The 496,176-nt window shown below is 39.0% G+C and overlaps 7 protein-coding genes and 1 long non-coding RNA gene across 12 annotated transcripts; 2 read left to right on the top strand and 6 right to left on the bottom strand.

Moving 5' to 3' along the window:
• Positions 1 to 40,552: 40,552 nt before the first annotated feature.
• Positions 40,553 to 50,677, bottom strand: PUS7L (pseudouridine synthase 7 like). Its single transcript, XM_065743400.1, has 8 exons — positions 49,888 to 50,677; positions 49,070 to 49,229; positions 47,526 to 47,721; positions 45,871 to 45,969; positions 44,552 to 44,633; positions 42,750 to 43,027; positions 41,530 to 41,583; positions 40,553 to 40,961 (listed from the first exon to the last, which is right to left on the bottom strand). The coding sequence occupies exons 1-8, from the start codon at positions 50,675 to 50,677 to the stop codon at positions 40,638 to 40,640; spliced, it is 1,983 nt and encodes a 660-aa protein (XP_065599472.1). The 3' UTR covers positions 40,553 to 40,637.
• A 273-nt stretch (positions 50,678 to 50,950) lies between these two features.
• Positions 50,951 to 176,035, top strand: IRAK4 (interleukin 1 receptor associated kinase 4). The gene is made up of 12 exons (XM_065743448.1): positions 50,951 to 51,144; positions 51,878 to 52,023; positions 52,311 to 52,508; positions 57,226 to 57,386; positions 58,442 to 58,506; positions 58,801 to 58,915; positions 60,217 to 60,326; positions 61,849 to 62,032; positions 62,256 to 62,318; positions 63,076 to 63,234; positions 63,328 to 63,595; positions 176,025 to 176,035. Exons 1-11 carry the CDS (start codon positions 50,963 to 50,965, stop codon positions 63,358 to 63,360), a joined length of 1,416 nt encoding a protein of 471 aa, XP_065599520.1. The 5' UTR covers positions 50,951 to 50,962; the 3' UTR covers positions 63,361 to 63,595; positions 176,025 to 176,035.
• On the bottom strand, positions 68,297 to 82,804 carry TWF1 (twinfilin actin binding protein 1). 2 transcript variants are annotated; one of them, XM_065743398.1, is made up of 9 exons: positions 82,707 to 82,804; positions 78,929 to 79,006; positions 76,793 to 76,971; positions 75,459 to 75,554; positions 74,243 to 74,347; positions 71,276 to 71,401; positions 70,930 to 71,080; positions 70,416 to 70,537; positions 68,297 to 68,835 (listed from the first exon to the last, which is right to left on the bottom strand). In XM_065743398.1, the coding sequence occupies exons 1-9, from the start codon at positions 82,729 to 82,731 to the stop codon at positions 68,665 to 68,667; spliced, it is 1,053 nt and encodes a 350-aa protein (XP_065599470.1). In that variant the 5' UTR covers positions 82,732 to 82,804; the 3' UTR covers positions 68,297 to 68,664. The 2 variants fall into 2 exon arrangements, with proteins under 2 accessions (XP_065599470.1, XP_065599471.1); XM_065743399.1 differs by lacking the exon at positions 82,707 to 82,804 and adding an exon at positions 82,252 to 82,419 and having other exon boundaries at positions 78,929 to 79,002.
• On the bottom strand, positions 85,641 to 96,341 carry LOC136052922 (uncharacterized). Of its 2 annotated transcripts, XR_010622579.1 has the most exons (4): positions 96,120 to 96,341; positions 94,679 to 94,738; positions 85,959 to 86,677; positions 85,641 to 85,796 (listed from the first exon to the last, which is right to left on the bottom strand). It is a non-coding gene; the product is annotated as an uncharacterized LOC136052922 (long non-coding RNA). The 2 variants fall into 2 exon arrangements; XR_010622578.1 differs by lacking the exon at positions 94,679 to 94,738 and having other exon boundaries at positions 96,120 to 96,339.
• TMEM117 (transmembrane protein 117) lies at positions 96,448 to 302,167 on the top strand. 3 transcript variants are annotated; one of them, XM_065743440.1, is made up of 8 exons: positions 96,448 to 96,581; positions 98,277 to 98,581; positions 127,761 to 127,893; positions 184,975 to 185,074; positions 230,473 to 230,570; positions 259,986 to 260,145; positions 292,435 to 292,564; positions 301,192 to 302,167. In XM_065743440.1, the coding sequence occupies exons 2-8, from the start codon at positions 98,305 to 98,307 to the stop codon at positions 301,830 to 301,832; spliced, it is 1,539 nt and encodes a 512-aa protein (XP_065599512.1). In that variant the 5' UTR covers positions 96,448 to 96,581; positions 98,277 to 98,304; the 3' UTR covers positions 301,833 to 302,167. The 3 variants fall into 3 exon arrangements, with proteins under 3 accessions (XP_065599512.1, XP_065599514.1, XP_065599513.1); XM_065743441.1 differs by lacking the exon at positions 96,448 to 96,581 and adding an exon at positions 116,008 to 116,062 and having other exon boundaries at positions 98,540 to 98,581; XM_065743442.1 differs by lacking the exons at positions 292,435 to 292,564; positions 301,192 to 302,167 and adding an exon at positions 273,290 to 273,388.
• On the bottom strand, positions 117,547 to 125,095 carry LOC136052127 (P2Y purinoceptor 1-like). The gene is made up of 2 exons (XM_065741998.1): positions 125,026 to 125,095; positions 117,547 to 118,568 (listed from the first exon to the last, which is right to left on the bottom strand). Exons 1-2 carry the CDS (start codon positions 125,093 to 125,095, stop codon positions 117,547 to 117,549), a joined length of 1,092 nt encoding a protein of 363 aa, XP_065598070.1.
• Positions 302,168 to 313,117: 10,950 nt separating the features above from the next.
• On the bottom strand, positions 313,118 to 318,206 carry ARRDC5 (arrestin domain containing 5). The gene is given in 4 exon segments (XM_065740903.1): positions 313,118 to 313,275; positions 313,443 to 313,620; positions 314,347 to 314,555; positions 317,954 to 318,206. Coding segments are annotated over 4 exon segments (798 nt in total).
• Positions 318,207 to 336,726: 18,520 nt separating this feature from the next.
• NELL2 (neural EGFL like 2) lies at positions 336,727 to 480,883 on the bottom strand. Its single transcript, XM_065743436.1, has 20 exons — positions 480,505 to 480,883; positions 480,269 to 480,397; positions 458,153 to 458,303; positions 445,826 to 445,999; positions 445,620 to 445,716; positions 440,179 to 440,251; positions 439,925 to 440,007; positions 438,750 to 438,878; positions 436,013 to 436,115; positions 415,787 to 415,878; positions 413,029 to 413,131; positions 409,266 to 409,394; positions 394,722 to 394,847; positions 374,417 to 374,539; positions 372,587 to 372,682; positions 353,224 to 353,364; positions 342,958 to 343,151; positions 341,856 to 342,032; positions 339,547 to 339,771; positions 336,727 to 336,860 (listed from the first exon to the last, which is right to left on the bottom strand). Exons 1-20 carry the CDS (start codon positions 480,557 to 480,559, stop codon positions 336,810 to 336,812), a joined length of 2,451 nt encoding a protein of 816 aa, XP_065599508.1. The 5' UTR covers positions 480,560 to 480,883; the 3' UTR covers positions 336,727 to 336,809.
• Positions 480,884 to 496,176: the final 15,293 nt, after the last annotated feature.

The following is a 496,176-nucleotide window of genomic DNA, read 5'->3' as shown; positions in this document are numbered from 1 at the left end:
AACTTTTCTTCTAAATGTACTTTTTTTTTAAATAGACACACGCGCATTGTTCTCAGAAGTGGCTTGAGGCCATACACTAATGTTAAGTGATAAATATTTCTTTACACTCATTACCCATGGCCATTAAACACAGTCCTTTCAGTTCAGAAACATTTTACACCCAATAACCTCAAAAACATGCTGGATAATTTCATACTCTCTTGACTAAAAGATGACTTCTGATAGTGGATGGAAACTTGTATGGATTTCAGCAGTTGGCTTTGACAAATGCTGCTTGCATGAGTGAATGTCCCAACAATATGCTCTTGTGTGCCTGCAGTAATGCATTATATAATAGTGCAGCACAGTGAGAGACTTACTCAGAAATATGGCAAGCACGTTATGTATCTGGAAGTAGAACTAACTTGTATTGCTTACACAATACTGCTATTATTACTCTCTTATGCCTTGTCGGAAAGTAATCATCTGCTTCTTGTAGAGAATGCCTAAGGTCGAACTGTTCTGTGCATTGCACTGCACTTACCTATTGAATTCAGACAGCTTTGTCTAATATTGGTTCATTGCAATTTAGAGGTAGACACTTAAATGTAATTATCTGAGACTTTCCTACTGTTTCTTTAAGGTGAAAATGCAATGGCCAAATGTGGCAGACAGTTGGACATCCAGAAATCTTCCTGCCTTGGTTTGTTCCTTTGAAATAAGCAATAAAATATCTAGAACTTGATCTCCATAACCACAGATAAAAGCCTACAGGGAAACAGATCCCTTGCTTGTCATTCTAAGTTTGAATGTATTATGTAGGCCTCTTATTTCTAGCAATTAACCTAAGAAGACAGCTGCATCAGTACGGTATTCAGCTTTGCTCAAATTACTTTCTCTAGTTTTCCACATTTTGTTACGAAGTCTTCTCTCTGTGCAAGTTCAGCACAGACAATATATCCATTTTTGACATCCTAAGGTTTTTAAATAAATACAAGCTAAAGCTCAAAACCCTTAGGAAAAGGAAACTAAATGTCGATAGATTTCTTTTTTTTTATTATTTTATTTTATTTTATTTTATTTTATTTTATTTTATTTTATTTTATTTTATTTTATTTTATTTTATTTTATTTTATTTTATTTTATTCTTTTGATTGTGCTAAATACTCCATGAGCTCTAGATTATACAGTTGTCATATGGATGGACGTCATAAAAATGGAGGCATGAGCAGAAAGCATCAAATGGAAAGAAAAGATCTCAAAGTTAGAGAATTAGAAATAGCATCCTCTTATGAGAAGTGACAAAGGTAAGAATGGAGCAAATGTCACATACCCAGCTGGGGTCCTGGCCAAGGAAAGGGCCTGGCAGGAGATGAGAGGGAGGATTACCTCTTGCAGCATTTGCTCCAGTGACCTGGCAGAAAGCTGAGCGGGGTGGGGTGACATCAGGGGGAGGTGACAAGAGGCACAGGGCCGTTGTGGGCAGGAGGGCAGGAGTCCAAGCACAGCCATAGGATACCTGTCTTGCCTTTACTGGGAAGTGGAAAAAGGCAAAGTGCTTCAAGCATTTCCTTCCAAAATTGCAGGTAACAGAGATGTCTGTGCTTTCTTATTATTTGGAGCTGTTTTGTCTTGCTGCTGGCAAATGTTCAGGAAGGAGAGCTTCTGGTGGTGGCAATGTTTGTGCAGAGTCAAGGAGCTGCAGCCCTCATGTAAGTGAATACGCAGAAGTATTTCTGCAGTGAAATCTCCCCCTGGCATTTGGAAAGCTCACTGTGAGCAGAGCTGATTCAGTGCCAGGTGGTCACATCAGACCCAAGCACGCTCTGTTCTCTCCTCACATGTTCTCCTGTGGGCCCAGGAACAGAGGACAATCCCCTGTGCTGGGAAACTAAAAGGCTACAACCAGAGCCAGTGCTGTGCAGCACACCTCACAGAAAAGCACCAACGTTGTGAGATTGTAGGGTCAGCTAAACAGCGTGGGAGCAAGCAGTAGCTTTGAGACCCAACCAGAAGGGCTCTGCTGTTCAATGGAGTCTGTTGTTGGTGGTGCATAAGATCATGGCTCACAGTGCAGTTCAGTAATGCCTTCTGTTTCCCTCCAAATCTATGGGACACATCCAGCAATGACAATGGGCTACTTACAGCATCCTCTGGTAGAAACATTGACTACATGATCTTTAAATGATATGAATAAATGTATTCTGTGGCCCTGGGCAGCCTGATTTTGCAGGTGTCAACCCTGCCCACAGCAGGGGATTGGAACTGGGTGGGCTTTGAGGCCCCTTCCAATCCAAACCTGTCTGTGATCTCACCTCCCTGAACTCACTTCTTGTCACCTCTGAGGGTGCCAGGTCACCTAACCAGGCAGATGTGTCCCATTTCACCCCCTGTTAATGCTTCTTGGGGTAGGCAGGAGTTATAAATAGGTGTTACTGTAAACCTCACTGCTTGCTCTGAGTTTTGGATGGTGGGCCAGATGCAGCTGCACACCAAAAAGTTTTATGGGGTCACTGCTGCTTCCTGGCCACAAGGGCACCCTGCTGGCTCATGGCCAACCTGTTTTCTGCCACAACACCCAGGCCCTTCTCCACAGAGATCCTTTCCTGCAAGCTGTCCCCTAACTTGTACTGATGCACACGATTATTACTATTATGGAGAATTTGAATTTGGAACCTAGACATCAATAGTTGTATTTTCTATTTTGTTGGTCCCTAAGGAGCAGCTATGTAGTTGATCATGGTTACTGAAATCCATAGGGTTCCTCAGTGAATATGAGATTTACCATAAACTTCTGGGTTCCCAGATATTTATCCCGCCAGAGAGCAGTTTAACCAAGCACTGTCCATGCCTTCAGCAGCACACATGATGCCCAACAGTTGCGGAAGGATTGGGGATGCAGCATTTTTCCATGAAAGCCATCGCACTTTTCAGTACCAGGTTCAAAGTGTGAACATCTGGGATGGCATTCATACATGTCAAAGTCATGTAAGAGCTTAACCCCCTCTTCAAATCTAATTAAACTATTTTGGACTGAGAGCAAGTTACCACTATACCTAACTGTTAAAACAGCACACAGATGTTGCAAAGGGCTTGTACAAACCTGCACCTATGAACAAATTAAAAGCTTTTAAGATCACAGAGTAGTTTTTGAAGTTAAAAATTAACCATGATTACATACACAATAACCTGTCACTTCTTTTACACTTCTCTAAAATAAAACGTTGTCAGGAAGAAATAAAGTGTTCTGAAGAGATGCCAGAATATGACTTTACACCTGCTTAAAATGTGCTTCCAAAGCTGCTTCAAGGATATCCACTGTGTAGTTGATTATTAAAGAACATCTTTTCTTTAAAAAGAGCTATTTGTAGTCATTTTGATTGACAATAAATGTTATCTAATACACAGCATTGCTTGCAGCACTTCAGGAAATCTGTTTTCTTGTTTGTGACCACTAAATATAATAAAGTAGCTTTATTTACAAACATGAAGTAGTGTTAAAATGCTGTAAGATAAATGTACGACAAAATTCATTGTAAGTATCTTGCTTTTTAAAGTGTTACTAAGTAGAATGTACTTTATTCAGAACTTTCTTGCTTGCTTTATTTTCCTGATTGTCCTGCAGTGAAGTCAAAGTCAGCTCAAAGCTTCTCAGCGTGGGAAGCAAAGTTGAATTTTGCTGCTTGAAAACTGAAGTCAGGAGAAAGTTCCTCTGTGTCTCAGGAAAGGGAAAGAGAAGCAAGGGGAAAAAGGGAATTCCACTGGAGAGTCAGAGAAAAAGCTGCAGGGAGCCAGGATTTCTGTGTCAGGTGCTGTAGGTAGGGGACAGGGAATCATGCTGCCATCAGGGGACTGTTCCTTTGCCACTTTCACTTTGCTGTGGGAAGATGAGCAGGACCATTAAGTCCAACATCCTGCTAAAACAGGTTCCCTACAGTATGTCACATAGGTAGGTGTCGATGTGTCTTGAAAATCTCCATACAGAAGACTCCACAACTTCTCTTGGCAACATGTTCCAGATCTCTGTCTTTTTTGAACTGAGGAGCCCAAGCCTTGACACAGAACTCCAGATATGGCCTCACCAGGTCAGAGGAGAGGGGGAGGAGCTCGTCCATCAATCTGCTGGCCATGCTTTTTAATGCATCCAAGGATACCATTGGTCTTCTTGGCCACAGGGGCACACTGCTAGCTCATGGATAACCTGCTGTCCACCAAGACACCCAGGTCCTCCACCGAGCTTCCTTCCAGCAGGTCACCCCCTAATCTGTACTGTTTTATGCAGTTATTACTCCACAGGTGCAAGACTCTGCACTTGCTCTTGTTAAACCTCATCTGGTTCTTCCTTGCCCAGCTCTGCAGCCTGTCCAGGTCTTGTTGAATTCCTCAAAGACATTCTGGCTTATACTGATCGTTCCCAGAAGATCTGATTTTCTGATTAAAAAGTTATCTGGTTAAAAAGTAGAAGTTTATTATTTTGCACTGTTACAAACCAATTGCTAGGGTGTCCCATCTCATGTTCTTCATCTTGTTTAGGAAATCGAGGATGGTCTATATGCAGTCTGATCAGCATAGTTTATATTTTGCGAAAACCTATGAGACTGCAATACATGAAAACATACCATGACTGCACCGAGAAACTTTTTTTTTTAGGTAAATGACAGTTTTTCAGCAAGTATAACACTGTTTACTTTTAATGTAGTCTAGTAATAGGAGATGGCTACAATACCTTACCTGATTTTTTTTCCCCTAATATAACCAACCCGATGTCTTGCAAAGTTATGAACAGTGAAAATAGGATCCAGTAAAGTTTGCTTCCTATGATCTTAATTCCAGGCAATCATAGAACTTCTACCTACCATAGCTGCTTACATTTGTAGAAAGTAATACATAAGAATTTCACAATTTGAACTTTTATACAAGTGAGTACTATATGAAAGAAAACAAAAAAGACATAGTTCTTTGCATGGTTTTGTTAAACACATGTTAGCTGGTTCTTTCTCCCTTAAAAGAGGCCACAAAAGTAAGATTTGCCTCATTTTTTTTTATGAGCAAGAGACTGATGCAATTTGTCAAGAACAAGACACTGGAAAGCTGTGTTACATCAGTGTCAGCACTCAGTCTGACTGCTGACTGATTTTCATCTGCTAAGGATGAGGTTCCTCAAGGTAATCTGCCAAAACAGCAGAGCAGAAGTGAAATGTAGGAATAGAAAATCCTGATGTCAAGAAACACACATTGTTAATGTGAAGACGACTTTTGCATACAAGCAAACAAAAACTGCATGCATGGTGAATAAATAGATTTATTCATTGTAAAAATAGCCTTATTTAAAAATATGCAGACCTCAAAATATAGAAGCTAAGGGTGCATATTTATCCTTGCCTCTACAACTGGGAGTTAGGCTTCTGCCCAAATTTGGTTTTAGCATTTGTGGCCCAGATCCCACCTGTCAGTATGTAAATCTCATTGGGCTTACAGCAGCCACATTCAGCAGTATCTGTGCAGTAAGCATAATACATTGCTCTGTAATAAAACAAAAACTGGGTCCTTGTGTCTCATTCTGATCTCATTTGCACTAAAGTTAGTCTAGGTATCTTTGATGAACAATAGATGAAATTGAATCCAATCACGAGCAAGAATAGAGAATATTTTTCACCACATCAGCTTAGGCTTCAGCTGGATAAACTGACATATTTTAGATTTTTGTGGAGAAAAACTATAGGTAAGAAAGCACAGAAATAGTTCTCCATAATGTAATTGACTGCATCCACGGAGAGTATAATCCTCACTACATTTCCAGACACCTATTTATGGAAATGAGACTGTGATGCAGCTAAGCTGCCCAGGAGAAGAGGTGAGGATCCGAGAGCCAGAATGATGATGTGCTCCTTTCCAAGCTGCACAACTCAGTGTTGTGGTTGCCTTGCTGCAACTAGTACAAGAATTCTTGTGCATTAGGTAAAGTTGTCAGTGCCTGCAAAAAACATCATTCAAGGATGCGTAGCCCCACTTCAGCCTCTTCCTTTCCACTTCCAGAAAGCTGGAGCACAGTTATCATTATGCTATCATACACATACTCACCCCATAAAGAAATTCCTGAGGGAAGTGCACTCCATGGAGAGGCAGTGCAAAGCAGCCATGAAGATTTAGGACTGCTGGATCTCACAACAGCTGTACTTTGGAATCCACTGTATAAAAGATGTAGCTTGTCTTATTTGCATATTATGTATTTCAATTACCCTTAATGTTTTCATATATTCCCATAGAGTTGCCAATGTATTTTTAGTTATTCAAATACATGTGTGTGTTATATTTTCCATCCCCTCAGTTAGTGAGAATACGCTTCTTTATGAAGCAGATAACTGAATTTGGATTGCAAACTGTTTTTAACAAAGCAGCAGTTCACTGTGGCCAGTGCCACAAAAGTGGCTTTATTAGAAGCCAAGTGCCAACTACTCCTGCTCAATTTCTATAACAGCTGAAGAATCACTTCTTAAAATATTCTGTTAATAGCTGAATGGACTTCCTTCAGAATTCTGGTGTAAGACAGATATCTAAGTTTCCAGCCTAAGACAAGCAAGAGTAGCCACTGCAAATCAAGACTTAAGACATCAAGTGATATCTGTGCTGTAACTAAGGCACCCTGTTAGAGTAAATTACCTGGTTACAACAGTAATTAATAATAGTGTATATTTGTATACTGACTTCCACCAAGAGCTTTCAAAATACTTCAATGGAATATTTATCCTCACGGCCTTCCTGATGAACAGTTATCACTGTCCTCATTTCAGAGACCAGAACACAGCATGATTTCAGTGTCCAGCTAGCTCCACTTGAGAGATCTGCAGCAGAACCAATAAATATGTCCATATACGAGGACCCCACATTTTAAACTCTTCGTCTGAAGTCTTACACTTTAAATACAATATGCTTTTGTATTTGATCTTTGTCCAGAACTTTAAAATTAATTTAACTCTCAGTTTGAAGTCTTGCTATTCCTATACAGTGACCCACAATAAAACTATGCTAACATAGCTGGAAATTTCAGCTGACCATAAGATGAACCCCACTTTCCCACAGATGTCTTTAAATAAATCATTGACACCTTGTCCTTGTGTCACTTGGCATAGTAGACAAAAATCTCAGAAATGGTGTTAAATTGAAGAGAGAGTTAAGCATGTGTCTTTACATTCTTTAGAGTTCTGCATTGGTTTGTACTTTCAATCTGAGAGAAACCACTTTCATTCTCCTCTTTGGATCCACTCAGGGTTATGTGAGATGTACTGTCAGGGGTAACGTGCTTCACTGATACCCCGAACATTAATTTCTATGCTTCAGTATGACAATGCAAAGTTAGTTATGTATACTCCTTGCCTTCCAAATCTGGAAGATAAAAACACTAGCAAGACAGCTCTTTTAATCCTAGAATTTTTTCTGTGACAGCTTAAAAATACCCAAGATTAATTGGGTAATCAATCAATTGTCAAGCTTGGTAAATACAAACTTAAGATTTATTGTCATACTATTCCCGCACCATTATTTTTAACAATTGACAAGAAGACATTGCTATGTGCTCGTTTTTCCTCTTCCTACAGTGAACCATCCATCAATACAAAAGATATATTGATGCCCACGCTGTGGCAGCAGAAAAAAGTAAAATGAAATGGTGGAAGTATGTCATATTGAATGCATCATGGAATCACAGAAGCATAGAATATATTGAGTAGGAAGAAACCCACAAGGTCCTCATATCCGGCTCTTGGCTCCACTCAGGACCACCCCAAATCCACATCCTACGCCTGAGAGCATTGTCAAGATGAATCCGTGAACTCCAGCAGCTAGGGCTTTGCTCACTGCCATGGGGAGCTTGCTTCAGTGCCACCCTCTGGTGAATAACCTTTTCCTAATATCCTGATAACCTACTATCCTCATATAAACTAATTATCCCACTCCATCAGCACTTGCAGGACTTCTTGTCCTGTCCAAGTTTGCAGCAGGAATCACCAGCAGGAAAGAAACACGGGGAGTTGAACCGCTGTCTGATACATTGGCACACATTTAATTCACTGCACAGCATTTTATACAAGGACTATAAAAAAGAAATCTTGTTTTGAAGTGCTATCTCCTAGTAAAAAAAATATATATATATATTAATTTTGATGTAAAAAAGCAATTCTGAATATTATGTCAGAAGCTGCAATTGACAGATTTGAGCATCTTCAAATGGACAAGAATATTTCCCCAGTGTTTTCTATCAACTAGCACTGATAACTAGTTAGCAAATTTTCAGACGTGACTATATAGAATGTGCTTGATGTAGTGCATTGAAAACATCTTGAATGGGAAAAGTCTTATATATGAGTACCAGAGCCAAAACTTACCACTTAATTCCACCATGACTCAAAATTAAGAACAAGAAATTTGTTGGTTGATACGGTACATTTCACAGAGGAAAATGTTTGGGGTCAAAAGAGTTCATATCTGCAGAAGACAGGGACAATATTTTGTAGCTGCAAGCTTTCTTCACCAAGATTCTTAAAAAAGTGTAGTCTAGCAGTAATCCCAAGTAGAAGACAGATCTAGTTCTGTTTGCATTCATGTTGAATGTGAAATTTCTCTTAGGTGTGCTCTTCAGCTGAATTCAAGCTCCCTGGGCAGGCTAAAAGCAGTCCTGAGTAAAAATGACTTGAACTCTGGACCTGAGCAAGAACTTGAGCTGCCTTTGGGGTTACCACACCATGCAGAAGTGAGGATGCCCAATACGATCAGGTAAGTCTCACTGGTATTACCAAATGCATCACCCACTTGGGAACAGAGAGTTGCTGCTAGAGAACTGTGACAAAGCAATAAAAAAGCCTGCCTGCTGCAGCAGCCCTTCAGGGACACAGCAAGATGTGGGGGTACCTGAGAGGCCACTGGGAGGACTTCTAGCTCTGCTTCTTTGTGCACCTCCGAGGAAGCTGCATACATCTGCTTGCAGGCTCTACAGGACAGCCTTACCATTCTCTGGGTTGCATTTTATATGACAGCATTTAACAGCCACTGAACTCCCTCTGAACGTGAGGAAGGGGAAAGCCTAACATCCCACAGCTGAAAGAAAATAGCAGTTTGTTTCCAATATGCTTATGAGCACCAAAAAGGCCCTTGTCTGCCTGACTCACAGCTCTTTTTGTCAATCTTCTCGTGATGAAACTATGGGCCCTCTGTGAACCTTGCTATTTTGAATGAAATTTGTCTACAAGTGCATAACGCTTCACTGTTACATGCAGAAAACATAACTGTGGCTGCACAGAACAGCCAACTGTAATGCTGCGTGCCCTTTCTGGCTGTTGGTTGTTGGCAGAACAAAACTATTTGCAATCTTTTCCACAGCTGCAAAGTAGCTTTTGTGTATTCATCCCCCCCAGGATGTCATGCTGTTTAAAATGCAAAATTCATTTTTAATTCAAATAGTTGCATCTTTTGGATGATTTTTGACTACTGAAATACTCCCTCAGTTACCTAGGACATCAATTGGAGTAGGAGAAGACACATTTTGAGAGGCTAGTTTTTTGATTGTTTCCATTCATTCCGTGAGTGCAGAAAGCATGCATGACATTGAAATGATGTCGAAAAGCATTAAATTATTTGGCCATAACATGTAGAATTGTCCACAAGCCAGAAACATTGGGATTTATTAAAACGAAGATCACAACTGTTTCTTGAATACTGGAATGCTTCAGATTGAGTCTAATATTCACGGTCTTTCTGCCATCCCATGGCTGTAACATTTGAGAACTCAAAATCTCTGACACAGCGCACAACACAATGCAGCATACAAATACTCCACATCAAAAATCCTGCTAGCTTCAGTCACTTTACTGCCATCCAGAGGCAATACAGAACCAATATTAACAATAGCTTCCATAATTACCACACTAGAAGCAAAAAAAGAATGAAGAATAAAGTCAGAAATGGATTGTTGCCTGGATTGAATTTAGAATCCAAGAATAAATGACTCAAATGGCAACAATCTGAGATAAGATTAAAGGTTGTGTGAGATTGAGACTTAACCAGTTCAAATTTGGGGTTTATTCTAGTCTATGTGACTGAAGCAAAAAAGAGTATTCTGAAAGGTATTTGAAACAAGAGCTTCAGAATAAGAGCTGCAGGTCATATAATATGGATCATTTTATTTCTTTAGCTTTCAGTAAAATAATATATGAATTATCCATTAATATTATCTTCACACTACCCCCATAGTATAATGTATGTTCAGTGTCCTCTCCAAAATCTAAGTATAGTGGGGGAAATTCCACAGAGTTGAATTTCTGCCAAAACAGGAGAAAGTTTTACAATGTAGTAAGAAAGAAAATACAGATTTGCCTTGGAAACATGCTAGAGTACCTGTGTATTTGCTAGGGACTCTTCCACCATGGCTTGAGAAATTCCCAGGTCATTTGAACTACAATAAAGCATTGTGTGCATATTCTTGGATCATGGCAGATAGGCAAAGGTGATATTACCAGCTCATCAGCTCATCCATTATATTTTTGACCAGTGAAAGCCAGCTAATTTACTTAATTCTCTGTATTTTTTCTGCCATCTTACCTGCATTGGAAATATATTTCATTCATGCTTTCCAAGCCTCAGTGCTGTTCAAGGGGACAACAATAGCACATGATAGTTTAACATTTCTGCTTGTGAAACCAAACTCACTACTTGCTACTGGGTAACCTTTAGGTGCTTATGATATCATCGATGTGGCTTGGAAGTTAAAGCTGAAACAACACACAGATGGTCAAGTAAATAAAAATGGCTGTAGTTGGAAAGAAAGTCAACATTTTTTATGGGATGATTCCAAGTTATGGGTTAATTATTTGGACAGAACATATATCACAGCATCACAGAATCCCAGAATCCTTAGAGTTGGAAGAGACATCTGGAGGTCATCTAGTCCAACTGCCCTGCAATGAACAGGGACATCACAGCTAGGTCAGGTTGCTCAGGGCCTGATTCAGCCTCATCTTGAAAGTCTCCAGGGATGGGACATCAACCACACTTCTAGGCAGCCTGTTCCAGTGCCTCACCACCCTCACTGTAAAGATTTTTCCTTATATCTAATATAAATCTACCTTCTTTGAGCTTGAAACCATTTCTCCTTGTTCTGATGCCACAGACTCTGCTAAAGAGTCTACATGGTTGAAAATGATGCCCAGTACATATATTAAAACATTAAGCTACTGATCATAAAAGTGCATAGAGAAAAGTAATTTTGTTTTACTTGCTTTTCTTCTCCTTGTTCCTTGCATAGGTGTAGGAAATGCATACAGCTATGATAATGATAGAGTACAAACTCGAAAAACCTAAGAAACTAATATTACTGAAAACTTTTTTCAAAACACTTTATTGAGCCTTAATAGAGGCTGCAAAGTCTACTAAAGAAGGGTGGTTTATCCTGTCTGATTACAACAGTACTTTGCTGTAAGGAGATGAGTTAGGAAGTCTTTTGTAGCTAGCTTTTTTAATGTCTACCTCTCAGGTTGGGTAACACCTTTCAGATTATCTGAAGACATTTTTGATGCCTTAATTGCTTTTTTTTTTTTTTTCCCTTCTGGGCTAATTAGCATCAGTCTGCAAAAATCTCCTGCAAGACATTGTAAAACATCACTTGTTAAAGAGATTGTGGGGCTTGTTCTTGACAAATGTGAAGTGACATTCTGCCAGTGTCTTTTGTAAGATCATACAAAAGGGCCGGTTCATCTACCAAAAAAAGAAAAAGTCCCACCAGGAACCAGTGAAAAAGACAATACTCATCACACAGAGTTGCAGAGCTAAGTAAATGGTTCACACGTCTTGCTCACATGAGATGAAAGAGAATGAATCTGAATTCATTTTACATTTGATCACAGAGAAGGAATGCTCCAGATCAAAGTGTGCCATAATAACGGAGACTAGCTAAATGCAACTAGATCCAAAAAACATCTGCCAGGGGTTTGATGTCTAAAAATGGAAATCCTTTATATTAATGTATTATTATATAACCACATGAGAACCAAAAGGCTCTTGAAGTCTTATTTTATTTTTGTATATTGTGGTTGAGAAAATTCAACTAATGTAACTCACCAAATAAATCCAACACATTGAGAAAAAAGACTGAAAGATAACGATGAGTCTTCAACCTCTGTTCTCTGTGGCATATGATCAGGCAACACTTAAAAAAGACAAACTGGAGAAGTGTTGGTGACCTGAATAAAGAATATCAGCAGCATAGGAAATGAGTTTGATGGTTGTAATCCAATTTTCAGTGTACAAGGGAGCACATCACAAAAACTTCCTCTACAATTAGCACTAATTGGCAACTTTTTTGGCAAACTTTTTGGAGAGGGCAGAAATTGGATGGACATGGAGATTAAACCATCATTTCACTCCTAGAAGTGCCCTTTTTGAGCAGCAGCTGAGGTGTATTGGGAGGGCCGAGTAGAAACAAATGCAGTATTTCTGACTATGTTGTACCTGTTCTGGGGAAGTGTAGACTTTGTTCTTCAGGCTGTTCAGGCAACATCTGTACAGGAATTAAAGTTGCAGTGGAAGAGTGAAAACAATTTCTTAAGTTTTCAGCTGAAAACCCATAAAAGGTAAAGTGTTCGAGAGCACAGTGAAAAAAAGCACAGAAAATGAAGTTCAGCATAAATGAACAAAAATGGATTTTGTTTTTGATGGCAGAAGCGTATATGTAGAAGTGTGTGCAGAAGTCAGTAATATTTCCTTCATTTTTTCCCTGGAATCATGCATTCATTGATGCAATGTTTAGTGTAAGTCAATCTTTTTGTACAGTCTAGATGTTCAGAAAGACTAATGCCTTTTCCAAACTATATTTATGTTTCTGAACTCCAAACGGAGCTGAATCACATAGCCAGACCCATGTTGTTGGCAGAGTAGAAAGCACGTTTTGCTGCAGCTACTGTAAAGCTTTTTGGAAGAGGGCAGCTCTTGGCTCTGCAGAAGTTGGGCTTGTACCAGCACAGAAGTGACCCTCACATTTCTAGGTGAGTGGAGCTACACTGTGGCACAGACCCTGATCCAACACACTACAATGCAGCTCACAAAGTAAATCAGAGAGTAGAGCAGAGTCCCATTTCTGACAGGTTTAAAAATCTACTCACTCTTGACTCTAGTTCTCTATAAACGTAAGATTTCCAAGAAACTGTTGTTGTTGCTGCTATTTTTTTCCAGGACTCACAGATCTCTGCATTTTCAAGAAATGCATGCACTCTGTTGATGTCTGTTTCTGTTTTGCTAACATTAACTTGACACAGAGTAGGTGAGCAGAGAGAATTTCACTAGAATTTATATTTGTTGTCAACTGTTAATGCTATGTTATGCTAATATGTTGCATTTTTGTGGAAGAAATTACCTTTCAGGAATGGGTTTATCCCATAAGATAGAAGTACACCTATCTCTTCATGAGGCATTCACTCTTTCGAGTACTTTGGTATTCTATTACATAATATGTAATGAGAAGTATATGTAAGTATCACAATGGGCTAGCATCAGTGAGATTAGTAGTGACAGATCACACAGTATCAATTTTTTCCAAACTATGCCCTAAGAGTTTGCTTATAAAGCAAAGCCTGTGTGAGAGATAGCATAACAGAGGGCTGTGACTTTAAAGATAACATCTCTCGCTGAACAGACTACAGATCTTTTACATGAAGAAAGGTGCAACATTGTTTGATCTGCCCTGACAAAATTTCCCTTTTTATCTTTTTACGCTCTCAAGTTTCTTTCAACTACTCCTTCTTAAGGACTACTTCTTTTAATGGGAGGTAGATGAGAAAGGATTTTTCCATTTCCTTTTTTTTTTTTTTTTTTTTTGGTTATTTTACCAAATCTCCATAGAAAAGTGAAAAAAGCTACACGGCTGCCTACAAGGAAGTGCAAAACTATGCTGCATGCAACAACTAAAGTTTCCCCCCTTTTCACCATAGTCTGTTTTCAAATCCTGTTTAGACTTTGCTGATGCTGTTCATATTCAGCACTCCGTTGTTACATGTATGTGGCAGCTGACTGCAGTAACTGGGAATTAGTACTTCATCCTGAGCATACCCGCACAAGTAAACTAGGTGAGAACTTCTAGCAGAGAATACAACTGCAGATAAAATACTTGCAAAAGTTTCCAAACTTCAAAGTCCAGGTGTGACTCAAATGCCTGCTTCTGGGAGTAGATATTTGTAATTCTTTGAATGAGAATTTTTTTACATGCATGTTGTTTCAATTTAACAATGATTGTTAATTACATTCTTTATTGTTCAATGGACTAATATTACATATCATACTACCCTAGGCAAGTATAAAAAATGCTTTAATGAATACATCTTTGTATACTAACAACCATCTCCAGAGCTGTGGAATTTTGTGTCATTCTCAGTGCTTGCAGAGTATTTTTGTTGTATTCTGACAGTGATCACTTCATTTATTATCAAGAAATGATTTCCTATCCTTTTTACTTATTAATTTTAACTTGTATCATGCTGAGACCTGTGGCTTAAGTTAACTTTCGTCATATAATGCTTGTGTAAAAGAACACAATGATGAAAAATTCTGGCTCCATGAATTCACTGGGGATTCTGCCATTTCAGTGGGATTTGACCTAAAATGTCTACTGGTACACAGCAGATCTTATTTTGTCAGAGAGGCTAAAATAAGGAGTTGTATAACTTTGCATACATTGAGCTCTATCTGCATTTGGCACCAAACCCCTTGAGTCCCCAGTCTTGGCAGGGTGGCCAGGGCTAATTGTGTGGGGAAGGGTGAGACAGAGCCAAGGAAGCAGCTCTGGCAACATCACAAAACAAAAACCTCTGCTCCTAGAAAGCTCTGAAGGTGTCTGGAAACAGGAAAATAGCCTGAAACATTCACTGTTCTCACTGTGCAACTTCAAAACCCAGACAGATGTGTCCCACTGGTTTTGAAGGGAACAGGCAGACTTAAATAGAAAATGAAACAGAATGGCCCATTCCCAAAACATCTCCATGGAATGTGAGTGTGGCCTGCAGGAAGCCCTGTGGTTAAACAGCATGAGGAAGACATGGTTTGACTGGCAGTCTCCTGGGCCTACCTCTTGGAGAGGGGAACCATGGTGCTGAAAAAGGATTGACTGAGGAATAAAATCTAGTCTCCCAGTCATTTCTTGCTATCCTGAAGCTTAGCATCTTCCTGCTCACATTGTTCTGTGAAATTCCTTCTCCAGTCCTTTCTCTCTTCCAGCTCTATCATTTTATCCTCAGCTGTTGTTTCTGTCTCCTGTAGGACATTCCCAAACTCCCATACTCCAACACATGAGACTACAAACACTTAATCTTCCACAATCCAGGTTCAAATGATCCCTGCTTCTCAATCAATTCCAAAATTTTTAGGCTGAGCTTTTATAGAGGCTGATGGCAAATCAGACATTTATACAAGAGAATTTCAATCTCCAGAAATTGTTTAGGCCTTCTCTTTACTCTGGGTTCTTCAAAGGGTTCTGATAAACACTTAGCTAGGCATGGTATCTCACCTGTTTCTGTTACAGCACATTTCATGAAGCAATCCATTATAGCATAATGTTTCTTTTGTCTGATGTTTATAGTGCATTTCTCTATGCATAAGACTTCATCAGGGTGAATTATTTTTTTCTAAGATAAATTCTTAAAACGTATTGAAAATTTTTATATGAGTTTTGTGCGACTTGGTAATTTAATTCCTTTACTGAACTCAGTAGATTTTCTTTGATATCTGAACATCTTCCATTTGTGGATCTTTTCACTGCTATGCATTGACAGAGTAATGTTTCTGAAAACTAGCTGTGTCTTCATGGTGTTTCATTTTGCCAATTAATTGAAAGAGCAAAGAAATGTGACAATGAAAGTTCAAAAGTCACTGCACTAATCTTTACATTAGTCATTCTGCAGTGTGCTGTATTATGTTTAGGAACAGTTATTATAAAGCCAACAGTACAAAACATAGCCCTTTTTTCCCATAAAGCACTACATTTAATATAGCTAAGGCAGTAAAATAACTCCTACCTCTAGCACAGTCGCTGCCTCTTTTCTAAGGACAAGGGTGTGTATACAAACACACTGCACTGCAAAACATGCTCCAGGAGTAACTTCTGATCTTCAAAGAGCCCAGATTCTCAAGGAGCAATATTTAGGTTTGGCTGATTTATAAAGAAGTTTGAGCTTGGCATTTTTAACTTACTTTATCCTCCTTTCATTCTTAAAAGCTGAAAGTTTTCAACTTTCATTTAATTAATCCAGAGAATCATTGGTTTCATTTCTATTTCAAAAATGTCTGTTTTGTGTCTTGGAAAATATCTATGATCTATATCTATAATGTAGGGGAAACAGTACACGATCACATCCATTCATGCACTGATATCTTTCTGTTTTAACGGGCCTTCATCCTTCTTCTGAAGATGCAATCAACTGAGCTCAAACTAAATTAAAACTTCCTCTGTACCTGTGATGCTGAGACTCTTCAACTGCCTTCCACCTGTACAACAAGCAAGCATTGCTGCACTGAGGACAGCTGTGCTTCTTTGGAGGCTCTGTTTCATAGATTCAACATCTCAGAATCTGTTCTCAGATCTGTCTTAAGAAGTGCTGTCAAGTTCTTGTTATTTACTCTCAGAATTCACTAACTTCTGAGCATGAACTCAATAGCCTTTGTAATACCTACTGCATCAGGGACGGAATCTACATCTTTCTGTTGTTATGCTTAGTTGAAGTGATCACTCTGAAGTTCAGTACTTACAACATTTGATTCCACTGTTCAGTGTCTTCTTAAGGCAACAGTGCAAGACCAGTGCAACTATTTCTTATATGGAAAGGTTCAATTTATTCCACTAACACACATTTCAGGACAGTGAAATGTCCTGTAATGTCTGTCTGCTGTAATTTCAGCAGATTTATGTGGTAGGCTGTTTTCTCCAGCGTAATGGGCAGAATATGTTAAATGGCCACTGTCAGCATCTCAGAATATAAACCGTGCCACTCTGCTGGTACCTCATACCAAGGTAAGGAGTTATTTGGGACATGCACTCATAGTTCTTACTGGTCTCCTTAAGATTCTATCACATTTTAAGTCAGTCTCTATTTGCTACCTGACCAGCACGGTCCTCCCTAGCTAAGTGCATAGGCCAACCACAAGACTGGGAGCCTTGGAGTGACCCTAAGGGAGAGATGGCAGAAGCCTGGGAGTGTAAGCCCCTATTTATCATAAAGCTGAAGAAAAATAAAAAAGATGGTCTATTCCCATCGACCAAAGTGCCTCCACATCTCCTTTAGTGTTTTATTAAGGCATGCTGCTGGTTCAGTATTCTGCAGGTGGCACCCTGATGTTCTCAGGCTCTTTTGCAAGTAGCAATCTGCTTATTTCTTTCATCAGCGTGGAAACAGAGCAAGCTTCCCGACCTCTTCAAGGAGAGAGAGAAAAAAATCCACTTCCATAATCATATTTCATCCAAAAGACAAGGCAAGGTTAGGTGTGTGGAGAAGGGTCACAGCATCCTCTGTTCTAGTACCTAAGTATGAAGTAAGGTCTATTGAGTTTTCCTACTTGATTAGGATCCTCTATTGGGAAAATAGTTTTTTCAGGTCCAGCTTCCCTGTCCCAGCAGACAGTCAAGGTCAGGCCAAGCCAGACTCTGAGCTGATGTGCCCACTCTTTGAAGGAGAATTGGACTAGATGGCCTCTGAATGTCCCCCCCAACTCAAACATTCTGTGATTCTATGACTCTTCATATGCGTCTTCAGACAAATTAGAACACTTCCCTCTGTCACCTCATGTTACAGGAGTGGTATTGGGGCACATTTTGGCTTTATTTCAACCTCTTTCCACCACACAAACTTTTCCAGCTTGTTCTTAAATCTTTGCAATCTCAGTAGCTATGATTTCTCTCATCTTCAGTTTTACCGCCCATGTGAATAGCCTCATTCTGTACTAGAAAATCCCAGTGTTATAGACAATATTTTCCTTAGTCTGCAGACCAGATTCTGATCTCAGGCATGACACTGCAAAGGGCAATACTTGTTTAATGGAGGTTTAAATCTGCCCCGTTGTCTTCTTAGACTGCCCATCCAAGCTTGCATTCAGCTGTTCTGACTTCATTCCTCAAAAGCAAGAGGTCCCTCAACTCCAGAGAGAGTAGAAGTATACCAGCACATTGCAAGCATTATTTCACAAACTGATTTCTGTTTCAAGAATAAGAGAAAAATATTTATTGCTGAAATTTCCATTTTTTTAGCTATGAAAAGAAGTTAAAAGTGAGTATTTTGTACAGGCTTGTGCAGCATAAAGTTCTGACAATATTCACAGTGTCAAGCTGATGCAATCACTAGGAAAGCTCAGGAAAAATAATACTGTATTACAGTTTTCATTATTACAGCTTCTATTATAGACTTACATTTTAATTTAGGCCTGGTTCTTAACATTTCTCTTTGTACACCTCCAGCCTGCATTCAACTTTGTGTGGCTGTTCCCTCTGGAAAGAATGGAACTGAGGAGAGACTGAATGCAATTGCCAGATGGGCTTACAACCTGCTCATTGATAGATTATGTGCCTGTGGCAAACTGAGTTTGCTTAGATACACTGAGAATGAGTGTGAAAAATTATCCAACGGAAGGACCAGAAACTCTTATAGTTAAAATCCCTTTTCCAAAAGACCTCTTCCAATATAACAAGACTGCAGAGACTTATATTTCATCCTGAGAAAAGTAAAATTCCTAATAGCTGGTAAGGGGAAACCAGAGGATTTCAGTCACATAGGAAATTACTTTCTCTCATAAAGTATATTGTTCTCCAGATGATAATAAAATGAATGAGAGTCTGTCCATCTTCACAGCTGGATTTGTCCACTCAAGTACAAAAGCGTTCGTTCTCTTTCAGAGAAGGGTTAAAATATTCTGTCAGCTCATGCAAACTAACCTTTAAAATTTACATTTACTTTATTACTAAATATAATTATTGGTTTTGCCCTGTTTCTATTGCTTTTCTTTATTATTATTTTTTTTAAATAGGTAAAGTGAAAGATCACTCATGAAGAGCTTAGGTAAGCGATGTGATTTGGCACTCAGTCAGAAATAAAGCAATCTTCCTTTGAGAACAGCAGGTCTTATCTTCTCTTACAAAAAAAAAAAAGGAATCTGACATTTTCTGAATAAAACTTTTAATAGTTACACTGTTGGTATTCAAGGTGCTTGCAGTTGGCAGATTTTTAAAATTGCAACAGGCCAAAATCTGTGGCCCTGCTTGGAAACTCCACTTCTGCCCAATGGAAGACAAATCCTGCTGTGCTTGTCATCTTTTTTTCCTCCTTTCTTTTTGCCTTGTTGTCCAATAAAGTAGCTCTGAGGCCTGGCCCTCAAGCCTATAGTGTTCTTTACAGCTCCAGCTGCAGTTTTGTGGCAATGTTTCAGCATTGTACAGGATAAAAAGAGTGCTCTGATTCAAGCATGTGGAAAGGAGGTACACAATGTAAACCCACAACATATCCAGTGTGCACCAAAGGGGGTTGCCACATGATAGCAGCAGTCTGCCAAATCCTCTAAACTTTTGGCATCCGATAATAGGAAGGGTGCAGTAAAAGAAAATCAAGGAAGGAAATTATTAGGGTGTTGGGAAAAGGGTAGGACTTATGTCATTTTTTGCAGGGCAAACTCTTTATCCCATTTCATTAATGCAACAATGATCAGGCTGATAAAGGCTTAGCTTGGAGGACATCAGTTGAACAATAGCTGCTCTTTGTTTATCTCTGTTCTGTATATCAAAAAGTATAAAGAGAAGCTTATATTCTTCCTACACTCCAACCTCTCACCCCAGTCCCAGAGTCTGGAATTTTCTTTCCCACTGTTTCACTTTAACTAAGGCAGATAGGCTCAAGTATTGCCTTTGTTCCAACTTCAGAGGAATGGTCTCTAGGACCTGTGGTAACCTCCAGCAAGAAAGACTAATTGAGCACAGTAATCCACAGGGCACTACTGATCCCAAAAGAAAAACATGAGAAAATCACACATGAAAATCTTTTATGAATAGTATTTTAATAAAAGGTTAGTAAATATAAGAAAAATATAATTAAAAACTACTCTTAGAAAAATATAATAAATAAACTACTCTTACAAAAACTATTATAAGGTGTAGATAAGTAGATGTGTAATAATGGAACTTTAAAGATGCATTTAATAAGTGTTATAGTGATTTATTAAGATAATTAATAACAACCATCTGACTTGGACATTTTCTTGCCATTTTCATGAATGCACCCAAGAAGATACACCTTTGATGATGAAATTAACACCACAAATAAAGGTTTGGATGCTTACTCTGAACAAAGCTCATGTCTTTTTCACACTAACCAAACTAACAGCACAGAAAATGGTTACCACTGGCACTGACTCAACTTCACTAATTTTTTCTTTCTCTACACATGGTTGCGTATCCAATGACTTCGAGGCGACTCATCTGTCCTTTCTGATTTTTTTTAAATTTGAAAACTGTCACATCAAAAGACTGTGATGTCAGTGGAGTCTGCTCAGACTTATTTAAGTGATGTAGAGTGTGTCATTATAAATAAAAGCTTTCATCATGTTGCATGTAACTATGATCTCTCTGGACACGTGCATTAATCTCCTTCATTCAACTGTATTTTTACTTCCCATATTTTTTCTCTAACAAGTTTTCCAGATATTTGAATGCTCTCCTTTAGCTCCTTCTGATAATTATTTTCCTCCCTTCTATACCTTTCAGTTCCTGAACGTCAATGTACATTTTTTTTCCATCCTCTCTTTCTCCTAAGTTCAACTTATTGGGTTTGTTTTCTGCTTTGATTTTGTTTTTAATCTTTTTCACTTTACCTAGTGAGCTGCTTTTCCTCTGAGCTCTTCTGCCAAAATGGATGCTCATGCATCAATTGCAAACTCAGGGAGCAAGCATTTCTTCCCGGACCAGAATTACCATTTCAAGCACTTTATTTTGATCAAATGAAGTTTGAGGAAATAACTACATTTGCTACTTAAGATGAAGATATATTTCCTAGCAAACCACATTAACCAGCTGGATGACCTGTTCTCAGGCAGTTGCTTTCTCCTGGGTCATTCTGGACTATTGAAAATCAGTTCTATAATGGGGGTAAATGACAGATATGTGTGAACTTCAGTAACTTCATTCTCTTCATTGTTTAGAAATATTTGGAGTTAATCTTATGCCAGCTATTGAAGTTAGATGAGAGAAAGTCAGATGGAGTTAATTTATTCGATCTATCTGTTTATGTCAAAGAAAACTCATTAACTAAAGTATTCCACTGGTTCTTGTTAAGGAAAAATCAAAGTAAAAACAAGAATATTACCAGGCAGTTATGAACTGCTTAGAAAACTCTAGAGAGGAAATAACTATTTTGACAAGAACATTTGAAAAACTTTAATTCAAGTCAATATGGATGTTGGTATCTGGAAACACAATGTACATAGTTTAATGGGAAGAATGATTAACCAATTAACCAACAATGTACAAAACCACCAGAGTGGGTTTCAATATGTATACCATCTTATGACTTCTGAACAAATCAAAGTAATTATTTGTAAATACTTTGCCATGAGCAAAGCTTTGCCAAAAGGAAGACAGTTACAGAACTTCTTTGCTTACCTATCGGAGGCAGTACTGTGTTTTTAGAAACCTAGACATGGACTATCTGACAAGAGGTAAGCTTGTTCCAGTTGGAAAAATTGTTCCCTCTTCACTGACAGCATAGTGAAAAATAAGAATCCTGGTTCTGCAATGACTTACTTGCATTTCTTGAGAACCAACAGCCCTTCCTGAGCCTGAGACTCTCCTCTGCTCCTCATTGTGGCATCACAAACTCACATAAAAAACGTTGTTTTTCTTTCCCCACAAACCTCCAATTTAGAGAGAAGAACAAAGAATAGGAAAGTATTATCATAATTCAAATATAACAGAATGTGTTTATTGAGATGTATCAAGTAGGAATATTTTCACCAGAAACATTATTTTCAAAAGTCTAATGCAAAGTAGGACCGTGTCGCCCTGAAGTCCTTCCATAGCTGAAGGAAATAAATAGGCACCATCACGAGGCCTATTCTCAATGTCTATGTTAGGAGAAAATGGAATCTGTACCTATAAAGAGAGCCCAGCACAGATTAGCAGTCTGTCAGTGACTCATTCAGATTTAAAGTCTATCTCCTGTCTGCCTGTTTGGGCTGATTACTCCTGTCCCTGGTCACTTGACAGGCTGTACAGAGAGTCTAAATCAGAGCCACAAACTGGAAACAGATTTCTGCTGTGTCAAGGCAAGACCTCAACTGTGAGGGCATCCTGCCTTCCAGCAACAGTTGTGAGAAAATGCTGCAACCTCTGAATTGTGACTGGGTTGCGAAAATCAATTATATGACATAAATTGTATGAAATATATGAAAGAGTGAATACGTAACCCATCAAGGATGGGGAACTTCTTAATTTCTGTCTTTCCATTTCAAAAGCAGTTTTCCTTTTGTCAAGCTGGCATGAGTGCTGCTTCTTTTGTGCCAAATGGGAATTTTCTGAGAGTTCAGAATATAAATGAAAGGTCACAGGAGTATAGTTTTCTTGCACTAAATCTTCAAAGCAAAGAGGCTGCTAATCACCAAGGATGAAGTCTAGCATAGCAGAAAAGCTTGAAACAGCTTCTTTAGAGAGTATTTTAACAATCAGACCCTTTTCTGGGGTGGAAATTAGGCACACAATTGCAACCTTTATCTAATAATCACTACTAGGGACTGCAAAGCCACCTCTTCCTCTGACAACTGACACATCAACTTGTACAGCACTACTAGAGGGGAAAAACATTCCTCAAAATGAATCCCTGAAATAATACATTATTACATACCTTTTTCTCTTAAGATGATGAAGTTCTTTGTACTTCTTGGTGATGTTTCGTATCTGGAATGTTTACAAAAAGGAGAGTTAAATATGGAAATAGTTCAAAAGGCTGTAAGAACAGGCAGCTCACCCCTGCCTATCTCTTGCTAGGCGAGCTACACGAGACACATCAAAGCTTCTGGGGATGAATGAATGTGGTAACTCTTACCCCGTGCTTTACATGCTAGGAGAGAGCTAGCTCCCAAAAGGAGCTCAGGCACTGAAATATGTTAAAACTTCCCAGTTGCTGACTTTACCATCACTTGCTTTCAGCATCTGGTCCCCAGAGTGGAATCCAGGACAGTGAGTGGGCCTGGAGCTCTGATGCAGGCAGAATAGCAAAAAACAGGCTCCATGCCCTCTGGCTGCTGGACCTCCTCTAGGTTTCTTATGCAGATATCCTATACATTTCTTAAGAAGTACAGGAGAGGTAATCTTTTCTTAAGAAATAAAGTCAAAAATCATAGCATGGCTGTCCATGGTCTTCTGTTGTATGGTACCCTAATGTAGAATCTTTAAAATTATGGATTAGAGCTTTTGAAGAAGGACATTGGAAAGTTTAGATTAATTTGCTGAACTACAGGGAACTACAGGAACAGTCCTAACAGTGTCATATTTATTTATTTATTTATCTATTTATTTTTGCTTTGTTTGCATAAGTTTAATGTTGATTTCAAACTTTATTGCAATAATGCAAAATATGTAACTTAAACACAGTAAAAATAAATTATGATGCTTTACTGAGTGAGCGACAGTTCACTTCCTTTCAAACAAATGACCAAAGAGCAAAATTTTAATCTGAAAATTTTTTTACTGGTTAAAAAGAAACTAATTACTTTTTATAACAACAACAGCAGCTGAATGCCTTTGCGAAGAGACAGGAACAGGGAGTTGAACTCCTTTCTTAGATATTTAGATATGCAGTAAATGATAACAGCTTATTTTCATTTTCCTGATGAAAGACTGAAATCAAAGACAATTAACTCTGCCCAGACTGAACTGAAATGAAAAAAGGGTCAGAGAAGCATAACAAGAATCTTCAGAGATCTTAAACAACTTTCCTATGGGAAACAACCAAGAAAACAATAACCTACAGACTGGACATGGCCAAGGACTGATATGAAAGTGGACTACAAAACCCTAAGCTGGCTGAATAAGTTGAATAGGGCATTACTGTTTACTGCTTTTTGCAGAACAGAACCACAAGGGAAATGGGCTTGCAGCAAACAAGGAGGTAATTCTTTGCACCACTTATAGTTGCACTGTGCAACCTGGTGCCACAAGGTGATAATGATAGAAGTCTACAGCACCTCGAGGGAAAGAGAACAAATGCAATACCTCTCAATTGAGATAAATCAAGAACAGAAGTATCTTTTTGCAAGGGATTTTCCTGAGCCACAAATTGTTGGAAGCCAGGGAAATATTCTGTGGAGTTATATCTGTCACTGCTGGAGGTAGACTACTGGGTTACGTGAGTCCATCATCGAGCTTGGCACAATTTCTACGTTTCTGTGTTTGAAAATTGTTCTTGGCAATAAGAACAGAATCCAGGTCTCCTCTACTGCCCTATGAATATCCAGTATGCTAAATGTGGAGCCTTGGTCACTATTCTTGCTCTTGAATACTGAATTATGGCCATAGATAAATAACTTTCTTAAAAAGTCTAGCTTCACTTACTGAAAAGAGGTCAGATTTTTAAATATCTTGCTCATGGGAGACTTCAAGAATCATGCTAAACAGAGCTTAAGATAAATGCAATATTTCTTGATAACATAATTCCTAAATTAGAAAGAACTTCTAGTGACAGTGAATTAATATTATAGATTGCCAGAAAGGTACTCTAAGTATGAATTTGATAGGATAAATAGATTTCTTATGGCTTAATGCTCCACAGTTACCATGTGATAAAATGTGTTTTTGTAAGAATTTTATTAGAGCTGAAAATGTAGTTCCCAGAAGATCATTTAATGTAGTTGCCTCATGAATATTAATCATTTTTTCAGCTACAAATATTATCAGTCTCACTGAGGAAAACATAGACATAGTTTTATTTGTCATCAGAATGACTGAAAACATTCTTCCACTGATTTGGTATCTTGACTAAGTCAATCATTTTAAAAATTAACCTCTTTTTCATAATGCTTTTGATACAATTATGGAATGGTTTTTATACCAAGAAATCTATTGTGATGAGAAAGGCAATCTTCTGCTTTCACAGTAGATGAAAACATAGCTTCTGAAGGCATAAAACTGTCTGCTTTCAGCATTCTAAATCCACTGACAGTTACAGAGCAAGGAATTCAGAACATCAAAAAGAAACAAAACCAGGACAAAAATAGTGTAGGGTTACAGTAAGCACATAGATTCAGAAAGAGGACCATCAGGTTTAATCAACTTCCTGAAGTTTTTGACCGAGGAAAGTCATAAAAAGGGAGGATTTTGGAGTGGAAAATATGGTATAACTCCACAATGACTTTAAGTTTACTGACTGTAAAGCAAAATCAAGATGTAAACTAAGAACAGCCCTCTTATTTAGAGATAAAACACAAGCTGACCTTTCTGCCCAGGAGAAGACACCAGTCTCTGAAAAACTGAAAACCAAGATGTTATGGCCTAGCAAAATGGAGTGCCAGACTACCCCCACCTCGCAATTCGAGTTGGTCTCTATATAAACCTAAATGATACACTAAATGAAAGGGAGTAATGCTCCCTTCGTCTGCAGCACCAGAATGCAAGCAAGAGTTTGAATAGTGAAGTAGTGATGAGGACCAAAGGAGATGAAGTTGTAATGGTGGAGTCCGTGTTGTGTCAGAGATGAGAACTGAGATCTTTAAAGTACACAAAATATATTAATCTTTGATGTCATGGGGGTAAAATGACCAACATTTTCTCCATCTCTCTGCAGAATTTGAATTCATTTTTCCCACTTCTGATTTAGAATTATTTCCTTCACAACTGCTTTCAATATTCATTCTCCTTCTCTGCCATCTGATAGGTTTAATATTTTCAAGGTTTCTATGGTTATCTCTAAAATAATTCTAATTTTTTTTTCTATTTTCTGATCTATTTCTGCTGGAATAGTTTGTTTGCACATCTTCCAGAAGTTTTTACAGGCTGATCTTTCATATACATAAATGATACCAAAGAAATGCTCCACAAGCATGAAAATCACATTGTGGGTGGCTGTTTGAATACCTAGTACCTAGTTGCTCTATATTCCAATCTAGAAATCTCATTCCATGTCCTCAGCAGCACTGTAATGCTCTTATATCTTTTTATCATTTCAGAAATACCTGTCCTTTTCTATATACTTGTAAAAATAGAAATTTCTAAACACATTTTTTAATGCAATTTCTGGTTTCAGAATCCTCTCTAGGGACTTCTATACTTAAATTTCTTGAGCTCAGATCAAATATAGCCTTGTAGAGACAGATCTTAGAACTGAAATTTGGGCACAGGTGGACATATTCCTGTATGAGTATCTTTTCCTTGATTATGCTATGATGACTTCTTTATGTACTCTATGTGACTCTATGTCTTTATGTACTCTCTCTGTCTTTATGTATTTTATGTGACTCTATGACTTCTTTATGTACTGCCCTGATAAGTATTCCAGCGGGCTGAAATCAAAGTCAAAGCCCCACTTCAGCTTACTCACAAAGAGTGAGCTTTCATCAGCTTCCTCCTTCAGTGCTTGTAGGAAGGCTATGTCAGAAAATCTTCTGTTGAAACATGTCCTTAATTTAGGGTTAGCCAAGGCTCAAGGTGTGCTGGGGTTTTGGCAGAGTGCCCTGACAGCCTGGTTTAGGTGACTGGAAGGCACTGGAAGCCCACTGCTCTACTTACGAATAATTGTTCTGTAAATAATGGAGAATCATTATCATTCTCATAAAAATCAGGAGGGTTTTGTGGTAGTGAAAAGTCTTAATGTGACATTCATATTCTCACATTGTAAGTTTACTTGGGAATATAGTGTACTAACCATTAACCTACGCCTACATCCTTCACATAGTAATGGATTCACATTAAGTTATTGCCAAAGAAAACTGACTTTAGCATCTTTCCGATCAGATGACGATTTATTTTTTATTCCTAAATTTACTTCCTAAGTTTTCTTTCACATTACTGTGTTTCTTTTTAATCTTCTCTCATGATAAAATAGTCTGTTCCCATCATTGCAGCTAAGCAAATCATAAGACTAGTGACCTGTCCTTATTCTGCTAGTTCTATCCCCTTGATTTTTCCCACACTAACCATAATAAGATAATAAATTTTGTCAGTAATTAAATAATCCCTGAAATACATAAGCAGTCTTTGTGGCAGGTATTCTCTTCCAGGGGAATCTCTCGCTGCTAAACTGGAACTGCTGCATAGGAACAGGCTGCCCAGAGGAGCTGTGGGTGCCCCATCCCTGGAGGTGTTGAAGGCCAGGTTGGATAGTTGGATGGGGCCCATAGCTAGGGGTTGGAAGAGACAGACTTTAAGGTCCCTCCCAACACAAGCCAGACTGATTCTCTGATTTGAGAACTCGAGAATTGTACTCGCTCTTGCTGTCATCTATCACTACCATGCATCACAAATATTTATTAGCAGAATGGCACTGCTTTACAAAAATGCATGGAAGATAAAACCGCCTAGGATAACTAGGAAATGGAATATCTGAGATCTAATGTTGTCAGTTTGAGGAGAACAAATGTTCCAGGTCATTTGTTTGTCTTCTACAATTGCACTTTTAAAGAAGGAATGGCTGATCCACGAGTTTTGAAGAAACCCTGTAGGCAACTGTCAGCAGAAGTTAGGCAGACAGCAAATTCCAGCCTGGCACTTGTCACTTTACAGTCCCAAATCAGGTAACAAAATACCAAAGGACATGCATCTTTGCTACAACTCTAGCTTCTGCCTTCCATGGATCTCACTTTGAGACGTTCATTTCTCCTCAGGCGTTGCATGATGTTATCTGAGAGCATGCCCAGGAGCTTGATGCCAAGAGACACGTCTTAGTGTTAGAGATTCCTAAGTGAGCAGCACATCGACCATGTTTGGCTGTGATGCCAGGACATAATTTTCTACACGTGCACTGGTTTAATAAAACAGATGTTTCTTTCATTAAGATACTTAAAAATGTAAGAAAGTTGTGTTGTACAGTCCAGCACTGCTCAACTTCTGTATTACCTTTAATAATAATTTAAAAATGGAAATTAGTATCTATTTATTCTCACATTAATTCTGAACTATCCATCACATAAAAACAAAACAAAACAAAACAAACAAAAAAACTCCTGGAATTAAAAGACTGATTTGTCAAGCACTGGTCAATCCTGTTCCTTTTCTTCTGAATAATACATATTAAAATGTGCAGCTGATTGTATCATTCACTTGTAAGCCAGGGTCCTGCTCAGCAGGCCACGGTCTTTCCTTTCCTTTTCTCTTCTTTTTCTAGTGACTACTGATATTTTGACTCTGAACTTTGCTCTTCAATATCAACCCCTGGGGCAAACCACAGAGGTTGTGATCTGGGCTCTTTCTAATGCTAAATGGATGGATGTTTTGTCTTGATTTTATATCCATTTTTCCTCCAGTGTAAAGCAACCAGGTTGCTTCCAACATATCAGAAGGAAACATGGATCCCAAAGAATTAAATTCTGGGCTTTTGAGGGTATTTAGCAGGGCTCCCAAAGGTCACAGTGGTAATGCTTGGGAACCCGCATCTAAGTCCCAGTCCCAGCCTCCTCTGCAGTTCATCCTTTCTGCTTCTCTCAGGAGAAAAGGGAAAGTTTCAAAGAAGACTACATCAGGGCCATCTGACACCCCTCAGCAGGCTGTGTTATAACCTGGTGTCAGCCTTGCAGTGCTTCAGCCACCTGTAATGATTCTTTCCAGGATACTTCAGAAAATCCTTTTGAATGAAAGGTGTGATAGCCCCCAGAAATGAGATACCAATGCTATTGCTGATTTAAATGAAAATCATTGTGCTGTCAGGGTGGATAGTTACCTGCATTATTACTTGAAGTTTTGGCTTTCCCATTTCATTTGTATGAATATCTTTGATCTCGGTTAATACCTTAATTTGGAGATCTAGACAGCTGTAGTGTACATACAAGGGACAGCATTGTTTCATAATGATGGGGGATTTCTCACCTGCTATTTCATCCTAGTTCAGTTAAATTAGGTGTTTGTATTTTCATGAAACAGCTTCTACTCGACAAAGCCCCAGTTTGGATCAAAAGAGCAAGGATGGGGTATACTGCATTTAGCTCCAATTGCTCCTGTCAGTCGTTTTCATTCAATTACCTCTAGGAATTAAAAGCTTATCTAAACAGGTACTGCAGGTGGCCACAGAACTAGCGACAAATGGAAAAACACAGCAATTTCACAGTTTTAGTTTGAATTTGTGCCCAGACAGGCAGCAAATGGAAGTCATCCTCTTATGACAATGTATTTCTGCATCTGAGATTATATTATATATATATATATAATAATTCAAATTAAACAGTGAACAGAAGGTCATATCATGACCTTTTGCAAATAATGCAATTGATGTCAGTGATGAGACCAGGCTCTCAAAACTATCTCTGAGTAAGAGTTGGTCCCTTAATGCTTCTTCAGTCAAAACAAATTACTCCTTTGAGGCTACTTATGAAAAAAGGTCATAACTGCAGAAATGCTGTTGTATCCAGTTGTCCCAGGATCTGTTTGTTAAAGCAGAGTAACTATCACAGAATGGTCCTGTGCAGAAGAAGCTGGAGAAGAAATTTTAAGGTTAGATGGTCAAATGCACACTTATAAAATACCATTAAATGCAATTGTGACTCTGTGTTAGGAAATAACTTCAATAATACTGTTACATTCACTATTTCCACAGATCTGCAGTCTCACTTGGGGGACAGAGCAGCCATAAATGCCAGACAGACAGCTGCAGAAAATGCTCTCTGTCACTCAGCATTCAGTGCACTGCTGTAGGCTCCAAGCAGGAGGTCAAACTCCTCTCTGAAGAGATTTATTGATTTCCTTATGGACATTTTATTATATTACAGTACCAGCCATGCCTCATGAACCATAAATAATTCTTCACAAAAATTTTAGATAGTGAGAGAATTATTTACCTCCAGCTGGGGGAGGAGAAATTCAAGGAAAATATCTCCATTCACTTAAGGTGCCCAATCTGATACTTATGGTTTGTTTTTCACCACAAAGAAAGCCAAGGTGTCATTGCTTTCAACTGCAATTCACTTTGCAGATGAGGTTCCTGGGGCTCACCAGAGCTTCCTTCTAAAGAGAGGATACAATTTGTAAAAAGCCTTTGGAAGAAAGCCTTGACAAGTGCTACACAGCAATTCTGTGCTGGAGGCAAGGACACAATCTAATTCCACAGCACTAAACTGCTGCAGTTCCACATTTTGCCATTCTGTATTCAACCGCCTGAAACAAAAGACCATTTTTCCTTTCTCTACAGACTGCTCCATCATAAGTTGAGATCACAAAACAAAGACTCTTTCACTGCACAGTTCTTAGTCTTCCTCAGAACTCGATCCATTCTTCACATTTTCCTGTGGGAAAAATAATTAATAAAGGGCTGTATAATAACAGAAACACTAAAGATTGAATTAAGGTTGTGCAGGGAATCTGAGCTTCAGTACGTTTCCTTTTGCAAACATAATATTCTTTTAATGTGCTTTCTAGGCAGTAATTTCCCAAGCTTTCAAGAAAAAGCGCTCAAACCCAAAACCCTCTTTAATGTGGAATCCTAAATTATGTCTACAGATCAGCTCCTTGCAGGAAGGTTAAGAGCAGGCTCAGGGCTGGGAAAGCCCCACCTGGGCTGCCCACATCACTGACTGTGTGCTCTGCTGTAGCCCAGCTGAGAACACCAGCTCTGCTCAGAAAAGCCACCCTCAGGGCATCTGGGAGTGGACAGGTCCCACCATGTGCTTGGCTCACAGCACTTCCAATCCATCCAAACTGGGTGAAAAGGTTTGGCTCAACTCTAAAACACACAGAACATTCAAACCTCCCCTTTAGGGGTTTCTGCTACTGGCTTTGTGTTGCAATTCTGGGCAGAAGCAGTTCTGAAATACCAGCAACACCTCTGTTTTAAAAAAAAGTATTCACTGTTTTGTCTTGAATTTCTTTATCTTCTTCCCAGGTTTTTTGCCCTGGAAACATGTCCTTTATTGTGTAAATTGTATCATATCTAAGACCCCTAAAGTCACTTCTGCACCTATCCTGACAATCCCAATTCTACGACGAGCAACAATCCCGCAAACTCAACTAAACTATGTAATCTAGTGTGAAAGAAAATAGAACCAGAATTGACATCTACAAATGAAGTCACATGGCGTGCTAACTTAGCACTGCAGAACTGTTAGCACTGCAGAACTATTTCTGCCCACTAGTAGAGATTTTTAATGTTTTAAATAGTAATTAAGACATACAAATGCAAAAACTGCAGCTAAATGCCCACATTCTAGCTATTATTACCCACAAACATGTAAATCATTCTACTCCAGTGGAAGAACAATCTGCGTGCAGCTGAAATAAGCAGCTCCACATAAATGTGGGGATCCAATGAAGAGATTTTGCCATGAAGATGCCAACAGAGAACACTACAAAAGCCTTTCTGGCTCCGGTGTTCCAGTGAACCAGAAATGGGCAGTGAGGTTTTCATAGGTTCATAAGGTTGGAAAGGACCTACAAGATCATCTAGTCCAACCTTCCTCCTATCACTATCCCTACCCAACTACTAAATCAAATCCTTTAGCACCTCATCTAAATGCTTCTTGAACAGAAGCATACATCTGCTTGTGCAACCTCTTCTGGAATCTGACTCATGCGAAGTGTATCAATCTGATGTTCTAGAAATAAGGAATGCGTATCAAATTATTTTATAGCAAGCATGTCTCAACGTATTTTTTTAGGACACGGAACACTAGCAATATGACACACGCTGTTTTCGTAGAATTTTCAGCAGTTCTGACTGAACACCTTGTTTCAGTGCACTTCATGTCTATGTGGGCCTCCCATGTGACGTTTTGAGGTCAGGCTCCATGGCATGTAGAACCCAGGGCCCTTTCCACATGCATACTTCTGGTGAATTTGTCTGTCTGGCTCTGGTTTTACCTCAGCGTTCCTCTACAGCCACAAGATGGTCTTTTATCAAGAACCTCAGCACAATAGCTGTTTTATTCTTTACTCCCATTAAAAATATGACAGTCTGGAAATCTCTTTAATGCCTAGAAGCAAGTCAAAGTCTAGAATCAAATTTCTTGTGATGTTTTTACCACAAGATGACAATTATGCTGATAATAAACTGAGTTATGAATTGTTGTTTCACCTGCACGATTTTTCTATCTGAAAAGAAGAATGTTAGGAGACAGAAAAAATTGCTCATATATTCCAATGGAGAACATAAAAGGGATCAGTAAATAGCAGCGGTTCAAAAGGCAGCTGAAGCCCTGACAGTAGAAATGCTAATCTGTTCTTTTTATGAATCCCTTCTCAGCATTATAATGCTGGAAGAAAATTGTATTAAAATGTAAAGATTGTATTTCACAAAAGGAAAATCTTTGTTATAACTTTAATATCCTTTCCTGCTGTTAGCCTAAGAAGCCAATGCATAAAACACAGTCATCTCACACAGTAAGGGATTTACCTTCCACATCTGCATTGCTTTAATATATAGAGCAGGATGAAAAGTTCTCCCATTCATATGATTCTCATTTTTTCAACTCATTAGAATTTTTTATATTCAGAACAGTGTGCCACTTTTTACTTCATTTTAGGCGCAGCACATTACCTGTGTGCTTAACTAAGCCCTAAAAGCACTCAAGATAAACTATCCTTTGAAAATGACAAGTCACTTTACAATTCCTGAACACAGTCAACATCCAAAAGGTCCAAGAGAAAAAGCAAGTTTCACCTGTAGGCCAGCTACTTTGCTAGAACCAAAACACCAGCCTTCTGTGATCTTATTTTTCTTGTTCGTTAAGGTCTTTGCTGTATAAGTTCAGGTAGGACAAGCTCTGGGTGCTGCTGGTTCTCTTTTTTCTCTGTCCAGTGCCACTAAGCCAAGATTAAAGAGATCTCAAGGGTTGAAGGGCTGAGCTTAGTAAGGAAATGAGGCAGTAGCATTTTGACCCTATGCCCCTACTGTGAACCTCTGCCCTGCAGTTCTGCTTTACACAGCTTTTACCATATCAGAGATGAAAAATGGCTACCAAGGAAGCTGGATGGCTGTCACAGGCATGGCAGGCATGGGTTGATGCTGAAGGAGTGTGGCAAATTCTCTGACTGGAAGGATTAGTATTAAAAGCCCATATTTTTCACTAACTAGGGTGTAAGTTATTTGTTGTCTTCTCAAATGAAGACACTTCTCAGCATGTAAGAGAGAGGAAAGGTGGAAGGTGAAATGAACTCAGAGTTAAATAAAAGAGTAAAATACCATGCATGGTGTAGGGAGGAGAAGAGGGAAAAGACTCTAATAAACTCCATTTCCCCTATTTACAGATTAAAAAGTATGAAAAAGCAGCTATGGAAAACAATTTTTTTTGTTGCTTTCAAAAACAAGTGGCATGAAGTACAAACTTAGTGTCCATTTGAAACTAGGAATGAAATAATGACACAGAGGCTTCACTTGTAGACCAAAATAATGTTTTTTCTCCATTACATTTTATTCTATTTTAAACTGCTCCTTTCATCACCATGGTCTCTGACAGCCCACACCCCTCTGTGCTATATATTCCCTGTATTATCTCAACTGGCTCTTGTCAGTCAAGCTGACAAGGATCTGACCTGACGTGTTTGAAGCCAACCACCACAGTGCCTCTAAGCACGTTTCAGATGCGCATGGGAACTCACCCTGCCGTGACACTGCTGCAAAACTCTGATCTCATCTTTCCTGGAGTAGTACAAATGCCCCCATAAATTGCAAGGCAGTATCAGATCAAGTCCACCAGCATTTACTTTCCACATACCCAGTGTTTCCGGTGGTTATCCCAACTTTTTAAGTGCTGTTAAGTACTACTGATTCCCAGTACTGATTACCCCAGTTTTTAACACAATTGTCATTTCAGAAGCAGGCTTTCTTCTCTCAAGCAGAGACAATACTGAGTCGGTACAAGCCAGATGCTGATCTGGCATGTGTACGTAAGAGAAATATTGAGTTAAATATGGCTATGCCAATTTACCTAACCAGAATTAATTCTCTTACTCATCGTCATTTCCATCTCATATTCTTCACTTTCCAACACCACTCTTTTACAAGAGCTGTTTACTTCTTCGGTCACCTCTCTCCTGGAATTCCTGCCTTTCCCAGCATGGCTCTGCAGAGGATCAATCTCGTCAATAGTCCCTTCTGACAGAGCAGTCATACCAGCCTCCCAAATCATCTCCTCATCATCATTCTTTTAGATCAGATATAGAAAGCATCCACCTGAAATGTTTATTTTCCACTTAGGTAACACCTAAACTTGTACTGCCTGATCCACCAAGAGAGGTACTCATTCAGCCTGGCTGTGGCAACCTGAGTAAACAAGAGATGAAGAACTCTGTTTTTGAGAGAGATTTAATTTGATGAAGTATATCGTTTTGTTTGTTTTTCTCCTTGGGAAAAGCAGATAGGTGAGAGCTAATTTTCAATGACATTCTAGCATACGTTTTGGGAGAACAAGCAACTAATGGTCTACTTCAGGCACTGCTAACGTACCTGAGTGTAGAGCAGGGCAGCTGGGGGCACTGAGGCAGCCCAAGCACTGCGTTCCTCCTGGGAGATGGCTGAGGCTGGGCTGGTCAAAGGACATGAAGGTGGGCCTGGCTGAGCAGGGCCCATGGCTGGGCAGGGTAGGACTGTGGGGAGCTGGAGTCTGGCCCTGCTGTGGCCTGGCTGTGGAGGCTGACATGCTCTTAATTGTAGTATAACAGCCCCTTGACTCCTTTCTGAAACTCCTTTCTCTCAAGGAAACTATCTTACAGTACTAATTTTATGCAGTTAATTCTTGATAGAGTAGATATTTAAGTTTATGATTATATAAATGTAAACTATATTGTTAAAGAGGTGAAAAATGAGAGATCATTGGTCATATATCCATATCCATATCCATTACAGGATAAAAGTAGTGGGTACTTGAGCAATTATGATTTACTTGGCAAGAACTGACCTGGCTTTGGTAAAATGTTGCCTTACAACCCTCTTGGAGTTCTGCAGCAGAGCTGAGAGCTGTGTAGAACTGCCTGCTGCTGTTGGGATGGTGTGTTCAAGCTCCCAGAAGGCACTTCATGAAGCCCATCACCAAACACCTTTAAGCAGTCTCTCCATGAGACAGGGGGCCCTGGAATGCAGTTCACTGGGGCAGAGCACAGAGGTAACTGAAACTGATGATGATGCTGAGTTACCCAGGGTAAAAAAGACTAAGGTGGAATGTGAAGAAGTGCAGAAAATCTTCTATGAGGGTAATGACAGGGGAAATGAAACATATGAAGTTAGAACTGTAGACACATGTAAAGTGACTTACACAGACTAATCCCAACTTCATGTATAAAATAATGGGTATTCACCTGATTCTGGTGTGAAATCCTGGGGCTGTGATAGCTAGTTCCAAGAATACACTGCTTCAATGCCTACAGAAGAAGGGTGTGTCAAAAAGCCAATCACACACTAGGAGAGGTATAGGGCACAACAATAATCATTAAGTCCGTGCAGCAACCTATGCCTTGAATATAGGTTTGTGTGCAATTCCAGGTCCCTCATCTTCAAAATGGTACATTAAAAAATGGGAAAAGTTCACAGAAGAACATAAAGTGTGATAAGTATGAAAGGGTTTCCATAGGAACGGGGTCTGAACAGTGGTTCAGTTGTGGAAAGCAGTAAATTTAGGGGATATACAACAGAGGCAGACAAACTGATAGCACTAAGAGGATGGAAAGGGATGAACTCTTTACTATCCATCGTATTGAAATATTAAATCCAAAGACCATGAAATGAAGTCAGAAAGAGGAATGTATTTTTTTAAGAGGTGATTCTTAATACAATAGGAAGCAAACTTGGTTTGCTGGGAAGAAATTGAATACATTCAAAGGAAGACTGGACAAATACTTGGAAATAAATCCATTGAGAGTTACTAAATAGCAAAACCACTCAGGCTCAGGAAATTGTCTGAGATGAAAATGGTTGTAGGATAAGCATCACACAGCTTGTCCTCACTTTACTCTTCTCTACATACCGATTTACAGTAGCTGTTGTAGACAGGGTAAAGTACAAGACCGAGCAGTGATCCAAACCTGTGACTCTAAATCCAAATTCAGTTTAATTCTATGTATTTTCTTTAATATAATATCAGTACATAATCACTAAATGTTTCTCATTGTGCTTTCACAAGTTTTTGTCATGTACTATTACAGTTCTTTGTACGCAGATTTCTGAAATACGGCTTATGAGCTCAACACAGATGTTAATTCTTTCAATAGAGATGTGGAGGCACAAAGAGGAAGAAGTGTCTGGAGCTGGTCTTGAGATTTTAATTGCAGGAATGCTCTGAAAGACAGAATTTTTTTGTTTGATTGTTTCAATCAGTCATTTCTAAAGCTAATGAAAAGCCTCACTACTCTAAGCAGGTAGAAGCAATAGTAGGAGCTTAAAACAGTTTAAGCTGTTGTAATACAAGATTCTGACTTCCGCCAACAGGAGTGAAGAAAATTCAGACGTTGCAAATATGGTTTTGTTGACTCTGTCTTCTTTGCAAACATGACATGCTCAGATAATGCCACATGAGCAAGCTATTAGATGGGGCAGAAGCAGATGAACACATCTGGAGTACTGAGGTCCCTCCACCTATATAACGTGCTATCAGTTTTTTCACTTTGGGCTTAATGTTGTCTAGGCTTCACAATGGAACACATTCATGTAGGGTTTGAAGCTGCCCAAATTATCAAGCTCTGGTTTTAACCCTTGTTCCTCTATCTGAATGCAAAGAGGACCTTTTTGACTTCATCAAAAAGGAATCAAAAAGGAACCAATGCACTGGAAGGCACAGCTGAGGACTGAGAAAAAGGAAAGTTTAAATAGTTTCTCAGCTTGATTCCATTGAGTTTCTATAATAGGCAAAGTTCCTCAAGGGTGTGACAGATCAGATCACCAGCTGACAGACATGAACACTAAGAGAGGAGAGAATGGGGTTGGATAAGTGAGTCGGGCCAATAATCACACATCTACCTGGCCTCTGAACTGAATGTAATTTTAATCCATCTCATTCTGGAAGATCTGAAAATTTGTATATCCTTATTGAGGACAATGCTCGTTGTCAAATTCATAATGAATTAAAAGCAATAGGATTTCACAGCTTAAGAATGTTTGCATTTTTTTCCCATTCAAATACTTGATTATCTGTCCCACTTGTTGAAAAAATCAACTGGCCATTGAACTTAAAACCCCTTTTATTAGAAGCAGAATCAGAGACCTGCCTTCCTTAGTATTAGCAAAGTGCTTTAAGGCTTATCAGAAAAGGATGGTGGCAATAGAAGTACTTAGTAAGATGAGAGGTCACCATGACATCAATCTTTTCCTCAAACTCAGATCAGTGCACAGTGATTATCTTTTCCAAATGCAGGGGCACAGTTGTTTTGCTTATGTAGGTTAGCCTTAAAGAGCTGAGTACTGCAATCATACAAAACACCCTGAATTCAACAGTGCATAATCCTGCAAAAGAAAGCTGGTGAGATTTAGAGAATGGTATAACAATACATACCCACTGAAAAAACCAGGATGCTTAGCATATAAACACTCTAATAGCTAACCTGACTTTTCCCTACTAGAACTTTTATCTTAAAGGAATTTAACCCATCTGCACATATTATTAGCTCTTTCACATAAGGTTGCTGAAAGAATGATTTGCTTAAGAAGATTAGCTCTTTTAGTGTTCAGTAGTAGTACTGACAAATGAGCCCAGAATGATTATAGAGGAACTCCGTTAGCACCATCTTCTGATCTTTTACTTTTAAATAGAATGCCTTCAGTCAAAAATGCTTTAATCTGACCTTTCACATCTTTCCAAACCAAGGATCAACTTCTAATGCTGTGTATTCAAATCTTGTTTGTGATGAGATGGCTTTCAAGGCTGCTCTGAGCTACGTGGAAGAACACCACAGCAGTTTAAATGGAATTTCAATGCCAGTTTTTTTTCTTCCGTTTGTTGTAACTGCATGCAACATCTCATCTACACTTCACCACATTGGTGGTGATGACTTTTTGAGCAACGCTGCAGCAAAACCATCTGGGTTAAAAATAATTTTACAGAAGAAGGATATTTTTAAACACAGGTGGAAGACAGAAAAGGTGATACTGAAACACAAAGAGGGGAACAAAGCTGTCTTGGCTGGCTCGTGGCAAGGAAATGGATATTCAGTTTGGCTGCATACCATAAAACTGAGGTGTAAAGCAAGCACTGTAATAAAGCCAGCATTCTAAGTTGCCTGCAGTGGCTCTGCAGCTATTGTTTGCATGACAGTCTCTTTTCCCATACAAAAGCTAAGGGTCAAATTTTGAATGACTTACAGAGTAATCCTCTTATTTAAAGCAGTGAAATATCCAGATCCATCACTAATACACAATTCTATGCAAGCTTTGAAATCATGGGAGTTGTATTTCTACAGAAGTTGCATAAATTAACAGTTTATCAACCTTCGGAGATCTATCTTGCTTCACTGTTCCAACAACTGAAAGACATGCCATAAACAAAATTCCATTCATGATATTCTCTCAGTAAAAATGGGTACACTCTTCCATTCTACTTTTAAGCCATACTGCCATCTACAGCTTGAATAGACACACCGCTCTGCTTCGAATAGCAGGGTAATTGAGCCTGGAAGGGATCTCTGGTTTATAGATGAGGCAGGGCTGTCTCTGAGATCAGACCAGTTAGCTCTGAGCTTTGTTAGTTGGGCTGTGGAAATCTTGTTGGTCAGAGGCTGCACAGTAACCAGATTGAACCTCTTATTTCAGTTTATGCTCTTTGTCTCCTCCTACCACGCACCACTGTGAAGCCTGGCTCAATCTTGCTAACCTCCCTGCAGGTAGTGGCAGATGCTGTAGGTTCCCTAACCCCATCCCAATCCTGCCTCCTCCCCAGGATGAGGAAGCCCAGCTCCTTCAACCTGTCCTCCAAGGACAAGTGCTCAGCCCCCACCTAGCTTGAGAATTCTTCATTAAACTCATTTGTTGCACTGGGATAAAAGTTGAGCATAGGACATAAATGTGATCTAGCATGCTGAAAAATGAGAGATTTCCTTTGATCTTTTGGCTTTGTCTAACAGCGTTCAGGAGACTGCTGGAGATGTTTGCTGCCAGGGCACACAGCTGACCCACACTCAGCTGCCTGCTTCCCTTAAAGCTGCTCCCTAACTAGGTGCTGCATTCCAGCCTGGGCTGCTGCAGGGGTGCTTTCTTCCCAAGGGTAGTACTTTCCATTTCTCCTCTTTTACTCTCCTAAGGTTTCTGTTGGTCCATTCTTCCAGCATGTCTAAGTCACCCTGAAAGACAGACAGAACTCCCAGCATTTCTCTTTGTTCCTTTAACTTGGCGTGATCTGCAAACTTGTTGAGGGTGAACTCCATGCCCTCTTCCAGGTCACTGACAAAGTCATTAAATACCACAGAGCCCAGGAGAGAGACCCCTAGGGTATTCACTCCAATTAGGATATGACCCATTAACCACTACTCTTCTAACCTCCTCCAACCACTTTTTTTTTGTTTTATCTCATTTGTAAACCAATCTAGAAAGCACTTCTTAACTTTGCAACAAGAATAGCCTTGCAAATGTCTAGGTAAATTACATTCTTTGTTCTTCCTTTGTCCACAAATGCACTCATTTTATTACAGTTAACTTTTTAAATATAAAAGAATACAAACTTTGTTTTCCCCCCACAGAGGCGGTTCCATTAAAAAGTTTTTGTCACCATAAAAGCGTACAGTAATAGGAACAGAATCTGCATCCTGTAAACAATAAATCAGTGTTTGGTTTTTACTATGAACTCTTGCAATTATATTCATTGCACACCTCATCTTTCTGAGCTTACTTGAATAAGCACTGACTAAAAAGCTATGTACAACTTCACCCTGGAATCAACAGTATTACTTTAAATTGTAGCATTCATTAAATGACTGACAATGTGCCAGTAGTCTGCTACTTTTGATTCAAGACTTCTACCTTCTAACATTTAGTACATGAATGCAATGAAAACACAGTAAATTCAGGGAATCTCAGTACAGCAGCTTTTTGGTTAGATACCTGTAGGCTACAACTTGTAACATAATTGCTACTCAGCATCCCTAAACATTCAGTATAAACCAGCTTTTAAAAAATGATGATGAAATAAAAGATGCACGTGTTTTCTGCAAACATGTTTCCAGGATAGAACTGAAAGCTGGATGTCTGTGGAAATAAGAAATTCATGCTTGCAGCCCGCAGCTTCTTTAAGTTCTGTTAAACCTGTCTGACAGGACGCACAGCTCTGCACTTTTCACTACAGATTTGCATTTAGGGTTTGGAATGTTTCTGGAACTGGGATTTTGCTGGTTTCTTCCCCAGTCAGTATAAATCTAAATCTATTAATTTTTCCTGTTCCTGGTTTCAAATTGTGATTTCCCTTTTTCTTTTTTTTTAATTTGCATTATGCAAAAAAAAAAAAAAAAAAAAAAATCACCACTGGTATAATATTCATGCAATCTTTCATTAACTGCAACCTTAAAAGTCACATTTCATTATTTCCCTGAGACAGACCGTTGCGTAGCATGAAGGATCAAGGTCAAATGATATATGAAGAGATACTTTTGACTCATCCAGGTGGCTGTCTTCAATTTTGCTTCCTTCTTCACTGCCTTCCAAAAAATAGGAAAGATTCTGAACGTTTTTCAAAATGTGTCTGTAGCACCCAGGTATATTCAGTTGCAACGGAGGCACTCGGAATTTGCAGATCTGCAGCTCATCCTTAGAAAGTCTGTCACGGTACCACTGCCCAACTTTATTACTTGGGTACTTGATACTGTGTCCCACCATTGGAAGAACAACCTTCAAAAAAAAAAAAAAGAAAAGAAAAAAAAGAAGAAAAAAAGAAAAATAAAGACCAATGATTTTCCTTTAAAGAAATTTGATGACAACTTTAAATGTGTTTGGGGCCTGAAATGGCAAAAAGGCAGATTCTTCTTCTAAAAGCAAGTGTGCAAGGCAGGTATCTGAGATGTAATGAAAAGGAAAAGCAGAACAAAATAATAACTATGTCATGATTTCTAAAACAAACTACAAGTACACTGACATGAATTTCCTTGTTTGCTGGGAAATGCACAGCAACGAAGACATTAAGTTGCATATGCATGACTTCATGATGCTCTGACTTCAAAAATCATGTCAACAACCCCAGAGAAAAGCACTGCCATACTACAGAAGACATTGTACTGACTTCCACTGCAAAGTAAATATTCTTCCCTTCTTTTTGTTTTGAGAGTGGAGGTTAGCTCATATGTATTTTCGTCAGTGTGCATTCTGGTAGAAAATGAGACTGCACCAGGTAATTTAATCACATTATTTTTAAAACAAAACATTTCAATCAAATAACACAGGATTTTTCATACAGACTTACTTGATGTATAGAGTATTTGTTAGCTGACTCTTCCAGAGCAGTGACAACGTGAACCTGACAATACATTTAAAGAGATGTAAAGAAAAAAGAAGCTTCCTTGAAATAAAGCATACAGATTATTTTATGAATCACACACTGAACTACTAAACTTTTAAGGGATTCTGATGTTATTTGACTAAGACAAGGGCAAATAATCTATTTCCATCTAAAAATATTAGAGATGCTTAACTTAAAATGAGCTGCAATTTTGTGTTAACATCATCTAAAGAAAAAAATTCGAATGTTACATTAAATAGGAATATATATATTTAACTTAGTACTACATTTGACAGCTCTGTTTTTCATACTACTTGATATACTTGGTTTGTTAAAAATCACAATGGTAACAGATACTCTTTTCAGTTAATCAGTAAGCTTTGAAGTACTCTTGCTTCAGATCTATAAGAATTTCCCCTGAACAAAGGAGACACACCATACCTAAGCACAACTCTGTTAACTTTCCAGTTAAACACCTCAAAATTCTATGCTTCAGCTGATAATTAGGAGAAAGTGAAATGCCTCCACAGTAAGAAAGGTAAGGTCTGAGCTCGAGAGCAAAACTCAGATCTACACAGACTGATAACAGTAGCAACAGGATGAGGGGAAATGGTTTTAAACTGGAAAAGGGTAGATTTAGACTAGATATTAGGAAGAAATTCCTCACTGCGAGAGTGGTGAGACACTGGAACAGGTTGCCCAGTGAGGCTGTGAATGTTGTCTCCCTGATAGCATTCAAGGCCAGGCTGGATGGGGCTGTGAGCAACCTGCTCTAGTGGGAGGTGCCCCTGCCTATAGCAGGGGGTTGGAACTGCATGATCTTAAAGGTCCCTTCCAACCCAAACTATTCCGTGATTCTATGAATATAGGTTCACCCTGAAGGTTTTTTCTAGTAAGATCCTAAGAGCATCAGACACCATCAGTTCTTACATCAACTTTGCCATTCTGTTTCTTCTCCTCTGTTGAGTAAAATAAATGGTCAAAATAGATAAAAGCTGTTAAAATACATCTAGCATATATACCTATTTCTGGTTAAATCAAAGTGAAATGCTCAAGTTGTTCACTTCTGTCACTAAGTATTTTACTGGACACATCAAAATGAAAGCACTTGATTATTGTCTGACATCTTAATGTATTCAAGTGCATTAAGCAAATTTATTAAGAGCTATTCTGTAAAAAGTCACCTTGTCATTCAGGGAAAGGCTTTCATCATTTTCTTCTGAGAAGACCAGATCACCTTCAACAACTTTGCAACCATAAGTCTTCAGCCTATAAGATGTCGCTTCGTTCCATATTTGGCTGCAATAAGCATGGACGTAGAATATGCGCATGGAATGAGGAATACTGAGCCACCCTTTAGTACAGCCTTCTTGATTCACACCATAGCGATGTAATGCACGTAACAACATCTTCTCTCTCACTTTAAATTCTGGCAGCATCGTGAGTGTTCCTTTTGCATCTTCTGGCATAAACAAAAATACCCACTTAAGTTATCATTGATTTTTCAAGTACTTTCTGGCAAGAAAAAAACCAAACAAACCCAACACACTTGAACAGATTAAATAGGTCAGAAAAAAAATGATGATAGCCTGAACTCTTTATGCTGATTTGTAGGTTTGTATTCCCTTTCCTTCAACACGTCACATCAGACAAATTCCATCTTATATATTCACCAATACAGTCCCATGAATTCTGTTTTCTGTATTTCACACAGGAAAAATTGAGCTAGCTGTCATTCAGTTATCCAATCAATTGTAATTTCTTAGAAATTTATTTAATCACTCCAAAGTTGTTGTTTTTTTATTTAAGATCAGATAACTGAAAGTACAAAACAAGCTAGGAAAGGACATTAAACCTCTGTTTTACATCATTTGAAAACACTGCTACGAAATAGATCTTAGAAATAAAGTTTCAAACTGCTTTGGCCACTGGAAGGTCTAAGCCTCAAGCACAATGAAATTATATTTAATCACATTTGTACTATGTTACGGAAATGTTTAAGTTTTTATGTTTTAAATATTTTCCTACTTAGTTTTTACTTGCTTTTTTTTTTTCCAAAGAGTGGTTACCTCAAGGAGCCATTGCACAGCCTTTTACCTTTTGCTTTTAGGAAAAGGCACACTGCTGTTTTCAGAGTCTGCACCAATACCTTTCAACGCACCACATAGCAATACACAGCACAGAATGATCATCTTAACTCATCTGTGCAATGAAAAGTATCTGTGCCTCTGGGAGCCATCCATAGTATCTGTGCTATCACCATATAACAGAATGCAGGCTAAAACTTGTGGAAGATTTCAAAAGATCAAACATTTGAAGTCAAGAGCAACTCAAAATTCCTACTTTTAGAGGGAGAGTTAAGTTGAATGATAACCACAATAAATACAACAAAGAGCACTTCACTTAGCACACAGTGTCTTTGGTATATTTTGTTGAATTCAGATCAAAAAACACAGACTGTGGATCACAGGAGAGCATGGAAGAAGATACACAATTAAAAAGACATAAAAGCCAGGCCCAAAAATGCAAAAAAAAAAAAAAAGAAAGAAAAAAATGTAAAATTAATATAGAAAATTCTGAAAATAAGATGCCTAACCATGTTAAGCACTGCATACAAGTTAGGTGCCTCATTCCCTATAATTGCTTTTAAATTAGAGAAGAAAAATTATATTTCAGAAGCAAACACACTGAAGAAGGCTAACATTGCTTCAAAGAAACCAACTGTAGCCTTTTCCAGCATTATGCTGCTATAGAGCATTGGTTTCTGCACATGAAATACAGCAGTATTCTGTTTTGCACAGCACATTTAAGGCCTGATTTTCACCTTATTTTCAAAAATTAGATATGAAATTCTAATGAGTTCCTTGGAATAAGCTCTAAGTGGTATGAAGAGGCAGCAAAATAAGAAGTAACACTGCACAGCAACACTACATTCCTGTACAATACCTGCACTGAATAGATAGATAGACAATTTAAGTGGACTTACCAGTTTGAAGAAAGTATCTTTTGGCATTATTTACAGGGTCATCAGTATCTTCAGGCGTGAGGAATAATTTCACAGCTTTCACCTTTAAAAAACATAATTTACATTTACTGCATTTAAAAATAACCACTTCTCAATGAAACAAGCAATGTATGCCAATCTGTGCCATCATTCTCTACTGAGCTGGAAAGTTCCTTCTCTTTCCCTCCAGTATGTTTCATGTAATTAAGACACAGCACTTCCCATAGTCGCACACAGAGAGGAAACAACTATTTACTTTTATACTGATCTGACACTTTAAGTGGGAAAACACTAAGCTAACCCCTGCTACTTGCAACAACAGTAGAGACACAATTTGCTGCCACAAATATCAACCCGTGTCTGTCTCTGTTTATCTGTTTTATTAACATTTTCTTCTGGTCTTCCTCTGTACTGCACTGTGCAAGCATATATTGGGACATTTTTAATACAAATAGTTTCTACATGTTTTAAATTAAAAAGTAACTGAGTTAAGACTAGATGTTTGTATCATTACTCTGCAGGAATTGATACACGGTGTGAACTGCTAGTATTAACACACAAAATGTCAGATTCCTCCTATGTTTGGAAGATAAGTTTTCCTGACTTGTCAGATTAGAGGAAGAGGATACTCAAGTATTTGTTTGACTTCCAAGGCTCTGATTCAGTTTTAAACATGTGCCAAACACTATGCTACATAGATTGAAAAGTGTATGACTCTTATCTTACAAATTATCACTTAAGAAGTAAGATCTCCTTAGCTTACATGGGAACATTTACTCAAAACTAAGATTTTGGGAAAGTAGCCAAGGAATAATGAAGAGCAGAAACTTCTCCTCAACAGCAGATACATTAGTGTGGTATTAAAACCTTTTGTATGGTCCCACGTAGTATCTTGCCACATTTGTAAGAGTATAGACCTCCAACAGAATAAGGAGTTTATAGGTTAGGAGGCAATAAGGACCCCAGATAAGCACAGTATAGATACAGCTTCATTTTAGTGTTCAACCTTTGTAAGAATGCAATCAATTCCTTGAGAAGAGGCATGATGACAATCACATTACAGACAGAAGAATCAATTCCCAAACTGCTTACAGCTACACCTACTGATTAAACCAGATTTTTCTAATTCAGAATGAAGGTCTTCATACTTGTGTTGTCAAAACTTATTTGGCAATTACTTCCTGCACACATTCTCACAAACAAAATTGCTCACTGGGAAGGTCAGCACTGAGCACCAGACGTAGCAACTATAACGTGAAATGAACTTGACAGTAAGTACTTATATCACACAATGAAAATACCATTTTTTCATTCAGTAGAGCCAATCCTATTTGATCTGTCTGAACATTCTGTCCTTGTCCAAAACGCTGAGGTCCATAATAATTCACAAAACCTTTTGCCTAGAATTAGAAAGAATGAGTATGTTAAAAACATCAAAACATTGCGAACTGTTAGTGATTCTGAGCATGCAACACACATACTTCTCTATTTATACCCAAAATACATACTATGTTTTTAAATTATAAATAATATACAACAGCTTCTTAACTCGTGATTCATTGCAATATTTTAGCTATTAGAAACGTCTAAAAACACAACCAAGGTTTATTCTTCTCTTTCCTTTTTTAAGAAATAGGTAAATGAAACAAAACAATTTCTATGTAATTATTATAAATATTACTACGGTTCAAGTCAAAGTAATTGAGCTCTTTCTATGTGCCAAATTCTGTACTGAAGCAAAGAAAAAACTGCACATGCAATGAACAGTAACAGCAAGTGGACATTTTCTCCTTAAAATACTCATATTTTTTTCTCATGAGATTGTTTGCACTGTTATTAAAATAGTAAAGAGCAACAGCAAGCATTTCTGCTAACCAGGATTTTAAATCTCCTGATGAGTGTTAGGTCACACGAGGGCAGTAAAATCACAGCCACGTGACTGCTATCCCTTTCTAAAAAAAGAACAAGTAATAAATATTCATGGGGTAGAAAATCAAATTATATAACCTTGCTTTTGATTCCCCTAGGACCAACACACGATTTTGTTACGTGGAGGATGAAAAATCCTTATTTTGGAACAACACAGATGCCATTTCTGTCATTCATCATCTGACCAATAGGTTAAATCTTTTCTTAGAGAGACATGCTACCAAAGGAATTGGTGTTCATTTTCCCAAATAGCAAAACAAAAAAAAGTGAGATGCAGAAGACAGAAAAGCATTAAAGAATCAGTTGGTTATGTGCTCTTTTTTTCAGTAGTAAAATTAATTTCCAAAATTTTCTACAGTGCATATCGTTTGTTTTGTTTCTGCATACTGGATAGTTTTCATTGAAGTCTTTATTTCAGGATTAATCTTCTTAATTTGTATAGTAGTTATTACTTAGAAAGAAAGGGTAAGAAAATTACTGCCATAAAAAAATCTAAACTTTCTCCTTTCCATTATTTTCTTCTGTATTTCTCAGTGTTTTAAGAAAGCATGATGATGGGGTTTTCTTAAGGGTCTACAACCAAAATCCACAGAATTTCAGAGAATCTTCTTGGTCTACTAAAAAGTGATTTCACATGTATTTATGAAATGGAAGCACACATTTCCTTTTTTTCACCCAAGCCAACCACATATTTAGTGTATATGACCAAAAAAGGCAAGCAGTTGACCTGTATATTTTTTTTACTGTGAAACACAGCACTTTGGTTGGCCTTAGATCTGCATCTTGATGGCCCAATATATCAATACTCATTTACTAACAAATGTCCCATCTGTCTTTCTGCACCATGCTGGGGATTAAAGTTTGTAACACAGAACAAATGGCATTCAGAAGGCAGGTCTGCTCCCAGTTCCTTGATTAATGCAAGGAAGTCATAAAATAGTGAGAAAACGTGTCACAAAGAGGGAAATAGTGCTTTTGTTCTGCCATTACAACCCTGCTCTGTATTGGCAGCCACGCAGCTTTTTACCTCTATATTTTCCATTGCTTCAGATATTCTTTCTTTCAAATCTATGGAAGAGTCATGACTGTGGTGTCTGAGATCTCTCACAACTATATCAAAGTGATTGCCTTTCAGCTGGCCAAGTCTAAGATGCTGGCATGCTGAATGTATGTTGTGTATTCTCATGCCCTTTTTTTCCATTTTGCTTTCAATTTCTTTCAACCTGCATAAATAATTGGGAGAAAATATGAGCCACCTGCAATTAAAGCCATACAACTCATAAAGAAGATATTTTCTTACTTTTACATTAGAATTAAAAAGACTTAATAGAATTCAAAAGAGATTTAAAACAGAGAAAATAAAATCAAATGTAGAGACAGTAGTCTAAAAATTTAGCTGTAGTCCATACTTTTAGACTCTGTGCTTCAGTCGCATTAATGTTTTGTAGCTTGACAGGTATGGGAATTAAGCAAGTCACTGAACATTCTCAAGGCACCCAAACTGAATTTTATATTCTCTATTGAAAGAAATAAGTTATCTAATCTTCAGTCCTAGAAATCTGCTTTTTATGAAAAGAGAATAAAAGAGAAAGAAGAAAAACAAAATGAGAAAAGAGAGAAAAAGGAAAAAGTAATGTCTGCCACTCTAGCAGTCTTCAAAACACAATTTGCTCTTTCTTAGTAAGTCTTAAAAAAGCAAACTCAGGACACTGCTTCTCTGAGTATGCTTCCACATCCTTGAAACTGGAAATGCAGCTGACAGTTCAAGTGTTTGCCCTTTAAAGCATCCACTCAATCTCTTTTTTCTTACATATAAGAAAGAAGTAAATTCAAGGGAAACTTTCAGCTTACATTCTAAACATTTTAACACTTTAGTAAATTATTTTTTCTGACAAACCAGCAGCTTGGAAGCAACCATTTTGCTTAATCACTTATACATTAAGGCAAAAAACGTCTTAGTCTGCAATGGAATTTTACTACTGATATCTGTTTTAGCACTGAACCCTAAAAACAAATTCTACTTTATTTAATTTGAAAAGTGTTCTATGTTGTTGACTAAAAAACAGTAGAAAGTTAAAGCTGAGGAGAAAGTAAGTTGTGGTTTTTACAGAGGCAATTTTTTTACTGCAGCTGCAGAACTTTTTTTACCCACTGCACTGGCAGAAATGAGAAAGTCTTGTATTATCAGCAAGTTATTCAGACCATATTTGCTATCCTTGTTGTCTGTGGAGTGCAGGATGGAACTGTTGGGTACAGGTTTCCTCTCTCTTCCAGCTAGTGGATGGTACTTAAATTATGAACTGGATCACATAATCATGAACTGGAAAGATATTGCTTCAGATAATACTGTACATTCATAGTATGACAAAAAAAAAATTCTGTAAATTCCCACACTGGGAGACTTCAGTGCTACACTGTATATATCCTAAAGCCACAAAATACTAAAGCCATTGCCACTGTGGTCTAAACACAGGAGGTTGGAAAAATAGAGCAGCAGGTACCTTTCAGCAGCTTAAACTGTGTTGATACTCAACAGCAAGTTACAATAATCCTACCCCAGACTGTCAGTACCTCTCAGGAGTAACCTTCTTCACAACCATCAGTTGGTATGTAATAGCCTTCTTATCTTTGATGCCAGTGTAACTGAAGTCTGAGGGAAGAACTCCAAGCTCAGCAGCCAAGAAGCTGATTGCTTCCAGTGTTTCTAGGTTTTCTTTCTGAAGGGTGAAAGCTGAAACAATCATTCCAGAATTATTAGAAATTTGCACTTCTAAATCATACAGGTAGCATTGCTGTGGCAGACTGTAGGTTCTTCCTTTCAAACCACAATGGCATGACAACTGCAGAGAAACAGTGCTCCGAGGGTCACCTCTCCCACTCAACAAAACTGAAGGAAACGGGACATTTTCAGTATTGAAAGAATAGAGACACAGTAAACAAAAGTGGGAACAATCAAAACCCCCTGTTGGCTTACAGAGTAGCACCTGACCAAATGCAATCCAATTCCAGTGACCAAACTTATTGCTAGAAGCATTCTGCAGACCAGAAACCTTTAAGAAATGAGATCACAAATCAAACCTTAACTCACTAAGCTGTCCAACATCTGAACACATCTTCTTAAATCCACCAGTTCCTTTCAGGGTGAACAGAGAGCTGGGGGTGCAGCCAAAAAGATTCTATTACCACTGAACAGCTTATATGAATCACAGCACCAACTAGATTCATCCATCTTGTGCATTTTCCAGTATGACTATGCTGCATTAATGATTTAGTTCAGCAGAAACAACAGGTGCATCAGAGCTATACATCACTCCAAAATGATTCTGATGGTCAGCATTACTGCAGAACACCACAGTATCCCACATTTACACTAAAAATGCAATGTTTACCTGTATAAGGATCTTGTTTAATCTGGAAACCATCAGCAGACCTTTTTCTGGAGGAACTTCTCCCTCGAAATCTCACTGTTATTGACATATTTGCCTTATGACTGACATCTGCTACAGTAAAAGACTTTGTTTCTAAAATTTTACCAAATTTTTTATTGATGAAGTGGTGAACTACTTTCCTGTGCTCCTTATTTCCATCAGGCTCAAAAGAAAAGGTGGAATTTTCTAGCTTGGCGTCTAAAAATTTAAAGAAATCGCTCGTTTCCTTTTCGGACACTAGCTGACAGAGTTCTCTGTAGTCAGCGTTTCCTTTCACAACCATTTCGTTGTCCTTGGTCACAGTGACCAAAAAGGGGAACCTCTGCCTGATGGCGCCGTGCAATCCAGCCCGGTCTCTCTTGTCCGGCACGGCTCCCAGCGACAGCTCCCCGCTGCCGGCATCACAACCCGTTTCCGAGTCCCACGCCTCCCTGAGGTCACAAGCAAATCTGCTGAGCCTCTCACTCGCGGGTTTGCCCAGCAGGGAATCCAACAGAGCGGCTGCGTCCGGGACGGACTTGGGGTCACCAGCGCACCGGATGTGCTCAGGGGATGACACGAGGTCAAGGCGGGCAGGCCTGGCAGCCCCGGCGGTGGCCGTGGCAGGGACCGGTCCTGGTGGGCTGGCGTCTCGGGGCTCTGCGGAGATCTGAGGCAGCTCCAGTTCCCTCACGACGAAGTCACCGGGCGCCTTCTTGATGGTCCCGCGGAAGCCGGTGTGATCGGTCACGTGACTGAGGGAGCGCAGCATGGCTCCTCTACCCGCCGCTGCGAGAGGAGAATAAATTAATAACAACACTTATATATATATATATATTTATATATATATATGTTACAGACTGCCTGTCGATTGCAAGCAGAACCCCCGACGAGGAACTCCCCCCTCCTACGCGCCGGCCGTGCAGGAGGGCAGGGCATCCCCCCGGCAGGAAGCGGGAACTTGCGTCATGGCCCCGGCGACGGGAGGTGCTGCGGAAGAGCGGCGGGAGCGCCGCTGCAGGGAGCGGCTTCTTGGCTCGTGGCTTTGTCCCGCCCGATGGTGGTTCGTGGCCCCGCGATGAGCCGGCCGGTCACCGCCGCCACCTACGTCCGCAGCCTGCGCTACGGGCTGCTCAGGGAGCTGGCCGACCTCCTCGACCCGCAGGACGGCTGGAAGAGGCTGGCTGCGGCCATCACCGACCCGGCCGGCGGGAGCAGATACAACCAGGCGCACATCAGGTATGAAACAGGATGCTCAGAGAGGCGGAGGATATCCTGTCCGTGGAGACACGGAGTGCCGGGCTGCGTGTGGCTGTGGTGTCTGTGGGAGCAGGGCGGTTGGAATAAGTGTCCTGTAAGAGTCCCTTCCAACCCAATCGGTTCCACAGAGAACTGGCGGAGGCAATCAGAATAAGCAGCACAGGCGATTTGCTCTGTGCAAGTGCAGAATGTGTACTTTTACTTTCTCTGGTGTCGTTTTGTGGGGGGAGTTCTATTTATCATAAAGTCTATAAGTAGTCATACTTGTCCTGAACTTCACTGTATTGTCACTTATTTGTGTCTTTTTATTTACCATTAATCTCCCTCCCTTCTTAGTGGTTCTCCGTGCTTCTTTTCTTTTCTTTTCTTTTCTTTTCTTTTCTTTTCTTTTCTTTTCTTTTCTTTTCTTTTCTTTTCTTTTCTTTTCTTTTCTTTTCTTTTCTTTTCTTTTCTTTTTTCTCTTTTCTCTTTTCTCTTTTCTCTTTTCTCTTTTCTCTTTTCTCTTTTCTCTTTTCTCTTTTCTCTTTTCTCTTTTCTCTTTTCTCTTTTCTTTTCTTTTCTTTTCTTTTCTTTTCTCTTCTCTTTTCTCTTTTCTCTTTTCTCTTTTCTCTTTTCTCTTTTCTCTTTTCTCTTTTCTCTTTTCTCTTTTCTTTTCTTTTTCTTTTCTTTTTTTCTTTTTTTTCAAAATTAGCTTTAATTTTTTTTTTTTAAGGAGATTTGAGGCGTTTGTGCAAATGGGAAAGAGTCCCACGTGTGAACTGCTTTATGACTGGGGAACAACAAATTGTACAGTTGGTGACCTTGTGGATCTGCTGATTAGGAACCAGTTTCTGGCACCAGCAAGTCTTTTGCTCCCAGGTAACTGTTACCCCTGGATATTCTGTGCTGTGTTCCTATGTTTGTATGATGCTTCACAGTAATTGAATGATCAGAAAGGATTAGGTGAAAATAACCAAAAGAGGATATAATTTCCATTATTTATAAGAAGAGTTTTATGGAAGTGGGCTCGTATTTTCCAAGTTTAAATAAAAGCCCTGTAGTTTGCATGAGGTAGAAGAATATAACTTCAGTAAATGCTGGCATAATGTTATTTATGTTTTCTGTTTCCTAATATGGTTAACCTTTTTTCTAAATTCCATTTTCAGAAGCTGTCAGGATGGCACAAGGAGTTACATTACCTCTTTCTTCACAGGAAACTTTGCCTATACATGAGAAACAACAGCCTATACAGGAAAAAGAAGTGACCTATGTAAAGCCTGTTCTATCACAGAATACAGAGAATCAACTTTCAGACCCTCCGTGTTTAAGACAAGAAAACAGCAGTGCACAGTCTAGTAACACGGGTAGGTGCTTAGTTGCTGATCTGTCCTTCACCTGTGTGAAATAAGTCCTAGGAATGCATTGGAGTAACAACTGTATTTGTGCCTTCATGCTTTTTTGTTCTTGATCTGTATGACTGTGAGTGCAGCCTGTTCAAATAAGATGTCGGAAAATGAGATATCACGATAGCCTCACACTGTGGTGTGAGGTTCAGCAGTGGCAAGTGTAGAGTTCTGCACCTGGGGATGAATACCCACATGCATCAGTACAGGTTAGGAGCTGCCTTGCTGGAACAGAGCTCTGCAGAGAAGGACCTGAGTGTTCTGGTGGATAACAGGTTGGCCATGAGGCAGCAGTGTGCCCTTGTGGCCAAGAGACCACAGGGTTACCACAGGGAAGTGTGCTGTCTCCCTGGGGCCCGGATCAGGGACATTGCTAGAAGACTCCCGGATTTGATACGCCCCACCGACTACTACCCGTTACTCGTAGTTCAAGCAGACTGCAATGAAATAACTCAGAGAAGTCTGCGAACTGTGAAAAGAGATTTCAGGGGATTAGGACGATTAGTTCAAGGGGTGGGAGCACAAGTGGTGTTTGCTTCCATACCTTCTGGGGCGGTGAAGGACGCAGAATGGGCTAGGAAAACACAGATGATGAATAATTGGCTGAGAGGTTGGTGTAGAGACAGACACTTGGGGTTTTTTGACCATGGAGCAGTTTACTCGGCTCCTGGCCTGTTATCTGTTGATGGAATGCACCTTTCTCAAAGGGGGAAACGAATCCTAGCACAGGAGCTAGCTGGACTCATTGAGAGAGCTTTAAACTAGCTGTGACAGGGGAAGGGGATAAAACAGGACTAACCAGTAAAGAGCCTAAGGAGGCTGTGCTGGAGAAAGGGGTGAGGCAGATATCTCAGCTGAAGTGCATCTATACCAATGCATGCAGCATGGGCAATAAACAAGAAGAGCTTGAAGCCATTGTGAGGCAGGCTAACTATGACCTTGTGGCTATTACAGAAACATGGTGGGACCTCTCCCACGACTGGAGTACTGGGGTTGATGGCTACAAGCTCTTCAGAAGGGATAGACAGGGAAGAAAGGGTGGTGGTGTAGCTCTCTATATCAAAGAGTGCTTTGATGTTGAAGAGCTTGAGGTTGGAAATGATAGAGTCTCAATGGATAAGGATCAGGGGGATAGTCTTTAGGAGTGACATCGTGGTGGGCGTCTGTTATAGACCGCCTAGTCAGGATGAAGAAATAGACGAGGTGTTCTATAAACAACTCGTAGATGTTGCACGATGGCCAGCACTCGTTCTCATGGGGGACTTCAACTTCCCTGACATATGCTGGAAATATAATACTGTGCAGAGGAAGCAGTCCATGATATTTCTAGAATGTGTGGATGATTGCTTCCTGACACAGCTGGTGCAAGAGCCTACCAGGGGAGATGCCTTGCTAGACCTGCTCTTCACTAACAGGGAAGGACTAGTAGGAGATGTGAAGGCTGGGGATTGTCTTGGCCAGAGTGACCATGAAATGGTGGAGTTTGCTATTCTTGGTGATGTCAAGAGGGTGAGTAGCAAAACTGCTACCTTGGACTTCCGGAGGGCAGACTTTGACCTGTTCAGGACACTTGTTGCAAGGGTCCCTTGGGACTTGCTCCTGAGGGGTGAAGGGGTCCAGGAAGCCTGGATGCTCCTCAAGATGGAAATCTTAAAGGCACAGGAGCAGGCTGTCCTGTAGTCCCGTAAGTTGAGCCGGAGGAGAAAAAGACCAGTGTGGATGAACCAGGAACTTTTGTTGAGACTCTGAGAGAAAAAGAGAGTCTATGTCCTCTGGAAGACGGGACAGGCTACTTGGGGAGACTACAGAGAACTGCCCAAGATTTGCAGACAGAAAGTTAGAAATGCTAAAGCCCAGCTTGAACTTAGACTGGCTACTGCTGTAAAGGAGAACAGGAAACCCTTTTACAAATATATTAACAGCAAGAGAAAAACTAAGGAGGATTTCTCTCCTTTACTTGATGAGGCAGGGAATGTAACCACAGATGATAAAGAAAAGGCTGAGGTTCTCAATGCCTTCTTCACATCTGTCTTTAATAGACAGAGCAGTTGTCCACAGGGTACTTGCCCTGACCTGGAAGTCCGGGACGGGGCGCATAATGCACCCCCTGTGATCCAAGCAGAGACGGTCAGAGATCAACTCCTCCATCTGAACTGCCACAAGTCCATGGGGCCAGATGGGATCCACCCAAGGGTGCTGAGGGAGCTGGCAGAGGTGATTGCTGAGCCACTTTCTGTCATCTATCAGCATTCCTGGTTATCTGGAGAGGTCCCACAAGATTGGAGGCTTGCCGATGTGACTCCCATCTACAAGAAAGGCCATAAGGAAGACCCGGGGAACTACAGGCCTGTCAGCCTGACCTCGGTATCAGGGAAAGTTATGGAACAGATGATCTTGAGGGAAATCACACGACACGTGCATGGCAACAAGGGGATCAGACCCAGCCAGCACGGGTTCACCAAGGGCAGGTCGTGCTTGTCCAACCTCATCTCCTTCTATGACTGGGTGACCAGACTGGTAGATGAGGGAAAAGCTGTTGATGTAGTCTACCTGGACTTCAGCAAGGCCTTTGACACGGTCTCCCACAGTATTCTCCTAAGGAAACTGGCAGCCCGTGGTGTGGACAGGTTCACTCTTCTCTGGGTGGAGAACTGGCTGGAGGGCCGTGCCCAGAGGGTAGTGGTTAATGGAGTTAAGTCCAGCTGGCGTCCTGTTACGAGTGGTGTCCCCCAGGGGTCGGTATTGGGGTCCATCTTGTTTAATATCTTTATTGATGACCTAGATGAGGGGATTGAGTGTACCCTCAGTAAGTTTGCAGATGACACCAAGTTGGGAGGATGTGTCAAACTGCCTGACATTGAGGACATTGAGGCCCTGGAGCGTGTTCAGAGAAGGGCAACAAAACTGGTGAGGGGTCTGGAGCACAAGTCTTATGAGGAGCGGCTGAGGGAGCTGGGATTGTTTAGTCTGGAGAAGAGGAGGCTCAGAGGAGACCTTATTGCACTCTACCACTTCCTGAAGGGGGGTTGTGGTGAGGAGGGGGTGGGCCTCTTCTCCCTGATAAATAATGACAGGACGAGAGGGAATGGCCACAAGTTGCACCGGGAAAGATTTAGATTAGACCTGAGGAAACATTTTTTCTCTGAAAGAGTGGTCAGGCACTGGAATGGCCTGCCTAGGGAGGTGGTTGAGGCACCATCCCTAGCGCTGTTCAAGAAGCGTTTAGATGAGGTGCTAAGGGATTTGATTTAGTAGTTCAGTGGGTAGGGATGGTGTTAGGAGGATGGTTGGACTAGGTGATCTTGTAGGTCCTTTCCAACCTATGAACCTAAGAGGACCAGTGGTATCCTGGGGCATGATACAAATAGTGTGGCCAGCAGTTTGAGGGAGGTGATCTTCCCCCTCTGTTCTGCCCTGGTAAGGCCACATCTTGAGTCCTGTGTCCAATTGTGGACTCCCCAGTTCAGGCAAGACAGGGAATTTCTAGAGAGAGTCTAGTGGAGAGCCACAGAGATGATGAGGGACCTAAAGCATCTCCCTTAAGAGGAAAGGCTGAGAGACCTGTTCAGCCTGGAGAAGACTGAGAGGGGATCTTATAAAAATCTGACGGGCAACTGTTGAGTGTAGAAAGCCAGGCTCTTTCTGGCTGTGTCTGGTGAAAGAACAGGAGGTATTTCAGCACAAAGTAGAACATGGAAAGTTTCATCTGAACATAGAGAAAAAGTAGGTAAAGGGGGTGGGGTCTCCTTTGCAGGAGGAGTTCAAAACCCACCTGGACACTTTCTAGTGTAACCTACTATAAGGAACCTGGTTTAGCATGTGGTTGGACTGGATGAATTCTGGAGGTCCCTTCCAACCCCTGCCATACTGTGATTCTGTGAAACTGCAATCTCTTTTGTTCTATATGTAGTTCTGTTGCCTTCTTTCAGTACTGGCTTTGTAGACTGCTTATAGGTTCATAGGTTCATAAGGTTGGAAAGGACCTACAAGATCATCTAGTCCAACCATCCTCCTATCACTATCCCTACCCACTGAACTACTAAATCAAATCCCTTAGCACCTCATCTAAACGCTTCTTGAACAGCGCTAGGGATGGTGCCTCAACCACCTCCCTAGGCAGGCCATTCCAGTGCCTGACCACTCTTTCAGAAAAAAAATGTTTCCTCAAATCTAATCTAAATCTTCCCCAGTGCAACTTCTGGCCATTTCCTCTCGTCCTGTCGCTTAGCACCTTGTACTTTGAATTTGATCTTAATTGTCAGAAATTACTTAAGAAATTAGGAAAAAAGGTGACTGAAGAAAGTGTTCTTGTATATGATTGGTCCACTGCTTCTTACATTTTAACCTTTGTTGTCAGGAACCTGGTATATATGTTTACATTTGACACAGTGTGTGGCTGTCTGTGATCTGCACATTTAATTAATCTTACATGTATTATGAGCATTAATTAAAAAAATAAAAACAGTCAGTGCTACACGCTACCTGAGAACAAAGTTATATGTAGCTGATCATATGTATGTATTCACAGTAATTTTTTTTTAATGAGATCTTCATCTTCTCTGAAAACAGGGCTCCATTATGTCAAGATTTGTGTTGCAGCAAGTAGAGGGTCTACTTGATACGCTTGTTGTTGAAGTGAGAATGTAGTTCTGTGCTAAATGTCAAATGTGTCTTTTAGATTTCCACAATTTCTGGTTTCATGATTTGGAAAGTGTCACGAACAATTTTGATGAACGACCAGAATCAGCTGGAGGGAATAAGTTGGGAGAAGGTGGCTTTGGTGTCGTGTTCAAAGGCTACATCAATGGCAGAAATGTGGCTGTCAAAAAACTTGCTGCTGTGAGTTGTCCTCAACAATGCATTGAGAGATTTAAATAATAAAATAGATAGGTGTTGCTGTAAAATTTTATCCTTGGTAATATGTGTTTTTTTTTGTAAGTAATGAATTTTATAACTAGTGAGTGCTATCAATAGGAGACTAAAGTGAAATAAAATGCACAGATACAGCCTGGATATAAAATAAATTGATACTGGCCCTGAGGAGAAGGGTTCTGATTGATGAAAAAGCTCCATGTAAGCTGGCAGTGTGTGCTCACAACCCAGAGGGCCAGCTGTATCCTGGGCGACGTCATAAGAAGAGTGGCTAGCAGAGTGAGGGACGCAATTGTTGTCTTCTACTGTGCTCTTGTGAGACATCAACTGCAGTGCTGCATCCAGGTCTGGTCTCCCTAGTGACAGAAGGTCATGAGCCCGTTGGCGTGGGTCTAAAGGAGGCCACAGAGATGATCAGAATGATCCTATGAAGACAGGGTGAAGGAGCTGGTCTGTTCAGCAAGGAGAACAGAAGGCTCTGAGTATATTATCTTCCTGTACCTGAAGAAGGCATAAAGGAAAGCTGAAGGGGGACTTCTTACGTGGGCATGTAGTGATAGGACAAGGGTAGGTTTAGATCAGACGTTCAGAGTAAATTCTTTGCTGTGTGGGAGGTGAAGCATTGGCACAGGCTGCCCAGAGAGCCTTTGGATGCCCCATCCTGGAGATGCTCAAGGTCAGATTGCGAGGGGCCCTGGGCAGCCTGAGCTGGTGGGTGCTAACCCTGCCCAGGGCAGAGGGTTGGAATGAGATTGTCTTAAAGGTCCAACCCAAGCCATGCTATGGTAACTTGGTGACTACTGAAACTGTATTAATTACTACGATGATATAATGTTACGTGATATTAAAAACTAAAAATCACATTCTGATAGTTTGAGTTCAGTTTAAAAAAAATATGGTAAATTGTTTAGAAGTTATGTGTAACTGTTTAAAAGGAAGGCTTACAATTCATTTCTTTTTTTTTGAACAATCATGCATTTTAATACTTCCAGCAATATTAATGTCAAATGCTCTCTTTGTAGATGGTTGATGTTAGTGAACAGGATTTGAAACAGCAATTTGATCAAGAAATAGAAATTATGGCAAAGTAAGTACAGGAACATAAGTGTCATAACTTTTTCTGAGAACCTGAGTTGACAGATAACACTTCAGTGTGGTCTCCTTTTGTTTTACCAGTGTAACTTAAATTTCCAGGTTTAATGAAAATGTTTCATGCAAAGCACAAGCAGTCAGCATTTACGTACTGCTGCAGAAACGTGGCTGTGTGTGTCTGTACGTCTGTGTGATAAGGCTGGAATGTGGGATTGGGGATCACAAATGTTAGGAGATTTGCAGAGCATCTCTAAATAGAATTTTTTATTTTATTTTATTTTTGCTTTAGGTGTAAACATGAAAATCTAGTAGAATTGCTTGGTTTCTCAAGTGATGGTGCTCAGCCATGTTTGGTGTATGAATACATGCCCAATGGCTCTCTGCTTGACAGACTTGCTTGTCTGGTAAGTAAAGTCTTTAAGAGGAGCTGTTTCTGAAATCTTTTCTGGAACAGTAGAAGCTAAGCAGTGTTCAAGTACTTCTGTCTTCAAGAAGTAGGACAAATACAATAGTACTTAGTCTTCCAGTAACATTTTATACAAATGTTTTTTGACTCAGTGTTGCTTGGTGAAAGCAGAGTAACAATGTAATGTAATGTGCCACTATCCTGAAGTCCACGCTGCTCTGCAGACTTGTTATGAGCAGAGCATGCTGCAGTATTGTTCCTGTGTTTGAGACTGGTTTGTTCTTTGCTTTTTCTTAGATTTTGCAGTGTAAAATTGGCCATTGTTCACTGCCCTTGTGATAGTAGCTGTAACATGATGTTCATAGTCTGCATATCTTTTTCAGAAGCGTGTAAAGAAACATGGTGTACTTTTTTTTTTTTTGTTATTAGTACTTTGTGTAAATACAGTGCTTTCATTTGACTTATCAAATCTCGTATCTTTTGGCCCTGGCCTTTAATAAGGGATCAGTGACTGTTTGGTGGAGGGACTGGTTGCCACTTGTTAGAGTGGTGCAAACAGTAAGCTAGCTTTAACCTGCTAGCTGAATGTCCACATTAGTTTGTGTTGGTCAGTGAAAGCTGGTCTGCAGAAATGATCTGTTCTCCACAGGGATGTGTGTAAAAATGTTCATCCGTCCACTTGCTGGTCATTAGCAGTGAGTTGAATAATGAGCAGAATAATGGTAACTGAAAGCTGAAGTAGAAAACAAAGGTACAAAGGGAACTAATTGACACTATAAATTCAGAAGAAGTCTTCATCTGGCAAGGTAAAAGAAATGATGAATGTGTATACTGGCTGTGTTCTTGCTGATAAAGCAGGATTCACAGTGAAACTGCAAACTTTAGTCATCTGCTTCTTGTCTGGGCTTTGAGGAGCTGGCGAGGGAGGAGGTAGGATGCTATGACAGGATTAAGAAGTGCTTATAGAATGCACAAGATGTGGGTAGGTGCAGGTAGTTTCTTGCAGTGCAGCATATCTCATATTGTCAGAGTTAAATATTATTGCAAACTTTTATACCAGGTGAATAAACCTAATGCAAAATGTGGGAGAGAGAACTAAATGTGACAGGTGGCTATATCTCAGCAAAAGGAAATTGAGAAATCTATACCATTCATCTTTTCTTAAATTAATCACTTGAAAACCACAAAATGTAACAAGTAATTGTTCTGGATTGTTTTCTTTTTTTGTTTCATGTTATTAAGAAAAAACATACTTTGGATCTTCACATTTATTCTTCCTTTTCTCCCTTCTTATTCAAGGATGGCACTCCACCAATTTCTTGGAATACAAGGTGTGAAATTGCTGAAGGTACAGCAAATGGCATCAACTTTTTGCATGACAATAATCATATTCACAGAGACATTAAAAGGTAAAAGCTACTGACAATCGCTGGGTGCTTTTTTTTGTCGCTGTACCCTTTTAATGTCTGGAAGATTCAGTGCTTTAGGCAAGGGTGCAATCTTTCTGCAAGTGCTATCCATCACCATGGTCTCACCTGTGCCACAGGGACATGACTAGTACAGACTTCTAAAGATAATTATGAGTCTGTGGTTATCTGTCACTTTCAAATAGCAATCTGAGCACTGCAAAGATGTGTAGGAGTTCTGTTCTTTGGCAATTGCTGTAACAGAACACTGACTTTTTAAATTGGGGGTTTTTCAGATTTTTCATCTGAAAGTCTGGGTTTTCACCCACTGTTTTTTTTCTCTTAGAGCACTTCTGAGTGCCTTCTTTGATCTCCTTCTGTTTAATATGAAGATGTTAAAATGATTTAAAGCAGGTTTGTGAAGCTTATGGACCTTTAAAGTTGATGTATGTTCACTTATTTCTTATAGCAAGTTTGATGTTTTGGTTGTTGTTTTTTTTAATGACAAAGTAGTCAAAATGTCTCAAGAAAATGCCTAGATACGGATACCCTACTTCTATTGTAGGTTGGCAAGGAGCAACTGATGGGTTGGGTGTCATGGATGAATGTTTCAGTGGCTTTCTGGCTTCTGACACCTCTGCTAAATCTAGGTTGTATAGCTTTTGTTGAACTTCCTGTGAGGAAGTAGTTTTTGCTTCAGCTCTACCGTAAAATGTACTTGCTGCTTTGACAACTAACATTTCTTCTTTCTTTCCTGCTTAAGCATCAAGATGTGTAGTGCCTGGAAGGGACACGTTTTCTTATCTTATGCTGCTCTACTCTTCTAACTGCTGTGAGTTGATTGTATTACAGGATTGAATTTGGCTTTGTTTTGCTTTTGCTTTGATTCCATTTTGCAACTTGCATTTTCACTGTTCAGATTTTCTCTAAGACTGGTGAAAAGCTGGAGATCAAATAGAAACACAGCATGGAGATTGTTCCAGCATTAAGCAGTATTGTTTCCCTTTCAGGAGCATGCAAGTATTGGTATTTGTTTGACACTGGAATTTGTAACAGTTGACATTGTATTAGATAATAGGTATAAACCATTAAAGCCAGCTTTTATTAGTTCTGGGTAGAGATCTAACAGTTGAATTCCATTTTGCTGCAATACTCACTTGTGCTGTGTTTTTCTTGTTGTGTTTTGCTGTGTTTTTGTTAGTGTTTTTTGCTTGGTTGCTTTGTTTTTGTTTTGATGTCAGTTTTTCTTGCATGCTTGCAAAAGAAGAAAAAAGACTCTCAGAAATTCTTCTCGTCAGCCAGCTCTTAATTTATTTAGAGCTATTTGAAATTGAGCAGTTACCAAGAGAAAAAAAAGAACTTCATCACATTTATTCATCTAACAAAAACTGAAGTATCTGTTATTTCTGGAAACATTCAGAATAGCAGTTTGCATTTGGTTACTAAAGAGTTATTAGTCTGCATTGAAACGTATTTCCTGTTTAGGAAACCTCTTTTTTTTTGTTTTTTCTCTCCTTTCCACCAGTGCAAATATCTTATTAACTGATATGTTCGTGCCCAAGATTTCGGACTTTGGACTTGCAAGAGCATCAGTAACATTCACACGAACCATCATGACTGATAGAGTTGTAGGAACAGCAGCCTATATGGCACCTGAAGCTCTGCGAGGAGAAATAACGCCTAAATCGGATGTCTTCAGCTTTGGAGTGGTAAGCAGAGTGAGGGGAGCTGTGTGTGATGTGATTGATTGGTTTCATTTTGATAAGAGGTAGAAAATTGAGACTATCTGGATTTAAGCAACCCACTCCAATCAGAAAGGCACTGCCCCTGTGAGCATTTGTGTGAGAGGTGAGTTATTGTGTTCCTCTTTTCAAACAGTATGCGTGCTAAGGATTCATGTATTCTGAGGTTTTTTTTTTTTCCTTCTTCTAGGTCTTACTAGAAGTAATAACAGGTCTGCCACCAGTAGATGAAAACCGGGAGCCACAGTTGCTGGTATTTTTCTTTTTTTTCTTTTTCTTTTCTTTTCTTTTTTTTTTTGCATTCTTCCTCCCTCCAGGATTATTTCATGTAAAGGAGTCATCAGTCAACAGGTGTTGAGACAAGCAAATTATTCATCAAGAGATGTAGTTAAGAAAACAACTCTTCTATCAATCTCTGTTCTAGAAGTGTAGTTTTCCTCCTAGCTGTAGGAGATCGCCCCAGTCCCCGAGGTCATCTCCTTCCAATCTGTGTTATATTTTTGTGTTCTGATACTGTTTCTTGTTGTAGTGCTATTTTGATGTACCACTACAGCCTTGTTTTACCAGACAGCTTGATAGTTCCTCTTTCACTAAAACAACTGAAGGTATTCATCTCAGTTGATTCTTTACTCTTTTTTTTTATTCTTTTATTTATTCTTTTTTGTAAAGACTTAGCTGTTCATTAAGTATGAAATAGCACTGAGTTCTGGTTTGGTTTTGTCCCACGCCGTTTGGTAACTGATCACCCTCTTTACATATACACAGCTTTAGGAATACATGTGTATGACTAGTAAGTACTTTCTCTAAGCTGTATCTTCTGGAGTGGCATAATATTTATCCTTCTTAACTGGGATGACCTTAGAAAACTCAAATCCCTGTCAGATGCAATCCTTGAGCTTCCTTCCCTGAGCACTGAAAAGCAAATTGTCTTTTTTTTTTTTTTGTGGTGGAATACATGATCTTCAGATGCTTATGGTGTTCTCTGCTCATTGGTTCCAACTCTTTTGTAGTTAAGCATCAAGGATGAAATTGAGGATGAGGAGGCGACCATTGAGGATTATGTTGATGTAAAGATGAGTGACTGGGATGCACCTTCAGTTCATAAAATGTATTCACTTGCTGAGCAGTGTCTGAATGAGAAGAAGAACAGGAGGCCAAACATAAAGATGGTATGTAGCCTATCAGATTGAAGGCTCAGTTCCAGCCATTGGTGTCTGTAGTTCTGGTGTCAGTTACTTGTACTTCTTCCTGCTCTCTTGCAGGTCCAGCAGTGTTTACAAGAGATAAGAACTTGACGTATGTTTCTGATACACCTGTTTTCTAAATGGAGAGGAGACCAGCAGCAAATGGAGAATGTTATTAGCAGTTAGTGCAACATGATCAGCCTTCCTGCTTTCCAGAACTTTCTGGTCTGCATCTAAGGCATGCAGGTGTCTTGTCACTGTAATGCTATTTCCTTGTGTGTTTTTTGTTACGTGGGCACTTTTTCATGCATCCATAGCCACAGGACCCTCAACATGGGAAAGCTTTGTCTTTTTATTTGTATGAACAATCTGCAGTGCTGGTACATTCTCTACACAGCTTTTTAGACACGTTTCTGTATGACAGTGTATTGACTTTTTCTTGCCAAGTATCAAGTATCTTCAGCAAAGTAATGTGTTGTAACAGGGTAGATGCTTTTCTGCTTTGTTTTTTTTTTCTTCTTGAGAAGAGCTACTATTCCTACTGAGCACAAAGACACTTCGTAGATGTAAATGGCACTTATGTTATTTTGTTGGCAGGATGCAATAGCCTTACCCACATTTAAACAAACTTACTTAGCGTTTTAGCTTGAGAGTTCATATCAGTGTGAACAAACTGGTAACACCTGTGAATGTGACTGTTGTTTAGAAAGCCTTCTTGGGATTTGTTTTATTCAAATAAGTGCTGCAAAACATCTTTTAAGCTTTGAAGTTTCACAGGCAGAAAAATGACATCACAATGCAGATGTAGAAATGTGTGTGACTTTCTTCTGGTGAGCTCTGTTGATGAACCACATAAGTCTTCCTATGAACAATGATTATAGTTACTTCTTATTTTCCATGTTAGGCAGAGAGTCCATGTGAGTTATTGCAAATATTGATGGTTTATTTTGTTAAAGGAGTCAATTGTCAAGGATTAATTGGGCATTCTCCTTAGTCAAATCATTAAGCTCTTACTTAAATGTATGTGCATTAATAAAGTGCTAAAGCGCACAGTCACTGCAGAAAGCTTCCTGTGTTTTGGGGTTTTCATTTTGGTTTGGGTGGGCTTTGTTTGTTTGGCTTTGTTTGCAGATTGACATACCAAAGCAGTCTCAAAATGGAATGAAGTGAATAATAAGATTCTGGATACTTTGGACCAGCAGTCTACTGCTCAACTGCTCGATGAAAGAGGTGATTTTCACATAACATTTTCTGGACCTCAGGTGCTGGAAGGGGGAAGAAAAAAAAGTGCTATAAATAAGAATAAAATCTTCTTAATTAATTCTTTAAACAACTCTTCCAGCTGACACTTGAAGGTTTCCTACTAGATATTTTTTTCTGCTTTTTACATCTGTAGGGGCAGAATACATCCGTGTTGTTGCTCATATGTATGAAGGGCAACATTTCTCTCCTTGGCTACAGCTGGAGGTGCTAGGAAGGGTGCTGTGAGGGGTTTGCACAGCCACAGGTGGTTGGGACGTGAGCTAGTAGTGGCTGCTGGGGGATAGCTGACTGCAACGGTTTGTAGGCAGTGCTACTTCAGTAGAGCGTTATGGTTTTGCAGTTTGCAGCTCGTTAACTTTTTGTGAAAGATTCAATGTCTTCATTGCTTGGTATGCCTCTGTCAGATTTTCTCCCTTCTTTGTCCAGTTTCCTTTTAAGCCTACACACTTTTCATCAGCCATAGTATTTATTTGTATGGAAATAAGAGTTGCCTCAACTTTGAATTTGGGATATCCAGCTTGCAGTTATATTTAACACAAAAGGCAAAGAAGTGTTCATTGTCTGTGACATTTCAGCTCACACAGAGTTCTGAGCCTGCTCCCTCTCCAGCCTGTTTCTGTTACAAACGTATCTGTTTTTTTGTATTACATTTGCATTAAAATTATTCTCTTGATTCCTAGTTCAAAACATCCCAAACTTTCCTTCTCTCACTGCTGAATTGCCATATCATTAACTTCCCCGTGGGGATATATTGGCAGGACTGTTAAAAGAAAAGCCAATCCACTGAGCATTCTTTGAGGGCAACAGGAAGACAAGAAGCAAACTAATTTTTTTCAATTCAGAGAAGAAAACATTAAGGAAACATCATCATCTGAACATTAAGGAAGCATCATTATCTGAACAGTTAAATCATACTGCTGTGTGCTGAGGAGTTAACAGTAGATGAAACTTTTAGATTGCTAATTGTCTATTTCCATGTTTTAACAGGACTGAACTTCCTGAAGCAGCACACAGAAAGCATGAGAACCCGAGGAGCTGAGTGTGCTTGGATCCTGCTGTGGAGGTCTCCAATCCACTTCTGTAAAGCACTGGGAAAGCAGCTGCCTGACAGTATGTTATTAAATCTTTTCCAACAGCAAGAGTCAGGAATTCTGGTTGCCCACCTCCCTTCTTACCTACTTTTTTTATACCACTTTTAATACTGCAGGGCCTCCTGTTACTTACACATCACGATGTTCAACTATTGATCTTCGTTAAAGACAAAACACAAACTGATTCAGACAACACCAACTAAAGCATCAATCTTTATTTATAAAGTAGGTTACAAAATAGATAATTTTAGCTAGCATCTGAAGATGGTTTTCATTTAATACACAGACACCGTAAATCAAAAGGTTCCTTTACTAGTGTGTTTATCTGTGTAATGGAGCAATTATTACCTTGATTAGTTTGACAAACCCCTGACAGGAGGTTTATTAGATCAATTTCTCCCTACTTTGCAACATAAACATTTCAAAAATAATTAGTTGTCACGTTAATTAAGAGCTATAAAATAGCTTGTGAGTTAACTGCAAGCAGCTGTGTTGCTTTGGGGCATTTACGGAGGCCAACAACAATTCTGAATGGCCACTTTCAATTATTAAATGACCAGAGACAGTTCACAGAATAACTTCTATTAATGCCCTCACTTTGTGCTGGCTCTACTCTTCAACAGTAGTAGTGGTATGTGAGGCAGCTATATGGATGTAAACAGGTTAGATCTTTCTTACAGAAAGATCAGATGCTTATTGCTAATAAGGAAATAGCTACAGGGGCCATGAGAGGCAGTTGGCAGTGCAAGACTTCACATAGTGTAAAGAGAACTGCCTGTTAGCATTGAAATATTTTAAAGTAGAATAACTTGAATTGTCTGCTTTGGGTTGAACTGTACAGCAGCTCATTATAAGCTCGCTTGTGTAATCTCTTAACCAGCTCTGGCCATCCTCCAGATTAAGCTTTCTACTTCCTACCCTCATTTACCTAGGGCAGGATTGAGGGAAGAAAAAAAACAACCCCACAACCTGCATGTAACCACATCAGGTCAAACTGTTCCTTGTTCAAAATATTTCATATTAAAAAGTTGTACTTCTTTACTAGCTCAAATTTGTGTAAAAGTGTATGTGCACTCGTTATGGCTGAGATGCAGGCAGGACTATTAAATTCAAACAAAAAGCCCTCTCAAAGTGATTTTTAACTGCTACAGTCAAATGTTTACCTTAAAAAAAATTTGGTGTTGAAAGGATTCAGATCTCTAAAAATAAATGTAGTTACAGTGTGCAAGCTGCATACACAGCAATGCTTAAAAACAATAATGCTTGTATGACATAGAATACACAAGAAAAATTCCTACGACCTGCTCCTTGCCTTAGAAGGGAAAGGAAGAGGGAGAAAAAGAACACAGCAGCTGAGGGCAGGAGATTAGCTGAGGATCAAGAGGTACTGAATTGTGCTGATGTAGTGTGTAAGATTAAATGAAAAAAGCTGAGGTGTCAGATCTCTGCTGCATACAGAAAATAAACCACAGTAAAACCAGCAACTATTGCAACCTTCATATTACATAGTGCAATTTCAAATGTGAGTAACAAGGTGGTATCTCCAAATGATGTAATGATGAAAAACATTTTATCTTAAGAACTAGTAGTGTTTAAGCCTCATTTCACTACAGCACTATTCTAAAAGCTATCTTCCATCAGGTAAACAAATGATTCAGATATTGAAGTGTACACCCAAAGCAGTGATCCAAGACTTGCAACTCCCATGTAGCTTTAAAAAAGTCATCAAAAACACAGAGCTCAATAGAGGACACTACAAAGCAAGTCCCCACTGGGGAACACGATCCATCCTTTAGTACTCGCCTCATTACACAATTTAAAAACATTTATGGTCATCCGAAACTTGATTTCTACATCATTTTTTCTTTAAGCTTCTTGTTAAAATCATCTGTTTTTTCCTCTTCCTAATAAACAGATGACTCACGGTTCAATGGAGTTCAGTCTGTTCTGGCTGATTTTAGTATTTAGATGAGAAGCAGAGAAAATAGACAAATCCCACAAAATCCTACCCAAGTGCTAGGTCCAGACCTAGCTGGATTTTGTTGGATTTAATTTACTATTAAAATTCAAACATTGAGGAAGATATAGAATACCTTGAAAGGTAAAGTTGCAGTTGATAACACAACTTGGATCTCAGTAATAAGTCACCATTACGATGCAAGTCTGTTGCCATTCTCACTGAATTTGCAGTTTTAGATCCAAGTGCATAGAAGATCAATAATTCAGAAGAAACCTCATGCATATTGCTTTGAAAGCAGCTCCATGATTTACTGAGTATAGTGACTGCATATTTAATCCCATTGCCTTGGTTGCTCAGTAATATATAAAGCTGATGAGTGGTATGTAAGTCTGGAAAAGCTGTAGTGGTTTTATGTCAGATTTCTTTAAGAAAGAAGCCCACTAAATTAGTTGCAAATTTGAAATGACCATGCTTCTTGCACAGGAAAAAATAAGAATAAGCTATTCCTGAATGTGTACTTATATAAACTAATAGATAACAGATTTTAATCTTTCTGGTATAAAACCCCAAATCTAGCAATCCATCACATCAAAAACAGAAGAAAACATTCCTTTGCATTATTGTCCATAAAAGCTACTGGGAAAAATAAAGATTTATCTGAGACAACGACAAGATTCAACTCTTCATACAAGTGAAACAGACTGCAGTAGGCTACTCATACAAATGCAGGTTCATTATCTAAGCATACAGCTGCTACTTACCCACAGAAAATGTGGGCTTAATAGTCTTGTCTGTGAAGTTTATGATCACGTGTATTGCTATTAAATAACAGATTCTAATTTAAAACAAGAGTACTAGCTTAGTTTTCTTCTTCTACCTTTAAAATAATCAGCTCTTCCAGGTGTTGTAAAATATAGTCAGCAAATATAATCATGTCACAACACAGGAAGTATTGAGCTCAGAAGAGGGGAGAGGAGAAAGAACATTGTTTTCCTCCTTATTATCTATAAATGGAATGGTTTCAGTTCATTGGCAAAAGTCAGAATTTCTTTTTATTTTTTTGCTGTAATAATACCCTATAATGAACGCAAACAGCAGTTTCTAATCACTAGGTGTTTCAGTCTCTGCTGGACCTCTGATGAGTCTTCGGATTCCTCTCTTCCCTGCAGGACCTTTTGGTTTAGCAAAACTTTGCTTATGTGCATGTTGTTTTGGATGAACCTCTTCGTAAAGGAAGTCAGCAGTTAACTCATCACCATTATCTATTTCAATCTGAAAAAAAACAGCAGTTATATCTTTAAGACACATTTAATAAAATGCAGGGATTTTGCTGAAGCTCTACGTGCTATATTAAAACCAACATGTGCAGTAGGATTCAGAGTCCAGCATGAGAGGTACTCCAGTTTGTGCCTAATCACCTCACCTCCCCTTGGATAATTTTTTTAATACCCTTACCAGTATTAAGTGCATTCTGATTTAATTAGCTCTTCCTTCAATAAAAGCACAAGTACATACACCAAGTAACTTGTGCTCCAAGCTTTCGTACAGAGTACCTCATAATAACTATGAGTGCACATTCCATGGAAAAGTGCTTATTAGTACTTTGTTAGAAATTTCCTTTATAATAAAAGAGTGCAGCATGTGATCTTCCAGAACTGTAACTTGCTTTATTTCTTCTCCCTTCAAAAGTAAAAACTTCTCATTGTTCCAATGCAATCTTCACTCTTTATAAAGGAAATAAATTGATTCTAAAAGTGCATTAAAAAATTAATCTTGGAAAAGCAACGTGCATATATGTTGCTCTCTTGAGAACAAAAGGGGAGGAGTATAAACAACTCACACAATTAGTGGAGTACTGCAACTCAGCAAGTATTCGAGCCAGAGAAAAGCTAAAATAAATTTAATTAACAAAGAGTTTGGGATTTTTCTTTGTTTTAAGTGTAAGAATGTAAACCTGAATGAAAACACTGTTTTGAAGCCAAAGCCCAGTTGTTAATTACACTGAGTTCAGACAAACTTTGGCACTGTCTTGTGAGCATTCAGCAGTTCACAGCCCTCTAACTGTAGCACTTGCCAGCCACTGTACTGCTGCTGCAAGTACACGCCTCAAAAAGAGGTCTGCAGGAATGTGAAGAGCCACAAGGTGTATCTGTCTCACTCTAACAAAGACATTTATGAGAAAGGATGTATAAAACCATGCAGCAACAATACCTACTCAAGCTATATCATCACAGTAGACTTCTTTTAGGTGGACACAATAATCAGAAACCAAGCCTCAAAACTTCTGCACAGAGCAGAAGCATTAATAGATCACGTATTTCATAGGTAGACCACTGCTATGGTTTCTGCTCCAGAAGTGAGACACTGCTTGTTCTTTGTGTGTAGTAGTACACTCTTTGCAATTGGGAAAGACAAGTTTCTCCTAAGTCCTTAATTGCCCCATCAAGGGCTCCTAAGATGCAGTTTAAGTTCCAGAACTGCTGCTTCCTTTCGTTTTGAGAATCATTACGAAACCTTGGCCTTAAAGGAATTTAGAGTTCAGCAGTAACATGCTGTGAGCCAAAGAAGGACAGGGCTTTTAGTAAGAAACACATCACTTCTCGATAGTACTGCAGAGTACTTTCAAATGCTCTCTTGCACAACAGGTTTACTACAACTATGTAGAAATTATGTACCAGATAAAAGCTTAGTTAATAACTATTTCTTCTTCAGGACAAGCTCTTAAACAGATTTTTAATAGCCATACAGCACCTATCATTGTTTACGGAAAGCGGTGGCAGAAACAATTATGGCTAGATATTAAAGAAGGAATTGAGGGATGGAGAATACAGCAGTATTCCCAGCGTACTTACCTTTCTAATTATTGGCATCCACAGCTGTCTTTCTACAATTTCTAGAAGTGGACTTTTGCAACTAGAGTATAGCATTCGCTCTCGTATACTACAGGTATACCCTGGCATGGAGTAAATGAAAACTGCACGAAGAAAAGAAAGCAAAACAAAAATAAGCCCTATCAAAACCTCTATCACAGAATCATTTACAGCAGAAAGACATTGCAAATCAACTCTGCAGTACAAAAGCTAAAATGCCCAGGATGCAGTTTTGAACGTTTTAGAGTTTCACTTCTAAAAGGAGGTTTATTTTTTCACATGACTGCTGATCTATGTGTTCATAATTAAAAGCTGACTACTTTCTAAAGGTAAAGACTCTTCAGCAATCAGTTTGGCAACCAAACGACTTTGAAACACGGTTACAGCGTGAGGTCAGATTCTTGAAGCTACTTTTATGATGCGTCTTCCTCTCTGCCTCAAGATTACTCATCTGGAACAAACCAATGAAATTTCATCTTGGGAAATCTTCCCATACCTATGGATTCCAAATAGTCTCCTTCGTGAGTATGCTTATACAGGAAGAAGTGGTAACGTGCAGCATCCTTTGGAATTCTTTTTGGCAAGTCCTTAAGTTCGGTATGAAGTGTGTTGGCCAAAATAATAGTTTCATTTTTCATATCAATTTGCTGTTAACGAAGAAAAATTGCACGTAGTTAGTACACAGAAAACAAACCAGAGAACACGACAGGGTAGGAAAAAAAAGATTTAAAGTAATACCAAATGGTAACTTATCAGCATAAGGCATCAACACACATTGCTTAGTGTGCAAGTAATCTCTTTAGTACCTACCATTAAAAATATCTGAATTATCTTATACTTGCCAGTTGCACATAATTGAGTTGCTTATTTCTCAATTTCTCCAAAGCCTGAAGGGCTTCTTTAGCAATGGGGAATGCTACTCCTTGCAGAGTTTGATGTTTAGTATCTACACCAACATCCGTTTGTACCTGGAACACAAGCCAGTGAAAACATGAGCAGAAATCTCTGCAGACACTCCTACGGTTTCTGACAATGCATTGCACATGGTTACATGCAAAGCTGTCAGCAGCTATTCCAAGAACAAGCTACACTGAACCATCACCCCCTTATACATAAGACTTGCTTTTTTTTTTTTTTGGATTAACAGGTCACATTTGCTTGCTTACCTAAAAACAGTTTCTTATCTCTGAAGCAACAGAACCCAAGGAATCATGAGAGAGAAAACTGCCTCAGTGTCAGGGAAGCTGTAGCTAAACACTATTACAAAGATAGAATAGGCCAGGAGGAAAGAGTCTGATTTTCCTGTGCTGCATTGTACTTTTCAGCTGACAGTGTCATTCACGAACTTTATCTTGATACATTTCAGATAAAAACATGAAAATGTGATTACAGGGAGTCAAACTCTGGGAAGAATAAAGAAAAAACGTGGCTTAGACAGACTGATCTTGAAGGAAAAATAAAGGAAACATCCTCCCTCCCTCCCTCCCACTTCAGCATCCACCTTCAAAAAGCCTATACCAAAGAGAAAGCAAACAGACGAACAAGCACAGCTTCAACTTTTGATTTCTAGGAGGTTTAACACAGTGGAAAAATCCATGGTAACTGCAAGCTAGACAGTCGCTCATAATCTAGTTACCTCAGGCACACAAACTATTCGAGATAAAAGGACAGTTGTTTTAAAAGACACTTCTCAAGAATTTTTGTGGCATATCTTAACAGTCATGCACAATTTCTCTGAAAATGAGTTCTGGCCTCCAGTGTTGCCAAGCCTAATATTTCTGTGCAAGTATTAGCTTTTGAATGTACTGACTTCCTTTTATAATTTTACAAACACATTTAACATTGATGAAGAAGCAGTAAGAAGACAGAAAAGCATTCAGAATAGGAAGCGTGGGTTTTAGATCTATCAACTGGAAGATATTCAGCTTTAATTAAAAATAAAAGATAATGAAATATTCAACAATGATGAAAGTAATGGAAAACTAAGACACATGGGGCACTACTAAATCGTACTTCATACTTTAAAGGACAGCTTATCAGCATCAAGGAAGGAGAATGTGAAATCGGATAGGCACAAGAACTTACTCTTGTATTCAGTTCAGTAATTAACAAGATTGTGTGACAAATAATTACAAAAAATATAGGCATGAAAACCTGGCTAACAAGTGTTATTAAATTGGTATCACAGAACAAAATGTGGTAAAAGCACTAAAAACTATAAAAGCAAGCTACAGAGTTTGGGAACAGGAGGAGAGTAACCCAGCACAACGTTACATTTAGAAGGAAACAAATCTACTTGTCCATACCATATGTCAGTCCACTAAAGCTGAAGAAAACACCCAAGTCACTTAAGAATACCTAAATCATACCATAAGATTTGTTAGTGATGGCTGCTGAGGGGGTGATAAAGTGGCAGATGAAATGGGATGTTGATACGTGTAAAATATTATATGCAAGAGGAAAAATATCTTTCTTCTACCTATAGGGTGATGAGGTTGAGATGGCTACTACCATTCAGGAGCAGGACCTTTCTGGTCACATAAAATACTTCCCTGGAAATGGCAGCCCAGTGGCTGCTTTTGGCAATCCATCAACCAAACACCCACCAACAAATGAAATGTTAAAAGTTGTTAGAGTACAGAATACGTCATTACACACTTCAGCTATCAGCAACATGCCCGTATCTTGACTACTACGTGCAGTTCTGGCTTCTCCTTCCCTCCTTTTCATAAATTTTATAGAAGAACTGGAGAAACTGCAGAGAAAAGCAGAAAGATCAGAAGTGTGTGTCACCTTTGTTAGAAAGAGGAAAAAAAAATACACAGATTAGAACTCTTCAGCCCAGAAGAAAGAACTGGTAAGGAATGCAGAGCTCCTGAGGATGTAAAGGAGAGTGAGGGAAAAAAAATTTAGGAATGGCTTTTCTCTGCCTTCTCCATGCAATCTGTAATGATATGAGAAGCAGCTCATAGATAGCAGGCAGCAGTACTTTGTCAAGCTGTAATAACACTGCTATAGGATCCGTGGCCAACAAAACTTTATGTGGACTCAGAGCAATAACACGACTATGTACGATAGATGAAAAAAACAATTAAAAGCAATAATATGGTAAAACATCATGTCTTGCTTTAGAAGAGTTCTATCTTAAAGGTTGAGAGATTTAGTAGTTGGGTAGAGATAGTGATAGGAGGATGGTTGGACTAGATGATCTTATAGGTCCTTTCCAACCTTATGAACTTATGAACTTATGAGAGAATTGCAGGAGTTGGAAGGGACTCAAGAGATTACTGAGTCCAATCCCCAAAGAAACATGCCATATATCAAAGACGTGAACAACAGCTGTAAAAGATGCCTGAAGAACTCATAAGATCAACACAAGATCTATTAAGACATGTCCAAAACAGAGATTAATGATGGAAAAGTTTGAGTAAAGAATCCTCTGAAACATTTCAGTTGCTAACTTAACCGCAGTCCTCCAGCTCTGCAGTCCCTGAGGGCAACCTGTGCCACTCCTTGGGTAACCTTCTCAATGAAGCACATTCACTGATATGAAAAGCACGTTAGGCAGCAGGCCTCTGACAAAGACACTGGACCTTGCAAGATCCCACTGCTCTGTCTCTAGCCATCAGCACCCTGCTGACCCAACTCACTGAAAGACACGTTTGTATTCTCATCCACTCAAAAACTTACTGAAGCTTTCAGTTTTCTGTTCTGCCTTTTTTTTTTTTTTTTTTGCTCTAGAAAAACCTCTTCCTACAATATATTAGGAACTCCAATGGCCCAACCATGCTGAAAGCAGCTGTAGGTACCTCATTAATCTTAATTTGTCGAAGTTCCTCTTCTGCTGCAGTCAGAGGTGCCGGGGCGGACTGTGATATCAAATATTTTTTATATCCATTCAGTGAAACATCATCCTGAAAGCACAGTATCCGTATTCATCATTTTTCAGAAATATATATTTTTTTTCTAACGCAGTTTATGCAGCAGTTATTTCCCATGCAGTTACATCCATTTTATTCAAACAGACTGCAAGTGTAAGTGCATTTGCAAACTCAACATGGCATCCTGAGCAGCAGGATCCCCTGGGTTGCCCTTATACCCAACTGCACAGTGGGCAGCATTTCCACAGTCAGCCCATAATTACCTTGCTAGTTCAAAAATAGTTCTTTGTGAAAGCAGAGGTGTGTATGAAGTTATTCAGCCCTCTTCATGTGCACACCTTCCAACTATCTTACCATAACTGAGCACTCACAGAATCACCAAATGGTTTGGGCTGGAAGGGACCTTTAAGATCTTGTAGTTCCAGTTCCATCTTGTAGTTCCCTGCTATAGGCAGGGACACCTCCCTCTAGACCAGGTTGCTTGGGGCCCCATCCAGCCTGGCCTGGAATGCTTCCAGGGAGGGGGCATGCACAGCCTCACTGGGTGACCTGTTCCAGTGTCTCACCATCCTCACAGTAAAGAATGTCTTCCTAATATCTAGTCTAAATCTCAACTCGAATATTAATATTTTCACTGATAAATTAGTAGCTACCCAAATTCTTTTTCATAAATTAAGATAGCAGCCATGGATTTGAATTATATTTCACAGTCAGATTTTAAAGAGCGGACAGCTTCACACCGTTGCTTTAAGATAAAAAAGTTTGTTTTCAGATGCTAAAGTCTCACCTATAACTGTTCTAGCCCACCTGATTCAGACCCATATGTCCACAATGGCTTTTGCAAACATCTGGCCTGAAAGTTTTAACTGTTAAAGCTTTTTGAGGATTCATAAGCATGCAGTGAGATTAAAACATTGTACTGTTTGTCACAGATCATTCAGTTTTAAAACCCACTTGAAGGAAGGACACCATAGTCCTACGCTGTTAAATATAATTTTTTTTTTCAAATGAGAGTCATTACATTTTAATGTTACAATAATGCACAGAATTTTCAACCCACTATTTCTTCATCAAAAAGAGCAACACCACCACAAATTAATAGCAGTTAAATCATCAATTATAATCAGTATTCCTTAGAACGTACCTCTACTGTTCCAAATACTTCATCCTTAATATGACCACCTCCAAATTCTTTCTTCAGTGTTGCTCGTGTTGCTGCATACAACATTTTCTGACGAACCTAGTATATCATAAAACAGTGTGAGTTTTTTGTTTATTTCTTCCTTCCCCTTAGCACACAGAGCACAAGTGTACAGTAGCACTTTGAGGTATCAAGCCCACTACCAAACAGCCTTCTTGAACAAATATTTTAAGATCTGAAAGCATGGTTTGAAATTGCATTTTGTTATTAACAAATAAAACCACAGAATGAGCTCTAAAGCATGATACTAATATATACTATTAAATTCTCAAGTGCTCAACAAGACATTTTACTGTGCATTATTATTAAACTAATTCCAAAGCCATACTGCAGCTTTAATTAGAGTATGAGCTTTAAAAATATAAAAATAATTTTAAAAAAAATTGAACACAATCCTTACTATTTCTAAATAGGAAAAAATAAACACAGCAGTTTATATCATTCGCCACCAGTTTGTCTACTGATAGACACGCTACAGAAAGAGCAGACTGCAAATAACCCGCTATCATTTTTGATTTGGTAGTTCAACTACAGAATGGAAAAATGAAATCTTCAGGAGCAGAAGATCTAATGATGCTTGCTTCGTATCAATTTGCATCCAACATGCATATTCCTCTCTCTGCAGTCCCGTTTTCCCCAGCTTATTTCACCACCACACCATCCTCATCACATCTTTTCCACTCAATTTCTTCTATGTGCTCCATCTTTTCATCTACTGCTTCCTAAGTGCTATTCAAGGTAGCAGAAGAATCGGAATAGTTTTAGTTTGTCCTCCCTTATCTCACAGTCCCTGGGCCTGTAGCTAATACTCCAGTTTCTCTTAGAAACTGGTAAGGCTGATTTGTGTTTCCTCCCTTGCTCTCCAAGAAAGAGGATGTTCTCAGGTGGGTCACAGATCCACAAGTACCAAGTGGGCTCCCAGCAAACCAAACAGAATAAGCAGCTTCAGCTCAAACTGTAATCTTTCTTTCTATGATGACAACAATTGGGATTTCTGTCCTATGTCCTTCCATTATTCCCACAAACACTGACAGAAAGATAGGCAAACAAAAAGTGTGCTTTTCCTCTGACTGAGCTAGAAAGAAGTTGGACCAACTAAGCTCCATCTAGACTCACAATCAACTTCAAGGAAAATGTTTCCACAGTTTCCTTGGCAGAAAGTATGCTCAAAGTTGGGAAATGCTTCATTCCCCAAATCCTTCTCATCTGGGATTTGCATCAAGCAATTCTGTTGAAAAACCATTAAAAATGTATGTCCTTGGATGACTCTTACTTACAGGAGAGTGATCAGGTGACCACGCAATAAAGATCCATTCATATCCTTGAGCATTCTGAGAATCTAATCTGTATAATATGTAACACGGCTGCTTGTCTTCAAGAAGAGGAAGAACAAAAGCATCATAATCCTTTTCCCACGATCCAAGTGGCCGCCTAGAGGATCCCAGAACAAGCTGCTCTAAAACCAAGAACCAAAACCATGGGTCAGCCATTATATAGTTGAGAATGTTTTTCAAAATCAGTTATTACAATAAACACTTAAGCACTTCACATTCTTGTAACCATGCCCACAATAAGGGAGCCAGGAGCACTCAGTGTGCTAGCAGGTGAATTCCTACACAAGCTGTGTATGCACAAACTCTAACTTACTTTGACCAAAATACCATTAGTTGAGAAGCAATGCACTGGCTGTCATCAAGTTCTTTGATCTGAAGAGGTGAGACTGTTTAGCATAACGTGTACACAGAAGAAATAAAAACTGCCCTTTGCTAGGCAGAAACCATAACATTCCTGTATTTTCAAATTGAAATATTTAAGTAGAAATAAGATGAGAGTAGGTTTTTAAAGATTAAAATTAGAATTACTGATGCTCTAACACGCTCCAGTGTTTGTGCTCATTGTAAGGAGACAGTTAATTGTACAGTGAAAAGAGTTTGGAATGAATATGTTTGCAGTAACCACTTAAATTTGACCATGTAAATAGATCAAGCCCTTTCTAATACAGCTTCATAACTACAGTCTCTTTAAATGACTGAAGTTGTTTATTATGTATAATTGGCTTAAGTCCGCACAGAATACTTCAGATGAGATTTAATTATGTGAACAACTGAAGCAACAAGATTTCTCTCTTACATATAAATCCCATCCCAGCTTCCAATGGAAAATATTACTTGGTATTTTTCAAAACACCAACTTTCAAATACTAGCCCCCACAGCTGAAGGAGAAACACCTTGTTTATATGGTTCCCACAGCAGTTTAAGGGCCCATAGCAGTTGGTATGCATAGTATCTTTCAAGAGTCTCAGACCTGACCTTTAATACTTCAGACAGAAATACAACAGCCTCTAACTGCAGAACATTTCAAACAAGCCACTCTCCCACCGTACTTTTCCAATGCATGGAGCTGAAGCTGTACACCTAGATGACCAGGACATCTAGAACGTACCTGCCAATTCCTAGCTCTTTATAGTCACTTGAATAAAGAAACAAACAAAAAAAATAAACATAGCAACTATATCTCCCAGCAGCAAACCTGTTCTCTTATTCACTCAAATTAGCAGAACTCCATTGGAGTGTTATCTGCTCACTAAGGGCAGTTGCTGAAAGCTCCTGCAAACACATGAGGGAACTGTTTTGCTTCCAGCACCCTGGCAGCATGAGAAGATTCTTTTTGAACTGTGGAAAACAGAATTAGGCTGTACTCTACTTCCACATACAAATTGCATGCACATATGTACACACCCAAGCACACAGAGGAAAAAAAATTAAGACAAAAACAGAAAACGTTCCCTACTTATGAACTTCACTTTGTACTAAAAAGCATCAGCTATACACAAGCACACTGTTTTAACTTTCCTAATAAAAAAATATAGGCCAAGACTTAGTAACCTGTGTTGGTGACACTTTTTACTGCAGTGACCTGACTATAATATTACTGCTATTACTATTCTCTCACCTTGAGAAAAGCAGGGAAAAATGGTGGAAAACTTAAAAAATTAAAAAGCAAACAGAAAGAAGATAACAGCAGGTTACTTACCTAACAATAAATGTATGTGTGTGCATGCACGTACACATGCACCTTTCTCCAGCTAACAGGTTTTTCAGTGTACAGTGAATGAATGAACTTTGAAAAGGAAAAAAAAAAAAGAAGAGATAACGAGGTGGGCATTTCATGTGTACATCTGAAAGAAGCAATGGATCTTGGAAGAATACAAAATGACATTCAGAATAAAAATTCTAATTCAGGAATGTCATACTGAAACCTCAACATCACTAAAACTCAATTTCTACCTTCAGGATATGAAAGACTTTGTTAACATTAAGCTTTGAGGAGTTCTGTTTTTTCAATAATTCTACAAAGTAACTAGGAAAATATCCAGAAGAATCAGAGAAAAAAACAGTAAGACTTGACTAACCATTGTCAATGACTATTTTCAAGATCCTGTATTTTCCGTTTCTGGCTCCAACGAAGATGTCTTTAACATTTTCACTAGCTGAAAAGGAGAAAATAAAAGTAAGCAAATTAACATATTCTCCTTTCCAAGAACAAAGAGTACTCAGGAAGGTAAAAACAACACTGGAAAAACGTACACCTAGCCCGTGGCTATGATGTTGGACTCAAAAAGGAACACGGGAGCCATCAAATGCTGTTCCAGCCACAGGCATGCCACAAAAAGATCACAGACAACATTGCAAACATTTTCAGAACAGCCCTGCTTACTTGCAATACCATATCATTTTCATCACTGTGAAAATTAAAGGTGACATCACATCATCACTCTCAGGTTTCATGGTTCATATAGTAACACAATAGAAATAAATGCATCTCAAATTACAGGAGCTTCATGAAGCCTGAAAGTTTGTTGAAAGCCTGAGGACACAAACCTGATGCCTGTCTGGAAAACGTTAGAGCCTGTCTGCAAAAATCACCTGTCTTTCCTGAGGATGCTTCTCTGAAGGGTACCAAGGAAGGCTGACGCTCTTCGCTCAACTTTTCTATCAAATCATGTCCTTGCAAGCACTTTGATGACACTTTTCAATCCCTGACCTATCACAGTAGAGTAGATTAAATGAAATTACAAAAAAGTAGCTAAAAAATATTTTGATATTTCCATAAATCACAATGACACTACAACACAAGTACGACGGATCACTTCTGTAAGCACAACTGGGCTCGAGTCCTGCAAATATCATTCTAATTTCAACTGCTTTGCTAAATAATCTGTGTGCAAATCAGTTTAAGTACACCCCAGACATGGGGCTGTCCTGCATTTATTGAAGAACACTTGTCGCAAGCTGGCCCTTTAAGTAATCCCACAGCACGGAGGACAGCACCCGCAAAACAAACAACACACCAGGAAACAAAGAAAAAGGATTATTTACAGTCACGTTGAGGCCAAGGGAACAGATGGCATCTGGCTATATTTCTGCCATAATCAAAACACGTAAAACTCAGGTCCATGAAAGCAAAGGACAGGCCCATTCTGGAGTTCCATAATGGTCCAGAGGACAGAGACAAAGCGCTAGCATCTACACAAACACAACTGCACTGGGACTCCAGTCCGACCCCACCTTCATCCCAGTTAGCATCTTCCCAATCAGCAGTGCAGACCCTCACTGCAATCAGCTTTTCTGACCATCTCTGCTTTTCCTCACACTTCCACTCAGCACACAAACATTACACCACTTCCCAGACTTCCCAATTCTCCCAGAAGGGTTGGTCCTCTTCAGGTCTACTGGATCTACTTGATGCTAGTGATTGAGAAACAGCCTCACTATCTGTGAGATACACTTCCCCATACAAAGGTCAGAAAATTCACAGAGGGATATCGTGTTCTATTTAAACCTTCTGCAGAGCAAAGACCTCAATTACAGTTTGGTCTTGGAATCTCACTGGCCAGCTTGCAGTTTAATTTCTTTTCTAAAGAACATTCACAACGATGATCATGTCCGTTGTCTGCATATACATTGCTGCTTCTGTTATAGAAGCTGTATTTCAGTAGTGGAAACGCCTCATTATACACTTGGGAAGAAACACGCAGGATGTGTCTCAGTCCCACCTATCCTGCTCTACCCAGCAATGCAAGTTGCCTGCTGTTTTAGTGCTGTACTTGGCAGCGTTTTTCAAAAAGCACAACACACAAAGCTAAGATAGACAAGCTGACACGCACAAGTGCTGCTCTATAAGTAATGCCTCCTATTTTATTACGTTGGCCCATGACAGCAAAGGTGGATGTCAGCAGCGTGGCAATAGAGGCTGCACCTTCCCACCAATATTCCATCCCATTTGTTGCCATGTGACAGATGGCAGCAGCAGAACAGCCTGACAAACAGCGTCCGACACAGAAGCATCTACGAAGTAAAAGCATGCAACTGAATTCCTCCATGCAGAAAAAACTGCAAACGTGGACATTCATCAATGCTTGCTCAACATTTATGGAGACCATTCAGTGGATGTGAGCACAGTGAGGCGGTGGGAGGTGACAGCAGCAGTGGGTCACTGATCCTGGTGCAGATTTTTATAAGCATGGCACGCAGGCTCTTGTTCATCACTGGTCAAAACACAGAGCTAATGGTGGTGACTATGCTGAAAAACTGTGTTTTGTAGCTGAGACTTTTGCTCTTTCAAATGGTGTTACTGTGCTCTTTCATCTGTTGCAGTTTCCATGGAAATAAATAGGAGGCAGGACTTTTGAGCGACCTACATGCTACTTTCCTCAATGAGTAGATTTGCTTTAAGTAAACTCTTCCATATTTGGATAGTCCCTTAATAAAAACTGGTTCCAGTCTTCACAGGACAGTGTAAAATAGCCTATAAACATACACTGTATCAACTACTTACATTTACTCTGCTGCACTTTCAAAGTGACTTACCTGTAATACGGAATATTAAAATGCAATAAGGTTTATTTCAAAAATACATTTTTGAAACAATTTGGAAGAGCTGAACATAGTCTTGTGAATTTCCCCATAGCTCAGTGCACCCCGTGACTATATCTGCTGCTTTGTTTGAAAGCCCCGTCCTTTTAACATTTGCCTGGTACACATCACTGTCCCCATTACTTCATTTCTGTTTCTAGAAAAGAGCGCTCCATGCTGCCAAATCTTGCGATTGTTTATGAGCCACAGTAGCCTGTTTGTTGCTAATGCCAGCAACGGCACAACAAACACTATCCCTCTTCCAACTGCAGCTTTGCTACAAACGAGACCCCTGATAAGTGGGCTGTATCCCAGCCTGCCAAGGCAGGATCAGGGCAGGAAAGCAGCCGAGCTCACTGCAGCTCTCTCTAGAGGACAAAAGGCTCTCAATGAAATGAGAGAGCACAGAAGAGGCTTAGCCATTCTTGGTCATGGTAAGCAACAGGGTGCTCTTGCCCTCTGCCTTGGCGTGGTTGGAGGGAGGAGCACAAGAGAATTAAGAGCCGCTGGAACAGTATCCCCAAACTTAGAAAAATACTGTTTGAGGTGCACTCCAGTCTGGGAAGGGGTGCTCAACTTAAACCAAGCAGCTATGCCAACTTAACGCTGAGCTGGCACAGGGGGGGAGGAAGAGCAGAGAAGTGCCAGGCTGCAGAACCAACGCATCCAGAGGGCTAAAAGGGGTTGGAAGAGCAGTTAAGAGCAACCGCAGCGAGGACAAAAGTCACCTGCAACAATAAACGCGGGGGAGCAGACAAAGTACACCACGTTAGTCACCGAACAAGCAGGCTGCAGAAATCTAAACAAGAAAACCGCAAACCCCATAATCCTGCTGCTGTATTATCCCCGCTTTAGCGATGCCGAGAGGCGGATAATCCCGACAGACAGCACTCCGCCGTCTTCCCATTGCTCCTCACATTCTCCAAGGCCGGGACACGCCGGGATAAAAAGGTTCTCCTTGGCTTTTTCGGTCCCTCCACCCCAGCTCCGGCTCTCTCGAGGTCCTCCTGCAGCGCTGCGGTTCCCGAGGCTGTCTCCACAGGAGGACACCTGTGCCCCGAGGACACGTTCCGCACCACGCCAGGCGCTGTGAGGGAAATCCCTCCCAGCCGCACTCAGCCCGATCCCCGCGGGGCTGCCAGCGCCCGCCGTGCTCCGTTACGGGAGAAAGGCCCCGTTGGGAGCGAACAAAGAAGCGGCGGGGAGAACGCTGCCGCCGAGCGGGAACGCGCGGCGACGCGAGGACGGCCCGGAGGGGAGGAAGGAGGGCAGTACCTTGGATGCCGGTCTGGTGGGACATGTCGCACCGCCGCGCAGGACACGCTGCGCCCGGGGCGGTGCGCCGCGACCCGGCCCGGCCCGGCCGAGCACACGTGACGCGCCGCCGCCACTCAGCGGCCGCGGGGAGGGAGCGCGGCGCCTTCCGGGCCCCGCCGGGCCGGGCCGCCCCTCAGCATCACGGCGGGCGGGGTGCTGCTGCCCCCTAGAGCGGAGCCCGCGCTGCTCGGGCCGGAGGAGGCCGCTCGCCGCCCTGCCCGCCTTACCCGAGCGGGTGGTGGTGCCCTCGCCCTGTGCGGCTGTTTTAGGCTGAAATATAGAAAAATGGCTGAGGGGAGTGTGGGTGGTCTCCGGGCAGCTGTCACCGAGATACAGCTCTCTTGCTTGAGGCAGGAGGGATGCTTGCGGGTTTAACGTGTATCCTGCGTTAACCTGTCGCCGGCAAAGAGCCTGGAAGGAGGATCAGGGAACAGAGCTTTCAGTCAAGCACCTGTTCCTGACAACAGGAACACCCAAAATCCAGGCTCTTAACGTCTGACAGCAATGCCTAGATGCTCCTTTACCTCCAGTAGTGCTGTGCCCAGTGCCCTAGGCAGCCTTCACCCTCTGGTGAAGAACCTGTCCTGTCCCTAACACACCACCCGACCCTCCCCTGACACAGCTCCATGCTGCTCCTTCAGGTCCTATTTGCTAGTTGGTGGCACAGCTTCAAGAAAAAGATTTCCTCTCTTTCAGCCACGTACCTGGTAGTTGAGATACTTGTCTCCATTACCAAGACATGAATCCAGCCAGAGGAAGGCTGCATACATTTCTCAGTGAGTAGCTGTTCCACACCTTTTACCTCTTTTCAGCTTGTTGAAGGTTTCCCCAAACTACTTCCTTTTTATTTATTTATCTACGTATATTTTTAAAGCTTCCAGCAGAGAATAGTTCTGTGCAGGGAGTTCAGCCTGCTCAGGATGTAGGTTTGCTTTCACTATTCATCTTCACAGGCACCCCTTCACAGGATGAAAAGCACCGTTGCCTCTCTGATGATCAAAAGACACATACTAACTCTTCTCTAAAAATGCTTTTGTGTAGCATACTATCCTCTGCAGTTGTAAACTGTGCTGTGCTCTTGATTACACTCCCCTAGGGAAATGTGCAGGCATTTGTAGATGTAACAGGACCGTGGGCATGTAACATCATGTCGTGATAATGATGGTTCTTTCAGGTTCCAGAGAGTTAGCAAAGTTTTTTGGGGTCATCAATTAACCTAAGAAATGCTGTAAAAGGGCACACTAACTGCAGAGTCCCAGTGGCCTATCCCTTGGCACGGGCAAGAAAGAAATAATAAAGCAAGCATGAAGGAATGAATACTTGCCTGCTTCAACTTCCCAGCCTCAAAGGTCCACAGCTCAGGAATCCCTGATCTCAGCTGCTTTCCTTATGTTTGTAGATGTGAGTGCCTGCACTTTGTCATACCCCCGGTATTAAGACATCATGCAAGATATTCAGTGTCCTATTTGGGAAATGTGAAATAGCACTGTAACTGCAGCATGTGAGCAGCACTGTGTAATGCTAGTCTAATAAAGAGGTCACTTTCACCAGCCAGTGGGCTGCGGATAACTGAGCACTGCAGCAGCTGGACAGGATAACTGGGACATTAAAAAGACTTCATGTGAAGCAAGAGATGGGATATACCTCACAGAGCACAGTGAGGTCAGCTGTAATTCCTCTACAATACACCCCTGAGAGCACAGGGGCTCTAAAACAACAAAACAACTTTTCATAAAGAGCTTTTGCAAGAAGAAAGGAGTACTGGAATTCAAGAGTGGCAACCAAATATGTGGTATTATCCCAACTACTTTAAATCACTCCAAACCAAGTCTGCCACAGGTCCTTTGTTCTTGGTTCCTTCCAATCTGTTGGTATATTCGAAAAGAACTGTTTTACCCAAAAAATTACCAAGGAAGGAGAGATTTCAGTCAGAGCAGTTCCTGGATTCAGTTGGTCATGTGTCCCCAGGAGCACTAATGTTGGCACAACGTGGCAGTGAGGCTGCAGAGCCGAGGCTGTGGGACTGTGCTTTCAGTGGCAACCCACACTTGGATTGGAAATGCTGGAATGGTGTGAGACTGTGGTGTCTGTCACCATGTCAGGATCACCTTGACTGTCTGTGATGGCATCACAGCATCTCCCACCAAGCTGTCAGAGGGCCTGAAAGTAGAGAAGAGGGATCTTGCCATCTGCTTCACATGAAACAAACCATATTCACACTGGCATTTCATAGGAGCTTTTTGAGAAGAAGGCGAATTGGATGGCTGAAGTACTTTTTAAAAATCTCAGTATTACAAGGTTTGATGTTTGACAAAAAATAATAATAATAATAATAATAACCCCCCCATGCTCTTCAAAAATAAACACGTTTTCAAGAGAATAATTATAGTGTTGGAGAATTATTGCATCATCAACATGAACTTTCTTCCATATTGAATAAGAATGAATACAACCTTTCCTTCAGACCTGTGTGAAAAACATTTATTCAACTCTGCTTGCTTCCAGTAATCTCCATTCCCATATACAAGTAGATAACAGAGACAATACCACTTCTACAGCCAGATTTGCTTGTAACTTCAAATATGCAGTTGTGAAAAGTGTTCATGACAAATAGACTATAGGGATAAGACTTCTGAGCATGCTGTTGTTAACTGTTTGTCTCAATATATAGAGCTCTAATCAACCAGCATATTATGTTCAAGTGAAAAGGTATTTCTTTATAATGGCTGGAGTTTAGGTATAGTCTACTATTAAGAAAGGAACTCAATACTCCTTTGACATTGTAACAAGTGATTTTTAGTTACTTATTAGTAAGTTTACTTATTAGTTATTACTTACAAGTAATAGTTATAAGTAAGTTTACTTATTACGTATAAGTTTACTTATTAGGAACTCAATACTCCTTTGACATTGTAACAAGTGATTTTTTCTTACACTAAAGGGAATCTCTCATTTTATGTATTTCAGTAAGTTTTTATAGCAGTACAAACTTCTGTATGTTCTCATATTCCTTTCTATTTCTGATAAGTGAGCAAATAAGCCATCTAACTCTGCATTAGGGTGGTTGAGGCACCATCCCTAGCGCTGTTCAAGAAGCGTTTAGATGAGGTGCTAAGGGATTTGATTTAGTAGTTGGGTAGGGATAGTGATAGGAGGATGATTGGACTAGATGATCTTGTAGGTCCTTTCCAACCTTATGAACCTATGAACCTATGCATCATAATATTCATAATGTGAAGGGCTTTTCTTCCTGGCTGCCCGTTCAGTTGACACAGTAGGTCTTATCTGTAGGTGACCTGGGACATGGTAGATAGACAACTATTTAAGCTGAATTGCAGTGTAGTTGATAAAAAAGGATGGGAGGTTCCTAGCCACTGTTATAGATGCTATCCTGAAGGTTGTAGACAACTGATTCTTTTCACATTTTGATATACCTCGACAATAAAAACCAAACACTTAGTGAAATAAACTAAACAAAGCACAGTTGGTGGCAATTCCCATGTTTCTTACATCGTTCTGTTCTCTGAAGTATACAGTTATATTATAAAAGAGTTGATTCTGAATATGGTTTGCTGTTATCTTTGTCCACTTCTATCTAGCCCATATTCTTATCTGGTAAATGTGGCACCTATATTCTCTGCATACATTCAGAGCGTAATGGGCAGTATGATAACCAAAGTGTCTCATGGACTCTGGAACTGTAAGGTTATGAAATTCTTCCTGTGGTCCATTTTTTAGTTTATTTATCCTAATAGTAGTGACTAATTAGCATGTTGGTACACTGCAAGATCATTGTGCAAAATGATCTGTGATCCAGCCACGCTCCTGGACACATCATGTTCTGCCTTCACGGTGTGTTATTTGAATGCATTCCAGAAGTGCATTAAATGGTATCACTGGTATCTCAATGGTTCTTCTTGTTTCCTTTCCTGTACAATGGAAAAAAAAAATTAATTATTTAAAACCTATGTTTGCTTTATCGATTATTGATGACAAGGTCAAAGAAATTTGTCTTGTGCACAGAGTGTGCAAGACATTTTTAGCAATCACATGATACTCAAAGTGGTTTGTACATCAAACAAAACAAGAAAACTTTTAAAGACCTCAACAGCTGGCATAGTTTTATAAATCACAATCTTTATCTTAATCAGGGGATGGTTTGTGCTCAGGAGCTTTCTTCCCATACCATTGTAAGGTCTTAAATCAGACTGGACTCTGGAGGAAAATTGTGTAGAAAACAGGCAGGACACGATCTGTTCTAGGAGCATGAACGGCTGGAGATGTACTAATTATCTGTAGCAAGGTACGATGATAATACAGCAATAAGTGAAGCTACTGGTCTTCATTTAACAGGAGAGAAGTCTTCTTGCCACTAAAAAGAAGCTCTGCTTCTCACTTAAATAATGTAGATACATAACATTTTATGGAAATAAACATCCTTTTTTTTTTTTTTAATGGAGATGAACAAAATAACCAAAACGACAAAAAACTCACCCACAACTACAAGTCAAGCATCAGTCTGTGTTCATGTAAAACCTTCCTCCGTGTCTCAAACTAGAAACATTGTTCCAATATCCATTTACTATTGAACAGGCTGAGTACATTGGATGTCTTTCAGCAGCCTCTCCTGTCATGTTTTCGTAGGTTTACTCTAACTTCCACTCCATTGTACTTGGTAACTATTTTTCCACGAGAAAGAAGATGTACCTGGAACTGATTCAGTCCCATTTCCATGCTCATCCTGATAGCACCAGGTAGTACCCAGTGCCTGTAGAAGGACCCTTCAGAAAGCTAGTCAGTGCTGGCAGAGAGCCACCCAACACAATGCTGACTAGATTTAGAATAGGCTTTATCTGCCAAGACTGGTAATTACCTTCTGCAAGGGGAGGCCTGTCTGCTCAGTAGTCATTTCTCAGCATAGAGCAGTATTCAAAATGTGCATGATCTCATAAGCAGGTATGTAGTTTGGAGTAATCTGGAAAGTAGGTATTCTCTGTGAGATCTCCTTTCTCAAATATTCCTGTCTTTAAGAACATTCAACAATAGTAATAGTGATCAGGTGAAAATGAATGGCACAAAAATGAGAAAATAAAATGAGAAAATACTTTTATTCTTTCTAGTGTTATATGGAGGATATCATGATTCTACTGAAATCAATAAGAAATCTATCAGTTAATTCAGTATAGACAAAACTTCACTAGTAGAGAAGTAGTAGAGATCTCTTTGTAGCATACGATCTATGATGATATACTGGTGCAGTGCTAGTGTGGATCCCATCATTTTCCTTGTGATCTCAAAAAAGAGCTACTGGGCAATATTCTTTCCATATCTATTTCTACTTCCTTCTGCTACTTGTGTGAGGTAAGTGCCCTGAGACCTTGTGAAATACTGACACAACAGCACTACGCTGATTATGTGCCAGTACTTATCTTGTTTTCCATTGCTATAGAGATGCTGTTTCCTTTCATGATGACGTACAGTTAGTACAAACTAATATCAAATGAAGTAAAAGCAACTCTGGCCAAGGCATTGTTTGCACTGTGTGTTGAAGACACAATGTCCTTAAGCCACTTCCTCCAGCAGTATCTGTACTCTGCTTAGGCTGTTTATGCTGTAGCTGGGGGGTGTAAAGATTTGAAAATGTCAGTCTTTTGCTGTATATTTTCTCATCCACTTCACCTATCGTTCCTGAGATGTCATTTTCCTGCCTGATTCTTCATGGCTTATATAGCTGTGGACATATTAGATCTAATCTCACATTCTCTTTTGCTGGTTCCTAGTATGCTTCTCTTTGCTGCTTTATAGTTTATACAGTTTTATTTAGGAATTAAGAAAAGGTTCAAGTTGCTGTTAGATAAATCCACTTTTTGATGTAGGCATCATGATGAAAGCTATGACCCTCTGAGGTATTTCAAAACTGAGGTGAAAGAATGCGGGGACCTGGGACAAAGGATACCTTCTACTCTAGGGGCCCCACTGTGGGAGGAGAACTCAGTCAGACAGGTCTTTCTCCTAGCTCAATCACAAGTGACACCCTGTTTCTATCTCTTAATTATTATGGAAAAAAAAAATTAGTGAGAAAATGTCCATTAAGTGGAGGTTTTATCCCAAAGGGCCTCCATTAAGCCAATTAAGGGTTTTATTGCTACTTGTCTGTAGAAAATATTCTGAGATATGTAAGAAAAAAACTTGTACCAGAGATCCTTATTCTGTACTGCTTACTGTTTAAGTAGACAGAAATGCAAAGGAAGGATGGGCAAAAGACCTGCAATGAAACCTGGAGAGTAGCATTTGACTAGGGAAGCAATCCTGCCCCTGTACTCAGCACTGGTGAGGCCCCACCTCGAGTACTGTGTTCAGTTTTGGGCACCTCTATTGAGAAAAGGATGCTGAGGAGCTGGAGCAGGTCCAAAGAAGGGCAACATGGCTGGAGAAGGGCTTGCAGAATATGCCCTGTGGGGAGTGACTGAAGGAACTGGGGCTGTTTAGTCTGGGGAAGAGGAGGCTGAGGGGAGACCTCATTGCTCTCTTCAAATACCTGAAAGGTGACTGAAGTGAGAGTGGGATTGGTCTTTTCTCACTGGTGACAGGTGAGAAGACAAGGGGAAATGGCCTCGAGTTGCTCCAGGGGAGGTTTAGGTTGGATATAAGGAAACACTTCTTAACAGAAAGGGTGGTTAAGCACTGGAATAGGCTCCCCAGAGAGATAACTGAGGCACCATCCCTGGATGTGTTTTAAAAACCATCTGCGAGTGGTCCTCAGGGTTGTGATTTAGTTATGGATTGTTAGAGTCAGTGTAGTATGGTTTGTTGTGGTTGGACTCAATGATCTTGAAGGTCTTTTCCATCCTGAGCAATTCTGTGATTCTATGGTAGTTCACTTCTAGCACTGAAGCCTGCTCTGTTAGTGCTGAAGCAGAAAAATCCCTTATGTGTACATTCAAACCAGGTGTAGGCTATGTTTCAGCATAAGTGGAAGGTTCCAGTAGTTCTTTTTAGCTCCAAAGGATTCTAGAGTGTACTTGTTGCTGGTCTTATAGATGAAAGAAAGTTCACTTAAACAAACTAAGGACATTTTGACTGTGTGGTACATTCTTGTTCTCTTGGGCACTTACTCCAAGTGTCTGTTCATTTTCAATGGATTTCCAACTGTTAAATAAATTATTGCGTTTCTCATTGTAAGTTGTTTTTTTTTGGCATAGCTATGTTTTTTCACAGTGCATTAGTATGAGCTCGAAATAGCAACCATTTGTCACAGGATATTCTTTGGCTATTGAAAAAGAGTCTATTTGCATAGCATACTGCATATCCCTATATATGATGAGAACAAGCTTTAAAGAAAGGTCACAAAGCTTGGTCTTCTCACTGCTTATTCAGAGCTGAAGATCTGTCAGCAAAGAAACCCCTCTCTAGGCATAGCAGGGTATATGTGATTTTCTTATTAACTATCTTCAGACTACGATTAGCTATCTCATGTTTAAAGCTGGTGTATTTTATTATGTTCAGTGAAATTATTGTGATTCATTAAGTGATGCCATTCGGACAATCACTCAAGTCATTAGCAAACAGAACTCAGTATTCCTAGGGTTTGATTCACTGCCTGGAGAAGTCAAAAGGAAGGCCTCAAAGATGGTGAAGGTTTTGAGGGCAAGGTATATGAGGAGCACCGAGGTCCCTGAGTTTGTTCAGCCCTACTTCTGTCGCCCTCACTGTGAAGAAGGATATTAATGTGGCTGAACACTGATGATTCTTTTCTTTGCCTAATACAGAAGTCACACATAGCTGAATGCATCTGTATGGCCAGAAGGTATCTAATTAGTGATGTAAGTTTACCTAAATAGCTACTTCTTTAGTGATTTTATCTAGGCTAGATGCGTGTTGCTTATCTATCCAAAATCAGCATGATTATTTGAAGTAGAATTCTGCTTACTAAGAGTAAATTTGCTCTGGATGAACAGAAATAAATACTTTACATAAGTGTAAGTTTTGCTTATTATCTGACTATCATCTTCAAAGCTTCCAGTACAGCTTCTGCTTTATCCTTGGAAGGTCTTTTATCATGTGACGTCAGGACTGAAGTTCTGTTTCACTATATGTAAAAGGTCACACAATTCTACATCTTTTAGTCCATGTTCCATCAGTATTGCAAAATTAGATCTATGTATCATATACTACTCAAATTTTGGTTTTGTGACTTAACCTATCAACAGTGATGAAATCATCCCTTGACTTCATAAAGTTTATTGGTAAGGGTAAAAACATACACAGCAGTCACTCATATCCCAAAAGTCCCCTACCATTTTTAGCCAGAGCATCATTTATTTTTGTTAAAATCTGTATCTGTTTTTTTAACTTTTCTTCTTGTCACATAAAAACAGGATGTATAATTTGTTTTGAAATATTTTAGATTGTATCCAACAAATCAAAGAGCCTAGAGATTTAGCATCAGAGCTGTCCCTTTGCTGTTATTTTTAGTTTCCCTCATCTTTGGTGTTTTACTCTTGTTTCATTGATGAAAATATTAAATAGACCCACAAATATTTAGCATGAACGAAAGCCTATTGGTTCACCTGTGTATTGCATATAATGTTGATTTTGAGTCATTCTAGCTCTTTCATTGGGATGTCAGTGGGGATCTGTTCACATACCGTTTCAAGTATATTTCTACGTAGGTACTACAGACTTAAAAAAAAAGTGGTATCTCTAAAATGACATCAGAACAGTTTTGCAAATAGTATTTTCTGCCAGCTCATTTTATTGGTGTCTGTTATTGCAAAAATAGAGGCACTGGTTAGGCCAAAATCTGGGAAATATTCTGACTCACACAGTGCACGCAGGGAATGCGTGGCTGCACAGCTTGCCCCACAGCCTGGCATTTGGCAATTCCAGTTCTTCTCCCTTTCATTCCTTTCTGTAATTGAGTCCTGAACCTGCCTTTCCCATTACTTTGCCCATGCTTGCTGTCAGACTGATGAGCCTATTATTAAGTAGGTCATCCTATTTACCCTTCAAATATTGTTACAGTATTAACTTTCTTCTGTTTCTCTGAAATTTCCTTAGCACTTCAGAAACTGTTAGGAATCAATTTCAATAATTAACATTGCTGCCTAAACTCTACTTCCATTTATTTTTCCAAAAACTCGTTGACCTGCCATTTTAAAAGAAATGTTTAATATATTTTGCTGATCTTTACTGTCCTTTTATGTTATTGATTTACAAGAAATTGTTTCAGTGTAATATAATATGAAAGCACAGCTTATGTTTACTAAATATACAACAGAAATATTGATTGAATAATTCTGCTTTTCTACATTCTTTTTGGCAATTCTATTATTATTTTTTTTTACATCTAATTGTAACACACTAACAGGATTTGCACTGTCATTGTCTCTAAGTTAACATTCTTAGTTTCAATTAGATACATATTTCTGTCATTTTGTTCTTATATTTAACTCTTCAGTTATATACTAACTTCTGTTTCTCTCTGCATTTTTTTTCATGGTTTAATGTGCTACTCTTCTCTCTTCTTTTAGACAGTAAGAAGGCATTGAGGAAGCAGATAGCACACAGTGGCACTGCTGAGACTGGTTGCCATAACCATAATGGAGGAATTTCAAAGGGAGAAATCTGCTACTCCAAGGATGTTATCCTGCAGGTGCATGGTGACTGGCTGGGATGGAGTTAATGTCCTTCATAGCAGCCTCTGTGGGGCTATAGCACACCACTGTTTTGGCTACAGTTGAGCAGTACTCTGGCCCACTCCCACCCCAGCAAGCAGGCAGAGTAGGCAAGGAGCTGGGAGGGGACGAAGCCAGGACAGCTGACCCACACAGACCAAAGGGATGTCCCATACCTTCTAACGTCATACTCATCAATAAAGGCTGGGGTGGGAGGGCAGGGGCTGGCTTCTGAGCTTGCTGTTACTCAGAGGCTGCCTGGGCATCAGGCTTTCTGTGGGACCTGGGACATGGTGAGTGATTGCCTTCCAGCACTTTTATTTTCCTTCACTCACTAAACTGTCTTTATCTTTACCCATAAGTTTTCTTGGATCTGCTCTTCCTGTTATCTCCCTCACCCCCTGGAGGAGGATGTGGGGGGAAGCAAGCCCACAGCTATGTGGGTGCTGAACTTCTGGCTGGAGTGCTGGAGTCAGCCCACAATAGCAGGATGGAAGAAAAACCCATTAGGAGCATAGTCCCTGACTAATGGGGTTTTGAGGTCTGAGAGAATGAAGTGCTTTTTCCAAACAGCAAGCCAGGGAGGAGGCTGTGTGCAGCCACAGAAGTAAGGAGTGGGAGGACAGAGCTGGGGCTTTAACCTTGAGAAGGGGAGGCTTGAGGAGGGCTCTGGACGTCTTACTGAAGTGTATGTAAATCTGATAGGAGGGGTAAAGTAGATGATGCTGGACTTTTCTCGGTGTTATTCAATAGGCACAAACAGAAACACAGAATGTTTCATTCAACATATGAAAAGAACTTTCTTCCATGAGTGTGGCTGAACATTGGAAGAGGTTGCCTAGTAAGGTTGAGGAGTCTCCAACCCTGAAGAAACCCCAAACCCATCTGGACACAGCCCTGGGGAATGTGCTCTTGCTGTCCATACTCTGAACAGGGGGCTGGACCAGTGGAGCTCCAGAGGTGCCTTCCAGCTTCAGCTCTTCTGTCATCCTGTGATATTTCACAGCTGTTAAGCATTCCACAGTTTAGTGGATTAGGTAGCTAAGCATAGTTTCTTCTCAGAAAGAGTGGTGAGGCATTGGAATGGGCTGCCCAGGGAAGTGGAGGTGTCACTGTCCCTGGTGTTCGAGAAACGTTTAGATGTGGTACTAATGGATTTTGTTTAGTGGGAATGGGTCAGCAGTTGGACTAGATGATCTTAGTGGTCTTTTCCAACCTTTATGATTCTATGAATTTTTCCATCTGTACAGTTACCCTTTAATCCTGGATTCACACAGAAAACTACAGGTTGTTGTTACAATGAATTGCATTTTCAAATATTTTATTCCTTGATCAGAGCAATTACACCAATCCTGCAGCCTTTCCACTGACAAAGCAAGCACTCTTGTTTTGGCATTAAAGAAAAGCAGAGAAACCTGTCTGTTAGTACAGCGTCATTATTTTGGAGCGTGGTCCGGTGCCAGATGGGGCTGTGAGAGCAGCAGTCCTGGCAGGGAGCTGAGCACTTCCAGGCTGACGTGCAGAAGGCCGATCCTCATCCGGGAGAGTAAAAATGACTTCACAGAAATTAAGACCGCACTGAGATGTATGTATGGTTAGTTCCATACTCTAAGCTCTCCACTGGAAGCAGTGTTAAAAGGTAGGCTTTACATGAGCACTCCTTTGTATGAGGAGATCTGGTAAAAGTTTCATTCACAAATACCAAAACTAGTATTTGAGGAAGACTCACTGCAATGATTCCACCTGCTCCTCAGGCTCACCTGGCTCCTGTCACTGCTGGCCTCCCAGTTACTAACTCTGCTGTAGACTGTTTGTGGGTATTCTTCAGTTGATGAACAGGTTGCAGGCCAGTCCCTGGATGCTAAACGCTGGTCCTAATTAGTCATCTTAAACTATGTGCTAACTGTAGCGTTTTGGGAATGTATTTCATAGAAAAAAAATTTATGAAAAATGAAGTGGTCCAGCTCTTTTTTGTATATATTTAAGTGAAATATATAATAAAAATTAAAAAATGAAAATTAAATAAAATTCACAGAATCACAGAACCATAGGGGTTGGAAGAGACCTCTAGAGATCATCGAGTCCAACCCCCCTGCCAAAGCAGGCTCCCTACACCAGGTCACACAGGTGGTCTCCAGAGGAGATTCCACAACTCCCCAAAAAATAGTGTACCCAAGGAAGGTACTTATAAGAAGTTTGGTGATGGAGGTATATGGCATGGTCATGCTGCTGGCTACTTTAATAGAAAATTACTTGATTCTCACATGCTCAAGTTATGTCACGGCCTCAAAAAGTTGCTCATTGATTTACTGTCTGAAAAACATGTAGAGGAACGCCCTGTAGTGTCTCCATGCAAGCTGAGTAGCATTTCTTTTTTTTTTTTCCCACGTGTAGGTGCATGAAGTGTGATCTGTTTGCCTCTTTCTCTGTGGATTCTCATCAGAATCCAGGAACGGGAGGAGGCTGAGCATGGTAGTGCACACGGAGCTGTTGCATGAGCTGGCAGTGCTGCACGCTGTGTTTCAGCACTCTCTAGTCACACATGATGTTGTTTTTTTTACTCTGAATATTTTAAATTCCTGTTTACTGTAAAGATAGCTTGGGGGCTGGAGACTGGAGTTGAATATATTGAAAGTTACATCTTTCTACTTTAAAAATGAGGACCTTGTTGTTTTTTCCATTAAGGAAGAAGGCTCTGGGGAGACCTCATTGTGGCATTCCAATACTTGAAGGGAGTGTATGAACAGGAGGGGAAATGAGTGTTGACATGGGTTGATAGTGATAGGACAAGGGGAATGGTTTTAAACTAAGGGGAGATTTAGGTTAAATATTAGGAGGAAGTTTTTCACTCAGGGTGGTGATGTGCTGGAACAGGTTGCCCAGAGAGGTTTTGGACACGCCATCCCTGGAGGCATTCAAGGCAATGCTGGATGTGGCTCTGGGCAGCCTGCTCTAGTGGTTGTCAACCCTGCCCATGGCAGGGGGGTTGAAACTAGATGATCTTTGAGGTCCTTTTCAACCCAGGCCATTCTATGGTTCTATGATAAGATAATGTGATTGTGCCAGACAACTTCAGCGCAGTCACGTTTATTTGCAAATAAATCAGCAGGGATGCATGAGCATTCAGCTGGTGCTCCTGTGGTAATGCTGCATTTCCACATGTGCCTCAGAGGAGCTCGGCCACATCCACCCCCTATATCTTGGCTCAAGCAGCCCCACGTATATGACAGAATCCGTGTTTTAGGTTCGATGCTCTATTTCAGCTCCCTGTATCAGTAGAGTGGCAAGACTTTCCACAGTCCTAACGAAACGCTGAGGCAGCATCTAGCAGCTTCAAGCATCGGGCAAACCGGGTTCGTACTGCGCCGAGCCCCTGCCATAACGCAGTGCTGTGAGCATCCTGCACATGTTCTCCCGGGATGCCAGCAATACCGGCAAACCGGCACTAGGGACCAAATCCCGCGTAGAAAGGCTCTGCTCTACAATAAGGCTGAAGTGCAGCGTCAACACGGCTGTCAGGCTGCACGGAGGCATCGGCCCGGCACGGCGACAGCTCGTTTGATTGCCTGCACGGCGGGGACCTGCCGCGGCCTCGTGACAGCCTCCCAGCGATCCGATTTAAGTGCGTATCTCCCTTCCTCCGCTTTTCCTCAATCTCCCGAAGCGCCGTCGCCAGCCCCGTGCTCCGGCTCACCTCGGGGGAACGGAGACGCGACCCTCATTTCCCACCTACGGCCGATTCGCTTCCCACTGAAGCCAGCGCCGAGCGTCGCCCCGCTCTCACTCCCCCTCCTCCCGCTCCGGGCACGGCCGCCGGGACCCCGCCGCAGCGCCTGCGGCACAGCCGGGGCCGCCGCCGCCGCCGCCGCCTCCCCGGGAGAGGACGGAGCGGAGAGGAGGGGCCGCGCCGCCGCTCCCGCCGCAGCCGCTCCCTCCCCGCGGCGGCCGGGGGCGGGACGCCGCGGCAGCGCCAGCGCCGCTGTCAGCGCCCGGGGGCTGGGAGGGGGGGTGGGGGGGCCCAGGCGGCCGCGGGCTGCTGCGGGGGCCGCGCCGGCCGCTGACAGCCGTTCCGTGCCGCCGCCGCCGCCGACGGCCGCTCCGCTCCGCGTCGAGAGGAGCCGCGGCAGCCGCGCTCGCGGCGCGCACCCCGGCGGCGGTGAGTGATGCGGGAGCTTGGCCCCGGCCCCCGGGGGCACGGCGGGGCTGCCCGGCCTGCGGGGGGCACGGCGCCGTCTAACAGGTTGCGGCGGGAGAGGGGTGCGCGGCGCGCGGGGTCGGGCTCGGCACGGCGGGAGCGCTGCTGCTGTTTCACACGGTGGCTCCTGGGGCCGCGGCTGCAACCCGGCATCCTGGGGCTGCCGAGATGTCAGCGCATGCAGTTGTTTATCTCCAGCCGCGCTCGGGCTTTAAGAAGGTTCGGATCCGCGAGGAAATAGGGAAACTTTGCTCCTCTTAACAGGAAGATAGGATAACGCAGTTTGGGGCATCGTTATGGTTCTTAAAGGTGATTTAACCTCCCCAAAGTGCTGCTCCTGGGGCTGCTGGGCACCCAGTGACCCCTGCTTGAAGTCGCTCCGTTCATAAAGTTGTCACAGGGCTGGCACTTGCTTCTGTCGACTGTTAACTCTAGTGTTTTCTGCTTTGTCGTCTGCAGTGCATATGTTACTTGACGCTGTTAGTTCTGAGTGTTGACTAAAAAATCTCTGGATGTGCTGAGAGCTTTGATTCTTTTGCTTCTAATGGATACATAATTACTTGTAATTGTATCAAAATACTTCTGATTACAGGGTTAATTTTGAAGGGACTACCTAAGGATTGACGTTGTCATCTGAGCTGTTTGTAAGTTTCCAAAGTGAGACACATCTGTAGTCCAGGAGGGGATGGATAACGGGTTGCTTTATTTAGGCCTTTTGCTGGCGCTGGGATTTGATTATTTTTTCCCACAGGGTAGATGACATTTGCAAAAAATCTGTGCTGTTTACTTGAGCACACTGTATCCTTCAAGGAGCGTGATGTAATAAACAAGCAATATTATTAGATATTCCTTTTTTTTTTTTCCTTCCTACACTTTGAGTCCCTTTGAATAATTGCAGTGTTCCACAGCACAAAGGCCTTACATCTTTGTGAAAACAGAGCGGTTCAGAGGGATGAAACAACCAATTTGTTGTGAGTAGAAAACAAATCAAATGACAAACAGCTGAAATGTTAACCACATACCCCACTGCATTTTCCTGCATCTGTTCCACATAAGTCGACAGGTTTCCAAATACAGCTTTCCTATTTGTAGAACGTGGTGCTCAAGGCACTTCTCTTTCCTGGTCTTGAAAATATCCATAATTACTAGTGTGCTCCCTGAAGCTGATGAGATTTCTACACGCTTCCCTGGGCTGTAGGAATTAACTCTAGGAACTTTTCCATCATGTCATTCCTTCATAGAGGTGAAAGTTCCTTATGGAGTGAGGGACGGGCCTGTGAGCATCCAGGAGGTGAGGCAGGAAGCGCCTTCACTGCGCTCACTGACATGTTCCATTCTCATGTAAAGAGAGAGGATCAGTCCAGGTGTGGCATCAGAATTTGTGAAATACGTGTTGTGTGTTGGAGAAATGCAGGTGGAAGGGTACTTAGGATTTCCTGTAGCCTGTCTTGTTCTCACATGCTGTGTTTGCACGCCCTGCTGTGCCCTTAAAGGGATAATACAGAAATGTCTGAGACTAATAATACTGTGCTATAGTATCTATGTGGGTTATTGCAAATGAGGGACTACAGGGTAACTGTGATTCACGCAGGTGTCTCTGGTGTTTCCAGCATTCTTGGTATGTGTAACATTGTGCATTTGTGTCTTTACACGCAGACAAAGAGGAGCTCTGAAGCGTCCGAGGATGGATAAAGACTTCCGCTACTACTTCCAGCACCCGTGGTCCCGCTTAGTTGTGGCTTACCTCGTGATCTTCTTCAACTTCTTAATATTTGCCGAGGACCCGGTATCTCACAGTCAGACGGAAGCCAATGTGATTGTTGTCGGGAACTGCTTCTCCTTTGTAACCAACAAGTACCCGGAGAGCGGCGGCTGGAGATGCCTGAAGGTGCTGCTGTGGCTGCTGGCCATTCTCACAGGGCTGATCGCTGGGAAATTTCTCTTCCACCAGCGCCTCTTTGGTGAGTTCTGTGATGTGCACACGGACCTCCTACTGATGGCTCAGTCACTTTGCCTTTAAGCTGTCCACTTGCTGCAGTTTCATAAGCTTTGCTATTAATTGCTTCAGATGTGTAGAGCTGCACAGAGCTCGATACATCAAAGCATGCATCGCTGTGGAAATTAATGCCACATCTGCTTACGTGAATGTAATTCACGGTAATTTCAGTCAAAAAAAGTCTAAAACCAGAGAAAGCTGATGTTTGAAATAACTGAGAGATGGGTGATTTAAAATATTAGGAAATAACTTTGTCTTCAAAGCAAATTTTGAATCTTAAATAATTTTGTCTGCAATCTACAGAAAAGGCATTGGTCCTTTAGACAGTGACACTGAATGTCTTGGCAGAATCACAGAACTGTAGGGGTTGGAAGTGACCTACAGAGATCACTGAGTCCAAAACCCTTGCCAGAGCAGCTCCCTAGCCCAGGTTGCACAGGTCGGCACCCAGGTGGGTCTTGAAATCTCCAGAGGAGACTCCACCACCTCTGTGTGCAGCTGTGCCACTGCTCCGTCACTGCACTGTGAAGAAGTTCCCACACATATGTGTGTAACTTCCTATGCTTCAGTTTGTGGCTATTTCCCCTCGTCCTATCACCACACACTGCAGAGAAGAGTCCAGCCTCGTCCCTTTGCCTTCTGCTCCTTAGATATTTATAGAGGTGGATCAGAAGTCCCATAAGTGGAATGTGGGTGGCTGCTGTCAGTATTAGGAGACCTATGATAAGGAAATCCTTAATGAAAACAGGAACTCTACAGAAGCAGGAGCTGTCCTGCCACCTCTCAGTACAAGAATAAGTTAATGAAATGAAAAGGTAGGAAATGGAAAAAAACATGACAGCAAGTGCCTTTATTTAGGAGATGTGACTAAACTGGGAAACTTACTGCCCATGGCATGACTGAAGGGAAGGGAATGACCCTGGACTAAATTCTGAGACTGAGAACTTTGGTGTAGGCACCTAGAGATAAAAATATCTATCACTGTCTTAACTGACTCATGTAGTAAATGTAGAAAACATTGCATCTGAGGGCTCGAGGCTGTTTGAGTTTTAGAGATAAGTGGAAATCGCAGGAAAGGTTATTTCAGTCTGCCAGCTGCAAGTGTTTGATTCTGGGTATGTCATGGAGGTGCTGCTGGAGTGGGTGGGCCAAGCCTGTGTTCTTGTTCAGTTGGGGCAGCAGGATGGATTGTTGCTGAACACCTCACAGCACATGAGTAATTGGCCATTTCCTCAGCCTGCCTCGCTCTATTAAGATAAAAAGAGGACTGGTATTGTTTCAATAAATCAAACGTAAAGCTATTATGTCAAGGAACAAATAAGAAAAACAACTCTAAGAGACTTCTCTTAAAACATGAATTCTGAAAAAATGGTTGAGCATCTTGCTAGCTATTTGGTGGACATTTTAATATAGTGCAGTGGTAAGTGTAAAACATCCCCATGGAGATGATGTTTTACCTTAGTTCCTCGGTGCTGCATTGAGCACTGTTGTAACACTGTTTTCAGTTCTGACTTCCAAAACTGAGGAGAGATTTTGTTCATTTGGAGAATATTATGGAAAGTAATGAAAGTGATGACAAAATTACAAATTGAGCATTATAATGAGAGGATTTAGAGGATAAAGGAAAGGTCAGAGAGTGACTTGCTCAAATTTGACTTGAAGGACAGAACCTTCAGTCCAGAAAATATATTGCAAGGTCCAGTGCTTGGATGTGGCAAATAGCCAAAAGAGTTATTTTTTTTTCCTGTAACTGGAAGGCTAGATGGTTAGTGGAACAAGGGATAGGCTGGAGTATTGTCAAGAGAAGTGAAATTTTCTTCTGGATAACATGTTCTACTCTGGCTAGGTAGGTTATTATGATAATTCTGGATTTAAAGTGTATATCACAAAGAGGACATAGCTTAATGTGAATTTTAAAGTGTCTTGAATCACATTACTGCCTGAAGAAGGCTTGCCCTTCCTTCAATGACTGCTGCACGTCCGTGCTCTTGAGTAATTGCTCGGTGAAACAGGTTTGGGAGCGTAGGCACGTTTGCAGTATCCACCTTTTATTTCCATGAAGATCATATCTGATCACACAGATATTTGTGGCAGCACAAAGAAGGAATCAGTGCTGGGAGGCAGCAAGCAGCCAAGAGATTCATATCCGTGATGCAGTGCTGCCTTATGGATGTTTACGGTTGTGGTCCGGGGGAGCGAAAGGGATGTAGATATGATCTGATCCAGGCTAGCTGCTGCAAGCTCAGTTTCAGGGCAGTTTAAGCCAGCATGGCTCTGCCCCAGTCCCACCCAGCTGTGGGTTTTGGGCCTGCCTCGAGCCAGTGCTGCTATGGATGCAGCTGAGCAGAGAGCCAGCCTGGGCAGGAAAGGCTCATGGAAAACCAGTTGCTTCTGCCATCACTTGAGTGCTAGTGTTGATGCCAAGGATGGTGCAGCCAAATAGCCAGGGGCCATGGCAGCCCAGCCTCATGTTGACTCTGGTGCTGTGGGATGGCACCCATGCTGCGTGGCCATGCGCATGGGCCACTGCTTGTGATGCACTGAGAACAGATGGTGGCCTGCGACTGACAGCCTGTGTGACTGACAGCCTGTGTGACTGACAGCCTGTGTGACTGACAGCCTGGCTGCATGCTGTAAACTGGCATCTGTGGAGAGTGACAGCATTGGTGTGATGATGATGTGGGCTTATGAGGAGGCTTTTAGCTGGAGTGTATGTTTTTTGTCTCCAGAAGATTTGCACAGCCCATGCTAAAATCTTTCCTGATGGTTACTTGACAATATTTTAAAGTCTTTACTGCCTAGAAATCCTGCTTTATATCCAAATCCCTAGCTTCAAGCACTACATACGTTCAGCCTATTATTGCTTTTAATTTCTTTATTTCAAAAGGGATACTGCAAAATATTTGCCTTTTCATATAGCTTGTTCTTGTTTTGTTTCTTTTTTTTTTATGTGTAATTGTTGGGCATCATTTTATTTTTCGATCCTTCTGCATTTATTTATATTTCTCTGTTAAATTCTGTTTGTAGAGGAAATTGTGACTGGTTGTTTCTTGTAGCCTGTACATAATTTCCTGCTGTCGGGAAACCAAATAGCACCAGTCAATCTCCTTGTGTCAGATCTTGGCTCACAGCGTGTGCTGCAAATTGAAATTGAGAAGGATTAGTCTGCACATCTCACTTAAGATGAAGAGAACTGAAAAGGATTTTCTTTCCATGTGCCCTTCCTGCTCTTTTGTCCCTTGTCTTCTGTATTTCTTGCTGCTGAGTGTGCATTTGAACTAAAAAACCAGAGTTGTGAGAGCTGCATTGTAACACAGTTTACCATCTATAAGACAGTATTTGATAACCATGACTATTGTGAACTACAGAAATAACAGGATTAAGCTCAAGCATGTTATGTTCCTAAAAATGGAAGGAGAGGGGTGATAGCCTAAATGTTATTTAAGTTTAATCTTTCTGAGACTAAATAAAGATAAGGGAGTAGGTAAACTATATTGTTGTGAAATAGAAATCATGTCTAGAAAACATGGTGAAGTATTTTTCATAGATAATACTCATTGTCACCTTAGAACAATAACCTCTTTGGACACCTTCAAGACACTGCTCATGACTCTGCTACACTACATTTCTTGCTATTCAGTCAAGAAACAACTTACTTCATTTAGTAAACATCTCCAGTGATAAAAATTTCCAGAGAAAGCAGCCTTTATCTAGTAAATGCTATGTATTTTCTTGGCATGTGATCAGAGCAAATGGAATTCTAGAATTGCCTTTTGGGTATTGTCCACTATATTGTTTTGACTCATCACTAAGCATATCTTGTGCTTGGTTAGCTGTCGTGTTCTGTTGTGCTTTTTATTTTGCACTGTAAAATGAAGGGTCATAGATGAATATTGGAAGTTTTGGGGAATAACCTCAGTCATTCTGTATTCTGTATGAGAGAGTTACTTGTAGAGTGGATAAGTGGTCTCTTCTTTGCCCTTGCTTAGAGATTTATTGCTTTATTTTCTGCTTTATTAAAAGCGAACAAGCTTAGAAACTGACCCCATTAGATGACAGTGTGCATTCAGAAAACACACTATCTTGCATACTTACTTAAAGGAAATTCAGTGTGGGACTTTTTAGTTCTAAGTTCAGGCTGTGTGTTTTGCATCAGTATACATCTATTACATCATGTATATCTAAAATGGTTTTTAATTTATATAGATTTTTAGCAGCGTAGGTAAATGAGAAGTATTCCTGGACAAATTGCCTTTAATTTTTTTCAGTTCAACATCTTTTCCTTGACTTATTTCCATGAGTAATAACTTAGCTCATGCTGCAAATGTACTGAATCAGTTATTCAAAGCATAATTACTAAACAATGCGCAGGTATGTGCATGCTGGTTTTTCTGATTCCAGTTCATCATAAAATCCAATTAAAACTCTGATATTACAGAGATTTAATTTCATTCATTTGTAAAGGAATATGCCCAAATTTGTAAGTACACTTAAAAAAAAAAAAAAAAAGAAGGATGGAAATTAAATGCCTAATATGCTATAACAAAATACAGAAAACAAGGTAAACAGAACTAAAGCTGTATTTGTTAAATCAGACAGGCCATCATAATACTGCAAGCAAATTTGAGCAGTTGAATAAATGTTGAATTTAATGGATTCTCTCTTACAAATGATCACAGTATACAGTTTGTCTAGAATTAAATAATAACCTGAGCTTTGTAGACAGGGAAGTGAATAAATAAAGCAGTCATTATATGAATTGCACTGAGAATTGCATGCACTAATGTCGCAGATTTTTTAATGGACAGTGGTGCCATGCTGGGACCAATTTCACAACAGACAGTTTCAAACAAAACACCCACTGAGGACCTGTTGTCTGAAAACATTATTCTCTTTGTCAAACACTTTATCTGAAAGGCTTTAAAATATACTGCAAACCTATTATAAACAGACTCTTCAGCTTTTATGCTGAGAGGTAAAAGTGTGTAACAACTGAAGCAATGAATGTATGCAGATTGCAAGAGGAAATTAGTCAGAATGGGATTTAGTCAGGGTGGTAATGTAGTACACAGGAGAAAAGTTAATCTGTTAGGCAGCTAACTGACAAAGAACACATTTGTACAGGAGCACATATATGATTAATTAGTGCCCTGAAATATCAGGGGTCATGTTAAGGTAAAATCTAGGCTGTGGTATTACAGCTAGTGTTGCTGTGGCATATTGCTTACTGGTGCTTGTGTAATGCCTAATGAACTAAATGAGAAAAAAAGATGTGCCAGGATTTCTGCATGGTTGTTTTTCAGCCAGATAGTCTCCCATTCTCGTTTGATCAGAACCATATGAACATTTGTGCCACTTTCTGTAGCAGCAAGTAATGGGTGTATGACAGTACTTACATCACACTGTAACCTGACTGACATGGCATATTATTTTCTTTTGTCAGCTCTGTAGTTTAAATTACAATAAGACCTGTCACTTAATACCCACCCACTTTGTTCCTGCTTTTTATTTTCCATTGATGATTTCAGCCCAGTAGAGAGCTACTAATTTGATAGCTGGTCAAACAAACAATCATCAGGAGCCTGTTCAATATGAATTTTGATAACGTTGATGAAGCGTATGCTGTTGAAGACATTCAAGGTCTTCTGTGATTACTTCACAGCCAATTCACCTTTTTTGTATCCAGAAAAATGTCAAAGCAATACAGTCAGATTATTTTGGTCCTACAAAATGTGTGCCAGAAGGCCAATCTAACAGCTAGCTAATAATAACACACAAATGGCTGTGAGTGTGCATTTTTGAAAGCCAGATTCCTCAGCACAAAAGAAAAAAAGAAAAAAAAAAAAGAAAACCAACACAAAACAACAACCCAGAAACACCACCGCAAGATAAAAAGACAAGAAACTCAGCCAGTCAGTAGGTTCATTGGATTCCAGCTATGGCAAATTGCCAGGATTTAAGATGTCAGTTTAAAATAAACTTTACATTGTTCATCAGGGAGACCGCAGGTGACCTTTGAAATACAAATAAAAAGTATGCAAATGACCTCCCTCCTAGTTTCTTCATTTACGCTTGTATTTTTAGGAGAGCTATAACTTCCTGCTGCTCCCTACCATAAGCTTCAGTGAGAAGAATGCCATTGTCTGCTCTTAGCATTAAGTATGGCATGTTTGATACCACATTACCAGAAGAATTTAATTAGAGATCACAGAATCATTGAAGTTGGAAAAGACCACTAAGATCATCTAGTCCATCAACCCATCCCCACATGCTCAATAACCATGTCCTTCAGTGTCACATCTCTGTTCTTGAACATCTCCTGGGATGATGACTCCTACCACCACCCTGGGCAGCTTGTTCGAGTTTCTCACTGCTCTCTCTGAGAAGAAATGTTTCCTAATATCCTACAAGAACCTCCCCTGGCACAACTTGAGGCCGTTACCAACAGGAGTCACAAAAAGCTTACTTTTGCATTGAAAACCTTGATTCTTATGGAGGCACATCTCCCTTTCCCCAAACAGCAGCATTAGACTGTGGGAAGAGCTTTGTGTGTCAGATTATCTGTAATGGGAAGGCTCTAGACAATATTTTGCATTCAGTGCTTGAAAACTAAAAATAATCTCATTGCTACTTAGTATTGATGTGCCAATTCTGTGTTTTGATCTCTTTGATGTGTCGTTCAGAATTTTCTTTCCATTCAAGATAGGGATTTTGGAATGATGCCTGTCACTTGCAGGAATGTGTCTCAGTTCCCTGATTTCTAGAAATAAAAGTGAAATTATTCCTAGCAGGATAAGTCTAGTGCAGGGGCAAATTTCTTCTTCCTTATTCCATACAGCAAAGAGATGGAGGATATATTAGTGTGGAACATGGCCTCGCAGCATGCTGTTGGAAAGCCCCAAGGAGAACATACCTCAGTTGCCATACTCTGCCCTTTTGAAGGTCCCCTTGGGCTGTCAGAGTGGCACAAAGGTCCTTCATGTACCAGACAGTGAATGTTGCAAAAACAAATCCAAAAATTTGGATCCAAAAAATCCAAAAATCCAAAAAATCCAAAAATCCAAAAATCCAAAAATCAAGTGAAAAGCTGAGTTCTCCCTTGAGCTCAGCAAAGAAGAAATCAAAGATTCCTGAGATAATATATCCAAACAAGAGGCAGAAATGTTATTTATTAAGATGAGTTAAAAAACTATAATCAAGATTTCAATTTTTGCACATTTTGTTGGCTGCCTGTACCACTTATAATTTAGTAAATACTGCCTTTTCCTTTGTTTTATGCATCTATTAACTAATCTACCAGAATGATAAAAAATATACTTTTTCTGCATATCCAAATTGGCCATCGAGTAGGTTATGACCAACAAGATGATTTACATGTGATTATCAGTTGTTTATTGTTACGACTTACAAGACTTCAGAATATTACAAACTTTATTGGTTAAATTTCTCCCACTTCTGGCTCGGTATCTGACAGCAGCGCATTGTAGATGCCAAGGAAAGACGGTGCTGATAGTTTTCCAGCCTTGAACAATTGCTCAGATTCAAACAAAAATAGGTCTATTTTTAGGTGCCTTTGACAGTAATTGTGAAGGCAAATAATAAAGCTAGCAGTCAGCAGTAGTCTTCGTTCCTGCCTACCTGTTATTAAGAAGCAAGTCCTCCGCAGATTATCACATTTTCTCATAAACCTCCAATGTATCAAGTTCTTCTTCCTCCCACTTGTGTTAAAATATTGGGGAACTTGTTGATTTGGACCATTTGCTGAAGGCCAGAAAAACTGAAATGTTTAAAAACAAGCTGTTGGTTGAAAAGAGGCAGATTCTTCTGCTGATGTCTTCCTGTCTTAAATTTCCTTGAATTCCTCTTTTGTCTTTGGCACTGGGATATGATCTTTCAAAGTGGACAGCTGCTTGAAGCTCACATACGTGCATGCTAAGTAATGTTTTCTATTTCTGGAATACTGATGCCATGGTGCTGAGAAACACACTTCTATTTAGTACTAAAGCAAAGAGGATAGCAAACCTGTGTGCAATATTCAGTCAAAGCCACGCATGCTAAATAAATAATGAAAATGAGATGTTATAGCAGAGAGGACATTAGGTGATGAGGTAGGTTTGAGGAAAATGTTCCTAGAAACTCACAGCAGTAGTATTTAATTTTAGTTCACATGGAGGAAAGGGAACAAGGCCTAAAATTGGATTAATCTTAGCTTTAATTAACAATAAAACACAAACATCCTAGCTCTCTTGCTGATCTGTGGTCATAGGTATAGGTGGACATAAAATATCAATCTTAATTCACACTTGATAGTGTAATGTGTTGGAGTTTCGTGATGTATAAAAAGTGAAGAAGATGTGAAGACTCTTCAGAATCAATGGGAGCACACTGCAGCACTGCTGCCTGTACAGGGTTGGCCTACAACTTAACCTAAAAGTCTTTCTCTCAGCATTCTGCCAACACCCATCGACACTGGAGCTCTGAGAACCTTTTTGTGTCAGATATTATCGTCTTGTCATATGTTCGATACTAAGGTCTCATCTGATTTTGTATCCTGGGGTAATGATTGAAAAATAAATAAATAAATGAGGTCTTCTGTTTGTAGCTGTACTGTACAAGTTCTTCTCCATAGATCAGCTTCTCTAGATAAGATAATATCTAGAGTTTCCCCCAGAAAAGTTACACTACTTCCTGCAGAGCGCGTGTTCCTCATTCACATTGTACTGCACTGGAAATCAGATTGACGCCTGATACAATTATTTTAGAAGACCAAAACTGAAACCAGGAGTTCCCACACTACTTAACATCGTTGTATGTTTAATCCCTCTTTTTCATTTTTATAATTAAAGACCTTATCCCTTGAGAAATATCCCATAAAGCCGTCTCATAGTATTCCGTCTTGTTGAGGGAAGCAAGTTAAGTACCTTTTAGATATTTACTTGCTGTGGCTGTAGAAATGACATAGAAAGGTGAAGTCCCTCAAAGTCTGTTTTCTCAGAGAAGGAAGAACATGTGTGTTCCTGAGTACATTAGTGTCAAAAGAGGTGTCTTCAACAGTTTGAAAGGTACTGTTTGTCTTGTGGCAGAATAATTTGTATTATTTTTAATTCTATCTTTAATCCATAACTAGACCTTTCAAGGAGTCTTGGTGAATATTCTTTGACCATGGTAAAGATAAAATTTGTGGTTGTTTTTCCTCACTGCCATACAAGATGGATCAAATGTAATCTAAGAAGACATCACTAAAATAGACACTATTTCAAAACAAGTGAAAATATTGGATTCTGTTGAAGAGGTTTGGGTTCCTTGCTCTGAAAGGGAAAAAATCTTCCTCTGAAAGAGCCAGAAACATTCAGTAGCAGGACTGAGAAAATGCTCCGTAACCTCAAGGAAGCAGGTGCCAGGTACAGTGTTCTGTGTCTCTTCCTTATCAAGACACTAGCATCACAAGATGGAGAGCATTGTGTTGGCTATTTGAATTTAAAGATTTTGTGCACTTGCAAGTTGCATGTGAAGAGTGCTGGACCTGAAAGCCACATCAGTGACACGTATTCATTATTTCTTTTTCATTTACACTCTTGAGATCCAGAATTGTATAAATGGTCTTCCACATGCAAGGAGGACAGTTGTGCCACTAGAGGTGCTTTTCTGTAATGATATTTCCCAGGAAACTCAGGATTTTTCCTTGGGAACATTTACCACGTTAAGATAAAGAGGTGTGGGAAGGGGCTGTCTTCCTGATTAGCTTGCCAGGATCTTTCTCCTTTAACCATTTCCATGTTGATCATTTGGTCCTGTCTGATGAATCAAATTCCAGAATTGTAGTGTCTCCTGTGCTTCTTTTGCCTCTTGCAGCAGCTTCTGGAGCACCACGTTTGCTTGCGTAGTACTGAAGTTTGTGAAAAGCTAAATAATCATATCCTCACCATCAGGAACTTTGTGCTTAGGGCTGACCTGAGGTTTTAATGGGTTAATGATTCACTCCTTGAACTCTATGGACACTTTCTTCCTTAACCATCTTTCACTGGAAATGGGCTTCCTACTAACGGTTGTCTATGGTAGACAGGATTTAGATACAGTACGATATCATGAAACCGCTTTCATAGCATTGGTGTAAACCATATGCTTATGTTTGAACAATTGTCTTATAGTCCTTCGTAAAAATCTTGGACCCTCTTGCCTTCAGACTTCAGACTAGTGTGCAAGTGTTCCACTAGGAGTGCATTCTGTTCCAAGATGAACAAAGAATAAACTTTTTGTATCCTTAGATAATCATTGAATCATAGAATCCTTAGAGTTGGAAGGGACATCTGAAGGCCATCTAGTCCGAATCCCCTGCAATGAACAAAGAAATCACGGCTGGATCAGGTTGCCCAGAGCCTGATCCAGCTTCACCTTGAAAGCCTCCAGGGATGAGGCATCAACCACACCACTGGGCAGCCTGTTCCAGTGCCTCACCACCCTCACGGTAAGCGATTTTTGTGACTCTCCACGAGGTGCCAGATTCACCACAGTTCACAATGGTTTGGGGTGGAAGGGACCTTTAAGATCATGCAGTTCCAACCTCTCTGCCATAGGCAGGAACACCACCTACTAGACCAGGTTGCTCAAAGCCCCATCCAGCCTGGCCTTGAATGCCTCCAGGAAGGGGGCATTCACAACCTCTCACCTTCCAGCAAAACTGGATTTCCTGCTCAGCTGAGGTAGTGACTGGTGAAGAAAATGGGCAACAACTGGTCTGTTATTCTCATACTGTGTTAATGGATAGGACATAAGAGGTTTTGCTGTTGTGTGAGAGGGCAGTTGTTGCTATTATAGTCTGTGTAAACACCTGTCCAGAACCACAGTTATCAGAGGAAAAATGGTTTTGAGAGGCAATTGGAACAGATGTAATTATCTTTCAACAGAGGAGCACCTTCTAGTGGTACTGAATGATTATGACAGGTAAATATTTTCTTCAAATAATAAAACTTAAATATGATAGATGAAAAATAGTAATGAATATTTCTGTACAATATTTGGAAAAAATTAAAACATTTTTCTGTAATTCCCTCCCTTCCTGACAAAAAAGACCCTCTGTAGTTTACCAGCATTTTGTGTACTTACTAAAAATAGTGTTTTAGCTATTCCCCCTTTGATTTTTTTTTCAGTAATGAAAATTTGGGTTCATTTTATATCCGATTGGGCTCCAAATGAAATTTACTATGAAACTGTTTTGTTTTTTTTTTTTAATATTAACACAGTTTCTTCTTTCACATTGTTTTTAGTAAATTCAGTATAGCATTTGTCGTAGTTACTTAATGTAGCAAATAATATGGTATTAAATTATTTAAAATTAAGTTTTTCTAAGATGCTGCTAAGTGAAATGGATCTGGTGGTCTAGGTGATATTGTGCATTTCTACTCTTTCCACTTCCATTCAATAAATGGTCCTTTGTGAACTCCATCACATAATATCACATAATACACACGAATGATGTGCTGTGGCAAACTAGGATTAATGAGCATTGCTTATGATATACCACTGGCAGAGTTTTCTAATGCTATTATTGGAAAATTCATTGTGTTCTTTTGTCAAATACAAAACCTCTGCTTTGAATGTGGAGGAAGGTTAAAGAACATGTAACTACAGTTCGTAGTTTTAATTCTATAAACATAATCCCCTCTTGTCAAAGTAGAAAACCTGACCTTTGTTCCTAAATACATTTTTCAGTATTTGGAAACTCCAGCCCACAGCTGAAGTAGGTCTTGCAAATATTTTACCAGTGAAAATTCACTCCATATCACAGTATTTGGGCTTGCAGCACACACTAATATTGATGCAGAACTTGACTTATTGATTATATGCCTTTTGGTGTTCAGACAAGTGTCTCCCTGGCCGTATATACACATTCTAGTTGAGAAATATATAGCATATGAAATAATAGTTTTAACTGAATCTGAAGATGCTCAAGTCTAAGTGTGTGTCCTGAACATTCACGGTAGACGAGAGAGCCTTCTTGATTGTCACTGGAATATGCATCCTCTCAGTCCCACAACACCAAGTCTTTACTTGTCTTGTGCATCTGAAGTGCAAACACCCTTTTTAACCCTGGGATACTCCTTGTGAACTGTGAGATTTATTCCCCCTGTACAAAGGAGACAGCAGAATCACAAATATTTATGGAAGATAAAATATAAAACAAAAGCCATGCTTAATCAGTGCATACTGAGGTTAGATCAGAAAGCTGTCTGTGGTCAGATTTTCTGCATACTTTATGCCTCAGAGAGAGAGAACCTTGTGCAGGGAGCTCTTTTAGCTCCTCAACTTTCCTCAGGTTACCAAAGAATTCTGGACAACAAAAAATAATGTACTTTGTTCTTAGCAAGGAGGGAGTCTAAATATTGCTAGTATTACTTTATTTTATTTTTAGTGAAAAAGCATTGTTTCATTTCCTTCAAGACACATTTTATTTTTATTAGATTGTGTGCTACCTCCTGTGTTTGACTGGCCAAGTAACTATTTTTTATCTCAGGAAAATGTAAATCTCTTCTCTGTCTTGCTCTCTGCTGGTCCTTGACAGCTCAGCATACATGTTTGTTGTGAACCTTACATTCCCTCCAGAGTAGGAGAAGCAGTGCTGTTTACCTTAGTCCCTTAGAAAATCAGTAGCAAATCTCACGGTCAAACCTGAATATCATTTATGTTCCAGTTCAGGGTTAGTGGTGGGATGGCTGCTTTCCATTGACCTCAGATATCTCTGTTTGGGGGAAGAGAACATTCCTTACTCAGATCAGGCTAAACATTTGTCGTTCATATTTGCTATTAAATAAGCATATTAGTATTGATATTAATAGCATATCATGCTATTTACATTTAAAGATATTAAACTATATATTGCACCAGACACAGTTTTCTAAGTTACTTTGCCACAGTAGTACATTTTGGACAACTACCACAAAGACCATTTGTAAACCTAAAGATGCTCTTTGATGAATGAGGACAAAATCTCCTTTATTTTCTAACAAAAAATGCTCTATAAATGCTTCTAAAAGGGCAGCATAGAAGACAGGTTGCAAGCAAACAATTTTTTGTTAAAAATAAGCTTGTGAATCAGTTTCAATGCAGTGTCAGGAGAAAAGAACAAACAATTTAAAAAAGAAGACAACAGCAGGGAACTGATAATTTTGACAAGTCATTGCTGGTGTCACTGAACTGGTACTGAGCAATAGAGATTACAGCCCTGCCCTTCAGAGTTCAACATCAGCATTATAAGGGATATAAATACTGTAGGGCTTCTTTTATTTATTGTGAAATTTGATCCAGTAAATTCAGAGAAGAAAATTATAGCTTCTACTAGATATAACGTATCAGATGATGAAATGTATTAGAGATCCATAATGAGAGAAAGGAGGAGGATTATGGAATTGCATTTATATCTCTGTCAGTAAAAAAAAAAAAAACAACAGTACTTAAAAACACTGAAAATTCGTTAAGAATAAAGAGTATGCAAATATAATGCATACTTATATGCCCTCTAAAGAAACTGTATTTGTTACTTAGTGAAGACATCTAAAGAGACATTTTTCCACAATCATTTCATAACCTGGATACTGTCACATAACAATAAAAAAATCTGCACCTCACAAACGAACACGTTAGCACTTTCTATTGCTTAGGCAGGATTTTGAGTCACTTCCCTACTGCAAATTGTTCCAATACATAATAGGAAATCAATATCTTTTTTTTTTTTTTAGTTTTTCTTTTAACTGAATCAGCACAATGTTCTAAAGCTGATGTAATAACATCAGGAAGAGTAAAGTCTCTGGTTAAAATTACATTTGAACTCTGTGTAATGGAAATTGACAGATGTGGAAAAATGCAAAATTAAGCTTGCTTGCACATTCTATTTCTGGCATGGCTTAACTCTTCCCATGTTACCAGCATTTTGCAGTTTATTCATAAGAGCAGACTGAGGTACTCCATCCAGGTAATAATAATGACATTAATGTAAAACATTGAGAAAGATGTGATGCCTGCTTGAATTCCCTGTGTCATTGTGAAGAGCAGGTGGCTTTGACCATCACTACACTGCTTTTGATTGCCTTTGGTAATCCTTTAGAGAAAAAGACCTCAGTTCCTCCAGCAGTAGAATCAATGAGGTGATTATTTTTCCTTCTGCTCAAAAAGCATTGCCTTCCACTGGTGAAAGCAGTGTACAGAGGTGAGATATTTTATCTGCCTGGTGCACTGTTTGGCATGGCTGTTTGCCAGGTGCAGTGTTTCTGAGACTCAGAAAAGAAAAACTGGTATCAGAATACATGTGTTTTTGCACACTGAAGTGAGACTCCATCTTTTAGGAGCATTTCAACTTTGTTATTTAAAAAAGGTAAGCTCATATCTTAATGTGAGAAGTTTTCAGGTATTGCATAGGCAAATACAAAACAGCAGCTGCATGAGAATGGCTTACCTTACAGAGCACCTTTGGGACACTTCTCGCTCAATTCACCTCTTCAAATTATGATTTTTAGTTCTAGCAATTTTTTCTCATAAAACAATGTCAAATTTTAAGTAAGAAATAAGATATATATAAAATAAGTTATATATATATATATATAAGATATATATAAAATAAGTTTTCTCAACAACAGCTGATCACACATAAGCAAATCTTTCAGGCCATAGCCCATTTCATACCCAATTGGTAAGTTACAGATGCCCATCGCTGTAATATCTCTGAATCTAGAAATGGTAATTGAGAGCTATCCACATCTTGCAGTCAGTTTTGTAGACTAATAAATTATTTCAACGTCAACACATTTCAGTGTTCAAACTCATTAGAACAGGCGGGCATTTAATTAGATACCAAGTCCTCAGATTTAACCCAAACAATATGCTGTGAGAGACTGGTGTTGCAATATATTTGTCTTAGTAGAAGATGTTGACTTTGGCTCTTAGCTGTTTGTTTTATTGTTCACTTATTGTAGCAAAATGGAATAATCTGATTTTATTTTATTTATGTATGTCAAATTATCTGAGGAATATTATAATGAAACATTTTAGGAGCGTTTATTTCCAAATAAAAATATGACCAAGTAAATATGAACAGATGTCTAGTGGTTTTTAAGTCTTAGTTTGTAGAAAACCTTTGGTTTAATTCAGGAGAACATTAGCATTAGTTCAGCCTGGCTGAACAAAAACACTTTTAAAAAGTGTGTTCAATTGATTATTGCATCTCTTATAAGCAGGAAAATAAATGTTTAGAAGCCTTTTTGGCTACTAGGTAGTATTCATAGCTGATTAGCTTGAGGAACTGCTATCTGAACAGCAGAAGGTAAGAGAGAGAATGATTTTTCCTAAGGATTTTGTATCCTAAAGCAGATCTTTAAAGATTAACTTTAAACTCAACCCAGTACAAAGCTCATTGTGCAAGATGCCAGGTTGAGAGAACAGACAACAGAGGCACTGTGACATGGATACGTGGTTTTTGTTTTTGTTTTTTAAGGAATGTCTTCATTTCTTTTACTTGGGGTTGTTGGGAATAAACTTTTCAGGGACACAAGGTGGCTTGTTTGCCTTCTCTTCCTCCCACTCTCAATTGTTTGTGAATGCCTTGGGACCTCTTCTGTTGATGGTTTCATTGATAGACAACTAAAGAATTATATATACTTGTGGGCCATTCCATCCAGCTACAGAAACAGACTTGGAGAGAAGGATTTTCTTTTGTAATACATTTTATTCCATATTTTTCTGTTTGTGGAATGCAGACAGAAGCGATGTGGAAAAGTGGATTTTAAGAGTGGTGGATCCCTTGATTTGTAGATGAGCATGGAACTGTGGACTGAGGAAAACCTACCTTAGCCTGTCCTATGTAAGTGAACTAGAGGAGTTTCCTGCTTTCTCCTGCTTTTCCCCAGCACAGCATATAAATCAGAGCTACTGTCCACACTGCTGTTATCTCTTGCTCATATCCTTGGAAGTCAGGGAGGATCAAAGAATGTGCAGCAGAAATCAGTATCATTTTGATATGTGCTATTTCATGGCAATTTTTATCTTTCGACTTGGCAGACATCTGGAAAACCAGTTCCCTGCCTCTTTGCTTCTGCTGTCCTTTCCTGGTCACTGGGCACAGCACTTACAGCTCTCTTTGATTCTCTCCCAGGCCCATGATGACAACTGCTGGCATTGTTCCGTCACATGTGCCTTAGACCATGCAGCTCTTTTGTAGGGTGATGCTGACAGAAAGTAAATAGCAGCTCATTTTGCATCTTTTTATCTGTATACTGAATAATTCAGCCATGTAGAGACTATGAAGGTCATTCTTCTTTGGTTCAATGCATTTTTATGTTCTGATTACATGACCAGAATGAAATTTCTCTCTGTCTTATGAAAAACCTTCTCTGAGTTGGACTCTCACATTGACTTTCCTACAACGAAGACTACATTAGTAGTCTTAGTTTTTCTTTTCACAAACTGAATCCCTGTTAGAGAAACCCATTACTCTGCAATCCACATTAATGCTTACAAAATACCTATGAGTTGCAGAAGGGTTATCTGTGAAGCTTTGTAATTATTGAGCCTGACCTTGCTGCATGTTTCTGGTTCCAATCTTTATTTGACATTATTTAATTTAATTCTCACAAACTTGGGGTACTTGTGACCACAGACTGCTTTCACAGGTGTTATGAAAGCAGCAGTTCTAACAGAAGAGAGTTTTTTTTTTTTTTTTTCCAAGATGAAGATACAACTTTGATAATGTTTTCCACAGTTTCTTCTAAATTTAATGCTTATTTCCTCATTAAAAACAGAACTCCTTTCTAGTGATACTAACTTGATATGTAGTAGCACCATTAACATCTGTATAGTAGACAAGATGCAGTGAGAATAGCAGTGAGCTTTTATATTTAACTTTGTGTCCAGAACAAAAAAAACAAAAACAAACCTTATTTTGATTTTGATTTCCCATTGAATTCTGCAGAAAAAAACAAACCCAAGACCTGCTGGAAATCAATACTGAAGTAGAGAAAGGAGAAAGAGTGTATCTATAGCTTTAAAGATAGATTAAGTGATAAAATGGCAAGTGTTTAATTTTGGAAATTGCTTACTGTTTAAAACTTGTCAGTGCAATCCAGGGGGAGCAATAAACTCATTTAGCCCAGAGCTTCACAGTTATCTCTGCTGTTCTTCCTTTTCTCATGCTGAGAGCACCTTTGTCACTAAATGGCATTGATATCATTTCTGTATCAGTCTGAGATGTAAGCATATAGAGGAGTAGATAGTGACCAATGTGTACCCATTTCTAGATTAACAAACTCTCTTGAAGAACTCAGTGCATTGTTAATAACCCTGTCATGTTTACAACAGACAGCTCACACAAAGTAGACGAAGGTGAATTTTTTGTCTTTTAAAATACAGGAAAATTAAAGATTAGGAAATCATCAAGGGGTTAAGAGTGGCACTGAACAATTAGGTGAGTATGTAACTTGCCAGAGTAGAATATAGGCACACAATTTACTGTGAGATCCTCATTTATATATATACATCTAAATATATTTAAAGTGGTTCAGATTATCAATACTTGTTCCTTCATTTCACATCACAATTACAAACAAAAATGTTCTAGATTTTATATATATGTATATATTTACTCAGTACAACTGAAAATTTCAACAAGTGAGATTTAATGTATGTATAGAATTATTTTTTCATACATATACAAAAATAAAATCATACTAAAATTATGAAAATGAAAAGGACACTGTACAAAGTGTATGTGAAAGTACATTGTCACTAGTAACTTCTGAAAATAATATTATCTTGTCCACTGATTTATGACCTTTTATAATTAAAGTGATATTTTGTGAGACTTAGCTAGAAAGCACATAGTTAAATGTGAAGGATGATTATCTATATATGTGTTGAGAGAACACCTATGTAATGACTCTTGAAGATGGATTTTCTTCAGTGACTATACATTGTGCTGTTTTAATAAGCAAAGCCGGCTAGGCCTTAGACTGTCCTGAAAGTGATGCTGATACCCTGCATTAACAAGGAAAAAGCCCTGTTGTGTTGCAGTGTTTCTTCCCACAGCTCAGCCACTTCAGTGTTTCAGAACTTTTCCTTTGCACAGCTGTCCCTGTTCATGAGTTAAGAATTCACTGTAGAATGACATGCTTATCTGAAGCAGAACACTTAAGAGAGACAGCTGTAATTGCCCAAGGTTTGAGAGGCAACACCAGTGTGCCTGTTGTGGTGGTTTGGAGCCACCACTGCATAGGAAAAACCTTCAGCAAACTCTTCAGTCCATTCTTGTTTGCTTCATAAGCAGACTCACTATGGCTCTCACTATCTTCAGGAGCTTTCCCTTATTATTTATATTTCGCCTGCTTGCTTTCGGAAATCCGCTGCCTTTAATCAGGTTATAAAGGTTCCACTGACAGTGCCAGACAAATTTTAATGCAAGTAGCATTACAATTAAGTACTTGTAGTAGGCCTCTTTACAAATGCTTGGGAAGTTCAGCTGTTAACTTCATGACTCTTTCTAATTGCATAGTCCAGCACACATAGTGACTAGAAACATATGAAAAAATAATTTACAGAAACTATAAGGAGACTCCTCAACGCTGTTTACTCGTAGACTTCCTGTATTTCTCTGACCAAGAACTTAAGCAGATCCTTAGAGCTTTATTCATTGTTCATGCATATCAGATGTACATATGGGGAAGAAGTCCTATGTCACAATAAATTAAGGTATATTTATGACAATAATATTTGAAGTACATATAATAGCATTTTGTTTCCAGTGGACTTGCATGTTAACTTTTACTCTAGATTGCTGTTTATTCTTGCCTACTCAAGAAATTGCAGTGCTATACAGGAGATGAAATTTTATACTGTTCTGATGGTACAAAGCTAAATCAGTAGGAAGAGATGCGTGTCTTTGTAAACTGACATTTAAGTCACTGTTCTTGGGGACAGAGCGATGTCCCTTACCCTTTGTGTTAAACAGCAGCAGCACTGACATTTGGGATGACATTTAATATTCTTAATTTTTTGATAGAATGTCTTATTTGCTACTGTAAAAATGATTGGGTCGAGGCAACTGTTGATGCTGCAGATGATCTCTGTGATTTGATAAACTACAATTAATGTGCTTATACTCTCAGAGGATGGTTGACAGCAGGTTTTGTAAATTAATATCACCATCATCATAATGTGATAAGGTGTGAAAGAAACAGCAAATACAATCATAGCAGCTGAAATCAGTAAGAGAGGCCTAATAATTCTACTTCTTCTTTGCTGACGTTTACAGAGTTGTAGTAATGCTTTGAGAGTCAACACATAGCATGTAAAGATGACTGTGACTGGAATTAGGAATCTCAATACAATCTTGGAGAGTATCAGTGGCACTTCAAATTGTAAAGGTCCTCTAATGTCATATTGGGAATTTGTGCTGTCATATTGTCTTCCAGCCTCAATTGTGCAGAAGATCTCTGGCACTGATGCAATAACTATGAAGATCCATACAGCAACAGTACAGAACATGGCCTTTCCTTTGTTCCACCATGTTAATGAAGTAATAGGGTGAACAGCACCTAAGTATCTGTCAAAACTGATGAGGGTCAAGAAGTAGACACTTCCATAGGTATTAATACTAAAAAATACCCTTACGATGTAAAGAAAAGTTTGACTGAGATAGTTATCTGACTTCTGGAGACTATGATATACTGAAAAAGGTGCCATGAGGATCCAAGTGAGGTCACACAATGCCAAATTAAACAGAAATATGCTGTTAGTAGTCCAGGTCTTCACACAGTACACATAATGTCGAAGCGCGAGTATGTTGCCGAGAAATCCCACTATCAAAGTGAAAAGGCAAACCAGAATCAGCAAATAACAGTACCACTCCAACTTAGGGTGGCTGTGGCAAATGACAATGGCACAGGTACCATTTGTTGTCTTTCCATAGGGTACTCCTGAAGGGGAAAAAGAGACCAACAAAATTAAAGTAATGGTTAAATATATTGAATTTATAATCCAAAGCTTTTTAGTTAAATCTAGTGTGTTTGAACTGGTGAAAGAATTCAGGAAATGGGATGTACATGCCCTCCTCTATCTGAAAAAAAATGTAAATTCCAAGTAGGTAACGCTTAGAGCAATACCATCAAACGCAGAGCTTCACAAACCTTCAAAAACACTTACATTATGCCCTAATATTTAATGTAGTGCACAATAGATAAGAGAAAAAAGGCATTCATTCTTAGTAATAGTAGATTTCCTTGGCCAGCTATGTCTAGCTTGAAGGAAGCAGAGGGAAGAACAGAAGGATAATTAATGGCCACGCTCCTTCTACCCTCAGTTTTACTAACTTGGGTACCCATACTGCACCTAGAGGCATTTCTAATGTGGGCAGCTGTGCAGTGGGCTGCTACTGAGATCCAAAAGACAGAATCAAAACAAATCAGGTTGTGCTGAAGGCAACAACATTTCTAAGGCAGTGAACAAAATGCTCTGTTTTTGTTGTGTGCATTATTTTTGTTGATATTCTTCTCTAAACAGATGTCCCAGGCCAAAACCATTGTGCATTTGATAGGGCTAGAAAGAGTTCATTTTGTCTCAGTCGTTATTGCCCAGTGTCTACCAGTACCTGTTATGGATAATTTGGAATATAGGTAGATCTGCAATGTGTTTTTCAAAGCAAGGTTTTCATGCTTGCAAAGGCTCACCTTTAATCCCAAATATTTTGAACTCCTAATTAAAACAAAACAAAACAAAACAAACAAAAAACCACACACACACAAAATAAAGGTGGCAGTGTTTTACCAGAGTAAACTGTTACCAGTTTAATTTGTTGTGTTTCTAGAACCTCTTTCCAAATGATAAAAGAGAACAGGTTGCCTAGAGAGGCTTTGGATACCTCATCCCTGCAGACATTCAGGGCCAGGTTGGATGGAGCCCTGGGCAGCCTGATCTGGTGGATGGCATCCCTGCCCACAACAGGGAAGCTGGAACCAGATGGTCTTTAAAGTCCACTCCATCCCAAGCCGTTCTTTGAGTCAATGATTTTGTGACTCAGTGATTTTATTTTAATCTATAAAGTCTGTCCAAGTTGGAACTTTGCACGAGGGTCATAAAAACAGCCATTTAGAAATCAAAATCCACTACAGTGCTTCGTAGGAAGATGGGACAAAATTTTACTCAGCGTTTACTCACTTTACATAGAAGGAAGAGCTCTCTTCCACAATGTAACTGATTCCTTGAAAATTTTCAAACATCTTCAACTGTTAGGTTGATGGTAGTGCTTTTTTGGAACATGATGTTTTGCATTTGTACTTTCCTTAATATTACTTTTCCAAAGGTACGTCCACAGATATAGCTCAGAATATAACAAGTAACAGCTATGGCCTGCTAATTAGAAACTGCATTATTTTGCTTTACAAATTTAAGGCTCATCCGGATAATGTACTTAGGAGAAGTTAGTTCAAACAGTGCCAAATAAAATTATGAAGGAAAGTTATTTCTATAGAAGTTCAACAACAAAAGCATTCAACTGACTTTCTAGAAAGATTGAAAGCCATGTGTTCAACTCCTGATGTTTTCAAGAGGTTGGAAATATTTTTTATTTAAATGTATATTGTTACATACTGAAGCACTGTACTTTCACTTGGGGTAATGGTACTCTTTCTCTATACTTCTTCATAGCCTTTGTGGATATCAAATTTTGTTTAATTTTTTTTCTTCAGCCAAAGTTTGTAAGATGTGCATGAACCTTCTTTGAAATGTAGCTATCCTGATAAGTACAATACTCTTAAGTAGCATTTGCTTTACAATGTGTTCAGTTAAATTCAGTATGTATAGGAAAGTTATCTTTTCAGATAATCATCTTGGCTAAATCTTACTTGTGCTTTGAATTAACTTGTATTTCCTACCTCTCTACCTTCCTGTTAAATAATTATGAATCGAGACAGCACAGATAAGCCCTAAACTGGCTACAAAAAACATGCCCGTAGCTGCAGGAGGCAATTGTAGTGCCGGGGATTCCTGGTCTCATCAAGCTTCTGGGAGTGGGCTGTAGGTCAGCCCACTCCCAGAAGCTTGATGAGATCAGGAGAGACAGCTTAACTGGAGAGACAGCTGTGCCATTTGATCCACTTCGCTGTAAGTTGATGATATGTATAGCCTGGTAACTGTGTTAGGGCAATTGAAGACTGAAACTAATAAAACTAATAAAGGATCAGGGGGATAGTCCTTAGGAGTGACATCGTGGTGGGGGTCTGTTACAGACCACCTAGTCAGGATGAAGAAATAGATGAGATGTTCTATAAACAACTCGTAGATGTTGCACGATGGCCAGCACTCGTGCTCATGGGGGACTTCAACTTCCCTGATATATGCTGGAAATACAATACTGCGCAGAGGAAGCAGTCCTTGAGATTTCTAGAATGTGTGGATGATTGCTTCCTGACTCAGCTGGTGCAAGAGCCTACCAGGGGAGATGCCTTGCTTGACCTACTTTTCACTAACAGGGAAGGACTAGTAGGGGATGTGAAGGTTGGAGATTGTCTTGGCCAGAGTGACCATGAAATGGTGGAGTTTGCTATTCTGGGTGCCGTCAAGAGGGTGACTAGCAAAACTATTACCTTGGACTTCCAGAGGGCAGACTTTGACCTGTTCAGGACACTTGTTGCAAGGGTCCCTTGGGACTTGCTCCTGAAGGGTAAAGGGGTCCAGGAAGCCTGGATGCTCTTCAAGATGGAAATCTTAAAGGCACAGGAGCAGGCAGTCCCGGAGTCCTGTAAGTCAAGCCGGAGGAGCAAAAGACCAGTGTGGATGAACCGGGATCTTTTGTTGAGACTCCGAGAGAAAAGGAGAGTCTATGTCCTCTGGAAGATGGGTCAGGCTACTTGGGGTGACTACAGAGAACTGGCCAAGATCTGCAGGCAGAAAATTAGAAATGCTAAAGCCCAGCTTGAAATTAGGCTGGCTACTGCTGTAAAGGAGAACAGGAAACCCTTTTACAAATATATTAACAGCAGGAGGAAAACTAAGGAAAATTTCCCTCCTTTACTCAACGAGGCAGGCAATATAACCACAGATGATAAGGAAAAGGCTGAGGTTCTCAATGCCTTCTTCACATCTGTCTTTAATAGACAGGACAGTTATCCAAATGGTACTTGCCCTGACCTGGAAGTCCGGGACGGGGTGCATAATGCACCCCCTGTGATTCAAGCAGAGACGGTCAGAGATCTTCTCCTCCATCTGAACTGCCACAAGTCCATGGGGCCAGATGGGATCCACCCAAGGGTGCTGAGGGAGCTAGCAGAGGTGATTGCCGAGCCACTTTCTGCCATCTATCAGCATTCCTGGTTATCTGGAGAGGTCCCACAAGATTGGAGGCTTGCCGATGTGACTCCCATCTTCAAGAAAGGCCGTAAGGAAGACCCGGGGAACTACAGGCCTGTCAGCCTGACCTCGGTATCAGGGAAAGTTATGGAACAGATGATATTGAGGGAGATCACACGACACGTGCATGGCAATAAAGGGATCAGACCCAGCCAGCACGGGTTCACCAGGGGCAGGTCGTGCTTGTCCAACCTCATCTCCTTCTATGACTGGGTGACCAGACAGGTAGATGAGGGAAAGGCTGTTGATGTAGTCTACCTGGACTTCAGCAAGGCCTTTGACACGGTCTCCCACAGTATTCTCCTAAGGAAACTGGCAGCCCGTGGTGTGGACAGGTTCACTCTTCTCTGGGTGGAGAACTGGCTGGAGGGCCGTGCCCAGAGGGTAGTGGTTAATGGAGTTAAGTCCAGCTGGCGTCCTGTAACGAGTGGTGTCCCCCAAGGGTCAGTTTTGGGGCCCATCTTGTTTAATATCTTTATTGATGACCTAGACGAGGGAATTGAGTGTATGCTCAGTAAGTTTGCAGATGACACAAAGCTGGGAGGATGTGTCAAACTGCCTGAGGGTAGGGAGGCCCTTCAGAGGGATTTGGATAGGCTGAACAGCTGGGCTGAGCAAAATGGGATGAGGTTCAATAAGACCAAGTGCCGGGTCCTGCACTTTGGCCACAATAACCCCATGCAATGCTATAGGCTTGGGGCAGAATGGCTTGAAGAATGTAGAGAGGAAAAGGACCTGGGGGTGTTGGTTGATGCTCGGCTCAACATGAGCCGGCAGTGTGCCCAGGTGGCTAAGAAGGCCAACAGCATCCTGGCCTGTATTAGAAATAGTGTAGCCAGCAGGAGCAGGGAGGTGATCATCCCCCTGTACTCAGCTCTGGTACGGCCGCACCTCGAGTACTGTGTTCAGTTTTGGGCCCCTCACTACAAGAAGGACATTGAGGCCCTGGAGCGTGTTCAGAGAAGGGCAACAAAACTGGTGAGGGGCCTGGAGCACAAGTCTTATGAGGAGCGGCTGAGGGAGCTGGGATTGTTCAGTCTGGAGAAGAGGAGGCTCAGAGGAGACCTTATTGCACTCTACCACTTCCTGAAGGGGGGTTGTGGTGAGGAGGGGGTGGGCCTCTTCTCCCTGATAAGTAATGACAGGACGAGAGGGAATGGCCACAAGTTGCGCCAGGGAAGATTTAGATTAGACCTCAGGAAGCATTTCTTTTCTGAAAGAGTGGTCAGGCACTGGAATGGCCTGCCTAGGGAGGTGGTTGAGGCACCATCCCTAGCGCTGTTCAAGAAGCGTTTAGATGAGGTGCTAAAGGACTTAATTTAGTAGTTGGGTAGAGATAGTGATAGGAGGATGGTTGGACTAGATGATCTTATAGGTCCTTTCCAACCTTATGAACTTATGAACTTATGAAATCCCCTATCCTCTTCACCACCTTGAGTTTACTAGACTATGCTCTGACTTGAGCTATATGGTGTTAGTTACTTATCTGGAGGTGCTGGAACTTCATACCTTGGTAAGATAAGTGTGGAGAGAAAAGTCACATTGGAAAGTATGATTGCATTTTTCTGTTTCCCACACATGTTGAATTTCCCTTGAATCTCTGTGCAGGCATTTTCCTTAAATTCTATGAACTTCAGTGTTCATATTTGCATTTTGTAAATATATACTTACTGTGACTGATGAGCCAGTTTACTTGCTGTTTTTCTACAGTGTCCAAAATCCTGATCTACTTTTTTTTGCTCCCCTTGGTCTCCAAAGTCTTGGAGTAGGTAGATCATGATTGAGTAAAAAAACTAATTTATGAGGGAACTTCTTTTGGAGCTGAGATTGAGTTGTATCATTGTAGAGAATCTAATAGTCCTTCACACGACATTTAACTTATATTTCTATAGTTCCGTTAGATTTACTAAGCTTGTTTGTTTTAAAGGCTCTAATTTCATATATGTAAATATGTTTTTATTCTTGTCCATCATACCTGTGGTTTGATTTGTTTGTTTGTTTTTGTTTTTGGATGTTTATAACAAGTTCATAATAAGAGATTAATTTGGCCTGAGGTAAAAGATAAAACTGAGTTGACAATTTATTTTATGCAATTTTATTCCTTATCCACTATCTCTTTGCCCCTTCCTCCTTTTTGCTTGCTCTTCCTTACAGCAAATACCCTGATTTTACAAAAGCTGTTTCCTTTGGGTTAGTCTGAGAATTCTGCCTGCTTGTTTGCAATGGTATTAAACCTAGTGCAAAACTATCGCAGTTACCATATATGTTTCCATGCTTCCATCTATTCTATTTGCCTGCTTATTTCTGATACATAAGTTTGTTCTCAAAGTGTACTCTTTTAGCTCATCTTATGGCAAATTTTACACACAGGTTTTTGTTATTTTGTTGTATAAAGATCAGGCGTTATTTGCTTTTATTTTTTTTTACTTTAATGTCTTACCTGATAGTTAATTATACCATGCATTCCCTTTTTACATTCAGCTGTATTGACATCACAGGATATAATGATTTGTGAGCATTAAGTGGAGCTTTGTACATAGATCAGTTCAACTCAATTTACCATATTATACATATTAGTGCAAAGCAGACAATAAGTAATATAAAGCCATATTTATATACGTTTAGGTAAGTAGGTTGTGCTAATATTCGGTTCCTTTCCTCCAAATGGCTCAGTCAGTATTGTGATTAAGGTACTGTTTATTTCATTAAAAAATGATATTCATTTACTTGAGAGTTAATGAAATCCCATATGGCAAAAAAAAAAACCTACAGTAGAGGGATAGTTAAGATTTACAAAATTGCCTACCAAAGACTATAGTTATTAGAACGTCCTTTAAATAATATGAAAAGTATACATATTTTATGTACTAATCAGAATGTAGTAGTTAATACAAATATATATATATATATATACATATATATACATATACATATATATATATATATATATATATATATATATATATATATATATATATATTACTGTGGAGAATACAAGTGGGATTAATACTCAATAATCTGTTCTCTTACCTGTTTTAGAAATGTTGCCATCATCTATTTCACAGAAGTCTGGATTCCAGGCTGTGCTTTTCCTCTCCATTAATCTGGATCTTCTAAAATCACAATTCTGTTTTGCAACTACCCCTTCTAATCCAAGGTTGTGGTAATATTCCATAGACAATAGCAGTTCTTTTGAGAGCGGTTGTCAAACTGCAGGAGAGAGAAGTTTTATCATGATGCCCCTCCTCTCAGTCAGGCTAAATTGCTACTTAACATAAGAGCCTCCATTCATTTTTCAGGGAAAAACAGGCTTACCACACATCCACCGTCTAGCTCAGTCTTGGGCTTTCATTGATTGATTCTAGCATGAACCAAAAGGGTGGAGGGCTTGGGGCACGTGTGTGCATTTGCGTGTTCCTTCCCCATTCTTCACTGACAGAATTGCTCATTATAAATCCTCATTATAAAAATGGGCAACTCACCCCACCACAGAGCTTGGATAGGAAAGGAATGGACTGGGTGAGACTAAGAGATTCAGGAGAGGAAAGGTCTGGAAACTGGGTTGAATGAACTTCTTATGACAGGTGGGCTACAGAAAACCTAAAGAAGTGAAAAACTGCTGTGTTTATGGCAGACAAGGAGGACTGAAAGAAAAAATTAAGAGGAGAAGAAGGAAAAGGAAAGCTAACCTATGAAAAATATGTTCCTGAATTTAACAGGACAAAAGTTTCACCTATCACCAGTGATGGGAGTAAGCTTTTTTTTTTCAACTAGTAAGCCATACCAGTGTGCTTTGCAAAATGCATTTGTTGCAGAATGAAAAGTAAAGTATATATAATCACATAATTAACGCACCTACGTTTAAGTACTGGCACACTCCTGTTTGGGTCATTAATTACTGAAAATAAATAGCCTTTACAAAAGTAGAACCCATTGAAACTGAGTATAAACTACAAAAAGCAGGATAAGAAGAGTGTTGTACTACAGTAAGACTTCGTTGAGAGGACAAGGAAATCAGTCTTGCTGTAACAAAACTGTACTATTACATTTGTGAAATGGTGAGAACATTACTATGAGAAACAATCAGCTAAAACACTCCAGGGAACACCTAGTTCTCTGTGTTGCAGTGACAACATTTGGTGTACATTTCTGGCTAAAATATCAATAATAATTACATTATAAGTATGGCTGTAAGCTCTGTTCTGTTTTGTGATATGATTCTTCTGTGTTACCACTTACAGGCTTAGTTGTTTTGGGACCTTTTTGTGGTATCTTGTAGCAAAAGTCAGCAGTGTAATGAAGAGGATAATAGTATCTTCCATTTGAGTTCATAATAAAAGATTTGTTTGTAAGATGAAGATAAGGTAGAATTTGGATTCTAAATCTGACAGCAATTACATAGTGTGCATCACTGTTTGGTGAGGCCATTCCAGATGGACAGCTCAGAATTATTGAAGTCTAAGCCATTTGAGGTACTTCTAGAAACTTAGACTTTTTCAGTGCTTCCATTAAATGGGTGGCTGTACTCACAAAATAGGGGGACAATGAGTTTGAACAGGATAATCTCAACTTTATTGCAAGGAGGGGTGATTATTTACTTATTTACTATCTGTACATTTTTGTGTACTTTTGGGCTTAAGTAAGAGTTGTCTTTGATTCAGGGGATGGCTTTTTCTATGGTACCTGGAGAATCCCTTTAGTCCAGGCAATTTCTTTAATTCTCAACTGGTCCTGCAGTCATCTGCTCAGAAAAGCACATAATCTCTTTTTCTCATGAGTCCAAATGTCCTAAATCCTCCACTCTATATCTCTCCATTTCTACTCTATATTTGTGTTTTTCACAAGCTAGACCAACACATACAGTGATTTATCTATTATCATGTCGTATTTTACCTGACTTTGTCAATAGTCAGTGGAAAGAGAGAGGCAACCATCAAGATCTAATGACTCTATTTTTACTGCTCAAGAAGCAACTGGCAGCAAATAACAGATATCACAGCCTGAAGTTCTTATGAAGCCTCTCAATTTATCGACTTGTTTCTCATAACATTGGGCAAATGCCACTAAAGATGGCTCTTACCTTGACTTCTAGGCTAATTCCATGAGGTTTTCCCTGATGATGGCTTACTTTATGTATTTGCATAAAGTAACTCATCACTCCTTCCCACTTCTGCGCAGATTTACAGTGCTGCTTTTCATTGAGTTTCAGTGTCAGCAGGTTGATGGAACTAATTCAGTTGGAATTAAAAAAATGGAATTATCACTTTTCCTAGTTGGGTTGTTTCCCTACTCTTGTTCATTTGTGCATATCTGCTCAGCCTGCTCTGCCAGCATGAGAGTAGACTGGGTACAGATGTTAATGATTGGAGCAGGGAAATAATGAAGGCTGCTTAACCAGCACAAAGGATTGTGTATGGTATATATAAAACCACAGCCACTTTTCAGTCAGGTACCGTAGGCATGATGTGAACTTCAGAGGTCCAGTTTAATGATTTAGTCTGTAGAATCAGAATCTAAATTAGTTTTATCACCCGTTTCTGGAAAACAACCTTGTAATTTTGTAGGAAAAATCTCTGTGGCTGAACTGAAAAAGACAAGTTTGGCCGCATGACATTAACTTGTCCTCCCGATCAAATTGGAATAATTGGATGTAAAAAGAAATTTGGTTTTGTACATGATTTTGTTCTTTTATTTTTGGTTATCATGTAAACACATATATTTACTGACTGACTAAAATATGGTTTTTCATGATATCCATACCACAGGTCAGTTGCTCCGTCTGAAAATGTTTCGAGAGGACCACGGGTCTTGGATGACAATGTTCTTCAGTACCATCCTCTTCCTCTTCATTTTCTCTCACATTTATAATCTATTCCTCATTATGGCAGGGAATATGAGGTAGGTTACCAAATCTTTTTCCTGTCTTTTTTTCTTTAGAATATATTCCACAGGAAACTTTTCATGTTATGCTGCTTTAGAGTGAACAAGAACTTACAAAAATGTAAATATAGTAGTACTCGCCATATTTTTTTTTCTGGACCTCTTCTTTCTGAATTTAGGTGGAAGAGTAATTTAATTGGTTAATTTGCCAAGAGGATTAAAGTTTCAGTTACAAAAGGGAGCATCTTACCTAATAACAATAGGGTACCAAAGAACATCATGTAGAATTGCTTTGATTTGAAATTATAACTCAGCAAATTTAAAGTTAGGATTTAGTAATTTAGAAACATAAACATTACTATTGTGTCTAATCAGGAAATTCAGAAGTAAAATGAAAAGATATTGAAACATTCAAATTTGAGTAAACACACGCTTCAAACATTAGATGTGTAGTATAGTATTATGTTGATAATGCAAAATAATACTTTATTATCTGGTTTGTTTAGAAGATTCTTAAAAAACTGATTTTTATTTTTTATTTTTTAACTCATAAGATGCTCCAACAGGGTAACATTAAGGTTCATTGACCAATGAACAGCTGTCTGTCTATTATGTTAGGATTTATTTTAATTTGAGCTTTTAATTTGAAATTTTTGATTTAAGAAAACATGTTTTATCTTATACTAAAAACCATTTTGATTTTTGTGAGAAAATTGGCATCATTAGTCATCTCATACAGGCAAAATTAATTAATTAGACAAAGAATTCATTAGATGTGTTGTTTATGAAAGGCAAGATAGCATCTGAAGCATTTTTAGCAAGAAATAAGAAACTCCCAAGTATATTTAAGTTGAAGAACAGTGTCAAATAATTGAACAACCTGTTCTTAGAAAATGCCAGAGGCAAATCAACAGAATCTGATAAAGTGTTATTTAATGGACTTTTATGTCTGTCAACAAAAATACACAGTGTATAGAGCCCTCTTAACAATGAGACATAAACCAAACATTGATAGGGTGTCACTGAAACCTGAATGGAGACCAGCTGGGGTAATCATGTGGTATGAAGACTAATTGTATTGATTCAGGCAAGGTGAATAAAGCAGCGGAATCACTCAGTATTTTAGGAGAAGAAATGATCAGGAAATGATGTGGTAAATATGAATAGGTACCTAATAATAGGGAGAATAATCCTTCCTGCAGTGGAGAGGGTGGGAGCATTGCAGCTTTCTTTCTTCCCTATTTACACAGTCTATTATTGGTACTATGTTACAATTTACATTTGGTATTTCTAAAGCTCCAGGAGCTGTAACTAGCTATTAGTCAAAGCATTACCTGCTTTGAAAGCTTTTCTCATATCTGGAAACCAGAGTTCATTTGTCCTTGTCAACATTCCTGTTCCACCTATTGTTACATGCTTCCATTAGCTGCACTTGGAAGATTGTGTGGCAGTCATTGTCCAAGTTCATGGAAACAAGCACAGGCTTTTACTAGAATAGCTAGTGTCAGTTGATCTACTCTCACTTACTGTGAAGTCCCTCCGTGACTGGAACTGATGCTAGCTCTTGGTTTGTCATGATCCTTTTGTGAAACTGACCATGCTGAAGGAATCACGCTGACTCTGGTCACTATCCTGGAAATGTGAAGAGACAAATCTCACAATTGGCACTGCAGATTCTTCAGAGGGGTAGGCAGGGTAGGGGTGGAGGGGGAGATGCCCTATATGTTAGGAAGTGGGTAGACTGTGAAGAGCTGTGTCTGATTAGCAATAATAAACCGTGACCAGGTTTAGAGCTTATAGGTTAAAATCAGGGATCAGACCAGTGAAGGACATCTAGTGGTTGGGGTCTACTACAGGCCACTTGATAAGGAGGAGCCTGTTGATGAGGCCTTCTTGCTTCAACTGTGGAGGTGTTGTGCTCGTGGGCTCTTGTCCTGATGGAAGATTTCAAACGCACAGATATCTGCAGGAATAGTGGCACAGTGGGTGACAGACAGTCCAGGAGATTCCTAAAGTCTGTTGAGGATAACTTCCTGGTCCAGGTACTAGATGAACTGACCCAAGGTGAAGCCTTACTGGACCCGGTGCTCACCAATGCAGAGGAGAGCATTAGAGAGGTTAAGATTGGAGGCAGCCTGAGCTATAGTGATCATGACCTGGTGGAGTTTGTGATCTGGAGGAATGCAAGACTGGAAAAAAGTAGAGTCAGGACCCTGAACTTCAGGAAAGCAAACTTCTAGCTGCTCAAGGAACTGCAGGATGGGATCTCCTGGGAAACTGTCCTTAAGGGTATAGCAACAGAACAAAGCATCCCTAGCGCTGTTCAAGAAGCGTTTAGATGAGGTGCTAAGGGATTTGATTTAGTAGTTCAGTGGGTAGGGATGGTGATAGGAGGATGATTGGACTAGATGATCTTGTAGGTCCTTTCCAACCTAATGTACCTATGAACCTATGAAAGCTGGCAGCTCTTTATGGGATACTGTGAGTGCAAGAGTTCTCCATCCCCCAGCAGAAGAAATTGAGCAGAGGAGGAGGACGACTGGTGTTGCTGAGCAAGGACCTGCAGCTTAAACTGAAGGAAAAGAGAGAGATATACAGAAAGTGGAAGCAGGGTTGTGTAGCCTGGGAAGAATATAGCAATGTTGTCTGCATGTGCAGAGATAAGATCAGGAAAACCAAGGCACAGATGGAACTGAAGTTGGAGAGGGATGTGAAAAATAACAAGAGGTTCTTCTACATGTACATAGGCAGGAAGTGACAGACCAAGGAGAGTGTTCCCCCTCTGATTAATGAGGATGGCTTCCTCAGACGTGGAACAAGCTGAGGTGCTCAATCAGTGCTTTCCCTTGATCTTCACTGGTGACCAGACCCCCAGTGTCTGCCAGGACCCTGATTCTCTAGGTGTGGGTGAGAGGAATGGATTCCATCCCACTATAACAGTGGAACAAGTCATAGACCTCCTCATGAAACTGAATGTATGTAAGTCCATGGGGACAGATGATATGCATGCCAGGGTTCTGAGAGAGATGTCTGACGGGGTTGCTGAGCTGCTCTCCATCATATTCAAAAAATCACAACTGTAGGGTGAAATTCCGTGTGACTGGAAAAAAAGGAAACATTACTCTCATTTTTAAGAAAGGGAGAAAGGATAACCTGGGGAACTACCATGTTAAGTCATGTATGAGACAAAGAGGTGATCCAAGACAGCCAGCATGGCTTCACCAAAGGAAGCTCTTGCCTGACCAATCTGATGGCCTTCTATGATGCAATGACAGCATTGGTGGATAGGGAAGGGGCAGTCATCTACCTGGACTTCTGCAAAGCCTTTGACATGGTCCCTCACCGCATCCTTCTTTCTAAATTGGACAGGTACGGATTTGAAGGATGGACTGTTCAATTGATTAAGAATTAGTTGACTGGTCACAACCAAAAGGTTGTGATCAATGGTTCTATTGTCTGGGTGGAGGCCAGTCATGAGTGGTGTCCCTCAAGGATAGGTCTTGGGACTGGTGCTCTTCAACATCTTAATCAATGACACAGATGATGGAATTGAGTGCACCTTCAGCAAGTTTGTGGATGACACCAAGCTGAGCAGTGCAGTTGATACATTGGAAGGAAGGGAAGGCATTCAGAAGGACATGGATGGGCCCATGAAGTGGGCCCATGTGAACGTAATGAGGTTCAATGAGGCCAAGTGCAGGGTGCTGCTATTGGGCTGAGGCAGTCATAGGTATTTATACAGACTGAGGGAAGAACTCCTGGAGAACAGCCCTGCAGAGAAGGACTTGGAGGTCCTGAAGGATGAGAAGCTGGACATGAGTCAGCCGTGTGTGCTTGTAGCCTAGACGGCCAACTATATCCTCGGCTGCATGAAAGAGGGGTGGCCAGCACGGAGAGGGAGGTGATTGTCCCCCTCTACTCAGCTCTTGTGAGGCCCCATCTGGAGAAGTGCATCCAGGCCTGGGGCTCCCAGCACAAGAAAGACACAGAGCTCTTGGAATGAGTCCAGAAGAGCGTCACTAAAATGATCAGAGGGCTGAAGCACCTCTCCTGTGAGGAAAGGTTGAGGGAACTGGGTTTGTTCAGCTTGGAAAAGAGAAGGCTCTGGGAGACCTCATTGTGGCCTTCCAGTACTTGAATACAGTACTTGAATATACTACCTGTATAAACAGGAGGGGGAATAGCTGTTTACATGGGTTGATAGTGACAGGACAAGGCAGAATGGTTTTAAACTAAGATGGGAGATTCACGTTAGATGTTAGGAGGAAGTTTTTCACTCAGAGGTTGGTAAAGCACTGAAACAGGTTGCCCAGATAGGTTGTGGATGCCCCATCCCTGGAGGCATTCAAGGCAAGGCTGGATGTGGCTCTAGGCAGCCTGCTCTAGAGGTTAGCAAACCTGCCCACAGCAGTGGGGTTGAAACTAGATGACATTTTGTGTGTATATTCCAGCAAAAAGTCTCTGAGCAGGGAATGAACAAAAAGTTTAAGTTTCAAACTGCGCAGCTTAAAAGCAGAGCTGTTGCATCAGTCCTTTCAAAGGCAGGGTAGAGCGAGGAGCAATACTTCTGAAAATAACATTGCTACAACAAAAGGCAAACATTATTAAAACCAAATACTTCACATCGACATAATAAAATGTTTTGAAGTGTGGATTATTTTTCCTGAGTAAATGTAGTCCTCATGAAAGCCACTTAATGTTTTGTACTTCCGTCTTTGTGTTTTGACACAGTGCCTTACTTAAATCAGAGGAACTGATTTCCAGAAGAAAGGTCAGAGTCCACCTGCTGCGTGAATGTTACAGTCTCTGTAGAGACAAGCAGATCTCACATCTATGGGATTCTGTGAAACACAGGCACACAGAAAGCACTCCATTTTAGTACAAGGCCTGTAAAAGATTTAAAATTACTTTCTGTGAAACTGAGTAAAAAAACCTCACCAAAATAGTTCTTAGTGTTTTTTGCTCCTTGCTCCATCTCTTGTTCAAGTAGCCCTGTCTGCTGCCAAGAGAGTGATTGTGAGAAGGACCTGTATGTCAGACATTTGATGTTATTTGTGACAATTCCTCTGTGTCTCCTGAGTAGGAGAATCATATGTCTTTAATGTGCATGTCTGTGTAAATGATCATAGGAGAAATAATATCCTGCTGAGGAACTTGAGAAACTAGTGCCAGGAGTGCTTTAAAGTCCTTCTATGTTTCTGTCTCTAAGAAGGTATATTTTACATTTGCCAAGAGTATTTTTTTGGAATATTTTTGAAGACATTTCAGTTAATGTGTATCTTAATGTGGTAAAGTTAAAAAACCTGAATGTGTTCCTTAAAAAAGAGCAATTGTTGGGTCTGTAGATTGCTAGGAATAGCAAAAACTGAACAGGTTGTTGACATTTGAATATACAAGAGCTGCCGCAAAAGTAATGCCTCCTATTTTATTAGATTTTCCCATGAAATCAGAGGTGGATGTGGGTGGTATAGCAGTAGATATTGAACCTTACCAACATTATCTCATTATATTTTGTTGCTGTGTGTTAGGTGGCAGCAGAGGGGCAGTCTGACAAAATTGGAGTCTGACATGGAAGTGTGTATGAAACAAATGTGTGTCATTGAATTCCTCCATGCAGAAAATAATTGCACCCAGTGACATTCATTGTTATTTGCTGGATATTTCTGGAGATCAGCCTCTGGATTTGAGCATAGTGGGGTGGTAGGTGGTGTGTTCCAGCAATGCTGACAGCAACTGTAAATCACTTCCACTGTTGCAGATTTTTATGAGTGGGGAATTGAGGCTTTTTTTCATTGCTGGTGAAAATACACAGCTTATGGTGGTGATTATGATGAAGAAAATAGCTTTGTGGCTTTGTAGCTGAGAATGTGCTCTGTCAAATAGTGTTCTTGTGCACTTTATATCTGTTGCACTTTCCCTGGAAATAGTAGGCATCAGTTTTGAAATGACCTATGTATATTATACAGCTATTTAGTGGGTGAATGTGTAACTATTTGAACTGATTTTATTTTGGGGACAGATTGGAATAGATTTATTTTTTAAGTTCCTCTTCTTTTTTCAGTGCTATTTATTTTTAGGGACTTCACAATTTATTACACTGATCCGCTGCAAATTCAGTTATTGCTCTTTTAGTCAGCGTTGAACATCTGTTTGTGGAAATGTATTTGAAAAGCTGTCCAACAATGATCTGCAACTGTTTTTGCCTCTTATCCCTGTTAACAATGAGCAGAAGCCTAGCTGGGCACAAGGCCCAAGAAAAACACTCATTAGAGGAAAATTTCTCTGTCAGGATCATGGCAAACCTTCTATCCCACTATGGAAAAACAGACTATGGAGACAGAAAAAAGGAAAGAATGCGAACTTTATGCATAATAGTTTAACCCAGGACTGAAGGAAGGGTCAGAATTAAAGCATGCCTCAATGCCTCTATTACACTTCAAGACACTATGACACTGGAAGGCTCTATGACACTGCAAGGCTTTATGACACTGGAAGTCTCCATGCCTCTATGACACTGCAAGGCTCTATGACACTTGAAGGCTCTATGCCTCTTTGACACTGTAAGGCTTTATCACACTGGAAGGCTCTATGACACTCGAAGGCTCAATAACTCAATGACACTGCAAGGCTCAATGACACTGCAAGGCTCTATACCTCTATTGCACTGCAAGGCTCTTTGCCTCTATGACACTGCAAGACTCTTTGACACTGCATAAGTCTCTATGACACTGGAAGACTCTATGTCTCTATGACACTACAAGGCTCTATGACACTGCAAGGCTCTATGACACTGGAAAGCTCAAAGCCTGTATGAGACTGCAAGGCTTTATGACACTTGAAGGCTCTATGCCTCTATGACACTGCTAGGCTCTATGACACTGGAAGGCTCTATGCCTTTATGACACTACTAGGCTCTATGACACTGGAAGGCTCTATGCCTCTATGAAAAGGCAAGGCTCTATGACACTGCAAGGCTCTATGACACTGCAAGCCTCTAAGACACTGGAAAGCTCAAAGCCTGTATGAGACTGCAAGGTTTTATGACACTTGAAGGCTCTATGCCTCTATGACACTGCTAGGTTCTATGACACTGGAAGGCTCTATGCCTTTATGACACTACTAGGCTCTATGACACTGGAAGGCTCTATGCCTCTATGAAAATGCAAGGCTCTATGACACTGCAAGGCTCTATGACACTGCAAGCCTCTAAGACACTGCAAGGCTGTATGCCTCTATGACACTGCAAGGCTCTATGACACTGGAAGACTATTTCTCTATGACACTGCAAGGCTCTATGCCTCTATGACACTGCTAGGCTCTATGACACTGGAAGGCTCTATGCATCTATGACACTGCAAAGCTCTATGACGCTGGAAGGCTGTATGCCTCTATGATACTGCAAGGCTCTATGACACTGCAAGGCTGTATGCCTCTATGACACTGCAAGGCTGTATGCCTCTATGACACTGCAAGGCTCTATGACACTGCAAGGCTCTATGACACTGGAAGGCTCTGTGCATCTATGACACTGCAAGGCTCTATGACACTGGAAGACTATGCCTCTATTACACTGCTAGGCTCTATGACACTGGAAGGCTCTAAGACACTGGAGGTATCTATGCCACTATGACACGCCAAGGCACTATGACACTGCTTAAGGCTCTATGACACTGGGAGTCTCTATGCCTCTATGACACTGCAAGGCTCTAAGAAACTGGAAGTCTCTATGCGTCTATGACACATCAAGGCTCTATGACACTGCAAGGCTCTATACCTCTATTACTCTGCAAGGCTCTATGACACTGGAAGTCACTCAACCTCTATGACACTGCAAGGATCTAAGACAATGCAAGGCTCTATGACACTGTAAGGGTCTATGCCTCTATGACACTGCAAGGCTCAAAGTCTGTATAATATATATGTATAATATATATGTATAATATGCATTCTGTCCTCATCTTACAGAGTTTGTGTCACTTATGTGCTACGTAACCATAGCTAAGGGATTTTGTTCCTAGGGGTGCTTTTCAGTACTTACCAAGCCATTCCTAAGTAGTCAAGAAGCATGAAATGCCAATAACAGGATTTTACTGGCAAATTTGTGTTAACATCTGAAGGCACGGGACAGTTGAGGCACAGGCTTCAGGAACAAGATATTTGGTCTAGCTGGTGGAAAAGATGTTGAAAAGAGAGGTTATAATGATCCAGAGGTAGGAATGTTCACCCATTATTCAAATGGTCTAGAGATCTGGAGAAAATAGCAGCACAATTCATCTAGAATAGAGAAGCAGTCAACTAGACAGCAGGACCTGCCAAGGCTGATATGAGGACAAGACATAAAATGCTGTTCTTTTTAAGTGAAAGTAACATTATGGAGTGCTTCATGCTCAAATAAGGAGAGAAGATTTATTTTGCACTACTTACAGTACTTGGGACACAATAAAAGACTATTGTAAACTATCAGAAAAAAACATTACATGACTCCAGAGGCTGAACTGTGCAGTGGGAATGAGACCATTTCATTTCCTCTGTAATTTGAAATGTTAAGGCATTGAAGTAGTGAGAAGGGCATTGCTGAAGATTCAGGATTTCATTAAAATTTAAGGATTGTAGTGTGCTGGTAAGAACTGGTGGGTTTTTTAAAATGATGACTTTACGAAGATGTTGCCTTTGGAAGCACATGAGGATCTCTTTCAATCAAAAAGCCAAAAGGAATGGAAAGGCTTCTGTCCTTCACTTTTTATTATTTCTTGTGTTGCAGAGTGACCAAACTCACAGACGTTTCCAGATTCCTGTCCCTGCCTATGACCACAGCCTCTGCAGAAGGACTGATTAATATCACAGTGGTCTATTTTGTATTTCAATACTGTATGTCACCAGTATGCTGCATTCCACAAGGCATGCTGGTATTCAGTTCTAGCTTGGTTTCACAGGTAGAGAGGTTTTTATCTGCATAACGAAGCTTAATTATAATGTACTGTGCAGTGCACGAGGACTACAAGTTGTCACAGAATGTGCCCATATTGTGTGGAAAACCTCTGAATCCATGGCCTAAAGTTGTGAAACTTATCAGCACTTTCCAGTTCAGAGATTTGTGTTTAATTTTCCGTGCCAATTTAACCTGTCCAGCAGACTGGAGCCATGTTATTTCAGAGCATTCATCTATTTTAATTGTAAGCACTCGGCATATGCATGTGATTCAAACCTTACTTTAATTAGTACTAGCATGATATCTACCAAATAATTTTGGTTACTCCCTGTAGTCTCATCAGCTTCTGATCCTTTGTAATGAGCTTATAGAACAATGATTAGCTTTGTTGTATCTGAAAACGTAGGATGAGTCTGGCTGAGGTGCAGATGGGAAGCTGTGCTATCTCTTTTATCAAAGCAACAAAAAAAGTGCATGTTATATGTTTATGTGTTAACCAGTGTTTTAGATTCTTGGAATTTTGCAGTGATTATAAGCAGTGAGAAACCAAACAGTTGAGAAACAGGGTTTTTTTTGTGTTTTTTTTTTATTTAAAACAATTTTTAAAGGTATTATAAACCTTTTTTTTTATTTTTTAATCAAATAGGAAAGATGCTTTGTTTGCAGAGGAAAAAGGAATATTGCTGGTGTAAAGTTCTGAAAGACTGCGTTTTGAGTTTCCCTGTGTATTCCAAAAAGGCCCACGTGGTGGCAGCAAAGGGCATAGTTTAACAGTGGAAAACTTAAATCCAGTGAAATTCTTTTTTTTTTTTTTCTGGATTTTTGAGTGTCACAGATTCACGGTCCCTAATTTATATTGTTTTCCTTTGAAGGAATTCTGAGTGTTCAACTGTGCAGGAACTGCCCCTTATTTTTCTCTTTTAGGTGCTGAACATGTTGAGATAATCTAAATTGCTACCAAAATGTATTGACATTTTTCCAACTGTACTGCATTCCAGTGGAGAATATATCGCCTAAAGGAAATCTCTTCTCTTCTTTTGGACTCTGTGTCAGTAAATAGTACCCTAATGTTTTAAATTATTACAGAGTGATGTATTTTTCACATGATAACCAAAAGTCAGAGTTGTAACTGCTTCTCTCCCAAATGTCAGCTGTCTTAGATTAATCAATTTTCAACTGACCACTGGATGTTGAGATGCATCATTACTCAACATTTCTAAATGTCATTACAGTTGTAGAAGCCAGCTTTTTCTGTTCCTAATTGTGACATTACAATGGCTGTAATACAGGTTGTCAGGATTGTTGTCTTTGAGTACCGGATGTGTCCAGAGGACGTTTTGAGTGAATTTATTACCTGTAGTGTCAATGGGTTTCAGTTATTCCTATAAAGCTCTAGGAGAAAGTGCATGTTGGTGAACTTGTATCTTTTCTTGTAGCTTATTTATCATAGAAACGGTGTGAAGTTGCAATACAACTTACATTAATAGCAAAATTTCTTCTAATTGTATTCCTTTAATTAATTTTAACTAATGTTCTGTATGAAGAGGAATCCATTTAAGTGATTAAATGAATTGGGATCCAATTCCAAAGATTCCACAGTTGGAAAATATGTAGAAAGAAGGCTTGTATTTCATTTCACAAGCTGAATAAATAAGCAGCTATATATGTTTTTAAAAGAACACACTAGTAGTTCTCTATTAAGTACTGTCCCTTTGTCTGGAATCGTTACAGTTCTGCTTCCTTTTTTTTTTGTTTGTTTGTTTTTCTCCCTTGTTGCAGCTCCATAAAGATAATTGTGCTCCTAAAAAATGTTTATTTACTGAAGACTTTACACTAGATATATTCAGAATTCAGTCTTTTAGCTTCTTCGTTTCCTTTTCAGTGACTTTAAGGTAATAATCACTAGCCTCATTTTTTGGCTAGTTTTAAGAACAAATAGGAACGTGTTTTACTAACTACTGTTACAGTTGTATAGAACTGCAAGGTCCACGGTGGGTCTGTATTAGACTTCCAGACCACCTTCACGGACATGCCTATCCAGACATGTTTCATGGCCTTCATGTTGGTGTATCCTTTGTCTGTATCTGTTACAGTCAGATTTTTTTATACCACAGTCATTCTATATGGCAAAACACAAACCTGTTTTGTTTTCTTTCACTGTACTCTGTTGTCAAAGCACTCAGCTAGAGAAAATATCTTAATATTTGTCCCTACTCAGTTGGTAAAGATTACTGTGTTACACTATGACTGTCGGAAATTTCAAGCTTTTGTGAACTACCAGAGGAAGGATTTCCAAACCATAGGTCTGCTATACCATTCTCAGAGTCTCTGTGGGCACCATGAGTCTTTCCCAGAGAGTATGCAGATAATGGGAACTCCCTCGGAAGACACATAGGCTAACATAGGCTGTGATAGATGTACCCCGTGTAAAGATAGACAGAGGGCAGAAAGTTGTAAGAACTACATATGTAAAATACTGCTCCAAGAAAACAGATGGCTGCAGTCTTTAAGTGCTCTTCAGGTGAGGCTTTTTATTGCAGGTTCTCATCCTAGCTGAGATCCTAAGGCACAGGTGTCTAGGGAAACTGCAAGAGCAAAAGAAACCATGTTTTCCAAGGAGCTGTGATTGAAGAGTCTCTTGAGTCAACATCAGTGCGTGAAAATCTAAGTTTACTTATTTTTTTCCAAATCAGTTCAAGATGTCTTAACCTTTATAGCTACATACACTCTCAGCCATATCACTTGGTAATAAGTACCTCTTGGTTCCATGTGATAAATCTGACATATTATTTCTATGTTTTGTAAAGTAGGCTTTAACAAGCTGCTGCTTTTCCTGAGTCAGGAAACACCAGAGCAAAAAAAAAAGAAAAAAGAAAGAAAAAAAAAAAGAAAAAAAAAGTTGAGTTTAGTTGTAAATAGAAGATGATAATTCTGAAATCCTAGACCCTTGGAAGACTGAAAAATTAATTCTTGGCACAGGCAGAGGACAGAATAGGTCTTGCAGATCACTGAATGTCTACAATAGGATCCTCACAGAACCTGGGCTGGGTGGATGTAAAGCAAGCTGTCAGAGATCTCTTGTCCATAAAGACATCTAGAGATCCTGCTTGTGATTAGAAGAATCAAAACAAAAAAAACTGTGGTAATGTCGGAGCAGTGCCAACATAAAGTACCCGTAATGCATGTTGATCAGTCTGAGGGCCTTACTAATCAATGATGGAATGACTAAAAATTATCCAAGCCAAACCATTTTCCTGTTCAGTCTGTGGGGTAGCTTAGGCCAAACCGTAGAATAAGCGACAGAAATCAGTTTTAGGAACAGTTCTTCCTCAATACATAGGCAGAGGACCTAGGCTGGGAGTTGGTTACTTGCCATGCTTATCGCCTGTGTTATTTTCAGGGGCTGGCAAGTGTTCAGGCAAGAAATACAGTGCTTGCACTGTTCTAAAACCCCTTTTCTTTAAGATCTTCTTCCCCATTCTAGTGTTAATGACTGGTTTTAAGAAGGTTGTCCCTGATCAGAGATGCCAGAGGGAAGAACTGTAAGTGCTGAATGCAGCCAGACCCATTCGCTATGAACAAGAACTACAAAGGGTCCTGGGAAAACCTTGTGAGGGACAGCAGCATGTCCAGCACCCGAGGGGGCCACAGGTTGGACAGAGAAGCAAGTAGCCCTGTGGCTGTGACACAGATGTCCTGTGGTGTTGCTATGGTGACACTGATGTGACTTCGGGAATGTCTGAGGGCTGTGTAGACTGATTCCCCTTTCCTCCTTCACAATAAACATTTCCTGTGCTGTATACCACTGACTAAATGAATTGATCATGGAATTGTGTAGTTGCGCCTTATGCAAAAATTAATTTATACCGCTGTTATGTATTTTATATTTTCCTTTTTTTAATTAGAAATATTATGATTAGAGTAAAAAAAAAAAGCCACAATTGAACATATTCAAAGCATCCATTAATATTTTGGTATTAATGTGAAGAAATGTATGAAATCTAAACGTCACGAGGGAAATGTAAACATGTTCATTTTTTGATGATACAGTAAATTTACCTGTTTTTGTTTTCATTCACCTCAGAAAAAAAAAAGATACATTTTTCTCTGCCCATCTTGTGGGCACTCAGTGACATGTATTTTCCTTTTGTAAAGGGCAGGTAATGGCTATTGCATTGCTTTGTTTATTTTATACCACTGTGGGTTGAATTGACGTGTAGGCACAGATAGTGCATTTCTTTAATTACACTATGACATTGTAACTGCAGCACTGTCTCTTAGGATGTGTGAAACTATTCTCTTCTGGCAGACCTCTTGCCAGCTGAGGAACCTCAGTGTTCCTATTGCAGGTATTTTGTTTTCCTTGCTTGTGACATAGAAGTCTTCAGCCTCCTGGAGACTGAAATGCTTTTCTCTAACCCAAATTGTTGATTTCCAAAGGAAGAAAAAAACAAACCCTGTCTAATGTTGGTAGGTTCCACAGCAGCTCATGATGTGGAGCCTTATGTCTAGAGGTAATCATAATATATGAGGTTCAAGGCCCTAAGAAATCTGTAGGCACATTAGGATGTAGGTCTGTCAAAATGACCTGGGTTTCTTGTGTCTTCTTTCATAAGAGATCAGATCCTCAGGTGATCCTTTCTCACTATAAACTAAGAAATCTGTAAAGCTGTATTCTGTACTTCTAGGAGTCTTGTCCTTTGCTAGTAATGAAAAGCTAGCACTGGAACATATCTTCTGCTGCGCAGTCTCTGTGGAACTGCTGCCACTCCCTGCACGAGCTGGTCCGCTCATGTCTGTCTCCCATTTATTTTAATTCATATGAGGACATACAGATAAACACAAATACAGTTTTAAAAAAATAATTTAATCATTAGTGCTTTCACTAAAAGCAGATTTTAAAGAAGGAAAATGCTTCTTGGCACTTTTCATCCCTCTTGGCACTTTCATCCCTCTCCTCATCCTGTGGATATCTGTGTGGATGAGCAAGGAACTCATGCATAAACTCAAAGGGAAGAGAAAGGTCCATGAAATGTGGAAAAAGAGTCTGACCACGTGAGAAGAATACAGGAAAGCTGTCAGGGCCTGCAGGGATCTGATGAGGAAGGCCAAAGCCAACCTGGAATTGAATCTGGCAAAGGAGATAAAGGATAATAAGAAAGATTTTTCTAAGTATGTCAGCAGTAAAAGAAAGACTGGGGAAAATGTGGGTCCCCTACTAAATGAGGGGGGTGTTCTGGTAATGGGGGATACCAAGAAGGCGGAGATACTGAGTGCCTTCTTTGCCTCTTTCTTCACTCCCCCTTGAACTGTGGGGGTAAGTGAGAGGGTCTGGGGAATGGAAGGCTCCCCTTTGGTGAAGGAGGAGATGGTCCGAGAGTGTCTATGCAACATCAATTTACAAAAGTCCATGGGCCCCAATGGGATGCATCTACGTGTGCTGAGGGATTTGGCAGAGGTCATTGCTGAGCCGATCTCTATCATCTTTGAGAGGTCTTGGAGAACAGAAAAGGTGCCTGAAGACTGGAGGATAGGCATTGTCACTTCAGTCTTCAGAAAGGGCAAGAAGGAGGATCCAGGGAACTGCAGGCCAGTCAGCCTCACCTCTGTCCCTGGAATGGTGATGGAACAGTTTGTTCTGGATGCCATCACCAGGAAGAGAATTATCAGGAGTAGTCAGCATAGGTTCATCAGGTGGAGGTCGTGCTTGACCAACCTGGTGGCCTTCTATGATGTCATTACTGGCTGGGTGGATGGGAGGAGAGCAGTGGATGTAGTCTGCCTTGATTTCAGCAAGGCATTTGACACTGTCTCCCACAGCATCCTGATAACAAAGTTGAGGAAGTGTGGAATAGATGAGTGGACGGTGAGGTGGATTGAGAACTGACTGACTGGCAGAGTGCAGAGGGTTGTGATTGGTGGCACAGAATCCAGTTGGAGGCCTGTACTTAGCGGTATTCCTCAGGGTTCGGTGCTGGGTCTCTGGTCTTGTTCAACACTTTCATCAACGACCTTGATGAGAGGATAGAGTCCACCCTCAGCAAGTTTGCTGTTGATACAGAGTTGGGAGGAATGGCTGATATGCTGGAAGGCTGTGCTGCCATTCAGTGAGACCTGGACAGGCTGGAGAGCTGGGCAGATTGGAATCGGATGAGGTTTAACAAGAGCAAGTGTAGAGTCTTGCACTTAGGAAGGAATAACTGCATGCACCAGTACAGTTGGGGGATGAGCTGCTGGAGAGGAACTCTGAGGAGAGGGACTTGGGGGTCCTGGTGGATGACAGATTGGCCATGAGCCAGCAGTGATAGCCAAGAAGGTCAAAGGGCTCCTGGGGTGCATTAAACAAAGTGTGGCCAGCAGGTCAAGGGAGGTGATCCTCCCCCTCTCCTCTGGTGAGGACTCACCCTGAGTATTGTTTCCAGTTTTGGGCTTCTCAGTACAAAAAAGAAAGGGATCTCTTGGAAATTGTCCAGCAGAGGGCTACAAGGATGATAAAGAGCATGGAACACCTCTCTTAGGAGAAAAGGCTGAGAGACCTGGATCTGTTCAGCCTTGAAAAAGAAAACCTAGAGGGGATTTGATCCATGTCTACAAATAACTAAGGAATGAGAGGCAAAGAGACGAGGCTGGACTCTTCTCTGCAGTGTGTGGTGATAGGACAAGGGGAAATGACCACAAACTGATAGGAGTTCCACACGTGTGGGAACTTCTTCACAGTGCAGTGACGGAGCAGTGGCACAGCTGCACAGAGAGGTGGTGGAGTCTCCTTCTCTGGAGACGTTCCAGACCCGCCTGGACGCCTACCTGTGCAACCTGGGCTAGGGAGCTGCTTTGGCAGGGGGTTGGACTCGATGATCTCTGGAGGTCCCTTCCAACCCCTACAATTCTGTGATTCTGTGATTCACTTTGGCTGAATCTCTTCTAAGATATCAAATATCTGGAATGTAAAAACATGTAGGACAGCTGCCACCCTAGTGGGACACTTGCTTGCACTAGGTACTGCTGCTGTATGCTTTTCTGGGAAGCAGACAGCCCACCTGTCTCCATCATCTCTGCCAGTGACAAAGTAGGTGGGAGCAGCAGATGGGCAGGCAGCCTGTTCCCCAACTTAGTGAGGCTGCTGCACATGGAAGTCAGGACAGAGAAGATAAAAGGTTGGAAAGAAGTAGTTTTGGAAGTAATTTTGCAGGCATTCTTTTCCCCCGGCAGCAGCAGCTGATTTGACTCAGACAAATCTGTCCCATGTCCTGCTACCTGCTCCCATCCCTCAGAAACACCTGAGGCAAGGTCTCTCTTAGTGCCCTTCCCCAGGCCCCCTACGGATTTAGTGTCTCGTATTGGAATGCATCTGCTTATGTGAGTTGTAAGAGCTTAAGGTAGGTTGTACCAGATTATGGCCTGAGTGCTTATGGTTAAACTGCTTTTACGAGAGAGGGCTAATTGTCTGTTGTCTTCATCTTTCATTATTACAAGGGAGAATGGAAGAAAACAATGTTTGTTCTCAGAAAGAGTATTATTTGAGTTTATTCAAGTAGTCATGATTGTAGTACCCCCCCCCCAAAATACAAGCATTTATATAATGTATTTTGTTGTCATCTTGAAAAGTTGGGTGCACATTAATTTTTATAGAAATATCCCAGTTTAACGAGTGATAATTCATTTCTCCCTGTAGCTTTAACTGGTGTTATAACCATCAATCAACCTAAACTACAAGTGTAACTGAAATAAATTATCCATTAAAAAAATCTGTTTACTTGCATTTTTCAGCAATTCTTGTGTCCTGGGCTTGTTTAAGGAGAGATAAAACACAACTGTGCTTTAATGGTTAACCTGCAGGATTAGAGCAGTTTTTTTAAGGTTAGAGTCTTAAAACAGGACACTTACAGGTAATTTGGACATGAATGCATTCATAGCTGTACAGAGCAGCAGATTGAGAAATAGCCTGTAGACAAACTTTTAAACCTTTCATTTAATTTAATAAGAAAAGACTCCTTTTTATTTTTTTTTCTAATCTAGACCTGTTGTATTATTTTTCAAAAATTTCTGATTGTCACCCAAGGTAGAAAGTTTTAACATTTGGCCTGTGAACTGGAAGCTGTGAACACTTTTTTTAAACAAATGTTTTAGTAAAAGAAAAATGGCTGAAAACTTACTTTTTTTTTATGTCACAGAAATTCCTATATCTCTGTGATCTTGGAGATGTAGGAACAATTCAGTTTACCAGACAGTAAAAGGAATAAATGGAAATGGTAGAGTAACAGTTCATCTCACTTCTGTTACTTGCATGATTTTAACTGGTGCTTATTAATATGAAATTGAAACTACCAGTATCTTTCCTGTGTACTTCAATTTCATCCTCAATCTTCTCTGAGCGATATTCAGAATATAGAGAAACTCTCATTTCTATTTTTCCAATGGGAAAAAAAAGATAGTAAATTTTAGGAAGAAGGCTTATTATTATTATTATAATTTTTTTTTTCCAAAATTCGATAGAGAAAATCTAGTCTTCAGAAGTACTGAAGTGGTGAAAGGCTGTTTTTTTTTTTTTTTTTTTGGATCATTTAGGCTTTTTTTTTTTTCAACTCACTATTGCATAGGAATTGCCAAGTCATGGCCTGAAACAGTGATTGAGCACCAGGTGAGAAGGCATAGCTAACCCAGAGAGCTCAGGTGTAAGCAATGCATCTGAGCAGTCAGAAGTGTTGAACCCTGGGTCCACTCCTCCTCGCCCTTATTTAAGGGTTAGCAGCCAAGGGAACAGCATCTCTGCATAGAGATTGTGCTTTTTTGGGGTTGTTGTTGGTTGTTGGAAAGGGTTAGCTACTTTTCCTTATTTGTCATCTTTTATTGTTCCATAGCACTTGTACTCCAGTACAAGATGTTGGAATTGCCTTCATTTGCCTTGCAGCAAAGTTCAGCTGCATCTGTTGTTTTTATTTATTTATTTATTTATTTTTATTTTGCTCTCTGAGTCTTCTTGCTAAATCTTGAGTTCTTTAGTTAGGATGTTTGCTGGATGAGCCAGGACTTTTGCCTGATAGTAACTGCAAAATTCTGCATAGTTATTATTGTTATTATTTTTTTTAATTAAGTCTTAAAAAAAAAATTTTAGTTTTATACTTCCTACACTTATCTACAGATTATTGAGATAGATGTTTTTATTTTATGTGCAGCAATAGTATGTAGAGTTCTGAGATTTGTCTTGCTGCTCACTTTTAATATTTGTTACTTGTTCTTAAACTGTATGCTGTGTTGTTTCAGCACCCAAAGTATCTTGGCAGTTGAATAAGTTCTTGAAAGTTCTCTTATGTAGTCTTATGGTAGTGATTTCAATTATCTATGTCTGTTTCTAAGCTTTCTTCATCTTTCCAGCTGCCTGCTGGTAAGATAATAAGGCCTTCTGTAATTCACAAACTCAGTTTTAGATTAGGATGTTGCTGTACAATTTAAGAACTTAAGTGATTAAAACACTCTTATAGCTGAGTAGCCAAAACAGCAGTTACAGCAGATCAGTGTAGTTATTAAAAATAATAAAATAGTGACTGCTTGCTGTAAAATGTTATCAAACTCAAAATTTTCAAGAATTCAAAGGCCGTTTTGAATAATGTACAAATATCTACTTATTACAGTACTCGATAGCAGTAGGAATGGCTAAATTAATGAAAATAGCTTCTTATAATGCGTTTTCCCACAGCATTTTCCAAGCTACCATTGTACAATTACATTTAGTGTTAAAGCATTGCAACTAACAAGCCATTTTCAGTAATGTTCAGACAAATGGGAGTTACATTCACTGAGATGTTTGTTTTGTAAGGATATTCTGTAAAAGAAAAAATAGATATTGTATTTTAGGGTGCCTTGGCTGTGTTTGTGTGTGTTTAGGAGCAGATGTGCATAAGTATATAGAGAATAAGTATATAGACAGAAAAAATAAAGGTACTCGGGTTTTTTTTCTTTTTGTAAAATTGAAATGGCTCTCATTATCTGTTGGTGTATGCTTCTGACTAAGGCTATTACTGTGTTTCTTATATCAAGATCTTTTCAAGTTCTTAATGTAGTTCACCTATCTTGGACCAAATAAGTTCAAAAACAGCTGAGCATTAGGTTCCAGAATTCTGTGGTGAAATAGGATTCAAATATAGGTGCGAAAAGGTTAATGTAAGCTGGGATACATTTTCCTATGCACATTTTTTTTCCATGTGAAGACTCCCTACAGAAAGTTCTTGAATGCTTTGCAGCTAGATTAGAGATATTTTGCCTCCTACCTGTTATCACCTAGCAAAGCATAGGTTAGGAACTTATTTTTAGAGACATTTTTATTGTAAAAGAGTCAGCATGACTGTGTGGCAGAGAACACCGCTGGTTGTAGAAGTTATAATGAAGTGTTGAAAATCACACAGTTAGATCCTATCTAAATGGAAGCAGCCTGTAAAGAGATTTGTGCTGAAATGGTTTTCAGTGACACAGGCTTTGAAAGGAAGAGTAAGGACACACAGTAGGTTCAGCTTCTTTCACATGATCCATTGTAATACTTCCATTGTATTTAATGCATAATGGTAACTGAGAACATAAATTTATTGTACTTAACAGCGGCATTTGGCAATTAGAATTAGTTCTCAATTGTTTCATAAATGATAATATAATGAAAAGAACCTTTTTCTAGCCTTAAAAGTTTGCAAAGCTAAGAAAGGAGGTGTTCCCTTAGCACTTAGCCATCTGAAACATCAGGAGGATCAGTTACATTCTGCACTGCATAAGGCTCATTAGGGGAGCTACACTCCATTTTTGTTCTTGTCTTAGATCAGGTTAGGCCAGGACCTCACAGATTCCCAGATGCCTCTCTGTGCAGCAGCTCTGCTCCTGAGCAGCATGTTGACAGTGCTGGAATCTCACAGTTTTGGTTCTGTGCCACTAGCTATTAGTGTCCTGTGTACTATGCTTCTTGGGCTTGGAAGCAAGACTTGCAAGGTTGGCTCAGGGACAGAAAAAAGGGAAACAATACAACGTAGACTTGAGATATGTGTCCAAAGAGCCTGGAAGTTGTGACAGTTCATCTTTTCTGTGTGGCTCTGGTCATGAATAGATGATGTCACTTGGAGCCACAAAGGAATCTTTTAGTCTTATTCTCAGAGTTATGTTGCTAATAATTAAAAAATGCTTTCTCACAAAACTTACCCACTAGAAGCATTCCATGCTGAAAAATAATAAAGTTGAGCATGAGTTATGGAAAAATTACATGCAGCAAAAGAATTCCTGCCAGTAAATTGAAACCAGTAATCTAGAGCATAACACTACCACAGCCAATCCACCTGTGATGAATGCTTGTAACTCAGAAACATCAACTTTTTAGTTATCTCACGTTGTTTCTTTTCTAAGAGTTGTCTGCCTCCTCCAGGAAATGGTGAGTAAATGCTAGGTTCTCATACTGTCAGAGTTAAGAATGAAAATCTTGTTTTTTGTCTCCTGTTGCTGAAATCTTCCTGTTTCCATATTTCAGAATGTTTCCACACTGTGGGGATTAAGATTTTTCCTTCTTCTGCCTTGATCTGCAGTTGCACAGATGAAGTGAATCATAAGCAGAGTGCATACAGTGTGAGAGAGATTGCTTGAGTTCTTTATAGCCATTTGAAATGCAGTATTTATCACCAAATACTTTTTGTTTTATGACAAAATTATGCTTAGGTTTTGCGTATTTAAAATCACAGGGTCAGCAAGTTTGAATTGGTTCAAGGGCCTCTGTGATTATTTTTTTCCCTCTGTGTTCCTGTCCTTTTCTCTCAATAAATGTGTTTAATCTTTCAAAGAAGAACACAGAAATTGGAAATGAGAAGATTTCATGTCTCTTGGTCCTTCATCTCTCTAGGACCATCTTTAAGAATCTGTCTAGAGGTCCTAATGTCCAAGTGGGTGACTTGAGATCGTCAAAGGGGTTGGTCATTTCAAAATAGCATTTGAATCAGCTTATGTTACAGTTGCTCCCTTCTAGCTGTGTTCTATTCCAGAAGTTACAATCCTATTGGGGAATCATGTGAGAAATACCATGCTAAATTGATGGTGTTTCTACTGAAGTGAAGAGACCCAAGATTTGTCTCTCAAAAGGAGCCCAGGAATTGAGGAAAAGTCCTGCGAAGTAATATCTAAAGTCTCTAGAAGTAAAATTAAAAAATACACAAGTGATGCAACAAAATAATAAATCGAAAGGAGCTTTTTTTTTTTTTTTTTAAGTTTGAGGACTTGGATATTTGGAAAAAGTGCTATTTCAGTAGAGCTCCTTCTTTTTTTTGTGGCAAGCAGAGAATTCTGCCACTTTTTATCAAGCAGACAGGAAGCTGAGGAAATAAGTAATGTTAGCAGCAGGCTTGTGCGTCTTTGTAGTCTACTGTTGAAGATGATCAGCTCATGTGCTGTTTTACAAAGAAAATTTTATTGGACTAAAAAGATAAGAGTCGCACTCACTCTTTGAGCAGTTGGGCCGTATTCATGCAACTGCTTGTTGGCCTGTGCCACATGCAGGCTGCTAGATTCGGGGTCGCTTAGGGTTCTGCTCCTAACTTAGTAAGAGGCTTTGTCTCTAAGTTCATAGTCATCATAGAAGGGCTGCAAAGGTCATCTAGTTTCAAAACCCTTACTGTGGGCAGAGTTGGCAACCAGTAGAGCAGGCTGCCCAGAGCCATATCCAGCCTTGCCTTGAATGCCTCCAGGGATGGGGCATCCACAATCTATCTGGGCAACCTGTTCTAGTGCTTTACCAGCCTCTGAATGAGAAATTTCCTCCTAACATCTAATGTGAATTTCCCATCTTTGTTTAAAACTGTTTCCCCCTTGTCCTATCACTATCAACCCATGTAAACAGTCATTCCCCTTCCTGTTTATACATTCTCTTCAAGTACTGGAAGGCCACAATGAGGTCTCCCAGAGCCTTCTCTTTTCCAAGCTGAACAAACCCAGTTCCCTCAACCTTTCCTCACAGGAGAGGTGCTCCAGCCCTCTGGTCATTTTAGTGGCCCTCCTCTGGACCTATTCCCAGAGCTCTGTGTCTTTCTTGTGCTGGGGGCCCCAGGCCTGGATGCACTTCTCCAGGTGGGGCCTCACAAGAGCTGAGTAGAGGGGGACAATCCCCTCCCTCTCCCTGCTGGCCACCGCTTTTTTCACATTGCCCAGGATATAGTTGGCCCTCTGGGCTGTAAGTTTGCACTGCTGATATATGTTGAGCTTCTCATCCTTCAGGACCCCTGAGTCCCATAACTGTAAATGCTGAAGGCCAAGTTGGACTGGCTTTGAGCAACCTGGTCCAGTGGGAGCTGTCCCTGCACAGGTCAGGGAGTTGGAACTAGATAATGTTTAACATTCCTTCCAACCTGAACCATAAGATATGTGAAAGCATACAGAGAAGGGCAACAAAGTGGGCAAAAAGGCTGGAAGGCACGTCCCGTGGAGGAGATTGAGAATGCTTGGATTGGCCCAGTTGTAGAAGTAGATATTAAGAAGTTACCTCGTTTCTCTCTGCAACTTCCTGAGAAGGGGAAGTGCAGGGGAAAGTGCCAGGCTCTTCTCCCTGTTAACTGATGACAGAATGCACAGGAATGGCACAAAGCTCTGGCATGTGAGGTTCAGAAAAGATGTATTTAATGTAAAGGCGGGCAAATACTGGAACAGGCTTCCTAGTGAGGTGGTAGATGTCCTAAGCCATTCAAGCCACTAATTACATGCCATTAATAATATGCCTTAAATTTTGGCTGCCACCTTCCAAATTAACTATTCTATTCATTGGATGTTAGAGAAATGTTGTCTTCAGTGAGATAAAAATTCATTTTGTGCTCATAAAAAGCCAGTGTTGCCTTATTTTCTTGCTTCTGTATGCAAACTATTTTGAAATTACAGTCAAAATTAAGGCAGCTAGAGGGCACTGTGGCTAAGCATTTGTAATCTGCCTTTTAACTGATACTGATTTATTTCTCTGACATAAATTTTAATTCAGAATTAACAATAGGTTTAAAGTTGCCCCTTGTGTATTTTGTTGTTCCTAGAACACATCTACATTGCTATTAAATACATGCCATTTCCATCTTTGAGCTTTTGAGCAAAGAGTCAAAAATACACAGAACAAAGTCTCACTGAATTAACACAAAATATTCATTGTAAACTACATATGAATTCTCACCAAAAATGCACCCCCAAAATTGCTTTAAAACTGCATGCTTTCTGCTGTTGAAATCTTCTATTAGTCACAGTTGTTTATCCAAGAAACACGTATAACTAGTGATACTGTGTCTGTGAGAGGAATGTCACGGTAATTTTCCAAAGAAAGATTCCAGATTTTAATTTACTGAGAAAGAAAATTTTGAACATGCAAGCTTGGATTTAGGGTCAGATCTTGTTATCTAGATTTTCTCACAAAATTTCTTAGTTCTCATATGGTCACATTTAAACCAGTAGAACATCCAACTGTAACTTGATATTCATGTGAGTAAAATAGACTGAATTTATTGATGAATAAACTGTTATGAGTTAGAAAGTCAGGTGCCAGTTAACTCTAAATCACAAGGTAATCTTTGCCAGATATGTGATCTATGCATAGATAATGGAAAATATAGGTAGGCTGTACGAAATCTTTCTTTGAACGTACAAAGGAAAGTATATTGAGATTCTTAAGGGCTATTCTGCAATTTAAGTTTAGTGATTGAGTGCTGGATTTTGTTTCCTGGATTAAAAATGGCCAAGATCAAATAAAGCATTATATTATCTTTCATGATTCCAATGTTTATGATTTCTTTTTTTTTATCAGGAAGCAGCATGGCTATACATATGGTTCTTTAATGTGAGGTTTACATCTGACATGTGTGAGTGCTTTTATCTACATAAATCACATACCAATTAACTACTCTTACTTAATTACACCATCCATTTGGTGGAATCATTTATTTATCCCACCTAATTTGGTTTGTGCTGGTTACTGTTCACAGTTGTGCATTCAGCTGGGATTATTTTCAAGCTGTGTGTTGCAGCTGCACCATGACTCAACTGTTCTCTTGTCTCATTTATTCAGGGAGGTGACAAGATAAGTAACAGCTGAGCTAGTTATCAGTTGTGAGTTTATTGGTGGATTGAATGCATGCTTAAGGCAAAGATAAAATGATTTCTGTCATTAGGGGTTGGGAATTTTCTTCAGGCTGCTTATGATTGAGCCTATTGTTCTTGATTTTTGGTTTTGTTATTTTCCAGTGTCATTGAAAAATGTCTGCACCTTTGCAGCAGCTCAAGTATTTCCTGTAGAACATCTGAATTTGCAGCAGCCTTGCCAACAGTAAATACAGATATTGAATTTTGGTTGCCATACCGATAGCTGTTCTTGCTCCACGAATGTTGCACAAAGTATATATTTTTAAAATGTTAATAGAAGCTTACTGTGCTGTTTTAATGCATAGTTGCATTTAGTATATTAAATCTGTGATTTATCAGATTTGTTACCAGATTAACCTTAAAACCTTCAGTATTTTTAATTAAAGACCTTTTTTTACCAATTGAGTTCTTTCACCAAGGAAAACCTGCAATAATAAGCCACCAAACAGAAATGGAAGTATATGGGAGTAGGTATGAGAAGAAACACATTGACTTAGTAGAATTCTCAGATTATGTAAGAACTACCTGGGACAATTGACTCCTGTCACTGAAACTCAGTCACAGTGCCTCTGTAAACTCTCTGCATGAACCCTTAGCCAATTCTAAGATATGTTTGAGATGATCAGGTATATAATGGTTTGTTTTTATATTTTTCCCTTCCTCTATCTAACAGGAGACTTGTTTGAGTCCTTTCTGTCTTGTGGTATAAAGATCAAAGCTACTGTGAATCAGGGATTCAGCAGAGTGCAAATTTTAAGTAGAAGTTCTCCCAGCAGTTGATTCTGCAAAACAGCTGTTTTGTAAGTGTAATTTTGGATAATCCCAGATGTCCACAGATAATGTTTTCCTTTATTTATTTCAGGTAAATTAATGTAAAACACAAGAAGCACTTCTCCACAACAGTATTTTGTGACTACTTAAACAGTGACTTCACTTTCATGTAATGAAACCTGAAAATGGATTTTATGTTGATCGTTTGATAATCTTTTAAGCCTAGTGAGCAGTTTTGGTCCCCAAAATAATTCCTTGTAGTTGCTAACCACTGTACCTCTAGGCTTTATAATACCAGAGAGTATTTTCTCTTCAACTCATTTTTTCTTTGTTCATGATCGTAGCTGAATAGATGGTTAGAAAGGCAGGATGGAGCCAAGCCAGATTTGCCCTGGTAAGTCTTTCCTATATAAATGAGGATGGGGATCGATTAAGTGTCAGACTGCACTTTTACTAATGAAATGTTAGAATAGTGTGTATCCAGTTCCCTGTTTTTTGTGTACCTAGTGCTTACGTGGTACAAGTGTTCAGTCACGGTTCTCCCTGCATCACAACCTGTGATTCAAGTAGAACCCCTCCTTCTGCCCGCTCGTAGGGAGGAACTTGCTTCTTGCTCTTCATAGTTTCCCAGGGATTGGATAGGAAGAAGCTATTTACCCCTTATCCATTCTGATTGCTGTATTTTGGGGGGCACTGCATCTGGCTATGAGCATTAATGAGTTGGACTGCAGGCAGGTACACTGTCCCAGAGCCTTCTGCTCTGTGTTGGTAAATATACACGCTGCCATTGCATGGAAAAGAAACTGTAGCTCTGAGATGTTTTTGGTCTAGATATATCACCAGACAGAGAAACTGAGAACTGTTGTGCCACTTTTCTGGTGTGAGAGTTTCCAGCTTCTGATTCCTTGTTGCTTTATACATTTCTGTGATAAAGAATTTTTCTCTACCCAGTGTGGTTTTCTTTTTTTGTGGACATGTTTATTCTATGACTAGGTCACCTCTCAGTGCTATTTTTAGTCTACTGAACAGGCAAGTTTTAGAACTTACTGTATGTTTTCTCTCCAGCCTTATTTTAACACTTTTTTTTTTTTTTCAAACATGCTTTAAAAATGTGGAGCCCAGAACCATATGCAGCACTTTGGTGTCAGTTTTACTATTTATAAAATGAAATGATTTCCATTGTTCTGTTCAGTGCATCTGTTATTGATGTAAATTAACTTGATATTTCCCTAAATCTCCTGGCCTCCATCCAATCTCTAGTGAAGTCTGTCATTCACATCCGCTCTTCAATTAACTCATGTTGCTGCTTATAGAAGTACATTAGGCAATGCTAATAGAGGCTTTCTCTTGCTTCCTGTGAGGATTTGGAAAAAACACTGAAAGTGCCCTTATAAATACTGTTTTATGTAGAATTTTTTAATAACTGGATCAGTTGTTTCTACTGTTAATGTTTCACTGTTTCTTCTCTAAACTACTTACCCTATAGAGGAAATAGACACCATGTCTAGTACTTGTTGCTGTTTATTCCTTCTGTCAGTTTTGAGTACAGAATTGCCCTTAAGAATACACGCTACGACTTGTTTCTCAGAGCATATAATGAAGGCTTTGTTGGCAGATTCCAAGGTGAGTGCCACATTGATATCCAATTATATTTTTCCAGAAAAATTTCCCACAACCTGTGCTGACAGCAGGAATGAAACAATGAGAGAAGTATCTTTGAGTCCACATACAGGAGGAGGTACATGGAAAGTACAACATTTAGCTTTTCCCCAGGGAATGGGAACAGGAAGAAGGTGACTGCAGAGATGAGTGCTGTGGAGCTTGTCTTTTCTCCATAGAGAAATTACTGAAATCAGTGCATGGCAAGTCAAAGGTCCTCAGTGCCTAGCAGTTGAGAGCCTTATTTCAACCCAGTGCAGCATGGACAGGAGATGGTGATGAGATCTGTGTAGCAAAGCTGAGGGAGGGTGTCTGAATCATGCATTCTGGCTCTGTCCCTGCTAGTAAGGAATGGGAGAGGGTGGTAGTGGTTTAGGTTGTAGTTATTCCTATTATGATGATTTGTTTCACATGTAACTGTACTTCCTTCATCCCCTGAATTTCTGACCATGATGATGTTTTCTTATGGCCTGTATAAGCTGATTACAATTATGGAAAATTACCTTGTTCCCTGATGAGAGCGTTTATTGTTCAATTAGCTTGAATTTTTATTTTTTCAATTAGGTTGCTTTGTTTTTTTCCTTGTTTATGCTAGACAATGCTTTTTCTTTCCAGCTTGCTGCATTAATAAATAGAAGTGGCTATTAGTAAACTCTGCAAATTCAGTATTCTATTGAGTTCTACACAGTATTCTAACATGTGTTGTGATGAGCAGTTCATTGGGTTTAACATCCAGGAGTTAATAATTCCTTCAAGCATGTTCAGAAGATCTGAGGTAGTCTTGCCTTCTGGTCTCAAATCCGTCTCATGGAACAGTGTTGCTCGTGTGAAACAGGGCAGCCAATGTAAGCAGGTGTTGTTTAGGGATGAGTTATTTTGAGCGCAACTGACAGAAACCTGTTAGTGAGCTACTGGCAGATAGTTAATAACTTGAAAAGGGTATATAATTTGTTTCTAGATGATGTAATGGAACAAGTACCAAAAAAAAAAAAGCCTTCGAAAGAAGTGTGTAGAATTTAATCTCTAACATCTGACAATGGCAGATGCACAAGTGGAATATGCTTTGGAAGAACAGTAAATTGTATTCAAATTCAGATTAACACTTTTTAAACAGTTTGAAAGGATTCTGGTGAATTGAGGAATATAGTTCCTGGATTTTTACCCATTTTTAGCAAGCGTACTTTGAAGAAGTGTGTTGCTATAGTTCAGAGATCAGTGGTGCACAGTTTGAAAAGTAAACTAACCTAAATTTTCAGTATAAACAAACTTTTGGTCACTTCTGCAGTTAATACTTTAAAATGCACTCAGAGACAGCTGGAAAACAACAGCCGAAGAAGTTTGACATCCCTGCTGGGCAAGCTAATGAGATCAATGAACTGTAAACAAATATGTGCTACTGAAGAAGACTCAAAGAATCCTTCTTCAGGGGAAGGTTATGCCTTGCAAAAATCTTCTAGAGTTAAGTGCCTTAAGACATCACTGAATCTGTGAACTAATGAATCCAATTGGTATTAACTTAGTTGAAGTCTTTCAACAAGTTTCTGATCTAAGACTTTCAAGAATCTCAGTCAGGATTAGAATGAAGATGTATCAAAATGAACAGCCTGTTAACAGGCAGGAGATAAAGGACAGAAATAAATGATCATCAGTGTTAAGAATGAAGGAAGTTTATTGGTAATGTGTCAAGGGGATCTGTGCTGGTATCTGTACTGCTCAGCATTTGCAGAGTGTGCTGGAGAAGAGGGTAATAGTAAAATTTTTCATGAAACTGTGTTGTTCAATGAGGCAAAAATGAAACCTCACTGCAAAGAGTTTCAGAAGGATTTCACAGCACCAAATTTCTAGGGGATGCTGTGGCATATGAAAAGCTATTGCTTCACAGCAGACAGCTGAGAGTTAATATAGGCAGTTATATAAAAAACTTCATCAGTGAGCAGAGGGCAAAGGAGAGAATGTAAGGAATTATTGGGAAAATAGTAGAGAAAAAAAAAGAATTAAATGTAGAAGGAACAGAAATCGTTGAGATGCTGTTCATACTTGAAGCAATCTTGCATCTTGAATAATATGCATCATTCTGTTCCCTCTTTGAAAAATAATATATAGAACTCAAAAATACTTAAGAAAGTTCAGCAAGGATGATCAAAGTAAGATCTTTCGTATAAAAAGCTATTAAGTAGACTAGTCTATAAAAAGGTCTTTAAAATCACGGCACATAGAAACTGAAGAACAATTTTTCACTTTCTCATACAGTAAAATTTAGGGACTATCAAATAATATCATGTGGTAGAATGAAAATAAATGGAATTGTAAACACAATGATACCATATTTGATTGAGAAAGTCCTTGAGCCTCAGGTTACTCAAATTTGGGAGTCTAAAATGGAGAAATATCATCTGTTGTTTCTTATCCTAATCCTTTCCTTGATCATCTGTGAGAGGTAGAATACTGGGATAGACATTTGGTCTGACAAATGATTATATTATTCTGATGTATATTTCTTAAATGTTAGATATAAAAATATATTTAAAACACTTTCTTATTTGTATTAAGCCATATGAAATATGAAAATACTGTAGCGTGTGACATGTCATTTGTAATATGCCTGTTCTATCATTCTTGGTACAGAAAATTCATGATTTTTGAAATTTCTTCATGAGTTATCTTGTGACAGATGAATGACCTTCTGGTTACATTAAATGATTATAAAGTCATGAGTGATTGTTTAGAAATTTGGAGATGCTTTGGTGCTGAAAGGAAATTTAGCAAGAAAGTGGGGGGAGGAAAGTGGTTTCTTCAGTGACTAATGTAGACTTGCAAATGGGAAAATTGGTTGAATGTAATGGCCTTGTTTATTTATTCATCTGAGATTCTGCTTTTATGTCTAATTCAGTTTCCAAATCTTTCCAACATGGGAGTTGGAACAGCAGTATTTACTTCAGTATACATTATTAAAGAGTTGCTGCAAGTACACAGCCTATGTATCAAAATTGTTAACTAAATATCCATTGGAGAATGAATATTTTCTCTTTCTCCCAATGCAGCTAAACACATAGGAAAGATAATAACACAAAGTCAAACAACGTTACAAAAAAATAGTAGTGAGGTAATGAATTACTGAAGTGTTTTTTGAGAAATAGGGAAAGATTGTTGAATGGTACGTAAAGATACTTGAGTTCTGTTGGGAAGTTTGAGTTTACTTCTGTCTGGCTATTTACTAGCCTTGCCCTTTCCTTTCAAAAGTGCTGCAAATGGACAAAACATGAGAAACACGGATGGGAGAAAATGAGAAGGGAAAGAAATTTCGACAGCCCTTTGTGAAGCAACAGAGATAATATTCTAATTTCACTGTGTGTGTCAGTTCTGTCCAAGTTCTTCTATTTGTTAACAATTTTATACCAAAGAAAAAAATGCCTGTTTCATTCATTCAGACACCGGTTCATTCATTCACTTTATAGAGCACCTATCAGACACTGGACTGAATATATTCCATCAAATGTTTAAAGTGTTAGCTGAATAAGCCATCAGTAATGTGACCCCAGAGAGTGATATCTTGTTATAAATATCCAAAGAAGAAACATCTGAAAACTTGATAGGATAAATCAGCTCCTTTGTCTCTCTGACACCCCCCCACACACGCGTGCATGTGTTACACAACTTATTAAACATTCAAAACATCAAATTAGTTCAGTATCTGTCCTCGGATTTGCAATTTGCATAGTGTTTATCACCACTAGAGTACACATTATGGTTTCCTTTTTATAAATCATGTAGATAACACATTTTCATTGTGTGTCACTGTATATAAAATAATTCTGGTTTTGTCAGCAGACTGCTAAATGACAGTGAAGCGTCTGTAGTGTGCATAAAGTAGCATCTTGTAAGAGACTGCAGGTCCCACATGAGAACTTACAATGAATGCATTTAAAGTCACAGCAGCACTGTAGCCTCAAAAACTGCTGCCTATCATCTGATTGTGATGTATACACATGTTCGTTTTTGACATGCTTGTATACGCATCAATGTAAATGTTCTGTGAGGGTGACTGACAGTATTTTGGGCTCCAGTTAGTGGCCCTGTCTTTTACTTAGTGAACTGGCATTGGTTCAGAGACAAAATGCAAATAGTTCTACTTGTTCTGTAGAACACATAGAAAACGTGACCCTCTTGGGAGGCAGTGTTCCAGTATCACTAGCAGTGTTCACCTGTGTATCCAGAAATGTGCTGCTGAATCTCAAGGGTTTCCTGTGCATTCATAGGATACAGGACAGCAGCTGATTTTAGCTATGGCCATGTAATATAAAGGCAGAGAATTAACAAAATTCACAGCAGAACCTGTGAAATTGAGGCATGTGGGAAGCATCTCTTTTTACTGTCATAAATTCTACTGGTTTACATCACGTAGAACTCTTAAAGTTTATGACTCAGGACATTTCAAATGTTAACTGTTTTAACTGTTAAACATGTGTATGTTGTTTCTGCTTTGTGTTGTTTTATTTAATCTTTCTGCCATTTAATACTGTTGCTCACTTTTTGGCTAGATTAAAGAGCTGTCTACTATCGAGTCTCCCATGAAGGTATTTGTGTGGTGAAATCAAGTCCCCCCCTAATCTTCATGTTGATCAGATAGACACAGATTCTTAGGACTGCCATTGTAAGGCAGAATTTGTAGTCCTTGGATTACTTAGTCATTCCTGTATTTTTCCTTATTTCTAGTGTTTCCATTTGAGCATCAGGACCCAAAAGAGCATTCTAAAAATGCACATGCTATCCAAAAATACCTCCAAACCTAGGAGGAATAGTGTCTCCTCACAGTCTGGAGAGGTAGTCTGCTGTGTATACTCTCCAGAATATTGTTATCTGTTAGTACTGAACAGAGACCTCATGTTTTGTTGGCTATAGTGATACTTACATTATTCTTTCTCACATGATGTCCCTTCTTTTACAGATGAGCGCTATTTTATTTAATATTAAATGCTGGCTGAAAACACATAATTGTGCTATGACTTGATATATAACACTGGGTCATCTGCAGTTTTATTAGCAGTCAACTTCTAATGTTTTCTGATCAGTGATAACTAATGAGTTGTGTGATGACTGATTTGTAGGACCATAGGGCAAACATTTACAGGATTGCATTTTATAATCTGCCAATTCTGTAAGACCTCAATTTTGAAGAATTTGTTTTTGCATTCTGACAAAATGGTAGTTTGGAAGGATTGTATTCTATTGCTTCTTCACATGTTGTTTATGTTTGAAAGATGGCCCCTAGCAAGTGGGGTCTTAAATCAGAATTTTGAGGGTTACTACTTGAAGTCTGTCATATGATGAAGTCTTATTTTTCAGCACTTGCTGATAGTGAGTGTAGCAAAGAGTTTGTCAGTCATTTCAAAATATGGATCTCCTTTTTTTCTGTTAAAAAGTTTAGCCAGGTGTTAGGTGCTAAGTATTTCTTACATGCCATTGAATAGTCAATGTCCTTTCAGGTTGGTTGCAAGGAATGCTGGCTTTCTCGTGACCTCAAAAACTCAGCCTTTCCCTTAATGAAAATAGTGGAGCTGTGTAAGCTTTGATCAAGCAAGAATCTAGCCTAGTTTACATAATAAATTTTGAATTTACTGACAAGGCTGACAATCAGATGGTTTGAAGTCAACATTTTCAGTAAAAAAAAATGTTGCTTTGGAAATAACTCTGTTTTATCCTTCCTCCTCCCACTATCTCCAGAAATACAATTTGCTCTTCCAGAGCAGTTGAAGTTTCACAGAGCATTTAAAGCAAACAGAGCCATCCTGTCTTGGATACTGCAGTGATGAAGACACTCTTCAGGTTTTCACATTCAGAGCAGCATGCTCCCATTCTCTAACCTCTCTTTTCCCAGTCTGTTTTCACAAGCTCACATACCCTTACTGCAAAGACTGTGTTCTGTCCCAAAGAGTTGCTAAATTGTCTATGAATATGTATTTGTGTTGGGCACCTGACAGCCCAGGGATCAGGTTCTACGTGATGTTAGACCACACTCACAGTGACAATTCAATTATTCTTCTGCCACTTACCAGGCAAAGGAGAACTACAGTGTGAATTTTCTCTTTCAGTGGAACACCAGTTCAGTGGAACATCAGTTCTTCACCAGACTGCTGAAGACCACAGGCATGAAATTCCTGTCTTATAACAGTGTTTTCCTCTTACTACCATCTGTGAAAATTTGAATCTTTAAACATTTGTCTCATGCATTTGTGTGTGGGAGGTGTGATATATTCAGTTTAATAAATGAGTCCAAGCTTGTTTACAGTATATAAGAATTGACGATAATTTGGACACTATGCATCTGTTCTGGAAAATGTCTAGTGTACTTACTTCATAATGGTGTGTGATTATGTTTATACTTGATTTCTCCTGCACAATGAACCACAATTAAAATTTAATTTGTAATCCTTTGGTAATACAGTATGAAGCTTCTGTCAATTAATTGGAAGCAATTAATTAATTAGATAGAAGTGAAAGTACTTAGGAACAATGAGCATAGAGAGCAGGACAGTGAAAACATCTGCGGGAGAAAGACAAGCATAGTTCAAGTTTCCATGCCAGGGATTAGTAGTAATTATAATTCATTTGCAACAAAAACATGCATCTGTAGCTGCATTTTAAACCTCGTTGTTGTTTATGGTTTTAATTTTATTGTTGGTAAACGCCTCCTTAGAATCAGATTTTGTTTGTGTATGATTCCGTTTTGTTTGTAGAAATATGCTTCGGACTGCTGAGTGCAGCTTGTTTTGGGTGCTTATTTTGGACATTGCTTGACCTTTCAGGGAGATGGATGTTGAGAAAAGGAGCAGAGGCAGGCTAGACACTGAGTATTTCTTGATAACATGGTGCATGGGAACTGTTGGTGCATGGGAATCACGGCCTGAACCACTGATAGATCACCTGAGGTGAGCACTGAGTCAGCTGCAGGAGCACAGGTGAAGGCAATGCACCTGTGTGACCAGAAGGGGTGGAGTCTGGTGCCACCTCTCCCAGACCCCATTTAAGGGCTGACCATCCCTGAGGAGGGATCTCTTGTTGGAGATCCCTCCTGTGTGGAGTTATTGGCAAGCCTTGACCATGCAAAAGGTGAGCCTTTCTTATTTACTTGTTGTCTGTTTACCACCCAGATAAGCTAAGCAAAATATACAATCCACCTCATTATTTTCTGTGAATAATATTATTTTGGGTTATTCACCCAACGCTTGGTTACTTCAGGAAATATTTTTCTCATTCCTGGCTGGAGGTGAATTTTCCAGCCTGGAAAATTGAAGAGCTTTGAAGAGGTGATGGAGCAAAGTATGAGAAGCAGACCCTTCCACCATTTTCTCATAACAGGTAGGCAGGGAAGCTGGACTATATAGCTGCAGATCTCAAGACAAGGCAAGTAGATACTTACTGACTCAAGGTGGAAGGGATTTAAGTTCTTTGTTAAATACTTCAGTGTTTCAGGACTTCATATGAGTCACTGCACGTGGATTAAATCTAGCTGATTTTTAAAGTACGTTAACGATGGACTTCTCATGGTCTGAGTTCTTTTCTGAGGCCTCTTCTGGACGACCACCAGTTAGTTTCTAATCCTCTTGCTGTCAATACTGAAGTAAAAAAAAAAAGGAACTTGCCTCAGGTACCATCTATACATCTTTCTCATTAAGCATCCTTATTAGTTGATTGGTGTGGTAAGCTTGGTCTGGTCCACGTTAGCCTCAGTTTACACAGAAGCACTCTAGTTAGTCTTACTCTGCGTGAAGAAAAAGTGCCAAGGGCTGAGCATCCTGTGTATATATATGGGTATGCAAGGGAGTTGCTTCAGCCTGCCTCTGGTCTAGTCTGAGCACCAGTGCCACTACAGCTGATTATGAGTTGGGAACTGAGCTGGAAGCTGGGATCTCAGTAGTATGCAGCTTTCCTTTGCATTGAATCCATACTGGTTTCTGTGCTCCTCACCACTGGGAGGCTTTATGCCCAGGATCCCAACCATCTCTGTTCTGTAGTCCAGAAATTGCTTTGGGTTTTGGACATAAAATAATCTGTAGAACAGCATTTGATCAGGTTAAGAGAAAGCCGTGGTTTTGTTCCATCTCAGGACGAGCAGTGAAGCACATTGCTTCCAGGCTACTTGAGTGGTTGTAATAATTTCCATAATTTCTCTGAACCTTTGGTCACTAAAATGAGAGATGAGGAAAATTGTGACTCTCTGGATGTAATACAATAGAGGGAAAGCGTGGGCTAGGCTGAGATAGCTGCATTTTAATTTCTGGATACTTACTGTATGTATACTTTTATAAAAGTACATTTTACTTAATAGATGCTCAAAGCTACGATTGCCTAATGGGTATTGTATACAAAAGATCATTATAGCTTGAGAGGGGCATCTTATAATGCTGATCTGTTTGCAAAAAATAATTCTTCAGAAGGGGAAGTTAATGGTGAAATTTGCTGCTGTCATAATATACATACTACTATGGAATAATAAAAATTTTTGGAGCTGCCCACAAACAGTGATTAGTTGCTCTGTGAAGTTTTCTGAAGTGTTTTTGTGCTAATTTATATTGCACAAGGAGGAACATAACAAATATAGATCTGAAAGTAACGCATCAGAATATTTTTTACTTCTTTTTTGACCTGCAGGTATTTATGGTCTTGTAAAACTGTGGCAAAGACTGTAATACATTATAGTGATCATCAGTTCTAGCTTACAGAAGTATTTAGTAGCCAGACATCTAAGAAAGAAGCACAGTAACAAGAATGCTATGATGAGTCTCCCAGTGTACCCTAATAATTTTCACCAATGCAGTGCTTCTGAGTTTAGTGAGCTAGATATTTTATCTATGTGTTAATAGCTATTAATGGACTTTCTTAAATGAATTTGTAATGTAATTTTTCATATTACCTAAACATTTTGCTGCTACAATACCCAGCAGTAACTCCAGGCCCACATTATATACTCTGTAGAGTATATAATAAACTTGCTTCTTTAAAATTGTAATAATTACATTGACTATTATGTAGGTTTTTTGTTAGGGAACAGAACGAATAATACTTGTTTTAATTATTCTTCTTTTATATTGGGGTCCTTTGTATGTCTTCTACTGCTATTTACTTTCTTTCCTCTGGAATGTTTCATTTAGGCATCAAAAATGGCCTTATCTGTAATGGTACCCAATAAACAGAAGTGGGGACTTCTTTGTTTAAAAAATAAAGATACTGGGAGGGTGAAGGCCATCTTGAATGAATGACTGAATGAATGAATGAATGAATTGTTAATCTGGGCTCGTCACCAGCTGAAATTTCAGTTTATGGTAAAGGAAGAATGGCATGAGAAAATGAAATGGGATTTCTTTTCTAAGACAAACAAAAGAAAAATAAATTAAAAAAACAATAAAAACACACTATGTAGATGAATTTTCTAAATTATCACAATCTTCTATTGCCTGCTCTCTCTTATGTCTGTGTGTAGATAACTCCTTTTGAATTTCTTGCTCCTTGTATACCAGTGTAGCAGTTTAGCTGGTGCCTGGTGCCAGAGACCTTGCAGAAGAAAAGTAAATTTCTCTTTGCTGCCATGGAAAAAGAGATCTTTTTAAAACCAAGAGAGCTATGAAATGGAACTAAGAGAATGTTTTTTTTTTCTTTTTTGGGAGGTTGCTATTTTTGTTGTAAGTATTCAACTATTATTTCATCATGATTAAAAGAACATTACTCTATCTGCTGGACAGCAGTGCCATTATGGCCTAGCAAGGAAATTTCCAATTGAAAACAGTGCTTCAATGAATATTTTGTGTGCTTTTTATTTATTGTAATGGCATTTCCAAGTCAATGGACAAAGCCAACATATGTTTCAGATTTTCTTCTCTTCTGTGTGACAAACCTTTTGCCAATGTGTTTGTTAATGGAAGGAATGTTATTAAGGCTGTGAGACTAAAATTTGACTATTATTTTGTGGCTTACAAGGTGGAGTGGTCTACGCTAAAAGCTTCTCCTTCCCTTTCTTAGAACAGAACAATTCAATTCACATTGAAGAATTTTATCTTGCAGTCTGCATGTGAAACAGGCTCAGGGCAGCAAGGAAAAAACTGATGATAAATGACTTGTAACAGCATAAGACAGGAATTCAGGAGTGACGCTGCTTCGCTGATACCATTTTGAATCTGAAATAAATAGAAACCTTTCAGAGTGTGAAGGATTAAAAATATACTTTTATCTTAAGTTGGTGATGAGTTCTGCTGATATCAGTTGTTGCTTCATGAAAGTACATCAGGCTACTGAGTTTCATAAGGAAGCATGTCTTGTGTGGTTGTCCCTGCCTCAGGAGTTTTGAAATATGACCTAAAGAACTTTATTCTATCCAGTGCTCAGTCTTTGAAAGGGAGAGTCTGAACAAAAATGTTGCCTTTCTGAGGTTATTTTTCTGTCCGTGAACAATGGGAAAAGAAGAGAAGCACGACAGTGAAGTTGTGGTAGGAGGCAGCATCTGTTTGTGGTTTGATATGTTTAGGAGAGAGAGCAGGAGAAGGAAAGATGCATTTATTTTTATTTGTGAACGTCGATGTGACTATTGTTAATGTTTTATCTGCACACAGTTTTGGTATAGTTGAAAAAAATTTTGGTACAGTTGAAAAGCTGTAGTAAGCAAGGAAGATGAGAAGCTAGTTCAGGGACTGGGAAGCAAGAGAGTGGTAGATTAGCAAGGCCAAGAAGAAAGAGATGAAATGGAAGTATTGTATAAATATTTCAAAATGGTGTTTCAGTTCATAGAGTGTCTTTATAGTTCTATTTGTATATACATGGAAATGCATGTTAAAATGTCTTCTTTTCTGCCTTTATTTTCTTCCATTTTGACCTCACCATTGCAGCAGAAAAAGGACAAACTTCACTCTGCTAATATCTTCTTACCAAAGCTTTAATAATAAGGCTTTATAGTGTCTTTAATTACTTCTAACCCCTCCATAAATAAACTGTTGTAGGATCAGTAATGCTCTTTAGCATTTACAGAATTTCTTTCTCCTACAAGGAGATCTACATTTGTTAGTTCCATTGGCCGCTAAAGCCAGTGGAGACAAAGGCAGAGAATTTAACAATCTGTGTTTATAAAAATAGGTTTCTTGGGCAAGTTCAAACTCCTGAACTACTGCTTTTTGGCACTCTTGCAGTATTTCACCAAAGATGTTTCCACATTGCCTTTCGTGAAGTCTTTCTTCAGAATTGTTTTGCATATGTTTCTGGTTCTACAGCACCTTTTCCTTGATACCTACTGTCAAGATAACTAGCTAGACATGGTTAGAAGCTCTGGTTCTTAGAATGCTACTTGACTAAAGGCTGGTACTGCAGAGATACCTAGTGAAAGGGTGGGGAGAAAAAGCCCTTGTTAATCTGTTTTACAACTGGATACAACTTTTAAGTCAGCCAGAATTTTCTACAGAAAACATGTTTTCAGCCAAATAGAATTTTTTAACTAGTAATTATTTACTAAACTCTTCTATTTTCACTTTTAAGGCTAGGTGGTATAAAGTCAGCTTTAAAGGTAGTTTTCCATTACTCTCTGCTTGCATCCAAATCATTGTGCTGATACATGCAATTACAGTAAGCATGGTCTGATACCTCCCATTTTCATATTTAATGTTCTTAATAGCCAGACTGGAGAGAGAGTCCACAGCACAGGAGAGGTAGCTCCAAAACTACATTCTGGAAATGGAAGTTTTCTTTTTTCAGAATATTTTTCAGTATCTATTTTTTTGCCCCAATTTCAGAGAAAAAAGTATTGAAACATCAAATTTCAAGATTGAAAATCCTTTTTTTTTTTGTTTATTTAAACATGTTTAATATTAATAATTTTCCACTAATTTCAGCCACCGGCTTAATTTAAACAATTTATCACTGTGAACCTTGGAACAAAATACAGAGTGTTTTATATAAAAATACAGTGCAGATTATGTAATTGTACAATAATAGTAAGGTGCATCTATCCTTATAGGTTCATAAGGTTGGAAAGGACCTACAAGATCATCTAGTCCAACCATCCTCCTATCACTATCCCTACCCAACTACTAAATCAAATCCCAAAACGCTGTTCTTACAGTGTCATTTTTGTATGTTAAAAGTAGGAACACATTCAGGTTGTGGTGTGATTTCATGGAACTGGATAATTCTAAGGAATAATTATATAGTTATGAAAATATTTAATTCCTTACAACAAGTATTTCAAATAATTTAAGTGTTTATAATTGTAAATACAGATTTAACAGGTACAAACATAGAAATAACTGCCATTAGTCATACTGGCTGTAAGAACATTCAGAGTCTGTACCCATATGTTGACTGTTAGTTCTGTAAGTATGAAAATAGTTTTAATAGTTGGACCTTTGAAATACGGAGGGCAAGCCTTTTGTAGGTGCAAAAAACTTCCAACAGTTGCTGGAAGATAAAGCAAAGCATACTTGCTAAATGTGGAAACAACTGGAAAATTGGGGTCAAACTCCTTAGCAGTTCAACAGGAGATCAGTCTTTATTAATCTACAGACTAATTGTGATGTCAGACTCTAAAGTACTGTCAGATCTGCCATATAGATGATGTATGTAATCTATCAGTAATCTCAAGCAAGTACTTTTTACCTACTAGCCATTAACTTCAGAGTGTAGATGTCCTTACTGTGAGACATTATTATAAGTTCCTAGTGAGATAACAAATAGGAAGTACCTGCTGTACGCAGCAGGAACAAAGGCTTAATATTCTTAACCAGCTGCAAGCAATGCAAACAGTTCATTAACACAGTTGCTTATGAGGCATGTCTGTATTTTATTCTTTATTAAGCTTCAGACTCAGAGGGGATCTGTCCATGTCTATAAATATCTAAGGAGAAGGAGGCAAAGGTATGAGGCTGGACTCTTCTCAGCAGGGTGTGGGGATAGAACGAGGGGAAGTGTCCACAAACTGATGCATAGAAAGTTTGGCACAAATGTGCGTGGGAACTTCTTCCCAGTGCAGTGACAGAGCACTGGCACAGCTGCACAGAGAGGTGGTGGAGTCTCCTTCTCTGGAGACGTTCAGGACCCGCCTGGACGCCTACCTGTGCAACCTGGGCTAGGGAGCTGCTTTGGCAGGGGGTTGGACTCCATGATCTCTGGAGGTCCCTTCCAACCCCAATGATTCTGTGATTCCTTCTACTGTCAGCAGCTCTATGCCTAGACATTTATGTAAGTAAAATCATGGGAAAGGTCTTTGGTTTACTTTCTCTGACGTGTTCCCAAATGCCCAGTTACATTTGAGATTTGGTTTGATCTTGCTCTTTCTCTTTGGATAGAAAAACCAAGAACAGCCATTTATTGGAACTTTAAAAATATATTTTCTCAAATATGAATTATTTTGTGTCATCAGAGTTATTTAGAATTTATAGAAATGTAAACAGCAATTTGAACTGTGCTGATTTAAAAAAAAAAGAAAATAATTTGTTGAATTCTGATATAGAGTTTGATTAGAACTGCACCTTTGTGCTAATTTGCATGGACTCAACTTCTCATTTTTTTTGTAGCTTTAGGATTCATTTGAAATGCCATCTGTTAAATTGCTAAGCTCTGTTCAGCATGGTTTAGTGAGAAGAAATATCTGTGTAATAGAAGTTAAAGTAAATTATTTCTGTTTATATTTGTAACCTTGAGATGTAAGTGGGAATGTCAGCCCTTCTGATTTTGGCATTCTTTTGAGCAAGGCAAGTAATTCCTGCAGCGTAATCTTATTTATCTCTTGTCAGCTCCAGGTGGCTCCTTGGTCTTTATGTGGGTTATTTATTCTTAACACAATTATTTCCTCCTCAGCCAGGCACATCTGCAGTGTCAGCATCTCCTGATTCACACTCTAGTACTGTAATCCACAATCTATACAGACAACATGAGCGTAAGCATAAGGAGAAATAATAGATAACTGAAAGATTGGACTGACAGAGCTAAGCAAGTGGTTATAAGGAGAGAAAGTGAGTCAGAGATGGAAATGTAAGTAAGGGAATCAGTTTCTCTTACATTTAAGTATTAATACTGGTCAGAAATTTGTATATAGTGCCCATTACTGTAATGTCCTATAGAAGCGAGAGAAATAAAAATGCAGTTAAGTAACTGATTATTTTAGGTCTCTGTCAAATAAGCTCAAAAGTAAATATGCTTAACTCTGAGTCATGAGGAATTACCGTAAGTTACACACACTCCTAAGTAATTCACTGACAGGGAGCAAACCAAACATTCAGTAGGCACAAATTAGTAGATTTTTTCATTTTCTATCAGTTTGAAGTATTGTTTGAATCTTCTGTTATATAGTAATTCTAGTTTTAGTGACCAAAACCCACAAACTCTCCTTCCTCTGAAGAAACAAAATTAATCCAAATAATTAGAAAAAAAAAAAAGTCAAGGAGGGTTTTGTTCTTTATATGAGCAGTATTAATGAATTCTTGTGTTTCAAGGATGTATCCAAACACAAGCCTCTTCTTATGCTCAGCTCTTATCTCTGTTACAGAGGTACAAGTGTTTGGTATATGCACAGTAACTGGAAAAACATGTCGATGGTTTCAACAGAATTAGCGCATTCAAAAATGACTACTTGTACCAGCAAAATACTCCTACTGCTCCACTACTGCTGATAGAACAATTCTAGTTTTTATTTTGTGAATGGCAAGTGTAGTATTAGTTAAATGAATTAATTTCACATGATTTTTTAAAATGGCGACCACATGAACTTGGATGTGCAAAAAGGCATTACTTAGCTGAAATAAGGAGTCGTGAATACAGTATCTTAGAGAGTCCAGATGAAAATTCATGACTACCAAAAAAAAACACCAAACAGGTGAAAAACCCCCTGAAGAATGGCTCAAAGCAGAAACACATGCTTTGTAGCCTGAGACTGATTGTTTTATGCAGGAATAGTTGTGGAGAAGCTTGAATAAAGACTTCAAGTATGGAGATGCTAAAACCAATCTCTTCTGTCTTTGTTGTTTTAAAGTAAACTGTTTCTTTTTCTATAATGGAGAGATAGTTTTGTGACTTTTGTGAGGGAAACATGATATTTTTTAATGAAAATAAATTTCTGATGAGCAAGTTCAGCCTATGCATAACCCTTTTCTGTTTTGCCTGTCTGACCAAGCCATTTTGGATTCCACATTGACTCAAAGAATAAATCATTCATGTTGACACTAAATGATATCTTTCCACTTGCTCACCTAATTTCATATCATCCCTGCTAATGCTAATTATAGTATCAGTGATTTCAGTGGAAAAAGATTTCCTCCTCATGGTAAACAGATTTAAAAAAAAAATAGCAACAAACCTATATATGTTAGCAATTGAAAAGCTACATGAACAAAAAGAAACCTCACAAAACCCTAAAAACCCCATGTAAAAACCAAAACCACCCATGGCTATGTGCCTTAAGATTAATGAATATTTATTTTCCAGGTAAACTGTTCCATTTTTTTAATAAATTTTTATTTGATGTTTTAGTTTTGCCTCATGGTTGTTGCACAGCATTTGAGACAAATGGAAGTGCTGATAACCAAATATTGCACAGAGAATCTTGTAATGATAAGCTGACTGTTAGGACTGTGTTTGGGGCAGGGGGGAAGGAAAATAAGAAAAGGGATAAAAAATCCCCAGAAAAGTCAAATTGGTTAGGCTGTTTCTCTTGCAGGCTGAAGACGTGCCACTGATATACTGTCCAGTTCTGTGCTCCCCAGTTCAAAAAAGACAGGGTTATCAATGAAGGAGCCCAGTGGAGAGCCACAGAGATAATAAAGAGCCTGGAGCGTCTCCCATATGAGAAAAGGCTGAGTAACCCAGGTCCATTCCTCCTGGAGTAAAGAAGACTGAGGAGGGATCTGATTAATGTTTATAAATATCTGAAGGGAGGTGGAAAGTAAATGGATGAGGCCAGGTTCTTCTTGGTGTACGCAGTGATAGGGCAAGAAGTAATGGCCATAAAACTTGAACATAGGATGCTCCATACAAACATGCATAAGAACTTCTTTACATTAAGGTTGGTGCAGTGCTGAAACAGATTGCTCAGAGGGGTGGTGGAGTCTCCTACTATGGATATATTCAAGACCTGTCTGGGTGCCTTCTTGTGTGACCTATTGTAGGAAACTTGCTTTAGCAGAGGAATAGGACTTGATGATCTCTTGAGTCTTCCTGAGATCGGTCATCCAATCTGCAAAAGGAAGCAGATGTTTTTATCATTACACTTTCCATTAGTGTGACCTAGTGACACATACAGGATTAGCTGAGTCACTCACATAGAATATGGATCAGTGCTGTGCCCAGTGGGGTTTTGAAAATGTCTTAAGATTAGAGGTTCTATAACCCTTCTGAGCAACATGTTCCCATATTCATTCACCTCCACAGTGAATTTTTTTTTCTTGCATTTCAGTGGAATTTTCTGTGCTTCAGTTTTTTCTTGTTCACTCTTGTCCTGTCTCTGTGTGCTGCTTGGAACAATCTGGCTCTATTTTCTATACTCTTCCTATCTTATTGATGCGATCCAACCGGTCCCTTTCTTACAGAGGCTAAACCTCTCTATGTAATTCCAGCTCAGTCTCTTTTCCTATATCAGATGTTCCAGTTCCTTAGTTGTCATTGTGGCCATTTGCTGGACTTGCTCCAGTATGTCCATATCTCTCTAGTGTGGGGAGGCAAGCACTTCAAGCTCTCCAAATGAGTCTCATTAATGCAGAAGGAAGGATTATCTCCAGCAATGTGCTGGCAGTGCTTTTCCTAGTATGGTTTAGGAGGCTGCTCCGCAGAGTACATTACTGGTTTCATGTTCATCTTGGTGTCTGCCAGTACCTCAGATCCTTTTTCCCAAAGCTCACTCTAGCTGATCAGCCCCAGCCTGTGCTTGTGCATAGGGTGATTTCTCCCAGGTGAAGAATTTTGCATTTCCTGTTGCTGTGCTTGGTGATGTTCCTGTTGTCCCAGGATTTCTGCCTAAGTCTCCCTGAAAGGCAGTGTAATTCCATCAGGTGTATCAGCCTCCTCCTAATTATGTATTGCCTGCAAACTTTCCAAGTCTCGACCTTCTTTGCATTGATATTTAGCACTTCTAGGTCTCTGTAGCTGGTAAGTTTTGATAAAGAGGTGAAACCTTCCACAGAGAAGGATCAAGTCAGGGTCTATGCAAGCAATATCTAACCAGTAATAAGTATCAACTATAACAATGCAGTTAATGTACTGGGACTACATGTGAGGAAACTGAGACTGCTAACAGATGTTGTTGTCAGGCTGCTCCCTAACAACTTCAAAAGGTCAAGACAAGTGGAAAGGTCCCTTGTGACTTATAGAAGGCAAATATTTAAGTACATCTCTGGGGAACAAGTAGGAGAGCCCAGGAGGATCCAGGCTGATCACATCTGCAGCCTGTAGGAAGGCTGTGGAACATATCATCTTGAAGATGTTGGGTTTTTCAGTTCAAGGGAGATGTTGATTGACTGGAATGAATCTTTGAGGGGAAGGGTTTGGGATTGTGGGTGTATGAAGAGCAGCTGAGGGAATTTTCTTTTCTTTGGAGAGAAGGCTATAGAGAAGATAGGTCCATATTCCTCTCAGAAGTAACAGGGACAGGATAAGGAGGCAACAGTTTTGGGTTGAAGCAAGGGAATTTCAAACTAGATTGGGGGGAAAAAAAAAAGGTAGGGGTTCTAGGTGCTGTCACGCTCCAATATAAAGGAGGGAGACGAAGGTTCTTAGATTATGTATATACCCAGCGTGAGATTAAGAAACAACGGTTCAGATGTTGGTCCGACCAGTTTATTACCACTAAAAACCAGGGAGATGGGGAAGGCGGACACTGTTAGGGTGATGGGGAAGGGAAGGTGAGCGATAGGAAAGATAGGAAGGAAGCAAGGGCTTGTACAAAGCAGGGATAGTCACCAGCCAGGATCCCAGGGGCGGTCCGGTTGCAAGCGGCTCCGACGGTCCGAAGCAGAAGAGCAGGGGCGGCAGAAGCGGGGAGAACAGCAGCAGCGACGGGCAGCCCTGAGCAGCAAGCAGTTGTCCGTAGAAGCAGCACCGGGTCAGCACAGGAGGAGGGGTGCGGGGTCAGCACGGGAGAAGCGGCGAGGGGTCAACCCCCGGAGGGGCAGCAGCGAACAGTGATCAGCTCGTGAGGTCTCTCCAAAGAGGAGGCCTCTCCAGGAAGCAGCAGGCAGTGATCAGCTCGGGAGGTCTCTCCTAAGAGAAAGCTTCTCCAAGAGAAAGCCACTCCAGAGAAAACCCTCCAACTTCGTGGCTGCAGGACCCCTCTATTTATCTCCCAGATTTCTCCAGTCTACGTGACGAACCCCTCGAACCTCTCCTGCTTGGGCATCAGGCGGGTATCGCCTAAGATGGTTATCTCCCCCTGGAGATGAGTTCCATAAACGAGTGTTCTCCGGTCATTGAGCTGCAGCGTCAGGGGAGTATCACCTGAGATGGTTATCTTCCCTTGGAGGGGAGTTCCACAAAAGAGTGTTCAATGGCCACTGAGCTGCAGCTTAGGCCGCCCCAGGACATGCCCATCAGCTTGTCCCTGAGACAAAGGATTTCACAACCCTTTCCCAGGACTAACTTGGACATGTTTGGACATGTTCATCAGCAACCTTTGAGGCAATGGTAAAAGATATTAGTCTCTTACAGGTGCTTAGACACTTGAAACAGACTGCCAAGAGAAGTTGTGCAGTCTCCATGTTTGGAGGCTTTTGTAACTCAGGTGGCTCTCAGCAATCTGATCGTATTGAAGCTATCCCTGCTATGAGCAGGGATTTGGATTAGGTGATCTCCAGTTCATACCAGCCTAATTACTATATATTTTTACAACACGTACAAAAATAAGAAAAAATATAAAATTCATTCTTTTTTACTGTTGTTTGTTTTTATAAGCTGCAGAACAGACAAATTCCAGTTAGTACAGAAGAATAAAATGTCATCAGGTGGATGACCACTCTCTGGTATAAAGGGAAATGTGACAACTGGTTGTGAAACAGTGGAACTGGATTCCTGCAAGGAGCAGATCTATTGCCAGCCCTTAGTTATAACCTTAGAGGGAATTAAAGGGATGACTCAATGTAATGCAAAATGTACCTGTACAACCAGTAAATCAAAAGGGACAGGGTCACAGTGCATTCTTTCCTTTCTTATCTGGCAGAGGACTTTATATTCAATTGCTGTAAAGAAATGGAATTGCAGTCTACAAATGTGACAGACTACTGACTGAATAACCTTCAAAAGAAGATGAGAAAAGGGTCTTTAAACCTTGTGGGAGATAAATATGGTGATATTTATTAGCTTGTTTGTTCTTAGCTGAACTTCTGCATTGTCCTAAAGAGATTTCTCATTAGGTCACTGCATTTATAACAAAAAATAATTAACAAGTTATTGTGAAATGGACAGTATGTAATAGAGCTATGTTGATTTGAGACTCAACTGTGCAATTTCTGGCAATTAGTCTCCTTTGTTTCAGTGACAGTTTTAAGTACCAAGCATCATAAAGATGAAAGAATATAACAGTAAGTACAACTTAGCACAAGTTCATAGCAGATCCAGTGTTGAGCTCCTTTGGCTGTTATGGTCTGTATAGTCAGTATGATGATGGTGTAGTAGTTTTATTAAAAGTGTTTGCTTTGTCAGACAAATGGAAGAACAGGCTGTTTTCTCCTCATTTTCCATGTGAAATTCTCTGCCCTAATAATACGCCAGCTCTTGTCAACTGACTGGCCCTAGACCCAGTTGTTCTTTATGCACCAATTTTGAGTAATATAGTAAAGAAGCAATCTCCTCAATTTGTTAATTTGTATGTTGCTTGAAGTCTAGTTCTTTTCCATCTGCTCTGCAATCTGCTGCTGTTATTACGTTATGAGACAAGTCAACCAAATCCTCAGACCAGCTTCTGAGTTTTTATTGCATTTTTTCCTTCTATTACTTCTTGAAAGTGTCTGTGAGCATGGCGGATTGTTATTTCATAACAACTCCAAAAGTTTTTGTATCTCAGTCTGGTATGAGTTGCACTAGGACTGATATACACCAGTCATCTTAAACTGATATGGAAGCAATCATATATAACAGAAAGATATTTCCTGTTCTTTTGCATCTGTAAGCAACTTTGAGGAATAACTTTTTATCGCATGAGAGATTCCTGTTCATTTTGATTTAGGTACAAAGAAATGGCTATGTGTACACGGATTGTAGAGCTTGGACAATATTTTAGAACAAAACATTTACAGAGAAAATGCTTCAGAAATTTGTCATTTAGGGTGCATTTCTGGCTGGATAAAGTTGCAATATCTGTCTTCTGTATGAATAAAGTCTTAGTTTTTCGGTCTGAATTATTTGTTCTGCCAAGGTGGTTCTTTTAAAAGCCTAGTAAGGCTGACATGCTAATACCATTTTTGGTCTTCATAAGACCCTGCATATTTATCTCTGCCATAGCATAATAGTGTTCCAAGCTGGCATATTCTTTCAATTCCTTGAATGCATTCTTTCAATTCCTTGAACAAATTGTTGTTCTACTCTCCTTTTATCTTCACAAAGCAACAGTAATCAGCTAGATGCACTGAAATAACTATAGAAAGAATGGACTTATTCCTTTGTTTGAAATGAAGATTTTAGTTGAGTGCTTTTCAGGGAATGATGAATCTCTCTTTTTCGTCACATAGTGAAACTTTCTCTGCAATGCTGAGATTCTGGATAGTTACCTCTACACAAGAGAAGTAGCAAAACGCAGCTGAATCTAAACACTTTTCTAAAACCATTTGGGAACTGGGACACTGTCAGTTCCATTATTGCATTTCAAATACAAAATATTTAAAAAGGTTTAAAGATGAAGTGGTATTTATGGGTTTCTACGTATGTACATCTTGCCATTTTCCTTCCATCAATTTTGCCAATCCAGTTTTGTATTTTTCCTACCCTTATTCCTTTTTTATTTTTATTGATGCTCTACTTCCGCTGTTACATTTCATTTTCTCTGGTTTTGGCTAATTGATTGTCACTCTGTGTGATCCTTGTCAAATTTAATGTTTAACAATTCTGTGAACTAAGGGATCCCAGCACCCCTGGTGCAGGTGCAAGAGCCATTAGTGTCCTTGAAGTAATAGCTGAGCAGAGAGACACAAACATCTTTCCCTTGTAAGATTTTCCAAGAACCTGTTCTACTTTTAGGCTTTGCTTATATATAACACATAGGTCCTCCAGGAGACAGGATTTGTGTTTTCAGTTAACTTCACCATTGCCATTTTGGCTTGTTCTGCCTCTTAATGCCAAAAATAACTCATATTCTGCATATTATACCTATGTGTACAGTGAACTTTCATATTGTTTATATTGATATAAAAGTCTTACATTTGTTTCATTTTGTGGAAGATATTTAACAACTGGTAAACTACGTAATGATGTGAAGAAAAAAATGAAGTGCTATCTTCCTTCTTCAAACTGTTCAAGATGATGTATGATTGTGTATACTTTATTTTATTGAACTCTAGTGAAAGGACAGGGAGAGGAAAATCTTGGCTGTTTTAATAGAAAGAGTCTGTGCCAAACCCTTGGCTGCTTTAGCACTGTTATATGTGTGAGATCTTCCCATAATAAAAGAAGACCTTCTGAACTCTAAGTCCAGAGCAGTCATTTGTAAAGAGCACCTTCTTCCTAGTGTCTTTTTCAATTTAATTTGGATACGTGAGTAAGCTTTGTTTTTGGTAAATAGGTTTAAGTAAATAAGTTTGAATAAATGTTACTTAAAATAAATAGTCTTTAAACAATTTATCAAAATAAGGACTTGAGCAATCTGATCTGAAAGTTAGCCTTTTTTAGTGGGAGGGGGTGAACAAGATCATCCCTTGATTTTTTTTTTTTTCCAGACTGTTTTTTCTATGATTTAACTACTTTTTAAAATTATTACCAATTACTTATTTGATGTATCTTCCAGTACTTTAATAGCTACTTGAGAAATGTCTTCTCTCCAGAATTTTATGTAGTCCAGTCTCCATTCTTATAATTCAGCCAACATCCCACAAGCCCTACTGCAGCTATTTCTTGCTGTTCCTTTTTAGTGCACTTGTGCAATGTAACATAGGTGGACTCTGTCCATGTCATCCGTCCATTCAGTCTAGAACATTGTCACCTACTGCTCTTGCTCCTGACTTACTAATTAAAATATTACTTGGCTTTAAGGAGAAAACATCAAAGAAATACTTAAAAATATTATGTTGGCTGAATTGCTAGTTGTACAACCTTCATGCTTCTGTAGTATTATTCACAAATTTAATGATTGTGGTACATGATGCCAGGTTTTTTTCACATAATTTAAAACAGTTGTTATGGGTCCTACAGTCTATTTTCTGTGCAGTATTAGAACATGCATTGTGTGGATTTGGTTCATAAGTTAACATGAGAAGTTTCTTTTGAAATGAAAATAATGAGAAAGAAAATACAAAGCTGTTGAATAGATGTTGCTATAGATAAGCCTCAGTTTACCTTGACTTTTACTGGAGGATGAGTGCTTTCCTGTCTGTAATCTCTGAATCCTCTGAAGCTATACCTGGTCTTATTTTGTGTTGTAGTTTTAGGTAGAAGTACATTTTAATGAAAAAAAAATCTCTCATAATGAAAGCTATTCCAAAGTAGTGTGGACATGAAATGATTTTTTTCCAGTATCACAAGAATTTTGGAAAATCAAAATTATCTTCTGTCTGGAAGCAGTAGAACATATTAAAATCTTGATACTGCTTATGATATGTGAGTTTAGGAAGAAAGCTGAAGTATTCATAGAAAAAAGTTAAAAAAAAATCTGAATCTAAATAACATTTCAAACCAAACATCAAGATTATTTTTGATTTTATAACCAGTTTTGCATTTTGAAAGTAAGCTTATATTTTCAGATTTTTTTTTAAATATTTTCCCAGTGTGTTAGAAGCATCATTTGGAGGAAAATATGACCTGCCTTTTTATAATAACAGTAAAGTTTTTCTGACCTTTTTTTTTTCTCATAACTTTGTCAAAAGGGACATGTACTGGTGGCAGTAGCACTACAAGCACGCAAGCCAAATCAAATATCCTTAGATCTTATGTAAAATGTAATGTGACTGGGATTTGAAATTGCTGTTTAAAGTCTGCGTGTCAGTGAAATAGCCTTCTAGCCTTTGGCTGTGCTGCTTCAGATACTCTGACGTCTCTGAAGCAAAACTCTGGAAACAAAAATGTCACAATGGAAACTTACCGCACTGTACTGATGTATTACAAAAAGACATTTGTAGCCTGCTTAGCAGCAGTTACATTCCTCCACCACAGGTTTACGTAATTTTTGGTTCAAATTGTAGGGTGAGTCATATGTCACACTGTCACTGTTTCACAAATGGGCATCTGTATGTAGGTTGCATTCAGCTGTATTTCTGATTTTCAAAACTCCACCCAAGAGGTTGCTTTTTAAAAGCAAATGCTGACCCAACTTTTACTGTAGTGAAGCACCTTATCTCAATCCAGTCACAGATGTGGAGATTCTTGCAGTGCCTTTTAGTGTTTAGAGAAACACTAGGAGTCTGCTAGTCTAGGATGAAGAGACAGTCATTTTACTTGTCGTTCAGTTGCACAGTTAGTGCAGCTTCCTGAAAATAAAGTTTTTGCTGCAATTCACTGAGGTTGTAAATGTTATCAAACCACTTCGTAATATATGTCAGAGTCAGAAAGTTGCAAGTGTGTAATCAAATCTTGTTTCTATTCTGGCAATGACGTGGGCAGTTCTCTTTTTTTTTTTTTTTTTTTTGAGTTATTTTTAAGTGAATATTTTTTTTCTTACAATTGCCAGTTCTGAAAATTTTGCTGCACATCTTCCCTTTCCTCTTTCTAGCTGTACTGAAATGTTGACTCTGTGAACAGGAATGTGTAAGCTATATCTCATCTGAGGAGTTCAGACAGTGCAGTGTGATTCGAAGACTTAAGCAAGATCCTTTTATATATGTTTTAAAATCTACTTTTTTACTTACGATATGTTTTATTGCATCTCATTCTAAATCACTAACCTGACTTAAAATTCTCAAACACACGACCTGTTGTATTCCTTAGTTTTTGTTAAAGATATTTTCAAATTTTAACTGCTTTTTTTTTTTTTTTGGAAATGTCACTTGCTGAACAATTATCTTCATTTTAAGATGAAGTAGTGATAATGCACAGGGATAAAAAAAACCTGAAGAAGATATCAATAAAATTACATTTGAGCAGTCAAACTTGTCATACTCTTCTGTCAAGCATCTTTTATGCTTTTACTCAGACTCTCTCATCTGTAGGGAGTGCTTTGTAGTGGAGCCTCTAAGGGTAGAAGAGAATACTGCCTTGAAATACTTTAAAAACAGTGATGAGGAAGACTGCTCATCTTGGAGACAAGAAATCTGGATTTAATTCACAACTCAGCCCCTAATTCTCTCTGATTTTGTGTTGCTTAATGTTTGACCTAAAAAAGAAATGTAGGTTAGCAAATTCTGTCTTTTAGCATTCATGGGAGTATGTGCCAACACTCACAAAGATTACCTGCTGCGTTCTTGCCATGGTGGAGGTCCTCAACACTTTTCATTTTTCAAGTCTCTTAATATTTTTCCCATGGATATGCAGACTCTTTTCTTTCTCTGGTGGAGAAAGGTTTCCCGTGATGTTATAAGCAACATCTTGCAAGTCCTTTGGAAGCAGGCTGTTGCATCTCATGGATGCGTTAAGTGAAAACCATCTAGATTAAATTTCTGCTCTGTATTCCTCTCAAATCCATCGATAATGGAGACAGCCTGAGAAAACTAGTATCATCTGACCCCTAATGAGAAGTGCAGACTCTACTGGGCTTCAGGATTGTTGGCACTGAACGTGTAACACCACATACTGTGAGCAAGAAACTCCAGTCTGCAGTAAGGGAGCTATATAAAGACAGTAACATGTTTTAAATCCTGTTCCAACTTACATTAAACATTTTAATTATAATTTTGATCTTTAATAGACTCCTGTCCTAATCTGTGGAATTCATTTCACTGCTCTAAAAATGGAGTGAAGTGAGGCTCTCCTTGTATTTGCAAGTTGGGAAAGGATACCTCACTCTTGAATCCAACAATTGGAGCAAGGGATGTATAGCTTCAGTTGCCCCTCGTGTAAAGGGGATAGAAACACGTTTCTTAGGCTCTTGAAGAGCACCGTGTGTGCAAAACCACTTTACTAGTAGAAGCTGGTCTTTATCATTACTTATGACATCTGATAGTGAGATGCAGTTCTATGTCATGGGAAGGGATTGAACCATTATTCCCTGGAATAATGCTAGGACCTCACATGCTCCCTACCATTTAATTTAGGTGTGTTCTCTTCTATGTTTATGGGCAGAAATGTGAAATGTGATTGCTGCTTTCTTCAATGTGCCTTGTCTACTAAGGCAGGTTTGCAAGGTGCTTCTCAGATGGAGCTCTGCAGGCAAACCAAGTGGAGAAACTTTATAAATATCAGTCAATAGAGGATGTGAGTTGGAAGCCAGATTGCTTATTCCTGTAGAGAGAAGCTCCTCTGCGTGCCCAGCAGCAGAGCTTTAAATGGCTTGGGAACTTTACCCAAGTCCCCAGAGAAAGTAAAGCAGCCCTTCAGGGCCTGTAGGCTGATAAGCAGAGATTTTCAGAATCACAGTTCTGTTGCCTGATTTAAGAAACATTTATAAACAAGATACAAACAAGCAGTGTTCAGTTGCAGCATCAATTCATTAGTCTCAGGTGTCTTGCACTGGGCCATGGATCTGTCTCAAGGGAGCCCTGCAGTGGTCAAGCTGTTATTGAATGCTGGTTTTGTTGTGTTTGGAGATTAGCCTGCTGAGCCTCATGCAGCTGTTACCTCTCTTACCTCTCTGACACCCTGTCAAGCAAAATAACTGGTTCAGTGCACTCAGAAGGGCTAGTTGGCCATGTGATTGTCTGTACTATGGGCAGGTAGCTACACTTCAATGCCATTTTCATCATGGTATATCAGCTTATAAAATGTAGGTCTTGACTCTGTGCAACTTCCAGTTCCTTGTGATGCCAGTTTCTAGCAACAGAGGGATGCCTTTTCAGCTGAGCTACCGTGATTCTCATTTGCCGTTCTGTTATTTTAGAGGGCCGAATATGGATCAGAAACTGTATCTGCAGTCTTTTATGTATGTTTTCAATTCTGATGCTCTTCAACTCTGCTAAACCAAGAAAAATAGCAGCTTGTGGAGATATGACAAAGCATGTGCGTCTTTGCAAACTGTGAGCTTCTGTGCTGTCCCTTTTTGGCCTTTGTCAAAGCATTTCACTTTGTCAGATGAATTCAATAGACAGTCAGCTGTTTATTGGGACTGCCAGATATGAAAACAGCCTTAGAAAAGCATGTATTAGACTGCAGAACATGTACAGACTTTTTATCGCACAGGATAAAGGATATCTAGGCCTACTCTCCTCTTGGAAGAGCCTCATGCTACCACTCTCCTGATGCAATTACTGTAGAACATGTACAGAACGTGCCATGTACTGTGTGTCAGCCCTGTGCCTTGGGTAATGCGGGTTAATGTGTAAAAAGCCATCTGACAGCACAAAGGTCCCTAAAATGGCATTAAATCTCATGCAGCCCTAACCTCCCATCAGTGTCAGTGCTCTCATTGCAGTCCATGGGGATCTAGGGTTCAGTTCAGATTTGTTTGTTTTGTCAGATGTGTCAAAGGATTTACAAGAGATCCAGATCCCTTTGGACTATCAGCTGGAGAACAGAATATGTCATAGTTCCTGGAATGATTTAGTCTCCTGAGTTTAATGAAAGCTTTTGGTATATGAATATACTGTTTTGACATACTAGCCATCCTGCAGGAGCAAGGTAATCATATCCTTTACCTAGAACATTTGCAGTCGATTACCGATAAATCATGTTCCAATCTGCATTTACTGTTCTGATTGTGGCTCCACTGAGTGTATGATACCTGGCTTACATTTATGAATGTGAGTGTCTAAATCCAACTTAAATCCCACGCTTAGGTTTCTGCGATGGTCAGGAAGATACCACCTCCAGGTTGAGCTTCTGCCTGGCTTTTCTTTCAGAACCTGTAACAACGCTGATAACACTACAGTGTATTTGTCTCAACTTGAAAATGCTCCACATGCTTTCAAACTGTTAGTCATTTAGACAGCTGCTGAAGTGTCATCCTTCTTAAAAAAAAAAAAAAAAAAAAAAAAAATTAAATCTTTCTTGTTTTGAAAAAAATAAATGCTGTTGTTTCTCTTTGTCTGTTCAGCACATATTCTGGTGGTGACTCCAAAAAAGTGATCAAATACACTGTGCTCATACACCTTTCTGATTGCCTAATTTACTAATTTACCCCTTGGAGGTAGATAGCACCTGATGATGGTGGATTTTGGATTCTTTCTGCCTCGGGTCTTTTTTTCTCTGGCTCCTTAGCTTTGCTGTTGTGTGAAAATTGGGGTCTACCTGCTGTAGACTTTAGCCTGGAAAGAGCATTTTCCTTTTCCTAACTGCTTCCATTTTTATTATCAGTAATTAGTAGTAGGTTTGTTCCAAGTACCAATTGAAAAATTGTCATTTATGTGTAGTATTCATAAGAATGGACTTCTCAACATTTAACTATTTACAGACATCCTCTCTGTTTCTGAAGAGCTTTTTCTTTCGTTATGAACATTAACCACTATGTTTTTCCAGTTAGTGTTTCCTTAGGTTATGCTGCTCATGCAATATGAATGTGCCTTGCTACAGAATTTAAGTGTGGCTGTGGCAAAGCAAACAGAAGCTTTTTCACAAACCATGTAAAACTCAGGCTGACCATGTAAAGCTAGCTGCAACCCAGTCACCCAGTGGCCATTAACTATCCTACAAGGTGCAGACAAGGGTCTTAGCTGTGAACTGACAGTAACCAACTACAGAAAACTGCTCTAACTTCAAGCTAAAGCCAGAAAACTTTGAAGAATTTTCCTGCAATAGACATAGTTTTACTTCTGGTGCAGGGAAAAGATATGTAATCTGATGACATCGTCAGACATCCATGGCTTTCTAAATATGTTGGCTATTCTCATTCATCTTGGAATGAAAACTTGAAAATTAAAACTAGATGACTTTTTCATTTTTATCCACCAAAACCTTTTTTTTTTTTTTTTTTGAAAAGTGAACTTTGCAGTTTGAGGCTAAAATAATACTGCAGAGAGTGGGATGTAATGTTAATAGTTAATTAAATAGAAGTGTATTTTGTTACTATTTCTAACAAGCTAATGACAGTCCTAAAAATATTTGCCATATTCCATAAAAATATTGTAATTTTATTTTAATCAGTAAATGCACTTGAAATATGCACATATCATGTTATTATGAGTTTTTTTGCTCTAACTGAAGCTCTCTCAATTTGCAAACAACATAGGCATTAACTAGTCATAGAATATGATGCACAATTTATTCTAAGCTTTTTGGACACTTTCATGTTTCAAATGTTAGTAGTTCAAATTTCAAAAATGATTGTGAGAATGACCTGATGCTTTCAAGGCCTTTCTATGCATTTGGTTATTGTATATCACTTATCTGACATTACTGTACATCTTGAGATACTGTCAACATTTTTGAAATCAAGAATTTCCATTTAAAAAATAATATATTTCTAGTGTGGTACCTCTTCTACTCGTTAATACCTGTGCACAGTAATCATTTGCCTGTCAGCCTATTTAGATAACCAGTACTGCATATAAGCCTGCCACAGTGGTGGTGGTGGGCTCCTCACAATAAGCAGTGGTGCTGTAGGAGTGTAGGTGGCTTTCAGGAGTGCTGTGCAAGTGTTCAGCTAGTTTCTGTACACCTGTAGTCATGTATAATGCACATTTCAATGTTTTATGCATATGAGTAATGGGAATAGAAAAAGTTGAGAACCATGTTTTTTTTGCACGTGTGAAAATGATAAACATACCAGGTATCTTTGGGGGGCCAGTACTTACAACTGACGTTCATATTGTCTTTTTTTGTTAATGAGACACCTCCTTAAGCAATGCATACTTAGTTATTTTTCACCTTCACAAGATATTACAAGACTGACGTACTGAAAATGCAGGAGAAAATGTTTCATGATTACACTCTCCCTCTCTCTCTGCAACTGGGAGGTGTTGTTAAGGTCTTCCCTAGGTGTCTGCTGTTGCCTTCTCTTGGAGAAAGGATGTTGCAACAGAGAGACATTAATCTGTCCCAGTATAGCTGATCTTGTGGATCTTGTGTTCCTAGATCCTTATTTGCAAAGCAGCACATTTAAAGTATGAATGATCTAATTAACTACATGGAAAATAATTAAAAATAGCTTGGGAAAACTGCCTTTTTTTTTCACTCCAGCAGAAAATCTGAGCCAGCATTTATATGCTGTTAATCTCTTTAAAAAAATTGATGTTGTATTTTTAGTAACATGTTAGCTAAAAGGTCACCAAATGTATTTAATGAAAAGAGCCATTAGAGGATGCCATTTTATATGAAACCATTCACTGACATCAATATTTCTGCTCAACAAATTACCAACTTACATCTAAGTAACAATAGAGTGCTGTGCATTAGTTTGTGCGATCAAGACCCAGCATCTTGATCAAAAATCTAGATTGTAATATGGCTGCCCCAAACAGGGGCTCACGCTTTCACTGATACAGTTGAACACGTATTGTTCACTAGACCCTAGAAATTACAATCTTGGGTATATAGTAACAGTAAAGTTTGAATAATACAATGATCATAGAAGCTGCTATATCCAGCTGGGTTGGTTGTGCACATCCTTAAGTAGGCACAGCTTTATACAAGCAGTGTTTCCAGGCATCTTGAAAACAGTTTCATTATTCAGTGTGTTAGTTCCTGAGGGCAGTTGTGTCTTTCTAAACACTGTAAATGCATTTGAGCAAAGAATATGACTATATTCAAAGCCGAGCTTTCTCCCAAAGAGTTTTTAATCCAACAGTTAACTTTACTTCCTTACCATAATGAACTTGAAAGTTGAGGTCAGATTATTGTGTAAGGTTTTAAATTGTGCCTATTGCATTACTTGTACAGAATAGAAATACTTCTAGTGGATTTAAATAAAATATATCTATGAAAATACATTGTATAAACCAAGAAACCACCACTTTTCTCTGAAAGTCTCTAAAGCTCGCTTGCACTGCTGTGTTAAAAAACCTGGCTGTGTAGCTGTTAGAGTTAAAAGTCAGGTGACTAAATTGTCTCTTTAAAGATAAGTTAAAATTTTCATTTTTCTTCAAAATATTTTGCAAAGTCACCAATACTGATAATGTTGCAATTCCATTTGTACAGGGAAAGAGGTAAAAAGTGTAAAATAGTTTTTATTTCTAGAAGCCTTACATAATCCTAAAGCCTTTACCTGTCACTATTTTAGCACCTTCAGAAGGGATGGGGACTGTAAAATCAGATTTCCATTTCTAATTGGAATTGACCCATCCTACTTCAGCACTATGTCAAAGATCCAATTTAGCAGAAAAGGTGATTATGCAGGAAATGGGAAATCTTTCACGGTAATAATAAATTTTGTCACTAAAGCAAATTCTTTATAACTACATTAAGCATACGTGTATAGCTTACAATCTGTGTTCTTGTTTCCACAGTGCATACATTATAACAGACTTCATGGGCATCAGGAATGAAAATTTTATGAAGGTAGCTGCAGTTGGGACTTGGATGGGAGATTTTGTCACAGCATGGATGGTAAGAAATACAATATTACATTTTCAAAGAGAAGGAGTGAAGCAAATTTCTTAGTTTCAGGAAAGAGAGAAAAGGATAAGGGCTAAAACTCAGCTTCTACTCTGCGAAGTAGAAAATGAAGGCAAACATAGGTAAAGTGGCCTAATGGCAGGATATTTCCAGGTATTTGGGAGTCAAGAAGTGTTTCAGAAGCTAGAGCACCACTTTGTTCCTTCTGTTATGAGTGGAAATTTTGCAAACAACAGCAAGGACTTAAATAAAGACATCCTGGTGGCTGCATTTTGCTGTAAAATAACATCATGACTTGCCACCTGATAAAACAGAGTAATAGCTCAAGATAAACAAGTCTAATTAAAAGGATTAAAAAGAAGAAAAACTGACTGAATGATGTGATGAAGAGTGATGGAGGTGAGAAAAAGTAAGCGAGTCAGTTACATCCCAGAATTTGAAAGTAGACTGTTTGACGTGAAACGATCAGATTAAATTTGTCTCTGGTTAAAAGGTTTAGAAGAACAAATTTTTGCAAAAGATTGGATGTGTTTGTGAGGCTGCATTTCTCTTGAACCATAATTGTTAATAAAGTTATTTCCTTTACTGGTCACTACCCAGGTAGCTGCTTAGTGAATGAGAATCAGAAAATACCAGTTAACTGAGAACAAAAATGAACTACATCCACATTTTTTTATTGTTCAGGAAAAGCATTTATTAAATACAAAGCAATAAAAAGTGAGTTCTTTTTACTTTTGCTATTTTTTTTCCAATGAGATTAGATTTTTACAGTAAGTATGTGTAAGAATTTTAACAATTGAGACTTAGACATTAGTTGCTGATGTCAGTAGATTTGTTTAAACTGAGGTAAGAAGTCCGTGATTTTTAAGGTTGCATAATTTGTTTTTATTAATTAACTAATAATTAATAACATTTTCCCCAGTGTTTCGTTGATACCTCAGTTTTTCTGTTCAAACTGATCAACATAATTCTAGGGAGATTCATTAAAACAAGCAGTGTTACCTGACTATGAATGTTTATCACGTGTTGCATAAGCATGGTTGGACAATATCTCAGTACAACATGTAGAAAGTGTTAGGAAAAATCACTATAGAAATGGTTTCAAATAAGAATCATTGTAGGACTCTGAGTATATTCTGCAATAGTAGTCTGAGAAGGAGATCTGAGTTTATGTCAGCTTATCTTGTATCCTTCACCTTTTATGAACATACTGTGTAACAGAAAAAGAAAGAGCATGAAGGATTTTTTCAGTATATTGTTTAGATGCGTCAGTGGTTTGTCTGAGACAAATTATGCTCTGTGAAATGGTAGTCATGAAAATCAAGTACAGAACATATCATTTGTATGTAGAAGCTTACAAGAAGGAGTCAACACACATGTTGACTGATGTTGACCATTAATGTGGATTTCTGCAGAATCACTATTAAAGTTCATGGCTATTTGTGAAAACCTTTAGCTTGAACCTTTTTATTTACTGTGAAAGGAAAGATGATGCATAAGCTAAGCTGAATTGAGAGAGGTCATGTTCAGCAGATGTAAGTGAATTAGAGTTTTGACAGCAGATTACATACAAGTCATACACTACATTCCAGTTTTTTGGTCCCCCTTTTCTTATTTAGTAAAAAAAGAAATATTATGTGCAGCACTGATCCCTTTGTGCGTACTCAAAACTCTCCCAGGTCTTTTCAGCAATAGAGGTAAACTTGGATTGTACCAAATAAGATTCAATTGGAGTACGGTTTTGTCACTGAAGAATGAGATGTAGACTAGGAGAGACTGCCAGGGCAGTTTGAGAAGGGGAAATTGGTTGGAGCCACTGCTCAGTAACTGGCTGGGCACCAGTTGGAGGGTGGTGAGCAGTTGAGCTGTGCATCACTTGTTTTGTATATTCTTTTATTGTCATCGTTGTTATTATCTTCTTCCTGATCTACAAAGCAGCAGCAGAATGCTGTATAACTGGGGATGAATTTTCAAAGAAGTCATATTCGTGGCACAGTAAATTCCCATTTTCTCAACAACACATGATATAGACAGTCCATCACTCCTGCAGCTTAGTGCCTCGCTTTGCTGACATTTAGTGTTTGCTTCCCTTTCCCTCTGTCACTCTCCCAAGTTACCCATTGCCAAAGAAATTTTTAAATTATTTGTAGACTCTTTTTCCTGTGTCTTTTATTAGAATTGTCTGAGTATAAATTAAAATCAAAATTGGATTTGCACGGAGAGCACATTCAAACAGCCTTTGAAAAATGACATTCAGTTTTAGTCATTTTAATTTTGAGAGAAATGCTGTTACATGGTGCTAATGTGAATGCTTCTTCATAGAACTGTAATCCACGTTTCAATCAGCAACAATGCTTTTCACTGGTGGAAATGTCAAACTCCTCATATTTTTCATATGCAAAGATTTCTGAAATCTTCAAATTTCTTATCTCAGGTGTTTAGATCCTCAGAGAAAAAAAGAACAATGAGATTGCTTCTGCAGTGCAAAATGGAATATAGAGTGTTGAAGGGCAGCTAAGCCTCGGAACATCAAAAGAATGGACAGTGTCAGGTGTAGCTCTTATTAGCACCAGAGTGTGGACAGCATCAAAACCTCCATTGTTAAAGCATTCTCAAAATTTACAGAGTAAAAAAGTTTGCAGAGTATACCCAGAGCGTGTTGACAATATGGAGCACTAAGATGATATTTCTGTCTTAGTGCTGATGGTTATGATACGTTATCTGTAGATACGCTGTCTGTTATAACATCAAGGTCTTGCTCCTGGGCTGTAATGGTCAGATGAGGGCCATTGTTTCATAAGTAACTTAGAAATTCTTCTACCCCTCGTGTCTCACTTTACATTCATCTACTAACAATTTCATCTGCCATTTTATTTGCTAGGGACTTCCTTCCATAAGGAGCATTCTCAGTTCTTCACGGTCAGCACAGTCATCATCCTTATTACCGTGAATAACTTAATTTCATTATGAAGCTTTCTCACCTCACTGCTCGCTCGTTTTACAAGGTTACTTAAGAATATGATGAAGAACTGCATCCACTGCACAAATCTCTGTGGAGCTCTGTCCATTGCAAGAGCTGTCTGGCTAACCTGCTTACCTTCTGTTTCCTGTCTTTTGACCAGCTATTTATCAACATAAAGACCTTCCCTAAAGCTCCAACTGTTGGGTTTCTGTAGAAGCCTTTGATATGGGATTTTAAAAGCCTTAAAAAAAAAAAATCAGGTTAGGCTGTTTCAATGACATCTATTTTATAAATGTTCTTTGTTGACCTCATTCAGTAATCACATTCTGAAATATACCCATTCCTGATATTTACAGAGCCAGACACATAACTTAGCACTCTTTTCACAGCCTCAGTGTTCCCTGCTGCCATTAAAGAAGTATTCAGATGATGCTGAGTTGCCCTGAAATTGTTGTTTGTATGAAAGACAAAGAGCTTCATCAGAGGAACTGTGAATGTGCTGAACAGTTTGGGGATGCCTTCATGTGGCTTTTCACTGACAGAGAGCTTAATTCCTAACTCTTAAACCTTATATTCATTTTAGCTTATTTTTTATTTTCTCTTAAAACGCTTTTGGCATGGTTTTGCAAGTGAAAAAAAATTAATGTAGGAATACTTTGTTTTATGTATTCTTAAATATAGTGGAAGAGGCAGAAGCAGAGCCTGAAAATGGTAGTTAGTGTCGCTCTGAAAACACAAATGTATATGCCTGTAGTTAAGACATATATTTGTAATACGTGTATTTCAGAGAAGATTAACTGTTGGCATACAGTCTCTCTTCTGTGTAGCATAGTCCTTTGGATCTCTCAGGGCTAGGCAAGGAGGATCTTGTCAAGCTTTGGTTATTTCTGTAGTTAGGTGGCTGTTTTTTGAACCATAATTTTGGACTAGGAACCTGTGGATGTTTGTTGAAGCTGGATCCCTCTTGGCCTTTGTATGGGAACTGCTGAATCACGGCCTGAACCACTGATTGGTCACCTGAGGTGAGCACCAAGTCAGCCATGGGGGCACAGGTGAAGGTGATATACCTGTGTGGGTGGAAGGGGTGGAGCCTAGTTCCTCCTCTCTCAAACCCCATTTAAGGGCTGACCACCACCAGGGAAGGATCTCTTCTTGGAGATCCCTCCCATGTGGAGTCCTCTGCGAGCCTTGTCATCTTAAAGGTGAGCCATCTTCTCTTTTGTATTACCTGTATAACTGTTTGTATAGAACTACTTAAAATATACCATCTTCTATACTATTCCCTGGTGGAGTATCGTCATTAGGAGTTATTTACTCTACATTTGGTGAGCCAGGCAGCTCTAACTAAATCCATAATGTCGTTTATTTGGAGTATGTTTAAATGGGCCAAGGGGGAGAACGTTACCCCCCTAGAACAGACAATCCCTGGTCTAATTCCAGGATTCATGGGGTCACCCTACTATGGATTGGCATCCGTTATTGAGAAATGGGGACCCATGCGGGTTCCAGGGACTGCCGCTCCTTCTCCATCTTATTTGACTGACTACTTCGTAGGATTAGATAAAGACATACTTGTTACCAAGGAGCGGCGGTTAGCTGCCTCTGCAGTAGCCTGGCCATTAGTAATGGCCATACTCAAGTTAGATGTTGCAAATGTTAATATGGAGACTGAAAATCAGTTATTACGAGACCGTATTGAGAAACTGGAACAACAGCTGGGTACGTTAACAACCAAAAAGCCTGGCCTAAATGTCCCCACAAGACAAATAAGGAATATATTGGTAGAAGACACCCCAAAATCAGAGGAAGAAGACTCTGATATGACAGGGGAAAAGATCTCTAAGGCAGATCTCGAAACTCCATCTATGATGGACCCATTCGAGATTCGGCCTATTATAACTCAAAAAACAAAGAAGGTACAGGATAGACCAGCAGGGGTGCCTCCTGACCAATGGCCCCCTGCAGAAACCTGCCTCCATGTGACCGCTCGTCCATATACAGCTAATGAGTTGATGGACCTAGTACAGCGGTTCCATCAGAAACCAAGAGAAAGCATACCATCATGGCTCCTAAGGTTATGGGATGCAGGAGCTGAAAGTGTTTTAGTAAATGGAACAGAAATGTCAAAATTAGCATCTATAACGATAAACCCGGCATTAAGACAAAGATTATATGCAGCTGTCCATTATAATGAGGAAAACCATTCTATTATAGATTGGTTGATGGCTGCATGCCGCTTAACATGGCCTAACAAAACCGATATCCCTCTTAATACTGGTTTGTGGTCCTCTATGGAGGACCTCCAGACCTATATCAGAGAACTGGGTATGAGGGAGGCTCTGTATGCGGACACTTTTGAAAGCCCCGATACGGAAAAATTTACAGCGGGCATGAGAGATCTAATACTACAGCAGGCCCCCTCCCACCTATATGGGATGTTGGTTTCCATATTAAATCCATTGGTGGCATCAGAAGCCATCGTACAGCAGGCAGCCCAGTTAGTAGCAGACTTAGGGGAGACGGAGCGCGTAAGAACCAGGCGTAATGTTCGTATAGTGGAAGATGCTGAGGCCTTCCCTATTAGAACTAAAAAGCCTGCTCCACGGATGCCCCGATCAGGCCCCGTACGGGTATCCCGGAGGACTATGTTTAATGATCTCATACGGGCTGGGGTTGCATTTACCAAAATTGATGGGCAACCCAACCATGTTTTGTTACAGCTGTGGAAACAGCTTAGAAATGATCAGAAATTTCAGAGTGCTCCCAGAAAATCGGGAGTACGAATTATAGAAAAAACACCAACAACAACCTGGAATTTGGCTGACTTTATAATACCGAACAGAAGGAAAAAAAATCCGCAGGTGTCACAGGCTACAGTGCCTGAGCCACCTGTGGCAAAAGATTTAGATCTGGCAAAATTCATGGATTAACGGAAAATTCTGGTCCCCATAGGGCCTCTAGCTGTGACCGGAGGCCCTATGTAGAACTAACAATATTCTGGTCCAGGACAAATGTGCAGAAGGTGATGGCTCTAGTGGATACTGGCGCAGAAACATCGATTATATATGGAGACCCAACGAAATTTAAGGGTAATAGAGTGATGATTGGTGGGTTTGGGGGACAGACTATTCCAGTCACCCAGACGTGGCTGAAATTGGGGGTTGGGCGTCTCCCGCCCCGGGAGTATAAGGTGTCGATTGCCCCAATTCCAGAATATATCTTGGGCATAGACATTCTATGGGGTCTGGCTCTCCAGACAACTGTGGGAGAGTTCAGACTACGGCAGAGGTACATTAGTATCCGGGCAATACGGACAATATTGAGGGGCCATGCGAAACATGAGCCCATTTGTTTGCCAAAACCACGCCGGATTACTAATGTAAGACAGTACAGACTCCCGGGTGGACAAGAAGAAATATCAAAAACAGTGCAGGAATTAGAGAAAGTAGGTATTATAAGGCCTGCACACAGCCCATATAATTCCCCCATATGGCCAGTACGGAAGTCGGATGGAACATGGAGAATGACGGTGGATTATAGGGAACTGAATAAGGTCACGCCGCCCATCCATGCGGCTGTACCCAATATTGCCTCCTTAATGGACACTCTTAGTAGGGAAATTAAAACCTACCATTGTGTCCTGGATTTAGCGAATGCGTTTTTTAGCATACCTATTGCTAAAGAATCACAAGATCAATTTGCATTTACGTGGGGAGGCAGGCAGTGGACCTTTCAGGTCTTGCCACAGGGGTACGTGCACTCACCAACATACTGTCATAATTTGGTGGCACGTGACCTGGCTGATTGGAGGAAACCAAACAGTGTGAACCTATACCACTATATTGATGACCTCCTGTTAACATCCGACTCACTGGAAGCAGTAGGGGAGGCAGCAGATTCATTAACTGCCTACCTAAGTGAAAGAGGATGGGCTATCAATCCTCAAAAAGTGCAAGGTCCAGGACTGTCCGTAAAATTTCTAGGGGTAGTCTGGTCAGGAAAGACCAAAGTATTACCTGATGCCGTCATAGATAAGGTTCAGGCATTTCCAGTCCCTACAACACCAAAGCAGCTGCAGGAATTCCTGGGTATATTGGGATATTGGCGTTCCTTTATACCTCATTTGGCGCAGCTGCTGAGACCTTTATATAGACTTACCAAAAAGGGCCAATTATGGGACTGGGGGAGAACAGAACAGGATGCTTTTCAACAGGCGAAACAGGCGGTTAAACAAGCCCAGGCACTGGGTATATTTGATCCTACCCTTCCAGCTGAGCTAGATGTTCACGTAACTCAAGATGGCTTTGGCTGGGGCCTGTGGCAACGTCAGAGTTCTGTTCGGACCCCCATTGGATTTTGGTCTCAGGTGTGGCATGGAGCAGAGGAAAGATATAGTATGATTGAAAAACAGTTATTGGCTGCCTATTCCGCATTACAAGCGGTAGAGCCAATAACCCAAACGGCCGAAGTTATAGTCAAGACTACATTGCCAATCCAGGGGTGGGTAAGAGATCTGACCCACCTTCCTAAGACGGGGGTGGCCCAGGCGCAGACGGTGGCACGATGGGTTGCCTATCTCAGTCAGAGGAGTAGTCTATCTTCCTCACCGTTGAAAGAAGAGCTTCAGAAGATTCTTGGCCCAGTAACGTATCATAGTGATGCACCAAAACAAACTTCGGTTGCTCCACCACAGAAGAGTCCCGTCCAGGAAGGAAAATATCCTATTCCTGAAGATGCCTGGTACACGGATGGGTCCAGCAAGGGCAACCCAAGTAAGTGGAGAGCAGTAGCGTACCATCCTGCCACAGACACAATCTGGTTCGAAGAGGGGGATGGTCAAAGCAGCCAGTGGGCAGAGCTGCGGGCGGTGTGGATGGTTATAACCAAAGAACCTGGTGATGGTATCCTGAATATTTGCACAGATAGTTGGGCTGTGTATCGGGGGCTCACTCTTTGGATCGCACAGTGGGCCACCCAGGATTGGACTATCCACTCCCGACCGATCTGGGGCAAAGATATGTGGTTAGACATATGGAATACAGTCAAACACAGAACTGTGTGTGTCTACCATGTTTCTGGTCATCAACCCCTACAGTCACCAGGAAATGATGAAGCCGACACACTGGCCCGAGTTAGATGGGTTGAGAACTCTCCATCTGAGAATATCGCTTACTGGCTACATCAAAAGCTGCGGCATGCTGGGCAGAAGACCATGTGGGCAGCCGCTAAAGCGTGGGGACTGCCCGTACAACTATCGGACATCGCTCAAGCATGCCGAGACTGTGACGCCTGCTCTAAGATAAGACCGAGGTCGTTGCCTGAAACTACAGCCCATCTTGCTAGAGGACACAATCCTCTACAGAGGTGGCAGGTTGATTATATTGGGCCTCTCCCTCGGTCTGAGGGGGCGAGATATGCCCTAACCTGTGTCGACACCGCGAGTGGGATAATGCAGGCCTATCCAGTACCAAAAGCCAACCAGGCATACACTATAAAGGCACTCACAAGGTTGATGGCTGCCTACGGGACACCGCAAGTCATCGAGAGTGACCAAGGAAGTCATTTCACGGGTGCAGTGATACAACGCTGGGCAGAAGAAAATAATATTGAGTGGCGATTCCACCTGCCATATAATCCAACGGGGGCAGGCCTTATCGAACGTTACAATGGTATTCTCAAGGCTGCCCTGAAGACAGACTCTCAGTCCCTGCAGGGGTGGACAAAGAGACTCCATGAGACCCTGCGGGACCTGAATGAAAGACCTAGAGATGGCAGACCCAGTGCCTTGAAAATGTTACAAACAATATGGGCCTCCCCACTTAGGATCCAAATTACGGGCACCGATAATGAAGTGAAACCTCAGATTGGCAATGAGAACAACCTTCTGCTCCCTGCCCCTGAGGACCTAGAACCAGGTACCAATAGAATAAAATGGCCCTGGAAGGTGCAGGTAGGACCACGATGGTGCGGCCTACTTGCACCTTGGGGGAGATTATTGGAGGTGGGGGGTTCGGTAGCTCCTCCGGTTATAGGTACATGGCCTACTGAAATAATGGTTAACACTCCAGTCTTCATTGCTAAGGGGACCCCTATCATGTCTCTGTGGCAGATCAGGACACCCCCTTTGGTGCCTGATATAGTCGTACAGCCACAGACATCGGGTCAAAGGGTTTGGTACAGGCGACCAGGGCGTGCCCCTGTACAAGCTGAAGTGTTAACCCAAGACAGGAATACGGCCTGTATCTTGCCCTGGAAAGCGGATCTTCCCCTCTTGGTACCTCTAAAACACTTGTATTACTCCCCATAAGTCTATGAATCACCAGAAGGAATCAAAACAATACTGCAGTGTTCCAGAGTTGTTATAAGACCATGTGAAGCATCTGGTGATGGTCTAACCGGGACTGATGACACGTAAGATGGACCTGCACTGTATGATTACATGCTTCCAGTAGATACCACCGAGCACTGGCCCAAAGAAGAGTTCGACGGATGCGCCGATCATCACTCATATCAGATTACATCAGCATGCGTTGCGACGGGCAATTATGTAAGCGTCGCGATGTATTGGGTCTCTGTATCAAGGGGAACTCACCTTATGGTTACTTGATCAGTGGTTCATGTCGTGAAGGGGTGGAGTGTATGGGAACTGCTGAATCACGGCCTGAACCACTGATTGGTCACCTGAGGTGAGCACCAAGTCAGCCATGGGGGCACAGGTGAAGGTGATATACCTGTGTGGGTGGAAGGGGTGGAGCCTAGTTCCTCCTCTCTCAAACCCCATTTAAGGGCTGACCACCACCAGGGAAGGATCTCTTCTTGGAGATCCCTCCCATGTGGAGTCCTCTGCGAGCCTTGTCATCTTAAAGGTGAGCCATCTTCTCTTTTGTATTACCTGTATAACTGTTTGTATAGAACTACTTAAAATATACCATCTTCTATACTATTCCCTGGTGGAGTATCGTCATTAGGAGTTATTTACTCTACAGCCTTGTTGCTGTGATACGTACCTTTTCTCTCCTTGTCTGCAGTTACAAGCTGAGGATAGTTTCCTTAGTTTGGGATATAAATGTTTAACAGCAATAAATATATGCTTGCTTAAAACTCTTGACCTTGTAAATGCTGGCATGTACTCTCTCTCTGTAAATCAGGATAATGCTTTAATGTACAATGCAGTGCAGGGTACAGTAATGTCACCCATACATCATACTGCAAAAGCTTGATTTTATTTTCTGGTAGATATCCAGTACCTGTAGATTAGTCTCTGTCTGCTTTATGTGTTTTCACGTTAAGAACAGGTGTTTACTTGTTGCCATTAAATGAATTTTTTGCCAAACTATTGGGGAAAAAAAAAAAAGTATTTGGAGATATTTACTTTTCATTGTTGCCATTGAAATCCTGAAAAATATATTTTCAGAGTAGCAGAACAAGCTGATGAATGATTTTGAAGTTCTTCTCTTGTGTTCTTTAAGACAGGAGATTATTCTTGTCCTCATATTTTCTGAGACATGACTACCCATTTTGACGTTCTAGAGGAATTAAGGATTGTTTGCCACTCTGCAGAAATTTCGCTGATTTTTCTCTGTTTTTATTTCATCTCATAATGTGTATGTGTTAATAGGGCATGTTCAAAGGAAGTGAACAACCTTGATAGTGCAGATACTATCATGTTTCAGAATATAACAGAAGCACCAACCTACTGCAGTGCCAATAAATAGAAAATAAAATGCTAGTATGATTAAAAAGTGAAAACCGTCTTTAGGGCAGAACACCACTGTAATAGAATGATGAAAGGAAATGTAACCTGATGGTTGAAAAAAACTTTCTGAGATGTTGTACATATTTTTCTTATAAAATGACAGCCACAAATGTTAACTTAGGAATTGTATGAGTCTTAAAGAGAGAGTGATCCTTCTCTTGAGAAAATACTGTCCTGCAAAGACTAGTGTAATTTTTAATTTAGAAGCAGTGAAAACTCCGCCATCTTGGTGCTCGTTCAATGATAGATGGGAGAGTCAAGGAGTCTTGAATGAATGACACCTTTTCTAACTCATGCCTCTGTCAAGAATTGAGCATGACAATTCAGACTATGATCAGCGTCAATCTTCTTGATTGCTTCTATTTCACTGACATATCAAATGACAAAATAAAACTCTAATTGAATTTGCAGTGGTGTCTAAAGTACTGTATACCTAACAACTCGACTGCGCTTCAGTAGTGGAAGTGAAATAAAACCAAGAAGCATCAAATGAAAGGAGTAAAGTGTATGACACATTACTAAAACCACTTGCCAGAGCTGTATAGGAATGTGACTGATGTCATGGGTGGCAGTGTACTTCTTTCAGAGAAGCAAGCACAATGCTATGCTTCCATCTTTGCTTTTTTTTCCTATTCTTAATGGTCAGTCCAGTTGCAGAGTCATTCTGTATCTAGTTGTTCTGTCTCTAGGTGATAAAATGCACATAAAGACATTGATACAACTAGCATTCATTTACTAAATCATAAAAAAAAAACTTCTAATTCTGTGTTCTCAATTTTGTAGAGCACAAATGTGTTCACATCCTGCTCTTGTTCATGGCTGGTATGTAGTTATATAAGGCTGTGCTATATACTGTGCCTCGTGTCATCTGAGTTCATCCAATCATCCCATCAAGTCAGATTGCACTATTATTTATTCATTGATTGATGGAGTAGCCATCTGTTCTTGTGCTCTGGATTATAATTATCTGCCTTTTCAAACTCCATCTTTTTTTATATTCCCCTGTTACCTTGTCATTTGAGTTCTGACCAGGCATTGCCAGAGGTGTTACTTCATCCCTGTCTCCTTCCCAGCCAATGAATTCTTTCAGTGCATCTTCACAGCAGCTGTCTTTGTTGAAGTTAAGCATTTTCTGGACTTCAAAATTGGCTTGGTATATCTACCAGTAAAAGCCTCAGTATTTTCTTCTAGAGTAGACTACATTCAGCTCCTCAGAATTCAGGAGTAAAAATTGGAAGCCCCAAAGATCTGCCCCCAGGTTTGTCCTAGGATTTCAGTTAAGTAACCACACATATATCAACGAAATGATTATCTGACACTTTCCTATGGCAAGCAAAAATCTCTCTTAATTTTGTAGGAAATTTCACCCAACAGTTTTGTTATAATTTTGTTTGTTTTTGAAGGGGTGTAAACTCTTACGCACATTTCTGTGACCTTGTACACACATTAATTGTACTGTCTGGATCATTTTCTTTTTTACTCTGCATGTGTTCATGCATATTAGTTCAGTAATCCTGAACCTGGTGAGTGCTGTAGCAAAACCCAGAATGCTTGCTGGGCCTGGTGAGAGAAGTGTGTGGGCTGTGCAGGAGGAGACTTTGTCACTCATCAGTGACAGCTCAGTGTCTGGTGAGTGGCTTTAGAGGACTCAGGTGATTTCCTGTTGCTAATGATGGTAGATCACAAGCATTTAAGCATGGGGGAACTGGCATGTCTCCATCTTATGGCCTGTATGAAAACTACTGATAATGAGAGGAATGTGACTATGAATACAGTACCTAAAACTGCCTGAGGAGGTGTTTGCCCAGAACCTAATAACAGTAAACAAAACTGTCAGTCAGATTAAACAGTAAATAGGAGATTGCTGAGTGACTTTTAAAAAATAGAAGGAGTTATATTGAAATGAAGTGGAGAAGGAGCATGAAAACTTGTGACTGAATAAAGGAAGGTAGCAGAGCAGAAGTCAAAACTTAGTTTGACATTGCCAGAAGTCACCCCGCTGCCATGGTGTGTCTGTCTGACTAGGGTAGGCAGAGCATACTCCATTTAGAATGTTGTGAGCAGCCTGCTTCCAACTTGTTCTGACAGTGCTCAGTGCACCAAGCAGGGGCCTGGACCTTGAGTGTGTGCATATTTGTGGCGTGCTCTTTCTTCAGTGAACGAATTAGCAGATTGTAAGAATGAACGACATGGGCACACCTTGTATCTACAAATGATGTGTGCAAGTGGGGGAACCCACACCACTGAAAGGGCTGTATGTTCTTGTAACCTCCAAGTCTATGGTACCTTAACTACATGTGTGTCATGTGTGCTGATTTGAATCAGGCAAAGGGTCTCAAAAAATGTTAACATTAGTTAGATGCCAAGCGTTGTGGTTTATCTGTTACAGTGCTGGAAGTGATCCTGATTATATAGTTCACCGATGGCTGATTAATGATGTATCATTAACAAATCAATAAAACACTTTGATTTTTATTTGATTTAAACCTTGTGAATTGAGATGTTTTTCCCTGCAGCACTTGAGTATTTTCAGTAATCTGAAGAGCTGTGTCTTTTTTGTCAATATATGAACACAAAATAAAGATCTGTTAGAATGATGTGATTGATGTTTTAGGCACACCAATGTACTTTCAGAACTTGTAAACAGAGGAGTGGCCTGAGAATGTTCCAAAATTAGGCTTGATCCATTAGTTCTTTTTGCCTTAGAAATAAAAAAGTAATGTCTAATGTCATATCTTCTGTTTCCAGATCAAGCTGTGCAGTTGATGATGAACACTTACTGCAAGAATACAACTGTTACAAGCTTGCTAAAGAGATTCTGTTAATGATCAGTAAAGCAGTCCAGATTATCAGCTTAGTCTTTAGTCACGTTCTTTACTCCCTTCTCAAATCTGAATCATGATGATGGCATGGGGTTTTCTACTGGAGCAAAAAATCTGCTGATGGTCACTCAAGGTTCACCCAGTAGAAACACAACCCAATATTCATCTGTGGGTGAACAATGAGTTTCTTGTATCCTGCAGCGTTTAGTGCTCTGGTGGAACATATGTTGGTGTTCTTCCTGGATATAATACTTCTTACAACACAATCTTAAATTCTTTGTGGTTTCAGTTTCCAATTTTTACACAGAAAAATTAGCATATTGGGTGCCTACCTGTGCAACCTGGTCTAGGGACCCTGCTTTAGCAGGGGGGTTGGACTAGATGATTTCTAGAGGTCCCTTTCAACTCTTACAATTCTGTGGTTCTATGATTCTGTGATACTTGTTTTTTCCTTCTTCACTTCATATACGTGGGCTGAGGTGTCAAGATGGATGTTGCTTTTTTAAACTGACAACAACAGAAATTCCTAGTGTTTGTGAAGAGGTGAGAAATGCAAAAAGTTAAACCTTGAGTGCTGAGACTCACTGTGGTGACAGCAAGCTGCCTCTCTCAAGATTGCTGTGGATCTTCTTACCATCACTAGAGCACTTGCCAACTACAGTTCAAGCTACTTTCCTTCTGGAAAGTGTCTCTGCTTTGAGTATTGCCAAAAACCACAAAGACCTCAATTGATTCCTTCATGAAGATCTACACTATACACAGATGTCTTAATTGGTGTGGTAGATACTTGATGAGTAGTCTCACTGTTTCTGCAAGACCTAGTTTATCACTGTTTAAACCTGTTTCTGACTTAACTTTCCTCTCTTAGAACCTCCAGTCCCTCTTGAAAACTAAATGATGCAACAAGTAGAACCAACAGGCAAATTAGAATTCTACAAAGGTAGTAAAAAGTCCATGACAACTTTCCCTGAACTGTGTGAGCACAGTGTGCATCACTGATTTCAGTGATCAGTAGAAGTTCTGTGATTTTCTGTGTTACATAGACAGCTCCTTCATGTAGGGGGTGAGGAACTCAACAATTCGAAACAGAAGGGGAGAGCATGGTAGCAAGCCGAGACCTGACAACCTAGACATTGGTGTGCTTAGAAGTGAAGGTGACTGTTTTCTGGCTGTGATGAGCATGGAACTGACACTTGATTTCTTTTGACCTCAGACATATCTGTGCATTTTTTTTCTTGATATAATCTTTCATTTAATTTCAGAACAGTGATGAATAGTGTTTTGGAATCTCCAGTGTTCTGAGATGTTTTAAAGATTAGTGAAGGATCATGTCAAATATCGACGGGAGTTAGTCTGTTCTCCAGATGCGATAGGTGAAAGATATGGTTCCATCTTTTTCAAAAGAAGATACTTTATCCTGCAAATCAAATCTTGTTCAACTGATTTGTTTTGTAGCTTCAATTAGCCCTCACTTACAGGGAGACTTGAAGTTTTACATTAATGTTTCCTCTTTATTGCATTCTCTTCTACTTTTTTCATGTGTAGCTGTACTTGCATCTTGATGGTGTTTATACAGCAAATCATAACATATCTTGGTTACATGTATTTAGATGCTGAAGTCAGAGTACTATATAAACTAAAGAACCTACACAGCAGTTCTGCATTGACATGATGTACTCCTTAAGGAGGGTGTGAAAGTGTGGGTGTCAGAAGTGCTGCAGCAGTGGGACTCTAGAAATAATGTTCTTTCTGAAGATCTTTCAGTGCAGATGGCAAATGTGTAAATTGTTGGAGTCTCTAAGATGGACGCTTCCTTTCTGGAACAGTTATCTGGCTGTGGTTGAGCCTGCGAGCACAAACCTTTTTCACTGACTGGCAAAAAAAAAGTAAAATAAAATCTTGCTAGAACTGAAACTGAAGCATTACCTCAATAAATCTGAGATGTGAAACAAGAAACTCTATAGTGGAATGAGAAGAGAATAATTATTACTAAAAAAATATTGAATTAACTGTGTAAATTCAGACAAAGGTCTTTAATATACTAAATATATGGTGAAATAAGACCTTCTGAATCCACAGGGAGAGATTAGCAGCAGATGGCAGTGGTACACAGCAAAGCATTTCTTTAATTCTGAATTCCTTCAGAGTATGTAGGACAAACTGTTGGAAACTGTAAATGGAAAAGAGGAAAGAAGGCCATTTTATTATGAAAAAACACAATACTCTCGCCTAACAAAATGATGTGTAAAATCCCTGCTCCTTTACAAGGGACGGTTCAGTTGAAAATGGTACAGAAAGAAGAGTTTATTGCTAGCCTTAAACTACCTTATTAAACTACTGTATTATGAAGTTGTAAGAAGCTGCAGTTGCCTCTGTTATCAGTTTTTCTTCTGTATAGACTTGTCTCCACTTTTTACACTTTTCATTTGACATTTCCTGTAGTGCAATCATTGTAACTGGAATCACTGATAAATTCTTATTGTTTCAATTTCATCCCTGATGCTGTTTTATTGAGAAAATACATTTAGAGTGTGGTCAGAAATAAATAGTTTGAACGCCTAGGTTGCCAGAGCATGTTCCTTTTGTATTGAAGTATGCCTGAAAAATCAAGGTTATTCTCACAGTTACTACTGTATCTTGAAAATGGTGTCTGGTGTTGCCATAAGTCAATTCAACCCACGCATTCTGAAGATCAATATATCAGAAGAGCAATTAAGCAAATGCCTGTGTAACTACAGCACAGAATTAATTTCCCTGTATGGTACTGCATAATGTATGAATTTGTTTACAAAAAATTGTGTGAGAAGTTTTTTCTTAATCCAACCTGCCAAGAAATAATAGAACCCTTCATTAAGTTGTAACTGCAGTCATCGAATCCACCTTGTACATAAGGAAAATGATAATAAAGCCAATCCTGAAATGGTGAAATCTTAGGAAATGTCAAGTTGGGCTTACTTTTGATTTTGAAATCTGAATTTGTGATTATGCTCAAGAAACACTGAAAAACTGACATAATCAAACAGTGTCTTGAGAAAAAATATCAGATATTTTGGCTTCCAAAAACTCTGTTTCTAAAATCCAAGTTACTGATGACTTCAGCAGACTTACTCTATTTCTTCTTAAAAGTTAAGATATTAAAATAAAAATTCAATGTATTTGAATTAAAACTCATTTAAAAACTTCATTTGCTAAAAGGCTTTCCGTAAGTTGAGTGTAATCTTAGTTTCTTTTTATTGTTATTTTACATTACTTGAAATGGGATTTTTAAGTACTTCTTTAATGGGTAGAAAAATTGTCGAGTTTCACTTAAACTTTTCTAAGTACCTTTAAAGTCTCCATTAAACAGCTATTTTTGTAATTTCTTACAGTACTATGCTTCTCCAAATCACAAAAGAAATCACTGCCTCCTACACTGGCAGTAATAAAAAAAATTTTGCATTTTGCAGACATTAGGGATTGATCTTGATAGCAATTTGTGGAAATAGGTATGCAAATATCCCTGTTTTTACAGTAGAGAACTGAAGCAAAGAAAATGCTAACAGATTAAGCTTTTTCAAGCCAAATTAATCAGGCAATACCCACAGCTGCCAATAATGTTACACTGACCTTTTGTTAGTGTGAATGATGACGAAAAAATTTATTTTGTACAGCAGATTGTCAGTCCTTGTATCTTGCAGTTGAAAATGCTTTGGTTCTTGTCTGGGTTACGTATGGAGTTGGTGATGGAGGTATAAACCTGATTTCAGCTCCATCTTTATCCCATCACTGTTTTCCTCAAGTCTTTTTGTAAAATTATTTTCTCTATCTCCACTGGTAACAGTGTCCCAATGTATCTGAATGGTGTCTCTGCCAAAAATAACTTCTACAAGAACCTGAAATGACATCTAAATGCATGAGAGATTCACAAAAAGAGCTGCTCTGGGTTTTTATCCTAGCCAGTGATGAAAGCATACCTAAAGAATTCTCCTTGCCTGTAAGCAGATGAAGGGATGTTTCCAGGTTGTGGATGTACTGAACCGTGCTTGCCCTTCTCTTGGCTTCATATGTGTATGAACCACAGAACATACGGTTGGTTGTGTTGTTGGTTTTTTTCCTGTGAAGTGTTCTGTGACAATTTCTGAGAACCTCTGGCCCATTTCTTCTAGTGCTTTGTATTCATTTTAGGCTTGTGTACTCTACCAAACTGAAGGAGTTTATACTTCTGTCTGGCTGAGGAGAAATCAGGGCACATGTTCCAGTTCTCTTAACTTGAAATCAGAAAGATTGCTTAAATTTTTGGCCCCTTGTAAAGAGGGGTCAAAAAAGACTTTTACCACTCTAATAAAATAATTTTTAGTAAAGAAAGAATCTGAATAGAGTGTTTGTCAGTGGGATCTACTACTGAGTGCTGTCAGAAGGATTATCACAGGGAGGACAAGTCCTGTAGGTGTGTGAATCCATCAGTGTTATCATAAGCAAAGGTCCAGGGCTAGGACAAGGTGCAGCTCAGGTTAGGGTGTCTTACTGTTGTCATAGGCAGGCCCATACTTATCCCATTGAAAACAGTTTCTTGGCCTTTTCTTTATCACTTATAGACCTTGCAAATATCCACAGCAGACAATGGAGGAAGTTTTATACCTGTATTGCTTTATAATACCTGACAGTACAGCCCTAAGTTATCCATTTGCTAAATGATCTTCACTACAGGAGCAGCTGGAAGTTGGGATATTTGCATTATATTTGAGTTCATACCTGACGTAGAGAATGAGCATAGTGACCAAGTAGTGGTTTGATCATAGAAAGAATGTGGTTTATCCTCCACCAGCTGTAGCTTTTGACTTCTTAATCTGAATTGATTTTTCTGGACTACCATAATAATCAGTGGAGAGAAAAAGACATGTCAAGTGCATGGAGTATAGTGGGCATTTGAAGTAATGCAAATAAACCACATTGTAAAACTGCTTATTTTTCTTAACTGGTAATCAAAGAACTGTAGGGTGACGGATTTAGCTGTTTGCATTTGAGGTATTAAAATTATATATCTGAATACAGGGAGTTGAGAAATGCCAGAAGTTGTTCCACAAACTAGGCAGAGTTAAAGCATAGCCGTGATTACTGTCAAGCATCCCCTTGGAATTGAGGAAGGTAAAGGAAGACTTTCAGAATGACACAACTTTCCTGGTAAAACATTACAAGAACTTCACATAAAATCTGGATTCATGCAGCAGTGAATAAAATTAAACTATAGTGAACATAAAACATAGAAAATTCACATACTACAGCACTGTGAAATCAAGGATTGTATGAATGGCAATGGGAACAAACAGGACTGTATATCCTCCAGAATCTGAAATTTTATGTTTAACTTAACAAAATTGTTAGGAAGAAATGTTGCTTAAATTACCTACATTTTGAGATTGATTTTGGATAGTTGGATAGAAATTTGTAGATAAAAACTTGCATGTCTGTGCACACATTCAGTACTTGGAGGTATCTTGTTTGTGTTATTTTACTATGAATGGAGAACAGCCTTAATTTATATGAGGCGTATTAGACCCAGAGCATCCTAATCAGCATAAGACAAACAAATATGCTTTATTTATTGCTAAGCTGGCCTGTGATCACAGAGAGCCTCAACTTGTTGATTTCTGTTGAATCTCCTTCTGCAGTGATTTTCTGGCATTTTAATTGGCACGGCCAAAGACAGAGTGGGCAATTACCACCTGTGTGCTTTGCTAACCTATAATTTATATTGCTTTAACCTATTTCCAAGGTTATTTGTGCCATTTAGTAGACCAGCAGCTGTTAAATGAATTTGAGGTAGCTTGGTAGCCCCGAAACAGCCCCATGATGCTCCAAACCAGATATTTGAGAATGACTTCAGAACAGATTCCAACACTGCCTGATTATTCCTCTATTAAGCAGTGCTTCTGGTGTCTTGTCAGGTCAGATTTGCATCTTGTTTTGCCTTTGGAAAGGCATAGAGATTTGAGAGCTGATGATCTGATATATTGAGAGCACTATGCTACTCTAACATTGAAGGTTAAGTGTTGCTGCTCTGATGGGTTATTGAAGGCTTGTTTGGTCCTCAGTAGAATGGAGCTTTAATATTGTTTTAATGAAAATTACTAAGAAATTACTTACAAATGTTATAAAATTTGACATGAAGGGATAACTAGAAGGGTACTGAGAAATTGGCTGTGATACAGATTTTTCATTAAAGTCTGTAAAATCTAGCTGTTGTCTTATGATATACTCTTACTTCAGAAATTAGCTTTTTCCTCTTAGGTTTCTTTTCTAGCAGCTCATCCCCTATCATTTATTTCTGTTCATAATGATGCACACATGATAGCTAAAATACACTGATTGCAATACTCCAGCATAGGGTAGACTTGTCAGAGAACATTCAGATTAGCATTGGAATTTTAACTTATGAAAATCAAGTTAATTTCTAAAAATATAATGCATTTCAGAATGAAGTATAAATTAATACAAAAGATTAACCAATTTTTAGAAGGGAAGCAGATTAAATCAGTTGTATCCAAAAACAAATTATAAAATATAATAGTAGCATGGCTATACTTGCTTCATTTAATTAGCTTGTGTTCACAAATAATGTTACCAAGCAGAGAAGCAATGCGATTCCCTTTCTCCATGTGCTATCCATGTGGCTAAAGCTAATAAAAATATACTCAGTGTCTCAACTATCAGCAATTAGTACTGATAAAGTTTTTTTATTGTCAACACAGGTTAAACATACTGATGAAGTTAGGAGCCAAGATATTTTTAAAAGCAAAGAGTAGAACACTGAATCAATATGTAGATGAAATTACACCTTTTCCTAAGTTTGATTGACCATACTAGAGTGGTCATCCCCTAACTGATGCAGTTACATTGGAATAAAAAGCAGTGTATAGGTAAAGCCTACACGTCAGGGAATGAGGGGCCCTTTAAAGGGCTATAGTACTAGTGTGTATAGCACTAGTAGATCCTGTTCCATTTTCAGTTCACTTATACATACTGAATCCAGTCCTAGCATAATTTTACTGAGGTCACTTGGAGGAAAATTTGAATTATTCATTATGTTCTTAAAAGTTTTTGAAGAGTTCACAGTCTATTCCATATAAATACTGATTTACTTCAGAGAGCAATGTTGATTTTGCTCTCGGGTCTCTGCTGCTGCCCATAAAGCATTCAGGCGATATTCTTGTAGTTTATGATGTCAAAAGTGTAGTCCCTTGAGTGAATTATATATATTTGTATTCACACTAGGTCATCTTATTGCCCGAGGGTTTACGGACAGTCAGATTGCTTCCACCAACTGACAGGTTTTTGAAGTGTGGGCAGTAGCTTTCCTCAGACACACTCATATGGGTAAAGTATGATGTCATGATGACATGAGAAGAGTGTTAAAAGTTCAGTTCAGTTCCATCTGATTTTGAGAAATGTTTATGGCAGTCTATGCCCTTTTTCTTTCAACTCTTCTTAAAGCAGGTATAATTTTTCTGTGACTGAATCCCCTTATCCTTTTTCAGAAATGCTCAAGGAAATATTTCTGTCCATCTCAAGCACTCTTCTATTTAAATACAACACTTTTAGCAGTCTTCTTGGAATCTGATATTGCTGTTGAGCTGTTCCTCAATATAAAAGAAAAAGCACTTTATGGCAGAAGGGGATTGAAGTGTCTTTGCTGGTGCTGAGATATAACAGTCTTCTAGACCTGTTTTCTAGTCTAGTAGTAGTACAATAGGAAAATTATGAAAGGGTATTACTCATCTGACTACGCATGTATATTTTGCATTTAGATCTGGCACTTACAATACACTGTAGTGGCTGGCACCCAATCTATTCAAGGCTTGAAGGCACCCAACTCTTCAATTTCAGTACAGGTTTATACTTTCTGCTAAACTAAAGAATATCTTTTTCTTGTATATTTTTTCTTATGCCAATATGGAGAAAAAAAGCTTAGCTTTTGTTGTTGTTGTTCTCATTTATGGATTTTTGTTTTTTTTTCCATGGTTTGATTGAGAGGGGATGAAACAGTTATTGGGGAGATAAGCTGGGATTTGAAGCTCATCAGATGTAGTTGTTTCCCTCTCTTCTGAGTGATATTTAGGTATAGCTAAATCCTGCACCCTGCTGAGCCTCTTCCTTCATCTGAGAGGTTCTTCATTCCAGGGGAGCATAGCTATCAGAAGAGGTCACTGCTGCAAAGGGGACAGCAATCTCTCCAGTACCTGGGGCCAATCCTGCAGAGAGTTTTGAAGACCACAGCAATGACCTTCACCTGGAACCTGAAATCACGGAGGAGTTTGCATGAAGATCAGAGTGCCAGGGAGATGTATTCACGGTGGCTGTGTTGCTAAGCAAACTGGCAGCTGCTTTCAGTAGCAGTGAGAGTTTTCTACTCTTGGTTGTAATGAGATGCAGTAATCAAGCCTGGAGGTCATACATGTGTTGATGATTGCTGCCAAATCTGTGACTGTAGATGCCTAAGAGAAGTATGATTTTCATTATTTTATACATCAAAATTTGATGTTTAGCAGGGTGCAGATTTTCATCATTTCTGCATTGTCTTCAGTGTGAGTGAAGAGGAAGAAGCAGTGGTTTGACAGGAATCTAGGAATATTTTTTCTGTGCTATTCATTCTGTACATCCCCAGGATACACAGTCTTTGTTCAGATTGAGTTTGTGTGCTCCCCAGTTTGCTTATGGGGTGGCAGTTGTTAACCAGATGATTAAGAATGTTCTGTTGTAGCTGGGTGACTAAGGAACACTTTTTCTTCTGTATTCTCATTCTTTCCTCACTTTCTACAGTTGTTTTCATTGGCTTTTAATTTCTTTCAAAATAATAATAAATTTGTATTTCCACTAAACTAGTTTGAGTTTTGAACAATAATGTGCACATCTGTTGAGGATGGAAGCAGCTACACTGCACTGCATGTGTAAGAGAGAATCTAGGGCATATTTATTCATATCATATGAAAATACAGTATAGTGATTTAACAAAGCTTAATTGTAAATGAGTGAATTAAAAAGATTTGCTATCTTTAGGTACACTTGTTTATTTACTGCATAGGAGCTAGGGTAAACACACTCATATAGGAGACCATCTCACTGAGTCATGAGATTCAAAGTGGACTCCCTAAACAACTTGAACCATGGAGGTAAGGGGTATAGGTATGACTGAATCCACTCCTAGTTCCAGACATGGTCAACAGTTTATGTCTAAAAGTTGAGGAGGCCCATCCTTTGAGTCATAAGTTCTAGAGCGAGCCCCCTGGTTTTCTGAACGTATCTTAGCTGCTGCCAGATCCACTCCTTGTCTCAAACTTGGCCAACAGTTTATATCTAAGGGATGATGCGTGAACAATCAGTCTAGAATATAGTCTTAGAAAAGCTAACAAAGCCTGAAACAAACTTTTAGTAATTTTCCAAGGATCTGTGTTGGCGGCGTCTTAATGTAAGACTGTGAAGTGTACACAGCACTCCCACATGACTGTTATTGCTTAGTGTAACAGGGTCAGACGAAGGAACTTAAGGCAACAGGAATAAGTGCACTGGGTGGTATAAGAGATCTCTGCACAGGCATAACCTCAAAAGGCATCCCTGCTCAAGAAGAGATTCTGTTGTACAGCCTGCTGCCCTAAAGGAGAACTTGGAATTCTGGGCTGTTCACTATTTGTGGAGTAAAATGACTTCTAGTTTTTTTTTTTCTGTTTTATTTTCTTTTTTTAGGCGCATCATCAGTTGATCTTCATATGTTGAACTGGGTGTCTGCTGTCAGTTTTTTCATCTCCCCCTTGTTTCAGGCAAATTTGTGATTGTTATCAATACTGTTGCTCATTGTCTTTGTGTGCAAGACCAGGCTGAAGGAGGAAGTTGAGGGAAGAAGGGGAGAGAGTGTGGAGAGCACACTGTCACAGTATCACTTTTCTCAATGTAAAAAGAGACAAGAATGTCTGACAAACTATTTTGTGCAAACAGTTTTCATGTTGAAATATTTAACCTAGAGCACCTAACAAGATCTTGAAGGATTATTCCAAATTATGTTTCTCTTGAGTGTACTTGTAGAAAGGAACAAAACTCAAAATCACCACCACTAATATTACTGTAGCATTTTGAGGATGTTGCTTATGTTGAGGACAATAAGCAATCAGTCATTATTTGTGCATCTTACTGACAGCCTAAAAACCCTTTTTTGGACATAATGTTGGTCAGAAAGAGCTTGAAAATTGGAAGCAAGTAATCTGTTTCCCACTTCTGGTTCAGCAAACCACCTTGCTACATTATGCACTTAATTACAAATGTATGTGCAAAGTATCATAACTATTGAGTCCTTCTCTAAACAATGGAGAGAGAGAGCTACTAGTCTTTGTTCAAAGGACAGTGTATGCCTTTCCTTAGGAAAGATGAATCAAACATAGCAGTTAAGCTTCTGAAGTTACGTGACAGAAATCCATTCTCCTGTGTGCATTGATAATAAGTAGGCAGCATCCAAGACATACGAAAGTCTGTCATTTTCTTTATGAAAGAGGAGGGTGCTAAACATGCCTCAGAGGGGGATAAGCATACATGTGTCCTCACATTATATACTGGGGATGCTATTTATTCAGGACAGATCTGAAACAAAATAGATGGTTAGCACCTCTTTCTTTTCTCACAGTGTTAGTCTCAATCAATTAAATCAGTTTGGCTTCTGTAGTTAACATGTCAGAACCAAAGCAATAGGAATGCATTCATATTGCAGATAAATGTTATCTTTTTTTTTTTTCTTCATCATATCTTCCTTGTACTTAAACCAGTTTGCATCAAATTATTCATGATGATCACGAATCCCCTTTGTACTGTACAAATATTGTATTTTAGGACATTTTTATTGTCAGTAGAAGAATTAAGGAATACTCAGTTTCACATGCTGACTTTCTACACTGACCAGTCTCAACTTAAAAATCGAATATTTTATCACTGATCCATTGATTGCTGTTGCTTCATCTTTTATAATAAGTGGAAACAAAGTCGTCACACAGAAAGCAGTCCCTTAATGGTCACATCTCCTACTGAGGTCCAGAGTATGTAACCTACAAACAGATGTGATGCAAAGTAAAGATTGTTCTGGTTCCATGGGGCATGGTCAGATTGCCAGACTGGACCCATAATCAGTTTGTTCCATAAGTTCATAAGTTCATAAGGTTGGAAAGGACCTATAAGATCATCTAGTCCAACCATCCTCCTATCACTATCTCTACCCAACTACTAAATTAAGTCCTTAAGCACCTCATCTAAACGCTTCTTGAACAGCGCTAGGGATGGTGCCTCAACCACCTCCCTAGGCAGGCCATTCCAGTGCCTGACCACTCTTTCAGAAAAGAAATGCTTCCTGAGGTCTAATCTAAATCTTCCCTGGCGCAACTTGTGGCCATTCCCTCTCGTCCTGTCATTACTTATCAGGGAGAAGAGGCCTACCCCCTCCTCACCACAACCCCCCTTCAGGAAGTGGTAGAGTGCTATAAGGTCTCCTCTGAGCCTCCTCTTCTCCAGACTAAACAATCCCAGCTCCCTCAGCCGCTCCTCATAAGACTTGTGCTCCAGGCCCCTCACCAGTTTTGTTGCCCTTCTCTGAACACGCTCCAGGGCCTCAATGTCCTTCTTGTAGTGAGGGGCCCAAAACTGAACACAGTACTCGAGGTGCGGCCGCACCAGAGCTGAGTACAGGGGGATGATCACCTCCCTGCTCCTGCTGGCTACACTATTTCTAATACAGGCCAGGATGCTGTTGGCCTTCTTAGCCACCTGTGCACACTGCCGGCTCATGTTGAGCCGAGCATCAACCAACACCCCCAGGTCCTTTTCCTCTCTACATTCTTCAAGCCATTCTGCCCCAAGCCTATAGCATTGCATGGGGTTATTGTGGCCAAAGTGCAGGACCCGGCACTTGGTCTTATTGAACCTCATCCCATTTTGCTCAGCCCAGCTGTTCAGCCTATCCAAATCCCTCTGAAGGGCCTCCCTACCCTCAGGCAGTTTGACACATCCTCCCAGCTTTGTGTCATCTGCAAACTTACTGAGGGTACACTCAATTCCCTCATCTAGGTCATCAATAAAGATATTAAACAAGATGGGCCCCAAAACTGACCCTTGGGGGACACCACTCGTTACAGGACGCCAGCTGGACTTAACTCCATTAACCACTACCCTCTGGGCACGGCCCTCCAGCCAGTTCTCCACCCAGAGAAGAGTGAACCTGTCCACACCACGGGCTGCCAGTTTCCTTAGGAGAATACTGTGGGAGACCGTGTCAAAGGCCTTGCTGAAGTCCAGGTAGACTACATCAACAGCCTTTCCCTCATCTACCTGTCTGGTCACCCAGTCATAGAAGGAGATGAGGTTGGACAAGCACGACCTGCCCCTGGTGAACCCGTGCTGGCTGGGTCTGATCCCTTTATTGCCATGCACGTGTCGTGTGATCTCCCTCAATATCATCTGTTCCATAACTTTCCCTGATACCGAGGTCAGGCTGACAGGCCTGTAGTTCCCCGGGTCTTCCTTACGGCCTTTCTTGAAGATGGGAGTCACATCGGCAAGCCTCCAATCTTGTGGGACCTCTCCAGATAACCAGGAATGCTGATAGATGGCAGAAAGTGGCTCGGCAATCACCTCTGCTAGCTCCCTCAGCACCCTTGGGTGGATCCCATCTGGCCCCATGGACTTGTGGCAGTTCAGATGGAGGAGAAGATCTCTGACCGTCTCTGCTTGAATCACAGGGGGTGCATTATGCACCCCGTCCCGGACTTCCAGGTCAGGGCAAGTACCATGTGGACAACTGTCCTGTCTATTAAAGACAGATGTGAAGAAGGCATTGAGAACCTCAGCCTTTTCCTTATCATCTGTGGTTATATTGCCTGCCTCGTTGAGTAAAGGAGGGAAATTTTCCTTAGTTTTTCTCCTGCTGTTAATATATTTGTAAAAGGGTTTCCTGTTCTCCTTTACAGCAGTAGCCAGCCTAATTTCAAGCTGGGCTTTAGCATTTCTAATTTTCTGCCTGCAGATCTTGGCCAGTTCTCTGTAGTCACCCCAAGTAGCCTGACCCATCTTCCAGAGGACATAGACTCTCCTTTTCTCTTGGAGTCTCAACAAAAGATCCCGGTTCATCCACACTGGTCTTTTGCTCCTCCGGCTTGACTTACAGGACTCCGGGACTGCCTGCTCCTGTGCCTTTAAGATTTCCATCTTGAAGAGCATCCAGGCTTCCTGGACCCCTTTACCCTTCAGGAGCAAGTCCCAAGGGACCCTTGCAACAAGTGTCCTGAACAGGTCAAAGTCTGCCCTCCGGAAGTTCAAGGTAATAGTTTTGCTAGTCACCCTCTTGACGGCACCCAGAATAGCAAACTCCACCATTTCATGGTCACTCTGGCCAAGACAATCTCCAACCTTCACATCCCCTACTAGTCCTTCCCTGTTAGTGAAAAGTAGGTCAAGCAAGGCATCTCCCCTGGTAGGCTCTTGCACCAGCTGAGTCAGGAAGCAATCATCCACACATTCTAGAAATCTCAAGGACTGCTTCCTCTGCGCAGTATTGTATTTCCAGCATATATCAGGGAAGTTGAAGTCCCCCATGAGAACGAGTGCTGGCCATCGTGCAACATCTACGAGTTGTTTATAGAACATCTCATCTATTTCTTCATCCTGAAGGTGATAATAATCACCATAAGGTGATTATTATCACTGAAGGTGATAATAATCACCATAAGGTGAATGAAAGTCTGCAATCCTTATGGCACAATGAAGTTGTTCAGATCAAATCTTCAAACAGAGAAATCAACCTCTCTTAGTTCTCTGAAGGTGCACAGCCAGACTGGCTCTTTTAATTTTCCACTATTCTATATTCATTGATAGTTTTTTTTTTATTTTAACATAAAGGGAATCTTAGGAAGGACTCTGAGATTCAGCTTGTGTGGATAAGATGAGCATCATTGCTCTTCATATAGTTTTACTGAATTTACAGTTCTATAGTATAGTTACCCTTCTCATAAAAAAAAAAAAAGTATTTCTAAATGAAGTCTAGCTGAAATTGTCTGTGTTGGTCTACAATTATTCAGACACACTGTATTTTGTTTTTATTAAAAATGCCCAGAAAACAGTTAATCTGACATCAGAGGGCTCTTCCCAGGCTTAATTTAATCTGAGAATGTGTTTGGGAAACAAGGTTTTACCAAACCTGGAATAAAAAGTTCAATCTGCTAGGTATTACTAATACAGTTTAAAAACTGCTGAGATGTATCATTTATTAGTATAGAAGAAATAGAACTAGAACAAGCAGCTGATAGACTCTTAGAATTGTTGAATGTAGGCACATTAAAGAGATATGAAACCTGAAAATTGAGTCAAGAACATCTGTGTGTTGAATAACAGTTATCAATGTCCCCTCATCACATTTGGTATCATTTATATTTTTATTACATTCTCTTGGCATGTATAGAAATGTAAAGCTTGGAGGCAATTAACTACTACTGAGGAGTTCACCAACAATCCCAGAAGAGTAATAGAACTGTTTTTAAGCCAGTAGCTTAAAGGAAACAGCTGTGCAAGAACAATGACTTTTGAAATACAGTGTATCTTGACAGAAGCTCCAATCCCCTATATTTCAACCTTGTTCATTTGTCAACATAAAGGCTTGATAAAGTCTTCTGGGATTAAGTAAACTCCACAGCTAAAAATACAGTTTGACACTTCTTGTAGACGTATGACAAGGCTTCACAAAGAATGTGTTGGTATACTTTTCAACTATAAGGAATATGTTTTTAAGAGAGAGGACTGTTATTGAGTGTAAGTAGTGCATCATTAATACCTTCAAATAATTTTAACCAGATGTTGTTACATTTTTCTGTTTCTGAATCTTTACAAATACAGATGGCAAGGAAGTAATGCATGAAATATTTTTAAGTAGAATATTTAATTAATATTTAGAAACCATTTTGCTGTTGGTATAATTTCTAAAACTGTTTGGTAATTTCTTAAACTGTGTACTGTAATTAGAAGTGAATAATTTTCTTAATGTTGCTCAGTGTTCAGTGAAAGAAAGATTGGTTTCTTTTTAAGTGCTCCATATTCTGTGTGTACTTTCCAGCAATTTCATAGCATACTTGTTTCTAAATCGACCATTCCCCCCACACTGATACTAATCGTGCCATATGCATACCATATTCTTCACAAAGAACAAGTGACGGACACCAAGAGTGTAAGATCTGCAATTTAAGTCAAATAATTCTGGGGAGAGTGTGACAGTGACATGTCAGTCTGACTGCCTTGTGATACACAAGAATTCAAAAAGAGCAGCAAAGTCTTTGAGATGAACTTTGTTTTTTTTAGGTGAGTACAAAATAATTAACCTTCTTACCATACATTCAGACTGACATGATTGTCCTTAAGGGACCAGCTGTATAATAAGGTGCAGAATTTAGCCTTTTCACCCTGTTTCATACTGACTTTGATTTTGGGAAGACAGAGTCTGAACTGCCCTTAGCCTTCAGAAGAGAGCAGAAGATATTTTGAATTCTCTTACGAATCCTAAGTCCCTACATCTTCATTTTGGTTTGGCAAACCCATTTCTGTTGCCACTTGTCAAATGCTGTGGTTTTTCTTCCGTGTCAAACATCACAAGGTTAATTTAGCAAAGGGCAGTTCAACAGAAATGATCTATTTTTTACACATATTTTCTGAGTGGCCAGTTCATCCTCCAGTAGATACCTTGGTGGTTTCAAGTCGTGCTTCCATTGTGTGCTGTATTTGTATCAACTTGTCATGAACACCCCAAGAAGTAGAATATAAGAATGGTTGTTGGCAAACCAAAACTATGCGTTTCCAATCCGTTTGTGTGAGTCTCACTGTTTCTTCTCAAGGAAAGAGGTGTTATAAAGAGATGTAAGGATTTATAGCTGGAGCTGAAGTTGTAAAAAGTTGCATCCTTTGCCTGGTTGATTCAGGGCAAATTTATATGATTGTGATGCCTCGAGAAGCGTAACCAATGTTTATGCTGTTGAACAATCTGAACAATAAGGCCTGAATCAAAACCTGAAAATCTTTAAGAGGAGAAGAATGCAAACATGGTTTAAAGATCATTAGATCTCAGACTATGGATCTGGGACAATAAGTACTGTTACCTTAGAAACATTTAAAATGCAAGTCACGTTAATTTGTGTTTCACATGAAAGAGATACATAATCTGTCTGCAAAGGCAACTCCAGAAAAAAGATGATGCATACCCCAAAATGTGCCCATAGCTTGACATCTACTGTGACAAAATGTGTCCAATATAGCAAAGAGACACTGGTGCATGAACAAATTCATTTGAACTTACCTAGAATTAAATGGATTTAGTTCTGTTGCTTTCCTTAACGTTTCTGTGTGATTGGTATTATACGTCGAGTTGTTTTTTTATATAAACGAAGCAGCATGTACTTACTACTGTGATGATGCTGGGGTCAAACAAAGGATGGAAATGAACGTGTCCAAGGCTGTACAGCACTTTCTGAAGTGGCCTCTTCAGTTCTATTCTACCATCCTTCAGCTAGAGATTGCCATAGTCAGCAGATTGTCTCAAATGAACTCCCTCTAACTACTTCTGTGCAGTCAGCTGGCTTAAAATACTGCAAAAGGCTTCTTTTTATGTATTTATTTATTTATTTTTGTCTGACAAAGCTAACTGCAGATTTTAAATTCCCTGATTTTATTCATAAATGGAAAAGGTCAGAAAACAATATTAGCTGTAGAAATCTCCAGCTAGTCATGTCCCAATTGAAAACTTAATCTATTCCTAATCATTGTGCCGTAATATTTATTGGTGGGCTTCTAATTTGTATTGCAATTAATGAGAATGGAGTGCAGTCAGAAGCCACAGGAGTTATTTTCAAGCAGGAGTTATGCTGCCATGCTACTAAGAAGAAAGAAAAAAATGCAAATGATGTATCTATAAAAATTCTATAAAACTGATGAAATAATTATCATTAATGTATTTTCTCTGAAGTGGAACACATTTGCACAATACACGCTAGAAAAAATACTGCAAGAATTAAAAAGACAGAAACTTCTTGGATAGAAAAAATGTGAAGTATCTTAAGATTTGGAAAAAAAGAGGACTAAAAAAGATATTTTGAAGGATTGTTCGTATTAGTTCAGGATTTTTTACATTCACAGTTACCATACCAAGGAAGAGTGGAGGCAAAATGTATTTTAACAATATTTCAGTATTTTCCCACAGCAGTAGGAGTACTTTAAAAGTATTTAGTAAGAGAAATCATACGTGTACCTTCCAGATCTAAGGATTCAGTGATTCATTGACTCTATATACTTCCTGTACTTACTGTACATTTAGCTGTAAAATAGTATGGATGTGAACATACCATATATTTCAGATGTTACAGAAGAATTTTGGCATATAAATTCCCTTCATAAATAGCACCCTTTATAAATACCATTTTGAGTGCTCAAATGATAACTGCTATCATACCATACCTAAGGAAATGAATGTAAATATGCCTTAATTGTTTCTTTTTGGTATGCATTGGAAAAAGATGTTATGTCTTTCCTTTGAAATAGTTCATTCTTTTCTTTGGGAACATTATAGCAGCATAATGTCTTCTGTCCCTTACTCATTTGCCTTTCTAGAAGAACACTTTCCTACATCTCCATGTTTGCTAGCATTTTGAAATTACTTTGTTATTAATGGTTAGATTGGAGCAATGTGACAATGTAGAGGCAATGCAGATTTCCAGAAGGTTGGTGTATTTCTTGCTTATCACATTGACTTTCAAAGAATGCTCTTTTATCACTTTATCATCACTTCATATATCCAGAATATAAATCAAATATAAGTCTGTCTGGAGAGATGGAGAACAAAATTAATCCTTAGGCTTGTAAAAAAAAAAGAAAAGAAAAAGTCATTTATTTATTAAAGTATTGTTTCAAAATAGGAATGGAAAGATACCCAGTGAGACTAGCATGAAGAAGGCATGCTACTGGGAAGCAGATGGCATTCGGTAAGAGAATAGCAGATAGTCCATTTTAACAGACCTCCCTACCTTAGAGATAGGGGCGAGAACTGAAGAGTGGCATTGCTGACTCTGCATTTGACTTTGTGGTATAAAAACTACTGCTTGTACAACATACTTTGTGGAACTGGGACCTGAATTTGCTTTCAGGGCTGGTGGTCTCTGCCAGTCTGTTAAGAGTGCTCTGTTCAAGCAGAAAGGAATATGCATGTGGAATATTTTTTATGCATAAGATACACACATAGACAAAAATACAACACAATGCAACAAAAAGTGAATGCACATTTAGAACTTATACTTTTATTTATATAGTAGTGACTTTATTTCAACCTCATGCTCTCATTTTTAGCATCATGTAATTTCCACATTTCTCTTTCCATGTCTTCAATCAAGGTCACTCTTTTTTTTTTTTTTTTTTAGAACATCTTACTTCTGAGTGGCTATTTTCTTGTTTCATTTTTCCATCAAGAATCAGCATATTTTTCAAAGCTGATAAAGGTCTTTATTAAAACTTGTTTTTCTGTGAGTGGGACTGAGGAGGTCCTATTCAAGACTAAAAATGTCTGTAAATAGCATGATTTTTCATGAAAAATCTTCATACTAAACCTAAGATTATTCCAACTTCAGCTAAACTGTAACTTTAATTAACTTCATTCTTCATCTGTTATAAAACATTTTCTCTAATATTCACAGCCAACCAAAACTGACACTTTCTTGAGGTTACTATTTTGTGTCAAGATAAATCAGAGAATACATAGTCCATATTTATACATTATAGTAAGACAGAGCATCACCACTTATATATTGTTTGGTTTTGAAGGTTTACTATGTAACCTCTGCTAGCTAGAAGTTAGGTCAGCAGTCTTCCTCCCAGGTTAATATGCACATAGATTAAAATGCATATCAGTACTAGATTAGTCTTTCTATTGACTGTCATTCAAACTGGAAGTGGAACAGAATTGTCAGGCACAGTGTACCAGTGTTCTCATATAGTCATGCTGTGCAGTCCTGGACTTAGTAATTTTAAAATGGAGTTTTCTGAGCGAAGACTTATGATTAACAATGAGAATTCTGAGACAATGAAACTAAAGAATGAGAGGGACCAGTTTAAAGATAACCCATCTTAGGCATGGTATATATTTTATATAGAGGTAATGAAACTTAAATATATAAATGATCTGTAAACATACATTTACTTAACTTGTATTGCAATAATAGATATTTCATAAAGAGATTTATTTTTTTTTCCCAGATAAAATGAGATTAGTGTCTTATTCCTCTTGAGAACCTTCAGTTGTGTGGTTAACACTGGTAATTTAATTTCTACCTTCTCTTTAGATACATAGATTTTTAAGGCATGTTTTTTGGGTTTTTTTTAAGTCCTTTTTATGCTGAGTCATAGTAGAGATTTTTGTTTCTTTTATCAAGAAAAAAAAATCACACAGTGATTTGGGCAGCCTTCAATTTCTTTCAAATTGTGGTTTTTCACTCCTTGTGCTAAGGGAGCAGAGCAAAGAGCTGGAGCACAGCCAAATGGTCTTTTCAGAAAAGCCCAAATAGGTTAGGTTAATAGTATAAGGAAACATCTGTAAGTATAGACAGGATGAATGAAATAAAGGTGATTTTAAATTGAACAACTAATTCAAGCATGTCAATATAATCTAAATTCAATTTTGTGAAAACTTGGATAAATTGTTTCCTCTAAAAAAGTACTGCCAAACACCCCATCTGACTGAAGAAAAGGAATGACTTAGTAAAACAATCAGAAGAGAAGGAATAAATACAACAATTACAACAAGCTTTCAGTATCACTTAGAGGCTAAAGGTCAAAGATTATAGCAGAAGAAAGCTATTCTGTTATCCTCCAAGACATTAAGCTAAATGTAAAGAAGCTTACCAGCATCACTGGAAGCTGCTTGCCAACATTGATACATTATTTTGAAAGGATTGGAGAGGGAGAATTCATTATTGTTTTGTACAGAAAGACAGAATTAAGATACTGATTATAAACCTTTCAAAAGCTGTGGAATGAGAAATGGTCAAAACCGAATAAGATGTTGAGAAGTCAGCTGGTTTTCAATTAAATGCCAGCCAGGCAATTTCAAAGAGAAGGTGCACAATTTATGCAGAACGCTGTTTAAAATGCTTAATCAAGTAAGCTGAGATGACAAACAAGACCAGCTGTAGAGCAAAGATTGTACCATATCAGCTATGCACACAGTATGGTTCAGATTTGAGAACTATCCATATAAGAAATAATAATTGACCAAAAATTGTTCTTCAAAAGGGAATCTGATTAAAAAGAAAAAATCTGCTTTATACCATGTTGATAAAGTAGCATATTTTAATTTGTAACAACTGAACTTATAAAAAAGCAAGTTTCCCATTCATATGAAGTTGATATCCTTGAGATTTTTCTCCTTTGTTCTTTTTTTTAAAGAATCTGTTGGTTTGCTCGACAGTGTGTTTTATGAATATAAATGAGGTAAAAGTACATTTTAATGAGTGACCATTAGCTGAATTCACATGGCTTTGTGTTTAGACAGTGGATAAAAAATAAGCATGTCAAACAAATGGCAAGTAACTGTACAAGCATGATCTAATGTTATTTGCTTTCTTCTAAATGACATCAATCCTGCTCCCCCTTGGTATGACCATTTGCAGATGGATAGCTATGCCTTTGATGTCAATTAAAAAAGAACCCTGAAAATAATCTTGATTCTTTGTTCATGTGAAAGAAACTAAATCTCAAACGAAAGTATAACCTGGACACAGACTTTCTTTATGATATGTTGGCATAACAATCATATGGTAAAGGTTGTGCTCTCAAGTATGCTTAAACAGTGGAAGAAATTACCTTCCATTGTCTTTAAATTTCTTGTTTGCCAAGAGGTTCTGTCATTCTGTTATTCATTATTGAGCTAAAACAACAGAGCCACAAAGTTCTTCCTATGCTCAGATAACAGCATTTTGATTAAAGACTGATATATTTTATAGCCAAGGAGAAACAAAAAAGCAGTGTTACTAACAATCATTTCTAGCAATCTTTACTTCCCAGCCTGTAAAACCAGACATCTACCTACTACCAAACTGGCTGTAGAACATCCTGCAGCACCAGTCCAGAAGGAAGTGTAAAATCCTATCTCTAGAGTTAAAACAGTTTCTCTCAGCTCTCATCTTGCTATACTTCCTTTTCCAAAATACCCTCAATCAACCCTACTAGCACTTGAGAATTCTTCATAAACCATTGTCCCCTTTATGTCTTCACTATTTGTTCCAAAGAGGTGTCCGACTGATTTTCAATTGTACCTATTAATATTTGGCAACCTCTTTGTGCTTATTGTACAAAAAGATAGCAAGATTCAGTGTTATCAAAAATTGTAAGATATTGTCATGAATCTGCAGTAGCAAGAATTTTATCTGAAAACCTATGTTGGGAATTTTCTGTGTCTGTCTTCTACTTAATTTCAAGGCTGAATGTTGTCTTGGTTTCAACTGAGGTAAAGTTAATTTTCTTTGTAGCATCTAGCATAGTGTGATGTATTGCATTTAGGAGAAAAATGTTGATATCACACACCGGTGTTTAACTAGCTACAAGGATGTTCCATACCATATGACATCATGCTGAAGAGTGTAATATTATAATGAAATATAATATAATGGTATATAAAATAATATTGTAGTTATTATAATGTAATAATAATACTTTCCCGTTCTTATCTGTCCTGTTAAACTGTCTATATCTCAATCCACAAGTTTTAGCACTTTACAATTTTCTCTCTGTCCCTCTGTGGAGGACTGAATGAACAGCTGTGTGATGCTGAGCTACTTGCTGGATTTAATTACAATGTATATTTGGTAGGAAGTCTTTGAAAACACAATTCTTAAACCCTGAATACAAGTAAAAGGAAACTTTATTATACTATTTTTCTTAAATTTATATTTCTGAGCTGAGCTAATCACATCACTTTGAGGGAACAGCAGTAATGCTATGCTTGAAACTCTAAAGGCCTCTAATATTATAGTACTTTAATAGAGACAACTTAAGTAATTATTTATATTTTCTTAATCATTAATCCCCAAAGTTCCCGATTGAACTTTTTAAAAATTGGCTGTCTGAAATGTTCCTAAAGATCAAACTCTGGCACAAAAAGAGTTGTTTGACTTCTTTGAAGCAAAATGTTTGCTATTCAGAATGGCAAGTGCAACAGTATGGAGATTTTCCTCTGTTGGAGTGAAATCACCACTAAGCACCTTCCACTGAGCACCTTCCATGTACAGTCTTTATTCTAGAAGTCAGATCAAAGTAATTTTTTTAAAAAGAGATGTCCCAAGACTGTGATGATGCTGGCACCTGAAGCACAGAATTGCTCAGGGGATGTGAGAAGCCATTGCTTTATAGGCAGCCTTCTAAACTGTTGATGAATTATTTTGTCTGTGTGGTCATAACTCCAATATGCAGGGGTAATTAAAAACAGTAATAGATCTGTCAGATGATCAGGAGCTGAGCAGAAAATTCTTATAATAAGCTTGCTTTGTGCAGAATACTTTTCATTCTCAATGTGAAAATGCCAGTTATGTTTGCTGTGAGTGCAGAACAGGAAAGACCACATAAAGGAAATTTCTTCTTCCCACTTATTCTGAAGCTACTGCTTTCCTGTGCCTGTGTCTGTGCAGAGATAAAATTGACTGAAACTGCTCTGAGCTGTCAGTACATAACATCTATGAAACAACTCTGAAAGCTGCACAGTGTCAGCAGCACAGAGGTGGATTTTTATTGAACTGGGCACTCTGTTGTGGCACGAGGAAGCAGGTGGGTATCTCAGTGCAGTGGCCTCTGTGCTCCTGCACATCACTGGGGACCTTTCTATGTGCAGGAGGTTCTCCTGTGGTTTCTGTGCCCAGGTGTGAGAGTGGTTAAAAGACAGGGGTGTGTCAGAGCTTGAAGTAAGATCCTGTCTTCATTTTTTCTTTGAACTTATGAATTCATGCTTACCAGATTCTGCATGGTGTAGGCACCAACAAAAATCTTTGACAGATGTGCTTACGCAGATTTTTTTATTCTAGTTAACATATGCTGTTGATCTGAAAGACATTGTCTAATGTAAAAACAATTCCCAAGAATTGAATGGTTGATAACCCATTATATCTCACATTCACTCATCTTTCTCCACAAGTAAGGAATTCCTCTGTAGTCACTGAGTGGGAGTTAAATAAGAAAGAAAACAACACTGTTCTCCAACACTGTCCATTCATAGTCTTCTACTGTCATAAGTGCTTCTTCTTTCATGTCCTCACAGAATCACCCCAGTGCTGTGTCCTCATTGCAAGTGAGGGTATCAATAAATTTGTTTGGCTCTTATCTGCTATCTCATCAAATATGATTAAATTAATAATAGTTAATATACTTGCTGGGAAACAGAGAACCACGTGAAAAGACACCAAATTACGTATTTGTTGTCCTTTATGAGTACTTTTATCTAAAGAGCAAGAACTTTGAAACCGTAATTGTCAGAATAGTAAATGGTGCCTTCTGGCACATGCAAACAAAGATTACACAGGAAAAGCTGCACTGTCTGTTTACAAGTCCAACAGTGCATTTCTGTCTCCGAGGGCATCATGATACAAATACAAATGATGCCTCTGCCCAAGAGCAGTAGCTAATGACCCATGTGTTCTAGCACATGAAGGCACTCAAGTCTTATGGAGAAAGCTGTTAGATGGAGATGTTGAAAGAAGGTTTACTTGAAATAAATGTGAGCAGTTAATACATTTATGTTTTGAATAAGTCTTGCGAGGGACTTCTTCATGTCTCGGGAAGTGACATTCTTAATATATATGCCTAGGCTTGTAGTACACTCTACAGCAGGCACTCTGGTAAGCCTTCAGTTGGCTCAGTCCAGGAAAGCTGTCTTTAGAGGCATAAGTACTCCTCATGGATGCATCCAGAGTGGCTGGCGATATAGCCAAAAGAGCTCAGTATCTATGTTGTATGTAAGTTAAATTAAATCAGATTTTTCTTACTGTTCCATTGGTTATGATAGTGAGCTTTCTAAGCCTTGTGTCCTTTATGAGACAGGTCAGTTGAGCTTCTTGTCTGTCACTTGTAGGCATATTCAGACCTTAACATTTTTCCAAGGTGATGACTTACTCTCAAAGAATAAATCCCATTTTAATTACTGTGTATCACCATTTGGTGTATAGTTTCATATATACAGACACTCCTGTACATAGCTATATGGCTATATAGCTGGGAGCCTAAAGCCCATACATTGCTGTAGTTTTGAAATAAATGCTTGCATTTCTGCAATATTCCAAAACATTATAGCTCCCATCCTAACTTGAAAAATACTACTTGCATTTTCCATAAAAACGTCCTTTCAGTGTGAACACATTTTGAACCTTCTGTTGGCGTTTTTGTTGTTGTCAACTCACTTGAATTCATGGAATCACAGAATTATAGAAAGACTTGGGTTGGCAAAGGACCTTAAAGGCTATCCTGTTCTAACCCCCTCTGTGGCCAGGGTTTCCATGCACTAGGTCAGGTTGCGTGAAGCCCCATCTAGCTTGGCCCTGAATGCCTCCAGGAATGGGGCATCCACAGATTCTCTGGGATCACCATTTTGTGTGTCATCCTTTTGTGATATGACTTATCCATTCATCAGAATCTTTCCACTGTACTTACTCCTCTGCAGGACCTTTCAAAAGAACTTGGATTTTCTTTCCCAAATCAGCCCTATGAAGGCACAAAATATTTTAGCCATAGCATGAGTGAATATGTCCCTTAGTGTAGGACAAAACCTCACTCCTTTATGAACCATCACCTGTTTCTTTAACTGAACTAGTGAAACTTCGGTGAGAAACACTAAGAAATATAGAAAACTTGTTTGGGATTTCTGTTACCAGTCCATATCAGTTTAGATTTTGCCAGAGGAAATTCGGACTGGATATTAGGAAAAACTTCTTCTCTGAAAGAATGGTCAGGTGCTGGAATGGGCTGCCCAGGGTGGAGTCACTGACCCTGGAGGTATTCAAGAAATGTTTATACGTTGTGTTGAGGAACATGGTTTAGTGAGAACTATTGGTGATAGGTGGACAGTTGGACTGGATGATCTTAGAGGTCTTTTCCAACCTTGGTGATTCTAAGATTCTATGGTTCTATATGTGTTCTAGACATGCTGACTTCTACCTCTCACATTGAACAAAACCACCAAGCTCCTGAATGAAAGAAGGAAAGCTTTCCTGCTGTCAGCCTAAGATGGAACAGAGCTGAATGCAATAAATAAAAATCATGGTGTGACTTTATGTCTCACATTTTGCCTTAATATGTGATATTGTCCAAACCTTTGCTTATGCAATTGTAAAGTTAATGAGAAGTGGTAAAGCAAGAGCAAACATCTCCTGAAGCATGGTGTCAATGGCTATAAAAACAAGTGCTTGCCACGTGGCATCTAATACTTTGCATTTTGTTGCACATATTCAGTGATTTATGTGCACAGGAAGGACTTGAAATATGGTAGCAAATGGGTTGACATAGTGTAGATTTGTTTTGCAGAAGCTCTATTTCATTTGTAAAATTGATTCTAAACAACATTTATTTATATTTTTGACATGTCTGAAGATTTCCAGTTAAAAGCAGATTACTCTATTTTTTGTTTGCTTGTTTTAAATAAAATTCATTCAGGAATTCTTTTTGTGGATATAAAAATACAATGTATAATTTGCAGAGTAATTTGAATATAGATTTTAACTGCAGATATAAGACAGTGTGTGTGCAAATGCTGCAAATCGGGAGAATAATTCACTTGTCATAGCTCATAAGGGCAATACTGAAAACAATGGTGGAATATGGTCAAATGCAGAAAATAATACTGGGATCTGTTCTGGAAGCTTGAGAAGTGAAACAGTGTTATTTATAATTCATATTGATCACTGAATTGTGACAGACAACGTTTTTCAGGATTTTTCTATTATTAAAACAGTGTGTTTGTTAAGACAAGAACAATGTGCTAGCTTTGACTAAACTGAGGAAACAAAGAGTAGATTGAAGGGGTTCTCTGGGATTACTGTTGTTTTGCAAGTGAAAATATAAAAAGAATTTCTTCCAATTAAAATGAAGGAGAAATAAGCTTGATTGTTTTCAGAGTAGCAATGAATCTGCATTAGGAACATTAAAAAATGTGTAAGTAGACAAAACTATTTTATAATCTGGCTATGTATTTGTAGCCAAAAATATTTAGCTTGAAAAATATCGTCTCTCTCATCAATTGGTAAGGCAGTATAAATATTTGTTTCATTAGTTTTCAAACAGTTACACATTTGCGTGTTCCAAAATGCAACGGAGTGGATTAAAATAATTTAACAGTTATTTCTGAGGGATATGTATCAAAGTTTTTGACAGTTCTGCTCATATGCCAAAGGAATTTCATAATTAAAGAAGATATTTCGTATTATTGCTGTGTAAGTCGTGAAATTGTTGATCCACGATCCACGTGCTAACATTCAGCTAATAGAAGCATAAAAGCATCTTTCATACAGGTTACTTTGCACATCAAGTGAACAACTCTGCAATTTTTAAGTATCTCCAAAATGGTGGAGTGAAGCTTTTAATGACTGAATACTAAATGTATTCCTGGTTTTGTGCATGGTTGCCATGATGTAGTATACTACTTGAAAACTGTGATATGATAAAGAATTGATGTGTAGGTACTGGGCTACCTATTTATAACTTTTACCTAAAAGCACATAGCTGCAAAGCAGAGGAGATGGAATGATAGTGCACGCACTCCATGGTACACATTAATTCTCACTGACTTCACACTTAGACTTCACTTACTGTTCTTACTTTAACTTAATGTTCTTACTTTAGCCTGGCTTAACCACACCAACCAGAAAACAAAGAACAACCCACACTTTTTGGAGACTCATAAGCGTTACTGAGTTCTTATCAAAATACCAATGGGTTATTTCAGTGAGAAGTGTTCTGCTCTATGAAATGAACCAATGTGCCCACACATCATTCTGTTCTGCCATTAGGGCTTTGTCATTCTTTCCCTGTCGGTTGTTCCTCTGCTGCAAGACTGAAAGCAATATGTTTCTTGTTTAAACAGTTTGGGATGAGTGGAAAAGTGCTACTCCTGAGCTAATTCAAGACTGAGATTCAAAATTAAATTAATTTGGTGTTACTTTTAAAAATGAATATGATTTACACCAAGAGATTTTGAAAATTTGAAGCTTCCAGAAATAGAAATAAATTAACACTTAGAAAACTTGAGTCTCATACTTGACAGTGGTAGAAATGCATAATTAAGAGAAAGATATGTAATATGCCAAAAGTAAAAGCTGCAGTCCTGAAGCATTGCTTAGAACACAGAAATTGTTCCATGCAGGCAGGATGCTCATTGTACCTACTTTTTTACTTATCATTAATTTGACAAATGCAGAGTTACTTAAGCTACTCCATTTCCCAGCAATAGCACTGTTTTGCCCTGCAGGCTGAGTAATTGCTCATGAACAACATGATGTTTATTATTTAAACATCATGTTTATTGATACAAGATGTTGAGGTTCTATTGGCCATTATTCCTCGCATTGCTCATTGCTGGAAAAAAAATAATAATTAAAAATGTTGATTTCAGAGTTCACCAGAGTTTTGTATTTTCAGGCTTTTCTTGTGGATCTTGGCTGCCTCTACATTCTGTTGAGTTTGGTTAATTTCTGGAGGGTTGCTCTCCTATTTTAACAGTTTAACAAACTGCCAATAAAGCAATGAAAATCCTCCATTGATTGTCAGTCTTTACTTACTGACTGTTGTGGCATGGAACACATCACATCCTTGAGACCTTGTCCAGCGTCTGTTCATCTTTTACGATACAGTTTGTGCAGTTGCTTACATGGCGAAGTGCTACTATGGAACAATTTGATGTACTTTTATACTTGTAAGTTTCTAAAATGCAATTTGGCAAATGAAAACAGCTTGGCAGGCAGCCCATGCCACATTAGTTTTCCAGGAATTATTAGTTAGTGCTCTGTGGATTGCAACATAGCTCCTGCTAATGAAGGATTGGCAAGGCGTTTTGAAGGCATGGCCAAAGTTAGTGGTTTTTTTGTTGATTTTTTTTTTTGGTTGTTCTTAAAAGAAACTGGGACTTACAGCTGGCTTAATAATAGAAAAGATACCTAGGGTTACCCCAAACTCCCACTGCAGGCATTGTCTCTGCTGGAAAGGACTGTCTATGGAGGCTAGATCTAAGGTGTGTGTGTGGAGTGTCCTGAGCAATGTGCTCAAAGAGCAACAACATGCAAGGACTAGATATATGATCTTTCTGGTACGTTGATGTTCCACTTAGTGTAGCTCAGGTGCCTCAGATCTCTTACTGATTTTTGTTTGTTTGTTTGTGTTGGGTTTTTTTTTTCTGGATGTTTGCTTTTCTGAAGATTTTAGAATTTTGCTTTCTTCTTTCATTGCCTGTGTAACTTACGTGCTCTGAACATGACTTTGAATCTCATTTTCTTTCTTTTATATGATATGATATAATTTTTCTAATAACTGTAGTTTATCATATTAAAAGGAACCATTTAATTTTCTGTAACAAAAGCTATGAATCATAACATTTTGCTAGTAACTTAATGATAACATTGTGAGTTATTTTCACAGTTAATGTGAAATGAATGTTATGAATAGTTAATAAATTTGTGTTTTTATTTGGTAAAATGAAATTTAAGATGACAAAGCAGTGCAAGGCATACTTATTCTCTTAAGGAAAATATATTCCTGTGGCATTTATAACTTAAAAAGTCAGTGAATGTGTATTATGAAGCTTTGTGCATTTCCATACAGTTTACCCATTTCTCTCATGAGACACTAAATAAAGAGAAAGAATACACAGTCATTACAATAGGGTTCGTTTATTTCTGAGTTGAGTCAGTGTATTTAGTTGTTAAAAGTATTACATCTCTTATCTCTTCAAGAAAGAAAAATGCATTACGTGATTACTTTGTAAGTTGCTTTCCCTGATTTACCTTGATTATGTAAGGAGCATGGATACATAGAATTACCAAAGTGATCAGTTGTTTTCTATTCCTGATTATCAGCAGTGTTTTCAAATACGATGCAGTAAGAGAGAAAGAAAAGTTTACTGGCCAGTAATTGCATTTTGAAATACAGAAAGAAAATGAAATCTAAAATCACCAAACCACACACATCTCTTATTTTTATGGAAAAGAGTTCTGCAGAGAAGGACTTTTGGGTCCTGGTGGACAACAGGTTGACCATAAGATAGCAGTGTGCTCTTGTGTCCAGGAAGGCCAGTGGTATCCTGAGGTGTATTAAAATAAATGCCACCAGCATGCTGAGAAAGGCTATTCTCCTCCTTCTTCTCTGCCCTGGTGAGGCCGCATCTGGAGTCATGTGTCCAGTCCAAATTTCTAATGGTTAGGGCTAGGCTCTTTTCAGTGGTGTCCAGTGACAGAACAATGCAATGGGAGTGTAGGAAGTTCCATCTGAACGTTGGGAAGGGCTTATTTACTGTGAGAGTGACATAGCACTGCAGCAGGCTGCCCATAGAGATTGTGTATTCTCCTTCTCTGGAGATACTCAAAGCCCACCTGTGCACTGTCCTGTACAACTGATTGAATGGAACCTGCTTTAGAAGGGGGTTGGACTAGAGGATCTCTAGAGGTCCCTTCCAACACCTGTGATTCTGTGATTCTGGATTATTAAGTTGTGAAAATTAAATTAATGCTTATTATTTTTTTCTTTATCCTAAATAATTCTAGCACCATTTTATTTATTTATTTTGGTGTTTCTGTCCAACAGTTATTTGCATTCTGTCGATGTTGAGTACTTTTCTCCCATAAGCTGTTTTCCACAGTGACTGTCCTTGAACAAACCAGAAAATGAATTTGATTTCTCTAATGCAGAAGGTAATTGGATTTCTCTTCATGGAATGCATCCCTTTAATGACCGTCTCTGCTTCAACCAATTTAGCTGCAACTGAACTGACATTGATCTGGCGATACAACTTTAAATAAATGCCAAAGCTAGGAGATAAGAGACCAACTGTCTGATATCAGAAAGAACATTTCCTGCCTCATCTTGCCATTTTTCTCAGAAAATGTCTCCTTCTTGAATGTCATTCTCATGAAATGTGCCACTAATTATTGGTCATAGAGGAGCAGATTGCATCCTTCTAGCAAATATAAGTGTATCCCAGAAATCCTCTGAAGCAACTACTTTTAAAATTGAATAAAACCTCTCAAAATAACTTTGCAAGTATTTATTACTATGTAGATCCTTTTTAAGTGATTAAGTGGTACTAGTGTAGTGAATTAAATCTTTACAGAGTTCTTGTTCTACATTAAATATTGATCAAAATATTTAGTTAGCTTATGGGGGACTTATAAAAAGCATTCTAGCATGTTGACCCAAGAAAAGAATTACTTAATGAAAACAATAAGGTGGTATTTCATAGCATAATGTATTCTTTCTTCAGGCTTATTTTAATGGAATTAGAAAATCCTAGAATGTGTGTTTCTACTTAACGTGTTATCCTTTGGATTCAGTCCTTCAGGCTATTATGCTAAGTGCTTTTAACAGTAAATGGACTAGGAGCCAAAATTTAGAAGCAGAATTTGGTTCCTACATGGTTCAGATTTACTTATGGCCTCTGTGTTCTTCTAATGGTGTTAATATCTGTAAGAATAGTAGCTAACTCAGTACATGTTAAATTAGATCCTAAAAACATTATTACTAACCAAATTCTATGGAAAATAATAATAATAGTAATAAAGTCTTGATTTCTAGATGAACTTATTTCCTTCTCAAATTTAATTAAGAGTTAATTTCATTCTGATAAAGCAGTTAGTGATGTTCTACTGTGTGCTGGTACCAACAAGAGACAGTAAGAACTTGTTCTATTTGCCTTAAGTAGCAGTTGCTCCCCCTATTTCCTTTTTCTGTTCAATTCTTGCTCTTTATGTATAGGTGAGTTTCCACTCTTCTGAAACTTTTGCACAATGGAGTTGATGAGCTTATTGTGTGTAATTTTCAGTTCATTATAGTACAGTTATCTTGAAGTAAAAAGATGTGAAAACAAAGCTTCCCAAAGGTGGAAGGTCCAGAGGGGCTATTAACCTCCCACAGTTAGCTGAAAGTCATTTTTAATTCTTATGTGTTCTACACAGAAGTAGTGCATCCATATGAGTCTCTGGACAGAGAAACAGATGGTCTTTTCAGATAGGAATTATGAAAATGAAAATAAATATTTCATATTTTTAAATTCCATGCAAGTTTTAAGGGTTTTTTGTGTTTCAGTTCCCAAGTGAGTTTTTCTTACTGATAGTAAGAAGCAGGAGCAGATTATAAATGCCATATAGTGCTTAATTTGCAAGCTTGTACTCCCTGGATACAACTCAAGCTTCAAGAGTGAAAACACTGTCTATGCTGTTCTTGGGGAACTGGGTCCCTGGCCCAGGCTGGACCGGAAAGCCGTACATATGTGAGCTTACATATGGGCATTGACTAAAGGAACTTAGATCCTGTAGGTTGCTGCAATTCCTAGACTAGTTCTTTTCTTCCTGTCTTTGGATCTCCTGCAGGTTTCCCTCTTTCTTAAGGAAGTGCTGGCACTTCTAGGGGCTGAATATTTAAGACAGCATACTTCATGTTAACTGAAAGTAACATTGGAGATGCTGTTTCTCTATTGCCTAATTACTAAAGTCATAAAAACTGAAGCAGATTTGTCGGAGATAAAGTGTTTGAGTTCTGAGTGTCTCTTTCATGACAGCAGTTTAACTGAATGTTATTTCCATTTTCTGTGTAGGTCACTGACATGATGCTTCAGGACAAACCCTATCCAGACTGGGGAAAGTCTGCCAGAGCTTTCTGGAAGAAAGGAAATGTTAGGATCATTTTATTCTGGTAAGAAAATAATAACATCACAGTATACTAAATGAAGCTTTTATACAACACCCAAAAATGTGTCTTCTCATTCTCTATCTGATGAAGAGAGGGCAAGAAAAGAAAAACGTAACACTTGATCTAACAAAAAACTGATCATTACAAAAACTGCATATAAGCAAACACTTCCTATACAAAATAACTGATGTAAAAACATAATTTTAAAATTGATTTATACTGTTTATTTTAGTATATATGAAGACTGTTTATAGTGGAGTTGCAGATGTTATGCTTCATGGGATTGTATTTAGATGTCTAATTGTCAGTTCTTTTAATTAAGGTAAGTGGATATGTAAATATCCTTTTGTGACCTTTCAATTAATACGAGTGAATCTTTGAATTTTCACTCGAATGAGATTGCAAATAGCAAGTCAGCCACAGATTTTTAAGAAAAGCATTTAATAATCAATACAAAAATTGTAAGGAGAAAGCAAATGTTTGACCATAAGTGCAGTGTCTTCCAAGTAAATTCAGACCAAGTAAAACCGCTAAAATTGAACATAGATTATGACAGAAAAAAAGTGGAAGATGGAAAATGTATAGTCTAAGAGGCAGAGAAGAAGTTAAAGATTAAACAAATTGCAAAGATTATTTTTAAGCAACATTAGCAGCGGAAAATCTGATGAAAATATCAACAGACCTGCTGTTTTTGTTTTTTGTTTTGTTTTGTTTTTTTTCTTAACAGCAAAGGGAAAGTCTTCAAAGGAATTGTTAGAAAGAAGTTGAAAAAAATATTTAACTGAATTCTGCTACAGAAAATGCAAAGAAATATCTAGAATTTTAAGTAGTGAAGGTGAGATACTGTATTAAATTGGGGCAATTAAAGGAAACAGAGAAATTTGGAGGCTGAATAAAAAGGAGATTCAGATGGCTGACTGTCTGCAACCAAGTCTTGCAGGGAACTGATGCAAATTTTATTCTTTTTTAAATGCCTAATGAAAAACTGAATGCTAAAAACTCTTTTTTGTTTTCTTTGTGATGCATATTTGATCAAACAAGAATTATCCTACTGTCCAGTAAGTCTTAATTCAGTATTTACTAAATGGATCAGATACATCGTTAATAATAAAATTATGAGAAAAAACTGTTGATTAAATTCTGCTGAAAGAAACCAGCGCAGCTGTGCTGAAAGAAAACCTTATCTGACCTGCCGGAAGTCTTTGACAGTGTCATCAAAATAATGGATTAGGAAGAAATGCTTGATCTAATTTATCTGGACTTTCAAAAGGCTTCTGACAAAGTTCTTCACTGGAGGCAATTAAGAAAAATAGTAGGCCCCATGGAGTCTGCTGAAATAATTAAGGTATCAGCTAAGAGATGTGCAGTGAAAGACATAAATAAAGTAATACCTTTCTACTACTCTCATAAGAGTGGGAAGACCCATTCTTTAATGTTAGAAATAATACTTGCTATTTGTATACATCATGTATACATTAGTGATGTAGCAGAATCTTAAGATGAGACAAACAGTTTGAATTGGCAAATGCTGGCATGTAAGAGTAATCTTAGAAAGCTAGGTGAAAAGATACAGTGATTGAAATGGTAGAGATGTGCAGGGAGGCTCAAACAACTCGTCATTGTGAGACATGCAGTGGAAGTTTCTATCTCACTGTACTGAGGTGGACAAAAAAAGTAAAGCAGATTAATTTTAGATGGCTCAGATATGTAACAAGTGAGCCAGCAATAATTAGTATCATTTGGTTAAGTCAATAAAAAGGTCAGCATATGACATCAAGTTCTTTTCACCTTTAATCAAGAATGTCCTTGTCTAAAAGGCTGCAAAGAAGATTAATTAAGAGTCAAATTTTTAAAAAGTACCTTAATTCCTTAATTGCATAGAATGGAAGGATGGAAGAAAGGGTTAAAAGCAAGGTAACATGGTAAAGAGTTTTCTTTTCAAATTTATATGCCAGATATGGAGAATAATAAGATATTGAAAACATATTTATATTGTTGCAAAGTATGTTATGACTTCTTGCAGTCTGAAATGTTATAAATGTTTTTTTTTCAAATAATGTTCACAGTAACAAAAACTATGGATAGTTTGAAATTGAGATAAAATGAAAAAAAAAGATATTTCTTTTTGTGAGTGATTCTCATACAAAAGAGTATGCTTAATGGGGTTTTAGAAGTCTAAATTGTGGCATAAATGCTTTTATTTTTAGCTTTAAGCAATGAACTAAAATCACTCTGTGCAGAAGTGTACATTCTCTGGAGACACTTAGATAGTGTATATTAGACATCAGTAAAAAATAGACTTATTTTTACTTGTAAGTGAGAAAAATGGAGAGGAGTGAAACAAAGTATTGATAAAGTCATGCACAATAACGAGATTCATTCCTATTTCATTTGTTATTATTTAAGTAGGGTGATGTGCACAGCCTCGTTTCTGAAATGTTCCAGGTGAACCAACCTTGATAGTATGTGCTACACAGATACTGGAATACCAAAATTCGTTTATTCAAGATGTTTCTTACTGGCACACCTGTTTTGCAGAGATAGTGTAATTCAGTACACTGTATTTTAATTATTCCAAATACTAGATATGTGATGCACAGTTTAAAGTGGTTGATGAAATGAAAATACTGGATGCCCCCTAGACTTATTTTTCTGATAATTTCATTTTTACTTCCAAGTTTTTCTTCCTAAAATGAGAAAATGTCTATAATCATACCAAAGACATGTGGACTGTTGTGGCAAACAAAGATCTTAAACAAGACTAACAATGAGCAAATAACAGTAGCTTCTGAGAAGTTAAATAAACAGTTTTGATCATTAGTTATTTTTAATGTATGGATATTTGATGAAGCAGAGACAGATGTACAGTGTAAGCGGACTGGTTATTTTCTGAATAGTTTTTTATTTCTTTGGAATGCTGAATAAGTCCATCCTATTCTAAGTCTCTTTTATAAGGAAACCCTTTGTTAAGATAGGAGAAAGATAATTGAATATATTATGAAGTGAACTGCAAAAGGAAGAAAATAGTGTTAAGACAATCCATGAAAAATTATTTAAAACAGACTTATTTACAGGTTCTCTCTTTTGAACAAAACAAGTGTTGAATCATTTACAATCTCAGTGAGAAAGACGTGGAAATTCAAGGCTGGTTTAACTGGTTTATTGAGCAAAAGTTGGAAATTATAGAATAGGTGACAGGAATCTTATGTCCCTTCTGATGTTCAGAAACTCAGCTACTGCAGGATCTGCTCTTTACTGTGTCTTCTGTGGCAGCCCACCAAACTCTGTGAGGCCTCAACTATGGCAATTTCAATAACATCATTAGGACATCTCTGGGCAGTGCATACTGTTCAGATAATAGAGGAAGGACTCAAACATTCTCTCATGACAAATTGTTCCAATATCAAGTGTCCTCAAATTTTCCTGTCAGAGAACGAGGAGATTATAGTGAGCAAGAGTTCTGCATATGAACTTTTAACTGTAGGGAAAAACAGAACATGAACAAAAATAAATGAGATTACTGTAAGAGAGGATAAGAGCTGCTAAGATTTGTGTAACCAGAGAATAAAAAAATGATATGCAGAGGTAGATCATCAGAATGGTGGAGTGTAGAGGTAGCAGTGGATTTTGTGGCTGCATACTGATTGCAGACAGGGTAACAATAATATACAGCAGCTCGTTGTCTGAATACACAAGTAGCACACTGGAATCTATTTCTGTGGTATCCTCAGCTATAAGTTTGTTGTACATATACACAGCGTTCACTCTTTATTGGTGCACTAGTGTGTCTTTGACATAGAATACATGCCTAAAGCAGTAGAAGAACACATACCAGCTTGGAGAAGAAATAAAATTATATAGAAAATGATAAAATTGTGAATCTCTGTATTTTCTGTGTTTCACACTGGAAACTGAATAATATTCTCATAGTATGTGTTTCTGTATGTATATGTCTAGCTTTCTTTATTGAGTTACTACAGGCCACTAAGACATGTACATCTGTTATACTGATAGAAGATTGTGTTAAACATGGTTTTCTGTAGGATCTTTAATTGGACAGTATTTTAAACCCTGAGACTCAAGGAAGCTTCCTTATGGGATAGAGAGTCATGTCTCCCACACAGAAATGGAAGTTTCTTTCAGTGATTTTCTGTTATGCTCCTAATTAAATGTTTGGTTTAATAAGTTAAATTTCTTTATTCTGTGCTTTCATATTCAAGATGATAAATGCATACTGGACATTTGTATTCATTTCAATTATGTGAATGTAGTTCATATATTTGTTTAAAAGATAGCTTCTTAAAACATCTATTCTTTTCAATACAGTCTGCACTTAGAAAAGCTAATTAGGTATCGTAGCTTTGCCAACCTAAATTGCATACTAATCCAAAGAAAAACCTTTTACTAAGTTTGTGTAAAGGGTCCTATGCTGCAGTCATACAAATACAACTGCAGAAAGCAACAAAATAATTATGTTTAGGTATAGTGAAATATGCATTCACACACACACATTATTATCTCTGTATTGTGAAGTTTTAAAAGTTTACTTATTAATTTCTTCATACTTTAATAATTCACCTTGCAATAAGATACTCAGTTCTGGATTGAAACCTGAAATGGCTTAGAAGGGAAGGAAGATTTCCCAGTCAATATCATAAGTCAAAAGAGCATAAAAGTAATTTACAGTATTGGTGCTCCCAGTAAATCTTTCATCCTGATGCTATAACTGAAGTGAGTAAATTCAAGTTGGCCTCCAAATATGGAAGACAACAAATAAATTTCTTGCTATTTACTTTCAGTCACAATACAAAATGTTCACTTTCACAGAGGATTTATATTGAATAATTTGATTACTCATCTGGGCAGGCACTGTTAAATGTATTCTGAGAAGATAAAACTGTCTGTGAATAGTAATTGTTACATTTAGTCTGGCAATCAATAAGTAACACACCATTTGTCAAGAAATGACTAAAATATTTTTGATGGCTTTCATTTAATGTATTGGTAAACTGTGCAGTAAGATGATGGTAATTAACATATCTTGAAAATAAATTATAATAATCCAGACCACCTTTCTTTTATACAAATGGTGTTCAATTATTATTCTTAATTTTCAATTAACCATCCTGTACTATATGACCTGGAAATATATTATTATCTGAATATTCATACAGAGGTTTTTGTTCAAATCTATGTTTGATCCTGTTCAAATTCTCTGTTTTGTGTCATAAGGATGCTTTTGCACTGTCTAGTATCACAAAACCACAGATTCTGTGGGGTTGGAAGGGACCTCTAGAGATCATCTACTTCCATTTCAGGGACTGTTTTTAGTGACCTAATTCCCTCATGCTTTTCTTCACTCCTCATTCCATGAAGAGCATAGTGTCAGTAATTCAGGGATGTCCCAAGATTCTGCTCCACCCAATTAGCTCTTGTTTCCATCTGGAAGCATTGTTCAGTCCCTTCTCTAAAATACTTCTGCCTCCCCACTGATTTCCCATGCAGACAATAGCTCCAGTCCTTGGCAAAACACATCCATCTCTTTCCCTTCTGTCTTCCTCTTTCATTCCCTTCCTTCCATATGAGAATAGTTCCCAAAACTGCCAACATTCCCCACGCAATTTGTGATAGAAAAACAGTGAAATAAGGAAGGAAAAACATTTGAGACAAAATCATGCTTCGGGGACCTTGAGATCTCAGATTCAAAAGTCTCTATCACTGTGAAATCGCTTTGGCATGAAGATTAGATTTGTTAAATCTATTTTGTTCAACTTACATAAAGTGGTCTCATTCTCTTATTTATTTATTCTTTTGATGGAGAGTCTTACAGATGAAACAAAATGTATATTATTTCTTATTTGTGTCTATGAATAAAAGAAGGGTTGGGAGAGAGAAAGGAGCGTAGCATGGCAGTTTACTCATATGATGTAGGACACATGAGCAATTCTGTCTCTAGGTCCACACTATAGACAATAGTGAGGTAGCTCTCACGGCCCATTGTAGAAATGCCATTACCCTGGTGAGTTCCAGTGTTGAAGCATTTCATATACTGGTACAGTAAAAAAAAGATTTGTAGACCGTTCTGACTGAAAGCTACTAGAGAAAAGGAGCACCCATTAGCAACAGTGGGTTTAGGATTGGGACTGTAAACTTTTGTTTCAACTTTGATTTGGACTAAATTCTTTTAACTGTTGTAGTACCCTTGTATTTTATAGAATATCTTTTCAGTTGCTCAGCCTTTTTAGAGTTATATTTGGTATGTACTTGCTGTCTTCAGTAGCTGATAGCCTGTTAGAGAAAGAGACTGTTTTTATTCCTACATAATTGCTAGATCCCTAAGTATAGCCCTCATAATTGGATGGATATGGCAACCCATCTTCACCTCTTAAAAAGTACATTTTATTCTATCCCTGTTAGTGAGCAAGAGGTATATCATGAACAGTTACTAAAAATATTTTATCCAAAGTGTAGCTTTAATAAAACTTCTTAAATTGCAGTGTCTGCAATGCTTCAGTAATAATGGCCCTTCTAAATGAAAATGCTTTCTCAAAATCACATTCTATGCAAAAAAAAAAAAAAAAAAAGAATCTTTGTAATGCTTAGATGAAAATTTCCCTTAGCAGAATTCGACAGTTCTTTTCTTTGAAGTAATCAAATGTAATCCTTCGTTCAGACACAGGGGCAGTATAGGTGTTGCAGCAAGTCCTCTTTCAGCTTCATCTGCACCAGAAGGTTTCTACAGACCTTTTGCTGGGCGGGATACACCGCTGCCTCCTCCCAGACCCCAAAGAAGATCTGCCAGGAGAACTGCAGTTTCAGATTATCAGAGTAAGAATTCTTATATTGAACCCTTGCTTAAGCATGCTAAGGCCTGGTGAAATTGTAGCCCAAAATGTAGTCCAACTGACTCAAATCTAAGCCTCTTTGGAGAAAACTTAATGAGTCCATGTTATCTGAATAAGATGCAGCCTCAACCAATGGTTTTGTGCTAGGTGGGCATTCTGAAAAGCCACAGAATTCAAAGGAGATCAGGAAATGAGTGCTTCAGCTGCTGGTGCTCATAGCTGTAGTTCACAGACTTCATCATGGCTAGATTCCAAAAATCAATTCAGTTTTGTAAGATAAATGTGGTGATTAGAGCAATCAAATTATTTCCCTTCCTGGAATCCTGGAATACTTTTTTAAAACTTGTATTTCTCCATAATTAATCTTTAATCTTATGCATTAGAATTTGCTGATGTATTTAGCTGAAATCTGGACTCATCATCTTTCTGATATTCCCATATTTCCCATAAATATTCAATATTTGCACGTTCTCAATTGAAAGGCACATAAGAGCCATTTCAATGAAAGTGATCGCTCAATTAAAACTAATGTTTCAGGACGAGCTTAACAAAACCATGAAGGTGAATATGCATGCTACTAATTAGTCCTTGTATATAACCTCCATTTAGGAGATAAGGAGAATTTGTTCTGCACCCTCCTTTCTTTTCTACTTAAAAAACAAAACAAACAAAAAAAAAACAGTAGAGCTTAAATATTAAAAGAGTTGGTTAACAACCATCTAAATCTACACATGCACTCTAAAATATCTTTTTTAGCCTGAATAACACAGAGAATATTGTGGCCATATTTTTGTTTCAAATAATTGCACATTGTCTGTCTGTAATTGTGACAGCAGAGAAAACAACAGCTCAGACAAAGAATAAATTGTAAATAAAATCACATTGAAAGGTTGTTAACAAAGAAAGCCTCTGGGTTTTTTTTTTCATAATAGATATTTTGATGCTTTACCATCTTTTCTGGATTTTCTTTTTAATAACACTTAAAAAATCATTGTAGCAGTTAAATGCTGATTTAATTTCAGACAGTATATCTTTGAGGTACTTTCTCTAGATGGAATTTATCCTAATGAAAATGATGAATTTGTCATATGGTGTAATCAAAGTCAGTAGCTTCAGTAAACATCCTATAAACAAAAATAGCATTATAGTGGTAACAAATATTTTTCATCTTTTCAAATTCATTACCTACTGAAATCAATGATCTTTTCCTTGAAAAAAAAACAAACACCTTGACTGCAGTTTCCTGTTGTTGGTCTTGTTTTGCTGGTTACTTTGGTACACTGGCAAGCACAGCAGTGATCCTCATGCAGAAAGAGTAAACCTTTCTTGATTTCAGCGGGAAGGATGTCAGTCCTTCTTGTCCATTATGGCCAAAGGGATAATGCAAATTCAGGGGCAACCATCTGAAAACTTATATTCAGTCTGAGAGAGACATATCTTTTTGGAAGATTTGTTTCTTACACTCTAGGTCATTGCTTCCACATTTCTTTTATACCCTCCCAGAAACTACTAGTTCTATCACAGAGTAACTTAAATTTAATTTAATTAAGGAAAAAAATGTAGTTTGGAAGGTGGAAGACAAAGGCCAAAAACTGACAAAATTTACATTAAAACAGGAGAGGAATTGATTCAATTTCCTACCTTGCTATTGCTGCTTTATTTATATATGTGCTGAAAATAAGTACAATTCTTATTTTAGAGATACTACATATAGCTTTCTTCCAGTCCTCCCTAAATGTTCTCTTTGAGAGTTCATGACTGCATTTTTTTCTGGTGGAAACTCTTGGATCTATCAGCTTTATCATACATTAAGGAGTTGTATGATAAGTGGAATGTGACTTTTTTTCTTTTTCTTTTATTTCTTTCTTCACCTGCTCATGGTCTGAATCCATCATTTAGATGGATTCTTTTGAAGTTTTATTTGAATTTTTACATAACTGGAATATAGTGGGAACTTTTAATAATGAAGTGCCCTAAGGTGTCACTAGTACGAACCGAACCAAATAATTAAAAATTTTTGTAGATTAATTTCCTATAAGCAACCACCCATGACCAGTGTTTCAAAACAAACAACAATTAAAATGCACTCATTTAGGCTCTCCACCCTGCTGATGTTGTGCAGCCCAAGAACAAGTGAACTCTTCACCCTGAGGAGGATTGAGTCTGGAATTCAAATTTTAAAAAGAAAAATAACTCAGAAATGCATTAAATCCCCCATCTACAAATGCAATTTGCTGCTCACACAAAGCAGGATGTCAGTAAAAAAATAACCCTTGACACATACTCAGCCTCAAGTTATTTGCATGCTTTGACCTGACCTAATTGACTGAAATATTCCAGGCCTATGCACATAGTGCAGAAAGCTAGGTCTTGGTCTAGGAAATAAAGGGAGGCATGTTTTCAATGACAGTAAACAAACTGGAAAGATCTCATTTGACTTTTAAATGATACATTGAGTTGCAACAGCTGTAGTTCAGGTAGGAAATAATCATCTTCAAATTGAGTAAATTTTATGTGGACAGTCTGGAGAAAGACAACATGTACAATGGCAATGTCATTCTTAGCACATTGGTGCTCGGGATGAAATTTCTCTCTAAGGCAGGCCCAAAGCATGCCCAAGTTTCTTGTTGTAGTTCCTCTGCAGTGTTCTATCACTTGAATTCTAGTGTAACCATGCTACTAAACCTTAAAAGATAACGTGATTTAAACTGTAAGGACAAGCTAGGAGAGCTGGGGCTTTTCAGATTGGAGAAGGCTCCTGGGACACCTTATAGTGGCTTTCCCGTACCTGAAGAGGGCCTTCAGGAAAGCTGGGGAGGGACTTTTTAGAAGGACATTTAGCATCAAGAGAAGAGGAAATGGTTTTAAACTGGAAGGAGGAAGATTCAGGCTAGATCTAAAGAAACTCTTTACTGAGTTGGTGGTGAGTGAGTGGAACAGGTTGTCCAGTGAGGCTGTGAATGCCTCTTCCCTGGAATTTCTCAAGGCCAGGCTGGATGGAGCTTTGAGCAACCTGGTCTAGAGGGAGGTGTCCCTGCCTATCGGAGGGGGTTGGAACTACATGATCTTAAAGGTCCCTTCCAACCCAAACCATTTTATGATTCTATGATTTTCAGGGGTTCCTCTGATGTACTATATGGGCTTGACCAAGCTGCATGAACCATTAGAATGAAATATTCTGTGAATGCAGCCATTTTTCATCTAGAGAGTAGTAGTAGAAAGTAGTAGTGTTGATGTTAGTTTAAATGTGTAAATACAGAGGCTTTAAGGCTGCAAAGACTTGAATGTTTAGGCTTTGCAGGAAGCCAGACAGTGCCTAGTGAGATTGTTTCCTCAGGGCAGTATACTTAAGATGTTAACTGCCACAGTTTAACCATACTTGTCCTCAATAACTTGAACTGGAAGTTCAAGTTTTGGTTCGCAGTAGAATAATTTACACTTCACAACATTGTGACTGTTTGAACAAGACCTTTGAAACATTTAGCTTTTCCCATTGTGCACAGCCAATTTGATAAAATTGTTTGAACTTCTTAAGTTTTATTTTTATGCAGTGTAAAAAATTTTTACTTACTCCCAAAGCAAATTAATTTACATGATGAAAGGATCTGGTATGTAATAATAATATTTCAAAGAAAGTTGATATGATGTTTAAAAAAGATGGAGCTTTATACTCAAACTTTGTGTTAAAGTTCTAGGTAGTAGACTTTTTCAGCCCACTGTATAATTTACAGATGTTACTACCTGAAAGATTTCCCTGAAGGGCTATTTTGGTGTCTTCATCCAGAAGTGCCACTTTCTTCACATGCCACAAATGTTTCAATGACTACAATATATTTTGGCTGGTTTCAAGAAGCATACGTTCTCTTTTAATCTGTACACAACCTCAATTAGTGTTCAGGTCAGTAAGTGGGAAGACATTTATGGAATCAATCATTTTGGGTTAAGGAGTACACATACTACAAGTGTACTAATGGAATGGAAATAATGCCTGGAACATCTCCAGAAGAGTCATAGTCTCAATGGAGCAATTAAATATGTATGAAGAATGTTTGCATTGAAGTTCAAACACATCAGCCTGAGGCTTATATTTTTGGTTTAATTTATTCACAGCCTTTCTGTGTACTGCTGCTTGATGCTCCAAAAACACTTCTGCACACTGCCTCCTCCATCGTCTGTGTGTCTACAGACTGACAGATACAGTGGAAGATGCTATTTTTAATCACCATCTCAGGAGCAAGAGGTAGACTGCAGTAGAGTTTGAGTATTTAACAAAACTTTGTAGTCTGAACACTCTGGCATTACTAGGTCTTCAAATTAGGGTATTGCATGATACGGCCTGTATCACATATCTTTGTATTACTTCATATCTTCATGAAAGAGATGCCTGTACTGTAGCTAGAGGCTGCTTTTCAGTATTGTCAGTGAATACTGGAGCTCTTTAAAAAGGTAGTGGTAATATTTCCTGATAATTAAAGTTCTTTGCAAAATGTATGAACAAATGCTATTTTTAGTAATAAATAAAACTAGAGTATTTGGGGTTTTGTAAAGAGATTTTGTTTCTTTTCATGACTCTTGGATCTGTATTTTGTCACTGATCAGAGAGCACCAGTGTAGTGGTTGGTTCATTTGTTATCAGTTCATAATAAACGGGATTGTCGTATAACTAAGCTTTGAGCTATTGGCAAAGCATCTGAACAGTCAGCCTCTTAAAAGGATTACTGGTGATGTAATTACTTGTGAAAAATGTGTATATGTGTCTCCCATATGAAAACAACACCATCTTAATATGTTGTTTAAGCAACGATATTAGTAGGATGAGAGCATACAGTACTGATGGATAATAGCATAGTGAAGCAAGGACACATATGTGAAGTAAACACTGAACTTAAGCCAGAAATGTGGTTTTCTTTAGCTAGTTTCAAGGCTGTTTTTGAAACAAAGCTTATTTTCTAATTACACTGTAATTATTTTATAAATTGACTCAAGGCTTCCAATATCTTCTTCTAGACTGGAGAAAAATCTCTGTTTATGTCTATTAATAGCAACTACAAAACATCTAATACTAATATCACTAATGCTCACATAAAATGAGGTGCTAATATGACGTCTGTTACTGGAGATGCCAGGGACGTGTCATGGGACTGCCCTCAAATCATCCTAGTTTCTAGAGAAGCAGAATCAATTCAGCATCTTGAGTTCAGGCATGGAATGAATGATCTTGGTTATGCAAAATTAAGGAAACCTCCATGCTTGTGAGAAGTTTGGTCAATATTTTTTGATATCTACTGTAACACTCAAGTCTATTGACTTTTCCTAGTGAGAAGAAATGTCCTCATAAGTATATTGAAATAAGCATCAGATCTTCATATTTTCGAAATCAGTGGTGAAAGCCCAGTAGTCTTCAATGAAAGTGTAACCTTTTGGATATTGGCAACTTTTTTTTTTTCCAGTTAATTCTAGAGAAGTTTCTTTTTTCTTGCAGTACTTAATAAGCTCCATGGCATCCATACTGATAGATTTTTGAAACATACACTGACAGGTATGCTGTATGATTGATATGATCTTAAATACTTCCTTTCCTCCACTTTGACAGCATTTCCCTCTTGCAGCTTCTGTATTTCATTCTTTGCTCTGTTCACTCTCATTTTTCTCTAATTCAGTAAACAAAATTTTGATGTGTAATATACATTTCTCCTTGTGAGTTTGGTCAGATTTTTTGCTGTTGTTTGTTTCCACTCCACTTTCCTTTTTTTCCATCCATTTATTGAGTTTTACTTTTGAATTGTTGTTGTTCGCTTTTTTTTTTTCCTTAAAGGCTTATTTTCTGCTTTTGAGTAATAATAATATTCCTAAAATTTATACCCTTGTGATGTTTGTATTAGAGTCCTGGTTATTTCTTATGATGTATGGGCAGATAGTTGAACTTTCTCAGTATAAGAAGTTGCATAATTACTCTTGGTAGCTTGTCATTCTAAACTGTAAAGTTTATTAAGTGACCTATGAAAGCATGACACTTGTCGTACTTCATGGTAACAAGATCAGGTTAATAGAAGGATATTAGGTATGTGTGCTCAGAAAAGGGGGTGTATGAACAACATTTTACCATTCTGGGAAAATAAGCAATAGCGAAAATAGTCATGCCTTCTACTATCTGAATTTACTATGTGCAGGAAAACTCCCAAATCATAGCTTGAACCAAAGGTTGAGCACCAGGTGAGAAAGCATGGCTAACCCAGAGAGTTCAGCTGCAAGCAATGCATTTGAGTGACTGAAAGGAGTGGGCCAACCCTCCTCACTCTCATTTAAGGGTTAGCAGACAAGAGAATAGTATTTCTCTGGATAGAGATTAGGCTTCTCTTGAATTATCACCAGTCATTGGAAGAGGTGAGCAATTTTTTTTAACATGCTTCTGCTACACGCTACTGCTTTTTTTAACATGCTACAGCATCCTGGCCTGTATTAAAAATAGTGTAGCCAGCAGGAGCAGGGAGGTGATCATCCCCCTGTACTCAGCTCTGGTGTGGCCGCACCTCGAGTACTGTGTTCAGTTTTGGGCCCCTCACTACAAGAAGGACATTGAGGCCCTGGAGCGTGTTCAGAGAAGGGCAACAAAACTGGTGAGGGGTCTGGAGCACAAGTCTTATGAGGAGCGGCTGAGGGAGCTGGGATCGTTTAGTCTGGAGAAGAGGAGGCTCAGAGGAGACCGTATTGCACTCTACCACTTCCTGAAGGGGGGTTGTGGTGAGGAGGGGGTGGGCCTCTTCTCCCAGATAAATAATGACAGGACAAGAGGGAATGGCCACAAGTTGCGCTGGGGAAGATTTAGATTAGATTTGAGGAAACATTTTTTCTCTGAAAGAGTGGTCAGGCACTGGAATGGCCTGCCTAGGGAGGTGGTTGAGGCACCATCCCTAGCGCTGTTCAAGAAGCGTTTAGATGAGGTGCTAAGGGATTTGATTTAGTAGTTTAGTGGGTAGGGATGGTAATAGGAGGATGGTTGGACTAGATGATCTTGTAGATCCTTTCCAACCTAATGTATCTATGAACCTATGAATCTATCTAGAGAATCGGCAGTTATCAGTCAGAGTCTTGTCAACAGATAAGGCCTTACAAAAGCAAGCTTTGAGACAGATGAAAGGAAATCAGTTTCCGTCCTTCACACCTACAACATCAGGACACCACTTCAGTCCCCACCTTCCAGCTTCACTTCTGAAACTAGATATGTAATTCTTGCAGCTATAGACATGTGTGACCAAGGTCTACAAAAAGTAACCATACTACCAGCCTGCAGTGGATATCGTAAAAATAAATGTCATGCACTTGTAGTGGGTGACTCAAGTGAAAAGGCCTGACAGGGTGTCTTGAGAGGTTTGCTGCCTCCTAGGAGCCAAGATCCAGAACACTGCTAAGGGTGTCCCACAACTTGAAAAGAGCATAGCCTGTTCTCTGCTGTTGTCTTTTGTGCCCACATGAAAAAGCACTGGAAGCTGGAATATGGGCAGGATCAAAGAACATAAAGTCGTATGACCAGAGAAAAACACTGGTGCCCAAGTTTTCTTTTCAGTTTTGTCAGTTGGATGAAAGAGGGAAGCCAGAAAAAGACAGATCATAGAAGATTATCTTCCACATCTGTTCTACCCCAATGAGGCCACAGATGTATTAATGTGCCCAGCTCTGAGCATTAAGGCTTGGTTTTGGCATAAAATGTTACTTTACTGTCAAACAACCCAACAATTAAAGGTGAAATTCAACTTGCTCCATTTTTTAGTGGTGCGTGGATTAAAACCATCTTTAACCAGTCCTGGATTATGGAAGTACAGGCTTAAAAAATAAGTTCTCTCTAATAAAATGCAGTCATGAAAATAAGAAGCTCTTGACATGATTTATTCCTTTCAGTTTTGAAGAGCTTCTAGGGCAGAGGTATTCTGTGTGAAACTGATGGTATGATCCACTGTGGGTGTCTGTCAATACAGCCATGGTCTGCTCTCTCTCATCTTTATAAAAGAGAGTTGAGGACATTTGTCCATGTAGTTTGGAGTGTCATGACTTACCAAATAATAAAACACTCTGTTGTTGTTGTTAACAAGTAATCTGCTGTCCTTGAATTTTGTCTTGTCAACAAAAAACCTTTATATTCTCAATTCTTCCTGTTTGAGTAAATCAACGGCTTTGTCCATGTTATTCATTACAGAGCTGCATATCCTGCCTTTTAATCAAATCCAATGTTAATGTAATTCTGGAATTAAACTTGATTTGTCTCAGAATTAGATTTATGCAAATTCAGGGAAACTATCTTTTAATTGATAGAAAAAGTGAAAACAGCATTAATCATTGGAAGGATTGTTAAGATTTGTTTTACAATGCAGCATTTTCTCATGAGCTATAAAAGATTCCATACTGAATGCAGCCATGGGCATTTTGTTTTGAGGGATGCTGCCTGCAGACATGTTATGACATGTGGTTCATAGCATGACTTGTTACCCTGTTTCTGTATAATCCATCTCTGAAGCAACCTTTAAATGTCAAATGGCATTTGCATATAAAAGCAGTCATTTGTTATATAGTTTGTGGACGTTATGCAAACACTAGTGATAGCTGATCTAGTACAATACTTTATAATATTTGGAGGGTTTTAAGTGTGAAGTCCATTCCTCCCTAATTCCAGCACTTTTAACTTAGTGAAGGTAGCCTCTGCCTCAGATGCATTCCTCCTTTGTTCTTTTTCTTGTTGTTTGTTTTTGATGCACAGCAGTAGTGTGCAGATTCTGTGACAGATTGCAAGCAATGACTGGAAAGGATCAGGACTGACATCACATTTTTTCAAAGCCTCCTACCTAGAGATGGCAGCTATCTTTAAGGCTCCCAAGGAAAGACCATAAAGACAAAAATCTGAGTGAAGAATTGGCCAAATTAATTCAATGCTTTTTTCTGTACCGTGACTAAATAATCAAAGCTAATTTTGTTTTGATTAACAAAGTTGATCAAAAACACTTAAGAAAGCTTTCTGAGAGACTATATCCAGTCCTTAGTTTTGCAGCTTTCATGAAATGGATGTAGGCATTTGTACTGCAGATGTCCAAAACCTTGACTCATCCTAGTCTTTCCAGTTGTTGTTGATCAAAGGAGCCACGTCTGTCAAAATGATTTGTTTCAAAGTCTTATCAACAATATATAGGGTCCATTTTTTGAGGGAGAGTGTGGCACTGTAAAATATAGACCTTCCAGAAGTTCTCTTTGAGTTACCTGTAGGTGCTTGCTGGAAACAGCAATTATACAAGAGATGGGGAAGTGTAGGTTTTTATGCTTTTTGAATGTATGTTGAAGTATTTTGTAGGAAGAAAAGGATTGTATAACTTTAAAACTGGAGAGATCTTCATTAGCCTTGAGTGTAGTATTTGACATAATATTATGTTAAAACCCAGAACATGTATTTGGCAAAATATCTGATAAACCAAAGGTCTCTTTAGCACTATCTGTGCTGTTTTGATCTCAGCATGATCATGAAGGCAAAGTAAAAATTTATGAAGTTCATATAGTAAGTAGGACTTTGGAAGTTGGGTGAATACCTAACCTGGCCTGAATGTGGCCCCTTTTTCTAAAAGCTCACCTGTTTCTTGCACAATGGATAAGGGCTGTTCCCTCCCTCCTCTAATCTGGTTCCAGTGAAATAACTGCCTTTTTAGACCAGTGTGAGAGGTGAGATGTTGATGGTTTAATTGAAAAAAAGTATTTAAAAAGGAATAATTGTAGCCCTAATGAAGATGGACACTAAGAAAAACATGGGAGAAGCAACAAGTGCCACTCCAGGTGGAAAAAAGAAAGCTGATGCCTTTTTCTACTTGCTGTCAATGTACTCTGCCTGAACTCTACAGTATCATCTGGCACTGGACTGTGCTCCTGCCTTAGTTTGTGCTGAATGTTCCACAGCTATTTTCATTCATCCTAGATGACCAAAAACGTTGTCACAGATTACAGAATGCCTTGAAATTCATGCAGGGTGTTAACTAAAAGCAAATGTTAGGAGATTGTATTGGTTATTTTTAAGTACCATTACAGGGATTGAATCTGGCAAATTCAGAGCATGAGGTGTTGAAGAGACCAACTGAGGTTGGAAAGCAAGGAGTGACAAATTACTTCAAGAGGAGAAGGACTTTTACTTACACTTCGTTGAGAATCCTGCAACAAAACTTTTTGAGAAGTCTGGAACATTCAGAAATGCATCACTTTTGATGAAAATTTCGTTGAGAAACGTTTCTTGTCTGTGGGAGGGAATTTCTCATCAAAACTGTTAAGATCCAGTCTCTTCAGAATAGCTAATAGCGTGGTAGTCAAATAATGAGTGTTCATATGAACCTCTGCGCTTTTCAATGGCAAAGATACAGTGGGGGAAGAAGCCTTTGTTTGGGTTTACTGGAGCTTGTTAGATTTTCTAAATATTGCTGTTTCTTCCAGATGTTACTGAAATTAGTGAAAGATTGGCTTTGTCTGAAATACCAAGTGTCTATGTGAGGTGGATATAGGCATTTCCTGACACAGTCAGTTCAACCAAGCAGCAGTTCACACTTGTAAAGAGAAAACGAGAAAAGCCAAAGCTCAACTTGTGTTGACATTGATCAGTGTAGTATCAGACAACAAAAAAAGACTTCTTTAGGTGTGTCAATAACAAGAGGATGTCTACAAAAAACTGATGCTTGATGGTCACCTAAAAAGTATGAATGAGTAAAAGGTGAAGTAATCTCATTCCTTTTTTTACTTATTTTTTATATTAATGCCTTATGCTGGAATCTGTTGTATGTCCAGGTTTTTCTTGTACTGGAAGGACAAGAACTGGTCACAGTCACAGAGCAGAGGGGACAGATCACTTCTCTTGACCTGTTGGTGATACTTGGCACACAATGCCGTTAGCCACCTTGACAGCAAGGGCACATTGCTGATTCATCAGGGCTCCCAGGTTGTTTTCTGTTTATTGATGTCTTTCTTGTGCTGTATACAGTATTTTGGATGTGATCTAAAAAGTACTTGAGTAGGTGGACACGATTTTTTCCCTAGATCTTCTGACCATGCTCCTGTTACTACCATCTTAGACACTGTTGGGATCTCTGGTGGTGGTGCACACTGGCAGATCTTGCTCAGCTTGCTGTCTACTAAACCTTTATTTTTCCTACTGAATATGATGTATGCCCTCTGAAAGATTTTTTTTTTATTATTATTTTTCTTTGAGTGATAATGCATTGCCTGGAATTCAAGATTACAACAAAAAAACTTTATTTTTCTTGTTTGTTTACTTCGGAATTGTTTTGGAAAAACACTTAATCATACTTAATAAACTTGTTAGATGAAAAAACCTGCATTTATTCAAGATGCTTTGGGAAAAAAAAAACATTAAAGAGTGGTTCAAAACAGTTGCATTTTATTTTGATAAGTTTGTGTCAAACTTAATTGTGAAAGACACTGTCTTGAGCCTACATTTCAGGTTTCACACATCATGATATCTATAATAATGAGAAATTTTTTATTCTCTCAAGCTCCTGTATAGTTAAAAATGCACAACTAATTTAATCTAGAATATAGAGAGCTATTAAACTATTATGATTAGCTTACTCTAAATTTTACCTGTATTTTTTAAATTGAGTGCGAATATAACATATTGTATGAAAATTGGTGAGAACAATGCGTATCTTACACTTAAAGCTCTCCCACCTGCTCTCATCAAAAGTTTTGTTTGAGAGCAGTGACAAAGCTGGAGAAAGTCAATGCATTATTTGTTCTATATAGATAATCTGACTCTGTTTTCTCTGGTTTTACCCCTAGTATTTTGTAACTCATAATTTTGAAGGCAGCAGGAAGTTTTTGATTTATTTTATTTTTTCCAGGAACCTGCAGAGATAATTTTAACACTAAAACATAAAGATTCTATGCAAAGTCATTTCAGTTCTCTGGTATGTGCTTTTTAAAAGCAAAAAAAAAAAAAAAACAACAACACCACACACACACACACAAAAAATAAAAACCCCACAAAACTACCTTGCTGACATTCTTAATTTTTCAATTTCTAAGTACAATTATTTTCTCTGAAGATGTTTTGACAGTTCATAAATAAAATGTATTTATTTTTCATTTTAAGCAGACTTCCCCCTATTTTCTCTGGGAAAAAAAGAATTAGACACTGAAAATTTATCAGTTTTGAGATTCAGCTGCCTGGTATATAGTATGATGTAATAATTGATGTCGACATACTATCTCCTACTACATCTAGCGAAGCTCTGACCAGTGCAGGCAAGGGGCATTCAGACTCCCCCAAGTAGAAACTTATTTTCAGCCTCATGTATGATTTTCTAGGCTCTGCAAGCTGAATAAAGGAGGGATTTAGCTACCTAAACAAAGCTATCAACTACGATTTGAAAGGCTTTAGTATATTGAAAAAGACACACAGACCTGGCAGGTGTGGTGCAGGACTTCTACCACAAGTTCAAGCAAGTACCCCATATCATTCTAGACGTGTACTTAGGTAAATGAATATCACACTAGATCTCTGTTGACTGTAATGACAAGTTAGATGTTAGCTCACATGAATTTGTGTGAAATCTATGTATGGGTGAATTTCTAACTGACTCTGAGTGGCTTATAAAATGTCCAGTTTGTACAGAACTAAACCATATGTAGAAGTTCTGTCCATTAAAAAAGTGAACAAGTGTTGATTCACGTAGCTGAAATGTAGTGGAGTTCACTATTGACTAGGGAGAGAGCAGGAAGGAATCAAGTTTAAATGCAGGAAATAATGAGTTTATAGTATCCCAAAGTACACATAGCAGACCTGGTTCAGTGTTGTCTACTGTAGTAAAGATTGGATCAATGCCCTAGAGTTGTTAGTAATAAATTTGAATAAGTTAATTCTGTAATTATAAAATAATCATATAATCAGAGAATGGTTTGAGTTGGAAGGGACCTTTAAAGCTCACCTTATTCCAGCTTCTCTGCCTTGGGCAAGGACACCTCTTGTATTAGGCAATAACGAGACGGTTTTGGAATGTGACGCAATAGGACCTCCCCTGCTCTGTTATCTGCTACATAAATCATGATGCATGCCTTGGGGGTGTAGACGAAGCACATAGGGCATATAAGCAAGTGTTTGCTACCAATAAATGCCATTTTGCTGTTCACCATATTGGTGTGAATGTGCAGCTCTGTGGTCCTGATCTGTTCCAGGTCAGTGCCGTAGAATTTCATTACAGCAGACACCTTTCCCTGCATTACATTCCCAAAGCCTCATCCAACATGGCCTTGGATGCCTTCAAGAATGTGACATCCACAGTTCCTCTGGGCAACCTGTTTCAAGTGCCTCACCATCCTTACCATGGAAGATTTCTTCCTTATATCTAATCTACATCTTACTCTCATTCAATTTAAAATTATTACCTTCTAATGTCATTACAGGCCCTATTAAAACATCTCTCTGTTATGCCTCCTTATGTGTTGAAAGGCCACAACAAGGTTTCTTCAGAACCTTGTCTTCTGCAGGCTGAGCAACTCTTGAGTATTTCAGTCTTTCAGCTTCCTTATCAGTTTTGTGTCCCTCCTCTGGACCATCTCAGACAGGCCTATATCTTTCTTCTGCAGGGGACTTTAGAGTTGGATGAATAAAGAATGTAATAAGTAAACCTATTCATTAAATAATGTGTCAATCAATTCATTTGTTTTTATAGCTTTCCTGAGTTATATTGCGTTAATTGAATCTTCAACAGCCTTTGAAAGTTCTTCAACTATCTGTGAGTCCAAATACCCAAGAGCACTGATCGGCTTAGAAGTGTGATGTTAAACCCACACTTATGCTCTTGCTTATTTTTAAAACTCGAATAACATATTTGAACTCTTAAGAGCTATGGAGTCATTGGGATACACCTCTGAGTCCTCCTATAAATACAAAGAACTTAAGTTTGGGCTTTTAGAATAACATTTGACTTAGCTGTCTCTGTGTATTCTTAATAGGAATTAGAAGCCAATTTAAAAAAAATCCTTTTTTTCCCATTTCAAAAGCTTTTTGCCATTTTAAATTACAATGTTGTGAAGACTTTTTTGATTACTGAGAAGAAGTGGCCTCTGATGTTTACAGGAAACATGGAAAGCCAAAGTCCCTGTTCTGTATGTTTTGGAACATGATCCTGTGTCTTCCCCTCAGGGTGAATATTAAGTCTTTACCTCACTTGTGTCAGGAACTGAAAATAACAAAAGAAAGGCATAAGGCGATGGTGGAGTCACTGATCTTGGAGGTGTTCAAGGAACGCTTAGATGTTGTGTTGGGGGACATGGTTTAGTGAGATCTATTGGTGATAGGTGGATGGTTGGACTGGATGATCGTGTGGGTCTTTTCTATTCTATGGAATGGTAATTCTATGAATCTCTGAATGATATTCAAATGCCTGCTCTGAATCACACAGAACAATTCTTTTCCCCAGCCTGTTTTCTCCACCTCTCACAACTGAGATAGTGCCCTAGCTCCTGGTTCCCTGAGTGCAACAAGATGTAGAAATTGTGCCCGGTTTTGACAGCATTCTTCACAATACTGAAGTCAGCTGTTTCACAGGAAAATTTCCTGTGTTAATCAACTGCCTTCATCTGTGTAGAAGCCAGTTTCACTGACAAATTGCAAAGCAAATTTGTCCTAAATCACATTTGATGCTCTGAGAACGGTTTTGAAATTTGTTTCTGTTGTTTCTTGAGCCGTCTTCCAACCCCATCCTGTTGATAGAGTAAATGATGTATCAATCTGAAGGGAAACCAGAAGAACCCTTTACCTGATGTAGAACTCTGGTTTGTTTTTGTTTTATTTTTCAAAAATGCATTCTGCTGGAATTAAGCAATTAACTTTTAACTTTGGAAGCTGAGTGTGAACTGGAGTGCCACATACATAGTTCATGTGAATCCTATGCTACCTTGTATATGATAGGTATTGATTGAAAATATTTTTTACAGGCAAGGCTATGAACCTCCATAAACTGTTTTTTCTTTTTCGTGTCACAGATAGGAAACAACATTTGAGACTTAAAGCTTATGGCTGATGAATTTAATTTGGATGAGCTGGTGTTTGAAACAGATAACACTTTCATTTTAGTAAATTAATGATGTGGCACAAGGAAACTCAAAGATGCTTCTACCTATAATAAAAAACGATGCTCTCTAGAATTCTAATATTTCACAATGTGATTACATTGCTTAATCTTATTCACTTTATTACATGAAACATAGCTAAATGCTTTCTCTGTGCATTAACATAAATGTAATTTCAGACTTTATAAGACTTTATACAAATCTTTGTGTGAAAAGCCCAAGTAGCTCTGGAATCATATTGGTACACTGTAATAAATTCACAACTATTGCAGTCTAAGGATGAAAGCAAAGGAAGTTTTGCAGGAGAGGAATGGTTTTTCTTTGCCAAATGGATGTAATTGGAGAAAGTTAAATAGCACTTCTTAGAAAAATGAAAAACATCTCTATGAATATAAGTATAATGATATATAAAATGCAGAATAAACAGTTTCAGTTTTGTCTTATATGAAGAGTTCTTTATTCTTTGTGTGGTCCAGTTTCTTCCGCTCACAATGACAATCATAGATTAGAAGACATTAGTAGGAGTACAAGGCTCACAATATGTGCAGTGTGTACTATTAATAAGTATTTATGAGTTGGTCCCAACATAGGATTCCCTTTGTTATTCCCTATTGAAGATAGAAAATATTTCAGAATTGATAATTTTAGAATTGATATTTCAGAACTCACAGTTACTGACAAATGCTGAGTTACTTAACCATTACTCCCTGCTGCAGAGCGGAAGTCAGAAGTATTCCACTGTGAGGTGTTTTTTTTTGTTTGTTTGTTTGTTTTTTTAAGGTAATACAATTCATTGTTTTTATTTAAAACAGTTTTCTTCTAATTGGCATTTGACTCTAGGTGAATAGACCTTTTTGATGGTAATGTACTACCCTTCCTCTTTCTTATGCCTGTGCATCATGCCAGGAAGTATATGGAGCTCTGAAATCTGGTGGTATTATTCCATGACTCTTTGACATATTTGTCCCTTGAAGAGTAAATACCTCTCTGGAATCTCACCTAGTGTGTTGCAGTAGTGGATAGAGGTATGGTCAGTTCAGCCCAGAAGACACATGCACATTGTCTGTCTCTCAGCACTGATTCCCTTCATGGCAGTGCACCTTGCTGCTGCTCACTGATAGTTGCTGGTGGGTGCACGCAGAGCTCCCAGCCCACTGCTCTCTCTCTTGCTAGAGCACTGTCCCACCTAGGGCAGGAGAGCATCAACCAGCTGGAGTCTCAAATCTGTGTCATTCCAGTGAACCCAGATGCCTTTCACCAGCACAGCATCTGTCCCTTGCAATTGCTTAATTGCAGAAGTGGTGCTGACACCAAGCAACAGGCAGACAAAATATTTTATTTTAAATGGGTTTAGAGTTGCTATTTTTGACAGATTTAATAACAGAATCCTTCCTAATTAAAACAAGTGAAATAAAAAGTGTTGGCATTTGCATGTGAACATCTGCAGTAGCATTGTACTTTATCGTTATTGTACACTGCGGGACAGTATGTTTGGCCAGTGCTGACTCTCAGATTAAGAATTATGGAAAGTGTTTAACTTGATGGATGATCTTTCTTTCCCGAGGACTGGAAAACACTCTAAATATCAAGAGCAGTAAAATTTGTTCTTTCTTTTCTGTATCCATTTTCTCAGGGTGCTTTTAACTATTTTGTCAGATTCATGAAAAATTGACATTATAAACCACCACAACTGAAAACATAAATAACAATTTATTAAACATTGATTAGAATTGCTTTTCTAGACACCAACTGAAGCTGGAAGTTTTGACAAATAGGTTAACTGCTTGGTTGTCCTATTTAGTGTTTAAATATGCTCAGAATATATGCATGTTACATTTACTTAGTAAGCCCATGTATGTATTATATTGATTATATACGCTCATTTCTTTAATGAACAGTAATAGAAATGCAGAATTTAAGATTTAATTTTGTCATTAATGTGACCTTCTGTCTCAAATGTACATAGTACTAAGCAATATCTGGAATTCTTCCTAGCTGTGTTTATCAGTTTCTAAATAACCCAGCTTAGTGGAAATTAAGTGTGATGGAAACTTCCCACAGTACTGTGCCGTATAAATCTAAGAGCTACTTTTGACTCAATACAGGTGGTTTTCTTTTTGGAAAAGGTGTGGTCAAAGGGCAAGATATTGCTTTTTCCTCTTGGAAAAGACAAAATGAAGATGAGGAAAATAGTCAGTTTGCCTTTCATCTCTTCAGTTGATCTTAGCAGAATTCTTCAAAGCTGCAGCTTCATAAAAGATTTGGCAGAGGGTCATGCAAGACAGAAGAAAATTCTAAGTAGCTCCAACAAAGAGCAGCTCGAAGTTGCTCGTAAATTGAAAGTAGTGTTATCTTCCCCTTGTGTATGGTTGGGCAAAGTACTGTATTTGATATTTGAGCAGTGGAAAGCTTTGCTTTCACTGTGTGACAGTTTGAGAAATGAGGTTGCATCATGGGCTAGAAATCCTTTCAGTGGTACACTTTGTCCTGCTGATTTTGACATGAAGAAGAAGCTCAGATTGGAGGCAGTTCTTGTTTCCATCATTAAGTATTCTGTGAGCTTATATATATATATATATGTATGTATGTATTTCTTAGCTTGTCTTCATATTTCTATACACAAATTCTGTTTTGCTTAGTGTCTACCTTAGTGCAGACAAATAACAGACAGGAAGCTGGTTGTATTCCCTTAAGATGTGGCTGGATAGAGTCAGAAGTACTTCTGGCATAGCTCTGGAGGGGATGTGCTACGGACATTCCTGGTGTAGATTTTAGGACATATGAAACATCCAAGGAGGGTATCCCCAGTCGTCAGGACCTAAGATCACCACAGCACATTGTGTCTTCTCTGAGATTGCAAATGCCAGGATGACAGGCAATAGGCATGCTGAACTGCACAGTCTAAGCTGCAGTGTTCCCAGGCACACCCTTTGAAGAGAAGTTCCCAGAGTGGTAGGTTCTTATGGGAGAAGGTCTTCATTTCTTGCTAATTATGGATGTAGAGGATTTCTGATGTGTCTGAATGCAGTTGTGCATTTAGACTTCATGACTGCACTGCAGATCCCAGGAATAAAAGGCTCATTGTGTTCTCCACAACTAAGTCTAGGCTCATTCCATTTATATTTCATAACCTTACCATGGAGTGGGTGTGGAATATAGGGAGAAGAGTTATGGACTAGTCTTCCAGAGCAATGGCAGTATCTGCAGAAAGCCGAGGGCAAAACAGTGTTGTAACAAAGTCTGCAGAGTTTTGAGAATCTTCAGTATCAGGCTGTGCTTACAAAAGCTCCTTTAGAAGGTAAATTATCCAGGAGGCAATGTGACAACTCCTGCTCGTGATATCCTAGAAAGCAGATTATCACAAGTTATCCATACCATTATGAAGTGGAAACAAACCAGGCCTGCCAGTAAGGCAATGGAAAAAGTCATTAGTTTTACCTTGTTTGGTGACACTGTCCATGAAGTAGACCAGAGAGTAGGAATGGAAACATCTACTCTCACAGTGCTGTGGATGGATTATTCACCATACTGGATTCTGAGTGTTTTATTTTTGATTCAACTTTTTGGATTTATACTCCTGGAAGAGCTTTTTAGGAAATCTTACCCTATTCTCAATATTTTTGAGAGTGGATGATGGTCGCTTCGGTGTTCTAACTTTAGATCATTGTACGCACATCTCTGCTTACCTACATAGATGCTACTCTGATTTATTTTATTTTATTTTTTAGGGAAAGCATATTGGCCTCAACTACCCTATTTTGTTTGTATTACTTTTCTTTCACCGAGATAGAATGAGTGCAGTGGCTTTGCATCCTTGATGTTTGTGTCCAGGTTATCTTTTTTTAAAGTTTTTCTGATTTACTTAATGTGAGTTTCTGATTTCTGATATCTCAGGGAGAATTTTTTATATGATTGTTGAAGAAGTAGGAGTTATTTAAGAGGAAGGTGCAGTATTTTCAACCTGAGAGGCTAGAATAGGTGGATAACAATCATGATGGCCCTTGCATTTTGGGCAGTGTAGGTGTGTATGGATGCACACAGTGACATGAAGCACACAGCTTCTGCTGATAGTTCTGTTAGCAGAGCTCCTTCTTTAGCATAAGCTGTGAAGTGCAATGCATGCCAGCCTGATGTGCACGGAGTTTATGACATTTGTCTCTAGGTGAACACATGAAGACTGTCATCACGTAACAAAGAAGCCCAGTACATACTCCTTGAGCACACTGTGAAATTTATGGACAGAGCAGGAAAAAATATATGGGCTGATACTTTCTAAAGGCAAAGTGGAATCTGCATGGTTGTCTTCAGTGCAGGTTTGACCCTTGCAAAGTGTTGGCAAATGTGGGCCAGCAGTATGGATTTAGTTTTACATGAGTGATTCGATTTGACAAATTCAAGACAAATGTCTTAACTACCAAAGACTGCAGAGAAACCAATTTTAAAAAATCACCTGCTATTAAGGGGCACCTAGCAGTTAAAGTTCCTGTCTTCGACCTTTCCATCAGTTCAGTGTAGAACTGGAAGTTTTAGATTGTTACTAACAGTGATAATCATAGTACTGACTTTTCATGATCTGCCTAATAATTTTTACTTCTCAGTATGTACTTGACCTGGATAGTGGTTTTGTTGTTGTTTCAGGCATTGTTTATTTTTAATCTTGTATCTTAGTAGTAAGGGCTTGGCTGTAAAAACATGTTACCATATGTGATTAGGAGATCAGGGCACACAGTTATTCAGTCCAGCAAACTATACTTAGAACTGAAAAATGAAAGGGCATTTCCTCTGTGACAAGGAGAAAGAAGCTATATTTCCTTAGGTCTACTGGAGAGAAGAGTCATCCCTCCCTGCCTTTCTCTTCATAGACCTTTTATAAGCAGAAGATAGCAGGTACTCCCAGCAGTACAGTGAATAATGTGATGACGTAGCTCTTTATTTGTAAAGAAAGGGACAAACTTCACTGGCCTAAGTATTGCAGAGTGCTTCACATTAGTGTAATCTGGTACAAGTCAGGTTAAGATAAATCCTCAGCTTCTCATAGTCCCTACAGCACTAGGGCAGTGCTGTACTTCCACAAGAAATGGAATGAACTCTAACCCAGACAAGCTCAGTTTATAATAACCCCAAAAACATGTATTGAATATTTTGCTGTTCTAGTATCATAGGTCAAAAATACAACCGAGTGATAATGCGACCATTTCAAATGTCTCTAACCATTTTTATCAGTCTCACGTTTTCTTATTCTATTTGCAGCCCATTTTCTGCTCCCTTCCCTCTATGTTTGACATTTCAGAATGAATAACGAAGTGGTTTTTTAAGTGCATATGCATCTCCTCAAGGAAATCAGGACTTGAGGATGCACACTGGTCTTTGCATGCATGCTGATGAAGCATGCAAAAAAAAAATACATCTTCCTTTGCTCGCATACAAGCCAAAATCTGACCTTATATGCTTTGAACTCTGGATCCAAAATGCAAATGCATAATTTAAGAGGACTGAAGCAGAATAGCGTTGAGCATAACTTCTGGGTACATGGTTCCCTTAGCAAACCGTGCAGCCTTCAACTAAATTTATAAACTACCAAAGCACTGGGAGACATGAGTTCTGCAAAATGAGGATAAGGAATGTCATTGCATCCAGTAGCCATTGCAGTCTGTACTCAGCTGTAGAGAAGCACTGAGGTCTGCACTTTGCTCTCTCTGTAGAGAGGTCACTTCTCACCTCAAGTGAGAACATTTACCTGTGTACCTGTGTGCCAAAATGAAATCTGTAGGAGTCTGTCAGCTTCAGTACTCACAGGTGAGACAACAGCTAGGCAAATGTTTTGGAAATAAGCAGGCTTGAGTATTGCTGAGGTCTAATTAAGTGTAATATACCTCGTTCTTTTTTTTTTTTTTCTGGTCCAGGTGCTGGTAATGCACTCAAGGGATACAGTTATAGTGCCAACCACAGTGTTGAACATGACTGAATTCATTTACTAAGAATGAAAATAAATGTGCAAAGGTAAAGGTAGCAGCAATCAAGTCCTTCTGTGTCTCATTATATTGTAGAAGAGACAGCCCATTGTACCACAGAAGCAGTAGTGCACACATTTATACTCATGAACAATTCTTATGTGCTTATTTGTGCCGTGCAGACACAGCCAAGTCTGCTGTATAAAAATGAATGTCTGCAGACTGGTAGTCTGTGACTACTGGTGTACAGGCTTTTCTTTTACTCTGCTGAGTACTTGCCCTGATTAGACATGTCATAGGAAATATTCTTCCCATTTTTTACAACCCTCAGTAGCTGAAGGAAATTAGACTTCATTGCTCTAGATCAAACTCCACACTGTCACCATAATTCAGCTCTATGTATACATTCAGATGTTGGTATGCCTTTGTTACAGCATGGATTTTTGGCAGCTATGGCAATGGTAGAAACCTTGCTCCTCATCAGATTACCAGCATATTTTCCTGCTTTCACTTAACCAGGAACTCAGTTGGTTATCTGAAAGGCGGTGAGGCACTGGTACAGGCTGCCCAGAGAAGCTATGGGTGCCCATCCCTGGAAGCCTTCAAAGCCAGATTGGATGGGGCCCAGGGCAGCCTGATCTGATGGGTGGCAGCCCTGCCCATGGCAGAGCAGGTGTAACTGGGTGGTCTTCAAGATCTCCTCCAATCCAAGCCATTCAAAGCTTCTGTCACTCTCTGAAATTCTCACCAAATTGCTGCTGGAAGTGGTATGGAACTATTTTTGGGAGATATATTAGAAAATTTTATTTCAATACCATATATCAGAATTGCATGAAGTACCCAGATGTGTCTTCTGGAATTCTCACATCGTTCATATGCAGGCATTGTTGCTTTTTTAATTCATTCTTCATTGACTACTCAGAAATACTGACAAAAAATTGTACAAATGGTCTCTGAGGAGATACAAAGTGGGTCTTTCTACAATCCACAGAAAATGCTAAAGGTAAATTTAGTGCAGTGAAAATTTCTTTTGTACATATGTGTGTTTTATATAAAATTCAGCTTTCACAATTAATGTCCTGTGGCTCGTACAACTAGGAAAAGATTTTTCAAAGGTTCTAATGCCCTTGGAGCCTTACAAAATACTCTTTAAAATTGTTTATTGAATTTTGTATAGATTGTGTTGTCCTTTGTATATTTTAATAGTTCAATTTTGATTTACTTAATTGATTAACATCATGAATAAAAACACTGAATAAAGAACAAGAGTGATATATGCCAGCCTAACTTTGCAACATGCTTTGTACTAGTTAATAACTCTTTTTACTGAGGAAAGAGCTGACTACTTCCCTATCTTGAATTACATGATTTGTTTGGACGCTTAGTTTTCTTCCATGTCTTTTCATCAATGGAAAGATTTTAATAAAGCTATAGTTGACCACTAGAAGATAGATAAAATAGAACGATGTATCTTCATTACTGTCATATTCTCTCTGAACTACTTTTTTCCTTTACAGGACAGTTCTGTTTACTCTGACCTCTGTAGTTGTGCTTGTCATCACGACGGACTGGATCAGCTGGGACAAGTTGAATCGTGGATTTCTGCCAAGTGATGAGGTCTCAAGAGCATTCTTGGCTTCTTTCATCTTGGTGTTTGACCTTCTTATTGTCATGCAGGTATGTTCTCCTGATGTTCCGTTCCAGCTGCTGGTGCTGCTTTCACTCTGTTTCCACTAGAGCATAACGTGTTTTGCTGAGGCTGCATGAAGATAAGTTTAGTTTGCAATCACTATTAATGGAGGCACTGTGTAACATCACTCTCAGTGACTCTGCAAAAAGCCTGTTGGCCTTTTATTGTGAAAACTTTGCTGGTATTTTTTCTTAGACTGCCAAGAAGGAGCTTTCCAAATTAGAATATATTTTCTGCAGAAAAATGACATCAGAAAAAGAAAGAGAAGCTAGTTGTTGTATAAATTCATAGCTTACATTCAGAGGAGGGAGAAATCCAACCAAAGAAAGAGTTCTATTTTTCAAGCTTTTACAATACTCAGTATAGTACATTATAGTAGCGTTTTAATAGATTAAAATTAATATTTGCTATTAAGATTCTACTTTCCACTTTTGTATGAGCATTTATTTACTTCCTTTGATGGCAGGTACTCACATACCTTCTGGTAGTGAGAGTAGCAAGGGAGATAACTCCCTGTAGTATGCCTGATGTCTGCTTCTTTGAATCTGGCTGTTAAGACAGGAGTCTGGGTCACAAGTGTGTAGCCAAAAACTTTCTTGGTATAATGCTGTGCACCTCCCTTTGATTTTTTGGTAGTTTGAGTCTTCTGTGAGGAACTCACCCACTGCCTTGTGAAGAACAGGGTCATTTGAGCTGAGGCAAGGAAAAGGAAATGTCAAAGCCTGGATGACTTTTGCTATTAGTTCTAGACATGTTAGGCTGTAAAACTGAACCTTAGCAAAGAATCTGAGAATTGATAGGTCCTTTCTCTCCAATATATTATTAACTAACTCTGCCAGTAAAGACCATTTCTGAGACAGTTAGCTCTCTTTAATGAGAGATCTATTCTATCTAATCTGATCTATTACTTGTGTAATTATCATAGAGGTGACACTGCAGTAGCACTCAGGATTTATCACTGCTGTACTAAGGCTGCATAATGTCAAATAGTTCAATTTTATTTTTCAGTGTTCAGCATTCACATTGTTCATGGTTAGGACAAAAAGGATGGAAAATGGAATTATATTTCAATTTCTAGCTTTCCAGTATTTTCTCTTCTTTGTTTTATGTTTTGTTTGCTCTTTCGAAAAGATTCAAGGGAACGTAAAACAAATGATTGTGCTTCATAGGGATGTAATGAGAACATGAATGAAAATGCGTGATGCATCAAGCGGTGCTGAACTTGATATTGTTTGCCAGGTAGAGAAACGGACTTGTCTTGGTGTCAAATAATTATTGTCATCCTTTTGACTTTGAAAAATGGAGCTCCAGTACTTCGACCTTGGAGTTTTTGAATTCAGGGAATTATATTTGAAACAGGCTGTCCTAAGTACTATTTCATATTTTTTTGCAACAACAAAGTGAGAGACTTCTCTTAATTGCATTTTTGACTGATGATAGTGTGATGGAGTTATCTATTTATTTGAAGTTATTTATTTGGCAAGTGAACTAAGTTTGCCATGTTTTATTTATAGTGTAGTTCTAGCGTCATTGCCATTCTACTACAAGTCATACTTAGACAGCAAAGCATTAAATCACAAGAAAAAATGATAAGGATTGTGATTCTTTGACTGAAGTATGCTTTAGAATTAAGCTTTTCCAGAAATTCTTTTTTATAGTTCTGTCTGTTTCCAGGATTTTTGTTTGTTTGTTTGTTTTTCAGATTTAACAAACTTTAACAGCAAACTGGTAAAATCAGCTCCAAAAAATTCCTGGTGTTATTTCTGTTTGAGGCTGATCTTAAATAAAAATGCAAGTGAATTCTCATGTAATCTATTGAGTGCAAATGTTTTCTGTCCATTTAAATAGCAGCATTAATGCTACAAATGTAACTGTTTTTAGCAAAAAGAAAAATGAAACCTATTCTCAGAGCTGTGAAAAATAATCACACAACAGTGGAAGACAACTTTGTTTTCTTAGTATTATTAGAATTTAATATTTATCTAAGCCCCATGTACACAGAATGAGAAAAAGAAATCAAGGACTGAATTTTGTCTGCCCTGAAGAGCTACCTCTTTTCAATTAGACATAAGTCAGACAGACTTGTAAAGAGGAGAACACAGACAACTAAACTTATATGGACAGTTCTACATGACTGATGCTTAAGGGTAGGTGCACTTTTTACCTTTGGTTTCCACCCTGCAACAAGCTTCTGCTGCCTCCCAGCCTCACTGTCCTTTTAATGTGTAAAGGCTCCTTCAGTCCAAATGATAAATGGGATATTCAGGGGACAAGCACAGGTGAGATATGGAGAAGAAGACAGAGACTTGTGACTGAAATGTAAATGTGAAAGTTATGACAGTAAAAATACTAAGTCAACTTGAGAAGATGAATCATGAGAGAGGCTGCAGGACTCCAGCATGGCCACGTGGATAGTGAGTCTGCCTTATGGTCAGGCTGTGATCCCATTGCTTCCACTGATCTCACTGACACATCACTTCAGATTCACACTCCGTGAAGGGAATAAAAAAGACCTTACCTACCTGTTTTAGCTATCTGCTGTGTGTACATCTCCACCTCATTTTAATCAGTGTGTCCTCATAGTCAGTGGAGAGGTTGAAGTACAGCTGAACAGCTTTTAAACATATACAATAGCCTGCAATACCACATGCCCTACCAGAGCAGGTTTCCCTCCGTTGAGGATAAACGGACTCAACATGGGGAGCTCAGAGAAACCATCCCTTCAGCCAGATGCAGAATACAGGCTGTGAGAGTGGTGTGGCATCAGTCCAGGGCTGCAGATACACAAGATCCTTCTCAACTATTGTCACTCTGCTCTTCTTTTATCAAGGGGACCTTCAGACCACATCTGACTCTCACTGATAGGGAGATCTCTGCTTCTCTCACCTCTTCCAGGCTGCAGTGTGGAAATGTCTCTGTGTCTAGGACAGCATATCAGAGATTACCTACATTCCAGGGTGGTGGAGAGGCCTCTATTCTAACCCTGCTTACTAGGATGTTTTTATCCAATATAAACAATAAGACTGATCTTTAAAATAGATTGCATGTTTTCCCACAGAGAAACAAGAGATCAAATTCAGTCCAATGCAGGTGAGCATCAGTTAATTCTAAGGGATGTGTTTGCCTAGAGTAAGAAGCAGCTTCATGAGCTTTATATTTTTTCCCACTGTATGAAAGTGATGAAGATAGTCATGTTTGCAGTGTGTTTAGTTGTGCCTGCCCTGATCATTGAGATGCTGAGACATGGGCATATGTGTATTCCTGGCACCTACAGCATTCCCTGTTCTACATGGGCGTTGTTCTATTTTTAGTCTTAGTTTCAGACTGGGTGCAAGACCATGCGTAATAATGCTGGATGTGTAATAATGCTATTATCGTGTTCTAGAAATTTTACTATTTTAAGGAAATAAATTACATTTTTACACCATATGTAATGGAAAGGCTGTTATCTGAATGAGTAAGTGTGAAAAATGAGTCTATAATCCCACATTCCGTATCAGAGCAAGCAGACTGCAGATCATGCAATAGGCTATGTATTATTCTGTGGGTTTTTTTTCCTAATGATGTTCTCAGTGAGTTTGCCAATGGGTAGGAGCCTGCGGTGCCTGGATTATTAAATCTCCTGTATCTGGAGCTGACAGATTTGTTTCAGCCCTTTCGTGTCTTCCATGAGCAGGTTTCTCCTGATTTCTGGAAGATCATGGAGCTTTTCAGTATCTCTGTGGAGTTACACGTTGTGGCTGTAGCTACCTTGCTGAGCACTTTGCAAATCCTGAAGTATTAATTCTTGCTTTTCTTATGATTCAGTGCAACTTTTTATCTGACAGTATGATCAAATACAAAGTCAGAGTCATCTAAAACCTACCTGAGAATAAACCAGGCGTTGCTTATGGCTAAGATTCTTTGAGAAATCTCTGATGCATTCAAAACCTAACTAGTGAAATAATCCCATTAATTCCAGATAGGAATGTGGCTGTAAACAGGGAGAACAGAAATTTTTCCCTCTGGATAACCTGAAAGAAATTGAGGTCAAAGAGAGTTTGATAATTAACCACATTTTTCATGAGTAGTGCTGCATCTCCCCTCATGTAGGTGTTAGTGTATCAGCACATGGAAAAGACAATAGCTGATTTTCAGATGTGTTTTTCATAACGTTGTATTTTAATTACTGTAACATGTAACTGTAAATCACTCCTTGTTACTACAGTTGAAAACCCACATTTTCATTGGTAGCCTGTCACTTTATTTTTTTCTGCACAATGTCTTTGAAGGAGTATTAATAAGAAAATTAGAAGGTTAACTGATTGAGGAAAACCTGTCCTCAGGCTCTCCTTTGTTTTTAATTCTAGTTCTTTGCGTTTCCCTAAAAAAAGTAGCTAATTTAGCTACTTTATGACATTCATTATGATTTATATATGTCATTGTTTAACAAAGAAACTTTGGCAGCGAAATGGAGCAGAGTCTGCTTTTTTAAAAATATATATAAAGCAGGGACAGTTCAATGTATTCTGTGTTATCCTAATTTTACACTAATGGACAAGCTGTTTAGATTGCAGTGTGAGTGCAATGCAAGTCTATTAAAAACCACCATCAAGTGCATACAAGAAACTAAAATATTCTTGAAGTAAAGATATAGTCTTGTCCACACAAAATGGGTAAAAACCTGACTTTTGGAGAGGTTTTATTTTCTTAGTAAATCTATTTATCTTTGCAAACCTACTCTAAGACTTTTAGCTGGCTTAACATGAAAATTGTTGGGATTAATTTAATCAATGCAAAAAAGAGGAAAGTATTGATTTGCTCTTATGGAGAATACACAGGTATAGTAGCTTTCCTTCAAAGCAGCCAAGCAATGTATGGTTTTTTGATCACAGAGAAATCAAAGCACACAAAATAATTTGTCATTCTCGTCAAAGTAAATTCTTCCAGCTGTACATTTGATTCAAGTGTGGTTATATACGTTTCCTTGTTTCCTGAGAAGCAACAGCAAAAACCACCAACCAATAGTTTCTTCTTGTGGAAGGTACCAAACTTTGAATGAAGAGCTCAGCAAGATTAATTCTTTTGCCAGCCTGGCTTTGATATTCTCCTTTCTCAATCTGCATGCTGTTTGGTCAGAGCCTGGTTTCTGCAACTGTCCTTCTAAAAGCCTCCCAACCAGCATGAGCTTTTCTGAAGTCAATATTTGAATGTCAGGGTACATTCCTTCAAACCTGTGCTAGGTTTTGTAGCATTTTCAAACACAGTAATACAATAGAAACCAAAACCCCTAAGAAACATCTGTGATGGTGATGTTGCCAAACAATGTGCACGTCATGTCTGATACTCAAATCTTCTGCGTGCAAGGGGTCATTATGTTTTATCTTCATTTACTGCTTGCTCTTTCAAGATGGGAATTCAGACAAAAGGGCAGGTGACCAGTGACAGGTGTTTCTGCAGAGCCAGGATAGATGGAAATTCACCTTTAATAAAATTGACAGCAGATCCAGTCCTCTTACTGGCGTCCTTAGCTGTTGCCATATGGTGCTATTTCACAGTGAGGAGCCTGTAGCCATAAACCTGGAACAGTTTGTTTGTTGTTTTTATTTTTCCTAATATTATGTGGAGTGTTCATTTTGCTTGTCACTACCCAGTTTTAGACACGTCTGTCAAGCAGCATAAAATAATGGGTAAGTATTTTGATCAATCATCATGTTGAGTTCTTGTGTTTGCTGAAAAGCTCAATGGTGAGGAATGGGTGTGCAGAGCCCTACCTCTCATCACCTGTGGGGTCTCTGGAAGTAAAGGGGACAAGTTCAAGTGCGGTAACCACCTTAACCTGGCAGGTGTCTGAGCACCACGCAGTTGTTTGCTCACTCCCCCTCTTCTCACTGGGATGGGGGAGACAATAAAATAAATTAATAAATAAGTAAAACTCTTGTTGAGATAAAACTATTTACTAAGATAGAGAAAAAGAAAAGGATAATAATTATGACAAATATATCTATATGTATGTATATAACAAGTGATGCAGAAGGAATTGCTCATCGCCCACTGAGTGATGCCCCGCTAGCCCCCTGAGCAGCTGAAGAGAGCTAGAGGAACTCCTACGCTCTTCAAAACTCCTCTTGTGTGATGTCATATGGTATGGAATATCCCTTTGGACAGTTTAAGTCAGCTGCCCTGATTCTGTTCCCTCCCAGCACCTTGGGCCCTTCTCTGCAAATGGCCTTGGCTCTATACAGCGCTGCTTAGCAGCAACTATAAACATCAGTGTGTTATCAACATTGTTTTTCTGCTAGAACCAAAACAGCATCATATCAGGCACTCTGAAGAACACAATTAAATCCCAGCTGAAACTAAGACACTGTGGAGGCAGCCTTTCTATAAAGAATCATTGTTTTTTCTTCCTATGGCTCTCTCGTGTAGGAGACTTTTTTTCCTCCTCTTATGCCCTTTCTATGTCTTCATCCTTCTATGGATCATGGAAATATTCTTTATCAGCACCAACATAAAATATTTTAAAATAGCACTGAAAAATAAAAGTGAATTAGAAGGACTAGACAGGAACATTTTTTGGTCTGCAGCTTTACTTTCTTCACACTTAACACAAATTCTAGTGACAGACTACCTGAACCCTGTTCAGCAGATACATTTAAAATGTTTCACATGGCATTATTGACACCATGGCATTTCTGGAGCAGGGACCTTGTGAGGAGTGGCTGGAGGAGCTAGGGTTGTTCAGTCTGGAGAAGAGGGGACTCAGGGGAGACCTTGTCACTCTACCACTACCTGAAGGAAGGCTGTGGTAATGTGGGGTCACCCTCTTCTCCCATGCAACTAGCAAGAGGGCTAGAGGGAATGGCCTCAAGTTGCACCAGGGGTGTTCTAGGTTGGATGTTAGGAGATAATTCTTCTCCAAGAGAGTGGTCAGGTGCTGGAACAAGCTGCCTAGTAGAGGTGGTGGAATCACTGTGCCTGGAGGTGTTCAAGAAACATGTAGATATTGTACTGAAGGACATGGTCTAGTGGGAAATATTGATGACAAGTGGATGATTGGACTGGATGATCTTAGAGGCCTTTTCCAACCGTGGTGATTCCATGATTCTTTCTGCTGGTTCAAACACACCTATCCTAGAAGTATTGCTTTTATTGAATCTGCATGAAATTTCTTGAATCCACAGCTACTACTCTGGCATTTATATCTGCATTGAATTTCTTAGTCTGAAATGGCTTTGCTTTATTTCACTGAGAGTTGCAGTTTTTGGAATTGTCAAGTCTTGCTCCTTTGGGTTTTGAACACAGAACAGTAGCTCTCCTGAGCTCCTCCTTCTTCCCATCATGTACCTGTTTCCTCCTAGCTTTCCTATATGTTCTGTCTACAACAGATATCAAGGGAGCGGGTTATTTCCTGGCTATCATGCACTGGCAGGGACAAGTTACCATGATTCTGAAATGCTCCACTTGACAGCTCAGGAGCAAACAGCTGAGAACGGAGTCTCAGAGAGCAAAGCTGTTCCTTTCCTGGCAGGTACGAGAGTGCAACCTGTGCATGTGCCCTCCACTTTCCTTCTTCATATTACCATTTTCTGTGGACAAAGCAAAAAGAATGGAAATGCACCAAAGAATAATGGATTGCATTTGAAATGCACTACTTTTATTTTGAAGAGAAACACCTTTTGAGTTAGATGGAAATGCATGTAGAGCTTATGTAAAAGAGTGATGAGGAAATGGCAAGACTACTGTATTGTTATGTGTAATTATAGCCCAGAAGACTTCACTGGAATATTTTTGGGATCCAGGTGGATGTATAAATTTCTTTTGAAAATCCCTGAAATATTCATTTGGCCCTTCCCAGACCCCATTATAAAGTATGGTTTATTTCTTCATCTCTTTTCAGTTAGTTTTGGACAAAGAAAACGCTAAGTAAAATTATTCCCCTCAGAGAGAGGATGGGTGTAAATTGTCCAATATTGTGTAGTCTATATCCTGCCTTTTTAATGAGCTGCTCTTGTTTATACTGCAGCGTTTTCACTCTGTGCTTGTCTAGTTTGGTGACTGGCACCATCATTTTATGCTGTGGATTTTGTCAAATGAGACATACCAAGTACAGTATTTTTAAGTACTTTTCAGCCTTTAGACTACTTGAGGATGGTTAAATCTTATTTGGACACATTATATTTGTCTCAGGCATTATAGACTCAATTTGTGAGTTTATTCCAACTGCTGTAACTTGTTTTATTTGCGCTGCCCTGAATCCTATCATGCCAATCTATGGCAGCTGAGAGCTGGGCACGTTTTAGCTCTGTGACTTCAGTTCCTCATTTGCTGGGAAGGAACAACTTTTCTTTCACTAGTTGTCTGATTGTCTGCTTAGCCCCTAAGGTGCTCAGAGAAGGATGCTGTCTGACTTGGTAATGCTTTCAGCATAATCAGGCAGCAGTCCCAGCTGCAGCCCCTTGGCACTGAGATGACTACACACAAAATGAATTAGCTCAGGAAGCTTCTCATTTGTCACAGTTGTTCCCTTTTACCTTGACAATGGGTATCCGCCATACTGACACTGAAGCCATTCTTTCACAGATGTAGTGAAGCAGTTCTCCAAAAGCAGACTTGCTATTTTCACACACTGCTCCCCTGAAAATGCTGTATCCAGCCCAAGTACACAGAAAAGATGAATTCTAGGAGCAGGAAAAGCTGGAGACTGTTTGCAGTCCTTTCACAGAAGTATTCTCATCTTTAATTGCAAAGAGTCTTTTCACAGATTTTGCTACCATCAGTGTGTGATAGGCTTTGTTGCTGGGGTGTAAGTGTGAGGAATGCTGCATTTCTTAATATTATATTGCAGTGATATATGTTGAAATAAAAGTAATTCAGATAAATTTCAGTGCTCCACAGCAATGCGTAGGAATATGTTATTTGACCAGAAGTCTGCTTTGTAGTGAGTCTTGTTAACACAGGTTTTTATTTTGGAGAGAAAAATCTGAGATGAGATTGAACAGATTCATCTGTTTTGAAAGGAATGGAACTGTATGTAATTTGTAAATGCAACCATGTGAGTTAAAAAAAGAAAAAAGATAAACCTCAGTGAGCCATCACTGGATAAAGTGCCAAGTTTTATGCCTACCCACAATGTATATTTAGCTACACAGTCTTCTGAATTTACAGGATGTAGTGACAGGTGATATGTGGACATAGAAGTCCTCTGAGCGACAGCTCTGAGCAGAGCCTGCTTGGTTGGTCGTAATCAAACAGTGGCAAGAATATACCTAATGCTGTTGGTCTATGTGCATTGTTTCTGCAAAGCTGATTGAATAGCAGTTGTTCATGCTTTCTTAGAAAGTTTGAAGTCTGTTACATTGAACATAAAAAAAAAATAATAATAATGCTTATTTTTATTTTGAGTTCTTCTCGTGTACAATATAGCTGCTGCTTTTTTTTCTATAACAAAAGGGACATATGTAGTTAATCACTGAGTTTCTTAAGATAATGAGTACATTAGAAACTTTTGTACCTGTTGGAATCTGACTTTACTGTACTCATCAATAGATAATTGTCCCTAGTCCTTTCTAATGATTTGAAGTTACAGTTGCAGTGGTTCCAGACTTTAAACTAACACTGAATTACTCAGCTGTGATGTGTTTGGAGTCACGTCCCTATGGTTCATAAGTATTGTTCAACAAAGCTTCTCATCTCCTGCAGGTCAGAAACTAAAGTTTCCTAGAATCTGCCCATGTTCCCCTGCCCATTAGGGAGAGGAGTTTCCTCAGCATAACACATACCAGACCTGACAGGTAGAATGGGGACCAGTACTGCCTGACACAATGTGAATCTGTGTTTCCCACTGGAGCTGCAAAACAACTAAATCAGTTGTGGAGACCTCTAGATAGTCTCTGCAGTGGGCTGCAGCTTTGGACTGTATGGCCTCTCATCTTGTCCATAAATAATTAACCTCTTCATCTCTTCCTTGTGCCTCAGCGATATTTGAAATATAATTTTTTTTCATTAAAATTCCTTAGATCTCTTCATTAAAGGTCCCACAGTTGTGGAAATGGTACAAACACAGATTAAAAAAAAGATGTTAATCTAGGAAGTGCCCTCACCAATTCTGTTTTCATCTGCTCCTCAGTAACCTCGGAGACTTATCTTTTTGACAGTGCATTTATGGATTGCTCCTGCACCGTATTAGTACCCTGATGTACCAGTACCCCGAAGATACTGGTCATTTTGTGCAGTGATTTTATTTCATCTTTTAGGAGCAGACATTCCAACTCTTCCTTTCATACAGAATCATCTTCAATTTCACTCTCCATCAGCTCTCAGTGAGTTGTGCTATGATGTGGTTTCTCATATCAGGTACTCCGTGAGAAATAAAATGATATAAATTCTGGCTAGGTAATCCATTTTATCACCTGGAGATGAAAATGAGAAAAGAGTGTACATCTCTTTCTAATGCATCTTGGTACGGCTTTAAGAACATAATCTTATAATCCTTCTTGGATGGCTCTTCGCGTTTAGTTTCTCTCAGGTGATCTTCGGGCTTACCCACATGCAATACACAGCAAACACTGGGTTTCTGATTACATTTCATTCCACTTCAGAACTGTATGCCCAAAGCAGAGAAACAGAAAGTCCTCACCAGCGGCGGTGATACCATGTGCAGCATTTAGAGAATGATGGTGGAGCAGAAGTGATCTGCCGTATCAGGCAGGCAGTGTTTGAGGAAGCAAAAGGGACTGCTTGCTGTCCACAACAGCACTTTTTGATGGCTTTGATTCCTGCTTCCTATAGCTGGAAGAGCTGCTCTGACCATCCAGACTGATCACCAACAGCTTTGTGCTGCAGCAACCACCAGTGGCTGCTCCCTCTGAGTTTGTTCTCTTGGCTTCTATTTGGCACTTTTGTTCTGACCTTAAGTTGTGAAGCAGCAGCTACATCTTCTGAACGGATGTTAAGTTCTCTTGAGGATATTCCTGGCATCTAGACCAAACAATTACTGCACTAATCTAAATTATACAAACTTCTGCTATTCCTCAAGGTCAGGCTGCGAAGATTTGCATATCTAGACAAAATGTTCCTTATACAGGGAAGGAGGCAACGGCAGCGCACAAACATGCCTGATGTCAGAAACAAGCAGTCCATAATTTAAGCAGACACAGAGTTGTACCTAAAAATGGTGTGAAAAATGAGACAGCACTACACCATGCATTCAGGAGTTAAAAAAGGCCAGAATTAAGGTTCCTGGAATAAACATTTCACCCCCACTGTATTATGATACAATCTTTAATTATCTGTTGGTGCCCATTTCCCCACAGGACCTCTGTCTCATTGGCAACAGTGGATGAGTGGTGTTCACTTAGCAAGAAGCTATTCAGTATTTTGTTTTACCCTTTTTGTACCCTGTGTGGCCCTAGGCCTTACTTACCACGCATTACTGAAACCTTGATACGAAGATGGAATCATTCATTTCCTCGTGAGCATTTTTGTGGCAATAATTGCTGCAGTTCCTGAGGGCTTTTCTAGCATTAATGTATTTATCTTCACAATAGCCTTCACAACAGGAGTATTATTGTCTGTTATTGTCCGCATTTTATACTGAGGCGCAAAGAAATTAAAGTCAAAGGGTCCCTAATTTGAGATGTCTGAGGAAATTATTATGAAAATTTATATTATTAGCCATCTTTTAGCTGAGCAGTTTGTTAACTGAGGGAGAAGAATCTAGCATATAATTTCACTAGGCGTAGACACAGCCACATATTTATTTGATGTAATCTTATTTATTATTATACCGACAGCCCTATTTCCCGAATGGTTGTAGAAGCAGCTTTTTTGCTTGTTCAAAGTGATGACTATGACTGTGTCAAAAAAAAAAAAAAAATTACATTTTACAGTGATCTTAAAGAAGTATAGAGCAATCCTGTACTAGGCACTACAGCATTCTTACTATCCTTACTGTTACGTTGTCAATCCTTCTTCGTCTTTCTAGTGGGGGATATATATTCAGGTCCAGCTCTGATGGATGTCTGTACCAGCCATGAGCACTTCTCACTTGAACAAACGGAAGCTTAGGTGGGTTCTTGAAAAAAAAAAAGGCAAATAATTTATAACTGCATGGGAATACTTTGCTTTTAGAAATTCGCTAAGTGTTTCACATAAAAAATCAGTTCTTCCTGGCAGTGGTGACTCCCATTATAATGAGTGAAGGTTTCTAAATCTGCTGCTGTTTCTTGCATTTACACTCTGCTTTCCACACACCTCGCATCTCATGTCGCAGATGCAGAGTGCAGAACTGCAGGGGTCTCTTAACACCATATATTCCCACATCATAATCACTATGATTAAATCCTCTTTTACAGAAAAGGGCTGCGTTCCCCAGAGCAAACACTGTTTGACCATTTACCTAATAAAGATTGTGTCACACAGCCCAGACAGCCTTGATTTAACATTTCATAGTTTGTGAATCTTTACTATTGAAATGGCCAGACAGTTCCTATAATGCAGGCCTTTCTGTGTGTGCAATTCCTTTAGGTTTTTAAAAAAGGTAGGAACCTCTAAATCAAAGGTCTGCCATACAAATAAAACACGTCTTCTCTGTGCACTGGAACCACTAGCTCCATGCACAGATGTTTGTGTTTGAGTTACCTGCTGTTGCCAACATATGCTTTTCTTCCCAGGAGCTACCTCCAAAGAAAGAGGAGAAGCATTGCTTCTGGTCTTCACGTTGGTCTGTTAAGAGTAGAGGGTGGGGTTTACTGGAGTCACAATGACCACACTGCACTTTGGAGCCAGAGAAGCACAGATTCCTTCACCCATTTCCCCACACCTGGCTTCTTCCTTCCTACCAGTTCCAAGTCTTCTCTCACCATCTCCCTGAGAGCCCCAACCTGGATAGTTTAGTAGTTGGGTAGAGATAGTGATAGGAGGATGGTTGGACTAGATGATCTTATAGGTCCTTTCCAACCTTATGAACTTATGAACTTATGAACTTATGATATTCCTCATCCTTGCTTGTATGATTTCTCCCACTGATTTTATCCAGCTGCAGTTTTCAGTCTCTCATTTCTAGTCTTCCCATTCTAGAATCCTAACCATCCACCCTAAGCTGCCGTCCAAAGTGAAACTCTTTGTTTTCTTCCTTTCCTCTCTCCACAGGTCATCCAGTCTTTGCCTCCTGCAGCAATCCTGCAACATACCAACGTCTTGCCCCTCCTGCTGGGCTCCTCATGCAGCTAATTCCAGTTTTCCTCTCAAATCTCTCCCCTTGCTCTTATTTCCCTCCACAGGAAAGCCTCCTGTTAAATAAGTGTACTGGACTTTGTGCTTGGTCTCTTAGGGAGCTAATGGGGAAGGGAGAGGAGAAGAGGGATTGTGTCACTATATCTCTATTTGACTCAGATCCAGAGTTTAGAACTCTCCTGTACCCATCATCACTGTGCCTCAGCTCCAACTCCCTGGCTCCATCTGTTACTGGAGTGCTCGGGATTCATCATAACAAGAAAGCTGGCTCCCAGACCCTCAGCTTCTGTGCTGGTAATGGCAGGTCCATGTCCCAGCCACAAGCAGTGAGGTGGGAGGCAAAGCTGGGATGAAGGATGCTCCATCTCTCTTCCACAAGTGACAGTTTCATAGTTGTAGAAGCTCTGCAAGCTGTGTCCTTTATGCACACTTGTTTCTGAACTTTCAGCTCCACTCTCACAAATGAGAAAGTTATGACTTTTCAAAGGTACGTGAACTCTTCTGGTTTGGTGAAGATACTTCCAGGGAAAGCAGAAGGCACATCTCTGACACAGAATTAGTCCCTTGCTAACCTGAATGTCTCTGCTCCAAAGAATGAGACTTTTCTGCAGCAGACAAAGAAGCTGATTTTCTCTTGGTCTTGCTCTCAGCAGTGCTTAACTGGTGCTAGTTGAAAATGTCAAAACCCTAAAACAGAAACATGGAAGCAAACAGAAGAGAAAAAAACAGCCCGAGGCAGACACCTGGTATGGAGCTTGCTCAATTGTTAAATTTGGAAAAGTTATAAGCAAATGAAATGGGTATTTTGTACACAGACATACTTGGGCAGAGCTGTGATTTCTACCTGCTCTGCATTAGTCCCAGTGGCAACCCTGTGCCCTTGTCCTGTGAGTTGTATGAATTCCTCTAGTATCTCTTCAGCAATAGTAAAATATAAACCTAAAACACTCTTCTGTAGTGCAGTTTATTACATTTCTCTTTCTATGGACTTAGAAACTGCACCTAAGGACAGAGAAGGGAAAAAATGGATAGGGTTTGTCACCCCAAACTTTCTTGTTCTTCTGGTGGTTGAGAATGGTTGGGAGGAATAGCTGCCTATGTGTGCAGAGAGCACTCTGCCCTCCTCCCCTGCTGAATTTCAGGAGACCAACTGAGGAGGGGCTCTTCCCAGCTCTCCAGAGCTGTTCTCCAGCATCACAGCACCATTTTTCAGCCTTCTCAGGTTGTGGCTCTAGCTTGACAGAGCTGTATTAGTTTGCAGGCAAAATGCCTGATCCACCCTGGTGACCTCCTGAGTTTCAGCTGAATTGTTAGATAGCTACTTCCATGTCATCATTTTTCAAATTCATTTTCATTTTTATAGCAATAGTGCCGCACTTTTCCAATGCACAATACTTGTAAGCACAGGCAACATTTTAAACACTGAAAATATCTGGAAAAAAAAAATTCATTGCCCACACTGAGATGGTCAATAAATTTGCACTAAGGAACGCTTTGCTGCTAAAAAGAACTGGTATAGCAGGACTATATTATCTATCAAAGATAATGGCTTTTTCTATTGATTATCAGCATTCTTACTTTGTAAGATATAAGTTGCTTTTGGAAATGCAGAATATTAGCGAGAGTCCTGAAAAGGAACAGTTACACAACAAACTCCCCTGGGGAATGGATAGCACCAAGGGATGTATATTCATGCTGAACCACACTTTTATACATGCTGCTTGGGTCTCCAAGTTCAATGTCCAAACCAAATAAAATCATTAATAAATTTTATGGGGAAACTATTGTTTGCATAGCTTTCCTTAGTAATCTCTTTTTAAAGGGTAAGAATAGAGAATATGCAATCTCAATTGAGAAATCATCAGAGAAAAAATCAGTAGAAGCTTTTCTTGTTACTTTCAGATCTGTAGAATTTTGTCATTATTGCCAGTTAAGTAGGAAAGCCTTGAATAACTGTTTTCTGTAAACAACAAAACAAAACAAAACAAAAAAAGGTGTTTCATGGAGATTTACTTGGTTTTATTACCATAAAGGAAGAAACTAAGTGTCTAGTAAGGATCTGTTATAAACATTATTATTAAGCATAAGACTGTATTTACTGGAATTATGTATGTTTAACAGGAAGTAGTACTGCCTGTTACTTAAATTGTTGCTGCGAAATAGAGCTATAGGGTAACAGTATCCTCACATTGTATCTCAGCAGTTAAAGCAAGAAGTTTGGAGCCGGCTGCAGGAAAACTTAGAGAAGATGGGAAATTTGGATAAAATGGGTGGGGAAAACAGTTAATAATTCCTATCCATTTCATGGAAGTTGTTAAGTGATTTTGTTGGGGGAGGTGTGCTCATCCTATGTGATTTCTGGGAAGTAGTTTCTTTTTGCTGTAGGAGCTTCTTATCTTCTCTAAGTCTCATGTGAGCTGTGATTAAAAAACAATCTGTTCTGGTCAGTGTTTTTGTAGCCCACATTGGGGGATTCTGTCTTTTCTGGATATCTGTCGTTTGCAGTGGGAAATCTATCAGATGGAGCTTTCAGATCCTCTCAGCATCTGCAAGGTCTGTTAGCAGGGTCTCTGCCAAAGGACATCAGCAAATGTTATTTTAATACCTCAGCTTTTTAATTTTTGCTTGTAGAAAGCAGAGAAATTGCTTTTAGGCCAGAGAAGAACATTTGGTCGAGCAATGCTGCCAGGCATGCTGATACAGACCAATAGCCCAGTAGTCTTTAATTCCTAAATAGTACTTTGCTGTAATAATAACCTGCAATGTGGTTCTAAGTTGCTTTCCTGAATTATACCTCTCCACCTCTGATTATAGATATTTTAAATTGTAGTAACACTTGTGATAATCTGCTGTGTTTGTATTTCATTTATACTTGCATTTTTTCTAGCCACATTTTGTACATTCAAACTGAATAAAACTCAGAGTATTCTGAGCCTGAGGAAATAAAAGCAGTTTGTTTTCTTTTGAAAACATGACAGCAAGAATACTACTGTCTGGACTCTAAGTATGTAGCATTGCAAGTGCCCATCCAATATCTGTCAAATGATGGTTAGTATTGCTGTAGGTAAACACCCCTACCCCCCCAAATATATTGAATAATGTGTTTCTCATACCTAAGCTGCTACATCTAAGTGTGCATTTTTAATCAATTCATTATTTTGCTAAATATAGACTGCCCAGGACCCCCTGAAATATGATTATATGTTTGAATGAGCACAGCAACTTCACTAACAGACATTTGTCCTGTAGGCAGGCTAGGAGAATTATAAATGATGCCTTTTTTATTGCTGAATGAGAAAAAGATAAAAGTACTGTTATAAACTGTAAGTTGAAATAAATTATGTAAAATATGTAATTCACATAATAATTGTCCCCTTACAAATGTTCATATAAAGTAACCATATCATTTGGGATAATTCCTCCTTGAGGAATACTGTGAAAGAACAGCTCATTCATTATCTTGACTTGGTCAAGACTTGCTCTAAAACATTTGATGAGAAAATTGATTTAGCATTTCCTTAAACAATTGAAAATAATGCTCAAATTTTATATTTTCCCATGCAGAAAGCCTCAGTTACTATCTGCATTATGTAGCTTTGATTGGCTAAACAGACACCAAAAAAGACATGTATCTGCCTCTCCTCTACATATGTACACGTGCAGAACCTTGCTTTAAAACCCCACGTGGTCTATTAATCACATTCAGAGAGTAATCACCCAGCTGCTGTTACATAGCTCCCATGATTCATTGGTGCCAGTAATTAAAAGTTTTGGAGTCACTCTTGGAAGTTTGGAAGCCCTGCATTTGCATACACACAGCATACTGTATTTGGCGCTGCCTGAGCGACAGCATCTCTGAGAGGGCAACGTGTAGTTTTTCTAAACTTTAGTTAGGAAATTCCTCAACATTAAAAATATGAAGTATTCATTTGAGTCTACCAGTTGTTGATAGATGCTAAAGAGAAAATTTAAGGAAGAAAATACAGAGAGATGAAAAGCATGTAAGTACTGTTGTTGGTAGCAAAGGTCATGTGGGTAGGTGAAAGACTGAGACAAAATTCTGAAACAACAGATGTTGGAAGAGAGCTTCCAAAAAGAGAAGCTCAGGTGCACTTACAATTGACCCCAAAGAAAATAAACTGTGAAAGGAATAGGCAAGTGGTTTTCCAAAAAGAACATTGGCAGTGAGGTGGAAAAGGGATTACTTGCAGAGCAGAAGTAAAGAGTAACTAGGAGGGTTGCAGGAGGGCTTCCTTCAGAAAGGTCTGGAAGCCTGGATAAGCTTCTTCCAAGTGCTCTTAATATGCTGTCTTATCTCCACTGAATTTTCATACCTTTTGAGGCTGTCCATCCTGTTTCATCTGTCACTTTTTTAAAGCAGTAATTCAGCATTTCCTTGAGATCAGCATAGTTGCTATATTTGGATTCACATCTCACTAAGAGAACACTTTAATTCATTCAAGGCACACCACCAACCTGATTTTGTCTTTGAGGTTCAAAAAGACACCTTAACAACATTCTCTCTGCTCCCAAGGATTTTGACGGGAATAGTTTTGAAATTCAAACCAAACCGTTCTGTTTGTCAAGAGCAGGATGAGTTTGTGCAATTAGAACTTGGTTCACTGTGTTTTTGACAAGTTCTCCCAGGAGATTTCTAAACATTGAAAACCTTTTAGGATGAAGTTCATGTTTTCTGCATACAGTTGGCAGAAGTAGATATATCGCTCTGGTCTAAAAAGCTGAAATTGCGTTTTTTCTCTCTCACAGTCAGGAAGTGAGTTTTTGCATTGGGGTCAGAGAGGAGACTGTAGAAAAGAGTTATCTTCCCTAATTTTAATTCACATTTGAGGCTATATTTTCGGATTTATGATTTTGTTCATTCCTTGAGGCATGTAATTTATACACTTACACAGAAGATACTACTTCAGAAGAAGGGACAGGCAACTCAAGAAGAGTACAAGGATTTTGCTAGGTTATGCAGCCCAATACTGTAAAAGATAACAAAAAGTGTTTTTACAAGTGCATTATCAACAAAAGGAGGGCCAAAGAGAATCTACATCCTTTCTTGGATGAAGCAGGGAACATCACCACCAAAGATGAGGAGAAGGCTGAGGTATTCAGTGCCTTCTTTGCTTCTGTCTTTAATTGACAATTCAGTTATCCTCAGGGTACTCATCTTACTGAGCTGGAAGATAGGGTTGGGGAGCAGAATCAGCCCCCTATGATCCATGTGGAAACAGTTAGACTTGCTGTTCCACCTGGACTGTTACAAGTCCATTGGTCCAGACAAGATACACCTGAAGGTGCTGAAGGAGCTGGCAGAGGTGATAGTCAAGCCAGTTTTCATCATCTGTCAGCAGTCCTGGTCAACTGGAGAGATCCTAGATGACTGGAAACTTGCTAATGTGATGCTCATCCTTAAGAAGGGTAGTAAGGAATGTATGGGAACTACAGGCCTATCAGCCTGTTCTCAGTGCCAGAGAAGGTTATGGAGCAGATCATCTTGGTTGTGATCATATGGCATATGTGGGACAGGGAATAAGGCCTAGCCAGTATGGGTTCATGAAAATTAGGTCTTGCTTAGAATCATAAAATATCACCGAATATCCAAAGTTGAAAGGATTCTGTGATGCTTGTTATAAGCCAGCAGTGTGCCCAAGTGGCCAAGTAAACCAATGGCATCCTGGCTCTTATGAGTGATGGTATAGACAGCAGGACTAGGGAAGTGATCATACCCCTATACTCAGCACTGGTGAGGCTGTACCTCAAGTCCTCTATTTAGTTTTGGGCCCCTCATTACAGGAAAGACATTGAGGCCCTGGAGCTTGTCCAGAGAAGGGCAACAAAACCTGTGAAGGGTCTGGAGTACAGGATTTATGAAGAGTAACTGAGGAAACCGGGATTGTTAAATCTGTAGAAGAGGAGGCTCAGGGGAGACCTTATCATTCCTACAACTGCCTGAAAGGAGGTTGTGGTGAGGTGGAGGTTGACCTCATTTGCCAGGTAAGTAGATATAGGATGAGAGGTAGTGGCCTCAAGTTGAGCCAAGAGTGGTTCAGGTTGGGTATTAGTGAAAATATTTTCTCTGAAGGAGTGGTCAAATACTGGAACAAGATACCCAGGAAAGTGGTGGAGTCACCATCCCTGAAGGTGTTCAAGAAATGTGTGGTTGTGGCTCTGAGGGACGTGGTTTAGTGGGCACGATTCTGATGGATTAACTAGATGATCTTAGAGGTCTTTTCCAACCTTAATGATTCTATTATACTATTATAAGCATTTACCCAAGGGATAAGAAAAGGAATGAATTTTTGCCAAGAGTAGATTGGAAGGAGAGAGCTGAAGTAAATAATTTCTGCAACTACAATGTCACATCCACTCTGTAATAAGAGGATGTTTCATGTCACGAAACTGCAGTGAATGACTAATGTAATACTGAGGTTGTATGGGATATGCCGTGTAATAATCCAAGCACCACACTAGTTTTTTGTAGAATTGCATTGAAAATAATGAAAGTGGTAGACCTATAGTTATGTAGGGAGACTAATGCTTCCTTTTTAACTTTCTTCAAAATCTCTTTAGTCAACGATGTAGAATAAAGTGAAATAAGGGTATCTTATGATTAAAATCTTAAGATGCTTCTTAGCAAATGAAGTTTCATGTAATTTTTCTTATGCATGTTGACAAAGAGCATGTTTTTGTCTGATTCAGTAAACTGGTTTATAATTAAAGGATGTATCTCATAAAGTAGGAAACAACCTAATATAATAGAGTAACATAATTTAATTCACTTTTTAAAATGCATTGCACATCATTTTGAGGTCTTGTTCCAGTGTCAAGTTCTATACTCACCAGAAGTTGTCTGAGATGGGATTGTTAGTCTGAAAATCTCCCATTTTAGCTTTCACATCTTCTAGTGTTAGACTCAGTGCACTTCAGAGTTGGATATCTTTTTATCCTTACCTGGGTGGTTAATTAGTGAAACTCATATTCTGCTCAGGATTTCAGTCTCTGAGAGGACACTGTAGGGTAGAAAACCCTCAACAGCACTACAAACTGCTGAGCACTCTGAACTGACTCTCAGTTCATCAGAAACACATGTGGACAGAGTCCAGTCTGAATTTAGCATAATTCTGCAACTAGCCTTCTGGCAAAACATTCAGGGAAATAGTACGTGGCTCCTTCTATTTATGTGATTTTTTCAAGCTGAACATCACCTATGGAATACATTGACATTTCTTTGTAATGCTTGAAAGAAGACTGACAGACAGTCACCATTGCTCTGAAAGATTTCCTTCCACGGGGCAAGACATTTCCACAGGCAATACCTCTTTGCTTCGCCCCTTTGTCTCCAGGTAATGTCATCCAAAATGTCTGTCACTAGCTGAGGAATCTGCATGGGTATGCTGCTCACGGAGTAGGTGAGGGAAACAGAAGAAAGTAAAGAGAACAGTGTTAGTTACATGGTCAAATATTGTCAAATATAGCTTTTCCTGTTACATATACATACTGTTGTTACAGTATGAATCTAGAGAATTTGGCCGCCTGTATCCCATGTACAGGTTGGAGTCTGTATACGGCAATGTAATTAAGAAAGTTCTTTCCTTTTGTTTTCACTGATTTATACTTTCTGTTAAATTTTCCAGTCCACTTGCATCAGAAGGCTGGGCCATTCCATTTACATCCTGTTGAAATACGTAGTGGCTTGTGCTGCATTTTATTTCAGGTGGCCAAGACAGATGCTCCCATTTGATGAGGATGCACCAGAGCAGCTCCATGGGCACTCTGCTGTTTGTCTTTCAGACCTAGTGTGTGAGACAAGAGAAAGTACCTGATATGATAACTAAAATTATTATACTCAATGGAAGATAACTACTGACACTCATGAAAATAAATATTCAGAGGTCATTAGACTAGACATCACTGACAGTTTGGACTTACATGTTTGAAAAGAACTTTAGTTGCAAGAAAGGATATCTGCATTGTAGCATGCGCGGATAAGCCTAGAGTGACCCTGGTACTTCTTGAGTGAGACTCAGCTGAATTTCACAGAGTTCAATCCACAGAGTGAAATTCAGCTGGAAGATCAGAACCGTCAAATGTGGATGACTATAATATTTCTATGGTAGTTCCCATCATGGTAAATGGAAATCTAACCCACACAGTCAATAAACACTAGAAACCTATTTGGTATTATGTATAATGCAAATTTAAATTGACAAAATAAACATCCATATAACGTATACCCATTTTCACTTGTAATGTAGATTGTTGATTATCTTTTAAAGACATGTTCAGAGGTAGCGACATGTGAGTGATGCTGATTTTGTTTCTGTATGCCCACCTACTAAGCTTTCTGTGTTTACTTATATCTTCTTTTGCTACCCAGATGTGTTCACGTAATGTCTATGGAAGCATAATGCATGCATTTTGTACTTCCACCCCAACTGACACCAAACAAGTAACAACTTGTGGAACAGATGAGCCTAATGGACACACCACAGCCTTGAAAGCTAAAATGGTGGTTTACAGGGAGTGTGGGGAGGACTTCAGGAATGCAATATGTTGATTTGTTGACTTCAGCAGATGAAGGCAACACATTAGCCAGTACAGTATGCTGCTGCTAATCCTATTAGTTAGAACTCAGGACACAGAAAATAATTTGAGCTTCAAGTAAAATTTTTAAAAAAGAAGAAAGGAAGAAAGAAAGGAGAAGGAAGAAAGGAAAGAAAGGAAAGAAAGGAAAGAAAGGAAAGAAAGGAAAGAAAGGAAAGAAAGGAGAAAGAAGAAGGAAGAAAGGAAGAAAGGAAGAAAGGAAGAAGGAAGAAAGAAGAAAGAAAGAAAGAAAGAAAGAAAAAGAAAGAAAGAAAGAAAGAAAGAAAGAAAGAAAGAAAGAAAGAAAGAAAGAAAGAAAGAAAGAAAGAAAGAAAGAAAGAAAGAAAGAAAGAAAGAAAGAAAGAAAGAAAGAAAGAAAGAAAGAAGAAAGAAAGAAAGGAAAGAAAGAAAGAAAGAAAGGAAAGAAAGAAAGAAAGAAAGAAAGAAAGAAAGAAAGAAAGAAAGAAAGAAAGAAAGAAAGAAAGAAAGAAAGAAAGAAAGGAAAGAAAGAAAGAAAGAAAGAAAGAAAGGAAAGAAAGAAAGAAAGAAAGAAAGAAAGAAAGAAAGAAAGAAAGAAAGAAAGAAAGAAAGAAAGAAAGAAAGAAAGAAAGAAAGAAAGAAAGAAAGAAAGAAAGAAAGAAAGAAAGAAAGAAAGAAAGAAAGAAAGAAAGAAAGAAAGAAAGAAAGAAAGAAAGAAAGAAAGAAAGAAAGAAAGAAAGAAAGAAAGAAAGAAAGAAAGAAAGAAAGAAAGAAAGAAAGAAAGAAAATAAAAAAGAGAAGGAAATAGGAAAACTAGATGCCAGATGTATTTTATATTAATGTTGTTCCTGAAACTAAAACTTCAGTTGCAGATAACCAGGTTTTGGAAAGTAAGCCTTTCTTCTGTCAGTACCTACACAGTTGTCTTTTTCTTTGCTTACATATTAAAACCAGTATTTTTAATTAGCAGATTTATGAGGATGAGAATACTTTTGGAAGAGACATTACTATGTGGTCTTTTTTTTTTTAAAGGAAAAGGAATGAGGAATTTGCATAGACTTTTTTTTAAAACTCACATTTAAAACACATTTCATTTCATTCTGTGCACATTTGGCCCTTTTAACTTCTGTAAGAGAGGCTGTGGATGCTGCTTTCTTGGAGGCTTTCAAGACCAGGTTGGATTGGACCCTGGGCAGCCTGAGCTGGTGGGTGGCAGCCCAGCCCACAGCATGGGGTTGGAATAGGATGATCTTTAAGGTTCCTTCCAACTCAAGCTACTCTATGATTCTATTAAATACAACAAATAATCCTGTTTCTTTTCTTCAATTAAAAATGAACATTGCTGTTTTGGTACTTGTTTACAAGTTGAATCCTGCACAAACACGTGGTATTTATATTTACAGATAAACCAAAACCAAATTGGATGGTGGTTTTCAAACTGAGACCATTGGTCTAAAAACGTCATTTCAAACTTGATCTGAGAATGTGCATAGCACCATAAAGGCAAGCTTATAGTATTGTTTGCAACTAGCCCCAAATTTTCTCAGAGCATACGATGGTAAAATTCTTCAGAGCATGTGTGAGGTGAAGGAATTTTGTCCAGGACAGAATAACTTTTCAGTCATCCATTCCTAATGTTAGAGCAGCTGATTTACTTTCCATGTACAGTAGGCAACATGTAAAAACATAAAATATAATCCTCTTGCTTATAATATCCTTTGTTTCTATAGCATCATTTTTTATGTTGCAAAGCTTGTAGCATGGAAAATATCTGCTCAGGTATTTTACTGCATATCTATCTTCTTGGATTTGGGCAACACTAGAAAACACCATTAAGATTTGGATATCAAGCTACAAGGAAATTTATATTTGTGGGTATTTTGAAAGAAAAAGGGATGATATACATTTTAATACATCTGAAAATTAACTGTAGACAGGAGCCTCAATGCAAAATTACCTTAGAGCTTACCATTCCCAAGCATAAATGTACAGGTATAAAGGTACAGGCATAAAGGTACAAATGGCATTAGCAGTTTTTGCTAATCCTGAAACACTCCAGATTTTGTATTATTGCTCAGTATGTTGCAAGAGTATGCATATGAGTGCATAGGTACTCACATTGTTGGCATTGATTTCATAGAAATATATTTAAAATTTATTTTTATTCTCCAAATCATAGTCAGACTTCAAGGGTACCAGAAAGATTAATTGCTCTGTCATAATTGATTTCCCTTTACAGCAAGCTGTATGCTCAGGAAATCAGTAAGTATATATTAGTGAAAGTTCATTTATTCTATTCATCACAGAAATGGCTTTCATGGAGTCTGTCACTGAGATAGTTAGAAACCATTACAGCCAACTTGCTGGAGGCTTGAAGAAGTTTTGCATAGGAAACAAAACCAATTTATTTATTTCTTACAGATACACAGTATTGTAACATTACTACTTTATTTATCAGTTTATCCAACCCAAAAATTAACTGGAAAAGCTCTCACTAGTGTTCCTCATCCAAAAGAATTATCTGACAGATATTTGCTTTCACCAAACATAAGTAAGACAGTAAAGCAAATGTAAAGGCTTAAAAAAAATTGGAGAAACTCAGATTAGAACATTTACTTTTGAGCAGCACTTTTTAATTAGTATTTTTGTCAATAGTGAATAAATCAGCAACAGATAAGAGTAAATTATAAAGATGAATGTTGCAGGGTCCCTGACCTCATATTTGTCTGGTGGTAATGTTGGTGGACATCTTCCTGGGACATCCTGAGTGTGCAAGAGGCTGTGCTTAGTGATGTCTACTTCACTCCAGCTTTTGAGAACAGAAGACTGAGGTGGATCTGGTCAATGTTTATGTACATATAAAGTGTGGGAGGCAATTGAATGAGGCCAGACTCTTTTCAGTGGTGTGTAGTGATAAAATGAGGAGCAGTGTCCTAGAACTGGAGCATAGGAAGTTTCACACGAATGTGCAGGACTTCTTTACAGAGAGGGTGATGGAGCTCTGGAACAGGCTGCCCAGAAAGGTTGTAAAGTCTCCTTCTATGGAGATATTCAAGACCAACCTGGACGCCTATTTGTGTGATCTATGGGAAACATGCTTTAGCAGGAGGATGGATTCCAGAGGTCCCTTCCAACCCCTGTAATTCTGTGATTTTGTGACTCTTGAGCTAAAAGTAGCTAAAAGTTGAAGTGAAGCCGTGAAGGAGAACAGTCTTTGTCCTCAGAGGGAAATAACGACCATGCTATTCCTGGTAACTACACAGATTGTCTCAGAATGTGAGATCTTGTATCCATTCTTTCTTGTGCACTGATTTGTTATCAAACACGTTGGTTGTTGTTTTTTTTTATGTTTTTGTTTTTTGTGTTGTTTTGTTTTGGTTTTGATTTTGTTGTTTGTTTTTTTTCCTAATGTAACAGAAAGAATTGATAACTATTAATTCTCCACACTACAACCAATACTTGTCCAGTCAAGGAACTAGTAATTGTCATTAAAGACTGGGCACTGTGTTGCTAGCTGATGTTCAGAGACAACCAAATCACAATTCTGATCCTAGAGCACTTTAGAGTCAAAGAAGTTGAGTTATGTCTGGTTAGAGAGGCAGATGTAAGCAGTAGTGACGTCATTTGTCAAGATGGCAGGTAATCCTGGATGCATGACATCCTCATGTCTTCTCATAGGAAGCAAGGAGCCATAGAGGAGAAAGCTCTGCAGCTGATAAAGAACCACAGAGAGGAAAATATCTTTAAATAGCAAAAAGAATTATAGCTTGAACTTACGTATAAACTGATAGAAGGAGCAAATGTCAGAGAGGCTGTACTTAGGGTCGTTAAAGATCTGAAGAGATTTGAATATGAAAAGAAGTAACCTATATTTTATCTGATCAAAGAAGAGTGACGTGCTCAAAGAAACAGAGTAGAAAAATGGTCTCTGCAGCAGTATTTCTGTATCAGTGGAGAAGTGCACTTGTCAAGTACAGAGGAAAGGATGCTGATGTAATTGAATAGCAAATGATGAGAGCCTCAATAAGAATTTTAGCTGTAGGGTTTGATAGGAATTGTCGTATCTGTAATACGTTATGCAGAAAAGATCTGCAGTATCACAGCGTTACCAGGTTATGAAGAGTGAATAGAATATGATACCTGAGTTATAGTCACAGGGGAAAGAAAGAGAGAATGCTGTCTATCACAGAACAGCCGTCTGCCAGTGCAGATAGGCATGGCTACGAGTCTTTCAGGGAAATGCAGGCATTTCTTGTTTTAGGAAGTCTGAAATTTTGAGATTGCTTTGAGCTTGCTCGGGAAAAGCTGAAGACCAGTTCTGACATTTTAGTAACAAGTAGCACTGTTTTGAGAATGTATGCATACATAGCTTTGTCTTTGCTCAAAATGCAAGTGGTCATTCGAAGCCAAGCACAAAAAATGAAGGAAGACTTAATTACTACTTTAACTCACAAGGAGGTAGTTGCTGCTATCATACTAATATCTTCTCAGATAAATGAGAAATAAACAAGGCTTACAGAGGCGGTTCTAGGGAAAGGCTACTTGATAAGGCAAAGACTGAGGAGGACAGGAGCATAAAGATGATGGAGAGCAACAAGGTTGTGTGTATGTTTGCACCTTACCTTGCAGTATAGTGCAGAAATACCTTTCTACTGGAATGTACTGTTTGGAAACAGAAATTAGAGAAATTCAGGGCAGAATTAAAATAATTCTGCACTGTGTTTTCTGAGGGTATTTCAATACTGAGACAGTCATTCAAGTATTAGAGTGGATTTTCTGTATTTTGAATTCTTCACAACTAAGTGATGAATGTTGTAGCTATGTCTGCAATTAGGGTCTTTGTGCCACAGCTCCTAGTGGGGCTTTATGATTGTTATTGCCAGTAACAATTCAAGTAGGTGAAGCGTAAGCAGGTGAGCAGATCAAATGACACTTTCTGCCCTTGAAAACTGTGATTAGATTAGCAGTGATAGAGCCAACATGGAGCTTCCAATCTTCTGAATAATTGTTACCCTTCACTTTGAGTCCATACAACATACATGCAGGCAAGGTTCAGAAAAGTTGGTTTTGCGAGGGCTGAAAACTGCAATGTCTATCAAACTTTATTCCTAGTAAAATATTTGCAAAAAATTTTCCCAATATTTGAAAAAAACAAGAGGCCAGAAACTGAGCTGTAGATATGACACCATAGGCATAACAATTAGTTGTGGTTGTGACTGGTGACTTCCTTTGTTATGTATATTGGAGTGAAATATTAAAATTGTGTTTGTGTTTCAGCAACTCACAGCTGCAGAGATCACTGTGAGTTGCAGCTCCAAATGAAGTTGGAAATAACCACAGAGGATTTGGGGCTGAATTCCAGCTGCTCATTTCTTACTTCAAACACTTGCAAAAATTTATAGACATTCCTTGTCATTAAATCTCCTCTATCTGCCTGTCTTACTACACCCTGAGAACTGAAACAAAGGTATCTAAGAGATGCAAAGATACCTGAAAACATAAAGCCTCCAACCTGATAAGTTAAAAGGATTTTTATAAATTAAGTAAAAATTGCTATTGGCAGTTTCTGCAACAAACATGCACATGCACATTAATATGTGCATTTCCTGAATTCTTTCCCTCTCTTCTTTCTTTACTTATTCAAAAGGGTTTAAAATGTGAATGTGTTCTTTGTATTAAATACAGAACATATTTTTACTACCTACCAGTGTGCATTTGTCCTCTTTCATGATTGCATCTGAACAGTGTTTATGTTAGTTTAGCATTATTCTGTCGTTATTTTGTACCAAACACCCTATGAGCTACACAGTGGCAAGAGGCGAGATGAAAGCATGGCACGTTTGGCTGCCATTAATCATTACCAGCTTTTATCCCAGCCCCACCTTCTCTCCTGCAGTTTCTCCTTGGATGGAGAAGTGCTGGATGCTGAGGAACATGGGGTCACGTGTATGAAGCATAGGGTACTGGGGGCTAGGCTGGAGCTTCCCCTGCCATTTATTTTTCTCAGATGATGGCAGAGAATGACCAGGTTGTATCAAAAAGTGCAGCTGTGATGCTCAGCTACCATTGCTATTATATCTTTACTTGAAGAGATATCACGTCAGTGCCTCCAATTGCACTGCAATGCCTTAAACCAGTACCTAGCACTGTGGCAGAGAGTGTTTGTTTACCTTGGGGAACTGGAAGCAAAGGGAAGAAAATCAAAATATCATGGTGTCCTTCTTTGCGGTATCTATTTTTATTGCTGTGCTTGTGGATTTAATGAAGTAGGTGATGGAAATCAGAGGTGCTCTCTTTGCCCACTGCAGCACTAGGATGAACACCTTGGTGATCTTCAGTTTATCCTCTGGCTGCCCTTTCCTTGTGAATGCAGAGTGAAATGAGGCAGTAACCTCATTTGATTTGCACATCCCACAAAACTTGCCAGTGAGGTTGGAGACCTCTGTATAGCTGATTTAAGTCTCATGGTGCTGGATTGGCTTTTTCTTCACAGACTGCATAGAGGTATTCTGCAGACCTCCAGGTTAGAAAATGAAGAAGTAGATGAATGTGAGAAACTTGAGGCTGACAAATTTTAAAACAGAGAGAGAAAAACACATAGTTCACGTAATATGAGAGACAAATGTGAGTTACCAGTAAGTCTGCACAAATTTACTTTTTAAATGGTTCAAGTGGAGATGCAGTCTAAATAAGGTATTTTGAGCACAGTTTCTAATAAGATTGTAGATATCGCAAAGTGCAGACACCTCATTAGTGAGGACTAAAGCTGATCAAGTTAATTTCATTTAATTACGAGCTGACAACTTAAAGAACATAGCATATGTCAATTGTGTCCCACAGGTGAACACAGACCAATAGCACAGACAGAAATCAGATCCCTTGGAGAGAAAATACCATATGTGAAAGCATGACATAGAACTGAGCTGTATTTCAAGGAGGGAAGCATTTAGATTTTGGACTTGCATGTTCAAGCTATTAGTGTACCTATTAGGAAATGATGCAGATGATTCCCACCAGGCATGTGAAATTTCCTAGAAAACTGTTTTTTGTGGGTATTATTGAAGTAGAATTTGTTGATTAGTAAAACAAAAATTAAAAAGATAGCAGCATCAGAAGACTTTGGACAACAGTTTCTTGGAATCAAAATAGCAAAATGCTTTGTTAGTTTGAATTTGTCAACCTGATACTGACATTGGCTAAGAAAGTTAATAGTCATCAGCTTTTCTCCTCAATAATAATGTACTCATGTTTGCAGGTGTTGTATATGCATTCTTACATATCAAAGCTATGAGCCAGATAGAGCTGCAAAGGCCATTTGATTTAGTAAACTGAAGCTTCATTCTTCTAAGTGCTGCGGCTATGGTGACTTCATGGAAGTCAGTAGGTGTAACTCAGTACTGTAGTTGTTTTTGTGTTTGTTTGTTTGTTTTTAATATTACATTTTCTTGCGTTTAGTTTCATTTATTATTGTTATTTTGCATTTTATTTCTCTGTTTCCATTAGACTTATGCTTAGCAGGTTTTATAGTCATTCCATTAGAGGTTTTACACTCAAACTTCATTTATGGCCATAGAGGAAACATACCTTCTAGATATAGCCAAGATTTTATTAGTAGCGTTCTTTAAATTTTAACAATGTAATCCTATAATTATTGTTAGTTGACTTCTAATTCTTACAAAAAATGTTTCTGTAGTAGTATTAATGTTAAAATTGTTATATGCGCGCTTCTTAGTTTCTACTACTTTTCACAGTGCTTTGTTCACCATCTGTTGCTGCTGCAGGCCCTGAGGTCAGTGCTTTCAGGCTGGTGGGGGCCGGGGAGCATTCTGGCATGCCACTGGCATGTGGAGCCCTTTGCTGGGATGGATATGACGTTTGTGTTAATGGTTTATTTTTCCTCACTCTGCAATCTAGTTGGAGTCATTTTATGCTTGCTAACACAAGTTTAGACCTTGTTTTTTCTTCACTGGTCTGAAGATCCATGTTATGACCGAATTTACCATAAACAGTTCCTTTAATGTGTGTTAGATGCTAGTTCTTTGTTCTCATTGTTACACTTAAACACAGCTTTGTCCAGATCCAGGTCTGCATTTCTTTAGCATACCCAGGTCAGTTGTTTATAGCCATGGGGTCTCCAGTGCCAGTGTCCATCTTTATCACCCCACACCTGTACTCCATTGCTCTGAAGCCCTTGTCTCCATTTCTCAACTCCTCTGCTGTCCCACCAGCATCTATTTCTCTATACTGCACAATAATGTTGACTTTATAAAACCAACATCATTATACACAAAGGAAAACAGAACAGGACTGACATAGCCACCTGGTCAGCTTAGAAAAGTGCTGTTATTGCAGAACCAGGTAAGGCAGATCTGTGGGCAGCTCAAGGACAGTTTGGGCAGAGCAAGCCTGGCAAGACTTGCTTCTGAGGCCTTGCAAACTCACTGCAAAGCTGTGAGCTGTCATCACCAATGGAAACAACATATTAGGGGCTACAGCATAACAGAGTTTATGACAATTCTGGCATGTTTTGCACAGTATGGAGTGTATATACAGAAAATGTGAAGTATTGTACAATGTGAAAGGTACCTGTACTTCAGAGTATCAAATATGTATTTTTCTAATGGGCTTTCCAATCACCTTCTTTTTATAATGTAAATGTTGGGGTTGGATCTGTGTTTTAATTTGTTTTAGGAAATATTTTCTAGTCTCAGTAATGGTTTGCCAAAACAAATAATTTGGTATGTTCTGTATTTGGCAGAGCTGTCATTCTAGTCACTGATTATTAACATCATCAATAAAATGTGGATGCAAAAACAAAACTGTGTCTAATAGAATTTTATCAGAAAATCAGAAAAAAATCAGTTATACCAGTAGGACCACTGGGGCAAGGCAAGAGCAGGAGGCCAGATTTGTAGTTCTGTGTTTACTTATTTCTGATTCCCCATTTGTGTTTTCTTCAGGAATATGTTATGGGTTTTTTCCTCCCTATTTATTCCTATTTTTTTCCTGGATGAGTGTGTTTGAGTTGCCCTGAGATACAAGTCCAGAAATGTGCATTGGGTATTGTGAACTGAGAGTGCACACCGGCAAAATATTAATCTTCGGGCACTTACTAAATGTCTCCCAAATCTAAGGGGCTGTTTGCAGATGTAACGTAAGGGATTGCACAGTTGAGCTGCTATTACCATACCTCATGAGCAGGAGAGCATGTTTTGCGTTTGTGATAAGGGAAGATGAGAACATCCTTATTTTCTCTTATCTTCTGCATCTGTAAATTGGCAGTTTCACTCTGGACACCGAGAACCAGGCACAGAGACTCAGGGCTTCTGCTCAAGTATACTCCTGTTAATCCATTTAACTCAATATCGGAATACATTTGCACAAATCAGCCTCTGTTTGTGTTTGGGCCATGATAAATTCCCTGCTGGTAAAACCTACTCTTTTGTTTCCCTTCCACCATTGAGAATGTTGGAGCTGTTCAGCAGTTCTTGCACATTAAATCATATGCAAAGGAAGCAGGAGCTATTTACAGAGCTCCTTCTGTTTCAGATTCCTTTTTCTTACTGTCAATAATTCAAGTGTGGGTTGCACTAACTGTGGGATACAAATCCAGGTGCATGTATGGGAACAGGGCCAGTATGTTTTTAACAGCCTGCAGCACACCAGGTAACCACACAGCAGTAATCATACTGACTCCAGCAATATTGCTGGACTTTTGAGTTTTGGCTGTAATGAGCCATGCTATTATACCCATTTTCAAGTGATCAGTGGTGGGTACAGATAACCAAATGAAAAACTCTTCTAAATGCAGCTCTTCCTCAGCTGAGTTACCACATGCCATCAAAATATGCATAATAATAGGTAAGAGCTTCCACATTTCCAGCGTCACTTTGTCAGCTGAAATATATCAGCAGAGAAAACTCTGGTTGGATTGATTCAGGCAGATTATGCTGAAGGATCTTCACTTGCAGAGAATGTTTATTTAGATGTATCATGGGAAGATGCTGAAAACACCCTGTGAGTTGAACAAGTACGAGAGACTTGAGGGACAGACCTTCTCTGCCAACCTCTTACCTGTAAATTGTTTGCCAGAGTAGGAACAAAAGTTGTAACTTCTATTGCAAGGGTGCTGTAATTAGTTGCATCATGAGCCTATTCTTTTTATACAGTATAATATACAGGTAGTCATGTACTCAGACAATTTTATGCTGCGGGCTGGTGTGGTGGGTTTCATTATTGTTGTTCTGAAGTGAACTTTTAAACATGTAATTACATGGAGCTGAAGGAAAAATCATACTTTAATAGCTAATATAAACAAGATATTCAATTTCAAGTGGTTCCATAAAACTTAAAGTGGGAAAAGTCAATAATGGGAGGCTTAAAAATAGAACTGTGCCCTTTTGATAATTTAAGCCACTCTAAAGGGCAAAATAAGCTGTGAAATCTTATATGCAGTATTTAGGCTATTGCTTTTTTTTTTTTTTTAACAGGACTGGGAGTTCCCGCACTTTATGGGTGATGTTGAAGTGAATCTTCCAGGCTTGCCATCTGCACACATGCAGTTCAAAGTACCTTATTTCCAGAAGGTCTTAAAAGAGGAGTATCACATTCATATAACAGGTATGTAACCACACAGACTGTGATGCAGGCACACATTGAACTGGTTCTGTGTAGGAAATGAATGCTAACATGTTCTTTACCGCATATTTTCTTTGTTCTCCCCACTCCCTCCCAGGTGATAGCTGTTTTTCTATCTGTTTAACTATCCCTATCAGTATCATCCATATATAAGCCTCTCAGGGAAATGAGGAATCTGTATCTTGCAAATCAAAAAAAACCTGCTGTTTGTCATGGATTTCAGCAACTTCTTGTGACACTAAGTAATACCTAATGTAGCATCAGAAATCTTTTATCTAAAATTACTCTCCAGGGGAATTAGCTGCTTATTTCATTTTAAAATCTCTTATGCTTTCAGATGCCTTTGCTGTGATTTATGCTAATATCTTTTCATAACTTCGGTCATTCTCATCTGGCAAAGGCCACTCACAGCCATAATTCCATCACTGATCCAATCAAAAACAGGCAGTTAAATAACTTCAAATAAAATATAATCACAGTTATTCAAATGGATGGCACATACAGATAAAAGTACCCAGTCCTTACATAGTACGAGACAGTGTTTGAATAACAGTAGGGAATGAAAAAGAGAGGAAGGTTAAATAGGGATAAATATTTTGCTTTTACCTTCAAGCAGTGCAGAAGAGTCTGGTGGTAAGAGAAAAATAAATAGTATTGTATAGCAAAAGAATGCAAATGTGAATTGACAGAGGTCTTTAGCTGCTAGTATAAACAATCATAACATGTGACAGTGCACAAGAATAAGATACAGACAGCATCCAATGATACAGCCATATGAAATTCCTGCAGAGCAGGGACATTAGGAGTATTCAGAGATCATACAAAGACGTGGCCAATTCCTGGCAGGTGAGCCCTAAGCCTACCAGGCAGCAAAAGCCAAGGGAAGAAACTGTGCCAAGGAGGAAAGAATGAAGAACTGGGACTCACTAGAGATAGGCTGAATGAAGAGAAGGCATTTTCAGCAGAGAAGATAGAAATTTGAGTGATGGGTAGGAAACCAGAAAATAAAAGAAAATGAGCACAGAAGTTACCTGCATGCTGTTGAGTAAAAGGAGGCAAATGGGCTAGTAGAAAGGAGAGATAGAGAGATGGGAAGTTTTTTCAAGTTTTACGTAAGTTCCCTGTTGGAGTACTGATGGGAAATAGACAATTGGCAACAGAAAATGGGTTTGGAGTACATCTGAATGAGATGGTTGAGATCAGGGGCAGGATGAAGTGAAACAGGTAAATGATGTCATGGTCAGTGACAGAAGATGCAGAATGAGAAAAAATGAGATGAAGAACCCATTTTTCTCTCTGAAGTGAGAAAAGTCTTGGGTAAAAAAGGAGACAAAGAAGAGAGCAAAAAAAAAAAAAATCAAGTATCTGGCACAAATAGGCATGAAATTCAGACCTAGTGGAAAAGAGGATTTTTTTCTGCTTCTCAGAACTAGAGCATGAATTTGAAGAGGCTCAGTTCCATGAGGATCTCAGATGCCCTGCAGTTATTACATAGAATAAGGAGAAGTAGTGAAATGAGTGCACATAATAGCATGAACAAGGACTGAGTAATGATTGGGTGAGCTGTGCCATCAGATAAAGGAACTCAGGTTATAATTAATGTAAATGAAAACCAATGGGTGGTAGAAGAGGGACTGAAGAGTGAAGAACAGTTTTGCATTGCAGAACAGTCAGGGATATTGATAATCAGAGAAGAACTAGGAATAAGCAACAGCAAAGAACATAAATTACGTATCAGAAATACAACTGGTAGCAGAGCTGCTGTTAAAAAACAAATCAACTGAGATCAATATTTATACATTGTAGAGTCTTCCGCAGAGAGGACTGGAGGTCTTTCTAATTTTCTGGCAAGAAAGCATCCTTTTAATGAGGATGAGCTAATGAATAGGGGCTGAGGAATATTTTTCCCTGCTCAGCATTAACAAGATCCATTTATTAGATTCACTAGACAAATCAATCCATTTGACTGCGCATCACGTATTCTGTCTACTGAGTGCCTGTTTTATCTCAGTGCTACACCACCCTTTAGGAGATCTAATAAACAGCCATAACACATGGCACAGGAACCTCCCTTTGGGTAAGTTTTGCTTGAACCATCTGTTCTTGCCATCAGTTCTTAGGTTAGGTTAGGGTATCATCTTGGATCATTTTCAAACTCTAGCTCTTGTGTGGATGTGTAAATTCTTGTAATTTTCTACTTAAAGAAATAATGAAAGAAGGAAAGAACTGGTTCTTTATATATATTTAACAAGATGAATATAATCAAATCTAAAATGAGGGTAGAAAATGAAAGAAACTGGCAGATGACATGACATGTGGGTAGGGTATTGGTAATGGAGGGAAGGTAAAACCCCATTAAAGCCTGCTTTATTTAAGCCCTGTTTAATACATGGGATCCAGAATGTTAAACTTAATCACATATCTTCTTTTTCTTGTTGTTGTTGTTTCGTGCAAGAAAAAAAAAGACAAGGGCCTGAATATATATATATATATATGTTTTTTGTACTTGCTACTGTGATAAGGTCCAACTGTAAAACTACAACCTATGCTCCAGTGTCCAGAAACTGATAATCCATTTCTCCTAGCACTGAGAAGAAAGAAATCGTGGCTGAAAAATTATTTGCTGTATTTTTCCTTGCAAATGTTATTCTTCGTAAGTTTTATGTATTTGGTCACTCTTGACTGATATAAACAAGAGCAGCATCCGGACTCCCCTGAGCAGTCCTGTTCAGTGCTGGGCTGCTCTAATGAGCAATGGTCCCCCAAAGAATCAGTTATAAATGTGAAGGTATGCAGAGAAGTAAATGACACTAAACTACCTTTCTGTTGATGCGTGCTTAATGGCTTGGTATATGGGCTGTACAGATGAAGGATTTCACAGTTACGTTATCTGTGTTGCCAGCTCTCCTGATTTGATCGTAAGTCTTGTCTTCTAAGACAGATGATTACTGGAGGGTTGTTTTTTTTTGTGTATATATGTGTGTTTTTAGATCTTTAAGTCTTATCTCCTGTATTCAGCACCTTTGTGAGAACAACTTTCATGTTTTTTAAAATGTACCTCATGATTGCAGAGAGAAGAAAAACAAAATGTTACTTCTACATAGGTCCTTTACTCAAAAAGCAGAAAAAAGAAGCAGTATTGAGTGTATTATTTTGAACTTATCTGGCTACTTTGACCTAGCAGCATTCTTCCTTAATGATTTCTGAATTTGCTAAGCTGGCAGTTATGTTAACATCTGCAGCCTGTTGCTCATATGCTTCAGTGTAATTTTAAATTCATTATCAAAAGCTTATCTCATTTTTACTGGTAACTGAGTACCTCATTTTGCCTACATTTCTTTGCTTCTAGGAACTCCTAGAAGCTACTCAGTATTAAACATTTTTATCCCGTTTTGATAGCTGCTTTTATCTATGAACATCAAAAATGTCTTGAATTCCTGCATTTGCTTAAGTCGTCTGGATTTTCCTTGACAGATGTCTCACTATAGTGTGTGTATTTTCCTTCCTGGGTGTTGTTTATAAAAATACATAATCTCGCCTAGTTTCTATAATACCCAGGGAAATTTGTAATACTTCAAAGTAAATTTTGTTACTTCTAATTCTTTCATTGTTGAAAGGCACTTGGATGCCAGGCTGGTACCATCTACTAGCACAGATCCATGAGCATCTGCTGTACATTTTCTAATAAGTTCCAAATGAGAAATGTTAAGGTTTAGGTATCAAAACAGGTGGGAGATATTTCTAGCTGTTTGTAATGTATTTCTGAGTTCTGATCTAGGTGTGCCCTTCCACCCAAAGGAGAAATTGTCACCTTCATGATTGGCAAGTGCCTGGTATGGCTGGCTTGTGGAGTTAAACCAGAAGGATGTCTAGATCCAGGCCAAGCATCATCTACACAGATATGCCTGAAGGAGCCTGTGGGCAAAAATAGAAAGGTTAGAGGTAAAAACAAAGCTGTCTGTGCACACAGACATTAGAAGATCTCAGAGGATTTGCTGCTTAGTTCAGCTGTGAGTGGTCTGTATGGATGTATCTAGCCAATAGCGCTGACATGACAGAAGAGGTGATGAATGTTTCTAAGATATCCTTATGTTTTACAGAGGTGTCTGGATGTTTTTAGATACAAAATGCAATTGAGACAACATTTTCTACATAAGCCTCTGGCTGTGGTTGCACAACATGAGGCCAATTGAGTCTAGCTTTAATAAATGGGATTTTCATTTGTCCTCTTGACCTCTAGGGAGTTCCTGAGGACTGGTTTCTACACTAGAACTCTGTTTTTAGGACATAACTACTCCATTACAGAGTAGATTTACTTACAAAAATAAAAATGCTCCAGAATCAGAAACTTGTCTGGGACCATTTAGACCTGAAGGATCTGCCTCAGTTGCCCAGTAAAAGAGTGGCATGTGATGTTGTGGATCAGTTGCTTAACCTCTTGTAGAGTTTTTGAGCCTCTTTAAAAATAAGCACAGCCCAAACACCTTGTTCAGCTGGCAGAAACGGATGACCCTTCAAATGTCATGTGTAACAGATAAGGACTTTGAGACTGTAAATGGTGCTTGTGAACCAAGTATGCTTTAAGTTGAGCATGGCCGGATGACAGCCAGTTCTGACACCTGATTTTCTTCATTGTAACTCCATTGAGGAGTCTGAGTATAGTTCTCCGTTTGCTGAAATGCCTGTCCTTCCAGTCTTGAGATCTGCATCCTTCCAACTCAGTTTGTCTATGGAAAATCTATCTGCTTGAAGAAGAGCTAAACAGTGCCAGGTGTATGCAAATATTCTTGGATGCACAGACCTCCCTAGAGCAGTAGTTGTACTGATCCTACATAAGTTGGCTAGGAGACAAATTAAATGACTTCATCATGTGGAACTCCATTTTCACTTCCAATTTTTAATCTGGAATTTGAAGCATTGTAAAATTAATTATATTATGTTTTTCGGGTTGTTTTGTTTTGGTGGTTTGGGGTTGGTTTTGTGCTGTTTTTTGTTTTGTTTGTTTTTAAGAAAAGAATTATCACCTTTTGCTATATTTATCCCAACTCTGCAAAATGATAGGCTTGAGCCTATCACAAGGTGCAGGAGTAGCTCCTAACTTACAAAGTTCATATCCTGTATAAGCTTGATATATGACATATGTTTGCTATAAACAACATTATGCTAAAATTGAGTTGCAATAGACAATAATTATATACATGTTTGTGTACAGAGGTTACACATGTATATGTAGTTAAAGGTTGGTTACTATCTTGAGTCTCAAAAATGAAATGTCATGTGGAATTATCATCAGATAGGAGCTTGAGAGAGGAAATTGTCAGACCTCTGGGGTCAGACTGCTTCAGTACATTTATCACTGATCTAGAAGAATTGCTTGGTAAACTGGACCTATTTGGCTATCATGTCTGCTAATGCAACTAACTGAAGTACTGTCTTGGAAGAGGGATGAACAGCAGAGGACAATGTATTCTAGAAGAAGGTAAATACTTTCTGTAACTAACCAAGACAGTGCTAACTCCCATTTTGTGTCACAGGAGATTAACACAGCCCTTGGCTACAGGGAATACGGAGTAGGAGTTGGAAGATATCATTATGTTCCTGTTTGTAGTGAGACTGTTACAGAATTTAGTTCTGGTGACAACAATTTTCAAAGGAAAAATTGAAGCCACGGAGCGTGGCAGTGATGCAGAGAATATAAAAATAGTCTAACGATGAGAAATTAAATAGATCTAGCAGAATACTGAGAGATGTCAGGCAACCAGCTGGCTCTTAGGCATAATGGACATAACTCATTTAAGTGGAGTTTTTGCATCTAAGCTGATTGTGCAAGCACCATTTACAAGCAGTAATACAACTGATATACTCAGGGAAACTCTGGGCTGTGTTTCTGTCTGCCTAACTTTATCTGAGAGCTAAGAAGTTTCAAGTTCATGCTCTTAATAAAGCAGGGAAGAATTGAAAGGTACATCTTTTTTATATCAGGTAAGTATTCTAATTCTTGGTATGAGGGGTGGAATCTTTTTAAAACGTATCCAGCACAGAAGAGATTCAGAATTGTGAAATCAGTGTTAAGAAAGGTTCTATATGAAGCCTCAGATTAGGCACCTAACAAACTCTATTCAGCATTTTCAGTATTTTCTGCTAGTTTCTTAAGGCAACTCTGCCAGCAGGATGCCATCTCAAGTCTTACCACTCAGGTGGTTCTACATGTTGTGCTTAGGGCTACATGGTCACAGTTGAGAACTGTGAAATCCATTGGGTTCCATCAGGTGTAAAGATGTGGTAGCTCTCAGTTCAATATTAAAGTAGTTAAGTTCCCTTTGTTGTTCATACTTGAAACTTGTAATCAAGATTTTAGCAGTATCATTCGGCCTTTATAAATGTTATCTCAATAATTTCTCCATTTCATTACACTTCCTGTTTTCATCTTTTAGTTGGCTGGTTTTTTCTTACACTTTTTCACTGTTGCCATGTCTTTCGGATGGGAAATAGCAATCCTGGCCCAATATGAGCCATTACACTTTCTGTCATCTACTTCCCACAGTCCAGCAGTCTCTGGAAAGTAACCTCTTTTAGCTCTGACAAAATGCAGAGTACCAAATGCGTATCTGTAGGTAAACAGATAATGGTTCTAATATTTGTGTTTTGTTGGTGTTTGTATGTAGCCTATTTTCCTAAGAAAATGAGAATTCAATGACAGTGTTCTCTCTGGGGACTGGTCTCAGTCCCTCCAACATCCAATTATTATCAAACAACCTTTGAGCACACAGGCATTCAGTATTTTTGGAGGGTGGGTGTCTAAACAGTACTTACGTTCCCATTATATTCTGGAAAGTGCTGATGGAAATAAGTGATTAGGTAAGGAAAAATCATCTAAGTCAGTGCCCTGATGAGGAAATATGGGTAGAAATCAGCCATTATGCATTCTGTTTGACAGCAGCCAATAGATCAGTGAATGTGTGTCCCAGGCAGCCCATCAACACACAGTATGCAAGGTGTATTCTGTGTCTGTTTGCCAGAAGGTTATGTGTGGTGAGTAAACTAGGGTTATTCTGATAAGGAGAAACACAAGAAATATGAGATAGAAATCCATTGGAAACTGAGGTAGATGGTGGTGGCAAGGCAGTGAAGGTTGACCCTTCCCACCAGTATTCCGCTTCTTTAAAAGGCTAATTACAGCGTTGATTAACCCTCCCCTCCCCACCAAAAACAAACAAACAAACAAACAAAAAACCTGGAGTTATTAAGGAATTATGTGAACAGGAATCACTGCAAGGTCTTTTCAGTGTAGTTTGATTTCTGGATAGTGACAATATCACAATTGAAAGAACATTCTCATATAGTTCCAGTGTAAAGGCAAACTAGATCAAAGAGGACTATTAAACACAATTGCTAACGTGCAAGGAGTATCCTAATGGAGCATTCTGGTCCGTGGCACAGTTTGAATGCACAGAGGAAATGGAATCCACTTACTCTTTATCAAACATTCATTTTCTTTTTCACTTGAAGCATAGTAAAATGTGGTTCTAGCGTAGACGGTTTAGTTCATCGTCAGCAGGAGCGTTCTCCCACAGATGTCCTCTCACATAATCTTGTGATGTCAGTCGCCAGTTCCCCATCCTAACACAGCTTTGATGTATGCAGTTTTGCTGGGTTCTTGGGCAGTGCCAGTCATTACTGCACAGATATGATCTTAACATATGTTCAGCTAAACATGAACAAAATGCCTTAAGTATGAAAATAGTATAATTTTTTGTGTGTTTTGACAGAATAATTTAGCTTAGAAGAAGCACCTGGAGTTCGTCTGTTTCAATATTCTGCTCAAAGCAGTGATAAATTTGCTATTGCATAAAGTTACCTTTTATATCTTTTGGATGCCTGGAGGAGACACGCAAAAGCAAAGTTTTAAATAATAAACAGAGGAAGTGTTCTTCCTCCAGTATTGCAGGGGCTTAATGTTAGACTATGAGTCACTCCCTGGAGGAGTTTTTGACTACATATAGCATAGGAAAGCTAAGCTGACTAACCTTTCAAGAACAAAATCAACTTCTACTCTTTCTCAAGGGCATAATACCTCTAAATAGTCATTTATCCAATTGCCTCACCTGTGTGCATTTGGACACCATGGTTGGTGTACTGAACAAAATCTATATGTGCTTAAAATGTACATGCTTATAAAACCCCAAAAGAGTCTCATTTTAGTCATTAGTGGTAAACAAGTATTTCTATTAAATACGCCTTTTCAAGGAGAGAATCCATGTCAATATTTCTGAAGTTCTGAAATTAATGCTTTCTATGTTTATTGATCTGTACCACATCACATAATGATCTAATAAACAGATCACCTACAAACTGCAATGTGAATTCAATTGATATACTGCTGTGCTTGCGTTACAAAATTATTTTATTATGTGCACAGAACTAACTGTAAAAAACTAAGGGATATTCAGCACAAAGTTGATTACGGTGAGAATATTATTACAACTTTGCTTTACAGATTTATTACAAAAGGACTTTTTCTTTTAGTTGATTTTACATATGAATGCATGCATACTGCTTCTAAAATGGATGTATCAGATGACAGAAATCTCTTTTTTTTTCCCAAACAGGCAAATGGTTTAACTATGGGATTATCTTTCTGGTTTTAATCTTGGATCTTAATATGTGGAAGAACCAAATATTTTACAAACCTCACGAATATGGACAATATATTGGTCCTGGACAGAAGATCTACACTGTGAAGGACTCAGAAAGCTTGAAAGATCTAAACAGAACTAAGTTATCTTGGGAATGGAGATCCAATAACACTAACCCTTTGACCAACCGGACCTATGCTGAAGGAGACATGTTCTTGCACAGCAGATACATAGGCTCTAGCCTTGATGTCAAATGCCTGGCTTTTATTCCAAGTTTGCTGGCTTTTGCTTTGTTTGGTTTCTTCATCTGGTTCTTTGGGAGATTTCAAAAAACTGACCAAGGCATGGAGAATTTAGACAAATCATACACAAGAATGAAACGAAAGTCACCATCAGATATGGGAATGACACGAGAAAATACACAGGTGTTAGTAGAAGAACCATTAAGTTTTCAAGAACCACATCTTGTATCCATAAAATCAGACTTAAGTGAAATAGTTTTTAATTCTTCTCTCCTAACTTCTGAAAACTTGAACGCACAATTGAGTGAACAAGATAGCCCCTTACAACCAGTCCCTGAGTCCTCTGTCCCTAAGAGTAATCCTACAACATAGAGTCAAGTACCCAGGAAAATCAGTTTAAATAAGCAGTTGCTCTAAGAGTTCAGTTTTACCTTTTGTAAGTTAAGATTTACATAGTGTTTAGAATAAGAAACTCGGTCTATACCAAAAGGTGCTCAGCATGCTTTTTCTAGGAGTTTTTTTTTAATTCTATTAGAGTACGTGCCTACTGTATATCTAACATTCCTTTATAGATTGCTTCCCAAAATTGCACAAGCTATTTATTAATACATTACCTTAACTGTACAATAGTGTATTAGATGATTACTTGCAGGTATAAAATTCTACCATGGTGGTGCCTTGAGACATTAAACTGTTTTTTAACTCAACACCAGATGTATAGCACAGTTATTCTGATCTGTTTTGCAGTGCTTTTTGTATATGGTTATTTTCAGTATCATTTGTTGTCTTAACAGAGGAAATAAACACAGTTATTCCTTAAGGAGGTTTTCAGTTAGGACATCACAACTTGACTTTGTTATTTATTCATCTGTGGAGCCAGTGACTTTGATGACCGGACTGCAGAGAAGCATGTTGATTACCTTTTAATTTTTGCTGGCTAGCTGCCAAACACAAATACAGATTCATTATGTGGTAAACGCTAGAGCGATAATACAGCATGGGTCACTACTTATGAAAATATGACTTTCTCCATCAGTAATAGCAATTAGGTGATAATGCCTAATTATATTTTTCATAATTAAAGATAAACTGCTCCTTGATTAAAAATTCTGCCCTCCACCTTTCAGAAACAGAGGTGAAAATACATGGTTGAAGTAACTTTTTCCATCATCACAACAAACCTGGCACATCAAAGAGCCAATGGAGTGATTATGGTAAAGGACACAGAGCCCATTAAATTCTGTATTTGTATGGTTCCATGGAGGTATGGTGAAACAGGCCTGTGAAATGCACCACACACGGACACTCTGAATGCACTAAAGGAATGTTTAGGAGTTTCAATTAAAATAGATTAATACTTGAGTTGTCTTCTTGTACCCTCTTCTTTCTTCATTCACTATCCATGAGTAAATGTAACCTGGGAACAGAAACATGCTGAAACTATTTTGCTTTTTGGAAGGGGACTTTGGAATTCTTTGCTGTGCGATAAAGCTATACACACTTGAGAGATTGCATATCTAAAACATCAGAAAGACTGTGATTCGTCTCTAATTCAGTTCTATAAATTGTTGTTACAAGTTACTAAATAATAAGTAATTTTTAAGTCTGAGTTATTTCCCTGTCATTAACTTGTGTTGCTGTATTTTGTCTTTGTGACTTTTTTATCTTCATTGTTTTGATTTATCTGCTTTTAAGTTTTTGGAATGCTGAATTTAGCATGCATAACTGGACTATGCATTTATTAACTGTCACTTGAGAGCCAATTGTAATAAATATAATTTGACCATTGTTTATTATGAGGCAGGGGCATATCATGTTAGTTTTGTCATTTCTAAAAAACAAGTTCAACACGTGCTGTCCTATATAAAATCATAAATATTTCTGACACTAGAAAGGACAGTAAGCTCAAAACAAATATTTTGCTTATGGAATATTTATTATTACATAAAGCAAAATTTCACTTTATAATCAAAAGGAATGTTTATCCATTAAAAATACGGATAAAAATAATTCTGTTATTGGCTTTTGCCTACTGCTGTCTATAAATTTGTTTACATAATCAAAGACAAACCATTAATTAGTAATAGTAAAACACTGTGAGAGCCCACCTGTGCTATGTAAGAGGTGATTATAGTGATACTTGACATTCAAGCAGAATTTAAAAAGTGAGATCATATGTTAAAGTGGTTACAGAAATAGCTGATTGATTTTGCAAATACATGCTTCTCCATGTTTTGGGCAATATAAACCCAACCTTAAAATTTCCCATGAACTTATTTCTCTTTTTTTTTTTTTGTGCCTGGGAGTGGTTAAATCCTTTAATATGTTGGCAGAAAATGAAAGACTTGAGCCTTACAGCCTACATGATTACATGACTCCGAGAAAACTGCTATTAAGCAACTGATCCGCAGCTAAAATAATTCTGTGACCTCACATTGAGTTAATGCTTTTAAGGTCATTACAAGCCTGCGTGAATGAGAGAAAAACATCAAGTAATCCTAGACTTTGGAGGAGTATTTAAATTAATGGTCAAGCAGAGGCACTGCTTACAACACAAATTCGTAGGAAGTGGAAGGTCTTAGTGTAACCACTCACCACGATCAGTTCATCAAAATTAAATTAGAGGAGAAAGGACTTCTCAGTTGTGTGGGAATCTCATTTGTAAACGGAGAAGGGGAAAGAGAGGAATGTTTCCATTTTCTGCATTCAATGTCTTGTTTCAGAAGCCTGAGATAGGTGGCTAGATTTACCCTGAGACTCTTCACTTCTCTTTAGCTCTGGTCTGATCCTATCAACTGATTGACCAGTAGTGTCTGGAGTATGTTTCAGTCAATTCTTATGTGCAGAGACCACACAATTTGAGCCAGGGGAGAGTAAGTGCTCTAAATCAATCCTCAGTGTTCTCCTGGAGGAGCTTGTCTTCCACTGTGGAATGGCTCATGGGAGTCTGGGTGGCTAAGTGGCCTAAAATTGTTTACCTGAAATGGAAATATCCCTGCCAGAAGGACGTTCGTTGTTTTCAATTATTGTTCATTATTAATATTCTGAAATGCTTCATTAACTCAAAACACTCTGAAATCCTGAAATCTACCACTATGACTTTGATATGTTTGGTTAACTTTTTCCTGAAAGTCTAACAAAAAAATTTTGTTGTCTTTTTTTTTTCTTTACATAAAGAAACTAAGAAATCTATAAAAGGAAAGAAAATGGAAGTTTTCATACGTGTTGCACACATGTCCATTCTGCTCTCTGTAATAAGCCTTTAATACAAGGCTGGACTGTGCTTTGTCCAAGACTGGGCTTGGTGCAGTAGCTCTTTGTCTTTTTTTTTTAGCTTTTTTTTTTTTTTTTTACCACAGATACTCTGTATAGAGATGGATAATAGATACTGATTATGGAACATGTGTAGAAGAGACATCTCTGGGCTAAGCACATAAGATTTATGAGCCCACAGGTGCCTATAAATTACCTCAGCATCTTCAATAACATCCTCAACAATTACCTTTGATGAGATGGAAATGACAGGGCTCTAACAGAAGGTGAGAATATTTGTAGAAATCACTGTAAATGTTATCATCATGTGCATGAAGGCATTTATGTGTTTAAAATCCAGTTGTGTAAGAAGTATGTGTATCTACATTTGGAGTCTAGGGATTATCTTTGGTAAACTGCTGATTTCTCTCAAGCAGACCACTCTTTACTTTTATTCAATGTTACTCTATGGACTTTACTTACTCCAGGTTGTTTCATCTCTTCTACCTCCACTTCTATTGCCTAGAAACCAAAAAGGAATGTTTAATTGCACCATCTGCCTCCCCAAATTATATTTTTGTCTAATCTATACAAAAATGTATGTCTTCCCCAGTACCATTATATTCTGGGCTACTAAACAACTGTACAATATGAGCTGAGCATTGCTTTTCCTGAATAGCTTCCATCATGACAGCAGCCTGGAAAGAAGGAACAGACACCTCTCCATGACCAGGAAGACAGCAATTCAGATTCCTACTAGCCTGGCAAGCACATTTTCCCAGGAGTGCAAAAGTTATGACTTATTAATAAAAGGTGTAACAGATTTTTAATATAATGCCTTTAATTTTAACAACCTTCTAGGAGGGGCTTAGTGGGAGAGAACATTTTATCTTAGGCCATAAAGTTGAAGTGCTTAAGGTCCTGCAAGCAGAGTGCTTCAGCTTTTTAGGTTGCATTTAAAAGTATCCAGCTTAAGCTTTGAGCAGATTGCAGAAATCATAAAAATTAGACATACCAAACTGTGTGTAAGACCATAAAGCTGATTGACTTGTAGCTGCCTGATGAAGGATATAGACAAAGTACATACTTATGAGATGTTAGAGTGACCTTGTGCTTGAGATAATGGACAGGACATGCAGAGTTTCAAACTGCAGTTGTTAATGAACGGTTGCAGTTCCTTTATTGACCAAGATGCTGTTGCACACACCAGACATCCTAGCTCTTCTACCACACAGTCCCTCTCCTGTCCATCTGTTCTAAGCCTCAAATGACGAAGAGATTTTTTGTCTTCATTTCGATCTGCGCTCAAAAGTATCCTGTGGGGAGCCTGCTCTCCCTGGCCACAATGTGGCACACCATTGGGATGCCAAATGCACAGACTTTGTTGTAGGACATGCAAGGGCAAGCAAGATGCAAAGGTCTGGTCTGTGATCTGCACAGCATTGAGGTGAGGAAGAATACATTATGTGCTCATTTCAGAAGTAAATTTGTAAAAATAGGAAATCTGTTTCATAGAAACACTGGGAGACAAATGGAGACAGCAAATCATTATAAACCCTATCCATCCCCTTCACGTATTCAAACAGAAGAGTCAGTCTCTCTTCCCAAATGTTCACAAACAGCTCTCAGCTTCCAGATGACTTCTGAGTGACTAGGTTTTAACACCATCTTATTTCTCTTCTAACACTTCCTCTGCACGGGGGATGCCAGCACCTCCTCACTGTCTGGGGGAAGGGATAGCTTTCTGAAGAAGTAAGAAACTTAAAAAGGAGAAACTCCATGACACTCCCAGTTTCCATAGCAAACTCCATACTGGAGTGTGGAAAAGCATGAACCCAGCTGCTTTGCAAAGGGGAATCTAATAGCATCAGATCCTTTCAGAAATGTATGTTACAGCCACTGCACAGTCACAAAGATACTTCTAATCTCTGTTTTCCTTTGATCTCTGGCAATTGGGGTCTGCAGAAGGGCAGCTTATCTGATTCCTGCAGGCAACTTGGTTCTCATGCTGTTTTATGACATAAGGAGCATTTCTCTGCATTTTGAATTCCTTCTCTTCTTCCATTTTCTTTCTTTTTTCTTTTCTTTTTTTTTTCCCTCAAACCCTATTCCTCTGTTTTTATGTCAAAGCTATTTTTCTTGTTGGCGACCTAAACCACAAATCACCCACCAAAGGCCCATAATTGCTGTTATTGATATAATACCATCTGTACACTGGCTCTGCCCAGCCAACAAAATTGTGCCAAAGGAGCAACAGGTACCTTTCCTAAAGCTTTTTCCTAATCTAAGGACAGATGTAACATGAAAATGATACATTGCAATACCGTATGCTGCCTACAGAAAGGTGTCCTGTCTAACCAGGTCCCTCCATGGATTGTTACCAAGGAATACTTACAGATGGTTGTCTTTATGAATGGATGCATTTGTTCAAGAAGATGCATAACCATGTAATTTCTTTAGAACTAGAGCCCTTCCGCTTCTATTACAAGTAGCTTGCCTTTTTCTCTGCTACATTTAAAGGAGATGAGCCACATAGCAGGTGTTTTCTTCAAGTCTGCCTTCTTCAGAGCTCTTCAGTTCCCAGCAGCTTTCATCCTGCTCGTGCACCAGGCCCTGGCGTGTCAGGCTTCGAGGATGGGGATTTGAAGAAGGAGTGGTCTCCTTTCTTTTACAGACAAGTAGTGTTGCTGCAGATCCTGTGGTGGAACTCCAACCTATTGTCAGGGAAGTGAGAAATACAAGAAGAAAGGAGTCAATATAGTCAAAATTGAAATGCATTATTTGTTTTTAAAATGTCAGTATTGACTGCTTCTTCTTCCTTTTTGGTACTTTTCACATAGGCAGTTTGAAATTGATCTATACATGCTTATTTCTTCAGCTGTCAACTTATTTTTTTTTATTTTTATTTTTTATTTTTCCCTCCTGTAGGAAATCTTTTTAATTGTCAGTATCTTCAAAATGGTCTGTAGTTTACATACAGGGTCTCCCTTTCCTCTCTCTGCTTACCTCCTCCTCACTTTTGTAGGTTTCACAAGATAATTCAGGTTGGATGGTGTCTCGAGGCAAGCTCTTGCACAAAACAGGGTCAGCTCAGAGCTCAAACCAGATTGCTCAGGGCTTAGTCTTTGCAAGTCTTGATAATATCCAAGGATGGAGACTGCGCAACCTCTGTGCAGATCATTTCAAGCCCCTTTTTAGTATTGCTATATAAATGTTGCCACTGGTGAAAAGAAGACATTTCCAGTAACAGTAAGCGTGGATGAGCAAACTGTGTATAAAACATGACAAGTGCAAAGCCACAACTGTTAAGATGTGAGGATGGCTGTGTTCAGGTATCCTCTGCTCTGTGGGAGTGAATCCACATCCAGCCCTCACTAGGAGCTGCATAGACATTACTGAAAGCAGAAATTTGCATGCAAGCATTGAAAAAATTAAGCTAGTTTATATGTGATGCTGAAGTTAATTGTATTCCTACTGATATAACTGGTATCAGTTTATTGCCTGGTACTTTATTTGCATATTGAATAAGTCAATTTCCTCTTTCAGTTTGCAACCCTTGGCTCATGTAATCAATTAACCTCTGTGAATGTTTAAAATTGCTGATGAAAGAGTTGTACTTTGTTCTATTTTGCCTAGAAGAACCAATAGCTCCCACTAATAGAATGAGCTATAACATTTTTGGAAAACCTGTTTGGAGTGGTCAGTAAGAAACAGATCGGATAGCTGAACTTAGGCATTGCCTAGATCACATATCTATATAGACCAACTGTAATCAGTATTAACTGTAGAATCACTTAAATTAAATGAAAAAAAGAGTTCTTTCTTTTCAGATCTCCATTCATATTGACTTTTCTATTACTGCCTTGTGTATGTCTGCACACACAAGAGCATTAGAACTGGTATCTAAAAGGAAAAACAGATTAGAAACCAATACTTACATGTAATGTGGATGAATCCTATGCAGGTTGGGGATGGTTTTAATTAAGATATGTCTAGTGTGACAAAGGAGCCCTTCCTTCTCTGGAAGTCTAACAGAGGCAATCAAAAGAAAGCTGGCCCCATTCAGGCTCTTGTCAGGGAAGGTGGCAGATTACTTACAAGAACGTGAAAGGGACATAGGCAACATTGTGGAAAAGCAGAAGTTTTACGCAGGAAAGGAAAGGGTGGAGGTAGAAAGATCAAACAAATCAATATGATTTAATCCACATTTGTGTCTTACAGCAGTAGCTTATCTGAAGAGCCTGTGTAATTTTAAAGGATAAAAAGACAAAGGGAAAGGGGCTTGGTAATAGGAGACCATCTTATTCAAAAAGGTTTTAAAAAGTGTTGATGTGCTCTCCTTCCCTTTAAATAGAGAGATGTTGGTGGTAACTGCATCTGGGAAACTGCATGTCTCATTGGCCCTTCTTTGAGAGCTTCTGAGGGTATATGAAAGGAGCCAATGCACTGGTGGTGTTTTGGATAACAAAACATCGACACAGTTTCACTATTTGAATCAATCATAACATCATTTGCTGAAAACAGGTAGAGCATGAGCCAACACTAGCTAGAGTAAAAATGTTCCAGAATTGCAGGTGTTTCAGCTACTCCAGATGTTTGAAGACCTTTGTAAGGTTCATTCATTCATTCCCTGTTGGCTATGGCAGCCTTGCCAGGTAACACTGCCAAGGATGCAGACCTGGCTTAACTTCTGCATCCTCCAGCAGTAACACAAGCCTACTCCCACAAGTACAGGTGAAGTGTAACTATTTCCAGTAATTATTGTTTCTATGTTTCTATGGTTACTGGAAAGAGAAAAATCTCAGGTTTTGCTTCATGAAACTATAAAAAAAAATGGATCATTCTCCAAAATCTGTGCAAGGTTAACATTAAAATATAAGGAGACAAAATAGCCATTCACATGTCTCATCTTTTTATACTCTTTCCCATCCTTCCCATCACCTCTGACCTGGACAAATCTCACCAGTTTCACAACAAGGCTACTTCTCAGAAATAATCCCAAAGGATGCAGAGATCAGACTCCTCTGTATGGGGTTCTGTAGAGGCTGCAGGCATGGCTCATTCAAAAAGAAATAAAAGAATATTGATTCCAAGGACTAAAGAGCACATTGTTTATATAAATATAGCTAAAGCATAAGAGGTAGAAGTAGCAGTAAGCTCCTGCTCGGTTTTCACAGTAAGTCATCCTATGAAGACCAATATTTGTTGAACCTATCAACTAAAAATAGGGTTAGTGTGCAGTATTTAATGAAACGTACACTGAAATGTGTGGTGTTGCACCTAAGTGTTTTGGTTTCTAAGTTTTCAAGTGCAGATGATTGATACCTATGTCAAATAAGAAAGGATGGTGGTGGCTGTATAGTTAGTAAGTGGTTCCTGAAATTCAGGGAGGATTGTGTTACAAGACAATATCTCCATGATATATATGGCTTTTTTTGGTCACTGCACCTGAATGGTTACTGCTCCTGCTCTGAAGAGTCTGAGGAAAGACGTAGCATAATATTGCTCTGACTGAACTGTAAAGGCATGAGGTTCATTTGGGTGTGGTTTAGTGCTTTGCAAAAGGCATATGAAGGAATAAACACACGTAGCCCAAACGTGACAAGTGGTATTTTTATGGCTCCTGTGTTGCTACAGAAAAATTTGCACCATCTCTTTGTAGAAGTGAACCAAATATTTGACAAGACATTTCCTAGAGATTTCTTTACTCCATCTTCTGATCTGTGCTGGAAAAACGTACTTGAGTGAAACTACCCAGATGTGATATTGTTCTTGTTACTATTTATACCAGAATAGCATGAAAGTGCCTTAGAGAAATGGAACTATAAAGACAGGAAAGGAACTGCTTGAAGCATTTGCGATATAGACAACACTCAAAAGGTGGAAAAGAAAATTAAAATGAAGAGTTGTGAAATCACTTGCCTAATTTCCCAGTAGTCAGTATCCCACAGGTATGTATGTCTTCTATATTATGCCTACATTGTTAGGACCTTGGCCTTTCTGGCTTGTTGATGTGAACCATTTTCTTTTGCTTCATGTTGACACAGACACTGCATAAAATGTTCCAGGAACAGGGTTATGCATATTTCACCCTGGTATGTATTCCATCTTAAGAAATGCAGTTTTGGAAACCAGAAGGCAGTTTTACTAGCATCAGATAGCAGTTGCCTTCTGCCATCAGAATGCCAGTAGGGTGACTCTAGTGTGGTATGGGAATACCTCATTTCTTCCTCAACTGCCTTCCCGAGATTGCTGATCTCAGTCTGGCTTCAGACATCTGAGCCAACAAAATAGACTTCCACAGTGCTTCAAATCACAGCAAGTAGCATGCAAAGGAATTACAAAGCTGTTCTTTTAGTTCTCCAAGTGTTGATATCCTATTGCTTCTTTGCAAACTGTATTTTGTAAAAAGGAAGTTGTTAAATCCTTTTTCATATTATTTATGACAATTGCCACTGCTTATGTGATGGCAACTTCAGATTTGATACCTGGTGGTGGTTTTCCTTCAGCTATGCCAGCTATGTAAGAAACAAAGCTGGAAGTTCAAGAGATAAACAGTGAAAAATATTCTAATTTGTCACTGTCACATACATTGTGAGCACCTTAATTTTTGCTTGAACGATGAAAACATGGTGACTTGTAAAAAAACAGTCTATCTGTAATGGGATTCTGCAAGTAGCATCCTGGTGTACGGTCTCAACTGAGATATGGAAGAGGCCTTCCAGTGTCAGAATGACAAATACCATTTTTAGGGACAAGATGAGGAGAAATATTAGCCCTGTGTGGGCAGCAGAATGTGACAATGCTGTGCTATGTCTCACACCGAGGCTGGGAAATTTTGTCATCCAAAGTCAATCTGAGCACACACAGGGAATGACAAAAGGCAGGAAGACCGTGAAGTGCTGGTTTGGTCTGGAGAACAGGGAAGGTGCTGGGCTCTTGATAAAGATAGGTGAGTCCTGGCAGGAGGCTGCTGCAAGAGGCCCACTTTGGGACTGAGCTTTTGCAAGGGGACAACGAAGCCCTGAGCCTGCCCCTTTGAGAGCCTGAGGACATGCTGGGAGCCTGCAGAGCACCTGCTGGGGCAAGATACAGCAGCAGCATGCTCTGAGAAAGCAGCTCTCAGTTCATATTGCATAAATCACATAGAATCAGGGTGATTTATTCAATTAGCAACACCTAATTAACCAGCAATCAGTGAACCATAAGTTTGGGCTCAATATCAGCAGTACAGCAGTTAAACCACAATACTAAGCACTACTCACAAATGCCAACAAACACCAACAAATGCCTAAGCACCCTTCTAATCCCCAAAGCCTCTCTTCATCCACACATACTTTCACACACAGTTTCAGTGTGGGCTACACATATACCATGTCCCTGGAAGTGCCTGTTTCTTCAGCCTGTGCAGGTCCACTTGCATGGCAGGATGAGCACTGGTTCATGGTGTCACTTTATGGTGGAACATCCAGAAGCATCCATGCCCTGGGTTACACAGTGTGGACGCGGGGTGGGGTTTGTGCCTATCCTGCCATGGTGAGTGATGGGTCCTGGAGCAGATCAAGGCCAAAGGGGCAGTAGGAGATATGACACTCTCATACTTGCCAGGTTCTATCCTTCTCTGTGTACCTTCTACCCTCCTTCACTACACACTGCATGGAAGAAGCCCTACGGCAATTATCTTCAAAGGACTTAGGTCTTCCTATAATGATTATCCAGTCATATACTGAGAGTTTCAGTCCTTCCCTCCTGACCAGTTTTGTTACCCCATACAATCTTGGAAGAGGCTTTCCTAGATGAAGGGGTACTGCCCTTGTCCTGCCTTTAGCAGCCCCCTGTCTCACATATTTCTTGCTGCCTGGCTGCTCCCTTGTCCCCAGGGATCTCCCAGGTGATCCAGATTCCCCACCAGCCATGATGGTGATATACCATGAGGGTATCTCCCACAGCTCTCTCTGTGCCAGGTGGTGTGCCTGCTCCTTGGATCTGCCCAGCATCTGGCTTATCTCACAGCTGGCTTTCAAACAGCATGTTCTCCACTCTCATCATACCTCTATATAAGGCTAGGGTGGGCTTTTATCTCATGGACTGGAACATGTCATCTTCTGGGCCTGCAAACTATATGGGGCACTGTTGCGACTCCTGCTCTTCCTTATCCATCAGGTATGAGTTCAATGGGACTACAGGCTCCCTTCATGTGGCTTCCTGATCTTGGGTTTTAGCTAGTTTTACTTCTCATGTTTTGAAAATAACTGGAGCATCTCTGCAACCACAGCTTCTTCTCATGAAAGCGGAGAGCTAGTGTGTAGGGATCTTGAAGAACAACGAAAAAGTCTTTTATTCCTTGGATTCAATTGCTCATAGATCATTCTCATAAATGTCTCTGTGAAGGCTACTCTTGATTTTCATGCAGCATCATGATGTTCAGCTCCACAAATGCTCCACAAATGCTCTGGTATGGCTGTTATGATGATGGGCACCCTCCCCCAGATGGTGGTTGTAGCTCAAGGAAGGTTAGAGTTTCCTACCAGCTCGTATTTAAAAGCCATGATAAAATCATGTGCTGGTGACAGGCAATGATTTTGGCAGAACCAGTGCATTGGTGACTCTCATGGTATGAAAGGGGGCTGTGCCTGGCGAGCACTCCAACATCATCACTTCATTTTGATCTTCCAAGGAATATTGTTCTCCACTGTTGCTGAAGCCCCTATACAGGACAATGCAGCATACAGCAAAAAACTACCTTTCTAATGTAATTGTATGTCCTGTTGGCAATATCTGCCATGAAGACAATAGTTTCACTAGGGAAAAATACATTTTGCTCCAGGGAAATCTGAAGGATCACAGAACTGTGGATGAAGCAGTTGAGGTAAATGACATCATTCCTAGCTTCTACCACCAATGGAGCCTGCATGGAGACAGTGAGTGGAAAGGCAAAGCACAGTGAGCTATCACTGCTGGACACAGGGGATCCCCAAAACCACATGTTCAAAGTTGTGAAGAAACATCTCAAACTGCTCAAGCCTCCACCAGGCCCTGCCTTTTTATTCCAGTCTTCCTCACGACACCAAATATGGCGTGGCTGAATTATCACAGTGCTCTTGATCATATGTGCAAAGAATGCACCCATGCATATGTACGCATTTTCACATGTATTTATGTCAGTGGTTTATGGGCTGATTCAGCCTGGTTCTATGACTATTGGGGTGGGGGACCCACAGACCCAGGCCCCAGGAAAGGGAAAAGGGAAAAGGAAAAAAGAGATGGGCCTAAAAACAAAACAGCAGCAACTATCTGAGGAGGAAAGCTGATTTTCTAAATAAGATATATTGGAATGCAAAATAACACAATATAATACAATATAATTAGAACTGAAGCTAATAAATCATCCTGGATCTCAAAGCACTCCTTGCTTATCATTCTTGAGCTCTTATGTTACTCTTTGCATGCTTTATGAAAAACATCTTTGTATGTGGGACAAAGCCCCAGGACAACAATAGTAAAACATATTAAAGGTGTCGTTTTAACATTAAAAGGAAAAAACTGAGTGCTAAAAGTTAATGAATACTCAATAGCAGGCATTTAAAGTTCAGGATCAGAACAGTCCCCAGCTCAGATAGTTGGTTCTCCTTACCTTATCTTTTGCATTTCCCATGTGGTCACCACTGATTCCTTGCAACAGTAAATATCTCTGCTCTTTAGCTATGACAGTACTGTGGCTGCAGCAAATCCCTTGCACAAAACAGGAGATGCAGCCAACTTTGCTGGTGAATGTGGAGGGAATCTCTGGAGGAATGCTGAAGTGGAAATCAAAGGTATGGATCCCAGAATGCAGGCAGCTATCTGAAAGCCAGGCAACATGCTGTTATCAGAAACCTTTTAAACATTTAGGATGTTTATACCTTGCAGAAATCTTGACATTCCTGTCAGAAATCAAGGTAATGCTTCCTTACATTACCAGCTGGTATTTCACACAAAATTTTATGAGTGGACTCTGCACTGCCTCTTCAGATCAGCTGCTGGATGTATGGGCAAAGCAGTAGACAGAGTTAAGAAATGCCCCATCCCGTCTCAAGGTCATGTACCTGCAACTTCTATCAACTTGTTTAGAATTAAAATAGAATGCCATGGACTTTTAACTGCAAAAAGCATTAGTGGTCTCCTAAGGAGTAAAATAATGTCCTAACTCCCATTTTTCTTTTATTTTTGTATGCAGCACATGGGAATATGATCTCAACCTTGTTTCAGCTTTGTGAAAGGCTCATTCATAGTAGAAATAATATTGGACACCTTCCCTGCCCAACTGTGAGACAGAAATACTACAAACCAGTCCTTCTAATGTCTTTGTGTCTTTGCATCTGTGCCACTGTCTCTTAATGAAATTCAGCTTTGTGTATGTTGAGTCCCACTGACTTTAAAACAAGACTGTCACACCAGTGTAAGGATATGTTTATCCTCTTTTGTCCAGATAAGAGCAGCTCTTGACTCTTTGGACTCTTTGCTTCATCCAAGACTTCATCGTGCACATATGCTGCCATTTATATTGTCCAGACATACGCTTTTGTTCTTCCTAACAGCTTTTGCCAAAACTTCACTTTAAACAATAGTAGCAGGGTATAACAGACCACTAGAGTTTTGTCCTGTAGTCCGCATCTTTCTGCAGATGAATTCAGCAATGCCTTAAGTTTTAATGATCTCAACTGGATATTCTTGCTGGAAGAAGAATATGGGTATTGTTTCCTCACAGCAGGGAGGTTTTGCCACATGGCATAACAGCACTTTCAATTGATCAGTGTTGTAACTCAGAAGGAAAAAAATGCCTAAGAACCAGTCTGAAATGGAGGAAACTGAAATTCATCAGCCTCTTAGATAGATGCAATATAAGAAAGTCTTGTTCTCTATTCTGATATTTTGTAGAAACCTGGTATTCCAATGTCTCTCAGTTCCCCTGGGGAGTGAAGATGCACTCCCCTTTCCCAACCTACCCATGTCTGGTAGGCATGAACCCCACTGCACAGGAGAAACTGCCATCCACATGGGCTCCAAGACTTATTCCCCTGAAACCACATGAGAGAGTTAATTTCAGTCTTGCAACTTTCTTGGCAGATGTAGAGATGAGAAGGGCTCCCAAGAGCTAGCTCCTGGATGCATATAGAGACATTATGCATCTTGGTCTTCAGCAAAACCTGGAGATTTCAGTCACACTGTGACTGTGTTTACTGTCAGGAAGACAATGGCTGTGGCCATGGGGAAAGTGTGAGTGTGCCATGGAAGGAATGACCAGAGGGATAACCTTTCTATGAAGGGCAGAAGAGCATTCCTGAAGTGAGACCATGCACAGCAGTGCTTAAAGAGCTTCAAACTCTCTGTTTGCTGAGCTCCTGGCTCCTGTTTGCTCTGATTCAGGAATTCTGTTGGTTTTGAGCCTGATAGCTTTGAAACATCTTTTTCTTTTCTGGATCTAATTATCCTACCACTGTTACCAGTCAGATTTGATGATCACAAGTAGTCAGTTCTTAAGTAGTCCTTATCTCATGAGGAGACAATGCTGAGCTCCCTGAAATGGTGGCAAGGTTTACCAGAGTTAAAAGGAAATATGTCAGTAGGCACTAGAAGCTGTGTGCATGCACTTCTTACACAGACATCAGCTGTGACCCAAGTTGGATATGTGGTAAGATCAAATAACAGGCAGTAACATGCTATCAAGACCATATTAGCAGCTTAGTGTCAAAAGCTGACAGGCAGCAGTCTGTTCAAATATACATTCCTCATATGCCAACATCAGTGGAGGTCACAGAGTATTCAGGGTAAGAAGGGTCAGGTCTGTATCTTCTTTCATGTTTTCAAATGGCTTTCCTGGACTTGTTAGAGCACTTCTGTAGAGATGCAATCAGTGCTGGGAAAAGGAGCAACAAGACTCAGCTACAGAAGGAAAAATCTGTTATTAAACTGTACTGCTTTGTCGAGTCTTAGTGGACGTGGGTGCTCAGCTCTTCTGATAACAGAAACATCCATACAGGTGAAAAAATGTGGATTTAAGAGTATATTTAAGCAACAGCCATTATAGCTTTAGCTTAGGAAATACAGAACTGAGATGCTTTACAGGTACTTGTTCTTTGTGTCGCAAAAATGTTTTTTCCTACAGTTAGCCACTTCCACACTTTGCTGTTAGGGCTGTAACATCTGGTAGCCCACAGGAAGAGCTAGCATGCTGCAGGAGGTCAAGGCTAAGAGTCAAAGGCATGTGTAAGGGGAAAATGATCTTTTGGATAGTAGAGCCTTCAGGTCTGAAAGGAAACGAAGCCTGATCACTGCAGGTCATAGCTCAAATAAACAGTTTCAAAGCACAGGCACAGACTAACTTCAGTACTGAATTATTCTAGTGCAGTGAACTTTAGCCAATTACCTGTAGACTAAATCCTCAGGACTCCCAATAGACCTGAAGAAGAAGATGAAGTGCTTCTCTTAGGAGGCTTCCATTTACTTTTCATGTCTCCCGAAATAACACACTTGTCTGCAAAGAAGACTGTCTTTGGTGGTCATTACATTCCACTGACTTAACTCTTTTTAATAAGCACATACAGATTAATCATTAACTCTGCATTTACATGTGTACATGTTATATGATACCTGAAGGGTGCCCTGATCTGGGTGTCCCTGCTGGAGCAGGAGAGCTGGACAAGACCTCCAGAGGTCCCTTCCAACCTCACCCATTCTGTGATTCACGCTTGTGCAGCGTTTTCAATGTATGTTTCTTTGCTTTCTTTCTTGCCACTCAGTAAGGGTACAGCAGTAACTCTAAAAATGCCTTCCCTACAGTTGCAAATACAGCAGAGTTATATACTCAATTTATACATTCAGGCACATGAAAAGTAAGCACTTCAGATGAGAAAAGAGTGCTTCAGTGGTGTGCCTGTGACTAAAAATTTCATACCTGCAGCTAGACAGCATGCAATGGCTGTCTGTTCAACAAATATTCACAAATACAGCTACCAGAAGTGTGCAGAGGGCACATCTGATACCCTCAGATGCTACTTCCAATACTGGAATACTTCTATTCATTTCTCAGCAACAGTTGCCATATGACATAGTGAAAAGAAGAATGTCATAGGATAGAAACAAAACACTGGAGAGAACTATTGGCAAAAGCAAGATTCCTCCCATTGGCAGAGGTCTGATCCTGCCTTCTGTTGCCCAGCACTGGGTTGCTGTCACAGTAGCACCTCATCCCAGCATCTTACCTGCTATGTGGAAGTTCTTTGCTTTAGAGATGTAGACAGTGATGTTGGTGTAGGCTATGGTCTTTTCATAGTCCAGTTTTGGATTGCTCTCCTGATGCCAACTCAGGTAGCCTCTTTCCATGGGCTCCAAGTTCACAACAGGGTCCACAGTGGTGTTGCTGAGGTTCAGAACCAGTTAGCCATATATGCTGGAGCCAGCCAAGTACACTTCAATCTCAGGCAGCACAAGGTTAACTGCTTTAATTGCTGTCATATGGGAAAAGTGGAAATTGGTTCTGTGAGGACAATAAGGTTGGACTGGGAGATCATCTCACCCAACTTTCCCTGCAATGTTGGAGTATGTGAAGTCATAGCAGAGGATGACTGGGATCCTAGCAGCACAGGGTTCAGCTCCCCAGCCTGCACCAAACCGAAGGGGATTTGATTGACTTATTCATTTATTAGTAGCACCTCCCTAAATGGCAAGCAGCCCATTAAACCTTTAGGATCAATATTGGTGATACAGTAGATAAACTGTAATTCAAGAATGATATTGCAAATGTAAGTGGAGGCCAGAGGACTACTGCAATTACCAGTGAGATCTGAGGACAGCAGAACAGATGAGCAGCCACTACACCATCCTCCTGAGCGGTCTGGCTGAGGCAAACGGGCTCTTCTTCATCTAAACAGGATGCTTGGCAAGTTCTTACTGTAGTGTAGGAGCCTTTGTTGAGCATGGCTAAAGGCAAGAGACTGAAGTGAAGCTCAACCCTGAACATCTCTTTGTCATGTAAGAGCAATTCCAGGCAGCTGGAGCTGCTGCCAACACATTCCTTCCAAAAACATCATCAACAAAAAATAACAATAAAAACAACATAAAAGCCTATCAGGCTCACTTGAGGTAGTCTTCAGGTGCTGTTGGACACTTGTAACAAATGGGTGCAGAATATTCTGGTCTGCTTTGATTTGGGAAAGGAAGAAAAAGAATGCAGCATGGGAGATTGGAGAACTCTTCAGCCAGGAGAGCAGGGTTGAAGACAACCAGAGTAAGAGATGAAGCAGGGACCAATTTCACTGCTGATGCCAGCAGACAGATGTCTAAGCCACCAACAAGCTGTGAGCCCAGAGTGAAAGCATTGGCACCTGCTTCACAAAATCTGATTCCAGGGGCAATGTTTTCAGCTGCAAGCTGAGGATCTGGGTGCACAAGGAGAAATACTGAAAATCAGACAACAAACAGTTTAGGAAACAAGCCACAGCAGGATTTTGAACTTTAAGCCTTTAACTCCTACATGCCAACTACTCACTTGCTCCAGCACAGGCATGGTTCTACTTCATAGCCCCTGTACATCACTCTTTCTTACAGTGTTTTCATTTTTGTTGTTGTTGCTGCTTCTCTTTTTTCTTTCTTTTGAAGGAAAAAAGTATTTGCATGCTGACTGCAGACTATTGTTCTCAGTTCTTGGCTGCTGCATCTTGTTCTGTGAATCTCTCCTTGTGTTGCACTGTTAAAAAACAAACTCTTTGGGAAAGGAACTGTTCAGTATCCTGGGTTGTAGTGATAAGCAACAGTTTCTCAGCGGGGTACAGAATTTCCAATAATGGAAATATCCTTTTTCTTGCTAACAGTTGGTTGTTTTCAGCAGTCATGTATCATGGACAACCTGTATGGTTATAGGTGGAAAAAATAACTTACAGCTACTTGCATGAGTCAAGATATTGTCAAGTAAAAAATTATTATCCGTGATAATTTATGAATTGAATGCTAAACTTCGATGGTTTGGTGCTCAGGCACTGATTTATGCATTACAAAAATAGCTTATAGCTATGATCTCCATACTACTATTATACCAAACCAATATTTCATCTCAATCTGTATATCCCCTGAGAATTTTAAATACAGTCTGTGCCAGCAATCAGTCAGTAAAATAGGAAGAACAGCTTTTAAGTCATGGTTTCTTCTCCTTCCTTAACTCTATTTTCTGTCCTGTCAGCTAGAAGTGAGTTGTGCAAATGTTGTTTCCTCACATCGAGTGACCTCTCTGACAAAATGATCTTTAAATTCCCTTTCCAGAAGAACAGCATAGTTCTTTTAAGAAAAGCACCTTTAACAAATGCAAACTTTAACAGGTACAATAGAGAACATTATATTCTTTCTGCTTATGTTGATGTGTAATATCATTGATTTTGTGCTTTCAACTGGTATCAGCCAAAATAGAACCTTTTGTCTGAATCTGCTGCACTTCAGAGAACACAAATGAAAATGAAAAATGTATCAGTGCCTCAATACATTTGATTTTTCAAACTGAAGCTGCAGCTTCCTTTCATTCATTTAACAAACTTTATGCAGACCCATTATCCTTCATATGTTTATACAGACTTCAGGGAGAATTGTGTCTTTATTTCCTCCTGTTTTTGTTTCCCTGAGACTCACATGGTTGTTGCCATATGTTTGAGCTCTCTCCTGGTTTTTTGGAGGTCCAAGTCCTTGAGCTTTTAGTGTTGTATTTGTGAACCTAATAACATTTCACTTTTGTCAGGGCAATCCCAGATAAGTGAGGGAGAACTCATTGATAAGGACTTGGAGATTCTGGTGAATGAAAAGCTTGAAGAGAGCCAATGGTGTGCTCTCACAGTCCAGAAGGTCAACTGTATCCTGTGCTGTGAAAGAGTGGCCAACAGCGCAAGGGAGGTGATTTACCCATTCTGTTCTGCCTTCATGAGGACCCTTCTGGAGTACCACATCCAGATCGGGGACAGCCAGTACTGGAAGGATGCTGAGCTGTTAGATTGGGCCCAGAGGAGAGCACAAAGGTGATCAGAGGGCTTGAGCATTTCTCATATGAAGAACGTTGAGGGCGCTGGGTTTGTTCAGCCTGGAGAAGAGAAGGCTCCAGGGAGACTTCATTGCAGTCTACCAGTACTTAAAGGGAGCTTATAAACAGGAGGGAGACCTATTTTTCACACTGTCTGATGGTGATAGGACAAGAAATGTTTTTAAGCTATGAGGGCTGCTGTGAACATAATGCCTCCTATTTTATTATATCAGTCTATACCACCAGAAAAATGGTATGACAGTAGAGGTTGAACCTTCCCACCAATATTCCATTGCATTTTGTTGCCATGTGAAAGATGGCAGAGGAGCAGTCTGACAAAAATGGTGTCTGACATGGAAGTGCAGATGTACCAAAGGTGTGTCACTGAATTACACATTATCATAGAAAAAATGGCACGCACTGACATCCATTGCTGAATGTTTATAGAGACAGAACAGTGGATATGAACACAATGAAGCAGTGGGTGGTGCATTCCTGCTGTGGAGACAGCAATGGGAAATACATGACAAGCTCATCGACAGCCAAAATGCATAGCTAATGGTCATGACAGAACAACAGTTTTGTAGCTGAAAATTTTCTCTATCAAATAATATTACTGTGCTCTTCGTATCTGTTTAGTTTCCACGAGAATGAATAGAAGGCATTACTTTCAGAATGACCTACATAAAAGAGGGGAGATTTCAATTATATGTTATGAGGAAGTCTTTTACTTAGAGAGTGGTGAGATACTGGTACAGGCTGCACAAAGATGTGGATTCACTATCTCTAAAAGGATATCCCTGACCTATTGTCACCCTGACACATGAAGAATTTTGATGTGACAAAGCAAAAAGGAGATCAAGGTTAAGCTTCAGGATTCATCATTGAACTAGAACTGGCTAGAACTTGAAAAGGATTAAATTCTGAAGTGTAGTGTATATTTTGTTAGTATTCTACCTGCATATGAAGGGTATACATTTGCACTCAAATTCCCTTTGTGAGTAGAGCTGACTCTAGATCTCTAGAGTACCTCTCCTGTGAGGAAAGGTTGAGGGAACTGTCCTTATTTAACTTGGAGAAGAGAATGCTCCAGGGAGACCTCATTGTGGCATTCCAATACTTGAAGGGAGCACATAAACAGGAGGAGGAATCACTGTTTACATGGGTTGATAGTGACAAGGGGGAATGATTTTAAACTAAGACAGGAGATTTAGGTTAGATGTTAGGAGGAAGTTTTTCACTCAGAGGGTGGAGATGCACTGGAACAGGTTGCCCAGAGATGTTGTGGATGCCCCATCCCTGGAGCCATTCAAGGCAAGGCTGGATGTGGCTCTGGGCAGCCTGATCTAGTGGTTGGCAACTCCACCCATGGCAGGGGGGTTGGAATTTGATGATCTTTGAGATCCTTTTCAACCCAGGCCATTCTATGATTCTATGATTTTGTGATTCTATGATTTTGTGATTCTATGGTTCCATAATCTCCTCATGGTAACGTGGAAAATGGAGTATCTGCATTTTAATTTTATATTTCCTGTATTACTGGGGAATTAGGCTCTACTGATAGCCAAGTACTTTGGATACACTAAATGCTAGTGCTAGCTTTCTTGAAGCCAACTTTACAACCACATTATAGGCAGTGATTTAGCTATGAGGATGACTCTTCATAAACTCAGCCCTGTAAATACAGAGGTTTTACTAGAAAGAGTGAATCAGGCAAATTAATTCAGCATCTTTTTGCCAAGCGATATCTGTGGGAAAACAATAATGTGTAATAAACACCGTAAGTGGGATGGCCAACCACAGCTAAGTGGATAATTCTTATTTGGCATTTCCATATGACAAATGATTCACTTGGCAATCACAAGTTTTAATTATGTTTTAATACTTTTTTTTTTTTTCTGGACGTGACTGTGATACAATGTGCCTATAAATAGAAAACCAAAGCTTCCACTTACAATGTTTTAAATTTTATTAGTGAGTGAATTGGTGAAAAGAAGTTTTTTTCCATCTCTATTGTAACTTTGAAGGTATTTTATTTATACTAACATTAGTATTCTCTCTGGTCTTAGTATTAAAAAATATCTGTTATTTTAACATCTGCCAGGACATTCACAGAGCTGAAAAAAATGCCATTTCTACTGCCAGTTGATTTTCAACCAACTTGTTCTGCAACAGATATAAAGAGCTGTGCCATACAGCTTTACAGGAAAGCTACTTTCATCAAAGGGAATGAAAATGTAGTTGCCAGGTTTCTGTAAGCCAAACACCTTTTTTTGTGAGGATCAGCATAAGTGAGACCAACTGTAACTTCAGAACTCCTCCTTTATTCCCTGGCTATTCTCCACATTTAGTGAGCACAATCAAAAGTAAGAACTACTTTAAGAATTTATAATTGTACTTGGCAGGTTTGGAGAAGGAGGACTGTAAGAAATACAGCAGAGCCAGCATGAGTTTAAAGCTCTACTGTGATAGATCTTACCCTCAGAAAGTACTGCAAAGCTGTCAATAGCTGCTTGTAAACAGTAGAGGTTGAAATAGGGAAAACATGTTTTTTTCCCTGTCAGAATGGCACAAAGCTGTGGCTGAAGCCTTCAACTGGCCTATCTATCTGGCTGATGTGAGAAATAAGATATTGATTTTTCTTATAGCATACAATCAGAAACTTTGAGAAGCCACAAAGCTAGCAAGCAACACTGTTTATTATGCTCTAAGTAGAGATGCTGGAAAATTTTTACTATCACACATCTTACTATTTACCAAAAGCAACCTAATTCTGTCATTAACCAAAGAAATATAGAACACTAACTACTAGAGTTGCTTCTGGTGGTAACCAATAGAGATAGGAACTGGCTTACATAAAGTAGATTTTCATGTTACAAATAATTTGTTCACTTAAAAGAAATAATTTATTTTTAAAAAATAAGCTGTGAATTTGAATTTTTTTTCAGAATCACTCCATTAAATTTGAACGATGGTTACCACTCTTTTCAAGCAAATGTATTGCATCCATATCCATTTGGTATCCTTGAAATTATCAATCTAAGAACTCAGAATGGTCTCTCATCTAGAAAATTGTACAGAAATGGAATTCTGGGTGGAAAAAAGTCAAATTAAGAAATTACAAGATAAAGAAAAGAGTACTGGTAAGTACTTGTAAGATATGAAGAGCACAGAATACTGTGTAAGATCTCTAATTCTTTCAGCTCAAAGTCTTTTATCTACAAGAGCCAAAGAAGAAGAGAAGTCTGAAGATTTAGAAACATCAGTGGGAATGAGAAAGCCATGACCAGGCTACGGTATTTGGCATCAGTAGAATGTCTGCATTATTTTGCCCCTGCTAGAGGGACATAGTAGTTCAAGACTTTCTTACTAAATCAAAGAGCCCCAGAGTGGAGTGGTATCCAGTAGTATGTCTTCCAATGAGGGATCAGTGCTCACATTGCAAGTGTCTGTTCTACTGACCAGTATTACTTCAAATTGCCTCTCAGCCTTTCTTTAAATAAGTCAGAGTATAAACAGGTTTGTGGATATTACTAACAGTGAGTGTCAACATAATAGGAGCACTACCCACAGGAGTGCGTGCAAGCCCATGTGAAACTGCTCCCCCCAGCCCTGCAGGCTGAGAACAGCTTTGTTAGGAATGATGAGGAAAATGTGGTTGTGTTGCTGACAAGCATCTCCTTGGATCTTTCAAAGCAAGCCTGTTCAGAGGAGGGAACTGCCCCTTTGGCATCCTTGTAGATTCAGACAAGCTGAGGTCTGTGTATTGAGGCATCTCTCATGAGAAAGGTCCAGGACCCTAGTTTACACTCAGAACTTGAGTCTGTGTCAACCTACACTTGCAAGCATTAAGGGTAGTTTAATAAATCCAAAGGCAGCAAGTGGCTTGCTAGGTCGAGTCTCAAGCTGAAGACCTCATTTATTAAAATTCCTCAAAATAGTGAATAAAAACAGAAAGAGAACTTAACACCTTCCCCATGGCATCATCTGGTAATTCACCTTCCCTTTAGACTCTGTGCCTTTTTGTGCTGGACACTACAGGCTCAGCTTTGGTTCCATTATTGTACAGAGGGGCTCCCCATGCCCAGATTGCCTTGGGAATTTCCACCCAATCCAGCAACAATTCACAGCTGTGCATTGCAGCTTAGGGGCCTCTTCTTTGCTGGACTTCAGGACTGTATTTTCTCTTTTATGGAGGTAACTCCTCCAGCCAAAGTTAAGGAGTCAGGGCTTTCCCAGGATAATGGTGATAGAGCTGCACCACTTATAACCCAAAATATGGCATCTATATCTGTGAATACTCCTTCCACTATATTTTTCTGTTCAGGAGGGTACAAGTATTTAGGTACAATCTATTCTGTCCTGGAAAACTTCGCAGAACCATAGCAGCATCTTTGTCCTTCTGAAGCTTTTCCAATATTCTTCAAGTATTACTTAGATCAGTACGAAATTCTGGCTGATTTTCACAGAATCACAGAATTGGAGGGGTCCAGGCTCATCCAGTCCAACCCCCTGCCAAAGCAGCTCCCTAGCCCAGGTTGCACAGGTAGGCGTCCAGGTGGGTCTTGAATGTCTCCAGAGAAGGAGACTCCACCACCTCTCTGTGCAGCTGTGCCACTGCTCCGTTACTCTTAATGTGAAGAAGTTCCCATGCACATTTGTGCAGAACTTCCTATGCATCAGTTTGTGGTCATTTCCCCTTGTCCTATCACCACACACTGCTGAGAAGAGTCCAACCTCAGCCCTTTGCCTCTCACTCCTTAGATATTTATAGACATGGATCAGATCCCCACTGAGTCTTCTTTTTTCAAGGCTGAACAGACCCAGGTCTCTCAGCCTTTCCCCATAAGGGAGGTATTCATCACCCTATATCATCTTTGTAGCCCGCCACTACACTCTTCTGAGGAGATCCCTGTCTTTTTTGTACGGGGAGCCCGGAACTGGACACAATACTCCAGGTGAGGCCTCACCAGAGCAGAGTAGTGGGGGAGGGTCACCTTCCTTGACCTGCTGTCCACACTCTTTTTAATGCACCCCAGGATCCCACTGGCCTCCTTTGCCACCAGGGCACACTGCTGGCTCATGGCCAGCCTGTCATCTACCAGGACACCCATGTCTCTGTCCTCAGAGCTCCTCTCCAGCAGCTTATCCCCCAACCTGAATCTGTGCATGCAGTGTTTTGAGTGCTGTTCCTTGTCAATACAATTTATTACAACTGAATTCTAATGAGAGCTCTTTGCTTCAGACTCCCCTGTGGCAGGCAGCTATCATAACCATATGAAATCAGATTGAATGTCCCTCTAAACAAACAGTCATCCAAACGTCCTCTAGTTCATGTCAGTGCCAGTGTGAGGATGGTGGGGGTGTCAGGTTAGTTGAAAAAGACACACACAGACCACCACATCTGGGGGAAATGAGCTGCTTGACATAACCAAAATCTGTGCAGTCACGTTTGCACCTGATGAGCACGCCCTGTCCCAGCTTCTCCACTTCCAATGGTGTTCCTGGGTGCAGGGCTCTCTGGCCTGTGTTCACGTGTAAGGGCTGAGTTCTGGATCCAGTCTGTTTGTTTGAGATGTGAGCGTATGTCTATGCGTGTCTCAGCTGCATGTCCAAGCAGTATATTAAAAAACATATCAGGACTGTGTGTTTTGAAATGAACACTTCAAACTGTGAGGAGAAACCCTAGTGCCTTGCAGCTCCCATAACCTTTGACCCAATGAAGGCATACCAGGAAGATTTCTTGCTACTTAGGGAACTTGTATTCCCCAGTCTGATGTTGCCCGCTGCCACTGATTTGTGATGCCAACTTTTTTCTTCTTTTAGCCTTTAGATTCTAGCCTAGGAGCATATTTGTTCAACTGGGTTTGGGGTCATAAATAATTGAAATGCACTAAGAAATGGTAGTTTTGGCTGGCTGATTTATGTAGGGAGGAGAGCAAAGTGGTTATGACCTTCTGACTCTAACTCTGACAAGCATATAATTGGGAGACAAGAAAGAGGCTCAAAAGCGTGACGCTACATGGAAAACCAGCCTCTTTTGCTTATGAAGACACGATAGTCTAAATTGCCTCTCATGCATGCAATGCTTAATCTATTTATTCATTTTTTTAACAGTCCTACTGGCTTTTCCACATCTGCTGGATATTCCTTGATGTCTTGTTTGGTTTGGTTTTAGTGGTCAGAGAATATGACAGCAACACAAGCACAAGCGAAATAATTATTGTATACAGAGCCAGAAACCTCCCAGGAATATAGAAGGAAAATGAGGGAAAGGAAAAAGGAAGAGGAAAAATGCCCATCTTGAGCTTTCTGTTTGATTTCTGAACCATTACTGACCTTAAAGAAAGATGAAGAGCTCTTCACACTGAATTTGATGACTACCACCAAAGTGGAGGAAGTTCCTCTGGTTTAGATGTTGTGAAGAAACAGCTCTGTTCTTGGTCACTAGGACTGTCTGGGTGAACTCTTGTCCTCTGTGGGGTTCACTGATTTTAGTTCATTCATGTTAATGCAAATTATTTGTAGTCAGAAAGGAAGGGTCAAATTTCTTACCTATCACCTGCTACCTATCACTTGTCACCTAAATCTACTATTACTTAAACCTGGGAAGGAATCTATTGAGGTAATCAAGCCACAACGATGCCACCAGCTCTGCACGTCTGTGCTGAATTAATGCTTTTTACTACTCTATTATTTATGGAGACAAATATAGCTCTAGTTTAAAATACATTGTTCTTTTGGGGGAAAAAGTATAACACAGTGCATTAAGCATGAATTGTATGGACTTTTTTGCACTGCTACATCTTGATGCATACTATAAAATTCACTTCATATCAGTTCTTGCAGCCCTTACACCCATTTTTTAATTAATGCTTCCCTTGTAATTCTGTATTTGCTTCCAGAGTAGACGGGGAATAAAATGGGAGCTCTCCAGTGACTAATATGACATTTTTGAATTCTCATGGAAGTTAACAAAAGGCTGTGCAGTCCAGTGAATAAAAGCTACTTACTACATTAAAAATGACACTGGAATTGCATCCCATGTGGATCTTTTCTTATTATTATTAAAGTCATTCATTAAATGCTTGTTATTTCCTGCAAAGCAACATTTTCAAAAAGATTAAGTGGTCCATAAATGAACTGGGGATGTTCATGATCAACCATCATACCGCAGCTTGATTATCTATGGATCTGTGTGAGCAATGCTGACAGCCTCTTATCAATGGGCCCTCAGTCTGTAGTGCTCAGCTTTCTAAGCCCCTGACCAAGGGAGATGTGAACACCCAAACCACAGGGCTCCAACCCACCTCAGATCTCACAGCCACTGGATGCATGCATCCTGGGCAAAAAGTGACCAACAGCTTATTACTACCTTGAGGCAAATGGGTGGTTTGGTGGGGCTGCAGAGGTGGTGGCCACGATGAGGAAGAGACATCCTGAGCTCTGCCAGGGAATTCACTGCTGTTGCAGTGCAGTGGCATTGACAGTCAACATTTCTTCTCACAGTAATGGAAAGAAACAACTGCTCTCAAACCCAGGGAATCAGAGAAAGGACTTCAGGCTGACCTAGAAGGACACTGAATTGTACCACTGTGATGCAACTTGTCTGAGCATGGCTTTTATTTGGGCAAATAATTCCATCTTGTCCTAAGGAGCCTTTGAAATAAAACTTTTACTTTGTTCATTCCTGTTCTCCACATAATTACAATCTTGAAGAAAATATTTCAGCAAAAAAAATCCAAAGTTCTGTTCGTTTTCTTCAGGGTAAACATTTTTCTGATAACTTCCTTGCAGATTCAGGCCATGACTAATAACATTATTTAAGCACAGCCTTTGGTTTGACTTACAGTGTCACCATCCCACATAAAAATGTGTTGGCAGTTACAAGAACACACATTTTTCAAAAATCTTCCATACATGTTTTCATTAAATACATTGAAAAAATAGTATTCTTTAATGGGTACACATATAAAATTGTAACATAGGGTAATTATAAAAGGACCATAGATTTGAGTGATTGTTACTGCACAGAACTAAAGGTAAAAGTGAATAACAAAATTATATATATATATATTCAGAGCTAAAAGGCAGTTTTATCCCAGAATAATTATAAATGAGCTTTCCACTGCTTCAGAGTTGAGGTATTGGTATTCGGTGTGCATTTTTTTTTCTTTTTCTTTTTTTTTTTTCTTCTGGATTTGAAGCCATTATTGTGACCAGAAAGAAGGGAGGGAAATTATACATAGTCGTACAAATAGGATCAAAATTTGTTCCATTTGAACTTTAGCCTATGAACTAAATAGGATACGGATTAGCCCAGGCTACAAATCTGAGCAGACATAGGAAATGTCAGCAATGTTAATGAGCAAGCAGGCATTTATCAGGGAGCTGCTGTGAAAGTAATCTTCTTGCTAAGCCATTGAAGATAGGCGACCAGGTTGCACATGTAATTGGGGGCACTACGCGCACAATTAGATGGAACAGACCTCTCTTTTCACAGAAGCAGTGCTACAGTCACACATATGCAAGTCACTCTGTTTCTTTGTGTGTGTAATTTTGTGCATCACTGCACATAACTGTGCAGTCTTTGAGGAGCTGCATTGTATCAAATGGATCCTTTCATCTGAGACACCTAAAGGGACACAGCCAGAGCCTTCTTGACATTACCAACACCCAGCTCCCTCACAGAAACCAAAATAGCTTCAAAACAGATTTGGCTTTATTCTTTGTGCCTTCAGACGAACAAAATAGACCAACTATAGTCAGTGTCATTTTCAGTTTATGTATATTTATAGCTTCTTTGAGCATCAGTGGGGATGAAAGGGATGGGAGGAAGATCACATTTGAACCATGCCAGACATGATGTGTAAGGGCTCAAAACAAACAAAAAAACAAACAGCATTGGCTTATCTAAGGATAATAGGAATATTTCATTTAGCATGTACATAAATATTTCAGGGCCTGGGTCCTACCATGAGGGAAAATCTCTGCTGACTTTCCTGGGATTCATTTACATCACAGCTGAGAGGAGGTGACAGCATCCATCAGCTGCTCCTCCATCACAGCTGGCCCCACACTCAGGTGTGCTCCATCGGCCAGGTGCTTAAAGCTCAGAGCCAGAAGTCCCTCAGTTCAAGACACTTCTTCATCCTGAAGTTTTTCTTTAATGACTGATCTATATCTGCTCTATTCAGTTGTTGCATTCTCAGGATTTTCAGGTACAGCACTCAGCAAATACACTGTAAATTCTCATCTATGTTTTTTCTGATCTTGATAAACCCAGAGAAAAAATTTATTACCTTTACTACCTGAAACCAGTCTGTATATTTCATTTTGTGCACGAAAAGCATTTTGGTTACAGTGAAATCTGGGCTTCTCTGGATTACGATAAATGTTTATGTGTCTGAGTTTTGATTCACACCATGCAGAAAATGGCTGCAGTTGACCTTGTATCGATTCATTGTTCAGAAATCCAGCTTTATACTTCTAAACTGCGTTAATGCAAAAAATGCTGGAACACAAGAACACTACAAAGCACTAAAATTATTTCAGATACTTGATCAAGCACAGTTCTGGCTTCACCCTTAGGTGCACTCAGCCAAATTCAGCTCTCTATAGGAAGAGAGGTAGGTCTGCTGCTGCAGACCAGGTGTACCCAAGGATGTATTTTATGCACGAACCTTAAATTCTAACAGCTGAAAAAAGTCAAACGCAACAGGTGAGAAAATATGTGCTAGTGGATATTAACCACAGGAAGCAATTCAAATACATGGAGCATACCAAAATGATTTGAAAGATGCATGAATAATGAAAGCATGCTTCAGGAGAAATAAAAAGATCACTCAAATGGGACTTATAAAACTTTGAGTATCTGAAGCTTTGCTGGGGATTGATGAAGCATTTCAAAGTTCGATGTAATTAAGGGATTTAGGTCTGCAAGAACGATGGTGCAAACTGACCTTCTGACATGCAGGTTTTAGAAGTTTCTGTCTGGTTTGTTGAGTTTTTGGCGGTGGTTTGTTTCTGTTGTTTGTTTGTTTTACAAAAGAAAAGAACTTTGATTTCCTATAATCCTCATTCAGAAGGAAAAAAAGACCAAAGGTAGTTAGATTTCAGCAACCACTTTCTCAGTCCGGTTCAAGTCCCAAAGTGATAGAAAATACAGATGAGTCTGAACTGGCAGAATTAGGGCTGAAGTACGAATTTGACTCCAGATTTTTCTGAACTCAGTGACGTTAATCATGGAGCTACTTATGAGCACAGAAAATGCACAGTGGAAATGTCCATTTTGGGCTTTTTAAAAGGGTAATTAGCACTGCCTGAAACCTTTAAAGCAACACAACTGATTATCATCACAAGAAGTGGTGAATTTAATGTAAGAAAGTTTAAATACATACTAAAATGAAATGATCTGTCATGGGAGCTGTCAGTACTGTGCTGAGACAGGCCAGCACTGAAAGCAGTGTGCCAGAAGCTCATCTCTATGCCCAAAGATGAGAAGAGGGAACAACGTATGATTTTCTGAATAAAACAGCAAGCAAGGTGCAATGTAGTTACACAATCCAGTCCACTGCCTTTTCCCCACCCTGTCTGCAGCCAGAAGAAGCCAACCCAATAGCTGTGTGGTGAAGGAGTTAACTTGCTGTGAGAAGGATGTCAGAGGCAGTGTTCTTGCTGCTGGGGCTGGAGGGCAGGAGCAGCCTGTAGCAGCCGGGATGGGTCCAGGTGCGGCCTGGCCTGCCTTACTGCTGAGCTGGGCTGCTTCTGGGGGGATCACAAGCTCTGTGGGTTTCAGCTGTCTTTCCTTTGAAGGAGGCAACAGCTGAGCAGCCTCTCAAGTTTACCAAGTGAAGAAACTGAATTATTTTTTCTTTTCCTGCTGTGTTTTTCACAAGAGCATCAGAGAACATCAGACATAATTATTACCCAGAGGAAACTTAAAATGGCGAAAACGGGCTAATTAAAAAGGGATAATCTGAGCTGTAGATACATTACCCCCTCACATTGCCACTGGCAATGTCTATAAGGCCAAATTCTCACAGTGCCTGCTTTAGATGAGCTTCAGTGTCAGTTTCTCAGCTGCCTGACCAGGCAAGGGGGTGCTGCTGCAGGCCCTGCAGGCACTGACAGCCAAGCATTGTCCACAGGACTTGCAACGAAACTTGGGAGTTTATTTTGGTTTTTAATATGACTCAGTCCTAAAGTAAGTCCTTAAATTTTTTCTTTTACAATTCCAAGAAATGTTGCTGGTACATAAATGACATCCTGGGAGTCACACCGAGAGTCTAAAATAGTAAAATGAGATTACTGATAAAAACTGATTTTAAGATGAAGAACAGTAACTGAGTTTGGCTCAAATTCAGATTCTTACAGTTTGAAGTAATTTAAGTTTCATGTTATAGAAGTAATTACGAACAGATGATTAGAATGAAAGGTGAAAATCTGTTACATTAAATAATGTCTCTTTGGTATTTTACAGGCTGTAAACTGGCAGTAAGAAAATACTGATTAGTGTAGATGTAGATGTGCAAATGATGTTAACTGATAAATATATATTTGTTTTTTATTAGAATGACACTGCTGAAAGCAAACAAAACACGCACAAAGAAAAGAAAAAAAATACAACCCAGAAGTGAAATACTGACATACTAATGACTATTCACATGGCTGGTGGACAGGACAGGAGTTTGCAACATGGTCTTTTTCCTTGCAGACCCTGTCTAAATCTCTTCTTCTTAGTCAGAAACCCAGCTGTGCTCTTTGCCTCTCCTCCCAGAGCAGAGATTTGGCCACCATGCTAAAGCAACAAGAAGTTCTACATTTTTAATTAGAAGTTAAAATAGCAACAGAGGAACTTGCTGGGGCTGTGAGCACGTGGAACGTGCTGGTACTGCTGCTCTGGTTCGAGCAGAAGATGCAGCTGCAGCGAGACCTCTCTGATGCAGTGTGTAACAGCTGTTTTTCCACGAGCTGTGCACTCAGCAGATGCCAGAGCTGCTCAAGTCCTCCTATTTGTATTACTCTGAAACATTTCCTTAAATATGTGGCTAAAGCTATCTGGTGACTTTGAACTTAAATTATTAACTGGTTTGGGGACAAGTTAAACTGCATTTGCCTGTAAGTTAGTTTTGCCATTAAAAAATAACCAGCTGAGCTAAAGCTACTGCTATTTTTGTCTGAGAAATAGAGGGAGACCATGCAAGCTGAGTGCTGTGCTGCGATGCACTGGGACTCATGCACTTCAGAGGAGACCCACAAGTGCAGACTTCCCAGAGCATCCTTCATAGGAAGCATGGAACATAGATGCCAACCGCTCACTGCAAGTGAGAGTCCCCATGGCAGTGGAGAGGGCTCAGGAGCTGCCCCATACACCTCTATATCCAAAGCTTTTGCTGCTGTTTCCACTTCGTGGAAAGTCTATGTTGGTGCTGTCTGTGGGCAGCTGTACAGTGCTCCTTGAGTAAATATTCACTTCTCTACACCCTAGAAAAAGGCAATGCATTTTAGCTATGGCTTAATGGCCATATTCCACCAGCTGAGCTGGAAAAGATGGAGCTCTCACAGCAGGCAAAGGCATGCTAAACCATAAGGAGGCTTGAGGCAACCAACCCTCTGTTCTTGCCCACAACGAAATTGTAAGTGCTGGACATGGGCAACAGCACAGTTAGCTTCCTTTTCTACAGTTTACTAACACTACTGCTTTATGTCAGCCTGTTTCACTGCAGCATTGAATTCAGCATTGTAACTGAAGACATTTCTGCCTTCGTATCTGTAAGTCAATTAACTTAGGGCAATTACTCTGCAGTGAGGTGACAATTCCTTTATGGAAGTTATTGAATTCTAGTACAGCAAACAGTGCATCGATAATGAAAAGCCACTAAAAGAACACAATGTACCTGCATTGTTCAGAAATATAGAAATAGAATATATATATATATATATATATATATATATATATTTTATGGACTATATTGTCTGGTGGACATGTAGGCCTTGAAATTAGACTTAATTTTTTAATAATTCTTAGATGTATTTTTGAAAGAAAATAAAAAATGTGCTACTAATTAGTGGCTTGACTGAACAGGAGGGAAATGGGGAAAGGGGGGGTGAAAGTGGATGACAGTGAAGGTCACTGAGATGTCTCATTGGACTTTGTTGACCTTTAGAAGAACTCCCAACTGATTAGTAACCTTGAACACTGATAAATTAGACGATATTCACACACTCTATTTCCATTTTTTGTTCAGCAGGGATTTCCAGCTTTGTTCAGCAGGCTAATTTCTGCTGTTCACATACATGTGGCACTGACTGTATCTCCAAGGACATGATTCAAGATTTAGTTATTATGTTATGTTTCAATCCTTGACTTTCAAGCCTGTTTCTTTTTATATCGCATGACACTTGGTAAACCTGCACTAGCACAAAGTTCTCAGGTCATGGTAGGCAACAAAAGGAAAGAGATGTCTATTTTCCATCTATCCATATTTTTAGCTTTTAATTAATGCTGGGATTAAGTAACCAATTTTATTGTGCCTTCCAGGGAGTGACTCATATCTGTTACAGATCTAGATTCAATGGCAGGGAATGCACTAAACCAAAGCAAGAGCAGGCATACTTGCTTCACCCATAACTTATCTTCTCCCAGTCCCAAAATGCGGATGCTCACAGCTGTGCTGTGGATGTCTGCCCTTCCCTCTGCCCGCTCCACTGGTTTCAGTCAGTGCTTTTTACAACATGCAACAGTACACAAGGATTTTGTGCTTGAAAAATGTTCAGTCTATTTCGTGTCTTTCAGAACCATATATCTGGCTTTCATGTATTTCCTGAACCTATTTTATTCCTTTTCTTTAATGAAAGCGAAGCGCAATTTCTAAACAGTAGCGCCGTCTGTTAAACCTTCTCTCAGAAGTCGGCATGCAGCTGCAACTGAAATCAACGGGAAATGTACCTCTGTGGCTGAGGGCAGAACATGACCTCTGAACAATTGCTAGCAGGCAAGAAAACTGCACAGAAAGCAGCCTCCTTTTCAAGGAGCTCCTTACACTCTTCTTAAGAAACATTGATTGCAGCCTGCCAGGGACTGGACAAAACAGTAAATCCCTTGAGTGCCTGTTATTTATGGACAGAGTGAGGAAGAAGGTTTGTTTGATAGGAAAAATCTTCATAGTTTTAATGTAAGCCGTCACTCAGATTTTGCAGGATTTCTCCAGATTTTAAGCATCTTGGGTTTGTTTGTACTGTTTGCATCCAGTAGGCTAGAATTTTCCATATGCTTCAGAAATGTGCAGTACTTGACACACACCAGGACTCAAAGAAATACTAGAATCACATAATTGTTTGAGTTGGAAGAGACCCTTAAACGTCATCTAGTCCAACTCCCTGCAATGAACAGATGTTAGGTACATGAAGTTGCATGGCATTCCTTTCATCTCCTTATGTATATGAAACACTACAAGATAACATCTGGTTGAGGGAAAATAATACAGTTTTCTTAAAAATAAGTACATGGATTTTCCTCACAATCTCAGTATGTGAGGGAAGTTTGTCCTGTAACAACAGAAGGTAAAATAAATGCTAAAGACAAGAAAGGCACATTGAAAAGAATGTGAATGCTCAAGCAGTTTAAAAGGATGGTGCCATCTGAGGCATTTCCTCTTTTTCTGTTTTGTTTCCACACTTTGTGATGAAATCCTTATGTATTCATCCTTTTCAGTCCTTAATTTCTAAGCACTGCTTTATTCTTTATGTCTCTCCCAGCTTTGGTCATGTAGCCTCTTTTATTTATTGTCCCAAAAGTGCAGTAATGAAAATGGAGCTTGCATATTGAAGTGATCCCCACGTATTAAGATACTTTACACAAACAACTGAATCCCAGCTGTGGAGCTTATGGAGAAACAAACCTGCCTACGGCAGCTGGAGAGAGCAAAAATCTAGAGAGCATCCCCTTTAACTGATGTAAGTCACACACAAAAGGTCTGTACCCACTCTGGGTGGCAGTATCTCACTGGCATGTAGAATCTGATCTTTGGGCATGTGAATTGTTCTGTTCAGTCCACTGCAATGACTCACATGCATGAAGTTAATAATAGAGATAAGAAATGACAGGCATAGGATTGTACTGGGCAGAAATTCCCACACGCTCCTCTCTAACTCCTTCACTCCTCTCTACATGCATTGCCCAGCTGCCTAGGCATGCTGACAAAAGGACTGAAAAGAACAACATGCATGAAAAAAAATGATACCCTTGAAAAAGAAAGAGGACACAAATAGAAACTTAAGGTAAGAGAAATATTTATTTAAATTTGCACAATAACGAGCTTATACTGAACAAATTCAATCAAGAAATAATAGTAAGTGCGGTAAAACAAGGAAATATTGATGACTTTTCCATCAGAAAACATTAAGAAGCCATGCCTGTGCATTACGGTTTTAGTTTTTAGGATTTTTTTTCTGTGTTTTTTATTTTTTTGGTTGTTTGTTTTTACAACAGCTTGTATCTTTTTTTTTTTTTCAGCGCATATACTGTACAAACCACATCTTAGCTACGTTCTCCTGAAGGCTTCATCCTTTTACTCATACACCTGCTATATTCTGCAGTGAACATTCAAAGACATTTGTGAAGAACCAAATATGCTTAGGTAAAAATCTCCGCATCTGGTCAAGTGTTGAACTCTCAAAGCTTTGGAAGACCCTGCAAGAGCTCCTGGCTGACTTTGGATCTTGACATCATTATATATAGCAATGCAACGTATCACTTTATACTAACCTAATATCCTGCAGCATGAAGTCAGACAGACAAATAGCCAGAACATCTGGGTCTGACCTCATTCAAAGGTTTACACATCTGAGCTCGTCTTGAGTCCCATAAATTTCATTCTGATTAAAAAATCTGAATTCGTCACATTTCTGCACTTTAAATGGACAAGAATAAGTCAATTTGAGTTTTAATTTTGTACAATTTTTGGTCTAATGGTCTTTTTCTTTTTCTTTTTCTTTTTTTTTTTTTGTGACAGAAAATTCTTTACCCAGAAACTGCTTGTGAGAGATGGTTGTTGGTATCACAGTTCCTGAAGGCACTGTGGATCCACTGAGCAACAGACGTGGCCATTCTAAAAGGAAGAACAATGAGAACTGAAAGAATTAGCATCTTGTATAAACTCAGTCAGTTTAACAATTGCAGCCATTTGAACACTCGTATCACATTTTAAAGTGTAGTTTTGTAAAACACAGATGAGTACAAATTATGATTATGTTTATGAAATTGTTGTCATGTCCTTCCAATGTCTAAGGGAATAGGCTACGATGATTCTTTAATTGCTTGGTTTTCTGTGTTCTATATCCCAGTGCTACAACAGTCAAGCTGAAAGGAGGTAAGGTCAGCGGAAGAAATGCTCCTGACATAAAGGTATCAGGCATTTGCCCAAGTAACAAAGCTGCTGAACAAGAAAGGGCAGCAGGGAGTTTTATTTAGATTAGACAGAAGGCACGCAGGGTTTTATTTAGCATTGAATGTTTCAAGTTAATTCTTCCTGGCTGCAACACCAGCAAATACTAATCCATAAAGTTTTCCCTGATAGCCTGGACATTTTTCTAAGAATATCTGAAATTAAGGGAACCTATTACCTATGGACATGATTAAGCTATGAACTTTTTTTTTTTCTACATTTTTGCTACTTCTTTTCTTCAATTGAGTCTTACAGTGCAAATAAAATCCACATTATTTTCAAATTGTTCCAGATATATTTAGTTGACTAAACTGCCAGGACTAATTAAAGACTAAGGTCTGATTCATTCAAATGTTTTCTTTCTCCTGTTACAGAAGGTTAGACAATCCTAATGTTCACCTTCTTGTGATTTGAAATGTTTTTGTGGCTAATTCTGCTTTAGCTGATGCCAGGCTTTCTGAATTCTTAAAGGATTTGTGTAAACCTATTTTGCTATAGCTTGGTTAGAGAGGCTTAGCCTCGAGCTTTGACCTTCAGTGTAATTCTCTGCAAGAAAAGAATGAGGGGACACAGGGCAAACGAGAAAACTATACAAATTGGGTATACCATTAACCTGATCTGGAAGAGAGAGGATCTTGCATGCAGAACTACAATATGAAAATGCTGCCAATACAAATAGATAGTGATTTTCAAAAAGACAATTGCTCTGAACAGAGAAGGTCAAAGTGCTGTATCATCATTGTTAAGTAGATTCTTGCCCGAGCTGTTTTAAATCTAAGGGTTTGGCAGAGTAAATGTTAACATTTTCTACATATTCATAATGCAGCAATATATTTTATTAGTCTATCTATGTGTTTACACTGAATAGAAATTAGTCTATGTTTAAAGATTCAGTCTTTGCTGGGACTCAGAGTAATGGGCAGAGGGGAACAACACATTGGTGCCCACCCCTTGAACTGGTATGTCATTTCTGTGCTGACATTGACTAGTGCTACAATGAGAATGCATTTCCTAGCACTTAATCTTAACTGTGTTTTACAGAAGAATCATGCGTAATATTTTGTTTTACAGATAGGGAAAATGAGGTGCTAAAACCTCAGAAAGCCACCCAAACCCAAACTGGTAGGTTACAGGATTACAATATCTCATTCCATCTTTATCTATCTATTTATTTATTTTCTACATTTTATTCCTCCAGAAGTATCTCCTAGCACTGGAGTCGCTGCATTCCACCAGCTGCAGTTCTCACTAATGGGTTTGTGCACATAAGCCTGTTTCAGCATCCTTTGAGTAGCATCTGGCTTTCTAACCATTAGCCACTGTCAGATCACAGCACTTTCTCCTAACCACCCACCCGTTCTGACATTAAGATAAATGCCCAAATGTTCTCACTTGGCACATACTACTTCCATGGTAAAAGAACTGTGTCTCAACAATAGCAACTTCAGTTTCATGCCACATAATGTCAGGAAAGTAGTGGAGGAAGGTGTTGCTCGACACCTTCTGCTCCATAATCAGTTACCCCACACCTCTTCTAGAAGGAGGTGTTGAAGTCAAATTATTTTTGTGGGTAACTTTCTAAGTACTTAATGGTACCATGTACTAGAGTCTGGGAAGTCTCTTCCTTGGAGAGGATATAGGATAAAGGTCTTGATGAATTTCAGTAAAAATTATCATTCTTTTTCATTTGTCACTATTGGTACTATTTACCATACAGGGTCTATTTTTAATGAGAAAAAGATGATTTTAACCTCTTCTTCTCTCACAGCTTTAGTTCACATCAGCCCAGAGCCTTAAAATATTTTTCCTCAGTGGTTTCCTTTGACTACAGAAACTACTAAATATTCTCTACATCATGTTGATTCCTATTACTAATTTTAAAGCAAGAAAGTAGTAGAACTGTGTGACTAGTCCAATTATTCTAAAACCGATTCTTATTCTCAAAGAACAAATCAAAACATTCTGATAACTCCATAATATCACACAGAATGCATTTCTTGAAGTCTAACCTTACATACAATTTTGTTTCTTTATATATTATTTCCCAGATAGCATAGTACAGTAAGAACTGCAATAAAACTTGAACTGAGCTTTGGTGGTGGAAAAAACAAGCCAAACTTGTACGCAGCCTACTGCGGCATAGGTTGTTCTGCATCTGACTTGCTAGCACATTAAACCATCGTTCTGGCACATGGAAGGGTGAAGTTAACAAAACTGAATGCTTTTACTGTAATCTCCTCTGCTTTTAAACAAGTGCAGATACCAACTAACTGAACCGAATGCATTAATATTTATGTGCACAGAACAAGCTGGGAAAGCAGCATCTCAGCCTAAGTTCTTTGCTCCTTACCTTGCACTGGCAGAGTGTGCACTCCGTGCCATGCTTAATCCAAGAAGATCCAGTGAAACGAACAACATTGGTTTCATCCAGGCAGGTTTTAGTGATGTCATTGCGGATGGTGTCTGCTTGGCAGGGGTCAGCAACACAGCGCGGGCAGCACTCATTCTCAGGGAGGACACTGAACTCACAGTCTACCTCCGGGCACGGCAAGGGCCAACAGTCAACCTCTCCTTGCTGTTTAAAAATATTATGAGAATAAGAGGTTATTAGCTGTTGTTTTGCTACACTGCCCATTTCTCTGATTCAACATTATGTTTGCTTGCTGGCTAGTTTCTTCTGTCTGGTCCTACTAGCATTTATTGCATGTGGGAGACAAAGCAAGTGGTTGCTTTCTCTGCTTGCTACTGGGGAAGTCCATTAGATTTAACTCAATATACTCTGCATCAAGCTTCTGCCAAAACTTCTCCATAGGCCTTGTGAAATACAGAATATGGACCTGTCCTTCTGATGTCCCACTTCAGTGAGAGACAGAAACCATAACAGGTCTACACTATAGAAGTGCTTTGAAATCTCCACTTCTTCAGTTCTTACTTCTGTTGAGATTGTTAGATTCCAGTATAACCCCTCAAATGTTCAGCTTAGGGTAAGGTTAGATCTTATTAGTTCCACTGGCTTGACTAATGGTGTTGAGCTTCCAGCAACCCAGTTTAGCAGGGAACATCACAAGATTCTCAATGAGAAGACCTCCACTCATCTACTATCCACTTTGGAGGTTATGATTACCTGGTTCCCAAACTTAATCATGCTTTCTGCATGTTGCATGATGAGTTCGGTACAGAGTGTGAAAAAGACAAAACAGAGACTTGCTTGGGGCCAGCATGTTGTTAGTGGAAGTTATTGTACACCTCACCTATTGTACACAGACCTTAAGATGTCTGATCATTCACTTGGTGGGTGAATTTTCATTCAGTTCTGGAGAAGGGCCAAAGTTTCAGATCTATCAGTCAAAGGGAACAGTTCATTGATGTCATTAATGTTGGTTTGCTCTGGAGCAGATCTATCTCTGACCTGCACCTTATTCATCCCAATGCTAGCAGACAAAGAGTGTCAAGATTTGAGGGGGGATGAAGAGAATAGCACTTCTCCCAAGGAAAGAAGTGTATTCACAAAACTGAACACAATGCTTTGAGGATTAGAAGTTCAATACCAGAACAATAGCTGTAAAAAATCCCCAGAGGTTTGCCATAGCTTCAATTTTACATCTCTTGTTGCAGAAACTATTGTTGAAGTTATTCTACAGAATTCTCATCTGGATCAATTTTCCTCTCTCTTTGAATCACATGATAGAAAAAATGAAAGCAATCTTAAAACCAGTTACTGATCTTGATATTTTGATTTATTTTTTTGTAGTGACGGACAGTACAAGGAGTGGACAACACACTGTCACTTAAAAACCACTGTGGCAACAGAAAGAATATAGGCTTTAGTTACAGAAGCAGCATGTTGAATAAAGAGACATCTTTTGAGATCCCAAACCATTGGGTTTTCTTCGTTTCATTTCTAAGACTTTTAATTAAACACCTGGGAATCTATTTCATTGGATTTTAGCAGTGGCAACACCAAAAGCAGTGTCTATAGAAATTGGTTCTGGTTGTTCATGGTACCCTGACAAGGGAAAGCTGAACTAGGCTTTACATTTGGAGATAACCAGTGATAAAATCTAGTTGCTTTTATCTTGGCATTTTTCCTGTTGTGGAAATTTCCTGAGCACCATTATGTAGCACAGGTTTGCTAAGACTCTGAGATACCTGCCCAGGAAAAAGATCACAAGCTTCAAAAGATTTATTTTTTTTTTCAAATCTTATTTCATTAATATGAAGAATGCATCAAGTCTTATTAATTTATCTGTTACTGGAGATGTCTGAGTGAATAAACATGTTTTAGGCTATCAACACCTTTGAAATTATCAACTGTGATAATAAATACATATTTTGAACACATTTACACAGCCTCAACAGTCTCTGAATGAGTGAAAACATGAGTGTTACTGTATGAGTGCCATACTCAAATGACCTCCACTCTTTGCTAAAACAATCTTCATGATTAAATAATTTATATTATGTCTGTTATGTCTAAATACATTTTTGGCTGGAACTTGAAAATATTGATAAGTATCCATGAAAGTCAGATTTTGATCATACACATACTCCAGAGGGAGCTAAATGGATGTTAATATATGAAAATGAATATTCAGAGATTAGCATATCTGATGTCTTTTTTTTTCCTCCTGCTTATTCTGCTGTAATCAGGAGCCTTACCAAGCAGCGACACTGCTGACAGTTTTGTATCCAGGAGTCACCACTGTTGTAGGAAAGCTCCCCACTCTGATGTAAACACTGACTGCTGAGCCTTGGGTCGCATTCAGGACAGCAAAATAGATCAACAGTGGGATTTTCACAGTCACAGACCATTCGCCGGCACATCACATATCCATTCTGTAGTTGGAAGACAGATATAGAGTGATGGCAGAAATCTGCTTGACTCCTACAATTCTTGCACCAAAATTTGATTTGTTAGCATGACTGTAAACCATTACCAGCTCATGCATTTTTCCACTATACCTTTGCTGAAATACAATTCCAAGTTAGAAACCACAAAGCACTTAATAACTACCATAAACTTCCCCTGTTGTCTTATATAAATCCTTCATACAACCAACCTTCAGACAATTACAGCCTAAGGTGGTGAAATGCAAGCGTGTCTTTACCAAGGGTCAAATTTTAATGGATTACATAGAGTTTTATCATTTTTGTATGGGCATGGCTTGACTCTTCCACTAAACTTCTAGATCACTTCCTTCTCTTTTATAATTATTCACATAAAGTTGATGACAGCTAGTGAAAAATAAAATACATGCCAATGAAAACTGAGTTTCTGAAATGCTCAGGATTTTTTCAGCAACATATGGTCTCTTCAGTCTTCATTTTCATTTAGTTTGTGGGCTTCCTAAAACAAACATCTGAGAAAGGTAAGCAGAGGCAGAATTGACCTGTATTTATGACCATCAGCTGGAGATAGTGGTGTCAGTCATCAACACCAGTATGTGTCTGGATAATTTCTTTACATGAAAATGACATTACTCCCATCCAGAAAAGGAAGGCAGCATCTCTGCTAACAAAAAAGTACTCTTCCCCATACTGCCAGTATTATATGAGAAACTTCATGGAAACTCTGTTCATGAAGGTTGGAGGGAGAAGCTCTCCCCAGAGCCCTAAAAAACTCAATTTTTGTGAAGCACCACATACACAAATGAAAAGGCACCTAAAGCAGTAATATCACTTGAATCATATTATTTTTCCCATCATCCGTTCCACCATTTTTGCAGTGGCAGTTGTTTGTGGGTTTTTTTTTTCAACTGACCTGGCATGAGCAGACAGAGCATCTGTCGTTCTCCAGCACCCAAATCTGACCATTGTGCTTGATTTTATCTTCATGGATACAGTCTCCTGTGCAGTTCTTGCCATGTGGACACCGACAGTCATACCCACCATCCAAATTAAAGCAAACAGTGTCATTGGCACAGCTATGCCTTCCAGTTGCACATTCATCAATGTCTGCAAAAACATGCCATGTAATACCTTTAGACCGCATTCAATTAACAAAAATGTTCCTGTGGCAGCCAATACAAATGATTCATGGTCATTAAATCCTTCAGCTGAAAATTAATTTGCACTTCACCAGAACAGGAAAAAATAACTTGGAAGTTTATAAAAATATTTTTAAAGTCACATCAACTCTAGCAACATCATATTTGGAGTCTTCTTATATATCTTCTCAAATGAACATTAAGTAAGGTTGCTAGAATAAGGAAACCACAGGAAAGACAAGAACAAAAATAACATGCAGCTCCCTAAAGAGCAGTAGTTTGTGGCAACCATTCAATCAGACATTTTCAATCAAACAAGTAAAGCTGCAGAAACCTATTTCCCAAACTTTTGCTGGCTTTGTCTAGCACATTTGTGTGAACTTGCTAAGAAGTTAATGTGAAAGGCAACATCTGACCTGTGTGTCCATTTAAGTAGAGTGTTCAAGCTAGAATGCTATATTCAAGTTCCAAAGACATCTGTAGCCCTTCTGTCTAACACATAAAATAAAAAAAATATATAGGAATGCCTCCAATGATTAAAGGTAAATGACTTCAAAACAGGCATATCATAAAGAGTTCAAGAGCATCTTTAAAGGCTTAGTTCATCAATGTACAAAGTTATTTTGCATGGGCTAACTGGCAGCACAAACTGCCTTAACTTCAATAGCTTTTACTGATTTTTTTCAGCTGTTCATATGAATGTACACTACCCGAAAAAAGAAGTTAGCTTTGAAAAATCATGAGGTAAAATGCTGTATGTAATAAAATGTGGAAAAACTAGAAGATTAAAGATCTATGGCAAGTGAAAGTATCAGCGCAGAGAGTTCTACTCCATATAAAATTACACAACAGTTTGGCTCAAGCTCTTAATTGAAGTTCATTAAAAAGTAGTATTGGGATATTTAGCTGTCTAACAAACCAGCAAAAGAGAAAATAAGCAATATGATCACTCATACATCTTTCAGCATCAGCATAGAAACTTAATACAATGCTCAGCTTTGGGTTCAAGAATGGAAATGAAACCTACAGTTCACCTCAAGTACATTTAGTTTAAAGAAAAATAACTCACTTATTTCAATTCTGTGTGAGGGTGCTGTCAAACAAAAGTAAACAAGTCACTAACATGAATATGAACTGAGATGAAAAACAGCAGGGAAAATATTAGAATTCTGTTGTATAAATAAGCAGCATTGTGGGTTTCCTTTAAATACACTGTGTAATAACCGTGCATCTCAAAGAACTGTTTTGGAAAATCACTCAGGCTTCTGGGAAGGGCGAGGAAAATCTCATTTGAGAAGAACTAAAAAGAAATTGATTGTTCATCTCTGAAAGCGTATCAGCAAGAGAAGATGTATATAACCAAAAAAATAATGAATACTACAGAGAATATATATTGAGTGCTTTTGTTCTTTATATAATTGAATGGACAAGAAAGGGGACAGTAGATGAAAGAGGAAGACAACAAATTCTAGTCTGATAAAAGGAAATAATTTTTCCATACTGTATGTAAACAAACTATGAAATCCACTGCCACAGATGTTGTTAAAAGGAAAGCAAAAAAGTTATAAAACTAGTGAGAATACTCAAATTTATGCTGTTAGCAGATTTTGGAAGTTACATTCCACACATTGCAGCTTATGGTGCCCTCATTTACATATCAAATTTACCCAGAATAGGCAAATCATCTCAGTTCTCCACATCTCCTACCTCAGTGTCTTCTGATTCTTATGGAGTCAGCTATTACCTCAGTAGGGCAGAATACAACCAGGTTCATCAAACTAATTGAGTGTGGCTGTGTGCATGAAATGGACCTGCAGAGCTGAAATGTCACAGGTAGTCAAACAGGAAAACCCATCCTAACAGCAAGGATACAGAATTAGCTGAACAGATGGTTGTGTGGAGGCTGTGCATTCTCCAGCCTAGAATGTTTTTAGACAAGTAGCTAAAAAGAATGGTTTGAGTGATGTTGGTCTAGCCAGCGTGCAAGGATAGAACTGTCCTTTCCTTCCTCTTTTTTCTCTTAAATTTGGCAACTGAAAATTAACATTTCTGTAAGTCTATTTCCACGCACTCATTCTAACTGATTTTAAGATATTCAGTGAAAAGAACAAACATAAATCCCATTTAAATGTAACGATTAATAGTGGGATTCCCTTAATCATTGAAGCCCCTTTTAATAAATCACTTTCAGGCGCTTGGGTTCATTTGCTTAAAACAGTCTTCTACAAAACTTTCACATAGCAACTGTCATAAGTGAATAATGTCACTACTCACCAATCTGGACCTTAACTGAAAGCAGCCATATTTAAGTGAGACACTTGGAGGAAGTTCGGTTGTCATGTAAATAAATCATTTCCCTTTAAACAACAAACAGATTCCCTATAAACACTGTGTCTGCATTTGGCACTTCTGTCCAAGTTTCTTTCACCACCTACCCATGAGGAAAAGGTTTATGAGGTTAATTTTTCAACATGAAAATGGTTAGTGCACTGTTAAGGAAAACAACTGACTGATATTTAAGAGCGGGTTGTTTTTTGTCACTTGATTCATGAAAATGCATGTTCTGGATGCTACTATCAAAATACCCCAGGTCAAAGCCAAAGCTATTTCAGTTTTCATTCTAACCTAATCAAGAACAGCAATGTGTTCACAGCACAACAAGAGAAACACAAACATGCATGCATGAAATTCTCATCTGCTTTATTTGCCCACATTGAACTTCAGTTAGTATCTGCAAAGGACAAAACACACACAAAGCATCCATACCAAGTAAAACTTTGTCCAGCTTTTTAAATCTGAATTGACAGTGGATGGTGAGTGATGCTACTGACATCCTATTTACAGCAGTAACTGCCTTTTTAAATTCCACAGCCATATGAATAGGGTATGCTGGCTCTTGCATCTTTTGTGTCTGAAAGGGTAGCAAAAGAACTACAGATTGCTTGCTTTTCTGCAAACCAGCTACAGAGTATGCTATTATCTGTCATATATTGTGTTGGTGTTTCTTTTTGGCTTTTATTTTATTTTATTTTTCAAAGAAACATACAACTCACTTCAGGCTATTTACAACACACTGCTTAGGAATCCAGCAGCTTGTTTGCTACAGCATTAGAAAATTTAATCTCAAAAGACTTGCTGGTTTGACTCAGAACAGAAAACAAAAAATATAACTAGCTATCCAGTGCTGAATTGAGGACTAGATCTTATTTTTCTACTTTGCAGCAGCATTGATCTGGAACATTTTTAAAGGTTTCCCTGAGTACAACTTAACAAGACAAAAGGCTTTCATGGGTGGAGAAATAATGATATATGTAGGTTGCTCTGAAAGTAATGCCTCCTATTTATTTCCATGGAAACAATAAAAGATACAAAGAGTATAAAGATGATCTTCGATAAATCAAATTTTCCGCTACAAAACGCTGTTTCTCAACATAATGACCACTGTTAGCTACACATTTTGGCCAGCAGTGAACAACAGCCTGCATCCTGTATTTTTAAAAATCTGAGCCACAGAAGGTGCACCACTGTTGCTGTCACCACTGCTGGAGTGCACCACCCATTATCTCACTGTGCACACATACAGTGTTTGATCTCCATAAACATTCAGCTAGTGTTGATGGATGGCAATGGGTGCCATTTTTTCCACATGGAGCAATTCAGTGACACACCTCTGGTTCATCCACGCTTCAGATGTCGTTTTGTCAGACTGCCCCTTTGCTGCCATCTGTCACATGGCAGCAAAATGGAATGGAATATTGGTGGGAAGGTTCAGCCTTTACTGCCATATCACCAACAAACGCCTCTGATGGAGTGGGCCAACATAATAAAATGGAAGGTCTTAATTAAAGAGCCACCCTCCTACATTAAAGAAAGCTAGAAATTAATTGTATAACAAGGAATTTAATGTCAAAACAGTTAAAATACTGGACAAAAGCTATAGAAAATGGTGACAGTAACTGGAATGACTTAACTCCATTTGAAATATCTGAGTGAGGGTGAGGGCAGAAAAGTCTATGAAAACAGAATTCTCACTTTTCCCATCATGCTGTGACCCATGATTGTACTTAACAGATTTGCAGATGTTGCTTAGAACAAAAAATCTTAGAATCTATCAAGGAAAAAGCAGTATATGACTTGGCCATGAGCAGTGTGCAGATTCTGATTCAAAATGCCAGTACTGATCAGCTACTCTGTGTTGACAACTACAATGTGCCCAAGTTCAAAATCCTTAAAGGAATTTAAAAAAACAGATAAATTCTCTGTTGTAATACTTAGTATCAAAAGAGGACTGATGAAGTTTTAAAGTTAAGATTTAGTAAATGTTTTCTGATAAAAAAAAAAAAAGAGATTGCTTAGAGATGTATATACTGGTTATACCATACTAAGGCTTCAAGGAAGGATGTAGTTGTATAAATAATGTACCACTACTATATAATAATACAATATATATTATTTTTATATAGTAAAATAATGTACTACTTTTATTTGAAAACTTTTGCTGAGCTCTTTTGTATACTCCTAAAAGAACTGTCTTCCTTGGAAGAGAAGGGATCAGCCAATCACAGATTTATAGTGGGTTAATTAGTAATAAATTGCAACAATAAATGGTCAAGTTGTCATAAATGAGAGGATGATCTCTAGAGGTCCCTTCCAGCCCCTAAAATTCTGTGATTCTGTGTCCCTTGAAAGTTCACAAAGAATGTGCACCAGAACATGTGCTGCCCAATATACTTAAAAGTCATGTGGAGCTATGAGTGAATACTGAGATGAAAAATGTTGTTAACAAAGTATCGGAAAAAAAGTGTCAGTGAATTTCTTGATTTCTTGATAGCGATTGAGTAAGTGATAATAAGAAATTCAGTTGATGAAATCAGTTGTAAGACACATGGGGAAATACCCTTTCAAAAGTCAAATCAATCTTTCATATCTATGATGGAAAGTGATCTTGAAGCTACTATGGAAAATGGCAGCACAATACTCTTTTGGGGAAGAAGAAATCCAAATGTAATACTGATAACAACAGATAAGAAAATCTACAATAAACTCACAAGGAACAAGAACAAGGCACTATTATAAGGAAAAAAAAAAACCTCTATACTTTGCTAGGTAGTGATAGAGGTTCAGAGACATGCTCTGATGTAACTGCTGGAAAGCTGCAGCTTTTCCCCCTCAGATGAGTTCTCCAGACTTAAATGCATAAAACCAAAGAATGATTTCCCCAGATATAGCTTCACAGCAGAATCACTCTGTTATCAGTTAGTCTTATGTATATAAAGTGAAGATGAACATCTTGATCACTGGAAATACACTGTTGGAAGGTGGGCTGGGATGGTGGGCAGTTTCTTTGCTCTGAAAGAGACTCAGTTACTTTAGCTCTGGGAGGAAACAAGGATACCCGGATACTTTTTGCTTAAGGCAAAAAGAACCAAAGCTTTTCTGAGCAGAAGGTCTGGCTTCTTTTCTTGTCTATCTAAAATAAATTTATTAACTGATGCAACCATTCTTCAAAGAGCAAGTGAATTATGAATAATTTATGTGTAACTTCATGCAAGCCAGCTGCCAGAGAGCTTAGCAGATGTGGAAGATGAAGAGCTGAGAATTCAGATGCTGGATAAACCAGCTTCACAGAAATGTTGTTTCCTGATACAGTAAACACATTCAAATCACTATCTCATAAAATGTACTGGTCAGACTTCTGTTTTATTAGTTCTCCAACAAAACTTCAGAAATTCTGCCAATTTCATACTGTGCCCACACTCCAGAATATTTAAATACTTGTGCATCTCCAGATCTGCCTTCCCTTTACTTATATTTGTGTTCCCAAAACCAAAATGAAGCATCAATGCCTTGTGTTCTACTTGAGGTGGGAGGAAAGAAATTCTCTCTGTAGTTTTAATAGCTGACATTCTGTAACAGTGAAGAGAGACAAAAGGATTTTCTTGATTTGTGAGTGCTAGTAAGATTTCCTGCTGAAGTGATTCTTTATTTCCTGTCTCCTGTCTTTATTTCCCGTCTCTTAGTTCTCTAAGAACTATCAATAATATAGCTTCTGCTAAACATGACAACTGTAGAAAAATCTAGGAGTGGTCTCTAAACTGACAGTGGTTTTTCAAACACAAATCTCGTGCATTAGTTAATATAGTGGATCTACTGTGAGATAAATTCAGACATCTCAAAAGTCAGCAATTGCTCTGCCTCCCAAATCCAAGTGACCATTTTGGATTTTGCTGATCGATGAAGAATGGGGAGCATCCTGAAGCCTGTAGTGTGCCTCCAAACCTCATTATTCTGTGTTGAGGGAAAATCTCCATGGGGAGCTTTAGCCCTCCGTGCAGACAGGCAGTATGTGCTGTCACAGTGAAAGTAAGATAGCAGTGGTACTAAAGAACATAACAAGACATTTCAAAACAGAAATCCTCATCTGCAGGTTTACCTACAGATAAATCCTTGCAACAAAAAAAGACATTTTTTTAACTGGCTGAGACATTCCAGATTAATACTTTTCAATCCATTAACTTGCCCCTCTCTCATTTAAAGGATTTGATACCCGCTCAGAGTGAAGATATTTTGCTCTCACATTCTGTATCAACAGCTGGTACCTGCCAGATACTCTTGGCAAGTCCAATGGGAGCTCATTAATTAGGTGAGCTACTCTTCTGACATGGAATTATACAAAATGTACAACAGTTGATGAGGTATAACCTGCACTACTTTTGGTACCAAACCAATACACCCTCTTTAGCTGATCTTGGAAGCTTTTAGGCATTGCCAGGTACAAATTCAAAGGAATAAGGATCTTACACAGAACTGTAGAGCAAATGTTAACTAGGCCTAAATATTCTTATTTTAGAATTTTGCTCTCAGTGGTTCCAGCTGTTGAATGCAATGAAGCTTGAGGCTGCAATATTCTCTTTTATGAAATGGTACATGAGAGACAACTTTCAGATCATCAGTATGACAGAGTAAAGAAACTATAAAGAAAAGCTGCAGGGGGGTGAGGAGGAGGGCACTAGGTAATATACCATGCTGAATGCTATATTTACATATATATGTACAATTTAAGACCTCCCAAACCCATGCAATTCTCAAAGGCTAAGCAGCTGATCTTTCACCACTTTTCTGGAAATAAGGTAATATATAACATAATTGTATTTCCAAGGAAAAAGCAGCAAATGCTCCTAAGAGTTTGAAGCCCTACATCTGCATTTCCCATCACTTCTCCCAGTAATTGGTAATGAGACTGCAGGTCTACCCAGGAGTATAACATGAAGTGAAACTAATAGCAAAGGAATCTCCAGCTCTTCTGTTGCCCGCAGGTACCAAATGAAATAGGATTATAAATTTCTACATTCAAGTACAGCATTAGTCAAAATACTCAATATTCTAAGTAGTGCCAAGGATGTAGTGGTAGCCAAGCTTAATATATGTGTAAAATAGGCAATTCAGCAACAGTTATTTCAGACACTGATAAAGTTTAATCCTACCAAGAACTCCAAAACCAGCCAGAAATTTTTAGTGGAATGTCCTGCTGGGCAATTTCCTAAAGAAAGCTGCAGTCTGGATATCCTGCTAAAATAAAATTCTAAAGGAAATGCTCCTATGCCTCCTAACAGAAATGTTTCCATCTGAAACTTTCAAACAGGAGGCTTTTTTAGAAGGAAACACTGTGACCAACATTGATCACAGAACTCTGTGATCAAAACTCTATACACAGAACACCATAGTATTATTGGCAAGCATCCAGGGAACACAGACAGACCCACATTTCAGGCAGACCGTATAGAACAATCGAGAAAGAAAATATTTGAGCCCACACTTCCTTGGCTTTTAAAGTTTCTCTCCAGAGAAAGAGGGAACTTTCTTCAAAGCAACTAAAATTCACTGAACATAAGCCAAAGACAACAAGCCTATTATGCAGTCTGTATAAACACCATATTCTGCCTAGAAAGCAGAATCAGCAAGCTCTCAAAGAATATCTCCTAACGCCCATGAGGCTTAAATTCTTTGTTCCACTAAGTAAGGTGAAACCAGTTCCTCTTCTCTGCAATTCTGCACTGTTCTTTCTACAGTTCTCCAAGCTGCAGCATTTGCATGAGCTAGAAGGCCACAGAAGACAGTGGGTCTGGGCACAGCAGGAATCTCATACAGCTGAAGGCAGCAAGTGGAGAACGAAAGTTTGAAATCAGATTAGTAGAGCCGGGAGGATATTCCTGTGTTACAGTGAGTGTCAGAAAGGTCATCCACCAATCAGCAAGTCTAATCACCTCTAACACAGGGGATACTGGAGAAGTGACATAAAAAGTTGACACACTGTCTTTACGTAAGGGGATCTCATAGTGGAAAGATCTGATGAGGGAGAAAGCGATTGCTTTCATGCTACTGTGCTCTGCTACTGAAAGTTCAGCTTTTGAAACTGCATTAAATTTAAGGCTATTTCTCCAAGTTTTATCTTCTGTTTAAGACACAACGTCACAGATTTCAACTGTATAAACGCAAATGCATGCTAAATAATTGTCCCTTCTCATACATATAGCAATCTGCATAGTTTTTCTTTCTTGGCTTTTCCTTTGAGTTGAAATTGTTGCTTAATTGTTGCTTGTTTGCACACCTCTTAACAGAGGTACTATTACAAACTTCCTACTTTCAGTTTCATTATTTAGTTCATATTTCTTAAGATGATCCATATGCAACACCAGCATGTTCAGCCCACAAGACAGATTTTATACTGTATGTTAAGATAAAGCTTGGGCTACTAAGAACTTTTCCATTAATGCCTAGCCACAGTGTTCCTGTGCTACAAGTGATGTTGCAGTCAGAGGGATCACAGCTTCTCCAAAAGTCCTTGCACCTTCCTGTCTTAACACCTGGCCAGCTAACACTGACATTTAGCTAGTTCTTGACAAAGAAAGTTGGACTTATGAAAGCAGTGGCTGACTCAAATTGCTGATTCCTCCTGGGAATACAGACTTTCAGCTGTGGTGAAAATGTGTTGAAATAAAGTATTGATGATGGGGATACTGAAAAGGTCATTCTCACTGCTTGAGAACTGTCTGTGTGTCTGCATTACTGAAATTAATTCCATTCTTTCCCTTTGGGACTGATGCAGTCCACCAATGTGAGTTTAAACAGTAAAATGGGAAAGCTTACACTGAGCACTGAATATTTAAGCATTCAAAGACACAAAGTAGAAAGACTCTCAATTTTGCCTTAAGTAGTCCATGGCAAAACAGACTGGTCTGTTCTCTTATTTAAGAGTAGCAGCTTTTGAAAGAGGAAGAGCTTTTCCTACTAAGAAATCCACATATGGAAATAGCTGTGTACTAAGCTGCTGTTCTCCCCAGCATCATCCATAAACAAATGAAACCTGCCCATCTACTGTTGCCCTTTAATCCCCTGCACCCCAAACCCTGCCCCATTCCCAAGTCCACTGAGCTTCCCAGTTTGTAAGGTTGTTCTTCAAATTGCAGTTTGCTGTTCTTTAAATTGCAGCTCTCTAAGAAGAGTTAGTCTCTGCACAGGAGAAGCACCCCAGGATTGACCTGAGTGTGGGTAAGGACGTCAGCATTGCAAAAATATCCTTAGTAGCAGGAAGTACCTTCATGTTATGCTATTTTAGTGTACAAGGAATGAAGCAGGAGAACCAGGGTGTGGATTGAGGCTCATTTCTGTCTCGGAATCTGACTTATAAACAGATCACCCTGGAGTGACAGATCATAGTGCATGCTATCAGCCCATGGGAAATCACTAATGCATAGAAGCACATGTAGGGTCCTGAGACTATTTTAAGCACTGTGCCTGACTACATATTATCTTAGCAAGTCATAGAAGTAGCCACTAATCTTCCACCTAGTTTTAGGAATATTCATATTTTATTTCCTTTTGCCATTTGCTTACAATGCTTATTTTGACTACAATTTCTTTGGGTCACGGTTTAACTGTCATTGATACAACATCCAGGACAACATTTGTTTACAACAGCTGGAGGTACCAGACGCCGCTGTAATGCAAGTCATAACACCCCACCCTTCTTAGACACTGACCTTCACAGGATTCTCCACTTGGTGAAAACATCCCATTGTCATGGTAGCCATCCCTGCACTCACAGTGGTACCACCCTGGCAGATTGATGCAATTAGCACGGCTGTCACACTGCACAAAACCATCGGAGCATTCATCAATGTCTGGTTCAAAAGAAAAACAGAAAAGAAGAAAATTCACACAAAGGAAATTGCCATATTCATCTGATGCAAGAGCAATTCTTTGGTGCTTCACAGAAGTATTCTGATTGATGCCACTTAGATTTTTAGTTATTTGTTGCTGTGTTGTGAATCACTCCCACAGGTTTTGGCTAATGGTGCTGGCTCCGCTGGCTGAAGTTCCTCTAATCCCAATTTAATGCTCATATATTAGCAACTCATTTCATCACAGTATATGCTCAGTAATACATCATCTGTGTAAACTGTCCACAGTATGAAGAAAGGAATTAGATCCCATTTCAGATAGGAAGAATTCCGTTGTTGGATGTGGTGCTCAGGGATGTGATTTAGCGGAGGGTTGTTAAGAGTTAAAGTAGTAGGGTTAGGTTGTGGTGGGACTCAATGATCTTGAAGCAATGAACCTGAGCAATTCTGTGATTCTATGATTCTATGAGTACAGGCTGCAAAATATTAAATCTTTACTGCTGTCCTTGTTTATGTTCCCAGTAACACCACTGTTAAGTCAGCAGGACTTCCCACTGACTTACACCAGCACTGATGATCCTTGGCACTGCTCATTGCGGTCTTTTCTCTCACTGGGATTCCAAACCAAGGCTTATCCTGGATGTGAAACACAATACATTCTTCCCCTCCCAATATCTCCTTTGGAATGCTCATCTCTTAAAGAAGAACTTATACTGATTAAATTTTACAGTAACAACCCACAGTGAAATGGATGTCTGGACATACTTGGCCATGAGCATTTGTCCTGCTAGATCCAAAATCCACCATAGGCTGGCATCCTTCAGACACCTGAGCTCGCATATTTAGCAAAGAAGAAGACTTTGACAGATGTTCATTTCCAACGTTTTCAGTTAAGCAGTAAGTCATATTTAGGACTAGGCCTCAGAATTAAATAACAGGGAATTTCAGGAGTATTTAATCAAACAGGGATAAAAATGTGACCTTAATTATCAGATTTATCATATTATCACTGTGTTTTATGCAAAATCTACTTGAATAGCAAGTTGACTGAGAGGTGCCTAGAACAAACACAGCAGGAACAAAAAACACACACAAACTTCCTTCAGAAACAAGAAGTTCCATGCATTTGAGTATTGAGGAAACCCTCAGTGCATTCACCACGCTAGCCAAGTGAAGCTCCAACCAAGAATGTTTAAAATTGAGAAATAAAAAGACAATTTTACTTTAGACTCGAACTCTCAAAAGTACCTCAGCAGCTGGCCTAGTGTCCTCTGGGATGAAGCTACAGAGGAGAGATGTAATATGACCACTGAGGTACAGGAAAATGTGTGCCAAAATAATGCCCACAGTCCCTCTTAACTTGTACCTATGTCACCTGTTACTTTCATAGTATAAAGTGCAAAATGGATGAGAAAAATTAATTGTGAGCTTCAACAGGGGCCCAAATCTCTTGTTGAGAATACAACTGTGGGTGATGTACTCTTCTATGAAATCTATCTAAAAATAAAGGTGTTCTGTTTGGGTTTTCTTGTTTGTTTCTTTGTTTGTTTTTAAGTCTTGTTTATCTATCCAAAACACTTTGTGCCACATCTGAAGGAAAGGAAGTTATTGAGTATGAGGCGAATGCCTACATACACCATAAGGTATTGCTCAGACATCCACCTTTGCTGTTGAGTTACATTTTCCTTAAATATGCCAGAAAAGTAGGTAGGATGCGCCCTGAGTATTTTATTCACATGCTAAATAATATCTGACACAGTTTTATGTATTGAAAGGCCAGAACAGTCATCTCCTTGGAGTAACTTCACAGCCATAGTATGAGTGTACTTTTTTTAAATTGTTTTTTTAAACCTCTGTAGTTACTTGAGGAAATTCCATCAGGAATTTCTGTTGTTGCATGAGCTTGATTTTCTATCACCTGTCTCTCTGACTAGATGCTCGTTGTGTATGTCACCAGTATTCATGGGAATGAAAAAATGATCAGCACCCCTACTGGAAAATTGCACCAGGCACACATTTTTGCTGCTTTGTGTACCACAAAATAAGTCCTGAGTCACTATTGGCTTAAAACACGAGATTTTCAACTCCACTGTGAAGTGCAGGATAATCACATAAGTGCTGCAGGACTGAGCAATGTCAAATCCCTGCAACCTTCAGCTGCTCTGGGTGTCTCTCTCTAACTCAATATAAACTCTGGTCTTTTTCTTGTGAGCAACCAGGGCCTGTGGGACTTCAAGAGGGGTAGTGAGTTCAGAAGGAGATCAATGGAAATTATGTTGCTGTACGAGAAAAGGTTGGTTTGCAGTCCGTGCCTTATCCGCTGGTATTCACTCACATGCTCACAGATGGCTTAAGTAAAAGGGAAGGGAAATCTACATTCTAGGTCACCTACCATGGGGGAATTAGTAGTCTGGGAGGAGCTTGACCACATGAACACACTGTAAGTTATACTAAAGGCCTGGGATTGTCTGATCAGCACAAGATAACTTGCTGGGGATGGTCAGAGCCACAAGCCCCAGAGAATCAACAAAGAACATGATTGCTCCTTAATACTACTCAATAACATGCATTAAAACACTGAACAGCAAGTGTCTTCCTCTGTGTACAGTCCTCCTCTGGAAATTGGCCTTTATTGGTAGTGAGGTGGAAGATAGGGTGTTATTCAGGTTAAAGTAACAGATATGAATTAAAGAAGGCATGTGCTCCACACTTCAGAACAATCTGTTTCTGAATCTCTACATTTTATAATTGTGAGCACAGTATAGGAGGCACAGACTGAACACATTCTGCTGATCTCACTTGCTGATTATTCAGAAAAACAAGTCTTGAATGTCATGCCAGTATTGGTAAACTGACAAGAAAGGTAGCTTTTCTGTATTTATTTGTGAATTAGCTGACAAATTCATCACAAGAAATATTACTTGAGATGAAATGCTTTTACAGATGCCAATAAACAAAGAAATACACTCTTCTAGTTTTGTTAAGGCTGCATGCAAAGGGGAGTGGAGTTATGCAGTATTGCCTACCATAAATAGCATCAATGGAAGCATATCATCAGTCTTTAAAAGACAACAGATTGTTCTCAGTTTGTTTGCCTAAACCATTCAGTTGAAACTACTGCTGCACCAGTAGTGAATAATTCACTATTCCTTACATGAAATCACAGAAAACATAGTCAAACAAACAAACAAAAAATCACTACTAAAGTCTTAGGAAAATATGGCATGTGTTGTGGGCTTCAGAACATAGATGATCCTTATGCACTAAATTTTGTGCTAAATATCCCAACTTATATTCATCATTAATTCTAACAGAGACTTTCTCTGTAATGGGACAAAACTCAGCTAAAATCACAACTGTGTTAAACAAGAAATCACAGCAGAAACATATTTTGTAGAGCAAAAGCACTGATTTCATGGAAAATTTTCTTGACATTTGGATAAAAGGATTTCTATTTTCAAATGGGCATAGCATAGCTCAGGAAGTGCTGTAGAAGTATCTACAACTGAAATGATCTTATTAGTATGGAAAAAGCAGCCAGAAATGATTTTTTTTCTGTCCTCTGATGAAACATTCTCTGATGAATCATCTTACAGCTGCTCAGTCAGAGGTGTGAGCTGACAACAGAACAAAAACTGATTGAAGTTTTGCTTGGCCAGTGGCTATGGTATATCAGTGGGCTATATGGAACACTAACTGCACTAATGAAGTTCTGTTTGATGCTGTACTAAAAAGGCATAAAAACGAAACACTGCTCTATTGAAGGAAGTTACTGAAAGGGCTTTGTATTTTCACTTCTGAAAAAAATCAAGATTTATAAGTGCAAGGAGAGGAGGCACGTGCTTTTCTTTCATTAGCAGGTGGTGACATTTGTAAGCAGGCAGACAAAACTCTTAATTTTGAGTTTGCAAGCTCCTCTCTTCAACTAGGTATATGGAACTGCAGGGGAAAAAAGAAAAAAAGGAAAGCTATCTCCATCCAGGAGGTAAAAGAGAGTCTCATTTGTCCTGCGTCCCAGAGCAGATGGTCTAATCCCAGCCCTGAATTTGTGGAATAACTCCCACTGACTATCACAGAGGCAGTATTTTCTCTATTTTTCTCTTTTTCCTTTTCAAATAAGCAGCACAATTGCACATGACATATCTGCCACCCATTTATGTGAGGAACCAGGTTTGGAACAGCAAACAGCACCAAGATGGTTTGTGCATGGAAACTTCATGGCAGGAACAGCATGTACAACATGTACAGCAGCACCCACTGCTCTGGCTGTGTTGCCATTCCAGGGCACTGCACGGCAGATTTGTGGTTCCAGCTCTTGAAACACTGTCTTCAGAGCACAGATGTGTGATACTGACATGCCCACAGAACACCAGGAGCGTGAAGACCCTCTGTACCTGATGAAACTCATGAATGCACTCGCAGCAATACCGCACATTCCACACTGCCACCGAAGAGGGTAACTTGTTGTTGCACACTTACATTGCACAGGATTTGGTTTTCGAAGATTCTGTTTTTCTCCTGTGCATTTTTCTTAAGCTTAAATCAGTCGGCCTGGTTATTTCCATATTTTTCTACCTATTTTTCAACTGGAAAAAAAACTCTCAACCTTTTTGCAAACTGAAGCCTCACTTTAGTAAAATAGATACGCTGATACATTTTGAAAGTAACTAAGTGCTGTATACACCTAGTTCCCCCAGACATGAAAGAACACTCTTCCAAATCACATTCTTTATACTTCATAATCACTCATTTCCTGAACTGTAGCATCAGTTTCAGCTATTACACCCTTGCTCTTGGGGAAACTGAGAAAACCCTGCTCCCTGAAGAGCAAAATAAGATCATTAGCAAATTATTCACTGATACGGTAAGAAAAAAGGAAAGCTAGGAGTCTGATGAATATTATTAGAGAATTTCTGTATAATAAGAGCTTTTGAAGATGGAAAGTGGTATAAAATTGCCAATTTGAAAGCTAGCAATACTCTTTCATCCAGCAATTGGACCAAGCTCTCTAATGTGGTCAAGCTGCACTCAATGAAGAGCCATGGTGTGATGGGAGGTGGGGTATGGCTATACCATTTTAGATTACTCACTTTGAGATTGAAGTATTTATCACCAAATCCTCCTCTCAGATAAGCCTACGTGCCACCATCAAGCACAAAGTTACAGAAACACAGATCAGTTTAAACCAAAAATCCTTTCTTTCACAAACTGCTTTATCCAGGTCAATACAAACAAAAGCCCCAGCAGTGTTCTGCCATAAAGAAGGAAACACCACATATTCAAAACTGCGAATATTTAGAATTTTGTTATTTCTATCTATCTTGGAAGTTTTTCTGGGACAGTACACACATGGCAGCAAGCTAAGACTGCCAATTAATAGATCTAAGTTGCAGTAATCTCTCCCCATGCTAACTGGGTTATTATCACTGGATATATTTATAAGGATTAATGAGCAACCAGCAACTTCTGTAACACTCAGTCACTACTGTCTTAGGCTAAACTTGAGATCTCATTTCAAAGGCAACAGCTTTTCTATCCTAATAACCTCCAGAGCCACCTGCATCCCAGTTCCACAAATAAAATGCATACACACTGAAAGAAAAATCCCTTCAGAAACACGTTACCAGAGAATTTGCTTAGGGTACTAATAAGATGTTGAAAAGGATAAGTCTTCAGTGTTTTTTCCTGGGTACATGCAGAACAGTCAGCCTCTGATATGACTTCATATTTGTCAATCCACTTTCAAGGTTGTTATGTCTGACTCCAGTACAAAAGAAAAGAACATGCCCCAGCTATTCAAACTCATGTTCAGATAACAGAATGCCCAGTAGAATTAAGATGTCTGGGTTATCTGATTTTAGTAATTATTAATGCAAGGGGGAAAAGTCCTTACTGAATAGGACAAAATAAAAGTTCACTGTACTGCATAATGCACCTGCTGTCAAAATTCAGTAGCTTTGAGAAGGATTCATTATCTCTACAGTAAGTTCTAGAGCTCCATATTTAAAAAGAGATAAGCGCTTGTGCTGGTTTTCATGTTATAGCAGAATTCTAATGTGAAGATACTTGGGAAGGCTCTGCTGTTCAATCAGACCTCTGAGCTGAGATCTCCTGGAGAAAACAGGTCCCAGTGGAAAACTATAACAACTTAAAACTAGTTCAATATACTAAAGCCATCTTGTTAAAATATCAGCTTTGGGGATTTCCATCCCACTACAATCCCATATACTGCATTCATATACATATTATATGGAAGATTTTTTTATAACAAAAGCGAGAATACAGAAGCTTATGCTGCTGTAATAGTTCAGAAAGATATCAGTTGCACCATAATCCAAAGTTATTTATAATACTTTTAAAGTATGTTTTGTAGAATCTGATCATCATCTTTCTTCTAACATTGCTGCTAATTCCCAAAGGAGTTCTTTCTTTCTTCATTAATGGATGTTCTAGAGCCTGCTTTTGCTTACAATCACACTTAGATTTTTTCAGCTTCCAGTAATTCTTTAAATATATACTATTATATCATGAGTAGTAGGACATGCTTTGCATTGTATGAGCCCTCACATCGAAGTTCCCATTAAACTATGAAAAGCTCTTTAGTTCAGCTGTATAAGCATACCAACGTTTTAATCAGCTACAGGTTTAAAGCATAAGGGGACAGACTACAGCTGGCCTACAGAGCATATCACAGGGTCTCCCAAAATTTTATCTCAGAACAGCATAATTCCATGAGTTAAAGGACTCGATATAGCATTAGAAACACCTGTTTTCTGAGAAAAAGCCTTCAGAAAACAGTGAGGATTGTGGACTTTCCTCTTCCTGCTCCTCTGGGTAGTGAATTAGGGTGGTACAGGGAAAAAGGTATTTTGAATGCCTTTGGAGTTGCCACTTATGTCTATGTCTCTACATTGTTCTAACTCCTGCACAAATTCTGATTCACTTGAACATCATACTCTGCCACAAAGGGCAGGAAACTAGAGTTGGAGTTAGAATTATCACTAAAAACTGCTCCAACAGGTTGAGTCAATGCTGCAGATATGTTCTTCTCTATATATTTCTAACTGCTATGATGCATGAAAAAATAACTATAGTCAATACAGGGTTTTTTTTAATGTTTGTTTGTTTTTTTAATTCTCGCAAGAGCATGATTGCATTTTTTAAAGTACCCTGTCCGTGGAAAACTAATTTAGTTCCATTAATGAAAAGGAAGCAAAATGTGATTGAGGATGTAATACGGAATTATAGTTCATTAATTCTTCAAGTATGTAATTTTCCAGACTCCTGATCCCCCATTGATTTCTGCACACCCCCATATGTCCTGCTAAATGCCAGCAAAAAGAAATTCAATTGTGTTGTTATTTCATGTGTGGCAGTGGCGGTGCTCCAAAATTAGATAGAAACATTATGAAAGGGAATTTTCCACTGAATGCTTCACCATGCAGCCCTGTTAACAATTCTTTGTTGTCAAAAATTGATCAATCACAGGCCCCACAGATAACTGAGACTATGACAGTTACCCATTAAACAACCAATATCATAAAAAGATGTGACATTTGTAGCAATTGAAGATGATAATTCAGATCACCTAATTAGCCATGATGAACTAGGTGCAGGCATGAATAATTAAAAAAGAGGAATGCATTTTTCCACGAGATTCTGTGAAACCAGTTGTGCAATCCCCATTAGAAAGTTAGGTTGACTGAGAGGTACTGGGTTTCTATTCTTAGACATAGACAGTGGTGTGGGTTTGCTTCCACTCTGTCCATAATTCTCAAAACAGCACCTTAACTTAAATACACGCTCCTATTTCCTTGTTTGCCTTTTCTTGAAAAAGTAATTATTTTGTTCAGTATAGAAAAAGCACTTCTGTACCCTGACATACAATGACAGAGCTACTTTAGATGAGTACCACTGTTTGGAGGTGCTGCAAATCTGTTTGCAAATGTTAGGAACTGGACTAACATACTCAAGCCACTCCCTGAACATGTTGGTTTCCGGATACCAAAGGGCTAGATTAATTTGCCCCAGGAAAGAACACTTACTTCAGCTAGATGTTCTCTCTTTCCTAAAGGTGGGAATGAAGGCTTAGCAGGCACCATGAAGATCTTGAGTTTTCTCAGTCATAACCACGAGCTGTAAGAACACATTCTGAGTGTTTGAACCAAGGATTCAACCAGCATGTTCTCAGCTTTGTTGGGGTTCAGCTCCACAAAAAGTTGCTTCAGTTCAGCTCTAGTATGAATTACAGTAATTTGCTAATGATTTTCTTCAGTTCAACTCAAAAATTTGGCTAGGGCCTGATCTAACACCCTGATCTGAACTTGGTCTTCTGCTTGGTCTTCTGCCCTTTAAAAGGGTTCATAATTTTAAAACATTATTGCTTTCATCTCCTTGCCAGTGACTTGTTTACATGATTCACAGTTCATTTACTTACCGCCACTAATTTACATTGCTGCTGATGCAGCATCAAATCAAGTAGAAACTGTATACAACTTCTGAACCACAGCAGGGGAAAAGAATAAAAAAGGAAAAAAGCAAAAAAAAAAAGCCTTTTCTGTGCTTGGACTGCACACATATAATTGGCATATGTCTGCAGATATTGCACCCTCCGTTGACAGCAAGAGGAAGCACTCCAGAAAGGTATGGTGCAATGACTGGCAGTCTAATAGATTTTAATTCCACTAATAGTTGAATGTCTCGTAATTCATAAAAGAAAGACCCTACAGTGAATTATGAAGGCTATCTCCATTTCCCTTGTATAACAGAAGGACATTCTATTATAATGCTGCCCAGCTGAACTATTCACATTCTATTTTTAGATCACTGTATTTTAAGAACCTAACTGAAATTTTAGGTTTCATATTTTGTAAAGGAGGCTCTTTTCTGCAGAAGTAATAGCTAAGTAGTGGATACATTTTGATGTTTTTAATAAAGAACAAAACTTCCTGTCTCCTCAAATCTTTTTTTCTAGTACTACCCTTTCCAAGTCTCTCAATTTTTTAAGCTGTTACAAATAGGATTGTACTGTTTCAAGAGGCTAAAGAAAATATCAATATAAGCACTCATATTTGGCTCTAGAAGAGAAAAAAAGAAATGTCTTTTGTTCTTTAAAAATGACAAGGACTCTGAGGCATGAAAGAAATTATATACACCCAAGAAAAGTGTGACAGGAAAGGAAGAAAAAGATACAGAAGGAAAAAAACAGCAAAGCATCTTAGACTACAAAACAGAAAGAGTGAGGTAAGTAGAGTTCATGCTTAAATCCAGAATGTTCACCAAACTCAGTATGGGCATTTTCCTTCAATTTCTGTCAAAGAGGAATTCCATGAATAAATACAAATAAAAATGTGAAACAAAGCAAAACTTTCCAACCTTCTAAACTCGCCAGCCCATGTATCACTGTTCACTTTTGAGCTGATTTTTCATATCCAAGAAAAAAATCAGGTGATAACCAGGACTAGGGTGACTTTCCTTCCAGACAATGCAGTCTAATAAAATACATTTCATTTGCAGAACCCAAGCTTTCCTGCTACCTTGCTGCAGATCTCATTTGTTTCTGTTCACAGACAACTTTTTAAACTTTTTTCTGCAATTAATGAGCTAGCAATTTTAGGATATGTCCTTTTTGAAAGCCAAAGGAAAAGCATATTCTCAGCTTCTATGAATTGGCTGCACTCCCTCTTTGTAAAAATACAATGCAAAAAACACCCTGTCTTTCTCAAATGTTGACATATTTGAGTAGAGGAGCAGAAATGAGATGACCTATGTCTTATCCAGACATCTGCCACTGCCTTTTTATGCCAGCTTTGTCACCTATATTCAATTTTCCCCATGTGTCCTGACTTCCACACCTGTAAAAATGGGGAGAAAGTGCTCTCTGCTTTTTCTTGTACATAAGTAATTCTAGGTGAAGAGTTTTAAGTAACAGGGCCGATTCTGTCAGCCAACCTGTTTATGAATATAAAGGATTGGCATTTATTAGTACATTGTTAGCTGAAATTTGATGGAATTATTAATTATAATAAGAATTCAGCTGACATTCATTAATCCTTTGATAGATTTTGTATGCAGTATGATTTTTCTTCCCAGTGATGGTACTTTCTGAATCTAAAGTTGCTCTTAGTCTGTAAATGTTACATGCTCAAGATTCATTAGCTCTTTCAATCCTTCAAATACATTTTTTTTTCTCCCTGAGGAAAATAAATGCATGTGGATTTTCTTAGAGAAGAGACTTGGCAGAAACTCTGCAAGTGTTTCTTGTACTATCTGAAAAAGATATTTTGAGTTCTTTTGGGTGAGGGGAGGAAAAGGAAATATCAGCCAGTTTACACTCTTTATATGAATTTATATGTATAAGAGAAATCTCAGACAAGTCAAAGGGGACAAAGAGGTGATCACAGCCCAGACAACCTGCATTTGTAAACTATTACCTACGAGATTATTGCTCAGACTTTACATTGTGTTTACTGAATTCCCAACAAATTTGGGATGCTCTGCTCACAGAATGAAATTTGTCTGCGAGCTTTCATCTTGTGTCTGGATTACTTCAGACTCCTTCCTTCAACCTTCATCTCTTCATCTGAGTATGTTTTAGAGGGAGAGAGGGGACCTGCCCTTTGCCTCCTATGTACCCTGAGAGCAAATACGATGCTGCATCAAGCATTCCACATGCTGCTCTTTGCCCTGCCTCCACAGGACTTCAGTGTTGGAGAAAATGCCAGCTGAAAGAGAGGTACAGTCAGGAGATAGTTTAAGCCTTTGACTCTACTTAGTTACTGCCAGTGTATATTCTTGTCATTCTGCTTATGCTCATAAGACAAACTCAACTAAAAAAAAAAGACTGCAGTATTTTCCTCCTTAGTGCTCAGTGTTCCTCAAGACATAATATATCAGATGTTTTGCAGTGACTTTAAGTTAGGTAATCTCAACAAATTTTTCACAAACACATCTAAATAGATAAGACAGATGCATCACACTTGAGATCTCTATGGGTGTACAGCCTTGTTCAGAAATCATCCCTATCATGACTTTTATTAAACCATAGTATATTCATTACTCCTTAGAAGTAAAAGTATGAATAATATGAATAACAACTTTGTTCTGTTTTCATGCATTTTGGACTGGGCAGCTATTCACTTAGAATTGTAATTAGCTGTGGAGGAGACAGATGATTTATGTATAAAGCTATGAACATATTGCATATTATAGTCCCTCCAGCTAGACTCTAATAGGATTCCTGCACATCCAAGGCCTGACTTCAAGAATATATTAAAACATCCCTAATTCAACAACAAGTTTCATGGTTCTAGTTTCTCTCAGTCTTGGTCAAACAGACTTGATCATCAGCGGCAACAATGGATCAGTCCAAAAGGACATTTTAGAATGACTTATTACAAACTCATATTGTTACTTCACAGAAATAAGTAAGCAAAAGTGGAGCATGTGCAAAGATGAAAAACCAGGCATGCAGCTCATCAAAAGCACATTGAACTGTATCAATTTGGGTCAGCTCAGTACAAGGCCCTATTTTGGTGAGATGAAAGCATGAGGAAGAACAGTTAGGAAAACAGCTATTTTCATCAGGTTCACCCAGAAACTGAAACAGATGAGCAGTATAAATAAATATCTTATTTATTATTTAAATAAATAGCTTATTTACTTATACTCAACTTTATTTAACTCAAATTTTAATTCTGTGATTATATGATTCTATTAAATAAACAATTTCAGCAGCAAAACTCTATGGGACTTTCAGTTATATATCTTCAGCCAGTCAACTATCAAGGGTCACAATTTGCCTTATTTCTCTGTTTTACCTGATGTACCATATGAACTAAGTTACTGCCCAGAATAGGTGCTGTGAGGATGATAGCTTCCAACCTCATCAGTTTATGAAAAGCATTATCACAGGAGTGTAGGAAAAAAATAGAAACCAAAAGTTACTTTGCACTCTCTGCTCCAGAAAAGCCAAATAAGACTTTTCAGAGGCTTTCTAGGATCTTCAGATTCGAAAGAATACACGAGGCCCATCTGCTTGGAACAGTCAATATGTGTTCCTGAGGGTACTTCTTATTAATCACAAGTCAGAGGTAGATCAGTATATTATACTTTAATCAAACAATGAAAAGATTGTCAAGTAAGCAATGTGGAAGTTCATGTTCATAGAATTACTGTTAAAAGAAACTCCTTATGTGAAACTGAGGCAAGAGAAAAGAAAAAGGGAAGTGAATGAAAGGCGTTGAAAATTATGTTGTTTTTTTGTTGTTGTTGTTGTTTGTTTTTGTTTCTTTGTTGCTTTTTTTTTTAAGTAGATTTAGCTATTTGCTTAAAGAAGACATAGAAATTAATGATTCCCATAATCTGGGCCATCATGTTACTATCTGCTTTTCCTATAATAAGTGGCCATTTAAAATGGAATAATATAGAGTAAGGTTTAGCATCACTGAACAGACTTGGAATTTGCATTATCTTGATAAACCAAGGATGGCTCAGAGATCATTATTCTTGTCTCTGCAAAAAGTAATTCACATGCAAAAACCATCTTTGAGAAGGCCAAACTTGCACAGTAGACCACTCATTACCCAGCCTGTGGGAGATGGGTAATGGCTTTAAGTAGCAAAGATGCGAGTTATAAAGCAAGATGTTTTGGCATCCTCAGCAAAATCATTTCATTATTTTTAGCATCTGCATCCTGTCTATTTCTGCTGAAATAAAAACTACAGAAAATATTAATTAAATGCAGATGCGTGCAGTAATTCAGAAGGGTTCTTAATTCAAACAGACAGATCCTAAGAATAGAACATACAGTTAGATATTTGCTGTTACAAGTTTAAGTTAAATCATTTAAATGGGATACTGAGAACTTAATGTCTGCAGCTACATTTCAGCTATGGCCAAGAAGTCCACAGCTCTAGCCTGCTTTGGCAGGGAGGTTGGACTAGATGATCTTTAGAGGTCCCTTCCAACCCCTACAATTCTGTGATTCTGTGATTCTATAGATTAGGATGCCAGAGCAAGTGTAGAGTATTGCACCTTGGGAGGAAAAACTGCAGGTACAGGTACAAAAAAGAAGACTCAGAGGGGATCTGATTCATGTCTATAAATATCTAAGGAGCAAGAGGCAAAGAGACGAGGCTGGACTCTTCTCAGCAGTGTGTGGTGATAGGACAAGGGGAAATGACCACAAACTGATGCATAGGAAGTTCTGCACAAATGTGTATGGGAACTTCTTCACCCTAAGGGTGACAGAGCAGTGGCACAGCTGCACAGAGAGGTGGTGGAGTCTCCTTCTCTGGAGACGTTCCAGACCCGCCTGGATGCCTACTTGTGCAGCCTGGGCTAGGGAGCTGCTTTGGCAGGGGGTTGGACTTCATGATCTCTACAGGTCCCTTCCAACCCCTACAATCCTGTGATTCTGTGAAACTTATTAAGAAAATGAGGACAACTCAAAATAACTCAAGTAGCAGTGGCTGCCAAGTGCTAGGGTGTGCATACTCCTAAGCCCAGCAACGAGGGCAACACAGCATATCCAGCATCCCTTCTCACTCACCTCATCCTAGCCAGGTTCCTGGGCTGCATGGGGACATGGCACCACCACCTCAAACAGCTGCAGTGCCAACAGCAACATGCAGCCCAGAAGACAAGCTAGATCTCACCTACCTGAATCCACAATTTGTCTTCTCTGGATTTTGTCCCGGATGATTTTTATTATTTCGGGGATATGGCTTGCTTCAAGGATCAACTCAGAGTAGTTTATAAACTTTGAAAATGACTTACATTGAGATTTCAGACTTGAGTGACTCCAAGAGGCCTGACTTCTGGAGTCCTGGCAAACAAACAGCTTTCCTTGGCTAGACTGTAAACTCTTTAAAGGCACTCTTTGTTATTTGAGGTTTGAGCAGAACCTTGCACACATGCCTTTTAGTATTCTCATTGTAAATCCCAATCCTACTGTCAGTAATTAAAATTTTCATTTTAAAATTATAACTAAGCAAAAGGCAGGTTCCTGAGCTATGAATGTATTTTACTACAGTACTTTGAGAGCTTACAGGCAGTTTTTATTAGATTGGGGCCAAGAATCTTTAAGAGTTCTTCCAAAAGTAATCTCAGTTCTTTCAGAATCAGTTCTATGGGCTTCAAATGCCATTTGTGTCACAGTTTAAGCTTCAGAGCCTACCTGGCCACAAGCTGATTGAAGTTGTTTTAGCTGAACACCAAGGATCAAGGGCTTAAATGGAAACAATTCTCATATGATGCTGAGAGTACTATATTTCGTGCTTTTGCAAAATAACAAAGTTAGCAAGCTTCCTGGTTACTTTGTCAATTTCTTGTATTTCAATCCCAGCAAAACTATTTTCCCATCCACAAGAATATCAGAATTAAAATTTTTCACAATCTTCCTTTGGAATTTGGCTATTTCTTACAGAAGATCTGATGAAAGAGGCTCATGTATCTTATGCTGACCATTTGTAAATTCAGTTACGCATTTAATTGTCCATCAGTATTAAGATAGGGCTGAGCAAATGTACAGACTAAGTTAATTTTTTTCTCCACAGGTCCTTTTAAACATAACATTTTTGTGTGCCAATTTATTTTCAGCAGTTTGCCATGGCGTGCATAATAACAGGTGGGTATGATTCCTTTGATATCCAAACAAAGTTTCTTATCAGAAAATGTAAGCCACAGTCAAATGTCCATAAAGAAGCCATACACTTCCAACCAACTTATTACAAAACTACATCAAAACACTACTAGTAGTAAAACTCTGCTATTTGATCTCATATATATTAAAAATGGACCAAGGGGAATACTCAGAGTACAAAATGAATGTAGGAACTCAAAAGAAAAGCTGACAAACAGCAAAAATGCAGTAATCTTGTATATATGCACATATAGCCAAACAAATTCACTGTTCATCAAATTAAAGGGAAGTTATAGTACCACCAAGGCAATCTAACAAGGTTGCCTTACTCTGGATTCTGAAATAAAGCAGTGTTCAAACATAATTTAAACAGCATTTAAAAATGCCTACTGAAGAATTCATAATTTTGCAATCAAACAGGGGGACCCTGTCAGGTATTTTGAAGAAATGTAACGGGTAGAAATGCTTTTAGACTTCCTGAGTAGACTCAGCTTTCCACACAGCAGAAGACTATGCTTTACTAGTTTAACTACTGCTATGCCCTGTAAGACTAGAAAATCTTATAACAAGTATACAAGCCAACAAATGCATCCCCAGCATTAAGGCTGCTTCAAGCTACTTCCTAACGGAAGAGTAACAAGACTTCTCCTAAGTCTCATTTTGATGTTCTATTATCAGCTTAAGCAACAAGTAGTGCTGGAGGTTGATGTATCTGCACATGATTCTTCCATCTTTCTTACTCCACTGATCCATTTTCAACAAGGCACAGGACACAATTAATCTAAAAGGCTTGCAGGGAACATTCTAAAACACTGTAACAGCTCTGTTTGCTGCAAGGCACATCACAGTGAGTACCTCTTCTCAAGAAAATAATGTCTGACTGAAAGTACTAAGTGATGCTTGTTCTCATGTTATGGAGGGCACAGTGGTTCTTGCTGACACCCCAGAAGCACCATTTGGAAGTAGAAAACTTTATGAAATGCAATGCCCATTACAGCACTTAGTTACACAAGGCTTTGCTTCTTTGCACAAGCAGCATCGTGTTTGGAAATTTTACAGACCCTTTTAATGGTAGCTGGCTACCATTAAAGAATTACAGCTATGCCTGTGAACATGTGCAAACTTCTGGTACTACTCTACTCAAATCAGGAAAGCTGCTTGGTAACCAGGGTGAACAGGTGTGCCCTAAAATCACATTTTCACGTCAGGGTAATTTCATCAGAAGCATGCAATTTGCTTCCTAGTCACTATGCCCAGTCCCTGCCTCTGCTTTTCTGCCTCTGCTGGGAGGCTCAGGAAAGCTGTCAGTCTGTAGGCCCAACTCAACTTCCAGGTTGTATCTTTTAGCTTCCATGTCAACACTCTCAGCCAGTTCACGAGCTGTTCACTGGAACCAGTGCCAAAGGGTCTGATCCCTTACTACAAACTATTCCTAAATGCAGATTTGATAGATGAACAGTGGAATAGAGTATATCCCCAACCAACAAGAGCTTGGGGGAGCAAGGGTCAGTTATTTTGCCAAACAGCCTTGTTAAATATTTCAGGGTATGCTCTGAATACCAGCCAACTCAGCCATTTCAGCTCAGGTTTCATCCTGTTCTTCATCAATGGCCTGTCCTATGACACTCAAGTCGAGCTTCATAGGCAAGAAACAGGAAGGGACAGCATCAACCTTTTCAGGCTTTGAGAAGAACACATTTGCAAATCTGGGGTTTGGAAAAGATGTGGAAAGGAATTAGGCACTCAACCAAATTGAATATGAGCCAGCTATGTGCCCTTGTGGAAGAGAAGACCAACAGCACTAGGAAAAGTATTACCTCCCCTCTTTTTCATGCTTTCGAGACTATACCTTGAGAGCTGGCTGACTGAACAGTGGAAGTGGTTTTCCAGAGAGGTTCTGAAAACTCTAACCCTGAAGTTACTCAAAATCCAATCAAACAAAGCTGTGAGAAACCCATTCAATGTGACCCTACTTCGAGCAAATGGATTGGACATGATCATCCCCAGATGTCCCTTTCTACCTCATCCTCACTACAGTTCTGAGAAATCAGCTACTAAATCATCTTTTGCAGAAGTACACAGCAAGGATTGGTGACAGTGTTTTTTAGGTTATTACAGGGTTGTGGATCTGGTGGAATTCACAGTGGATTAATTGTTTTATAGGTTTAGCAGCTACTGACAGTTTTTATAACACTACATGTTTTAAGTTAAAAATGCCAAAAATCTTTAACAAGCAGTTTTTAAATGTGTGTCATAAACAGAAAGAATATGTGATTTAAAAATAGATCTGGTGTCTTTGCATCAGCCCCCCTTCCTGCTTGTGTGTGACTGCAACTAAAGATGTCTGCTTACAAAAGTTTATTATCACTTTTGGAGATAAAGTGACTGTTCAACAAAGGAAGCTTCCAGCATAAATTGTTTACCATGTGAAGGTCTTGATCACTTCAAGCCTAACAAAAGCTACCTTCAAGAAATTCTGCCACATTCACTGGGAATGCATATGTGCTGCCTGAAGCTCAGATTTTCCTCTATGGCTGAAGGATTTTAACAATATGATCTCACACAAAATCTTTTCCATTTGTCACTCTGAAGGTATTTCAGACTGTATATGTTTCAAAGCTATGTGTAATTTTATTCTAATCCCACTCTTGGACATTTATACAACTGAGATGACCAGACTTGTACCCTTGTGAATGAACTCTAATATGATTTATTTCACCAGAAACAACAAATAAGACATCTAGTGGACCTCCACCAGACAGTGCAGTATCTCCTTGCAAAACTCACCAACAAAACTGTTTGGGGCTGCCAAACTTCCAACAAATCATACCAATAGTATCATTTGCTAAGAGGTATCAGGCCAAACTAGCATAACAACCTTATGATAAATAATTAAACCAGGTATTCAGAAAATATAATCTGAGGCTTAAAAAGACATTCAGACCTGGTCCAACCCTATTGCCTACTCTCCTGCAAGTTTCCTGATGAAAGAAAAAGCCATGAGCTTTGCTGCCCTGCAAGGGCCTTTGAGTCTAAATATCCTGAAGATAACTCTAGGTCAACATTTGAACTTTCTGTTTTGGGAACAGTGTCCCTGGGAACAGAAATAGGACTTTGAGAATTTGGCAATTCAGACAATCCAGGAAGATCTCCCATTTGATAGTGGATATTAATTCTGACAATCGAAAGAGACTGAAGCAAGGAGGTTTGTATTCTACACATTTCAGGTAGATACAAAAGCCGGAAAAGATGAATCTGAGCTTTGAAACAATAGATGTTATGCTTAGTTGATAACAGCAGGATGCTGTAAGGAACAAAGGAGACAAATATTACTAAAACTTAGTAACTGTTCTAATACCTGAGCCTTATCTTAGCAAACAAACTTTTCCAAGCAAAAATACAACACTGTTACATTGAAGAGACCTTGATATCTTGTACCATGCTACTTTTAGTCTGAGAAACAGTGAAAAATAACCAAAAACTTCCCATTTTGACATTTTTCAAGAGTTAAATCAACAGTCAGAATACTGCTTTCACACAGCACTTCTCTTGTGTGCTTTGGCAATATCCTTTAAACAACAGCAGAATGAAAACGATCACATTTCTCACCTCTCAAATGGACCAGATAATACAGAATTCAGATCAGTCTGTGTTTTTCATTAAATTGGACATGTTTACAAGTCAGACAAAAGCAATACTTGCTCAAATGACCTCCTTTCCTTTGCTTGGAAGATTTATTGAAGGCAATATAGAATGGCAACAATAGTCAATCATAGGCAGCAGACTGCCCTTTTATTAGGCATATTGAAGCCAATTAATCTAAGTGAGCTTTCTCCCTTTATCTCCTGAGGGCAGCTACTGTTAGAATGCATTAAAAACTCTGTAGCAATAAATAAAGATGCTGAAATTATTCATTTGAACTTTGAGAAATTATTTACAAGCACTTGAGATGCAAAGTATTAGCACTGTACATTTTGTGCTGGGCAAAGTGCCTGCTGCTGTAATTTGAGTAGATCCAAGACTTAAAAAATAAAGCTCTAAAACAAGGCTTTGTTGTACAACCATCCTCAGGGACAGCAAGGAGAGAAAGGAATGCCTGCAAGAGAAAGGAAAAACAGCAGGAAAACTGAAATCTGCCCTATACTGAGTAGAAAATGCTGAGTTAATGCAGAAATCTCCACATATGGTTACAAGGAAAGTTGGGCTAGTGAACTAGGCACATGTTTGCAGCACAGAAATAATCAGTTACGGGGATTCATTTCTAGATGTTGGGTTATCTGTCATTTACAGGAGATACTACAGGCCATATGAGGTGAAAAGCAAGTCTATAATAATCTTATTAATTATGAAACATCAAAACCCAAGATGTCTTAATACATGTTCTCATTTTTGCAGTCCATGTGTTTCTAATTAGAACTGCAGTAATGTATTCACTTGGGAGGCATATAGAAAAAGTGAGTAACACCGTAGCAGCAGCTTTCTCTTTTAGGACACATGCTTAAAACTCTCCTTTACTCTCGAATTACCTCCAGCATCCTTCTTGGATTTCCTTCACCATAAATTCAATTAAAATCTTACCAGTTTCACAGCTGGGGCCAGTGAAGCCTTGTGGGCAGGCACACACGTTGGAAGCAATGCAGGCTCCTCCATTCCTGCAGCCATCTTTGCAAAACGCTGAAAGAGTAAAAGCATAAAAATTAACAAAATTACCCTCAGTATCCACACAGGTGTCCCCAGGCCCTGGCTGGCTGAGACAGAGCACAATGCCTGCAGCACTGAGCACAGAGTCTGCTTTCTCTGAAGGACAGAAGTCACTGAAGATGGTTTATAGCCCCCCTGCCTCGATGGCCAGATGGGCTGTCAGGCTACACAAGATTAGAGTGAATCATCTGACAACAACAGCCCACATATGTACTCCTTCCTATGCACCAGGAAGCAGTGAAGGGCTGCATCTTCCCTATGAACAAACTCTTCCTAGGGCAGCACCGTTCTCAGCATCCTAAATAAAGGCGTGAGAATAACAGGCACAAGTGAGCACTGAATCAGCTGACTTCCTTCTTCCTTCATTGAGAGATTAGATTGAAAGATAGTCATTTGACTCCAGAGATTCTGAAAAACTCAAAAACATTTGCCATTTACAATTTGAAGCCAATCCCTTGATTTGTTTGTTGATACACTGCAATCTGTGAAGTTGTGCTCACATATTTAGGCATTTCAGCATTCTCCAGATATAGTTATGAATATTTAGGCATTTCAGCATTCTCCAGATATAGTTATGCACTAAAGAAACCTCTCTGCAGGCATAGAAATGCAACTGCTTCTGATATACAACACAGCAGCTGTTTAATTGCTCTGATCTGCACTACAGAATGAGCAATTCTCTGCTCACATGAAACGTCGGAAAACAAGAGTTGAGTGCATGCTCCAAAGTGTGCAGCTCTGGGGGCAGTGGGCCTAGCTTTGCATCTATAACCAGCCATGATGGATCTGATGCTTCCTCCTTCTTTGTGTATGGCTGGGAGTTGATCATGCTAAGATTTTTTACAGATGGGCCATTATGTTAGGAATATTTAGAAGAATTATGATGTGGTACAGGTGAAGAAAAAAGTAGTGTTAAGATTATAAGCAGGCTTAGATATGAAAGAAGTACTGGCCTTGGTAACAAAGCAGCAGAACAAATCTATGTGTTATTATCAATATTAACTGTGTGTCCAAGGAATCTGACACCTAACAGATGAAGTGGGCACTGTGGGTATGCTACTGCTGAAGTTAAGAGCACTTCTCACATATAAGCCTATAGTTCCCTACAGTTGCACTACTTTTGTTGTCAGATATTTTCTCCATGTTATGAGTTTGAGGATTCTGAGGGACTTGAGCCCAACAAGTACCATCCCTTCCAAGGTGAAATGCAACAGAAGTAAAAGCAGCATTGTATCTCTACACAGTCTTCTCCCTCAGAGCAGTAATATAAATTCTAATGTTTACCAGTGAATGAGAATGCTGGAAAATAGGCCACCACCTCATACATAGCAAAGGATTTGTGCATACATGTCTACTACCTTTCCCATTTATGACAAAAATAAGCAGCACGCCAAATAGCATTCATTTAAGCAAAATAGTAAGCAATTACTTGTGGGCAGTGTAGATCTGACAGTGTTAGGTGGAGACACAAATAAAAAATAATCCACGTTTTAGAGCATGCTATTTATCTACACATCATCCTCAAATCGCTTTGAACTCAGTCATATGCCAAGTCACTGTGTAACTGCCTGCAAAGATCTTATAGTAGGTGCAGGACCTTGCATTTTGACTGTCCTCTTCAGGTACACATACAGATTTGCATCAGCCATGACAAAACACCTCACTGAGTACAGGGAATGCTGAACCCCTATGTTCTCAGACACTTACCTTTACACACAGTTCCATTTCCTGTGTAACCCAGCTTGCAGACACAATTGTGCCCACCCACAGTGTTGAAACACAGTGCATTTTCATCACAGTTGTGCTGGTTTGTTACACACTCATCATGCTCTGAAAAATGAAAGAAGAATGGGATTCTCTTGAAGTTTAAAATTCACAGAAGCTTGTTAATAAGAGAGAAGCAGGGCAGTAGTTAAGTGATAACTGGGATATGTCAACACGAAACAAAGAGATAACCAGGTTATATGTTTTTAGCACATACTTCTATGTGAGAAATGTATTGCAGCATAACTCCACTTCCATTAATGGGGAACTACCATCATCACACTTATCACATGGGCTACAGAGTTCTCATAAACATTTGTCAAAGGACCAGATGACATACTGAAGATGCATATGCTAGTCCTACTGCATAATTTATACTTGCAGGTTTACCCTACATGGGATTCATAGGACTTCCTTCGGAAAGATGACTAATGGTACAAGTCACATGCTCCAAGCTGCAAAGAACAGTTAGCAGAAGGCAGGACTTCAAAACATAGCCCTTGTTTTCCTTCACTTCAGTACGTACACTGCTCACTATTTAGATGAGCTAAGTAACCTGGAAACTAAGGACAGGCAGCTCAGAGTAAGGGACAAAAGAAGTATGATGTGTTTCTGTTGGTGACTATTTTACATTTTGTGGTTCTTTAAAATACGGATAATGCATTTTCAAAACAAGATGCTTAAAAGTGTCTTTTCCAAACATCGCAAGAGTTGCTTGAGTATATCCAACGTGTCATATCTTAGTCTGTAGGCATCATGAATAAAATGCTTCCATCTTCTGAAAATATTTCTTGTTTTTCTTTTAAATCAACAGGATTTATCTAAACATAAATAATTTCTGAAATTTTAGTTTCAGGAAAATTGACTGTTTGGGAAACATAAAGCTATATAATTTGAATCAACACACACAGGCTAATCTACATATGAGGTTTTCACAGCCATCATTCTGTCCAGGTTTTAGCAAATTTTATCAGTGCAGCTTTTGGCAGTTCTGGCTACGAAACAAGTCTTAAATCTGAAACTAGATACTCTTTCTTCCCTAGTCTTGGCTATGTCACACTGCTCTGAATCTTCTGCTTTATAAAGAACTGAAGTCTGTGCATACCCCACAGGGCTGTCAGGAGAATGAATCTGTTAACGCTTGCAAATCACCATGGAAGTATTCGACTTGCTATTCAATACTGGCCATAAACCATAGGAGTATAAAACTGGCAGAATGGCATATCTCTAATCTAACAGTAGACTTAATGTGTCCTATAGCAAAACACTGTTTAACATGGGGAAAATCACTAAAATGGAAATGATCAATTTTCTATGTTTGCGTTAGTATCATGATATTATTTATATGTGATATGCCATTTAAATATTAAATATTGTTGTAGTAGGCGTGGCTGGGACATCGGGATGTTACGGGACAGGACCTCCCCTGCTCTGAGACTGATTAATGATGCATGCTTAGGGGCATAGACCATGATAGATGTATGTATATAAGGAGCTGCCGTGCCTTATTAAACGCCATTTTGCCATTTTCTACATAACCACATTGATGTCTGTGTTGGCAGTGGCCCTAGCATGGGGGGAGATCGCTAGCCCCTACAGTCCAACCTTCCAGAACGGTGACAACAAAATATATACTATTTTCTCATTTGTAAAGGTTTTATGTATCATATGAAAGGAAAATAGCTATGGAAATGTAAGAAACATAATACACTCAGCAGGCCAAAATATCTTGCAAAGCCATTTTTCTAGGATCTCAGAGGGCTGGGGGGGAGGGGGGAATATATACAGCAATACATCACACTGTAAACTCAGCTCAAATCACTGCATTTGGCAAATTAAGTATCATGCTCAATGAAAATGCTGCCATCCACCTCATGCCTTGGGGCTGCAGCAGCACCCCCAGCATGCATAGCAGCTCTTTCCTATGGATGAGTATATTAGAGAAAAGCAGCTGAAGACAGACTGACACCAAGAGGAGCAACTTTAAGCCCAGAACAGCTCTGAAACCCCACAAGGGACCCATGCAAACCTTGCAGTACCTGGGCCTCAAAGACCATATGCACGGATGTGTGGCCTCTGTAGAAAAAAAGGTAACTGTCGTCCTTAAATGTATCTTCCAAACGTTTAGTCTCTGGGCAAAGAAAACCTAATGAGTCTTCTAAGTTGGACTTTATTAAAAATAAAAGCTAACTATCTATCAGCTAAGTAACTGAGCCTGGATTCAAAGATAATATTCTTGGTTTCCACCACTTGCTGTGAGAAACTTCAGTATTTCATACCTTCCTGTAAGAAAGCTTGCAGAAGATGTCTGCTAACAGGGCAGAAAGAGAGCCCAGCACACAGCTAAAGAAGTATAGGTAAAGAAACAGATATTTTAAAATGATAGGAAGAGAAAATGTCATCAAAAAAGAATTGGGATGTTTTACCTTTCACCTAGACTAGTTACCCTACCTCATCTAAGCTTGGGTTCAACAACACTGTTAAAACCATTTTCATTCAGTACTTCTTCATATTCCTTCTTTAATTCTTCATGCTCCCTCCATACATATTGAGTGGCACCACACAGAGCAACCAGTCTGCACTGCATGGCTGGCTTTGATATGGATTGATAATAAATGGTTAAAACACAGGGGGAAAAGTCCTGCACATAAAGCACCTTATAACATTCACTCCTCTAATGTATGGCAATACCACCCGCAGCAGTGTTGAAGAGACCATTGGAAAGAGCTTTTTTCAGAATTCTCTGTTAATGACAAGGAATGACGATCCAGCTTTATTAAAAACAGAAATATGTGATTGTCATAAAAAGGTGGTTGATAGTTCTTCATTAATTCATATTTATCACTTTGTCTTCTTATTTTGCTGAAATGTTCAGTAAGTCATCTTAAATAGAGAGAATACGAAATGAGTTCAGCAATCTTAAATTGTAGGAACTAGGAACTGTAAAAGCAGATTGGGCTGTCCATAATAAAGAAGCAAAAAAGAAATTCATAAAAGAATCGTTAAAGGATAACTGTGAATATGACTTCTACCACTTTTTAAAGTTTGAAAAACAGGGTCGAAACATCATTTGCATTATTTAGAAATGTCAGTACTGCCCAAATATGCTCCAAGAAGCAGCAGTGAGGTCATTCATTTCAAGCGACTTAGGAAATAATGTGACACACATTTAACAAATGTCCATACTTACTTAACTGCACACCATAATGATGATGGGGATGGGCCAGTATAACAGTAGTACAGTGGCAGGGAAATAAAAATGACTTTTGGAGAGAGATTATAACCATTAACACACCCACATTTGCATAAGCTTTCTATAAAGACCAGATACACTAGTCTCAGTGATTACATCTAAAGCTATGTTATCTAACATATCTAAAATCCATTTTGCCAGGACTCTCTGCTCAACAGTGTTAAAATTAATAAAATCTGTTCCAAGAGTCAACTGAAGTTTTAAACACAATATTTATATTGACTAAATTATGTCTAGAATGATCTTTTTCTAGATATAAAACATTTATCCCCAAAACATGCTACTGCTTTATGTTAAAAACAATAGTAAGAACAAGTGCATATGAATGTTGATTAAAAAAACACAGAATAACCACTATGACACAGATGACTTAAAGGGATACAAAAATTATGTGATGATGTAATTAATGATGTAATTAATTCTCTTACATGCATTTGGATGTGCAACAAATTAGCTATACACACATACACACACATACATACATATATGCACAGAAAGTGATGATTTTTATTTTACTTTGATACTACTCCAGAACAATTAATGTGGTTTTCTGGACAAATATGTTACTTCAGAAGGATTTGAAGGGTGAAGTATTGCATCCCTAGAAGATGGCAGTGCTGGCATAAACTGATACAGACCCACGGGACTGTATGACATATGACAGCGCAATGGCAGTTGGGGATCTGTCCTACCACTTTTATTGTCTGTGCAGAGATTCTTGGAGAACTTAGTAGAAGTTAACATGATGACCATGAGGTGTTTCACCCACCATCTCCTCCTTAGATTTTCCTAGTGCTGAATGACATCAGCCCCTGTTATTCCTACTGTGAATTTCACAATTAAAAATAAACAGAAAATACGTAAAGCATTTCCCACTTTCATATCGCATTTCCCAATTCTTGTCCTGTGCATCCAATTTCTGAAAACATCCATGGAAAAAAATAAACAAACAGAATCCAATCCAACAGTGGAAAGGAATTATGACTGTGTTGCATCTCATACTTGTGGGTTAAGAATACATAGCTGTCAGTTTACCCAAACCATTCATTACCAGCATTGGAAAGGAACCACCTGAGGCATAGACATGCATAGACGTTCCCAAATAAGTAAATAAAATACACTTCTCCATTAGTAATCTTGTAACACCGTGCAACAGATATTCATTTTTAAGTGAAGAACTTGTGGATTAAATAAAAATATTTTAAAATAAACAGAATATTTCAAGAATTTTCTCCTCATGCTGTCTCTGAATTCTGGAACTCAAATTACTTTTTGTCACCTGTCTCCTTAGCAATGACACATGCACAAATGTGTAGAACTGTGGTGATCAGATACAATTGGATGTGGCAATGAACGTGACAACAGATGCATCACTTAAATTATCAGCACCCAACACACTTACGTGCCCACTTACAGTTTATCTTAATTACAAACTTTTTTCTTCATATAATTAATGAACAAGAAAAAAATCAGTATTAATTATATAGGCAGTTTGGAAGACGTATTCCATTAGGATCATTAGAGAAATGACAGATGGTTAATTTCTTCAAAGACTTTATATTAGACAGTTTAAGCTCTAATTAGCAGGGTGACTTGTCTTAGTATACGTACAGTACTTTCAATGAGCAAATAGCGTAAAATTATTAATGATTATGCTATGATTTCCATATACTTAATTCACATTTTTATATTGATATTTCCCAACTCTAATATTTCCTAATTCATTTTTATACAGGCATTTCCTAATTCAAATGCAAAATGGAACCCAAGCTTTAATAACTCTTTACCTTTAGTTAACACTGAAGTAATTAATCATTAATTAGTGACCACCAGCACCTGTCCTTCGTTCAAGCTGGGGATATGAAAATCCATGACTCTCCACAATAGTGAATTCATTGCTAATCTTGTTACTTCATTGATTTTCACCTTCATCCACACACCATACATTCATCCCTCTCCTGGTCCTCATTTTCTTTCTTCAGTGCAGCCATAAACAACTCTTTTTTGTAACTCTGTCTATAATTCTCCAAATTTTTTATCTTTTGATAATAAAAATAGCTGTAGGATAGCATGTTCTATTTTCAAGGTCTGTTTAGAGATGATCTTGCTTTCTGAAATGCTGCTTCTGCCTGTAATTACTTAGCCCATTGTTGTTCTTTGCGGAGAACAGCTGCCATCATCTCATCCAGATGTCTACTTCTCTCCTTTATATATTTATTTACTTATTCTATATTTGGTCTTAAGATTCAAGAAAACTGTGACAAAATCTTAGGAAGAAACTGAGGGTGCCATCACAAAATCCAGTGATCCTTTTCATATCCATTACAGAAAAGGTTCCAGGACTGCATTGTATTTATTCTATAAAGGTGAACCTATATTACTGGCTGTTACTAAGGATTAAAAGCATCTGACAAACACTCGACCAAGAGAAGGCACAGACCCACTTTCCTGGCATCTCTCTGTGAGATAAGGAGTGCTTTGCAGAAAGCTCTGAAGTGGTTGTGGCATTGAGGAGAGCAGAGACCGGCAGGGACTGAGCTGGTACCTTAGTGTGCAGCATGAACAGTTTAAGTGCAGCCAGATCTGTCATTTGAATGAAATGGAAATTGTTGGACACTGGTTTATGTAAAAACAGTTCTGCATCAAGAATATCAAAACTGATGATTATCTGACTGAGATTTTGTTCCAAGGACTTTATGGGTGTCACACACAGAAAAGGAGATCCTAAGAAACATTTAAAAATGACAATATGAAGCTGGCTTAGACCACCAGAGGAAATCTGCTTTACACTGATGCTGGAAGGGTTAGCAATACCATGATGTCAAACTTTGCACGCTCCTTTTACTGTGTGATTAACTAATTACCTCTTCAAATATTTTGATATTCTCTTTATGGGTCTTAACTGGCATAATATGTTTAACAGAAAGAAATCCTGACACTGAATGTAATAATGAAATCCATTCATAAAACTCCATAAAACTTCTCTCACTTCCAGTCACAGCTTTTCTCTCTATAAGAGCCAAAGCTTTACTATATGCTCTTCTCTTCAGCAGTGTGGAGAACACACGATCCTTAAGCTAATATATATATATATATACATATATATACAAAAAATAAAAATAAAAAAATAAACCAAAAAAACCTCTGAAGAAATACTGCCTACTTACATGCAAGTACAACTTGAAAAAATATGGGACATTTCAGTTCTAGCAAACACTTGTGTTTTGCAAACATATTTTAAGATTTTCAATTTTAAATATTATTACACAGCTCATCTAAAGAAAACTATTTCACACATCAAAGCCTGCAAAAGGCATATATCGTTTTTTCTTACTCTCTTATTTGGACTTAAAGACTTAATCGTTTCAAAACATTATGTGATGATTCCTGTACAAAATCTCTTTGGGCATTTTTATTTATTTATTTATTTATTGCTTTGTCTTGTATTTCGTGTTCTGGGTTTTCCTCCTAGACTGAAGAAATGTGAAACTCTTTGCTGTAAGTCTCTTCAAACTGTCCTCTGGAAGTAATTCCAATAACATATTTTATGGCTCTGATCAGGGTATACAATCCTCCAAGACTTGAGAATCCCAGCAGGCAGGTTGAATGTTGGCCCATCACTTCCTTCCACTGATATCTATTCATCACATAATTAGTGCTGAGATCTCCTGGAACTCAGGGAGAACAAAGTCATTTTCAGTCCCTGCTACAATGGGCAATTTGATGGCTAAAGTACATCTTTTCCAGGCTAATATTATTCCCTCCATCTTTTCCCACCTCATTTTAACAACTTATTTAAACCTTTTTAAACCCAGTTAAGTTTCTTCATATTGTATTAAAATAATGATTTCCAGTTTTGTAGAACAAAATGTATTTTTGCAAAATACACACTTCTCACAGAGGGTTCTATTGTATGATTAGTCAGTACTATTTCACATAGCAGTCTGAATTTTTACACATTTCAACAAGTTAGGCAAAGGAAATATATTGAAGAATATTTAGTATGACAGCTAAAGTAAAGTAAGTTTTAATTTATTTCCAGCTTCCTCCATGTCTGCCATTCTGTATAGTCCTTCTTGAACAGAAAAGTTTAATCTAAGGATTTTCTAAATAACTTAGCACAAGTATTTCTCCCCTAAAGAAAACTGTGTAACTCCCACTGATTTCAATGGTAAAACTGTAATGTAAATGCAAAACAATTTTGAAAATCCCACTGTAAAAGACTTCAGTCTAGACACAAGGTCTGTGACTTTGTCAGACCCTTTTTTTTTCTGTAATTCAAACTGATCTTTTAATATCTTGTCTCTTTTATCACTGACATTTTAAAATAAGGTTTATGTGTTATAAAAGATATTTCGTATCTCATTTCATGAGATGTTTTTCCATACTTTCTTCTTTTTTTTATAATTTATTTTAAACTTACTAGATGCATTATCTTTTCCAAGATAAATCTTTTCAATTTCCAACTTGTATTGTACACTAAACATCCTAGGTACTTACAATAAACCTATGCTTTCAAAATCTTCTATTATGCTGTCAAAAGTGACAAGGATAGCAAATTCTGCATCTGTATACACCTCCATATTTTATTGATAAAATTGCCAGACTAGAGCTATAAGTGTCCAACTGCAATTTCTTCAGCCAATTGAAAAATGTTTATTTTACTTCTTACCCTTTTAGTTTACTGTTTCCTCATACAAGTCTGACACCAGCAACAGATGTTTGTATTGGGCACTTAGCCTCCATGCTGTGGAGTTGGACTCGTGAACTAAAATTGTAATCAGAGCTCTCTGGAGACAGGTAGTGTTCCTTCTCCATTCTTTTTGGGATATCATCATGCCCAGAGTTCTTCAACTCATTTTCCAATGAGTTCTTGGAAATTACAATAACAATCTACACTACTTTTATCATGGACAGTGCTTGTCAGGTGAAGAAAATGGAAGGCACTACAGAGCTGGGAGAAATGCTGCTGTTCATTTGATCCTGATCTTTTCTTCTGGATCAATTTATGTAACCATAAAATTGGGAAACTGTTTTTCTGTCCTTTTACAGAGCAGAGTGCTCCCAATGCATGAGATAGTTCACCATATTTCCCTGGAGGTGCTGTGACTGTGGCATTCAGATGACTCACTGGATGTCAAACAGGACAGTACTATTTTTGCTAAGGCAACTGAAGTGGTGGTTAAGCTCAATGGGGAATAGGTCTTCCTTCAGTGTTGCTCACCTAATTGGAGAAGGAGTTCTCTACTTGAAAATGAGGACAAACATACACTGAAGTGGTGGCAAAGGAGAATGACAATGATCACCCCTGTTTCTATTCATGGTCCTGATTATCCCTAGGGCAGGTCTTTGGCATTTTATATAGGCACACCAAAACACTATAGCAAACACATCCATCACTATGACAGCACCTAAGATACCTCCCCTGGAAAGAAAATCACTTGGTGATTAACATGGACAATAACGCAAGCCTTGACCAGGGATTCTATTTTCTCGATACCACATCCTAAGTTGCCAGGATGAGCTCACCTTTGTAATCCTACCTCCTTCACATATGCCTTATTTGAAGAAATTAGAATTTAAGTTGAGATACTGTGCAGAGGACTTCAAAATAACATGAAGCTCACTCTTTGGAAGGTGTACTAAGTTAATACTTCACCTCAGCTACCCCTGGCAGACTGGACTAACTTTACACATGAAAATCAGCCACATTCTCTACTTACTTCCCAAACAATAACATGATGTATACAGGAGTTAAGTTGAATTCTACATCCTTTTCCACCTTCTAAAGAGCTAGGAAAAAAAGTAATCAAGTCTTAGTAAACATGTATACATTCCAAACTTATTAAAAACACAGGTGAACAATTAAAAGAAATTATTCTTGATGGACTCCCACCTTCCCAGAAATCAGTCCTCTTATCTTAAAATGAACTGACCATTCCAAAAAGTGTGAAGCCTTTATCTTTTTTATCTTTTTTATCTCTTTTTTTTTTAATGCACCATCACTGAAAGGTTCTATAATTTTCCAAAACCCTGAACATCAAAGTTAATACTATGTGACAGCTGCTATGTTCCAAACTCATGACATTTAGTGGTCTGAAGCAGGGTAAATGACACAATTACCTGCTATAATTACTATTGCTAACAATATATTTTCCCTGATGATTGGTCTGTGTGACTCAGAGCTGCTTATCTTTGTCAGTCCAGTCCAAATCTCCATTTCTATGTGACTTGGACATTAACTTAGCAGGTATTTACAAATTAGTTCCAATATCTGCCAAGACAGATATTTGGGATAGTATAAATCCATCATTTATTGCATGGTTAGGCAGTCCACCACTTTAACATTATTTTGCATTAGAAAATAAGCATTTGTAATGAAATACGTTTTCTCATTTAAATCAAATAATCACTTCTATTATTAATATGTTGGAAGGGAAACACGCTGAAAAACCTAAGCAAAATGAAGGATTAAAATGCACGTAACTATATTATTTTTTTTAATTATCCGTTCATGAAGAAAATCGTGAGATTTAAAAAAAGTGATGAAATATGAAGGTACTTAATTCTCATTGTCTTTCCATGGCAATTTTAAAGAATACCTACAGAAGACACTAGTGTCCTCTGACTTAAATCAGTGTGAGATTCAGGTTAATTAAATTAGCTAACAGTAAATGTTTCTTTCAAGTATCTTTCAGTTCTAATATATAAAATAGATTTAATTCTTTGTTTTGTTTCTCCAAAGTATATACCTATGATGATGTTTAAAGATTATAGCATCTAGGGACAGTACAGGACAGATGCAGCCTCTGTAAGATGGTTTGTATACTTGTCAGAAAAGTAAAGAAATACTCCTACAAAAACTCCTACAAAACCTTTAGGTAGAATAGCCTCCTATTTATTGCCAAATGTGTTGGCAGAGCTTTCAGTTCTCAAGAAAAGGATCGAGAATTTTCAAATTTTTCACTGATTTGATAGAGAAAAGCATCAATTTTTCGCATCAAACATAAATTGTAAAGGGTCTTGATTTCATGAGTTGATTAACATTACTTGTTTTAACTTGTTCAAATTCGAAGATGCCCCAAAACTAGTATTTTCAAAAAACATAAATGAACAAAATAAGGTGAATAAAACAGAAATGTTCTGTACACTGAGGATGCCTTCAGGAAAAATATCATGCAACTTCTTGTGGACACTGTATTTTAAATAATTTGCCTCACTGGATGCATCTTCACTAGCAAAAGTGAAATTTCACCTAAGTACTTCAACATTGTGTTATACTGAGGCACAGGGTAAATGGTGATGCTCCTTTTTGTATCAACCTGACTTTTCACATAAATGATGATGACTTGGCAGTCTTTCTCAAGGCATCACCAGAGCAAAAGCCAAAGAATGGAGCCCAACTATTTTCTCAGTAGATGGTATTTGATCATTCTTGTTGACCTATTCTTTCTGACTGCCACAGGGAGGTCCTGCCATTACCTTTTTCCTATTTGAGTGAACGGGCCAATACAGGGAACTATTCTGGAACTGAAATTAGTTTTAGTTAGAAAAAGAAAAATAGAGAAAGAACTGATTTAGCTTTCGTGATATGAATTTGTTCAGCAGCAGTCACAGCTTGGCTACAGATTTCCATGTGGATCAGGAGTAACAAGTAGAAGTAAAAATACAGGCCTTTCTTTGGGATTGCACAGAGGTGCATCAGCACCAGAAGAGTCAATGAAGTGAATATGTCCAATATGTTTACCTTGTGCACTAAGACATTTCAGGTTGCATTTCAGCAAAAATCTTATGTAAAGAAGGACTAGCAAGTAAGAAGTTCATGCTGTGGTTGAAAGGTATGTACCACGCAGTTAAGCACGGCCACTCCTCAACCACATGGCTGGAATAGACGATTGTAACTGAAAAAGCTGCATCCCAAATCTTTCAGCTGCTAATTTGAAGATGCAGTTTGATGCAGCAAAGTAGACAGATCTGTTCTTGTAAGTCAAAAATCAGCAGTCTGAAAGACTCACACCAGTGAATAATATTGATGAAAAAGTATCCATGAGACCTAGGCAGGATTTGTAACAGATGATGACAAATACCAAGTCACAGTAACTTTCTGAATTGACTGACAGTATTAAACATGAGTCAAAGGAATAATTTGCCATTTAGCATACAGCAGACTGATCTGGAAAGATTTCATTAAAAAAAAAAGGACACAAGTTGTTACAGGAATCACTATTTACATATATATATGTATATGGCTATATTGATTTTGATTGTAAATGTGTTGAATGTGTATGACTACAACACAGCATAAACCTTAAATAACTCCACTGCTCCTTTTTAAAAGTTATCTTTCTCCCATCCCTCACTGACCTCAGCTACAGCTCCTCTGAGATCAGGCTAAGCTCTCCCAGCATGAGCTGGTCACCAGCTGGCTCAGACACAGCAAACGTGATCCATCGAACTCCCTTCACTTCTGACTCTCTCAAGCATCAGATTTCCATCTCCTGAGCCAGAAAGATCTTTGCAACTTAAAATAAACTGTCTACCTAGTTTCCTTAACTTTGCATTTTTTCAGTTTGTGATCATCTATAGAAAGATGAATAATTTCTGTACAAGAATTAATCATCTAATACTGAAGATTACATATTCATTTATGTGTCAGTTGAATACATTTTCTTTTTTATTGACTCACATTTTATTCTACCAAAGACCCTTCAAAAGATGTTGGGTTTTGATCAGCTGAGAAATCAATCCTGCTGTAATTGCTTAGCTAGATGAACAGTTGCTATGAACTAGGTCAGTAACCAAGGAGAAAATAAAACCTAAAGAGTATCCTCTTAAAAGAAAAAAGTCTAGTTCCAAATTAAAACAGCCTCTAAACTAAGTTGTCAATGATAACCTGATCCAATCCAAGTAAAACCAAATATTCCTTGCATAAGATACAGCAGATATATAAAAATGACTTGTGTTCTTATCTAAGTAATACAGTAGCATAGCAACAAGCTCAGTCTGAATGATCACTCCTCTATTAGCTTTGTGAATTATCTTACAACTAGAAAGCGGATATTGTACAACATCGGAGAGAATTTATCCTGAAAGAGGATTAAGAGCCTGAGGATTTGAGTAGGCTGACGTACTGTAAATCAGAATAGAGACTGTACTGAGTAACGAAAACCAGAGGCAAATGAGTTTTGAGATGAAAACACTGTGCATACAAGCTGACCTCTAAAGTGTTTATTGCTAATAGCAAACATGACAGTATAGCTAGACACCATCAGTGAAGTGGGTTTGGCATTACACTGTTTCATAATGCATGTTTGTTCATGCTACTTTTCATATAACCTGGGGGAGAATCACCAAAATCAGGGATGGAAAAGACAGATGTTTCATCTTGCCCACATCATTATAAATCCAGAGCTCCCCATGATATTTTCTCTGGTGGTTTGCTGGCTAAAACATTTCCTTACTCAAGCCATTGAATGTTGTTACAGAGATGTTATAATGAGGCACTGTCAATAAGCTTCTTTATTTCTCTATTCCTTGCATCATACTGTACAACTATTCTCTGCCTTTATTTAAGCACAGTCAACGAGTTCAGCTGTTGTACAAGCTGGAGAACTTAAGGAGAACTTGAAATATTGTGTATCTCATCAAAGTGAAGGAAAAAAACAGCAAAAAACAGTTTTGATGTCATGATGCCTCATAATACTACATTTTTAAATAACAGCATTGGTATACTTTATGACTGATCTGAGATCATAGACATTTTTAAACTTTTTTGCAGCAGTGAAGGGTTCACAGCAGTGCTGAATAAAGTTGCATCTTGTAGCCATATTTAGTCACTTATTAAAATGTGGCCTCATTTACCAATGCACAAAACACTATCAACTCTTATTATCTCTGCAATGACTTGTGGATGCTCTTATGTGTCTGGAAAAGTAGGTCATTTTTATACCATTAATTAACTAAGGATGAGTGTGCAGCTTTAAACACAGAAGTTGGATGACTTAATTCAAGCCTGGATTACATCAGTCCTCTAGTAGTTTCCATCCCAGACAATTACATAAATCTTAGAAGAAGGGGATGCAGGTGCTAAAACATAGCCCACATTCCTCATACATAAGCTAGATTTTATTTTCCATTGTAAGTAAGGAGAGACATTCTCTTTTAGCTTCTCAGAAGTCGTTTATGAGAACTGAAATACACAGTTAGAAAAAAATAACTAAAAATGTGTTATGCTGTGAAATACCCACACTTCATCCTATCTGAAACTTTTTACAAGTACGTAGATGAAAAGTTTGGGCAGTCCAACAGAGATTTGTCTCAAGTATCTTTGTCATTAAGCATTGCTTCTGTTGTACAATACAGTATGTGTTTTCCCTCACTGTTTATGTCCCAAACAGTTGTTGTGTTTAGAAGTCAAAAACAAACCAATGAAATCTGCACAGAAACCCACAGCAGGTGCAGCTTTATGAACTCCAATTTCTAGATGTCAAGCGGAATCATTTATCTGAAGGGTGTCAAGAGCACCAAGGTAATAAATAAAAAAATAGTGACTGCATTTCACCCTCAAAAATAGCTGTATTTAGCGAGAATAGGAGGGGAACAACCAGGCAGCCAGCAAAACCTCTGATAGCTTTGAATCATAAACAGTATTTGACCTATGCTATTTGAGCCAAATCACAGGCCTCTGTTGGTTTTAGCAGTTGAGCATCTGCACTCAGGAAACAACACAGGGACCATTAGCATAGTAAAAACCCCATCTCTGTTTTCATCATAAGTATCCTCAAAAGATTTACATTGTAGACAGAACATTAATGAAGAAAAAAGAGGCAGGATCCAATCTTTGGCTTTATCAACAACAACAGCAACAACAACAAACAGATCTGAATATATCCTGGCTGACAGCATAGTGAAAATTGAGCATTTGTGCATGTAAAGCAGATTTTGTATGAGATGTACAGGACGAATACAGAGACTTCAAAAGATAGGCAGAAGATAAACCTCTAAAGGTAACTCCAATTTCTGCTGAGGATTATATTTTTAATATTTCATGTTCAAAAGCAGTGGAGGAAATTTGGCAGTTCTAAAAATAATCATCTTCCATTTGCTGAAGAACTTCGTTAGCCCACCATCCTCTGACCCAGACCTAGCATGGAGATAGAATTCCAAAGATGTTTCTTGAAACATACACACTTGAAAACACCAAATACCAGTGCTTAGCAAAATACCAAGCCAACGGGTATCTTCCTTAAGTGGAGACATCACCAGAATAGCCTTTAGAAGTTCTCCCTCTCTCTGAAACAGGGGGGCACAATCTCTAGGAGCAGCAAGGACTGTCACCCTGCTGATCTTACAAATGAAACACAACTATGGGTCAAAAACGTGCATAATGACCTAAAATATCACCTTCTCCTAAAACATCATAAGATGTCCACTGGCATTAGCTGAAAACCAGGCAGGTGTATGGTTTTCGGCTATCAACATGAACAAAAATAAATCTTAGGAGGGCTTAGGAGGGACACAGGTTTGATCACTGTGGCAAACCAAACATAAAATAAATCACAACACTGTGGCCAGTGGGAAAAGTGGAGTGAGGAAACAATAACGGCTGCATGAAGGGAAGAAAGCACAGAGATAGGCATGAGAGCATCACATGCATGAGCACCAAGCAGGCTAAACATGAGAATCCCTTGTCTATGTATTATGACCAGCTGCCTGTTTCAAAAACATCCCATAATATCATTTAAGAGTGTAGTCTGTGCGTCAGACATAAAAACTAACTGTAACAGTACTCATCACTGATCCACAGCGGTGCAAGACTTTTCTCCACACTTCCCCCTTCATTACTGACACCCCTTAAGAAAATATTAGTTATCATTACTGTTACCACAATTCCTACTTTTTGTACACTCATCATCATTATGCAGCTAACAGTATACTTTTCCCCTTAAATCTTCCCCATATGTCAAGTCAATCTCCCCAGACCCTTAATTATTTTAATGCTGTTCTTGAAATTTCTTCCAGTATGTAACAGATTTGTGATTTAATTTCATTTGGAAAATATGCAGAGTTGCCAATATTCCAATGAATTAACATTGCAGGTGTCGCTTAATGCTACCACCACACTTCTTGGCAGTTTATGTAGCAGTGATTATCAGACTTCAGTTTACTCAGAGAAGCTAACGAAAAATAAATAAACGCTGAATAAATTGACAGCGCACTAGAAAAAATGTTGGGAAAATCTCTGAAACACATGAATGACTTAAATATGTTAAATATGCCTTCTGTCATTTCTCATCTTACCCAGACTATGTGTACAGAGAGTCATGGAAGATATGGTTTTACCATCTTCAGGTCTCTGCCCTGAAAACTGCAGAGAGCCCTAACGCCTCCCTCGCTGGTACCACTGAGCACAAAGCATGGAGCAGCCCGTTTGGAGGCACCTCAGCTGCACTGCCTTCCCCACAACCTCCTCATCCCCTGCCACAGGAGCTCTCACCCACAGGAGAGGCCAAAAGCCCACAGCTGCACCACTTCCACCAGAATCCCTTTCCTTTTCCACATTGGTTGTGAAATGGAAAAAAGAGAGTAGGTCCCCCATGAGACTGCACACAAATGGAACCTTACAAATCGTCCTGGGCTTGGAAAATCCATTACTTCTCTGGGACACAGCACATATCTTTCTCTGCCTTGCTACGATCTAAAAAAGACGCTGCACTAATTCTCACAGGGTTTTTTCTTCTGCTCTATTTTGATGGGTTACTTAGGTGAGTGGTCCCAAGACAGTTTAGTTTATTTAGGAAACTAATAACTTCTGCTGGGACTAAATATGATTAACCATCCCCTGCAGACTACAATAACTTCTTACTGTTAGAAACAAAGTGTGAATAAGAGAGAGCCATCATCTCTCATTTCCTAACTTCTCCCATTTTGCAATTAAAAAAAATAAGAAGTGGTGTAAGAAAGGTTATGTTCTGAGCACTGCTACCCACTGTGGATTGCAATGCAACACTGGAAGTGTCCATTTCTGCACCCCTATGTCCAGAATGAAAACTCTTTTTTTTTTTTTTCTGAGCCAAGAAAAGAGCTTGCACATTTTCATAACCCCAGACAGAGTAAAGATGTCAGTATTACCATCCCAGAAAAATACTAAGGCATTTAAGTTTAATCATATACACCAGTGATGGTGCCACACGCTGCTATGCACATAAAACTATCCCAGCAGAGCACTGTGCCATTTTCTGCCTGCCTTCCCCAGTGCAATGCCATAACACTTCAGGTCCTGTGAAGCAAAGAGGATGGGGAATGAGACAATATGAAATCAGGGAAAGCGTGGTAGCCCAGGGCATATTTTTTATGCCTTTAATTTGCAGTTTGTGCACTCATTTGGCATATTAGTGCAGCTTAGGACTCATCTCCCCTTCTCATAGCTATGATTGATTTCTGAACATAAAATCAGCCATGAACATGAGATTTCTGTGTAAATATGGTTGTGACTAACTCACTCTAACCCTGTGAAACTTGCTTCCAAGATGAATACAAATAAAAAAATCTGAAATTGATGTCTTCATTACATCCTTTGTTGTGAAAATCAAAATGTAATTCAGATCTATTGTAAAACTTGCAATAAACATGCCATGAAGAGAGAGATTGGAGCTGCTTTGGAAACAGCAATATGCTGCCTAAATCAGTCTTTTGTGCACAAGGCTCTGACAGAGACAGATAGCACAGATTCCTTTTCAAATGTCTCATGTAGGAAAAAAAACCTTAAATGCCACTGATTTTACATCTCTCTTCCATTTCAATCAATGACTGATAAATTACATATGTAGGCATGTGTGCGTTAGAATGGAACAATAATGCACCACGTTAGTCTACCAGCAAGCTGTGAGGACACTGCTCACATCACAACCTGCCTAATCAAGGATCAGCTATAACTTTTCAATATCTTCCAGTGCTTCAGCAATCCTGTACACACAATAACACATTAATTCTAAGCTAAAAATGTCTTCTTCCTACTTAGCAACATTCCCAATAATGTGCTAGCAGATCTTAGGTCCAGATTGCAGCAAGCGAGCTATCTCATGCAAAGCTACAGTTCCACAATTGAGTTTGATTACACAGCATTGCAAGGAACAGTGTGACCTGAAATATATTTTAAAAATGAACATTTAGTAGCACACAGGGACAGTTGTTTGCTCTATTCTAGTTATTCCTGAACAGGAGTAAAAATCTGTTTTATTCAGCCAGTAAGTTAAACCTGGAATTGCTAGTAAGGCAAATAGAGACTTGCCAAAAGCTTTAAATTCAGTGGAAGAGAGTTTAGTTGCAAACACTAAAAAAAGTCAAAGTGCTTTTGGGTTTCTGTACACAAGCACGGATACATGTGAACAGAGCTGTACAATCACAATCACAAAAACTCAAATCCTTGAGCCTGGGCTCTTCATAGGTGTTTGCAGTATGCTTTGTAGTACCAAGGGATCCCTAGGACACTCAGGACTGCCTTTATGTATTAAAGGCATCTGTGTGAGGTTTCTGCAGCATCGTTCTAATGGGTAGCTGACATCAGGCATCCTTAGATACTTTTCCATAGCAGCTGAGAGCTGATTCTATCAAAGCTGATGCGTTCAGGTACCTCAAAGAAAACAGAAAGGAGCAATGCACATGCAGTGTCCTGCAATATCTCCTGCATGAATTACTTAAAACAAAGGCAATCTGATGATATGAACATAAAGATATTTTGTTTATCAGTGTTTGAATACGTTTTAAAATCCTATTCCTCTTACAGACACCTTCTCAACTATCTGCTGCAAGAATAAACACTGCTTATGAAAAGTCTGTTATATCCGAACACAACTGTCCAAACCAAAGCTGTTAAACTGTTCACAGGACAGAAAAGTACTACCATTATCATTATAGACACCTTCCCACTATCATTTTGCATGGATTTATTAACATGTAGTGTCCTGTAGTCATTGTTTTTATTAAATGGAGCTCTTGGTGGTTCTCACAATAAATTTCTTCAGCAAAGATAATTTTAAGTAACCTAGTAAAACTTTTTAGAGACTCTGTGTCAAAGCCACAGCAACACACCCTCACAATTCATCTTCAGTTTACTCCAGATTTATGTTTGGGCAAATGGGTGCACAAAGAATTCTCATACATCAGGAGCCTTAAGAGGAGGCAAAATCAGCAAAGGATATGCTGAAGAGTGAAAAAACCATGGCAGTCTCACATACAAATATGTACACTTGCCACTGGCCCCAGCGATATAACATAAATGTTCTCAGTGCCATTTATACAGTCTAGAACAAGCACAGAATGCCATTTACTGATCAAAGCAAATTACTTGAAAAATCTCCCGTGTTTCACTCATTTTTTAAAACACAACTGACCTTTCACTTATTGTTGTTTGATGGAAATGTCATGCAAGATTCTCACCACTCCATGTATGTCAGTAACAGACCAACACCTCCACTGGAGGTGGAACCAGTAAAAATAAATTTATTTTGAGACATGCAGATTTAACTATCTTAGGTTGCCAATACTGGAAATTGGACTACTCAGTGGGCATAACATTCCTCACAGTTGCTTCTCAGTATCCAGAACCCACTATAATTTAACTCCAGTAAAACTCTAGTTCCCACATCACAGCAAGTGGCACTGCTGTGCTTAGACGTAGACAAAGTCACTGCACAACTTAAGGTTCATCTAGCCTAGAGAGACACAAGAATTGAAACCATACAAACCTATTTCATCTACTACCTCACTTCCTTTTGCATTAGCTTATTCTGTTTGATCATAGAAAGTGTGGAGGAGAAATCATTCATCTTGTCAGCCATAAGGATGATTCCAGTAGAAACTATTATTTAACAATGTAAAGCCTAGCTCCATTTGGAAAGGATGATCTGCAACGGATTTATAACAAGTTCTTCACACGCTGGATTCTCCAGAGTTTCTGAACTGCACTGAACTTCATAACAAGACATTTCAGCAAATAAGAGGAAGATAGTGTTCAGAGCATTGAGAAACACCTTTGCAATATTTGTCAGCACTAAATGCCCCTGTGAAGTTTTTACACTGGTTTGCCACTTGTAGAGTTCAATTAAAATGGCAAAGTGGAAAAAGTATCATGGTGATTTAGATAAAGCCAGTCCTAAAATAATCTCCATGTTCACACTCAGCAGGTAGTAAAGTAGTAATTTCAGTCAGCTAAGAATGTGGAAAACATGAGAGTCGTGAGAAATGCACTGGCTGCTCCAGGAAAGACCTGCTGCATCCAGCCTATAACTTGGTCATTCAATAACAGATTGGCTCTGACGTGGAAGACAATTTTGAATGTTCAGTTTTCATCCCACAACCCTAAAATAACTTGCAATAAAAGAAAACTAGAACAAGAGAAAGTCAGAGCGAACGCACTTCTGCTAGAGCTTCTGGTGTCAGCAGAACCTGAATGGAGGGTGCAGAGATGAGATGGACAACCACATCAGCAGCATGAAGCTCACTGAGCTCTTGCCTTCCAAACTCAAGGCATTTGGCTGGGGAACCGCCCTGGTGTTGGCAAATTTAAAACAGGGGAACACCCACATCTAATATACATCTAATCTAACATCTACATTTATCTCCATCAGAAGTCAATGCATTATTCGTCTTCAAGTGGAGTTGTACTGGTATGCCACATGGAAACTGAGTACCCCTGAGCTCTACTTTTGGTCTCTTGTTTATCTGCCTCCTCCCTTCACTTTTCTATCAGCACCCAAGCCCATGCAGATGTGAGACAAACCAGACTTCTTTACAATTCCACGCAAACAATGCAACATACATAATCTGTAAAAAAATAATAGCTTTACCGCACCGTATCCTTGTCATTATTTTATTCTGTTTAATGTTTCCTGTAGCTGTTTTGTAAATCTAACTAGATTAACTTCAGAAGAAACATATTGGTGCTCCTAAATGCTATCATCCTGCCATTTCATTTTACAAGCATATCCCTCTTACCTGTACACGAATAGTCATCGATGCGTATATAGCCTGTCTTGCAGATGCACATAAAGGATCCTGGTGTATTTACACACATGGTGTTCTCCCGGCAGTAGTGCTGCCCCTCGGCACACTCATCAATATCTGTGAACAGGATAAAGAGAAGATAGTCAATTTCTGTTGTGTTCTTTAAAATATTTCCATACTCTACTCCTGATAATAATGGGTTAGACTAAATAGTTCCTTGAAAAGTAATGCTTTTTGGAATTTTTTTTGCTTTCCATTTTTAAACAACTGCTTGAAGTGTTCAAACAACAGGAGCAGCATGAGCTTCCTGTGAACAGCTGTTAGTGGAGTTGCAAAGGAGATTACAGTGGCTTGGATCTTTCTTGAGTCCCTTTGAAGTGCCTGTGCTGCTATTTCTATGGTTTAAAGAAAAAAAGAAAAAATAACTGGAGGCCCAAACAGTAGACCAACTGCCTCAGCACTGCAGTGGTATCCGTCACTGTACTGGTATAGTCACTTCAGACAACAGTACAGAAACACAGTACTATGTATTCCATATGCCTTGGAGCTAACAGGCACCGTTGTTTGGGAAGGACCTGTAAGGAACATGATAAGTTCTGAAAAGACACAAGAGCTCACTAGACATTAATCTTAGAGATATAAAGTAGGCCATTGGTAATTTCACGTATTTTACATATTTTTCTTATATTTAAAAGTGTGTGTGTGTGAATATATAAATACACAGATACACATATGCACACTACACCTAAAAAGAACATGAAAGAATGTGGTTTATATAAACATGTGCTCTGGTGGGAAAAAAAAGTGCAACTCGATAAAAATACTTGTGAAGATGGAATACTTGCAACAGCATTAAGTTATAGAGGAAACTCCAGACATCGGTCACTGTAGGTATGGACTTCAAAACCTAATTGATTTGGATACTAACTTCAGCTGCAAGATTAGACCTATTTCTTGTGCTAGGCTATACTTCAATTGTAAGACTGAGAAAGCACCACAACTAACAAAGCAGTTTCTGCATACTGTTACTATGCAGCAAAGAATAAAAGCAATATTAATTTGGAAGCAATTAGTAGCATGCTGTTCCCATAATAGCAATGATAAAGACAGCATTATTAACATGCTCTGTACATCTAGTTATACTGTCATGCAATGTGCCACTGCATCTTGCTAGGAAAGTATGTCACAAATCAAAGGCGTGGATTGTTGGCCATGTTTTTTTTCCTGCTCATCAGTTTTAATTTGCTCCCTGTTTTCAATGATGTTTACAGCTTACAGATTTGAAAATAAAATCTCCAGATGGAGAACAGTGTGGTGTTTCAGAGTTTGATGATAGTTTAAAGCAATAGGTTGGATACATAAACTCAAACTAGAGTTGACTTCCTAAACGTCAACAATATTAACTCCTGTACTTTTCTCCTGTTTCGGTCATATGCTTTCCTTCCAAATCCTCCTCTTCCCAGCCTTTTAAAATCAATAGGTAGTCTCCCAATTTAGACACTGACTGTTTTTCCCTCTGTGTTTCCACAAGAAAATTTGCTTTTCAGGACAAAACAATGAGGCACATTGACTATTAGTGATCCTCTAGTCATATTTCAGTTTCATTCAGTTTTGAAAAGCACTTTTGTCTTCCCCAGCATATAAGATCCCAGTTTCTCTGCCCAGTGCAAACATCTCAGGGATTCTGCTGGAGAAGCTGGCAACAGATGGTTAAAAATCATGAAGCTGACAATTGCAAGTGCTTGGCAGGGTGAATCTAGGCTATATTTTCACTAATTCAGTTCCCAAGAGTTTCATGGCCAATAAACTTCAGCTGTTTTCCTTCCTTTCCCTGTAAGCTCCGCAGGCACAGAAGAATCATGTATATATGGGCACTGGTTTGGAAAAGCACCTGTCATTTTCACATACATACTTAAATACAAAAATAAATGTGCATTTAGAGTGAGTACGGTGAGCATAATGAGGCAATGCATTTTGTGCCAATCACCAAAGAAACTGGAAAAAAAGTGAAGCTACCACAAGGCCTCCACAGCAGGAGCTGTTTTGCACAGAAAGTGGGAAGTGGCCCAAACCTGCTGAAACACATACAGGTGTTCTGCAGAAATGTAAATGTACAGTTCACAGAAGTAGTTGGCAGCTACAGCACATGCCTCGGCATCTCCCACAAATTATGCAACACGGGATTTTCACTTTCCTAGCTCACAACTCCATATTAAATTAATGGTGTTTATTTATATGTGAGTAACAACATCACTCTTTGAGTAATTAGAGGCCTTATGTTCTTCAATTCAACAGACTGCCTATGAGCCAGCTTTCACACCAGTGGAAAATTCTACTTAAAGATCCAAAGCCTCAAAAACATTAAAATAGGACTTTCTGCAAACTGCATTAATGATTGCTTTGCTGGGTAAAAAGCCACAGGAGACCAAAAATGCTAATGGTTCAAACCTCCTAGTTTGGAAGTGTTCTAAGTAAAAGCTTTCATTTTGCCAAGATATCACGTATTGAGGTTTTTCAAAATGTTTTATTTATAGTTGGATTTATTTCAAAGCATTGCTTATTCACTTGTTGTAACAACAACAAAATGATCAGGTTAACTTTGGATTGAAGCTGATTTATTTTTCAAACTGATTTTAAAGCTCACCAGAAAACAAAACACTTTCCCTGCCATCTCTCTAGAGTGCCTATGCAGAATCTAAATAAAATAAAAGCATTACAGCTACTATTTATTATCTTACATTGGCACTAAAATACCCCAAGCAAGTGTTAAAACTCCATTGTTCCACATCATGAACACACACCTGATAAGAGGTTGCTTTTACAGTTTGCAAGTTTAAACTAAATTACACTGCCAGTGGACACAAAAGATAATTAATACAAAAAGAATAAAGCAACTATCAAATGACTTGTTGCAAAGAAAAACAAGAACAACAACAACATGTAATTGCATTCCCCCTCTAGAACCCTATATGCTAGCTTTGTATACATTAGGTTAAGGTATATAGATTGAAGAAGATTGAACTGGGGTGGAGGAAGAGTCCAGCATTCTTTTAACACTTCCAAAAGAGAAGCCTTTTTGTCCTGCTTACTGGTCAAAACACTGGTTTAGCCTTTTATTCACCTCTAGACACAAAAGCACTAATACCACAGAAAACCCGATGCATTTTTGTATCTATGAAAGCCTACAATATTTATCTTAATTTACTTGGCTAAAAGCCTTGTTAGTATATTAGTGCCCATTAATGTCCTACTGCTTAGCCAGTAAGATCTTTAAGTCCACCAGTTCAATAGGATGAATGCAGCACTCCAATGCTTCTAAAAATCCAACAATAAAGACTTGTGTGCCTTAAGTCTGTGACATGATGCTGAGCCACCAGCTGGGATGTACTGACAACAGTGTAGTCGGGAGACTGTCAACCTACTCTGTTGCCAGAGGTGTAGATGAAGGAGGAATCTCCGGGAAAAAGGGTTAGTGCAGAGGCACTTGGAATCTGTACTTCAATTATTTATAGTTGCAAAAATTTTGGAACCAAAGTGAAGTTCTTTTCTTTATCCCCTGAGCAGTCACAAAATTTATATAAAATACATAATCCAGGAAAATTTTCCCTATCCCCCTTACTCCTGTATCCTAATGAGTTTGCTTCCCTAGAATGAAAATCCCAGTTGTGTTTCACAATCTCATTAATAAAATAATTTGATCTGTAATCTATAAATCATTGCTGACCAAAGCCAACAAACGAAGATTCTCCTTAGGCCTCACTATCCATCATTGCCTTTATCCACCCCAAAAGCCTGCCAGAACAAATGAGATTGGTACTAAATCAGTAAATGTGTGCTGGAAAGTACAGAAAGAAATCTGCTTCCAGAAATGAGGATCCTTTATAGACAGTGTCTTCCCCCCAGACATTTCCTTTAAAATTCAGTGGTTATCTAGCATAAATGACCTCTTTGGTCACACTTCCAGAAGCACATGGGTGTTAAGTATATAGGAGAAGAGCAAATAGGAGCATTAAGAGTTGTATTTATAAAAACGTATTTCCAAAATATATCAAAAAGTACTCTGAACACAAGAGCAGAGTAGATTAGACCTTCAATTAAAAATTAAAAGCAAAAAAATTTTTTCTGTTATAAAAGGTTCCATCTTGACAGCTCATAAATGGGAAGCTCCATATTTACCTGCAGAGCAGGGCAAAGTTTTTCCACCTTTCTCACATAATTCATCAGCAAAACTCCATGCTGACCTGAAGGCTGCACTGCTAAGTGCAAGAGTGTCATTTGCTCACCTTTCCTGTGAGTCTGAGACCCCTCTGCTGAGAATTCCAAAGATGGACGCCAGTAATGACAGTCACTCCAAACAGACCCATTTTTGTCACTACTCTCATAGAAATAGAATTTGTTCCCTGACCTAGAAAAAGGGCATCAGAAGTTCCGTAGATGTTAGTCACCCAGTAAGGGAGGACAAAAGAGGAGAATGAAGAATGACCAACCAATAGCAACCACTGACAGAGAAAATGCGGATTCAAAATAAACACAAACTCTCCTGCTCAAAGGCACAAAAGTTGTCATTTTCCTTTCTTTTTGTCTTCTCTCCACTGACAACAGACCTTTTCACATCTTCTCTGGCACCTTTCACCTGACTGAGTAACTTCTGTCCTGTCTCCATCTTTGCTCATGTTCTCTCCCCTCCTGTTTTCAGCCCATCCCTCCCTAGCTTCTTCTCCTTAAAAGAGACAGAATAGGCTTCCATATCTTTAAAGCAAGTTCCATCAGACCACTCACCTGTAAAAGTATTTTTCTTCTTTTTATCACCAAACATACCAACTCATTCTCAAATTCTTTTAACTTGTTCAAGTCTAAAACTCCCCTGTGCATTGTTCCCGTAATTATGTTCTTAGTAGGGTCTCTCCCAGTTCCTCAACAGTACTTCCAGACTTCTCCAAGCTTCCTTCACTTTCAGCAACAATCACCATATGCATGCTTTTTTTTTTCACTCTGTTCTCTTCCTATACATACCATTTCTCACCTGCAGTCTAAGCAAACAAAACACCACAGGGCTTTGACAAAGCCTTTGCTCCTCCTCCTCTCACCAGTCTTCTTAGGCTCTCCATCATCAGGCCAACCCAAGGCTTAACTACCACTGTTTCTACAGTGAGTCACAAATCAATTGATGCTCTTTTGTTCTGCTTTGCTCTACCATACCCAGTGCAGCAGATTTTCCAGTTGACATACTCCACTTCAGACAAAACTGTGTATTTTCTCACAATCTCCCATGTTATTTATCCCATCTGACTGCACGTAGCTGTCATCACTCACACATTGTAGATAATCTTTGATTCTTTCTTCTCCTCAAATACACAGCCTTGTATCTAACCAGTTTAATGCTATCAACAGATAGAATCACAGAATTGTAGGGGTTGGAAGGGACCTCCAGAGATCATTGAGTTCAATCCCCCCTGCAGTGCAGGCCCCCTACAGCAGACTACCCAGGTAGGTGTCCAGGCAGGTCTTGAATATCTTGAATATCTCCAGAGAATCCACATCCTCCCTGGGAAGCCTGTTCCAGTGCTCCGTCACCGCTACTGTGAAGTTCCTTTGCATTTTGGTGCAGAACTTCCTATGCTCAAGTTTATGGTTGTTTTCCCTTGTCCCGTGCTCAAAGACCACTAAAAAGAGGTTGGCCATCTTTCTTTGACTCCCACACTTAAGATATTCATAAACGTTAAAAAGATCAACTCTGAGTCTTCTTTTTTCAAGGCTGAACAGACACAGTTTGCTCAACCTTTCCTTGTAGGAGAGATGCTTCAGGTTCTTTATCGTCTTTGTGGCCCCCTGCTGGAGAGGAGATTCCTGATTTTTTTTATAACGTGGAGCCCAGAACTGGATACAATACACCAGGTGAGGCCTCACCAGGGCCAAGTAGAGGGGAAAGATCACTTCCCTTGACCTGCTGGCCACACTCTTTTTAATGCATCCCAGAATACCATTGGCCTTCGTGGCCACCAGGACAAACTGCTGGCTCATGGCCAACTTGCCATCCACCAGGACACACAGGTCCCTCTCCTCAGAGCTCCTCTCCAGCAGATTATTCCCCAAGCTGTAACGGTGCATGTGGTTTTTCCTCCCTAGGTGCAATACTCTACACTTGCTCTGGCATCCTGATCTGTGGAAACACAAAATCACAGAACTATAGGATTTGGAAGGGACCTCTGGAGATCATCTAGTCCAACCCCCCTGCCAAAGCATAGACCTTATTCTTCCCTTTGATCTTATCCATGAGCTCCTTGCTCATCCATGCAGGTCTCCTGCCTCCCTTCACCAGTATCCTACTCTAAGGGATGCTCTGGTCTTGAGCATGGAAAAAGTGCTGTTTAAACGTTGCCCAGCTCTCACGGCCCCCATTACCTTCAAGCACTCTAGACCATGACATACCCCCAAGCAGGTCCTGGAAACAATAGAAGTTGGCCTTTTAGTAAAAGCCTAGCAAAATTACTCAGTGATGACATGTATATGACACATATGTTTTCTGACTTTGTATGCTTTCTCTTTTTGTTGCTGACTTTTTTCTTCATTTTTTGGCATACCTTTCCACAGTTCCTTCAAAAGAGGGAACAACTAGGACCTGAGTCAAATTATAACTATTCTTGTGAATCAACTACAAAAAATGTACTCCATGTATTGAGTTCAAACATACAAAAAAACTTCAAGTATACATGAAAAAAAAAAAGAAAAAAAGAAAAAATACCTTCTACCATCCACATTGTGCTGCTCCCAGAAAAGAACCTGAGCTACTGTCTCACTGTAATGATGTATAGGGAGGGTAAGAGCTTAACATTAGAGGAAATGGGCAGCTACTAGTGTCTATTGATTTTTATTGAATTATTAATGGATCTTAAGAGAAACTGAGTGAGTCGGATTATAAGCGTTAGCATTCTTGTAATTGAACTAATAAGAGGTTGTTTTAGCTTGACTAGACTGCTAAAGCATCAATTAGACTAAAAATAAATTCCAGTTATTGGATTTTCATATAAGGTGTGCTCTTTTCTCACCCTCAGTCAAACTGCATACTTAACATATATATATATAGCCACACATGGCACTCACTTTGGTGATCCTCCCTTCACATCAGTTTCGATCTCTGATACTTGCTTAAGTTCATTTTTCTTCCTGACTCCTGCAGCCTGAGAACAGGATATATCCTTAAAATAAAGTCTAAGTGTCATGGTTTTATGATTTTTGTTATCAATATTCCACATCATAACATCATGTATGGCACTGGGTGATAAAGATTTAATGCTCTAGTTCCATGGACTGCTGAATTTCCGGGTTTTCTGGTTCTCAGAAGAAGAACTACATACCATAGAGGACTTTGCATTCCTATTTTCCACTCAGAGGGAAAGATAAAACTGCACATAAGTCCTGGGACTTCTCTCTTTTGTTTGCAATCTCAGCAGTGGAGGTTCCCTAGCCATCTCACCTTCAGCTTTAGAGTAAGGCATTTGGTTTCAGACACTCTCACACTTTATTTTATTTATTAGCTTCAATTCCAATTATATTTTATTATATTGTGTTATTTTACATTCCAATATCTTACTTACTAAATTAATTTTCCTCCTCAGATCATTGCTGCTGCTTTGTTTTTAGGCCCATCTCCCTACCCTTTACCTTTTTCCTCCTTCCCTTTTCCCAGGGTATGGGTCCATGGGTCCCCTGCCCCATTCAACATGAAACCAGGCCAAAGCAGTCCATAACCACTGATAAAAAGTCACGCAAAGTCTACAGTCCTTGACAGAAGCTCTAGATAGCTTTGAAAAGATACAATACAACATTACAGCATTTCAAAAATACGATTTTCAAGAGTACAAAGACTTGTTTTTATTTCACTTTGCCCCAGTTTTTTGAAAGAGAAGGCTGACTGTTGAAAAAAAACTGTCCTTGTTAAACGTGCAGTAGGAGATAGTGCTCAACAGTTTCCAGGGCAATTTAGACTCCTGGAAGAAAATGTGATCTTCGTTTCAGCTTCAGGAAAACATTGCTGGACTCCACAGACATTATGCATTTTAAAAATATATATCACAGGAAATTTTTGAAAACAAATATTGTCTGCCATCATGTAATGTTTTACTTGGCAAACTGCATCTTCTTACTATTTAATTTCTTATAATTAATTCATATGGTAGTGTATACATGATAAAACAAGTAATTATATATAGCTATCTGTCAGACATGAAAGCATCCCGGGGGCTCTCCTTATGCACCAAATAACTAGTCTGATGTAGCTGCACACAGAGAATAAAAACGATGTTGCATGTGATTAATTAGTGAATTCCAGAAATTAGAACAACCTACCGAAACTACAGTTCAGGATCCATTTCCCTTCAGCGGTACAGTGTGTCTCATATAGATCTATTAATTTCAACAGTTAAACAAATTTCTTTTTTTTTTTCCAAAAATATAACAGCATCTCATTTTCAACAATGAGTTTCAAGAATTATTTTAATATTTTTGTTTTCCATTATTCTGAAAAAGAATGAAGAGTGATAATAGTTTTATGAATAAACTACTGGTCTGTATCAGATTGTACCACAAGTGTTTTAAAACTCCTCTTCAGAAGAAAGACATACGCATATAGGGTAGTATCTATGGTAACGAACCATGTGGGTGGGTAAGACTGCATCTGAGGTTTGGGCAGGATCTAAAGCATGCAGTATATTCCCACAAACTATTCAGTAAAATACTGCATGTTCTACAAAAATAAGTATCAGTATCACAACTCATCTCTCAAAAGACGCCCGACTAGCCAGAGTATCGTAACAGATATAATCGCTGTGGCTGTTATTGCTCTGCGTGCTTTATCAAAGTCAATATTTTAAATTCACTCTGGTTTAATGGCTAGCATCTCTGTGCATTTGTTACAGCTCTTGGGGATCCAGCCTCTACATATCGTAAGACTTATTGCACATGCAGACTGAGGTTGGAAAAGTTATGTAAGGATTTTCATACTCTTGAGCACAGTAGAAGCATCTCTCTCTCTCAGTAGTCATCTCCCAGCTACAAATGAAAACTGGAAACAAAGGTAAACAAGAACAAGACTAAAGTTACGGTTTCTTTTCTCTTGTGTTTAGATTGCAAATTTAAGCACTTCTTATGAAAACATTTACCCTATTTTCTCTTTTTATAAGAATACAATATATGTTTTATTGCAAGGGGAAAATGGTTATCCTCAGTAAAAGAATGCCTCTCCTTACCAAGTACTAGAAGTGTACGAGTTAAAAGAGATTCCACAAAAATATCTTTGTAAGACATGTTTCAGGTGCTTTTTTTCTTAGTAACATCATTGTCAGTCTTGGCTATGGGTAGATGGTAGAATCAGTCTGAACATTCTTTCCACAGAAGCAATTAAAATCGAGTAACACTAACTCACATCTTTCAAACTGTAAAGGTACAGACTTTGCCACTGTTACAGGCAGTGGCACTACCTGTATTCAAGTAAATACTATGCTTTATGCACCAGTGTCAGGTATATTTCCAGTACATCCTATGTTAAGAATTCTTTATTGTCTTCCTGAATAAGAACCACTGCAGATAAGCCATATTGGCACATCAGAATTGGCCTGAAAATTCTTCACATGTAGATTTCTCTATTACATAATGATGGAAATAAGTTGGCATCTTCTGCCTTTGCTAAGAAAAAAATATATTAATAATTGATAGTACATTAACTGCTTAATATGAATATTTAATGTTTTATATAAATACTTTAATTGCTTTTTAATAGAGATTTGAAAAGAACATTCTGCCTCCCTGGAATGGAAGCATTTCTATCTACTTTATTAGCTTTTCAACCCAACCCAAAAATGATAAGGAAATGATTCAAACACTATGAGTTGATGTAGATGAGAAACTTCATTTCTTAAATATATGTGATATGTAATACTATTGCTGTAGCTTACTTCCAAAAAAAAAAAGAATTTAGCTAAGAAGACAGAAGCTCACCTTAGCAAAACAGTACTACAGAGCTCCTAAGTAGGACTCTCACCCAAAGAATATTATGTATACTGTAAAGACAGCAAAGTTAGCACATATCACAGCATTGATTACTCACAAGATTTAAAGTAATATATTTAAATACTCAGGGATTTATCTGCATTTCAGATGCCTTCATCTGATTTACTTTTATTCTTTTCAATATTACATTCACTGAAAAGAAAATGTGTCACTGATTACTGCAGTTGGCCAATATGATTGAATATGTATCCTATTGCAATTTGATGAGGTTCTCCTGATGATTTCCAAACAAGCATTGCTTCTAACCTACTTTGGACATCTACTTTGGAAAGAGATGGTTCATCCTCTAAGACTCCTTACTTTCTTCAGCCAAAGATTATTCAAATCAAGACAGCTTATTCAAATGCAGATCTCTGCACTGAAGACTCCCTTGAGTCTCCCCTCGAAAGAAAATTATCAGTAAAACTGATAAAATTCTCAAATGTAGACAAAGTCACTCAGTCTTTGGTATTATCTTAGCTGCTGTGCTTGTAACTGGGACAAACATGGCAACAGAAATGAACCTAGGAGAGTTATTGAGCAAAAAGGGTAAGTTAGAAGAAAAATGGAAATATGGTTTAAAAAAGGTATGTTTAATAATATTAAATGCTTCAAAATATTGTTAGGATAAGTTAGCTATGTTGCATACTGTGCAAGTAGTACAACTTCATTCCCATATATCAGAAAATAAATGTTGTGGTCCTCAGAACCATGATGTAGATGTGAGACTGTGGCCAGCAATCAAGAACCCACCAGTCATTCATTCCTCCCCACCAGCATAAGGGAGAGAATCAGATAAGCAAAAGCAAGAAAAAAAAATGGATTAAGGTAAGGAGGATTTAAGAAGTGAAGGAAAAAAAAGGGGGGGGGGGGGAGAAGAAATGAAAATGCAATAACTCACCAATTCCCACAAGCAGACTGATGCTCAGACAGTCTCCAAGCAACAGCTCCCTTAGCTCCTATTGCTGAGCATGAATTTATATGTCATGGAATATTTCTCTGACCAGCTGGGGTCATCTCTCCCAGCTGAGCCCCCTCCCTTGCCTTTGCCTACCTCAGTCTAATCACTGCTAGGGAATTGAGAAATAGAGAAGGCCTTGACATCATGCAAGCACTGTTCAACAACAGCCAAAACACTGGTGTATTATCAGTACTGTTATAGTAAAAATCTAAAAGAGCCCCCAGAGCTTACAAAAGACCACTGCATTCTCCCATCTTCTTACTTGAGCTTACCACCTTCTCTATTTAATCAGCAGCCCTTAGAAGTACTCCTGAAGTTAAATCAGATTTTGCACAGAAAAAGTTAAGCACTATTTTCTGAGAAATGATACGGTGCATGTTAACAGTTTAAGTTCAAGGATATGAGAAAGAACACTTACAGCTGCTACATGCAGATTTTTTGCAAACCATCTTATTTTAGCTGATGTCTAGACTTGCTGCCTGAGTAAATTTCACTCTCTGGATGCACCAATACATCCTGGCAGCTAAGAGTCACAAACTTCATCCTTAAAAATTTCTTCAGTGTAGCTCCACCACCACAGATGTAGTGGGCACTCAGTGCTATCTCAAATGTATCCTGGAGGATGATTGTCAGTTTAAGAGGACTGCCAAGAATTCTATATTCAAAAGCACCTACACAGCATAATCGATACACAACCTATCCATAAGGTATCTCAAACCACATAACAACCTCAGGCAGAAAGTAGATTTCAGAGTACTTGGAATGAAGCTTAGAGCATGTAAATGAGGAAATCCCAACTCTTAAAAGTACTGCTTTTAACAACCCTCAAAGGAAAGTTAAATGTGATATAAATATTAATAAATATTATTATTACAAAACATAAAAGCATCTACCATAACAGTGTCTAGAGACATCACATAGCTTTGGAAAAGCATCAGTTCTTTCTAGGACAGAAGCAAAACTCTTCCATCATTCAGAGGAAATTTATGCAGTTTTTCGACACCAATACTGAAGCCAACTGCGAACATTTTTATTTTTGTCTACCTTAAGGAGAAGTTCCACCAATGGGAGCATTATTATTCCTGTTTATTCTTTGAATTGTAATGGTACTTAGGCATGAATCAAGACTGGTGAAGTCTGGCTCTAATACAGAATAAATGACATCCAATTTTGCAGTTTATTTTAAGTTTGTTAAGTGAGAACACAGAAAAAACTACCATATTCACGGGCTCTAGCCATTACAAAATGTCATCTCTGAAAAGCTTTGTGTTGTCATTTGTACACGTGGCATTTGCTAGTAATTAAAGCCACAACGCCACTTGCAAAAAGAGTTTGTGCTGAGAAAGGGAGCTTTCAGCCATTCAGGATGAGAAACAGGACTCCAAAAAAACTTGGCATTGCACTATTGTTACTGCACCCTTAATGTTACATTTTTTAATATTAAGATTGAGCACCTTTCCAGAAATTAGCAACTCAGACCCCAAAGTGCTCACTTAGGCTGGAAAAAGGGATGCGTGCCTCTGAATAACTACAGGTATTGCAGCCTCATTGGTCCTCTGCCTCTCTGCTTCCACAAAAGCAATCCTAAGTTTCCATCTGTGTCCTTAGTCCCCCTGCTGAAAGCATACAATCTCTACACTCAGTCAGAGGTGACCAGCCAAGTCCAACTGTTGACCCATATGCAAAAAGTGCATAGTTACAGTGCGTGCTTCCACTATGGCACTCTATGGGCAGCACAGCCTTACCTTCACTCTTGGCTATGAGAACCCGACCTGACATAATCTCATGAACTGTAAATCTTCCTAATGGGATTTGCTGTCTTCAGTGTGTAACTGGATCAGGTTCTAAATCATATACATTTTTAGGACATAATTTCTGTATCCATACACAGTAATACAGTGATTAATTTTGGAAACGATGTCATATGCCATATGGAAGCATATGAGCTAAGAAATCTTCTCAAAAATTCATCATGCTGAATTCACACTGTGAATTCACAAACTGCTAAATCAACTTATGATATGGATGCACTGATCTTGCATATGATAAACTAATGTGTCCTTATCTAAACATTTCACCAACAGTGATGATCAAGAAGCTTTCTATTTTTCCCTCGTTACATGCTTGGCAAGTTCTTCTCATAGCAACAGACTCTAATTTGGGTGATGTGGAGATCACTAAGAGCATAAATTGTTTTTCTGTTTTTCAGTCAGCAGAGAAAGAATGCAGCTGTAGGAAAAAAAGAAAAAAAAAGCCCTCCTTAACCACCTGATTTGACCGTAATTCCTTGGCTTCAGTACCCCCCTCAAAATGGAAATGGCTGATGAGTTCCCTGAAATACAGATCTACAGCCTTAGCCTCTGTGTAAGACCCAAAGGACTGAGTGACATTTGACATGAGTCATTTTTATGACTGGTGCTGCAACAAAGAGCAAGCTACACAGCTGGTCCTGGTGTCAAGAGGCCTGCTGGGATGTTGGTTTCTGCATGATTTTTAATTCTACTTCTTACAGCATGTTTCTAGAAAATGACTGACCATATACATTAAGCAGAGATGTATGTTCCTTTCATGAAAACAGACATGAATTCTCAAATCTGAATTTACAGATAAGCATTAATGCAGCTGCTAATTCAAGTAAGCTTCAGGCATTAGCTTCTGCAGAATTCAGCCAAAGGAACTGTCTTAAAAGGCCCCAGTCCATCCCATTTACTCGTCTGTCACCAGAGAATAGTCCTGGTATTAGGTGGGACTCTACTCAGAGACACTTCATTTTCAAGCTCAGATGGCTAAATCTGAACCAAATTGCTCATTAGTCAAAGGCCATGCTGCTGATAACAAGCATTAGTGTAAGAATGGCTTGATGGAACACTAGTCTTACGCCTTTGATACTAATGGTATGGGCTTGCAGAATCAGGGTTTTCATGAAGAAGAGTAACAGTGAAAAAAGCAGATGATTGTGCAGAGGACTTCAGCTTTCAGTGCCACAGCGGGGATGTTTTGTTTCATTGAAACATTGCAGGATGAGAATGTAAATATACAAGTTTTAGAAACATAACTTCTGATTAAGTAGCTGGTTGTTCCCTGATATCAGAAGAGCCTCTTAAATTATAAACCGTCCTTCAGTATGACTGACTAGTTTCTAATTAACACTAATATCTAGTCTATTGTGTTAACTTACTGGGGAGGGAGAATGGAAAAGGAGAGTGGTGAAAAGAGTTATACAAAAATGCCATCATGATGGTTGACTTTTATGTTGCCTGAATACCTGAATGCCATGAATACAGAGAAAAACTTTCCTATGGAAATGCGCCTCTACTTCCAGACCTCAACCATAGCAACTTGCAACTTCAACATCAACGAGAACTTAAAAAAAAAGAATTAATTGGAGAGAGAATTATTTTAGCTAATGAATATGCTGCATAACTAACTCATCACATTTAATAGGCCTGTCACTTTGACAACTCATTAATCAATACGTTCTTCCCACAGAGTGTTACACACTGGAGCTGAGCATCTTTGCAAGGTATTACCTTCACAGTATGCATTGTCCTCTCGAAGGGCCCTGAAACCATCTCGGCAGCTACAGACAGCTCTGTCATCTAGGTTTCTGCAGACCGAATGTTCCATGCAGTTATGTCCTTCAGTGCAAAAGTCATGGCCTGTTCAGAAACAAGAAGATTGAGGACTAAAAAGAATCCATGAATTATAAATTGCCCCTGAAAAAAACAGGGGCAGTTAAGTCAAAGAATATGTTTCTATTATTAATGAGATATAGAAAAACAAATTGTACCAAGCATGTAGTGGATGGAAGGTGTAGTAAAGGGAACAGACTGTCTTTAGGTCTTTGGTTTAATTTCTGGTTATGCCACTGATCTGAAGGCAGCGGGATAAGTGGCTTGCTTAAATCTGCTTACAGTCTCCTTGTCATTGTTGAGTAATTTTTAAAGCACATTTCATAACAATGCATTTTTCTTCCCTTAGGTTTTTTGTTGTTGTTTTTTTTTTCCAAACTTTTATAGAAGAGCTCAGACATTCAGCAGTTCATTTACTAATGGGATTACTTTTTTTTTTTACCTAGCACTTACATTCCCAAGTGTTTTTGCAATCTTTCCCCATTTAACTAAAAGGCTTTGATTAACATTGACTTGTTTTGCTCTTCTCTCCTCTTTATCTTTTTCTTTCAAGCTCCATTGACTGAAAACTCTTCCCAGACTGCCTCTGCCATTCCATTTCAGAGAAATTTATTTTTTAAAAATGTACCTTTTGGCATTCCTTATTTTCTTCCACACCTAATTTTCCATTTAAATTTTTCTTAGGTGTGTTCTCAATGGCAACTTAATTATGAATTTTTGAGATTCTGCAGTTCTTTTCCAGGCTACAAGATTTAGAATGAGCCTTTCAACTCAGTAGGCTGTTGTTTTTTTTAATACTGTATGTTTGCTCTCACTGAAATCGTATCTATAAATCAGTCTTTGTTATGCTAAATCCAAGCCATCTGCAGTAACTGACTCAAGGATTCCAAACTTCCACATCTGTCTATTAAGATGTGATGTTTGTCTCCATTATTTTCTCAGCAATCTTATTTGTTTGATGTTTTCTTCTGTAACTGAAACATCAGAATTGGTCAATCAGCAGTACTTCAATGGCCTTTGCCAATGACTCTTTCCTTGTTTCAAAATCTCCCATGGGAGAACTGAGGAATGTGGGTCAGGCTTGGGGCACCAGACTGGTGTAGTAACAGCAATTCCAGAATGTATGCTAGAATTAGGTTGTAACACTGGCCTCTTACAAAATAACAAACAAGTATTTGCTGGTGGTAGAGAATAATATTTTTAACACTCCATTGGGCTGCTGCTTCATATTTTGATACAAAGCAGCTTTTATCCTTAAATTATACGACTATTTGTGTTGACATCAGAAAAATTTGGGAAGAAAACTCTCTAACTCCAATGTGACGTTAGAAAGCCAGCATTCCTTTATTTTCTCAATACATACCAGGGAACTTGATAAATCAAGAGTGCCCTCCCAGAGTTCAGGTTATGCATTTAAACAGTTAAGATATACATATGTAATACATTGTCAAACATATTCACTCTTTTCCAAGAACTCATTAATTTATGCTAATGTTCCTCTTAGTGTGCATGGTGGGGGCCTATGATGGTCCTAGGCCACCTACTTCCTCCTCTTTATTCCATCTTCTTCGTCACAGTGCCCTTTGCCCAACCTTCAGCTGATTTTCCCTCATTCTAGCAGATCTCCATTGCTTGTTACCCCATGCACTATAACTCAAAACAGTGTATATGAAACCCAAGAAAAAGTCCGTGCACCTGATGGATGCAAAGATAAAAGCAGTCTATTGTGAATTCAATGCTTCTGTGAGGCAGGACCACTCAGAAATGCAAGACCGTTCCCATATCAAGCAGACGATAAACTGGAAATTTTTATAACTTAGCACACATCAATTCCTTCTTGGTAAACTAATATATTGCTCCTTAAACTAATATATTGCTATTGCTAAGCCAGCCTATATGAATGTCAGACAGGCAAATGGCAGACTCTGCTTGTCAGTTCATATTCAAGTTTTGAACTTGGGCGGGTCATAAGCAATGCAAAGCAATAGAAATCAAGCTGAAAAGGTGAAAACAAAGTCCATTAAGGCAAAAGGTTTTAGTATTTAAGCTCAGTGATATGGTCAAGATACAAACATCACAGACCTTCAAGTATAGTACAGACTAATGATTACAGTTCTTTCTTTTCTGCTATGGATAAAGAGAAAGGTTTGGCTAATTTTACTTGCATGATAAAATTTACCATAACTACCACAATGCTGTTATCTAACATAGCATTTCTGTTAGAAGCAAAAAGTTCTGCAGTTCTACATGCATTACAGGCTTTTCAGTACTCAGCAAATATTTGGTAAATGTTTGGTAACAGCAAAAAATGTGTGTCAAGAGCAACCTCTGCCCATGGTGATATTTGCTCTTCACCCTGGTGTTGTCTACCTCATTGAAGTCTGAGATAATAACAAAGCAACAGTCATATTTTTTGATTTCCTGGTCTGGATTTCTTTGCATCAGACTGTTATTTCATAACTAAGAATGTCCATGTAATCCAGGAAGTGGATGATAGGGTGTTTTGGTTTTTTTTGTTATTTTCTGAAGATTCTTAACTCAGCTATATTAATGCTGCTGTTTACAAAAATGCTTCTTGAATCTATATTTCATGAGAAGCCATGATAGCATGGATCAGGTAGGACTGAAAATGATCAGAAAGCACTAATCTGATGTATATTAAAATTTTCTAGCTTTACCAGGGACTACAAACACAGAATTATTTTCTGTAAGCCACACAAGATTTTATAGAAAATTATCATGAAAAAAATTCTTTTAGACTGTGATAGTCTTCAAGAGCTATCAACTTTTCTTAAGCTCTTTTCTTCTACTTTCTTCTTCTCTCTCCACTTGATGTCATTAATCATATCTTTCGAGTTTCTGCTGAGCAGCACCAAAACAAGAACTACATTCTTCTTTTCACTGAAGTGTATCTAAAGTCAGCCCAGGAGTCTAACATCTTCTTTCATGCCAGACATCAATTTATCATTATTTAACGTTAGGAGAAACAGATATAGCCACTTGAAGTTGCAATTGCTTATATCTTTGAAGATACTAATATTACTGCAGATCAAAATACTGGGCTCAAGAAAGAATGCTTCCTGCACCTCTCCCCTTTGGAAAAGACCAGTACCTGTGTGACAGATAAAGTCACACAGTGTACCAAGACAGTGCTGAGAGCAAAGTCACACAGTGTACCAAAACAGTGCTCAGTGCTTCTGCTTGTAGATGCAGAGTACAACTCCAAACAGATCAACAATATATGACACTCTTTGAACAACTGCACAGCACAAACTGTTCTCCAGAGCAGACATCTCAAAGCATTTTTGAAGGATGCTGGGGAACACAGACATTCTTCCAATCTCATTTTGTTCAGACAACAGAATGAGTGAGGAGTAGAAAATTTCTAATCATGCATACAATTTCTTTGAATTTTCACCCACATTTGGCTAGAATTAAACACATAAGAGCCAGTGAACATGTCTCACTCAGTTTACACTATCAGATATTTTACACATAAATTTTAGACACCATGATGCAAGACTTGTCCACTCAGATTCACAAAGTCTGCTGCAATTATGTGTAGGAGTGTTACATTCAAAAAGATCACACCAAAAAAACCCATATATAACCTGTAAGAAAACTGCACTGAGCTTATATATATGTCCTGTTATTTTCTTACCTTTACAGATTTTGCAGCAGCTGTGAGACAATGGGATCTGTTGAGATTCTGGGCAGTTCAAAGTTGCACAACTCTCTTTTGGAATACGCTGCATTTTGTGGTCCTGTCATATGGAAGTAATTGATTGTTATTGTGAAAGAAGATAAAGGATAACTTTAGTTGGCTTTTGAGATTGCAATGTACAAACAAATAAACAAACAGAAAAAAAAAATACTATGCAGAATCTGGTCACCTTTAAAACCATTTGAAAAAACAACAGCACAACAGAAGCCTCAAATCTTCCCAAGTATGAGAAAGTATAGAAGCTGTTTCATTCTTTACCTTTGCTTACAAGCAACTTGCCTCAATAGTATTTCCTAAAACCATGTTCAAAAGAGCAACATTTTTTCTCAAAAACAGACTTTAGACTCTAAAATACATACTCTAAAACAGCTTTCTATTCATATAGCATATAAAACTTGAACAACTCTGATCTCAGTGCTGTAGTCGAAACACTGAGGGAAACAGGCACTGATTCTGTCTTAGGAAAAAGGTTTCTTATTAAACTTAGACCAGCATCTAGAAGCATCTAATGTCAAGATGCTATCTGAATATCTTCAGGCATTTAGTGCAGGTCACACACAATCACTGCAGTATGACCACAGTGAAATGCCTACCTTAGCAATCAGGTTACCACAGAAATACAACCTTTAATATCTTCTGAAGTGCTCTATTCGTGATATAGCAAAAACAGAAACCAAAGCAAATAAACAAATAAAGCAATAACAGATTCCTCGTCTGCCATAGAATCAACAATTTGGTTAAAGTATGAGCTCACTGACTTCAGGGCCCTGTACTTCAGCATGCAATGAAATCCCTCATGAATATGCTATTGCATATTGTATTATTATTACAGACTTAGTGTTTGATTTTAAGTCATCTGTAAACATAATATATAATGATGAAATCAAAATTACCACCCAAATTTTACATTAAACAATCCAACCCAAACCTGAAATCCCACTATATCAAACCAGATGCTGATGATACTATAAAACAGAACAAACAAAAACCAGTCATTTTTCAAAATAAAGAAAATAACCTTTGATAGAAATAATACCAGAGTAGTCTGGATTGCATTTAATTTTTTTTACAGATTCTAATTAGGAAGAGAATGTTTAATTCACTCATTTTGCAATATTTAAACAGAAAATTGCATAAGTGCATGCCCATAGCAGACACAATTGTTTATGATGCTTAAAATCACGTACAACTTGAAATAAGGAATTCTCTACACCGCCTTGATAACTTCACCATAAGCCTCCAACCACTAAATCAGTACTTGTGCCAGTCTCCCTTGTGTTGGAGTTACAAATCATATTCCTTTATGAGAACTCCAGTGTCAATATAATAGTGTCAGCCTATGACTTCCTGGCTGACCCACACTGTTTACAGTACAGGGATTTTCTTTTCTGAAATACCATTCACGTGGCTGCTCATCAGAAACAATATATACTTCAGACCTTGAAAAAGATGATGTGAATCAAAGCTGATGCTTAATATTTGAACCAGGACAAGCAGTAACATCCAGCATCATCAACAAAATAAATACGAGCATGGTCAACAGAGACATTTTGTTCACAATGCAGATCTGCTACATGCAAGAAAGACGAAGTAACACCGTATAACTTTTGATGAGTGTGAATTCATCACAGAACTAATGTCCCAGGTGCTACACTGAAGAATACAAGCTCACAGTCCTGAAAACCACACTACTGAAACATCTGTTTCCAAAATTATCATCTCCCTCCAGAAGCAGGTAGGAAGGGCATGCTAAAGGGAAGGAGAAAGCAGGCCTGAGAGCAGAGGACCGACTCTGAAGTCTAGGCATAAACTGCTATACCACTGTGACTTTGGTAGCCAGAAAGGATTCTATACCTCAGTTATCGAGTCATTCTGGATTTCCTGCAGCCCCACGGAGTTTGTACAGTGTTAAGTACAGCAGTTAAATCCGCAGACCTCTGCTGCAGCTTCATGGAAGTTTTCCCACCTATTCCCTGCCCTAGAAACATGCATTCAGTTTTTCAGCCCCGTGCTGCAGCACTTATCTCCCTGCCCAGAGATATTCCCACCCCATCCCTTTGGCCCAACAGCGAAGTGAGGCCTGCCACAGCAGGCAGGTGACTCAACCTGCAACAATGCCCCGGAGTATATTTTCCTCTTCAAGTGCATTTGTGGTCTGCAGAGCATCTGTATTCTTGCAGCACGATGAGATCAACAGCATGGCATGTTCTGCTTACAAATCAAATGACAAGTCTTCTAATTTCCAATATAAGAAAGAGAACTAGACACTCAACATGCTCCTTCTTTTCCTTCTCTTTCATCTGTCTTTTCCACTCAGAATTATCCTGAAGTCTAAATTATGTCCCCATTGTGTTTGTTCATCATTTGCACCTGGGTTCATAATTGTGAACAAGAACACTGCACACATGTCAATGGAAAAATAACATAGCCTGCTAGGTCTTGTTACTGATGATGATGAGGATATGTAAAGAGGAAGGAACGTAGTTCAATCATCAAGCTGTGTAATCAAGGCTTGCAGCTCTGCAAAGCAAGTGTATTTGTAAGATCTGCTGTGGAACTCAGTAAGACAAAACAAACACAGGATGCCTTACATGAATTTTTTGTTGCTACTTCCTAGAGTGGACCTCTCTGTATAATAGTGGGACTTTGATACCTCTAACATGCAAGAATATTTTTTCATAAAAAATGTTCTTACCTTGCACTCAAACAGAACACAGTCCCCTGAGCTTGAATACACTGTTTCTCTTTGTCCTTCAAAGTATGTTCTGCCTTCAAATATGCACACCGCTTCAGGAGAAAATAAAAAATATTGCAACGATTTTGTATTAGTACACTGTTGATAGAACCTATGCACTTCTTTAGAGATAACGGCACTTTAACATTTTAAAACTGATCCAGTTGTGAGAATATTCTAAAGCCACCTGCAGGAATCTGGGTATCACAGGGAAAAAAAAAATCAGAGAAAAAAAAAGATGAAAGAACCACAAAGGTGTGTATAAATAGAAGCTGAAGGATGGTGGAACTGATGGTGGAGTATTCAGAGAGAACAAGAGGGCAGAAGGAATGCACTGCAGGTCCCACAAGGAAGGTATGGCAGCTGCCTGGGCAAGAATTAAGCAGAGAAAGGCAGCTGGGGCCAGGAGAGATTCAGAGCAGGGAACCATGCTCAGCAGCCACGTGAAAAGCACAGAGGTGAACGAGAGCTTGGAGATGTGAGAGCAGTGCGGGACCTGAATCCTGAATTAGCAGATCAAGCATCCTGAAAAGGAATGCTGAGTAATGAAGGGCAATCACTGAAGCCACATATTTACATTTTGCCATCTGAACTACCACCACAGGTATTTCAAAGTTACATATTCGTAGCTTGGTTAACCTCATTATTTACCACTACAGCTGAAATATATTAGAAAATATGATTTTTACTGTACAGGTACAGACCTTCAGTGACTATATTTATTTATTTTTGTAATAGAAGTAGAATCAAAAAACATATGACAGCATGACCCAGGGCAGTTGTTGGTTACACCATGATCTGGCCTCATGCCACTCATGCACCCTGACAGTGCCACCATTACAGCGCGTGCTGATGTGGCACTTACCATATTGTTCTTCAAAGTCCCCAATTGGTATTTAAAGGCTACGTAAAATACCTGCAAAGTATACTACCTCTGTTTTTTTAGAAGCATCTATTACTGCAATTACATTATGCAAAGAGTAAAGGCTAAGTAATGTAACTACTAGATAAAGAAAACTTGATATCTGCCTCTGCTGCTGAGAACACAGTCAAGGCTCATCAAGGAAGTATAATTGTGAAATAACAGGAGCGTGTTACTGCTTTAAAGTTCTAGATTACTGGTTTGAAGACTAATTCGTTAATCATTGACTTGGAGACGTAAATCAGTTTTACTGCAATTCATTTACAGACAGATTAATCAGTTCTGTTTAATGAGACAATTTGAAGACAATTTTAAAATCTCTGGATGTGCAAGTGTTTCTATTGCCTGGCTTGTGTTAGCTACCTTTACAGTTTCCCCTTTGTATTTTATTTTTCTTTACTTGCAGCTCCTTGGTTTTGTAAACTTCTTATTAAATTGTGAACATACAAAAAGTAATGCTTGGAACCAATACTGAAAAAGAAGTGATTGGCATAGTGAAAACAAGCTGCAAATTTTTCCCAAATTTACAAAAATGAATTAAAATATCATATAAAAATAAAGTGTCTTGTGTGAAATAAATCTACATAGCCCTTACAAGGAGTAAAATCACAATAAGCTCCAACATCCCAAATTTCATGAATGGCAGAGTTTGCTGTCAGACTCAGTGAAGGTCTTTTATAAAGGAGGGAGTCCTAGGGCTAACAGAAGGAGCAAGTTTGCGTAGCATCCACCAACAGGGGTCACAAAGTGTCGAGAAAGCTCAGTACAATACAGTGCTGCATTCAAGCTCCTCTAGAAAAAAAGTATGCAGAAAAAAATCCACATAAACCTTTACTTGGGACTAACAGATCTAGAATCCAGACAGGAGAAGGAAATAATTCAGTCATATATATCACTTCCTGTATACTCCCAGCCATGACACTAAACCAAAATCCTGATACATTAAGCCCTTTCCCTTGTCACACACATTTTGGGCTTCCAATAGCTATTACAAATGACAAGAAAAAAACAAGTACAGCAATGCCTGGGGACCAGAGAGTGGAAATGGACTGATAACACATCCTTATGCCTCAAATAGGCAGCCCGTGCCTGCTCATAGAAAAGGCAAAAGACATCAAGATCATAGTTAATCTATCAGAAGAAAACTCTCTCATGAAAACAAAACATTTTTAGCATATTAATATGATCACCTATGCATCTTTAAAAAAAAAAAATTAGCATCCATGCTACCTCAAACCACAGTCTACTAAATCCAGTCACTTCATTAACACTGGTAAACCTTCGGTTCTTCAGAGAAACTTAGAAAATAATGTAAATGGAGAAACTATCAGAAAACAGTTCTGAAAAACCAGGAAGATATTTCTTATTTTACCCACAGCCCTTTGAAGTTTTTGGGTGTGAAATTATCGTAATGTAATGCTGCAGCAGCACAAGCATATGCTGAAAGCAAGAAAATCAAATGTCTTCCATAAAGTCTTGCAAAAAAGTTGACAAACAAAGGGACTCACAAATGCTAGGGTTGTGAGGGCAGGCAATCTATTTCCCATGTGTCTTCATACATGAGTGGGAGACTGCTTCTCGAAGTATTGAAAATCATTGCAAAATGTGCATTTCAAGACACGCTTGCATGGGTCCCAGCAAATCCAAGCCATGTTGACTTCTCCACCTCCACTACTTAGTAAGGCACCACTGCTCCTGACCACTATCCAGCCACAAAATTACATCTTATTAATTGAATTTCCCTAGATCCAAACTTACAACTACTGGAATTTGCCATGGCTTTGTCAGCAAGGCTAAAAGGGCCCCAAGTGTAAGTGTCCTGCCTATACAAAGTGATCAAACTATGTTTCAGGTGAAAAAAGTATATAAACACTTGATAACTAAACTGAAATATAACATGAAAGTAAACCAAATAATCAGAACACAATCCCGAGCTCATCTTTTACACTGCTGCTCTTAATGACTACATTCAAAAGGGACATTTCTTCTTGAAATCAAGATCAGCTTTACTTGAATTATTTCTTTCCTATTCATGTCCTGTAAAAACTGACGGATTCCATCATATTTGGACACTTCCTGCCACTAAAAAGCTAAAAGAACTCAGAAGCTCTCACTCCAAGTACTATCACTTAATTTTTCTCTTCTCCTTTGTGCTTATCTACATCAAATGTGCTTAACAAAATACATGGGTACTTCATCTACACCAGATGCAGTCTCAGTGTTTAACATGGCTTTAGTGATGGTCAAAGTTCACCAGTGTAATTGACTGTCCAATTTGGTGAGCACAGAGCACACATGGAAAGACTTCTAGTAAAAGAAGGGTGCTAATCCTCTCACCCCCCATTTTCCTCCTTGAATAGCATGACCTACATCTCAGTCAGTGTGGAACAGCATGCTTTTTCTGCCTTATGCCAGCAGTTGACACAGCTAATACACATCTTATGATGGTGATGCTTCATGTCTTTATTTTCCTTCAGAAATAAAGATATTTCAACAACATGGACATCTGGACTAGAACTATGTAATTGGAAAGTCCAGCAAAGATTTAATTTCTCCCTGGCTAGATGCTCTCAAGAATGCTGTGATTAGTTTGTGATTGGTATCTCTCTGGGGAAAAATATCATGTTTCATCTTCCTAACTCCTTTCATACGACAGATTGAGTCACAGTCAAGAAATTACCCAGTGATTAGTTGTTTCAGAATGTGATAGTTATTGCCTATGTAGAATTTCATTTACAGCTGAACTACATAAACCATTTCCTCTTGCCATCAAGCTTCTACATACTCCTAGTATGAAAATATTTATTATTCGAAGTACAGTTTTCTAAGAAGGTGAAAGAGGAGGTTTCTGGTAGGAAGTTTGACTATTCTTGATATATACATACGATGATACAAAGATAGGCATCAGTACAGTGTCTAAAAATATTATTAGCAAGATCTGTTTATATCCCCATGACTAATTTATGCAGGTGTAGTAATAATAATACAACTACTCCCTCTAGTAGCTTTCACTGTGGCATGGCACTTTCCTCATTTACATTCAGCAAAAAAAAATCTTTGAGGAGCCCACCAGTTATTGTGTTTGATGAATCACCAACAGCTTGTCAAACAATCACTTTCACAACTCTTTTTTCTTCCCACTGGCCTCCAAATGACACTTTTTTTCTGCAGTTGTGTGACCTTAAAACTTCTACATAAAATCCATGACCCATCTAACACTTGCCTTCCATTCCCTGAGTTCACAGTATGTCACTTGTGTGATTTCTCACTTTTGTATATATCATCTTTGATATCTAGATTGTTTTTTACTTTCCCTGAGGGATGTCTGTATAATTCCCTGTACTATCTAAGCTGTCTTGGATTCAGACTTATCAACAAGTGAATGCAGAAAGTTTGGAACATTGGTAAACTCCTCAAACCACTATATTTTCTTATATTCACAATTGTCCAATGCACAGCAGACATAACTAGGACAAATTTTTCAGTAGTTGTGAAAGCACAACTTAATTCTTGTAATTAATTCTATGTTTCTGCATGGGGGAAGCATGGGGGAAGGATACTAACGAAAAAAATCTCATTCCTTTAAATTTCAGATCTTCTCCTTGAAATCTCCACTGTTCAGAGATCAAGGCTGAGGCACTGTATAAGACACATTAATCCTATTTTGCAAGCTTACACAGTGCAAAATCTCTATGTGGCTTTATCTTAGAAATACAGAAACAATGGTGACCTGCTATGATTTTTTCTGCCATGCCATTATGAGACATGCTTTCATCCTCGTCTCATGTATTTTTTGCAGGGGTTCAGGCATTACTTCTTATTTGCTCACTTGCTGTTGCTCCTCTGTTGCTGCAGTCAGTGAGATTTGAGATTTGCTTCATCTTATGTCACCCCTCTCAACAATTCACAGTGATTTCAGACTTCAAGCAGGAAAATATGTTGAGGGTTTTTTTCAGTCAATTGCTGTTGAAAAGATATTTACATGCTCAGCTTGCTCAGCTGAAAAAAAAAAATCTGACTTTAAATTTCCTATTGATAAGAAATCAATTCCCAACTATATCTTTTTTTGTTACCCAGAAATGCTGAATGTCTCTACTGCACTGAGAACTCAATGTGGCTGTTCAACAGCACTTCTTCAATCATTTAAGAGCATCTGTGATGTAAGTCATCTCCACTAACAGGATGTTTGGTCACATGGGAAAGATAATCCAAAATCAAAAATTCTTTCATCTACTTCTCATTTTTTCTACATTTCCATTAATTGCTAGAAGGAAGCTAAGTAATTCGTTTATGTCATATGTTCTTTGTGGGAAGTCTTCTGTGGAACTCATCTGAGCACTAGAATGTGGGCTCTTTGAGGTAACCTTAAAGACCAAAAAATCAATCTGAAGACTGAAAAAGCACTTCAAAATGTGACCAAAAATTCTGTTGAATCCAGCTCAGCCAAGGAAAACAGAACAGATAAGTAAAATTTTTACTGTGGTCTGCAGGACAGGGAGTCTGGGAAGGAGTATGCAACCAAGCAAACCAATGGACATCACACACAGTACAAAGTGAGCGTGTGGGTATCTCTGTTTAAACAAAGATCTAAGATATTGGAAGATGAATGAGTACATTAACTTGCATTTATCCTGCAATGGCATGAAAAAAAAGCCAACAAGAAATAACTTGCTCAGTTTCAAAGAGTGAACAGATTTCTCCATAGAGAAATACTGTGTTATTAACAGAAACATTCAGGACTATGCAGCCAAGTATTCAAACTGCAGATGAAACTGGAAACATCGAATGTAACACAATTTTTTACACTCATCAAAAAAGCCTGCACTGAGATCACTTAGCACTAATATAAGTTAAAAATATATAGAGATGCAAATATATAGTAAGCTCAGACATTTTCAGACAAATCACAGAGATGTATCCATTTCAGTGCTTGTTTTTTAGTTGCTACTTTGACAACAAAGATTCAAGACTTTCCTCATAGAAGTGATTCAATATCATAAACCATGGCAGAATTAGAAGAAGTTCAATTTTCCCTCATATATCTGTGACGTGACGTTACTAATCAGATGATACATCTGAAATAAGATAAATACTCCATAAAGAAAAATCCTGAATTCTTAAAAAAACTGCTTTTCAGCAATAGGGAAGGTGCTGTACTTACCACTAATAGCACACATGCATTGGATACTATGAGTAACACCCTTTAATTTTAAGCTGTGGGATCAAACTTAACACGTTATATATTCTGAAAGACCAGCTGAAATGTTCTCATATTTACTGATCAAAGTTTTGCTTTCCTTTTTCCTCCACTCAGCAATCACAATACTATCATTTTTAAAAAAATAATTAAGATATTCGGTCCACATTTGCAGGAAAGAAAAAAAAAGGCAGATTGGACTATCCTGGTTCAAAGAAGAATTCTAATGAAGTCTTGTACTTCACTTTGATCATTTTAGAGAATGCATCTATACACAAGGAACATGGTTACTACTTGATGTCAGCTTCTCTTAAAAATAACATTATTGCTACCCGCACAGCAACTTTAACTTGGTTAAATATGGCAGCAAAAATATTTATGCTGATAGACATGAACAACTTTGGCTTTGGAGCAATAGACCAGATTCTGTTTGTTAAACAGAGCTAGAATATTTTGGACTTTAAATATAGGATTTTAAAAACTTGGGCATGACTAATGCAATCAAAATGCCCATTTACTTGCCAAATTAACTCTGTTGGCCATCCGGTACTTAAACGACTTTCACAATGAAATATCAAAAATAAAATCCAATGCCAAGACAAAACTGTTAGAGGGTGTTAAGAGATGAAAAGCAATTAAAGTTCCTATTAATTTTATTATATGACTATTGTATTACAATTTCATTAAAGGTTTATGAATAGCACAGCAATCTGCAAGACCAAGAGAATTTGGATGCAAACACTGCACACCTGCTTAATCCTCTTTAAACAGGGATTAGACACCTTCTGATGGACTCCTTTTGTCAGCTATACTTAAAAGTAGTGACATAGTTGTGTCTTAATAGAGGTTGAAACAGATATTTTATTAAATCTTGATCGGTACTAATCACAGGGAAATTTCTATTTCAGTTCTACCTTCTCTCATCTGGTATTTCTAGAGACTAACTGCAAGAGGTGCTTATCTGAAGAACTGTGCTTATAGAAAAAATGGTGTGGTATAGAAAAATAGATATCTCCCTAAAGCATCTTCTACTTCATGTCATGGTTAAACTCACACATACACCGATCAGAAAGCCTCAAGGTATAGGGATCCACAGGAAAGATAATGTCTGCTGAATTGATTAGAACTGTGCTGAGAATTTCTGCAAGCAACAAGGATCTGCAGAAGGTCAGCACAAGTCTTGATCACTGTTCTAAGCCTATCAGTGAGAAATAGCTATCAGCAGCAGCATTAATTCATCATATTAATTACCTATATTGCTATATTATTTGTATTATTAATTGTTAATAACGATAATTTTATTATTTATGTTATAATTATACTACTTTTTTATATATTTCATTAATTATATAAGCAGGTTGTGTTCTCCATTGCCGTACGTTGCTCAGACCACCAGTGAGCATGAGGGCTGCTATTCCTGCAACAATACTGTTACCTGGCTTCACAGGTAATTCAAATAGAGGGGGAGTAAATAAGCTTTTTTTTCATTGGAACGCTACTCGTATTTTTTGCCCTGATTTACCATGGTAAAATAGAGCGTGCCAATTATACATAATTTTTTGGACACATTTTTTGTGCTTTTCTGCAGAGATGGTTACTTTCAGTAGCCTTGAGGACACAGATGATGTGAGCAGATACAGTAAAAGGCAAGTACTTCTAAAGGGTAGCAACCCCAGAGATTTTACAGTTTGTTTCATTTGACAGCACTAAGAAAAAGAAGCCTGTGCAAATAGCAAAACTACAAAGTTTACCTGAAAATAGTAAACCTGTTGGAGGTTAGACCAGATGAAATCCAAAGGCCCCTTCCAACCTAAACCACTCTGTAACTCTGCAAAAAGAACTTGAAAGTGACATTTCCACACGCTCAATTCTAACACCCTGTGACCTGACAACATCTAGCTCCATTACTTTTGTCCATTTTACTATGTTTACTTTTCCTCCAAATCCTATCACTTTCACTTCCCCTTGAAATGGCAGCTCCTTGCTAAGTTGGATATTACAGCAATAGTCACGTATACCTTATTTGCACAATGAGGTGGGCCAGGCCAATGCGTTTAGAAGTTCCCTGGGGTGGATTAGAGCACAGATGGTGCACCATATCAATAGCTGTTGTTAGATCTCAGGTCTTTCAAATCACCTGTACAGATGCATATACACCCAAGAAGGAATTGAGCAAAATTTCACACTCCTACCTCCTCCTTCATCCACATTCAATCCTGCATAAGGAATCTACTCACCCTCCCATCCCTCTTCTGAGACCTATCATCTTCCTCTCTCACTTGAACTGAAATGACAGGATTAGTTGGCATAGTCACAAACACCCCAGAGAACTCTACTTAGCATCAGTTCAGCAAATTGCTTTTAAAACAGACATCAAGGTAAACACATTTTTGGAAATCTTGATTAAAGTCAGTTATGCAAAATGCCTTTCCAAATTTGTTATATACTCACTCTCAACATTCATTATCAAATAGCATTTAATCAAAAACGAATCTCAAAAAAAAGGACACTAGTTGCTGCCAACACAGTTGGAATTTTTTCAGAAGACAGTTTTAACTACATAGAAACCTATGTACGCCTAACATTGTACCCGTTTCTGAACTCTACTAGAAGTTACTATTGTTCACTGTGAATTCCCAAGCAGTAGGGTACTTCATGTTGAAAACCAGTTCAATACTTGAAAAATGCAAAAGCAGTAAGAGCAGATGCCCTCAGATTGTGCTTTGTCATTGCTAATTTTTCCAGAGTGCAGCTGTCAATGCTCTGACCTAATTGCTGGAAAACAATATACTAGAGTTCATAGCAGCTTATAATGGGGCTATTCCCTTTTAGTTTAAAAAGTACATCAGTGAGTGAAAGCCTCAGAGCTGATGATTCTAACAAAAAATAATTTTCAAAAGTAAGCTGTATCATATTGTCTACCTACAATTACCATTCTATGGAAACTAAGAGTCAGAATATATATATATACTAAGAAAATATCTCATTTTTAGTAGTAATTTATCATCAAATCTGCAAAAAGCAAAAGGCAGTTCTGCAATTTCACTGGTGCGGAAAAGAAATAGCTTCATCTTTAAAAATGTTCATCGTGTTACCAAGATTCTCAGAAATGAGTGAGATGGGTTGAATAACATTAAGAAAACATACTTTATGAATTTTACAAAACCTGTTCTCAGCATTATTAATTTTTTTTCAAGTTCTTGAAAACCCGAGAGAAAAAATACCAGTTTATATCAAATAACTCTTGATTTTGTTTTCAATAATCTATCAGCAAATATCCTGTTTTCATTAGCTGCAGAGACGTGGTTCAGATATTTATCAGAATTAAAAGCAGTAGAATTAAGATGACCAAACTGACAAATAAAAAAATTTGTGTGGTATTCTGGTAAAAACAAGTAACATCTTTCCAATGGAACAATCTGGTTTTCTTAGAGGAAATTTGATCCAGACATAGAAAACGAATTCACCTCTCATTGCCTGTGATCATATCAACTCAATATTCGAGGAATATTTCAGTATTTCATAAGAAATGTGAGGAATAATAATGCTGGCAAAGCTTTTTTCAAGATATATGATAACATTATTACAATATTTAGTTAAATAGCTTCTCTTTCCCCTCCTTTTAATCATTATAGCAGCTAAACCAACAGGAGTAAGTATCTTGTGAGAAAGAGGAAAAGGAAGATTTTGCCCCCAAATGTTGAATAAATACAAGCAACTTCATACATGCATTTCCTGCAGGATACGATCCTGAGTATGAAAACAAGAAATAGTTTACAGTGGCAACAGCTCCAAGTTAGAGCTCATGAATGTCATAGACCCATCTGAAAGACAGAAGTCTTACAGGACAATTCATTAACTTTATTTTCCTTTATTTTCCCAACATCTTTGCTTCTATATCCAGTACTTTCTCTCTTCTGTTATATTTAAATTTTCAAATCCTGAAGAACAGGAGATTGTATTTTGTGTATCCAGTAACTAGACTAATGGTTCATCATACATCCACTTCCTTAGAATTGTATCTAACAGATCTCAAAATCTGTCCACATACATCTAGAAGAGGTTAGACTTCAAAACATGGCATTTTATTGGAAAGAATGAGGGATAGGGCTCTTCTGCCTATCATCAGTTGACCAGAGAAAAGATGAATGATTGAAATTTGCTTTAAACATCAACTGGCAAATATACTGGTAAGTAGTTTCCCAGATGAGTGTTGCAAGGTGTATACAAACCAATTTTCAGAGAACAACAGAAAACAAAGCAAGGATTATTTATTCTTCACACTGTAAGTATCAGCCTGTTACTTCCTCTGAGTTTTCTGGGAGCCCAAGATATCACAGTGGAAATGGGATCAAAGATTTAAGTGTGTGAAATGAGTGAACTGGCAAGGTCACTTAACCAATACAGGAAAATGAGGGTGTGATACTATTATTTCTTCCAATGTCCACTTTAAATAGCTATTCTTAAAATGTATTTATTTATTCCCACATTTCATTAGAAAACTCTGCAATAATACTACCAAAATGATTCTGTGTTTATGTGTTGGTATCATACTGCCAACTCTATACATACAAAACCACAGAAGTTCGTGGATAAGAATGAAGCATTTTGAAGTAATATTCTGCTACTATTAAGCAGCATCTTTGAAAACATCCATTTGCAAAACTTTCCTTTTCTAAGCTATACTCAGAATTGATTTCTCATTTAGGTGCCTTGAGGACCTACTAAGCTTCTAGATATAGCACGATGAAAACATCTACAAAACAAACACCCTATTCACAAGACTTTAAAATTGGCCCAGAGAGAATGCTGATCTTTGGTGAACATGAGTAGAATCTAATGAGAGAGCACAAGGAAACAGTATGTGAATTTATAGCTCTTTCTTAACAGAGTAGAGATACATGGGGAATTACACTGGTTTATCTTTCCTATCTGCAAAGAAGCAATCAGTTACCAGAAATAAAAGGTATGTGCCCATTTTCCAGATGAGTTCTGAACACTGTCTTGCTTTCTTTCAGGAGAGCAAAAAAGTAATCTGATAATTGAACCCAGGTGTTTTCTGTCCCTAATTTATTACATCAAACAAGGATATCATTGTAATACCTTTCAAACACAATTGCAAATAAACATATACTGGACACCAGAAATGAGTGAGATAAAAGTGCTGTTTTCCACCATGATTCCTCATGACAATGGAAAACACCAAACTTATGCTCGAAAAAAATGTACTCAACTTTTTACCAAGAGCTGCCAGAGATCAGAATTTTTATTCACAAAAAAAAAAAAAAAAAAAAATCAGAAATAATTTCAACAAGTAGCAGGAAAAAAAAATACTACTCATCTACATCATACAGAAAGACAAACTGGTTAACTTCCCTAAACAAATGGGCAGAGCTTTCTTTTCAATGGAAACTGGTACAAAGAAAAAGAAAACCTCCAGAAATTAGTAAAACATTGGCAAAGATGCAAAACGATAAAAAATGTGGAAATTAGGAAATTACTGCAGATACAGCCTTGGGCACAGAGTAGTAAAGAAAGCAACTTGCAGAAATTTTTCAATGTCTATTTTGAAGAGCACAAATGAAGAAAGCAAGAGAAACGACAGTTACACCATATCCGCCTTCATTTCACTTTTGAAGTTGTGTCTCACATAAGCAAAAGCTGCAATTATTTCAAGTGGAAAATTGTTTCTACAAATGTAGGAAGAGTTACCATTAACAGTCTGGAGATCTACAGACCACAATTCAGAAAATTGCAAGGGGTGGTTGAGAAAAATGAAACAAGCAGTAGAAAGATAAATTCACTGTACATTTTCACTGGAAAATGATTAGACTTCTGCATTCAGAAAGACTGAAAGCCATTGGTTTAAATCACTGTCTTCATAAAGAGACAAATAAAGGTAATGGTATAAAATATTTTGTTAACTTCACTGAATCAATTTCACATATTTTTACTATCCTTTCCTTAGATTGTCAGGAAAACAAGATCACATTCTTGAGAGTTTTGTGTTTGTTTATATTTTCAATATTTATTTTATTGATTTTCAGCTTCTACAACCTTTATTTCTTTTCACAGGATCTAAGTGCAATCCCATGGCTTCTAGAATTATCTTCTTAGATGGCCAAATTTCCACCTAGATGACCCTTGTGAATGTGGTATATCTGTTAATAACAAAAGCATAACAGATGCAAACTGATCTCTGCAAAACTACGTAGGTCTCAACAGGTCCTGAATCCTTTTCTGTTTTGTTTTTTTTTTTCCTGGAAGGAGTTTTGCTTTTGCCAGCCCCTTGAAGTGCTCTGTATCTCCAGCTTGCTACTTCTCTATGATCTTTTCTGAAATTTGCAGTATTGAGGTTTTCAACTAGAGTTAAATTCTCCTCATTTTAGAACACTTTCTTATTAAGAATACTTTATATTAATATCACAGAAATTTGTAAAATCTATAGAACAAAGCTCCAGGCAGGAACCAGAACATCAGTTACAAGCTGTTGATTTGGCAGTGTGCTCTCCATTATGTAACAAAACACAAATGTATATATATACATATATATATACTAAAAATTCAATGATTCAGTGGCATTAGTTCATTTCAGCTGAGAACAAACAAATAGAAATCAATGAATAGCCACATGAACATCCACATGTCCTAGATTTTTTTTTTTCATTATAAATAGAACCAGATTTTGTATTTATCTATTTTATTGCCACCTGACTAAGCAAATTCTTTTAAAATCAGCATTACTGAAGCTGGGGTAGTGACATATCAAAGACTGGGACACTGCCAATCTGGCCACTTCCAGCTGCCTGAATGCCAACATATTCATATGCTACATATGTTACTGTTTTATTTGCACTGGAAATAAAATAAAGTAATACTATGCTGAAGAGTTTGTATATTTTGTGAACTCCCTGGTAAGAAAATAATGAAAAATAAATGGAAATGAATAGGCTCTTTTTCCTGTCATCCAACACAAACATAGGTTATAAGCATAGCAGAGGATGACCTACAGTGAATTTCAAATGTAATAAATATTTTTAATTCTCCACTGTTAAAATTACCAATACTATGCCTCCAATCTTTTCTTTAGTGTAGATTGCTATGTATGTAGTATAATGTAACTGAATGAATAATGATTTTCTTAAACATTTTATTTTATAATTCTTTCCTTGGGCACACAGTAGGACCAAAATAGAGTTCCTTTACCATTAACTGAAACTCTCCTCAAACACTGATACCTTGCCTCCAGATCTACAGTCTTCCAGTTGAGCTCCCTAATGCGTGACATCCAGAATAGTTAAAAGGCAGCTGAACTAGGAGGGAGCTGCACTTTGATGCACAAAAAGTCTAACTGATGCATAATGCAACAACTTCCTTAATTCTCTTCAGCTGATGTAGAACAAGGAAACTCAAAGGACACTGGGAAGGAGAACAGTTAAACACTCTTAGAAGTCCAATTACTGCAAGCTGTATTTTAATTTACACAGTACAACAGTCACACTGGAACAGTCACTCTTCCTGCACAGAGAGAAACTGCTATTGAAAAAAAAAATTACTTTCTGATGTAGACATATTGTCCAGCTTACAAAACCTGCCCCCAGAAGTCCATAACAACTCTGGCACTGGAATTATAACAGAAGTAAACCAAATGTATTGCTGTAGTTTATGAGTAGTTTGAAAATTTCTGCAGCTTTACCATGAAAGACATACCAGACACCAAGCAGCTACAGTAAAGGGTCCTGTCACACCATTTGAGCTAGGCACTGCTTACCAAAGTCAAGTGGAGTTTTCCACTGTATTCAGCTGGCTGAGCTCAGCGTAAGAAAGCACCCAAAGCATTTTTGGATTGTCTCAGTGTTATCTTCCTAAGATGACAAGCTTCCTAGAGAAGTCTCTGGAGAGGTTGGGATGTATGTAAAGATTTCATGGGAAGGAACAAAGAAGAGGGAGCCAGACTCTACTCTGCAGTGTACACTGATGGAACAAGAGGAAATGAGCACAAAGTAAAACATTAAATTCAACCTGAACATAAGAAAACACTTTCTTACTGTGAGGGTGACTGAGCAGTGGCACAGGTTTACTGAAGAGGTTGCTGTTTCCATCTGTGGAGGTACTCAGTAAAACTCAACTGGGCTCATGGCCTATAAGCATTCTGGTCCAGCAGACTGCTTGAGCAGGGGATTGGACCGAGTAATCTTAGAAGGTCCCTTCCAACCTCAACCTCTGAGATAACAAGGTGCCTATGTTCAGTAGTATGAGATGGGTTCCCAGATGATATATGCATCAACTACAATTTTCCTCTATACGTTGTAAATTTAAAATATCTTGAATGATTTTATTGATCTACATGAATGCAAATACATTTTCTCCTCAAAAATAATTTGTGCTATTTTCAAATAAATAAAAATACTACTTTCATTTGCAGACATGGAGTTGATAAAGTAACAGAATTGTAAACAAGTAGCATGATATCATTCATTCACATAGTATACACTTGTATGTGATGCATTTTATATGTCACAATAATGTGATACTATCACTGTATATGATTTGAAGGCCTGAGAAAAAAAAGTTGATATGAATCATTCCATAAAGCAGAGTCTGAAGGAATAGCATTCTGCTAAAATGTTGGAGACACTGAGAAGTTCTGCATGTTGACTAAAACAGGTTATAATAATGCATGGTTCAAGGAAAAAACCCAGTGCCAGACATCTTCCAGACATCTTTTAGTACTATTCTGATAGGAACCTAAATTTTCTGATTTTTCACATATGAAAACATTCATCTCAGAATAACAGAATGTGTTTTATTTGCACTTGTATCTTTAAAAACTAACACAAATATTTGTAATCAAAAGGCAATTAATCCTTTGAATGAACAAGACTCTTTTTTCTCCTTCATATAACTGTGCATTAAAAAAAAAAGGGGGGGGAATAAATAATCATTGCTTCACTACTACAAAAGGATTTGAGCCTACATGTGCTGTTTAGAGTTAAAAAATAAAAGAGTGAAAGCTCCTTCCCTTTTGAATACCTGTTGTCCCCCTGAGCCCTGGCTCCCCTACAGCACTGACACACGCGCCATGCCCCAGTTGGCCTCATGCAGCTGGGCTCTGCTTTCCAGCCTGCCTGCTCCTCTGATTTACTGCAGGGACAGGATGGCCTGTTCAGCAGGCACAGATGTAATGCAGCACACACATGCTCACTAATCCTGTCATTCAAACACACTGAGCCACAGGCTCTTCTCTGTACCACATTAAATACAAGAGCAGCTCCCCTGGCACATAGGAGGTGGGGGCTGAGGCTTGGAGCTCTGCTGTCACTAACATAAGACATCTAAAACAAGATGTTGCCACTCCTTCAGCCCTTCAGAAAGTGTCAATATTGAGGAAAAATGAAACTTAGTGAGCAGCATAGCTATAAGTCCGTAAGACTTCAATCCACCTGAAAAAATGTTACTAAATTTGCAAAAAAGCTTGATCAGCGTTCCTTAATTTTCTAGGTGCAAGTTTTGCACCAATGCTGATGGTCAATTGCTCTGCAAATGAGAAGTAGATGGACTTTTACAAGACCTGTGTGTTAGTATGCCTGATGAGCTGGGGCTTGCAGAAGTGTATTGCTTTGGGGGAAAAATCAGAGCATCACAAAGAGAAAAAGGGGAAAGCCCTGTAATTTTGATTGTATAATTAGAAGTTTCTGTAAGTTAGCAAGAGAAATCAGTGCATCAGAAACCCATTTACATGATTAGAGCTACCATCTTCATATCTGTGATTTAATCATTTTGTTTGAATACCCTTTTTGAGTCACAGAATCTCTTTAAATGAGCTCTCTCCACACTTGCCAGCAACAGAAGTGAGAGCTGATCTGATACGGCTCTCTGGTCCTTTCATTTGCTTAAAATACTTGTGTTAGAGTTCAGATTTTACTACAATGCACCATAAAGTCACCTAATGTCCTGTGGGAAAAAAAAAAAAAAAAAAAAGGAAGAGTGCATGGAAAACCATAGACTGCAGGTTTTAACATAATGGCTTAGATCTAAGCCTCCATAGAGATCTGTTGGGATAGATATAAATAGGTTGGGATTAGATCTCTAAGTTTCTGCAGTGTCACTGGGAGAAGGACAGTGATGAGAACAGAGCAATTTCTTCCTGGAGATCAGCCTTGGTGATGGGAATTATTACTGTGCCAGATAAAAATACAAAGATCTCTCTCTTCTGGCTGATGAAAATCAGCTCGTTTGTTAATAATACACTGACTCGACTTAAAGAATACATATATATCTCAGTTGCTGGAAGTGATACCATAGTGTTAATACACTAACTAATAAGTCATCATAAAAGAATTTGCTGACCAAGAATCAATTGTCTCAACTACTAAGACACTGGCAGTCCTTTTGCAATTCACTTAAAATAAATGAAATCATCCTCGTATATTTTAAGTTAAGTACATGGTCTACAGTGATATTTCATAGGATCAGTAGGGGACCTTAATCTGTTCTTTTTGTATCTGCCTATCACCACACAATGTGATTTTCTCTGCAGAGGAGAAAGGAATACAATGATCTCTTGCAAGTACCTTCTCAGATAGGCTTAGAATTGCACTGAGAATAGAAAAGAAAGCAGCCTCTGCTTTCTGGCTCCAAATAATTCTCCATAGGAAGCTCCCATTGATCTAAGACGTATGCTCTGGTAGCTTGACCACATTTTCTGTTGAATAGCTTGTCTGTAGCCGAAACATAATCCAGCTCATTGGCCAATTCATGTGCCTTGGAAAATCATAGCAGCTTCTATACCATTAAGGATGACAGAAAATACGGTGATAATTCAATGTGCTGTTGTTCCTATTTACAGCAGCATTGACCTTCACACAGAACAGAACAGAACAGAACGAGTTGCCTGAGTGTTCTCAACCAAAGATACAGAGTTTGGGCAGAAGATTTGGGTTTGTTATTTTTGTTTTCAGTACAGCACTTTCCATTCCACTGTGGCACAGCTGATATTCATTACAGTAACTGATGCAAAGATTAAACTCACAGCTTTACCTATCTAAAATTTGGTATTTAATCTAATTGCCTCACCTCCCTCACTAGTCCATGGAAAGAAACATGCACTTCTAGAAGACAATTCATCCTATCTATTCCAGCCACCTCTGAGTACCACACTATCAAGAGAGCCTAATTGCTGATGTCCATACTGGACTAATAAGCTAAATAAAGGAGGTAAATGAAAAAGTAGATAACAACTGACTTAAATACTAGTCCATAATCCTCCATGCAGTTCAAGTGTTAACTCCTGACAGCATTTTGGCCTGCACCAGCCAACATACTTTGATGCAATTCCAGGCTAGGTTTTGTGGGCAGCACCTATCAGTGGTCATTCACAAGCAGCCACTCGGATGCAGATTCTCTGTCAGGTGGGAAGGGCAAGAAAGTACAGCTATGCAGGTGTGAGCCACAAGTGCCACCTAGTCCCAGGGCCACAGGACCATTACTTATTTATTTATTAGTGTATGTAAAGCCATTTCAGACTGCCATCTCGAATTCAACATGTCTAAAGTCATGCTGAATTAATCCATTCTGAATTATTCAGAACAAAAAGCTGTGAAGCCTGCTTGCTTATCACTATGAATGCATTAAGCTTAGTGTGTTTTTACTTTTTGTACCAGCTGTCACTACACCACACCCCACTGTTTTCATTTTTGGTGGCTTTGTTAGCACATCCACAGAAGAAAGAAAGAGGCACAACAACAAGGCTGCCACAGTTACCACTGCCTGGACAGTCTGACCCTCTCAACAGCTGGCAGAAACAGCTCGTCATCTGGCATGAAATATCACAAAGAACAGCAGGAAAACGCAGATAACCATACACAATTCTGTCTTGTAACTAACACTAAACTCAGTAAAAGAATAGGGTATTGGGAATCATTTCTCCAATACTAAGGAGAGCTGCTCCTTGAGCAGCAAGCCCTTTCCATCACGTAGGCAGATGCAACATCACTTGACACAATTTTAAGAAATGAGAACAAAAAAGTTATTTTCAGAAACTGTGCAAAAGCAAGAAGTCAGCTCTGACCCTCTGAACAAGAGCAGCTGTTAGTGAACACTGATCATGCTCTCACATTGAACTGAAGACACCAAGAAGGCAGGATATAGCTGCACACTTACACGGACACAAAGACTACTCAGAAATTCCACCAAATTGTTCTGGAGAAAAACTGCCTCCAACTTAAGCTCTTCACAGTCTTTCATTGGACTTTATCTATCTTGTCAGGATGATCCCAATTTATACTCTTCAGTCTTTTGGTCACAAGGAACTGGACAAATAAAATGTTGTGGGGTTTTGTTTCTTTTCTTCTTTCTTCTTAAGACACTTTCGATAAATTTGATGAAAATAGGTCCAATTTTTCAAAATAGGTCTTATATTTTGACCTGATCATTTTTCTGGTAACTTGTCAAGGGAGTTACATGTGGCATGTTAGTAACCAATTGAATTACATGCTGGCAAAAGCAACAACACTGGACACTAACTAAAAAGCTTTTGATGCTACAAACATAAAAATGGCAATACTATAGTAAAATGTACAGCTTACTGTGCCAGAACTGTATCTCAATTGCAAGAATTACTAATGCTTTAAGACAATGTCAGTGTCTGTATGTCCATTCACATTTCTTGGCCTTTGTCAAGGCTCTGAGTAAAAATAACAACCTCCTAAGAAGTCTTGAGATGTGAGTGCTTTCCCATTATAATTTGGATGGAGAATTCCCTACTAAATTCACAAACAGAACATTACAAAAGCATACTTCAGTGGATCGAGTTTTCAAACCCTTTCAATGTGGTCAAAGACTCAAACAGAGGCTTGAAATCCAAGCATTTCTCATCACTGAATTACCAATTCCCTGAGACATCTAGTATGCATGGAAATTCTGTGTAGATGGTAAAAAAAAAAAAAAAAAGTACTTGAATTTTCATTTCCTCTCAATTAGAATTAATCTACTTGAGTAAGTTAATAAGGTTTCATAAAATGGGATGGTTTGTGTAACTTTGAACACAATCAAATATTAATAAACTCCTATGGGAGCAAGATCAATGAAGTACAAAATGTATTCCCGAAATTTATCTTAAAATACAGTATCTTAACCAGTTACATATATCTCTTATACCCTGTAAGAAGTTTTATACATCAGTATAAATGGTGAAAGCACACAGAAAAATCTCAGCATTAACATTATAAAGAAATGCTCCTCAAGCATCACATGCTTGATTTCAAGAATACATTCTTCAAGATACTAAAATAAATAGCCAATGCATATGTAACACACATCCATAAACAACATGAAATAATAAAAACAGTCCATCTAGATATGAACCTAAAATTTCCCTTCTCTGATCCTATCTGTAATAAAACTATAATGCTATAAAACCAAAAGATAATCATCTATATTAAATGAAAATATTAAAATACCTCTATCCAGTTTCCTATTTAATGCTGCAAGACATTTTACAAAAGAATCTTTCTGAACGACTGTTTTTTCCTTATCCGAGAAGTCTAGTACAAGTTTTCTCTTACCTTAGCTAAAAAGTAAGAACCATAAATCTGAATCTCCATTTCTAGTGCTACAACATACCATTGAAAGTACAGTCTTCTTGAGAAAGCATTAGAAACACTGGTCTAAACAAATGCAAGGTGATACTGGAATCTCTAGCAGTTTATTTTAAAAGAGAGCATACATAAAATCTGTAAGAAGTTTCTTAAATATATGATTTTTCTTTTTAAAATATATAAGAAATACCTGTTTTCAGGAGAATGAGAGAAAGACAGAAAAGAAGGAAGAAAAGAAAGAAGAAAGGAAGGATGGAAGAAAGGAAGGAAGAAAGATATAAATAATTGAAGATAAACATTTTCTAGCTATCAGTTTCCCAAAATATTTCAGGGAAGTGAAAATTTCTCTATTCCTTAACCCAAATATTTAATTCACTGTCCAGTTCTTTCAGTTACGTGTTTTATAAAAGTTCATTTTTCTTTGCAGATTACTAAATATTCATTACAGAAAGCCCCACTGTAAAACTTACATTGACATTCTTTGCAGCACTTGCCATCCACATATGCCAGGGCAGAATTAAGCGGACAGTCAGAGAAGGGGCAAATCAAAGCTTCACACTGCACAGTACCATTCTAGAAGAACAAAAACTGCTTAGCTGGTAGTTATATTCAGCAAAAAGAAATGCTCTCATACATAGGAACTTAAAATCTATTTTTAAATGCAATGAACTCTGACAAAAAGCCATTTTAGCACGGTTCTTTTAATAACAAGAGCAGAAACTATAACTTGAGAATATCTTGCATAAAATCTTTCAGACATGTATGATGTGTTCTTTGAAATTATAATGATCTAAGTTTTTTTTTAAGAGGCAAATCTGTTTCAGGGTAAAACATTCTGCCAATCAGCAGCAAACTGACATATTAGGGTGAAATAACAACCTCACAGAACAATACTGAGTCTTCTGATTTTTACATAAAAGACAATACACTTCTAAAAGGTAATAATTTCATAGCTGCAAGAAAAAAAAAACAGACAAAATATGCAATAGATTTAACACAAAAGTCAAAAGCATTTCAGATAACTATCGAAAAGATCTGACATCGTGGACTAAATCTTACCTTCAATGAGAAATTCTTAAAATCAAAATTAGTATAACACTAGAAATATAAAGATCAAAGAAATACTAAAGCTTAATAAGAATCGTTTAGTAAATTGTAGACAACAGCATAACAATCTAAGGTGCAGTATATACAGCAGTAGTCTTTTCACAATATACTAATGGTCTTTGAATTAAACATTTAATAAGTCCAAATTGAATTAATGAGTTTCAAATGACTGGACAATAACAAAGATGCAATAGTTTGGTGCTCAAAAAGATAACTGCAATCAGTTCTGGAGCTCTGATATCCTTGAGAATCTTCCAGTCACTTTTTTGTCTGTGATATAGTAGAATGTGCATATTATCCTGACATTTTGCTCTTTATTGCTTTTGGAGATGTAACCAAAGGGAACTAAAGAATACAGATATCAGGAATAAGATAAAGTGATCTATTCAAAAATTTGCTAGGAAAAAGCAGGTATTTATTTATCCACAGAAGCAGTTTGCAACTCAGTGCATGGGAATAACATGGTGGCTAAGTGTATTGCATAGCATCTGCCTACACTGGCACGAATGAATTGCAGATTACACCGAGATGGGAGGAAGTGTTGATCTGCCTGGAAGTGGGAAGGCCCTTCAGAGGGATCTGGACAGGCTGGATCTCTGGGCTGATGTCAGAGGAATTAAGTTCAACAAGACCAAGGTCCTCATCTTTGACCACAACAACCCCAGGCAACACTAGAGGCAAGGGGCAGAGAGAAGACTGGAAGACTGTGTGGAAGAAATGGACCTGGGGGTGTTGGCCAGTGCTCAGCTAAACAAGAGCCAGCAGTGTGCCCAGGTGGCTAAAAAAGCCAGTGGCATCCTGGCCTGTATCAGAAATAGTGTTGCAAGCAGGAGCAGGAAGGTGATCATCCCTCTGCACTTTGTTCTTGTGAGGCTGCACCCTGAGTACTGTGTTCAGTTTTGGGCCCCTCATTAAAAGAAAAACACCGAGGCCCTGAAGCACATCCACAGAGGGGCAATGAAGCTGGTGAAGGGTCTGGAGCATGAGCCTTATGAGGAACAGCAGTTGTGGGAAGTGGGATTTTTTAGTCTGGAGGAGAGAAAGCTCAACGGAGACCTTATAGTTCACAGGATCACAGAATTGTAGGGGTTGGAAGGGACCTCCAGAGATCACAGAGTCCAACCCCCTGCCAAAGCAGCTCCCAGCCCAGGTTGCACAGGTAGGCGTCCAGGTGGGTCTGGAACGTCTCCAGAGAAGGAGACTCCACCACCTCTCTGTGCAGCTGTGCCACTGCTCCATCACTGCACTGTGAAGAAATTCCCACTCACATTTGTGCCTAACTTCCTATGCTTCAGTTTGTGGCCATTTCCCCTTGTCCTATCACCACACCCTGCTGAGAAGAGTCCAGCCTCGTCCCTTTGCCTCCTACTCCTTAGATATTTATAGACATGGATCAGATCCTCTCTGAGTCTTCTTTTCTCAAGGCTGAACAGACCCAGGTCTCTCAGACTCACCTCATAAGGGAGGTGTTCCATGTCACATCATCTTTGTAGCCCTCCACTGAACTCTTTCAAGGAGATCCCATTGTTTTTTGTACCAAGGAGCCCAGAACTGGACACAATACCATAGTTCTTTACAACAAAGAAGGTTGTGGCAAGGTGGGAGTCAGTCTCCTCTCCCAGATAACAGCAACAGGATAAGAGGGAGTGATCTTAGATTGTGCCAGGGGAGGTTCAGGTTGGGTATTGCGAAAAAATTCTTCTCAGCAAGAGTGGTCAGGCACTGGAATGGGCTGCCCAGGGAGCTGGAGGATTCAGCGTCCCTGGAGGTATTCAAGAAATTTTCAGATATTGTACTAAGGGATATGGTTTAGTGGGGAAATATTGGTTGTAGGTGGACAGCTGGTCTAGATGATACTGGAGGTCTTTTCCAAACTTTATGATTCTATGATTCTGTGAAATCTAGGAGAGCCAAACATACAAGCACTGCTGAAATCCTATGAAAATACATCTATTAATAGATTTAGAACAGCTTTTTCTTGCATTTTGTTGTTACCATCTAGCATGTGTTTATAAGCATCCCTTACTCTTTTGCTCCAATAAGAACATAATCAGAGAAAACAACGGTGTTTTTGCATCTCCATTCAAATTGTAGCCATACCATGCAAGTGCAGTTCTTACAACCATCTGTCCAGGATTCAAATTCTCTGTACGTCATGCCTTTCATTGTGCAGGTCCTTTCACAGTAGCACTGATCCAACTTGTTCATCCTCTGCTCAGCTTGTGACAACTGTATTTACAGTTCACAAAAAGGTTGGAATTCATAAGTGGCTTCTATGTTAGTGTAAACATGATTGAAACTGTCCCCCTTATTGTCAAACATGCATTCAAAGATAATAAAATGACTGTTGTCAAATACAAAGTGACTAAACCATCAATCATTCAGAGATGGATTCTAAGATGCAAGTCACAATCCATTTCATCTTTTGCTTATAACATTAGAGGCATTATGAAACAAAGTGAATAAATGACAATGTGTACTTCTCCTGATTTCTCATTTTTGTATTTGTCAACTGATGAAGAATTTTGCTTTACATAAACTATCTGCAGATACTAGGTTATGTATGAAAAAGACCTGAATCTGAGTAGAGGCTAGATGGGACCTAACACTCAAAATCAACATGTTAATTAGCCAGGTAGCAGCATTTTCACAGATATCTAAAGACCTGACATTTAAAAACAGAAGTCTAGTCTGTATTTACTGGCAGATGTGAACGTTTTTAGCATGAACTTCTGCAAGAAAAGAAAAAAAATAAATGAATAAATAAAAAGAAAGAAAGAAGAAGAAGAAAAATAAAACACTACTCAGGGCTCTCAGTTCCCTGTCTTGCATATATTTTGTCTGAGCACTGCCCTGCCAGCTCAGGTTTAGTAAAGTCTTGAACATATAAATCTTGCTGCAATAAGAACTATAAGCACAATAACCTATTTCAGTGCAGTTTTATTGACTTGCTAGCCTGATAGATAGAGCTTGAATATTTATGATCCACTTTCTAGTTTGAGGTTTGGATTCTGCTTGCCATTAAAAAAATATAATTCTATTAAAAATGTTATTAAAAGAAAAAAAGAAAAAGAAAGCTCTCTGAACTAAGAATCTGTATGTATGGATAGTAGACACAGATATCTAAATGCAAACATATATAAACATAATGTGAAGAGATGTTCTGCACACACCCAAATGCACAACCACACAGATGCACAAATCATTCAAAAAGACAGCAAGTAAATCTTTATAGTCCTCTGTTCTTCCAGGCCATGCCTCCTAGTAAACATTACCTTAGCTGATGTTTTGGCTAAAATGTCTTGCAGTTCCATAATTTTCTGCACAAGTCCATGGAAGTCATTACACGTTGGGCATGCTAGAATAACAAGATATACATACTAGTAACAAAAACGTATGTACAATAGGTTCAATTATGTCAAAGCTGACAATCAGTATACTGGAAGTTAAAATTTTAAGAAAGCTTGAGGACAAGAAGTAGGCACAAAGCATACCTTTCATTTTATGGTACAAGAATTAATAGACTTACTCCGATTAAGATCAGGGCATTGAGAAATAAATCCTTGAGGCATGACAAGTAATTGCACATCTTGCATTATGCCCTGTATGCACGTAAAGAGAAAAAAGGAAAGGATGTGTTATTTTTACTTGTCAAAATTATGTTTTTCATTCACCATATAAAACATTAAAGCCCACACAGAAAAACTGCCCGATAAAAACAGTATTTATGAAAACATAGCTTCTTCTCTGGACCCAGTGCGGAGATAGAAGAATAAAGAGAAAGTAAAATAGTTAGAAGTACATGTACAGGCTGAATAATTTTTAAAGATTTTAAATATTAAATGTCAAGAAGTAATTATGTGGCAAGAGTTTGGTTGTTTTGAATTCATTGTTATTTTTAGTTAGCCATTGTAGAAAAGGCTTGAACATGACCTTTAAAAGTAATTTCAAAAGCAGCTGTAGTTTTAGTTACTTTCAAACACTCTCTTAAATAAAATTCACATTTTTCACTAGGCGACAACTGTCAGATATAAGGGCAGATTAAAGAAATCTGAGTCAGGAAAAACACATTCACACAGACCCTTTATGATTTTGGTATCACTCTTTTCATGAAGCAGTGTGCCAAGGAAATACATATCTCTTACACAACTCTTGTGGAGTTGCAAGTTGGCACAAATGTGGGAAAATGGGAAGCTTAGTATGAAATTGAAATATGCCATCTGGAAATTCTCCATTTCACCCAGAAGAGATCACACGCTTACAGGCAGAATTTACATGCATCCTTAGTCATTAAGATATAATTAGCAGCCACTGTGCTGCTTTCCAAAAGCAAAGGGCAAATAGCCATCCCATCATGCATGCTCCAGAATTCCCTTTCATCCAGGATTCCCTCCCTGCATCTCCAAAACTCCTTCTTAGAAGGGAAAGAAAAATAATTTCAACAAGCTTCAGTGTGCTTATCAAGTGAATGTTTCAAGACAATAAGAACACAATATAAATTCAGTGCAAAAGGACCAACTTCTTCCATGTACAGAAGGCATTGCATGTGGGTGTTGCAACGTCACAGCAAGAGTTTTGACCTCGAGTGAATGACTCGGGGTGACCTAAGGAGAAGATGTCACTGAAGGGCAACCAAGAAGGTATGTAAGTGTCATGACAATGTATCTCCCTTAATAAGTGTTCTAGCATTTAGGACAACTGAATGCTTCCCCATGCTGTGCAAGGAGCTGCACTGATTATCTAATTGCGGAAAAGTAAGGATGCCAGAGATAGGACTCCACATCACAACCTCCCACAGCATGTGTTCTGGAACGCAGGAACAAAGCCCTCTTTGAAGAGCACACTGAAAAGCTGGCTATATTCAATTCTCCTCCCTTTCTCAGTGTCATCCAGCTTAAATTCATGTCAACTCAAGTTATAGGATTTCTGTGAAAAGGACGAATTGCAGGGTCCAACCCATTCAGATTGATGAGAGCTTAAAGCTTATATTTCACTGAACATTCAGGGAAATATTCAAATCACTTAGTTATTAACCAACAAAAAATCTCCCCCAGTTATTTGAGGAGCGTTATTCATCACACATCAGCTGTGACGTTAGCTGGATTTTGCTACTTGACAGGAATTCAGGTTACTTCTTATCTCCACAGACTAACAAGCAGGAGACCTGGACTGCAAAACAGTGTTTCTGACTATACACAAGAGGCCATGCATAGGCTTTAAAAAAACCTGCTGGCTCAAATTAATCATTTCTGAATGTTAGATGTCAGAGACTTTATACCATACAGAAATTACATAGCCAGTGTTGCTCTCTCAGACTTAAGATCCTAAAGTGGAACAGGCATAAATATGTCCTGGTGTGAATATGCCTACTGACTTACTGCTTCAGTGGAACAATATCAGTTCTAGAATCAAATATAGCCAAACAAAATCATTTCAATAAATGGCTAATGATTTTGAGTACTTTGGTCCCTCTGGACAAGCCATTTAAGACCCACTGAAAGCAGTCCAACTTTCTGAAACAGCTAAGCAAATAGATCTCTAAAAACCCAATTAGTGAAAGTTGTCACACAGTGAGCACCTAAAAATATTTTTGTTTTATCTTGTTCTCTTCTTTTACACAAGAGAAGATGGAGACCCACCCCTCATGACAAGCTCCTTTCAGGGAGCTGTAGGGAGCAGTACGATCTCCCTTGAGTCTCCTCCAGACTAAACAGCCCCACTTCACATAAGGCTTGTGCTCCAGAACTTTCAAAGCTTTGTTGTCCTTCTCTGGACACACTCCAGGACCTCAATGCTTTTCTTGTACTGAGGGGCCTGGATAGGCCCTCTAAAACACTAAGAAATATTCAAAGTCCTCATCTTCTGGACTGATGTATCTTCTGTACAAGTGACAAATTTGTAGAGGCAATTTAATCATTTCTACTACGTTATGCTGAAGAAATCACTTAGCACAGTGTATCTATGCCATATCAATGCTCTTCTAACAGCTATCTATTTCTGTATTTCTGCTAAACTGGTTTGTATTTGCAGATGAAGGAAAATTTTCCATGTTTTTTGGCTCATTTTATTCTTCTTGAAAAGAAGAAGAAAAAAAAGAAATAAAAATACAGTCTACTATTAGTGCACTTATTTTTCTATGCCAAATGAGCTTCTTCATGGTGGCAATGAGTTGGCAAAAAAACATATGATTGAGTCAAAATGTAAAAAGGCACAAATAAACCACATGAATATTAGAAAATATAATTATAAATACATAGAATACATGAAGTGTGTCTGAAATTAGTTTAGGCAATGCATTAATATTTTCTGATTTTATTATTGGATTCAACTGCCTACAGGAAGGGTAATGGGACTGCACTGTGTAACACATCCACAGGGATGTCATCATTCATCAAAGCACCTCTGGAGAGAATTCAGGCCAAACCACAGTGTGAGGTTGTGACCAATGAATGCTACTTAATGGATTAGGAGGAATTCAAATTTACACTGCAGTCCAAACATAGCATTCACTTCCAGGTGCTGCAGTGTTTATATATATATATGTATCCACACATACATACACATGCACACACAAATGTAGGTTGCTATAATGTAATGCCTCCTATTTATTTCCACTGAAGCTACAACAGAGATGAAGAGCACAATAACACTATTTGATAGAGCAAATTCTCAGCTACAAAGTGCTATTTTTCATTGTCACCACCATTAGCTATGCATTTTCACCAGTGATGAATTAGAGCCTGCTTGCTGCACTCACAAGAATCTACACCAGCAGAGGTAACCTACTGTTTCACAGCTGCTATGACAGCACTGCTGTTAGGAAAACATTGCCCACGCAGTTTATCTTTCAATGGCCCAAACAGATGGAAGTCAAAGGCACCAAATCCAGACTATGTAGTGGGAGAGGTAGGACAGTCCAGACAAGACTGGCAATGTGCTCCACAATCTCCAAACTGGTACAGGGCCTGGAGTTATTACAATGCAAAACAAAGGTCATCCTCTTCTCTGGCCTGACTCTGCAAATTTGAGCCTTCAGCTTTGTCAGCATCACAGTGTAGCTGTCAGAGTTGATGGTTTGCTTGGGTTCCAGGAAATCCAGAAGGATCACCCCTTTCCTATCCCAGAAGACAGCACACATCACTTCATCCACTGAGGGCTGTGTCCTGAACTTCCTTAGTGGGGGATTTACATTTTGCCATATCAAGGACAGCTTTTTTATCTCTAGCTTACAGTGGTAATACTACATCTCATCACCAGTAATGAAGTGATATAGGTAACTGTCACTTGAGTTTCATATGGGTTCAATAGGTTCTGACCAACTTGCATACACAGTTCTTTCTGTTCCTGTGTGAACATCAGTGGGACCCACCTGGCTCAAACTTTGTAATACTGCAACACTGTCACAGTTGTTTCCAATGCATTGAAGCTGATACTCAATGCCATACACAGTTCCCTGGCGTAATCAGACAAATCACACAGATGAGCCCATTGAGGCACTCTCCATTTCCTTGCATGACTGCTCTGTATGGCTGTCCAGAACAAGGCTTGTCATGCATGTGACTCTTGTCACTACTGAAACACACCACCCACTACCTCACCGTGCTCACATCCACTGATTAATCTCCATAAACATTCAGCAAGTTTTCATAAATGTCAAAGGTATTAATTCTTCCCCCTTGGAGGAATTCAGTGCTTCATACCTTTGCCGCACACGTCAGCTGCCATTTTGTCAGAGTGCCCCTCTGCTGGCAGCTGTTGCATGGCAGTAAGATGTAACAAAATATTGGTGGGAAGGTTCTGCCTCTGCCATCATACCACTAAAATCCACCTCTGACATTGTGGACCAAAGTAATAAAATAGGAGGCATAACTTTTGGAGCAGCCCTCGTGTATGTATTTTTTGTATGTTTATAAAAAAGGAGAAACAGTAAGCAAAAAACATATTGAAATATTTTCCTCTGTGGTAATGAGATGGGAGTTACTTAGAATACAGTGTTCTGTGACAAAAGGTACATGTCTAGCTATTAAACAGACATCAGTATAAATATTTTTTTCCTGGAATTGCATATCACTTGTCCACTTACCTTTCTTTGTCTTAAACCGCTTTACAACACATCACGGCACTAAGAACTGTTATGACTGCAGAATCACAGAATGGCTGAGGTTGGAAGGAACTTCCTGAGATCATCCGCTCCAACTCCCTGCTCAAGCATGGCTACCATGGCAGATTTCCCAGGAGCATGTGCCAGCAGCTTTTGAATATCTCCTTCATGGTCTAAGAACCTCCACATTAAAAGTATTTTCCTATGCTCTGAATGAATTTCAGGTTTTTCAGATTTTGTCTGCTGCTTCTTAGCCTGTCAGTGGGTGCTACTGAAAATTGTCTGGATCCCAATCCCCTCCGTCCCACCATCAATTATCTGTACACGTGTTTAAGATCCCGCTCTCAGTCTCCCCACTCAGAGAGATGCTCCAGTTCCTTCATCAACTTTGTAGTCCTTTGCTGGACTGTATCCAGTAGCTCTATGTCTCTCTTGTACCAGGGAGCCCAGAACAGGACACAGTATGAATTCATCTGGTACAGCAAGTTGTTTTTTACCCACTGTAACAAATCTACAAATTGGATGACAATTTGACCAATGCTGCTTTATGTCCATTGAATCCTTCCAACACATAACCATCCACATGTACAACTCCTCCCCATCTCTGGTCTGCAAGGTATAACTTCTCTTTTTTTTTTTTTTTTAACCACTCAAGATCTCCTGGAGAAGTAGCATGGCAAACATAGTCATATCCCATCTTCACATCTGTGTGCCATTAAGTTGATTAACCTTAACTGAATTGAATACAAGTCTCATCTGACAGACCCCACTTATTGTGGAATATTTACACTATTTTAGCTCCTTAAAGGAGGAGTAAACTGCATCCACTTTCATCTAAGTTCACATTTTTCTTTTCAGGGAATGCATACCTTAAAATAACCATGTGCATTATTCCTCTGTCCTAGCCAAAAGTTTGTACCCAAAGGTAAGTCCATGAAGGGCTTCTCCACAACTCTTTCATAAATTCTGAAAGGCAAAAAAAAAAAGTAAGACCCAGATTGTTACTTTTTCATTTACTGAGAGCTGGAATGCTTCAGAAGTGACAGCTTACTATAAAACAACACTGTTTACTTACTTATTGCAGTCCACATGTAAAATCAAATGAGAAGCACTGATTGCTAAGGAAAGTCTGTGCCACTTATCATCTGCCAGGATGTATGGGAATACTTCTGTGTGGGAGCGATGACTGCCTGTACGATAATGCAACCTGATTTCATTTCGATGACCGCTGCTTTCCAATTCCAGATACCTGTACCATAAATGCATCACCATGTCATGAACCATTCTTATCAGCACAGCAACATTTTACATCACATAACTTCTCCCTACCATGCAGGAACTATTAAAAAGAGGGAAAGACAGAAGGGATACAAAGATGAAAGCAGACGTTTTACATAAAGACAGGTTCTATCTTTCATGTAAGAACACAAGGTCTCAGGCTGAAGATTTTTTCATCTAGCAACAGTACTTTACAAAAAATAATCTCACTGGAAACATAATTATCCCATTATGAATGATTGCATTATATTCTGAAAGCACAGTACGGATACTCCAAAGGCATTACTGCACAAAAAATACCACCAACTTCTGCGATAGGTATGTTATTAGCCATTACCAACAAGGGAAGTAATAAAGAACTGAGACAGGACCCTGTTTTATTTACTTTTGGATAGGTTGTTAACATCTCTTTTCATTTTTCATAATGAAATTCCTCAAAAGAAATTCAAAGTCAAGAAATAGTAACTATTAATATTTTACGTGTATATACACAAATTGTTAAATGCGTATGTGGTTCTGGTATGTATATACATACACATGCAAACATACATACATATGTATGTAAATATATATATATATATAAAACAAGTATATACTGAGTTGTATATATGTTACATATGAGTTATAAATATGTATATACTGAGTCAAGAAAGATATTGCACTTGTTGCAGGGTGGGTGCACCACACAACAGCTTTGCAGATTGAGGATGTAAACTTTGCTGGTTAAACAGCTGCAGATAATTTAAAAAGTACTCCATAACCAATCTTGCTGCATTCTCAAACAGACCTGCTTCTTGCACATTGAACCTCTTTCAGGAAGAAGTTTAACAAACTATTTCTCTTCCAAATGTTAAGTTTCTCATTATAAAGACTTCCCCTAAAATGCTTTTAAAACAAGAGGAAAAAAAGAAAAGCAGAAATGAAGACCTTCTAATAATCACTTGCAACCTACGGATAAAGAGTAAGGAAGATAACAGCATGTAGAGAGATACAGGAGGATAGGCAATTCATTTTTATATATTTTTGCTGTTATATCTGCAGTCAGGCATGGCAGTGTTTTGAAAATCTGTGTGTGCATGGATATTCTGGTGATATAGTTTCTTTCAATAGGCCATCCATATTAAAGAACAGACAAGAAAATGATTACAGTTTTCAAAAGTGGAGATGAGGAGACCAAATCAAAACTGTCTTGCATAGTCATTATCTCTAGGAGAAGGATGGGCTCACTGCACATCTCTCCTTCCTTCAGGATTTCTCACAGTAAAATATGCCTAGCAACAGCACAAAACAATTATCCTTTTGCAGAACTGGCAAAGGGCAATTTCTTCTTCCTCCCCAATATTAACAAAGCAGTTAACTAAAGTCAGCAGTAAATTTTATGATCTGCGATCATTTGCCTACTCATGACCCAAAAATAGTTCCTGCATTGGCAAGAAGTTTGAACTAATTGAAGACCTGGCTGGGAAAAAAAAAAAGGGCAATAGTGGCAGAGCATCAGTCAACTTAATAACCTCCTTCATAACTCAAGCATCAAGGATAAAAATAAGGTCATGCTAAACCTAACAAAAAAGGGGAACACTAAGGAACAGGACTCCTCCATCAACTTACAAATGAGTCTGCCCACTTGCAGATATAATTTGGAAAAAGGAAGTCATGGATGTGTTGAAACATTATCTATATTATCTACTGGTCCAGCCAACAGCTAGCTCCTACTCTCTTCAAAGTCAGTGGCAGAACTGATCCCCACACAGAGATGCAGCAGACAGGCAGGAAAAAAAGCAGAGATACAGTCAGCATGGAAGTTATGAAATGAACACTCGTGCTGCCCTTATGCAGGTGAAATTATGAGATCCCAAAGAATACAAATACCCTGAAATACAAATTCCCTACACAAAAAAAGACATTGCTGTAAAAATTCATAAATTAAGAATTGCTGAGAGATTATGCTGACATTCTATGATGCTGCAATAAGCAAACTAAACTTCCTGTACAAAGCTATGCAAAAATTCTGGACACTTGTGGTTTAGATTTAACTGTGATTAACTCGCTGCTTTGAGATCCACATCAACCACTTTTGTTATTCCATTTGGTAAACTGTAACAAATGCCTTTACCTTGTGAGTACAGCATGACTGTTTGAGGAAATGTGTATCAAAATTTAAAAAAAAAAAAAAGAAGAAATTAATAGCCATTAAGAGAATTCTAATTTATCATTGACTGATATACTGTAGAGGCAGCAGTAAAAGACAATAAGAAAAGCAAATGCAGTGACAGCCAAAACAACATTCCCTTCAGCTTAGAACTAGTGCTGAGAACGGAAACACAGAGAACTGAATATAAATCATTTTCACTTCAGTTTTTCACAAAATATTGTGCTTGATATTCTACCTTTCTCTATTTGTTTAACTTCTGGGACTTAAAGAGACCTGGCTCCCTTTAGCAAACGCCAGAAGACAGAAACAGCCTCAGGTCTCGCAAGAGGGGCTGGGTGGGAATGCCAAGGCTGCCCGAGGCAAAGCTTCTCTCACTTCTGTGAGACTGCAGTGGCACACGCCTGGGTGCACACCTTCCAAGGGTTTGGAATGGCATTTGAGAAAGTAAGCTATGCATAAGCAAATAGCTCTGGATGTTAAAAACTTGTTTATAGTGAGAAAAATATTCTTTCTCTGTATTCTCAGGATTACTACTCTATTGAGAGATAGGAGAGTGATCTTTTTTCCTAAGGGAGTTACTCCCCAAGGAAACAATAACTGCTACACACTGCAGGCTTTTCCTAAGAACCTCATCACTGAAGTTTCCAGGGAACTTCATCAGTTGAATGACTGCTTTCTTATATACACCAGCCCAGCCCAGCCCAGTCCACTCATTTCAGTGCCATCAGCCAAGAAGGTCAGCATAGTAATGTCACTGCTGCTTCTCCCAGCAGCTCCCAAGTGCTCTTGTATACTGGGAAGGTGAACAGCTCTTTGAATAAAAGATAAAACACAAGGAAAACCTCTTTTCCCAGAGGGTGGTAATGCACTGGCACCAGCTGCCCAGAGTGGCTGTGGATGCCCCATCCCTGGAGGCATTCAAGGCCAGGTTGGATGGGGCCCAGGGCAGCCTGAACTGGTGGTGGCAGCCCTGCCCATGACGGGGGTTGGAACTGGGTGGGCTTTAAGGTCCCTTCTAACTCAAACCATCCTATGACTCTATGCTGAACAGTACAACGCAAGGACCAGCTTCTTCCTTCACTAAAGCCCACGATCCTTGTCGCTGTTTAATCAGTATCAGCCTATTTGATGTTAACTCCCTAAAACCCACACATTATTTGTGTCAAATAGAAGCAACTTAGCAGGGAGATGATATGGTTAGGGTTACGTTTGACATTTGAAGAAGAAAATGCTAACCTTAAAGTTTGTTACAGCTCAGCAGAGCACTCGGCGCTTGCACAATCATTTCAAAGACAACAGCCAAGGACACAGTAAGACTAGCCGGTCTGTGTAGAGACCAGCCAGCCAATGATTCCTGATATGCTGACTCAGAGGAAGAAATTTGTCTCAACTGCACCAGAGAAAGCTGAGAAAGAAAATAGCAATGATTTTTCTGGTGCCCAGCACTGATCTGTTGTAACAACTGTACACAGATCCCAGCACCACAGCTCAGAGGCAGACCTGCAGAGTCCTCCAGGGCACAAGGTCAGTGCTGGACATGCTCTTCATGCTCCCAGATGCACATGGAGACTGCAGAGGTTCAAATGAGGGTGTGCAACCAAAACATAGAGATCTGGGAGGTAAAACATCTGAGGATGTGGTGTATGAAGTAGCAGTTCTTCTGAAGAGGGAAGTATGGCCCTTTAGCAAGTGGTCAGTGTTAGCAATCCCAGCTCTCTGATAAATCATCCACTCATTTGAGATTGCAGCTTGCACAGCACATGCACAGTGCAGCTTCTCACTCTTACTCCAGGCAACTAATAAAAATCAACTTCAGTTTAGAGCATGTAGACAAGCATTTTAAAAGCTAGGGGTTATCTTTAGTGAATTTATTACACACAAGGTTTTTTGTTTTTGTTTTTTGTAACAACTTTTACTACTTTCAGTTACAGATACAGTGTAAAAAGAAGATCGCATGTGATTTATGCTAAAAAGAAAAGAAAAACTAATAAAATTACAGAGGAACACATATATAAGAAAAAAAAAAATCTTTGTCTCCGTTACTTATGAAAATCATAAAATCATGATAAAATGGTTCTGAAATGGGAGCTGAGGTTGCATCGGGCTCCCCAGAGCATTCTGAGAGGAGATATTCTCCCAGAAATTGCTGGTTTGAAATTGCAAAAATTAAGGCCTGGTATTACAGCACGTTGCCCATGCTGTCCCAGTTTGAGTTGTGAACATAATTAAATTAAATTCCAAAACAATACTTTTTAAACAGAATTCTTGTCTTTGAGAAATTGCTCTCACTCCTCCCATTGATCTCACTACTACCACTCATTAGTGTATTTCTTCCCATCCTGCTCTCACTATCACACAGCCCTGTTAACATCTACTTTGTCTTTCTGAAGCGTCCTATTCTACCAAATATCAACAAAGGAGGAAAGTTTATCAGAACAAACACAAAAGCAATGGAATAAGCCATACCTCCCACTCCCTCTTTCAGTGGACAGAAAGAAGACTGTAAAACAACACACCTGATTTAATCTGATATGTACTAATAAAAGTATACGTATTCAACCTAACTCCTCCCCTTTCCTATTCTGACAGAATACATGTTTCTTTGAAAGAATTTCTCAAAACAAATAAATACCAAACAACAGCAAAGAATGATGGTATCTGTCAAAACTTGCATTTGAACACTTTCAGTGGTGTTTATCAGTAGATGAGTAGAAACAAAACTTTCATCTCTCACTCAGGTAGACCTGTCACTAGTCTGAATTCAGACTACGGGATCCAGGCTCGTAGGAGCTTTTGATAACAAGTTATCCACCAAATGACACTGGGTTGTTTGGTACTGCAATGTTTTAAATCATCAGACCAACTGACCTCACTTGATGTAATAAAGGTTAAAGGAAGGTGTGTTTTAAGGTGAGTACATTCATTACTGAGAGGAGTTTACATTCTGTTCGCAATGTGTTTTTTTTCTTTTTCTTTTTTTTGACAGGTAGCATAAGCTATTCTGAAGAAAAAACGAGCAGTAGTGACAAGGCATCAATCAACCAACACTTAAAGAAACACCACTCCACGGTATTGTGAGGAGATTAATCTCAGTATAACACAAAACTACTGCTTTACAAATATCTCTATCCAACCATACACTCAAGGATCTAAGTTAGTTTTCCAAACAAAAAGAAGCATGGAATCTTTCTCTTTTGGGTAGAAGAAATTTAAATTGGAAGTCAGTTCCAAAGAAACTGATTGTTACAAACAAATTGTAAAGGATTCATTATTATTATCAGAACAGTAAGAAACAGAGATTTACACTTTGTAAGAAACAAAGACTTACTACCAAAAAAAAAAAAATTTACAACCCTCCATACATCCAGCAAAGCCCATTACATCAGCAGAGTGATCTAAAAAGCTGAAACATACTAGCACTTCTTTTGGCATAGGGAACAGGCAAATACAGCTTACCATTAGAAAATTAATACCAAGTTATTCTTACCTAATATGTATGTTACTGATGGGAGAGGAAAAATAACTCTCAAATTAAACCAATGTAACTCTACATTATTGGTTTAAGCATTAAACACTGAAAGCTTTTCTCAGGGTAATATGTTTGCAGCAAATCTTGTGATGTCCGAAAGAAGAGACATTTAATACTGCAATCCAGAAGTACAGACATTCATACATCAAAAGCAGAGAACATAGAGTTCCACGTCTGTTTTGGTAAAATAGTCAAAAGATGCAGCAAAATTCATGCATCTAGAGTTTTCACCTCTGGCAACCTATCTCCTTCTATGGACAAATGCATAACAGAGAAATTGTGTCAGATAATTTCCTCCTAGATACTGAACCAGGTCTCACACTACTATATGGTGCAACATATTTGAGAGTAGATAATCACAAGATATGAGCAGTGGTGAAAATAACTACCATGTAAGGCAGAAGTTGAATAAATTAGTGGAGAGATACAATGATGTCTAGGAAATGCCTATCCAAAATATTCGATTGATCTCAGAATTTTGCTTTAGGTTACAAAAACATTAACTGAAGGAAAGAATGGTTAAACTGCAATGCAATGCTTTCATCATTTAAGGGCCCTAATATACAGAACCTCAAGAGATACAGATATAATGCCAGTTGCATAAAGGCATCTAACCACAGAGAGAGGAAAAAGCTTTATTACATTGCTCCACTGTTGCCAGTTAAATGAAAATATACAACAGAAGCGGGACATCTAACATATATTAAAGCTCTGACACAGATAAAAGTTATCTCTGCTGGTTCTTTCAACAAGAAGCTCAGATGAATTTAGAAGTAAAGTCAGGAGGCTAGCAGTGCTTAAAATGAAGACTGAGGATAAGCACAGAGCAATCAGTGTTTATCTGCTTCCACACAGACTTAAGGCATCACTTCATTAACAGCATTAAAAATATTTACCATGTCACTGTGAAGTACAAACCATTTTAGACAGGGCAGTCTATGTAGTCAAGGTGATCTTCTCAAGTTAATTAAACATTCGTAACTTCCATCTTTCAGACACATGCAACACACCGCTGCACACAGCTATATATCTTTAGCTGCCTGAAACCCATCTGAACAATCACAGATGTGCAATTTGGATTCACTGACAACACAATAATTTTCTTGAAAGGATCATTTCCAATCTGTACCACACAACCACCCATCTGAACTGTACAGTTGCTCTAAACAGTGGGGGGAAAAAAAGAATCTCTGCAGAAGAATATGAACAAATTTGAAAGGAAAATTTATAGATACAGTTCACGATTCATTTACTTTCTGAATCAGAAAAATTATCTCAGAAAAATGTGAAATCTAAAAAGTAACCTGACTTTGCAACTGCAATTTAGCGTCAGTGGCTACAAATTAGCACGTGTGCTCTGAAGTGCCCAAACCCATGCAGAAAGATAATAGAATCATAGAATCACCAAGGCTGGAAAAGACCTACAAGATCATCCAATCCAACCATCCACCTATCATCAATAGTTCTCCCTAAACCATGTTCCTCTACACAACGTCTACACATTCCTTGGAGTTGGTGACTCCATCACCTCCCTGGGCAGCCTGTTCCAGCGCCTGATCACTCTCTCATTTCCTAACACCCAGTCTGAATCTCCCCTGGCACAAATTCAAGACATTCCCTCTAGTCCTGTCACTAGTTACAAGGGAGAAGAGGCAGACCCCTGCTCACTACAACCTCCCTTCAGGTAGTTACAGATAGCGATAAGGTTTCCCCTGAGCCTCCGCCTCTCCAAATAGAACAATCCCAGATCCCTCAGCCGTTCCTCATAAGGCTCCAGAGCCCTCACCAGTTTCACTGCCCTTCTCTGGACATACTCCAGGGCCTCAATGGCTTTCTTGCAGTGAGGGGCCCAAAACTGAACACAGTACTCAAGGTGCAGCTTCACCAGTACAGGGGGACAGTTACTTCCCTGCTCCTGGGCAACACTGTTTCTGATACAAGTCAGGATGCCGGTGGCCTTCTTGGCCACCTGGGCACACTGCTGGCTCATGTTCAGCCAAGCATTGACCAACGCCCACAGGTCCTCTGCACAGCTTTCCAGCCACTCTGCTCCAAGCCTATAGCACTGCCTAAAGTTGTGGCCAAATGCAGGACCCAGTACTTGGTCTTGCTGAACTCTGGCTTCAGCCCAGCAATCCAGCCTGTCCAGATCCCTCTGTAGGGCCTTGTTACCCCCAGGCAGATCGACTCTTCCAGACAACTTGGTGCCATCTGCAAGCTTACTGAGGGTTCACTCAGTGCCCTCACCCAGGTCATCAGTAAAGATATTCAAGAGGATGAGTTTCTACTCATACTTTTAAAAACATGTACAGTATATCCTGAACCACTGGACAAACAAACATACCTTTTCCAATTTTTCAACATTTTAATTTCTTTTCCCTAGAAATTAGAACTATAAGGTGTTATCAAACCTGTATAAAATAAAACATAAGAAAATCAACTTGTCTGATAACTGACTATACCAGCTTTTCTCAATACCATTCCCTCAAGGCAGAAAAGCAGAAGCCAGCTCTCGTAAACTAAGAACATAGCCAGGAATGGCTGTCCAGCAAAACAAGAGCTCAGTACCTGCACAACTTTAGTGACTCCAGAGGTGCAACACAAAGCTGAAGCTGGTGGAATGGAGTCAATTTTAGTCTTACAATTTAGTCTTACAAAAAAACAAAGTCTTACAATGACTGCTGTGACAGAGTTCACAAGAAATTGTATAAAAAAAGGACTGATGCAAAGACGCCCCTGGACAGAAATAGAAAATGTCAGAGAGATGGAAATCTGTCATGGAAGAAGCAGTTATTTAATGTAAACCGTATAAATGCTTCCTTTATCCCCTAGATTCTCCCATTTTTACTGTCCTTCATCATGAAATAAAAGCTGCAGGATACTGCAGGAGACTCGGATGTTAGCCTAATCTGAATGTTATCAACACCAAACTAGGCAAGCCCTCAGTTTTGCATAGTTAAATCAAGTAAAGATTACTATGACACACACAGTACTCTTTAAATTCTAGTACAGAATAGAATCATAGAATGGTTTGGGGTGGAATGGAATGGACCTTAAAGACCATCAGTTCCAAACTCCTCTGTGGACCATCCAATCTGGCCCTGAGTGACTCCAGGAATGGAGCATCCACAGCTTCTCAGGGCAACAGAGAACATAATAGAACAGAAAATGTTTAACAAAAGCTTAAAGGCATATCTAGTTTAATAGCCACAAGCACTTTCTGGCCATACTGTTGAGATTAATATTACACCTGCTGAAGATTAAGGTTTTTCCTGACACTAACAGGATCAAACTAGGTGCAATATCTTTAAAACAAATTCAGGGTGTGTTTGTTGTTTTTTTTTTTGTTATGTTTGTTTTTTCTCATTAGTTCTCTTCAGGAAAGCCATGAAATATGCAGATGGAGATAAATAATCTATACGACTTTTTTATTCCTCTTTGATTATCCTTGTAAGGAGACACCAAAAACAAACAAAGAGGATATTGAAGAGAAATTTTGTAAATAAACATTAGGCATCACTTAAGATGCAAGAAGATACAGAGGGCACACTGGTTACCAATGGCAATAGAAATTTTTTCAACAAGATGTGTTATCTTCAGTTTTCATTATAATGTAACAACACTAGAATCAGGGTATTAAAAGTTTCCATGGTTAAGAGCAAAAGGGCTAAAAATACTCAATAATGTATCTGCAGTTAAAATACCTAAAAATGCAGACCTGATTTCAGCCAGAAACCTTGAAAAAAGCAGGCTTCTTGCTTCCCATTGTGCTTAGATATATGAAGCTCCGAGATGCAGATAAATAGAAGACAGAAGTGTAACAAGAAAACCTGTAAATATTTTTAAATATTTTTAAGTTTTGAGAGAAATTTCACCAAAAAAAGTGCACTGCCAATATAAAAATAAAAAAATAAACAGCAACAACAGCAAAATAAATAAATAACTAAAAGCTCGTCCCTAAAAATATACCAATATGAAGTAATTGGATTTTCAGAGTCCTGCTTGTTAGCCTTTCATAACCATATTTTACATGGGTATAAGCAGATGACATGGTCAAACCAGATGCAAATGAGATTAGAAGCAATATATTTGCATGGCCACACGACCTGCAAGTCAGCACAGCTTTAACCTTTTGTACAGCCACAGCAAAGGAAAGTAAATCAATTTAACATATTCTTGTTACCTGAAGAGCAGTGCTGGCCCTTTTGTCCAGTCTTACCCACTCCAAGGACTAATTATTTCCTCAGACAATACCTCAAATTCTTCTGCAACCCTTCAATGAAAGTTCATCACACATATTCTCTGTACCTTACTATCACATTTTTTGTGTTTATGAACTAACAGTTTCCTCCCAGTTGACCACCATCTAAATGAATATTCATCAAGTTTGGCTCAGTTATACACCTTTTTTTTTTTTTTAATCTTCTCTTTTTTTACATGCCATTCCCAAGAGCAGGAAAGACTCTAAAGCTTTCTTTCACTGTCTCCTTTCAGAAAGGTTACACTTACTCTCTTCCAAATACTGAGTTTCACGTCGATGATCTCTGCTCACCTCTGCAGCTCCCTTAGGAGGAGCAGAGCAGCCTAAACTAAGGAGCAGCCTGTGTCTATCCCAAGACATAGACCTAAAAACACTCAACCAATACACTGTGAACTTGTTCTCAAGTACATGAAAGCTTGCTCGCTGTCAGCAGCACGCTCTGGCTAGTCCTGGAGCATGGTATTACCCTAGTCAGATTCATGAATGTGATACAGACAGAAAAAGGATGGCAAAGAACTCCTTTCGTTAATGTAACAGAAGGAAATCTGAGCACTGGAACTTTGTATTTTATCCCTGTCCAGATTCACAGAGCCATCAGTTACCAGTTTAGGGCCCATAAATCATAACAAATACAAGGCAGGAACCTTTCCTAGGGCACCATCCATTTTCTGGGTGACAATCACAACTTATCAGCAACTGTGAGAAACCAGTTGTAACTAAATGTCACTTGCTTCCTCTCAGGGCAACTGTGATTCTCTTTTCTAAACTCTCAAAGCATCAGAGGGATGATGTCTTTCCCCACTTCTGCAGCACCTCTGGCACATATAAGCTTTATCTCTCATTTTCAAATTTCAGTTTTAGTTGTGTTAGTGCTATCAGCAGCACAACCAATCCCCGTTCTTATAAATGTAGAAACAATCTCTGTTAGGACACAGCTGGCCCTGCAGACTGCCTTCCTCATTCATGCCAAAGCAAACTTGCCCATCTGGGGTGATCCACACTTACAGTTGGAAAATCTGATTTAGAAGCACTATTCCCAGCTGCCCATTCCTGCTCATTGGACACTGCCAGCTCCTGCAGATAACAGGTAGGTAACTACTAGCAGAGAAGCCACTTGGCACTATGTGGTGCAATTTCAATGAGCATCATGCAGGAGGCATTCAGACACCCCCTTTCAACATTATTTTTATAAACTTGGCATAATGACCCTTAAGAAAGTTTTCCTTTTCTTTTCTTCCTTTTTATTTTTTCTTTTTTTTTTTAACAACTGAACTGTACAAGATGGGACCTCTGGGAAACAGAATGAAGGTATAACTGGATCACTTTCCAGCACAAAGTAATCGACACCATGCCTGCTAATAAAAATTTGTACACATTAAAAGTAAATAAATAAAAGCAGACATTTCACCCTGCTTGAACATCCATCTTTACCTTATATTTTATTTCAACACTGAGGAGAGATCGACAAGAAAGAATTATGAGATTGGACACATGAAAATAAAAGGGTCTCTGAACCTAAAGCAGAGATCATCTGTTGCAGGTACTGATGACTGCTTAAGATGTGCACATTTTAAAACTCCTTTTTACTGTACCGCAGAATCATAGGAAGGTTATCTTTATTAGCCATTACTCGGACAGAAATATAAAGAAATCTTACTCCCCCACTGGTCGTTATCCTACCAAAGAAATAATCCTCAAATGTTCAGCATAGTTTACTTCTGTTATTTAAAGCCAACATTACCCTGAGTCAAGTGCTCTGCCATTTATTACTGGCAAAAGCCTATAGCAGGAAATTTTTCTTTATTTTTTTACTGCCCACAGTGATAAAAACTAATCGGTGAAGAAACAGTTGTATAGGACCAGGCTTTATGAATCAGTGTGGCTGTGCAGATGTGACAGTTTCACACCAGCATAGCATCTGGTCTTCATGGTTATTACCAACAAAAAAGAACTGGCTTTCCATGCCCTCAGTGGCAAGAGGCATTTGAAGAATTTGAACATCTGCTCCATTTTCCATTGGCACAGTAGAACTTGTGAATTTTTATGAGTCTACACGACATGCCTATCCATACACTATATATATATTTCCTACATGCAACAATATTCCCTAAATTTATGTACAGTTCTTGACTGTATAAGTGTACATACTTCCATTAGCTAGCATACAGCCAGTGATACTTACCTGTGATCTAAATGATGAATAGAGAAAATAACTCCTGAATTTAAATGGGCTTGTTTTAAGGTCACCAGGATTGTGAATTCATATTTATTTCTCAACTTCTGAAAGAAGATTTCAGCTGTTTCTGGAGACGCCTTCACACTTCTTGAAGTATCTAAGAAAAAAATACAGAGGAAAAAAAACCATTCAGTATAAAATCTTACTTTACATTCTCAGCTCAAAAAGCTTACAAAAATAACACGCTAGATCTGAGCAGCGCAACAGCTATGCAAGAGCAGGAATAAAAGTATTTTAAACATCAGCTCTTACATGAAATGAGAGCTATTTCAACAGAAGTGTACACAATTTCTAGGACAGCCATTCTATTCTGGGTGAGAGAGTTTTTTGTTGGTGCTGTTTTTGTGGTGGATTTTTTTCACAACGGGTTCATGATTCTTTTACTCTCTCCATGGATGGCCAGATGGTACTTTGATATCTCATCCAAAATGAGGACTTGCTTGCAGTCAAGCACCAAGTGACAACATTGGAAATGAGCCTAAATTGTGAAGCACAACCTGAATTTCTTTTATTCAACTTCTACAAAAACGTTGTACTTAATAGTTATACATAATTATTGTTACTATTATTAAAAAAAAACTGATCTTTAGGGAAAATTTACTCTGTTTCAGAAGTTATAAATGAACTTAAACACTCATCATTTTTCAAAATATACTGTAGCAAATTAATCACTGTATACTCCAGTTGTGCAGTACGTTAATGCTGCTTCTTGCATAGGGTATCATGAGCATTTCATAGAGTAACTGCACACCCACACAAAATATTTTGCTTTTAAAAGTCCACATATAACCAAGGCTGAGGCTGAAGCAATGCTTCTACTGAATTTGCGTAACATGCTTAAAAATAAAGGCTGAACTTTAAGCCCTCTGGAGAGATAACTTACAAAATAAGATGTTAAAATGTTAGAAAAACAATTCCCAAGGTTTCCCTTAATACATTATACTGGGAAAAAAATTATGTATGTATTGAATGCATAAAATCAATTCATTACAGTGTGTAATCAACTGTGTAAAAACTAAATCAATTCACAAGCCTCTTGTCATTACAATTTAACCATCCTGCTCTAAGTCAGGGACACTCAGTCAGGGACAGTTACTGCAGCAGAGAGCTGACTGCAATGGAAACGCTGATCTCCTTTGGCAGAGCTGAAGCTGAGCTCTCAAGTAAGCTGACATCACTGTTCTAAGAAAGCGATTTACACTGCAAGCTGCACTATAAAAATACCACTTGAGAAATACTACTTAGTATTAACACCAAACATTTTACTGTGGTTTATGAAAGAGGAATATTTTCAATGTGTTTAAGAAATATAACAATCTGTGGAAACCAGAAGTCCTAAGCGAGCTCTTGTACAGTGTGACACCAAGCTCTGAATTTGATTCACTTTTCTTTACTGGAGGAATATTAAAAAATAAAAAAATAAAAAATCAAAGAAAAAGGAAAGATTCTTTAAAGCATTTTTTAAAACTTTGAAATTTCACATCTCTACTACTGTGGGTTTCATAACTCTCTCCCTGTAGCAGACATCCATGGTATTTTAATGGAATTGTTAATAAATCATAAAGCAACTCAAATACAATCACATCAAAGCATTCATTTATAGCCAAGGGACACTAACAGAGTGGAATGACATAGGTTTGCATGCTGGAAGATAGTTTAACCGCATTAACAATTTCCAGCAATATAAACAACCTATTCCCAGCAGACTGAGCAGAAGAAGGACACAGAAGGAACATATTCTCTAGTCACGATCACAAGCTCCTCATGCACTGCTGCTCTTATCAGCAGCTTTCCTATCAAAGTACACAAGAAAATAAGAAAATGCAGATGTGTAACCTACTTAGATGCCTGCAGAATGGAATTCCTGGATGCAAAGCACATCTACAGTCAGCCCTTTCTGACCAATGACAGAAGATGCAATGAGGTATAACAAAACTATATTTGTTTGCGTGCATAATCAAGAGACTCTGCCTAAAGGGCATGCAGTCTCCAAACTCTCTATCAGGATGACCCATGCACTTAAAAGTAAATAACAGTGGCAGAACCAAATCCAGAATGAGTTAAGACCATTGGAATCTTCTTGCTTAGTCAGTGTTACTATATATCCAACAATGTCCTTTTCCATCCACCAATCTGTTATCTTCCTTTCAAATTTTCTTGGTAGAGATATCTTGCTTGGCAATATTCCACAGATTGTAGAATTACAAAAACCAAGCTTATAGAGTATGCACCACCAAAGCCCTACATTTTTCAGCAAGGTTAATTGAGGTTTATTCCCCCTTGCCTGACACATTGTAAGAGAAGGGTAGAGAAAAAGGGCTATGAAGATGACTTCTACATCACCAACTCCCACCTCCCTACCAGTTAGAGATGACAAGGCACACATCTGCACAAACATGATGGTGAAGAAGCTGCACAGGTCCTTCACTCAATAGCTTTTGTGTCTGGTCATGTTAAGTCTTACTCTAATTTAGAAAGGGAGCACACAGGAGTGTATATAAAGGCAGTGAACAGATACTGTTAATTTCTGTGGATTTGTTCTGGAATTGGACACAGTGTTTATGGCTTACCATGGCAGTAAGAGTTATATACATCAAAGGAGAGTTTCATGGGAAGACAGGGAGATAGAAATAGTAGGAGAAAGGACGAGGGCTGGAGGAAATAAGTCAAGGAAGCCAAAAAAGAAAATGTCAGAATTGCATTAAATAGCAAAACTATAGAGAATCCATGACTGTTCTCTCTCTGCTCCCATTGTCTCCAACTGATTTCTTCCAGGTTTCATCAAGACAATGAAAAGCCAGTATGAAGGAAGATGAGAAATGCAGAACTCCTTCTTCCAAGGATCTGGGATTACTCTGCACTGTTCTAAATCCTGTAAGAAGCCAGGATGTCTGTGCCCCAGTTACACTGTTTTATCCTCTGCATCATTCCTAGTTCTAACAAATATCACACCCTACCAGCAGAGTCATAAATGCTCTATGCTGAAAGTAGAAAATGGTCCACATAGATTATGCCTGCCTAACTTTTATGTTAGAAGTATTAATAATGTTAATTTATATCAAATACAAATGATATTCTCATTAGCAAGAGACAAAAGATAATATATGCATAGTAAAGCTTCCATTGCTTGAGGCCAGTTCCATTTGCACACAAATTTATCTTCCTCACAAACATACATTTTATTCATACTGGAGTTACTGAGAATGCATTTTGCTACAGGCAGCCTGTGCCACAGCAAGGAAACAAACCCTAGCAGTTACGTAGAATAGTCTGCAGTCCTCCTATCTCTCATTGCTACGCTGAGAGACATAGGAAAAGCAGAGCTCCCTCTGCACCAGCAAGAGAGGAATCTTCTGTGAGATCTACTTTTGTCACCCCTGTGAATCATTACCCTATCATTAGGCTGTTTGAGTTTTCCATACATAAAATGATAAAAACCATACTCGGGCACACTATACTCATTGTGGCTTTAGATTATCCTCTCAAACAGACAAAAACATTAAGACCTGATTAGATCAGGCTGGCAGTCTATCTGTTACGATTATTGCTACGTTACCTGCCCAAATACATGGCTGTTCAGTGTTGGTATTGCACATAGATCAGTTCACATTTAGTGTACCAAATAGCCTGCAATTATTTTAATATTGTTTCTCTGATAAGTACAGCATCCTTTGCTCAGTGCAGGCAACAGGTGGATTTCCTGAAAGAAAGACCACTGAAAGGTCCTTGAACCATCTTTTCACACCAACACAACAGCACAAATCCCTCATTCCAATTACCTTTGAACAACTAGTGGTATTTTTTTGATAGATCACCAACTTTGCTCAATAAATACAGATTCAAGATTGGTCTTGACCTTTGGCTTCTACTAATCATTTTAAGACTGAACAGAAATACTTTTCTGGAGCTGGACTTCTTCCATAAGAGCTTAGAAAATCAAACTGGTACATCTCAGGTAATAATTTGTTGTTTCTCAACAGTTGCATAAAAATCTCATGCTTTGAGCATTTTTAAAACACAAAAACAGTGGCCCAAATGTTTTGATATTAGTGTGCAAAAATATGGAGAGAACTATTCATGTGAATGAGAAATTTGTCTCTACTCTGTTACTTACGTATCATTTTTGCTTTCCTAGAATATTTCATTTGTTTGGTTTGACCACAGCATTACAACTCATTAACCTATATTATTAACACTCTGTTCTTAATTTCTAGAAGAGTGAGTGAAATGTAATAAACAAAAATCCAATCTCAAAACAGTCCTTGCAATCCTTGTCAATTTGAAGGTTATAGCATGAAAATGCCTTTAGAAGGAATAACAACACTTGCATGGTGACATGCATAGCTGATCCGAGGCAAGTGAATTAACAGAAAAACTGAAAATAACACAATAGACTGGGGGAAGAGAGGATTAATATGTGACATTCACATACCATGGTAGGCAATAATAATGATTTACAAATTCAGCAGAACTGATCACCTGAGGATTAACTAGAGTTAATTCAGCTAGGTTTGCAAGCAATAACTGGGGAGAGTTTATAATCCTAGAAAAGATGCAAACAAGCAGTGAGAGATGGTGGATCTTCAGCTAGAACAGCCAGCTGGGAGGTAACCAGCTGGCCACAGACACAGCAAGCCAAGTCCTTTAAGATTTGACATTGCAAAGCAATCTAACACTCCATGAACTGCTGGCTGTAGGACCTGCAGAAACTCAGCCATTCAGGAGACAAACTTAGTGACTATATCTCTGCTCTTGAGTTTGCGACAATAGCCACATCTAGAAGGATGCATTTCCTTCTTGCATATGACTGCAAACACCAAAGCCACACAAGAGTTTCCTGAAGGTGTTTAGTGTGGACGTTGCAGTTTCAGTCATGTTCATGGGATGTGAATTACTATAGTAATATCCAAGACAGTTAAGTCTAAAGTAGTGACTCCAAAGGCATTGTCACCAGTCTAAATTGGTATAGCAGAAAGAGATGGAAGCCTTTAATTACTTCATGTTGATAACTGCATTCATGCAAACACATCTTGTTTACATCTTGTTAAGCACTGGAATAGGTTCCCCAGGGAGGTGGTTGAGTCACCATCCCTGAATGTGTTTAAAATCCATTTGCATGTGGTGCTCAGGGACATGATTTAACAGTGGGTCGTTAGAGGTAGTATGGTTTGATTGTGGTTGGACTTCATGATCTTGAAGGTCTTCTCCAACCTGAGCAATTCTATGATACTGTAACTAACTGAGACTTCCCCACTACCTAAAAAATGTGTTGTAAACAACCAGAAACAAGTTACTAAAGGTAAGCAGGAGAACTTCCATACAAACCATCAGCAGCCTAACAAATTGCATAGTGAAAGCTACATTCAAATATGGTTTAAGACAAGCCATTCATTACAGATGTTTTCCAGTTCACGTTAAAAACAAACAGTTATTAAACTGAATGGATAGCTTGTCTTAATAGAGGGTAGGCTCTTCAGTTTTTGAAGTGCATCTAAAGCTAAACATACAGGATGAGCTAAATTATAAAACAAACTCCTATAGAAGAGCCTTTGAAGGAGGCTTCCTAATTAATGGAGCTCCACAGTTTGTTTTGTGTACACATAATCAGCTTTTAATAGCAGCATCTATAAATCAATTCTGCATCTGATTGTAGGTTTGCTGAACTATGCAAATTTAATTCTACTCATTTTGTGAGAAAACGCAAAAGTGCTGCAGGCTATGAACACTCTTAAAAATATAATAAAGCTTGCTCAATTTTGTTTCACTTTCCTACACAAGTTGAGACCAGCATCACAAGTATAAACTCATACTGTATCACTTCTCTTTATTAAAATTTTTGGCTAATCTTTTTCTCAACTGAGGATTTCACACAGCCTACAAAAGCCAACAGTATTTCATACTATTTACATTTTTCCTTTACTTAAGTAACCCATGCAGGCTAAGCTACTCTCAGCAAATGAGGCAGAATGCGAAGCCAGTCCCAAAGCAGAATCTTTACAAGGTTGAAAGGGTACAAATGGGTTTTTAAGTGGAGCACAGGGTATGCAAATTCATGAACTGCATTCCTCTTACAATTACTATAATGAAAACTGAACACAGAAAGAAGTAAAACAATGTTTATTAGGCCAAAACCCTATAACAGCGTAATACAGTTTAGAGAGTTCTGTGGGAATCTTGATTAGTTTAGCTTCTGTGCACATGTAGATCACTCCAACAGTAATGCCTCGATTTATTTCCACTGAAGCTATAACAGATACAAAGAGCACAATGACACTATTTGATAAAGCAAATTCTCAGCTACAAAACGCTGTTCTTCAACATTGTCACCAGTGATGAATAAGAGCCTGCATACCGCACTCGTAAAAATCTGCTCTAGCAGAGGTAACCAAACAGATGGAAGTCAAAGGCACCAAATCCAGACTATGTAGTGGGAGAGGTAGGACAGTCCAGACAAGACTGGCAATGTGCTCCACGATCTTCAAACTCATAGAGGGCCTGGAGTTATTGCAATGCAAGACAAAGGTCATCCCCTTCTCTGGACTGACTCTGCAAGTTTGAGCCTTCAGCTTTGTCAGCATCACAGTGTAGCTGTCAGAGTTGATGGTTTGCTTGGGTTCCAGGAAATCCAGAAGGATCACCCCTTTCCTATCCCAGAAGACAGCACACATCATTTCATCCACTGAGGGCTGTGTCCTGAACTTCCTTAGTGGGGAATTTACATTTTGCCATATCAAGGACAGCTTTTTTATCTCTAGCTTATAGTGGTAATACTACATCTCATCTCCAGCAATGAAGTGATATAGATAACTGTCACATGAGTTTCATATTGGTTCAATAGGTTCTGACCAACTTGCATACACAGTTCTTTCTGCTCCTGTGCGAACATCTGTGGGGCCCACCTGGCTGACAGTTGTGTCCTGAACTTCTTTTTGATGGGGAATTCACACACTGCCACTGCATGGACTGCTGGTATGATTCCAGTTAGTGGAGACAACACATCTCATCACCAGTTATGATGCAATCCACGAAACTGCCCCCTTCAGCCTCATATTGGTTCAATAGGTCCTGAACAACTCGTATACCGTCTTCTCTCTGTTTCTGTGTGAGCATTCATGGGACACACCTGGAGCAAACTCTGTGATATTCCAGCACTCCCATCATCGTTTCCAACACACTGAAGACAGTATTCAGCCCTATACACAGTTGGCTGGTCACAATCTATCGTTTCATGGTGTGACAGCTCTGCAGGGGCATCCAGAACGTGACTTGTCCTACGTATCGCTGTCGCTACAGAAGAAACTCACCACCCACCACCTTGTTGTGCTCACATCCACTGTTTGATCTCCATAAACGTTCAGCAAGCATCAATGAATGCCAGTGGTTGCAATTCCAGGCCTTTGCTTCACACGCACTTCCATGTCAGACATCATTTTGTCAGACTGCCTTTTTCTGCTGCCAACTGTCACGTAGCAACGAATTGTAATAGAATACTGGTGGAAAGTTCTACCACTACTGCCATACTGCCAATATCCATCCCTGACATCATAGGCCAACACAATAAAATAGGAGGTATTACTTTTGGAGCATCCATTATGTTGTATGTGTGCGTACCTAACTCTTTGAACTGATAATAAGATATCTGCTGATACATAATCATTTGGACCAGAAAACATTCGTAAGATCAACACAGTTTTCCTACACGCTTCCTCATTACTTGAGAAAAGCAAAACAGAAACAGCTGCAATTTTTCCAAAATCACAAGAACACAATTTGGTTTCTGCCATGCCCTAGGAAGGAGCTCTGTGAGTGTTTAGGAGGAGGTGCTGCAGTTCCATTCCAACTCTGAAAGACTAAAAGATAGGGGGTGAGCACTGGCCCAGTAAGACTCCCACTGGGGCCATTCCCAAAGAGGATACATGGCACTTCAAGGTTGCCAGGTTTCAGTGAACACTGTGACTATGGTCTAGTTGTACATCAGAATCCAACCAGGTATGTACAGAATTTCAAGCACACGATGTTCCTCACAAACTAGCTATAATCTATTCTCAACAGCACCAGAAACCATGGAGGAGTCCAGTAAATATCCCAGCTTGGTATAATGATCCTGAATGATCAGGCTTTGGGATTCCCCACTGATTGCATCTACTCGTATAATTTAGAGCACCACTGCAATTATCACCATCAACCTCTCCCTTCTCCTCTCCATTACAGAGACAGTTCAACAAAAATGTAGGCAGGTAGAACTGCAAATGATGGGAAGGAGGAAAGTAAAAGGTAAAATGCACTCAAGATGAAGCTAAACAATTGACGCAAAAACTCAATTGAAGCCAAGTCATTACATTAAACAAAAACAAGGGGAAAAATGTCACAGCTTGTTCTTGCAGCATTTGGCAATGGCCCAATTGCCCTTGCTTTGCAATTTTCTCTATTCTGAATGTCAGCCACAGCTTCGGTTAAGTCACCCAGCAAGGGCTTCCCTCCCAACTTCAAAGAGGCAGACCTATGGCACACATGCCAAGACCCAGAAGTCACAACAAACTGACCTAAGAGAATAGGATATGTTTCTGAATGCACATGGTTTTCTCCCACTTGTACTGACTGTTCATACTGATTTCCTCCAAAACTAGCTCACCTACAAGCTATATACTTGTATGTCTACAGTTTTTTTGGCACAGCTGAAAATACAAATGTAGTCTGGGATGAGATGGGGATAAAGGTACAAAGAGCCTGGTCGTATATGTTTGAATGGAACTACAGTGCTCCTGATCTCAAATAACCAAACCATTATCAAGCACCTAACTTGTGTTAATCAGAAGTTGTTTGCTCATTTACACAGGTAATCATGATTTCATTCAAGGAGCTATGTGTGTAATTTGTACTCTATGGTCAAAGTCCCCAGGCAATTTTTGCTTGGTTTGTAAAGCTTATTTTGGTTTTGGTTTGTTGGTTTGCTTTTGAGGTGTTTTCTTCTCTTTTTAAGTTAAAAGAACAATAAAAAATATATCAACTTTGTAAAATGCAAAGAAAATGTAACATATTTAATACGGAGGAAAGCCCTATACCTGATATAATGGAATGGGCCACCAGCCCTCAATTCCTGCCACCTCCTGATACTGACTTGGATGTCTCTTTAGGAAAGATTTTGCAAATACAGGACTGCGGCAAACTATGACTACAGTATGTTATGCATTCACTGTAGGTTGACAGTAATACTAGCAAAAATCTGCTTCCTTCTAGAATCATCCTGCAAAAGAGAGTACCCGATTCTTGTTTGAGAGTGCTTACATTAGTAGTCGGGTTAAGCCTCTGAGCTTACTCACTGGCCATTTCTAGGCAACAAGGAAAGTCACATCAAGCTGAATCGTTCTGTTAACATTGAGCTTACCATCCCATAGCCTGACCACTGACTTCTCCTGCTAAAATAGTCTACATTCCATCCTTGGTTGTCTACAAAACAATTGTTCAGTGCTGCCAACTGAAGTACAGTCAAACGTTTTCAACTGCGGCCAAACCCTTAAGATAATCTTGGAATATGAGATATGAAACAGTTCTTTGTAGTACACCCATATCCTGTTGCAGAATGGGGAAGATGGATCCTTCCTTCAACCCCAACCACCTACTTACACAAGCACAATCCAACTACTACTTTGAAGTTGGCAAATTAATAGTGCAGCTGTTCAGGAGGATTCCTCGCCTAGATAAAAGTCAGATAAATGTTTAAATGGCAGTGAGCCTAAGTGTGCCCACAGCACAATGTAAGCAATCACAGCAGCTTTACTTGGTTAGTAGATTCTCCCAACACAAAGAAATAAATCCAGCCACTGAATTTACACCACTGTAAAAATCCACTGGAACATCAGGACAAGACACTGAAGTTCTCCTTTGATTTAGGACTTAATTTGAAAAAGACCACAATGCTAGTACAGTTAGATGTCTCTCACCCTGCCTTTGGCTATGGTTTCTTTGACAAAGAAGGAATTTTCACTAGGGTGACAAGTGGGAGCAATTTACTATAAGGCAAAGCAGCCCAGCTGCATGGTAACTGGTTGGGTGAACTCTTCCAAAAATACGTGAAGACCTTGTTTGAGAGTTTCTGATTTTTATACTCAGTAGGAAAAATGTAAATAATGGGTAAATAAATACAGTAAAATTTCTAGTGACAGGATCTACAATAACATATTTCTAACAGTAAAGGATAAAAAAGTATGAGAAATCTAAATGTAAAAAAAACTGGACCTTGCATTTTTAGTGCTCCAGATAACGAGTCTGTATTCTTAGCAGTGAACTGGAACTGCTCATTTGCTTAACAAACAATAGAGATCCCACCATGCAAAATTTTTACTGAAACACCTCCCACCAAACTGACAAAGAAAACATCAATGTGCACTCCTGAACATTTCTGAAAGGAATATGAGTAACGTGTGCATCAGCACAGGGGGGAGCACCATACAAAAGTATTATAAGGATTTTTTAAAGGCATATATGATACAGAAAACCACTGCTCCTTGCTCACGAGAAATACTGTCTCCTTCATTGTAGCTATGTCATCATGCAAGGCACTATCACCAGGAGAGAGAGTGATATTCAGTGGGGACCTATTACATGATAACAATGTGACAAAGATAAAAGATGACTTCTGCTCCTCATGGAAATTCTACCCATAGGAAAATTAAAATGTATGCTGTATATTATGCATTGCTGCAGGTATTTATCACTGCAGTGCTTTCTAGTGATTTATACTTCCAGGTTATCAAATATAAGCTGAAATAGTTTCTTTAATTACTAGTTTTCCCTGTTTTATATTCCACCACTTCTATCAATTCATCTTTTAATTCTGATGACTCTGTATTTACTTCCTTGTAAGGTAATACCCCCATGTGCTGCTAATTGCAAAGATACTGTTTAGATTTTTCAGGTCCACTATAAAATCTGTCATGTTTGAACAAGAACACAGAAGTAGTGCAAAGTGGGATTTCTGCCTGATTCCTCATTTTATAACAGGTTCCAGCTACATTTACAAGACAGCAGCTAGTACAGCTTTATAAATAGAGATGTATATATACACGGACACATTCACACCCCTTTAGGCACAAAGCAGTTTTCTAGAAGTTTTGAGAACACCTTGAAACCTGTAGAGAAAATGGAACCTGTCTTATTTGCTTTGCTGCTGCCATCTGTGGCATATGCACCGAGTTATGCTTGGCTGCATGCTGTCATACGAGCACACTGTGTCAAACTGACCTAACAACAAACAAAAATATCAGCTGTTAACACTGGGATACAGGCTGAAGAGCACAAGAATATAATGCATCATCTTCCAGCCCTACTCATACAATAGTAAGGGCATGACACACACTAGAACTGCTAGAAGACTGCATTTATTTCCATTCCTTAGTCATATTGCATGGACAGGAGTTGATAAGTTATGCAGGGAACACCAAGGGGAGGACAGGAGGAAGTAGGGCTGCTAGCCTTTTCCAAATGAAAAGGAGCAGACTACTGAAGGTAAGCAAAGTCAAATCAATTTAAAAAAAAAAATGAAGTACAACTCAACAGCATTAATATACCACACAATCAGATGATCCTGGATATAGATCAATCTGAATTACACAACCTACCCTCCTCTCAGAAGATACAACATAATTCAGGCTTCTCAAATGCATCACATTCCAGTGGTGAACTTGGCTGTAAAACACCTGGGGCATACCCTGATTAGGATTTTGCTTGGTGTAGAAGCTCCTGCATCCTCTGAGCAACACACTACAGCTCTGCCTCACTCAATCCTCGCTGCGGTCAACAAGACCTACCTACCTAGCTCAATCATTTAGACTCGAATGCTCCTTTCTCATGACCCCGGAGCTGTTCCCAAAGGACCTACCACCAACAGCCAACATCTCACAGAATCCTTTAGGTTGGAAGGGACATCCTGAGATATCTAGTCTGACCCCAAGCATTTTCAGGTGCCCTGGATTATATTAGCTTTCTTCTGTATGAAGAATGTAATGGTTTATCACTCTTTGCAATGGCTGGGAGCTCTCATCCCTTACATCTGGCTTTCTGGGTTGTAATTTTTTTCATACTCACTTTAGGGTTGATTACCTTTAGCTCATGAACTTGTAAGTGTTAAGGCTGAATTATTTCTAAACAATGCAATGGTAATCTTACAAAAGCATTAATATGAGATCCATCTTTTCTCAAATTACAATGATGGGATCTGCATGGAAGACTGACTTCTGACAGAAGAGAATGGTCAACAGTTACCAACTTCAAGATTTCCATTAAACCTGAACCTTCATCCTGTCAACAAGGCCAGCACAGCATGCCAGGCAGTGATAGAGAGGCCAGCAGTGGAAAAAAGTTATATCTGAAGTATGCCAGATACATCCAACAGCAGTGTTGCTAGCCACAGGTCTCTGGCAGTAGCCTGAGCGAACAGCAGCAGGTGGGAAGGGAAGGCAGCAGACAGAGGAGAAATCAGGTTCCAGCAGGAACAAGGGGGAAACACTGGTGGGGAGAGGGCACCGCTGAGAGGAAGAGAAGGGCTATCCTAATGCCTGTTTTGAGGCCAGGTAAAGGAAAGGTTAGAGGGAATTTGAACTGGGGATACCAAGGAATAACACACACATTGTTCAGATATGAGCAAGGCAGGAAAACAGAAAAACATGTGAACGATTCAAGCTACAGCACCCAGAGATCCCAGGAAGCTGAAGAGTCTCAGAGTTCAGATTCTCCTGCAATAAATTTCCTTTCAAATCAGGTATTAATAGAATCCACGCTACTATGAATGCATCTGCTAGCCCCAGTGCACAAGCTACAGATTTTACATGCATGCACAGTTTATAAACTTGGCTGGATGAAAATTACAAATGCTTCCAAATCCTGATTTCCACACTCTTCTTGGCTTGTTTCAACAAAATACCATTAAAGTATGATCAAGTGCACCAAAGTACAGTTTGAGGGAGAAATCAAAGGCAGCAGTTTGATTTTAATGAGTATTAAGCGTTGAATGTTGTATTGTCTTGAAATCTCTTCCTATGCTAGAACACCTCCACCCCAGATTTCCAGAGCTTAGATGAACTTACAAGGTAATCTATTCTATCCTTAACATAGAAAGTCACTCAACAACTACAACATAGGTAATGCTTCCTAGACATTTTCATTTAATACCATCTTCTACAAAATCAAGAATACAGATTCCCACCACCTCCTCCCAGTAGCTATTCCAGAATCTAAGTTAGTTCACTGTGAAAGTCTCCTTTTAACTGAAATCCTCCCTATTTATAATATCATTATATTTTTCTTAAATCTACTTTTTTGAAAAAAAAATAATTGTTTCAGTCTAAACCACGAACAATTTTCTAATACCAGACACTTATCATATAACATTTTTGTCATTGCTTGGACAAGCAGGACACGTTCAGTTCTTTCAAAATCTTCCTTTGTAAGCCAGCCCTTTTCAGTGTATAATCAGTCTTTCTGTTGTTCTCTTCACTCCCTGCAATTCATTGATTTTTTTTTGTTGTATTTTTTTTAAAGAAACACTGAGTGAATACAATACCCCCAGACACAATCTCAATTTAAAAAAGAAAGAAAGAAACCAAGCTCTCTTACTAGAGTATGTCTTCCTTATGTTTGAAACACTAACATTGTAGGTGGAAATTCTTGAAAAAAGCATGACTTTACAGGTCCACACAAATTTAATCGTTTATTCCACCTTGAATGAGTGTTGAACAAAGCAGGGGGCAGTTACAATGGCTATAAGCCAGCACTACAGGAAATCTAAGTTCCTTTGGGACAGCTATGGCCTTACACTCCAATGCATGCTTAAGGAGTCATTAAAACACAGATTATTGACCTATAAACAGAAAAGATTCTTTGGAATCTTCCTGGACTGTTATGCAACTGTGTTTGGGGAGAGTCTGTCAGACTTCCAACCATGGAGTCAAGGCTAGTACATCTCTCCTTTCTGTGACTCTTCACAGAATAAACACTATGGATGTTACCATCATCTAATTATCCTTACACAGGCATTTATGCTGACAAAACAGTCTAAAAGTTACTGTAACAAAGTGAACAACTTCAAAAGCAGAGGTCTTTTACTACACACTCTCTGTGTTTTTAGAGAGGGAAATTGCCACTTAAATTCCACTAAAAGAGTTCTCAGTTATGGATCACTAGCAATATTGATTGTAATGGTTCCTTTGGAAACATAACAGTCTATTGCAGCAGTGTTGTTGCTGCTGCAAATATGTTAATCAGCTGAAACCCTTTTGAACACTGTCTTCAGAATTTTCTTTCCATCTGCTCATCCCTTATACCATGCCCACTGCTTTAGTACCTTCAAGCAGCATGCGGAGATGGGAGTGGCATCTCCCAAGATCATAGAATCACCAAGGTTTGAAAAGACCTTCAGCATCTAGTCTAACTGTCCACCAACCGCCAATATTTTCCCACTAAACCATGTCCCTTAGTACAACCTCCAAACGTTTCTTGAACACCTTCAGGGGCAGTGACTCCACCAGCCCTCTGGGCAGTGCATTCCAGTACCTGACCACTCTTTCTGGAAGAATTTTTTCCTAATATCCAACCTGAACCTCCCCTGACACAACTTGAGGCTGTTGTCTCTCATGCTATTGCTGCTAGCTGGAATAAAAGCCCAACCCTCACCTGGCCGTAATCTCTTTTCAAGGAGTTGTAGAGAGCAATAAGGTTAGCCCTGAGCCTCCTCTTCTCCAGTCTAAACAATCCCAGTTCCCTCAGCCACTCCCCAAAAGACTTGTGCTACAGACCCTTGGTTAGTCAGGCACTGACCAACACCCTTTGGTGCACTTCTCCTACAGTCTTCCAGGCACTCTGCCCTGTAGCGTTGCCAAGATGGCACAACCCAGTTTCCTAAGCTATCATTTTTCCCTGAAGATCACACACCAAAATTAAGTATGCACCAAGAAGAAAAATGATCTGTTTAACATAACAAACTATGAAAACAAAAGCAAACCCTGTAACATTCTTGAGCGTTGAAAATGGCTACAGCATTTTTTCCACCCCAAATTGATACAACACTGAGGCACAGAGAGATTAAGTGAAAACAAATGGACGGGAAAAAAAAATAGTGAACAACAATTGTTCACCCCCTTATTCTTCTTCCTGCTCAGCTCTGCTTTAGAAGTTAAGGTGAGAGAATACATCTGCTCTGTGGACCTGCCAATGACACACAGCTAATCAAGGCACAGTTTGGGATCCAGAGAGTGACTACCTGGAAGTACAGCTTCCCATGACTGCTATATATAAACTCCTGCTCTCATCCACTGGTTTTAAATAACTTACAAGCTCACTTCTGTGCCTCCCCAAAGATGCAGTGAAGTTAACCAATCATAGAGGTATTTTTCCAAGGCAGCATCCACACACCCTAGAGAACACAGACTAGACAAACACGAGTAATAGAGGGAATGTAGGAAAACTAACTCCCAAATCTTATCAGCAAAATGTAGGGTTGTGTGAAAATGAGGGGAAGAAAGACACTGAGAGGGATCTACATGCATGAATGTATGGGAAATGCTGCTGTCTTTCTCTGAAACCTCACTAAAGAGCAATGTTGCAGTTCTTGACAGGGATAGAAAGAAAAAAAAACCAAAAAAATCAACCTAGCTGGTGTCAGGTGTTCTTCATGACTACAAAAATACACCACAGCAAAAGCAGTAACGTAAGGGCAGCAAAACCTCATTACTCCTTGTCATGGCCCCTGCATAACATGCTCATCTTCTGCCTCTAAGCGCAGAGAGCTGAGCCCCAGGATAACACCAGCCACAACGTGGGGATTGGCCTTGTGATACAGTCAGGTTGCTTCTACTATAAATGTAGAAAGGTGCAGCCTCTCCCAGTTATTGATCAGTACAAATTGTTTCGAGTGATACTGAATGTGTAAACAAAGAACAGTTACTTGAATTAACCTGAGTAACCAAACTGTTATGGAAAAGGCAAAGTTTTAGACAATTTCCACTGTTCCAATAGAAAACAGAGCCTCACAAGCTTCAACAGGTTGCATATACTAGAAGCACTCTGAGTGTGAAGAACAGCAGATCTACGAAGAAGCCCATGAAAACATACACAGTAAAACAGGACATCCCCCTAACAGGAGTCAAATAGAATCAAAATGTTCAGGCACCCATCTCCCTGCAAAAGATGAAGTAGAAGGAGGGGGAGGCTTTAGCTATCCCATTAATCCCATGCAACATTGCAGTATCATGCTGCTTAGCATCATACCCCAAGGGATCTGGGTAGGAAAGGCACAAGGCTTATGTCAGCCACAGTGTGTTGGCTGGAGCTTCTTCCAGAGCCTGCACTCACCAGAACCAAAAGAACTCACCAGACTAAAAGGTGCCCAGAGGCACATAAAAACACACGGCACAAGTACATAAAAGCTAGGGAAGGGGATGAGAAGGGGAAAATTGGAGAGAATATTTAGCTTTTGCCTATTTCCCTTTCCCCAAAAATCTCACTGTAGAAAAACAAGGAATATAAGCAGAAAAGAAAAAAAGTTTTATGTAAAGTATCCTTTCTTGCAACTTATAATGAAATCTCTTTTACAGCCATAGTTAAAACAGCTTTACTGCTCTACAATTAGACCCTCACGCTTCATACGCCCAATATACATGCTCAGCAACATTATTTACTTTAAACTTTCAGTATTAAGATGGTTATAATCTTCAAGCACTACAGGTCAAGTTTCCAATCACTCTTTAAAGTAATTTTATACCAGCCCTACACTGATGACTAATTGCAAGCTTTTCTCCAGAAACCTGAATCTGCAGCATATCAGGTCCCCATTCACACCCCATTTCTCAGTCCTACCCTATGCTAATATTACCAATTTACTAGCACCATGAATCAACACTACTGAAGTTCTGTTCTTCCAGTAACTTCCACATTACAGAAAAGCCAGCTTAGAACTATTTAACAGTAGGCATATTTATGATCATTCAGCAGTAAAGAACGCATATGGTTAAAAAGTGGATAGGTAGACAATAGTTCTGTGTGGACATGGCACCAGAGCAAATGGCTGTGGTGGAACCTGGTAGGTCAAGCTGATAGCTGGACTTGATTTTTCACAAAGGTTAGCTCAGCATATCTTGGGTCGAGCACCATATGCAGGATTTTCACATACTTCACCTACTTTTTTGGGCAGGCTCTTGCAGTAGCAAATGCTTCCCAGGCACTTCCTTGCTAACACTGCTGATGGAAGCAGGACGGTAAGCATTCAGCTCATGCAGGTAAAGGGAGTGCCTTACAGCTGCAGCTCCTGCACTGCAGCTCCAGCAGAAGCAGCCCAGCTCTCCAGGGCATTCTTCATGACACCCATCCCAGCTCCACAGCATCCCTGATCACATCCTTGGCAGTGCTATACCGTAATAGTTACTGCTTGCACAGTAGCAAAGAGACACAGAGGTGACTTCAGCACATGCAAAAGGTGGAAGGGGAACAGAGGGCAGCAGTGGTAGGGCACATCCTGAAAAACATATCAGTTATAACCAAAACTGAGGGGTGAGAGGCTTCCTTAGTGCCTTCAAAACATTGTAGGAATTTTAATTATCTACAGATGATCTTCGTGTGGAGATCCCACATTTTGAGGGTTCAGTGATTCTGGGAGAGAAACCAGATTGCTCCAAGACAGGTACTCAATGCAGTGAGCTGTGCCAGCTGGCAGCAGCAGCACTCCATCCCCTGGGAGATGACTCAGGGTCTCTGGGACAGCTGGAGACAGGGTTTTGCAGGGGAATCTAATCCATGTCACTGCAGCCAGCCAGGCTAGCTGCTGAAAATGGCTGACTCTGCCATCAGCAGACTGGGGGATGCTCATATGATCTCTCACATCAGAAAAGTTGTGGGGACAGTAACCTCTGGCTCCTGGGCAGCAGAAAGCAGCTGGGAACAGTAGTATTTTCAGTAGGCTCAGCTGGAACCAGAAAAAGAGCATCTGTCCATGTTTTCAACAACAGGTGGCAAGGAAAAAGTGTGTGTGAAGCACATTACTAACCCCAACCCTATTTCTAAAATGAGAGAAAATTTACTGACATCTTTCTTAAAACCTTTATTTTTAGCTCCTTTATTTAGTAGCACTGCTATGATATCACAGGTGATAGAAAGACACAGTGATCTTTCCAGAAAGATAGGCATATTTATACATAACAATGCCTTGCTGATGCTTTCACACAGTAAGCCAATGATCCAGTCACGCAGCAATATCTAAAATATTTACACCACAAGGAGGTGTATTTTAGTGTTGCACTTTTCCCTTTGTCAGCAGTTTTTGCCAGCAAGACCCAATTCAAGCATCAGTAGCATTGAGCCCTTCCATACATCACTCTGACGATTGAATCATTTCTTCAGTGTTTTAATGCACATTATAATCTGTAATACACTGCCTCTACAACTGTCTTTCCTCAGAAATATCTAAACAGTGCTTGTAACTATATTAACAGTTCTATAACCTAACCAGTAAAGAAAAATATCACATCTTTTGAATGAGTTCCAAGCTGCATATTCATATACACAAGCTCTCACGTTTTCATGACTGTCAGGCCCCTTTAACATTTTCCTTAAATAAATGTTCCTGTGCTTGTAACCATCTGATTGCACTGCTCTGCCCACACTTCTCTGAAGAGCACATACACCTTTGATGTGTACATACTCTCCTTACACATCGCTTGGCTCTTATTCTTGCTTTTTATGCCTCTTTTCACTTGATTTGCTGTATGCCTTCCACCATCCTCCATGGCAGCTGCTGATGCATTGAAAGGTATCTCCAGCACTGCATCAGACAAAATTTCAGTTTGTAGTATGGACTCTCAACTGCAAAACTAGTTCCAGTGGGACCAAAAGCATTACCAAAATATCATTTAACAATACAGAGTCTAAAGAGAAGTGGGAAAGCAACAAAGCCTCTGACAAGCAGAGAGCCAGAAGGAGACAAAGCACTCCTGCAGCCTGTAGCTAGATTCCCACATCTGAGTGCACGGTTTCCTACTGCAAGTTGAAACACCTAGTGTCACAGGACTTGGCATATGCTTGAGGTCACACCTATCCTCAGGCCAAACAACACCAAGGTCAGACATCTGACACATCTAAAACCTGTTGCTGATGCCTCCACCTCTTCAAGTGTTCATGCCATTACATACACAACGAGGGCTATTGGAACAATATGTATTTTGTATTTGCATGGGAAAATGGCAACATTTACCTCCACTTATCACCTCAGACTCTATCAATGTGGTATACTTATAGAGAAAGCATAACAATTAGTAATTCTCTTAAAAAGGAATTCAAAGCCTTCTTCAAACACATCTGATACCCTCATTTGACTGGGCTTCATCCTGAACACCATTCCTATTTCACAAAGCAAAAGACATGATATGGGGAATTTCAGTGGCTTGCAGAAACACTCACCACCAGAGGAGGTGGCAGTATAGACCTGACTTCTGTGCTCTGACCAGAAGAGCAATCTCTTTCCTCTCAACATATTTTGACATCATAATATCTGTTGTTGGCTAGGAAGAGTTGGCAGATGTTCATACCTAGCAACAATAACATTTTGGAAGACTTCCTCCTGTTTTCTATTCATAATTGTGAAATGTTCCAGTAGCTTGTAGGAAGATACAATTACTTGTAAATCACTCTCCTACAGAAAAAAAGTAAATCCCTGCTGCTGTGCAGGGACAGATTATAGTGGCATTCAGGTGCTGCCAACACACACCTAGTGCCTGATGCTACTTGGTTGCAACTTTACAATGTACAATTCCCCATTGTGCATCTCTGAGTTCCCTGTTGACAACACAGCCTGCCACTTCTGTAATCTTTTTATAAAATAAAGAACAGTGTTCAGGCTTTCAGCACGTGTTAAGTACACATAAAGTTAAGCTTTACGCCAGTTAGGAACACGTTCCATCAAAAAGGCTAAAATGTATGTTGTACATTAAAATGTTCATCTCCTGATTAAAGAAAGCAAAATTAAAAGGAACAAGTCAAAACTTAGAAGTAGTTCATGGACAGACAACTTTAAGTCACGTTTCTTCTTTCCCCAAAATCATTTGGGTTATTACTAAAGCTTTGGCTGGAATAAGAAAACAGGCAAAAATAAATTTGAAGCCACTAAGAACCTACTTCCAGTTCACACGCTGCAAATACATATGTTAAGTAGCCAAATACATATGTTAAGTAGCATGCTCTGCAGCAATGCTCCTACAGTGTTAGCTCCAAGAGCAGAACAAAAACGACCTCACGGACCAGTGATCTGGTGGAATAGGGCAATGTCTATTTCTAAAGGCAAGTTGGAAAAAGGAACATCTGTCTGCCTCATAAGGGCTTCATATAAGGATATCAGCAGTCCTGTGCAGTAACAGAACTCTACTCAATCCTGCAGGGCACTAAAGGATGCTGAATGCCTTCAGCCACCATTAGACCTCAAAGTTTTGTTCATTTTACCTCCTGATTCCTTTCAGGAAAATATCTGTGTGAAAACAAACTCTCAACTAAATGGGCAGCTTAAACTGCATACACCCATAATTACAAAAAAAAAAGGAAAAAAGATTTAAAAAATTTAGTAGCCACCAGTCCTTTTGTCCCAACATTGGGATAATACACAACAAGATGATTTCCTCTTACAAAGCTCTAATGATATCAGGGCTGAAGTCATCAAGAGCTTTGGTTCCCCCCCACTATAGAACGAGGGGTCCTCAACTCCCCCACCATACCCTAAAAATTAGGGCTCTTTTAGGATGGGCAGCACACACCACACAAACGTGCTGCCGTGCTGAGCAGCCACCTCTCACAGAAGGTGGTTCCGAGGCTGCAAGCCCACTGCTGACGTTCGTAACAGCAGCATATGCGGGTGCTGCCGAACGCACACAGCCACGCACCTCTCCACATTCATGTCCACAGTGACACACACTGGCTGCGCACGGAAGGGCACAGCTACAGAGGGAGCCTCAGAAGAAAAAAAAAAGAAAAAGAAAAGAAAGCCTTTGGCAACTATTAGCTTCTGATAAATTATCTCATTAATGCAAACATGAGAAAGAAATCCCTTTTCCAGATCTTATCTCCCTTTAATTATAACTCCGTTCAACGAGAAGCAGCCTCTTGCCTGTTGCACCAGGAATTCCTGGCAGATGGGTGCTGAGCTCTGGTGTGACACCAAATCCTACAGTTCTAAAACTAAAGCTGATGCGGGGACTGCTCCTGTTCCACCAGATGTTGAGCTGTGCACCTTGCTCTTCTTTAGCCACGCTTCTAATGAGCATTTCACCATCTTGCATACAGGAAACTTGTTCCTAGAGGCTATTTTAGGCTTTTTATTTCCCTGAAGATGGGGATTTTCCCTGAAAACATTCTCGACTCCAGCTTCACTTAAGGCATCGATACAGTATTAAGGTGGACACTTAAAGTGAGTGAGTGTAGGGAATGTAACCCCCCACCAATAAATCCAGCATCCACTAGGAATTATTTTCCAAACCTATGTGCATTACAATATAGGGAAGCTTAGGTCTTCTGGAACAAACCTCTTAACTGTATTTTGAATGTTTGAAAAAGACCACTTCTTTACTTCTATTCCCAACAGGAGAAATAAAAAGAAGAAAGAATAAACTACAAGAAACCAAACTCAGCCTTTGTTTTCCACGATGGGTAAGCACTGATGCTCACCAGGGCCACTTTCCCCCAGTGAAGCCGCAATTTCTATTTCCAACCATCTGCCTCTCTCCTCCGGGGCACTTCCAGCTCAGCATTCAGCTCGATTCACATGAAACTTTCAGCAAGCACTGCCTGCTCTGGAACTGGGGGATGTTCAGCGCTTCCCAAGTAAAAGCAGAAGAGTGGGTGGTGCCATTATTCATCGCTGCACCCCACGACTCACAGAACAAGCCATCTGCCATCCCCGTTCCTGCTGTACTTTAATTAAGCGTCTCTCAGTTAAAGGGGGGGGGAAGGGAAAAAAAAAAAAAGAGAAAAGAGGGGGAGAAAGCGGGGTATGGAGTAGAAGACCAGAGAAAGGGGAGCGGTGCCCCGGAGCCGTACCTGGGAAGAGGAAGGCTTTGCTCCCGTTGTGGAGCCCCGGCACCTGGCGCACGCCCGCCGCGGAGCCCGGCAGCCCCAGCTCGGACAGCACGTCGATCTGCAGCGAAGGGTCCACGCCGAAGCCTACGACTGACCCAGAGAGTGCCGTTACAGCTCCCGCCGCCTCCGCAACTTTCCGCCGGGACCCGGCGGCGGCCGAACCCCGCACCGCCCGCGGCCGCCCTGCCGCCGCCTACCTGGCCCCAGGCAGAGGAGGAGGCAGAGCGTGCCTAAGCCGCAGCCGGACTCCATGGTACAGCGATGCTCTCAGTCCATAGTCCCCCTCCTCCGGCTGCTGCGGGTGAAAAACCTCCGGGGCAGAGGCTGGCCGCCTCCCCGCCTCTCACCGGGAGGAGCGGACCCCCCGCCGCCCCGCAGCGCGCATCACGCCGGGCGCACACAAAGGCGAGGGCGGGGGGCCGGGGCCGGGCGGGCAGCACAGCCCCGCGCAGCCGGGCAGACAATGACCGGGCTCCCGCCGCCCTGCGAGAGCGGCCGCCGCTACGGGGAGGCGGTGCCCGAGCCCCACAGCTCCCGCCCTGCCGCCGGGCTCGGCCCCTCAGCAGCGAACCGCAGCCTTCCCCGCTCCCGCGGGACCGCCGCTCCCCTCGCCGTCCGGCGGGGACGCGGAGCCGGCGGGAGGGGCTCCCGTTTATCCGCGGCCGCGGGAGCCGCCCACCGCCCCCGCCGGGCCGGGCCGGGCCGAGGGCGGTGCCGCCTCACCTCGCGGAGCCCTGCAGCCCCGGGGCGGCCCTTGGGGGGGCTCCGATGCTGCTGCCCCTCTTTGTTCTCCCACGCTCGGGCCGGGGTACCGCCTCCGTCCCATCTCGACGTGCCACCGTTCGGGTGATGGGGGAGACAGATAAATTCGGGGAAAGGGAGACGGAAACGGGACGTGTGCGGAGGTTGGCGAGGACTGCGGTCTGCGGGGGCTGTCCCCGGCTCTTCGGGTCGGTTTTGCATCGCCCGGCAGCTATCTCGCCCGCAGCCCCTCGACAAATCTCCTGTGACATTTCCGTGGCTCACTTTTGGGTTAGGAGCGCTAAGAATAGCTTCACCCTTACCTTTCCTTCCCTGAAGACTAGTAGTGGTCAAAGCCACAATGCCCTGCTGCCAGTTGTTCCAATTTTGCTGAGTAAGGAACTGACTCTTCAATTTTTGCCAATCTCGTGCGTGTGCCAGCAGGATCCTGAGGTCAGCCTGTGATCTGCAGTGCTTACTGACCTTCCCGCAACTTCATCTTTTATGGCATTTACAAATAACGAAGACTTCACAAATAATCCTTACAAACCTTTCTGAATGATAATCCAATGACTAAAAGAAAGTCTTCCCAGATAAGACCATGGAAGATGATGATAGATCTCCTTTCCGGGCCAGATCAACAAACACAGATCCTAAGCAACACTCAAAGCAAACACCTTCTTTCCTAGAAGAAAAAAAGAGGAAGGAATGTCTACAGGTGAACAATGAAAACTGTCCCTCAACCCAAATCTATGACCCAGGCATTACACAGCAGTGTGCCTTATTGCCTGCATTACCCCTAGAAGAGCTTCTCCTCCAGGAGCAGCAGCCAGAAGGGGACGTGGTGGGTTCCCAGCTCTAAACTGGTCTCATTGACGCCTCCTTCACACCACCACCATGTTGGTGAAGTGGAACTGCACTTCCAAATGCCTGGAACCCATCAGCTGTCAGAGCAGGCCTGCGGAAGGGGTGCTTTGCCGTGGGAGTTCATGGACAGGGACCACGTGTCAGTGGTTGTTTTCATGCTGCTTCAGTCACATTGGTTTCAGATAACTGAACCAGAAGCATTTAATTGGAGAAGAAAGAGGTTCAAAATCTGGAGCACTTCTGCATAATGATCCTCATACAGAGCCAGGCATGTAAGTAAACAGAACGAGAGGCAAACATCTGTATTTAATTCCTGCATCTGCCAGCAACCAGTGACATTTTCAGTCAGCTGGAGCTGCCACCATAAACAGGTGAGCTTGGCAGAGCCCTCCCCTGAGATAACCCAGCTCTGTCCTAAGAGATCTTCAAGGAGTGGCCACTCATCTTCATGTCACAGACATGAAAAATCACTTCACACAACACACTGCCCTGTCTGTTCCCTGTTAACCTCGTGAGCCCAGAGCTGACATTGTCCACATCACAGAGAGATGTATTTCTGCTTTGAGATGTGAAAAGTGACATAACTCAGCTAACCTAGAGCCATGTCAGCAGTAGAATCAGGCTTTCTATCACTGCAAGGAATATGACTTTGAGGATCTTTCATACATTTTGATGAATCTAATAATACATGTTTCTACCCATGGAATCACTCTCTGATCACCCAAGAAACATACTGTTTTACAGCCTTTCTGAGCATGTCCCCCCCTAAATTTGGATATTATGGAAACACTAAAAATAAAATGCTTCTCTTTTACATCTTCAGTTGGCCAGAGCATTCTTTCTTTTGATGTAAACCATGGCTTCTATCCAAGAGTTCTGTATTTGAAGAACACGGGTTTCATTTGATGAAAAAGAACATTTGATGTCTCAGATGTATCTCCTTTCTTCCTCCCTCCCTCCTTTCCTTCCTTTTCCCTCCCGTCCTCCCTCCCTTCCTTCCTTCCCTACTCCCTTCTTCCCTTCCTTCCTTCCTCCCTCCCTTCCTTTTCCTTCCCTCCTTCCTTCCTCCCACCCTCCCTCCCAGCCATATATGTTTCAATTTGTGTTAAGTAGCTATCATGATATTGACTCCTCCCCACCAAATCCCTCAGAATATTCTACAATACAAGTAGCTCTTTTGAATAATGACCAACATTCACAAGAGTTTTCATCACAATCAAAAGTTTAAGGGATGTGTTACAAGTTCCAAATTCATGAATGATTTCACTGCAAAGGGAATTTCATTATTAATTGTTCTCATGTTAATTATATGCTAATAAACTGGAGTAAGTAAAGCTCTTAGAGCATGCAGATGACAATGCTGCCCTGGGAAAACTTTACCTCTCTTACTGCAGCTTATCTGGGTCTATTTATTTTTAAAGAAAAACATTAATATTTAATCACAGTAGTTTTAGCCCTGTACTCCTATGCTGGAACCTGCAGAGTCCATGTGAATTTAGAAAATACATAAAGAACTGTTGCTGACCTACTTACAGAACACTGATGCAACTTCTCCCTCAGAGTATAGAAAACAAACTTCCTTACATTGTAAAACACATCATTGTTTACTCAACTTCCTAGAACTTCAATGCATCATTTTATACTGAAAAACATTTGTAAAGCATTATGTTCCATAATTAATACTTTCTGAAGTGGAACAAGGAGAAACAGTCTGTTGTCATAGAGAAGCAGCTTTTTAATTGGGGCAAATTTGATATTGCTGAGGATAAGGGCTTTTATTAGTTACAGTTAGGGAAAATGCAGGGAACTCACTCTGCTGCAGTTTCTCTTAATACCCTTAAATGGGGACTCATATCTGAGCTGTTGCATCATGGTGATCCAGATTTTCCTTCCATGAAAGCTATCGTGTGTAAAATCCATAGTTGTGTGATGTGTAAAATGTTGGGTGGGACTGAGGTGGGACCTCCAAACTTGTTTGCGCTTGTTTCCTAAATGGGCATTTCAGGAGCAAACCTCACATGTGGTTCTTGAACACAGCTCAGGTGTTCATATATTTTTTTTCCTTGCCAGCCCCTTGACCTGTGGACTTCTGCTGTGGCACACTCACCTTCCACCACACACAGATACCTGTCTGTTCGTACCCAGCAACCGGGCGATTTCCTTTGGCTGCTTGGTTAGCATCCTCAGAGCCTCTCCTGCGCTGCCTTTTCTCCCCGATTCCCCAAACACCTTCTGCCCTTTCGCAGCCCTCTCCCACCCCCATGCTCCCTCTCCTCCCTTTCTCAGACACAAACGTGCGCGGACACGCCCTCCTTTGCTCATCCCCCTGCAATGTGTCAGCCTCACAGCCTTCTGCAGGTTTCCCGTCTCACTGTGTATTTCTGACCGGGGAAACTGAGAACTTGGGAATGAAATGCAGCACTTGGCTGCGGCCCAGCAGAGCCTGTCAGGCTGCGCGAGCTGCACACCCGCCCATGACAGCACCAGCCCTGATGGAAAGCCACGGCATCAGAGGCATTCCTCGCAGACACGCCTCGGCTGGAGGTACATCAGTGATTTTAGTTACACTCATGAATGTTTCATACCAGTCTGATATTGCCTCACTTGGATTTTCAAAAATTGCTTGTCATCAGAAAATAGATCTGTGAAACAAAGATCTAACTATTTAAGGAACACTTGTTATGTCTCTTAAAGTTCTCTGTCTTCCTGTTTTTTTTTTACACAATCTTCGCATCTTGTACCTTACAATTCGAATGGGCTGTCCAGAGAAGCTGTGGATGCCCCATCCCTGGAGGTGTTCAAGGCCAGGTTGGATGGGGCGCAGGGCAGCCTGAGCTGGTGGGTGGCAGCCCTGCCCATGACGGGGTTGAAACCGAGTGGGTTTTGGGGTTCCTTCCAACCCAAACCATTCTGTGATTTCTGCTTTGGCATTGTGACTAGTGTAGCCCAGAGTAGAAGAGCAGCGCGTGGGAAGAGTGGTGGAAGTGCCAACATTAGAGCTACAGCTGCATGCTTCTGAGACCAGGAAGAGAAACTGAGGCAATTACATCAGTGACGAATAAAGATAAAAGCATTTTTTCAGAAGTTTTCCCAAAGATTCTTATTTGATTCAAGAGAAGCTGGAAATGCACACTAGAAATGCAGGTTGCACTCTCTTTTTCCCAGATTTGAACCTTGATCTTCAAAGTTGCAAGGTGCCCACATTAACCTTCCTTGCTTGAGTCTTGTTTTGCATAGCAGCTTTATTTTCTTCTTCCAGCTGGGTGCACACCCCCTCAGTGTAAGGTAAAAGTGATAGACTGCCCTGCTGGCAGCCTTCACACATTATGACACCTAAAAATGTCTTTTTGCAGAGAATGTCAGCGAGGAGATCTGGCATGGTATTTGGCATGTGGAAGTAGGAAGAGGATAGCTCATGATCAGGATTTAATTATCTCAGCTCTGTCAGTCCAGGTCACGATAACAATTAGGCAAGATTAGAGTTACACTACGTTGACCTAAGTGTGCTCTGTGTTTTGAGCTTTTTGTCATCTGAAATATTACCCTCCATTAAAAAAAACAGATCAGCATATCCACCAGGAGTATTTATGAGGACAAGGCTGGCATGCTAAGACTTTAATTTGCCATGTTCCGGTTTTGCATTAAATAAAAATCTACAGTCCTCACTGGAGCCAGAAACAGACTGGAGTGAGAGCCAATCAGAGAGACTGGGTGAGATATTTTTCTTCTTCCATGGCCTAATATAACATGGTAAATCCATCTGTAAGTAGAATCTCTTCACTCTGAAGAGTGAAGAGAATATTTCTAGAAGAGTCTTCTGTGTAGGAGACAAAGGGAAAATAAAATCCAGTAGTTGAGTGTCAAAGCAAAGCAACCTCACTCCACTGGGAGAAATGACAGATAGCCATGGGTCAGGGCTCTGCTTTCATTCCATGGGTATGAGATGCCATGTCAATATTCCCAAATACAACACAGACAGTTTCAAACTGTAGTCTACATGGTGCACCATGAGTGGGGACAGAATAGTAATGCTTGCCATATATTCATTCAGTTTTCAGTTGAACAAAGCCAGATTTTGTCATTTCCATTGGAGAGAGAAGGTAAAAATATGTAGAATGTACTTGTGACCTCAAAGGTACAAATTTAATAGTTTCTAATTCTAAGTCTAATTACTTCTGCAATATCAGGAGAGAAACTTATCATGGGATCTCTTACTCTGCCTGTTAAATAATAGACTTTTCAAAACTAATCTGTACAGTCTTCATACCCAAAGGCATATTTATTGGGCAAACTGGGATAGCTTCAATGATTCTATCAGTCTGCTAGATAATTAAGGAGGCCTTTATGTAGTATAGCATTGCGTAGCGGCATTAAAACATCTGGAACTCCAATTCTTATATGACTTTGGATTTCTACTGCCTAGAGTGAAAAGGGAAGAAACAATGGATCAGTCTGCGTGGTGAGGGGCCTATCAATGCTTTAGTGCAGACACCTGAGCCATATCAGCCCCCCAGCTGGGAGGTTTGCACTGGCTCACAGCCCAGATGTTGTGGTGTTGGGGCAAGCTGGATAGGGCCTGGACCCAAGCAGCACATTTGAACAGCACTGCCTTTGATTTCTGAACCCTGCTCACTCTGTGGTTTAAACATGCCCAGCACCAGTCTCACCAACTTTTCTGGCAGATGAAGGAAGACCTCTTGATTTGCATCGTCCTAAGGAAATGCATGTTTCCTCAGTTCATTCCTACAAGATGTGAAAAAGAAACAGTCAAATCCAAAAATCTGGAACCAACATAATAGTAACACATTTAAGCAACAATTCCAGAGCAACATGCATTCTAAAATGTGCATGATTTTAGCATTTCTTTTTAAGCCATAAGATTAAAAAAAAAATTCATTAATTACTATGGCTAATTCATTACTGGACCATGCAATCAATTACTGCATTGTTATCATTATTGTACAAACAAAAGGAACAGAAAGGTTTGGACTCTTATTTCTTGAAAATTTACATTTGTAGACAAATGCCCAATCCTTGTTCCCCTAATAGCCGAGATGCACTTAGGGCAAGGAGGACCGGGTCTGAGTACCTGCTTCATCTGATTACAACATATGCTTCATTCTAGTTTATCTCTACTGCTAGTGAGTTCTCAACTCTTGAGATATTTCTAGTAGATTATTTCACATAAAATGCTTGATTAGTGCTAATCTAAGTGGTCTGTTTTTCAAATGAGTGAGCACTAGACATTTCTCATGAATATCACTTGTAGTTTTATTCATTGCTTGATCAAGCACATGTAAAGCCAGAGATGCTAATGCAATTGCTTGGCTTTGGGAGCTAGATTGTTAATGGGAACTGGTGACAGAGGGTATTGCTTCAGTCCTTAACCTTGGATGGAAATCCTTACCTTCTTGATTTTGAATTCTAAGAGCAGTGTGACCTTGAGAAATAAACAAAACATCTACAACATTGTCAGTGATTTCTTCTTGGACGGGAGGAGGATCCGAATCCAGGCACGCTAAATCACAGGTGTGTAAGCAACAGAGAGTTCATAAGTTCATAAGTTCATAAGGTTGGAAAGGACCTATAAGATTATCTAGTCCAACCATCCTCCTATCACTATCCCTACCCAACTACTAAATCAAATCCCTAAAGGGAGAGGTATACATACAGGAGGGTAGGGTTAATTATTGTTGAGAAATTAATATTGAGTTGGAAGAAATGAAGCACCTGTGAATTAGTAACTTTCCTTAGGAAAAAAAAAATACCAAGAGACATTAAATGATTTTTTTTTTCAAGGAAATGTGCTCTGGCTTTGTAGGAGGAGCTGACCAGAATAACCCAGCTAGAACATGAATTGTAGGTCTCGAAGTAACAAATCCAGCAGTGTAAGCACACCAGATGTCTGTGGATCAAAATGATTACACACAAAGAAATAATATATCTATTTAATAGAGGTCACTAGCTTAGAGACAGCATGGTTTGGTTCAGAAGGAGTGGTCCCGAACATGAAAGTTAAGATGAGATTAATTATGATGCTCACATTTACAGGAGTATTTCCCTTGTAGCTGGTAGAATTTCCCTTGTAGCTGGTACAGATAAATGGAATCATGTCCTGTCTTAATAATTTAAGCTAAATGCAAATATCATCATTTTAAGCAGAACTTCTATTCTGGAAAAAAAAAAATTAGAATAAAAAAAAACAGTGATCTATAACTTTAGGATGGAAGTTGTTTGTAACCCATGCTTTAGCAGATCTCTGCAGTTCAGAACAAAGAAAGAAGGGAAGGCACTGGATAATTAAATGGTAAAGTTCAAGAATTAATATTGATCCTCAAAGCATCTTTCAGAAATGGATACTCATTTAAAGCATTGCATATCAAATGAAACTTTTAGGAGGCAAGATACAACTCACACATAAGAGAAAGTTCAGAAAGTACACGAAAACTGTTAAGCACAACCACAAATAGTATGAATTTGTATGTTTGGGAAGCTGAGTATCACAGGCCTACTAGACTGCCAAGTGTAAAGGAGGAACGCACAGGGTGAGAAAGGATTGCAGTGAAGGAAGGTAAATGATTTATTTGAGTGTCAGAAAAGAGGGTCGGGGGTGAATCTTTATTCTGAAGTTACATTAATAATGTTAAAGCCCTACTGGATAGAAGATATTAAAAATACCAGTGGTGACCAGCCCTAGAAATACTTTCCAATAATTCATGATATCAAATGGAATTCATCGGAGATTCTGAGGAAATCTTGAGAATGAAGCACAATCCCAGCCCACCATAATTTATCATTAGAGATATGTGATTCATCATTAAAACAGCCACTCTACAGGAAAATGGAAAATGGCCAGCACTGTAGCAATCTTTAAAATAGCTCTTAAGGTTGGCTACTGAAAACTAGAGAATCTTCATTAATTAATGGAGAAAATAGAGGAGAAAATTATTTAAGGAAGTTATAAAACATCTACAGGCCATATGTAGGAGGGAGAAAAAAGATGAGGAAGAATAAATTACAAGTCAGCACAGATAAATTAATATAGTTATCAGAGAGGATACACCACGCTTTTCTAACTTGTTCAAATGTTACAAAGAGTTAGCAAAACACTGAGTAAAGGAGGATCAGGCAGTATGTATTTGCAGACATTTGATAATATCACTCACATGAGGTTTTTAAGGAAATTCAGTAACCCAGGGGTGAGAGATAAGATCTTCACCATGGAGAGAAGGGAGAGAAAAGGATGGGGATGAATGACAGACGATCACGATGGAGAGGTGACAAGAGTGTGATGCCACAGGGACTGCACTAGAGATCACTGCTAGGATTAATTTCACTCCTTCTCTGGCCCCATCCATTTATTAATGACCAGGAAGAGAGGGAATACAATGAGATGGCAATACTGCTGACAGCACAAAGCTGTTAAATTAGATAAAACGAAGGTGTCTGTAAATAACTCTTGGGACTTGTTGCAAAACTAGCAACAAGAAAGGAAATGATGTTCAGCAAAAGCAACTGCAGAGATAAGGCTATAAAACAAACTGCTTAAACTGCTTATTCTCATTAATTGGATCCAAACGAATTATGGGAGAACCTTATTGGTTTGCATTTGTGAGAGGAGAATTGCTACATTTTGTTGTTTAATTACAAGGAGTTGTATTATTTTAAAAATAGCAGATACTACAAACTATCTTCTATTCATCTGCTTAAATTGCTGGAGCTTCATTTTGTCAGAATCCTTCACAATCCCCAAGCAGTGCTCGATTCACACGGTGACATACCACCACTGTGAAGGGCAGTGTCTGCCTCTCTCCTAATATCTGAGAAATCTTGGCAAGCAGATGGCTCTGAGACATGGGGCCAGCTCCACAGTCTGTCACAGCCTCATTCCTTCGCCCAGTCTTGAGCCAGAGTACTCCTGCTGTGGGAGCTTCTATATTTCTTCTTTAAAAAAGGCCAAAGACACTAAAGATAGCCTCTGCTTACACGGTGGGAGCCAACCTATGTGCAGAGGAAAATGAACAACCTGTCCTCATCACCAGGCTTTTCTCACAGTCTACGGTGCTGATGGGAGGAGTTTTGCTGAAAGCTCACATGGCCAGCCCTCTGATCCATTTACCTTCCTTCTTCTGACCCCAGATGTGAATATGAAAGGAAAAAAAGGAGGAAAATGTAAGTCTGGTGCTTGTGTGGCTGGGGTGAACTGAAAAGCTCACATGGAGATGGATGGTCTTTTTCTTGCACAGATGTGAGTGAGGAGCTAGCAGACAGTGAAAAGGGGAATTCACTCCTCACTTATTTAAGTGACTGAAATACCCCTTAGGGGATGGGATTAACTCAATAAGAACAGTATAAAAGCAGAGCAGGAAATCCTCTCTGGGTAGGGAAATTTGTGGGGGCAGGAGGAGAATAAAGGGTCCATGGCATAGAAGTGGTAGTCACTTCTGCTCCATCTGACTTTCCTGCTTGCATACACAATTTCTCTGCATTTGTTATTAAATTGTCTTTTGAACACAGGTGGGCAGAAATGTCTATGACATTCTGAGCACCGTATTCTTCATCCTACTACTAATACCTCCCAATCTCTGCTGTGGATTTCCATCACGCTCATGTAAGAATGTCATCTTATGGCCATACAGCATAGGGTGTGGGGGCCATACTATGGTCACTCAGTTTATTCATCTCTCTTTTCTCCAGTTCATGCACCCTTTCTTGTTAGCGAGAGCTCTGGTGATTAGTCTTCAAGGGCATGATTTTGCACTTTGGATTATTAAATTTCATGCTGCTTCATTCTGTTGTTCCACAAGGTCATCTGATTTTTCCTGCATAATAATCAGGTCTTCCTCTGGTCTGTTTTAGCAGTGCATACCAGCTTTGTGTCATCTGCAGATTTTGTAAGCGCACAGCTAGTCCTCACACCAAGGTCACCGAGGGAAGCACCCAGCCAGGCTGAACCCATGGCTGCCCACACTAGGAAACACATATTGCTTTGCTCATATAATCCAGCAACCTCCCTGCTCTACGATGCCAGAATTAATCCCCTGTCATCTTTTACTGAAATATTAGTTCAGTGTGTTAATGCGAGGCATGCAGTTTCAACATTTTCCTTCCTTTCTGAATCTGGATAGATTCAGTCCCACTTCTTGTCTGCTTTTTCATCCTCATTTATTCCCTAAAATCTTTCTTACAGTTCCTACAGAGTCAAGTCCATCTGAGATGTGATAATCTACATCTCCCTCCTCCTCTCTTTTTTCCGTTGCTCACACCATAACGCAGCGTGTTTCTCCCTGAGGATGGAGGAGAAGAGGTGCAGCAGAGGACAAAGCTCTCTGCCAACATCTCCAGGGGCAAGAGGAACTACTGAGCAGCAGAGAGAGTGATGTTTGGGGCATCACTGATGGGTCAAGTCCTACTTTTTTCCCTACTAAATCTGAAGTTGGTTTAACAAGCATAGTTTCGGTAGTGTTGGAAACATTTCTTCTGCAAACCTTGAGAGACTCTTAATGAATAGAAGGACCATTCAGAAAAAAAGATCCCCACTCTGGCAAGGACTTCCTCACATATCTAGGCTGTCCTTGCAGCATTTCCAAAATGAATGGATGCTGGAGCACAGGGGCAGGGGTGCTGTGAGAGGCAGGGCTGAAGGCCAGGAGATGGGTGAGGCTGCAGCGCGGTGATAGACTGAGGGAGCAAAGTGGAAAGGACTGCTGAGCAGTGGGAAGAGATATGCTCATGGCCAAAAGGAGGAACAGGACCAGCTCACAGGAGCTGGCTCCTGAACCCATTTCATCCACACTTGTTTCTGCAGAGCAGGAAAGCAGCAGCTCCCAGCTCTGCACTGCTCCATTTTGTGCAGCCTCCTGCACTGCTCACCTCACTGACACCCAACATGCAGAAGATGTTCTGATCACGGCCAGCAAATCACCTGAAGTGCTTGCCCTTGTTGTGGCAGATTGCTCAGTTTTCCCTCTCGATATTTTTAAACCCTAGAACAAAATCTCCGTTTGCTTGAGGCCATCTGCCTGACTCAAGACCTGGGAGCAGAGAAACAGGGCCCACTGGCTGGCCAGACCAGGGCCAAGTTTTACTGATCTCCAACTGGGTGACGAGTCCTTGCTTCAGGTTTTTAATAAAGAGTGCAAGAAACTGGGCAAGGCCTTCTGAGCAGCCAAGCAGAACCATGTGTATGGGTGGTGTCAGAGCTCCCTTCACTTCCCTACAGGCACAAGACATCTTTGCAGGCCACGTGCTCAGTGCCAGCCATGCTGGGCCTGCGGCAACACTGATTCCCACATGGCTGGAGCGCACAGCAGCAGGGCTGCCTAGAGCCTGGCCCCAGCACGCTGAGCAATGTGCTCTCCATTTTGTTATTGCTTTAGGAAAGGGTGACCTCCCTCACCCTGCCATTCTCATCCTTGTTCTGGCACTATCCCCTTCCCAGACCCTGGATGCTGGGTTCATCTGGCTATACCTGGGATAAACTTCCCTTTCCAGCACTCTGTCAGCAATTCCCCCACCTCCTATCTTCTCATTTCATTTTATTTCAAAAGATAAGTATCTCCTGTTATTTATTTTATTTTTCTATATGAGGCACAACTGAGTGAGGATTCTGAACTTTTTTTTTAATTTATCTCTTCATTTTGTGACCTTACAGACATAGATATTGTAATTGTCAGTTCTTTTTTCCATTATAGCAGGTTTCTTCTTACTCTTAAACACTTTCTCTGGGGTACTCATGTTTGCCACATGGGTCAAGACACCTTTCCTACTAGTTTCCTGTTATGCCTGAAACACACAGGCACTACTGAGTAACATGCACCTTCTGACTTAAATTAAATCCAAGCTTCCTTCACTTTATAATTCTTGAGCTCCTCACTCCACTGAGCCTTATTTCACACTCACAGAAATGGCCATCCTACATGTAAAACCTTACTTACAGACCAGTTTTAACTGACCTTAACCTCCTGATCAAAGATTGTTTAAGACAGCTGTTTCCTCTGGATGATGTAGTGATCCTATAGCAGAAACACAGACCTCCACATCCAAGAATACTTTACAATTGCCAGCATCAAAACTTTCCAATCTATGCATGCATGTTAAAAGCTCCTGTGAACTCCTACCAACACATAATTCTTCCAGAAACTTAGAGATCTCCACCCACATCCACAGCTGAGCCTGCGGAGATCCACAACAGATGGCTCTGACAGAAACATATTTTCTACTTTGTGCCTTCTGTTCATCAGAAAGCTTCTGTTCCTGTACCTCTTATTCCCACCATAAAGCCCTGCACGACTTGCTAACACCTTTTCTTGCCCTTCATGATTATGCAATTTCCCCATAGAAGACAGAAAAACAGAGAAATTTTCATAGCTTTCTCAGTAGAATTCATATTTTATTTTAACTCTTGGGATGTCTGCAGTTTTTCTGAAGACCACAGCTCACAGCAAACAGCTGCCTGATACTATTGGCTTTCAGTAAAAACAAAAAAAAAAGAAAAAAGCAACATGTTCATCACTCATGTTGGTAGATATGAGCCTAAAAATATGGCTTAGATGAACCTAAACACTTTAAAGCTAAAAAGGAAATGAGGAGATACCTGAATTTATTTAGTTATTTTTTAATCTCAGTGTGAGGAATGTCAAGAATTTTGGAGTTAGAGCCACGGGCTTTGAGCACCAAGCCTGATGGCAACGCTGTGCTACATACAGGGAGAGAAGTGGAGGCTGAGCCAGCCCAATATCTCTGAGCACTGAGGGAAAGAAAGGGGGAACCCATAGGCAAAGTAAGCTTTCAGAATCACAGTTCATGTGTTAAGGCTGCGCATGTCCTGCAGCCTCTGCCACTAGGAGACACAAGTGGAAGCAGATTTCATCACCTGGAAGTCTCCTCAAGCGTCCAGAGAAGTGGCACAGAACATAGTTTCATCTGTAACAGACTCACTACAGAGACAGTGATGCTGAACACAGTCGAATCACTGCAGCCAGGGACTGTTTACTACACTGTTAAGGTGCTTTGAATGAGCTACCAGGACCCTGTCATCCTGCTGCAATGATCTGCTCTACAAAGCAACTGTACAGCAGAAGAAAATTCTTCTTCCTTTCATCTCCAAACTCTCTGCAATACACTGTATTTGTGTAAATGAAGGCAATACAACATTTTCAGAGCTAATTTTTGCATATATTATATAATTTTGCATGAAATCTGTTAGATAAGTCACATTACCACACAGTAGGTGTTTACAAGAGAATCATGTGAACTCCTGATAGTTAGATGAACTCCACAATTGGAACTTCTAAACCTTGGAAGCTAAGAGAGAGCTCATCCAAACACATAGCAGTAACAGCCTTAGTTTAATTTCTGACTGCATTTTGGAAAGCATTTTCTCTCCCTTTTTCCTTGTATTTTTTGTTGTTTTTCCCATCTTCAGATGTTAATGCTACACTTGTGTAGCTTTTCAGCTAGATGTAGAGGCCCTGTGGATGCTGTTTCATCTTACTGTTCACAAGGTTATAGTAAATAAAACAACATAGAACATTAACAAGGAGCAGAATAACATGTAATGCAATTTTGAAGAGTTCACACCACTGTTATTCATCTTCTGTGACCATTTAATAGAGGAGGTGTCTGGAAGGACAGATGGGAATTGAAAGCAATGCACTTGGAAGAAAATGGAGATTACAACTATCCCTCCAATAATTTGGAACTGATTCTCGAGCTTCTTCAAAAATAAATGCAGAGCTCAAGGTCAGAAAATGCATTACTTAGAATCAACCATTAGAATGCAGAGCAACCCCACAGCAGATTTTGCTGCCTGCAGGTATCCTACATTTGTCTTCATCAGGAACAGAGCATCCAGGTTACTGCAATCGTCTTGGAGTACTGAGCTGAAGTAGTTTATTGATTTCAGTGTACAAGTAGCTGCACAATGGCATCTAAACTGCATATATTTTGCCCACCACATGCTGGGTCACATGTGCCACGTTCTCTGGGTCTTCCCTGCTGTTTTGTATGCCACAAATGTAAGTGCTATCCAACAATATAGCAAGGAAACATTTCCAGAAAAATAAGCATCACTTCCCTCCCTTTCAATCCTACTTTTTCACCTTCCTCGTAGCTTGTGTTCATGATAGATTGCTTTGCAGCAAATTAGGAGGACAGTGAAAACACCTGTGGATAATAGCCCTTGAGATGTGGTAGCTCTTCTTCCATTTGAAGTGATATGGGTAATGACCATGGAATATCTCCAGTCCTCTTAGAGAAGGTAGCCAGGATGAGACTACTGTAATGGTCGAGCTCAGAAAAGTGGGCATGGTCTTCTAGCTCCCCAGCTCAGAATTACCCACAGTTTGGTATCATACGAATATCCCTTCCAAGCACCCTGCTGTACTGCTTTGCTTTCTCCAGGATCGTTATTGCTTTCTGTTTTTAGGAAAGAAACATGTTCTCTTTTGGATTGCTCAGCATATTTCTGTCTTGTTCTCATCTGTCATCTGTGGTTTGACCAGCAGTAGTCTCTTTCATGAATTTCTTGCAGCTCTATGGAAAAACAGATGGCAGATCTGAAGATTCAGCTGCCCCCAGATTGTACCAGCTCCTGTCGGAGGAGGATAGATTGATACGGTGGATTAAGAGAGAGAATTACATTCCCACTGCTGCTGCTTGTCCAAAGCTAGCAGCAGCCTCCTTGGCAGAGGGGCTCCCTAACAGAGAGACCTCCTGTCTGGATGTGAAAACAGAGACAGGCAGCAGCAGCAGCTTTTCTTGCACTACTTCTGGCTTTCAACAAGAAGCACCACTACATACTGACCAGCTGCATGAGAAAAGCAAGTCAGCAAGCTATTTGCTCAGTGGATCTCTTTGTACACAGTGGACCAGCTGCTGTCTGCCTCACCTCCTCTGCCCAAACTGCTTCTGACTGTGAAGGAGTCAGAAGGTGTAGAGGCAGCATCAGTGCTGGGAGACTTCTCACTGCAGCTCCAGGAGAATGAGAAGGGCAGGCAGAGAGAGCGTGTGAGAGACTCACTGTGCACTGTGTCCCCTTCTGCAAGGAGAAGGTAGGCACCATATGGGCTGTTTAAAGAAAATGTGCAGCTGCTACTTTACCATTACACAGAGCAGCCTGACAAGATGCCAGGAGCATCTGCAATTCTGTGGCTCAGGGTACCACTCTGCCCCATTTCTGCTTGCCCTTACTCTCTGGGTAGTTGTTACCTCTACAATTTGGAGAATAAGACTTAGGGCCTTTAAAGGTAAAACATGGA

This window comes from Cyrtonyx montezumae, unplaced genomic scaffold (assembly GCF_038088225.1).
Source record: "Cyrtonyx montezumae isolate F1298 unplaced genomic scaffold, pur_monq_1.0 scaffold_3, whole genome shotgun sequence".
Classification (NCBI taxonomy): Eukaryota; Metazoa; Chordata; class Aves; order Galliformes; family Odontophoridae; genus Cyrtonyx; species Cyrtonyx montezumae.
Note: the sequence above shows the minus strand (reverse complement) of the source record. Positions and strands in the feature narration are given on the sequence as shown.

What these genes read in the sequence shown, in the direction of transcription:
- TWF1 (XM_065743398.1), bottom strand. Translation starts at nt 82,731, where the DNA reads ATGTCCCACCAGACCGGCATCCAAG. An exon ending in CCACCAGACCGGCATCCAAG is followed by an intron (nt 79,007 to 82,706) that starts GTACTGCCCTCC and finishes TCTCCTTTTCAG; the next exon opens with CTAGTGAAAATGTTAAAGAC. An exon ending in GACAAATTAAGATTAATGAG is followed by an intron (nt 71,402 to 74,242) that starts GTACCTACAGCT and finishes CTTGTGTTCCAG; the next exon opens with GTACAAACGGATGTTGGTGT.
- LOC136052127 (XM_065741998.1), bottom strand. Translation starts at nt 125,095, where the DNA reads ATGGAGAGGAAAAGCACAGCCTGGAATCCAGACTTCTGTGAAATAGAT. An exon ending in TGGCAACATTTCTAAAACAG is followed by an intron (nt 118,569 to 125,025) that starts GTAAGAGAACAG and finishes TTTCCCCTTCAG; the next exon opens with GAGTACCCTATGGAAAGACA.
- TMEM117 (XM_065743440.1), top strand. Translation starts at nt 98,305, where the DNA reads ATGGATAAAGACTTCCGCTACTACTTCCAGCACCCGTGGTCCCGCTTA. An exon ending in ACCTTCTTATTGTCATGCAG is followed by an intron (nt 260,146 to 292,434) that starts GTATGTTCTCCT and finishes TTTTTTTAACAG; the next exon opens with GACTGGGAGTTCCCGCACTT. An exon ending in GTATCACATTCATATAACAG is followed by an intron (nt 292,565 to 301,191) that starts GTATGTAACCAC and finishes TTTCCCAAACAG; the next exon opens with GCAAATGGTTTAACTATGGG.
- NELL2 (XM_065743436.1), bottom strand. Translation starts at nt 480,559, where the DNA reads ATGGAGTCCGGCTGCGGCTTAGGCACGCTCTGCCTCCTCCTCTGCCTG. An exon ending in CTGCTGCAAAATCTGTAAAG is followed by an intron (nt 409,395 to 413,028) that starts GTAAGAAAATAA and finishes GTTTCTGAACAG; the next exon opens with GCCATGACTTTTGCACTGAA. An exon ending in GCACACTCTGCCAGTGCAAG is followed by an intron (nt 336,861 to 339,546) that starts GTAAGGAGCAAA and finishes TCTTCCTTTTAG; the next exon opens with AATGGCCACGTCTGTTGCTC.
- PUS7L (XM_065743400.1), bottom strand. Translation starts at nt 50,677, where the DNA reads ATGCTGCGCTCCCTCAGTCACGTGACCGATCACACCGGCTTCCGCGGG. An exon ending in AAGATACTTTCTTCAAACTG is followed by an intron (nt 43,028 to 44,551) that starts GTAAGTCCACTT and finishes TGTTTATGCCAG; the next exon opens with AAGATGCAAAAGGAACACTC. An exon ending in GCCTTTCCCTGAATGACAAG is followed by an intron (nt 41,584 to 42,749) that starts GTGACTTTTTAC and finishes ATGTATTGTCAG; the next exon opens with GTTCACGTTGTCACTGCTCT.
- IRAK4 (XM_065743448.1), top strand. Translation starts at nt 50,963, where the DNA reads ATGGTGGTTCGTGGCCCCGCGATGAGCCGGCCGGTCACCGCCGCCACC. An exon ending in ATGTCTTCAGCTTTGGAGTG is followed by an intron (nt 62,033 to 62,255) that starts GTAAGCAGAGTG and finishes TCCTTCTTCTAG; the next exon opens with GTCTTACTAGAAGTAATAAC. An exon ending in ACCGGGAGCCACAGTTGCTG is followed by an intron (nt 62,319 to 63,075) that starts GTATTTTTCTTT and finishes ACTCTTTTGTAG; the next exon opens with TTAAGCATCAAGGATGAAAT.